We start from the raw sequence: 576,716 nt of genomic DNA, 5'->3' as shown, positions 1-576,716 counted from the left end.
GGGAGTTCCAGCAGCTTCTCTTAGAGGACCCGAGCTACTAGGAAATTTAGCAGGACAGAGAGACAACTCAAGAATCGAGTCATCAGTTCTCGGGTGTGGGGAGGGCAAGGACTGTACCACAGCTTTGGAGAACAGCTGGCCTTGGAAAAGCTGGATTTGAACAAACCTAGAGGGAAGAGGGACATGCGCAGAGGGCCGAGGTCTAGAGATGGGCTGTGGCGACCACCCCACACTCCCCTTTGTGGGATTCAGAGGGGCGTGCGATCCGCCATCACAGGGCCGCAGGAGAGGGCGGAGAGGGTGGGCCAGGCAGCCCTGGACACGCTCCTGGGTCCAAGAGCCAACTACTGCTTGAAACCCCTAGCATCGCTTCACCGTAGCCCCAGCACCCTTCCTTGCCTTCGCGTGCCCTGCTTCATGCCTCTGAGAACTGGAACTGCCCACCATGCGTGCCTCCTCAGGGGCTTCCCTGGTGCCTCGGACGGTAATGAACCTGTCTGCAGTGCAGGGGACCCAGGTTCGACCCCTGGGTCAGGAAGATCCCTGGAGAAGGGAACACAACCCACTCCAGTACTCTTGCCTGGAGAATTCCATGAACAGAGGAGCCTGGTGGGCTACAGTCTGTGGGGTTGCAAAGAGTCAGACACGACTGAGTGACCCAGCAACTTATCTCTGTGCCCAGCACGCAGGCACTCAGCTGCTGCTGCTGCTGCTGCTGCTGCTGCGTCACTTCAGTCGTGTCCAACTCTGTGTGACCCCATAGATGGCAGCCCACCAGGCTCCTCTGTCCCTGGGATTCTCCAGGCAAGAGTACTGGCGTGGGTTGCCATTTCCTTCTCCAATGCATGAAAGTGAAAAGTGAAAGGGAAGTTACTCAGTCGTGTCCGACTCTTAGCGACCGCATATTAACCAGAACTATTTGGGCCTTCCCAGGTGGTGCTAGTAGTAAAGAACCTGCCTGCCAATGCAGGAGATATAAGAGGTGTGGGTTTGATCCCTGGGTCAGGAAGATCCCCAGAAGGAAGAAACAGCATCGCACTCCAGCACTCTTGCCTGGAGAATCCCACGGACAGAGGAGCCTGGCGGGCTACAGTCCATGGGGTCGAAAAGAGTTGGACATGACTGCAGTGAGTTAGCATGCTTCTTCAGAATAGCTGCTAAACCAAATGGGGAGATGGGTGGGATTACAAACAAAGTTAGTAATCCAAACAGCCCCCAATTTTTTCCCTTGGGCAGTGTTCCATTTTCATAAGAACTTAGTGGCAGTCAGAATCGACGCATTGATTTAGTCCGTCCCACTGATGTAATCTAGGGTGCTATACAGGCTGTAATTTTAATTTCTAGAGCAAAACTCCAAGGGCGGTTCTACTGGTGTTGCCACAGAAGATTAAGAAGAAGGTCGATCACTTCTTGGTAGTTACAAGTGTGTAATTCCATGACGTGCTTTGTTACATACAGTCTATAAAGATGTCATGTGTATACACACTCAGGATACAGCTTCCTTAGTTGCAGCATGTGGGATCCAGTTCCCTGACCAGGGATCAAGCCCAGGCCCCTGTATTGGGAGCGTGGAGCCTTAGCCACTCGTCCGCCTGGGAGTCCCTCACGATGCGCTTTCTGGTTTTTATTGGCTGATGGTTATATAGGCTAGATCATGCGGATTTGCTTTTGCTAATGTCAGAAAAGGGCTATTCGTTCATTTGGGCAGAAATGCAGGAGAAGGCGATGGCGCCCCAGTCCAGTACTCTTGCGTGGAAAATCCCATGGAGGGGGGAGCCTGGTGGGCTGCAGTCCATGGGGTCTCGAAGAGTCGGACACGACCGAGCGCCTTCACTTTCACTTTCATGCACTGGAGAAGGAAATGGCAACCCGCTCCAGTGTTCTTCCCTAGAGAATCCCAGGGACGGGAGCCTGGTGGGCTGCCGTCTACGGGGTCGCACAGAGTCGGACACGACTGAAGTGACTTAGCAGCAGCAGCGTCTCTAACATTGCTCTAAAAATCCTTGCCGGGGCATCAGACCAAGAGGCACGTCATCAGGAAATCTGGGTCTCGCCTCTCCCGGGGCTCACCCTTACTCCCGTCACAGGGCTCGTGGGTTTAGGAAGACGCGCCCCCTTGCCTTCCCCCTTCCCAGCTCAGCTCACCCTGCTTCACACCGGCTCCTGTTCTCCCTCCTCCCCTTCTCAGCGGCAGGACAGGGGCTCTGGCCATCCCTTCTACTGTCATCTCTGAAACAGTGTCAGCATGGTTTTACTGCACATTTCCTTTAGGATGTTTGTTTGTGCTAAAGCACTCATACAGAGAGGTTTTTTTTTCCTCCCAGGGGATTAGCATTTTAGTAAGAGCTGAATAATAAAAGTGGATTGTAAAAGCCTGTCAGAAATGTCGTGGTGCGTGTCTTACTTCTCATAATTGCCTTGGAATGATTAGGACTGAACTTTGGTGCTGTTCCGAAGTGAACACGGGCACTTTTTCTCTGCCAGGCCTGGAGGATGGGCGTCGAGGGGGAAATGACCTGTGATGCCTTATCAAATGTAAATTCTGATTTTCTAGATAAAAAGGGAGACGGGGAGCAACCTGAGATGGGGCATTCAGGTGTGGACCGCTAGGACTGATCTGAATGGTTCTTGACCTTTTGTGGCTCTCACGCTTCTCTGAGGCCACAAGGCGATAACGTACGTAAACAGAGGCGTATAAAATATGCAAGGGCACTGTGGGCCTCACAGGGTGAGAAACATCCTTGTCATCAAAATATTTTCCCTCTGCTTTTGGTTCAGTCTTAATCCAGAAGTTTGAATAAATGGATGAAATCTGGAGTCCAGTTAAGTTGCAAATATACCGTAATTCTCAGCACTGGCTAGGTACAAAGGTAACCAGAAAAATTTAAGACCTCTTGCCTGCCCCCAGACTTACATGTTGCACCTTTCAGGAAGACAGCATAGAGTTTGGTGCTAGTATGTGTGGTATGGATAAAGAGAGTCCGTGGCTTAATCAAACGCGATTTGGTAGAGAAAGAAGGATTTCCGTTGTACTTGACAGGATCTGTAGGGCTTAGCTAAACAGAAGGGCAACGTGAATGTTTTGCATGGAGACAACGCGGTCCGAGAGAGAGAATGTGAGCTCTGACACTTGGTGCGTTCGGGTTTGAATCCCCGCTCTGTTGGTTGCAGGCTCCGTAACCAGGCGACAGTTACTTAACATGTCTGCACTTGCATTCCTAGGTGTGTAAAATGGGCATTTTTTGTAGAATGGACGGGAAGAATACATAAGAGGATTTTGTAAAAGCATCTGGAGCAGTGTCAAGAAGGTAACAACTGCGTTCCTCTTGTTTGCTACCGAATCTCAAGAGCATAACCCAGGGGCTGGCACACAGAAGGTGCTGGAATACATATCTGCAAGAATGTGAAGTGGATGAGTAAGCCAATGAATGAATGAAATACTTTGCACAGCAGGCAGTATCAGTGTGTCCATTGTGTGGCAGCATGAAAATGTGCTTCTCAAACATAAATAATAAAATCATAAGATGTAATTCAGACCGCTTCACACTGTGTTCTATGTTATTCAAAGACAAACTCCTCGCTGTCTGGGTTATGGAGGCCTTTGCCAGCCTCATCACCAGTGTCATGATTCTGCCTGGTTTTCGTGTCTTTTTTCTTTGTCTTTGGTTTCCAGTTTTCAGCAGTTTGCCATGATGTTCCTAAGTGTGACTTCTTTGTATCTGTCTTACTTGGGGTTCAGGGATCTTCTGGAATCTGTAGGCTGATGGTCTGCATCAGTTTTGGCAAATGTTTGGCCAATACTCCTCAAATATTGCTTCCATCCTATCCCCTTCCTCTCCAAGTCTCTGATCAGCTACATGTTAGAGCTTCTCACTGTATCTCATATATCCTTAACCCTCTTTTCTGTTTTTTTTTTTTCATTGTTTTGTCTCTGCTTCAGTTCAACATTTTCTATTTCCTTGTTTTTCAGTCACTAACTTTTTTATCCGAAAAACTATCAAACTCCTTTAAGGGACTCAATATCAGATTAAGGGATTCCCCGGTGGTGCAGAGGCTAAAGCGTCTGCCTGGAATGTGGGAGACCCGGGTTCGATCCCTGGGTCGAGAAGATCCCCTGGAGAAGGAAATGGCAACCCACTCCAGTACCCTTGCCTGGAGAATCCCATGGAAGGAGGAGCCTGGTAGGCTACAGTCCATGGGGTCGCAAAGAGTCAGACACGACTGAGTGACTTTACTTACTTACTTTACTTACTTAATATCAGATAGCATGCTTTTCAATTCTAAAACTTTTATTTTATTCTTTTAAAATAGATTCCAAGTCTCAAATAAAATTATCTATCTTTTCTTCTATTTTCTTGAATGTAGTCATCATAGTTACTTTAAAGCTCTTATCTGCTGTTTCCATTGTCTAGGTTATCTATAGGCCTGTTTTTACTTTTTATTTTTCCTCTTGGTTTTCGATCATATGGTACCTCATATGGAGCTTGTAACAGCTGTATCACCTTTTGTGACCACTTCTGTTACGTAAATCCATAAGAGATATCCAGGTATTTATAATGGCTGTGTAAGGCAGAATCTTCTTTCCAAAGTCACAGAGAGAGCTACTCCTGAGAACACATCTACAGGGCCAAGCGTCAGCGTGTGGTTGACATCCTCCAGCGTTCTGACGGGTCTGAAGGATTTCCTCCATTCACCACGCATTCAGCAAGAGTTTGAGACCTTGTTAGTGCTGCGCTGCTGCTGAGGCTGTTTCGGTGATCAGGATCAGGTCTGTGTGCTCACAGACCTTGCATTTTTATGGAGGAAAGACAGCAAAAAAAAAAAAAAAAGCTAAATAGCAGGGAAGCTATCAGATATTCATGAGTGTTCGGATGATTATTAAAATCGATGATAAACAGTAATTAGGAGGATACTTTACATTGAATGGTCAGGTCAGGGCAGGATGTTTCCTGGAAGAAGGTGACTCTCAAGGGGGCTGAATGACAAGAAGTGATCAGCCATGCGATGATGAAGAAGCATCCGAGGCACAGGGGAGAACCGGCCCAGGAGCCCCGCGAGAGGAGCGAGGCTGACGCGGCGACGGCGAGCTTAGTGTCGGCTCAGCTGGGTCTCGGCACGTGCGCATGCTCAGATGTTCCTTTCAGCATGATTGCTGGGTGCGTCTGCGGAGGTGTTTCCAGGTGAGGTTGGCATTTGAACCTATGGACTGAGTAAGCAAGACTGGCCTCGCCAGTGGACCAGGCATCACTCAATCCACTGAGGGCCTGGCTAGAACGAAACGGTGGAGGAGGGGAGAATTACTCTCCGCTCGACCGCTTGATCTGGGCCAGTGGTCTTCTCTTGTCCTTTGCTGTTGTCCAGTCGCTCAGGCGTGTCCAGCTCTTTGTGACCCCATGGACCGCAGCACGCCAGGCTCCTCTGTCCTCCAGGGTCTCCCGGAGTTTGCTCAGATTCATGTCCATTGAGTCAGTGATGCTATCTAATCATCTCATCCTCTGCTTTCCCCTCCTCCTTTTGCCTTCCATCTTTCCCAGCATCAGGGTCTTCTCCAATGAGCTGGCTTTTTTCCCTAGGACAGGGATTTATCATCATTGTTCCTGGCTGTTAGGCCTTCAAACTTGAGGGACACCCCAAACTCATATTATCAGCTTTCTTGGTGCCCGGGAGTTCAGACTCAGGCTACCGGCCATACCAGTGGGTTTCCTGGGTTTCCAGCGGCAGATGATAGAGCAGGGGGCTTCTCAGCCTCTATAATCATGTGAGCCAACTCCTTATAACAAATCTCTTCATGTATATAAATATAAAGATGCTACTGATTCTTTCTGGAGAACCCTGACTAACGGTTCGAGAAAAAGAAAGGTCAGCGTGACCCAAGTGAAACGGGGGAAGTTGAAAGTGAAAGATCCGAGGTAGTGGACAGACTCACCAGCTCCCTTAGCGTTTTGGAAGTCGGAGCAAGGAGTGCAGACTCATCTTAAGCTTGATAAGAAGCCACTGAGAAGCTTTCAGGAGGAGAGGAACAGGGTCTGATTTATACTTTTAAAAGCTCGCTTTAGCTTTTGTGTGGAAAGAAGCAATTTGCAGAGAGGCAAGACTGGAAGTGGAGAAACAAGCTGAGCTGTGATTGCCGTGGTCCAGGAGAGCATGGTGAGGGCTTGGGTGGGAGGCGTGGGTGAGGAGATGAGCAGAAATGGAAAGACCCAGGACTGCTCTTGAAGGTAGAATCAACAGAACTTGCCGGCAGCCGGGTGTGAGTGGGGAAGGAGAGCTAACTAGAGATGAAGCCTAGATTCCTGGCATGAGCACCTCGGTGGGCAGTAAAGTCATCTCACGGATTTGGGAAAGCTCACCTGGAGGTCAGTGGGGGTGGACTGGGGACTCTGCTTTGGCCTCATTAAATCAGAGATGCCCACTCACCAGCAGATTAAGACTTTGGTACATGCTTTCCAGAGAGAGGTTTGGCTACAGATAGAGACTGGGAAGTCACTCACGTGTAAACGCCATTTGAATCAGCCTTGGGTCTAGATAAGAGCATCTTAGTCAAGTATATAGAAACACGACAGCTTGCACTGGAAGAGACATTAAGAACCGGCGGTCAGGGTAAAGGAGCCGCTGCCGACGCAGGAGACGCAGGGCCAGTCCCTGCCCTGGGAGGGTCCCCTGGAGGAGGAAATGGCAGCCCACTCCAGCATTCTTGCCTGGGAAATCCCATGGACAGAGGAGCCTGGAGGGCTACAGTCCATGAGGTCACAAAGAGTCCTACACGACTGCGCAACTAAACATCAAAACAACAGCCCAGTGCTTTTCTTTCATAAGCAGGAAAAATGGGGCCCCGTGAGGTTAAGTGCTTTTTCATAGCTATACAGTCCACCAGAACCTAGGATCTCCTTACTTCGTTCAATGCTTTTTTATTTACCTTCTGCTTCTAAAATAGTGCAACTTAACTCCAAAGTTATGGCAAATATTTGTGGGAAGAGATAATTACACTCTGTGCAATATTGGATTTTAAATGATAAAAAAAAAGTTTAAAAAGAAAATAAACCACAAATAGTTTGCTTTAAAATATTTCACTATCAATCTGAATTCAAATAAAGAAGCAGCTTGGTTGGCAGACTGGTTGGCTCAGTGAAAAATGAATTAGCAGGAACATTTTTATCCAGAATTGATTGTAGCTGGTGCAACCTTTTTAAGGGAAGACTTTAAATTAAAAGGCCAATCGTTTCTTCATCATGTAGAAGGAAAAAAAAAAACTTGCAAATAAAATCCCATTACCTGAATTGTTAAACCGGGTAGTAAAATTCCTTAGACCACTGAATTTGACACACATTCTCACACACAGATACACAGTCACAGCTTCATTAGACAAACAGCGAGTGTGTGCTCCACCGCTACAGCAAGGGGCGCAGAAGGAAGCCGTGAGATTCAAAACAGCACCCGTGGACACTGTGTTGGCATGCCTAGAATAAAGTGAAAGAGGTGATGTTAACAGCTTTCCCATTTAGCAGCAAAAAGCTAATCTAGGCACAGCATGTACAACAACGTGGTCATAAATGACCAATAATCCTTTGTACGCAGGTAACTCCGACTCGCTCATGAAATTCTCTGTAACTGTAGAAGACGTTCCAAACAGAATATTCCAGATGTCGGTCTGCCTGAGAGACTTTTCTGAGAAGAAAGCAACAGCTGTGCCTTTCCCTTGTATCCACAACCGACAAACTTCCTGCCAACACAAGAGGCAGCCATAAGCGTCATTCACCTCTTTGAGCTTCAATTTCCTGGTCAGTAAAGTGAAGCAGGTGATTGCTCAGGATCACCCAGGGGCTTTGAAATCATATTTCCAACATTCGCCAAGGCCAAAACCAATAAAAAGAAAAAAATAATAAATTCTAAGTTCATGTAAGACTAGATTTTTCTCTATATTCAAGCACAGCTGTGATTGGCTACTTGGAAAGTCACCTAACTTTGACCCCCTTTCTTTTTGCCTCTCAACTAAAATAGCTTCACTTTGGTATTTCATTGAATCTTTCAAAGTAGTAAACACTATTTTATAAACAAAGTCATGGTAACGCCTCTAGTAACTACAACATGTAAATCCAACTTTCAAACATGATCTCAGATGAGATCATGACGGATTATTTAAATGATGGATTGTTTTCAATACGTGAAGATATGGTAAGAGACCAGCCTAACGTGAAGATATGCTGTAATGCTAGGTCAGTAAGCAAGACGACACTTGTCAAAACTAGGGGTGCCCCCTTTGAGTGAGGAGGACTCTCTCATTGACCCCATCTGTGAAGTCTTTGCAGGGCTGATGCCACACCAGTGACCAACTGCAGGGTGCAAGAGGCGATTTCTGCTTATTGACTGTCCACTCAAGTTCAAGGCCTCTCTCCTCATGTCTTTCTTAGTTCCATGAATTCTCTACATTTGGGAGAAATTAAACTCAACAATAACCCTGATTCCCTCTATCATCACTGAATGCTGACCCAGTTCAATGCCAGCCCAACTTTGACACGTGCCGAGTTTCACAGTGGTGAGGTTGCACCCATTCCAGGATTTTGGTGATAGTAGAGCAGTCCTGATCGTCTTCTTTAACAGCAAGTTACTTTTACCGCTGTATTCCCAGCAATTAGTGCAGTGCCTGGTACATATTAGGCACAACGTATTTGCTGAAAGCTGGGTGAATGAGTGAATGAATGAACACCCTTATAGCTGGGGAAGAACTTTACATGATACGAAGGTAGAGAGCAGGACCGCATCGACAGTTCGCGTAAAAGTTTCCCGAACTGGCTCTGTGTCATATATGCTTAGGATATGCAAGTCACAACAGCGAGGGGCCACTGGACACCTAGCAAAATGGCAAAAATCTTCAACACCGGCAACACCACGTGCGGACGAGGGTGTGGAACAGAAGCTCTCATTCGTTGCTAGTGGCAACGCAAACGGGTACAACCACTTTGAAAGACAATTCGGCTCTCACATGACCCAACAATTGTGCTCCTTGGTACTTATCCAAAGGAGTTGAAAACCTACATCCATACAGAAAAGCTGTGCACAAATGTTTGTACCAGCTGTGTTCATAATTACCCACATTTAGAAGTACCTAAGATAGCCTTCTGATCACACAGACCACAGCCTTGTCTAACTCAATGAAACTAAGCCATGCCGTGTGGGGCTACCCAAGACGGGCGGGTCATGGTGGAGAGGTCTGACAGAATGTGGTCCACTGGAGAAGGGAACGGCAAACCACTTCAGTATTCCTGCCTTGAGAACCCCATGAACAGTATGAAAAGGCAAAATGGTAGGATACTGAAATGGGAACTCCCCGGGTTGGTAGGTGCCCAATATGCTACTGGAGATCAGTGGAGAAATAACTCCAGAAAGAATGAAGGGACGGAGCCAAAGCAAAAACAATACTCAGCTGTGGATGTGACTGGTGATAGAAGCAAGGTCTGATGCTGTAAAGAGCAATATTGCATAGGAACCCGAAATGTCAGGTCCATGAATCAAGGCAAATTGGAAGTGGTCAAACAAGAGATGGCAAGAGTGATTGTTGACATTCTAGGAATCAGCAAACTAAAATGGACTGGAATGGGTGAATTTAACTCAGATGACCATTATATCTACTACTGCGGGCAGGAATCCCTCAGAAGAAATGGAGTAGCCATCATGGTCAACAAAGAGTCTGAAATGCAGTACTTGGATGCAATCTCAAAAATGACAGAATGATCTCTGTTCATTTCCAAGGCAAACCATTCAATATCACGGTAATCCAAGCCTATACCCCAACCAGTAACACTGAAGAAGCTGAAGTTGAATGGTTCTATGAAGACCTACAAGACCTTTTAGAACTAACACCCAAAAAAGATGTCCTTTTCATTAGAGGGGACTGGAATGCAAAAGTAGGAAGTCAAGAAACACCTGGAGTAACAGGCAAATTTGGCCTTGGAATGTGGAATGAAGCAGGTCAAAGACTAATAGAGTTTTGCCAAGAGAACACACTGGTCATAGCAAACACCCTCTTCCAACAACACAAGAGAAGACTCTACACATGGACATCACCAGATGGTCAACACCAAAATCAGATTGATTATATTCTTTGCAGCCAAAGATGGAGAAGCTCTACACAGTCAGCAAAAACAAGACCAGGAGCTGACTGTGGCTCAGATCATGAACTCCTTATTACCAAATTCAGACTTAAATTGAAGAAAGTAGAGAAAACCACTAGATCATTCAGATATGACCTAAATCAAATCCATTATGATTATACAGTGGAAATGAGAAATAGATTTAAGGGACTAGATCTGATAGACAGAGTGCCTGATGAACTATGGACTGAGGTTCATGACATTGTACAGGAGACGGATCAAGACCATCCCCATGAAAAAGAAATGCAAACAAGCAAAATGGTTGTCTGGGGAGGCCTTACAAACAGCTGTGAGAAGAAGAGAAGTGAAAAGCAAAGGAGAAAAGGAAAGATATAAGCATCTGAATGCAGAGTTACAAATAATAGAAAGGAGAGATAAGAAAGCCTTCTTCAGCGATCAATGCAAAGAAAGAGAGGAAAAGAACAGAATGGGAAAGACTAGAGATCTCTTCAAGAAAATTAGAGACACCAAGGGAACATTTCATGCAAAGATGGGCTCGATAAAGGACAGAAATGGTCTGGACCTCACAGAAGCAGAAGATATTAACAAGAGGTGGCAAGAATACACGGAAGAACTGTACAAAAAAGAGCTTCATGACCCAGATAATCATGATGGTGTGATCACTCACCTAGAGCCAGACATCCTAGAATGTGAAGTCAAGTGGGCCTTAGAAAGCATCACTACGAACAAAGCTAGTGGAGGTGATGGAATTCCAGTTGAGCTGTTTCAAATCCTGAAAGATGATGCTGTGAAAGTGTGGCACTCAATATGCCAGCAAATTTGGAAAACTCAGCAGTGGCCACAGGACTGGAAAAGGTCAGTTTTCATTCCAATTTCAAAGAAAGGCAATGCCAAAGAATGCTCAAACTACTGCACAATTGCACTCATCTCACATGCTAGTAAAGTAATGCTCAAAATTCTCCAAGCCAGGCTTCAGCAATACGTGAACCGTGAACTCCCTGATGTTCAAGGTGGTTTTAGAAAAGGCAGAGGAACCAGAGATCAAATTGCCAACACTGGCTGGATCATGGAAAAAGCAAGAGAGTTCCAGAAAAACATCTATTTCTGCTTTATTGACTATGCCAAAGGCTTTTACTATGTGGATCACAATAAACTGTGGAAAATTCTGAAAGAGATGGGCACCTGACCTGCCTCTGGAGAAACCTGTATGCAAGTCAGGAAGCAGCCGGTAGAACTGGACATGGAACAACAGACTGGTTCCAAGTAGGAAAAGGAGTACGTCAAGGCTGTATATTGTCACCCTGCTTATTTAACTTCTATGCAGAGTACATCATGAGAAACGCTGGACTGGAAGAAGCACAAGCTGGAATCAAGATTGCCAGGAGAAATATCAATAATCTCAGATATGCAGATGACACCACCCTTAGGGCAGAAAGTGAAGAGGAACTAAAAAGTCTCTTGATGAAAGTGAAAGAGGAGAGTGAAAAACTTGGCTTAAAGCTCAACATTCAGAAACTAAGATCATGGTATCTGGTCCCATCACTTCATGGGAAATAGATGGGGAACCAGTGGAAACAGTGTCAGACTTTATTGTTTTGGGCTCCAAAATCACTGCAGATGGTGACTGCAGCCATGAAATTAAAAGACGCTTACTCCTTGGCAGGAAAGTTATGACCAACCTAGATAACATATTCACAAGCAGAGACATTACTTTGCCTACAAAGGTCCGTCTAGTCAAGGCTATGGTTTTTCCAGTGGTCATGTATGGATGTGAGAATTGGACTGTGAAGAAAGCTGAGCGCCGAAGAATTGATGCTTTTGAACTGTGGTGTTGGAGAAGACTCTTGAGAGTCCCTTGGGCTGCAAGGAGATCCAACCAGTCCATTCTACAGGAAATCAGTCCTGGATGTTCATTGGAAGGACTGATGCTGAAGCTGAAACTCCAATACTTTGGCCACCTCATGTGAAGAGCTGACTCACCGGATAAGACCCTGATGCTGGGAGGGATTGGGAGCAGGAAAAGAAGGGGACAGTAGAGGATGAGATGCCTGGATTGCGTCACTGATTTGATGGACATGAGTCTGAGTGAACTCCGGGATTTGGTGATGGACAGGGAGGCCTGGCATGCTGTGATTCATGGGGTCTCAAAGAGTCGCACACGACTGATCCCCTGAACTGAACTGAACTGAACTGAAGATATCCTTCAGCGGGTGAGTCGATGGAGACACTAGTACATTTGGACAATGGGGTGATACTCAGCTCTAGGAAGAAATGAGCTTTTGAGCCATGAAAAGACACAGAGGAATCTTAAATGCATGTGACTAAATGAAAGAATCTAGTCTGAAAAGGCTACATACAATACGACATTTTGGAAAAGGCAGAAAACTGTAGAGACAATGAGAATGTTGCCAGAGTTGGGGTGTGTGTGTGTGTGTGTGTGCGTGTGTGTGTGTGCGCGCGCTCAGTCCTGTCCAGTGCTTTGTGGCCCCTTAGATTGTAGCCCACCAGGCTGTCTGTCCGTGACATTTCCCAGGCAAGAATCCTGGAGCAGTTTGCCATTTCCTACCCGCAGGGATCTTGCTGACCCAGGGGTCGACCGCTCGTTTCTTATCTTCTGCATAGGCAGGTGGGTTCTTTTCCACCAGCACCCCCGGGAGGGATGGGTAGGCAGAGCACACCGAGGGTTTCAGGGCCGGGAAGCTACTCTCTATGATGCTGGAATGATGGACAGGTGTCCTGCAGGTTTGCCCAGACGCATAGGGTGAGTCCTAAGGTAAGGTGTGGACTTTGGATGGTAACAGTGTGTGAATGCAGAGTCACCGGCTGTAACAAAATCACTGTTCTAGTGAGGGATGTCCTAGCAGGAGAGGCCATGCCTGTGTGGCTGCAGGGCGCGTGGCAGACCTCTGCTCCTTCCCCTCACTGCTGCTGCAAACCTTAAGCTGCTCTTTAAAACACCTGTTTTGAAACAAAATTCTAAGAATCTTCAGAAAAAGGGAATGAGGTAAAACACTTCCCACCCTCCCTCGTTCCTACATGAACCCTGAGCCCCATGCAAACACCCAGTTGTCCCACTCCAGGTAGAGACCTAAATTAAACCGTAGGAAGCAAAAAAGATTTGCTTTACTGCAAAGCCTGTGCACTTCCCATTTTGCCATGTGATCTCCATCATCCAGAAGTCTCCTAAAGTGTGCCGTATGCCTTGCTGCCGTTCACTCACCAAGTCTTTACTGTCAGTCATGTCCAACTCCTTGCGACCCCATGGACCGCAGCACGCCAGGCCTCCCTGTCCATCACCAACTCCCGGAGTTTGCCCAAACTCAAGTCCATGGAGTTGGTGATGCCATCCAGCCATCTCCTCCTCTGTCGTCCCCTCCTCCTCCTGTCCTCAGTCTTTCCCAGCATCAGGGTCTTTTCCAATGAGTCTGCTCTTCACATCAGGTGGCCAATGTATTGCAGCACTCAGCCTTCCTTATGGTCCAGCTCTCACCTCCATACGTGACTACTGCAAAAACCATAGCTCTGACTATACAGACCTTTGTCGGCAAAGCAATGTCTCTGCTTGGTCATGTCCAGCTCTTTTGTAACCCTGTAGACCATAGCCCCCCAGGCTCCTCTGTTCGTAGGACTTCCCAGGCAAGAATCCCGGAGTGGGTCGCCATTTCCTTCTCCAGGGGATCTTCCCGACCCGGGGATCGAACCTGCGTCTGCGGCACTGACAGGAGACTCTTCGCCGCTAGGCCACCGGGGAAGCCCTGTTGTCTACTTGCCGCATCTTCCATGGAAAACACTGAAAATGAGCTTGATGACTTAAAGAAGTAGTGAGGGACATCATTTCCAGGGGAATGGGGATCACTGCAGAACGCGGATCTGCTTGGCCAGACACAAACCGGCTCCTCATTGCTGGGATTTTTGAGTCACTGAGTCTGGTTCTTTTTCTGTCTTCTTGTCACCAGCCATCATGTGGCTTTTTAGAAGCCTCTTGATCTTTTTCAGATTATTTGTTCCTGATTTTCTATGGGCTAAGAAACCAGGTAACCAGGTTTATTAGGATCACGTCTGAAATGAGAAAAGACCGTGGCTGGATGGCAGAGTGAAAAGATGGAAATAAAATGCATGAGCCGAGTGAATGAGACCTTGGGTGTTTATTTCAACTTCTCAGAGGCCTTCCTCTTCGAGCTGTGTTCTCAGTGACTGACATTATTGGAAAAATGACCTCTGGGTAGGTGAGTTATTGCTACAAAAAGGCATTGTTTCCTTTAAAATGAATAAGAATGGCAGCTAATACTATATTCCATTTTCTTTGCAGAATGGATTCTCTGTTTTGTTTTTTTTTTAAAGCAACCAAAAGACCCAACAACAGCAAAAAGGTGGAATGAGACACTCTAGGAAAGAAGACCGTCACGTTACACGCAGAGCCAAGCTGGGCAGAAAATAAATGCTTTGCTCGTAAGACTGGAAAGTCAACAGGCAGCGGACGAACCTCAGAGCAGCAGGGCTGATGTTCCGTTAGATGTGTCCTTTGTCATAAAATACAACACCCAGAGAACACGGAGCTGCGGCGCAGGCAGGTGCCTAGGAGGGTGACATGTGCAGAGGGACAAACTGGTGTGTAAATAGCTTCGCAACACTTATTCGTGAGACATCCGATGCTCATTAATGGAGAGGGTGATTCCACTGTCCTTAAATCCTGTAGCTTGAAGTATGGTAAGGGCTTTTAAAGCGGCAAACCCCAGTAAAAATGTTTAGAACCCCAAATGGGAAGGAGATTCCTAAAAGCTCAGATATTTACACCCTTGGTAATTGTTCAATAAAGATTTAATGACCTTTGTCTGGTTTCAATGCTGGTCATTCTTCACCTGGCTCATGACAACTACAGTCATCTCCTTTACCCCGACCTCCCCGTAAGACCATCTTCAGGAGGCCATGTGTGTGCCAAGTCACTCCAGTCACGTCTGACTGTGCGACCCCATGGGCTGTAGCCCTCCAGGCTCCTCTGCCCATGGGATTCTCCAGGCGAGAACTCTGGAGTGTTGCCATGCCCTCCTCCAGGGGACCTTCCCGACCCACAGATCTAACCCACGTCGCCGATGCCTCCTGCATCAACAGGCGGGTTCTTTACCGCTAGAGCCCCCTGGGAAGCCGCTCAGGTGGCAATAAAGGATATTTTCTTGTAGACTATAAGCTGCTTCTTATCTTTTAAGTACTGTCTTGGACTTTAACCTCTACTTTGTATACCAGAGACGCTTACATAGGTCTTATCTTGAAGCTAAGTCCACTCATTTGATAGTGCCTTCCTAGAGGTTACAGTTAGAAAGTGTCTGAGCTTCCATTTATGCTCAGCAGGAAGGGACATAGTGGCTGAGTAGTGATGCCTACTATGGGCAAGACAAAGGTGATGGAAACAGGCATGTCTTCAAATCGCCACCCCACCCCTATGTCCTGCTGACAGTGAGCCAGGAGAGGCCTGCTTCCAGACTGGCTTCTCTCTTCAGCACGGGACTTTCTGCTGATTAGAAAGATCAGCTACCCAACACCTGCTTGTGGAATATGCAAGTGTCTTGTGTCTGCGGGTGCAGACGAAGTGTACACGGATTTGTTTCTTGGCCATTTGGTAGGTGGGTTATATAAATTATGGACATATTTTAAGATGATTAAAGAGTGTTTAACACAAATATACTTTAAATATGACCAACAGAGACAAAGAGAGAAAGAACAATCTCTATGTCACAATGAAGGCTTTTTCCATTTCTTAACCTAGGATGATTTCTGGATCTCTCTCTTCTGAATTTTTAAAGAGAGCAGGTTTCAACCAGATCACTTAAAAACAGGAAAGACAGACAATATTGATTAAATGACAGTTCAAGGCACAGCAACAAATTATCCGTGTAACTCCATATACTTGAAAGCATGTTTGATGGAAAAACGGGAGGGGGACAGCTCTTGAGAAGAAATCAAAAGGGGAAAAAAAAAAGAAGAGAGAAGGAACTCAATTCATCCACAGAATGCGGGGCTCCTGCCCTCAGGGAGCTTCTGGGCTTCATTAGCTCGGCCGTAGCTTTTTCCTGGGCTGCGGATGGGATACCTGCTACTGGGTGCTGAATCTGATTTAAAAGAAAAGCAAATATACAAGGCATCTCAAGATTGAAATTTCCTCCTTTGTTCCTTTTTAGTAGCCCTGGTTCATGACTTTCTATCCTCTGGTAAGTGGACTCCCTGCTGGTAGGCTTTCCATCAGTGTACTTTTCATGCTCAGGAAAGCGGGGCGGGGGGGGGGCGGGAATCAATATATAAGTATTTAAGCAAGAATTTAAAGTCTTTCAAGAGTCTTTCTTACGTTTGTAAGATATAAGTAATTTTAAAACTTGAATGAAAGTTGAATGGACCAATGAAAAAAGCGTGAAAGAGTGTAAAAAGGCATCTGCTCACTCTCGCTTCGAGGCTGGCACTGACTGTAGACAGTAGCCACTATCTCCGCGTGACTAACAAGCACTTGAAATGTGGCTAACCTGCATCTAGGCATGCTGTGAGTGTAAAATATGTGCTGCGTTATGGAGACTGAGAACAAAAGAGGGTGGGAACTGTACCGTTACTAATGTCGTGTATCGATAACATGCAGAAAGGATAATATATCGGATACATTGGGTTAGATAAGATCTATTCCTAAAACTAATTTCACGTATTCCCTTTTACCTTTTTCATGTGATTACCAGAAAATTTTAAATCACTGAAGTGGCTCACACTAGATTGATATAGGGCAGGCGTTCTCTAGGGAATTCTTTCCTTAAGGAATTGAAGATGGCTGGCGTTGTAGTTTACTTCTGAAGATTTACAGAAATAAATAGTCTATGCTAATTTATCTTTTAAGTCTAGAAAGTCCTTTCTATCTGCCTAAAAGAACAAAAATCTTATGAGTGTCTGTAGCAGGAGATGCTCAAGACTCGTGTTTGATCCCTGGGTCAGGAAGAGCCTCTGGAGGAGGAAATGGCAACCAGCTCCAGGATTCTTGCCTGGAAAATTCCGCGGACAGAGCCTGATGGGTTACCATCCCAGGGGTTGCAAAGAGTTGGGCCCAACTCAGCAGCAGGAGCACACAGCCGGGGGTCACACCCTCTACAGCCTCAGCTAGTGCACAGCTCAGGTTGTGAGGACTAAGTGGTCTCCATCACAGCTGTTCAGCTAGGTTCTGTTTTTGTTCGTTTTTGCTCTGTGTTTTGGCTTCTCATCGTGGCTTGTGGGATTTTAGTTCCTGGATCAGGGATTGAGTCCAGGCCACGGCAGTCCTAACCACTGGGCTGACAGGGAATCCCCTGTTCAACTGTATTCTTAAAAGAGTGTGAGGGCCACCACAACCAAGATGTAAACAACGAGTGTGGCTGTTTTTAATAAAACTTTATTTACAAAAGCATGGCCATGTCATAAGGCATTAGGAATTTTTAAGTATGGACTAACAGGCATGTCAAAAATACCCTGTAAGATGAGAAAATTTGAAACAAGTAGTCAACTCGCTCTTGTTAAGAAATAAGTATTGGGACTTCCCTGGCAGTGCAGTGATTAAGGATTTCTGCCTGCCAATGCAGGGGACACGGGTTCGACCCCTGGTCCAGGAAGACCCCGTGTGCCACGGAGCAGCCAAGCCCGTGTGCCACGGCGGCCGAACGTGTGCTCGAGAGCCCGGGAACCACAGCTCCTGAGCCGGCGCCCCAGAGCCGGGCTCCACCAGGAAGACGAGCTTCCGCTCGCTGCAACTAGGAAAGCCTGTGTGAAACAGCCACAGAAAGATAAACAAGCACATTCGTAATTAAAAAAATAAGCATTGTCTTGTTTTGTAACTATGGGACTAATTTGGCACGGGGAGACACTCGGTCTGAAATCATGGAAAGTCTGCATTAAAGATAATACATTTCAAGACAAAATACTTTTTCAATTACACGTACACTACATTTAGTATCACCCTGTGCAGCAATCATTCGTTACAAAACTACTTATTTCTGAACTGATTCCATATTCTTTTTTTTTTTTTTTCACATTCATGATTTAAAGAAAAAATACGTCTCCACATACATCTCACTATCATCAACGGCTGCTAAGTCTTCCTCGGGAGCCGGGGAGAGCGCGTGTGCTCAGCCAATGAGAGAGGATGTGACAGACTGCGATAGGCTTCCGTCCAATAAGCGTTACTGTTCTATGAAGCATGTGCTCTCAATCCGTCTGCGGCACCTCTTAAATGGGTTTTGTAACGTGTTGTCTAGTTGAGGATGGTCTCTCTACTGGACACATTTTCTGTTCTGGTTAATAGTTTTGAACCCATTAAATGATTGGTGATATGTCCATGTGATAAGGCTGGACCTGATTTCAAGGGATTTTAAATATCGATTTTTTTAATAGCTTGAGGCACCTTCCTGGGAATAGGTGAGGAAAGCAGGTGATTGGGATTGGTGGGAACTTGGGAACCCGTGAAGAACACTGGGACCATCCCTGCATCTCCAGGGGAGAAACCTCGGGGGGAGGCTTGTGCCCTGGTGGGGACCTGCAATGAGGAGGCGTGAGTTGGCAGCACAGATATGTAAGATGCTGAGCACATAATTCCACGAGGACGGGGCTTCCCCAGCCTGTTCCAGCTACCGGTTTGGAAGGCAGTCCTGTTCCTAGAAAAGCAACCCTCTTAATAAAAGGGGTCTGTGAGTATTCCCGTTGTTGTTCCGCTGCTGAGGCCTGTCTGACCCTTGGAAACCTCGTGGACTGCTGCACGCCAGGCTCCTCTGTCCTGTGCTATCTCCCAGCGTTTGCTCAAAATTATCTCCACTGAGTCGGTGCTACGATCTGACCCCCTCACCCTCTGCTGCCCGCTTCACCATTTTGCCTTTCGTCTTTCCCAGCATCAGGCTCTTTTCCATGAGAATTTCCAGTTTGTTGTGATCCACACAGTTATGAGTGTTATGAGTTTATAACTCAACGTAGATGTAACAAGGTCTTTCCAGTTTGTTTTGGCAAATAAATAAGACACCTTTGGACCTGCTTTAAGAAATCTATTTTAAAATGTAGTGTAACTTACATGTTTCATCACTTACATAGTCAACCACCTAAATGGCTTGAAAACAGTTTATTTTGTGAAGTGGGTTCAGTATTTTCCTCTGAAATATTTTTAAACCGTTCATTTCCAAGACAAACTATGTAATACAAAAGTAATCTCTGAGCTGATCTCTGACCCAATCACGACAAATTCTAAAGCAGCAGCATCCAAATTGGTGCATCCATCAGCTAAACGGCGGAGTCAGCCATTAGTTTCTTTGTAAAACTTGTTATTTTTCTGTTTCAAAGAGATAGTAAAACCATGTTCTTGTAAGTTATGGTTTAAAATTGGAAAGGGATGTGATCTCTCTGCAGAAGATAGTCTGCTTCAGAAGGCAGTTTGTATTCCATTCTGGGTTAGAGACGGTTGCCAAGGAGACAGCTCAGCTTCATCAGTAGGCTTCTAGGATCAGGAATCTAGTGGGTTCTTAGGAAGTGTTTTGTAGAAAGAAAAAGCAGAGAGAGAAAGAAGGAAAGAAAAGAGGGAGGGGGAAGGGAGGGAAGACAGACTCCTATTAGGAAAGCCCATCATGATGGTTAATTTCACGTGTTAACTTTGCTAGGCCACAGAACCCAGATGTTAGGGCAAATATTTACTATTGTAAATATTTACTATTTAAATATTTACTATTTACTATTGTAAATATTTCTGTGACGGTATTCTTTAGACCAGATTAACACTTAAATCAGTAGAGGTTGAGTAAAGCAGACCACCTTAATGTGGGTGAGCCTCATCAGATCAGTTGAAGGCCTTAACTGAAAAACACTGACTGCCCACTTAGAACAGAGACTTCTGCCCAAAGACTGCCTTTTGAGTCAAACTGCAGCATCAGCTCTTCCCTGGGCTCCCACTCCTGCTATAGCAACTTCCCTCTTCCAGGCTGCACCTGTGACCTCATATTGTTGCTGCCGTTCCATCACTCAGTCATGTCCGACTCTTTTTGACTCCATGGACGGCAGCACACCGTGCTTCCCTGTCCTTCACCATCTCCTGGAGTTTCCTCAAACTCATGCCCATCAGGTCGGTGACACCATCCAACCATCTCATCCTCTGTCGTCCCCTCTCCTGTCCTCAGTCTTTCCCAGCATCAGGGTCTTTCCCACTGAGTCAGTTCTTTGCATCAGGTGGCCCAATTATTGGAGCTTCAGCCTCAGCCTCAGTCCTTCCAGTGAGTATTCAGGGTTGACTTCCTTTAGGATGGACTGGGTCTTATGTACAACAGTCCCATGTGATATGTGGGCGCCACCCCAAGGGCACAGCTCCAGCGCCATAGCCCTCCCTGGGATGGCCCTGGAGGACAGTGGTGAAGTGAGGTCCGTCTGGCTGGTGGAACTCTGAACGTGCACCCAGTTGCTCACTTTGCTTGTTGGGAGAAATGGCCAGATGTTCAGTTAGAGAGCAACTCACCATCTGTGGCTCTGTGAGGTCTCTGGTTTGACTTGGAAGGAATATGACCGGAAAATCAGAGGCAAGGAAGTCTGGAGAAGAGGTATGTGGACAGAGCTATCTGAATGAGCAGACAATTGGAAGATATCTGTCTTCCATGAGAATGCTCACCAAATGGTGACCCCAGCAGAAGAGGCTTTTAATAGTCAAGTGGATAGGATGACCCACCGTGCAGATATCAGCAGCCTCTCTCTCCCTGCCAGCCCTGTCATTGCCCAGTGGGCTCGTGAGCAAGCGGCCATGGTGGCTGGGATAGAGGTTGTGCACAGGCTCAGCAACATGGACTTCTACTCACCAAGGTCAACTTGGTTACGGCCACTGCTGAGAGTCCAATCTGCCAGCAGCAGAGAATGACAGCGAGTCCCTGATACGGCATCATTGCCTGGGGTGGTCAACCAGCTAGTTGGATAATTACATTGGATCCCTTCCATCTTGAGAGGGGCAATGTTTCGCTCTCACTGAAATGGGCACTCTGGACATAGTGATGCCTTTCCTATACATACTGCTTCTGCCAAGACTACCATCTGTGGGTCTAGCAGAACGCCCTATCCACTGTCACCGCCCCCCACGGCTCTGCTTGCGAGGCTGTGATGCTCTGAATCAGGGTCCCTATACGGTGCCATTTCTCCCATACCAGGGCTCACGCTCTGGGACTCAAGGGGTGGGAATGAGAAGGGCACCCCTCGCTATCACTCTTACTGACCCCCTGGCAACAGCTTTGCTTCTTTCCCCAAGATCTTATGCTCTGCTGGCCTGGTGGACTTGGTTGCAGGAAGAGATGCTTTTGCTGAGAGACACAACCATGATTCCAGTGAACGGGAAGTTAGGACCGCCTCCCAGGTAGCGGTACTTTGGGGGCCTCATGCCTCTGAATCCACAGGCAAAGAGGGCGTCACTGCGCTGACTGCAGTGGCTGATTCTGATTACCAAGGGGAAACTGGACTGCTGGCTCACAAGGAAGAGCGTGTGTGGAAGACAGGAGACCCCACGGAGTTTCTCCTGTTGCCGTGTCTGCGAGGGGAAACTACGACCACCCAACCCTGGCAGGACTGCTAATGGCCCAGACCCTTCAGGAAAGAAGCTTTAGGTCACCCACCAGTTAAAGAACCCTGACCCGCTGAACTGCTTCCTGATAGCAAAGGGAATACGGAATGGGTAGTGAAAGAAGATATTTATAAACACCAGCTGTGGCCACATGACCTGTTTCACGAGCAAGGACTATGACTGTCACGACTACTTCTTCCTTATTTTGTTATGAATATGTTTGTACGTATTATATACTTATAAAGCTGTATAGATACCATGTCTCTTTTCTTCCCTAATGTAATGTAAGATGTATTGACTTTATGTCATAATGTTTAAGTCTAGTTAACTCTATATCATTGTATCTAGGTTACAAATGTCAAGGAGAAGAGTGAAGGTCATCTAAGGACTGCATTTCTTCCGGGGAAGCTGTGCTTCTGGTTTGGTGCAGGACAGTCGCATCATGTTAGGTGAAAGTGTGAGCTTGTTACTGTCTTCATTTGGAGATTAAGCATGGTTTAAGGAGCTGTACATGCGTGCCAAGTTGTCAAGGCATGGGCCTGTGAAGTTAGCTTTATGCGTCAACTAGGTTCAGAATCCAGTTATTTGGGCAACCCCCAGTCTAGATGTTGCTATGAAGATATTTTTTTTTAAAGATGTGATTAACATTTAAATCAGTCAACTTCGAGTACAGCAGATGTGGGTGGGTCTCATCCCATCAGCTGAACATCTCAAAGGACAAAGACTGAGATCCTGGTACATCCAGCAGCCGAGGATTACTCAGTGCTACAGAGAAGTGTGCTTCCAAGCCATGAGAAAGCATGTCAAACGCATGAAGGCAGTCTGAAAAGTCTGCATACTGTATAATATGACTGCATGACATTCTGGGAAAGGCAAAACTGGACAGTTTCAAAAGACCGTTTGTTGAATAAGGGATAAAAAGGTGGTTCACGGAGGATTTTCAGGGCACTGAAACTACTCTGTATGAGGCTGTAATGATGGACAGAAGTCTTTATACCTTTCTCCAAACCCATAAAATACGCAACAGCAAGAGGGACCCTTTTTGGCCGTGCTGGGTCTTGGTTGCGGTGCTAGAGCTCTTTGTGGCTGAACACGGGGCTCTGGAGCCCACGCTGACTTGCCCTGATCACGTGGGATTTTAGTTCCCCAACAAGGGATCGAACCTGTATCCCCTTCCCTGAAAGGCAGACTCCTAACCACTGGACCACCGGGCCGCCCCTGCAACACCAAGGGGGGGTCGCGTCTTTACTTGGTTGCACCAGGTCTCCCCTGTGGCAGGCAGGATCTTTGATCTTCCTTGTGGGCCTGCGGGATATTCTGTTCCTTAGTTGCAGCCTGTGGGACCTCCTTCCCTGACCAGGGATTGAACCCCAGGTCCCCTGCATTGGGAGTGTGGAGTTCTAACCACTGGACAACCAGCGAAGGCCCCAAGAGTGAACCTGAGTGTAAAATATGGACTTCTGAGCGATGATGATGTGTTAACGCAAGTTTGTCAACTGCAACAAATGTACCCTCTGATTGGGGATGTTGATCACGGGGAGGATGTGCATGGGCAAGGGCGGGGGCTTTGTGGGAAATCTCTACCTTTCTCTAAAGCTGCTCTAAAAACAGTCTATTCATAAATAATAAAATAAAAAGACTGGGGTACTCCAAGTAACAGGTAATTCTGCCTCCAGACAGCTTTTCAACTCAAGCTACAAAATCAGCTATTCTGTGAGTTTGTAGTCTATTAGCCAATCCTGCACAGCCTCTAAACTCACATGGATTAAGTTGCTGTGGTTTAGTTACTAAGTTGACTCCGAGCCTTTTGCAATTGCATGGACTGCAGTCCATCAGGCTCCTCTGTCCAAGGGATTTCCCAGGCAAGAATACAGCAGCGGGCTGCCACTTCCTTCACCAGCGGATCTTCCAACCCAGGAACGGAACCCATGGCCCCTGCACTGGCAGGCAGACTTTTTACCACTCAGTTCAGTTCACTTCAGTCGCTCAGTCGTGTCCGACTCTTCGTGACCCCATGGACTGCAGCACATCAGGCTCCCCTGTCCATCACCAACTCCCAGAGCTTACCCAAACTCATGTCCATCGAGTCGGTGATGCCATCCGACCATCTCACTCTGTCATCCCCTTCTCTTCCTGCCTTCAATCTTTCCCAGCATCAGGGTCTTTTCAAGTGAGTCAGTTCCTTGCATCACGTGGCCAAAGTATTGGAGTTTCAGCCTCAACATCAGTCCTTCCAATAAACACCCAGGACTGATCTCCTTTAGGATGGATTGGTTGGATCTCCTTGCAGTCCAAGGGACTCTCAAGAGTCTTCTCCAACACCACAGTTCAAAAGCATCAATTCCTCAGTGCTCAGCTTTCCTTATAGTCCAACTTTCACACCCATACATGACCACTGGAAAAACCATAGACTTGACTAGACGGACCTTTGTTGGCAAAGTAATGTCTCTGCTTTTTAATATGCTGTCTAGGTTGGTCATAGCTTTTCTTCCAAGGAGTAAGTGTCTTTTAATTTCATGCCTGCATTCACCATCTGCAGTCATTTTGGAGCCCCCCAAAATAAAGTCAGCCACTGTTTCCATTGCTTCCCCATCTATTTGCCATGAAATGATGGGACCGGATGCCATGATCTTCGTTTTCTGAATGTTGAGCTTTAAGCCAACTTTTTCACTCTCCTCTTTCACTTTCATCAAGAGGCTCTTTAGTTCTTCTTCACTTTCTGCCATAAGAGTGATGTCATCTTCATATCTGAGGTTATTGATATTTCTCCTGGCAATCTTGATTCCAGCTTGTGCTTCCTCCAGCCCAGCATTTCTCATGATGTACTCTGCATAGAAGTTAAATAAGCAGGGTGACAACATACAGCCTTGACGCACTCCTTTCCCAATTTGGAGCCAGTCTGTTGTTCCCTGTCCAGTTCTAACTGTTGCTTCTTGACCTGCATACAGATTTCTCAGGAGGCAGGTCAGGTGGTCTGGTATTCCCATTTCTTTAAGAATTTTCCACAGTTTGTTGTGATCCACGCAGTCAGAAGAGTCAGACACGACTGAGCGACTGAACTGAACTGAACTGACACAGTCAGAAGCTTTGACATAGTCAATAAAGCAGAAATAGATGTTTTTCTGGAACTCTCTTGCTTTCTTGATGATCCAACAGATGTTGGCAATTTGATCTCTGGTTCCTCTGCCTTTTCTAAAACCAGCTTGAATATCTGGAAGTTCACAGTTCACATACTGTTGAATCCTGGCTTGGAGAATATTGAGCATTACTTTACTAGCGTGTGAGATGAGTGCAATTGTGCAGTAGTTTGAACATTTCTTTTGCATTGCCTTTCTTTCGGATTGGAATGAAAACTGACCTTTCCCAGTCCTGTGGCCACTGCTGAGTTTTCCAAATTTGCTGGCATATTGAGTGCAGCACTTTCACAGCATGTTTTAGGATCTGAAATAGCTCAGCTGGAATTCCATCACCTCCACTAGCTTTGTTCATAGTGATGCTTCCTAAGGCCCACTTGACTTCACATTCCAGGATGTCTGGCTCTAGGTGAGTGATCACACCATCGTGATTATCTGGGTCATGAAGATCTTTTTTGTACAGTTTTACTGTATATTCTTGCCACTTCTTCTTAATATCTTCTGCTTCTGTGAGGTCCATACCTTTTATGTCCTTTATCGAGCCCATCTTTCCATGAAATGTTCCCTTAGTATCTCTAATTTTCTTGAAGAGATCTCTAGCATTTCCCATTCTGTTGTTTTCCTCTATTTCTTTGCATTGATCACTGAGGAAGGCTTTCTTATTTCTCCTTGCTATTCTTTGGAACTCTGCATTCAAGCCCCGAATCCCATGAGTCAATGCTTACAAATCTATGTGTGTGTGTGTGTGTGTGTCTGTGTGTGTGTGTGTGTCTGTGTGTGTGTGTGTGGTGTAATACATACTGTTGGTTGTATCTCTCTGCTTCTGGAGAATCCTAATATAAACATTATATTTTGCTCGTATAAACATATTCTGCATGTCTTTAAGTGTTTTTTGTTTTTCGTTTTTTTTAATGGCGGTTGTTTCAAGGAGAGAAAGATGATGTAACTCAAAGCTTGAGGAGATGGGAAGCTTTCGAGGATGGACGCAGTCAGAGGTAAGGCTCTCCCGATCAAAGGCGTCCAGCCCCACTAAAGGAAGTTCAGGATGAGTCTCAGATTTTTAATAAAGTGTGAGAAGGGCCTGATGGTCTCAAAGTTGCGATAGGTAGTGGAGGGCAGAGGCACCATCCGCACCAAACGGCCCGTTTCTTTAGTGACTCCTACCAGACGCATGAGCGGATCCCGTCCCAGTGATCCTGAGAGTCAGGGCCTTAGATGACAGCCACGGCGTTAGTCAGAACAGCAGAAGCTTTGATCGGAAGTGCAAAGGTTCCGATAACCGGAGAAAGAAAGATGCTGCGGAGCTTCACGAATACAGCAGAGACTGGCTCCCCCGGTGGCTCAGTGGGAAGGAACTGCCTGCCGGTGCTGGGGACACGGGCTCCATCCCTGGTCCAGGAAGACCGCACAGGCCGCGGAGCAGCTAAGCCGGTGCGCCACAACCCCCGAGCCTGCGCTCTGGAGCCCGGAGACGCAGCCCCCAGACCACGTGCCGCAGCTGCGAAGCCCGCACGCCCCAGAGCGCATGCTCCACGACAACGGAGGCCACGGCAGGGAGAAGCCCGCTCTACAGCTCCGGGGGACCCCTGCTCGCCGCAACTGCAGAAAAGCCGCGCAGCAGCAAGACCCAGCACCGCAAAAACAAACAAATAATTTATTTTAAAAAACGAACGCAACAAAGACTAACAGTGACTGATCCGAGTCGAGGATGGATGAGAAATGTAACAAATTAGGTATGCATTTTTCTTATAGCCGTTTGCTCTATGCGGCTACCTGCTTTGCTTTTTAATGTTTGTTATCTGTTTTAATAAAGAGCTATTGTCTCTGTAAAAAGAAACTATAATCAGGTTATAAAATAAATTAATCTTTTGACTAATGATACCTTTGGGAGATTTGGGTGTTTTAGACTGTAAAGCTCTAATGTAAGAATCATCACTTACTTGGTGGCCAGTATCCTAATCATATGCAAAGCACTAAGGGGAACTAAACAATCTTTTGAGGGCCAGGCCAACAAGCTCAACCCCACAAGGAGGAACAAATATTGGAAAAGAAAAACGATATTAAAACTTGCGTGTCTGGGTGAATTCACATGCTGTGTGAAGTCTCATGACCAATAATTATAGCAGAATAGCACTCAAGACCCCCGACCTAAGTCTACGGTTCTGAACTTTTTAAAGTTATAAGGACTATATTATTTTCAAAAGTACTGGGAATTTCTATAGAATGCTCCCGTCTCTTCAAGAATTTTCTGGTTTGCTGTCATCCACATAGTCATAAGGCTTTAGTGTAATCAGTGAAGCAGAACTCACATTTTTTTGGAATTCCCTTGGTTTCTTCATGATCCAACGAATGTTGGCAATTTGATTTCTGGTTCCTTTGGTTTTTCTAAACCCAGCTTGTACATCTGGAAGTTCTTGGTTCATGTACTATTGAAGCCTAGCTTGAAGGATTTTGAGCATTATCTTGCTAGTATGTGAAAGGAGCACAGTTGCATTATAGTTTAAACATTCTTTGGCATTGCTCTTCTTTGAGACTGGAATGAAAACTGACCTTTTCCAGTCCTATGGCCACCACTGAGTTTTCCAAATTTTCTGACATGTTGAGTGCAACAGTTTAACAGCATCATCTTTTAGGATTTTAAATAGCTCTGCTGGAATTCCATCACTTCCACTAGCTTTGTTCATATCAATGGTAATGCTTCCTAAGGTCCACTTGACTTCACAGTCCAGAATGTCTGACTTCAGCTGAGTGACCACACCATCATGGTTATGCAGGTCATTAAGACCGTTTTGGATAGTTCTGTATATTCTTGCCACCTCTTCTTAATCTCTTCTGCATCTGCTAACTCCTTATGGTTTCTGTCCTTTATCGTGCCCATCCTTGCGTGAAATATTTCCTTGATATCTCCAATTTTCTTGAAGAGATTTCTAGTCTTTCCCATTCTATTATGTTCCTCTATTTCTTTGCATTGTTCATTTAAGAAGGCCTTCCTGTCTCCTCTCGATATTCTCTGGAACTCTGCACTCAGTTGAGTGTATCTTTCCCTTTCTCCCTTGCCTTCCCCTTCCCTTCTTTCCTTGGCTATTTGTAAAGCCTCCTAAGGCAACCACTTGGCCTTCTTGCATTTCTTTTTTCTTTGGGATGTTTTTGGTCACTGCCTCCTGAACAATGAATGTTAGCAACTTCTGTCCATAATTCTTCAACAAGCAACAGTTAGAACCAAACGTGGAACAACTGACTGGCTCAAAACTGGGAAAGGAGTATGACAATGCTGTATATTGTCACCCTGTTTATTTAACCAATATGCAGAGACCAGGGCTTCTCAGGTGGCATTTGTGGTCAAGAACCTGCCTGCCAGTGTATGAGATGGAAGAGACACAGATTTGATCCCTGGGTTGGAAAGAGCCCCTAGAGGAGGGCATGGCAACCCATTCCAGTATTCTTGCCTGGAGAATCCCATGGACAGAGGAGCCTGGGGGGGCTACAGTCCAAAGGGTCACAAAGACTTGGACACGACTGAAGCAACGTAGCGTGCACACTCACAGCAGAGTATATCATGCTAAATGCTGGGCTGGATGAATCACAAGCTGGAATCAAGACTGCTGGGAGAAATATCAATAACCTCAGATATGCAGATGATATCATTCTAATGACAGAAAGTGAAGAGAAATGAAAGAGCCTCTTGATGAGGTTGAAAAAGCTAGCTTGAAACTCAACATTTAAAAAACTAATATCATGGCATGTGGTCCCATCACTTCATGACAAATAAAGGGGAAAAAAGTGAAAGCAGTGACAGACTTTGTTTCCTTGGGCTCCAAAATCACTGCGGACAGTGAACGCACCCTTGAAATTAAAGGGCACTTGCTCCTTGGAAGGAAAGCTATGACACACCTAGACAGGGTATTAAAAAGCAGAGATATTTTGATGACAAAGATCTGTATAGTCAAAGCTATGGTTGGACCAAAAGGAATGCTGAGCACCAAAGAACTGATGCTTTCATATTGCGATGGTGGAGAAGACTCCTGAGAGTCCCTTGGACAGCAGAGAGATCAAGCCAGTCCATCCTAAAGGAAATCCACCTTGAATATTCATTTGAAGGACTGTTGCTAAAGCTGAAGCTCCAAAACTTTGACTGCCTGATGCAAAGGGCCAACTGGCTAGAAAAGACCCTGATGCTGGAAAAGATTGAAGGCAAAAGGAGACGAGGCGGCAGAGGATGAGATGGTGAGACATCATGGGCTCAATGGACATGAATCTAAGCAAACTGTGAAAGACAGTTGTGAACTGAGGAGCCTGGTGTGCTGTAGTCCATGAGGTTGCAAAGAATCAGACATGACTTAGCTACTGTACAACAACAACCTCTGGAATGCTAGCCATATTTTGGTATCTGATGCAAACATATGAAATGACAAAAAAGTTCCTAGGAATTTGGAAGTTACTTTAAATGAATGTGCATGTTCATTCATAGCCATGAGCTCCATGACTACTTAGTTTAGGCAAGTTTTGAGCCCCTGGCCCAGGTGGTGCTAGTGGTAAAGAGCCTGCCTGCCAGTGCAGGAGACTTTAGAGACCCAGGTTCAACCCCTGGGTGCAGAAGACCCCCTGGAGAAGGGAATGGCAGCCCACTGCAGTGTTCTTGCCTGGAGAATCCCGGGGACAGAGGAGCCTGGCGGGCTACAGTCCATGGGGCTCCAGAGAGTCGGACACGACTGAAGGGACTTGGAAAGCACAGCACAGTAATTCTTCAGTAGCTTCAGGGCTCATCTGCCACTGATTTATTTAACGAGATGCGAAGCATCTCAACAACCTACACAGTTAAAATCTCTGCGTCTTACTGAGAGCAAAAGCAAGGTCCTCCTTCCGGATTCCTTATCTCGGCTCCCACTGATGCTCTTAACAGCCTCCTAACTGGTCTCACTGCCTCCACTCACCTCCAGACCCTCTCCCAATTCAAATCCCTCCTTCATGTCACAGCCAGAGGTACCTTTAGAAAATCCTAGATCTGATCCGGCCACTTCCCCGCTCAGATGTTCTCCTGGCCCCTCATCACTGAGAGCAGTTGGCGCAGTCCTGAGCACACCAGAGACTCATTTGGAGAACCCCTTAAAATGAAGATTGTCATGGGGTTCCATTCCCAGAGTTTCTGATACAGTAAATCCAAGGCCAGGACCAACGGTTTGCCTTTCAAAGACGTTTCCAGATGATGGTGGTGGTCTGAGACCACATTTCAAAAACTACAGCCCTAGCGTGTAAAACCCAGACTTCTTCATATAATCAAAGGAGATCCACTGTCTGGACCCTGACATCTCTCAAATGTCGTCTCCTGCCTGGTCTGCCCTTCACCCATTACCCGTTTATCAAATGCCAGCTCATCCTGAGCTTAAGCCTCACGTCCCTCTCAGAGTGCCCTTCAGGAAAAATCAATGAGTTCCTTTCAAGTGCCCACTGACTTTATATGCATCGCTCTCAAAACAAGCATCACCTCTCTTTGCAACCATTAGTTTACACATCAGCTTCGCCCCCTAGATTGGGTGCCCTGTGAAGATGGGATCTGGTCATACAGCTTTGTGCTTCCAGCTTCAGAAGATAGGGTGTGCAGTAAGTATTTATATGGGCTTTTGAATCAGTGTGAATAGCAAATGCGCAACTTTTCAAACACCGTGTTTCTCTAAGACACTTAGAAGCCCTGCACCCTGCTGCGTCTCGTCAGTAGGATTAGACTGTCGTCCGTGACTTGGAGTTCAAGATGCTGCTTGCAGCAAAGAAAGCACGATGTCACTAACATCCTGTAGTTATTTGTGGTCTTGATTTAGAAAGACGTGTACGCTATGCGTGCAAATAGAGTGAAGAACCATCTGAAATCTTGACTGGAATCTAAGACCAACTAGACTGACACCAAGCCAAAAAGCTGTGTTTGTCTCTGAAACTCCGTGCAGTTCCATGACAATCAAAGATGGCTGTGTGTCTCTTACAAACAGAACCGAGAATTCCCAGATAACAGAATAATTGGAGTATGGCAATTAGAGATGGGGCAACTTCTAAATTGTGGAGACTCTCTATGGTCCATGAGACAGAGAGAAAAGAGAGTCTATGTGAACACCTGCTGTGGCTGTTTGTAAACAGTGAACGTCCTGTGTTCCGCGTCTTGGACTGTTTGTGGTGTTTGCCTCTGGAGAAACACCTGCACAGCTGAAAATCAGCGTCTTCAAATGTAAATAATCTTATATACACAGGGTCTGCATTCTGCTATTGGCTCTGACGTGGTGTGTATTCCGGTTGATTACTCGTTGACGATTGGAGGATGATCGCTGCAAGGGTGGATATATCTGGTCTCTAACTGCCAGAACCCGTCAGTGACCCCTCCTTCCTTCTTTCTTCTTCCCTCCCTCCCTTCCCTCCTTCCCTCTGATTCTCTTGCCCCTATATATTCAGACACACACATACAAATGATATGTATATATACACATACACACACATACACACATTCTCCTGTTAGTCAATTACTTCTCTTGATTTTCACTAACTCATTCATCAGAGGATACTCTGCATGCTCTGATGAAAGCTCCTAAACTTCGCTCAGCCTTTAACTATCTGTTATCAGATCCTGCCCATCAGGACATAGGCAGCATTTATAATGCTCTCCAGAAATCTTGCTCATTTGTATTCAATAAATAATTGAGTGCGGTAGGTTCCGGTGACACCACAGAGGATAAAACAAATGTGATTCCTGACCTCACTGGGCTCCCAACGTGATGAGAGAGACTGTCGGTAAATAAGTAACCTCCCAAATAAGTGAACAACTACCAAGTACAAGAGCCTTGAAAGAAAACTCCTTCCTATGAAACACCAGGAATGGAGACCTCATCTATGACACCACAAGGGTGGCGCCCATCAACACTGCAGACTGGCCCAGCTAGTCAAGAGCCAAAAAGGAAAATAATTTAATTAGGGTTATTTGACAACCACAAAAGTAAAAGGACGATGGCTCTAACTTAAAGGAAGCAAATACGGAATATTGTATCATCAACCCCAGCCCTCCTCCCTCTCATATCCATGCCCTCGGTCATGATTGCTTCAACCCCGCCCATAAAAGGGGTGGCCTGCACTTCCCACCTTAAACTTTGGCTTTGCCTTGGAATTTGATTTGACCAAGAGAAGGAGCCAGACACGATGGTGTGCCAGTCTTGTTCTAAGTCTCAAGAGCCAAGAGTCTCAGGGCATGCATTTATATTTGCCTGAAGATCCCCTGGAGAAGGGAATGGTGACCCACTCGGTATCTTGCCTGGAGACTCCTATGGACAGAGGAGCCTGGTGAGCTACAGTCCATGGGGTCACAGAGAATCGAACACAGCTGAGTGGCTGAGCACACTGCACTTGCGCCATTGCTGTGAGAAGAACATGCCCAGCTTACCTTGCTGGCCCCAGGCGGAGGAGAGACACTCAGAGCAACCTGACCTTCCAGATGCGTTCCAGTCACTCCTGGTTGAAGGCAGAGCCTCCAGCCATCCCACAGGCACACGTGTGAGCCCAGCTTACATCAGATCTGGGCTGACCCAACAGACCCGAAGGTGCATGAACTGCAGTAATAAATCATTATTTTTTGAGCCGCTGAGTTTTGGCTTATTTTGTTACATAGCTAATTGTGAGCAATAGGTATTTAATTACATAGCTATGGTGAGCAGTAGCTAACTGATGCCGGTTGTCAGAGAATTCTTCTCCTGGAAAGGGACATTTGGACAGAGACCTAAATATTAAGTAGGTATTAGACAGATAAAGCATAAAAGAAAGAGTCTCTTTATGGAGGGGAGACTCCAGGTGAGAAAGAGCTTGATTGTTCAAATGGCCAGAGAAGGTTTAGGGAAAAGACTGAGCTGCAGACAGACAACAGGGTTAGATCACGCACAAATCCTCATACAGTCTTTTTAGAGAATTTCAGGTTAAATTTCAAAAGCTGAACACATTACTCTGATAAAAAGGAACAAATATTGTGCCATTTGCAGAGACGTGGATGGACCTGGAGACTTTCATACAGAGTGAAGTCAGAAAGAGAAAAACAAATATCACATATTAACACCTATATGTGGAATCTAGAAAAATGATACAGATGAACCTATTTGCACAGCAGAAATAGAGACAGACGTAAAGAACAAGCGTACGTAGGATGAACTGGGAGACGGGGGTGGACACGTATACACTGCTGTGTATAAAAGGAATAACCAATGGGAATCTATTATGTGGCACAGGGAATTCTACTCAATGCTCTACGGTGACCTGAATGGGAAGGAAATTCAAAACAGAGGGGATCTATGTTTACATGTGTATGTTTTTGCTGTACAGCAGAAACTAACACAGCATTGTGAAGCAATTCCACTTTAATTAAAATTTTTAAAAATTCAAACTCAAAGGAGAGCTATTGGTGATCAAGGACATCAAAAGCAAAGGCTGTTGTCTTCATGATTACTAATCCGGAACTGTACCACCCGTGAGGACAGCCACTAGCCGCAAATGGCTAAGTGTAAATCAATGAAAAGTCACTTCCTCAGTCTCCCTGGCCTCATTTCAAATGCCCAGTAGTCTATGTAGCTAGTGGCTACCATATCAGCTGCATAAATATAGAACATTTCCATTGTGGTGGTGAAGTTTTGTTGGATGGAGTCTTAGACAGACCACAGGGGTTAGATCATGCACAAATCCTCATGTGTCTTTTTAGAGAATTTTAGGCCAAGTGTCAAAAATTGAACACATTACTCAGAGAAATTGCCGTAAACTGTATGTAATTGTGTAACAAATTACCATAAACTTAGTGACTTCAAACAGCACAAATTTATTATTTCAGTTTCCATAGGCCAGGAATCCAGGAACATCTTGAGTTCTCTCTGTAGGGTCTCACCAGTGTGCAAACTGCCTATTGGCTGAGGTCTGCTCTGACGCTCTGGATCTTCTCCCAAGCTCCCTGGTTGTTGGCAGAACCCATTTCATCGTATCTGTATAGTCAAGGAACGGCTTGCAGCTCCTAGCGGCCACCTTGAGGTCCCTACCAGCTGTTCCCCCTCTGATGACACGGCAGTCTGGTTTCAGCTTGAGGCCAGCAGGATATTATCCCTCCTCTGACGGTCTGCCTTCTTTGAAGCACTGCCTGATGACGCCCATCCAGGGTAATTTCCCTTTGGACTAACTCAGTCAACAGAGGGGTAATCTGATGCAAGGAGGTGTTACGGGAAAGAGGGTGGGGCGAGAGAGGATGGTCACACCCCAGGTCATGTCTGAGTCTCTGGGACGGCCGCCAAGTGTGGGTTCTTGGCTTTGTGCAGGAAGGAACTCAAGAGCTAACCATAGGCAAGTGAAAGAAGGTTCTGGGAGGAAACACCCTTCATAGATACAATGTAGGCCACCTCGGAAGGCAAGAGAGTCACCAAGGTATGGGGTTATCCGTGTTGGTAGGGCTGGGTAATTTCATAGGCTGAGTGCAAGAGTATTCCAGCTACTTAGGGGAAGGGGTGGGGATTTCCAGGAATTGGGTCATGGCCCAATGTTTTGGGGGGTCTTTATGGTCAGCCTTGGAACTATCATGGCCTCTGGGGGCGTGTTATCTAATCTACTGATGTGTTACAATGGAAGCTTCCCTGGTGGGTCAGGCAGTAAAGCGTCTGCCTGCAGTGCAGGAGACCTGGGTTCAATCTCTGGGTCGGGAAGATCCCCTGGAGAAGGAAATGGCAACCCACTCCAGTACCCTTGCCTGGCAAATCCCGTGGATGGAGGAGCCTGGTAGGCTACAGTCCATGGCGTTGCGAAGAGTTGGACGACTGAGAGACTTCCCTTCCCTTTCTTTCTACAATGGAAGCAACTCTGCCACCTTGGACCCATGTGGTTCCCATCAGGTCCTGCCATTCTTTCCGAGGTTGTGCCCTGCCCCCTTCCTGTCACAGAGGGATGTCCTCTCACACCCACTAGTCTTCCCACTTTCAGGTGGGAGGGACTACATAGGGTGGGCACACCACGGCACCGGGGAACCCTGGAGGCCTTCTTAAAATTCTGTCTACCGCAGATCAGACACAGCTAGAAAGTGGGAAAAGGTAAATAAATTAATAGAGAAGGCAAGTGGCAGGAGAATTTAGAATGATTAGCACAGGCTTGGACCACGGGTGTAATTGCTGAGAAATAATCTCTACATTACTCAGGACTGTAACGGCTTTCTTATAATTAGGGACTGCTTGCAGCCAGGATCAAGGTTCATCCACAGTCATTCCACTCTCAACGTAGCTGTAACCTTTACTCTGCATGCAGATGGGGAGAAGTATAAACAAGGTTCATAAAGACAAACACAAACAGATATTACCTTAAGAGTCTGTTTCCTTACTGTTGCTAACATCCAAGAGTTTCTGACCTTCTGCTAGTCTTGATCTCCAAAACCCAACTGCTCCTTCTCAGATTTACTGGTTTATTGGCTTGACAGACTCCAGCCTTGGCCTGAACCCCTTGGCTTGCAGACCCTTGGCCCTTCCCACTGCAAGCATTCTTGGGCACGGTTCCTACCTCTTGCAAGCCCTGTCTGGCTGCTGCCCATCCCCCAGGTGACTTGGGTTTTGAAGGAGGAGAGAACTTTAAATATTGATTTTCAGGGAGAGGTGAGTTGGCAGAAAAAAGGATTTACACCATTTGGTTTCTGTTTTTAAATTGAAGTATATTTGATTTACTGCGTTATATTAGCTTCACGTGTATGCCATAATGATTTAGTATTTCTATGGATTATACTCCATTGAAAGTTATGACTGGCTAACGGCTGTGATTCCCTGTGCCATACGATACATCTCTGCGCTTCTCTATCCCACACATGGTGCTGGCATCTCAGCCCCGTGCCCCTCACGCGTCCCCCCCACCCCCCCCCCGCCCCCTTCCCTCAGGTAATCACGAGTTTGTTTCCTACATTTATGCATGTCTCTGTTCTGCATACACATTTCTTTGTATTCTTTTCTTAGTGTTCACAGATCCATGACATCATACAGTATTTGATGGGTTGCTCGGAATAAAAACATCAGTCACGAATTATAAGGACTATATGAAGCTAATTATTCATTTTAAAGAGGTACTAATGAAGAATCATGTGAGGATGTGTTTATCAGTTTGATAAAATATCTACATAGTTTTAAATTTTACAAAGAAACCTTTTTTTAAAAAAAATGTTGCATTTAGTTATTTTAAGATATTCTATTTCAAAGCTGTACTTGATTATGAAATGGCCTCTATGGTAGCACTTTCTTTAAAAAAAAAAAAAAAACTTTTCTTTGTTACAAGTGAAGGATAAGTGTTTGTATCTAACGACAATCAGTGTTTCAATGGAGTGGAGATGGTTTACTGCCTTTGGTGGGCATTTATTTTGTTGCCATCAGCACAACAGAACAAAAAAGCACCTAGATTAGCATTAATAATAAAACCAAGTCCATTATGCAGACTTTCTTGTCAGTTAAATTTGTTGCAGGCTCAGTTTTGGATTCAATTTCATACATTTGGAAGTACTTTTGCTGTCAAGCAAATTTTTGTTTTATCATTTTAATTTTGCAGGGTTTTTTCCTTTTTCCTTTTTCCTTTTTTTTTTTTTTTTTTGCTCTCCTGTGTCTAAATTACCTCTTTAGAGGTTGGCAAATGGTTCTTCCCCACTGATATAGGAAGGGTTTGATTTGGCAAACTTCGATATTTTCCGAAAGATGTGAATAGAGTTAATTTTAACAGAGCTGTTTCATTTTAGCAACCTCAACGCGCTCAGTGTCTGTCCTGCCAAACAGCTTTGTGTATGAGCGTCGACTGATGTCAGCACAGCTCTAGAAATAGTCTGCGATAGTTAACAGCTGCCACAGAGCCAGAAGGGGAACACGAGGCACTGTGCTGCAGAACAGTTTATGAAACTAGTGGCTATTGTTGTTATTTATTTATTTGATTTCTTGACAACAGGAGACTTTCAGGTACCAAGTATAGGTTTTTTAAAAAGACGGATATTCCTAAGTAGATCAGGTGGAGCCTCGAACCTTGACTCTCTATGCCATGGAAATGTTCTGCTCTGAAATAATATCTGATTAATTTAACAGTTTTACTCATTTTTTGATGATGTATATGTTCAACAGGCAGGAAACAAAATCTTTTTTTTAGGTCAAGACTTGGCAAACCTTTTCTTTAAAGAGTCGGGTAGTAAATATTCCAGATTTTCTGGGCCATGCTATCTCTGTGGCACCTTCCCAGCTCTGCTGCTACAGGGCTGGAGCTATCACAGAAAAACGTAAACAAATAGGAATGGCTGAGCTCCAATAGGGCATCCCCGAAGGCTCAGCACGTCAAGAGTCTGCTTGCAGTGCAGGAGACACAGGAGATGCAGGTGTGATCCCTGGGTCGGGAAGACCCCTGCAGGAGGAAATGGCAGCCCACTCCAGCATTCTCCCCCGAAAAATCCCATGGACAGAGGAGCCTGGCGGGCTACAGTACAAAGACCGAGGAGAGTCTGACATGACTGAGCACAGCACAAGTTCAGCTCAGTTCAGTCGCTCAATCGTGTCCAACTCTGTGTCCCCGTGGACTGCAACACACCAGGCTTCCCTGTCCATCACTAATTCCTGGAGCTCACTCAAACTCATGTGCATAGAGGTGGTGATGCCATCCAACCATCTCGTCCTCTGTTGTCCCCTTCTCCTCCTGCCCCCAGTCTTCCCAGCATCAGGGTCTTTTCAAGTGAGACAGCTCTCAGGTGGCCAAAGTACTGGAGTTTCAGCCTCAACATCAGTCCTTCCAATAAACACCCAGGACTGATCTCCTTTAGGATGGACTGGTTGGATCTCCTTGCAGTCCAAGGGACCCTCAAAAGTCTTCTCCAACACCACACTTCAAAAGCATCAGTTCTTCAGTGCTCAGCTTTCTTTACGATCCAACTCTCACATAAAAGCAAACAAAACCTTGTCTGCACCAGGAGCAGGTGAAAGGAGCAGTGACCCCCTGAGAGACAGACCCAGGGTTGCCCGGGAGTGTCCAGCAGTCTCCGGCAGGGCGTGGGTGGGCGGTGGCTGCTGCAGGGCTGGGGGCGCTGAGTGTGCCAGGGCGTGCACGTGACCTCTTAAAGGAGGTTGCCGTCATCCTCATCGCCTCCACCACAGTTTGGTCTCAGGTCAAACAACAGGGAGGGAACACAGCCCCGCCCATCAGCAGAAAGTTGGATTAAAGATTTGCTGAGCCTGGCCCCGCCCATCAGAACAAGGCCCAGTTTCCCCTCAGTCATGCTCTCCCATCAGGCAGCTTCTATAAGCCTCTTATCCTTCATCAGAGGGCAGACAGAATGAAAACCACAATCACAGAAAACTAATCAAACGGATCACATGGTCCACAGCCTTGTCTAACTCAATGAAACTATGAGCCATGCCGTACAGGGCCACCCAAGACGGACGAGTCACGGTGGAGAGTTCTGACAAAATGTGGTCCCCTGGAGAAGGGAATGGCAAACCACTTCAGTATTCCTGCCTTGAGAACCCCATGAACAGTGTGAAAGGAGCACAGCACAAAGTGTTCCAATAAAACTTTATTTACAAAACAAGCAGTGGGCCAGATTTGGCCATGGGCCATAGTGTTTCGACCCTTGCTTGGAATAATAAGTGGGAATATTCCACACAATCCATGTAGCATTCTGTAAAGGTTAAAGGTACCCACCTTCTCCTGCAGGCTTCTGGATCGAGTTTCACATGCACACCCAGTGGAAACACTTGCAGCTCCTTTATGGCCGCAGAGGGGTACTTAATTACAGACGTGTGTGCTCTCCAACCGTTCTAATCATGGTCTGAGAGGAACGTGAGCAATAGACATGCTTTTATGAGCTGAGGGGATAAAGATCATGATCTCCGGTGTACAACGAGCCCGATCTTTCCTCCCTTTCTTATTTTAAGTTAATATCACCCTGAAAGTTTGAATTATCCTGCAAGAATGCAGGTTCATTAACTCCAGTTCAGCTTGTGCATCATCTTAATGGGACATATTTTGTAATGATGTGACTCACAAACCCGTTCTGTGCTCCAAATGACCCGCATGTTTCATTGAAGTCATTATAAGCGGTGCATCTAGTAAGAAAAAGAATGTTATTACTTAAAGATAACTTACACACACACACAAAAAAAAAATCCAAGGAAGAAAAATTAAAGCCCATAGTCTATAAAAAGAAAGTCAAAGAATATACTGGTTGCAAAATATTATCTCGAAAGGCCTATATGCCTTCCCTTTGCCTACTTTCAACCACAAACAGACCACCATGAAAATGATCAATTTGATCAGGAACAAAGATGGGGGAGAGATGTAGCAATCAATGCCTTATACTTTTTCTGCATTCATATATCACATGTGTTCTAGAAATGCCAGTTTAGCCTTGGGCATCTCAAAGGCAAACTGATGGTGTCAAGCGTGAGACTGTCCACTTGAAAAGGATTCCATGCACGGCAACTTCAAATGTGATCACTGCTTCCAAACATGCTTCTTGCTCGAGGCTTCATTTTCTTTTAACGATAGAGTTTGGAAACCTTTTCCTCCCTCCTGATGTCACCACTCTCTCTTTGTCGTCTTGTTCTTTCCTGTCTTTCCTATTTGTTACTTTTGAGAGACGGCATCTGTCTAACGGGATTTGGAACGATTTTTAACAGTGTTGCTCTTCTTTTCAGCTCACTCTGTTGCTTGTCTTCAATATACAGGCCATGTAACACAATAATGTTTCACCATGCCAAAAATTAGGATGCTTTTTCTTTAAGGGGTTCTTCGTATAGCAATTTAAGTTGAATAAGTAAATCATTACACTCTAAGCTATTCCTATCTATGCACATAATTTATAAAAAACGAGGCCTCTTATTGTGTTACGCACTTCCTAACTGAGTTAGCGCCATCTGCAGAGCTCTTCGGCTCTAAGTTGTCTGAGGGATGCTGTGTTGTTAGCAACCATTTTTCAATTTCCTCTCCCACAGTCGTGAATAAACATCACTGCCCCCAGTATCAACCGCTCGATGATCTCAGCCCTGACTTCATCGTCGCGCTCTTCAAAGGGCATGGGGAGTGTCTCTTACGGGTGCCCTCCTCTCTCCCAACCCCCCCATTTTATCCCCGGGAATCCCTATGCAAGGCTGAGTGAAGTCGCTCAGTCCTGCCTGACTGCAACCCCATGGACTGCAGCCCGCCAGGCTCCTCCGTCCATAGGATTTTCCAGGCAAGAGCACTGGAGTGGCGTGCCATGTCCTTCTCCAACATATTCCATCACTCCACAAACTATTCCCCGCACTTCCTCATTGTAACTGGGCTCTGCTCTCCCTTAAGGACACAGTGTTCTTCAGGGGACCCCTAGGCAGTTGCTGATTCTCACGGGATTCACACGTGACGGGGCTGGGAGCTGGAGGCGGGGTGAGGACCAGAAGGGCTTGATGTTCCCTTCGCTCCCCACTGCAGCGGCCACGTCATCACCTCTCTGCCTTCACGGGGCTTGGCTTCCTCTTGAACCGCACACCAGCCAATTCTGCAGCATCTGACCACTCCTCTGGGCTGTCCCCTAGTGGCACCCAGGCCAGCAAGGCAGGAATGCTTAGGTGCTCAGGCTCGTCTCCCTCTTAGGAACCGATGGACGGTAGCCCACCAGGCTCCTCTGTCTGTGGGATACCCCAGGCAAGAATACTGGAGTGGGTTGTCGTTTCCTTCTCTAGGAGACCTTCCCGGCCCAGGGATCGAACCTAAGTCTCCTGTGTCTCCTGCACTGCAGGCGGATTCTTTACCCACTGAGTAGGGTCCCTTCACAAACAGGGAAGGAGTTCATGAAATAATGTAATTCCTCTACATTCCTCAGACGCGTCAAAGATAATTCAGGCACTCTATCACAGGTTGTTGTTCAGTCGCTCAGTCGTGTCCGACTCTTTGCGACCCCATGGATCGCAGCACGCCAGGCCTCCCCGTCCATCACCAACTCCCAGAGTTCACTCAAACTCACGTCCATCGAGTCGGTGATGCCATCCAGCCGTCTCATCCTCTGTCGTCCCCTTCTCCTCCTGCCCCCAATCTTTCCCAGCATCAGGGTCTTTTCTCTTTATTTTTCATCATCAGGGTCTTTTCTAATGAGTCGGCTCTTTGTATCAGGTGGCCAGAGTGTACCACAGTTATTTTAGGGGGTCCTGGCTTTCAAGTGGGTAACCTGTCTAAAACCCTTACCTCACTCTTTGTTCACAGCTTAGCTCCAAAGATCTATACCTCCACACTCACAATTGGGCTATACTTTACCACCATCTGGAGTGCTTTAAGAACTCAGTTTAAAATTCTTCAAGTGTGCTCCAAATCAACCCCTGACTGTCCTTACTTGGCTCCCTATCAAACCACCTATCTAAGAGTTTCTCTGAATTTTGATACGTACAAAGAGTTTTATGGTTACATGTGGATATTCAGTCGCAGGTAAATTGTTTTTTAAAAGATTGATCACGACTTTTAGAGTGACTGATGTGGCAGCCTGGATGGGAGAGAAATTTGAGGGACAAAGGATACATTTCTAAGTATGACTGAGTCCCTCCTCTGTTCACCTGAAACCATCATGACGTTGTTCATTGGCTACACTCCAGTACAAACTAAAAAGCTTTAAAAACACTTTTAGAAAGGCTAAAAGGTGTTTTATACCAATGTTCCTTCTGAAAAAAGTTAGAAGAGCTGAAGATAAAACACGCACACCAAACGCTATGGTGAAGACACCATAGAAATATCAACCCAAAGATCATCCATAGAGTCGGGATCTGAGAAAGAGGAGATCCAGGAGAGGCGCGCCTGGGACCTGGGGTGCAATGCGGCCGAGAAAATGAGACAGCGAGCAGACATGATGGCGCTCTCCTAGATTTAAGCACCGCTATGAATGCAGTGCTCAAACTACCGCACAATTGCACTCATCGCACATGCTAGTAAAGTAATGCTCAACATTCTCCAAGCCAGGCTTCTGAAATACATGAACCGTGAACTTCCAGATGTTCAAGGTGGTTTTAGAAAAGGCAGAGGAAACAGAGATCAAATTGCCAACATCCACCAGATCATGGAAAAAGCAAGAGAGTTCCAGAAAACATCTATTTCTGCTTTATTGACTATGCCAAAGCCTTTGACTGTGTGGATCACAACAAACTATGGAAAATTCTGAGAGAGATGGGAATACCAGACCACCTGACCTGCCTCTTGAGAAACCTGTATGCAGGTCAGGAAGCAACAGTTAGAACTGGACATGGAACAACAGACTGGTTCCAAATAGGAAAAGGAGTATGTCAAGGCTGTATATTGTCACCCTGCTTATTTAACTTCTATGCAGAGTACATCATGAGAAATGCTGGACTGGAAGAAGCACAAGCTGGAATCAAGATTGCTGGGAGAAATATCAATCACCTCAGATATGCAGATGACACCACCCTTAGGGCAGAAAGTGAAGAGGAACTAAAAAGCCTCTTGATGAAAGTGAAAGAGGAGAGTGAAGAAGTTGGCTTAAAGCTCAACATTCAGAAAATGAAGATCATGGCATCTGGTCCCATCACTTCAAGGGAAATAGATGGGGAAACAGTGGAAACAGTGTCAGACTTCACTTTTTGGGCTCCAAAATCACTGCAGATGGTGACTGCAGCCATGAAGTTAAAAGACACTTACTCCTTGGAAGGAAAGTTATGACCAACCTAGATAGCATATTCAAAAGCAGAGACATTACTTTGCCGACTAAGGTCCGTCTGGTCAAGGCTATGGTTTTTCCAGTGGTCATGTATGGATGTGAGAGTTGGACTGTGAAGAAAGCTGAGTGCTGAAGAATTGATGCTTTTGAACTGTGGTGTTGGAGAAGACTCTTGAGAGTCCCTTGGACTGCAAGGAGATCCAACCAGTCCATTCTGAAGGAGATCAGCCCTGGGATTTCTTTGGAAGGAATGATGCTAAAGCTGAAGCTCCAGTACTTTGGCCACCTCATGCGAAGAGTTGACTCACTGGAAAAGACTCTGATGCTGGGAGGGATTGGGGGCAGGAGGAGAAGGGGACAACCGAGGATGAGATGGCTGGATGGCATCACGGACTCGATGGACGTGAGTCTGAGTGAACTCCGGGAGTTGGTGATGGACAGGGAGGCCTGGTGTGCTGTGATTCACGGGGTCGCAAAGAGTCGGACACGACTGAGCGACTGAACTGAACTGATGAATACCCAAGCATTACATATATATGATACATGCACTTGATAGTAAAGCTGCTAAAATAAAAAGACAAAGATAATCTAAGATGCCTCCAGAAGAAAGATGATATGTTAACTTCAAAGGAGCAATGCTGTGTGACTCACCACTGACTTCTCAACAGAAGTAAAGCATCCAGAAGATGATGGAGTCATGTCATCAAAGCGTTGAAGGAAGAGAGCTGCCAGCCAGTAACTCTATGCCCGGCAATGACACCCCTCAACAATGAGGGCACAGTAAAACATTTTCCGGTGAGTGACAACTGGGAACTGTGTTCAGCAGCAAACCTTCTTTAACGCAAACATGAAAAAGAAAACTTTAGGAAGGAGAACTGTGATCCTAGACGGTATTTGCAAAGAAAGAATGACTGATAAATATCTACATAAATTGAAACATTTGCTCCTTGAAGGAATAATATAATGTCTTGTGGGGCTTGAGATATATAGATACAACTAAGATTCATTATAATAACAGCCCAAAATATGAGGAGGAAGCATAAAATGTATTTTTAGTTTCAGATATTAGCAAAGAAAAAATAACGTAACAACTTATATCATACGTGAAATAAATCAAGAGCGCATGTTGTGATCTATGAAGCAACTACTAAAAAGAATCATTTAAAACATAGCTAAGTGAAGAGAGCTGAGAAATGTGAGACTAAAAATGGAATTGATGAATGATAAGGAAGAAACCAAAGGGAACACAGAACATGGAGGACAAATAGGAGACAAGTGATAAGATGGCGAATCTAAATCCACATACGTTCACAATGGCATTAAATGCAAATTGAGTATACGTTCTAGCTGAGACCAAAAAATTTGAGACTGGACTGAAACGAGCACACTGGTCACACTGTCTTAAGTTTCAGGGCACAGACAGATTGCGGGGCTTCCCAGCTGGCTCAGCGGTAAAGAATCCGCCTGCAATGCAGGAGACGCGGGTTCAGTCCCCGGGGCAGGAAGATCCCCTGGAGAAGGGAATGGCAACCCACTCCAGTACTCTTGCCTGGAGCATCCCATGGACAGAGGACCCTGGTGGGCTACAGTCCCCGGGGTCGCAAAGAGTCAGATATAACTCAGCAACTAAGCAGCAGCGGCAGAGAAGCTGAAAGTAAACCGATGAGAAGATACACCCTGTGTGGACACTGTAAGAAGGAAATTAATGTGGCCAAACTACTATCAGTCAAAAGCAGGAAGTATTACTGGAGATAATGAGGGATATTAAGTCATGTATCTCTACAGGGCAAAGTTAAAAGGAGAAATAGATAAATCCTTAAACATCATGAAAAATTTTACTATCATCCATTCAGTAAACTGATAGGGTAACAGACAAAATCAATCGGTAAGATTATAAGTTAATTGAATAGCATGAGTTAAGAAAATTAACACACACAGAAAACTTGACTCACCAATTGTAGAACACAAATTCTTATCAAAATATATGGAGAATTTACTAAAACGGTCCATTTACTGTACCATGAATCTAAAATAATAAAAATCATACCCAGCAGCTCAGCTACAATTGAATTTAATAGAAGTTAATGATAATTTAAAAAAACTAGAAACCTCAAAAATATTTGGAAATTAAAGACCATAGAGATTAATTAGCACAAGTTAAAAATAAAGCATAATACAAAAGAAAATATTTTGAAATGAATAATAGTGAAAATACAATATGTCAAAACTTATAAGAATTTATTTAGACAAAATTTTTATCATTAAACACATAGGTTTAAAATATAAAAAGGCTAAACATCAGTCGGGTAGGCAGCCTTCTCAAGAAGTTAGAAGGATACAGCATAACAGACCCAAAGGAAAGAGAAGGAAAGAAATAACATAGCAAGAGGATAAATTAATAAAACAGAAAACAAACATATAACAGAATCTACAGAGTGTAGAGTTGGTTCCTTGAAAAGTCCGAAAATTTTGATAAGGCCCTGGAAATCCTGGCTCAAGATAACGCCAGAAGCTCTACCGATTTCCACACTGCCCCGCCCCCAGCCTGCCGCATTCCCTCACGGCACATGCCTTAGGGAGTGTCTCCTATGCCTAAGCATGGGCTCCCTGGTAGCTCAGCTGGTGAAGAGCCCACCTGCAATGTAGGAGACCCTGGTTCCCTTCCTGGGGCGGGAAGACCCCCTGGAGAAAGGACAGGCTTCCCGCCGCAGTGTTCTTGGGCTTCCCTGGTGGCTCAGAGAGTGACGAACTTGCCCACAATGCGGGAGACCTGGGAGGGGAAGAATCCCCAGAGGAAGGCATGGCAACCCACTGCAGTACTCTTGCCTGGAGAACCCCCATGGCTGGCTGCAGTCCGTGGGGTCGCAAAGAGTCAGACACGACCGGGCACACAGCACAGGCCTAAATGTAAGGCACCTGTGTGTGTAGACAACACTCCATGCGAAAGCAGTGCACAGAAGCCTTTGGGCAACGTGAAGATAATATAAGCTTTCAGGGATGCAAGGCCTCTGTGTGTGTAGACAACACTCCATGAGAAAACAGTGCACAGAAGCCTTTGGGAATGTGAATATAATACAAACTTTCAGGAATGCAGATGAAATAGCCAAGTGTCAACTCATAGTATTTAATTACGTATATTTTAAATCTCATGTTTTAAACACTCACACGACAAATTTATTCAAAGTCTTCATATGCTTTACCATACCTGCCACCACTGGAGTCACTTCCTGAGTTTTCTGGAGTTTTTCAGAGCATATCACCTTTGTTTCCTAAATTGTTTAAGGAACTGTAGTTTTAGAGTCTCTATGTAATAAAGAATGACCTTGGAAATTGTACCGTAACCTAAAAATACCATTCATATGGAGTTCATATATGAATTCCACAGTCACTTACTTTATTACTTCTTAAACTGTCTTTTTTTTTTTCTTGAGATAACTGACTTATAGCATTGCACAAGTTTAAGGTGTACAATAGGTTGATTTGGTACATTTATACATTGCAATATTGTCTCAATGGCAGTATTAGCTAACACTTCTATTATGTCACATAATTATCATTTATTTTTTATGGTGAGAAAGTTAAGATCTAGTCTCTTAGCAACTCTGAAGCTTATAACATGGTACTGCTAACTATAAACACTATGCTGAGCATAGGTCTCTGGGACTTATTTATCCACCAGTTGAGAGTTTGTCTCCTTAAATAACATCCCTCTTATCCGCCAGCCCCAGTCCCTGGTAACCACCACTGCAAAGTCTCTGTTTCAATGAGCTTGGGTTTTTCAGATTCCACATATAATTGATACCATACAGTATTTACCTTCCTCTGTCGACTTATCTCACTTATTATTTTTAAAAGGTTTATTCTCAACAATTTCCATCACATGTAATTGACCGATCATTTTACTATTGCTGTTTAGTTGCTAAGTCATGTCCAACTCTTTTTGACCCCCTGGACTGCAGCCTGCCAGGCTCCCTGCCCCTGGGATTTCCCAGGCAAGACCATTGGAGTGGGTTGCCATTTCCTTCTTCAGGGGATCTTCTGACCCAGGGATCAAATCCACACCTCTTACTTGGCAAGTGGATTCCTTACTGCTGAGCCACCTGGGAAGCTCCAATAACTTATCACTATAAGAATAGACAGAAGAACTATACCAAAAAAAGATATTAATGCCCCAGATAACCACAACTGTGCTCCCTCCCCTGGAGCCAGACATCCTGGAGTGTGAAGTCAAGTGGGCCTTAGGAAGCATCATTACAAACAAAGCTAGTGGAGGAGATGGAATTCCAGTGGAGCTGTTTCAAATCCTGAAAGATGATGTTATGAAAGTATTGCACTCAATATGTCAGCAAATTTGGAAAACTCAGCAGTGGCCACAGGACTGGAAAAGGTCAGTTTTCATTCCAATTCCAAAGAAAGGCAATGCCAAAGAATGTTCAAACTACCGCACAATTGCACTCATCTCACATGCTAGTAAAGTAATGCTCAAAATTCTCCAAGCCAGGCTTCAGCAATACATGAACCATGAACTTCCTGATGTTCAAGCTGGATTTTAAAAAGGCAGAGGAACCAGAGACCAACTAGCCAACATCCACTGGGTCATAGAAAAAACAAGAGAGTTTCAGAAAAAAATCTCCTTCTGCTTCATGGACTATGCTAAATCCTTTGTGTGGATCACAACAAACTGGAAAAAATACCAGACCACCTTACCTGCCTCCTGAGACATCTGCATTCAGGTTAAGGAGCGACAGTCAGAATCGGACATGGAACAAATTGGTTCCAAATTGGGAAAGGAGTATGTCAAGGCTGTATACTGTCACCCTGCTTATTTAACTTCTATGCTGAGTACATCATGTGAAATGTTGGGCTGGATGAAGCACAAGCTGGAATCAAGATTGCCAGGAGAAATATCAATAACCTCAGATATGCAGATGACACCACCCTTATGGCAGAAAGTGAAGAGGAACTAAAGAGCCTCTTGATGAAAGTGAAAGAGAAGAGTAAAAAGTCGGCTTAAAATTCAGCATTCAGAAAATGAAGATCATGGCCTCTGGTCCCATCACTTCATGGCAAATAGATGGGGAAGCAATGGAATCAGTGAGAGACTTTACTTTTTGGGGCTCCAAAACCACTGCAGATGGTGACTGCAGCCATGAAATTAAAAGATGCTTCTTGCTCCTTGTAAGAAAAGCTATGACCAACCTGGGCATTACTTTGCCAGCAAAGGTCCGTCTAGTCTAAGCAATGGTTTTTCCGATGCTCGTGTGTGGATGTGAGGTTTAGTTGCTAAGTTGTGTCCGATTCTTGCAACCCCATGGACCACTCCGTCCGTGGGATTCTCCAGGCAAGAATACTGGAGTGGGCTACCATTCCATCTCTAAGAGATCTTCCCGGCCCAGGAAGGTGAGGGCTGGACCAGAAAGAAAGCTGAGCGTGTGTGTTAGTTTCTCAGTCATGTCCCACTCTTTGTGGAAGAATTGATGCTTTTGAGCTGTGGTGTTGGAGAAGACTCTTGAGAGTCCCTTGGACTGCAAGGAGATCCAACCAGTCCATCCTAAAGGAGATCAGCCCTGGGAGTTCATTGGAAGGATTGATGCTGAAACTGAAATGCCAATATTTTGGCCACCTGATGCGAAGAACTGACTCATTGGGAAAGACCCTAATGCTGGGCAAGATTGAAGGCAGAAGGAGAAGGGGATGACGACAGAGGATGGGATGGTGGGATGGCATCACTGACTCAATGCACATGAGTTTGAGGAAGCTCCAGGAGTTGGTGATGGACAGGGAAGCCTGGCGTGCTGCAATCCATGGGGTTGCAAAGAGTCGGACCCAAATGAGCCACTGAACTGAACTGATAAGAACAGAAAAACGACGTCTTCTCCCAATAGTGTTCTTATTGATAATAAAGCTATACACAGGGCACTGTTTATTATGAGTGGCTTTGTAAAGATTCTAGCCTAAGGCAACAGCTTGTCTTCTGAGAGACTACTATGTTGTGGGGAAAAAAAAGACCTTGCATTGTATTTGTGTACATGCAGCAACCGTGAGCTAAAAGAAGAGCTTTTCCCCTGTACAATGGTTTCCAAAGAGAAACAGGTTGAAAGCTGCCCTAACTTCCCAGTTCCACTCTTAAATTTATCTTTGTCACATATTCCCTGTAGGGTCAGACGGGTCTTACTGCAGGTGGGAAGAAGAACAGACGTGTCACTCAAAGTGGCAACTCACAGCAAAGACGGTCTCCTTATTGCAGCAAAGCCAGGCACGTGGTTAAAGCCGAATGAAGCGAACGGCGGACTGCTGAGGAAGAGAAAAAACAGCGTGAGCGGCGGCCACATTCCTTTATCAGAGAAGTCAGTGGATACGTGTCACGCCCTAGTGGCCCTCCACAGGGGAGAGCAGACACACACACGTGCACGCGCCCACACACTCAGGTCTTGGAAATGGGTATAATAAAAGCCCAGGCCACATAGTATACCCAGTCTCTCTCTCTTTACGTGCATATATATAGATATCTATCTATCTACACATACATATATATATAGAGAGAGAGACAGACAGACAGACAAATTGATTTTAAGAAACAGGTTCATATAACCCTAGATATTTGGTGAGTCCAAAATCTGCAGGGTAGACCAGCAGGCTGGAGACCCAGGCAAGCGCGGACACTGTAGCTCAAGTCTGAAGGCTGCCTGGTGGCAGAATTCCTTCTTCCTCCGGAGAGATTAGGAAATTTCACCTAACTGGATGAGCCAGCCCCCTCTGCACCTCCCGAGCTCCCACCCCCGCCTCATTACTGAGGGTAATTTGCTTTACTCAAAGTCCACCATCTTTGAAGAGCATCAATCACATCTTGTCACTTCCCTGCTAAAGATCCTCCAAAGCGCTTCCAACTCTTAAAGAATGCAATCCAGACTCCTGCTGCGCCTGCAGAATTCTCCTTGATGTCAGCCCTCGGGCTCCTTCCAAACTCTGCTAACCTAGATTACAAGCCTTCTCCTGAGCCCACCAGTCAGTCCCAAAGGAAATCAGTGCTGAGTGTTCATTGGAAGGACAGCTGCTGAAGCTGAAGCTCCAACAGTTTGGCCACCTGGTGTGAAGGACTGACTCACTAGAAAAGACCCTGATCCTGGGAAAGAGTGAGGGCAGGAGGAGAAGGGGACGACAGAGGAGGAGATGGTTGGATGGCATCACCGACTCAATGGACATGAATTTGAGCGAGCTCCAGGAGATAATGCAGGACAGGGAAGCCTGGCGTGCTGCAGTCCATGGAGTCGAAAAGAGCTGGACACGACTGAGTGAGTGAGTGACAGGACGGTGAGTCCATCCCCGCCTACCTGGCTAATCCCCCTAGCACCACTCCCATTCCTGTCTCCTCTCTCTCAGGAATCCCCGAAGGTGAAACTGAGATTATACAGGGCTGTGTGCAAAGGGCTGGGTGGAGTGTGGAGCAGCACCTGAAGGCTGTTTTCACCTGGAGGAGCGGACCTACAGGGCCCTGGAAGAGAGTGGAGCGGTGTCCCAGCTCACCACCCGCCAGCCGCCAGCCAGATGCCCCCAACAAGGGCCTGAACTCACTCCCCTTCCTCCGTCCAAATCTCCTCCTGGGGCTCCCCACTGGCACAACCCAACTGGCAGCCGTAGGGCACACTGGTGCCCACCAGCGTAGGCCCTGAGCGCCCATCTCCGGTAGGGAGAAGTGGGCCAAGTCAGGGAAGCAGATCTCGAGAAGCAAATGGAAGGGATCCGGCACCAGGTCCTTTAAACAGGCCCAGCCACCTCTCGAGGGAACGTGGCCGGTGAACGACCTTCTGTCCGGATTGCCTTCCTCCTTCCTGCCCTCTCCCGACACTCCCCCCAACTCTGGTGGCCCTTCGCTCGGCTGTGTGTCTCTGCCATGTGGCAATATCACCCTGAACCTCCCCTTATCGCCCTGTTCAGTAATGATATTAATTATCTCTCTCTCCCACCCTGCACAGCTTGTTTATCACTGTTTACCCAGCAAGTGGTGGCTTCCCTGGTGGTTCAGACAGTAAGGAATCTGCCTGCAATGCAGGAGACCCAGGTTCAGTCCCTGGGTAGGGAAAATCCCCTGGAGAAGGAAACGGCAACTCACTCCAGTATTCTTGCTTGGGGAATCCCATGGACAAAGAGGGGCCTGATGGGCTATAGTCCCTGGGTCACAGAGTCAGACATGAAGGAACAAACCAACAAGTTATCTCTATGTGCAGCACATAAGCACTCAATTTCTACTGTTGCGTTAACTGGAATTAGTTTATGTTCTTTTAAAAAAACTTTAAATTGAAGTATAGTTGATTTACAGTGTTGTGTTACGTATGACTGAATCACTTTGCTGTATGCCTGAAACTAATACAGCATTGTAAATCTGTATAGAACATAGACAGTACATATTCTTTGCCAGATTTTTTTCACTATAGGTTATTACAAGACATTGAATATAGTTCCCTGTGTTATACAGCAGGCCATTGTTGTTTATCTCTTTTATATACGGTAATGTATATCTGTTCATCCCAAACTCCTAATTTATTCCTTCCCCACCCCTTTATACCCCCTTCACGGATCACAGCCTTGTCGTGGTGAACGGGCTTGTGTAACTCAGTGAAGCTGTGAGCCACGCCGTGTGGGCCACCCAAGACGGACGGGTCATGGTGGAGAGTTCTGACAAGACGTGGTCCACTGGGGCGGGAAACAGCAGACCACTCCGGGATGCTTGCCTCGAGAACCCCATGAACAAGACAAAAAGGCAAAAGATACGACATCAAAAGATGAGTCCCCCAGGCTGGAAGGTGTCCAACCTGCTTCCGGGGAAAGAGGAGGACAATTACTAACAGCTCCGGGAAGAATGAAGCGGCTGGGTCAAGGCGGCCGATACTGAGGCTGAAGGTGAGGCTCCAACACTCGAGCCGACTCGAGCATTGCTCTACATATGTTCTATGTATGTCCTGATGCCAAGAGCAGACTCACCGGAAAAGCCCCTGATGCTGGGAAGGCTTGAAGGCGGGGAGAGAAGCGGGCGGCAGAGGGTGAGAGGGTTGGATGGCATCACTGACTCGATGGACATGGATCTGAGTAAACTCCAGAAGACAGTGGAGGCCGGAAGCCTGGCGTGCTGCAGCCCATGGGGTTGCCAAGAGCTGGACACGACTTAGCGACTGAACAATAGAAACAGTCCCTTTTGTGCATTCTTGATTTCTGTTTTAGGCATGGCTACGTGAAATAAACTTCATATTCTATGGCAAGACAAGAGCAATGTAAACATAAATCCTTCCCTGCCCTTTGGCCTCCCCTCTCCCCCTCGGTGCCTTGCACTGGGTCTGCTCCAGCCCTCCCCAACCCTGAAGAAGGGATACGTGTTCAACCACAAAGAGCATCATTCTCCCAGCCCCACCAAGGTAACTCCTTGAGAGGTAACACTCCCTCTTAATCTTGTAAGCAGACACGTGACCCACCAGGATTAGATCTGGATTATAAAAACTGTCAATAACACGCCATTTGATGTACAGTCCTCTATCTCTGGCTTCCCTGGTGGCTCAGATGGTAAAGTGTCTGCTTACAATGCGGGAGACCCGGGTTCGATCCCTGGGTGGGGAAGATCCCTGGAGAAGGAAATAGCACCCCACTCCAGTCCTCTCGTCTGGAAAATCCCATGGACTGAGGAGCCTGATAGGCTACAGTCCATGGGGTCGTGAAGAGTTGGACACGACTGAGCGAATTCACTTCCCTTCACTTCACTTCCTGTGTCTCAAAAACCTTAACATAACTGTGTCTTGACTTCTAAGGGTGGAACAGTCCTTAGACATTTCTCAAATATTCTTCCTGGGTTTTAATCCTCAAATGCAGCTCAAATAAAATTTTCCATTTCTTTCTTAGATTGACTGGCAAATTTTTTGCTGACATATACAACAGTCACTGACATCCATATTCTTATCACATGTTTGAGCAAAGAAAAGGCCAAAGTACTAATCTATTCATATTCAAGCCACAGAGATACTGCAACAGTTTGTCAGCATTTTAAGCAACCAAAGCATTGGGTTTATCTATACTCTTCTCCACCATATACACGGTGGATACGACACTTGCCCCTTGAGATCACCGGTGTTTTAATCTGTGATAAAAGGGAGTTAGGCCACACGAGTTCCACGTCCTCCAACTTTAATTTCAGACGTGTTAGGGGAAGGGCTGTGTGACCTTCTTACAGTCAGCACCCACGTCTGTGGATGGGTCTCTGACCTCAGCTGAGGGCCTGGCCCTCAGCAGCGACTCGAGAGCACTGCCCAGCTGTGAGGTGTCTGTTCAGACCTGGCCCTGCCACATGCTGGCTGGCAAACCCAGGCTCCTAGCTTAGCCCCGCAGAAGCCCAGTCGCCTCCTAATAACTGGGATCATGCTGGCAAAGGGCTGAGTCCGGAAGCCAGCTTACGGTAAACCGTCATGGACGGTGGGTGACCGTGCGAGCCAGTGAGTCTGGGGCTCTAGACACACTGCCTGGATTAAATAGCGAACTGTGTGCTGTCTCTCCAGCATCATGCGCTGTCAAACGCTGAGCGACTAGCGTAGCTCTTGCTACTCTCTAGCTTGTAAGTAGATGTAAATTCGTTCCCAGCATTTGTGCCAAAACAGCGAGTATTGCTGGAATGCCTGCTGAGTGATCACACAGACATCGCTAATACGTGTACAACAGGTGCTAAACTTACCTTACTTTTTATGTATAAATAAATACATAAAATGTTATTACACATTTAAATAACAACGGGCTAAACGTTTACAGAAGTTTTTGTGAACAAGAATTCTCTGTTTCTAATAAAAAGAACTGCAGGATGATCACATTGTTACGTAACTGTTCCCAAAGTAGTCTGAACTTTTATTTGGTTAAAAAACAACTCAGCAGTTATATTATCTTTCAAACCAAGTTTCTGACTCTCTCAGTGAAGAAGAGAAGGTGTAACAACAAATATAATTATCAAATGTGACTTTTTTCTGCCAGCTTTTTCCCTTAACTATTTAAGCTGTCGCTTTTGCCCATCTGGTTTTCATTTGAGAATAGAAATCACTAATCCCACAAACCATTCACTGATTTCTAATCCGAGAAAGACTGGTCTTACTTAGCAGCATAATATGTTTTTCTTTCCTCCTGTGGAAATAACTGTGCAGCTTCATAGTAGATTAAAAAAGACAATTGAGAAATTTCCTATCATAAACATGTACGGTATCTTAATTTCCTAGTATAATAGCAGACAGACGAACATAATTAATTATATTTTAAATGCAAATTGTTGACAACTGTTCATCTGGTTGAAATTATTTAAGCCACATCAACTCTAAAGAAAGTCCTGCTTTCTAATTTTTTATAAAAATAATTCCATAGTCTTTTCCATACCCAGCAATCTCTTAAAAATTTCACATGATATTTAAAGCACCATCTCTGCAACCCCCATAGAGACATCTAGGCAAATATAAGTGATTTATATGCAGATTTCAACCTATTTACCGAGCTTAATAGTGAGAGACAAAATATTATATGCAAAATGCGCTCATTTAAATTTTTGATCAGAGCTTTCTGCTGCTTGATGGAATGAGAAAGTTATATTGGTACAGGAGCAAATGCATTCCAGAAGAGAATCTCAAACCACACTCGTCTATAATGAAGGACTTGGACAACAATGTGGCTAGCTGATCCGTCAGTCTCACTCATCTTCTTGACTGACAAGTGTCACTGCACCGTGAATCAATCCTGAGATTTCCATGGTGAGCACTGAAGGGGCTGAGATGATGACGGCTCTCAAACCAGCAATGCTGTGGGACCCACAGGGACCACCTCATCCGTAATATACTAGACACATGTCCTATATAAGACAATTTTAGGACGTACACACACATTGGTTATAGTTGTGTTGGTATACCAGTGTGTATTAGGAAAAGCATACTAGAATGTTGAAGCTATGATTTCACAGATACTGCCACTTAGGAAAATGCTGAGTAGTTACGCAAAAAGCAAGCTGATTGAATAAAAATATTAGGAAAGCAGCAGAGCAGGCGGCATAAGGAAGTGGCGGAAATAGTGATGGGCACGGCTAGCATGCAGAGCGCTGGCCACTCCGGCCCCTTACAGGTGGGAGGTGCGGGGCCTCGAGCAGGCTCAAAGGCTTCTCCAAGATCCTGTGGCTTGTTGGAGGCTGCCTTCTATAAGTTACAGGCCCGCACTCTACGCATTACACAGGCGATTGACGGTCTTGACTTTACAGTGTTTCTTTCAGCCTCATGAACCACACATCCATTTCTTTTTTCCCTGAAAGAGTGGGTCAATGAGAAATTCAGGTAAATTCTCAAACTACTTATGTATTTGATATTGTTTCTTTTCATGGACTCTCAGGTACTACCGTTGTCAGTGAACCAAAATTAAAAGGTGCTAATGACGGGCTCACAAAGAGTCGGACACGACTGAGCGACTGAACTGAACTGAACTGAATGAAAGCTGATCTCACTTTCAGCTACATTTTTTTTAATGGAATAAATTTGACAGGCACCATTGTGTCCATGTAAGGTGTACAGCCTGCTACACTGATGTATTTATATATTGCAATATAGTAATGATTGCCATTGTAGTGTGGCACTTCTCATTTTTGGCAAATATTCTTGTAGTTGTTCAGTTGCCCAGTCGTGTCTGACTCTTTGCGACCCCATGGACTGCAGCACACCAGGCCTCCCTGTCTGTCACCAACTCCCAGAGTTCACTCAAACTCATGTCCATCGAGTCGGTGATGCCATCCAGCCATCTCATCCTCTGTCGTCCCCTTCTCCTCCCGCCTTCCATCTTTCCCAGCAGCAGGGTCTTTTCCGATGAGTCAGTTCTTCACATCAGGGGCCAAAGTATTGGAGCTTCAGCTTCAGCCTCAGTCCTTCCAATGAATATTCAGGATTCAATTATTATTCATTATTAAATATGACAATGCCATATTTATCACATTATGTAATCATAGGACAATCAGTTCAGTTCAGTTCAGTCACTCAGTCATGTCCAACTCTTTGCAACCCCATGAATTGCAGCACGCCAGGCCTCCCTGTCCATCACCAACTCCCGGAGTTCACTCAAACTCAGGTCCATCGAGTCAGTGATGCCATCCAGCCATCTCATCCTCTGTTGTCCCCTTTTCCTCCTGCCTCCAATCCCTCCCAGCATCAGAATCTTTTCCAATGAGTCAACTCTTCGCATGAGGTGGCCATAGTATTGGACTTTCAGCTTCAACATCAGTCCCTCCAATGAACACCCAGGACTGATCTCCTTTAGGATGGACCGGTTGGATCTCCTTGCAGTCCAAGGGACTCTCAAGAGTCTTCTCCAACACCACAGTTCAAAAGCATCAATTCTTTGGTGCTCAGCCTTCTTCACAGTCCAACTCTCACATCCATACATGACCACTGGAAAAACCATAGCCTTGACTAGATGGAACTTTGTTGGCCAAGTAATGTCTCTGCTTGTGAATATGCTATCTAGGTTGGTCATAACTTTTCTTCCAAGGAGTAAGCTTCTTTTAATTTCATGGCTGCAGTCACCATCTGCAGTCATTTTGGACTGCCCCCTCCAACCAAAAAAAAAGTCTGACGCTGTTTCCACTGTTTCCCCATCTATTTCCCATGAACTGAAGGGACTGGATGCCATGATCTTCGTTTTCTGAATGTTGAGCTTTAAGTCAACTTTTTCACTCTCCTCTTTCACTTTGATCAAGAGACTTTTTAGTTCCTCTTCACTTTCTGCCATAAGGGTGGTGTCATCTGCATATCTGAGGTTATTGATATTTCTCCCAGCAATCTTGATTCCAGGTTGTGCTTCTTCCTGCCCAGAATTTCTCATGATGTACTCCGCATAGAAGTTAAACAAGGGTGACAATGTACAGGCTTGATGTACTCCTTTTCCTATTTGTTGCTTCCTGACCTGCATACAGGTTTCTCAAGAGGCAGGTCAGGTGGTCTGGTATTCCCGTCTCTTTCAGAATTTTCCACAGTTCATTGTGATAATAGGACAATATTAGTGTGTATATTCATCATATGCGCATTAGTTCTCGAGGGTTTATTTACTACTTCTTTCAAGTTTGTATCCTTCTTGTCGCTCTTATCCCTGCTTCCCTGGCGGTGCAGTGGATAAGAATCTGCCCGCCAATGCAGGGGACATAGGTTCAATCCCTCGGCCAGGAAGAATCCACGTGCTGCAGAGCAACCAAGCCCACACGCCACAGCTACTGAAGCCCGCGTGCCTGGAGCCTGGGATTTACAGCTGGAGATGCCACGGGCCCCAGCATCGCGGTGGGGGTGGGTCCTCCCCAAGACCCCCCCAGTGTCACAGTGGGGGTGGGTCCTCCCCGAGGGGCCCCAGCATTGCAGTGAAGAGGCAGCCCCGCTCACTTCAACTGGAAAAAGCTGTGCAGCAACCAAGACCTACCACAGCCCTCCCCCCTCACCCCCCCCCCCCCCCCCGCCAAAAATCTCATTTTGATCCAACACACTGAGGCCTTTGGCTGGTTTTGCTTTGTACATTAAGGATATTCTAAGATGTAGATGCTCCAGGTTCCTGAAAATGTGAGGTGCGGGGGGAGTCCACATAAACACCACTGTGCTCCAGCGAAGAGTCGAAGGCCCCTCTGCCAGACCGTGGGCATCACTTCCGCTTTCTCCTCATCAAGCCCTGCCCCACTCCAGCGTTCAGAGACGTCACACGGGGAGCCTGAAATCAGTGCTCACAGTGGAAGTATTTATACTCGTGAGCTCAGGTGTGTCCAACTCTCTGCAACCCCACAGACTGGAGCCTGCCCGGCTCCTCTGTCCATGGGATTCTCCAGGCAAGCACACTGGAGCGGGCTGCCATGCCCACCTCCAGGGCATCTTCCCAACCCGGGCATCAAACCCATGTCTCCTGCGTTGGCAGGTGGATCCTTTCCCGCTGTGCCCCAGTAGTTGGCAAAGGTTACAAATCAGGGTTTCTGCCCCAAGAGAGTTGACTGTCAGACATTCACAAGGAAACCACTCTTTTGAGGGTGAATGGAAGGAAGCCAGGCCCTTTTAAAATGAGACTTGGGTGCTTTAAAGAATGATACATAAATTAACATTTCCACCCACTAGGGAGTAACAGGGCATGCCTCCCTTGTGGCTCAGCTGGTAAAGAATCCGCCTGCAATGCGGGAGACCGGGTCGGTCCCTGGGTCGGGAAGATCCCCTGGAGAAAGGAAAGGCTACCCACTCCAGCGTTCTGTCCTGGAGAATCCCAGGGACTGTCCATGGGGTCACAAAGGCTTGGATGTGACTGAGCTACGAACTCTTTCCCGTCTTCCTTTCAGGGACGAACAGAGGTAGCAGTGCGCTGGGAGCCGATGAGTGAAGGGCCTGAGGCTGCTCTCTGCTTTCAGGCCTTCAGTATAATGGGAGCCCTAGGGCCAAATAATCAGAAATGGCCTTGCTCGTCATTCTGCTGACTAGAGGCCCTGCCTAAGGGTCTTTGGAAAGGAGAGATGACTGGCAATGCCTTCTTTAGAGAGACAAATTTCTACACAAAGTCCTCATGAATGGGTGAGATGTGTGCCATCCCAGAGAACTTTCTGCAGTGATAGAAACATTCTCTCTCCTTGCTGTCCAGCAAGGTAGCCACTGCGCTCAGCTTAACCTTTGACACACGACTAGTCTGAATTGAGACAGGCTGGAAGGGTAAAACACACACTGGTTTTCCAGGACTTGGAATGAAAAGAAAAAAGAATGCAGAATACCACATTACAACGTTTACATCGATCACACGCTGAGATGACCTTCTGGATAGATTGTGCATGCCTGCTCAGTCATGTCTGACTCTTCCAGACCCCCATGGACTGTAGCCCGCCAGGCTCCTCTGTCCATGGGGTTTCCCAGGCAAGAACACTGGAGTGGGCTGCCATTCCCTTCCCCAGGGGATCTTCCCGACCTGGGGATCGAACCCGGGTCTCCTTTGTCTTCTGCCTTGGCAGGCGGATTCTTAACCACTGGGCCGCCTGGGAAGCCGATATGGATAGATTATTAAATATGCTGCTGCTGCTGCTAAGCCGCGTCAGTCGTGTCCGACTCTGAGTGACCCCATGGACTGCAGCCCACCAGGCTCCCCCGTCCCTCGGATTCTCCAGGTGAGAACACTGGAGTGGGTTGCCATTTCCTTCTCCAATGCATGAAAGTGAAAAGTGAAAGTGAAGTCGCTCAGTCGTGTCCGACTCTTCGCGACCCCATGGACTGCAGCCCACCAGGCTCCTCCATCCATGGGATTTTCCAGGCAGGAGGACTGGAGTGGGGTGCCACTGCCTTCTCCGATTAAATAATATTAAAGAGTATACATATTATTAAAATTTCACCTGTTTCTTTTTATTGTTTTAACACTTTCCATTTCCATTTCCATTCAATTTAAATTTTAGGTTAATGGCACACCTTATGTTTTGATTGGACTCCACTTAGCTTGACCGTGAACTTCAGAGTCAGGAACTGCAGAAGGGGGCATGCAGAGGATCCAAAAGAGAGGCAAACAGAACGCAAGGAGCAAACAGAAGCCAGCTGTGCCCACCTCGGGGGACGGAGCTGGTGGCGCAGCTTCCATGTGGGGTAGTAGGATGTTGCTAGAACGCATCACGCATTGCCAGCGTGGGGCCTGGGAGGAGACGGCGACAGCCAAGTTTTTAGAGCCGTGAGCAGGACGCCTGAGTATGAAGCATAACCTCTGTTTCCCTTACGCCCCCCTCCCCTGGTGGATGAGATTAGGAGGCTGTTTGAGAAGGTTCCACAGAATGCTGTGAGAAGCCAGGTTCAAATTTTCAGCCCTGCTCCCAATAATGCGTCCTACTTCCAGCTCCAATATGAGAAAGAACACTGCTGCGCTTGAGAATTCATGTCAGATCGTCACCTGCCTTGAAATGCGCACCTCTCTCTCAGATTTGAAAGCGTAAGGCGCAGATGAAGGTGTGAGCACCCTCAGTAAATCTGAAGGGTGGCCAAGGCCACACAGGACTCAGATCTCATTATGTGACCCTCAGTTCTCTCCTTTCTCAAGACAGTTTAAGAAACATGACGTGGTCATTGCAACACACTTGATGTCAAACACGTATTTCATGGTCTGTATTCCAGAGGTAGGCTTGGCTTCTGAATCTGTCATCGACAGCATCTCATGGAGGGCAAAGGCTGGAGCCAGTAGGAAAAAAGCTTATTTTAACATGTACAGAAAAGAAAGGATGGGGAGAGGGGGGTTTTCTTTTTCTACTATATAGAAATGCAAACTGTCATGCCTTCAGCCCTAAAGAATGCCCACCTTAATGAGACAAAATTCACGCTCTAATTGGGAAACTGTGGTCAAGCAGAAGCTAAACAGCCTTCTACCTCAAAACCAGGAAGAAGGAAGCGCCGCAGGAGGCCCTGAGGGGCAGCAGGGCGGCCACACAAGGCCTGACTGTCTCTGCACGTGCCTTCTGGGACTTTCACATCCACCCCGAGAGTGGGGACTGAAAATAGACGCTGTGTTTCTGAAGAAGTGAAAGACTTATTGCATAATGGTGGCAAACTCCGTCTGCTGGAATAGAACGACTCCGTATGCAACAGAAAACTAAAAAAATAGCTACCACTCTAGACAAATGTATTTTTGAAATATCCAGCCTCCATAAGAAAACATGTGGCTCCGTTAGCAGACTAAAAGCCTCCTTCCTTGATACTGGGAGAGATGGAGCGGCCTTTGCCAGGCCCACAAATCTGGCTTCTTCACGTTGACCCCTCCGCCCACACACACGCATCTTAGACCGTTTCTCTCCTCTTTCCTTTCTTTTCTCTGTAAGATTCGTACCTAAGTAGAAAGGAAATAATTTGTGAACAGTGAGCATCGATTTTGGTGGAAGCCTGTAAGGCAGAGATCTTCTTCCTTCACTTTCATCAGGGGCACAAGGGGAACGAGGGAAACATCCAGACGAAACACAGCTGCCGCGCTGAGGAGGCGGCTCCTCCACCGCGGCTGTGCTCTCTGCCCTCCCCTCTCTGTGTCCCCTTGGTAGGTTTCACACCGACTGCGGGGGGTGGGGTGTCTCTGCCCAACCCCTTCTCCCTTGATGACTACTCATCTACTGATACAGGGACCCTTACAACAAATCCTTATTAGGCAACAAATATATTCACTGGAAGGACTGATGCTGAAGCTGAAGCTCCGACACTCTGGCCACCTGATGAGAAGAGCTGACTCATTGGAAAAGACCCCAATGCTGGGAAAGATTGAAGGCAGGAGGAGAAGGGGATGACAGAGGATGAGATGGTTGGATGGCATCACTGACTTGATGGACATGAGTTTGAGCAAGCTCTGGGAGATGGTGAAGGACAGGGAAGCCTGGCGTGCTGCAGTCCATGGGTCACAAAGAGTCGGACACGACTGAGCAATTGAACAATAACAAAATATTCATTGGAAGGACTGATGCTGAAGCTGAAGCTCCAATAATCTGGCCACCTGATGCGAAGCGATGACTCACTGGAAAAGACCCTGATGCTGGGAAAGATCGAAGGCAAAAGGAGAAGAGTGTGGCAGAGGATGAGATGGTTAGGTGGCATCAGCAGCTCAATAGACACGGGTTTGAGCAAACTCTGGGAGATGGTGAGGGACAGGGAGCCCTGGCGTGCTGCGGTCCCTGGGGTCTCAGAGTCGGACACGGGTGGGCAACTGCAACAACGAGGAGGAGGGAGCAAGAGACGCACACGATGGCTGCAAATCCAGTGCTACCAGGTCAGATTAGTGAGACTCGCTGAGTGCAACAGGGCCGTGAGTTACTTTCCTGAGTCTTTCATGGTGAGGCCTGAGCAGACAGAATCCTTCCATCAATAACCAGTGTCCATGGGGGTTATCTACAGCCCAAGGTCACACCGTGTCCTTGCTCATGGAACACCTTTACCCCCTCTGGAGTTGCTGGAGCCCACATGGGCGTGGCACTGGCCCACTGTTCTAAGCAGCTGGACAGTCCAGCCAGAAGTGGGACCCAAGATCTGTGAGTGGACGGCGTGCATCTGACATTTGATCGTCAGTGGCAGCCTGGTGGCCTCAGAGGGCAGCTCCTTTGAAAGGCTTTGCTTTGGCAGGCGCCAACAATTCTGCGCTTGCACCACCACAGGGGGCAGAACCAGAAAGGAGAAAATGAGAGACCCTGGAGGGCAAGGCTAACTGCAGATGAGCAGAACTCAGACAACCCAGAGGCTCTGTGTTCCTTTACAACCTGGGTGTTTACTGGGCATCACCCACGTGCTGAGCACTGGACTAGACCTCAGGGACACAAGGACCAGCCGGTCAGACCCTGGCCCCTGCCCCAGAGGCCCGATGGTCTACTTGGGGGCAAACAAATACTAACTCATACTTGCATAAATGACTGCTTGACCGAGTAAGTGCTCTGAAGAAAAAGCATTGGCTTGGGAAAGTATGTAGAAGCTAGGGTCAAGGTCATCTGAGGGTTACAAAACACTTCCTTGAGGCAAGAAATAGCTGGGCAAAGGGAGCTGGGTATGAAGCTGGATATTAAGTTTTAGAGTTCCTAAAACTTAAGGTAGGGCCAGGATGGGAAAAAAGCTGGCTGTGACTGTTGTGGGTCTGTCATTATACTAAGTCTAGGTACCCTGGAAAAACGGTTCAGTTCAGTTCAGTCACTCAGTTGTGTCTGACTCTCTGCGACCCCATGGACTGCAGCACTCCAGGCTTCCCTGTCCAGCACCAACTACCGGAGCTTGCTCAAACTCATGTCCATCAAGTCAGTGATGCCATCCAACCATCTCATCCTCTGTTGTCCCCTTCTCCTCCTGCCCTCAACCTTTCCCAGCATCAATGAGTCAGTGCTTTGCATCAGGTGGCCAAAGTATTGGAGTTTCAGCTTCAGCATCAGTCCTTCCAATGAATATTCAGGACTGATCTCCTTTAGGATGAACTGGTTGGATCTCCTTGCAGTCCAAGGGACTCTCAAGAGTCTTCTCCAACACCACAGTTCAAAAGCATGAATTCTTCAGCACTCAGATTTCTTTATAGTCCAACTCTCACATCCATACATGACTACTGGAAAACAGGTTACAAAACCTATAAAAAGGAACTGTGGAAACCCGTGGGGAATTGACTTGCAAGATTTGAGAAGGCTTAGAAAAGGTGGCCTTTTAGCTGAACTTTGAAATATGAGTAGGATTTTGACAGGTGGAGGATGGAGGCAAGTAGCATTCCAGAAAAAGGAAGAAACAGGAAAAGCAGACCCTACCTATGAGGGGAAGTGATGAGCAATTATATACCAACACCTATACCATACTTGTATCTAGATAGCTATAGCTGTATCACCAGGGGGTTCCCTGGTGGCTTAGACGGTAAAGAATCTGCCTGCAATGCGAGAGAGCCGGTTAGATCCCTGAGTCGGGAAGGTCCCCTGAAGAAGGGCATGGCTACTCACTCCAGTATTCTTGCCTGGAGAATTCCATGGACAGAGGAGCCTGGCGGGCTACAGTCCCTGGGGTCACAAAGAGTCAGACATGACCGAGGGACTGACACTCTCACTCCCATACCTGTGTGTGTATCCCAATACCATGAGGGAGCTGTTATTTCCTTTCACACCTAGGAAATGCAATGTCTAAAAGATGAAGCTAGAAGCTTAGAAAGACTTGCCCAAAGTCACCAGGGTCTTAGATTTGTTGTTTGGTCACTCAGTTGCGTCTGACTCTTTGCGACCCCACGGACTGCAGCACACCAGGCTTCCCTGCCCTTCACCATCTCTTAGGGGATACAGCCAACACCTAAATCACAGTCTAAATCTACCCCTGTTGCCTTTATAGGCCCTCAATAAGTGGCTATCATTATAGATATAAATGTGACTGCAAAGTGATCACGTGATATGCCCCAGGGCAGCTGGATGGCAGGGAGGTAACGGGTTCAGATGGAAAAGCAGGAGTCGTCAGTACTGAAGGGCTTTGAGGGGCTGTTCGTGCAGCCCATGCGCAGCGGCTATAAAATGATCAAACAGCAAGGCCTCAGTCAGATCCATCACTCCAGGGTCCTGTAAGGCAGGACCTGCTGCGCCAGTGCTTCCTGGGGTCTGTCCTGAGTCAAGAACAATTAAAAAAAAAATAGGGGCAGATTATAGAGACGTGTTCATGGTAGTTGATGAATCCTCTGCAGTTGAGGCAGAAAGCCTGAATTTTGAGAACAGACGTTTGAGAAACTGCAGATGAAACAGTCTAAACACAGTCGCTGAACTGGCACATTTAAGCAAGGGACAGGCCTCACAGGGACGTAGCTGAGTTTCAAGAAGAGAACGGCAGACAAGGATGAGATGCAAAGAGCAATCACCATGAACACGGAGGACGCTGGCTGGGCAGAGGGCCGGTTAGCACCGCCGCCGTGCTTGAGAAGCCCATGGGTCACCTTAGTAATGAACATGCTTTGCCTCAGCGGATGCTTGTCAATACACTGTTAAGCAATTTATTGATTAAAAATTGTTTTCGACGTGGGCTATTTTTAAAGTCTTTACTGAATTCATTACAAATTGCTTCTGTTTTATGTTTGGGGTTTTTTGGTCACAAGGCATGTAGAATCTTAGCTCCCTGACCAGGGATTATTGAACACAAACCCCCCTTGCATTGGAAGGCAAAGTCTTAGCCACCAGGTCACCAGGGGAATCCAAGTAACTTCATTTAGAGATCAGCCATTTTATTTCCTTAGAAATTCCACGAGAAATCTCTTTGGATCGTCCTTTGATTTTATGAACTCTTTCAGATTTTTAAAGATGGGATATCCAATCACCTGGTGTGGTCTCAAGGCTCTTGTGGTGGTTAAAATGTTTTAGAGAATTTGCTTCACTAAATGGGAGAGTCAGCGTGGAGTGACGACAGGGCAGGGGGCATTCTTGCCTGAATAAGGCAGATAAACATCTTTCGCATTAAGGGGCTGATACTTGTCCTGCAGCAGATAGAGTCATCCAGAGCATCTGAGTTGCAGCGGTCACATGATCAGCTCTGTATTCTAGGAGAATTTCAATAGCAGTGTGAAGGGTAGATTGGGCTTTTCATGCACTTTTTTTTTTCATATACCTTATTTTATCAAAAATTAATGGTTCTCCTTTGCTCAGTACAAGGGTGACATGTATTACAATGAGTATCTTAGTGCCTTATTCCTATTAGCCAATAAAAGTTAATGTAATTGAACTTTGGTTGAATTGAATAGTTCCCAGAAATGTATCGACAACCCTTCTAAAAACTGGCTTTCTTACAAAGGCTATTTTAAGTTCTAGAGAAGGGACAATAAGAGAAAACGTTTTGGAGAAGGCAGACATTGGACAATAGAGCTACCACCAAGCACCTCGGTCTTGCCCTTGCCATTCAAACTCTTTGCGCTGCTGGGAGTCATTTGGGACTATTGGGCTGGCCCCAAACCAATCAGGTTCTTCTCTAACAACCTACCCAAAAACCTGAACAAACTTTTTGGCCAACCCAATATTTGCTTCACTGTGGGATAATGTACTCATTTGAATGTTTACATTTAAAAATAACAAAACCAGATTTTTTTTTTCTAGAACTTTTCTTTCTTCAGTAAATTTCTGGAAAATAGAGCTTTTGCTGCATTTAAATCAAAGTGTTAAGACTGCGTGTTTGCACGTGGCTCTGGGTTCTACCGCACTGCAGTGTTTGGCATTTCCCTGGGACTCTCATGTACTGAGAACTGACGTATACTCTGAGCAAGAATCTGTATAGCAGGTCTGTCAGCTGAGGCTGAAAAATAGACTTCATTTGAGGACTTCTCTGTGTTTTAATTGACTGAGTATTGGCTCTCTTATTTCTTATTTTCTGAAACCTACATACCATCTGCCACCTTTTCCCTTCCCTTCTCTGGGTATTCATCTATTCGTTCGTTCAGGCATTCAGCTGCTCCTTTAACAAATATGAGTTGGGGGCACTACATGCGGGTGGGCTTCCAGCTGGTGCTAATGGTAAAGAACCCGTCTGCCAATGCAGACGCCGTAAGAGACTTGGGTTTGATCCCTGAGTCAGGAAGATCCCCTGGAGGAGGGCATGGTGACCCACCCCAGTCTTCTTGCCTGGAGAATCCCGCGGACAGAGAAGCCTGTTGGGCTACAGTCCATGGGGTCACAAAGAGTTGGACACGAAGGAAGTGACTTAGCACACTCATGTGTGGGCACTGGTCTGGGAGAAGGGGTTAGGGTCGGGGAGAACGCTCACCACTGAGAACCGTGTGATCTGCTAGGGGAGACGGCGTGATGGACGCTGGAGGGACTCCAGAAGCTCAGAGCAGGCATGTCTAACAGATTGCAGAGTTGGGGAGCTGTTCTCAGAAGACTTGGGTCATATTATCTTTCTCTAAAACCTGGGTGATTCCTAGACTCACACTGAGTTTCAATTCCTTAAGCCAGAAGGTGAGTACTCTGTGCTCAGCAGCTTCCCTGCTCCTACCACCACACTTTCCTTGTTCTCCATCTGTGGGAGTGAGTTGAGCCACACTCAAGGTACTGATAATGGGCACCCTTGAAGGGTCTTTGACAGTGAAGACAGAGAAGGTTCATACAGCCAAAGGTCCATCTAGTCAAAGCTGTGGTTTTTCCAGTAGTCTTGTATGGATGTGAGTTCAGTTCAGTTCAGTCACTCAGTCGTGTCCAACTCTTTGTGACTCCATGGTCTGCAGCACGCCAGGCCTCCCTGTCCATCACCAACTCCCGGAGTTCACTCAGACTCACATCCATTGAGTCAGTGATGCCGTCCAAAGATCTCATCCTCTTTCATGCCCTTCTCCTGCCCTCAATCTTTCCCCGCATCAGGGTCTTTTCCAATGAGTCAGTTCTTCGCATCAGGTGGCCAAAGTATTGGAGTTTCAGCCTCAGCATCAGTCCCTCCAATGAACACCCAGGACTGATCTCCTTTAGAATGGACTGGTTGGATCTCAGCTTTCTTTATAGTCCAACTCTCACATCCATACATGACCACTGGGAAAACCATAGCCTTGACTAGACGGACCTTTGTTGCCAAGGTAATGTCTGCTTTTGAATATGCTATCTAGGTTGATCATAACTTTTCTTCCAAGGAGTAAACGTCTTTTAATTTCATGGCTGTAATCACCATCTGCAGTGATTTTGGAGCCCAAAAATATAAAGTCAGCCCCTGTGTCCCCATCTATTTGTCATGAAGTGATGGGACCAGGTGCCATGATCTTCGTTTTCTGAATGTTGAGCTTTAAGCCAACTTTTTCACTCTCCTCTTTCACTTTCATCAAGAGGCTTTTTAGTTCCTCTTCACTTTCTGCCATCAAGGTGGTGTCATCTGCATATCTGAGGTTATTGATATTTCTCCCAGCAATCTTGATTCCAGCTTGTGCTTCATCCAGACCAGAGTTTCTCATGATGTACTCTGCATAGAAGTTAAATAAGCAGGGTGACAATATACAGCCTTGACATACTCCTTTTCCTATTTGGAACCAGTCTGTTGTTTCATGTCCAGTTCTAACTGTTGCTTCCTGACCTGCGTATAGGTTTCTCAAGAGGCAGGTCAGGTGGTCTGGTATTCCCATCTCTTTCAGAATTTTCCACAGTTTATTGTGATCCACACAGTCAAAGGCTTTGGCATAGTCAATAAAGCAGAAATTGATGTTTTTCTGGAGCTCTCTTGCTTTTTCAATGATCCAGCCAATGTTGGCAATTTCATCTCTGGTTCCTCTGCCTTCTCTAAAACCAGCTTGAACATCAGGGAGTTCACGGTTCACGTATTGCTGAAGCCTGGCTTGGAGAATTTTGAGCATTACTTAACTCAATGCATGTGAGATGAGTGCAATTGTGTGGTAGTCTGAGCATTCTTTGGCATTGCCTTTCTTTGGGATGGGAATGAAAACTGACCTTTTCCAGTCCTGTGGCCACTGCTGAGTTTTCCAAATTTGCTGGCATATTGTGTGCAGCACTTTCACAGCATCATCTTTCAGGATTTGAAATAGCTCCACTGGAATTCCATCACCTCCACCAGCTTTGTTCATAGTCATGCTTCCTAAGGCCCACTGGACTTCACATTCCAGGATGTCTGGCTCTCGTGAGTGATCACACCATTGTGATTATCTGGGTTGTGAAGGTCTTTTTTGTATAGGTCTTCTGTGTATTCTTGCCACCTCTTCTTAATATCTTCTGCTTCTTTTAGGTCCATATCATTTCTGTCCTTTATTGAGCCCATCTTTGCATAAAATATTCCCTTAGTAGCTCTTATTATCTTGAATTAGGTGTGTTGAATGGATGTGAGGGTTGGACCATAAAGAAGAGTGAGCATCAGAGAACTGATGCTCCGAACTGTGATGTTGGAGGAGACTCTTGAGAGTCCCTTGGACGGCAAGGAGATCCAACCAGTCAACCCTAAAGGAAAACAGCCCTGGATATTCACTGGAAGGACTGATGCTGAAGCTGAAGCTCCAATACTTTGGCGACCTGATGGAAAGGGCCGACTCATTGGAAAAGACCCTGATGCTGGGAAGGATTGCAGGCGGGAGGAAAAGGGGATGACAGAGGATGAGCTGGTTGGATGGCATCACTAACTCAATGGACATGAGTCTGAGTGAACTCCGGGAGCTGGTGATGCACAGGGAGGCCTGGCGTGCTGCGATTCATGGGGTCGCACACAGTTGGACGCGACTTAGTGACCGAACAACAAGGGAGATGGGAAGGCAACGTGTAAGTCAAGGGCATTGCACACGCAGGGCACAGTTCAGCAGAACAAGCTCTCCAATGCCATGAGAAAGAACGGCTGGATGTGGGAAGGGAATACGGAGGGGCATAGAGGGAAGACAGGTTGTTTTTTTCAAGTAATGAGGCATTCACTGGTAGTGAGCCCCAGAATTGATCGTAATGAGGATCCTGTGTCTGAGGCTCTTAGAATTAGCAATAAACGTGAGTAGCACTTTAGGGAAGGACCAGACATCGGTGTGCACGTTGAAGGGAACTTTGCTATCTTAAAGTATTTTTGAAATATGGTGAGGTCTTTTTTTTTTTTCCTCTAAAGAAACACTAACTAATGTGCATGGATAATTATTTTTAAATGTTTTTTTTTTTTTTAAACTGTTGTGATGTTTTTCACCATCAGTCTAATGCTAAAAGATTCATAGCCCATATTGATTTTTTTCCCCCAAAGACATCTCAGTTCCCAGCACGCCTTTTGCCCTCCCTCTTCCCATAGACTCGGCTCTTTTCTTTCTCTGCCGTCTCCAGCCCCTGGCTACCTTCCAAGGCAGTCTGTTTGTAAACATGTATATGCTTTTAAAGGAATTTTAGTGATGGTATCTGATTTGAGATATTTTATTGCTCATTTGTTCTCTGAGGTTGTATTGAGATGTTCAGGGAGAAACAAGCAACGTTAGATATCTGTATATAGACGGACTTGAGCCTGTCCACAGTGATGAGCTCACAGAGCCAGAGGTTCTGCTGGAATCAGGGAAGAAAGCAGAAGCACTGGGGCATCTTCTTAGGGCATGCCCCGCAGAAGAACCGAGACACGAAGTGCAGTTTCTGCACCGTCTCATTTCCCTGTTTGGCGCCGTTCTGTCTCTCTGGGTCGACCATCCTTATCCCCCAACCCTAAACATCTATTATAGGGAATTAATTCTGTTTCCTGACATGCCAGGTTGGAAAGCATTGCTGGTAGTGTTGTAGTAAAACAAAGAACAAAGAAATAAACCATAGTAACAATAAAAAACCAAAACAATCACTACTGGAAAAAAAGGGTCTTCTCAAGATGTTTACAGCACGATGCGTTTATCCCCTCAACAAATGGTGGCTGGGTGCCTACGTGTGCCGGACACGGTGCTGATGAATGGAGATGAAATGATGGCCATTCAGGATGCAGTGTGTTAAACGCTGAGATAGATGTATACGCGAGGCACTCGAAAGCTCAGAAAGAAATCAAGCATCGTGGGCCAAGTTCTGCACGCAGTCTCGCTGTCTTCTCACGATGCTCTCTAGAGGTAGATACTCTCATTATCCCATTATGCAGATAAGGAAGTGGAGGTTAGGAAGAATACATGATTTATCCGAGGTCACACAGCAAGTATGTGGTAGGCCCTGCCCTTGACTGACTCCAAGCCCGTGTATCACGGTTTATTCAGGCTGCTTTCCAGAAGTTATGCTCAGACTCGGGTTAGTGAAGAAAGGGGCTACGAGCATCCCAGGCAGGGGGAGCATGTTCAAGGGTTCAGAAGCAACTGTTACTGAAGCCAAAGAACAAGAAATCTTCCAGCAGGAAGGACAGCTCCCGCAGAATGAAGAATGAAAACCCCAAGGAGTTAAGGGTGGGATTTCAGGTATCTGAACTCCAGAGGCTGGGAGAGATGATTTCAAGGCCATATCTTAAACATGTAAATGAAAGTATATGGCATCGGTGGCCATCCACCTCCTTCCATGTTGCCCACTGATGAGGATGCTGATGGGTGGACTCATGGACGGAACCACAAAATTTTAGAGATGGGCAGTGAGATTATTTAATTTTTACCATCCAGTTTTCCACAAGAGGAAATGGAGACTCAGAACTCTGCAGTGATATTTTCTCTCTGACATTGCATAGCTAATTAGGGATGTGTGTGTGTCGGGGGTGGGGGGTGCTTCCCGCATAGCTCAGTTGGTAAATCATCTGCCTGTAACGCAGGAGACCCAGGTTCAATTCCTGGGTCGGGAAGACTGGAAACCTCAGCAATGGCCACAGGACTGGAAAAGGTCAGTTTTCATTACAATCTCAAAGAAAGGCAATGCCAAAGAATGCTCAAACTACTGCACAATTGCACTCATCTCACATGCTAGTAAAGTAATGCTCAAAATTGTCCAAGCCAGGCTTTAGCAATACATGAACCATGAACTTCCAGATGTTCAAGCTGGTTTTAGAAAAGGCAGAGGAACCAGAGATGAAATTGCCAACGTCCTCTAGATCATCAAAAAAGTGAGAGAGTTCCAGAAAAACATCTATTTCTGCTTTTTTGACTATGCCAAAGCCTTTGACTGTGTAGATCACAATAAACTGTGGAAAATTCTGAAAGAGATGGGAATACCAGAACACCTGACCTGCCTCTTGAGAAACCTATATGCAGGTCAGGAAGCAACAGTTAGAACTGGACATGAAACAACAGACTGGTTCCAAATGGGAAAAGGAGTATGTCAAGGCTGTATATTGTCACCCTACTTATTTAACTTCTATGCAGAGTACATCATGAGAAACTCTGGGCTGGATGAAGCACAAGCTGGAATCAAGATTGCTGGGAGAAATATCAATAATATTTCAGAAATATCTCATATATGCAGATGACACCACCTTGATGGCAGAAAGTGAAGAGGAACTAAAAAGCTTCTTGATGAAAGTGAAAGAGGAGAGTGAAAAAGTTGGCTTAAAGCTCAACATTCAGAAAACGAAGATCATGGCACCTGGTCCCATCACTTCATGGGAAATAGATGGAGAAACAGTGGAAACAGTGTCAGACTTTATTTTGGGGGGCTCCAAAATCACTGCAGATGGTGACTGGAGCCATGAAATTTAAAGACGTTTACTCCTTGGAGGGAAAGTTATGACCAACCTAGAGAGCATATTCAAAAGCAGAGAATACTTTGCCAACAAAGTTCCATGTAGTTAAGGCTATGGTTTTTCCAGTAGTCATGTATGGATGTGAGAGTTGGACTGTGAAGAAGGCTGAGCACCTGAGAATTGATGCCTTTGAACTGTGGTGTTGGAGAAGACTCTTGAGAGTCCCTTGGACTGCAAGGAGATCCAACCAGTCCATCCTAAAGGAGATCAGTCCTGGGTGTTCTTTGGAAGGAATGATGCTAAAGCTGAAACTCCAGTACTTTGGCCACCTCATGCGAAGAGTTGACTCATTGGAAATGACTCTGATGCTGGGAGAGATTGGGGGCAGGAGGAGAAGGGGATGACAGAGGATGAGATGGCTGGATGGCATCACGGACTCAATGGACGTGAGTCTGAGTGAACTCCGGGAGTTGGTAATGGACAGGGAGGCCTGATGTGCTGCGATTCATGGGGTCGCAAAGAGTCGGACACGACTGAGCGACTGAACTGAACTGAACTGTGTGTGTGTGTGTGTGTGTGTGTGTGTGTGTGTGTGTGTGTGTGTGTGTGAAGTCAGTTCCATCGTGTCCAACTCTTTGGACTGTGCAAAGGTGGGCTTGTGGACCATAGACCACCCTGTGAACTAGCCAGTAAGGCTCCTCTGTCCATGGGAGTCTCCAAGTACAATTACTGGGGGGCTGCCCTGCCCTCCTCCAGGGGACCTTCCCAACCCAGGGACGGAGGCCACGTCTCTTCCGGCTCCCGCATTGGCAGGTGGGTTCTTTACTGGCGCCGCCTGGGAAGCCTCCATAGCGCAGTCTCCAGCATGTGGAGTCCAGCAGAATGGACCCTCACGACTACTGTATATAACGAGTTCTGTAAATACATTCCTTGGACCCGCAATTTCACATCTAGGCATTTATCTTTGCACGAACAATCAGAAATGGTCAGAAAGATTTATGTCCATGGATATTCATCACAACATTATTTAAAACAGTGGAAAACTGGAAAAAAATGTCCAGCAACAGAATGGGTAAATTAATGACGGTCCATGTGGCTGATGGAATACCATGCGGCTATTGAATATCAGGCTAAAGAGAGCGATTCATCATCAGAGAAAACATCCTTAGGAAGTGACGAAAGCAGCTTGCACACAATGTATGAGCGTAGTGCCGAACTTTGTAACAGACCATAGACGCTGTCTAGTCACTAAGTCGGGTCTGACTCTTTCGTGAGCCCATGGACGATAGCCCGCCAGGCTCCCTGTCCATGGGATTTCCCAGGCAAGAATACTGGAGTGGGTTGTCATTTCCTTCTCCAGGGGATCTTCTAGACCCAGGGATCCAAACCATGTTTCCCGCACATGTCTTCTGCATTGCAGGCAGATTCTTTACCACTGAGCTACCGGGGAAGCCCACACAGAGAGTATTGGAGGCAACTTGGTGAGAAAGAGAGGATTCGCCCAATACATCCACGGTCGTCACGCAGGTGCACGTCTGTGTGAGACCCCTGCCCCTCAAATTGAGGAAAACCTAGTTTTAGTGGGCTGTGTTATAAACTCTGTAGTAAGACTAAGATAAAGAATGAAAATAAGCTCTTTTTTCTGATACTATCAAAATGGCATTCATATTTGAGTTTAATGAGCCATTCTCAGTGTTCCAGATTTGAAAAGGCTTGGAAGGAAATCATATTTTATGGCTGTAAACTGATCTCAGCATGCTGAGATTTCCACATTTAACTCCTATTAATGCTTCTCAATGCCAGCATGAAAACGTATACCTTAGACAATCTTCCTCAGTGCTATTTCTTACAGGGAGCTGATTAGAAGCAATAAAGTCATAGACGAAATAGGCAAAGCCTCTGGACAAACACTGAAAAAGGATGTTAGAGCTGAGTCATTTACTACTTTCTTCTATTGATAAATCCAAGGATACTGACAGGAATTAGGGTACAGATGAGGAAAATAAGGATCCCAAAGCAACGAGTGGTCGTTTTCCTACACATGTAATTCCAGTGGGTCAGTGTAACGAACTTTGAAAAGACTCTAGTGTGCCTCCTTGCTTGTAAAACACTTATCTGCTCCTTCAAGTTACATGTTATTTGTAGCAGGTTTGGAAAACACACACCAAATAGATTCTACAAATACAGAGACTCCATCATTGTTGGTTTTGTGCTTCAGTTTATAACAGAATTAAGTTATAAACATGCTTTTAATAATGTGCTCTTGAACAAGTCACTTGGCCCATCAAATCCTTCTTAACCTCCTCAGCAAACAGTTACCAGACTGAAGGGAATGATTTCTGCGATTCCTTCTAGCTCGGAAATTATACAGCAAGCTATTGACTTACAAATAAAAAATCTTCAATCTTTTAGATCAGAGGTTGACGAACTATAGTCCATGGGCCACTCTGGAAGGCTGCTTTTTTTAAAATAAAGTTTTATTGGAACACCAGCCTGTTCCTTTACACAAGGTCTGTGCTTGCTTTTGTGCGCCAGCAGCAGAGGTGAGCAGCTGCAGCAAAGACCACAGGGCTCACAAAGCCTAAGGTGCTTACCACGGGCCCTTTACAGAAGATCGCCAGTCTCTCTCTCGGGCTCGATTTACAGATCTTTTTACACTTTATATAAAGTTATTCTTCTTATTCTTTAGATAGAGCAAATTTTGACAATCACTTTTAAGGCAGATTTTACAGATTCAGATAAAATGCCATCAAACTTTTCAATAACATACATACACCTCTGTATTAGATTTCCTTTTAATGTAACTCAGGGGTCTATCCTAACAAACAACTTTCCAAGTGTTTGTATTATTCTTGCAGATCTCCTAAACCTTGCTGAGTCTCATAAACACAACCATGAAAGTGGAGATGAAAGCTCTGGTCACTCAGTCATGCCTGACTCTTTGCAACCCTATGGACTGTAACTTCCAGGCCCCTCTGCCCATGGAGTTCTCCAGGAAAGAATATCGGGCTGGGTTGCCATTTCCTTCTCCAGGGGGTCTTCCCAATTCAGGGATCGAACCTGCAGATTCTTTACCATCTGAGCCACCAGGGAAGCCCAAATATAACCATATATTTATATTATTTTTATGTAACTTACAACCAGTCCTCCTAAAGGGTATCAGTCGTGACTATTCATGGAAGGACTGATTTTGAAGCTGAAACTCCAATACTTTGGCTACCTGATGTGAAGAGCTGTCTCCTTGGAAAAGACCCTGACGCTGGGAAAGATTGAAGGCAGGAGGAGAAGCGGACGACAGAGGATGCGACGGTTGGATGGCATCACTGACTCAATGGACATGGGTTTAAGTAAGCTCCAGGAGTTGGCGATGGACAGGGAGGCCTGGTGTGCTGCAGTTCATGGGGTTGCAGAGAGGTGGACACGACTAAGCGACTGAACCGATGATGACTGAACTGAACTTACAACTATTGCTATAATCCTGTAACCATTATGTTCCCTTAAATGTTTCAATACTTTATATAAATGTGAAAGGGTTTCAGTTGAGAAATCAGAAGCCTAAACCAATTATAATTTTTCAGAGAACAAGACTGACCTATCTAACCAAGAGGTTAAAGTCTCTTAAGCAAAAATGAACCGATATGACCAGATTTCTTCTGAAATAAAATGTATATATGAAAGGCTGGACCCTCTTCTGCCAGCAATGCCATTTACGGGCGCATCAAGTGCACTATTTGCTCTCATGATATTCCATGCAACGTGATTTCTGACCAAGAAAAGAATATCACTGCTAGAAAAAAGCAGGTGGCTGACCTCCATGCGCCTCACTGACCTACCTGTGTGACCATCACTCCGAAGGCTGCCAGGCAGAGAGGGGAATGGCCAGGGGAGACAGCGGGAGCCATACCTCGCAGGGTGCTTTCCTTGTCCGCGTAGCAGCACGTGTGGGTTCTCCTACAGCAGATCTCACAGGTCTGGAAACCAAGGGCTGAATATGAAGACAGTACCTCTCGTTATGAAACCCGATGCTACACAGGGACGTCCCTGGTGGTCCAGTGGCTAAGAGTCCACGTCCCCGATTCAGGGGCCCAGGTTTGATCCCAGGTCAGAGAACCAGATCCCACAAGCCACAGATAAGATTACTAAGGTCCTGCACAGAGAAGTAAATAAATGAACAGAAGTGTTTAAAATAATGTGTCAAAAATAAAAGCAAAAAATAAATCTAATGCTACATAAAAGCTTTAAAATATTTTTTTATTTACTTATTTTTTTGTACCCGTCTTAGTTGTGGCATGTGGGATCTAGTTCCCTGACCAGGGATCAAACCCAGGGCCCTGCACTGGGAGCAAGGAGTCTTAACCGCTGAACCACGAGGGAAGTCTCCATAAAAGCTTTTCTTTGCCCCACTGGGACTTGGAGCCGCCGTGTACTTGGAGGTTTGCGAACTCTTCCAGCAGGGAGCATGCGGTTTCACTGGACTAGAAGCTGAGACTCCCACCGAGTCATCACTGAGCTCTTTACTTTCAGGGATAATTAAGGTCACTGCTACACACTGAGGGCCATCAGATTCTCTGGAGCACCTCCTAGGACCGCCACACCCAGGGGCAAAAGTTAGAGAAGATTCCAGCCATCTTGGAATGGCAACCCACTCCAGTATTCTTGCCTGGGAAATCCCATGGACAGAGGAGCCTGGCGGGCTACAGTCCATGGCGTTGCAGAGTCGGACACGACTGAGCACTAACACTTTCATTTTCTTTCAGCCAGCCTAGAACTCAAGACACCTGGGAAATAAAGGTTTAGATCACACCACCGGGCAAGGAAGCCTGGCAGGCCCGCAGGGAGCAGAGACTCCACGGCAGAAGGAAGCTCAACACCACCTCTGGGCTTGAGACGCTGGCAAAACCGAGGGCCTTCGTGGCTAGCACGTGCCTGCCTTGCTCTTTACGGATCACTTACATATGCTAATCACTTCCCTTTTTCCCCTTCCCTTTGTCCCTACTGTCTTATAAAGCATTTCTGGGACATGATTAACTCGGCAGTTCAGCTCTCAGGTTGTGGAACATCAGTGCTGGATGGTGGGGACGTCCCTGTGGTCCAGTGGCTAAGACTCCGAGCTCCCATTGCAGGGGCCTGGGGTGGGCCCCTGGTCAGGAAACTAGAACCACGTGCTGCAGTCGAAGATTCTGCGCACCACCACGGAGACCCAGCTCAGCCAAATAAAGAAATGAACACTACAGAATAGAGAGAGGGTGGACTGTGATTGGGCTGCAGGGAAAATGAAGCATCCCCACAGGGACGGGCAGTCTGGCCTTCCTTGGCGGAGCCGGCACTGTCGTCAGGGAGCGTCTGCTCTCACTGCCGTAATTTCTTTTTTGTTGCTCCTGCCTCGCTTTTCTGTCTGACTGCACTGCGTGGCTTGTGGGATCTCAACTCCCCAACCAGGGGCTGAACCCAGGCCTCCAGCAGTGGGATCACAGAGTCCTAGCCTCTGGACCACCAGGAAATTCTCCATTACTGCTACAATGTGGCGGCTCACATTTGGGAGGAAGAGTAGCGGACAAAGGATTAGGCTTTCCAGCCTTATTTTCACACGCCTTCCTTGGCTGCAGAGGTGGGAACGCGGCAGACTCGGTTTTCAGACTTCCCTGAAGCAGAGTTCTGGGGATAATTGAGGTTCTCATGAGGCACCGGCACAAACCCAGGTGGACGTCTAGGTTGGGCGATTTCTGCTGCTCGGCAAGATCCAGGAGCCACCGAGGCCAACAGCTAACCCCACTGCCGGGACTCGCCTGGCCGGTGCCTGGACTGCCCCCTGCCACTCCTTCCTGCCCTCCTTGCCCAAAACGTCTGTTTCAGGTCCTACCAGAATTCTATCTGCGGACACTTTAATAAATTAATCCAGGCTAAGTAAACTGGTGACCGTGGAAACAACGTTTTAATATTGATAAGAACTCTGATGAGGACAGCCACCGCTGACTAACACCATTCTTCGTCGATTGCATGCCAAGAGCTTTGCAAGAATTGCGTTATTCAATTCTTAAAAATAGTCAAATTTAATGAACTAAGTGCTATAATCTCAATTTTACAGACGAGAAAACTGAGGCCTTGAGTTTTTTTTTTTAAACCTTGATTAAAGTCACGTAGCTAGTAAACATTAGAACCAGGACTGGGTTCTTAGCCTGAGTTGAGAGTCTTGCCTAACTTCCACACTGCGTCGCCTGTTCAAATCCTGTGCAGTGATGAGAGACTGTTAGGTGGCCGTGAATCTGGACGGGAAAAAATATTTGAGGATTTCAAGGCGGGGGACTCTTCTAGCTCCGTCGCTTCAGTCGTGTCCGACTCACTGTGACCCCATGGACTGTAGCCCACCAGGTTCTCCGTCCACGGAACTCTCCAGGCAAGAACACTGGAGTGGGTTGTCATTTCCTTCTCCAGGGGGGTCTTCCTGACCCAGGGATCGAACCCACATCTCCTACTTCTCCTGCACTGGCAGGCGTGTTCTTTACCACCAGCGCCAACAGACACATTAACATTTTCCCAAGATTGGGAGATCTGAACACACAGTGCTAAGAACTAAACCAGAACACTTTGTGGTAACACAATCATTTCTAAAGAAACAAGTGTTTTGCACTGTATAGGAAACACGAATATTTAAAGAAGGGAAAAGGTACATAGGTAAGTGAGCAAAAGTAGAGAAATCTGGAAAGGTAGAGAAAGGTTAGTTTATTCATATGATAAACATTTTATTAAAGAGCTCAGATTATAAGCTTCTAAAAGGTTAAAGTAGTATGGATAAAGAAGTAAATCAAGTTTAATGCAGCATTAGATAAGAGGCTGGCAGCCAGTAACAAGGCTAAGATGCTCAAAGCTTATGGTCACTGATGATTTGAAAAAGAAGAAAGGTGAGCATGCAAAATGGATCCTGTGTTTGATAAATATTAGGTTCCTAAGGAAACAATAACCATAAATAAAAAGTTACAAACCTTGTAATACTGGAAACTAACTGGAATGCTCATACGGAGATGATTTTCACATTAGGAAACGCTGCAGAAAATCTAGTGAGGTTCTCAACACTCACATATTCTTAACAAAATGCAGTAACTCTCCAAAATGGTCAGTGAATTCTGAATGAAGGTTGGGCTAACTCATGGGTATAACCAAACCTCTACTTACCTACAGAGAACAACCATCCAATTAAATGGCTCAGCTGATCAGTTCCATTTGCCATGCCAGGCATATGTGCGACCTCACCAGTATCTGGCAACCATGTTGGTTTAAGCTCATAAAGAAGAATCAGTTCAGTTCAGGTCAGTTGCTCAGTCGTGTCCTACTCTTTGCAACCCCATGAACTGCAGCACGCCAGGCCTCCCTGTCTATCACGAACTGCTGGAGTCTACCCAAACCCACGTCCATTGAGTCGGTGATGCCATCCAGCCATCTCATCCTCTGTTGTCCCCTTCTTTTCCTGCCTTCAATCTTTCCTAGCATCAGGGTCTTTTCCAATGAGTCAGCTCTTCGCATCAGGTGGCCAAAGTACTGGGGTTTCAGCTTCAGCATCAGTCCTTCCAATGAACACCCAGGACTGATCTCCTTTAGAATGGACTGGTTGGATCTCCTTGCAGTCCAAGGGACTCTCAAGGATCTTCTCCAACACCACAGTTCAAAAGCATCAATTCTTTGGCACTCAGCTTTCTTTATAGTCCAACTCTCACATCCATACATGACCACTGGAAAAACCACAGCCTTGACTAGACGGACGTTGTTGGCAAAGTAATGTCTCTGCTTTTTAATATGCTGTCTGGGTTGGTCATAACTTTCCTTCCAAGGAGTAAGTGTCTTTTAATTTCATGGCTGCAGTCACCATCTGCAGTGATTTTGGAGTCCCCCAAAATAAAGTCTGACACTGTTTCCACTGTTTCCCCATCTATTTCCCATGAAGTGATGGGACTGGATACCATGATCTTCGTTTTCTGAATGTTGAGCTTTAAGCCAACTTCTTCACTCTCCTCTTTCACTTTCATCAAGAGGCTTTTTAGCTCCTCTTCACTTTCTGCCATAGGGTGGTGTCATCTGCATATCTGAGGTCATTGCTATTTCTCCCGGCAATCTTGATTCCAGCTTGTGCTTCACCCAGCCCAGTGTTTCTCATGATGTACTCTGCATATAAGCTAAATAAGCAGGGTGACAATATACAGCCTTGACGCACTCCTTTTCCTATTTGGAACCAGTCTGTTGTTCCGTGTCCAGTTCTAACTGTTGCTTCCTGACTTCTGTGAAAAGAACTTCTGGGTAATGAATGTGCATAATCAGACATTATGAAAATTAACCATATAAAATTGTTTGCAAGTGCTAATATTTTACTATAAAATGTACTTATTGTTTTCTACTATTCTAACATTTAAACTACCAAATCTGAAGCAGATTTAGCAATTCACCTCATGCACAAAAAAAGTCATCGTGTACATCGTTTTTTCTCCACCTTTATACCTCCTGTTTTTCATACATCCCCTTTTTCCTCCAGTTAGTGCTAAACATAAAACTATTATTTTCAGGTGCTTGATTTAGCTTTCTGAATGCAACATAAAGGTTCTGTTTTGATACTGGGGGGAAATATACAAGCACACACATTCATATATATGATCATTTGCCCAACCACGGTTACATTTTCAAACTAAAAAGTAGGTAAAAGTGGCTTTCTAAGAGACTAAATAGTCTGGCAAAATGAAGGATAAAAAAGTTCCCAGTGAATGATCCATTAGAGTGGAAAAACGTCAGCTGTGAACATGCTTGTGAAATACACCGTGGAGGATTCTCCTTCTGCGATTATGGTCGTTCTTGCCTCCAGGTTCAAGTGTTGCTCAATCAGCAAGGTGTTCAATTCACAGTGATTGCTGCACGTCTCCTTGTTGATCAAGACAATACATCATCTCAGCCTAGACACATTTACCATAGAAACGAATATAAGAAACAGAATTTTGATTAAAATTTTCCGCTGGCAGGAGATCGAGAAAAATACATGCAAGAGAAGATTCCATTTGAAAAGCTCGGATTCAAGTTAAGTCCAAAGAGAACGCATCTTTCTGTACCTACTGCAGTCTTGGCATTACATAGTAAGCCTTTCTCGCTCACAGCCCTTGTCAATTTGATTAAACTCACAAACACGTGACTGTCTCCGCCTCTGTTAAAAATACTCAAGCCGGAGGATGACTGAAAGTCGCGGGGCTTTGTCTCTGTGCCTTTAACAGAGCAGTCATAATACACAATGCTAGCTAGAGGCGTATGCGTTTAAATTGAATGCCCACAAGTGAGTTCTCCAAAGGCAGCTCAAGGCAGGGTGGGACTGAGAATGCAAATTCAAGTCCGGAGTCCGGACTCTTCTTTCAGGCGTGAGCATTTTCAGCTTAAGGAGGCCTTCGTGAAATATGCTCCTTATTGACAGGGTGGTTTTAAAAGGCTGGTTTTGGAAACCGTCTTCTTTTCTGCATGTTCTCTTTACAAGATGAAAGACCCTTCAGGTGCAACACTCGAGGGAAAGGACGGGACCCTAGGCCGTGTCTGTGTATGCTTCTTGCGCAGGTCGGGGAGAAAAAGGTCCTGCGAGACTCCAGAACCAAACACGTTCCTCCTGCCTAGACCCGGCCCGGAGGACCGACCCCGAGCCCACGAGACGGGCTGGAAAGTCTCCAGGCCTTCAGCGGGCCCTGGCGGCGCGGGAGCAGGTCGGGATAGAGGCCGGCCCAGGTAGCCGACAGCGTGGGACCCCCCGGCCGGAGCTAGAGCCGCGGCGGCGGGAGGGACGCCGCCCGGATACCCACGCGGGGCCCGGAGCGCCGGCCTCCCGCAGGCGCCGCTGGCGTCGGGCGTGGCGGACGCGCTACCATGGCAACGGCGGCGCCTGGCCCCGCCCTTGCCAGGCGGGGCGGGGGCGGGGGGCTGAGCGGACGTTGCTAGGACACCGGCGGCGGGCGTCCCCTCCGCGGCCTGGGATCCCCCGGCCGCCCCTCGCCTATCTCAGCCCAGACAGGCGGGCGGTGGGCGGTGGAGCCGCGCGCCGGTCCGGAGTCTCGGGGCCTTTCTCCTCTGAGGCCGCCGGCCCTTCCGGCCGGGATGACGTCCGCCTGCCGTTTGCTTGGGAAAGTGTTGTGTCCTGGGCTTGGGGGGCGAAAGGGAACGCACACGCTTCGGCCTCTCCCCCGCCTGGCTCTGTAACGGCTGCGACATCCCCGAGCCCCACTGGGGACGCTTCATCCGCCCTTCTTGCCCCTCCAGAAGGAACCACGTTTTGAGCTTTACTAGGTCAAGGAGCAGTGCTAAGCACTCTGCCTGGATGGACTCATTTTCAGTCTTGGGAAATAGGAGCTAGTAACTTGGTCCGAACAGGGATAAAATGTGGCCAAGGTCGAAGAGCTGGCTGGGGTGCAGCCAGGATTTGAGGTCCAGGCTTGCTAACTTCAGGTCCCTGCTTTTTTATATTGCTTAAGTGTCCTCCCGCAGCTGCCTCTTGGCTAGCACGTTATCCTTTGCTGTCCAAACACCACCCCGACTGGAACACGCTGTCTGGAAATGGTCTGACAGGGAGATTGGAAAACTGAAATCAGAGTTGTCCAAAAAACCTGGGACATGTGTTTTACATTGATGTATCAGTGATAATTTACAGATGTTCCTGTCTGAACTATACTAATGCAATCGCCACTTAGGATCCTCAAGATTCTTACTAGAGGAAGAAACCCCTGATGGACTTCTGGTAGGTATCCCATGCTGGGCTACACACAGTAGGAGATTTTAAAACTTTTTTTTTTTTTTCCTAAACAGTGTTCACATAGAGTTTATGTGCTACTAGGGAACCCTCTCCGAGAAGGCAATGGCACCCCACTCCAGTACTCTTGCCTGGGAAATCCCATGAACAGAGGAGCCTGGTAGGCTGCAGTCCATGAAGTCGCAAAGAATCGGACACGACTGAGCAACTTCACTTTCACTTTTCACTTTCATGCATTGGAGAAGGAAATGGCAACCCACTCCAGTGTTCTTGCCTGGAGCCTGGTGGGCTGCTGTCTATGGGGTTGCACAGAGTTGGACACGACAAGCGACTTAGCAGCAGCAGCAGGGAACTGTCTTGTTTTGTCAAGGATTTCTATGCAAGTAGTTTATTAAGGACATGCTTCCAGGAGAAACTAGGAAGGGAAGCAAAATAGGGCAAGAGACTAAGGCAAGCAAGGTGGCAGTTTAAGCCTCAGCTGGATCTGAAGGCAGCTCTGGAGTACAAATTACACAGTGAACTGATTCCATCTTGAAGGAAGGGAGCTGGGATTTTGTGGCTCAGACAGTAAAGAATCTCTGCAATGCAGGAAACTGGGGTTTGATCCCTGGGTTGGGAAGATCCCCTGGAGAAGGGAATGACCACCTACTCCAGTGTTCTTGCCTGGAGAATTCCTTGGTCTGAGGAGCACTTTTGGTTCTAGAGTGAGCCTGGGTACAGTGGCCACGGTAGATTAAGGTTGGAGGTGCAAGCCATCAGGAGAGAAGCACCCAGAAGCTGGGGGAAGGGTGCAGTGGACCAGTCAAGAGGCTCTGAACCGATCTGGGCCGAGCGCCAGAAGCATCCACTACAGTCCACCCCTTGTGACACTCAGATTCATATGTTCTCACATTAAGTCTCCATATTGTCACAGTCTTTTCAAGGTTCTAACTGGTCTCAAATCTAGTGGGAGAAACCACAGCCCTTGCTGCTGCCCCTGGCCCCAAGATTGAAACTGATATCCACCACCTCTCGTCTCTACCATCCATTCTGGGCTCCTTTCAACCTTCAACTAGCCCTTCTGCCCGTCTGGGGATCGCTTGGTGGAGTGACCCAAATCTTCATCCTTGAGTGACCACCAGGTCTTTATCAGGCAGTGGTTGGCACAATTGCCTGTTTGCAGATAAAACTGGGAAAGAGAGAGAGCCCAGTGGATCCGCTGAGTGTCAGACGTATTCGTCCCCAGTTAGGTAGCAGGCAGCCCTGCCTTCCTGTGATGATCAGGATCGGTTACCTCAGCCAGGGTGATCATAGCTTTCTTCGCCCACCCTGAATCCAAAATGGTAGGACTGCAGCGGTAGCTTTAAGCTCAGTGTGAAGTTCTCTCCCTCTAGGAGCTGGAGCCGCTAGAGCCTTAGAGTTGAGAAGACGGGAAGGCTGCCTTCCCCGAGCGGGTCACCAGGAGCCGCAGCGAGCCAGGCTGCTCCTCTTCCCACTCCTTGGCCACCGGACCCATGTCTTCAACTCCCTGGAGACCCAGCAAAACAGAAAGGCTATTGGTCTAAGGCACGTGCAGCGACCTGCAGGGTGGTGCCCCAGCCTCACAGGGTGCCGCTTCTAAGTTGGTGCCTCCTCTGCCTTCAGAAGGTGGGTCCAGCATTCGTTAGAATGGTGAGTGTGTTGTGCGGTCCGTGGATCCCCTTGTCATTTGCCCAGTAGAATAGCTTTCTTTGGGACAAAAAAAAAATGCTTTGTGGGATTCTGTGTTTATAAATCAGACATTCTGAGACTTCACATAGTGAGTCTCGCCAAAGCACTGTGGTCAGGAAAGGCGAATCCATACCGTGAATTTGTATCAGTCTCAGAACAAAACGCTGCCCTTGTGAGGGTGAAAGGGATGCCGCGTAGCTAGCTCACCAGCAAGGCTCTGGTCTGGCTTCCCAGGTGGCACATGGTAAAGAGTCCTCCTGCCAGTGCAGGATGTGAGAGACGTGGGTTTGACCCCTGGGTTGGGAAGATCCCCTGGAGAAGAGAATGGCTCCCCACTCCAGTACTCTTGCCTGGGAAATCCCGTGGACCCAGGAGCCTGGCAGGCTACAGTCCATGGGGTAACAAAGAGCTGGACACGACTGAGCGACTGACCACGCACACAAGACTCGGGTTGGTCTCCTCAAGAAATGGCCCAATGGAGGGGACACAGGGTCAGTCCGTGGCAGGTCAGACATTCAGCAGTGGCAACAGCTACATCGGCTGTAGTGACAAGGCGCCCAGGCTTTTGGACTCACGTGTATGTGGCCTCTATTTGTGTTACCGTGGCTATTACATCTGTGAGCCTTTAGGACTGAGGTCGCGGGCAGCACATGCTGGCTGACACCTGCCTGGTGAGCCAGCACGCCCACCCATTTCTTCACGCCTCTTCTGCGGTGTATGCCGTTGGCGGGCATCAGTGTACAAGACGCAGGTCTTCATTCCACACGGCCTCTTCCCCCAAACCTCTGTGTACCCCGTCTTCCAGTTGCACACCTTCCAGCCCCACGGCCCCCCAGTGGAGACAGTTTCCACTGCCCGTGAGTCCTCTCTGTCTTTACCCTGGGCCACCTCTCTCTCCACACAGATTGGATCACCTGGTCCAATGCCCAGAGCTCTGCCTATTACAAAGATTAATCCTCATCGGTCTCATCAGAGCCACCTCTTGGGGGGACTCCCGTGCAGCTGGCCATTTTCGGTTGATGCCAGTGTACAGGACTGAGTCGGTGATACATCACCGACTCGATGGACATGAGTTTAAGCAAGCTCCGGGAGCTGGTGGTGGACAGGGAGGCCTGGCGTGTGCCGTCCATGGGGTCGCAAAGAGTCAGACACAGCTGGGCAACTGAACTGAACTGAGCTGACAGCACTGAGTCAGTCCATTAGTGAGCCAAACTTGGGATCTTTCCTCTATCAGCTGGTCATGGGGGAGCCCCGTCCATGAGGGCCTCGGTATGAGCTGATGAAGATGCCTTGGTTGGTGGAGAACTGTAGACCCTGGTTCCTACTCTGTGCAGTTCACTAGCGTGTTCTGGATCCGCTCAAGCCCAGTGCCACCTGATTGCATAGTCCTTACGACTGTCGTTTCTCGAAAGCTAGAGATACTGCACAAGCCAGGACAGCGTCTTTCAGCTCTATCCCATCACTGCTCACCGAGAGCGAAAGTCTTGGCCACTGCAGCGGTATACAGTGCCACAGTGGATACTTGACACGTAAGAATGAGTCCGCTTCCTTGGCGCTCCCTAGTGCACGCGGCGACCTAGAGGTCTGTGTCTATGTCCTTGCTGTGCTGTCCCTGCCGTAGTCTCCGACTCTGTGCGACCTCAGGGACTGTAGCCTGCCAGGCTCCTCTGTCCCTGGGATTCTCCAGGCAAGAATACCGGAGTGGGTTGCTAAGCACTCCTCCAGGGGATCTTCCTGACTCCGGGGATCGAACCCTTGTTTCTTAGGTCTCCTGCATTGGCAGGCCGGTTCTTTACCACTAGCGCCACCTGGGAAGCCCACAAATTGTCCTTCAATGTAAGTAAGATGAGATGAATTATTCTATGAGATAAATTATTATATGCAGTTTTCTCTTATAAAATAAAGGTATGCCGATTTTCTAACAAACAGAGAAAAGATACGGAAAGCCACCTACCACCACAGATGCAGGTCCCCACCTTCCATCTTGCTAGTAAATGGGCTGCACCCAGAATCCTTTCTTTGCCAGCTTTCTGGGACTACTTATGGCACCTTCTGTCTTAGGCAGGTTCCCCAGACGCAGACCCTGCAGAGATGGTTTGTGTGTGAATAATTTATTAAGCACATTGCCCCAAGAGAAATCAGACAGGGAGCAGGAACGCAGAAGAGGGAGCAAAAATTAACCAGGGAAGGTTGCGGTTTCATGGAAAGTTCCAGACTCAACGTGAAGCCCTGAGGAGCTGTGGAGAATAAGTTGCCCAGCGGCGTTTACCCCTCCTGAAAGTAAGGGGCTACCTTTTCACACCCCCCGCCCGTCGGTCACGGGCTACAGGCCTCCGTGCTGCGGTGTGGGCCGGCTCAGGCGTACTGACTCTGTGCGTCCCTGGGGACTGTGGCCCGCCAGGCTGTTCTGTCCCTGGGACTCTCCAGACGAGAATCCGGGGGTGGGTTCCCACTTCCTTCTCCGGCCATGTAGATCTGTAACTGTCTTGGCTGTTTTGATTCTGGAAGCTTCTGAATGAAGTGGCTCCACGGGACCCAGGGTAGGGCCCCAAATGGAATTACAGAGCAGCGTCTGGGGCAAAGCCTGCAGAAACGGGGGGACGGGCACACTGAACCAGCAGGGGGCTGACGGGGTTTAGACTCAGGGCCACAAGCGCCCAAGGAGCTAAGATTCATACATGGAGAACTGACACAGAGCTTCTGGTCGCTGACAAGACGGCAAAATAAGCTGCGCTTCTGTCTTCTCCCAGAATCTAACTGAGGAAACTGCTAGGGAGACATTGAGGACTTGGGGCCCCAAGTATGTTGATGAGGGGCACCGTGCATGGACGTTCAGAGCTTCAGAGAGATGGTTGCTATGGAGACTTTGCTTCCCTCACTGCGCTGAGCAGACTATTACACTTTGTGATTAGGCTGCATAAGATTATGGCTTCCGTCTTGCTAGTACACACCGTCTATTGCGTGCTTGGGTTGTGTGTCTTGATAAGACAAACCGCCGTGTTGGAGAGGCCCACGTGGCAAGGACGCGATGGAGGCCTCCAGCCAACGACAGCCAGTAAAGATCTCAGGTCCTGGCGCTTCCCTAGCGGTCCTTTGGTTAAGAATCCTCCCGCCAATGCAGGGGACATGGCTTCAACCCCTGGTCAGGGAACTAAGACCCCACTAAGCCCGTGTGCCACAACTACTGCGCTCTAGAGCCTCCCGTGGCTGCAGCTGCTATAGATTCTGGCATTCTGTCGGCCGGCGGGCTTGAGCACAGCCTCCTTACAGATGGTTATCTGTGTACAGAGTACCTGCTAGAAGGCAGTGCCCACCTTTGGGTCTCCCTGCACCAGCCAAGGTGTTGCCCCACACATGGCATCACGTAGAAAGTGATTCTTGGCAGGAAGCCGAGGCATTTATGATAATAACAGAAATGAATTGAGTCCTCACCACGTGCCAGGCCTCGATGTAGACATTTTACAAATCGAATTTTTTATTAATCAGGTAGGCTTTTGTAGGATTTCCATTTTGGATGAGAAAAATGAGGCTTGCCGAGGACAAGTAACACGCCTGGGTCTGACACTGGTGAGTGACGAGCTGAGCGTCGAGCCTGGGCAGCCTGCTCCGGGACCGGGGCTGCCCACAGAACTGGGGGGAGGTGGGGCCAGTGCCGCCCAAACGCTGTCCTTCCCCGAAGCACCAGAAAGAACGCCCGCTGCTCGGCCGCTGCTCGTCAACCATGGGAGGGCGGGAATGTACCTTGTTTGACATGAAATCTCACTGTAGTATTCAAAACAGGGCTAGAGTAGGAGCCTTAAAAGGCGCTTGAATGAATGAATGAGATGCCGTAAATAGCATGCGGGGAGAAAGGAAGAGGGCTCTGCTTCCCGATGTTACGCCAGCAGCCTCATACGTCTCACTCCAACATGTTTCTCGGCCGTTGCTACCCATATTACCTCTTCTGTGCTTATCTGATAGCGTGGCTTGGGAAATGGAGTGTGTTTTTCTTGATTTGGAATTGAGAACAGAAAATAATTCCTACGAGGGAAGTGAAGTGGAAGGCGGCTGTTGTCCCTAACAAGTGTGTTCATTTCTTATTGGTCTGACTGCACGTGCACACACAGAAAACCCAAGATTATATCTAATTCTGCATTTATAGCAGCTCATTACCTGCAGGGATAAGAGAGGTTATATAATGGGCTGGTTCAAAGACTGTGCTTGCTTGTATATGCAAATATCTATCAAAAGTGTTTAAAATAACAAGCTGTTCTAACACCCTCCACTGAGGGAATTTGGTTGGAAATGTTCGAGTGTCCCCCTTTATTAGGCCTGCCTCCTACAAGCACCTGGAATGAAAGGTGGCCCCTTTTAATGCTAAGTACCTTAGCCACACAATTTGTCTGAAGAAGGAAAGAAGCTCATGTCTTGTCTCACATTTCGTTGTTTTCAGGTACTAGAGTCAGAATAATAGCTTATTTATTACCAGTTTTTATGGTTAAGCTGCTTTCATTTCTGGACACAGATAAAAACGTGCGGAAGAGTTTGACTACGTGGACATCCTTCGCTTAACAAAAGTGGACTCTGACGTAAAAGGCAGTGGGGTTTGCTCACGACTGAGCGTAATTTCCTTGGCCTCCCCTGGCCTTTCTCCTCTTTTTAGTGCCACCCCGGCTGAGACACGCGGGTCTGCTCACATCACACCTGGCTTAAAACCGCACTCATCCCCCAGCCCCTCCGACACAGGGCACACAGGCTTCTCGGCCTGATCCCCAAGGCCCTTGTCGTCCAGGCCTCGTCCTCGGACTGACTTCATCGCTCAGAGGTCTGCCCCACTCCCCAGCCTCCATCCCCCCGCCCTTCGGCCCCGTTCTTGCTTTCTCAGAGTTTCTGCGGTCTCCAGAGCCCCGGGCCTTGCACCTGCAGTGGTCCGCTTCATCTTGTTCACCTCCCTCCCCTACCCCAGCCCTGATGGCCACCGCCAGCCCCCAGGGAGCTGTCATGCCTAGGGTGCGGTCCTTTCCGAGGCGGGGTGCCCTCCCCCGGGACTGCCCACACCCACACAGGCCCCCTGCTGGACTCAGCTCCTGCATGGGGTGTCTCAGCACCCAGCACGGGGCCCGGTTCAAGGAAGAAACTGAAAAAAACTAGAATAAAAATCTGCTGAGCACATGTTCTCACTACTCTCCTGTGGCCTTTGTCTCTCTGCTTTGGGTGGATCTAAACTGTGATGGGTACAGTTTATACATTTCAATCCAAACGAATGACAGTTTAGGTAAAATAAAAGCTGTTAGCACAATAGACCATTTTCCTGAAAACAAAATTAACTTTTGAAATTTTAACCACATGGAAGTCAGTGCTGTCATTGAAAATGCAAAACTGGGAACCTGTTCCTCAAATGTCAGACCCCCAGGACTGCCTCCAAATCAATCTATTTTCGGTTCTTACAGACCCCTGTTATTATATGGGAAATAAGCCCCCACGGGCAATGCTGCCTCTAACCCTCCCTCACAACTTTTCTTAGAAAGTGTGATATGCATTTTTTTTTTCTGCTGGCATAATAATGACAGGAAAGGTAAATACAGTAAGGCGTGCTGCGAATAGTTCTAGTACAGAACGGAAAAATAGCTAAGAAGATCTTAAAAATTCTTCTAAAATATGTTTATTAGCAAACTTGATTTCTTTGGTACCGTTTTCTTTGGAGTGTGGCCGATTTAGCATGTTTCCCTAGCTTCTGCTGCACAGCAAGGCGAATCAGCTGTGTGTCCACACCCAGCCCTTCTTTCCTGGATTTCTTTCCCATTTAGGTTCCCACACTGAGCAGAGTTCCTGCGACACACAGCAGGTTCTCATTAGTTCCCTACTTTGTGCACAGTATGAGTAGTGTATGTCTGTGTCAACCCCAGCCTCCCAACTCATACCCCTACCACCACCACATGCCATGTGCTGAGATGTGGATGGACCTAGAAGCTGTCATATAGAATAAGTCAGAAAGAGAAAACCGAATATTGATTACTAAGGCATATATGTGGAATCTAGGAAAATGGTGTAAATGAGCTTATTTGCAAAGCAGAAATAAAACCCAGATGTAGGGAACAAACGTGTGGATGTATGTGTGTGTAAGTGTGCGTCGCTCAGAGCTGTGTCCGACTGTGCGATCCTATGGACTGTAGCCCGCCAGGCTCCTCCGTCCATGGGATTCTCCAGGCAAGAAGACTGGAGTGGGTTGCCATTTTTTTTCTCCAGGGCGTCTTCCTGACCCAGGAATCAAACCAGGGTCTACAGCATTACAGGCAGATTCTTTTCCTTCTGAGCTACCAGGGAAGCCCAATGTACGGGTACCAAGGGGCAAAACTGATTTTTATTTAGAAGGGAATTCTCTCTGTGCAGGGCACACTCTTTGATATCTCCTCAGCGATTATCAGCAGCGGTAACAGTTTGGTCAAAGAGAAAAATGAGACATGATAATTTGGGCAGGTTCCTAATCAGGCTCTCTAGGATGGAGGCAACTTTCAAACGAGAGCTGAGAGTTGGGGCTTTGTTTTTATTTGGAAGGCTCAGGTGGGGTTTGGTCTAAGTACTTTGTAAACTGTAAATCACTATCTGAGTAGTTTTACTCAGAGTCTTCGATCATCTTTATCAGTTTGAATGTTTAGAGCCAGGGGGCCCAATTTGTACATTATGTGGTTCTTATTCTGGGAAAAGCTCCAATGTTTTCTGAGCATTTTGTTCAGACCTGACCCCACTTATCAGGACTGAGTTCCCAGGTCTGATGAGAAGGTATTCACCGGCTCACTGGAGGAGTCAGGCAACCAGGGCAGAATGGGAAGAAGTGAGCATTAAGATAGAACCGGCGAACTAGCTCCCTGGAGCTGCCCTCAGAAATGGCCACATGCTCGGAGCTCACAACAACACAGACATGTCCTCTCGCGGTGCCGGAGGCCAGGCATCCAACATCAAGGTGCTGGCAGAGCTGGTTCACTCTGGAGGCTCCGAGGGAGAATGTGGCCCACGCCTCTTTCTGAGCTGCTGGCGGGTGTGAGCAGCCCTGGCTGCCCTTTGATCTGTGAGCGCTTCCCTCTGATCCCGCTCCACCCTTACCTTCTTCTCCGGGTGTCCCTGTGTCTGCGTCCCAAATCTCTTTTCTCTTATAAAGACGCCAGTTGCTAGATTTAGGGTCCACACTTCTGCAAGTATCTGATCCAGGATACCTTAATATCCTTAACTGATTGCCTCTGCAAGGACCCTATTTCCCAGGAAGGTCACATTCACAGCTACCCGGAGCGAGAACTTGGACATACTTTTTGTTCAGTCACTAAGTCATGTCCAACTCTTTGTAACCCCATGGGTGGCAGCACGCCAGGCTTCCCTTCACCGTCTCCCGGAGTTTACTCAAACTCGTGTTCACTGAGTCAGTGATGCCATCCAGCCACCTCGTCTTCCCCCTTCTCCACCCCCCTCCCCCAATCTTTCCAAGCATCAGGGTCTTTTCCAGTGAACTGGTGCTTCTCATCAGGTGGCCAAAGTACTGGAGCTTCAGCTTCAGCATCAGTCCTTCCAGTGAATAGTCAGGGTTGATTTCCTTTAGGATGGACTGGCTTGATCTCCTTGATGTTCAAGGGACTCTCAAGAGTCTTCTCCAACACCACAGTTCAGAAGCATCAATTCTTCGGCGCTCAGCCTTCCTTATGGTCCAAGTTTCACATTGGTCCAAGTTTCACTGGACATAACTTTTGGGGGAACAGAATTCAACCCACTCCCAAAGGAGACGTCACCTGGGTAGAAACTCTTCCTTCTCGGACCCTCCCAAGAGCTCTCTATATTTTGACCTTCTCAACTTTCTTCTCTGGCCCCTGAAACCAAATCCTGCCTCTCGCCTGTAGTGTTTATAATAAAACCAGAAACTTCAGTACTATTGTGAGGAGATCTTCAAGACGGAGAAAGCGAGATGGAACCAAGAAACAAACAAGCAAGGAAGACTGCTCCTGAAGTGAAGTCGCTCCGTCGTGTCCGACTCTTTGCGATCCCGTGGACTGTAGCCCATCAGGCTCCTCCTTCCATGGGATTCTCCAGGCAGGAATACTGGAATGGGTTGCCATTTCCTAGGATCTTAAAAGTTCGAACTTTAGGACTAACAATGTATGACATGGCCCCATTTTTTGATGTAAAAATTGCACACGTGTTCTTAGAAAATGTCTGGAAGGATGTGTACCAAAAAAGCTAACAGAAGTAATCCCTAGGTTCTGGGATTATGATACCTTAACTTTCTTCTTTATGTGCATTTATTATATTTTATAATTTTTATAATGAATTTTTAATTTAATTTCTTTATTTAAACTTAAACTTTAAAATGTGTCTTTTTAAAACTTGTTTGGTTGCCTCCAGTCTTGGCTGGGGCGTGCAGGGTTTTCATCACGTCACACGGGATCTTTCTCAGTGGTGCATGGGCTCTGGTTGTGGTGCTTGGGGTTAGTCGCTCTGTGGCAAGTGGAAGCTTAGTTCCCAAACCAGGCATTGAACCCTCCTCCTCTGCATTGCAAGGCAGATTCTTAGCCACTGGACCGTCAGGGAAGTCCCTAGATTTAAACTATTATTATTATTAGTAGTAGTATTTTTGCTTTTTTAAACTGCTTTATTAACTTCACAATATATAATGGACATGTCTCCATGAGCTAGATAAAACTCTCCCGCTGATGGAACTTTACAGATTGGGTCCAAAACACAACATTGAATTAGAAGCTGAAGCAAATCAAGGTTCCAAAGGGTGAACTGACTGGCCCAAGTTGACACCACTAGTCAGCTGGGGGAGCTTGCTGGGAAATCTAAACTTCAGGATTACTAGAGGTCACCAATGGTTCTTTATCTTCCTCCCCCTCCTCCTTTTCCTAACTAACCAGTTTTAAAAGCCAAATAGTGCTCTAAAACTTGTAAAGAAAAAACAGCCTTCTGCTACCCCAGCAATCCCCAATCTTTTTGGCACCAGGGACCAACTGGATTAGTGGAAGGCAATTTCTGTGTGTGTGTGTGTGTGTGTGTGTGTGTGTTGGGGCAAGGGGGTAGGAGGGCCTAGAGGAGCTATCCCACATTGAAGGTCAGGAACGGCGGCAGTAAGGAGATACTCCTCGTCCAAGGTAAGGAGCAGTGGCTGTGCTTTGCTGGAGCAGCTGTGAAGAGATACCCCATGCCCAAGGTAAGAGAAACCCAAGTAAGATGGTAGGTGTCGCAAGAGGGCATCAGAGGGCAGACACACTGAAACCATACTCACAGAAAACTAGTCAATCTAATCACACTAGGACCACAGCCTTGTCTAACTCAGTGAAACCAAGCCATGCCTGCGGGGCAACCCAAGATGGGCGGGTCATGGTGGAGAGGTCTGACAGAACGTGGTCCACTGGAGAAGGGAATGGCAAGCCACTTCAGTATTCTTGCCTTGAGAACCCCATGAACAGTATGAAAAGGCAAAATGATAGGATACTGAAAGAGGAACTCCCCAGGTGAGTACGTGCCCAATATGCTACTGGAGATCAGTGGGGAAATAACTCCAGAAAGAATGAAGGGATGGAGCCAAAGCAAAAACAATACCCAGCTGTGGATGTGACTGGTGATAGAAGCAAGATCGGATGCTGTAAAGAGCAATATCGCATAGGAACCTGGAATGTCAGGTCCATGAATCAAGGCAAATTGGAAGTCGTCAAACAGGAGATGGCAAGGGTGAACATTGACATTCTGGGAATCAGCAAACTAAAATGGACTGGAATGGGTGAATTTAACTCAGATGACCATTACATCTACTACTGTGGGCAGGAATCCCTCAGAAGAAATGGAGTAGCCATCATGGTCAAAAAAAGAGTCCGAACTGCAGTACTTGGATGCAATCTCAAAAATGACAGAATGATCTCTGTTCATTTCCAAGGCAAACCATTCAATATCACGGTAATCCAAGCCTATACCCCAACCAGTAACACTGAAGAAGCTGAAGTTGAATGGTTCTATGAAGACCTACAAGACCTTTTAGAACTAACACCCAAAAAAGATGTCTTTTTCATTATAGGGGACTGGAATGCAAAAGTAGGAAGTCAAGAAACACCAGGAGTAACAGGCAAATTTGGCCTTGGAGTACAGAATGAAGCAGGGCAAAGACTAATAGAGTTTTGCCAAGAAAATGCACTGGTCATAGCAAACACCCTCTTGCAACAACACAAGAGAAGACTCTACACATGGACATCACCAGATGGTCAACACCAAAATCAGATTGATTATATTCTTTGCAGCCAAAGATGGAGAAGCTCTACACAGTCAGCAAAAACAAGACCAGGAGCTGACTGTGGCTCAGATCATGAACTCCTTATTACCAAATTCAGACTCAAATTGAAGAAAATAGGGAAAACCGCTAGACCATTCAGGTATGACCTAAATCAAATCCCTTATGATTCTACAGTGGAAGTGAGAAATAGATTTAAGGGCCTAGATCTGATAGACAGAGTGCCTGATGAACTATGGAATGAGGTTCATGACACTGTACAGGAGACAGGGATCAAGACCATCCCCATGGAAAAGAAAGGCAAAAAAGCAAAATGGCTGTCTGGGGAGGCCTTACAAATAGCTGTGAAAGAAGAGAAGTGAAAAGCAAAGGAGAAAAGGAAAGATATAAGCATCTGAATGCAGAGTTCCAAAGAATAGCAAGGAGAGATAAGAAAGCCTTCTTCAGCGATAATGCAAAGAAATAGAGGAAAACAACAGAATGGGAAAGACTAGAGATCTCTTCAAGAAAATTAGAGATACCAAGGGAACATTTCATGCAAAGATGGGCTCGATAAAGGACAGAAATGGTATGGACCTAACAGAAGCAGAAGATATTAAGAAGAGGTGGCAAGAATACACAGAAGAACTGTACAAAAAAGACCTTCATGACCCAGATAATCATGATGATGTGATCACTCATCTAGAGCCAGACATCCTGGAATGTGAAGTCAAGTGGGCCTTAGAAAGCATCACTACGAACAAAGCTAGTGGAGGTGATGGAATTCCAGTTGAGCTATTTCAAATCCTGAACGATGATGCTGTGAAAGTGCTGCACTCAATATGCCAGCAAATTTGGAAAACTCAGCAGTGGCTGAAGGACTGGAAAAGGAATGCTCAAACTACTGCACAATTGCACTCATCTCACATGCTAGTAAAGTAATGCTCAAAATTCTCCAAACCAGGCTTCAGCAATACGTGAACTGTGACCTCCCTGATGTTCAAGCTGGTTTTAGAAAAGGCAGAGGAATCAGAGATCAAATTGCCAGCATCCACTGGATCATGGAAAAAGCAAGGGAGTTCCAGAAAAACATCTATTTCTGCTTTATTGACTACGCTAAAGCCTTTGACTGTGTGGATCACAAGAAACTATGGAAAATTCTGAAAGAGATGGGAATACCAGATCACCAAACCCGCCTCTTGAGAAATCTGTATGCAGGTCAGGAAGCAACAGTTAGAACTGGACATGGAACAACAGAGTGGTTCCAAATAGGGAAAGGAGTACGTCAAGGCTGTATATTGTCACCCTGCTTGTTTAACTTCTATGCAGAGTCCATCATGAGAAACGCTGGACTGGAAGAAACACAAGCTGGAATCAAGATTGCCGGGAGAAATATCAATCACCTCAGATATGCAGATGACACGGCCCTTATGGCAGAAAGTGAAGAGGAACTCAAAAGCCTCTTGATGAAAGTGAAAGAGGAGAGTGAAAAAGTTGGCTTAAAGCTCAACATTCAGAAAATGAAGATCATGGTATCTGGCCCCATCACTTCATGGCAAATAGCTGGGGAAACAGTGGAAACAGTGTCAGACTTTATTTTTGGGGGCTCCAGAATCACTGCAGATGGTGACTGCAGCCATGAAGTTAAAAGACGCTTACTCCTTGGAAGGAAAGTTATGACCAACCTAGATAGCATATTCAAAAGCAGAGACATTACTTTGCCAACAAAGGTCCGTCTAGTCAAGGCTATGGTTTTTCCTGTGGTCATATATGGATGTGAGAGTTGGACTGTGAAGAAAGCTGAGCACTGAAGAATTGATGCTTTTGAACTGTGGTGTTGGAGAAGACTCTCGAGAGTCCCTTGGACTGCAAGGAGATCCAACCAGTCCATCCTAAAGGAGATCAGTCCTGGATGTTCATTGGAGAGACTGATGCTGAAGCTGAAACTCCAGTACTTTGGCCACCTCATGCGAAGAGTTGACTCACTGGAAAAGACTCTGATGCTGGGAGGGATTGGGGGCAGGAGAAGGGGAAGACCGAGGATGAGATGGCTGGATGGCATCACTGACTTGATGGACGTGAGTCTGAGTGAACTTCAGGGGTTGGTGATGGACAAGGAGGCCTGGCGTGCTGCGATTCATGGGGTCGCAAAGAGTTGGACACGACTGAGTGACTGAACTGAACTGAACTGAATAGAAAAACCCACAAGAGACAAGTCACGCCAAAAGGCTTACAGCAAAGGTGCCTCACGGACAGGCGCGCTCAGGAGGCAGGCATCCCCTGTCAGCCTCAGAGAGAGCATTCCTATTCATGGCGCAGGGCAGAGCGCGCAGTCACGGTCATGGTGAGGGGTCAGGTGACTGCTCACAGAGTGTGGCTCAACTGCTCTTCCGCCGGCTCTTTCCCCGCTGCAGCACCCCCGCCCAGCCCTTGCCACATTCTCCTCTCTCACCCTTGCCCGCGGTGCCCCAAACCTGTGTCACGTCCCAGCCCCACTGCAGGGCGCGCTGCGTAATGTGGAACCACCTACGATTTCCTCTGGATGCACAATATTCACCAGCTTCCAAAGGGAGAGCCGGAGACTCTCCGTGACTAGCATCGTGCGGCTTTCACCCTTCTTTCTCTTTCTCCATGCTGAGATTGCGCACTGCTTGTTCGTCTTTGGACTCCGTCGCCCCTGGACTGTCCTCACTGTCTGCTGCCCCTCCCAGTTCTCAGGCCTGTGCCCACCACACTGTGCTTGCAGGCCCGCTTCTCAGGTCCTGCTCGTCCTGGGGGGCCGAGCCCAGCCTGCACCCCCTCAGGGCTGCCAGGAGCAGGGGCCAGGGAGAGGGTGACCGCTGCATCTGAACTTTGATTTCATGTTGGAGTTTGGCCAGTTACCTCTGTTGTCTGGTTTCTGGCGCACAGCCGAGGGACTCAGCCATACGTATAGATGTATCTATTCTCTCCCGAACTTCCCTGCCATCCAAGCTGCTGCTACTGCTGCTAAGTCGCTTCAGTCGTGTCCGACTCTGTGCGACCACATAGACGGCAGCCCACCAGGCTCCCCCATCCCTGGGATTCTCAAGGCAAGAGTACTGGAGTGGGGTGCCATTTCCTTCTCCGCCCATCCAGGCTAACATCTCTTTAAACATTAGAACTAACAGTTTCTTAAAAGATAATGAAATTCCCAGACGGTAAAGGATCAGTTCTGTGGGGCCCCAAATGGGAAACCTCGAAATAGAAGGGCCAGCTTTGCAGTTTAGAGCTAAGATGGCGCCTGGCAGAAGAGATGAGGGCCGGGCCTAAGTTGTTTGTTTAAACTTTTGATTGGCTCTCTTGATTTCCGTGCACGTGGACAGCACGTGATCACCGTAGACTCTTGTTACAATGAAGCGCATGACGACTTGACCTTTAACGTGATTGGTGCAACTATGGTATATTATAATTTGACCTTTAACGTGATTGGTGCAACTATGGGAGGTCCCTCGCAAAACCCCCTTGCTTGCCTATATAAACCAAGAGTTTGCGGCAATAAAGCGGAACTGCTTAGCCGGGACCCTTGTCGCGTGTGATTCTCTCTCTCTCGCTCGCCGAGGGGCTGGGTTGGCGGACAGCAGGCTCACCTTTCTTCGGGACCCCTTGGCTTTGCTGAGGGAAGTTCCACTGCCTCTCTGTTTCTGTTGAGCGCCCCCCACACAGTTCACTTGGCCTGCTTGTTCAGAGAGGCAACTGCTCTGAAATCAAGTAGAGAAGGTGGAACAGGGGTCGGTTGTCATCTTTCCCCGAGTCTCCTTCGTGGCTGTGAATTCCACACCATATTCCGCTGTTTGTTCACTATCTGGATACTTTTACTGAATCGTAGGCATGAGAACTGGAATAAATCATACAGATATCTGGTCTAAACTTATAGTTTTACACACCATGGAAGATAGGACGGCTCGCTCTCCGAAGGCCCATGGACAGAGGGGTCTCCACCCCAGGTGGGTGTCCTGTTACTGCCAGCGGCTGCTGTCAATGTCTCATAAACGGCCCATTGGACTAACATGGATCATATTGTCTATTTTCAGCTTACCCTCTAATGAATAAGCCACTTGTCTATGCCACTACCAGGCATACAGAATTTATGAAGACATTCACTGAAAACTCATTGAATACCTGTATGCTGTCCCAGCGTATGCTGGGCACCAGGTATTAAGATGGGTAGACGAGGCTTCAGCACCTACCCCGGCAAGAAGAAACCGTACCCCGAGTGTCCCCAGGCCTCGCCAGGCTGTGGATGCAGAAGTGAGCATTTTCATGTAAAGACCCAGCTCTCCATCCCTGGAGTTCCCAGTTGCCATTCTGGGCCTCCCAACACCCTCACTCTGATGATTTCAGGGAGTCTGAAGACATGAGGACGTGAGGGATTGGGTTTGCTGTCTCAGCAGCAGCTCTGCTCACGTCTCCCCCAACCTCCAAACACACACATCCAGGGCCTCAATTTGGGAGGCGTTCCAAAAACCATTTGAGGAGGTATGACAGTTATTCCGTGTGTCAATACGGGTAGGTCGGGGTAGGTCGTGGCACCCAGATATTCAGCCAAATGCTATTCTAGATGTTTCTGTGAAGATATTTTTATGTAGGATTAACATTTAAATCAGTAGCTTTTTGAATAAAGCAGATTACGTCCCTATCTACTCAGATGCAGGCTTTAATAGAAAAAAAAAGACTGCCCTCCCTGGCAGAAGAGGGGATTCTGCGGGCAGATTTGGTGTCTGGACTCCCACTGCAGCTCTTCCCTGGGTCTCCAGCCTCTTGGCCCACCCTCTGGAGCTCGGACTTGCCAGCCTTTGTGATCGTATAAACCAATTTCTTAACAGTCTCTGTCTCAGCACTTCCTGGCGGGCCAGTGGTTAAGAGTTTCCAATGCAGGGGGTGCGGGTTCCATCCCTGGTCCCAAGTAGCCATGTGGCCAAAAAATAAAAATGTAAAAAGTTATCTCTGCCTCTGGTTTTCTTTCTCAGCCTCTCTCTTTCTCCTGCTGCATGGCTAGCTAGACTGGTGATTGATGGCAGACAGACAGATGATAGACGTAGATGGAGAGACAGATGGCAGGCAGACAATATCCTTTTAGTCTGGTCTAGACTGATCTCTCTCTCTACCGATGGTATCTATCTATCCCTCCTCCTTGTTCTGTTTCTGTGGCCAGCCCGACCTCAGGCGGAGACTGAAGCATCACGAGTGTCAGCCCAGAGCACCCTGCCTCCTTGCTGCTCTCTGACCGACTCTGCTGCCACGTCGCAGCCGCCCTCAGACCCCGCTGCTCTGTCCTGGGACAGAAGCGGGAGAATGCAGGCCACCCGCCCCGACTGTGTTGAGCCTGTGAGCTGGAGCCCGAAGCAGCTAATGTGACGAAAGGGTGTCACGTCTGATGACAAGAAGGACTTCTCAAACGCCTTAGAACATTGTGTAACTAAAATAGAACTATGAAAATGGAAAACAAATACAAACAGTGTGAAAAACGATGAATAGGCTGAACATCGCCCCAAAGAGGATCGCATACTTTTCCATTTCTCATATTTTGTTGTCTGGACATTTTTCAGATTTGCGTCCCCTACGGTTTCACAATGGTATGCTTGTAAAGCAACACTTTTTTTTTTTGCAGATAATAGGCATGCTAAAAAGTTTTTTCTCCTCTGTTGTATTCCTCATCCACATATTCAGTGTGTTCTGTGCTTTTTGGCATGGACTTGTGGGCTCTCTCGCTTGTGTCCTATTGTGGTCCTGGGGGTATAGAATAATTTGAATAAAATAGTAGCCTCATTGCGTATTACGTGAGAACGGTGTTATTATCCCTGTGGTACAGAAATGGAAACTGAGGTTCACAGATGTCCAATAACTTCCCTAATATCCTCCAGCTAGAATGTCTCAAAGCTGGCCCCAAACCCAGGGCTGTGTGGATCCAAGCCCACACTGACCTCTGCAATTTAGAATGCTTTGGGTAATGTTTAATCAGCTCAAGACAGCTGAACAGTGACTTGCCAGGTTTGCACCACTGCACGGAGGCGCGCGTGGGGCTTTGTCCGGGGCCGTGACAGCCTCACGGCCTGGCCCAGCTCTCTGCCCGTCTTAGGTGTGGCTCCGCTCTCTGCCTCCGCTCATGCTCAGCCGGCCAGTTGCTCTCCAGCCTGTGTTTACTTCCTCGAGGCTTCGGTGCTTTTCTGCCTCCTGTCGCACCCGTTTCCCATTCCTCACCCCTAGGTGACTCCTGACAACTCATTTTTCTCATGTGCTTACTCCTAGCAGAAATGAGCTTCATGTATGCGAAGCAAAATTTTCATGGTTGCAAACAGAGGCACTGTATTAGCCAGCACAGTGACTTAGACGCAGCTGTAGGGAGTTAACTGGCTCAGGTGCCTGGAAAGTCTGGGGCAGTCTGCCTTCGGGTATGGCTGTATCGGGGGCTCAAGCAAGGACATGAGGAGCTGGTTCATCTTTTGACTTGGTGAGACTTCTCCCAGAGAGAATCCCTTCACCATGGCAGCAAGACTGCTCTGGCTGCTCCAGAGTCCCATGATCCCAGCTCTCTTGACCCTAGTGCAGGGGAGGGAAGCTCACTCCTACCCCACCGTCAGCCCCAGCTCCCACACAAACCCCATAGTAATGTTGACTTAGCCTGTTTGGGGTGCATACCCATCCCTTTGGCAAAGGGGTGGGGATGTGTTTGACAGCCTCAGGGGTGTGACACACAGTGGGTGCACATGACCCCTGACCTTCAGCAAGGAAAGCGGGGAGGACCAATCACAGCCCCTCTGGTCCACATAATGAACTTCCCGTGAGGGACCCTCAGGACAGCAGAGAGCACGCGCTCCCCACCTAACCACCATGCGCCTCACAGGCTGACGAGGGAAGATTTGCCCCATTTCCAGTTGTCTTGGAATGGGAGGGAGCCCAGCATTAGAACCAGACAGGCCAGGAGGCGACAGGCACGCTGGGTTTCCAGAAGCTCCTCTCTCGTTATAAACACCCCGGGGTTGGCAGGGCCGGCCCGAACCTCTGCAGAGAAGCGTGGGGCGTGTCCAGTCCCTCCGTGGACTCCGATCCTTCCGCCTCGGGGCCACCTGGGGCTGTTTCCAATACGCATGTTCACAACGTCCTCCTTTTTTCTCCCAGATCTCGATGATGGTGGCCTTGCTGCTGACGGCAACAGCACAACAGACTGAAGCGAAGCCTCACTGATGGCCAAGTGCTGCTCGCGGTGCCCGGGAGGCGCGAGCTCATCTAACCCCCTCGATCACCCTGTTTCACAGGAAAGAAGCTGAGGCACAGGGAAACGAGAGACTTGCCCAGGATCACAGAGCTGTTTGCTAGTGTTGCACCCAAGCAGTCCCTCAGCCAAGCATGAAGAGTGGACGTTTAGCTGAGCGCTTGCTACGTCCCAAGTGCTCTGTAAGGATTATCTTGAATTCTCACAGCAGTTCAACAACGCAGTGACTGTCACCGCCCTTACTTCGTGGAAGAGAGTGAGGTATCGGAGGGGTAACTAACTCACTGAGTCCCCAAAGCCTGCAGCGGACCCCTGGCTAAGCAGTCAGGAGCCCGTTCTGACAGCAGAAAGGTAAGCCTGAAGCTCCGCTTTTGGAAAAAGGATCTGGCAGCAGCATGGAAGAGAGACTCTTTTCTAGGCTCAGTAGCCAGAAGATCCGACCACAGCGCAAGCAAGCACAGAGCCAGGGTTAGAAGCTCGTCTGAGTCCTGGGCCCGGAGCTCAGACCCGCTCCAGCGGGTGGACTGAGCCAGGGGGAGGCGTAGGCTCCCTGAGGCGCTTCCCTCATCCGGGTGCCCTGGGGCCTCGCTTCTCTCATAGCGGGTGCCCCGGGGGCCTCGCTGCTTTGCTGTCCCTAAGCCTCCTGGTGGCCCATCTCGGCAGACAGTGTCTCTGAGCCGAATACGCTCAGAAAAGCCCAAATCCGCCACCAGCTGGAGCTGGTAAGGCTGCAGCGCTTCCTGCCGAGTTGGGTCCTGGGGGCAGAAGCCGCAGTGTTCTTTTCACCCGAAGCTCCTTATTCGCGGGGCTTTACAACACTCAGAAGGCTGAGCCCTGTCTCCTGGAGCCGAGACCGCAGACACACTTAAAATAACAGAGAAGAACGCACGTCTCCCCTCTCCCACAGCCGAGCTTCCGTTCGGCCTGAGCGGCCCCCTCCGCGGCCCCTTTTGTTCCGTTCATTACCTTCCTCCCAGCCGTCTCATTACTGACACAGACGCCTAATTAACACATCAGGTTTCCCCCTTTCCAAAAAGTCTCGGAAACGTGCCTGTTCCGAGAGGCTGCCCACTCGAGGCCCCCAGCCCCAGCCCCCGCCGTCTTTATTTTGCTCTGCTTCTCGTCCTGGCTTGTATAATTTGTTTCTTTGTATTGAAAGCTTGTCAGCTCACGGAGCCTGGCACATAGTCATCAGGAGGACGGCCCAGCACACATCACAGCTTGATGGAAAGCGAGCCTGAGTGGGGAATTGGGCAGAGAGAAAGAAGCGGAAGCAAGCGGGAGTGGGAGCCGGCTTAAGCCCGTGACCCAGTTTCCAGGCCCAAGGCGACCAACAGTCCGCCTCTTGCGCCGCGATCTTTCATTTGCGCTAAGATGGTCTTCAGCTTGCGCCATAAAAGCTCATTGCTTCTGTGCCTCTGCCCAATCTGTTTTCCTCTGTCAGGATGCCCTTCCATCTCTCTGAATTCCACTGATCTTTTAAGGCCAGGATGAAGCCCCATCTCCTCCACGAAGCCTTCCATGATTCCTCCAGTCCCAGTTAAGCTCCATTTTCGTGATACTCTTAGAGTACTTGTATCACAGAATCTAGTCCTTGATGATGTTTTCTGGAAGGGAACTGTCTCAGACTCTCCAGCCCTCTGAAGAGAGAGAGAGGGAAAAAAAAAAAAAGGTTCCTTTTGACACAGGTTGAATAAGAAAGAGACTTGTTAGGTGCCTGGGGTCAGAGGCGCCCCCAGAGCAGCCCTGCGCCCACCCTCACAAGGGCAGCCAGAGGGGAGCTTGGCAGGCACACGAGATTATACAGCAGCTGCGAAGGGGAATCACCAGCCATTGTGTAAAAACATGCCAAGTATACACACATCGCTGCTGCCAGCTGCAAAGACCTGCCCGCCCATCTGAGAAGCGGCTCAATTGAAAACCAGCGTCTGCAGTGGCAAGCGTCTGCCTCTGGGACTGTGGACTTGTCTGAAATTCCTATTTCTTATCCTGTACGTGGGTTTCAACACATGTGATGAACACAGTTGGAGGGGCTCTCTCTGGTGCCCTCAAAACGCTTTTTCCATTTCTGGATGCTCTACCCCTGGCTTCTATGTTCGCATCCAACGGCCAGCACTGTGACCGTCTCCCGAAGACGGGAATTTAGAGTCACTTCACCTGGGTGTCCTTTGGTCAGTGACTGACTGGTACCCACTCTGAAAACCCAGCCCTCTGCCCAGAGTTGGGGTCAAGTGTAACTTACCCCCGCCCCCTGGGGCCGCGCCAGGCTCAGCCTTGTCTGAAACAGCTCTGTCCCGGCCTTTTTGTGTTCCCCATCCTGCCTGTCCTCCCCACTCCCACCCCACCCCCTCTGATTTTCCCCAGGGAGCAGCTCCTTAGAAAGTTCCTTGCACATGAATCTTCATTTCCAAGTCTGTTTCTGGGAGAATCTGACCAAAGATAATACCCACGGTGTGTCTCTTCACTGGGCAACGGCAGTCACACACCCCACCCCACCCCACCTGGCCAGTTCCCACGTCTCTGAGTGATGGTTATCATTCTTCTTGAAGTAGCCCTCCAGGACCAGGGAAGTTTTGCCACGGAGCCCATATTTCAAGTCACATCACTGCAAACGTGCCCTCCAACCCAGTGAAAACCCATTCAGTCATGCTTGATAGCAGATACGCAGTCAGAAGCTTAAAGAAACTTATTTTCACTGATTCTATTTATAAAATAAAACATATCTTACTTTTTTTGCTTGGATTTTCTCAATTAAAAAATTTTTCTATGCCATTCAGTTAAGGACATCAATGCACTAAATGGTTTGTCCCTGGTGGCTCAGTGAAGAATCCGCCTGCAGTGCAGGAGACCCGGCTCTGATCTCTGTGTCAGGAAGATCCCCTGGAGAAAGAAATAGCAACCCACTCCAACATGCTTGCCTGGATAATTCCATGGACAGAGGAGCCTGGTGGGCCACAGTCCATGGGGGTGGCAAAGAGTCCAAAGAGTTGGACACAGCTGAGTGATTAACACTTCCACTTTCCTTCATCAGGACTAAAAGGCCTCATGGAGCTTGTATATATTATTTTAAAACGATGATGGTTACTCTTAATCCTGGGTAAAAGTTTTGCTTCCTTCTTATATCCCAAAGTCTGCAAAGATAATCAATTAAATGGCGTTGTTCATCCTCTTAGGAAACAGTAATACCTTCCCTCTCTATGACTTTGGATGCTGCCAAGAGAGTCAGGGATAGATTTCATTTATCTTTCTAGATCCAACGTTCTTGCTATTGCAGCTCTAGGCTGCTTCTGCGTCCCCCGCCCCACCCTAACCTCTTCTGAGAAGCTGCCAGCAAAGCAGAGCAAAGAGCTACCTTTCCATCCTTGGTTGCAATCACCAAGCTCTTCCTAACTCTGTCAAAACCTACGCCTAAGACCCCACCACCACGTCGTCACCTTTGCTGCAGGTGAGCACGCTCACTTCTTACCTTTCCGAGCCCAAGGCCAAGTTTCTTTGTTCACCTGTCGTGCTCAGCACAAGTCCAGGGTCACATCGGCCAAACACATCAGTTACATGGGAATGAAGGTCACAGACTTCTTCAAGTCAAGCAAATAGAGTTTGTAACCGATTCAACCTATTCGTGGGTCCAGGCAACTTTGTAAGCTAGAGCCTAAGTTGGCAGCTGCAAGGTAATTTTCTGTAGTGTATTGGTTTCGCAAAAAAAATTCATTTGAGTTTTTCTGTAAGATGTGATGAAAAGCCTGAATGAACTTTCTGGCCAACCCAGTGCTTTTTCACACTCCCTTGGCTATCTGCTGTAAGGTGCAGCTGGGTTTCCTTCCTTCCTCTATGTTTCTGCAAGTTGATCCCTTTTCCTGCCTCCCTAAGATATTTAAATTCTCCTGAACTCAAGGATTTTGGTGCCCTTTCTTCTAAGTGAAAGTGAAACGCACTCAGTCATGACTGACTCTTTGAGACCCAGTGGACTATACAGTCCATGAGATTCTCCAGACCAGAATACTGGGGTGGGTAGCCTTTTCCTTCTCCAGGGATCTTCCAAACCCAGGGACTGAACCCAGGTCTCCCGCATTGCAGGTGGATTCTTTACCAGCTGGCCACAAGGGAAGCCCTAAGAAAGAGACTATCAGGAAACCTGGGTTTGATCCCTGGGTCGGGAAGATCCCCTGGAGAAGGGAATGGCACCCCACTCCAGTACTCTTGCCTGGAGAATCCCATGGACTGAGAAGCCTGGTAGGCTACAGTCCATGGGGTCGCAAAGAGTTGGACGCGATTGAGCGACTTTCCCTTCCCTTCGTTCCCTTCCTGTGTTTACTCAAGTATGCGGCAAGTCCCACTTGGCCAACAAGCTAAATGTGATGCCTTGAAGTTCTCTTCCAAGCATGGACTCTGGGGAGCTGAATGTAACACGTAGTCATCAATGGGATGACTTGGCTTCATTCTTTCTCCTCGCTTTCTGAGAAGGGCCTGGAGCTCATGCTGGTTTTCTCTAGAAAATGGAGCTACCTCCCCACCCTGTGTGTCAGACACTCAGTCGTGTCTGACTCTGTGACCCCGCGGACTGCAGCCCATCAGGCTCCTCTGTCCATGGAATTCTCCAGGCAAGAACACTGGAGTGGGCTGCCATTCCTTTCTCCAGGACATCTTCCCAACCCAGGGACCATACCCAGGTCCCCTGCACTGCAGGCAGATTCTTTACCATCCGAACCACCAGGGACGCCCTGTACGTGATCTTTGAAAGAACCGTGTCTCCAGCATGGCCTTCCTCTGTGCTTCGTGGCTTAGGCACAGTGTCTTTCCAGGCGTGCTGACTCTTGATGGCTTCAGCAACGTAACAGTGGATAAATGCTGTTGGCCACTTACCATTTGGGATTCAGCTCCACGCCTGGATCTTGTTATGCAGGCATTTTCAGAGCATTACAGCTCAGCTGTGAAAGCACTCTGGCTTAAAGCGAAAATGCAGTAGAACCTCGCTAATCTAACTAGTTAATCACGCTTGCCACCCCTTCACAGCAAGGACTTAATAGTCAGGCTCAAAGTGAGGCTTCGTGTCTTCAGAATGCACAGGAACGCATTCTTCTGATGACTGTGTTATCATAAGTAATCTCCAACTTTGCTTATTGAAGCAAATGAGACATTACTTAACCGCTGCGCTATCCTTTTAATTCAGCCTTCAAGGGCAGCTTCAAAACGCTGGAGAACTGGGCTGAGATGTTCTGGCTAATGCTTCGCATTCTATCCTCCAATACCAAGGCCATTTGGTATCTTCAGGGTACCTGAAGACAATCTTTACAGGAATGTTTCTAAACACAGACTGTTTGGATTCCAATATGGAAAGTCACACATGTATCATTGTAATTATTTGGCCAGAGTAGGTTCACTCCTTCTCTTTCCCTGTGGGGGTGAGGGACACTTTCAAAGTCGTTTCGTGTTATCTCTAAATGATTTCCACGGCATCTACTAGATAAATTTGCTTTCTATTTACCATCTCCCCTGGGCTTCCCTGGTGGCTCAGCTGGTAACGAATGCGCCTGCAGTGCAGGAGACCCCGGTTCAACTCCTGGGTGGGGAAGTTCCCCTGGAGAAGGGATAGGCTACCCACTGCAGTATTCTTGGACTCCCCTGATGGTTCCGATGGTGAAGAATCCACCTGCAATGTGAGAGACCTGGGTTAGATCCCTGGGTTGGGAAGATCCCTTGGAGAAGGGAACGGCTACCCACTCCAGTATTCTTGCCTGGAGAATTCCACGGACAGAGGAGCCTGGCGGGCTACAGTCTGTGGGGTCGCAAAGGGTCAGACACGACTGAGTGGCTTTCACTTTCACTACCATCTCCCCATTTATAAAACAGAAGAGTGGGTTTCCAAAAGAAGAGAGACTGAAAAAGTGACCCTTGTTGTAATTTTCGAAATCTAACTCATCTCACCTAAAATTCTATGTTTAATCAAGACATTACAGTCGAAAGTTTTTCTGAGTGTGTGTGTCTAAAATCATCATACTCTTCTATGTGAGGAAGGTTTTTACAGATCCCAAAAGGCAGCTCTCAGGAACAAAGTTTAATTGCAATGCCAGAGGGAAAATTGACGGTTTATGTTTACACGTTCCCCCGAAGATGACTACCAGTCTATTCAATGAAGGAAATGGCATCCCACTCCAGTACTCTTGCCTAGAAAATCCCTTGGACGGAGGAACGTGGTAGGCTACATTCCATGGGGTCGCAAAGAGTCGGACACGACTGAGTGACTTCACTTTCACTGAGTATAGAGCTTGAATCTGAGTGCAACATGAACACTCTGTAAAGGTGGATGTGGCCATTGTAAGTGACCGATGCTCTGACGGTGTGGGGCACAGCCCGGTGCCGTGCAGGCTGCCTGCCCTTGGCTCTGGAGAATGCCCGTTCTCTGTTGTTTCAGACGGGGTCTAGAGATGTGACTTGCTTTGTGCAGATCCCTTATCTGGGGGGCAACAACTTGCTTTAGACTTTCAAAGAAATTGTAACTCACTCCTGTTACTTCATCTATTCTAGAGATGACATTTGTCAAAGATGGAAAAGGCACCTCAGAGTTTGCCCTGACTCAAACTATCCCAAGTAATGTCAATTTAATATCACTCCTTATAAATTGATGACTACAGACCCACTCACCAGAACCAAAGTTTTTTCTCAAGAAAAGGGCTTTTCCATATATGCAAATTGAGCCAAATATTTCTCTTGTCAAAAACTCAGCATCATTGGATGTGGCAGGGGAGACCTCAGCAGTAATCCAGTAATCCCAAGAATTCTTAGCCGATACCTTAACCTTCGAAGGAAAGAATTCCTAGAAAATCACTGGAGAATAACCACTAAGGTCTGCATCTCAACTATCCTAGGAAATGTTTCTGGGTTTCAAGATCAATTTGATCTTTCCAAGTGAATTCTTGGGAGTCTACAGAAAAATCTGTTGTCAACGTAAAAATAATCCTGTAAAAACATATGTGAAATTATATCCCCGCCTCACTCAAAACAGTCCTCTGACTTCCCACGACATTCAGAAGAAACTTCAGTCCTTGCCACGCCTCCAGGCTTCCTCACCCTTGGCCTCTGCCTAAGCCTGTGCGTCCTTGCCTCCCTCACGGCTCCGGGTCACCACAGCCTCCCTGACACCAGCTCAGGTCTGCTCACTCGCTGTTCCCCTGCCAGAAACGCCCCTCCCCTGCCGGAAACGCTCCTCCCCTGCCGGAAACGCTCCTCCCCTGCCGGAAACGCTCCTCCCCTGCTGGAAACGCCCTTCCCCGGGTGACTTGCCCTGTACCTGCAACTTGCTCCCTTATTTGGTCTCTGCTCAGTTATCTCCCTTCCTCAGGACTTGCCTGAACCTCCATTATAGGCTGAATTGTGTCCTCCCAGAATTCACATTGGAGCTGTGTGTGTGTGTGTGTGTGTACTGAGATGTGTCCAGCTCTTTGCGACCCCATGGCCTGTAGCCCACCAGACTACTCTGCCCATGGAATTTTCCAGGCATGACTACTGCAGTGGGTTGCCATTTCCTGCTCCAGGGGATCTTCCTGAGCCAGGGATCGAACCTGCATCTCTGGTGTCTCTGGCATTGGCAGGCGGGTTCTTTACCACTGTGCCTCCTGGGAAGCTGTAGCCCTCAGCATCTCAGAACGTGACTATATTCATCAGTAAGGCCTTTAGAGACGTAATCAAGTTAAAATGGGTTTGTAAGGGTGACCTTAATTCCGTATGACTGGTGTCCTTATAAGAATAAGAGATTCGTGCAGAGGGACTTTCTTCGTGGTCCAGTGGCTGAGACCTCCCCTTCCAGCGTGGGGGGTGAGGGTTCGATCCCTGGTGGGGACCTGGGATCCCACGTGCTTCGTGGCCAAAAGACCAAAACGTAAAGAGGAGGTGGTATTGTAACAAATTCCATAAAGTCTCTAAGAAATGGTTCATATTTAAAAAAAATCTTAAAAAGAGAGATTAGCACAGAGAAAGATAGAGAGTCAGTCAAGTGAACACACAATGAGAAGATGGCCGTGAGGAAGACAAGGAGAGAGGCTTCAGAAGAAACCAACGCCGCCGGCACCTTGACCTTGGGCTTCTACCCTCTAGACCTGTGAAAACCACACTTCTGCTGCTTAGGCCTCTCCATCTGAGGTGCTTTGCCACGGTGGCTGAGGGGACTGGGCCCCCCACCTCAGGGCCCTTCCCTGACTCCTTGCCCCCGCTCTGGGATTTGCATCTCTTCCCAGCCCTTGAGGGTAGGAATCCACTTATTTATATTTTTTAATTGAAGTTCAGTTAACAATTGACATATAAAATTGTATTAGTTTCAGGCATACAATGTAATGATCTGTACGCCTGAAACTATATTTAGTCTTAGTGAAGTCGCTCAGTCCTGTCTGACTCTTTGCGACCCCAGAGACGGTAGCCTCTCCGGCTCCTCCGTCCATGAGATTTTCCAGGCAAGAGTGCTGGAGTGGATTGCCATTTCCTTCTCCAGGGGATCCTCCTGACCCAGGAATTGAACCCGGGGCTCCCGCATTGCAGGCAGATGCTTTACTGTCTGAGCCACCAGGGAAGCCCTGAAACTATATACATATACAGTATATACATACAATATACATACTCTATATACATACAATATACATACACTGTATATACGAACAATATATACACTATATATACGTACAATATACATACTATATATACGTACAATATACATATTATATACACGTACAATATACATACACTCTGTATACGTACAATATACATACACTATATATATGTACAATATACATACACTATATATACATACAATATACATACTATATATACGTACAATATACATACACTCTATATACGTACAATATACATACTATATATATTACAATATACATACACTATATATATGTACAATATACATACACTCTACGTACAATTTACATACACTCTATATACGTACAATATACATACACTCTATATACGTACAATATACATACACTCTATATACGTACAATATACATACACTCTATATACGTACAATATACATACACTCTATATACGTACAATATACATACACTCTATATACGTACAATATACATACTCTCTATATACATGTGAGGGCTTCCCCAGTGGCTCAGTGGGCAAAGGATCTGCCTGAGATGCAGGCACTGCAGGAGCCACGGGTTCGATCCCTGTGTCAGGAAGATCCCCTGGAGGAGGGCAGGACAACCCACTCCAGTGCTCTTGCCTGGAGAAGCCCACGGGCAGAGGAGCCTGGCGGGCTGCAGCCCGTGGGGTCACAGAGTGTCAGACACGACTGAGCGACTCCCAAATAATGCCCCGTGAGCACGGCTGGCTGCTTTGCTGGCCAGAACGCCTGCTGTTTCTGTCTGTCCCACACGCACAGTGATCTCTCCTGAAGCCTCTCTCCTTGGCTCACCGCTGGCCGTCTTCTCACTGTGTGTTCACGTGATTTGCTTCTGTTTCTTTCTCTGTGCTAATCTCTTTAAGATTTCATTTTTTAAAAATGTGAACCATTTCTTGGAGATTTTATGGAATTTGTTACAATGTTGCCTCCACTTTATGTTTTGGCCTTTTGGCCACGAGGCATGTGACCAATAAGATTAAAATTTCAGATCAAAGCTAGCAGAAACACAGACTGGGGTGGGGGGGAGGCGGGAAGATAGTCTCCTTTCTTCTTCCATTCCCACACACATTTACCACAGCAGCAATGATCATATATGCATATACATATATATATATATATATACAGTCTAGTCAACAGTCATCACTGCACATAGTTAAAAATTTTTTCTTGTGATGAAAACTTCTAAGATCTGCTCTCTTAGCAACTTTCCAAGACACAGTGCACCTTTGCTATCCATAGTCGCCACATTGTTCATTCCATCCTCAGGACTGACTCATCACTGGAAGCTTGTACCTTTTGGCCACCTTCACGCATGGCAGGTGTTCAGTAAATATCAATTTAATGAATTAATAAAGACATCAAATAATGCACACTGGTCCAGTTCTGTGATAACTCTACTAGGAGACTTAAGCCATGTATGCACACAGATGTTGAGGTCCTGCACTTAAATCAAATGGACTGACTTATTCCCTAAATGTATAGAAACTTGGGTTGAAATGATTATAATTCTGGCAGCCACCTTGGAAATGACATTGAAATGAATCTAATAACTAGAGAGGTGCTAAGTGGAAGCTGTATGAAATCAAATTCAAGAACATAAAATGGTTTTCCTTTCTACTTTCATAGTCATTATACTATATTTGGAATAATTAGGAAAAAAACACACCACAAAGAAGCTAATGTTCAAAAAGGCAGAGACACTTGAAAGTCTTTGAACATCTCACCAGAAATAACTTAACCCAATGAGATTAAAATTCCAGATCAAAGGTAGCAAAAATACAGAAAGGGAAGAAAGACAGTTGTGAGATCCCTCATTCCCACACACGTTTACCACCGCATCAGCGATTAGTAGACGTGGGGTTCCCATGGCAAATAATTTCCATTTCCCCCACTTATAAGGAATAGCATGACATCGATGTTCTCAGAAACATAGCTGGTAATTTTTACCACTCGTGATCAGATTGATCTAGGAACAGATAAACAATAGAGGAAAAATAATAATGGTGCAGAAGGGTGAATCTTTATCATCATATAATCAGTCAGCAAACAGGTATTGACTGGCTGGTACCATTTGAAAGTCTGTACATGGTGTCATGAGAAAAATCCAACATCATACACCAAAGCTTCATGTGACTGACGTAGTCAAGCAAACCTATATTAAACGGCAATAAGCAGTAAGCGCCACCTGGGGATACAAACCCAGCCCGCGGTGCTGATTCACCTCTGCATTTCAGGATCCTCACACCTAGCTAGGGCTGCATTAATATCTGTGGAAGGAATAAATGGATATCAAAAGAGAAGTAAAGAATACGGCAGTGGCTCTGTTTCTTAAGTGACCCATGAGTCGTGAATTCAAAACTGTCAGAATCTTTACAAGGACTCTGGCCAGCAAGCTTTGTAGGGGGAAATCAGGCTACTGGACACACAACCCAGTGACAGAGCTTCCCTAAACTCCACGTTGTGGGCCGATAACTTCCAGTGGATACGGCGGCTGCTTTACTGGCCAGAATGCCTGTTACTTTTGTCTCTCCTGCATGTGCTGCTTCCTTCTTTGAATACTGACGTCTCAGTTTGCCTTCTCATTCTTGGTCCACACAGTTTAGACGGCGCCACCAAAAAGGAAAAAAAAAAAGGACGACTGGCTCAGGTCAGGCCAATCTGAGGTTTCCTTCCACTTGACCACAGCGATGGGTTTAGGGATGTTAGGCCCGCAAGGCTCAAGACCAGGTTCAGGCTGGGACTCTAGAGAGGGGAAAAAAGCTGTCTTTCTACCAAATGCTAGGCTTTCAGATGTCGGTCTGATGCTAGTTGGTTTAACCGTGTTGGCACAGAGGTAAGCAACTCTAGCGGTGGAGACAATGTGTATGTGTAGGTGTGCACGTCCGGGTGAGCACACGTGTGAGTACAATGTGGGGAGAGGAGAGAGAGGAGAGCAAGAGAGCACCAGAGAGAGGGCCACCGTGGCTCACCTGGACCCAGTTGCGCCCAAGACCACGCACACACTGCTGATAAACCCCCGTGGTGCCTCAGTGAATGTGAGCTGGCTTCCTGGGCTTTATCAGGGTTACTCTGGCCACTGGATGCACAGAGCTGACTCGTTGGAACAGACCCTGATGCAGGGAAAGATTGAAGGCAAGAGGAGAAGGAGAAGGGGGCAACAGAGGATGAGAAGGTTGGATGGCATCACCAACTCAATGGACATGAGTTTGAGCAAGCTCTGGGAGTTGGTGATGGACAGGGGGGCCTGGCGTTCTGCAGTTAAGAATTGAACATGACTAAGTGACTGAAAAACAGCAACCTGAGATTTCTAGAAAAATAACTTGGATAATACAGCAACACAGAGCCTCAAACTGGTCTTCTTCTCAGTATTCTTGCCTGGAGAATCCCATGGACAGAGGAGCCTGGCAGCCTGTAGTCCCTGGAGTGGCAAAGAGTCCAACATGACTGAGTAACTAACGCTTTCACATGAAACTGAGAAGGCTTCCATGGAGGCTCGGCTGTAAAGAATCTGCTTGTCAAGCAGGAGATGCGGGTTCAATCCCTGGGTTGGGAAGAACCTCTGAAGAAGGAAATGGCAACCCACTCCAGCGTTCTTGCCTGGGAAAAACCATGGACCAAGGAGCCTGGTGGGCTATAGTCGAAGGGTCGCAGAGTTGGGCATGACTGAATGACTAAAATGAAGTGAAAGTGAACACTCAGTCGTGTCTTACCGGGGTCCAGCCCTGGTTGGATCCAGGGTATCCGAAGCATGATGGCATCGGTGACTGAGAGAGATCGATAAAGAGATAAGAAAAGAATTTTGCAGTTAAGAAGATAAATGAGAGAAAGAGGCTGATATACCTTGGTTTACACAGAAAGCCAAAGAAGCCCCAGCACAGGACTTGCTCTGTTCACGTAGGCCACAGGAGCCCTCCCAAATAGCGGAGGGTGCCCCACCTTGGGCACCCTCTCGAGTGGGTCTTCGAAGCCCAGGCAGGAAAGTGAACTCAGAGGGCCCCTGCACTCCAGGGGATCAACCTGAAAAGGAAAGAGAAAGAGAGAGAAAAAGAACGACACGGGGAGACCAAGCTTCAGTGAGCAAGGCCCACAACTTTATTTTCCAAAGAAGCTTATATACCTTAAGCTGTACATAGAAAATAATGGAAGATGCATAGTCTTGCAGGGTCAGCAGTCCTGACCCCTATTGAGACCAGGCGTTCTTTCTGCATTCCTTCTGATATACAAAGGTCTCAGGTGATTTACATCATCTTCTGGCCAGGAGGCCTGCTAACATTTTATGACCCTTTCTGATGATGATTAGTCAACCAGAAAACTTATTTTCTCCAAAGGTGATTTTTCTAAAGTCAGGCGCCACTCTCTGAAAGCACTAGATAAGGTTGCATTCCTATAGGGTAGGGTGTAGTGGGCTATAGCATGGAAAGAATTTATTAACTCAAGGTCTAATGTGGTTAAATCAAAGGGTACTACTTATTTTTCCCACATATCTGCTATATTAATATATTCTCAGGGACACAATGGGTAAGAGATATGGAAACTCTAGCAGCAAATATTGGCTCAACAATGAAACCCTCCACCAGTGCTATTCTAATAATTTCTTAACTCCCTGAAAGGCTCTATATTTTTAGAATGTTTTAGGCTTCCCGTACCTCTCACAGCTGGGAGGCCGTAAACAATCACATGCGTAGCTGTAGGAGTCTGGACAAGCCTGTCAGGCAAGCTAGAAAGTCATCAGAGGGGTTTGGATTGGAACACTCTATTATGCCCAGGAGATTTATTAACTAGAGCTCTAAGTTGATTTTCTTTAGAGAAAGGTGGTCAGGGATAGCCCCCCGTTAATGTTGGAGGTGTTGGTAAGAGGCATGAAATAGTAAGACAGAGAGATTCTGGTTTTGGGGTAGATGCTCGAGCAGGTCCAGGGGGTCTCTCGAGTCCTGATTCGCCTTTGCCCGTCAGGTCTCTTCCTCACGACCTTTGCCGTGGGTGGGATCTCCCGTGCTGGCTCCCGGCAGTGTCTGACTCTTTGCAACCCCATGGGTATAGCCCATGGAATTCTCCAGGCCAGAATACTGGAGTGGGCTGCCTTTCTCTTCTCCAGGGGATCTTCCCAACCCAGGGATCTAATCCAGGTCTCTCTCGCTGCAGGCGGATTCTTTACAACAAAATGGAACTGGAAAAGTTATCTCCCCTCTCTGTGCCTGAATTTCCACATCTGTGAAACGGGGATGACAATAAAACCTCCCTCATGGCATTACTGTGATTAAATAAGTCAATAAGAAAAGTGTTACATGAAAGGATCCCAAATGTTAGCCAATGTTGGTATTATTATTGTTTTTCTCATCCTAACAGTGGGTACATCAATGTCAGAGCTCTGTTGCTCTGTGTGAAGGAACCACGTTGGCATCAGATTTGAATTGTTACTGAGTTGAATATCCATAAGATTTTTTTTTTAAGTTCTTTGTTTTGGCTTCTTTGGCTCTCCATTGCTGCCTGCAGGCTTTCTCCAGCTGCAGTGGGCAAGGGCTACCCTGGGCTGCAGTGCCCGAGGGTTTCTCTTGGTGCCCGGGCTCTGGGCTTCAGTAGCTGTGGGGTTGGACTTAGTTGCCCCATGGCAGGTGGAATCTTCCCGGACCAGGGGTCAAATCTGTGTCCCTGCACTGACAGGAGGATTCTTAACCACTGGGCCCCCAGGAAAGTCCCCCACAGCACCTGTTATTGGATAAATTGGTCATTTATTCAATCATTCAGGGAGGAAAGCCATGTCCAAGTCTGGGATCTGGCCTGACCCCTGAATCCATAAGTGGCACGCAGGAAAAAGCAGGAGCCCCAGAGGAAGGGTCCTTATCCTCACAGGAGCCTGTGAGGGCCGGGCCGCCGGCTCTGTCTGCACCTGTGGGATCAGCCCGACTTCCCTTCTCTGTGGAATCCAGTAGGGAAGCGAGGTTTTTAAGGGAACTGAGGGAAAAGGGTAATGGTGGTAGGCTGCAGCCCATGGGGTCGCTGGGGGTCAGACACGACTGAGCGACTTCACTTTCACTTTTCACTTTCATGCATTGGAGATGGAAATGGCAGCCCACTCCAGTGTTCTTGCCTGGAGAATCCGATGGACAGGGGAGCCTGGTGGGCTGCAGCCCATGGGGTCGCTGGGGGTCAGACACGACTGAGCGACTTCACTTTCACTTTTCACTTTCATGCATTGGAGATGGAAATGGCAACCCACTCCAGTGTTCTTGCCTGGAGAATCCGATGGACAGGGGAGCCTGGTGGGCTGCAGCCCATGGGGTCGCTGGGGGTCAGACACGACTGAGCGACTTCACTTTCACTTTTCACTTTCATGCATTGGAGATGGAAATGGCAACCCACTCCAGTGTTCTTGCCTGGAGAATCCGATGGACAGGGGAGCCTGGTGGGCTGCAGTCCATGGGGTTGCTGGGGGTCAGACACGACTGAGCGACTTCACTTTCACTTTTCACTTTCATGCATTGGAGATGGAAATGGCAACCCACTCCAGTGTTCTTGCCTGGAGAATCCCAGGGACAGGGAAGCCTGGTGGGCAGCCGTCTATGGGGTCGCCCAGAGTCGGACACGAGTGAAGCAGCTTAGCAGCAGCAGCAGCAGCTTTAGCTTGAATCTGAGGCTGTTGTAAGAGAGAATAAGCGTTGGTAGTTTCTCCTTCCTGTTTGAGCACGTTGGTGAAGTGCCTTCCCCTAAATTAAACTGGGAAGTAAGAGGAAGCTAGTTCCCATGCCAGCACACGGACCCACAGGCCCACTTGGCCGCGGATTTCTAGCGCACGGGAGTTCTCTGAGAGGAGAACTGGGGAGGCGGGCCAGACTGCAATCCCAGAATTTCCCTCTGCTGTGGAAAAAAGAAAAGGACCTCCAGTCAGCTCAGTCAAAAGTACTTAGAGGTTTTCTTCCCAGATCCTGCATCCTTCTCCTCAGTCTCTCCCTCCTCTCTTCATCTTAAAAAAAAATACTGTGGGTACCTGTGCATACGAATCGTACCATAGCGACCCTTCTAGAGCGAGGCGTTCACACTGAGCGTGTTCACACTGTGCAGCCTTCGGCACCGCCCCCCGCTCCGGGGCTTCCTCCGGGACTGCCCCCGCGCCTCCCCAGCCTCTGCTCACGCCGCCCTGCCGTCCGTCTGTCCGTGAGTTTGCCTGCTCCAGGTCTCCAACAGGAGTGGAGTCTCACAGCATCTTCAGCGTGCGACTGGGTTACTGCACGGCACAGCGTCTCAGGATCTGTGTTGCAGCCTGTGTCTGAATCTCCTCCTTTTTAAAGATTGTTACTGTTTCATCGTATGGGGCATGTTCCGTTACCCACTTACCTGTCGATCTCACCTGGGCTGCCTTTTGGCTGTTGGGAGCAAGCACTCCTCTGAATGCGGGTGTACAACGCCTGTCTGAGTCTCTGATTCCAGTCCATCTGGCTGTGCGCCCAGAAGTGGGGCTGCCAGACCCGAGGTGAACCTGAGTGTACCTGGGGAGTGCCCCACTGTGCTCCTTAGCGGTTATCCCGCTAACTGTGCGCAGTGGTTCAACTCCCCCACACCTTCACCAGTGTTTACTTTCTGTGTTTTTTTTTTATTTATTTTAAAATAATGGCCATATTAATGGGTGTAAAGTGGCTTTGATTTGCATTTTCTTAGAAATGGCAACCCACTCCAGCCAGCGTTCTTACCTGGAGAATCCTAGGGATGGGGAGAGCCTGGTGGGCTGCTGTCTATGGGGTCACACAGAGTCAGACAGGACTGAAGTGACTTAGCAGCAGCAGCAGCAGTGATGTTGAGCTTCTTTTCACATGTCTGTTGACCTTCTGTATATCTTCTTTGAAGGAATGTCCATATATTCAAGCCCTTCACTCATTTTTAAATTGAAGTGTTTGGTAGTTTATTGTTGGGTTGTAAAAACTCTTTATATATATTTAATATTAATCCCTTGTTAGATACGACTTTAAAATCTCCTCTCCTGTCGCGCGGGCTGCCTTTTCACTGTGCTGACGTTACCGCGTTTCCTTTCTTCCCCTCCTGAAGCCGTGCCGCGTGACCCATGCAGCCTTAGTGCCCTGCCCAGGGTCTCAGCCTCGGCCCTCAGCAGTGAAAGCATGGACTCCTAAGCACCGGCCCACCAGGAAATTCCCCAGCTGCACTTTGAAAGTGTCTGTGTTTAATGCAGTTACCGATATGGTTAGATTTAAGTCTAACACCTTACTATTTTGTTTTCCATTTGCTCGTTGGTACTTTTTTCCTCTTTTCATGCTTTCTTATGGATTATTTCTAGATTCTATTTTCTCTCTACTGGCTTATTATCATTATCTGCTTTCTTATTTTTTGATGGGGTATAGAGTTCACAGCATGCACCTTTAACATCAGTTTACTCTCAAATCGTAACATACCACGTAATATGGACCCTACAAACCACACAATGGCTGTACTTCCATTTCTCCCCAGGTCCTTTAAGTAGCTGTTGCTGTTCACTTTACTTCGGCACACCCCACAATGCATCGCTATTGCAGTAAGTCTCCTACATATGAATGAGTCCCATTCTGAGAGTGCACTGGCAAGTCCAATTTGTAGGTTCAACAGAGTCAGCCTAAGCCCCCGACTAACACAACTGGCTACGATACTGTGCTGCAAGAGATTTAGAATGCTTTCCACCAAATGATACATAGAAACAAACACAAAGAATAGAAGACATCTTAACCGTTATGGTAGAGTACTGTGAAAGGCCGGTAGCAGAGTACGGCAGCCGGCACGCAGGAGCTGGCACCAGCGAACAGGCAGGGAGAGCGGCTGCCTGGAGAGGGGCGGTGGGAGGCGGCGCGGCTGAAGGGTGGTCTGCGACGGGAGACGGGGGCAGGGGCCCGTGACAGTGAGCCCCAGACACACGGGCTCACTCACCTGATTGTCACACGATCGGACGAGCGAACGCACGTTCCCATCTTTGAAAGTTCTCACCTTGACACTGCCTATGTAGGGGGGCCACTGTATTTTTTCTTTTTTTTTTTTTAAACGTTCAATTGTTTTTAAAGACAATTTTAAATTAGGGAGACATTTACTTTTTACTTACACTCGCATTCACCACTTCAGTGTTCTTCCCTTTGTGTAGGTTTAAGCTTCCAAGTGGCATTACTTTCCTTCAGCCTGGAAAGCTTCCTTTAAGTTTCCTTTTAGGGTAGGTTTCCTGGATGAAAAGGCTGGTTTAGCTTCGTTTTTTTTTTTTAAACTTTTCTGTGTATTCCGTTTTTATCAGAGGATAATTGCTTTGCAGTACTGTGTTGGCCTCTGCCCTGCTCCAACGCGACTCAGCCTCAAGGACACAGAAGACCCCTCCCCCCGAGCGCCCCGCCCACCTCCCAGCCCGCCCCGCCCCTCTGGGTCCCCGAGCCGGGGCTGAGCTCCGTCTCACGGCAAATCCCCGCTCGCTCTCTGTGTTACATAGAGTAATGTGTATGTTTCCATGCTATTTTTTCTGGATACAGAATTCTACTTCCACCATTTTTGTTTTCTTCCAGCATTATTAGAATGCATTTTCCTTATCTTTTGCCTTCCGTTGTTCCTGACAAGAAGTATCTGTGCATTCTCAACTTTGTTCTGTGCATGTAGTAATAGCTTTCTTTCTCTGCCTACTTTTTTATTTTCTAAATTTTCTCTGGATGTTTTTATTTTTATTTTTTTCTTGTTCAGGGTTCACTGAGCTTCTTGAATCTGTGCATTTATAGGTTTCATCAGCTTTGGGAAAATATGGACCATTATTTCTTCAAATAGCATTTCTGTCCCCCCTCCCCCACCCCCTTCTGGGATTCCCATGTTATATACATTAAAACACTTGATCTTGTACCACAAGTCACTAAAGCTGTTTTCATCCTTTCTTTTCTTTTTTTGAGAAGATTTTTAAAAATTCTGTTTATTTACTTATATTACTTTTGGCTGTGCTGGCTCTTGCCGTGTGTGGAAATTCTCTAGCTCAGCGCGTGGGATTCTCACTGTGATGGCTTTCCCTGTTGCGGAGTGCGGGCTACCCGGCTTGGGCTCCGTAACTGCGGCGCACGGGCTTAGTTGCCCTGCGGGATGCGGAATCTTCCCAGACCAGGATTCGAACCTCTGTCCCCTGCATTGGCAGGTGGATTCTTAACCCCTGGACCACCAGGGAAGTCCGCTTTCCTTTTCTTTTTTTAAGACCCTTACCCTCTATGTGGTTCAGCCTAGGTAGTTTCTTTTGTGATTTATTCAACTTTGCTGATCTTTTTTCCTGTAGTGTCCAATCTCCTGTTAACCTTATTCTCTGAATTTCTAACTTCACTTGGTTCTTTAGAAATTCCAGTCAGTTCTTTTTTTATAGTTTGCCTTTCCTATCTCAGTGTGATCATCTTTTCCTTTGCTTTCATAAACATATAAATATGAGCTGTTTTAAAGGTTTTGTTTGATAATTCTATTATTGCTGTTATTTCTGGGTCTGTTTTTAATGATTAATTTTATCCTAGTTATGAATTGTATCTTCATGCTTCCCTTAAATGAAAAGGGAAAATTAAGGTTTAAGAATTAAATTTTGCTAATTAGCTAACTTTGGAACTGTGGTGCTGGAGAAGACTTTTGAGAGTCCCTTGGACAACAAGAAGATCAAACCAGTCCATCCTAAAGGAAATCAACCCTGAATATTCATTGGAAGGACAGATACTGAAGCTGAGGCTCTAATACTTTGCCCACCTGATACGAAGAACTGACTCATTGTAAAAGACCCTGATGCTGGGAAAGATTGAAGGCAGGAGGAGAAGGGGACAACAGAGCATGAGATGGTTGGATGGCATCCCCGACTCGATGGGCATGAATCTGGGCAAACTGTGGGAGACAGTGAAGGGCAGGGGAGCCCGGCGTGCTGCCCGTGGGGTCGCAGCGAGTTGGGCATGATTTAGCAACTGAACAACAGCAACAATTAGCTGACTTTAAAAATAGGAGGATTATCCTGGAATATCCAAGTGCGCTCAAGGGTCTTTAAAAGTGGAAGAGGGAGGCAGAAGGGAGCACCAGAGAGAAAGAGGGTGAGAAGGACTCAGCTCAGTGCCCTGGCTTTGAAGAGGGAGGAAGGGGTCAAGGGAAGTGGGGTGTCTAGGAGGCCAAAGAGGCAAAGATATGGATTCTTCCGGGACCCTCCAGAAAGCATCAGGATCTTGCCCAGTGAGATACTGATGCACAGAGCTGTGAGCTAATTTGTGCTGCTTTAAACTGCTACATTTAGAGTAATTTGTTACAGCAGTCTATAGAAAGCCAAGGCAGCCCTCAGCAAGACCTCTCCACACCGCCTGGGTGGGGCTGGCCCGTTTCCCAGGTAACTGTGAATGCCGGCAGGCTTCCTGTTTATCGCTCCCCTGTGGTTCTTTCACCTCGTTTTGTTTCCCTTTCCTCAGGGATTGTACTTCTGCTGTCCAATGTCTGAAAATAATTGTATCATATATTTTGTCCAGTTGTCTAGTTGTTTATGGCAGGGAGAAAACAAATAGTACTGGTTATTCCAACATGACCAGAGGCAGAAATAATGTGTTCAACACTGCATATTGAGAAACGAACTTATATAGCCTAACTTAAAAAAAAAAAGACTTCTCTGAGTGGAGGACTGAAGACCCAGCTCCGTCTGCCGCCAGAGGAGAGCACTGCCTTCTTTGCGACTTGGCCGCCACTGCTGAGGGTGAAAGGAATTCTCTGTATCTTCACATGGTCTTCTCTTTGTGTGCGTGTCTTGTAATCTAATCTCTTCTTTTAAGAACATGTTATATTGGATTGGGGCCCACCTCCATTCTAAAGGAGATCAGCCCTGGGTGTTCTTTGGAAGGAATGATGCTAAAGCTGAAACTCCAGTACTGTGGCCACCTCATGCGAAGAGTTGACTCATTGGAAAAGACTGATGCTGGGAGGGATTGGGGGCAGGAGGAGAAGGGGACGACAGAGGATGAGATGGCTGGATGGCATCACAGACTTGATGGACGTGCGTCTGAGTGAACTCCAGGAGTTGGTGATGGACAGGGAGGCCTGGCGTGCTGCAATTCATGAGGTCGCAAAGAGGCGGACATGACTGAGCAACTGAACTGAACTGAACTGAACTTAGTAACCTCATTTTATCATTTAGTCACCTTTTTAAGACCCTACCTCCAAGTACGGTCACATTCTGAGACACTGAGGGTTAGGGCTCCAGGTTTGAATCTGGGAGGCAGTGACCACAATTCAGCCGTAAGAGGGCCTCCCCACACGTGAGGTCACTGTTGCAGGAGGGGCTGAGGAGCCCCCCCTCTGTCTCTGTGGCCCCTGGCCCGCTCTCTATCGGTTAATGGCAGCACGCGTGAGGTCACTGTTGCAGGAGGGGCTGAGGAGCCCCTCCTCTGTCTCTGTGGCCCCTGGCCCGCTCTCTATCGGTTAATGGCAGTAGGAACTATTTAACGAGGTGAACTCGATTTGCTGGACAGAGTCACAGACGATGCTTAGGACAGACTTCCTGCCCTCAATGGGCTTTCTTCCTGTGGTGAAATTATATTTTTGACATGTTAAAATATTAACTGATTTTTTTTGTCCTTAGTACCTTCTTCTGATTGACCCACAAAGAAATTTCTATATACCCCAGACTTTCACACAGGCCTCTTTACCCTTCCATACCTATAAGCAGCATGGAGATGCTGAGACTTGTGCCAATGGAACGAAGCATTGCGGTCCAGAACAAGCACACACTCCCCACTCCCGCTCAGCGGCTCAGTCGTGCGACTCTGTGCGACCCCGTGGGCCACAGCACGCCAGGCCTCCCTGTCCATCACCAACTCCGGAAGCTTGCTCAAACTCATGTCCATCAAGTCCACCCAACCATCTCATCCTCTGTCATCCCCTTCTCCCGCCTTCAATTTTTCCCAGCATCAGGGTCTTTTCTAATGAGTCAGCTCTTCACATCAGGTGGACAAAGTATTGGAATTTCAGCTTCAGTGTTGGTCCTTCCAGTGAATATTCAGGACTAATTTCCTTTAGGATGGACTAGTTGGATCTCCTTGTAATTCAAGGGACTCTCAAGAGTCTTCTCCAACACCACAGTTCAAAAGCATCAATTCTTTGGCACTCAGCTTTCTTTATAGTCCAACTCTCACACCCATACCTGACCACTGGAAAAACAATAGCTTTGACTAGACGGACCTTTGTTGGCAAAGTAATGTCTCTGCTTTTTAATATGCTGCCATTATGTCAGTATGTCCCAGCATTTCTCACGATGTCCTCTGCATATGAGTTAAATAAGCAGGGTGACAATATACAGCCTTGATGTACTCCTCTCCCTATTTGGAACCAGTCTGTCATTCCATGTCCAGTTCTGACTGTTGCTTCCTGACCTGCATGCAGATTTCTCAGGAGGCAGGTAAGGTCATAACTTTTCTTCCAAGAAGCAAGTGTCTTTTAATTTCACGGCTGCAGTCACCATCTGCAGTGATTTTGAATCCCCCATAAATTAGGTCTCTCACTGTTTCCCTTGTTTCCCCATCTATTTCCCATGAAGTGATGGGACCAGATACCATGATCTTCGTTTTCTGAATGTTGAGCTTTAAGCCAGCTTTTTCACTCTCCTCTTTCACTTTCATCAAGAGGCTTTTTAGTTCCTCTTCACTTTCTGCCCTAAGGGTGGTGTCATCTGCATATCTGAGGTTATTGATATTTCCCCTGGCAGTCTTGATTCCAGCTTGTGCTTCATCCAGACCAGCGTTTCTCATGATGTACTCTACATAGAAGTTAAATAAGCAGGGTGACAATATATAGCCTTGATGTACTCCTTTCCCTATTTGGAACCAGTCTGTTGTTCCATGTCCAGTTCTAACTGTTGCTTCCTGACCTGCATACAGATTTTTCAGGAGGCAGGTCAGGGGGTCTGGTATTCCCATCTCTCTCAGAATTTTCCACAGTTGATTGTGATCCACACAGTCAAAGGCTTTGGCGTAGTCAACAAAGCAGAAATAGATGTTTTTCTGGAACTCTCTTGCTTTTTCCGTAATCCAGTGGATGTTGGCAATTTGATCTCTGGTTTCTCTGTCTTTTCTAAATCCAGCTTGAACATCTGGAAGTTCATGGTTCACGTAGCCTGGTTTGGAGAATTTTGAGCATTGTTTTGCTAGCATGTGACTCCCCAGTTAGCTGACAGTTAAATCCCAAACAGAAATGAGAGCCTGCTTCCAAGGATGCTGCCAAAGACCAGACACCCGTCCCCACAACCTGGAGCTCAGACGCAGCTCCAGAACAGATTAGGGAAGCCCCAGGTAAGCTAGAATTCCCTTTCTGCTGTGCCAGAGGCATAGATACTCAAAAAAATTAAAGAAAGCCATGCTTTTGATGCCCTGAAATCAATACCCATGATACTGTCTGAGCAAACAAGATGTTTTCATAAGAAGGGAAGCATAGACAGCGGCTGGAAGATACATGGCACTAACACCCTGCGTCGCAGAGACTTTCTGTGATGCTCAAGGCCTGTGAAGTCTGCAGAGTGGAGAGGACATCACGAATGGCCAGTGGTCTTGTAATATTAGCTGACCATGCTGGTTAAGGTGATGCACAATGCTTAGCAAGCTGACTGCTATAATGAGGTGGCACCAGCAGTAAAGAATCCTCCCGTCAATGCAGGAGACGCACCAGATGTGGCTTTGATCCTGGGTCAGGAAGGTCCCCTGACGTAGCAAATGGCAACCCGCTCCAGAGTTCTTGCCTGGAAAAATTCCATGGACAGAGCAGTCTAGCGGGCTACAGTCCACGAGGTCGCAAAGAGTCAGACACGACTGAGCAGGCGCACGCACGCACACACACACACACCAATTTAAAAGATTAACCAGAGTTCTTTACTCCTTGCATCTGTAGCAGTTTGACACTGGGGATCCTTGTTGCTGAGTGACTTCCTCCACACAGTCATTCAGGGACCGGATACAAGGCATGCTGGTGCAAGGTGGGACATTGTAACAACACAGAGAATCACTAATGAAGGGAACATTCTATTCCCACTGGTCACGTGCTTCCTGAGTGCCGGGCACTGGGCCGAGACTCACTATCCCATCCTCACGACAGCACTGTGTGAAGAAGCTGAGGACCAGAAAGGTTCATGCCGAGCAAACCAGATTCTACACCACACTACTTGCCACCGGGCTCTTGATATGTGCTGATATTGTACTCCTGAGAGGTGACGTTAATTCAGAAACATGTAGAGCAAAACTGAATTTTCTCACCAGGAATGAAGGGAAAGAAATGCAAGAGAAATGCTCTAGTAGATTGCAAAAGACTCCGGTCATGTGAATGTTTCTTTGCTATATTGCATTAATATGAACAGTAAATAAGCAGTTTATGGGGAAAATTGAATATATTAAAATTTATTCATGGAATAACAAGAAAAAAATAGCCACTGATTAATGGAGCACTGGCCAATATAGCCTGTAAATTGTGAGTCTGCAAGGCTCCATTTTCTACATTACGAGAATTCTAATGTGTGAAGTCACTCATCACATTAGTGGTGTTCCCAGCCAAATGCTCCTGTGCTCCTGGTGGCTCTACTTATAATTTTTCCTAGCACTTTCATCAGAGAGCAGCAGCCTACAACTGAAGCCTCTGACAATAGTAATTAATGATAAAAAGAGCCAAGAGCAAGCTCCCACCAAGCATTGTGCAGACGCTGTGCTAAGCGCATGCACTGATTCGTTTATCCTCTGTGTTCACCCGATATGACAGGCCCTTCCGTTCTCTCCATGTTATTTGAGAGCCCCAAGGCCCTGGGAGATCAACTTCCTTACAGTGGTTGCTTTTATGTGTCAACTTGGCTGGGCCATAGTGCCCAGATATTTGGTCGAACGTTATTCTGGATGTTTCTGTGAGGGTGTTTTTGGATGAGATTTACGTTTAGATCAGTGACTTTGAGCAAAGCAGATTGCCCTCCATCGTGCTGGGTGAGCCTCACCCAATCAGTTGAAGGCCTGAAAAGATGAGAATGCTGACCTCTCTCTGAGCAAGAAGAAGGTCTGCCAGCAGAGTGCCTGTGGCCTCCCCTGTGGACCGGCTCTTCCCGGTTCCCTAACAGGCTGCCTTTGCACTTGACGTGTGGCTCTTCCCTTTGTCTCCAGCCCGTGGGCCTTCCCCATCGGATTTAGGACTTGCCGACCCTCCACAATCACACAAGTCAATCACTTGGAATAAATCTCTTACTGTCGGTTCACATCCTGTTTTTTCTGTCTGTTTGGAGAACCCCAGCTAATGCACTTGCTTAAAGTTATATTCCCCGTAAATGGTAGATCTGGTGTTCCACCCTACAGTCTGTTACTGGGATCCATACTCTTTCTGGCTGCGTCAGGTCTTAGCTGCAGCTCACTAGGTCTCCGTTGCAGCTCACAAGCCTCTCTCCAGTCATGGCCTGCGGGCTCTACAGCATGTGGGCTCCTTTGTCCCACAGCGTGGGGAATCTGTTCCCCGATCAGGGATCAAGCCGACGTCCCCTGCATTGCAAGGCAGATTCTTAACCGAGGGACCACCAGGGGAGTTGCCTGGAGTCCATGCTCTTGATAGGAGCTGTCCTGTTAGCCCTTCCCAGTGCAGTGGGTATCCTTTTTAGGCTAATAGTGATAGCTTCCCTCACTTCTTCCTATTAACTGATCATATTGGTTAAGATAATGCAAATTGCCTAAAAAGCTAGTTACCATAATAAACGAACCCCACATGTCAGAGGCCAACCACAGTAGACCCTTATTTCTTACATCTGCAGCAGCTTGACAGGAGTCAGCCTGGTTGCTAGGTGACCTTCCTTCATGCACTCATTCAGGGACCCAGCTGCCGGAGGCTCTGTCATCTTCAACACTGTAGCTTCCAAGGTCACCCTGGGGCTTGACTCCGTTCCAGCCAGCCAGAAAGGGAAAGGAGCATGGTAGATCATCCATGAGAATTTTTATAATCACTGTTGCTAAGGAATTTTTTGTTAAAATAATTAGGCAAGCAGTTTAAATTCTGTTATTCCAAAATTATTTTATGTGCCTGTGTTGCTCATTTATTGTTCATTTTAAAGAATATAATTCTTTTAAAGTAACATTTAAAAGCACATTTTAAAGTCACTTGTTTATTTCATTTTATTTCACACTCAAATTAACAGGCTGTAAATTGAGGGGCAGGTGTATTTCTTAATGAATCAAGCAAACTGAATAGAAGGGCTGCTTTTTATAGAGGATAGAAAGAAGTTTGGAGGTGAAGTCGGGGCAAGATTATGGAGGGCATTAAATGCCAGGCCAAGGGGCTTGGACTTTTTCCTTTGTTGTTGCTGCGGTTCAGTTGCTAAATCGTGTCCTGCTCTTCGTGGCTACAGGGATGGTAGCACGCCAAGCTCCTCTGTCCTCCACTGTCTCCTGGAGTTTGCTGAAATTCATGTTCATTGAGTCCACTGAGTCAGTGATGCTATCTAACCATCCTGTCCTCTGCCCCCTTCTTCTCCTTTTGCCTTCAATCTTTCCCAGCATCAGAGTCTTTTCCAGTGAGTTGGCTCTTCATAGCAGGTGGCCGAAGTATTGGAGTTTCAGCGTCAGTCCTTCCAATGAATATTCAGGACTGATTTTCTTGAGATTGACTCGTTTGACCTCCTTGCAGTCCAGGGGATTCTCAAAAGTCTTCTCCAGCACCACAATTTGAAAGCATCAGTTCTTCAGTGCTCAGTCTTCTTTAAGGCCCAGCTCTCACATCTGTACATGACTACTGGAAAAAACATATCTTTGACTAGACACATGTTTGTCAGCAAAGTGATGCCTCTGCTTTTCAATACACTGTCCAGGGTTGCCATAGCTTTCCTTCCAAGGAGCATGCATCTTTTTCCTTTGGGAGATCTCCAATTCTTACTCTTTCTCCTCTGAACTGATGCTCCTTATTCTCTACACCAACTAATCATAGGTGATGTTCACCACCACATATGAGCATTAAATATTATTAAATATATAGATTGAATCTTATTTGTTTTTCATTTCCTCTCCTCCCTCCACACCCATCACCTGGATAAACTGTATGCATCTCAAGGGCAGGATCATGACTAACACTATCTCATAACACTGCACAAGCCTAGCAGAACATTTCATAGGTGACGCTAAGGACCACATCCTTTTGAAATTCAAGAGATGTTCCTACATCTTCAGATACAGCACAAATTGGTGACTATAACTATGGGTATTATTTCCTCCTAAAAGGTAATATATTTTAAGTTAAAAATATGAATGCTGTCTGAAGACGGCTAATGCCTTTATAAACTGCCATATTCTGCACTCTCCCAAGATGACCTGCCCAGTTGTGCCTTCTCGTCTGGGGGTTGCATCTTTTAACCCTTTTCACACCATGAAACCGGCCCGCCATCACATTTGACATCCCAGTCTTTGAAATGTCTGCTATTAGATGGGAATCTCTTTTCATCAGCCTCTTTATATTTTCCCTTCACTTCCATCACTAAGATTAGCCATCAGCTGATACTTTTTCACACTTTTGGAGGGGGGAAGCAAAGCATCCAAAAAAAATTATCAAAAATTTAATGGATAAGGAATGACTGTGAAAGTCACTCAGTCATGTCCACTCTTCGCGACCTCATGGACTATGTGGTCCATGGGATTCTCTAGGCCAGAATACTGAAGTGGGTAGCCCTTCCCTTCTCCAGGGGATCTTCCCAACCCAGGGATCGAACCCAGGTCTCGCGCATTGCAGGCGGATTCCTTACAAGGTGAGCCACAGAGGCAGTCCAGGGAATGACTAGTCGAGACCAAAGTGCTGTCTGTGCTGGTGGTCAGTGAGGGCCCCTCACTCACAGGCTGAGGAACCAGCTCCCAGCGACGAGCCTGGGGCTCACATTTGTGACCCAGAAAAATTACAAATGACCTTGTATCACGGATCTGGGATTAGCAAATAATCAAAGCAACGCATGCTGACTCTGGAGGCGCTAGGTGTCTCGGATTCGATAGTAATGGGACTGTAGCGCTGCTACCAGGTTACTAAGCTGTGTGGCTCTGTGTGTGTCAGATGGGATTCAGGTCTGTTTGAACGGATTTGCACACAAATATGAGTGTGGGCATGTGTGCATTTTCGAGGTTTTCACTGCTGCATGACAAGCCACCCCAAACAATGGGCTAACAACAGCCATCATTTCCTCTCTCACTCCAGTCCTGGGGCTGACTGAACTCAGCTGGGCGGTTCTCACTGGGACCCACTCCTGGCTGCAGTCAGCTTGTGAGTGGAGCTAGAATCATCTCAGCGACCGGTTCACACACACATCCAGGGCTTGTATGGGAAGCCCCACAAGGGCTGGGAGCTCGGGCTGGAAGACAGGCAGCCTCTTGAGCATCTCGGGCCCTACTTGGCTTCTGCATGTAGTTGTTCTGGGATGGTGGCTTCAGTGTGGCTGGACTTCAGCACAGGAGCCTGGCACTCCAACAGCTCCCCTGGCAGCTCAGACACCGAAGAATCTGCCTGCAACTCAGGAGACCTGGGTTTAATCCCTAGGTCAGGGATGTGACCCTAAGTGGCCGGACTCTAGGGTCCCCATTCTCAATTGTCATCCTAGAGGGACACTTGTGTGAGTGAATTTTTATAATTTTGGGGGGGCTGCACCATGTAGAATGCAGTATCCCAGCTCCTGGCCCGGGGCTGAACCTGCACTTCCTGCTTTGAAAGCACAGCATCTTTACCACCAGGGACGTTCCAAGAGAGAATGTTTCTAATTGTTCAAACCCTCTTTTAAAACGAATACACCCTCCTGCACATCCTCAGTTAGTAAGAAACCAAGCTGATGGAATCACGCTTCTGAGTCTGCACAGCTGAGGACCAGCCCCCAGGGCCTGGTGACTTCAGGCGGATAATGCCACATCCATCAAGAAGGCTTCCTTGGTGGCACCTGCTCCATCCTGATACCTTCAGGTTCGAAATAAAATACCTGACGTATTTGTATAAGGAGAGAAAAAGAGCTTGTCTGAGACCGTGCGTTTCCTTGGAGCATCTTCAGGCCACATGGCACGTGGGCAGGAACAAACGGGTCATGTTGTGATGGAAGCAACTGGGCGAGGTCCTGGAGGTGCTCGGACCTCAGCCTTGGGAAGAACTCCAGCAGCAGCTGATCCTCTACCACACATCAGGCTGAGAAAAACACAGCTCCAGGAAAAGAAAGAAAAGCCTACCCGAGTGCAGCTGCCAGCCTCCCAATAATCAGATTTGGAGGATCATTGCTGAGATGAATGGAAGATATCATATGGTCACTGCTGGAAATATTTGCCGTCTTTGTCTAACTGCACTAGCAGACACTAGAGTTCTTAGTGGACCCACATATGCTTGTTTTTAATTAAAATGTGCTGACTGAACTGTTTGCTACACTGAAATAATGAAGAAGAGCAACAAAGACACACCGGCTAATTGACAACTCCAAACATTCTAGTTTATACCCTTCAGGTATGTTAATGGAGAGTTACAATATGTTCGGGTTGAAATAATAATTACACAGTGCAGTTACATAATAACCTAAGAGGTAGATAAAAATGTTACAAAAAACTGTAGCAGCAAGACTCACAAATGGGTCAAAGGATTACAAATTCATTTACTCAGTCTTTATTCCAACAAGTACATATTGAGTGAGTATTGCTCATTATGTGTCAGGCTCTCACAGGCTAATACTTATGATGAAATATTCCTAGTGTTTTCAAGCACACATTTAGCACACAGGTAGCACGCTCTGTGAACGTCAAGGTGTTGTGCAGGTTATCTCTCCAACCACCTGATGAAACCAAATAGCAAGCAAGTTTTGAAAAGGGGAGATTATAATTTTAAATAATTTCAAAAGCCAGTTTATGTGAAGGCAGAGACTCTGGCCAGGATCTTGACAAATTATGTGTTATTCAGTGCACAAGAAGCTAGCACGGCTGCCTGAAGGGAAAACTTGTCCTGGGACTGTGTACACAGACCGAGGCCAAAGGGCGGCCAGACTTCACGCAGACCCAAAACAGGGGACTGGCTGGAAGCCTTTCCGAAGACCACAGCAGAGTTTCAACCGTGTGATAACCAGAATTCTGGCCAAAAGGAGGAGTGATAGAAACTGCCACCGATCTTTGGGTCTTTTGTGGAGATTAATCCCTTGGCTGTGTCGTCTCTGATGAATGAAGGGAGATAATTCAGAGTCAGTCACAGAACACTCTTGCTCTTAACTGGAGGGGCAGGATATCAATGAGCTAAACTAACTCCAGTGCATTCAGAGTTTATTTACAACTAAACCGCAAAGCCTCCATCTCATCCATATTCAATCAGACAAAATTGAGGCTCATCCAAGACAAGACATGAGCCAAATTTGGGGCGAGGCGAAGGGTGACGTCATCTGAAAGGGCTGGAAATGAAGTGCAAATTTGAATATCATCTGTATATAAGTGATAATTAAAGCTGTGAGACTCAGTGTGTGCCAAGAGAGAAAGTCAATAAAAGTGAGGAAAACAGTGTCCCAAACTACGTGGTGCTTCTGAAATGGAGGTTTTAAAAAATAAGCTGGTGGGGGGCAAGATTTTCTTTCCTCTTGAATGATCTGAAGACAAATACAAGTCACTTGTGAGGAAGACTCCTTTTCTTGCAGGGAGTCACTGAATCACTTGTTAAAGCAGAGGCGCCATCTTGTAAGAAGTAACATTAAATGTTGCTTTGTTTAGTTTAAGGTAGACCATTCTTTCTCCCCAGAGAGATAATTTTGGTAAATAACAACAAAGAGAATGACACATGCTTGTCCTTTTCAAGATTGGTATTAAATTCCGGCTGGAAACATGTTGCTTCATCTGGTTTTGCAGGGATTTCATTCATGCAGTGAAGAGACGGCTTCTCTTCTCCTAACTGGGTCTGATCATTGTAACAGAGACATAACTAAAGTAAATGTGACACGAGTTGAGTCCATAAGAAGACCGGCTCAGAAGGAAGTATTCATCGTGAAGAGGGCAGCGCTTGCCCTAACCATCCCTCCAGAGAGCTATGACTTAGGGCTCTCTTTCTCTCTCTTTTTAACTTTTTTTTTTTTTTTAGACTACCAGCTCTCCAGACCATACAAACTTCCAAACCACTTGTTCCTCAGTACCGTGGGCACAGAGGGACCCTCACCCTGAGCGACAGGTGTTATGGGTTGAATAGTGTGTGTGTTAGTCACACAGTCGTGCCTGACTCTCTGTGACCCCATGGACTGTAGCCCACCAGTTTCCTCTGCCCATGGAACTTTCCAGGAAATACTGGAGTGGGCAGCCATTCCTTCTCCAGGGGAATCTTCCCGACCCAGGGATTGAACATGGGTCTCCTGCATTGAAGGCAGATTCTTTACCATCTGAGGTACCAGGCAAGGCTAAATAGGGTCTCCTTAAATTCATATGTGGAAGTTCTAACCCCTAGTGCCTCTTGAGAAATCTGTATGCAGGTCAGGGAGCAACAGTTAGAACCGGACATGGAACAACAGACTGCTTCCAAATAGGAAAAGGAGTATGTCAAGGCTGTATATTGTCACCCTGCTTATTTAACTTATATGCAGAGTACATAATGAGAAATGCTGGGCTGGAGGAAGCACAAGCTGGAGTCAAGATTGCCGGGAGAAATATCAATCACCTCAGATATGCAGATGACACCACCCTTATGGCAGACAGTGAAGAGGAACTAAAAAAGCCTCTTGATGAAAGTGAAAGTGGAAAGTGAAAAAGTTGGCTTAAAGCTCAGCATTCAAGAAACTAAGATCATGGCATCTGGTTGCATCACTTCATGGCAGATAGATGGGGAAACAATGGAAACAGTGAAAGATTTCATTTTGGAGGAGCGTCTGCCTGCAATGTGGGAGACCCAGCTTCGATCCCTGGGTTGGGAAGATCCCCTGGAGAAGGAAATGGCAACCCACTCCAGTACTCTTGCCTGGAAAATTCCATGGACTGAGGAGCCTGGTAGGCTACAGTCCATGGGGTCTCAAAGAGTCAGACACGACTGAGTGACTTCACTTCTTCCAAAATCACTGCAGATGGTGACTGCAGCCATGAAATTAAAAGATGCTTACTTCTTGGAAGGAAAGTTATGACCAACCTAGACAGCATATTAAAAAGCAGAGACATTGCTTTGCCAACAAAGGTCCGTCTAGTCAAGGCTATGGTTTTTCCAGTAGTCATGTGTGGATGTGAGAGTTGGACTATAAAGAAAGCTGAGTGCCAAAGAATTGATGTTTTTGAACTGTGGTGTTGGAGAAGACTCTTGAGAGTCGCTTGGACTGCAAGGAGATCCAACCAGTCCATCCTAAAGGAGATCAGTCCTGGGTGTTTATTGGAAGGACTGATGCTAAAGCTGAAACGCCAATACTTTGGCCACCTGATGTGAAGAGCTGACTCACTGGAAAAGACCCTGATGCTGGGAAAGATTGAAGGCGGGAGAAGGGGATGACAGAGGATGAGATGATTGGATGGTCCACCACCAACTCAGTGGACTCAAAGGACATGAGTTTGAGCAAACTCCAGGAGTTGGTCATGGACAGGGAGGCCTGATGTGCTGCAGTCTGTGGGGTCACAAAGAGTCAGACACGACTGAGAGACTGAACTGAACTGAACTGACTGAGCCTCAGAACATCGCTGCATCTGACAACCGGGTCTTTAAAGAGGTAACTAAGCTGACAGGAGGTCACTAGGGTGGGCCGTGATCGAGTCTATGACTGGAACCCTTGTAAGAAGAGAGAAAGTGGACACAGCACGCACAGCTGAGGGGAGAGGCCTCAGAGGAAACCAGCCCTGCGACACCTGACTTCAGACCTCTTATCTCCAGAACTGCGAGAAGATACACTTCTGTAAATACATTTCTGACGTCTACGTCCCTGCAGACTCTGGTACTTTATTACAGGCAGTCTGAGCTGACTAGTACAATGGGTTGAGGGCTTGCCTGGTGGTCCAGTGGCTAAGACTCCGCTCTCCCAATGCAGGGGGTCTGGGTTCAATCCCTGGTCAGGGAACCAGAACCCACATGCCTCAACGAAGTGCTCCCATGGTGCAGCTGCAGTCCTGCATGCCGCAACCAGAACCAAACGCAGCTGATGAACTTTTAAAAAAATACCAGGGGACAAAAGAACACAGTGTATACAAGCACACAATGCGTTTTCCATGGAGGGGCCTTACCTTGAGACTCTTCCGTCATTCTAACAACAGACCTACCACATAGAGTGTTTTTTCTGTCATCTTTTTTTTTTTTTTTTAAGACTTCTCTTTTTTTTTTTTATTAAATTTTAAAATCTTTAATTCTTACATGTGTTCCCAAACATGAAACCCCCTCCCACCTCCCTCCCCATAACATCTCTGTGGGTGATCCCCATGCACCAGCCCCAAGCATGCTGTATCTTGCGTCAGACATAGACTGGCGATTCAATTCCTACATGATAGTATACATGATAGAATGCCATTCTCCCAAATCATCCCGCCCTCTCCCTCTCTCTCTGAGTCCAAAAGTCCGTTATACACAGCTGTGTCTTTTTTCCTGTCTTGCATACAGGGTCGTCATTGCCATCTTTCTAAATTCCATATATATGTGTTAGTATACTGTATTGGTGTTTTTCTTTCTGGCTTACTTCACTCTGTATAATCGGCTCCAGTTTCATCCATCTCATCAGAACTGATTCAAATGAATTCTTTTTAACGGCTGAGTAATACTCCATTGTGTACATGTACCAAAGCTTTCTTATCCATTCATCTGCTGATGGACATCTAGGTTGTTTCCATGTCCTGGCTATTATAAACAGTGCTGCGATGAACATTGGGGTACATGTGTCTCTTTCAATTCTGGTTTCCTCGGTGTGTATACCCAGCAGTGGGATTGCTGGGTCATAAGGTAGTTCTATTTGCAATTTTTTAAGGAATCTCCACACTGTTCTCCATAGTGGCTGTACTAGTTTGCATTCCCACCAACAGTGTAGGAGGGTTCCCTTTTCTCCACAGCCTCTCCAGCATTTATTGCTTGCAGATTTTTGGATCGCAGCCATTCTGACTGGTGTGAAGTGGTACCTCATTGTGGTTTTGATTTGCATTTCTCTGATAATGAGTGATGTTGAGCATCTTTTCATGTGTTTGTTAGCCATCCGTATGTCTTCTTTGGAGAAATGTCGATTTAGTTCTTTGGCCCATTTTTTGATTGGGTCGTTTATTTTTCTGGAATTGAGCTGCATAAGTTGCTTGTATATTTTTGAGATTAGTTGTTTGTCAGTTGCTTCATTTGCTATTATTTTCTCCCATTCAGAAGGCTGTCTTTTCACCTTGCGTATATTTTCCTTTGTTGTGCAGAAGCTTTTAATTTTAATTAGATCCCATTTGTTTATTTTTGCTTTTATTTCCAGAATTCTGGGAGGTGGATCATAGAGGATCCTGCTGTGATTTATGTCTGAGAGTGTTTTGCCTATATTCTCCTCTAGGAGTTCACCTTTTTTTCAAGTGCTCATGGAACCTTCTCCAGGATAGATCACATCCTGGGCCATAAATCTAAACTTGATAAATTCAAAAAAATCGAAATCATTCCAAGCATCTTTTCTGACCATAATGCATTAAGATTAGATCTCAATTACAGGAGAAAAACTACTAAAAATTCCAACATATGGAGGTTGAACAACACACTTCTGAATAACCAACAAATCACAGAAGAAATCAAAAAAGAAATCAAAATATGCATAGAAACTAATGAAAATGAAAACACAACAACCCAAAACCTGTGGGACACTATAAAAGCAGTGCTAAGAGGAAAGTTCATAGCAATACAGGCATACCTCAAGAAACAAGAAAAAAGTCAAATAAATAACCTAACTCTACAACTAAAGCAACTAGAAAAGGAAGAATTGGAGAACCCCAGAGTTAGTAGAAGGAAAGAAATCTTAAAAATTAGAGCAGAAATAAATGCTAAAGAAACAAAAGAGACCATAGCAAAAATCAACAAGGCCAAAAGCTGGTTCTTTGAAAGGATAAATAAAATTGACAAACCACTAGCCAGACTCATCAAGAAGCAAAGAGAGAAAAATCAAATCAATAAAATTAGAAATGAAAATGGAGAGATCACAACAGACAACACAGAAATACAAAAGATCATAAGAGACTACTATCAGCAGTTGTATGCCAATAAAATGGACAATGTGGAAGAAATGGACAAATTCTTAGAAAAGTACAATTTTCCAAAACTGAACCAGGAAGAAATAGAAAATCTTAACAGACCCATCACCAGCACGGAAATTGAAACTGTAATCAGAAATCTTCCAGCAAACAAAAGCCCAGGTCCAGACGGCTTCACAGCTGAATTCTACCAAAAATTTCGAGAAGAGCTAACACCTATCCTACTCAAACTCTTCCAGAAAATTGCAGAGGAAGGTCAACTTCCAAACTCATTCTATGAGGCCACCATCACCCTAATACCAAAACCTGACAAAGATGTCACAAAAAAAGAAAACTACAGGCCAATATCACTGATGAACATAGATGCAAAAATCCTCAACAAAATTCTAGCAATCAGAATCCAACAACATATTAAAAAGATCATACACCATGACCAAGTGGGCTTTATCCCAGGGATGCAAGGATTCTTCAATATCCGCAAATCAATCAATGTAATTCACCACATTAACAAATTGAAAAATAAAAACCATATGATTATCTCAATAGATGCAGAGAAGGCCTTTGACAAAATTCAACATCCATTTATGATAAAAACTCTCCAGAAAGCAGGAATAGAAGGAACATACCTCAACATAATAAAAGCTATATATGACAAACCCACAGCAAACATTATCCTCAATGGTGAAAAATTGAAAGCATTTCCCCTAAAGTCAGGAACAAGACAAGGGTGTCCACTTTCACCGCTACTATTCAACATAGTTCTGGAAGTTTTGGCCACAGCAATCAGAGCAGAAAAAGAAATAAAAGGAATCCAAATTGGAAAAGAAGAAGTAAAACTCTCACTGTTTGCAGATGACATGATCCTCTACATGGAAAACCCGAAAGACTCCACCAGAAAATTACTAGAGCTCATCAATGAATATAGTAAAGTTGCAGGATATAAAATCAACACACAGAAATCCCTTGCATTCCTATACACTAATAATGAGAAAGTAGGAAAAGAAATTAAGGAAACAATTCCATTCACCATTGCAACAAAAAGAATAAAATACCTAGGAATATATCTACCCAAAGAAACTAAAGACCTATATATAGAAAACTATAAAACATTGATGAAAGAAATCAAAGAGGACACTAATAGATGGAGAAATATACCATGTTCATGGATTGGAAGAATCAATATAGTGAAAATGAGTATACTACCCAAAGCAATTTACAAACTCAACGCAATCCCTATCAAGCTACCGGCCATATTTTTCACAGAACTAGAACAAATAATTTCAAGATTTGTATGGAAATACAAAAAACCTCGAATAGCCAAAGCAATCTTGAGAAAGAAGAATGGAACTGGAGGAATCAACTTGCCTGACTTCAGGCTTTACTACAAAGCCACAGTCATCAAAACAGTATGGTACTGGCACAAAGACAGACATATAGATCAATGGAACAAAATAGAAAGCCCAGAGATAAATCCACACACATATGGACACCTTATCTTTGACAAAGGAGGCAAGAATATACAATGGAGTAAAGACAATCTCTTTAACAAGTGGTGCTGGGAAAACTGGTCAACCACTTGTAAAAGAATGAAACTAGATCACTTTCTAACACCGCACACAAAAATAAACTCAAAATGGATTAAAGATCTAAATGTAAGACCAGAAACTTTTTCTGTCATCTTGAACAACAAGAGCAAACGTACTTTATTTCTGAGTTTTAGTCTCCTCATTTCGAAACTGGAGTGAAAAATCTAAACCTGTTGCCCTGGAAGTAGATTTCCAACAAATTCACACAAACATGCCTCTTCCGGTCCCCGCACAGTCATAAAATGCTCTGGCTTCCCAAATATTTTCATCAAAATATTTTATTTTGGTTTGAAGTTAGTCTGGTTCAGTCACTCACTCTGTGACTTTGGACAAGTTACGGGAACTCGTTGTTGTCGTTGTTCAGTCATTTACTTGTGTCCGACTCTTTGCGACCGTGGACTGCAGCTCACCAGGCCTCCATGTCTTTCACTCTCTGCTGGAGTTTGCTCACACTCATGTCCATTGAGTCCACTGAGTCGGTGGTGGACCATCCAACCATCTCATCCTCTGTCGTCCTCTTCTTCTGCAGCCTTCAATCTTTCCCAGCATCAGGGTCTTTTCCGATGAGTCAGCTCTTCACATCAGGTGGCCAAAGTATTGGAGTTTCAGCTTCAGCATCAGTCCTTCTAATGAATATTCAGGACTGATTTCCTTTAGGATGGACTGGTTGGATCTCCTTGCAATTCAAGGGACTCTCAAGAGTCTTCTCCAACACCACAGTTCAAATTTACTATTCTTTATAACCTGCTCCACAGGTTATGAAAATTAAAACTCAAGTGACAATTATTTAAGGTTTATAGCAGAGTGCCTGGGCCAGGGTAGGAGTTCTGTGAAGGTTGCTTTCATCCTTCTAAAGGTATGAGTCTGTTCTCTCCCAGTGGAAAAAAGTTTATTGCATTTGATATTATACTCATCTTACTTATTTATGCCCCTCTTAATTCTAAAAGGAATTTATCACTTCAGGAAAACATCTCCAAAATGAATTAGTTTTCATAAGCTGACTGTGGCTCAGATCATGAACTCCTTATTGCCAAATTCAGACTTAAATTGAAGAAAGTAGGTATGACCTAAATCAAATCCCTTATGATTCTACAGTGGAAGTGAGAAATAGATTTAAGGGCCTAGATCTGATAGACAGAGTGCCTGATGAACTATGGAATGAGGTTCGTGACATTGTATAGGAGACAGGGATCAAGACCATCCCCATGGAAAAGAAATGCAAAAAAGCAAAATGGCTGTCTGAGGAGGCCTTACAAATAGCTGTGAAAAGAAGAGAGGTGAAAAGCAAAGGAGAAAAGGAAAGATATAAGCATCTGAATGCAGAGCTCCAAAGAATAGCAAGGAGAGATAAGAAAGCCTTCCTCAGTGATCACTGCAAAGAAATAGAGGAAAACAACAGAATGGGAAAGACTAGAGATCTCTTCAAGAAAGTTAGAGACACCAAGGGAACATTTTGTGCAAAGATGGGCTCAATAAAGGACAGAAATGGTATGGACCTAACAGAAGCAGAAGATATTAAGAAGAGGTGGCAAGAATACACAGAAGAACTGTACAAAAAAGAGCTTCACGACCCAGATAATCATGATGGTGTGATCACTCACCTAGAGCCAGACATCTTGGAATGTGAAGTCAGTGGGCCTTAGAAAGCATCACTACGAACAAAGCTAGTGGAGGTGATGGAATTCCAGTTGAGCTATTTCAAATCCTGGAAGATGATGCTGTAAAAATGCTGCACTCAATATGCCAGCAAATTTGGAAGACTCAGCAGTGGCCACAGGACTGGAAAAGGTCAGTTTTCATTCCAATCCCAAAGAAAGGCAATGTCAAAGAATGCTCAAACTACCGCACAATTGCACTCATCTCACATGCATTGAGTTAAGTAATGCTCAAAATTCTCCAAGCCAGGCTTCAGCAATACGTGAACCGTGAACTCCCTGATGTTCAAGCTGGTTTTAGAAAAGGCAGAGGAACCAGAGATCAAATTGCCAACATCCGCTGGATCATGGAAAAAGCAAGAGAGTTCCAGAAAAACATCTATTTCTGCTTTATTGACTATGCCAAAGCCTTTGACTGTGTGGATCACAATAAACTGTGGAAAACTCTGAGAGAGATGGGAATACCAGACCACCTGACCTGCCTCCTGAGAAACCTGTATGCAGGTCAGGAAGCAACAGTTAGAACTGGACATGGAACAACAGACTGGTTCCAAATAGGAAAAGGAGTACATCAGGGCTGTATATTGTCACCCTGCTTATTTAACTTCTATGCAGAGTACATCATGAGAAACTCTGGGCTGGAAGAAGCACAAGCTGGAATCAAGATTGCTGGGAGAAATATCAATAACCTCAGATATGCAGATGACACTACCCTTATGGCAGAAAGTGAAGAGGAACTAAAAAGCCTCTTGATGAAAGTGAAAGAGGAGAGTGAAAAAGTTGGCTTAAAGCTCAACATTCAGAAAATGAAGATCATGGCATCTGGTCCCATCACTTCATGGCAGATAGATGGGGAAACAATGGAAACAGTGAAAGATTTTATTTTGGAGGGGCTCCAAAGTGACTGCAGATGGTGACTGCAGCCATGAAATTAAAAGACGCTTACTCCTTGGAAGGAAAGTTATGACCAACCTGGAAAATCCTATGGAGAGAGGAGCCTGGAAGGCTGCAGTCCATAGGGTCGCTGAAGGTTGGACATGACTGAGTGCTAAACTTTCACTTTTCACTTTCATGCATTGGAGAAGGAAATGGCAACCCACTCCAGTGTTCTTGCCTGGAGAATCCCAGGGACGGCGGAGCCTGGTGGGCTGCCGTCTATGGGGTTGCACAGAGTCGAACACGACTGAAGTGACTTAGCAGCAGCAGCAAATAGCATACTAAAAAGCAGAGACATTACTTTGCCGACTAAGGTCCGTCTAGTCAAGGCTATGGTTTTTCCTGTGGTTATGTATGGATGCAAGAGTTGACTGTGAAGAAAGCTCAGCACCAAAGAATTGATGCTTTTGAACTGTGGTGTTGGAGAAGACTCTTGAGAGTCCCTTGGACTGCAAGGAGATCCAACCAATCCATCCTAAAGGAGATCAGTCCTGGGTGTCCTTTGGAAGGACTGATGCTAAAGCTGAAACTCCAATACTTTGGCCACCTCATGCGAAGTGTTGACTCATTGGAAAAGACCCTGATGCTTGGAGGGATTGGGGGCAGGAGGAGAAGGGGACGACTGAGGATGAGATGGCTGGATGGCATCACTGACTCGATGGACATGAGTCTGAGTGAACTCTGGGAGTTGGTGATGGACAGGGAGGCCTGGTGTGTTGCAATTCATTGGGTCGCAAAGAGTCGGACACGACTGAGCGACTGAACTGAACTGAACTGAAGGGAGAAATAGCATGAGGTGGTAGGTCATAGACCACCTTCTTAGAAAGAACTCGAAAGGAAGTTCAGAGGGCTGACGCGTAAAGCATCCTGCAGTTTCCTGATGTCAGAATGCAGTGGGAGGAGTAAGGGTCTTGAGGGAGGCAGAGGTGAGATGCAGCCTGTTTGCAGCTCCTCTATGGTGGTGGTGGTGGTTGTTCAGCCTGCTCAGTCGTATCCGACTCTGTGTGACCCCATGGACTGTACCCCGCCAGGCTCCTCTGTCCATGGGATTTCCCAGGCAAGAATACCGGAGTGGTCGCCATGCCCTCCTCCAGGGGATCTTCCCGATCCAGGGGCTGAACCGACATCTCCTGCAAATCTCCTGCACTGCAGGCGGATTTTTTACCACTGTGTCACCAGGGAAGCCCTTATGGTTGGACTTCACCTCAAAATAAATGTAAAGTCCCTGTGGGAATGGGTGAGTTGGTCTTCCTTTTTGCTTTTTTTAACTTACTGAATAACTGAAATGTGTAAACACTAGGAAGACTGTAACAACCACACTCCCATATTATACTACTTAGAATTAAAAGCCACTCACATCTCATCATGTTTGCTTCCAGTGTTTTTACAAAAATAAAGCACTACAGCTAAAGTCACATTTAACCAAGTGACATAGAGGCCACCTCCAGTGCATTTGAATCGATCCTTCCAGAACACTGACATGCTTATACAAAAGATTCTTGTGCGGTGAATGCATGTGTGTTTCATGCCCATGATGCCACATGGTAGCATATGTAATATGCACGCTTTGCATCGTGTGTGCTGTCCCTTTGCCCTTTCAACTCAGCGTTGTTTTCTGAGTTGACGCTGCACTGTGGATGTATATCTGACCCATTCCTTGTGGAGGCCATTTCATGGGATGGATTGGGTGCCCCCAGAATTCCCATGTTCAAGTTCTAATCCTCAGTGCCTCAGAATGTGACTATTTGGATGAAGGATCTTTAAAGAGATAATTAGGTTAAAGTGGGGCCATTAGGGTAAAGCCTGATCCGATATGACTGGCAGCCTCATGGAAGAGAAGATTAGGACAGAGACACAGCGAAAGACCAGGTGAATTCAGAGGGAACCCAGCCGTCCATGAGCCACGGAGCGCGGCCTCAGAGAAACCGACCCTGCTGACGCCTAGGCTCCAGAACCGTGAGCGCAGACTTCTGTCGTCTAAGCCACCTGATCTGCCACACTTTCCACGGCAGCCAACTAGACCAACAGTGGCAGCAAACTGCTCCACAGAAGGCACAGGCTGCAGCGGGCTTCCCGCATGGCGCAGCTGGTGAGGAATCCGCCTGCAATATGGGAGCCCTGGGTTCGATCCCTTGGTCAGGAAGATCCCCTGGAGGAGGGAAAGGCTACCCACTCCAGTATTCTGGCCTGGAGAATCCCATGGACAGAGGAGCCTGGATGGGCTGCAGTCCACGGGTCGCAAAGAGTCGGACATGACGGAGCGACCTCCACTTCCACAGAGCTGTAGCCACTGCTCTCGTGGTGGACGTTTAGCTGGCAACAGCGCAGACATGTGTCCTTGCCCATGGCTTCTGGTGCACACATGTAGGCGTGCCTCTAGGGTGATGCCTAGAAATGGAATCACTGGGTTAAACGAGACGCGCATTTTCAAACTTCCAAGATGCTGCCAGACTGTTCTCTAAAGCATTTGCATCAGTTCTTACTCTCAATGACAGTTAGTTCCCCCACACCCTAGCCAACATCTAATATCCTCAGACTTAACAATTTGTGCCAAAATGATTGACCAAAAAAAAAAAAATGTACTGCCTTAATTACTTTCCCTAATTACATATGCCCTGGAGAAGATAATGGCAACCTACTCCAGGATTCTTGCCTGGAGAATCCCATGGACAGAGGAGCCTGGTGGGCTACAGTCCACGGGGTCGCAAAGGAGTTGGACACAACTGAGCAGCTCAACAACAAGAACCATTATATATGACACTGGCTGCCTTTCCACACATTGCCCTTTCTTATTTCTTCTATAAATTCTCAGTGCGTATCCTCTGTCTGTTTTCACTTTAGGTTGTACGTTTTCTTTCACCTGACTTGTGGGAATTATACGCGTCTCAGGTAACAATCCTCTGTCTGCTAGCTCTTTCGTAAACCCTTCTCCCAGGCTACCATTTGCCTTTTAATCTTGCTCATGGCGTTATTTTGACAAAAGCTTTCTAATTAGGTGTAATCAGATGTATCTCTATGTCTTTTTTGGTGTCACCTTAAAAAAAAAAACACCTTTCCTCTCCCCAATTCATAATTTATTTTCTCACAATTCTGGCATTTTCTTATATTTTTTTTCTAACAGATCTAGAACATTTTGCCATGTTTAGATCTTCAGTACATCTTTAATTTATTTCTGTGATGGGGATAGGTAGGACTTTCTAATTATTTCCTCTGTAAGAGTCAACTGTCTCAACACCACCTATTGAAATAGCAAATACTTACTCTAAAAAAAACCCTCAGTAAAGCCCCCACAGACGGTCTCATTTCAAGTAGTGTAATTTCCTGCTAACTCCTCCAAAATGTATTAGGAGGAAAATGTGCCCCAAGGTAAGTAAGTTGACCTAAATGGGTATTTGGATATGAGCCAAGCAAATGCTAGACACTGTCTGCCAAAAAAAAGGGTTTTGATGTTGGAAGAGGTGATGTCAAGCCCTTCTTGCTGACAGTCACTGGATAGTGGGGCCAGGTGTCTCTCCGGGGCCATTCTGAGTGCAATGATTCAGCCGTCAGCGGCGTTTGGAAGGCTTATCTTTCCGCTGTCCCCGGCCAGTGGATGTGTCTCCTGCCCCTCTGGAGCAGTGACCCCTCCCTCTGGAAGGACATGCTGAAGCTAAATCATCTCTGGAGATGGGAGAATGTGTGCTTGTGCAGAGGCTGATTTTTTGACTGGATTCCCCCCTTTTTTGACTAGCTGCATGTAGCAGCCACTCAAGATAATAATTTCTTTTTAAAGCCCCAAAGGAGAAACAGACACTATGTCATTAAGACACTAAGTGAAATCAGGAGAAAACATGCCTATTCTGCTTAAGAAAAGAAATATTGATGAGAACTTCTGTGGGAAGTAATTTGAATAGAAATTTATGTTTTACCTTAATTATCTGAATAATGGACACCAGTGGTTTTCAGATATTTCTTAGCTACAAAAACTTTGTTCAAACTATACTTTTCTCAGAAGACCAACATGTAGAATCGATGAAAATGAAGCAAGCTTGCTTAAAATGGGAATCCCCACTGAGGGTCTTTGGCGGGGGAGCTTGGGACCCTCAGGGCTCTTTAGAGTACACTGAAAATCCTCCTTTAAAGTCAAGATGTTGGAGACTTAGAGATCAGTTATAATTCTCTTTTTCACTTGCATCACACAGGAATTCTGCTTCCTCTCTGAGATTCACAGCGCTGTGTGTCTGTTCATTCTGTAAACTCTTCTTGACACACCTGCTGTGTTCCAGGCCCTAGGGTAGGCGCCAAGAGGAAGAGATGATGGGGTGGGAACACCAGACCGCCTGGTCTGCCTCCTGAGAAACCTGTATGCAGGTCAGGAAGCAACAGTTAGAACTGGACATGAACAACAGACTGCTTCCACATAGGAAAAGGAGTACGTCAAGGCTGTATATTGTCACCCTGCTTATTTAACTTCTATGCAGAGTACATCATGAAAAACGCTGGGATGGAGGAAGCACAAGCTGGAATCAAGATTGCCAGGGGAAATATCAATCACCTCAGATATGCAGATGACACCACCCTTATGGCAGAAAGTGAAGAGGAACTAAAAAGCCTCTTGATAAAAGTGAAAGTGGAGAGTGAAAAAGTTGGCTTAAAGCTCAACATTCAGAAAATGAAGATCATGGCATCTGGTCCCATCACTTCATGGGAAATAGATGGGGAAACAGTGGAAACGGTGTCAGACTTTATTTGGGGGGGCTCCAAAATCACTGCAGATGGTGACTGCAGCCATGAAATTAAGACACTTACTCCTTGAAAGAACACTTATGAACCAACGTAGATAGCGTATTTAAAAGCAGAGACATTACTTTGCCAACAAAGGTCAAGGATATGGTTTTTCCAGTGGTCATGTATGGATGTGAGTTGGACTGTGAAGAAAGCTGAGCACCAAACAATTGATGCTTTTGAACTGTGGTGTTGGAGAAGATTCTTGAGAGTCCCTTGGACTGCAAGGAGATCCAGTCCATTTTGAAGGGGATCAGCCCTGGGATTTCTTTGGAAGGAATGATGCTGAAGCTGAAGCTCCTCATGCAAAGAGTTGACTCACTGGAAAAGACTGATGCTGGGAGGGATTGGGGGCAGGAGGAGAAGGGGACGACAGAGGATGAGATGGCTGGATGGCATCACTGACTCAATGGACGTGAGTCTGGGTGAGCTCTGGGAGTTGGTGGACAGGGAGGCCTGGCGTGCTCTGATTCATGGGGTCACAAATAGTCGGTCAAGGCTGAGCAAACAGTTGGAGGTGGTGGGGTCTAAGCCTAATCTCAAAGCGTGAGGAGGGGAGTGCTGAAGGTCGGGGAGGGCATCCCAGCCTCCATAGACCGCAGGGGGAAGCTGGGGGGAAGCAGGCTGGCGGATCAGAAGGGTGGGGCGGACAGTGGGGGGTGGCCTGGGGATACGCACGAAGCATCTGTTGGCAGCAGCAGGTGCTGAAACTGGAGAGGAAGGGAGGAGTGAGCTGCTGCGTGCCTGGGGGACCATTCTAAGTTTGGACTTGGAAAGCCACGAGGAAGAGATTGAAGGGTCTTAAGCAGGAGATTGACATAGTCATGTTTGTGCTTTGGAAGGATCCCTCTGGCCCCAGCGAGCATTGAAAGGGGATGTGATTAAGGCAGGAAGGCTGGCTAGGAGATCGGCGCAGACATCCAGGGAATGATGGGCTGACCCGAAACCGAGCTGCAGAGATGAAGCTGGAGAGGGACAGAACGCACGGGATGGTGTTCAGAGGAGGAAGACAGAGGTGTCTGGAGGATCCTGGGAGTCTGGGTTTGTGTAACCAAAAGGGGGTGGGTAATCAGTGCCATTTAACATGGCAAGAAAGATGGGAGAAAGGGATGGAGGTAATAAGTGATGAGTTTCAACGGGGCAGGTTTTTGTTTGAAGTACCTGTGAGGTGTCAAACTAGAGGGGCCCAGTAGGCAGTCGGATATCCAGTTCTGGATCTTGGGGGAGAGATCTTGGATGGAGGGCACGATTTGGGAGCCAGCCTAAGTGTGATGATAATGGTGGGTCAAAAAGGTAGCTAACATTCTTGACAGACTGGAAACAATACGGAGAGAAGAGTCCCGAGAACAGGGCAAGGGGACCCCGGGGAGCAGACTGAGCTGGCACAGCAGAGAGGAAGAGGCAGGGAGGGTGGGGATCAAGGAAATAAGGGGGAGAGTCCTGGGGGAAAGGGGTCGTGGCAGTTTCAGATGCTGGCTGGGAAGAAGAAAGGGCAGGACTGTGATGATGAAGGAAGTACGAGCTAACCCGGGTCAAGGATTATCTAACTGCACGATAGAAACACCTGGGGAATCTTTCTAAAATAATAAATCCTGGGTTATAGACTTCATTGGTCTAATGTGGAGCCTGGGCCAGAATATATCTTTAAATCTCCCCAAGAGAGCCTAGCATGTGGGCACAGCTGGGGACCCCATTCCAGTTATGCCCTGTTTGAGCCCCAGAGGATTGAAGCAGGCTCCCCTAGGAGAGGTCAGACGGCTCTCACATTGACCCATGGTGCTGGGTCACGCTGGAGAGATGAGCAGGAGAAACAGAGTCCGGCCAATTAAAATGCACCCACATGGACCCAGGTCTTTTTGGTAGAGACAGGTCCTGAAACTGGGGAAACACCAAAGGTGGGTCCTCATTGCTGGTGAAGGGAATATCATTGGGCTTTCCCAGAATGTAAGAGCTCTGTCCCCCAGTTCAGGCCAAATTTATACCCACCAAATGTCTTTCTGGTGAATAATTAAGCTTTACTTGGTAATTTAAAAGTTTCACATAGTTTTCGAAATTTGAAAGGAGATAAAAAAGTTCTACAGAAGGCACATTCTTCCTCCTCAAATCATCTCCACCCACAACCACAGCCCAGAGCCAGCCACTGGGTCATTTCTGTTCGTGCGTCTTCTGGTGGCTATCCCATAACTGTAAGTAATTTGCCTGCATCTGCCTTCCATAACTGATCCATACTGTACATTACTTACCCGTAACTGAAGAGGAGCATTTACTCACTCTGCTTTTACTTCTTTTCCCTGCCAAAGTCTGGTGCTCTCTGTATTATTTTTAATTCTTCTTTGGGTTCCTTTTATAAGAGTATACTTTAAATTCAATTTCTCGTTCCACGGACTCAACACAAAATATCTTACCCCCACACAGTGTGAGATGAAGAGATCAGCTCCCTCTTCCCTCTTTCGCCTTCTGTCAGTCTGATCTGTGCGTTTCCACTGTTCTGACAGCATCACACTCTGTTCTGTAACCCTAAGTCCTCTCTTCTTGGTCTGTAGGTTAATTCTGAGTTGAAAACCAAAACACTGCACTTACGTTACTGCAAGCAGGCAGATGTCAGTCCCTGGAGAGCTGAGGCCTGCGCCAGCACCACGCCTCTCTGGGTCCAGCGTCACAGCTCTTGGGTGACTCAGGGAGTGCTCCCAGCAGCATGCGCCGATGCTCTTTTACTACAGTCCACCCGTGACTCAAAATCATGGTTCACTTTAGCTTGCCTCCTTTGGGACCACAATTCTCTTGTATCTTTTGGAGGTTTTCCTGAAAAAGCCACTCAGTCATGTCCAACTCTGTAACCCCATGGACCATACAGTCCGTGGCATTCTCCAGGCCGGAATACTGGAGTGGGGAGTCTTTCTCTTCTCGAGGGGATCTTCCTGACCCAGGAATTGAACCGGGGTCTCCTGCATTGCAGGCAGATTCTTTATAACTGAGCTATCAGGGAAGCCTTAGACTTCTCTTTTTTCTTACCTGAAAGAAGAAACATATTCTGTCTTCACCACGTCCCAAACATTTCTGCGTCCTACTCATCCCATCTCAGTAAGAAGATAAATTGAGGGCATTTAATTTGTCTATTTGTCTCTTTACAGAGATTTCTTGGAGTCCAGTTACTTCCTGCTTCCAGTTAAACCTGGGAAAAGGGATGTTAGAAATAAAGAACATTTTGATCACTGCAAATGGCCAGTCTCGTTGTAAACAAATCAGTCTGTTGTGTATTCGTTAGTGTTGTCTGAATTTAGTTACATGACCTTGTCATTAGAGATGCTAATTATCTATGGACACATAAAAAACATTCAGGTTCTGAGCCTCAGAGACTAAGCATCAGACCCTGAAGGTAGCCACTCAGGCACCCCGCAGGCTCGCCACAGTCAGCCAAAGCCTTGCAGGGCACTTGCAGTGGACACTGCCGTGTGTCGCCAAGACGCGCAGAAGGACTAAGGCATTCCGCCTCTCGCCGCGGTGCCAGACGTCTCCGAGCGGCATCCACCTTCAGAGCTCACCTGGGCAGAGGCCTCTTCTGCAGCTGCCTTGAACTTCCGTTCCTTTTTCTGCCCAATCTTTCTTTCCCTTTCTGACAGGTGCTGTCCCCACAAGCATTTCCCAAGAAACATTCTGTCCTGAGTCTGTTTTCTGAGGACCTGTATCTACAGTCCTTCTTTTCTCTCATACATAAACAAGACAATATAAGCGAATACTAATACAGAACTAAGCTTCGCCTTCCCCAAGAAGGAAGGGGGCGGTGAGGTGCGGGAGACGACAGGGCCTGGAGCGGCGGGGCGGAGGGCGCGGGAATGGCGGCTGGGAATCGGTTGAGGGGGAGAACGCTCATTTCTAGCCTCGGTTCGCCTACTGCGCCTGAACCAGAGGCCGTGAGAGAGGGTGGGCTGGGGAGACGGGGAGGGCGCGGTCCCGACCGCCTGCCCCCGAGGACGCCTGTCTCCATGCGGCCAGCGCCCTCGATCTAGCAGGCGGTCTCTCCCTCTGCCGTGCCCGCCACCTCCCCAGACCCAGGCAAGGCCCTGCTCGGCTGCCTCAGATCCCGGCGGATCCCACGGGGCCCTCCTCACCCGGAAGAGACGCCCACGCTCGCTGGGGGGACCGACTTCCGGTTCCGCCGCGGCACTTCCGGCCTGGACCGGCCGCCTCGCCGCCTCGCCGCCTCGCCGCCGTGATACTCTCAAAGTGTGCTCGAACTCGACCTGCTCGTCAGCTTCCCAGCAGCGATGGGGTGGGCAAAACCTTTTCCCCCTCACAAAGACAGATTTGCTATAAACGAAATTCTCAGGGAACATATATATATATATATATATATATATATATATTTCATTCAGAATGAGAACTTGAATCCCAAGGGGAAATGTGGAGCCTTGTAGCTTAGATAACCAGCTTTGAGAAGGGGCGGGAGCTCTTGGCTCAGAGACCACACACCACGGTCTCTGCCTCCCACTCCACCCCGCTTTTGCCAGCTGGGTGACCTGGACCAGGGACTCACTAACTCTAACCCTCAGTCTCCACATGTGTAACACTGTCATAGGAACAGCACCTATTGAGCAGAGCTTGGAAAACTTTTATGGAAAATTGAGGGAGACAGCCATGAAGCCCCACTGGCACCCTGCCCAGTGTGTGGTGAGCACAGAGCAAATGTGACCTGTGATTGTTGAACTTTGTTTATTTTTTTCTAATATTTTCTTTTTATGAATTTATTTTTTAATTGGAGGAAAATCGCTTTGCAAGGCTGTGTTGGTCTCTGCCATGTCACAGCAAAAATCAGCCGTAATCACACATGTATCACCTCCCTCTTGAGCCTTCCTCCCCTTCCCCACACCCCCGGGGCCATCTCAGAGCACCGTGCCAGGCTACCCCAGGGTCAGTGAACTGGCACTGTTTCGGTTGCTAAAATGATACTGCTTGGGCCTTTGTGAGCAGCAGCTGTATGGAGTCAGCTTTCTGTTTTATTCTCAAGTGATGTTCCGCTGCTGCTGCTGCTGCTACTGAGTCGCCTCAGTCGTGTCCGACTCTGTGCGACCCCACAGACGGCAGCCTACTAGGCTCCTCTGTTCCTGGGATTCTCCAGGCAAGAATACCGGAGTGGGTTGCCATTTCCTTCTCCCCTTAAGGTTTCCAGCTCTGGAGGTCTCCACAGGCTATAAACCCGAGGAGGTGTCATGTGGGAATCAAAATCCAGTCTATTTCTCTTTGGTGAACACTTCCGCTGCCCCACGAAGATGCCTGCCTACTCCATGTGGCAGATTCGTCTTTCAGAATCGTCGACGCAGAGGCTGACCTATCAGCCCCCCACATCCCCGGCGTGATGTCCGTCTCGGGTGGAACACGAAGGCTGACCGGGGAGAACCTGTCCTCTGGGGACGAGGCTGCACTCTGCGCCTACCCGCCCTTTTTTCCTGCCCGTGGGTTTCCTTCTGTCATCTTATTTTCTCTTTGTCATTTTTGCTTTTTCTTCTAGATGATTGTGGGTTCTTTTTACATATGAAATAAATGACATATGATTAGTCTAGAAAACACAGGAAAGCAAAGAAGTGGGGAACATGACCCCACAGCCTTCGGCGTGCATTCCCTAAAGCACCTGGGCGTGCACACACTTTTGTCTCCGTGAACATAAAGTCATACGGGAGAGACTGATGGTTCCCCATCAGGGTGATTTTTGTCCCTCTTTCAGGGGACATTTGGCACCCTTGGGGGATGTTTTGGGTTTCCTTGGTGGCTCTGTGGTAAAGAACCTGCCTGCCAGTGCAGGAGATGTGGGTTCAATCTCTGGGTCAGGAAGATCCCCTGGAGAAGGAGGGAACCACCCACTCCAGCATCCATGGGCAGAGGAGACTGGCGGGCTACAGTCTGCAGGGTCGCAAAAGAACTGGACTCAACAGTAAGAGTGGAGATGTTCTCGTTGTCAGAACTGGGGCAGGTGGTTCTCGAGACAGCGGCCATGGACGCTGCTGCCCCCCGACGCCACACAGGACAGCCCCACAACAGCCAGCCGTCCAGCCTCAGCAAGCAAGAGGGCCGAGGTTAAGGAATGCTGGGCTGGCCCAGGCTTTAGTAGACCACAGCACCTGCTGAGCATCTGCCTGTTCTTGTGAACGAACTTTCAGTGGAACGCAGTGCTGTCTGCCTGTCCGCATGCTGTCTCCGCCAGCTTTGGCCTTACCAGGGCAGCTGAGGACTTGTCACGGGGACTGTGTGGTCCACAGAGCCTAAAGCAGATGTGACCCACACGTGAACGTTTAAGTTTTTCTAGCATCCACAGTTCTTTAAACTACCAAGACTATTCAACAGCAAAAGAAGCAACCCATCTTAAAAAAACGGGCTAAGGATAGGAACAGACATTTTTCTAAAGAAGACACAAAAATGGCCACCTGGTTTGTGAAAATATTCTCAACCCTAATCATCAGGGAAATGTAAACCGAAACCACAAGCTATCGCCTCGTACCTGTTAGGAGAGCTAAAAGGACAAAGAGAAAAGGTAAGTGGTCCTGATGCAGAGAAAAGAAAACCCCCCTGCCCGGGTGATGGGCGAAATTGGTGCAGTCACTATGGAAAATGCCCACTTCAGTTTTCTTGCCTGGAGAATTCCATAGACAGAGGAGCCTGGCAGGCTACAGGCCATGGAGTTGCAAAGAGTCAGACATGACTGAGCAATGAACACTTTCACTATGGAAACCAGCATGATGGTTCCTCAAAAATTAAAAATAGAACTACTGTATGAGCAGCAATCGCTCCTCTAAACAAACAACCACTGGTAGGTCATTCAGCCTAGACCCTGAAATCATTGTCACCTCAAGGAGAGGTCTGCGCTCTCATGTTCATTGTAGCATTATTCACAATGACCAAAATACGGAAGCAATTCAAATGTCCATCGACAGATGAATGAATATAGAAATAGTAGTATATAAAGTCAATGGAATATCATCCAGCCTGAAAAAATGAGAACTTGCCATTTGCAACAACATGGATGTACCTGGAAGACATTTTGCTAAGTGAAATAACACAGATCTGAAAAGAAAATTACTGCACAATCTCATTTGTATGTGGAATCTCAGAGAAGTCAAGAAACAGGGAATAGAATGGTGGTTACCAGGGTTGGGAAAGTGGAGGAAATCAGGAAATGTGGGTGAGATGGTACATAGTTGCATCAGAGAGCACACGTAAATGTTTAAGCCTCTGAAAGACACTGTGTAATAATAACACCTGCCTTCCCAGAGATCAAATTGCCAACACCTGCTGGATCATGGAAAAAGCAAGAGAGCTCCAGAAAAACATCTATTTCTGCTTTATTCACTATGCCAAAGCCTTTGACTGTGTGGATCACAATCAACTGTGGAAAATTCTGAAAGAGATGGGAATACCAGACCACCTGACCTGCCTCCTGAGAAACCTGTATGCAGGTCAGGAAGCAACAGTTAGAACTGGACATGGAACAACAGACTGGTTCCAAATAGGAAAAGGAGTATGTCAAGGCTGTATATTGTCACCCTGCTTATTTAACTTCTATGCAGAGTACATCATGAGAAACGCTGGACTGGAAGAAACACAAGCTGGAATCAAGATTGCCAGAGGAAATATCAATAACCTCAGATATGCAGATGACATCACCCTTATGGCAGAAAGTGAAGAGGAACTAAAAAGCCTCTTGATGAGAGTGAAAGAGGAGAGTGAAAAAGTTGGCTTCAAGCTCAACATTCAGAAAACTAAGATCATGGCATCTGGTCCCATCACTTCATGGGAAATAGATGGGAAAACAGTGGAAACAGTGTCAGACTTTATTTTTGGGGGCTCCAAAATTACTGCAGGTGGTGACTGCAGCCATGAAATTAAAAGACTCTTACTCCTTGGAAGAAAAGTTATGACCAACCTAGATAGCATATTCAAAAGCAGAGACATTACTTTGCCAACTAAGGTCCATCTAGTCAAGGCTATGGTTTTTCCAGTGGTCATGTATGGATGTGAGAGTTGGACTGTGAAGAAGGCTGAGTGCCGAAGAATTGATGCTTTTGAACTGTGGTGTTGGAGAACACTCTTGCGAGTCCCTTGGACTGCATGGAGATCCAACCAGTCCATTCTGAAGGAGATCAGCCCTGGGATTTCTTTGGAGGGAATGATGCTGAAGCTGAAGCTTCAGTACTTTGGCCACCTCATGCGAAGAGTTGACTCATTGGAAAAGACTCTGATGCTGGGAGGGATTGGGGGCAGGAGGAGAAGGGGATGACAGAGGATGAGATGGCTGGATGGCATCACGGACTCGATGGACGCGAGTGTGAGTGAACTCTGGGAGTTGGTGATGGACAGGGGGGCCTGGCATGCTGTGATTCATGTGGTCACAAAAAGTCGGACATGACTGAGCAACTGAACTGAACTGAACTGAACTACCAGGTCGTCATGAGGATTAAGTGAGCTGGTACATGTAACCAGCTTTACTAACAGAGTCCCAGGGATGGGGGAACCTGGCAGGCTGCCACCCATGGGGTCGCACAGAGTCGGACACGACTGAAGTGACTTAGCAGCAGCAGCAGCAGTATTACATCTGAATCCATCTCCAGCACTGTTATATCAATTTAAATACACTGTTGCTGCTGCTGCTGCGTCACTTCAGTCGTGTCCGACTCTGTGCGACCCCATAGACGGCAGCCCACCAGGCTCCCCTGTCCCTGGGATTCTCCAGGCAAGAACCCTGGAGTGGGGTGCCACTGCCTTCTCCAATGCATGAAAGTGAAAAGTGAAAGTGAAGTCGCTCAGTCATGCCCGACTCTTAGCGACCCCATGGACTGCAGCCCACCAGGCTCTGCCGTGAGATGCATGTGCAAAAGTGGCCTCCTGCTACTGCTGGTTTAGTCTGACTGATTCATCAGTCTTCTTAGACACAGGACTGGTTCTCCTTGATAGACTTGTCACAGCTTCAGTCTATATCCATGTATATGTGATGTATGCTAAGTCACTTCAGTCGTGTCCAACTCTGTACGACGCTATGGACTGTAGCCCACCAGGCTTCTCTGTCCATGGGATTCTCCAGGCAAGAATACTGGAGTGGGTCTGTATGCCCTCCTCCAGGGGATCTTCCCAACCCAGGGATCGAACCCGTATCTCTTATGTCTCCTGTATTGGCAGGGGGGTTCTTTACCACTAGCGCCACCTGGGAAGCCCAATCCATGTATATATATATATATGTGTGTGTGTGTGTATATATATATATATATGAAGTGAAGTGAAGTGAAGTTGCTCAGTCATGTCCCACTTTGCAACCCCATGAACTGTAGCCTACCAGTCTCCTCGTCCATGGGATTTTCCAGGCAAGAATACTGGAGTGGGTTGCCATTTCCTTCTCATATATATATATATATATATATACATATATATACACATACATACATATGTAGTTAATCTTATTTTTCACTGAAATGTTTAGGACAATAAATGATCACTTGTATCAGTTAGCTTTCACTTGGTTGTTCCGTTGTAACAAACAGCCCGATAGTCTCGGGCTTACAAACATATATTTCTCACTCTCATCCAACGTGAGGACCTGGGCTGCAGGAGCAGCACCTTCTGGGACCGTGGCGCTCTCAGGCAGACAGAAAGGGACGCGTGATCAAGAGGCCGGGTGAAGCCCCCACAGCCTCTGCCCTCACCTGCCACCCGCTCTCTTCTGTCCACATGTCAGTTTGTGCAAATCATGGCACCCAGCCCGGTATCAAGGGGTGGGGAAGCACGCTCCAAACACAAGAGACACAGCAAGCCACATGGCAGTGGGTGGCGGCAGAAAGGGGGAGCAAATGGTTGAGAACAGGACTATAATCTACCGCACCAGTCAGCCCAACCCAGCTAAGTTAGGCTAGTTATCGCTTCCAGCTGCCTGAATGCAGGGACCCTTCTACAGGCTCACTGTGGTGCTCAAGGGAGCATCATGGCTCCTGCCCCCTAAGAGGCCAGATGGCAGATGCTGAGCTGCTCTCAGGATGAGATGCTCTCAGGACAGACAGATCTGGAGAGACCAAGCTTAAGGCAAACATGGCCACACCTCCACTCCCTGCATGAAGGACAATCAATGAAAAAACTTTGCACCCAAAGAAATCATTTCATCATCAACCAGCTAGGAAACGGTAAATCCCTGGATGCTCTTGCAGCCATCAAGGAGATGAAAGGGACCTCAGTTCTCTAGGCAAGATGGTATGATGGCCCCCTCCGAACAGGAGGAAGCGGGGCTCACGTGTGAGCTGCCTCCCCTCTGTGATCAGTGTTGCTGCTGTGCTGTTGCCAAGTCAGGCCCAACTCCATGACCTCTGGACTGCAGCACACCAGGCTCCTAGTCCTTCACTGCCTCCTGGAGTTTGCTCAGATTCATGTCCACTGGTGAGTTAGTGATGCCATCCGACCATCTCATCCTCCACTGTCCCCTTCTGTGTGATCAGCAGTAGCTATCACCACCATCACCATCATCACCGCCAGCACCACCGCCTTTTAATGCCCAGCCAGCTGCCATGCTTCGGAACCAGCCAGTGGCACCCTGGTTTCTCAAAGGGCTGTCTCCATCATAGATAACGGACCCCTGACTAGAAGGAATGGGCCACCGGCTCTGGCTGCCTGAGCAGCTGGAAAACCACTAAGCTACTTGCAACTGCATAAAAGTGTGTTTGTAAAATCCAACATGAGTTTTGGAATTAATAAACGTAGTAAATTACAAGCCTATCCCACTCAAATGTAAAAGAAAGCATTCTAGGAACACGAAAATCAAAAAGGAGAAATGCCTGTTTCCTGCAGTAAGTCACTTTAGGTTTGAATCACTTATTTATATAACAAGCCTTTCTGGACTGATTAAGGGAACTGCCAGTTACACTCACCAACCTTTCTTCAGCTTACAGAGGGGCACGTTCCTTCTTGTTTCACCTGGGAGTGCCTGGCTGCAGACTCATGTCCTGACCACCAGCCTCTCCCCCTCGTTGTCAGCTTCCGGGAGGATCCAGGGCGCAAAGCAGGACACGCTCATCCCAAACCCACAGCAGAGGAAGAAAAGCAATGGGATCCTTTCCATCCCACAGGGCCACCGAGCCTGCCTGAGCCTTTGAAAACGGTCAAGAATGAAAGTCCAGTATTCTCTCCTTCATCCATTTTTAAAATCTCAATCTTTCAAGGCCCAGTTCAAACCCCACCTCTGCTGTGAAGCCTTTCCGAACCACCCCAGGTGAGCGTCGTTTTCCTTCCTCTGAGCCCCAGCTGCTATCTCCTGACTTTACCCGCCTCTTGGACGCTGTCTCCACTCCTGGCCGTGTTGGTTAATTTTCCGAGTAGACTGGAGCAGGCAGTGACTCTACAGATTCATTCCAGTCTCCCTCTAGGGTTCAGAGCAATGACTTCCGGGTGAGCCTGTGATCCCAGGAGGACCACTCCGCATCTGCTCTGCATAATTAAAAATGCATCTTGGAAGAGAGGAGCTCCTGTCTTCTCCTGGGTTGGGAGCTATAACGAGATCTTAAATCTGCAGTTTTTGAGCCCCATCTTCTCCAGATTGCCTCAGAACGCCCAGACTGAGAGATGGAGAGCTCCAAGGGCATGGTGTGAACCGCATGCAGGTGCAGCTATGCCTGAAATTCTTAGCCCAGACTTCCCAACCATGTGAGCAAAGAGATTCCTTTTTCTATGTCAGTGAATTTGAGTTGGCTTTTATCATCTACAACCTAAGGGACTAATATGGTCACTCAGACCTCCTGAAGAAAAAGGATGCTTAGGGACTTGCCTGGTGGTCCAGTGGTTAAGAATCCACCTGTCAACGCAGGGGACACAAGTTCGATCCCTGGCCAGGTTAGATTTATTGTTATTCATTGTTATACTTCCTTTGACTAAGATCAGAGCTCTTGTGGGCTCCTGAGCAGCACTGTTTGCTGGGGTCATCCTGGGCCTGCTTCTCCCCCGGACCCTGACTAACATGGGCACACACCTCCCACAGTCGCCTTCTTTGTAAGCAGAACAAAAACATGGGAAGCAGGGACTGGCTTCTTTCAAGACCCACCTGAGTTCAGGGGAGGAGCCCCAAGCACTTGAGGCTGCCGTGGACGGAAGCAGAGTGAAACTGGGGGCGTGGGGCAGGGGGGGAGCCTGCTTCTTAGTCCACGAGTTGGACCAACAGAAATGCTGGTCGTGAGGTAGGGAATTTTCTGGGCAAAAGAGGAGTGTGAAATAGAACTCCATTTTAAAAGCACATCAAAGAAAACAAGTGTGTCTCAAGTTGAAATTGTAGACTTGTGTTTTCTATGTATTTTCCATTAGACGGTGAATAATCGGATATAAATCATTGGGTGCAATCACATGGATCAATCCCAGGTCCCCTTCTGCACCCAGTGACGGCTGTTTCTGATTAGCGGGAAGCCCACTGCCCCGCCGAACAACGGGCTCCTCTACGCCCGCCGAGGACAGGAAATTAAGCCATCAGGCGTCTTGCCTACTTTCCTCATGCAATCCTCAAGCTGGAAATCCATCAAATATGAAAGGCAGAAATAAAAATTGGGGCCAAATAGGAGGAAGTCGGAGATGCAGTTGAATTCCACATGTCTCTCAGTTTGTCCATAAATGTTCAGCATTTACTTTGGAATTAAAATCCCTGCTTTACAGCAGATATTTTATAGATTGGCAGTACTCTGGGTGGTAAGAAGTTTGTATCAAAGCACCAACTATTTCCTTTAGCAACAACTCTGCTTTTATCTATGAAAATATCAGGAAATCATTTTGAGTCAAACAACCAAAATAAAGGCAGCAGAGTTTGAAATAAATGTTAGGAAAATTGTGTAAAACATTACATCAACACCCTTGGCACTGTCGAAAAGCAAGATTTCTGAATCCAGAGTAGCTGAAGAAGAAAATTCAATTCCATTTTTTCACTTTGCCAATTGTATAGCACTTCATTTAAAACAGACTCTCTGAAGAATCGATTCAAATTAGCTGTACAGTTTTCCCTCAAAGAATCTGCTTTAAAATAAATTGAATTGGAGCATGAGACATAATAAGTGAGCATAAAATTCATGCTAACTAGTCCGATGGAAAAACTTCTCACAATGAGGAAACAAATAATCTCACATGACTGAGCTAAAAATAGTCTTTAGATTGTCAGTCTCAAAATTGAACAAAAATAGGGAGAGCTGTTATAATAATGATATGGCACATTTCCTCCTAATGAAATGCCCTTGAATTTTGTAATAAATTACATAAAGAGAATCCTCTGGGCAAAAAGAATATACTAGACACGAGTTGCTTTCATAACTAGAGCGACAGCGATATGAATGCCTTCCGTACCGTCTCGGGCCCGAGCCGTCTCGGCTGGCGGCTTCATTACCGGAGGCGGGCTGGGCTCGGGTGGACGACGGCTGGGCTGAGGATGCTCCTTCCCGGTCTACCACCCAGGTTAGATAACTGCTTTGCTGCTGTCGTCACTTTCTTTTTCCAGGTGTCGGGGGTATAAATATCTATTTGAAATCACTTTACAAAGTTTATTAGGGCTCTCAGGTGTCCAGGTGGCATTCAGTTCAGTTCAGTTCAGTCGCTCAGTTGTGTCCGACTCTTTGCGACCCCATGAATCGCAGCACGCCAGGCCTCCCTGTCCATCACCAGGTGGCATTAGTGGTAAAGAAATGTAAGAGACACGTGATCGATCCCTGGGTGGGAAGACACCCTGGAGGAGGGCATGGCAGCCCACACCAGTGTTCTTGCCTGGGGAATCCCATGCACAGAGGAGCCTGATGGGCTGCAGTCCATGGGGTCGCCAAGAGTCGGACACCCCTGAAGTGACTTAGCAGGACTCTTAGGCCCCCTGAGGACAAGGATAATAGCTTAGGTGGCTTGGTAACCACCGGTACCTGTTGCAGCATCTGACCCATGGTAGGAGTCCCTTATGTGTTTGAGGGGCATAAGAATAAATACATCAATGAATCAATCTATTGTTTAAGTCAGATTAAACTTATTTTTTAAATTATACCTTTTGAAGAAATTTCACAGTTAAGTCGGAAAATGTGCAGTCAGTTTAATTAGAGAGAGGATAGTTGGGTTGTATTGATTTTTTTTTTCTATTGAAATTAAGAAACAAATCCTTAGGTGTATCATTGAAGAAGGCTTGATGGAGATTCTTGTTTTAAGTTTTATTTTTTCATTTATTTTGCAGTTAACTTGGAGTGTTGGGTTAGTTTCTGGTGGACAGCGAAGTGAATCAGCTATATGGGCCAGTTTGTGTCTGCTCACTCCAGACTCCCGGCCCGCCCCTCCGTGCCCCTCCTTGGCGACCACGGGCTCCTCTCTGCCTGCAAGTCTGCTTCTGTTTCAAAGACAAGTTCGTCTGCATCACATGAGGCTCCACATAGGAGCTGGCATATGCTGCCCGTCTTTCCCTTTCTGACTCACTTCTCTTGGTATCATCATCTCCCAGTCCACCAGGCTGCCGCCACCGGCATTATTCCATTCTTTTCTATGGCTATTGTGAACACGTGCACCGTCTGCTTTACTCGGTCATCGATGGGCCTCTGGGTTTCTCCACGTCTTGGCTATGGAGAAGCCTGCCGCTGTGTACACTGGAGAGCACGGATCCTTCCAAATGGCCGTTTCGTCTGGATATATCCGCAGGAATGGGGTGGCTGGGTCATCTGGCAGCTGCGTTTCCAGGTTTTTGAGGAACCACCACACTCTTCTCCATAGTGGCTGCACCAACGCACATTCCCACCGACAGTGAAGGAGGGCTCTCTCTTCTCCACATCCGCTCCAGCGTTTGTGAGCTGTAGGTTTTTTAATGATGGCCATTCTGACCGGGGTGAGGTGCTGGCTGCTGTTGTTCAGTTGCTCAGTCGTGTCCAACTCTTTAGGACCCCATGGACCGTGGCACTCCCAGCTTCCCTGTCCTTCACCATCTCCTGGGGTTTGCTCAAACTCAAGTCTATTGAGTCGGTGATGCCATCCAACCATCTCATCCTCTGTCACACCCTTCTCCTCCCACCTTCAATCTTTCCCAGCATCAGGGTCTTTTACAATGAGTTGGTTCATCGATGTGAAGTGGTGTCTCATTATAGATTTGATTTACATTTTCCCAATAATTAGTGGTGTTGAGCATCTTTTCATGTGCCTGTGTACCATCTATGTATCCTCTTTGGAGAAATGTCTATTTTGGTCTTGATGGAGATTCTTTAAGCCCCTGCCTGGGAATAACCATACAGAAGAAGTTTATCTTAGTAGAACCCAATTATCTTGGAATTTAGCTTTGTCTTGAAGTATGGGCAAGCCCCTCTTTCCACAACACCCATCTGGGCTTCCTTGCCTTTCCACTGGGCTCCCTCAGTTTAGCTTGGTTTCCTGTCACCTCACCTATCCTCCCATTCTTCAGTCCATCCATGCATCAGTCTATCCATCTATCTGGTCATCTGCCCGTCAAACACTTAGGGACACAGGTAAGAACAGCAGCAAGAGCCGACATTTACCGAGTGCTTAATCTATGTCAAGCACCGTTACTAGTACTTTCTGCTAATTAACTTGTTTGATCGTCCAGCATTTCTCTGGAAAATGTACTTTATAATGCACACTTAGCATTCTAAGCGACAAGGCGCAGCGAGAAGCAACACCCTGTCCAAGACTACAGCACGAGGAAGCGGGGGAGTTAGGAGTGGAGCCCAGAGGGTCCGGCTCTAGAACCACCAGCCTGCATACAGTCTCGGCCCTTAACAAGCTGTACATTCCAGGGGGAGAAACAGAATTCAAACACATAATCATGTGATTTTGGCTGTAACAACTTCTTTGGAGAAAAACTACAGGTGCTGCAAGAGTATGTAACAGGGATGTGTAGCCTACAGTGAGGACTTCAGGGAGGCCTCGCTGCTGAGGAGGTGGACCCTTGGCTTGAACCGTGAAGATTGTTGGGGGGGGGGGGGAAGCATAAATAGGAGAGACGTTCTAGGCAGAGTAGCATGTGCAGGGGAGAAGCATCTGTGTTGAGGCAGAAAAACTGCCCGAGGGGCCTTTGGTACCTACTGACGTCAGCTCAGTGCAGTCGCCCAGGCGTGTCCAACTCCCTGTGACCCCATGGACCGCAGCACGCCAGGCCTCCCTGTCCATCACCAACTCCCGGAGCTTGCTCAGACTCATGTCCATCGCGTCAGTGATGCCATCCGACCATCTCGTCCTCTGTCAGTATGATCCAAGCTCTAGCATGAGCCTCTTCTGCTGTTCTCCATCCTGCTGACTCACCCCTTGGTCACCCAGTCACAGAAGTCAGGTGTCCAGGAGACAGCCTTATCATCTTCTCCCTCACCCAGCGCCCAGCATGCCCACTCCTGCCACCCCGCACCACGAAATTTAACTCATTGTCCCCACTGATCTATCAAATCCACTGGTTTCTTTCTGATCCCAGCCCGCCTCCTGAATCCAGACCACTTTCACTTCTTGCTTCGATGTCTGCAGCATTCCCCTCTATCCAGCACACTCTTCCAGGCTGCACTCCAGAACGCCTCCTGTCTGGCCTCCACACGACAGCTGGGGTCCTCACCAAAAAAAACCTCTGGCGGCCTCCCACTGCTGTCAGGAGAAGGACAGAACCCCATGCCCTGGCTAAGCAGCCCCGTGTGGCCTGGCCGCGCACTGTGATGTCAGCACTCTGCTGGCCACACGCTGTGCCGCACGGCCCCACAGCCCCCACTCAGCCTCCCTAGGCCTGCTCTCCCTCTTCCCGGAGCTCCCTTCCCTGCCACTCTGCTTAGTTAGCTCTTAGCCTGCTGGCTCAGCTGGTAAGGAAACCATCTGCAGTGCAGGACAACCCCCAAGTTCGATTCCTGGGTCGGGAAGATCCGCTGGAGAAGGAATGGGCTCCCCACTCCAGGATTCTTGGGCTTCCCTTGTGGCTCAGCTGGTAAAGAATCCGCCTGCAATGCGGGAGACCTGGGTTCCATTCCTGGGTTGGGAAGATCCCCTGGAGAAGGGAAAGGCTCCCCACTCCAGTATGCTGGCCTCCATGGAGTGGCAGAGTCAGACACACTGAGCGACTTTCACAGGCATCCTTCAGGTTTCCATTTAAGCCTCAGCAAAGCCCATCCTGTGACCCAGCCTGGGCACCTGACCTCATTAACATCTCCGCTTGAACGAGATACCCCTCTCTAGTGACTGAATTGTGTCCCCAGATTCATACACTGAACCTCTAACTCCCTGTACTCGGATGCGACTGAGTTTGAAGACAGGGCCTTTAAGGACCCAATCAAGTTACAGTGAGGTTGTTAGGGTGGGCCCAATCCAGTGTGACCAGTGCCCTTGAGAGAAGAAGAAATGCAGACACACACACACACAGAGGGGAGAGGCCCTGTGAGGGCTCCCAGAGAAGGCTACAATCAGCATGCCACAAAGAGAGGCCTCAGATGGAGCCAAACCTGCTGAGACCCTGATCCTGAACTTGCAGCATCCAGAACTGCGAGGCAACACATCCATTCCTGCTGTTTAAGTCGCTCAGTCTGCAGTCATCTGCCATGCAGTCTGAGCAGATTAACACACTCCCTCTCACAGAAACTGTCAGAGCTGAAGTTCAGTCCAGTCCAGGCGCTCAGGTGTGTCCAACTCTCTGAGAACCCATGAATCACAGCACGCCAGCCTCCTTGTCCATCACCAACTCCCAGAGTTCACTCAAACCCATGTCCATCGAGTCCGTGATGCCATCCAGCCATCTCGTCCTCTGTTGTCCCCTTCTCCTCCTGCCCCCAATCCCTCCCAGCATCAGTTATTTCCAATGAGTCAACTCTTCACATGAGGTGGCCAAAGTATTGTAGTTTCAGCTTAGCATCATTCCTTCCAAAGAATATCCAGGACTGATCTCCTTTAGAATGGACTGGTTGGATCTCCTTGCAGTCCAAGGGACGCTCAAGAGTCTTCTCCAACACCACAGCTTAAAAGCATCAATTCTTTAGTGCTCAGAATTCTTCACAGTCCAACTCTCACATCCATACATGACCACTGGGAAAACCATAGCCTTGACTAGATGGACCTTTGTCGGCAAAGTAATGTCTCTGCTTCTGAATATGCTATGTAGGTTGGTCATAACTTTCCTTCCAAGGAGTAAGCGTGTTTTAATTTCATGGCTGCAGTCACCATCTGCAGTCATTTTGGAGCCCCCAAAAATAAAGTCTGACAGTGTTTCCACTGTTTCCCCATCTATTTCCCATGAAGTGATGGGACCAGATACCATGATCTTAGTTTCTGAATGTTGAGCTTTAAGCCAAATTTTTCACTCTCCACTTTCACTTTCATCAAGAGGCTTTTTAGTTCCTCTTCACTTTCTGCCATAAGGGTGGTGTCATCTGCATATCTGAGGTGATTGATAGTTCTCCTGGCAATCTTGATTCCAGCTTGTGTTTCTTCCAGTCCAGCATTTCTCATGATGTACTCTGCATAGAAGTTAAATAAGCAGGGTGACAATATACAGCCTTGACATACTCCTTTTCCTATTTGGAACCAGTCTGTTGTTCCATGTCCAGTTCTAACTGTTGCTTCCTGACCTGCATACAGGTTTCTCAAGAGGCAGGTCAGGTGATCTGGTATTCCCATCTCTTTCAGAATTTTCCACAGTTTATTGTGATCCACACAGTCAAAGGCTTTGGCATAGTCAATAAAGCAGAAGTAGATGTTTTTCTGGAACTCTCTTGCTTTTTCCATGATCCAGCAGATGTTGGCAATTTGATCTCTGATTCCTCTGCCTTTTCTAAAACCAGCTTGAACATCTGGAAGTTCATGGTTCACATATTGCTGAAGCCTGGCTTGGAGAATTTTGAGCATTACTTTACTAGCATGTGAGATGAGTGCAACTGTGCAGTAGTTTGAGCAATCTTTGGCATTGCCTCTCTCTGGGATTGGAATGAAAACTGACCTTTTCCAGTCCTTCAGACACTGCTGAGTTTTCCAATTTGCTGGCATATTGAGTGCAGCACTTTCACAGCATCATCTCTCAGGATTTGAAGCAGCTCAACTGGAATTCCATCACCTCCACTAGCTTTGTTCATAGTGATGCTTTCTAAGGCCCACTTGACTTCACATTCCAAGATGTCTGGCTCTAGATGAGTGATCACACCATCATGATTATCTGGGTCGTGAAGCTCTTTTTTGTACAGTTCTTCTGTGTATTCTTGCCACCTCTTCTTAATATCTTCTGCTTCTGTTAGGTCCATACCATTTCTGTCCTTTATCGAGCCCATCTTTGCACAAAACGTTCCCTTGCTATCTCTAATTTTCTTGAAGAGATCTCTAGTCTTCCCCATTCTGTTCTTTTCCTCTATTTCTTTGCATTGATCACTGAGGAAGGCTTTCTTATATCTCCTTGCTATTCTTTGGAACTCTGCATTCAGATGCTTATATCTTTCCTTTTCTCCTTTGCTTTTCACTTCTCTTCTTTTCACAGCTATTTGTAAGGCCTCCCCAGACAGCCATTTTGCTTTTTTGCATTTCTTTTCCATGGGGATGGTCTTGATTCCTGTTTCCTGTACAATGTCACAAACCCCATTCCATAGTTCACCAGGCACTCTATCAGATCTAGTCCCTTAAATCTATGCCTGTATAATCATAAGGGATTTGATTTAGGTCATAGCTGAATGGTCTAGTGGTTTTCCCTACTTCAATTTCAGTCTGAATTTGGCAATAAGGAGTTCATGATCTGAGCCATAGTCAGCTCCTGGTCTTGTTTTTGCTGACTGTGTAGAGCTTCTCCATCTTTGGCTGCAAAGAATATAATCAATCTGATTTCGGTGTTGACCATCTGGTATTGTCCATGTGTAGAGTCTTCTCTTGTGTTGTTGCAAGAGGGTGTTTGCTATGACCAGTGCATTCTGTTGGCAAAACTCTATTAGCCTTTGCCCTGCTTCATTCCGCATTTCAAGGCCAAATTCGCCTATTACTCCAGGTGTTTCTTGACTTCCTACTTTTGCATTCCAGTCCCCTATAATGAAAAGGACATCTTTTTTGGGTGTTAGTTCTAAAAGGTCTTGTAGGTCTTCATAGAACCATTCAACTTCAGCTTCTTCAGCGTTACTGGTTGGGGCATAGACTGTGGGATTACTATGATATTGAATGGTTTGCCTTGGAAATGAACAGAGATCATTCTGTCATTTTTGAGATTGCATCCAAGTACTGCATTTCGGACTCTTTTGTTGACCATGATGGCTACTGCCTTTCTTCTGAGGGATTCCTGCCTGCAGTAGTAGATATAATGGTCATCTGAGTTAAATTCACCCATTCCAGTCCATTTTAGTTCGCTGATTCCTAGAATGTTGACATTCACTCTTGCCATTTCCTGTTTGACTACTTCCAATTTGCCTTGATTCATGGACCTGACAATCCAGGTTCCTATGCAATATTGCTCTTTACAGCATTGGACCTTGATTCTATCACCAGTCACATCCACAGCTGGGTATTGTTTTTGCTTTGGCTCCATCCCTTCATTCTTTCTGGAGTTATTTCTTCACTGTCTCCAGTAGCATATTGGGCACTTACCAACCTGGGGAGTTTCTCTTTCAGTATCCTATCATTTTGCCTTTTCATACTGTTCATGGGGTTCTCAAGGCAAGAATACTGAAGTGGTTTGCCATTCCCCTCTCCAGTGGACCACATTCTGTCAGACCTCTCTACCATGACCCACCCGTCTTGGTTGGCCCCACAGGGCATGGCTTGGTTTCATTGAGTTAGACAAGGCTGTGGTCCGTGTGATTAGTTGACTAGTTTTCTGTGATTATGGTTTCAGTGTGTCTGCCCTCTGATGCCTCTCGCAACACCTACTGTCTTACTTGGGTTTCTCTTACCTTGGACAAGGGGTATCTCCTCATAGCCACCCCTCCTGACCTTGAACGTGGAGTAGCTCCTCTCTGCCCTCTTGCACCGGCCCGCGCAGCCACCACTCCTTGCAAATTAACTTTCATTATTTGACTGTTGTCTCCCTAATAAGAATGCAAGCTCTGGAAGGACAGGAACTGGGTCTGGTATTGCCCACCATGGGATCGCTGGAGCCTGGCACAGTGTCTGGCATGTGGTAGGTGCTCAGTAAATACTTGGCGCATGAATGAATGAATGAATGGACAAGGAAAAACATCTGAGTGGGGGGACTTCCCTGGTGGTCTAGGGTTCAGAATCCGCCTTGCAGTGCTGGGAATGTGGGTTTGATCCCTGCTCAGGGAACTAAGATCCGACAAGCCACAGAGGAAGAAGCCCGTGGGTCACAACTGCTGAGCCCATGTGCTCCAGAGCTCATGCCTCACAACTAGAGGTACGTGTGCAAGAATGCCAAAACGGGGACTCCATGCAGCTACATAAATAAATATTTTTTAAAAACGTTTGAGTGAGTGGATGAAGTCACACAGAGAAGGAAGAGTAATTACGTGGTTTCATCTTTGGGAAGATTCATTTTGGGGCTGGGTTGCCTCTAGAAGCAAGGCCACCTTGTACTGGCTAATCTGAGCATTAACAGGCACTTATATAATTTCACGAGACACAGTGAACTCCCAGAATTTCAAGTTTTTAGTCCCCCTGAGAAACACCGATCAGTGAAATTTAATCTCATGGATTTCATATTTAAAGAGGCAAATATCTCTCTCTAGGGTAAAGAAAGAAAAAAAGATAATTTTAAGAGACATAAAGCCAGCATCCTTACAATTGGAAAAAAATATCTTCTTTGGATCAGTCCACGTTGATTAATAGCAAGCTTGATTTCCACTTGGAAAAATGTCCTCGCTGGTTTCCACCCGGGGTCATGAGGCAGTGAGAGCAGCGTGGAATCGCCGCGCGGGAGGTGGGGCTCACATGTGGGAACGTCTGTCGCAGTCTTAAGAGGAGCCTTCTTTTCTGAGAAACTCATTATTCACTTAATTATTCATTCTGTTTATTTACTGTATAGTTATTACACATAAATATGGTGCGAATCCCCAGAATCCTCAAACACCAGATGCCAATTTCCCTCTGCGCTCCCAAAAGACACAGCCAAGCCATCACTGTGAGAATTAAAACAACAACAACTAAAACCCAATTAAAATTGTGCCAGCATGTTCATTTCCAAAATAAAAACCCTGCAAATGAATAAGCTTTTAGTCACTCCCCTGACTGCTCCTGCAAAAGAACAAACACAAAAAAACTTTAAACGAAAACTGGCGTATAATTAGTATTTAAACCGCAGCTACAATGTACCTCGTATCTGCACAGAAAGGGCATTGGCTGAGTCAACTTTGCATTCTCTCTCTCATTTTCAAAACGAAATGATTGAAGAAAACGGCATTTTGCTTTTCAGAATTCAGATGTGTCTGGCGAAAGCCCAGTGATGCTGGAGGCAAAAGCCAAGATGGAGGTATCAGGGTAGGGTCTTGGATCCGCAGGCCACGCGACCTCCGTCTCCTAAAACGTGAGGGGCGCTCACACCCAGGAGCATCCCCCCATCTGAGTACATGGCTGGGAGTATGAGGGGGTGAGTGTGCCGCTCACACTCTTTGGAAAAGGGCCAACAGAGCGCAAAAGAGGCATGGCCCCCTTTGCCGGGAGTGCAGAGAGAACCCCATGACGGATGGCAGTGCAGGGCTGGCCGTGGACTGGAGGGCCCGTGTGGGTGTGGGGAGGAGGAGTGTGCACGTGTATAAGTGCTTTGTTGTTGCCGCTGTTCAGTAGCTCAGTCGTGTCCGACTCTTTGCGACGCCATGGACTGCAGCCTGCCAGGCCTCCCTGTCCATCACCAACTCCTGGAGTTCACCCAAACTCATGCTCATCGAGTCAGTGATGCCATCCAACCATCTCATCCTCTGTTGTCCCCTTTTCCTCCTGCCTTCAATCTTTCCCAGAATCAGGGTCTTTTCCGATGAGTCAGTTCTTCGCATCAGGTGGCCAAAGTATTGGAGCTTCAGCTTCAGCATCAGTCCTTCCAATGAATATTCAGGACTGATTTCCTTTAGGATGGACTGGTTGGATCTCCTTGCAGTCCAAGGACTCTCAATAGTCTTCTCCAACACCACAGTTTGAAAGCATCAGTTCTTCAGCGCTCAGCTTTCTTAATAGTTGAACTCTCACAACCACACATGGCCACTGGAAAAACCGTAAGTGTAAATGTTCCCCAGTCACCAATCTGCTGGTGATACCGGCTCCACAAGGAACCAAGAGGCCGTTTCAGTGAGCGTGTGGCTGGTGCCCTGCAGGAGAAAGTCTTGCTGTGCTGGGGAGACCCGTCTGGCTGGCTACACTCATACCCGCATCAGAGTCTGCCTGCAGGGTCACCGTGAGGCCTGAAGGGACCTCAGAGATGCAGGCAAATGAGTCCGTCACTGGAAACACGTGAAGCTCTTCTGGGCAGGCCAGAGGCCCTGAGCTCAGGCCTGGAGGGCCAGGGGGCCCCATTCTCAGCGTTGCGGTTACCAGGACAGACTCAGGAGTCAGCCTGTGCAGGTTCAAGCCCCGGGTCTGCCACAGGCCTTCGCTTCTCTGTGCTTATTCCTGTCCCGACAACGAGGATCCCGCCTGGGTCTTAGAGTTGCCATGAGAATTAACTGGCGGTGCATGTGAAGCGCTGAGAGCTGTGTCAGCCGGTGGCAGGCCTACACCAAACACTGGCTTCACCATCATGGGGAGTAAGTTCCAGTCCCTGCGCAGCTTATCACAGGACTAAGATTTGCTGGAACGCTGTTGTTTTCCCTTTTGTCTTTCCAAGGCGGCTGATAAACAGTTTCACTCTTGAGCAACAAAATTGTTGCTATTCCTGGCACCTCGGATTAGAATAAACTCATTGCTTTCTGTCTCCCAATGCCTCATGGCCATTTTTATTACCTGCTGCAAATATTCTCTGCTCACGTAGCCTAATTTGGGGGTTTTTGCTGAGAAGGCAAAAACATTTTCTCATCTGTTTGGCAACCGTCGTGTAAAGGATCAGGTCCATGAAAGCACAAAAGGCCTTCGCTCATAATATATGGAACTGGAACTGCATATCATATTTCATTATTGCTTTCTTACCAATATAACATTAAAAACCTGTTGCTGCTTTAAGAATTCCTAGGCATGAAAGCCTGGTAGATTAAGTTATGGCTCCGATTAGATATATTAAACAATTACATCCATGGTATCAAGAAACATGATAGAACTGAGAAAGTCAATCTAAATGAAAATAAAATCATTGTGTCTTATGCTTCAGTTTTCAAAGCAGCTGCTCCTTTCAGGCAGCGTTGATGCGACTCCACTCTCTGAGCTCTGAAGTTGAGTGCTGGCAGTCCAGACCCTTCCCTCCAGATGGCACCTCAAGCTGAGTTGCTCAGGGGCTTCTCTTGGGTGGGGTGCAGGGCGCGAGGGGAGATGAGGAATCAGGGGTGGAGGGACTGGAAGGTTAAGTGTGTGACTGATGAGTTTACAGCCACACCACCAGTCAAGTTAGGTACCAGCAATGGTAGGATGCACGTTCATAAGACATAAAAACACCGAACTGGAAGATCCCTTCAGTTCAGTCGCTCAGTCGTGTCCACCTCTTTGCAACCACATGAATTGCAGCACGCCAGACCTCCCTGTCCATCACCAACTCCCGGAGTTCACTCAGACTCACGTCCATCAAGTCAGTGATGCCATCCAGCCATCTTACCCTCTGTCGTCCCCTTCTGCTCCTGCCCCCAATCTCTCCCAGCATCAGAGTCTTTTTCAGTGAGTCAACTCTTCACATGAGGTGGCCAAAGTACTGGAGTTTCAGCTTTAGCATCATTCCTTCCAAAGAACACCCAGGGCTGATCTCCTTCAGAATGGACTGGCTGGATCTCCTTGCAGTCCAAGGGACTCTCAAGAGTCTTCTCCAACACCACAGTTCAAAAGCATTAATTCTTCGGTGCTCAGCTTACTTCACAGTCCAACTCTCACATCCATACATGACCACAGGAAAAACCATAGCCTTGACTAGCTGGACCTTTGTTGGCAAAGTAATGTGTCTGCTTTTGAATATGCTGTCTAGGTTGGTCATAACTTTCCTTTCAAGGAGTCAGCATCTTTTAATTTCATGGCTGCAGTCACCATCTGCAGTGATTTTGGAGCCCCAAAATACCTTAGAGACAGCTAATCAATCATTTCCCAAGGTATAATCCATGGAACATTAGTTCTTTAAGACGGCTCTCTCTGTATATCCACACATGTGTACACACACACACACACACAGAGTTACATGGTCCATCAAAGAAGTGTGAGACACTGCATTCTACTGTCTCCTGGGAGTTCCACAATGGGCTTCAGCATTTTAAAGTTTCCGTGAATTTCTACAGTAAGAAAACCCCCATTTGTTGTGTTTACACGTCCACAGTTCTCTTTATTATTTTTGGTTGTGCTGGGTCTCTGATGCCACGTGGGCTTGTCTCCGGTTCCGGCATGCTCGGGCTGGTCTGAAGCTGTGACCTTCGGGCTTCTCGCTGCGGTGGCTGCTCGTGTTGCGGAGTCCCGGCCGTAGGGCGAGAGGGCTCAGTAATCGCCGCTCGCGGGCTCAGCGGTTGCCGCGCATGGGCTGTCTGTCCACGGCACGTGCAATCTCCCCAGACCGGGCATCAAAACCGCGTCTCCTGCATTGCCAGGCAGGTTCTTTACCACTGAGAAACCAAGGAAGCCCCCTTTGTCATCTTCGACCAAATGGTTCCTGAGCTTTCTCGGCCAGAGCACCCTCCGTTCATATAACCCTTACTTACGTCTAACCAGCAACGTGCAGTCTTACCTAAGTCAACTTTCTCCTTGAAACTGGAAGAGGAAACTGAGGCCCGAGAAGCGTGTGTGCCTTGCCAAGGAGCATAAGCGGTAGCCACTGAGAGAGGGGACTTCAGAGCTCTGCCTCTCAGAGCCATTCCCCTCTCATTCGTCAGCGTGCACAGACCTGCCGCGCACCAGGCCGGGGGCCAGCCACGAAGGACGCAGCGAAAGCAGTGCCGGCCTCGGGGAGCGAGTGAACCAGAGTGGGAGGCAGGGCTGGAAACGCACCGATCACACCACGACGCGGGAAGGGCCCGGACAGGACCGCCGCGGGGCTGAGTCCCGAAGAAAGGAAGGCTCAGCCCCCGAAGCAGTTAGGGGCTCCCAGTCACACAGGAGGTGGGGTTGGCATGGGGCCGTGAGGGCTGAGCAGGAGTTTGCCTCCGACTGTTTTCTCTCCCTCAACCCCTTTCTAGGGAGACCCCACCATACCTCCCTTGTGCGGGTGATGCTGCAAAAATCAGCACAGGACTCGTCACCTGATCGGACCAGGCTCAGGGCCCCAGAACAGCCGGTCCAGAGGCTGGAGGGCGCCCTCCAGGAGCCGCCGTGCCCTCCAGCAGAAACGTGCGCAATGGCGCCGTGATGGCGCTGTCAGTGTGGCGGCCACAGTCCCGCGCAGCCAGTTAACAACCGAAACCCAGCTACCGGATACGGCTCTTCAGGGAGGAGACGAATCTTTCAGGCATATGTGTCGGTAGCTTTAGACAGCACCGTTCTAGGCTGATTGACAGATTCACTTTGTGATTCCAATTTAAAATACAAGTTAGCTTAGACTTTTAAGTTCAAATTCAAGATTATACTATTGAAAGATTCAAGAGAAGTAAGACATCAGATTCCAGAGTTTTCTTAATTATACTTAAAATTTAGTTAACTACATGGAAAGATGTATTTGTTCACTGGAGAACTGAAGAGCTTAAAAGAGAATTGATTCAAGGATTTGAAAACATTCAAAATATGTCCTCTGACCATGGAATTAGCTGGAAATCAATAACGAAAACGAAAAAGCCCACAACTTTTGAAAATGTAACAAATCATTTCTGAATAGCCGATGTGTCAAAGAAGAAATAAAAACAAATTAGAAAATATTTTGAAGAAAATAATGAAGACAAGGTATACTAAGACTCGTCAGATGCGGCTGAAGCAGGGCTTAGAGGAGGTTTATAAAGTATTAGGAAAAAAGACTGAAAATCAGTATAGTGTCTGTCTTTCTCTGTACGATTTATCTCACTAGCATGCTGCTGCTGCTACTGTTGCTGCTAAGTCACCTCAGTCGTGTCCGACTCTGTGCGACCCTGTGGACTACAGCCCACCAGGCTCCCCCGTCCCTGGGATTCTCCAGGCAAGAACACTGGAGTGGGCTGCCGTCGCCTTCTTCTCACTTAGCATAATGCCCTCAGGATCCACCTATGTTGTCACAAATGGCAGCTTTTCTTCTTTTTCATGGCTGAGTAATATTCCATTGTATAGGTATTAGATGCAGAGATATCTTATCTTTCCTTTGTCCATTCATCCATCAGTGGACACATGGGTCATTTCCACATCTCGGCTGTATTAACATATTAGCTGGCTTTTTGAGATTGGCCACAGGGAGAATCCAGGAGCCATACTTCTGGGTTTTCTCAGTGCTGTAGGAATTATGAAGCTCAGAAAAAGTATAAAGGGCTTTCATTTCAATAGGTCCAAAGCTAAGGGAGTTTGTTCTTTGAAAGGTTTATCACCAGCAGTTTCATGGGCAAGATCAATACTTTTTTCTGCTTTTCCGAGCTCTTCCAAACGCAATTCAAGGGCAGATCCATGAGGCCTCTTCTTTGTCAGAAACCAGCCCATATAACCGGACGTGAACATACTTCTGTGTGGCAAAAGCCTGAGTCCAGTGGACATTGCTGAGAGTTCAGAGTCTTATAAAGGTGCCATTAAGGCTGCAGTCCATGGGGTCGCGAAGAGTCGGACATGACTGAGCGACTTCCCTTTTATTTTTCACTTTCATGCATTGGAGAAGGAAATGGCAACCCACTCCAGTGTTCTTGCCTGGAGAATCCCAGGGACGGCGGAGCCTGGTGGGCTGCCGTCTACGGGGTCGCACGGAGTCGGACATGACTGAAGTGACTTAGCAGCAGCAGCAAGTGGTGATCTTCTGGTTTCTGCCAATATATCCTACAACTTTACTTTGAAAGGCCATCTACCCCCTTTACATATTTTTAAAATTCATTTATTTACTTTTTGGCTGTGCCTTATAGCATGTGGGATCTTAGTTCCTCCACCAGGAATCAAACCTGCACCCCCTGCATCAGAAGCTCGGAATCTTAACCACTGGGCCACAGAGAAGTCCCTACATATTTTTAATTGACATCTAGGCTTTTATTATAAATTAAACAGTGGCAAGGGATACAATTTCCACCATACAGTCACATCTGAAAATTTTTAAATAAACTTTTATTTTACAAGTTTCAGGTTTACAAAAAAATAATTGAGATGATAGTGTATTTTTCTCACATGCCTCACACCCAGTTTCCCCAATTATGAACATCTTATGTTAGTACTATACATTTGTTAGAATTAATGAAATAATATGATACATCGCTATTCACCGAAACCCATGTTTCATTCAGTTTCCTATGGCTTCTATCCAGTGTCTCTCTCCTGTTTCCAGGCTCCCATCTCAGCTCTCACGTTGCATTGACTTGTCATGTCTCCTTAGGCTCCTCTTGGCTGTGACGTTTCTCAAGGATTCTTTGTTTTTGACCTTGACAGTTTTGAGAAGTGCTGGTCAGGTATCTTTCAGAATGTCTCTGAGTTGGGATTTGTCTGCTGTTTTTCTCATGATTGCACTGAGGTTGCGGGGTTTGAGGAGGAAAGTCAGAGAGGTTGAGTGCCATTTTCATCACATACATAAAGTACACAGTCTCGACAAGATTTATCCCCGTTAATGTTGACCTCGATCACCTGGCTCAGGTGGTTAGCATCAGGCTTCACCACTGTTCCCGTCTGCCCTCTTCCATCTGGTACTCCCTGGAAGGGAGTCACTATAGGCAGTCCATACTGCAGGGATGGAGAGTCGCGCCCCCTCTCTTTGAGGGCAGGGCACCTACATAAATTATTTGGAATTCTTCTGCAAATGAGATTTGTCTCAATTCTTCCATTTGTTTATTTATTCCACCATTTACTTGAATCAGTATGGACTCACAGATATTTATTTTATACTTTGGGTTATAATCAATACTTCTTTGTTACTCAAATTGTTCCAGCTTTGACCACTTGGAAATTTTCTAGAATTGGTTCTTGTGTTCCTGTGACATACCCGCCCACCAATATGTGGTTGCTTTGGTTTTTGCTTATTTTTTAATTTTTGTTTTGTTTTCTGAGTATGTCCTCTTTCTAGCACTACAGGATGACCTAGGTTCATCTTCTATATTTTGCCACACACACACACAAATCCCTGTGCCTTCCCTATTCAACACCCCTTGCCACAAAAACCACTGATAATTACTGGTCTTTTAGTCATCACTATATTTTCCCCTTTTCCAGGATGTCATACTGGTGCACAGTGAATGTAGTCTTTTCACTTTTGACTTCTTTCACTTAGAAATATGCATTTAAGAGTCACTCGTGTGATTTTGTGGGCTGGTAAGAGCTCATTTCTTTTAATCACTGGATAATAATTCCATTGCATGGTTGTACCACATTTTGTTTACACCCTTGTCTCCTGAAGAACATCTTGGCTGCTTCCAGTTTTGGGTGATGATGAGTAAAGCTGCAATAACAGTCTTGTGCGAGTTTTCTTGTGGAGAGAAGTTTTCAAATCAGTTGAGTGAAAAAAACAATTTGAGCAGAAAACCAATGAACAACAGTGATGGCTGCATCAGTTGGCAAGACTATGTTTAGCTTTGTAAGACACTGTCGAACTGTCTTCTGAAGTGGCTGTGCCATTTTGCATTCCCACTAGCAATGAATGAATACAAACGACTGAACCAAAAGTTAAACTCAGAAAGAGGAGGAGGAGAGGGAATGAAAGCCATGTCATAGTGTCATCAGTAAAACACATGTATAACCGGATTCTGAGAGTGCATTTTCTTCCAGAATGTCATGAGAGAAGTGTTTGAAGAGAGAATTGTCAAAAAGTTTTCATATTTGATAAAATCTGTAAAATACACTAGAACTTTAGTTTCAATTTGCAGTGGGAGGCATTGGAATCTGTTGACACAAGTTTGGACATTAGTCAAAAAGCAGGTCAGATAGAACCCTGGATGGTGTAATACATGGAATTCTATTTATGGGTGTGGTGGGGAGAGTAGGAACAAAGGCAAAAAGGAAAGAAGGAGGGGAGAGAGAAAAGGGAGAAAGAAGGAAAGGAGGGAAGGAGAGAGGGAGGGAAGGAGGGGTAAAGGGAGGAAAAGAAAGACAAAAGAATGAACCTCAACCCACAAGGAGTGTCGCCGGCAGCAGCGAGACCTTGCTGAAGAGATTGCCTCGAGCACTATTTCTGCCATGATTAACCTCAGAAACATCGTTTAAATTCAAGGTTGGCTTCCTTCTTTAAAACAAAGAAAACGATCAAACCTACAATAGCTGTTATTATGATAATGCTTGCAGTGTGTCTCTAGACCTTTGATCAATTTTTTTTCTATAAGTTTAACAGCACTGAAATTGTTCTGCCTAACGAATATACTACAGCAAACCTAACTGGTTTTTTCTCCTTTGAAGTCTTTTTCTCCCACCAAGTATCAGTAAATCATAAAATAAGGAGTATATTTGGATTTTGGTTTATGTTTTCATATAAATTAATCTGCATTTTCTGTGAAGTTAATGTTCTTTTTGATTCACACTTCTGAGCATTTTACCAATTTAGCAATCCAAGAGAAATTTAGATTGAACACTCCATATTTTATTATGTTAAATTGTTTTCAGCCAGTTTTGAATCCTTGTGGCCAAGCCAATTTAAATGTGTTTTGTAAGAAAGGTCACTTCATGAGCTGCTGTTCCTCATGCCGTTAAATTTCCATTTGTATGTATTTTAACTGTCTAATTCTGCAGCTCTAAACAGATTTCTCAAAAATTACAAACTAAGAAAAAGGAAAGCAACCAGCTGTTTTTATTAACCCTAAATTACAATTCTGTGACGCATGAACCCTGAGTACTGCTGATGGTTGAAAATGCTGTTAAAAATTAATGCACATAAGTGAGTGATGCCCAGTGAGCATGCACATTTATTTAAAAAATACTTCCACTGTTCAGGGCACTTCCCTGGTGGCTCAGACGGTAAAGCATCTGCTTGCAATGTGGGAGACCTGGGTTCAATCCCTGGATCAGGAAGATCCCCCAAAGAAGGAAATGGCAACCCACTCCAGTACTCTTGCCTGGAAAATCCCATGGATGGAAGAGCCTGGTGGGCTAAAGTTTATGGAGTTGCAAAGAGTCGGACACGACTGAGCAACTTATCTCCCCCCGTCTCTCTCTCTACACTGTTCAGAGCATTTTATCATCTTTGAAAATTGCCCTTCCAGCTGACAGCACCTTTAAAAGATATTGTCTCTGGTAGCAAATCTTTGTCTTTTGAAAGTGGATTTGATTAATAACCCAAGGTAATTTGGGCTAAGCTTGGTCATGTGCAAGATGGGAATTAATATTTAATACCAGTCATGTGATGGAAGCTTGCCCCGGGATGGCCAGTGAGTCTGGATAAACTCATTTTGGAGCAAAAGCAAAGTGTGGCCAAAGATGACGGCCTGGAGCCACAGACCATCTTCCCGCTGGGAGTGATGCGGCGGGATAGGAGCTGTTTGTGCTCAGTCAGGCTGGCAGGCTCGATCGCCGCCCTGCACTCACCCATCGCCGCCACTCGGCCTGCACCGAGTTGCTGAGGCTCTGAGATGGTTTCCGAAGGTGACCACTAGGAAGGGGAAATATGCGTCAGGATGGAGGCGGTCCAGCTCTTTAAACGGAGTTTTAGCTTTGGCTGTATTTCTCTATCATCTCATCCGATATGAAGTCCAAGGGTATTTGCTGGCCTCCGGTTTGGGGCAGAGATCTAGCTGTTATCTTGGTGTTTCTCGGCTAAGGGCCTGTGTGTGTCGAGTCACCTGGTTGTGGGATGGGATGGTGGAGGCACTGGTGAAGATAAAGCTGAACAGACAAGTGGAGACTAGATTAGGGAAGGGTTTGAATGGCATATGAAGAGTTAGACATGACCCAATAGACAGGGTCACTATAAGGCTTTGAGAAGAGAGAAAACCACTTCTAGCTGCGCTTTGAGAAGATAGCTGGCATGCCGGACTGTTCCGTGGCGAGGGCCTGCTTCTTCCTTACCAGCACCTCCTCCGCTCATCTTCACACCAGTGAACAGAGGGACACGTAGGGGGACCGACGGGAACCGAAGACCAGGCGGGACGGCAGGCGGTGTCTTGGAGGTCTCGGCAGATGCAGGCTCAGGGCGCCGCGGGTCACTGGACGCCACCGCAGGGGAGGACGGGGAGACGGGAGAGCTGGGAGGGCTTCCGAGGCGGCTGGCTCGGTGATGGCTTGTGTGGGGGAATGGGGTCGGCGCCATTAACAGAAATAGAAGACGCAGAATGAGAAGCCAATTTTGGAAATCAGGGAAAACGAGTCCAATTTTAGTTCAATGAGCTTATAGGGAGGCGGAAGTGTCCAAGAGGCAAATGAGAACACGCGTCTTGGTGGAGCAGAGACCCAGACTGAAGGCAAAGGCGTGTTGGTGGAATCGCACCGAGAAAGGCGGCAGAGAATGAACTCATCCCTGGAGAGGCTGTTGGCCTAGCAGGCTGGCCAGTTAGAGGCCCCTGGTGAATACTAACGCCTATGAGAGGGCCGAAGACACAGGAAGAGTGGGGAGAAACAGGCCCAGAAATGTCACAAGAGAACAGCGCTATGGAAGCCAAAGAGAGGAGGACCCCAGAGAAGGGACAGCGGGACGAGGTCCAAGAGGGGCCGGTGGGTTTGGGCCCTGATGGATCACTGGTGACCTCTGAGAGATAGCCTCCGAGTTGCCGCAAGGGGAGCCTGAGGCTAAGGGTATTGAAACATCTGCTCTCCCTGATACCCCTGAGGGAGAGAGAATTGGCAACAGCTTCCTTTACCCTCTTTGGCTACTTCTGAAACCATCAACTCAGAATGGACTTGAACCCATGGTCTTTTAACTGAGATCACACACATGGTGTCAGGACTACATGAAATCCTTTGAACTGCAAGGAGATCAACTGGTCCATCCTAAGGGAGACCAGTCCTGGGTGTTCTTTGGAAGGAATGATGCTGAAGCTGAAACTCCAATACTTTGGCCACCTGATGCAAAGAGCTGACTCATTTGAAAAGGCCCTGATGCTGGGAAAGATTGAAGGCAGGAGGAGAAGGGGACGACAGAGGATGAGATGGTTGGATGGCATCACCGACTTGATGGACGTGGCTTTGGGTGGACCCTGGCCGTTGGTGATGGACAGGGAGGCCTGGCGTTCTGCGGTTCATGGAGTCGCAAAGAGTCAGACACAACTGAGGGACTGAACTGAACTGAAACCATCAACTCAGAATGGGACTTGAATCCACGGTCTTTTAACTGAGATCACACACCTGGTGTCAGGACTACATGAAATCCAGGTTCTTGATGTCTCACTGCAGAAAGAATTCAGTGAGAGATAAGTGACAGTAAAAAGTGGATTTATTTAGAGAGAAACACATTCCACAGAGTGTGGGCCATCTCAGAAGCCCAGAGCAGACCAGGGTACGGGGTTGTCAGTTTTTACAGGGCTGGGTAATTTCATCACCTAGCGAGTGGGAGGAGTATTCTAGCTATTTTGGGGAAGGGGTGGGGATTTCCAGGAGTTGGGCCACCACCCACTTTTGGACCTTGATGGTTGACCTTGGGCCTGCCACGGTGCCCGCGGTGTCTCATCTAGCTTGCTGTTGTATTATGATGAGCGTGCCCAGAGGCTCAGGGTCTAGAGGCGGGCGGCCTGTCTGCCATCTTGGACCCGCCTGGTTCTAGTCAGTTTGCCGTGTCTGCCTGTGTCCCTCTTTTAAAGGCTGTGCCCTGCCCCCTTCCCTCCCACTTCCCTTCTCCTTAGTCTGTTTATTAAACTCTTCCTCTGTTGCCCCAGTGAATGTTGCTGTTACCTAGGACTCTGTCCTTGGCTCTGAGCTCCTAACAGTTAGGGTTCTCTTGGTTTCAGATAACAGAGAGCAACTCCAGCTGGCTTGAGCAGAAAGATTTACTGGAAGGAAAGAGGGTTACCTCATAGGACCCAAAGGGCTATGACTGGACCTTGTGTACGTCCTTTCCCCAGAAACCCAGCACCGTGGGGTTTCACTAGCTCCTTCCTTGTTCCCCTCTCGGTGTCTATTTCACGTTCTGCTCTCAGTTGCAAACCAGCTGCCTAGGTTTTCATGCCACGTGGTGGCAAACACGCCTGCCCCCTGGCCCAGGGTCATACCCACTCGCTCGGCCAGAGGAGCGAGCTATGCCTCCCTCGCTCGCCCCTGGGGTCTTCTGGGGGAGAGGCTGAGCGGACCCACTTGCACAGGTGCCCATCTGTGGACCATTCAATTGAGGCACACCAACGGGTGGACAGTGCAGACGAAACCACGTGGCTCGGGGCGAGGGTGGGGCAGGGGCCCGGACACGGGAAACTGGGGCGAAGCTTACAGGAGGAGGGCTGGGGCTGGGTTCTGGGGGCCACAGGGGGACGGTGACACGAGCAGCTTCTCAGCTCCCCTCCCTCCGTTGGTCTCTGCTCTGCCCCGAGACCTGGCCCTCCGAGGCATCGAATCCTGGAGGTGCCTCCCTCCTAGAGAAGGTCCAGGTCATGTGGCTTTCTTCTGGAAAAGAAAATACAATGACCTCCCCTGGGTGGCTCAGACAGTAAAGAATCTGCCTGCAATTCAGGAGACCTAGGTTCAATCCCTGGGTCGGGAAGATCCCCTGGAGAAGGGAATAGCAACCCATTCCAGTGTTCTTGCCTGGAGAATCCTGTGGACAGAGGAGCCCGATGGGCTACAGTTCATTTGGTCACAAAGAGTTGGACACGACTGAGCGACACACACACACACTCTATTTGACTTCCTCTCCCTGTGACCAGCCCTCAGCAGACCTGGGTGAGTGTCCAGGGATCAAGCTTCTGTTCTCAAGATGAATCAGAGTTGACTGATCCCGAGCCAGCTGCAGCCTCTTTACCTAGGGTGTCTGCCCTTGGGGCGGGACAGATCGCAGGCCGGCTCCTCTCGAGCATGCTGCGAGGCTGGGGGGGCCATGGGACAGGGGCACGGCCCAGGGGCGCGCGTGCTGTTGGTGCGTGTTTCCCTGGAAACCCAGCTGCACAGCTGCCCTCCCAGAGTTAGACTCCAGAGGCGAGCCCAGTATTTCCTAGCAAATTCCTTTTCCATCTAAGCTGGTCTGGGGGAGGTTTCTGTCACCGAGACCAAGGCACGCCTGGAGTAACCCTGGATCGGAGGAGATGCCCAGTGGCTGCTCCCACCCTGGCCTCCTGCCTGCCACTCAACGGGAGGACGTGGCTTCTCCTTCTCTCCTGTCATGTCTCCAGGGAGAAATAAGGTCCAAAGAGTCATTGCAATACAAGGTTGTGGTATTCTGGCAGTTACTGAATGCTGGCATTTTGTTGGTGAACTACTCTAATTTTTAAATTAAAAGTTGTAAAAGCAGGATCACTTATGTACTGAGATGAAGACCAATGACTCAGCTATTCAAATTACAATAAAAATGCTTGCTGAATAAAGCTGGCCAGGGGCTTTTCATCAGTCAGAACAATTTGTCCAAAATCACACATGATGCTGAACAATACTGTTGATCTTTTTTCTCGAATGATACTTCATTTGTACTTCTTAATGATTTTCAAAGTTTTCTTCATTTTGGATGCTTAGCATATGCTAACTTTTGGATAAGACTTTATTTTTTAACAACCTTTTTATTTTGGACTAGTTTTAGGTTCATAGAAAGATTGTGAAGCTAGGAGAGAGAGTTCCAACACGCCTGCACGGTCTCCTGTGGTGAATATTCTCTGAGTGTGTCCTTGGCTATGGTACATGGGTCACAGTCAATGAACCAATATTGATACAGTGTTAGGAACTAAACTCCACACCTCACTAGTGTTTACCTCATGTCCTTTCTTCTGTTCCATGATCCCATCCAGAACACCAAATTACATTTAGTTGTGAAGTCTCTTTAGGTTCCTCTGATTTATGACAGTTTAGTAAGTTTACCTGCTAATAATCTGTTAGAAGGATGCTTGGTTAATGTTTCTATTTGACAAATTTACATTTTTCTTTGAACTTTAAACCTTTTAAAATTTGACTTAAACTAGATGTTTTCACAGTGTTGTTAATGTTTGGGATTCTGAACACTTCCAGATAAAATATTAGTATTGATATGAGTATTTATTTAAAATAAGTGCTGAATGTCCAGGGTCATAGTCCCTAGATCCCAGGTGTGGATGGGCAGAGCACGGAGGACAGGTACACAGATGGCTAAGACCCTTGGTGCATGGAAGAACCTTCCAGAACCAGTCAGAGTCCAGGAGAGGGCAGCCCAGGGCTTGCTGTTCTGCTGCAGAACCCCAGGCCCAGGCCATTCTAATGGATTCTGAAGGTAAGTTTTTGCTCCCACCCTATTCTTCCTCTGCGTGTACAGCTGGAAAAGACTTACTAATTACAGCCCAATCTGTCTCTCTGTCTTACATAGCGAGTGCTCTAGGGCCATTTTTTGGTGATGATTTTGATGAATACTAATGATACATTGTAGACTTCCCAGGTGGCTCGTTGGTGAAGAATCCACCTGCTAAGCAGGAGACAGATTTGATCCCTGAGTTGGGAAGATCCCCTGGAGAAGGAAATGGCAACCCATTCCAGTATCCTTGCCTGGGAAATCCCATGGTACCTTTTCTTAGAGAAGTCTTTAGTCTTTGTTTTCCAAAAGCCTTCCTCACTGCTTGGAACATAGGCAACACTCAGAACGTGCAGGTGCTATTATTTGATCAACCGATGCTGAATGCACGAAGGAAACCGGCACTGTTGGCAGGAAAAAACACCCTCTCCTTGGGGGTTAGGACCTGCTGAGGGCCAGGGAGCCTCTGGGTGGGTGTTGAGGACCAGGAAATGAGTGGAGCCTCCCTGCCTGTGATGTGGGTGGGAGTCGGGGGCTGCAAGTGAAGAGGAAGGGTTGGGGACGACCCCAGTGGCAGTGCCAGCGGCAGCCGAACTTAGGGATGACTTATAATCATAATAACCACCTCTAGGAGTCTGAGATGCAAGCGGTCGTGAGCATCTGCAGACCATATAAAGAGTTTAATGGAAGGTATGGAGTATGACACCATCGCTAGGGTGCAATCTGACATCTCTTTACATCACCATCTATTCTGGTTTCCCCAGAAGTTGCATACAAGCAGTACACCATAATTAGGCTTGCTTTCGTCCAGAGTTCATGGCATATTCGAAGTCTTTAAAGCTGACATGACCATCTGAGTCTTGATCTACTTCCCTGGAAAATGAAACAGAAAGTGATTTATGGTGAGTTTCATCCTACTTCCACACTTCACTTCTCTGTCTTATCTGCAGGAAGGCTGAGGTCAATGGCTATCCTTTTTTTTTTCCCCTTGCATTGATAATACCTAAAGAGAGAAGGAAAGGAAAGGAAAAAGTATTTATTAAAACCTACAGAAATGATATATTCAATACATTTAAAGGAATGTCACCAAGTGTAAAAGTTATATTTTTTATATTAAAAAAGGCAGGAGTGATGGTTTTTCTAGCCATCCTGCAATTTTTTTCTGTGATATGTCAATAAATATACATGCATCTGTCAACCAAAAAAGCAAGGCAGGAGGCTGCAAAGAAGAAGAGAGTTTATCCAGATTCTGGAAGAATTGCAATTCAGGAAATACAAACTTCAGTAACCCTGAAAGTGTCCTGAAAAAGAGATGAAAAGCCACAGCGTTGTTAAAAGCTGCCCAGCGACAACTTGATTAACTCTGACTCAAGCCAGAAAATATTTGTCCTTGAGGACTCACAAGTTGTTTCAGAGTAAGAATCCAGTAAGTATCTTGAGTTTCTAGAAGGTGCTCTGGATGACAAAGGACCTTGATGTCTGTAAGTCACACTTCTTTACTGATCTCCTGGCCCCATGGCAGAGAGCTCTTAGCAACACCAACACCATTTTGATTTTTCCCATCATACATTGCACAACAGAAGTGTGGAGTAAACAATTAAGAGGTAAGAAAAACCTTTTGGGGTCCAGTGGCTGACTCCCTGCTCCCAATGCAGGTGGCCCCGGTTAGATCCCTGGTCAGGGAACTTGATCCCAAATGCCACAACTAAAAGACCCTGCATGCTACTGCTAAAAAAGATCATGCAGGCCACAGTTTAAAAAAAGAGATCTCATGCTCGACGAGGAAGATTCCACAGGCCGTAACTAAGACCTGAAGCAGCCAAACGAATATTTTAAAAAAGGAAAAGCATTTTGGGAGTAAATAACTATAGTGACTGGCATCTTGCCTCGCACTGCCTTCATCTCACTGAATCTGTGCACAGATGCCAGGATGTGCCCATTCTGCAGACAGTGATGTTCAATGTGCTGGTAGGATCACTGTGTTGGTAACAGACATGGAACTCAAGTCAGGATGGTTAAATTCCCAAACGTGGGCTTTACACTCTATTCCACACATCTCCCTATGTAAATAGGATGTTCCAGACAGAAGTGGTTGTGTTGCAATCACCACGCAGCTAACTCAAGCTCTGGGAGTTTTCATTGACTTCATTCGTGGCCTCGGAAGCTCAGTTAATTCCTCACAAACACCCGATAAGCTTTTCTGAATCCTAGGAAGAGAGGTGAAGGCGTGAGCCTCTGACTGGTCGGCTGAGGGTGTGGGTGGCCTCAGCTGGGTTGCGCCTAAGTGTCCCTAGGGCCACTGAGACAGGGGTATTGCTCCTTTGAACAGGGAGCAGAGAAATGGTGCTCAGTCCCCCTAGCTAACATAACACATGGCCGAGGGAGAAAATCGTGGTGTAAGCAATACGTTCGGCTGCTACCAGTGAAAGCAGTGCTTCCTTTAAGCGTATGTTTGAGCAGGAACTGTTGAGCTGTGATCACAGCTCCTCTTTGGGGGGCATTCTAAAGCAATGCATTGCCAGCCTTATGTGGTGCTCCTGGGTTGGCACAAACTACATTTTGTGGAAACAGCAAATGGTATCAACCAGGACAAAGGGCTTTTTAAACCAAAGACTGGTCCAAGTAACAGAGCCACTAATCACTGTAATAGTTTTAAAGCAGGCTTTTAAAATATTGAATTCTAAAATAAACTTTCTGAATATTTCATGCCAAAGTCTCTGAAGTCTATAATGGTATGGGATAGAGTGATAATAATTTTTCATTCTTTTGAAGAAAAGAAAAATCCCTACTTCTCTGCCCCAGGGCGAAACCATGTTGCAGTATGTTAGTGTAAAATGACTGCAGACTGCAAGGCCCATTATTCTTGCTGCTTCTTTTGGTGAAATATACATGACAATTTCATGCTGTACAGGACCAAAAGCGGAATGTCGGATCTCTTCTAAGGGATTAGAAATAATCAGTATCACATGTTACTGACTACAGAGTATAAATCATCCCCTTTATTAAATTAGATAATTGAAGATTCTTAATATTGCCTAAGTATTTTTTCCCAAGGAATTGGATTAGATAAATGACCTTTTTTCTTTCCACTCTGAACTGGCATGATTGAACTATAAATCTCATAGGGTGAGTTAAGTGGATAACTTAGAAAAGTAATATTTAGGATAAACTGTTTCTATATATGTGTGTGTGTGTGCATTTATTCACTTATTGAGATGCTGAATACTTGTAGAAAAGGAAACCCCTTTGCCTGATTCTCTCAGTAAATAACCTTTTTGTAATTGCATTAACTTTTTATTTTTCTTGCTATCTTTGCCAAAGCTTCCCATCATAAAATGGTTACAGTATAACCAAGAGGTATTAGAATGGGAAAGTTTATTCATAAAGCTTAGAGTGGCATTTTTATAATGAATGGAGGAGCGTCATGTTTATATTTAGAATGAGACATGGTAAAATACCATCTCCTCATCACATACATATCATGGTCGTCTCAAGGAGAATGAAGAGGAAATTCACATTTCAGAGCTCTACTTTTAAAAGCTAAAATACTGTTTTTCATTGCAGACGGCATTATTCTAAACAAGGACGCTCTCACAGCACCCACACTCAGTGCTGTGTGATGGAAGAGCAGATGTGCTGGTGGGCAGAGTCGGTGCTGAAGAGATGAAGCCGACGTCATTATGCAAAAAGGTTCATCGTTTCTGTTTACGCTGTTTAACCCTGAAAGGAGTACACTCTCCTTCTGAAACCAGAGTGTGCTGTCTTGGCGTCACTGACACACGTTCAGCACTGAAATAGTCCACCTCCAACTGGAAATAAGCGCTGGGAAGGCAAGAACTTTCTCTTGTTTGCTGCAAGGTTCCCATCTCTTGGCCACAGTTGGCAATGACTTTATAGAATGAACGAGTTTGTAAAATAAGGGAACCTGCGGAGACAGTGGATGGCACTGTGGAATATCCACTGCCTCTCCGGAGGTTTGGGGGGATTAAAGAAAGTACGTCCTCACTGTTTGAGTTGTAATCCTAGGCAGAGACATAATACTCTGATGGTGGCACCTAGGAGCTATCGCTCAGAGTCCCGTAAGGAATGGTCAGTCGTGGTCTCCATGCCCAACTGCATTTTGTAAACACAGACCAGATGCAAGAGAGTCCAAGTGAGAGACAGACTCCAAAAACTGAGGTTGCCTAGAAGAGCAATGAATGGGAGGAACCCCTTGAGTGTCAGGCTGAACTATTAAGAGACAAAGAGAGGGAAGTTGGAAACCATAGCAAAACACTGGACACGTCTGCATCTGACCTGCCCTATAGCTGAAGCCCAAGGACTTGAAGCCACTGAAGTAACCGCTCTTTTACTGGACATAGGAATATATGTCTATATATATACACACACACAAATGAAATAGAAGCCTGAATACACACACACACGCTTCCCTAGTGACTCAGTTGGTAAAGAATCCGCCTGCAGTGCAGGAGACCCTGATTCGATCCCTGAGTCGGGAAGATCTGCTGGAGAAGGGGTGGGCTACCCGCTCCAGTGCTCTTGGGCTTCCCTGCTGGCTCAGCTGGTCAAGAACCTGTCTGCAATGTGGGAGACCTGGGTTCGATCCCTGGGTTGGGAAGATCCCCTAGAGAAGGGTAAGGCTCCCACTCCAGGATTCTGGCCTGGAGATGCCATGGCCTATACAGTCCTTGGAGTTGCAAAGGGCTGGACATGACTGAGCGCCTTTCACTCTGATACACACACACGCACACACACACACGGGCTTATATTTCACAGCTGGCTTTTTAAAGGAGTGAAGTTTATAAAGATAGATGAAGGGAAAATACATAAAGCCATGACCAACAGTAACTGCTTCCTAGCCATGTAAGGCCAGTTAAATGAAAGACTTTTTGATGTGTTTGTTTTGAGATGCAAATGGAGAGCTGGAATGGGCCTGGGGAGCAGGAGCTCCAGAGAGGACCCGCTCTGTGTCACTCAGTATGAACATTCTAGAACCATCTGGGCGGAGGAGATGCCAAGAAAGACAAGAGAGGGGCTTCCCTGGTGGCCCAGTGGTTAGGACATCGACCTTCCAGTTCACGGGGCACAGGCCCGATCCCTGGCCAGGGAACTCAGATCCCAAATGCCATGTGGTGAGGAGAAAAGAGAGAGAGACGGTGCAAGAAGGGCCTACGGACGGGTTGGGAGGAGGCTGGGATGTGATGAGGGGACCTGGCCCAAGAGAGGCCCCATGCTCAAAAGGCCCTGAATTAACTGCTACCTTTCTGCGGACTCTGAGGTTGGTTGCGTTGCGTGTCATAACTTCTCTTTTATCTTCTCCAAGGACTGTGACAGCCACACAGTCTGAGAGGGGATGGTGCAGTTGGGGTGTGCACCAAATCTGGCACAGAGGATGGAGTTCGGTGATGAGTTCAGTCTGAGTGGGTGTGGTGCAGAGCAGGAAAAGTCAGTGGGGGGGTGGGAAGATGACCCACCAACTGAACGAGCTCAGAGAGAAAGGAGAACTCAGAGCCACAGGCCTTCCAGAAACTTGCAAAAGCTTATAAAGTGCTGTAAAATTCCACAGGCAGTGGAATGGGAGTTCCAGGCAATCCTATCTGGACTTTGAAGGGCAGAGGACCCAGGGCGACAGTGCGATACACTGAGAATTTCAGGCGGGTCTACACTCTGTCCATTCAGCTGAATCCCAACAGTTTTCTTATCTGTTAAAATTCTAACATTTTTTGGACTTGCCAGATAAGTGGTTATAATTACTTCTATCACCATAAGCTTTAGCATTTGTCTTTGTACATCCTGATTTGTTAAACAAGATTCTCTCTCCTTTTGGGATGTGGCGTGGCCTTAGCCCAGACGAGACGTTTCCCTGTGATCGAGAGGCTAAGTGGTCCCTACCTTGAAGGAGCCAGGGTTTCACACTGTGAAATTTTTATTAAGCTCAGCTGTACTGCAGCTCTAACATTATATTCTAGAGAAAAACAGGTTGTTTTTAAATTTTAAAAAGACATAAACAGCAAATGTTTCTCACAAGTAGTACATGGTCCTTGTGCAACAATATTCACATCAGACCAATTTCTTTTAAGGGGCTTCCCTGCTGGCTCAGAAAGTGAAGAATCTGCCTGTAATGCAGGAGACCTGGGTTCAATCCCTGGGTCAGGAAGATCCCCTGGAGAAGGGAATGACAACCCACGCCAGTATTCTTGCCTGGAGAATTCCATGGACCCAGGAACCTGGCTGGCTACAGTCCATGGGGTCACAAGGAGTCGGACACAACTGAGAGGCTAACACTTTTAACACTTAATTTCTCGTAATGTTTTGAAAATATTTTTCATTGTAAAATAATTCACAAGTGCCCCATTGCTAGGTCTCCAAATTCAGATTTCAAAGCAGAGTACCTGCTTTTGCTAAAGTTACTTAAAAAAAAAAAGGGAAGGAGAGAAACAAACAGGGAAGGAATTGAAACATGGAGCATTCTCTATTGAAATGAAGTAAAGACTATAAAAGTGATGTTTTTATGTGGAAACAAGAATAAATACTATGTATATTATAACTGTAATCTCACACATTTATATTCATTTGGGCAGAAGTGGAAGATTATAAACTAAACACAAATTTGTTTTATGGGCTGTTTTGGATTAAAATATTCTTTAGTATTGATATCTTTTTCAACTGAAAGAGTATTTCCTTTCTTTTTGGTCTGAATTTTCTAAACAAGTGACCTTATTTCACAATGTCTAAATCTTCAATACAGCAGGATTTCTCAGTCTCGATGCTGTTGACATTTGGGGCTGGATCACTCTCTGCCATGAGGGCTGTCAGGCCTGTGCACTGTAGGGTGTTTAGCAGCATCCCTGGTTTCTATCTGTCTGATGTCAGGAGGACCCTTCCCCACTGGGACAGTCAAAACTGTCTCCAGATATGCCAGGTGTCTCCTGGGAGGGTCATGGGACAAAACCACCCCTGGTTGAAAACCACAGAGCTAGAATACATGAACTGTGAACTTCCAGATGTTCAAGCTGGTTTTAGAAAAGACAGAGGAACCAGAGATCAAATTGCCAACATCTGCTGGATCATAAAAAAGGCAAGAGAGTTCCAGAAAAACATCTATTTCTGCTTTATTGACTATGCCAAAGCCTTTGACTGCGTGGATCACAATAAACTGTGGAAAATTCTGAAAGAGAGGGAAATACCAGACCACCTGACCTGCCTCTTGAGAAACCTCTATGCAGGTCAGGAAGCAACAGTTAGAAGTGGACATGGAACAACAGACTGGTTCCAAATAGGAAACGGAGTAAGTCAAGGCTGTATATTGTCACCCTGCTTATTTAACTTATATGTAGAGTTCATCATGAGAAACACTGGTCTGGAAGAAACACAAGCTGGAATCAAGATTGCCGGGAGAGATATCAATAACCTCAGATATGCAGATGACACCACCCTCAGAAAATGAAGAACTAAAAAGCCTCTTGATGAAAGTGAAAGAGGAGAGTGAAAAAGTTGGCTTAAAACTCAACATTCATAAAACTAAGATCATGGCCTCTGGTCCCATCACTTCATGGGAAATAGATGGGGAAACAGTGGAAAGAGTGGTTGACTTTATTTTTTTGGACTCCAAAATCACTACAGCTGGTGAGTGCAGCCATGAAATTCAAAGACACTTACTTCTTGGAAGGAAAGTTATGACCAACCTAGATAGCATATTCAAAAGCAGAGATGTTACTTTGTCAACAAAGGTCCGTCTAGTCAAGGCTATGGCTTTTCCAGTGGTTATGTATGGATGTGAGCGTTGGACTATATAGAAGGCTGAGCACCCAAGAATTGATGCTTTTGAACCATGGTGTTGGAGAAGACTCTTGAGAGTCTCTTGGACTAAGGAGATTCAACTAGTCCATCCTAAAGGAGATCAGCCCTGGGTGTTCATTGGAAGGACTGATGTTGAAGCTGAAACTCCAATACTTTGGCCACCTGATGCGAAGAGCTGCCTCATTGGAAAAGACCTTGATGCCAGGAGGGATTGGGGGCAGGAGGAGAAGGGGACGATAGAGGATGAGATGGTTGGGTGGTATCACTGACTCAATGGACAAGAGTTTGAGTAAACTCTGGAAGTTAGTGATGGACAGGGAGGCCTGGTGTGCTGCGGTTCATGGGGTCGCAAAGAGTAGGACATGACCTAGATAGCATGTTGAAAAGCAGAGACGTTACTTTGCCAACAGAGGTCCATCTAGTCAAGGCTATGGTTTTTCCTGTGGTCATGTATGGATGTGAGAGTTGGACTGTGAAGAAGGCTGAGTGCCAAAGAATTGATGCTTTTGAACTGTGGTGTTGGAGAAGACTCTTGAGAGTCCCTTGCACTGCAAGGAGATCCAACCAGTCCATTCTGAAGGAGATCAGCCCTGGGATTTCTTCGGAAGGACTGATGCTAAAGCTGAAACTCCAGTACTTTGGCCACCTCATGCAAAGAGTTGACTCATTGGAAAAGACTCTGATGCTGGGAGGGATTAGGGGCAAGAGGAGAAGGGGACGGCAGAGGATGAGATGGCTGGATGGCATCATGGACTCGATGGACGTGAGTTTGAGTGAACTCCGGGAGTTGGTGATGGACAGGGAGGCCTGGCGTGCTGCGATTCACGGGGTTGCAAAGAGTCGGACACGACTAAGCGACTGAACTGAACTGAACTGAGCGACTAAACTGAACTGAGAGGAGCCAAAGGTGGAGCCATTCTCTGGAACATTCCAGCTAAATCTACACTCACTAGAAAACTGCTTTAAAGACATCCCCTGGCCCCAAACAAGTGATTTCGGGGCAGGGGAGGCACCCGTGTTTCTTGGCTGGATTAAGCAGATAATTGCCTCAGTGCTCTGCCCCGCCGACACCAAGGTTTTGATGGAGCCCAGAGAAGACCTCCGGGGAGGCAAGCCCTCGGGGGTGATAACAGAGCCAGCGGCGGGCTCGTCTGTGTTCGCAGCGCACAGGGCGGCAGTTGGCAGTTACTCTGAGTCACTGGGATAGTCACGCGGGTGTTGGAAGTTGACGGCCCATTTCGCTCACCTGAAACATGGATGAGAAATTCAACGTGGAGGCAAAGACTGAGCTGAGAAACGTTTTCTGAGTGGAACTTGAGCGGCGGGGGGAAAGGGAGAGGGGCCCTCTTTCTCTCTGATTCGTCGCCGAGTAATTTAAAGGAAAAACGTCAAAACTGCCGTTCTGTCAGAGCTGTCATGCTGACTGACCGGTGAGAGCGGAAACGGCCCTCCCAGCGAGGCGCCCCTGCCGCGCGCGCGGACGGCCATTTTGGACCGCGCGTCCGCCAGCCCGCGAGCGCCCTGCCCTCCGGGCCGCCGGTGCTGCCCGCCGGCGCGCTTGCCTCCTCGCGATGAGAGGCCGCGGGGTCGGCGGCCGTTCGGTCGGCGAGGCGTTCGTGAACGCTGCCTGGTTAAAGACGGGCCTTAAGCGAAGCCACTCAGACGCACGGAGAGCCGGAAGAAGCCTTCAGCGGGCTTCCGGTCTTCGGCGGCCGCCTGCGCGGCGGTGTCTGGCGCCTCCACCTCCGCGCGGCCGCACCGCCTGCGCGCCCGCCTCTCTCTCATCTTCGGCCGCAGGGCCTCCCGTGGCCACGTGCTTCCAGCCGTCCACCAGGGCTCGAACCCCGGGGCGGCCCTCGCCCGCACAGGCGCAAGTATGAAAAAGGCGTCGACGCCCCCTAGGTGATTCTTGACCCGAGAGGGGACAGGTGTCAGTGGACAGTCACTTTCCTTTGGTCCTTCTGGGGTGGCTCTCGGGACTCGGGGAAGCCCTCCTTCACCTCAGGCCTGCCCTCACTCACCGGTCCACCCTCGCTCCCCGAGGTTGTACCCCAAACAAGCAACCTGCGCGTAGCCCTCATCTAAAGCTCTGCTTTCAGGAAGATCTCAGGCTGACACGGAGGAAAGTTTGAGAGATGAAGTCCTCACGGGCATTTCAGTTTCCATCATGGGTAGCATGTCACAGCAGAGTCTCGTTCAGGTAACAGGGAACTCACTATTGAAACAGATCAGTTTCTTCTCTTTGGGAACTGACTTTTAGAGCAAATTAAATATTGCCTTTCAGAAGAGCTCTGAAGTTTGAAGTTTCAAGCAATTGAAACGCCAAGGACAGCCAGAAAAAGGGAATCTTCTCTTCATTGTCTGACGTGCATGTCTTATTTAATATTATTTAGTCTGCCAACAATGTGTGGTATTTAGACCTTATGTGAGTAGTTTAGTTCCTCTTCACTTTCTGCCATAAGGGTGGTGTCTGCATATCTGAGGTTATTGATATTTCTCCTGGCAATCTTGATTCCAGCTTGTGCTTCTTCCAGCCCAGTGTTTCTCATGATGTACTCTGCCTATAAGTTAAATAAGCCGGGTGGCAATATACAGCCTTGACACACTCCTTTTCCTACTTGGAGCCAGTCTGTTGTTCCATGTCCAGTTCTAACTATTGCTTCCTGACCTGCATACAGATTTCTCAAGAGGCAGGTCAGGTGGTCTGGTATTCCCATCTCTTTCAGAATTTTCCACAGTTTATTGTGATCCACGCAGTCAAAGGCTTTGGTATAGTCATTAAAGCAGAAATAGATGTTTTTCTGGAACTCTCTTCCTTTTTCCATGATCCACCCTTATGGCAGAAAGTGAAGAGGAACTAGAAAGCCTTTTGATGAAAGTGAAAGAGGAGAGTGAAAAAGCTGGCTTAAAGTTCAGCATTCAGAAAACTAAGATCAGGACATCTGGTCCCATCACTTCATGGGAAATAGATGGGGAAACAGTGGAAACAGTGTCAAACTTTATTTTGGGGGGCTCCAAAATCACTGCAGATGGTGAATGCAGCCATGAAACTCTGGCCTCCTTAGGACCAGGCTCTGCCTACTAGATGAGAGACACAGTGCATGCTGTTGGTACTTCCCCATCACCTGTGCTACTCAGCTGTGTGGTTTGGGTGAATGCATCCCCACCCCAAGTTCCAGAAGTGGGATCCCACTGGCTTAAGCCAACCAGTTTAATCCCCCTGTCCTTACTATAGTGACTGGTTTGAGGGATCATTGGCTACTTAGGACATGACATTCCTCCTCTGACCACTGCTGATGGGTAAAGAGTTGTGTGCGTATGTGCTCAGCGGTCAGTTGTTTCTGACTCTTTGTGACCCCATGGACTGTAGTCTGCCAGGCTCCTCTCTCTTTCTGGGGATTCTGCAGTCAAGAATGCTGGAGTGGGTTGCCATTTCTTATTCCAGGGGATCTTCCTGACCCAGGGATTGAAGATCTCCTGCGTCTCCTACATTGGCAGGTGGATTCTGGGTAAAGAGTTGGGTCAGTCATAATGAAGCCTGGGCATTTTGTTTGTCAGCTAAGAAGAAGCTCTCTCACTGGGCAGCTGGGATGCAGAGATGACATGACCTTACAGCCGTCATCTTCCTGACACAAGAGTACAACTTCCATAACAGTTCTCTGAGTCACTGATCTAAAAATTTATGCATCTGCTTTTCATGGTCAATTATCAGCCTGAAAATGGTGCTACATACAGTGAAGGGACGAGTCAGAAGAGTTACAGAGTGAGTTGGAGCCTAATCAGCCAGGCCTGAAGCATGCCCAGTTTCAAAACTCTTAGCTACCTGATCCAATAAATTCCCTGGGTTGTTAAAAGCAGTCTAAAAAGTATTTCCTGGTATGTGCAAATAAAAGCATCCTGACATATCAGGTATCCCACCTGAAATCTTTTCTAAACTTTGCAATATCTGGAACTTGGTAGCTATCGAGTAGACACTCATAAATTCAATATTTTTGAAACAATTATTCCATTTTGAAAGAAACCCTGAAATAATTCAGATTTTCCCTTCGGGTGCTATCTGAAGATGCTGAATTAGTCTCTCTAATTCTGCATTCTAAAGAAGTTACTTTCTCATTGCAATCCAACAAAAATCTTTGTTTACACTGCCTTAGCTGTGATTATGTGCTGAAGGAAGCTATTGATGGGACCAATATGGTTTTTTTCCTAAACAGTGACAGAATAGATTCTCCAGTCCAAGGAAAAAAAAGAAAAATGGATGTGAAATGCAGTCACAGCTGGCAAAAGTGATCAACCATAAATAATGACTCATTTTTTCCTATTTACTAGGTTTTTAAAACAAGGAGCCTTATTTAAAACTAGAGGGATTTTAAAAGGAGGAAAGAATGTACTTTCAGAATGTCTGATTATTGACTGCTTGTGCACACGTGGATAAATGCAATCAACATATAGCCCAAAGTCTCATTTCTGGCAAAGAGTTTCATATTCCTTCTCTATCAAGTGTTTTAGCAGAACCACTAATACATAGTGACATGATCTTTTTACTCAGTTTGAGTCTCTGGAAGAGAAATTGTGATGGCAGAAAATAGCTTATATTAGAGAGCTTTAGGGATAGAGAACAAAAACCAAAGTGAGTCACTCTGAACTAATAATAAAAAAATCTGGGTCCTATACTTTTGGGTCGCTAGGTCCTCTGTCCCCGCCACATGCCATATCTGTCTAAGAGGCCTGCTCTCAATACAGCAGGGACCAATGTGGTCCACCAGAAAAGGCCCAGGAGTGAGGTTCCGTCTCAGCGAGGCTGGGTGACCCTGGGCAAGTGTCTCAGCTGCTGTGAATTCCAAGCTTCTTGCTGCTCAAGCCGAATGGCTGCGCTATGACTGCTATGCTGATACAGCTCTACATTTTGACAGATCTACACTGGATCTCATCTGCTACCAGTGTATTTGTACCAGAAGTCTAAAATGGCAAGCCACCCCCCAGGCATTTTTAGCTTTTAAAAAGTAGTTTTGAGTCTTCAACCCTGCAGACAGGTGTAAAGATCCCTAAACATATATAAATAGGGAAAAAAATGATCCTGCCTTCAACAGTGTGAAATACGAATGGAGAGAAAGCCATGTCTATTTCAAATATATAATCACTTCAGCTGAGATATCTAGTATCATCGTGAACTTGATTATGAGATAAAAGAAGTGGGCCAGAGATGGCAATCATTTAATCTCTTAAGAACAGCTCTTCTGAAGAGCTTTTCACACTAAGCTCCATAGACTTCTGGCAGGTTATGATCTGGCTAGAAAGAAAGCATAATGATGAGGAAAATTATGTTTTCAAAACACATGCTTTTACAGTACAAGTCCTTCCACAAAGGAGGCAATAAAATGAACTCTGACCACTTTAACAGATGGCGTAATGGGTCTGTGCACAGATGTGGCCTCTCTGAAAACAACAAGTTCATAGCCTTGATTGGAGGTTTAGGAATGAGCTGAACTTTCAAGTGTGATGTAGGAAAGATTACATACTTCCAGACAAGAAAGCTGAGTATTAGCGGGTTCAGATGCTTGGAGAGATGAGCTAAAAGAATAAAGCTTAATGAGCTTCATTTTGCTAATGCAACAAATAGAGTTGAAGATGAAATATGAACTCTAAACATTGAGCCATTTATAAATGCCCTGCTGATAATGCTGTTAGCCCCTGTCGGATAGCGAAGCTTGCTTTTTCAAAAGCATACTTCCTCGGAGTCAGAAAACACCAATTGTCAGGTGATGCTCATTTTCCCCAGTAGTATGAGGTTTTCGAATAGAATATATCTTTAATAATACATGATAGGGGGACTGTGGGATTTTTTGTTTACTTATTTGTGCTTTCCTTTTTTAAGGAAGACAGAGAAATAGACTCTAAAGTTTATCTGGATAAAGAAATATGCCAGGAGAATATTTTTTCCAAAAAATAATAATGATATCAAAACAAAATATAAAGCCTCAGTGTGCTTATGGCCCAGGAATTAATGAATGAGAATGGCATCCAGATACACATATATACACAGACACATACATGGGAATTCAGCAGTGATCAACAGAGGCATTTCAAGTTGGTGGGGCTAAAACAAGTTGGTAGGAGAAGGAGCTGGGATCACTGACCCTCTGGGATGGCTGGAGTCTGTTTCCATGGCAGTCTGCTATGTGGCCAACAAAACTTGTTTCCGTTTCTTCCTGAGAACATAGCTAAGCCACATTTTCCAGCCTCCCTTGCAATGAGATGCCACTGGGAGTTCTGGCAACAGAATGATAATAATATAATAGTATAGAAAGAAAGAATATCCATTGTTCCTTCTAATTAAAAACCCTCACATTTCAAAGGAGTGTACAGGACCTGACAGTCACCCCAGGGACTCTGGCATGGCCAAATCCTGAAAGATATTCTCATCCTGTGTTAGCAGAGATGCACCAGTAATCCAAGGGATTAATTCTATATATTAATAACTTGGTTATAGGAACATTGTTTGAAAATTCTATCAAGTCAGGGCGTAGTGTTATTTTTCTCACTAAATGAAGAGTACAGGGATTTATAAAAATTAAAATTTTTTAACTGTTCACACTACAGTTTTAAATAATCCATGTGGGAAAAATAAGATGTCACCTCCCAGGCCACTTTTCAATGATGTGCATCACTGAGCCAATGGAAAGTCTGGCCTTACTTCTGCATAATTATAATAAATTATTGATGGCTTTGCTTACAACATACTCTCAGCATGTGAAAACCCTGGGTCTGTGGACAATAATAAGCAACATAAAAAAAGAAAAATGAAACATTTCATAGTGAAACAATTCCCTCAGATTATCAGAAGTACCCTGTTCTTCAAAGGCCACCTGTAACGGCAAAGACACACCAAATGGCATGAACACGAGGGCCTTTCCTATGAGAATTTCAGCCGGGAAAGAGATGAAGGTTCAGAGGGCACATAGCAAATGTTTAGAAAGTTATGAAATGCAGAAAGAATGAACATGGCCAAATCAATCAAATGCTAGGCTAAGATCAAGGGACCGCCAAGTCCAAGCGCAGAGAGAACACTTTAGCATTGAAACTTGCTAGAAGGCAGGACTTCTTTTCTTTCCCTGAAAGAGTAACTCTCAAGGTTAGTATGAGGATGGGGGAAGAAGAAGGGATGCACCTCTTCCCCCAGCCTTAATGAGGTCCCACAAAGTGCGTGACCCTCTTGTCCTGACAGACCTCTCCCCACCTGCCCAGGACTGACAATCCACTCCCCAGGGGGAGACCACAGCGCCGGAAGCTGGCATGACATTTGCCTTCCAGAGTGGGTGGGAGGGCCAGGGAGAGTCTTCAAAGGTTTTAGGCTGAGAACACAAGCTGGCTCCTGGTGGGGTTTCAGTAATGTGTAAATCACATTAGGAGTATGAGGGTATGTGTGTATGTCAAGGTTGGGGTGGGGCTCTTCCTAGCCTTGGGAAGAAACTGGACTCGCCCATAAACGGCCCCAGCAATACAGATTTTAGGGATTCAAATTACTGGCCCCATCCAGTGTGACATTTTCCTCCCATTATCCAGTCTCTCCTGCCTCCAGGCAGGGCCACATCATTGATTATGGAATATTCCAGCCACTAAAAAAGATCCCGATGATCATTAAAGACATTAAGTGCTGATCGGTGCTGGCGGAGTGAGTTAAAAGGTTCGTGCCCTTCTAGTAACAACTCCATGGGGCTATTTCAGGATATTTATTAAACAGATTAAGTATTTACATTATGCTCCAGCACAGAGGCAGGGTCACTGAGTGCCTGCGTACGAGAAGGTGAAACCAAGAGAAGTTATGTTGGGGAAACTGTTTTTCCAGTTTCCTAGAATTGGGGGCTGAGGACGCACTGACCCACTCCAGTGTTCTTGCTGGGAGAATCCCAGGGACGGGGGAGCCTGGTGGGCTGCTGTCTATGGGGTCGCACAGAGTCGGACACGACTGAAGCGACTTAGCAGCAGCAGCTGCATTAGGCAGGTATCAGTGGGGTCCTCGTGCCCACCTGCACACAACTGTTTTATGTAGCTGAACCAAGGGACCAAGAAAAATTCATCATGATCCCAGGTGTTTTCCTTCTGGGTATACAGTTTATGTCTTAGAAAGTGGTGATTAAGGACTAGAAAAAGGGGCTTAGTTAGTAAAGAATATCTCAGTTAGTAAAGAATCCACCTGCAATGCAGGAGACCTGGGTTTAACCTCTGGGTTGGGAAGATCCCCTGGAGAAAGGAAAGGCCACCCACTCCAGTATTCTGGCCTGGAGAATTCCATGGACTTCACCCCATAGTCCATGGGGTCGCAAAGCGCTGGATATGACTGGGCAACTTTCACTTTCACTTTCAAGGACTAGAAAGACAATTAAGGCAATCTCCTTCAAAGCCTAAATGAAATGGGTCTACTCCAACAATCCCCCCCAAACTAAAAATGTTAATGCCATAATGATGATGAACCTAATCTAAACGTATTTTCTTACCCTGTGGCGCTATGGTTTCCTGCGGTAAAGGGATCTATGGTTTCAAATACAGTGATAGTCCAGGAAGGTCAGGCCATCTGCACTATATTATTATTAGTTTTCCTCCTCACGTGACTGTCAACTTGCAGTTTTTACATTTTATTACATTTGACTCACTGTGTGGTTCTTAGAGTTGACACAGTGCCTGGCACACACTGATCCAAGGAACGTGTGCTGTATTGAACGTGTGAATAGGAAAGTTTGGAAACGGGAGAAAAGCAGTATCACTGACTCTCTAATAGTCTTAAACCAATTACTGTGATCACTGTGGCACTTTGCTTTCTGATTAGGGTAAGAAATTCTGTATCCTGCTAATTTAAATGTACTAGAAACATTTACCCCCCTATCATTATAGTCTTGATTATTTCCACTTTAATGGATGTATATGATTTCATCCTCTGGAGTAGCAAATGGCAACCCACTCCAGTATTCTTGCCTGGACACTCTGTGGACAGAGGGGTCTGGTGGGCTACGGTCCACGGAGGTGCAAGAAGTTGGACACCACTGAGCAGCCGAGTCCACGTGACATTACCAAATGGATCTATAATAATGTGCATGTCTGTTGGACTTTGGAAATGCCCCAGTCTTTCTGCTTTTATATCTGTGCCAATGAACACATCCATTAAGAATCCTTTCTCTTAGAAATAGATTCTTGAGGACTTCCCTGGTGGTGCAGTGGATAAGAATCTGCCTGCCGGTGTCGGGGACATGGATTCGATCTCTGGTTGGGGAAGATTCCACATGCCATGGGGCAACCAGGCCCACGTGATACAACTCCTGAAGCCTGCGTGCCCCGAGCCTGTGCTCCGCAACTGGAGAGTAGTCCCTGCTCGCTGCACCTAGAGAGAGCTCACAGAAAGCAAGCGAGACCCAGCACAGCCAAAAATAGAGACGCAATAAAATAAAAATTTGAAAATTATATTATGGCACCCCACTCCAGTACTCTTGCCTGAAAAATCCCATGGATGGAGGAGCCTGGAAGCCTGCAGTCCATGGGGTCGCTGAGGGTCGGACACGACTGAGCGACTTCACTTTCACTTTTCACTCTCATGCATTGGAGAAGGAAATGGCAGCCCACTCCAGTGTTCTTGCCTGGAGAATCCCAGGGACGGGGGAGCCTGGTGGGCTGCCGTCTATGGGGTCGCATAGAGTCGGACACGACTGACGCGACTTAGCAGCAGCAGCAGCAGCATATTAAAAAACAGATCATTGAGTTCATTTATTTATTCATCAGATACACCCTAAAAGCCACGATGAACCAGGAGCATTAGGTGCTGAAGATGTAGGGGTGAGCCAAAAAGAAACAGGGTCCCTTGCAGCTTTTAGTCCAGCCAGGGAGAGAATCAAATGATTAGACAAGGACGTAGAGTCACCAGTGTGCTAAGCGCCCTGTGCCCTGTGTGCTGTGCTTAGTCACTCACTCATGTCTGACTCTCCGCGACCTCTGTGGAATGCAGCCCGCCAGGCTCCCCTGTTCATGGGGATTTTCCAGGCAAGAATACTGGAGTGGGTTGCCATGCCCTCCTCCAGGGGATCTTCCCAACCCAGGGATCGAACCCAGGTCTCCTGCATTGCAGGCAGATTCCTTACCATCTGGGCCAGAGGGAAGCCGAGCATCGTGGGAGAGAGACAGAAGGCGCCACAAGAGGGCAGGATAGAGGAGCCGGGTGCGGAGGTCATGGAAGCGGTCCCTGAGGAAGCGGATGGGGCTGAGATCAGAGTTAAGAGTTAACAGGAAGGTGCAGGGCAGGGAAGAGCTGTCCAGCAGAGACAACAGCATGTGCAAGGGCCTGGAGGCAAGAGACAGCAAGTACATTCAAGGAACTGGAAGAAGCCGTGCCCCCAGCGTACACGTGATGAGCATGGAGTCCAGTGACCCTGCAGGGTGACTGAGATCACTCAGGGCCTGGTGGGCCACTTAAGGACTCTGGTTATAATCCAAAGGGCTATAGGAAGTTGCTGAACTGCTTCGAGGAGAGGGCTAACATGCTTAAATCAACATTTTGAAAGTGCATCCTTGCTGAGGTAGGCAGAATAATGGCCCTCCAAAGATGTCCATGTCTGAAACCCTGAAAAATACAGTTAGGTTCCATGGGAAAGTGGGGAGAAGGTTGTATTGAGAGATAGAATTAAGGTCATTGACCTTACAATGGCAGGTTATTCCTAGACTATCCAGGTGGGCCCCATGTAATCTCAAGGGTCCTTAAAGGTAGGGAAGGAGAAGGCTCAATAAAGAGTCAGAGAGAGACTGGAAGATGCTAAGCTGCTGGCTTTGGACATGGAGGAAGGTGCCGTGAGCCAAGGAATGCAAGTGGCCTGCAGAAGCTGCAAATGACTCTTCCCCTAGAGCCTCTGGGTGCAGTGTGGTCCTGCTGACATCTTGATTTTGGCCCAGCAAGGCCCACTTTGGATTGCTGGCCTCCGGAACAGAACGCTGACAAATGTGTGCTAAGTCACTACGGCTGGGGTGATTGGTTGTGGCGGTCATAGGAGATTAGTACGAGGGAGGAGAGCGTGAGTTTGGCTTTGGACAGTTAAGTTCTGGATGTCCTCGGCGAAAAGAGCATGGACATTTGCGAATATTCATCTGTTAGCTACTTTCCAATACATTGTTGTTTAGTTGCTAAGTCCTGTCCGACTCTTTGTGACCCCATGGACTGTAGCCCGCCAGTCTTCTCTTTCCATGGGATCTCCCAGGCAAGAATACTTGAGGGGGTTGCCGTTTCCTTCTCCAGGGGAGATTCCCGATCCAGGGATCAAACCTGCGTCTCCTGCCTTGGCCACTGAGCCACCAGGGAAGCCCTTCTCTAATAAGTGACATGGTAATTTTTTTGGCCACACCCACAGAATATGGGATCTTAGTTCCTCAACCAGGGATAGAACCTATGACCCCTGCACTGGAGCATGGAGTCTTAATCACTGGGCTGCCAGGGAAGTCCCATCAGTTACATGATTTTTAAATAAATCTGGCTTTTCAGGATTCCAGTTTTACATTACATTTAAAGTTGGTTCTACTTCTAAATCTCTGAGTGTATAAGCTTGAAAAGAAACAAACATATTTTTTTCTTAGATTCTTGTCAGTACTTGGCAATCTTTGGGGGAAAAGTGATATTAAAAACAGTGGATCTAAACTAAAGGGGGAAAAGATTCCATTAAAAAGGTAGCCCATATATAAAATTATCTTAAAATACTTTAATAAAAAATGCATTGAATTTATATAAAGAAAACTACAAAATTCCATGGAGACATACAAAAGGATATTTTTAAATGTCCATATGTGTATTTCTGGATGGGAAGATGAACGCTGTAAAGATGCCAAATTCTTCCCAATTAATTTATAGATTGAGTGCAATTTTTATCAAAACCCCAAAGGGAGGTTTTTGGAACTCCACAGAAATGATTCTACCATTCATCTGGAAAATAAATAGGCAGGAAGAGCCGAGAACAATGTGAAAACAAGAAATACCAGGTTTCAGAACATATCAGAAGAACTGGGGTGGGGGGAGTGTGTTCCTGGTTTTAGAATGTGGGAAGAGAGAGGATCACAGCCTGGGAAGATCCCCTAGTCTGTAAAAGAACTCAATACAGAATGTGATAATCAAGGCATTTTCTATGAACAGAAAATATCTATTGTAACCAATGATAAAGGGGAAACGGGCAAGCAAATCAGAAGCACAAATGTTTAGCTCATGAGCCCACACTAAATACACAACTAAATCCCAAAGCACCAAACAATCTGAAAATTCAAACCAGCCAAGAAAACGGAAGTGGATATTGACCTGGTCTCTAGATGCAGAAAACCTTCTCAGTATAAAAACACTGGAAAAAAATTGTGAAGAAAAAGATCACGAGTTTGAATACATAAAAACTTAAAATTTTGTGGATCAAAAAATCATTATAGAAATTAAAGGAAAACAGCACACTGGGAAAATAGCTGTGATAAAAATGGAAATGGGTAAATATTCTCACATAGAAGAGAAAATAGTCAAATGACACGGATAGATAATTCACAGGAGGAGGACCAGAACGAGCTAATCAACATGTGCAAACGTTCAGTATTGCTAGCAATCAGGGAAATACGAAAATGAGATACTGTTTTCACCTATTAGCTTATCAAAGATTGAAAAATAAATAGCGTTCAGTCAGTGAGAGCACAGAGGGCGGATGCTGAAAGAGGCAGTGTCGTTTTCAATGAGGCAATTTAGTGAGAAGAGCCAGGAGCCCTAAAAGTGAAAAAAAGCAAGTCCACACTCTCCAGTATGGTCGTCCCCAAACTAGGGACGTCTCTGAAGGAAGTAACAGTGTGAACAGATACGCTGATCGTGGGGCTGTTTGTGGGGCCTCCCAGGTGGCACTCGTCGTAAAGAGCCCACCTGCCAGTGCAGGAGACAGAGAGATGGGGGTCTGCTCCCTGCCAGAAGGCGGGCACAGTACCCCACTCCAGCACTGCCTGGAAAACCCCATGGACAGGGGAGCCTGTCGGGCTACAGTCCACGGGGTCACAGAGAGTCGGACAGGACTGAAGCGACTTCCCAGGCAGGCGGGGCTGTTTAGAAACTGAAAATGCCAAAACGGTGGAAAAGCATGGGGCCTAAAATTCATTTATTTTAACAAAAATGTGGACAGCAACAAAAAAGACTACATACTGAAATATCAACAACAGTTGTTCCTGACTTGCTAGGAATGTGGTTGGTTTCTATGCTCTTTTTCTGACCTTTTTCCATTTCGGAAATAACTGTACAAGGGGTATTTGTTACTTTTGTAAGCAGATCTCTCCCCCCACCATCCACATACACGAGAACCGCTCTCCCCAACCACACACACGCACACACACACACACACGCACACGCAAATGCCCGAGCCGTCAGCACACACATGCGTGCACACACACACACACATGCAAATGCCTGAGCCATCGGCACACACATGCGTGCGAGCCCTCAGCGCACACACACACACGCAAATGCCCAAGCTGTCAGTGCACACACACACACACACACATGCAAGTGCCTGAGTTGTCAGCACACACACACACGTGTGCACACACACATGCAAATACCCAAGCCGTCAGCACACACGCAAATGCCCAAGCCGTCAGCGCACACACACAGACACAGACACACACACGCGAGAGCCCTCGTCCAACCCTTTGAAGCTCTTATGAGAAAAGAGTGGAGCTTCCCAAAGAAGAAGTGATCCCGCCCCCACGAGGCAGTCTAGCACCTTGCATGAGGGACTTTCTGGCAGTCCAGCGGTTAAGCCGCCACGTCGCACTGCAGGGGCAGGGGGCGGAGACAGGTTCTATCCCCGGTCAGGGAACTAAGGTCCCACGTGCCCTATGGTGTCGCCAAAGAAGAAACAAATATGAATTAGAAAAAGAAAAGAAACCCTGGCTGAGCCTCCAGACGTCCCTCTGGACTGCAGCCTTGCCAGCTCACAATCATGTGAGCGGATTCCTTAAAATTAATCGCTCTCCAAACATGCACGTCTCCTATAGTTTCCATGTCTCTGGAGAACTCTAATGCCATAATGGTTCCTGCGTGTATGGAACTCATCGGCCAGCCCAGGAAATAGAAATATACACAGAACTTAGAGGGCACCAGAGTAGCCCTTCTGCCAGAAACAGTGAAAGACACATTTCAAAAAATGGTTTTCAGAGATTGGACAGCGAAGAGCAGGGCCTGTGATTCTGGAGAGGAAAAGCAGAAGAAGCGAGCCCAATGACTGTCCTGACTTTCTGCCTAGAGGTGCCCTCCAAACTGGGATGCAGGGGAAGGAAACTCAAGCAGGGGAAAGCGGTCGCCCTGAGCTGAGGAGACAGAGGTCAGAGTTCAGGGCACGAAAGTGAAGTTGCTCGGTCGTATCTGATGCTTTGCAACGCCATGGAGTGTAGCCCGCCAGGCTCCTCTGTCCGTAGGCTTTCCCACAGAGCACCTAACGTATTCAGCACCAGGGGCATGTCATTTCTTAAACACCTCTCTCCTCTGTGTGATGGAATTATTTTCAGTAATAATTATGTAATAATCAGCAATAACCATTATGTTCTTGATTTAGTCTCTGGTTTTAAAACAAACCATTAATAATGCAGAGGAGGATAAACATCATTTTATCAAATTTTAATCAAATTCTGGTAAAGTAGTTCAGGTGTAAACTAAAATTTCTACTTAACAAACATAAACAGGACGCCTCTCATCGTCTACTTGGTTTCACTACTTTACATTTTAAACACAAATTGAAACCCTTAAGTGGTCACATACAGGGAAAGACTTAACTGGCATTACTTATTTTCACAGCCGCGGTGCTGTCATTGTCCACACCACCCCAGGCCACTTTCATGATTAGTTTCTATTGGAGTAGAGTTGCTTTACGCTGTCACGTTAGTTTCTTCCGTGCAGCAGTGAGTCAGCTCTGTGTGTTCATACTCCCTCTCTCTTTGGGGGTCTCCTTCTTCCTGTTTAGGTCCCTGCAGAGCGTTGGGTACAGCCCCTGCACTGCACAGCACGTTCTCATCAGTTGCCTGTTTAATGCCTAGCATCAGTAGGGTGTATATGTCCATTCCAGCTCCTCCTCGGCGTCCATACAACTGTCCTCTGCAGCTGTGTCTCCACTTCCGCTTCGCAAATGAGATCACCTGTGCCATTTTCTAGATTGCACATATACAAACCTACCGTTTAAACAGGGGAGTTTCTTATACTATAGGAGATGGAAACGAAAACTATTGGGTTGGCCAAAAAGTTCATCTGGGTTTTTCATAAGATGTTTATGGAAAAACCTAAAAGGACTTTGTGGCAAACTCCACATATTCGAAGCCAGTTCAAATGATTCTGAGTGGCTACTGCTAGAAACTCAACTGTTTAGGGTCCCTTGGACTGCAAGGAGACCAAACCAGCCAATCCTAAAGGAAATCAATACTGAATATTCACTGGAAGGACTGACTGAAGCTGAGGCTTCAATACTTTGGCCACCTGATGCAAAGAGCTGACTCATTGGAAAAGACCCTGATGCTGGGAAAGACTGAAGGCAGGAGGAGAAGGGGACGACAGAGGATGAGATGGTTGGATGGCATCACCGACTCAATGGACATGGGTTTGAGTAAACTCCGGGACTTGGTGATGGACAGGGAAGCCTGGCGTGCTGCGGTCCATGGGGTTGCAAAGAGTTGGACAAGACTGAGTGAACGACAATAGCAGCTAGAAAGTACTTCTATGTGCTTTCAAAATAAGAGCGTGTCGCTGTTTAATAAAAGGAAGCTATAATACTGTACAATTTAAAGTTTACATGCATAACATTAAAACTCAAAAACTAACCTCAGCAACTGTTTAGAATGTAGGCCAGCAAAAGTCCCATTCCCCACCCCACCTGTATTTTATCATCTGGTTTGTCAGAGCTGTAGGGACATGAGGGCAGGTAGGGTTTGAATCATTTCGATAATTATTTAAAATTCTCTTTGGATTTTGTTGTTGTTCAGTCAGTCGCTAGGTCATGTCGGACTCTTTGTTGCCCCATGAACTGCAGCACGCCTGGCTTCCTTGTCCCTCATTGTCTCCCGGAGCTTGCTCAAGCTCATGTCCATTATGTCGATGATGCCACCCAACCATCTCATCGTCTGTCATCCCCTTCTCCTCCTGCCTTCAGTCTTGCCCAGCATTGGGGACTTTTCCAAGGAGTCAGTTCTTTGCATCAGGTGGCCAAAGTATAGGAGTTTCAGCTTCACCATCAGTCCTTCCAATGAATATTCAGGACTGGTCTCCTTTAGGATGGACTGGTTGGAGCTCCTTGCAGTCCAAGGGACTCTCAGGAGTCTTTTCCAACACCTCAGTTCAAAAGCATCAACTCTTGGGTGCTCAGCCTTCTTTATGGTCCAACTCTCACATCTGTACCTGACCACTGGAAAAACCATAGCTTTGACTAGAGGGACCTTTGTCAGCAAAGTGATATCTCTGCTTTTAAATACACTGTCTAGGTTTGTCATAGCTTTTCTTCCAAGGGCATATCTGCAAACTCCCAGCCCGGTTGGACCACTCCCTCACTCTGGGTCGGGAGTGGCTGAAAGTCTGGAATTTGAGGGGTGGGGTCCCTCGGAGAAGGAGCCCTGCAGAGAAAGAGCTCCAGGATCTGCTTGAAGTGAAGTGAAGTGAAGTCGCTCAGTCGTGTCCGACTCTTTGTGACCCCATGGGCTGTAGCCTACCAGGCTCCTCCCTCCATGGGATTCTCCAGGCAAGAGTACTGGAGTGGGGTGCCATTACCTTCTCCAGGGGATCTTCCCGACCCAGGGATCAAACCCAAGTCTCCCACATCCCAGGCAGACGCTTTAACCTCTAAGTCACCAGGGAAGCCCACCAGGACCTGCTTGGGATACCCTGAGATACGCAGGGATGAGAGTGCAAAAACCTGGGGAAGAATTGCCAGGGATGAGCCAGTTGAACAAGCTGATCTCAGGCAGGGCTTTTTCCTGTCAAGACTGGAGAGACTGCATTGAACACTTTGGCTATTCAGTAGACTCAAGAAAAGCCACACCTCAGGAGCAGGGCTAAATTAGTTGTAGAGCAAAAGAAACTCTAAAACTATACAGTTCACCCTTGAAACCACAGGACTGAACTGCATGGGTCTGCTTATACATGGATTTTTTTCCCCCAATAAATATGGTACCTGTATTTTCATTTTACAGATCTTTAACTAAGTGTGGGGAAATGCTCGGGTCTGATTAGAGATCACAGTGAGTGAAGTCACTCAGTTGTGTCCGACTCTTGGCAACCCCATGGACTGTAGACTACCAGGTTCCTCCGTCCATGAGATTTTCCAGGCAAGAATACTGGAGTGGGTTGCCATTTCCTTCTCCATGAGATCACAGTACATGGATTCAAAAGAACTAGGGTCTGAGTCCTGATTCTATCCAAACCGTTTTAGCTTCCTGACCTTGGGTGAGTCATCTTTCAATCTCTGTTTTTTTTGAAGATAGCAGTAGGTGGGCTTTTGACTGCAAGAGGGCCAGTGCTCCAACCTTCCCATTGTTCAAGAGTCAACTGTACAAAGCTTACAAATATGCCTTGAAAAATCAAGCCGATTTGCAAGTAAATTTAACACCTGCCAGAAATAAATCTCAATACTCAAGGCATCAAAAACTTTGGCTCTCGACATCAGAACACTTGTAACTGTGGTAGGCAGAATTTCAAGGAATGGCCTTCAATATTCCATATTCTCTAGTTCCCAGACTCTGTAAATGTTATGAGAGAGCATTCCCATGGTTGTTATATAATCTAGGTGGCCCTAATCTAATCACATGAGCCTGTAAAAGCAGAAAGTTTCTCCAGCTGGAAGCAAAAGAGGAGATCAGTGAGGCTCAAAGAGTTAAGAAGCGTGCGACACACCACTGCTGCTTTGAAGACAGGCCTACGTGAGAGGGAATGTAGGCGTCTTCAGGAGCAGGCTGACAGCCAGACAGAAAACCAGGGCCTCTGACCCACAGCCACAAGGAACTGGGTTCCGCCAACAACCCACGTGGGCCTGGAAGCAGATCCTTGCCATGAATTTCTAGATAAGAGCTCAGCTCAACCAACACCTTGACCCCAGGCAGAGAACTCAGCAGAACACATCAGACTTACAACCTGCAGAACCGTGAGATCAAAACAGGCTGCTCTGAGCTGTTAGGGTCCTGATAATCTGCCACATAGCAATAGAAGACTCATAAAGTCCATATAGAATCCAATAAGACATTACTGTACATGCTGAAAAGAAAATATGACCGATAAACAGGAGAAAATTCAGTCAAAAGAAAGAGAACCAGAAACAAAAAAGATGGCAGAATTGGTAGATGAGGACTTTTAATTATAAGTGTGCTCCAGGACTTAAAAAAGAATAAATAAACACACTGAAGAGAGGAATGGAAAATATAATTGCAGAAGAAATTCTCTGTAAAGTTAAAGAAATGGAAATAGAAACTTTCCAAATTGAATCTGAGAAAAAAAAGGTTGAAAGTGAAATGGAAAGAACATCAGTGACTTGTGGAGCAACACACAGTGGCCTAATTTATATGTAACTGGAGGACCAGGACATCAGGGAAGAAGAAAAACAGCTGAAGGAATGATGCCCAAACATTGTCCAAATTTGGTGAACACTAGAATCCTCCTGATCCAAACGCAACACACGCTAAGCAGGATAAACAAAGAACACTATTAAAAGGAACATCGTAATCAAATTGCTAAAGACAAACAAAAACCAAGTCTAAAAGCAGCTAGAGAAAAAAGACACATTTAGAGAAAAAAATATATAAAAATTACCATTGATTTGTCATCAGAAATAATGGAAACCAGTTAGAAGGACAACTTTAAAGTGCTGAAATATTCTTCAAAAAGGAAAGGATAAAAACGTTTTCAGAAAAACAGAAGCTGAGAAAATTTCCAGCCAGACTAGAAATGTTAAGGAGGTTCTTTGAAGTGAAGTCGCAGTCGTGTCCGACTCTGCGGCCCCGTGGACTGTAGCCCACGAGGCTCCTTTAGGCTTGTCAGAAAAATACAGCATGGAAGACTAGGTCTACACAAAGGACAGAAGAGTCCTGGAAATGAAGGTGAGAAAGGAAGAGAGAGAGAGGAAAGGAGACACAGGAAACATAAAGATGACAGGCTTAAACCCCACCATACTGATAATTACCTTAAATGTAAATACGATAAACACTGGTTAAAAAGCAGAGATTGTCAGAATGAATAACAAAATGACTCAACTATATGCCAGCCTTAGGAAATCCACTTTAATCGTAGAGACATAGATAAACTCATAGTAGAAGAATTTTAAAAGGATAACAGAAGAGGAATGGCTGTGTCAATATCACTTCAGAACAAAGAATATTATCAGGGATAAAGAGATATTGTATAATAATAACAAGCTAATCAGTTAATCAGGAAGCCATAATCCTAAATGTATCTATGCCTAATAACAGAGCTTAAAAACACATGAAGCAACAATCTGAGAGAACTCAGAGAAGAAAGAGGCAAATCCATCATCACAGCTGACTCTGTAATGCTCCCCTGGCAGTAGAGGGCCGACCACAAAGAGAGAGCATCAGTAAGGGTGACGTGAGTGAGTGACGCCAGCAGCCAGCCTGGCCCAGAGGACATTTACTGAGCCCCACTCCCACGTCTAAAAGACGCTCGTTCACTCCATTCTCATGGAACATTCACCAAGACAGATGATGAGACTCAAAGAAAGTCACAATAAATTTAAAGGAATCGAAATGAATTAAATTAAAAATCAGTAACCAAAAAAATCTGGAAAATATCCAATTATTTGGAAATTAAGCAACATATTGGTTAATAACCCATGGTCCACAGAATAAAATACAAGGAGAATTAGAAGCTATTTTGAACTGGATGATAATGAAAACACAAAATTTCTGGAATGCAGTTAAAGCAGTGCTTATTATGGAAATACAAAAATTTAAATGCTGACATTGAAGATGAAAAAGAAAAAAAAGACTAGTATCAATGATGGAGACATCTCCCTGAAGAAGTCATAAAAAGGTCAAGTAAACCAAAATGAGGAGAAGGAAATAAGAAATAGAACAGCAAAAATCAATTAACTAGAAAATGGAAGAATAACAGAAAATAAACAACACTAAAGATGGTTCTTTAGGAAGATCAATAAAATTAATAAACCTCTAGCCAGACTGATGAGAGGAAAAAAAACCCCACAAATTACCTATATTTGGATTGAAAGTGATACAGATCTTAGTTATTAGAAATATTGTTAAGAGAATGTCATGTATAATTTGTGCTAACAATTTTGAGCTTAGATGAAATGGACACATTTCCTCTACATTTAACATTTCTTCTAAAAAAGAGAACAAGAAAGCAGAAAGCACACTCAAAGCAAAGACGGCAAAATGTCCAAATCTGTTAAATTTGGTTGATAGGTATGTGGCGTTGGTCATGTTTCCTTGATGCTTGAAATGCTTCTTAACTGAAATTCTAAATTAACTGAGGGAAATATTTCTCGGGATCATTCAATCAACAAACATGCGTTGCTCACTTACTGTGCGGCGGCGCTGCAGCGGGTCCTGGGAACACGGGAGCCAGAGACAAGGCTCCGCGCAGCGCGATGCCACTGGCAGGGGGAGATGAGCAAGGAACCAGACGAGATGCGGGCAGATCCGTGCGTGCTGCGAGGGAAACGGGCCTGTGAGGACTGCTCGCAAAGGGAAGGGGCTGACGGGGAGCAGCCGCGCGTGAGAGCCCGGGGAAGTGAACCCAGCAGGAGAACACTGCAAACGTGGGGGCCCCGAAGCTAGGACGAGGCAGAAAGATCAGAAAACACAGTGGTGTGACGGGAGACTGGAGAGGTTGGATTTTTAAGCACAACTGCACGTCACTGGAGGTTTTCAGCAGAAGAGCTGGTTTTAAGGCACGTGGGTCAGCAAGTAGCAAACGGATCATCGGAAGGGGTGGCTGGAAGCTGCAAGAGACTTCAGGGGAGGGGAGGCCGGTAGCGGCAGGCTGGTACAGTGCCGATGGAGCGGGCTGGCGGCGGTTGAGATTTGCCACCTGTGACACGAGCTGATTGCTCAGAGACTCGAGCTTGTCTTCTTTCCCCTACAAATACGCATCCACGGAGAAATAGCCGCCCACTCCCCGCTCTTGGTCGTTGCTGTTACTACGATGACGGGCACACGCAGCAGCCTTGGGTAGGCTCTCCACCACCATCAGCCTCAGGGGCTGGTCCGAGTAATCCTGAAGCCGCCGCGTGACACGGGTGACGACCTCACTTTTCGCTGGCACTGCGTTCAGGGCCAGACACAGCCAAATGCAGGCCAGACCCGCGGGGCCACTTCTGGTACCTAGTACCTTACCAGCTGCGATGCAATCAGGACATCGGAAAAGGCAGCAGCCATTTTAAAAGAGAATTTTACATAATAAATAGATAGGAGTTAGGGGACTAAAACAGCAACACGGAAACACTGCAGTTATTTTTTAAAAAGAAGAGGGTCGGAACCATCACCACACGAAGCCTCTACCATCGTCAGGGCTGGAGACACAGAGGGGAGAGCCTGAGGTTATGAGGACCGAAAGGCTGGTGGCCGGCCCGGGAGCCTGGAGCCCAGCCTCGAGGGGGCTGCAGCTGGGTCCCTGAGGGGTCCACAGTGAGAAACAACGGGGAACTGGAACCAGTGGCAGGCGCTGGGACGCGGCGATCCTCGGGGGACCCCAGGACCTGGGAGGAGGCAGGCAGGAGGAAGTCGGGGAGTCACCCTTCCCCAGCGCCCTGCACGCACCAGGAGGGGCGCCCAGCGGGGCTGCTAAAGCAGAAAGGTAGCTTTCCAGTTCTCGGCCGACTGGCCGCCCGGGGTAGAGAAGGGTGGGTTTCGGGCTGAAAGACAGGAGCGTCACAGCCAGCACATGTTGCTACACCCCACGGTCCTGTTTCGTCAAAGGGTTCTATTCATTCTTGACGTGTGCCTTCATGGAAATGGTTTCATCATCAGCAGAGTCACTTTTAGAGATTTCAAGTCTATTTTCCAGGGCATGTCATTCTCACATCGGGAAAGCTGTCTGGAATACAGGGCTCTGTAAATGCCATGCTTGGTACTGACAGACACTAGATGCTTTTACCTGAAGCCACTTAGTGTCTGAGCCAGTTCCTAAGCAGGCTGATCAGAAGGCCAGGGTCCCCAGGAGAGAGGGGTCTGGAATTTTCAAGGAGGAGGAAAGGACAAAAGTCTTTTTTTTCCCCTCTATGTTCCTTAGTCTTAGTCACAGCAAACATTTTTTTTCTTTAAGCCCGGGACTGATAATTACACAACAGACTCAGTTTAAACTCTGCAGTAAGGGCTATAGAACAATGTACCCTGCTCGAGGACAGTTTCTCCTTCTTGAAAACCTTCTGATTAATCCTGCCATCTTAGAATGTATATTATGGGGTGGGTCTGGTAAAATCCTTCTATGGTTAGTTCTGATCCTGTCGTCTTAAAATGTAAATTGTGGGAGTGGGTCTAGTAAGATCTTTACCACCTTGAGACATTCTTTTGATTTATTGTAATAGCCAATTAAAAAAGTGTAAACTCCCTTGCTTAGACTAGCAAGGGGGGCACTCTCTGCCCCTTTCTGATGTCTGTGTCAGAAGTCTCCTCTGTCCCTTTTTCACTTAATAAAACTCTGCTACACAAAAGCTCTTGACCAAGCCTGGTCCCTGGTCCCGAAGCTCACGAATCCAATATCATTCACCGTAAGCTATCATATCTATTTGCATAACATTATAAAATGTATGTTTTGGGTTTCTTTTCCATTGACTCTAAGATATATATATATATATATGACCACTAATAAATGAGATGTATATTTATGATCACTAATAAAGAAATAAAGAGCCTCTTGATGAGGGTGAAAGAGGAGAGTGAAAAAGCTGGCTTGAAACTCAACATTCAAAACACTAGTATCACGGTATCTGGTTCCATTACTTCATGACAAATGAGTGAAGTCTCTCAGTCGTGTTCGACTCTTTGAGACCCCGTGGACTATTTAGTCCATGGAATTCTCCAGGCCAGAACACTGGAGTGGGTAGCCTTTCCCTTCTGCAGGGGATCTTCCCAACCTAGAGATTGAACCCAGGTCTCCGGTATTGCAGGCGGATTCTTTACCAGCTGAGCCAGCAGGGTAGCCCATGACATGGGATGCCTTCATGACGGACAGATGGGGAAACAGTGGGAACGGTGAAAGGTGTTCTTTCCTTGGGCTCCAAAGTCACGGCAGACAGTGACTGTTTTAAAAGATGCTCGCTCCTTGGAAAGAAAGCTATGACAAACCTAGACAGCATATTTAAAAACACAGACATCACTTTGCTGACAAAGGTCTATATAGTCAAAGCTGTGGTTTTTCCAGTGGTCATGTATGGATGTGAGAGCTGGACTATAAAGAAAGCTGAGTGCTGAAGAATTGATGCTTTTGAAACTGTGGTGTTGGAGAAGACTCTTGAGAGACCCTTGGACTGTAAGGAGCTCAAACCAGTCCATCCTAAAGGAAATCAGTCCTGAATATTCATTGGACGGACTGATGCTGAAGCTGAAGCTCCAATACTGCGGCCACTTGGTGTGACGAGACGACTCATTGGAAAAGATCCTGATGCTGGAAAAGACTGAAGGCGGGAGGAGAAGGGGACGGCAGAGGATGAGATGGCTGGATGGCATCACCAACTCAGTGGAGGACAGAGGAGCCTGGTGTGCTGTAGTCCCTGAGGTTGCAAAGAGTTGGACATGACTTCATGACTGACCACTACCAACAACAATACGTAGCCACTTACTGGATTGCTTTTAAAATGATCTTTAAAGGCGTGTTTGCAATGACAGCCAATATTTGCAATTATGAGTGAATAACACCAGGCAGGAGACTGGATCCATTGAAATTTCCTTTCTCCTTTATTCACCAATTTCATTAGGTGACCTCTGTAAGCAGCAAAATCTCCCACTGACTGAGGCTACTTCAGGCCCAACACTCTTTTCTGGTTCAAAGTAAAGTAAGTGAGAACATGTCTGATAGTTTGAGAGACTTTGGAAGAGAACCAATTCTTTTCATAGGATGTGTTTTCATGAAGTCTCATTTTCCTATTAAGTCCCCTAAGGCAGTACTGCTTAAATTCTCTTTGGTAAAGGACCACCTTCAAAAAATTTTCCAGTGTGTTGCAAACTGATACTTCATAAAACTTAATAAAAAGGAATCACTAGAAAAGTGAAATTAAAAGACACGCAAGATAAAAACTGCAATTTTGTATTCCTAGTTCAACCAACAGGAAATTATACTGCAATAAATAGTACCAGATAAACAGAAGGGAAAGGGCTGTGGAATTGTATGCTGTCTGTTCACTGGAAGTTGGCACGTAGGCACCTGATACCTAGGATCTCTATTTCACGTGTAACTTTTTTCATTTTGAGGGAAAAAGTGAATCCCCGTATTAAATGTCTATATATGGGGTCACACAGTCAGACACGACTGAAGCGACTTAGCAGCAGCAGCAGCTACACTGTGAGTGAACAGAGAGCACAGAAACACTGTGGCACAGCTGGTGAAGAATGCTGCCAGTGCAGGAGACGCCAGAGGGACCCGATCCCTGGGTCGGAAGACCCCTGGAGGAGGGCACGGCAGCCCGCTCCAGCGTTCTTGCCTGGAGAACCCCGTGGACAGAGGGGCCTGGCGGCCCACAGTCCATGGGGCCGCAAAGAGCTGGGCGACTGAGCACACACAGAACAGAAGTTTTAATACGGCAAATGGACTTGCTTCTTGCCTGATGATGTTTCTAAGCCGGGTGCGTCTCGGCGCGCTTGGCAGCAAGGCTACTTGTAGGGGATCAAGTGCATCTAAGCTATTTCTAAGTCTTATTTTCATAATAATAATATGATGGTGATGATAAGAACAGGAAAGAAACTAGTCTCACAGAATGAAACAGAAGAGGCTTTCGAGCAATTTCAGCAAGCTCGGTTTGTTCATTTTACAGTTTCATCCAAAATGGAGAAAGTGCGACTACATTTTCAGAGTTCTTTAAATCCTTCAACAGAAGCCAGTTCTAGCCAGTATATCTTGTAAGTTATGGTTAAATTTATGTTATCTTTTGATGAAAGAAATGGGTTCTGGATCCATGAATTTTCTGGGCATAGATCTTCTTTTGATGGAAAATAAAATTCAAAATGCCTTCTCAAACCTTAAGGTGTCTTGTGATAGCCTTTCACAGCTGTGCAGTGCCAACATCATCGCCTGCGTCACCGATCGTTGCTAAGCTATGGAACGTGTGTCATGATGATCTGTAGAAAGTCTGTTCTTCCAAGCTGCTAGCTTTCGTTTTTTACCCTTGGATCTTCTCAGCCATTGATAAACATGTTTCCTCTTTGCATGGAAGTACTAAGGTCGTTAAAACTCACCGAAGGTATTAGATACATAAGCAGTCCTGCTTGTCCAGTTCATATCTTCAACAAGCCAGGGCCAAACTGTCTTCTGATTTTACAGAAATGTGCAGAGGTCTTCTGTAAATCGAACATTCTCAAACAATTGTCCTCTTGATCATCCTGATACCTCAGCATGTAGCAACAGCTGTTCATGGCCTGCTTCCACAGGATCAAATAACACAGAATAATTCGGAATATAACACAGCAGGCTTTACCTAATCGCGATCTTTAGGACAGCACTAAGCCTACGGGTTAGTTCCACCAACATTTCTTTTCACGGCAGGACTTTCTCACGAGAGAGGTGATCTATTGATTTACATCCTGGTGCAGCCTCTAAATCAGAGTGACGTCTTCAGGATGCTTTCTGCACCATCGGAACCTGCTCCCACACAAAATGTAAACTGCAGTCAACGTCTGTTGACAATCCAATCCTTCATCTATACAGTTCAGACTGCGTTGCTTGTCAGCGACAAAGCCGATAAAAGAAATTCTTCCCTCCTATCACCATCATGTTCAAACTGCACGTAAACAGGAATGTGAGTGAAACAATCATGCTACCATGAAAAAGCACACTGCTGACTTTAATCGCTCCATGAGCTAGCCCTCTGCACCACGAGCTGGTTCCAGAACAGGCTGAGCTGTGGGGGCTCCGGAAGCAGGACTCAAGCTACGCTCTATGTTAGGGACTCGCCCAACATTCCGAGCAAATACCTTTGAAACCATCTTTCACCAATGTCTCACCAACTGTATATGGATTTTAGTCTCGGCGAGCTGAAACGCTACTTACTAAGAAGCCTGTAAAGCCCTCATGTTTATATGTGAAACCCTGAACATCTGCTTCAGTCAGCTTTCGAATCCAATATCCTTTTGTTCAAAACCTTCTCATGGTTTTGAACTGAACTTCTTTGGATGCCATTAAAGAAGCATTTCTGTGTCACCGTGGATCCTGCCCCCTTGAACACTGTGACGGCCCCACAGCCTCACAGCCAGCAGGGCTCTACAAGTCACCAGCGTCATGCTTTCGGGATGTCAGCCTCAGTGACAGCCGTAAACGGGACGCGGTGTGTGAGGGATCGCAGTTCTGAAGAAAACACACATGAACTCTTGCCTTTTTCTTCAAAATCATTTCCACCTGCACCTTTGGGTTTATGCTCTTGGCACATTCAGAAACGACGAGGATTTTCTCAGAAACCAGACAAACCAAAGAAACTCCAGGGAGGCTTGTTTTACCTTCTGTAAACTGAGGGGGAAAACGACCCACACACATTTTATTTCCTCAATTAACTAATAATGTGAAATAATAAAAATGAAATTTTTGATTAAATATAAAAACTGTAAGGTATAAAAAGAAAGGCTTACATTTCCACAGATTTTTAGATACTTTGAGAGTACCACTGATAAACCAATCAGAAATAATCACACACTGTAACAGGGTCCTACCACACAGGCTTATTAGCTACATAACTTGCACCGCGTATGACTCACTATTTGAGCTTGCCGGAACTGAGGTGGTCTACACCCTGTCCAGTGAGACGAGTCTGCCATTGCGAACTTGGCATCATGACAATGTCAAACCGCTCCAAAAGCTTCTGACTTCCCAGGTGGCGCTAGTGGCAAAGAATCCGCCTGCCAATGCAGGAGATGCCAGAGACACAGGCTCAATCCCTGGGTGGGGAAGAACCCTGGAGGAGGCAAGGGCAACCCACTCCACATTCTTGCCTGGAGAATGAGTCCCATGGACAGAGGAGCCTGGAGGGCTGCAGTCTGTGGGGACGCAGACGTGCAGAGGTGGGCAGAGGAGGGAGTCGGGCAGGATGGGCTCGGGGCAGTGGCTCTGACGTGCGTCCCCGGTCAGAGTCGTGTTCAGGGCTCCACAGGGAGCACGGGGGAGGAGAGAGCGGCACCTCTATTCACAGAGCACTGCCTGTGGGAGCACTTAACAGACAAGCACGGGGCGGGGGGGGACTCCCCTGGTGGTCCAGCCCGCCCTCCACTGCAGGGGACGCAGGTCCAATCCCTGGGTAGGTAACTGAGATCCCACAGTGCCACAGGGCAACTAAGCCCGACCCAGAACAAGAGCCAGGGCGGTCATAATCAGAAATTAATAATAAAAAGATTATGGAGAATCATTTAAATAAATATATAGATAAGCCCGGGATGAACGAATGAAAGACATGGCAGCCCTGGGTACTCATGGGCCTACTGTCCTGGCCCTGGAACCCGGGGGCACTTTGGTTTATGAGCTGCCCAGTGACAATCTGTAGAGCAGCGTGCTCCTTCAAACAGGTAACAGTTCCTTTGAGGAACAGAGCTCTTAAACGTTTGTGTACCATGAACCCTTGTGGCAGTTTGATAAAGATTCTAATTTCAAAGGCATAAAAGGAAGCCAATTCTACTGAATAGATATGAGTATTAAAAAAACAAATTAGCAAGAAGGTATTACAGGTGCTTCTTCATTAACACACTAAAGAACAGAACCTAGTGGCACGGCCAGTACCCAGTGGTGGGAAGAGGGACGGGAGGAGTCAAGGCGAGGAGGAGTCTCTGTGATTCCAAAGCGGCGGAGAGGGTGAGCGAGCTCAAGGTGGCCGCAACCCCTAAATTATGCTCCCAAAATCTTTGTGAGCCCCTGAGGGCAGGAGAAGTGGGTGACGGGGGATGAGATGGTTGGATGGCGTCACTGACTCAACGGACACAGGTTTGAGCAAGCTCTGGGGGATACTGAGAAAAGCTGCCTGGCGTGCTGCTGTCCATGGGGTCGAAAAGAGTCAGGCACGACTGGGTGGCTGAACAATGACCACCTGCTGGTGGCAAAGTCCGGGACACTGCTAAGCTGACGCTGCTTGGCTGGCCACGTTGCTGATTTAGAAAGATGCTAGATATCCACCAGAGATCTACGTTCACAGAACCCAGACGAAAAATCCTTGAATTGAAAGACTTCATTCCCTTGTACCCTCACCGCCGCATTCAGGCTAAGTTCCAGTTTCCAAATGCACCTCTTCTTTTTAGTAAGGAAAATCGTATAATACACCAAAGAGTGGGCTTCCCGAGTGGCTCAGTGGTTAAGAATCTGCTTGCTGCTTCAAAGACTCAGGAGACGGGGATTCGATCTCTGGGTCAGGAAGACCCCCTGGGGAAGGAAATGGCAACCCGCTCCAGTATTCTTGCCTGGAGAATCCCATGGGAGCAGGAGCCTGTTGAGCTGCAGTCCACGGGGTCACACAGAGTCGGACACGACTTTGACGCACACACAGGTCGAGAGGAGACTTGAGAGCAGGCCCCTGGGTAAAGGCGGGGGTGTGGAGCCGAGTTGGTGCGGACACAGTGGACGTGGAGGAAAAGAAAGGAACCTGGATGCCCCCAAGGGTTTGGGCATGAGCGACAGAAAGGATGGAGCTCCGCGAGGGTGGAGTTCTGGGATTAAGATGGAAAATGAAGCAGGCGTCGGGGAGAAGATCAGGCGTCTGGTTTTGAAAGCGGGGTTCTCTATCACATGTCCTTGCAGAGAGCTGGACACAGAAAACCTAAAGCAATTTAAATGTCGCAATAGGGACTGATTAAGTTAACTATTATATATTGATAAGCTGTTGAAAGAACGGCAGTTATAAAGAATGAGATCTAATCATACTATTACGGAAGTCTGTGACATACGCAGAGTGGTCTGCAGCGTTTTAACGATACTTTACATAGACACAGTCTTATGTCTGCCTGTGCACACACGTGTCACTTTACATGCTCAGAAAAGAATCTGCATGAATACCCACCCAACAGCTAATAATATTTACCTGGGGAATGAGACTGGCAGAGGAGAGGATGAAAGAGACATGTTACTTTACCTATTTCTATATTGTTAGAACTTTCCAGTGAAGAACATGTGTTATTCACATAATACAAAATGTTTTAAATGATGCTTGGTTCACATGTAAGCAAACACTCTCAAAGCTAGGCACATTTCCTGATTGCTTCTTTGTTTTTTCATTTTATTGAAGTATAATTGATTGATAATACTGCGTGGATTTCTTCTCATAGCCAAGTGACTCAGATATACATGTGTGTTCTCTTTCACATTCTTTTCCATTGTGGCTTGTCACAGGATACCGAATACAGTTCGCTGTGCCGTATAATAGGACCTTGTTGCTTATCCATCCTATATATGACACTTTGCCTCAGCTAATTTTGGAATTCTGCTAATTCCAGACTCCCAACCCTTCCTCCCCAACACCCCCACCCCCACCCTTTGCAACCGCAAGTCTGTTCTCTGTGTCCGCCAGTCTGTTTTTGCTTCATACATTCGCTGATATGTATCAAAGTTTAGATTCCACACATAAATGGTCTCATACGGTATTTGCCCTTCTCTTTCTGACTTCCTTTGCTTAACAAGGTTGTCTCTCGGTGCATTCACGTTGCTGCAAATGGCATTACTTCATTCTCTTTGATGGCTGATAATATTCCATTGTGTAAACACACACACACACACTATATATATACACACCACTTCTTCTTTATCCATTCATCTGGTGATGGACATTAGTTATTCTCTGAAATGAGGCAGAAACTTTGTGACTGCAGCTCTTGGCGGGAGCAGCAAGTAGTCTGAGATACGGGGTGGATGGAGGTGGGAAGTAAAGCGTGTGGAAAGGGGAAGAGAGGAAAGACAGGAGACAGGCACGCGCCAGAGCTCTGACACGGAGGCTGGGGCAACACTCAGTCTCTGGACAGGTTTGCATTTGGCGAGCACGTGTTTTTCAGTTTTTTAAACATGGAAGCCTTTCGGCAACTTGGGAGCTCTCCAGTTCACCACAAGCCCCACCACTCCCTAGACCCCTCACCCAGAGTGAGCCACACATTTTCGTTACTGCAGACAATGACCTTCCCACCCCTGTGCTGACACGCGCGGGGCTCTTACTCTGGGCTAGGTACTGCATTCGACTCAACCTTCTACTCTACTGGGCACATCAGTCAGTTCAGTTCAGTAGCTCAGTTGTGTCCAGCTCTTTGTGACCCCATGAATCACAGCACACTAGGCCTCCCTGTCTATCACCAACTCCCAGAGTCCACCCAAACTCATGTCCACTGAGTTGGTGATGCCATTCAATCATCTCATCCTCTGTCGTCCCCTTCTCCTCCTGCCTTCAATCTTTCGCAGCATCAGAGTCTTTTCAGATGAGTCAACTCTTCACATGAGGTGGCCAAAGTATTGGAGTTTCAGCTTCAGCATCATCCTTCCAATGAACACCCAGGACTGATCTCCTTTAGAATGGACTGGTTGGATTTCCTTGCAGTCCAAGGGATTCTCAAGAGTCTTCTCCAACACCACAGTTCAAAAGCATCAATTCTTTGGCGCTCAGCTTTCTTCACAGTCCACCTCTCACATCCATACATGACCACTGGAAAAACCATAGCCTTGACTAGACGGACCTTTGTTGGCAAAGTAATGTCTCTGCTTTTCAATATGCCGTCTAGGTTGGTCATAACTTTCCTGCCAAGGAGTAAGCATCTTTTAATTTCATGGCTGCAGTCACCATCTGCAGTGATTTTGGAGCCCAAAACAATAAAGTCTGGCACTGTTTCCACTGTTTCTTCATCTATTTCCCATGAAGTGATGGGACCAGATGCCATGATCTTCGTTTTCTGAATGTTGAGCTTGAAGCCAACTTTCTCACTCTCCTCTTTCACTTCCATCACTGGGCACAGAGGTAACATCAAAAGATTGAAAGCGTTAACAGTGTTTTCTACAAAATCTGCATCTGTCTCATCTGTCTCTCTTTTAGCCATATTCATTTTTGGACACGTCAATAAAAGTTAAAGTGGCCATAAGCTCACTGTTTTAGCTCACACTTGTGCTGTAAAGGAGATCAGCCCTGGGTGTTCTTTGGAAGGAATGATGCTAAAGGTGAAACTCCAGTACTTTGGCCACCTCATGCGAAGAGTTGACTCATTGGAAAGGACTCTGATGCTGGGAGGGATTGGCGGCAGGAGGAGAAGGGGACGACAGAGGATGAGATGGCTGGATGGCATCATGGACTCGATGGACCTGAGTCTGAGAGAACTCTGGGAGTTGGTGATGGACAGGGAGGCCTGGCCTGCTGCGATTCATGGGGTCGCAAAGAGTCGGACACGGCTGAGTGACTGAACTGAGCTGAACTGAGCTGTAGAACATGAACTGTGCTCGTCAGGAGGCCATGAGCCCTGACTTCTGACTTACCTTTGACAAGTCCTTCTTTTCCTGGACTGGTAAGGGTTTCCCTCTGCTTAAGTAGAGAGTCGCACAAAGACAATATAACCCAAATCACCTTCAAAACGACGGCACCAAGGACAGACAGAGTCGTAACACAGAAGGCGACGCTGAGCAGGTCCTGCTAGCAAGCTCATTCTGCAGGCGGGGAAAAGAAGCCCTGGAAGGTAAAGGCCAAATACGGTAAAAAGTAAACTCAGCATCTCTTTTACCAAGCATCTTTCCATCATCTTTCCATACATTAAATAATATCCATTCTAAGATGAGTTTAAGAGGAGGTTAACATAATTATTTGGGGCTGAATGATGAATGAATAAACAAACAGATGCTCAGCATGTGGCATCTCTTTTATCTCAATGGAAAGAGAGCCCTAAATAGTTCTCTGCGGAATTCTTTTTTTCAAAGTGGGTGATTTCAAGATCTAATTATGACCCTGAGGCTGATGTCTGGCCCTCCAGTTTTGACTTTGGAACATGGAGCTAAGAGAAACTTCACAATGAGTCCTGGAAGAGAAAAGATCATAAAGTTTAATCACATGTCTCCAGGGGGCAAAAGAACAATTTTTTAAATGTTCTATTCCTAACAATCATGGAACATACATCACCTTTTAAGATCTGTTTCTCAGAAGAGCAGAAATCATTTAGTCTAGGAAAACAGTGTGGCTTAATTTTTTTAATTTTTTTTCTCTTCTAGATTCTCTGCCAAGAACTACAGAGCAATATGAAAAGACAGCGCGGGCGACAGCTGCTAAGTAATCTCTCTGCTGTATTTCTAAGATAGCGACGCCATTTCCGTTGCTGACATCTAGCTGTATTGGGTCTGAAATAAGCTGTTGCGGCTTTTTCCCCTCAGTGGACTCCAGTTGCAGTAAGTAATACATCATTTATAATTGGAAATGTGCATCCCTCCCCAAAAAGTTTGCTCCTTCTTGCTTACGCCCTTGAGCACCCGGCTTGAATTTGAAGCCACTGCTTGATTTGCACGCACGCGTCTGTGCTCATTGGCTTCTGTTGTGTCTGACTCCGCAACCTCATGGACTACAGCCCTCCAGGCTCCTCTGTCCATGGGATTCTCCAGGCAAGAATGCTGGAGTGGGTTGCCATGCCCTTCTCCAGGGGATCCTCCCAACCCAGGGACCAACTGAGAATCTTGGTGTGAAAAAATATGATTAGCAAGTTCAATACAGCTTAAGAGAAATTAAATAAACTTAAAGACAAAACTAAGAAAATCTTCCAGGATGCAGTAGAGAGAGATTAAATTAAAAAAAAAAAAAAAAGGTAGGGGAAAAACAACCAAAAAAAGTTAAGGAGAGAAAGTCAAGGAAAAGACGTAAGACATTGAAAGGAGTTTCAGGAGGGGGGAAGCGGAGGAGAAAGAATGCTATGCTGAGAATATCCAATTAAGCGCAAAACAAAGTGAGCAATTTACACAAATAGGGAGAAGCACTCAAAGAAGGGCAGCACCTATTTACAAGCGAAAGAACTGAGCACATTTGGAATATAAAGGATTTTCTCCTTCCACCACAGAAAGTGAAAGTGAAGCCGCTGAGTCGTGCCCCACTCTTTGCCACCCCATGGGCTACACAGCCTGTGGAGTTCTCCAGGCCAGAACTCTAGGGTGGGTAGCCATCTCCTTCTCCAGGGGATCTTCCCAACCCAGGGACTGAACCCAGGTCTCCTGCATTTATGGGCGGATTCTTTACCAGCTGAGCCACAAGGGAAGCCCAGGAACCTTTCCATAAAAAGCTAGAAACACAGATGCTCACTCCGACCCCGACCAGGCAAGCTTGTATCAGAGGTCCTGACTCACGGAAAAGAGCTCTTTGAATGTGAGATTTTAGAGAGAGCGTACCTCCTGGTGATGGTCCAGGTATCACTACGACTAAACAAAGGCCCTCTACGTGCGCCGTCGGGAAACTAACGGAGATGAAGGTTGCCGGGCTGAGGGAGTTAAAGACACTGGAATCTGGAGTCCTGAGCGGCACCCAGGATGGTGTCACGGCTCTGGGTTTGGGAAGAGGCTCTACGTGAGCCCCAGTGGAGGCGCTACGTCCACTGGGCTGGGCGGACGACAGCGTCATGGACGCGGAGAGCAAATCAATGCGACCGGAGGACGGACACAAAGGGAGGGGCGGCCGCAGGTCGTCTCCCGACAGCACTGCCCTCCTGGAGCAGTATTCCCGGGGCTGCCGGGGTGGTCCAGCGGTCAGGACCACATGCGTCCACCGCGGGGGCGTGAGTTCAGTCCCTGGGCTGGGGTCTAAGAGCTGCACGCTGAGTTGGGCAGCCAAAAAATAAAAAAGCAGCAGCAGCGCGCCTTCACCGCGCTTCCCTGGTGGCTCAGACGGTAAAGCGTCTGCCCACAGTGCAGGAGACCCGGGTTCGATCCCTGGATCGGGAAGATCCCCCGGAGGAGGAAATGGCAACCCGCTCCAGTACCCTTGCCTGGAGAATCCCATGGGCAGAGGAGCCTGGTGGGCTGCAGTCCATGGGGTCACAAAGGGTCAGACTCGACTGAGTGATGAACACTTTCACTTTCTTTTCCTTCAAAGGAGGAACTGAACAAAGCGCCTGGGGAAGGACCGAACGTCAGTGAGACCTGGACGGCAGGCGCGACCCTGCAGCCCGCAGGCAAGGCGCAGGAGAGCGCGTGCAGAGTGGAAAAAGGGCTCCGGGGGCGTCACTGGGAGTGTTGAGTGAGGGAAGAGTGGAGGCCGAGTCAGAAGAAGTCAAGACCCGAGTATCAGTAGAGTTAGCTTGAGGCAACCAGAGAGAGCGGAAGGGCTTCTGTCTGCAATGGAGGTGGGGTGGCGGGGAGTGTGACGGAACTGGGTGTCGTGGGAGACTAAGCTCTCTCTGTTAGTCTGCCCCAGCCTGGATACTAACAGGGGAACCCATGTCTACGTCTTAAGAAATGGTTCAGATGGCCTCTTGCGGTTACAATGGGAAGAAAATAAAAAAAAAAAAAACCAAAAACTCTGAGGACTCCCCTGGTGGTCCAACGGCTAAGACCCCGAGCTCCCAGCGCACAGGCCTGGGCTCCAGCCCTGCTCAGGGAACTAGACCCCATGTGCTGCAGGGAAGATCGAAGACCCTGAGCGCCAGAACGGAGACCGGCGCAGAGCAAGTGAGTAAATAAGTACTTTTTAAGAGTAATGATTGTTCTTTTTTTAAAAAAAGCAATGAAAGCTCAAAAGCAAAACCTCTGACCTCCAGATCAGAGCCACTCAGCATTAACTGCACACTTCACATCTGGCAGTGCCTTTATCCTGCAGTGTAGTCCTAACTTTGACATACTCAACACAGGGACATTCTCATTTACCAGTACTGGAAGTCTAGAGAAATTAGGATATGTCATTAAGGAACACTCAGGGTTGCTTTCCTTTAGGACTGACTAATTCGATCTCCTTGGACTCTCAGGAGTCTTCTCCACACAGGAAATCAACCCTGAATATTCATTGGAAGGACTGATGCTGAATACATTGGCCACCTGATGGGAAGAGCCGACTCATTGGAAAAGACCCTGATGCTGGGAAAGACTGAAGGCAGGAGAAGGGGGCGACAGAGGGAGAGATGGTTGGATGGCATCACAAACTCAATGGACATGAGTTTGAGCAAGCTCCGGGAGATGGTGAAGGACAGGGAAGCCTGGCGTGCTGCAGTCCATGGGGTCGCAGAGAGTCAGACATGACTTCTCAACTGAACAACAACGACATTAAAGAAAGTATAGGGAACGAACACCAAGGTCTTGAATATAATAAATACTCAGCACAGGGCCGTAGACTTGGACCAATGCTGAGGCTGAAGCTCCAATCCTCTGGCCCCTGATGCGAAGAGCTGACTCATTGGAAAAGACCCTGATGCTGGGGAAGACTGAAGGCGGGAGGAGAAGGGGACGACAGAGGCTGAGATGGCTGGATGGCATCACCGACTTCATGGACATGAGTCTGAGTGAACTCCGGGAGTTGGTGATGGGCAGGGAGGCCTGGCGTGCTGCAGTCTATGGGGTTTTTGACTGAGCGACTGAATTGAACTGAACTGTAGACTTGGAATATATTAATAGAAGTATTTAATGGCTTAATATCATGTTGAGGCTACTTGAAATATTCTATTTTACAATTTCAACAAAGAAACTGTCTCGTACTTTGCATAATTAACTTCACAGAAAGAGGTTTTGGAGACCAGTGTCTGTTGGTCACTCAGCTTAGCTGGCCCCCCAAATCAACTCTCTCCATTACATCTGTCTTATCATCTCCCCTGATGCAGAACACGGCATGCGCAAGTCTTAGGGCGCATCCCTTTCAATAAGGAACAAGCTTCAAAACAAGCGAGGGTTGGCATCTGCTAGCCTATGAATCTGGACTGTTAATGATATAAGACAAACACCATGCATTCAAGAAAATGGTGCCCATTCATCCACTTTCTTCAAAATGGAAACGCAGTACGTTTAATTTGTGGTTCTCTGCATTTTAAATAGGCAACTCAATGAAGCAATAAATGTGTTCATAATGAATAGATTTCTCTACATAGGGGACTCTTAATGGCAGGAACATAGCTGAAGATTTAACCTAGTGAACATAAAAGTAAACAGCAGAACACACAGGAATAATCTGAATCAGCCAGAAAATGAGGCTTTGTTTTGTTTTTTTTAAAAAAACAATCACTACTGTTAAGGGTGATTTTTAGGTTGTGATATACAAGCATCATTGTGTAAAAAGAAAAGATGGCTGTGACTAAATTACCAGTCTCTAAAATAAGATCGAGTTCTCTGCGTTCCCTGCCTGTCTCCCCAGCAGCTGCTACGCTTGCCCACTCTGGGGAGCCCCTCAAGCCTTCCAGACTCCCCTCTCCTCTTCCTCACGCTGCTCTGGGCTTTTTTTGCTCCTTTGATCTAAACTCCCACCACTCTCCTCCTCCTAAACCTTTCCAGTGGGAGCCATGGCACTTCTGCTTCTAATTAAACCGTCCTGTGTCCTAACTTCGACGACAGAGGATGAGATGGCTGGATGGCATCACCGACTCGATGGACACGAGTTTGGGTAAACTCCGGGAGTTGGTGGTGGACAGGGAGGCCTGGCGTGCTGCAGTCCACGCAGTCACGAAGAGTTGGACAACTGAGTGACTGAACTGAATACCCTAACTCTGGTGGAGCCCTATGCCAAGGTCAGAGGTGTGAGGCCTCGTATCAAGCCACAGACACGGAGCCCCACGCCAAGGTCATCTCCAGATCCGACTGAGCCCCATAGCAACTGTTGCCATGAGCCCCCCTGATCCAAACCGGCCAGCTGCCTGACCCCAACCAATCACCTGATGCCACCCTTCCAGCAGGAATCTTCTTTGTCTTGAGGCTATAAAGGTTGGCTATGCACCATGAGAAGGGGGCGCCCTCCTGAGTCAGCCGGCTGTTCCAATGGCCGACTCTCCTGGTCTGTCGGGGGTCAGCCCGCTGTGCTTGCAGCGCCCACGTTCTGAATAAACTCACCCCTGTCTGAAACACTCTTGTGTCTGGAGATTCCTTTGCAACCCTCATCCAAACCGTGACAACTTCTCCAGCTAACGCTCACTCCACCCTGTGCCATAACCGAAGCTCGGTTCTCTGGTGGCGACACAGCTCCCCTCCAGCCGCCCCCCGAACGCGTGTCTCTCCTCCGCCTTCTGGAAACTCGCCGCCGATGTGACAGCCCCATTCTCTCCCAGCCGCCCCCACCCCCTCCCCGTCTCCCCCTCCACTCTCCTTGCTCTTCTGCTCCTGGAGCCTAACCATCCCCTGATCCCCTGGATACGGCAAGGACTCAACACTTACTTCCTTGCTGCTCAGTCTAGACATTGCCTGGAGGATCCCGGGGACGGGGGAGCCTGCAGGGCTGCCATCTGTGGGGCTGCGCAGAGTCGGACATGACTGAAGCGACTTAGCAGCAGCAGTCTAGACAGCACTCTTAATCACGCCTCTGACTTTTTATTTATGTTTTCTTAGATTCCTGGCTGCTTCCGGTCGCAGGTGCAGAATGCAGGGTCTCTCACTGTGGGCTGTGGGCTTGGCTGCCCCACAGCACGTGGGGTCTCAGCTCCCCGACCAGGGGCCGAACCAGTGTCCCCTGCATGGAAGGCAATTTCTTAACCACAGGACCAGCAGGGAAGTCCCGCTTCTCTGACTTAACTGACGACACTGGTCCTCACTGAGCCTCCTCCCTCCTCCGTCCCCTTGGTCTCAGCGACCGCACAGTCTCTGGGTCCTCGTCACTTTCTGGGCACTCTTCTCAGCCCTCTTTGCACAGTCTCTGGGTCCTCGTCACTTTCTGGGCACTCTTCTCAGCCCTCTTTGCAGTCTCTGGGTCCTCGTCACTTTCTGGGCACTCTTCTCAGCCCTCTTTGCACAGTCTCTGGGTCCTCATCACTTTCTGGGCACTCTTCTCAGCCCTCTTTGCACAGTCTCTGGGTCCTCATCACTTTCTGGGCACTCTTCTCAGCCCTCTTTGCACAGTCTCTGGGTCCTCATCACTTTCTGGGCACTTTTCTCAGCCCTCTTTGCACACTCTTTGTTGTTGCTTGTCACTTGCTGAGTTGTGTTCGACCTCTGTGATCCCGTGGGCTGCAGCACGCCAGGCCTCCGCATCCTTCACTGTCTCCCGTTGTTTGCTCAAACTCATGTCCATTAATTTGGTGATGCCTTCCAACCATCTCATCCTCTGTCATCCCCTTCTCCTCCTGCCTTCAGTCTTTCCCAGCATCAGGGTCTTTTCCGGTGAGTCAGTTCTTCGCCTCAGGTGACCAGAGTATTGGAGCTTCTGCTTCAGCATCAGTCCTTCCAATGAATATTCAGGGTCAACTTCCTTTAGGGTGGACTGGTTTGATCTCCTTGCCTTACTTTTTAGCTTGTTTTAAATTGTCACAACCCTGAATACTGGTGATACTGGTACTTCCCATAATTCTCTCTTCAGACAGTCTTCCCTTCTTGCTTAGATTCTTCTCTCTGCAAGAGCCCACTCACCCAGCGTCTTCAGTTACCGTTCATGCGCTAATAACCGTCAGCTGCGCGTCTCTGCTCCAGCTCTTCCTCCTCGGCTTCCGGAATGGGCTGGGCGTCTCCCCTCGGGTATCTCGGGCACAGCTCAACGGCTCTGCCTCTAATAACCTGTGCCTCCGGCTTTCCTTCTGTCAGTGAACTTCATTGGGCATGACTCCCAGGTGCTGAATCTGAAACCCAGATCCGGTCTTTAAAAAAGCTTTCTGGATGCATGTAGGATCTTAGTTAAAAAAATTTTTAATTGAAGTATAGTTGATGTACAATATTGTGTTGCTTCGAAAGCGATTCAGATATGCGTGCGCGTCCTTTTCAGACCCTTTTCCCTTTTAGGCCGTGACAAGGTGCTGAGTGTAGGGCCCTGCGTGACACGGTGGACCCTGCCGTCACTCGTGCACCAAGCACAAAATGTATGTAGTGCATACAGCGCGTCTGTGCGTCTGTGAATCCCAAACTCCTACGTTATCCCCTCGCGTTCCCCTGTGGTAGCCACGTTTGCTTTCTACATCTGTGAGTCTCTTTCTGTTCTGTATATAGGTTCATTGGTCCATCACTGATATGTGGAATCTAAAAAAAAAAAAAATACGACACAAATAATCCAAATTCAGTCTTGATGCCTATCCTTCTCTCATTAACTGCACCCAATCTGTTTAAAGCAACAGTTAGAACTGGCCACGGAACAACAGACTGGTTCCAAGTAGGAAAAGGAGTACGTCAAGGCTGTATATTGTCACCCTGCTTATTTAACTTTTATGCAGAGTACATCATGAGAAGCACTGGGCTGGAAGAAACACAAGCTGTGATCAAGATTGCTGGGAGAAATCTCAGTAACCTCAGATATGCAGATGACACCACCCTTATGGCAGAAAGTGAAGAGGAGCTAAAAAGCCTCTTGATGAAGGTGAAAGAGGAGAGTGAAAAGGTTGCCTTAAAGCTCAACATTCAGAAAACTAAGACCATGGCACCGGTCCCATCACTTCATGACAAATAGATGGGGAAACAGTGGAGACTTTATTTTTTGGGCTCCAAAATCACTGCAGATGGTGACTGCAGCCATGAAATTAAAAGACAATTACTCCTTGGAAGGAAAGTTATGACCAACCTACACAGCATCTTTAAACACAGAGACATAACTTTGCCAACAAAGATTCGTCTAGTCAAAGCTATGGTTTTTCCAGTGGTCATGTATGGATGTGAGAGGTGGACTGTAAAGAAAGCTGAGCACCAAAGAACTGATGCTTTTGAACTGTGGTGTTGGAGAAGACTCTTGAGAGTCCCTTGGACTGCAAGGAGATCCAACCAGTCCATCCTAAAGGAGATCAGTCCTGGGTGTTCATTGGAAGGACTGATGCTAAAGCTGAAACTCCAATACTTTGGCCACCTGATGCGAAGAACTGACTCATTTGAAAAGACCCTGATGCTGGGAAAGATTGAAGGTGGGAGGAGAAGGGGACGACAGAGGATGAGATGGTTGGATGGCATCACTGACTCAATGGATGTAGGTTTGGGTAAAGTCCGGGAGTTGGTGATGAACTGAGAGGCCTCGTGTGCTGCAGTCCATGGGGTTGCAAAGAGTCAGACAGGACTGAGCGACTGAACCAAATTGAAACTGAATCTATATACCTAGATCTGTAAACATCTCCATACAAATGTCCCTTAAATCTGTCCACATCTCTCCAATACCCCGCAGGCCCTAGCCCAGGTTCCATGGTCTCTTGATTTGGCTGCCGTCGGGGCAAGACCTCCATTCTCTCAGCAGAGAGATCTGTCTAAAATGCAATCTGATGTTGCTGTCCTAACTTAACCTCCCCCAACCCCAGGATGCCTCCTTTCCCCTTGGGGAGGTCCTCACACCTCACACCTGGACTCCCAAAGCCCTTCACAAGGGGACTACCATCTTCCAGTCCAGGTCCGCGCCTCACCATCCCTCCCCCGTGTTACACACCGTGTTATACACCACTTCTTTCACTCTGCAGTGAAGGCATGACCTCGTCTAAGCACATGCTTTTCCATACACGCAAAGCGATCAAGCTCTCTGTGTGGCTACCTCTTTCTCATCCTTCAGGCATCACCAGAGACATCCATTCCTCCTGGAATCTTCCCTAAACAGTGCCAGGTGCCAACAGAATATCTCCTTGTGCCTCTCCTGCCGTGGCATTCACCACACTGTTGGAGGCATCTGTTTAGTTGCAGGTGACTGTCAGTTCTGTGGGCAGGACCCACGTCTGTCCAGTACCCATACTTTCCCTGTACCAGCCCAGCCCAGTACATAGTAGGTGTTCTATGCACACTGAATCAGTTGTTCTCAAACTTTCTAACTTCAGGATTCCTTTAAACTCTTAAAAATTGAGAATTCCAAAGGCTTCTGTTCACATGCATCACTATTATTATTAATAGTTATACTAGAAATAAAAACTGGGGACATTTAATACATTAATTAATTTTTTAAAATAATAAGTTAGTGACCTTTTAACATAAATATTTTTCATGAAAACTAAGGAAATTTTCCAAAAGAAATAGTGATAAGAGAATTATTTTACATTTTTGTGGGTTTTAGGAATGCTTACTATAGTGTAGCTGGATTCTTATTTCTGCTTCTAAATTCTTTGTGGCATCATGATTGTAGTATATAAAGAAAAATACAGCCTCACACAGATATATAGTTGAAAAGGGAGGAGTATTTTATAGGCTTTTTCTATAACAGTAGATAATTATTTTTATATCACACTATAACTCAATAAGTAGTAATCTCTTAAAGGCTAGCTGTAATGTATAATTTGAGACCATATCAATTAACTTTTCATACTCTGCTTTGGTGTATTTTGTACTTTCAACGGCCTTTTGCCCAACTATGATATTGTAACATCATACATTGGTTATCTGAAAAATATTAATTCACTGAGCTACACGGATCTTCTAAGACATTTCATTATGCAATATTTTTAGAACTACATTTGTGAATATCGCCACTGAATGCGCCAATAAAGTCTTTTAGTATTGAGAAACTGTCAAGCTCACAGCAGTGGACACAAGTTTCCCAAATTCTAATTTTCACATGAAAGCTTGAATTTTAGCTTTGGCAACAAATACAGTCACAGTTGTTTTCCTTGAAATGACAGGCTCCCTTCACTCATTTTCAAGGAAATTTCAACCACATACTCAAGTCTTAATAACCATAGTTTTTCCGTCATTCTTTCAAATAAAAATGGTGTTCCATTAAAACAGTGGCCAGTCACGATCTCAACTTAAAAAGCAATTGTGCAAGTGCTTTTCCTGGAGATAACTACCATGCCCTGGCATGTAATGGAAATGCTAGAGGGATACATCTCAGAATGGTAAAAAAAAAAAAAAAAAAGATGTGCACTTGAGGATTAAGATTTAATAACGCAATATTTTATTGCTTCATCTAGGATATGCTTAAGTGAAACTGACTTCATTATTACTTTTTTAACTGTGAGGGCAAAATGATGGAGAATACAATGACTACCAGTGCGGTTTGGTGCTACTGCCCCGATTTATGCTGAGAACAGATGAAACAGTTCAGCGGTGTCACCTATCATAGATTTTGCATCATCAATGCAAATGTCAGCAGAGTGAGATGAGGCAAACAGTGCCTTAGCGTCACGAAGATGGCTCTGACCTTGCAGGTCCCTGGGGGCTGGGATCACATGCACAGAATCTCTGGGTCAGATGAAGGAACACCAGGAAAGAGACCACCGGCCAGCTTCGGTGCTGGTCACGCTGCCAAGCAAGGGCGTTCCTGATCAGGGTCTACCCTCAGCGCCTCCTGCACGGCCAGCTCCTCTGCTCGTCACTCTCGGGCTGCTAGTGGCTTCCTCGCTTCCAACTACTGGGTGTTGACACCTGGATCTTAATAAAGTCTTAGTCGGATCTCGATTTCCTGGTTTCATTTTTTATATAATTTCTGAGACCCATAGAGAAGGCTGAGCATTAAAGAACTGATGCTTTTGAACTGTGGTGTTGGAGATGACTCTTGAGAGTCCCTTGGACAACAAGGAGATCAAACCAGTCAATCCTAAAGGAAACCAACCCTGAATATTCATTAGAAAGACTGATGCTGAAGCTGAACCTCCGATACTTTGGCCACCTGATGCGGAGAGCCAGCTCTTTGGAAAAGACTCTGATGCTGGGAAAGATTGAGGGCAGGAGGAGAAGGGGACGACAGACGATGAGATGGTTGGATGGCATCACCGACTCAATGGACATGAGTCTGGGTAAACTCCGGGAGTTGGTGATGGACAGGGAGGCCTGGCGTGCTGCAGTCCGTGGGGTCGCAGAGAGTTGAACACGACTGAGCAACTGAGCAACAACTGAGACCCAGGTGTGGTCATCAGCCCTCTGGCCTCAGGCCCCATGATGAAGAGTCAAGGAAACCCTCCCTGGCATTTTCTCTTCTGGACCATTCTAGGGTGGACTGACCAGCTATGTGTTTTGCACTATGTGTGCGTTGAAGGAGGCAGTGCCAGAGGGGGAAGAATTTAATACAAACTGGTATTATTTAGGAATGTACCTAACTTTGAATGTAAAACAAAAACTGTTCTGCTGTTTAACTTCTTGCAAAAGGTACAGTGAACTCTTTTTGTGCTCTTGAAGACAGGAGTCAAATAAAAACCTTTGTCTGGTCAGTGATTACAAGCCGAGAGAAAGGATCAGCACTGAGGTTTTAAAGACGCGCGCTCATCCACGTCTCTCCCGTCAGTACCCTCTGGGCACGCAACAGGAGTGCATTCAAGTACGAGACCCTGGTAAATGCATCTTCTAAATATGAAAGTTGAAGTTAGGCCTGCACAGGACAAGGTATCATTGCCTGAAAATAGCTTTCAACAAGTATCAAATTAATTTAGAAGCAAATGAGGATGATTTTCTGGAGAAGGCACCGGCAACCCACTCCAGTACTCTTGCCTGGAAAATCCCATGGACTGTGGAGCCTGGTAGGCTGCAGTCCACGGGGCTGCAAAGAGTCGGACATGACTGAGCGACTTCACTTTCGCTTTCATGCATTGGAGAAGGAAATGGCAACCCACTCCAGTGTTCTTGCCTGGAGAATCCCAGGGACGGGGGAGCCTGGTGGGCTGCCATCTATGGGGTCGCACAGAGTCAGACATGACTGAAGTGACTTAGCAGCAGCAGCAGAGGATGATTTTCAAGGCAGTCCTTCCTATTGAGTAACTCGTTTTTATCATTACACGAGAAATGCTCTCTCCTTGCATGCCTCTTTTTTAAGGAAATATTGTGCATCTTGAGGACTGAGGTCTGAAGGGCCCTTGCTCTTGGCTGCACTGAGCCTCCCTGCTGTGCGAGGGCCTCTCTAGCTGCAGGAGGCAGGGGCTGCTCTCTAGCTGTGGTGTTCAGGCTTCTCCCTGTGGTGTCTTCTCTTGCCGTGGAGCCTGGGTCCTAGGGTGCATGGATTGGGGTGCACGGGTTTAGCTGCCCTGTGGCCTGTGGGATCTTCCCCGACCAGGGGTCGAACCCATGTCCCCTGCACTGGCAGGCAGAGTCTTAACCACTAACCCACCAGGGAACCCCTCCTTGCATACCTCTTATATCACTTTACTGAGAAACCCTTGAACTGAAGTTTTCATACTGGCACAACCACCTCCTTGCACTCTGAACAGACAAGCTCCACCATACTCCTGCGTCAGTATGAAACGGAACTTCACTATTTCCAAGAGTTGGTGAGAGAATGGAACGCCTTTCCTGCCATTCTGCAGCATTCTTGCAAGTGGAGCCCAGAGGCTTAACCTCCAGGGGGACTGTGGGGAGACTTCAGGTGCTTCCCTGGCAGGGAGGGCATTTGGTGAGAAGGCAGCGCTGTGTGGGTGCTCGAAGGCGGAGTCTGCGCTCCGGGGTGGGCACCGCCCACACCTCAGCCCAAGAGCACACCTCTGGGATGGTGAGAGTCCAGCAGAGGCTGGGCTGGGCTCCCCAGCCACGGTGGAGCGAGGATCCGAGTTCTGGAGGCACGAGGCCTGGCTCTGAACGTGGGCTCTGTGACCCACAGGCCGACTGACCGGGGGCAGGTGCCGGGGGCCAGCGTGAGGAACTCTGCCCATGGCAAAGGTCATGAGGAAGGACGCTTGGCATTCACAAAGGCGTGATCAAGCCTCAGGAAACCCCCTGTTCCCGAGCATCTACCCCTAAAACCAGAGTCTGTTTTATGCTCTCACCTACACCTCTGACTTTACGGGGGGCTCTCCCCCATCACCGTGTCTCTCGGAGAAGGAGTAAACGTGCGGCTCCAAGGCAATAAAATTCCTGGGCGTGACGAGAGTGTTTCAGCTCACGGACTCCTCTGAAGGTTATCTAGCCCGCCTGTATAGGTTCGGCTGGCCACATGTGATTGCTTACAGCCTCCCAACCTGAGAGGCACGAGATGTTTTAGACTTACTAAAGGCAAATTCCTTTGGGAAGTTAGAAATTGTCAGTATAGTGGGTTGGTTAGGAGTTATATTGGTGAAGGGTTTTTTCATTTGTTGTGCCAATAATTGCTGCTAATTCCCTGCCCTGGGTGTGACAAGGGTGTCTCAGGTCAAACCTCTCTGCTGACAGACTAGCTTGTGTGACAGGATTATCCATACTCCTGCCACATGATTGCTTACTACCTCTCAACCACAAACAGCACAGAGAGTTTTGGAGTATTTTGAGAGTCTTAATTAGCAGAGGGCTTTTCTCATTGTTGAGTCAATGATTGCTGCCAGGCCTCCATATCCTTAGGCACCTGGGAATATATTAATCAATGTATTTGGACTATAGAAAAGGAAATATAGTAGTTTTTAAGGTTAGCGATACTAGACTCTTTGAGTTAATGAATTTTCTCTTTTGTAATAGATCACTGCACTTTTTTATAAATCACTGTGTCCTCGCTATGTAAAAATGTAACTTTATCACTATCGTAAGACTAAATAGATTTTAAGGGGAACATTGGTGAAAGGATTTTCATTTGTTGGGCTGATGTTTGCTGCTAAATCTCCATATTTCCTGCCCTTATAATGAATATAACTAGCATATAGGAGAAATAAGTATTAACCTTTAAGCATATAGGAGAAATAAGTATTAACCTTTAAGATTAATCATGTTAACCTTGGGTTAAATAAATTCCTTTCTTGATTGTAACTCACTACACCCTCACCCTATAGGAATGCAACTTTATTTGGAGGGGTGGTGCCTGGCTTAAGAAAAAACACCCTTGGAAAAAATAAGTTTTTTGGTTATCAGAAAGAAAGGGTCGTAAAATGTCAGCAGGTCTCAGGGCCAGAAGATGATGTAAAACCCCTAAGACCTTTTCTTTTATACATTTATGTGAAGCACCTGATTCTGATAAAGGTCAGGACTGCTGACCCCCACGTGAGTCTGTATTCATCCCTATGTGTAACAAAAGGTATATAAGCAAACCCCAAAATTAAGAAATCGGATCAGTTTCCAGAAAGACTGATTCCCCCATGTCGTTCTTTCGTGCTCCCCGTTTTTCTGGCTGAATTCCCATCTGGAGCATGGGTGCTCGCCACGTCTGCTTACTTGCCCCGGTTTTCAAGCCCACGTGAGAAGGAGCCCAAGGAGGGGCACCTTCCGATATTCACATAGCATCGGTGGCCCAACGTAGATGGTGCAAATTCCTTGTCTTGGAATTTTACTGGTATCCCACGTAAACCAAGTTATTCAGCCCCTTTTTCTCTCCTACTATTTTCTGGCCGAATTCCCATCTGGTGCATGGGTACCCACCAAGCCTACTAATTTTGCCTGGGCTTCTAAGATCCGACCGGGGGGGGGCCTCAGTGCCTCCTCTCCTTCGGGAGAACAGGAAGACGCCTGTGCCCTACGTAGGTCGTGATTGGTATTCCATGTGAACCAAGTTATTCAGCCTCTTTTTCTCTGCTAATTTTCTAATCCTTCTCTATCCGTAATTAAATAAGTTATTTCCAAGGACGCCGACTCCGTCCCCACCTTCAAATCACCCTGGATCCACCGGGGCTGGACCCCGGGAGGCAGGGGCTTCTCTAATCGTCAGAGCCGTCATCTACAAAAAGGAGAAAGCGTGCCCAGCTCCTGGGACTGTTACGAGACAGTGAAGAATCATCAGCACGGGACCTCGCTGGTGGTGCAGGGGTTTGGAACTTGCCTGCCGATCCAAGGGACACGGGTTCGTTCAGTCCCCGGTCCAGGAAGATTCCACATGCCGCGGAGCAGCCCAGGCTGGGCCCTAACTACTGAGCTGTAGGGCCCGGGGCCACAGGAGGAGCCGCTGCACAGAGAGGGCCGCACACAGAGACCAGAGGGGAGCCCGGTCACCACAACCAGAGCAAGCCTGCGCAGTAAGGCAGACCCAGCACGGCCACAGGACAATAAACACATAAATGTTCTTTAAGAAATCACCTGCACCGAGTACTTAGCTGGCAGGTGGCGCTAGCGGTGAAGAAGCCGCCTGCCAGTGCAGGAGATGCAAGAGACGTGTGTTTGAGCTCTGGGTCAGGAAGATCCACGGGAGAGGGGATGTCTACACGCTCGTGCTCTTGCCTGGAGAGTCCCATGACAGAGGAGCCTGGGAGGGGCTACAGTCCGTGGGGTCACAAGAGTCAGACATGACTAAGCAACACACGCTTTGACTTTTCACAGTAGCTGGCATGTAGCAAGTGTCAGCTGCTACTAGTATCAACACTCTTCTTCTGCAGGCATGAGCTGTGCATCCCCTGTTTTTTACCGCATTAGTTTCCATATTAGCACAAGCGCCTAAAAGGAGAAGAAATGAATCTAGGGCTTTTATATAATTCTTCCTCTGCCAATGCCAGGAAGAGGCTCCTGAGGAAAAGCTGGGAGATCCCATCTAATCTTTCAGGCGTCAGTTAAAGAATATGTCACTCCCTGAGGCAGTCCTGGAACCTGGGACCCTTTGCTGCAGAGCTTACGCCAGGACACACGGCTCCTGGAGCTACAACATACAAGGAAACCATATGGGACTAAAAATAACCGTGTGCACGCACAGCTGGGGCAAATTCTGGACCAAAAGATACAAAAAAGGACCAAAAAGCCCAACTGCCATTTCTGAAGAGCTGGGAGCGCACAGTAGGTGTGGGGAGCAGAAGCCGGTACTGCCCCCGGCCCCCCACACGCAGCGGCACCAAGGGGTCGGCAGACCAGCCCGGCCCCTGACGCAGCCCTCGCCCCACCCCGACGGGCGAGCAGGGGAACCGCTACTCGTTGGCACGCTCTCCTGCAGCCCACGCAGGAGCGCCAAGGAAGCCTTGCTTGAATCTCCAAGCTGGCCCCTGGTCAATCCCTATTGCTTGGAACAGGCCAAGAAAAGCAGTGTCGGTATCCTGCCCAACAAGGGTGTTTATGCGCTGACTGGGAGGGACCTCTTGAGATAGAAACATCTGGACTAATAACAAAGAAAGACAAAAAGATGCAGTCTCATCAGATGAAGGCTCAGGAAGGACCCCAGTGCGGGGTCTCAACCACAATTCTAGGCCTCGAGTCCCTCAATCTTCTCAATCCTGATGACCTTTACTTCGACTCTGCTTCAAGAGTGAAAGTGAAAATCGCCCAGCTATGCCCAGCTCTTTGCAACCCCATGGACTGTAGCCCGCCAGACTCCTCTGTCCGTGGCGTTCTCCAGGGAGGAGTACTGGAGCGGGCGCCTTCCTTCTCCAGGGGGTCTTCCTGACCCAGGGACCGCGCGACAGGCTGCAGTGGGCTCATGGGCCACAAGGCCCAGACCCTGCTCCTTTAGACCGGGAGTCAAAAACAACGGGGTCAAAGTCAGGCTGTGAGAACAGGGCTGTGCTGAGACGATCCGTGTGAAAAGGGATCCTGCTCAGCGACGGCTGCAGACCTGAGCCTCTCGGGCTCCCCGCTCAGTCTCCCCTCCACGCTCCACTGAGCGCAGAGCTCCCCGCTGCTCCAGGCACCGTGACCCCCCACCTGGGGGCCCCTGGCCCGGGACACCATCCCTCCAGCCACCGTGTCTCCCGGGCTGACCCGGTTCTTCCTCACCATTCAGCGTGGACATTACCCACAGGGGTTACTCGGGAGAGACTAAATGTGAAACCACAGGAGTTAAGTTGGAACAGCGCAAAGTGTGACACTTGGCAGATGGCTTACACAAATTACACTGGTTTCCAAAACACACGTGGCGTGACCCTGCTTCAGTGGGGATAGAAGAGGCTCTGAGAGGCTGATGCCCAGGGGTTTCAACGGTGATTTTCTAAGTAACGGGTGGGGTGGTGTGCGGTTTTTTGGTCTATAGTTTTCTGTAAGAAGCATGTGTTGCTTTTGTAATAAGAAAACCTATTTTTGTGAGATCCATTTCATTGTCAATGTCTTTGCATTCCAGTTGCTCACAATGATAGACCATTTTGGACAAGGATGGCGGCTGCACAGAAAAAAAGAACCTGGACTGTAATGGAGAACAGGTAGATGGTTTTGTGCGTGGTTTACAGCAGCATGCGTCTATCACATTACAGCTCTGGAGGTCAGAAGGCTGGAATGTGTCTCATGGGGCTATGAGCGAGGTGGCAGGGGCCGCCTTCCCTTCTGGGGCTCTCTAGGGGAGTCCATGCCCGTGCTGTCTCAGGTTCTAGAAGCTGCCGGCATCTCTTGTCTGTGGCCCGCTTCCTCCACCTTCAGAGCGAGTCCTGTCGGCCTGAGTCCTCCTCCTGCTGCCATTTCCCTGATTCCGACTCTCCTGCCTCCAGCTTCCCCATTAAAGAACGCTTGTGATTACCCTGGGTTCACCTGGATCTTCCAGAATCATCTTATTGCTGGTTAGCCACCCTATTGGAGAAGGCGATGGCACCCCATTCCAATACTCTTGCCTGGAAAATCCCACGGACAGAGGAGCCTGGTAGGCTGCGGTCCATGGGGTCGTGAAGAGTTGGACACGACTGAGTGACTTAGCAGCAGCAGCCACCCTATTCCAGGTACGACTGTGCTTCCTCCTTGTCGGGTACCGCAGCACACTCAGAGTTTGGGGTCGGGATGTGGGCGCCGCCCGGGGCCCATCTTCTGTCCACCGGGAGCTCCCAGGTGTCTCTCTCTAGTTCAGCCTGGGACCTATCTTTCTACCTGACATTCCCTGGGTGTGTAACAGGCATTGTGGCCAAAGCTGACCCCCTGACCTTCCTCCGAAAACTGTTTCTCCCCTCGGGGTCCCCTCTCCATCCTTCCAGCTTCTCAGGCGCCAAGTTCAGAGTCCTCCTTGACTTCCGCCTGTATCCGGCCACCGGGCTCCTCGCATCCCAGCTCGCTGCCTGCACCTTCCTCAGGCAACCAGGACCTGACCACCACCATGTCCACACTGCCCAGCCCAGGCCAGCATCAATCCTTAGCAAGACCACTGTGGCAGCCCACTCACTGTTCCTCCTGCCTGCCTGGGGTCTCCTCCTGTGGACGAGTCTCAGGAAAACAAGCCCTTTCTGCCCCTCCGCGGCTGCTTATCCTGTTTCCTTCGCCTCGCGCTTCGGTTAACATACACGATACAGTTATTTATTGTTTTCCTCTGCTCTCCCCACCAGAGCATAAGCTTCCTGAGGGCAGGGAAGCTCCTTTTATTCCCTGCTGCAGCCCCCGAGCCTAGAACTGTGGCTGGCACAGTGTAGGCACTTGGTGAATGCTTGGCATTTGAATAACAGACCCTCCTCCCGCTCACTTCTCTGGACTCTGCCCCATACGGGTGCTGGGAGAGGGCTGCGGACAGAGCCCACAGGAAGACCAGAGCCTTCGGAGGCCTGTGGATCAGCTCTGGGCTCCTCGCCGGTAACTTCCGGGTCAGCAGGGACCCAGGGTCTGTGGGCTCGGCTGGGGAGCCACCTCCCTCCTGTTGGAGCCCTGCAGCCTGACCCAGGGATCTAATGAAGGGTACAGGCTGCTGGGGGCAGGCCGGCTGGCACCCTGAGGTCAGTCTCTGCCCCCCGGGAGGGAAGGGCCTTGGGCCACCATCCCCCGTACACAGGTGACCCCTGCTGATGGCGGTGAACCCCACTGAGAGGAGCTGGCAGCGTCTACTCTTGTGTTCAACAAGCAGAAGCACCTACTGTGTGCCCAGTCCTGTTTTGGGAGCTGGGGAGACACGAGTGAGCAAGGCGGACAGGCGTCCCTGCCCCTGGGACACTGACGTGAGGGGGGCCAGACAATGAACAAAAGGGCAGCACATTGCCAAGGGGAGCCGCCGCGTGAGGGCGAGGGGAGAAGGCATGGGGTGCGCTAGGAGATGCTCCCTGGAGCGGGTGGGAAGGAAAACGGTTCACTCCGGTACAGTGCCTGCCTTTTTCCTAGACACGTCACCACCTAGCTACATGGCCTTGGAGGAGTCACACCTCCCAAGACTAAACTGGGCAACACTAAAACATTGGCTCAGCAAGCTAAAATGTCTGAGTTATTGTTGCTGTTCAGTTGCTAAGTCAGTTCCGACTCTTTGCAACACCATGGACTGCAGCACGCCAGGCCTCCCTGTCCATCACCAACTCCCAGAGCTTGCTCAAGTTCATGTCCATTGAGTCAGTGATGCCATCCAACCATCTCATCCTCTGTCATCCCCTTCTCCTCCCACCCTCAATCTTTCCCAGCATGAGGGTCTTTTCCAATGAATCTGAGTAGGGTTAATGAATTAAGCTCCAAGTCTGGCTTAATCCAGTACTTCAATGAGGAGGCTCTTTTTCTCCAGAACTAAGGAAAACAGGTCATTTTTAATCCCATGTAATTCATCTTAAGTGAGTGAAAGTGAACGTCACTCAGTTGTGTCCAACTCTTTGTGACCCCATGGACTGTATAGTCCATGGAATTCTCCAGGCCAGAATACTGGAGTGGGTAGCCTGTCCCTTCTCCAGAGGATCATCCTAACCCAGGGATCGAACCCAGGTCTCCTGCATTGCAGGTGGATTCTTTACCATCTGAGCCACAAGGGAAGCCCAAGAATACTGGAGTGGGTAACCTATCCTTTCTCCAGCAGATCTTTCAGATGTAGGAATCAAACTGGGGTCTCCTGCATTGCAGGCGGATTCTTTACCAACTGAGCTATCAGGGAAGCCAACTCATCTTATGGTACACAAAAATTACCAGAACTGAAGAAATCAGACACCAGAAGGATTAACTTCCAGCTAAAGTGTGATTCCAGAAAGATGATCGGGTTAACAATTATATTTGACTAAAGTCTTCACTATCTGTAACTCTACCTTCTCAGGAGCTCTTGTGAATTTTCAAATTTTCCCTTTTCCATTTCCTTTGATTGTTAGGAAAACAATCAAATTCCTTAGGGCACCCAACATCTACTGTGATCAGAGCTCTACCTAGTTCTTGACACCTCTCCTGCCACATGCCCCCCTCCCCCCAAAAAATCTCCACGCCCTGGCCAGCTGTGTGCCCTCTGCTCTGGTGACACAGACTCCACATCCCTGAATGTGTCTTGTGACTTCAGTTTTCCATGCCTTTGTATGTGCTATGGGTTCTGATATGCCTTGGATACACATCTGTACACACACAGTGGTATAATGTGATTAATAAGGTCACAACAGCGTAGAGCATTAACATTAGCCCTTTCTGCCCTAAGGACATGACTGTGCGTTCTTCACTTTGGAGTTGTCAGTGTCTCTGGAACTTGGGTCCCCAAAGCGGGGTCTGTACACCAGCGGGATCAGTATTACTTGCGTTTGCAGACATGCAGGTTTTCAGGCCCTGCTACAATATCTACTGAACTGGAGACTGAGCACGGGGCCCAGGAGCATGTGATTAAAACGTCCTCCAGGTGAGGCTCACGCACCACAAGTTTGAGAAGCCCTGACCCAGGCATCCGTCCATGTTGGCTGAATGGATGGATAAACGGTTAAAAACTGCGATGCTGCTCTTCATTTCTAGGGCTTCCCTGGGGTCTCAGACGGCAAAGCGTCTGCCTGCAGTGCGGGAGGCCTGGGCTCAACCCCTGGGTCGGGAAGGTCCCCTGGAGAAGGCAGTGGCAACCCACTCCAGTACTCCTGCCTGGAGAACCCCATGGGTGCAGGAGCCTAGTAGGCTATAGTCCATGGGGTCGAAAAGAGTCAGACATGACTGAGCGACTTCACTTTCTATATTTCTGAAAACATACCTCCCTTCCAAGCTTTTTGCCTTCGTATGTGTCAGTTCAGACCTATGTATATGTACATACATCAGTTAAGTTCAGTCGCTCAGTTGTGTCCGACTCTGTGCGACCCCATGGACTGCAGCACGCCAGGCCTCCCTGTCCATCACCAACTCCCGGAGCTTACTCACGCTCACGTCCATCAAGTTGGTGATGCCATCCGACCATTTCATCCTCTGTCGTCCCCTTCTCCTCCCGCCTTCAATCTTTCCCAGCATCGGGGTATATACACAAATACAATAAATAACCGATCTTTTTAAGATGTCCAGTGAAATTTTGATTTGATCACTGCAGGACGTTAGACGTTTCCCTCTATTAAGGAGCAGTTAACAGAGGACTTTGTGTATCGTTAGTTAGTTGTTCAGTAGTTACAGGTACACACACAACACAGTTCTGAATTTTGGTTGGAAGAATGGAACCCCAGAGAGTTAAACTCAGTGTCTGCCCTGGGATCACAGAGCACGTTTAGCGGGAGGCCAGGATCAGACCCGACAGCCCAGAGTTTCCCACTATGGCTGAGCGCGAAGCCACAGACGCACTAGTGGTAAAGAACCCGCCCACCAATGCAGGAGACGTAAGAGACGCGTGTTCAATCCCTGCGTCGGGAAGATCCCCTGGAGGAGGGCATGGCAACCCACTCCTGTATTCTTGCCTGGAGGATCCCACAGGCAGAGGAGGCTGGCGGACCGACAGTCCGTGGGGTCGCAAAGAGTCGGACACGACTGAGGGACTAACTCAGGCAGAGACCCTGGAAGGCCCCATAAATACTTTGTTTTGTGGTCAGGCAATGGAACGTGTAAAGGTCCCTGCCCTCTATCTGCTCACAGCCTAAAGGACTTCCCTCTGGGGCCAGAAGTGATCTGTCGGTGTTGTCATGAAGGCAGCCTTTTCGTATCTCCCTCGGTAGCTGCGGAAACCCTGGCTCGCACCCAGATGCCCCACTTGGGTTTTGTTCAGGAAAGATTTCTTCCAGCTGCTTTATTTCTTCCATGATTACATGTATGAGCTTCCAGAACGCACAAGATCACAAGTCAAATGAAAGGCTTCAGTTCCCAGTTCGCATAAAGAGATAAAATTTGAAACCAAGGGAAACAACGAAACATGGCTAAATGAAGGCCTAAGTATTACAGAAATGAGACTGAATAGTATTCTTACTAAAAGGTCAGCAGGAGCCAGCGCGCGGAAGGAAAATGAGACTCCGTGGGGTAATCACAGTATCCTTGCACTGTATTTATGGCCCCGCTCGCAAAGGAAGTCAGACGCCCTCTTTAGCATTTACAATTTGGGGCATGGCTAGCTGCTAGAAATGAAAATATATGTCTGCACTTAAAAATAAAACCGTGTCACTCACATTCACGAGTCTCATTCGCAATAACCAAAAGGTGGACACGACCCAGATGTCCACTGCCAGACGACGGGATAAGCAAAATGCGGAACAGACACACGACGGAATACTACTCGGCCTTCTAAATGCAGACGGCCCTTGAGGATGTGCTGCCGACAGAAATAAGCCGGCCCCAAATGAGAAACGCTGTAAGATTCCACTCATGCGAAGTATCTCGTGTAGTCTAGCTCACAGAAACACAAAAGCGAATGGTGGCTGGCCAGGGCTGGGGAGAGGGCAAATGGGAGTTTCCGTTTGCAAAGTGAAAAGGTTGTACAGGTTGGTTTGCACAACAACGTGAAGGCAGTTACGGCTACGGCGCTGAGAGCGCAGTTCCCGCTGCGGCGCTGTACGCTCACACACTGTTAAATAAAAACAAAACCAACAACGGAAACAAAACAAACAACCCCCCCCCTCCCCCGCCCCAAACAATGACACACGCAGGACTTCTCTTTTAAGGGCTCGAAGAGCGCATCTAAGAAGGACATTGGGGCGTCCTGGACACTGGCCATCATTCACGTCAAGAGCCTGGGGGTGAGTACTACGATGCGGGCCTAAATGGAAAACGTAAAGTAACGGGGCAGGCGTGGTCGGTTACTGTGGCAGATGGAGAGACACGGAAGAATCCGGAAACCGAAAACTACAGCCACACGGCGTGAGAGGAAGGTGACCTTTGGCACAAACATGGAGAGCTTGAGCGATCCCCCACGCAAAGTAATCAAATGTCAAAAAAAAAAAAAAGAGTCTGGAAATGTAAGAAGCAAAATGCTGAAGTTTCATGGATCTTGAAATATATTCTGGAAAGAATTTAGAAGCTGATGGAATCCCAAACATCATTTGAGCATTAAACACATCCCACACATTTATCTACTGTGATTAAGCCTCACAGTCTTACTATATCACAAAGGGGACACCTGGTGTATGTAATGGTTAAATGCAGTGAGACTTTCAGAAGAGCATGCATAAACAGTGAAGACGCTCTTGTCTGAAGCCATCTGGACTAAAAGTCAATTCAGTTCAGTTCAGCTGTTCAGTTATCTGGCTCTTTGAGACCCCATGGACTGCAGCACGCCAAGCTTCCCTGTCCATCACCAACTCCTGGAGCTTGCTCAGACTCATGTCCATCAAGTCAGTGATGCCATCCAACCATCTCATCCTCTGTCATCCCCTTCTCCTCCTGCCTTCAATCTTTCCCAGCATCAGGGTCTTTTCAAATGAGTCAGTTCTTCACATCAGGTGGCCAAAGTATTGGAGTTTCAGCTTCAGCATGAGTCCTTCTGATGAATATTCAGGGTTGACTTCCTTTAGGATGGACTGGTTGGATCTCCTTGTAGTACAAGGGACTCTTAAGAGTCTCCTCCAACAAGCAGTTCAAAGGTGCTCAGCTTTCTTTAAGGTGCAACTCTCACATCCATACATGACTATTGGAAACACCATAGCCTTAACTAGATGGACCTTTGTTGGAGAAGTAATGTCTCTGCTTTTTAATATGCTGTCTAGGTTGGTCATAGCTTTTCTTACAAGGAGCAAGCATCTTTTAATTTCATGGCTGCAATCACCATCTGCAGTGATTTTGGAGTCTGAGAAAATAAAGTCTGCCACTGTTTCCACTGTTTCCCCATGTATTTGCCATGAAGTGATGGGACTGGAGGCCATGATCTTAGTTTTCTGAATGTTGAGTTTTAAGCTTTTTCACTCTCCTCTTGCACTTTCATCAAGAGGCTCTTTAGTTTCTCTTCGCTTTCTGCTATAAGGGTGGTGTCATCTGCATATCTGAGGTTATTGATATTTCCCCCGGCAATCTTGATTCCAGCTTGTGCTTCATCCAGCCCAGCGTTTCTCATGATGTACTCTGCATATGAGTTAAATAAGCAGGGTGACAATAGACAGCCTTGATGCACTCCTTTCCCAATTTGGACCCAGTCCGTTGTTCCATGTCCGGTTCTAATTGCTGCTTCTTGACCTGCACATAGGTTTCTCAGGAGGCAGGTAGGGTGGTCTGGTATTCCAGTCTCTTGAAGTATTTTCTACAGCTTGTGGCCCACCCAGTCAAAGGCTTTCGTATAGTCAATGAAGCAGAAGTAGATGTTTTTCTAGAATTATCTTGCTTTTTCTATGATCCAATGGATGTTGGCAATTGATCTTTGGTTTCTCTGCCTTTTTTAAATCCAGCTTGAACATCTGGAAGTTCATGGTTCGTGTATTGCTGAAGCCTTGCTTGGAGAAGTTTGAGCATTACTTCGCTAGCTTGTGAGATGAGTGCAATTGTACGGTAGTTTGAGCATTCTTTGGCATTGCCTTTCTTTGGGATTGGAATTAAAACTGACTCTTTCCAGTCCTGTGGCCACTGCTGACCTTTGCAAATTTGCTGGCAGCACTTTCACAGCATCATCTTTGAGGATTTGAAATGGCTCAACTGGAATCCCATCACCTCCACTAGCTTTGTTCACACTGAAGCTTCCTAAGGCCCACTTGACGTCACCCTCCAGGGTGTCTGGCTCCAGGCTATCTGGGAGTCCAGCAAAGGGACTGAGAAGTCCAGGGGATCTGACTCTGGAGGCCAGTGGGGTTCGATTACAGGATCCCACAGGGCTGGGGAGCAGACTCTCGGAGGGCACAGACAAACCTGCACACCAGGACCCAGGAGAAAGGAGCAGCGGCCCCATGAGGGACGGGGCCAGACCCACCTGCGAGTGTCCGGGAGCCTCTGGGGGAGGCGTGGGTCGGGGCACTGAATACAACAACCCTGGGAGTGATAGCACCTGGTGGCATAAGCCCTTTTGAAGGTGGTCACCATTAACCCTGGTGGCTCAGAGGTTGAAGCGTCTGCCTCCAGTGCAGGAGACTTGGGTTCAATCCCTGAGTCAGGAAGATCCCCTGGAGAAGGAAATGGCAACCCACTCCAGTATTCTTGCCTGGAGAATCCCATGGATGGAGGAGCCTGGTAGGCTACAGTCCATGGGGTCGCAAAGAGTTGGACACGACTGAGCGACTTCACTTCACCATTAACCCTACCATAGTTTGGCCTCCAGCCAAAGCACAGGGAGGGAACATAGCTCCTCCCGTCAACAGAAAATTGGATTAAAGATTTACTGAGCATTTGCACATCTCTGGAGAGTGGCTGGCACCCGTCTCCCCCCTGGGCATCCTCTCTCCTTCTCTCCGTCCTCCCTCCCTCACTCCCATCCAGGCCTGGATCCGAGAGCGCTCACTCCCCAACGAGCTTCCTGCACATCTCCATCTCAGTTTATTCCCCAGGAGCCCAACCTAAGACACACACGTGACTTAAACGTGTGACTTAACATTTTAAATATAAACGTGTCATTTCCTTATGCTCTGATCTACGCCAAAGCCTCATCTTTAAGAAACGGTACACGGATCAGCAGGACTTGTTCTCTTTCTCGAATGAACCACACCGAAGACGAATTACCTACAATGTCCAATTTCAGGTTCCTGAAAATAAGAAACCTTAAAAGATCACTAGAAAACCACCTAGATGCGGGATTCCTCCAGCTTTTAGATCCCCTGCTCGCCAGGCCCTAACAGCTCTCCAACCCACAGCTAATGTGACAGATTAAAACAGTCTTTAAAATTGTAACAAAATACACATGACATAAAATTCACCATCTCAGCTCAGCCATATTAAGTGGCATGCTCATTTCGCAGCCATCACCACCGTCCATCTCCAGAAATGCTGCGGCTGCACCTCGGTCCCCATTGAGGAAGAACTCTCCGTTTCCCTCCCCTGCAGCCCCTGGCAACCACGATTCTGCTTTCTGTCTCTGTGAGAATGACCACTCGACGTCCTCAGAAGTTTCTCTTCAATTTATTGAGTTACTTTTATTAAGTCTTTCCAAAACTTATGTTTTTTTTTTAATAGAAAAAGCATCTGTCTTTTTGTACTGACATTCTGTTTGCTTAATATTTAATTAAATCACCTAATTACAAGGACAAGTTCAGCTGGCATAAGGAGGTTTGAGAACAAACAACATAGACGAGGTCTGGGGATGAAAACCGGTCAGGAAGTTGGAGCAGACACGCGTGACGGTGCTGCAGGGACGCTTCTGGTTACAAATGTTCAGCATGCTGCAGGCACCCACCAGGCGGCTCTGGATAAGGACTGGAAGCTTCCTTTAAGCTGCTGAACTGGCTAAGAGAACATCTTCTACTGTGTCAACATAGATATTGATGGCGTTTATTGGGCACCTGTTACATGTCAGGCTCTGTGCTAAGCATGTGGTTTGCACTGTGTTACTGAATGTCCACAATCCTCGAGGCAGATACTATCACCTTCATTTCCCTACAAGGAAACCAAGGCCCGGAAGTAGTCAAGCAATTTATCCAAAGTGGCGCCATTGAGAAGTGGCCGAGCTGAGTTTCAAGTTGGTGTGACTAAGGCCCGTCTCCCCTCTTCCTGCCCACACTGGCTTTGCAAATGAATATTAAATAAAAAGTGTAACAAGAATGAAAACACAGAAGGGAGCCTTTGCTTGCCATTGGCATCATACAAAATGACAAAATATGTCACTTGCTTCTTTAAGACTATAATTTAACAAACAAGGGGTGTACTTAAATTCTCGAAAGAAAGGAGTATAGGTAATACAATCTGCAATTGGTACTTGTTTACGTAAGAATGATTTCAGTTAATTAAAGGCAGAAGAGCTGGGCAGTATTGGTAAGGAAAGAACTGAAGTCAGACATTTTAATTATGCTATCAGATTAGCACAAAAAAAGAGAATAAGCTGTGAAGTTTTACCGAATATAATAAAAGCAAAGTGCGTTGTCTCAAGATAACTCTTTGGATCAAGACAGAGAGAAAGAGAACATCTGAAATAATTCATAGACTCAGACAATAAATGACTGAGCAAAGAGGTCTCACTACAACCATCTACGTCAACAGCCACATGGAAGAACCAAGTTTATTAACAAGCATATTCCCAAGAAAATAAAAGAAGAATTTGTGTGACATTTCAGAACAGATACCAACATCAATGAAAGCTAATAGCAAATTTTAAAAAAAAAGGAGGTATTTAAGATTGCCAAGCCATGAGTAGAAGCAAGCATTGCTTAGCAGCCTCTGCAAGACTTGGCAGAGTGCTGGGCCCTCGTTGGCCAGGAAATGCGGCAGCTCCCATCTACATCCACAAGCAAGAGCGCACCCACTCTCCCCCAGTCTGTCTGGGACACTGAGCTGCAACGATACACACCGAGAGTCTCAGAAGGTCAGCACAGCCAAGAAAGGCTGCCTGTGCCCGGAAGCTCTTTCTACGCCAACAATCCATGAACCATCATGAGACACAGCTAAGCCCCAGGCCCTCTCCCAGAGAGCCTGGCGACTCCTCTTTGCTGTAGCCGTCAGACCTAGAGGTCCATGCCTAGATGGGACACCTGCCCCGGTCGTCCCACGGACGCGCCCCAAGCTGACATCATCATCAAACCCTCTCCCCTCCCCCGCCTGCGTCCCCATCACACTGAGCGGGGCCACCACTCACTCAGATCCCCAGTCCAGGGGCCTGGGGGCCATGCTCAGCTTCTCCACCCCTCCACCCCACATCCCGTCCCCATGGGAATTCACACATTAGACACCACTTGAATGCACGTGCTCGTCCACTGAGCCCTTAGTTTAGGACCTAGACCTTTGCAGGAAGGCTTCCTACAGTGATCAGTTTAGTCAGGGGATCCGTAACAATCTCCTCACTTACTGATCTCCAACTTCATATCTGTAATTTTGCAATAATGATCAGAGCCACAGTCAGCCCCTGGTCTTGTTTTTGCTGACTGTATAGAGCTTCTCTATCTTTGGCTGCAAAGAATATAATCAATCTGATTTCAGTGTTGACCATCTGGTGATGTCCATGTGTACAGCCTTCTCTTGTGTTGTTGGGAGAGGGTGCTTGCTATGACCAGTGTGTTCTCTTGGCAAAACTCTATTAGCCTTTGCCCTGCTTCATTCTGTACTCCAAGGCCAAATTTGCCTGTTACTCCAGGTATCTCTTGACTTCCTTCTTTTGTGTTCCAGTCCCCTATGATGAAAAAGACATCTTTTTTTGGTGTTAGTTCTAGAAGGTCTTGTAGGTCTTCATAGAACCGTTCAACTTCAGCTTTTTCAGCATTACTGGTTGGGGCATAGGCTTGGATCACCGTGATATTTAATGCTTTGCCTTGGAAATGAATAGAGATCACCCTGGTGTTTTTGAGATTGCACCCATGTACTGCCTTTCAGACTCTTTGGTTGACTATGATGGCTACTCCATTTCTTCTAAGGGATTCCTGCCCACAGTAGCAGATGTAATGGTCATCTGAGTTAATTCACCCATTCAGGTCCATTTGAGTTCTAAGACATCCATGTTCACTCTTGCCATCTCCTGTTCGACCACTTCCAAGTTACCCTGATTCATGGACCTAACGTTCCAGGTTCCTATGCAGTATTGCTCTTCACAGCATCGGACTTTACCTCCATCAGCAGTCACATCCACCACTGGGTGTTGTTTCCGCTTTGGCTCAGCCTCTTCATTGCTTCCGGAGCTATTTCTCCAGAAGCATATTCTTCGTCAGTCACATATTGGGCACCTACTGACCTGGGGAGTTTATCTTTCAATGTCCTATCTTTTTGCCTTTGGGAAAGATTGAAGCCAGGAGGAGAAGGGGATGACAGAGGATGAGATGGTTGGATGGCATCACCGACTCAGGGGACATGGGTTTGAGCAAGCTCCCGGAGACAGTGAAGGACAGGGAGGCCTGGCATGCTGCGGTCATGGGGGCACAAACAGTCAGACACGACTGAGCGACTGAACAACAACTTCATATCTAAACACTATGTTCAATTCTTTCAAATCAACCTGGGTGGAATCCCTGAAAAAAGTGGAAAAGAGAAAGAGACTTTCCCACAGCGCTTTAGGGGTGAGAGCTTTTTTGCATACCACTTAGAGATGAAAGCACATCAGTTAACACCAAAAACTGGTTTGTAGCCCACATGCAACAGGCCAGTTTATTTTCAATATTCTTTTATTTGGTTAAAAAAAAAAAAAAACTGTCAGAGATATCTCCTAAGAAACTTTTCCCGAGGACGACATTTGAGGCCTCCTGACACACAGGTGACTCTGAGAACCTTCTCAACACCATCTTAGCTGATGAACCAAGCCCAGACCTAACTTTGAGCCCCAAACTCTGCCACTTACTAACTGCAGACCTTCAATCAAGTTACACAGTCTTACAGAGAAGAGGGAGACAACGGTATTCAGCTGGACGAGGCTCGTGGAGTTCAGCAGACAGAGAAGGTCTGCTCCGAGCCAGGCACCGCCTTGAGCATCTGAGATTCAGGGATGAAGTCACAGCTCTGCACCTCACACATGCAGGCTAGTGGGCAGACAGACGCGGGCCAGGGAGTGTGCAGAACAGGAAGGCCAGAACCAGGAGGCTAGTGGGCAGACAGACGCGGGCCAGGGAGTGTGCAGAACAGGAAGGCCAGAACCAGGGTGTGAGCAAGTTTCATGAAGACAGAAGACTGGGATGACGGAGGAAAGCTGAAAGAGAACTTCTCTGACATGGGATAATTGTGTAAACACCTGATACCTGGCTTACTTACCACTTTTGTTAAGCTGGGTGTTGTTAATTTTTTTTTAACCCACATTTAGGCTTACCACTGCTACTGACATAACCTTTCTCTTTTCTTCCTGAAAGTTCACGTATGAAATCACCAAGAAAACACCTGATGGTCCCTCTACCGTGAAGACACTCCCACAGCCCTGACAGGCGGGCCTCATGAGGACGAGAGGCACCAGGATGCCCAGCATCTGCGGGGGCCACCTGGGGTGGGGAGAGTCCTCTGGCCCCAGTCAGCCCTTCAGATGACCGCAGTCCCAGCTGATATCCTGAGTGTAACTTTATGAGAGGCAAGAGAAGCCAGGACCAGCAGCTCAGTCATTCCCAGATTCCCAACCCACAGGTATTACATGAGATACAAAATGTTTATTGCTTTAATCTGCTAAGCCTCACGGTTATTTGTTACTCAAAAATAAATAAGACACAGGCCAATAGGGTATTAATGAAAAGGGCTTTGTAGTCAGGATAGCATAATATTCTTATTTAAAAACCAATGCCATCTCTCTTCTCTGGAGCAAAGAAATATGATACACACGATCACGAGCTGTGAGGTGACTTGGTTAATGCTGGTTCACATCACAACCTATCAAGAAACTATAGCTTCAAATACCAGAAATATCTCACTGAAAGAGACTGATAGGTTGTGAGTTCTTCAGTTCAATTCAGTCCCTCAGTTGTGTCCGACTCTTCGCGACCCCATGAACTGCAGCACGCCAGGCCTCCCTGTCCATCACCAACTCCCGGAGTTCACTCAGACTCACGTCCATCGAGTCCGAGATGCCATCCAGACATCTCATCCTCAGTCGTCCCCTTCTCCTCCTGCCCTCAATCCCTCCCAGCATCAGAGTCTTTTCCAATGAGTCAACTCTTCACATGAGGTGGCCAAAGTACTGCTGTTTCAGCTTCAGCATCATTCTTCCAAAGAAACCCCAGGACTGATCTCCTTTAGGATGGACTGGTTGGATCTCCTTGCAGTCCAAGGGACTCTCAAGACTCTTCTCCAACACCACAGTTCAAAAGCATCAATTCTTCGGTGCTCAGCCTTCTTCACAGTCCAACCCTCACATCCATACATGACCACTGGAAAAACCATAGCCTTGACTAGACAGACCTTAGTCGGCAAAGTAATGTCTCTGCTTTTGAATATATTATCTAGGTTGGTCATAACTTTTCTTCCAAGGACTAAGCGTCTTTTAATTTAATGGCTGCAGTCACCATTTGCAGTGATTCTGGAGCCCAAAAAAATAAAGTCTGACACTGTTTCCACTGTTTTCCCATCTGTTTCCCATGAAGTGATGGGACCGGATGCCATGATCTTCATTTTCTGAATGTTGAGCTTCAAACCAACTTTTTCACTCTCCACTTTCACTTTCATCAAGAGGCTTTTTAGTTCCTCTTCACTTTCTGCCCTAAGGGTGGTGTCATCTGCATATCTGAGGTGATTGATATTTCTCCCGGCAATCTTGATTCCAGCTTGTGCGTCTTCCAGTCCAGCATTTCTCATGATGTACTATGCATAGAAGTTAAATAAGCAGGTTGACAATATACAGCCTTGACGTACTCCTTTTCCTATTTGGAACCAGTCTGTTGTTTCATGTCCAGTTCTAACTGTTGCTTCCTGACCTGCATACAGATTTCTCAGGAGGCAGGTCAGGTGGTCTGGTATTCCCATCTCTTTCAGAATTGTCCACAGTTTATTGTGATCCACACAGTCAAAGGCTTTGGCATAGTCAATAAAGTAGAAACAGATGTTTTTCTGGAACTCTCTTGCTTTTTCCATGATCCAGTGGATGTTGGCAATTTGATCTCTGGTTCGTCTGCCTTTTCTAAAACCAGCTTGAACATCTGGAATTTCACGGTTCACATATTGCTGAAGTATGGCTTGGAGAATTTTGAGCATTACTTCACTAGCATGTGAGATGAGTGCAACTGTGTGTCTGAGCATTCTTTGGCATTGTCTTTCTTTGGGATTGGAATGAAGACTGACCTTTTCCAGTCCTGTGGCCACTGCTGAGTTTTCCAAATTTGCTGGCATGTTGAGTGCCACACTTTCACAGCATCATCTTTCAGGATTTAAAATAGCTCCACTGGAATTCCATCACCTCCACTAGCTTTGTTTGTAGTGATGCTTTCTAAGGCCCACTTGACTTCACATTCCAGGATGTCTCGTTCTAGATTAGTGATCACACCATCATGATTATCTGGGTCGTGAAGATCTTTTTTGTACAGTTCTTTTGTGTATTCTTGCCACCTCTTCTTAATATCTTCTGCTTCTGTTAGGTCCAGACCATTTCTGTCCTTTATCGAGCCCATCTTTGCATGAAATGTTCCCTTGGTATCTCTCATTTTGTTGAAGAGATCTCTAGTCTTTTCCAATCTGTTGTTTTCCTCTATTTCTTTGCATTGATCACTGAAGAAGGCTTTCTTATCTCTTCTTGCTATTCTTTGGAACTCTGCATTCAGATGCTTATATCTTTCCTTTTCTCCTTTGCTTTTTTGCTTCTCTTCTTTTCACAGCTATTTGTAAGGCCTCCCCAGACAGTCATTTGGCTTTTTTGCCTTTCTTTTCCATGGGGATGGTTTTGATCCCTGTCTCCTGTACAAAGTCACGAACCTCATTCCATAGTTCATCAGGCACTCTATTGATCAGATCTAGGCCCTTAAATCTATTTCTCCCTTCCACTGTATAATCATAAGGGATTTGATTTAGGTCATACCTCAATGGTCTAGCGGTTTTCCCTACTTTCTTCAATTTGAGTCTGATTTGGTAATAAGGAGTTCATGATCTGAGCCACAGTCAGCTCCTGGTCTTGTTTTTGCTGACTGTATAGAGCTTCTCTATCTTTGGCTGCAAAGAATATAATCAATCTGATTTTGGTGTTGACCATCTGGTGATGTCCATGTGTAGAGTCTTCTCTTGTGTTGTTGGAAGAGGGTGTTTGTTATGACCAGTGCATTTTCTTGGCAAAACTCTATTAGTCTTTGCCCTGCTTCATTCCACATTCCAAGGCCAAATTTGCCTGTTACTCCAGGTGTTTCTTGACTTCCTACTTTTGCATTCCAGTCCCCTGTAATGAAAAGGACATCTTTTTTGGGTGTTAGTTCTAGAAGGTCTTGTAGGTCCTCATAAAATCGTTCAACTTCAGCATTACTGGTTGGGGCATAGACTTGGATATCTGTGATATTGAATGGTTTGCCTTGGAGACGAACAGAGATCATTCTGTCATTTTTGAGATTGCATCCAAGTACTGTATTTCAGACTCTTTTGCTGACCATGATGGCTACTCCATTTCTTCTGAGGGATTCCTGACCGCAGTAGTAGATATAATGGTCATCTGAGTTAAATTCACCCATTCCAGTCCATTTTAGTTTGCTGATTCCTAGAATGTCGACATTCACTCTTGCCATCTCTTGTTTGACCACTTCCAATTTGCCTTGATTCATGGACCTGATATTCCAGGTTCCTATGCAATACTGCTCTTTATAGCATCAGAGCTTGCTTCTATCACCAGTCACATCCACAGCTGGGTATTGTTTTTGCTTTGGCGTCATCCCTTCATTCTTTCTGGAGTTATTTCTCCATTGATCTCCAGTAGCATATTGGGGACCTAATGACCTGGGGAGTTCCTCTTTCGGTATCCTATCATTTTGCCTTTTCATACTGTTCATGGGGTTCTCAAGGCAAGAATACTGAAGTGGTTTGCCATTCCCTTCTCCAGTGGACCACATTCTGTCAGCTCTCTCCACCGTGACCCGCCCGTCTTGGGTTGCCCCACCGGCATGGCTTGGTTACATTGAGTTAGACAAGGCTGTGATCCTAGTGTGATTAGATTGATTAGTTTTCTGTGATTGTGGTTTCAGTGTGTCTGCCCTCTGATGCCCTCTTGCAACACCTACCATCTTACCTGGGTTTCTCCTACCTTGGGCGTGGGGTATCTCTTCACGGCTGCTCCAGCAAAGCGCAGCCGCTGTTCGTTACCTTGGACAAGGGGTATCGCCTTATCGTGCCGTTCCTGACCTTCAATGTGGGATGGCTCCTCCAGGCCCTCTGACGCCTGCGCAGCCACAGCTCCTCGGGTTGCTCTTCCCAGCCGCCACCCCTGGCCTCAGGCGCCGCCCCTGGCCTCCAGCCCAGGGTGGCTCCTCCCAGCCGCTCTCCCTGGCCTCAGGCGCGGGGTGGCTCCTCAGGGCCACCACTCCTGGCTTCGGGCGCGAGGTGGCTTCTCCCGGCCACCCCTGACCTTGGATGCGGGGTGTCTCCTCCCAGCCGCCACTGACCTTGACACGGGGTAGCTCCCCCCAGCCACCGCCCCGGCCTCGGAAGCGGGGTAGCTCCTCTCGGCCGCTGCCCCTGACCTCAAATGCGAGGTGTCTCCTCCTGGCCACCACTGACCTCGGACGCGGGGTAGCTCCTCCCGGCCGCCGCCCCTGACCTCAGACTTGGGTAGCTCCTCTCGGCTGTTCCTGCAACCCGGCGCCCTCAGCGTGGGCGGCTGCGACCCGGCACTCTCAGCGCGGGTGGCTGCGACCCGGCGTACTCAGCGCGGGTGGCTGTGACCCGTTCTTACAGACAATTTAAAACAAAGTGTATGGTAAGGCAAGATCAAACCAGTCAATCCTAAAGGAAATTAACCCTGAATATTCACTGGAAGGACCAATGCTGAAGCTGAAGCTTCAATACTTTGGCCACCTGGTGCAGATACTTGGAAAAGACCCTGATGCTGGGAAAGACAGAAGGCAAAAGGAGAAGCGGGCAGCAGAGGATGAGGTGATTAGATAACACCACTGTCGGGGTCCAGCCCTGGTGGATCCAGGGTAATTCGAAGCGGGGACTGCGTGGCGAGAGAGATTTATAGATTTAGAGAGAGATAAGGAAAGAGTTTGCAGTTAAGAGAATAGAGGAGAGAAAGAGGCTGTATTCCTTGGTTTACATAGAAAGCCAATAAAGCCCAGAGACTTGAACTGTCTACGTAGGGCCACAGGCGCTTGAATAGTGGAGGGTGCCCTGCCTTGGGCTCCCTCTCATGTGGGTCTTAGAAGCCCAGGCAAATAAGTAGACATGGCGAGCCTCTATGCCCCAGATGGGAATCAGCCAGAAAATAGAGTAAGAAAGAAAAGAACGGGGGAGCCAGTCTTTCCAGGAACTGGCCCGAGAAACTGGTCCGTCCTTTATTTTCCAGGAAAAGCTTTTATACTTTTAGTTGTACATAGAGATAAGTGTAAAAGCAAAGTCATGCAGGGTCAGCAGCTCTGACCCAGGCTTTCTTTCTGCATACCCATCTGTATACACAGGTCTTAGGTGATTTACATCATCTTCTGGCCAGGAGGCCTATTAGCATTTTATGGCCCTTTCTGATAAGGGTCCATCAACCAGAAAATGTATTTGCCTTTAAAGTGTTGTTCTTACTAAAGTCTGGTGCCACTCTCAGAAAGCACTAATTAAGGTTACATTCTTACATAGCAAGGACACAACAATTTATAACAAGGAAAAAGGAGTACAGTGATTTATAAGAAAGAGAAAGTTCATTAACTCAAAGTCTAGTGTTGCTGACATCAAAACTACTATATTCCTATTTCTGCATCCTGACTAGATTGATTACTATCCTCCCAGGTGCCTAAAAGATAAAGGATATGGAGGCCTGGCGGCAAACAGTAACTCAACAATGAAACCCTTCACCAAACTAATTCTTAGCTCTAAAAGGCTCTATATCATTAAGATGTTTCAAGCTTCGTGCCTCTCGCGGTTGGGGGGCTGTAAACAATCACAAGTTGTAAAAGTCTCTAACTGTCAGGCAAGTTAGAGAGCCATCAGAGGGATTTGAGCTGAGACACTCCTTTCATATGCAGGAGACCAGTTGGAGCTCTGAGTTAACTTTTTCCAGAGAAAGGTAGTCAGGGATAGCCCCCTGTAATGTCAGAAGAGTATAGTAAGCAGACAGTAAGCAGACAGATTTTGGTTTCGGGGCAGATGCTCAGGCAGAGGACCCCTCCTGACTCACCTTGCCCCGTCAGGTCTCTCCGCAAGACCTCATCCTGGTGGGATCTCCTGTGCTGGCTCCCGGCACACCACTGACTCAGTGGACATGATGTAAGCAAACTCCAGGAGATGGTGAAGGACAGGGGAGCTTGGCGTGCTGCAGTCCATGGGGTTGCAAAGAGTCAGACATGACCGAGCGACTGAACAACAGCAATATGGGAAGGCAAGGAATAATGAAAGGAAATGACTCATCACTAAACTGTAAGAATTAAGCAAATAAAGCAAAGGAGTTCTAGCCACCATTATTAGGTGACAAACCATCAATTTTTAAATTTATCAGAACTGGTAATTTGGGCATTCAACTCATTTCATTTCTTTAAAAATAGAATGTATTATGAGTAGTATATTTAAAGTTTCAAGGTGTTACATCTGCAGCCAGAAGAAGGAGCATTTTGTTCTCATTTATCATTAATCTCAACGTTTAGATTTTGTTCACAAACACTGCATACCTACTTTCTGCCAGAGATTACCCTAGGGGCCAGGAATGAACTGATAGAAACTATAATCTGGGACCTCCAGGAACTCACAGATGGTAGATCAGCGCTTCTCACATGAGCATGACCGATGGGGATATTTTTAAGTATGGATGTGAAAGGCCAATTTATAGAAACTCAAATACTGAAGGTGGCGGGGGGGGGGGGGAGGGACGTGGAGATCTCCATGGTCTTAAGCTCATAATCACTTCTGATGCTTAGTCTGATGGTTCTGGGTGGAGCATAATACATGACAGGCCATTTACTCAGTCATCAATTCTTACTGAGCACCTGACCTGCACCATAGGTGCTGGGTGCTGGGGTGTGGGGGCTGGGGGCTGCTGGATGCCAGAAAATACACACCAGGCAGTTAGAAGGATGAGAGAGCCAGCCAAACAAAGGGGCAGATGACACTCCACCGCAAACAGGACATCTCCAAATGTGGGATCACACCATACGGTAGGCTTGATGACTAAGTTAGATGATAGAGTATAGTCACGGATTCTGAGATTTATTTCATTATTTTCTTTTGGTAGCACATTCCATGGCAGTTTTAAGAAAACAAACAAACTTTTCTTTATCTTAGAGCACAGCTGATTAACAATGCTGTGATAGCCCCAGGTGGAGTGCAGAGGGGCTCGGCCATCCATACACACGCATCCTTTCTCCCCCAAACTCCCCTCCCTCCCGGGCTGCCACACACTCTGAGCAGAGTTTCCTGGGCTCTACCGTAGGCCCATGGTTGCTGGAAGCGGGGGAAGGATGGCAGGAAGGGGTGTTTGGGGAGTCTCAGGCTGACAGGTCCACACAGTTCAGTTCAGCCGCTCAGTTGTGTCCGACTCTGCGACCCCATAGACTGCAGCACGCCAGGCTTCCCTGTCCATCCCCAACTCCTGGAGCTTGCTCAGACTCATGTCCATCGACACACTGTTCTGTGTAAAATGGAGAAACAACAAGGATCTTCCGAGATTTTTTTTTTTTGAAAGAGACCTAACTGACCTTCTACTGCAGTCTCCAAGATCACACAACAAAGCAGGGAACCGAAGCTAGGCCCTGTGACTCCTGTTCTTACGCACTTTTTCCCTTGGCTGGAAGCTTCTGCTTAGGAGTAAAGGAACCTCTTCAAGAACCAGGACAAAAACAGAGTATATTTCTCAATTCTCAAAAGCTTGTGTTGTTACTACAGGCATACTATATCCCAGGAGCTATCAATCTGGGGTGTTTTGGAAAAGAGACAATCAGCAAAGGAAAAAAACAAGGCGGATGTGAAAAATGTCTTTGAAGCTATTTCAGTTGCTACTCTCAGAAAATGTTTGAATTTCAACTCTAGTAGGCATAAAATAAGCTCATAGAAAATGCTGGTTTTGAAATCTGAATCAATGACCTAGAAATAAATCTCCGAGAGGGATAAACGAAATTTTGAAAGAGTAGAATCAAAGAAAATAAAAATGTTATCTTCAAATGGTTTGTAAAAATAATGTTTTGGGGTGACAGTGTGGAAATAGGTACATTTTAGAGCTACAGGTATTAATGACATACTGGCATTTTCTGACATAACACAAGCCAGCTAAGGAGTAGGCTTCCCTCAAAGGGGCTCATCGCTGGAAATAACCGAGGGAAGGCTCTTGTCTACGGTCTCACCAATGGCAGACATGGCCTCCCTGCTCAGGTCTTTGCCAGCTGGAAATAACCGAGGGAAGGCTCTTGCCTACGGTCTCACCAATGGCAGACATGGCCTCCCTGCTCAGGTCTTTGCCAGCTGGAAATAACCGAGGGAAGGCTCTTGCCTACGGTCTCACCAATGGCAGACATGGCCTCCCTGCTCAGGTCTTTGCCAGCTGGAAATAACCGAGGGAAGGCTCTTGCCTACGGTCTCACCAATGGCAGACATGGCCTCCCTGCTCAGGTCTTTGCCAGCTGGAAATAACCGAGGGAAGGCTCTTGCCTACGGTCTCACCAATGGCAGACATGGCCTCCCTGCTCAGGTCTTTGCCAGCTGGAAATAACCGAGGGAAGGCTCTTGTCTACGGTCTCACCAATGGCAGACATGGCCTCCCTGCTCAGGTCTTTGCCAGCTGGAAATAACCGAGGGAAGGCTCTTGTCTACGGTCTCACCAATGGCAGACATGGCCTCCCTGCTCAGGTCTTTGCCAGCTGGAAATAACCGAGGGAAGGCTCTTGTCTACGGTCTCACCAATGGCAGGCATGGCCTCCCTGCTCAGGTCTTTGCCAGCTGGAAATAACCGAGGGAAGGCTCTTGTCTACGGTCTCACCAATGGCAGACATGGCCTCCCTGCTCAGGTCTTTGCCAGCTGGAAATAACCGAGGGAAGGCTCTTGTCTACGGTCTCACCAATGGCAGACATGGCCTCCCTGCTCAGGTCTTTGCCAGCTGGAAATAACCGAGGGAAGGCTCTTGTCTACGGTCTCACCAATGGCAGGCATGGCCTCCCTGCTCAGGTCTTTGCCAGCTGGAAATAACCGAGGGAAGGCTCTTGTCTACGGTCTCACCAATGGCAGACATGGCCTCCCTGCTCAGGTCTTTGCCAGCTGGAAATAACCGAGGGAAGGCTCTTGTCTACGGTCTCACCAATGGCAGGCATGGCCTCCCTGCTCAGGTCTTTGCCAGCTGGAAATAACCGAGGGAAGGCTCTTGTCTACGGTCTCACCAATGGCAGACATGGCCTCCCTGCTCAGGTCTTTGCCAGCTGGCACCTCCTGCTGCCACTTTCCTGAGGCGCCTCAAGCGTCAGCACGGCGCTCTTCTCCGGGACAAAATCAAACTTAGACCTCTTATTTTTTGACACTTCCATCCACCCTGTCTCCCTGAAACACCCCGTCTTCCCCTTGTTCTCGTGGAGCTGCAGATCGCGGGCTCTCTCCTGCCCTCTCCTTGCCTGGCTGCCCCCCAGCCACTTGCATCCTCTCAAGTCTCTGCCTGGCCTGCTTCCCACTCCAGTCCTCCACCTACACTAAGTGGGGGGGAGTGGGGCGTGGAGATCTCCAGGTTTTAAGCTCATAATCGCTTCTGATGCTTAGTTCTCCACCACCAGGGTGGAGCATAATACAAGACAGGCCATTTACTCAGTCATCAAACACTTACCGAACACCTGATCTGCACCATAGGTGCTGGGTGCTGATGGACAGCTCTCCCACCCACCCAGGCTTCCCAGCCCTGGGAGCTCACGGACAGTTCTCTTGGCGCTGCTTCCCAATATCCAATCGGCCTCAGAGGCGATCAGATTCTTTCTGTGTAACGGTCCTAAGATCTGACTTCCTCTTCACCTGTCCGTCTCCTTTACTCTGGAAACACAACTCCTCGATTAAGCCTTGGACAGTTAATGTGGCTTCCTAGGCACCGGCTCTGGTTCATCCTACAGCCTGAAGCCAGATGAAGACCATTCTCTCACGACCCATCCCTGTCCAAGAATTGGTACCTGCCCTGCTGAATCCCACCTCAGTGTCCCTTACCTGGCATGACTCCCCTCCTTGTAAGCCAAACCTTCTACTTTTTCCAGCATGAAATTCCTTCTTGGACGATACCTGCCCGACCTACTCATCTTCCACGGTGAATTTTAATTTCCCCAGCAGTCATATCTGGATCACTCACACTCGCTTTATTGCAACTACAACGCAGTTCGTGTAGAGGCCACAGTAACAGGGGGGCCAGCCAAAGGGTTGCCCTGTTTGCTAAACTGAACTGAATTTACTGCAACTCTGCCAAAGCTTAATTGAATTACCCAAAGACTGAACAAACTGAGAAAACATCTGGCTTCAACCATAATAGTCATTACTTTAATTTCTTAAACTATGGTAATAGAAATAGATACATGCAAAAAGCGTTTTTTAAATTCGAAAGATCAAGGGAACAAAAATCTTCATACGTTCTTCTTAGTTTTCCATCCCCTGATGTTTACGGTGATTTTATCACTCTGATTACAAAAGGGTCTTTTGGCGTCTGAGGCGCTAAGGACGGATGACAGGGGGCAGACTCAAATATGTGAAGGATGAATTGTGTCCACAAGTCTGCGGGTCAGAGAGATATTTTCCAAATGGGAAATGAATTCTGACAGGAAGCCGCCTGCTGGGCAATGAAGGACAGCTTTGAGAAGCTGGTGATCAGATTCTAGTTACGTCGACTAGTCTGAAATACACATGCGGCATCTACAGTGTAGAAGCTGCTCTGAAAAGAACTTGATTATGCAGAAGAGGCAGCCAAAGGTCTTCTAAAATGTGAACACCCACTTCATCGGGCACAGTAATATGTCACAGAGAACAGGCCCTTCTTACAAAATAACTGATGGTCAAAACCATGAGCCTCCTTGAGAGGCTCATAAATCCTGCCTCCTTCAAATCAAGATTAGCTTCTGACTAGGTAAGCCCAGCAGGAAGTTACTTTCATAGGGCAGACTGTTTAGGGGTCTTCCCCGGTGGTCCAGCGGTTAAGAATCCACCTTGAATGCAGGGGTTCGACCCCTGGTCAAGGGACTAAGACCTCACGTGCCGAAGAGCAGCTACACCCAAGCGCTGCAACCGCTGCGTCTGCTCTGGGGCCCGAGAACCGGACCTAGAGTCCGATGCCGCAGCCTAAGAGCCTGCCTACTGCCTCCCGCCTGCCGCAACGAGGACTGGACGCAGCCACATCCATACTTTTTTTTTAAGATTGTTTAAAAAAAATACAGGTGAAAATTAAAATCATACATGTGTATTTATACCTAATCTCCTCCGCACATCTTCTTTCTAATCACACGTAAAATGCTGTTTTCATTCATTCACTAAGCTTTCACTGAGCAGTACTCAAAGCTCCAGGGAGTCGATGAGGCCTCCCCAAGAGGAACTCACAGGCCAAAGCCGGGCGCTCACAGACTTGGTGGAAAGAGATGGAGAGTCAAGGACAGGAAATGGTTCATGGGAAGAAATAACACTAAACGGAAACTTCATGTTTACTCCTAATTTACTGATTGAAGACTAACCCAACAAATTAACGTCAAATAAATCCAGGGAAGAACGCTGCCAGCTTGCTTGTAGTCAGGTTCCGTTTTCTGAAATTCTCATGCATGAATGCGTCAAGTCAAGGCCGCAGTGAGGAACAGATGCTGGAAGACGGTGACTATGTCGGTAGAACAGTCTTTATCTCCTACAGATAAGAAAGGGTCCCTACATTTATGTCACGAGAAATACACCTGTTGATGCTTATATCTTCTAGTTTGCTTTTGGCAATAGTTTTGTTCTCACTATAAAAGAAATTTAGAATTGCATTATTGTAAAATAATTCTAAAAGAACAACAGAGAACCATTACAGAAGTTTTGGAGAACGCACAGAAGTGGTCCGTGAGACTCTACTGCTGCCGCTGCTCAGTCACCGAGTCCTTCCTCCCCCGCCTTCACTGTCTCCCGGAGTTTGCTCAGATTCATCGCCACTGAGTTGGTGACGCTATCTAACCTTCTCATCTTCTGTCATCCTCTTCTCTTTTTGCCTTCAATCTTTCCCAGCATCCCAGCAAGTCCATAGGGAACTGTAATATACCAAAGCAAATCTTGGAATCAAACAGTATCCTCTAATAATAATTTTAGGGGAAATGGAATAAAATCCAACTGCAAAAGCAAACTTACTTGGCAACCTGTGAGGTCCTCCCCTTCTTTACAGGATCAGAGCCTCTCTCATCCTCTGCAGGACCACCCCTCCCTGAAGAATTGCTCCCTTTTCTGAACTGCTTATTTCATCTCACCTAGTGGAACTAGGGGGCTTCCCTGGAGGCTCAGATGGTAAAGAATCTGTCTGCAACGTGGCAGTTCAGTTCAGTTCAGTCGCTCAGTCGTGTCCAACTCTTTGTGACCCCATGAATCGCAGCACGCCAGGCCTCCCTGTCCATCACCAACTCCCGGAGTTCACTCAGACTCACGTCCATCGAGTCAGTGATGCCATCCAGCCATCTCATCCTCGGTCGTCCCCTTCTTCTCCTGCCCCTAACCCCTCCAAGCATCAGAGTCTTTTCCAATGAGTCAACTCTTCGCATGAGGTGACCAAAGTACTGGAGCTTCAGCTTTAGCATCATTCCTTCCAAAGAAATCCCAGGGCTGATCTCCTTCAGAATGGACTGGTTGGATCTCCTTGCAGTCCAAGGGACTCTCAAGAGTCTTCTCCAACACCACAGTTCAAAAGCATCAATTCTTTGGTGCTCAGCCTTCTTCACAGTCCAACTCTCACATCCATACATGACCGCAGGAAAAATCATAGCCTTGACTAGACAGACCTTAGTCGGCAAAGTAATGTCTCTGCTTTTGAATATGCTAACTAGGTTGGTCATAACTTTTCTTCCAAGGAGTAAGCGTCTTTTAATTTCATGGCTGCAGTCACCATCTGCAGTGATTTTGGAGCCCCCCAAAATAAAGTCTGACGCTGTTTCCACTGTTTCTCCATCTATTTGCCATGAAGTGATGGGACCAGATGCCATGATCTTCGTTTTCTGAATGTTGAGCTTTAAGCCAACTTGTTCACTCTCCTTTTTCACTTTCATCAAGAGGCTTTTTAGCTCCTCTCACTTTCTGCCATAAGGGTGGTGTCAGCTGCATATCTGAGGTTATTGGTATTTCTCCTGGCAATCTTGATTCCAGCTTGTGTTTTCCTGGGTAGGGAAAAATCCCCTGGAGAAGGAAATGGCAACCCACTCCAATATTCTTGCCTGGAGAATCCCATGGACAGACACGTCCACGGGGTCACAGAGAGGTAAGCCACAACTGAGCGACTAGCACTTAGACTCAGTGCACACAGGCAGTAAGCAATCCGCTCCTACTCATGCTGCACGCCCCTGTCTTCTCCTCCGCATAGATCGCGCGCTGGGCTCTGACGACAGGAAGATCGCCTTCTATACCTCTGTGTCCCCGGCAGCTAGGAGCACCCTGCGCAGGAGGCATGTCGGTCGATGTGGCCTCCAATGCTTGTTCTCATAGTCACCACTTAACGTGAATACTAACAAAATGCAATTGGTTAATATTTTGAAGAAAGAATCTGGGGTTAAAATTTTCTAATGTTATATATTTTGCCTTATTTGCCAAGATTTCTGAAGAATTCAATATAGCGTATGATTTAGACAAGTAAAAATTGTAAGAAATAAAACCATTCCTGTTTTTTAAAAATGGACACTCATTTATTGTGAATTTTAAAATCTCTTTAGGACTTCCCTAATCCCTTGGACTGCAAGGAGATCCAACCAGTCCATCCTAAAGGAAATCAGTCCTGAATATTCATTGGAAGGACTGATGCAGAAGCTGAAACCAATCCTTTGGCCACCTGATGCAAAACTGACTCATTTGAAAAGGCCCTGATGCTGGGAAAGATTGAAGGTGGGAGGAGAAGGGGACGACAGAGGATGAGACGGTTGGATGGTATCACCAACTCGATGGACATGAGTTTGAGTAAACTCTGGGAGAGGGTGATGGACAGGGAGGCCTGGTGTGCTGCAGTCCATGGGGTCACAAAGAGTCAGACACGACTGAGCGACTGAACTGAACTGAGCTGAGCTGAGGACTTCCCTGGTGGTCTAGAGGGTAAGAACCTGCCTGCCGATGCAGGCGCAGGACGTGGTCAGAGAACTAAGATCGCATTTGCTGCAGAGCAACTAAGTCCACGTGCCCCGATCAGGGAGCCCGTGCGCAGGGCCCGTGCTTCACGAGAGAAGCCGCTCGTGAGAAGCCCACGCATGGCAACCAGAGAGTAAACAAGTAAATAATAACGATAATAAACTCTTTAAACTTAGATAAAATACACAGAGAACAAAAGATCACAAAGCTTTTCACTGGCCATTAACCCTTGTTTGCCATTCCCCTCTACAAAACTCCTGTTGATACAGTCATTCTATTACGTCAATGAGGAACACTGTTCAACATGGCTTAAACAAGTTTTAAATAATGCATAACTGTCCTAAACACATAGGGTCCGCACCTTTTTTGACCCCACCTGCCCCCCCACACTCAGCCTGCGCAGCTCACATCTGGGCTCTCCAGGTGGTCCAGTGGCGAAGCCTCTGTGCTCCTGATGCAGGGGGCCGGGGTTCAACGCCTAATCATGGAACTAACTGGACCCTACACGCGGCAACTAAGAGTCTGCCTGCCTCAACCAAAGACCGTGAGTGCCACAATGAAGAGCGAAGATCCCTCATGTCCCAAGGAAGACCTGGCCCAGCCAAATAAATAACAAATAAATATGTATTTTAGAAAATCAGACTCTCCAACGGCACAGGAGTGTCAGAGACAAACACCACAGGGTACCTTGAGAGCTATGAGCAGACGGGTGGCCGCCCGAGTGTGTCAGGGGAAGGCTGGTGTGGGGACACGGGCTTCAGGGACTCTCAGACGGCCTCACCGTCGACTCTCAAAGTAACGCACTCCTGCTCTCTTACTGATACCCACATCTCCGTAAGGTTCTGTAAGGAGGTGTAAGGTTTAAGACATAAATACCCCTATGCTGCTGGCACTGCTTAGCTTCCCTAGAAACCCCAGACAGCCCCCATGGCTGTTGTCAAGGATCTCCGTGACTTGGGAGGAGAAGACCCCACCCGTTCCCACGGCTCCGGGGTGAGCTCGGCCGAGCAGCAGGGTGCCAGCCCCTGGCCTGCAACGACTGGTCCCTGGACGAGCAGGTAGTCTTGGGCCTCGTAACTGGTTGAGGAGGGTCCCAGGACTGCAGCGGGAAGACCAGAACCTCTCACCCGCTTGTCTAAGCAGAGTGGCTTACATGAAGCTCATAAATGAAGGGCCCCCCCCACCTGTGGTCTTGAACCTTCCTTTCCTTCTAGAGAGACTCCCTGGGTGGCTTTCTGGTGGCTGTGCTATAGGACATGGCAACCCACTCCAGGATTCTTGCCTGGAGAATCCCACGGACAGAGGAGCCTGGCAGGCTATAGTCCACGAGGTCGCAAAGAGGTGGACATGACTTAGTGACTAGACAACAAGTACAGGTGGAGACAAAAGTCCCCACAGACCCGAGGCCCGGACCTTCTCCTGCCAAACGCTCTCCTGCAGACACTGCCCTGGGGCTCTCCCCCGTCTCAAGCACCAGCACTTGCCTTCCGGATGCTGCCGGCCGGGGCATCCCCTGGGGAGGCGCCTCCTGCTTCTCTTCTGCTGCCTTCCTTGTTTTAGCTGCTCTGTAAGTCAGATTAAAGCGTTTGTTTGTTTATTTTTTCAGCAGCCGACTAAAGACAAATCTGCAAGTTCAGGATAAAGAAAGACACTTCAAACTCTGCCTTTGAAGCCTGGTTTTGAGTCAAGTAATTCACTTCCCTCCTAGGGACCAGTTATAGATCAGGAGGAAATTGGCATGCGCAGCTTCCACAAGAAAACTAGAGACAGAAGCGCAGTCCGCACCCTGCCTGCTTTCTCCTAGAAACAAAAGCATGCGCGTGCGAGAAATGCCACCATGTGCAGCAAAATAGAAACTTCTCCAAGGTGCTCGTCCCTCCTCCTCGTACTTTAGAAAAGTTAACTCCAGCTTATCCAACAATATTAAGCACCCAGATCAAAACAAGGTTCTGATAAGAAGGAAAAGTATCCAAGTCTCTAGAAACAGGAGTAACAGGATCTCAGCCTGCCTGGAGGTCACAGAGCTCGCCCACTTGCCCCCCTACATAGCTTCTGATGCTCGTGATGGAAGAAAGTTCCTTACGCTCCCACGTCACTGTCACAATTAAGCTGTCGCATGGCTAAAAGCACAAGCTGTAGGGTCTGCAGAACAGACTCTGCCTTCTGGCTAGAGAGACCCCATGGACTGCAGCACACCAGGCTTCCCTCTCCTTCACTGTCTCCCAGAGTTTGCTCAAATTCAACTCCATTGAGTCAGTGATGCCAACCGACCATTTCAGCCTCTGTCAGCCCGTTCTCTTCCTGCCCTCAATCTTTCCAAGCATCAGGGTCTTTTCCAGTGAGTTGGCTCTTTGCATCAGGTGGCCAAAGTAATGGAGCTTCAGCTTCAGCATCAGTCCTTCCAATGAAGATTCAGGATTGATTTCCTTTAGGATGGACTGGCTTGATCTCCTTGCTGTCCAGGGGACTCTCAAGGCCCAGTGCAGCCAAACAAGCAAACAAACAGAAAATATGAAACGGAGGTGATGAGAGCAGCCACGCTGGGCGTGCTGGCAAGAGTGCACATGACACAGCGTGAAGGCGCTGAGCCTCCAGTGGCGGTGAAGACGCTCAGCGGTGGGATGACGACAGCACCCTAGGGGTGACCTCGCAAAGAACCTACTGTCTTGACTCTCCAGGTCAGCTAGAGCCAGGAGCTGCTGTCCTCCCACACCAGGAGGGGCTGGAGAGCTCCCAGCAGCCTCCTGTGGGGCTCAGCTGTCAGCAAGGAGCAGCAGCCATTCTCGGGGGATAAAAAAGAAGGACAGAATTCTCCTTAGAGTTTCACTGCCTGAGAAAGACTTCGAGGGTGCCTGCCCTCTCCTCTCTCTCTCTCTCCCCTAGATAGAAGGCAGAGTTAGGAACGGTAATAAGACTTCTCCATTCTCCTGGGACTGAGAAGTGGGTAGAGTACCTAGAATGTTTTCCTAAATTTCCCAAATGCCTGGATAAAGCCCCCTTAGCACCATAAATACATAAAACATTTACAGCCTGCTTTTAGGAGCAATGAAAAAGAACAGAATCTAGAAATAACTCTTAACTGATCTCAGCTTGGGCAAATATGAGAGTACTTCATTTGCAAAAATGTCATGATATCCCGATTATCTAAGAAGGTCAAATACTGAGCCTCTCCAGTATTTCCTGCACAAAGTTGGGCAAGGTCCCATTTTCCCGTTCGATGTGGTAGCACTCTCAAGCAAAGACACTAACCTATACTCTACTGAAATCCACATAGGAATCTAACAGCTGCTACGCCATTCACAGCAATCCAACAGTATTAATTATAAACTAAACTTCCCTAACCTGGTCATAAAAATTTATTATGTAATAGTTGATACACATGAAAGAGTGAATATATGTTCACGAACAGCTACCTCATGAAGCTTGATAATGAAACCGAAACCTATGAGCCCACTCCCACCCAAGAACTAGAAAACCGCCAATATCACTGTAGCTACCTCATCTCCCTTCCTGACCTCAGCCCTGTGCTTGCCTTCAGAAGTGACCGCTCTCTTAAACGTCAAATGTACCATCCTCTTGTTTCAACTTTTTCTTTTGCCAAGATGGACCTTCAAGAGAATACTGTTTAGTTTGCATCAGTTCAGTTCAGTTCAGTCGCTCAGTCACGTCCGACTCTTTGTGACCCCATGAATCGCAGCACGCCAGGCCTCCCTGTCCATCACCAACTCCCGGAGTTCACTCAAACTCATGTCCACTGAGTCGGTGATGCCATCCAGCCATCTCATCCTCGGTCGTCCTCTTCTCCTCCTGCCTCCAATCCCTCCCAGCATCAGAGTCTTTTCCAATGAGTCAACTCTTCGCATGAGGTGGCCAAAGTACTGGAGTTTCAGCTTTAGCATCATTCCTTCCAAAGAACACCCAGGGCTGATCTTCTTTAGAATGGACTGGTTGGATCTCCCTGCAGTCCAAGGGACTCTCAAGAGTCTTCTCCAACACCACAGTTCATAAACACTGCAAAAGCTTGGAGACCTCTCCCTCCAAATGGATCTGAAGTAGGCGCCATACAGCCTAGGACGGCTCAGCTCTTGTCTTTCTTCCTCAGCAGGCATCACGTGCCTTCATTTCCCTGGAGACTCGGCCAAAGCCCTGAGGACTCTCCTGGTACCTGACTGCAGCGGTCACAAAATTTCCTTCATTCTCAGAATAGGTGTCTGTCTACACAGCTGTGACCTGAAACGGGGTAGAACTTTCTGCCCACTCAATAGGGACTGGTGTGCTTGTCCTTTCTAGCTTGTATGATGGGGGCTTGAGGCTGCCCGCCGTATTGGTGGGGAAGCCCTCCGCCTGAAGAAGAAGAAGCGCAACCCAGACGGCTCTGGACAGCTGTCTGTGAATTCACTGCAACGACCTCCCTAACAGCTCTTCATCAATAAGGACCAAAGCAGAGACCGGCCAACTGCCTGGGTGACTGTATAACTTAGTCAGCATATCCGCAACCAAGTCCCCCAGACTTGCTTCAACTTCTGTTAGGAACCGTGATTTCCTAATAATTTTTCCAGAAGGCCATGTCACTGTGAGCATCCCATCCTCACTGATGAAACCCTTAAGAACTCTGAAGGATCTGAGAGTTCAGTCTCACTGCAAGCTACCAAAGTAGCCCATCGGTCTCACAGATGCTGCAGAAGGTCCGGGTCTCCCGGCGCAGAGATGAAGGACGTCATAACCTACAGCGCAGCAAGCAGTGCGAGCATCGTGCGTTCGTGTCGGCTTCCGAGCCTCCGGGTGCTGTGGGGGGATGTGATGTGGATGGGCTATGCACGTGAAGAGCCACGTCCCCAAGGAGGGGCCTTCAGCCTGCAGAGCCTGGGCCCTTTAGGATGGCTGGTGAGCATGCCTGCCTTTTGTTCTGGGAACAAACACTAACTCCATCCTCCAAGGATGCTTGCTAATCATTCTTGAAAAGGGACGGTGGCACCAAAGGCAGCCAGTGCCTTACTCATAAGATGTGCAGAAACAAGAGAGGCCCAGGAGTGCCCGTGGTCTATCATTACCTGTCATACATCAATTAAAAATGTTATTTAAAATGTTTTTTTTAATTTTTATTTAAAATATTTTAAACAGCATGATTGTTTTAAATTCCATCTTGAACCCAGAAGTGACAGAGCCTTGTGGAAGAATGTGTGACAATGTGCAGGAATGTGTCCCCCCCCCCCCCGAAGATACGCAATTATTAGAGCTGACAAGTATGTGCTTTACAGGTTCATACATTCGGAGGCTTTGAGGGAATCTTTCTGACTCAGTTTTTTCTGCACTAAACAAGCATAATGATTTTTCTCCGCAATATTCACTTAGAGTTTAATTAACAATTCTAACAGACAGGAAGACCTGCTGCGAAACGGAACGACAGAAGCACCGTGGCATCCAGCCACAGTTGGTATGGCCAGCGTGCTTCCTTGACAAGGTGCAGCTCACCTGTACAGCGAAGTGTCCACTTCACACTATCCTGCGGTTTGCACCTTTTCTTCCCAAACCTGCCAGTTTCCTCGTGTCACTAATGTACTGACCTCTGCTTTATATTCCCGCGAAGTCTATGCCTTTTCTTTAGGTCCGTCACATCCCCTGAATCACTAGCAGACTGACCTCCCCTTGATATTATCCTGCAATTTACGCCTCTGCCTCCCGACTCCCCTCAGGCCTCCCAGCGCCACCGCCTACGTGCTGACAGCCCGCAACTGGTACTGCACCTCTCGCAGTCTGCACGCATTTCTCAGGAAGGCCGGGGGAAGCTGTCCTGTCCTGTGTGCCTAGGGCCGAAGACCAGAGGCTGCCGGAGCCCGGGCTTCCTGGCAGGCCTGTGGACGCGGCTCCCGACTCAGGAAGGCTTTAGGGACCGACCGAGTTGACGAGCTGGGTGCCGAGGTGTTGAGGAAGACGTATATGTCCTCCCTGTCCTTTGAGAAAGTCTCAGGGTCTCCGCAGGATGAGAAAAGTCTTACATCGCACGTATTACATACTTACTTGCATCTAACACGGTTTCCCCCCATGACATTCACACTTTTCTCTCGTTTGTCCTCTTGCTGTTTGCTCCTCCTGGCCACCCGGAAGCTAAGCCATCCTGCGGAATATGCGCCAACTGCACGGAGTCTGAGAGGAGCGAAAGCTAGTAAAGCAAAGGGAGGGAGTGGTAGCCAGACCACCTCACCCGCCTCCTGAGAAACCTGTGCGCAGCTCAGGAAGCGGCAGTTAGTACCAGAATGGAACTGACCGATACAAAACCAGGGAAGGAGGCCGTCAGGCTGTGGGCTGTCCCCCCGCTTATTTACCTTGGAGGAGGAAGCGGCAACCCATTCTAGTATTCTTGCCTGGAGAACCCCTGGCAGGCTACAGTCCATGGGGTCACAAAGAGTCGGACACGACTGAAGCGACTTGGCAGGCAGGCAGGCTTATTCAACCTATATGCAGAGTCCAGCATGCGGCACGCGGGCCGGATGTGCTGGAAGGAGCACAACCTGCAGTCAACGCGGCCAGGGGAAACACCAGCCTCAGGCGCGCAGCTGACCCCACCCTTACGGCAGAAAGTGAAGAGGAGCTAAAGAGCCTCTTGATGAAAGTGAAAGGGGAGAGCGAAAAAGTTGGCTTAAAGCTCAACATTCAAAAAACAAAGATCACGGTATCCAGTCCCATCACTTCACGGCAAATAGACAGGGAAACAGTGAAAACAGTGTCAGACTTTATTTTGGGGGCTCCAAAATCACCGCAGATGGTGACTGCAGCCATGAAATTAAAAGACGCTTACTCCTTGGAAGAAAAGTTATGACCAACCTAGATAGCATATTCAAAAGCAGAGACATTACTTTGCCAACAAAGGTCCATCTAGTCAAGGCTATGGTTTTTCCACTAGTCATGTTTGGATGTGAGACTTGGACTATAAAGAAAGCTGACCGCCGAAGAATTAATGCTTTTGAACTGTGGTGTTGGAGAAGAGTCTTGAGAGTCCCTTGGACTGCAAGGAGATCCAACCAGTCCATCCTAAAGGAAATCAGTCCTGACTGTTCACTGGAAGGACTGATGCTGAAGCTAAAACTCCAATACTTTGGCCACCTGATGTGAAGAGCTGACTCATTTGAAAAGACCCTGATGCTAGGAAAGATTGAAGGCAGGAAGAGAAGGGGACAACAGAGGATGAGATGGTTGGATGGCATCACTGACTCAATGGACTTGAGTTTGGGGGAACTCCGGGAGTTGGTGATGGACAGGGAAGCCTGGTATGCTGCGGTCCATGGGGTCACAGAGAGTCGGACACGCCTGAGTGACTGGACTGACTGAACTGAGGCAATCTAATTGTGTGATGAGAGGGATTCCTGGAGGCCCAGGGGTTTGGGGTCTGTGCTTTCCCTGCACGGGGCACGGGTTTGACTCCTTGTCGGTGAATTAAGATCCTGCATCCTGGGACACATGGCTGAAAACAAACAAAAAGCACGACAGACAAACAACAAATATATATATACACACAAAATCGGTAGGCACTGCAGAGTTTCGAAGAGACTCGAGTGGGTAGCCTTTCCCTTCTCCAGTGGATCTTCCTGACCCAGGAATCCAACCAGGATCTTGTTCATTGCAGGTGGATTCTTTACCAACTGAGCTATCAGAGACTCAAAAGGCACCCTTCATATAGTAAGTCACTGAGTCACTATTTCGAGAGCCAACTGTGCACTTCAACTGATCATTCCCAAAACAGGGAGCAGGGAAAGTTCTAATTCACAGCAAGCTGCTACACTGTATCATGAGTAATGACATTTAGGTCCCAAACTCAGTAATAAAGAGACTGATCATTACCGCTTTCTGTCAATTGTTTCTGCGTTTGTAATGAAGTCCGTGCTTTCTCTCCAGGACTGTTGGAAATGTTGACCCCACTGCGGCGATGCCGATCACTCACCAGCTTGTTGCTGAGTCGCTCAGCTGTTCCTACTCTGCGACCCCGTGGACTGCAGCACACCAGGCTCCCGCCCATCACCATCTCCCAGAGTCTGCTCAGACTCCTGTCCACTGAGTCTGTGATGCTAGCCAGCCATCTCATCCTCTGTCGTCCCCTTCTCCTCTTGCCCTCAATCTTTCCCAGCATCAGGGTCTTTTCAAATGAGTCAACTCTGCATCAGGTGGCCAAAGCACTAGAGTTTCAGCTTCAACATCAGTCCCTCCAATGAACACCCAGGGCTGATTTCCTTTAGGATGGACTGGTTGGATCTCCTTGCAGTCCAAGGGACTCTCAAGAGTCTTCTCCAACGCCACAGTTCAAAAGCATCAATTCTTTGGCACTCAGCCTACACAGGTCAGAGGAAGACAACTTGAGACTCTCAAAAGAGAGTAGGAAAATTCTAGTTTGCAGTTCAGACAGACTCTGAAGAATATTTTGAGACAGTGGTGTTTCACCAGATGAATTCTGTGGTAACTGTGGTATTTGAGGTTTATAATGCTTTCAGTGTTTACAAGGTCAAATCTAAATTTATATATTGAAATGCGTTCTATGTTCACTGTTGAGTATGGGTGGAATCGATTTGTTTGCTTATTTTGAAATGCGTCTACTGGCCTTTAGAAGCTATTATTTACACAAAGGTGCTTTTGAACTTTACGAACATGTTGGATGCCACCTGCTATTCTAAATATTTTAAATAAAGTATTAAATATGTACAAAGCAACAACTTATATCCAAAATAAGAAAATGAAAGATGGAAATCATTGCCAAATGCCTTCCTAAATCATATTTTTACGTAATCATTTTCACAGATTTGTTTTTATCATACTGAATTAAAATACACTTTCTTAAAATATTAAACCATATGAATATCTAAATCTATTTTCAATGTTTTACACAAAGAGTATGGAGAACATTTTTGATAGCAATCAATAGGTCTACTTTGGACAATTATTTTATTTAATGGTTATTACAAATCAGTGTCTGTTTTTTAAAACTGACCTAAGAGACAATTAACAAATGTGAATATTCTTTCTTTTAACCTTCTTTAAGGTCTAAATTCACTTTTCATCTTGGCTTGTCTCATTTTCACCTTGTACCTGATTACTTTACAAGGCATATGTCTCTTTAATTGCTTTTTGTACTTCCTCTTTCATTTTTTTTTAAATTGCTTGTTGCTAAGCAATGTGCATGACATTAGGGTATACACTCACCATCTGAGAACATGGCCCGCTTGGCATCATTTTCCTCTATTCCTTGACCTCATTGGAATTGACATAAACTGTAGTTTCTGCTTCCTTTTGACTTTCTTTTTGCCAAAATACGTTCCCCCATCTTCCTATCCTTTGATCAGGACTCAGCTGCTACTGTTTCCAGTATTTAGCCCCGTGTTCTGCTGTTTTCCGCTGTTTTTGCTGAGCTCTGGTGGGCAGGCTCGTATTTTACGACTGTTTCTCTGTAGTCTCCTCTGTCTTCTTCTTTCTTTTGTATTTAAAGACATTAGAAACGTAGCTCTTCTTTCCTGAAGTTTAGGAGCTTTCCTGCTTTTTTCCCTTGAATCACTTTTTCTGTTCCAGATGCCGGCACTGGTTTTCACAGGACCATAGCACCTGTTCTGCCCTCTTCCTCGTCTTACTGATACTTCAGCAATTACAATGCTGCTTACGGTATAATTCTATGAAACCACTCCACCTACCCAACTTATATTTGTTGTATTTTTCAATGAGCTACACTGCATTTAATTTATTACCCCAGAAAACCAAGAAACAAAACAAAAATCAAACACATATCACTTTCTTACAGGCATCCATGGTTTTCTTTTACACACATGCCTGAACAAACACGTCGGAGAGCACTCAGCGCACACTTTGCCTTTGCCGAACCAAGCTCTCCTGTAGGCTGCCGTGTACTGCCAGGCTCATACAGACTCCTGTTCCTATTATTCCTGGAGACAATGATTTCTAAGCATGGGGTGAATGCGTTTATGACATAGGATTACCTGATATTCAGCTTGACTGACTCTGAACATAACCTTCTAAGGTCTTGCTTTTTCTAATTATAAAAAGAAAGAAGTGAGGACCCTCCTATTATAATACAGGGGTGTTACAGAGTAAGTTTAAGCAAGATTCATTATGGATCAACTCTCTAGAACACAGTTGCTCTATCAGATATGTCAGAGAGGCGCTGGGTGTACATGTTAATGTTAGCATACCCTCTTTCACATCTGGCCTATTAATACTCTCTAGTTCTCTTTAACCTAAGCTCTGCAAGTGTGCCCTTCTGAATATCTATGTGTATGGCTCCCTTCTCTGGAGTGACAGCCTGCACAGTCAGATGAAAGGGCTCACATTAACTGACATCTCAGTCAAAGAGTCCTTCCACGTTTCAAACTGATCCTAAACTGAGAATTCACTTCCAGTTTTTCTACTGAAGGTGGTTTATAATAAGTTGAAAATTAATAGTGGAAACAAAATAATAAAATGGAAAATGTTTAAAAAATGATAAAAACATAAAAATGAAAACAAGTAATAAAAAGGCACCAGTGATGCCTGTCTGTAAACTCTGGCCTACTGAGAGGCAGTAAGTGTCGTTACCAATAATATCAGCTTGGGGGTCAGTTGGCTTGGTTCTCTTGACTATGTCATTAAAATGAAAGCTAATAAAACTTACGGAGCAGTAAAATGGTGTAAAAAGCTCAAGAATGTGAGCTTGAAATTTTATAAGGCACTGCACCAAGTTTAGGACAGTCAAGACAATTTTGAAGAAATCCTAAGGCTCTAGGACTTACACTACTAGATATCGGGACTTATCAGTTCAGTTCAGTTCAGTTCAGTTCAGTTCAGTCGCTCAGTCGTGTCCAACTCTTTGTGACCCCATGAATCACAGCACGCCAGGCCTCCCCGTCCATCACCAACTCCCAGAGTTCACTCAAACTCACGTCCATTGAGTCAGTGATGCCATCCAGCCATCTCATCCTCTGTCGTCCCCTTCTCCTCCTGCCCCCAATCCCTCCCAGCATCAGAGTCTTTTCCAATGAGTCAGCTCTTCGCATGAGGTGGCCAGAGTACTGGAGTTTCAGCTTTAGCATCATTCCTTCCAAAGAACATGCAGGACTGATCTCCTTCAGAATGGACTGGTTGGATCTCCTTGCAGCCCAAGGGACTCTCAAGATAAAATCATATAATTAAGAGAGTGTGATGTTGGCACAAAGATAGACAAATATAAAGGTCAAGGGAAAATAACAGAGAGTCAGGGAAGAGTTGGAATTACAGTCTCTCAAGTCTGAATCCAGTCTAGAGGCAGAATTCCTTCTTACTCAAGAAGTCTCAGTCTTTTCCTTATAGACATTAACTGGTTAGATGAGGCCCACCCACATTAGGAAGGGTAATTTACTTTACTCAAAGTCTACCATTTAACTATGTTGTTTAGTTGCTAAGTCATGCCCAGCTCTTTTGCAGCCCCATAGACTGCAGCCTGCCAGGCTCCTCTGTCCACGGGATTTACCAGGCAAGAACCCTGGAGTGGGCTGCTGTTCCTTCTCCAGGGGGTCCTCCTGACCCACGGATCAAATACCTCTCCTATATGCAAGTGGATTCTTTACTGCTGAGCCACCAGAGAAGCCCCAATTAAATTAATTAAACATTAATCACATCTTAAAAATATCTTCACAGCAACAGCTAGACTGGGGTCTGATGAAAAACTGGACGCCACAGTCTAGCCAGGGCCACACTCAAAACTAACCGTCACGCTTGTATTGGGCAAAGAGTGAGACCCGAAAAAGCATGGATCCTAAAAAAATGACAAACTGGATCTCATCAAAATAAAGAACTTCTGTCTTTAAAAGAAAATGAAAGTCACAGGCTGGGACGTGCATCTGGAATACGCAGAAATCTCCTACAACTCAGGAGTTTAAACAGAACATTAAAATACAGGCAAAGATTTGAACAAATCCTGCATTATGAAGGTGTGGATGGCAAACGGAACGAGAAACCAGTGTTTGAGTCATCAGGCATTAGGGAAGCACGAATCAAAAGCACAATGAGATACCCTTATACACCTATTAGAGATGGCTACAGATAAAAACCAAACAAAAAATTAAGAATGCTGAGTGCTAGTAGCGACGGACAGCAACTGGGGTCTCCTGCTGTGGGAATGAAAAAGAATAAAGTGAGTTCAGAAAAAGCTTCCCAGTGTCTTTATAAAATCAAACATACACCTCTCACGTGGCTCAGAAATCACACGTATTAACTCAAAAGAAATGGGGGTAAATATCCAAATAAAAACCTGAACACAAATGTCTACACAGCAGCAACATCCAGAATCACTCCAACTGGAAGCAACCCAATGTCCATGAACAGATAAGCTGGTGCCTCTGTACAGCAGGATGTGACCAATGATTTAACCTGATCTGTGCAACGACATGGATGAGCTTCACATGCATTATACTGAGGGAAAGAAGCCCGATACAGAAGATTACAAATTGTATGATTCCATTTACATGGCATTCTGGAGAGGCAGTAACATAGGGACAATAGTAATAATAATCAGAGGTACCAGAGACTGGGAGTACAGGGAGGGAACTGAAAGGATAGAAGCATTTTATATGTCAATTATGGTGCTGGTTTCACAACTGTATACATTTATCAAAACCCATGAGACCATAATACATCTGTTAACGGACAATTCTATGATCTCTAAATTGTATCTTAATAAGCCTGACTTAACAGTACTAGCAGTGAAAGCCAAAAAGATGAAAAAAATATTCCATTAGGAAGAAACTCCCTAATGAGATGGCTGAATGGCATCACTGACTCAATGGACATGAGTTTGAGTAGGCTCTGGGAGTTGGTGAAGGACAGGGAAGCCTGATGTGCTGCAGTCCATGGGGTCACAAAGAGCTGGACACGACTGAGGGACTGAACTGAACTGAAGGCAGAAACTTATTGGGGGAAGGAAAATTGAAATGCAAGTTCAGAGAGGAAGGATGTGAAGTTTCAAACCGGTAAAGAACATTTTCACATAACTTTAAATGCTCGTTCACATATTTTTTCTTTTCTCTTTTTTTGTTCACACATTTTTGAAAGGAAAATGATGAGTGTCAAATCACTGTGGTATGTACTCAATAAATACATTTAAGAGTGACATAACAGTTTTATTTTTAAATGTCAATGTTTGCAATACACTGGGAAGTATATGCTTTGCAACCATTAAACTTACTTTGACAAGTTTTAGCATCAATTTAAAAATGCGCAAGGAAATGCACAGTTTTAAAGAATACTTTTAGAGAACTGCAAAGACTCCTACTCCAGAAGACAGCCTCCCCAAACTCTGCCACAGATGGTTGGCAGGTGTGGCAAGATTGAGCCCCAAAGTCCCTTGGGCAGGCAGGCTGTCTGCCTTCAACCAAAAGCGACCTGCCTGTTCACTGAAATGTGCTTTTGCAAAGACTCTCATTGTCTCTGATGCAAGAAGGTAGAAGAGCCTGTAAGACACTGCCCTGGAGAGATCCCTGCGCGTCAGTACAGATGGAAAGACAGAAGGACACCTACGGCACAAAGAACTGCAATAACAAGCCGTTGAGAACAAATCCAGGGCCCATCCGCTCACAAACAGATAAACGCAATGAAGAACTGCCTTTCAGTGGGATTATATGCAGCAATGACAATGAGTGAGATATAACAGCTCATTGATAATAGGCATCATTATGGATGAATCTCCAAACCTTGATGTGGAGTGAAAAACATCAAGGTCATGATTACACGTACTGTGATATTATGCATGAAACATTTCAAAACATGCAAACCAAGATAAGGAATTGTTTAGGAATAAATATCTGTGCAATTGTATTAGAACATGCGCAGGACTGACAAATAACCAAAATATAGACCGCCTGGTTCTCTCTAGAAAGAAAGGTTAAGGAATCAGGGAAGGATGCATAAGGGTTTTCAACTCTTTGTGTACTATATTTCTTTAAAAAATCTGAACCAAATATGGCAAAAGTTGACTGAAGAAAACTGAGTAGCTGGGTTGCAAGTGTCACATTATATTACTATCTACGCTTCTCTGTGTTTCACGTATTTCCAATAGACACACAAAAATAAAGTATGTATTTGGTATCCTGAAACTTGGCAAGAGTTCTTTGTCATGATTTATACCAGATACAGAATCTTCAGGTCCGAAGAATCGGAAAGGGTGACTAAGCTTAGAGATTAAATATACGCTTTTTTACCTTTTTAGTTAGTTAATCACTGGAACCTAAATCCAAGGTCAGCCTGGATGTCCTCCTCAAGTTCCCAGAAACCCAAAGAGCATCAGCTGCGCGTGGGCAGCAGCGCCGGAACGCACGCCGGGCAGCGAGCCCCGGCCTCTCCGTGCGCGCTGCGTGCTGCCGCTTCGGCCTGCCCTACTCTCCGCGGCCCTGCGGACTGCAGCCCCCTGGCTCCCCCATCCTTGGGGGTCTCCAGGCAAGAATCCTGGAGTGGGCTGCCACTCTTTCTCCAGGGGATCTTCCCGACGCAGGGACTGAACCCGCATCTCCTGTGTCTCCTGCACTGGCAGTTGGGTTCTTTACCACTAGCACCGCCTGGAAAGCCCATCTTTAATAAATTAATTCTTTGATTCGTCAGACAAGAGCTAAATGACCACGTGCTTTGCGGTGACTTGAACACCCAGAGGTAGTCAAGACAGATGAGAGACAACGCTGCCCTCGCGGAGCTTTACAGTCAAGGGTGAGAAAGAGACAGTGAGCGAAGGAAGAAAAGCAACGGTCTCAGAGGTCAGTGTCGTGAGTGATATGAAACGAGTAGTAGAGCTTTCTTGTTGGGGGAAGGAGGGATAAGCTGAAGCCACTTAGGATACAACAGTCCTCTCTGAGGATGCAATGTTTGAACAAGGAACCTCAGTGCAAAGACTCTGAATAGAAGGTAGCAGCGGTCTTGACCAACAAGACGAGTGAGACTGAGGGAGCATAACCAAGTCGACGTGAGCTCCATAAGCCTATAGAGATAAAGGACACAGCCTCGGGTAGTGATTTAAAAATTTCACAGTTCTTTCTAAAAAGTTATTAATAAAACTAAAAATACATTGCTTCCTATCCGGGAGCTCTTGAAAGTGTCACACCTCAGTTCTCTAGCTTGACTTCTTACCTGCTGTTTCAGTAAAAGTAGTCCTTTGGCATTGTCCTGAGATAAAGAAACACTGAAAATAAAATAACAAGGAATCCTCAAGGTATTTACTGAACAACACCACTAAAAATCAACCTTTTCCTAACATATGTACCAACCACTTACAAAAGACAGCAGACTGTAAATATATTCTCGGGAACAGGTGCTATGGAATAAAGCAAGAAAACTTATGCAGGGATCGAAAAAGCAGGTGACTATGAACAGTAAAACAATATTACAGTAAGACATTAGACATCTGTATCATATTTCAGCACATGTGTTAACACTCAAATTTGTCTTGCAGCTATAATGTATTCTCCTGGGAATGGATATGGTGAACAGTGGATCTCTTCATTTCAACCAGAAAAAAAAAAATAATCTAAAGTTGACTGACAGAGAGGCAAACTCTATTAGCTAATAGCTATACCCCAGATGGCCACCTTAGGGGCACTCAAAGCCCATCGTCTGCGTCATCATCTAGTATCCGAGGCAGACGATAGGCTAGCACCACGAGGATCACAGGGACTGAAATAAGACAGAAGATGCTGGGCACAGTGGAACCTCCCCTGGTTGCAGTTCTGCTGAGGGAGGTAGAAAGTGAATGCTATTTCGTCACTCAGGTGTATCCGACTGTTTGTGATCCCACGGACTGTGGCCCGCCAGCCTCCTCTGTCCACAGGATTTCCCAGGCAAGAGTACTGGAGTGGGTAGCCGTTTCCTTCTCCAGGGGATCTTCCCTGCCCAGGGATCAACCTGCATCTGCTGCCTGGACAGGCGGATTCTCTGCCACTGAGCCACCGCGGAAGCCCACAGCAGTGGGACTGAAATTAGCGGGCAAAGACCAGACAAGCCTTCTGCAGCAAAACGGAAACACAGAGCCCATTCAGATCCTCTAATTCAGAAACGCAGAGGCCTAGGAAAGCCTGTAAGATCCGGAAAGGCCTGCATGCGGTAATCAGAATCATTTTCCAAGTCTGAAAATTAAAAGCCATGAAAAAACACTGTGGGTTAAAAGAGATTACATGAAGACAATTTCTTTGAATCATGGCTGTGTGAAAATGTATAAAACATCTTACCCATGAGGTTGGACAAAATTAAAATAGCTTCAAAAAATTACTAAAGTGGTAAATCATGAATTCTGAAGCCTGAGCTTGAGTCCTGACTTTCCAGGATTAGCTGTGCAACCCTGGACAAGCTCCTTAACCTCTCTGGGTTTCTTCTAGGAAATGGTTGTTGTGAGGATGAAACGAATAAAGACATAACACTTATTCATTTTTGCCATGGAGTAAATTTAGCCATAACTCCATGTGCAGACAAGAGCTGACACAGCAGTCCTGCTTGGTCACCCTGCTTCCAAGGACGGCTCCTGGCTGGGCCCCCACCAGCACTGAGTCATGAGTGGATCACTGTGTCAGAAACAGCTACGCAAGAGCACGCTTTATGGTGAACCCTTGCTTTCCTTCTGTGAGCCTGGAATTCTGGAACATGCCCCTCACAGAATGCCTCAGTAATCATCCCACAGTCAAAAGCCTAGGTGCTGAGTCTCTGACAAGCTTCCTTGGTTGACTACACTCCACACGTGTTGTCACAACTTGTTGGAGGAAGTGAGCACATCCCGTGTGACTTCAGTGAGAACGGACCCGCGGCAGCGTGCCCCTGGCGTGCCCGGGACCAAGCCCCACACGCCTTTCCCTCTGCCGATTCTGCTTCACACTCTTTCACTGCAACAGATTCCAGCTGAAAGTACAGTCGGATGCTGAATTCCTCTAGTGAGTCACAAAGCTGGTGGTGGTCTTAGGGACCCATGAACATATTCAGAAATAGATTATTACAAGCAATTATCTTACCTTGGGTCTAAGTATACTTAAGACATGCATTTTAATAAATCTGGAAGTCACATTCACGAAAAGTGACTGTTAGAGATAACACCTTGATGAAAATAAACACTGCGTTGGTTTCTTTTCATAAATAATAGGTAAGATTAAAAAGTTGAAATTCAGTAGCATGTTCATTAAATTATACCAATCTTTCTTGATAACATGCTTTTATGTCCCATGAAAATAAATATTTAGCTGTTAATCTTTCTAAATGATATTCAAGACAAGAACATTAAGATTTCAGAAACACTCAGACAGACCCTTCAAACAGCGACAGGGGACACAGCACGGCAGGAATGCCAGGGTCGCGAGGCTGTGGCGACGGGTCCCTCAGTCGGTGCGTCTGCATCATCTCTCACAAATGAGTGGTTAGCCTTTCCCACAACTGAACAAGTCCAATATTCTGCCAACATATCTAATGTTCTGTCTAAAACAATAAGTATCTGGAAAAGAGAATTTAGCAAGAAGAGCTCGAGAGAAAAAGTACTTAATAATTCATGAAGACTTTCTGTTTTTGGATAGTCAGATCAATTCCTGCTCTGGAAAAGACGGTAAGTAAGACACTAAAACAAGACGACCCTAGAGGCGCTGAGTTAAAAAGACAGTGGGGACAGGCCTCACTCCTAAGGCAGCTCAAACTCAATGAGGCTGCGCACCCCAAGGGCACTTCTGCCCTGAGCTCTGGTTTGGTGGCTTCACTGGAGAAGAGGCCAGGAGACAAGATTCAGGGCTGGCACAGCACGGATCATCTCACAGGATAACTTTCCCACATTAAGCTTATCTCCAAAAGGTAACGTGAAAGTTCCCTTAAGCAAAGAAGAAAAAGAAAGAGTTTTTCAAAAACGATAAGCTATCTCTTAAAAGTTATGGCTACTGATTGCCCTTATATAGACCGATAGCCTGAATCTAAGCAAACCTTGCGTAGGAACAAAAATTTCAATCTATGGATTTATTTTAATGTGGTCCTATGCTGATAGTACACACACACACACACACACACACACACACACATGTCTTAGGCAAAATACTGGCAAACTGAATATGCTGCTGCTGCTGCTAAGTCATTTCAGTCGTGTCTGACTCTGTATGACCCCATAGACGGCAGCCCACCAGGCTCCCCCATCCCTGGGATTCTCCAGGCAAAAACACTGGAGTGGGTTGCCATTTCCTTCTCCAATGCATGAAAGTGAAAAGTGAAAGTGAAGTCGCTCAGTCATGTCCGACTCTTCGAGACCCCGTGGACTGCAGCCCACCGGGCTCCTCTGCCCCTGGGATTTTCCAGGCAAGAGGACTGGAGTGGGTGCCATAGAATAGTGTATAAAAAATAGTATCATGACCAAATTGTGTGTACATTAATACACACACACACACATGAGCCATGAAGCACATTAACAGATTAAATGGAAAAAAAATCTCCTCAATAGATAAGGAAAGCATGTAATAAAATTTAATGTCCATTCTTAACAGAAACTCTTGTACTAAACTAGAGAGAAACTTCTTTAATCTGACACAGGATATAATTATAAAACATCTATAGCTAGCTATGATCAAAATAAATGATAAAAAGGTGTAGTCTCTCTCCCTGAGTTTGGGAACAAGACACGATCACTACTGGAAGTACTAGCTAGCCCAGCGAGTCCAGAAAAAGAAATTAAAGACACGAGACTGGAAAGGAGCAAAATGTTTCTATTTTCCACTGGTATCAGAATCTTCTCAGAAATACCTTCAAAAACCTACAGGTATACTTAACAAGGTTGCTGGCTATAAGATCTATATATAAAAATCAATTACATTTCTATTTAATTGTTTCGATAAGCAGTTTAAAAAATAATTTCCAAAAGATACCATTTTAATAGCAACAAAAACTATAAAATATCATATTATAAACTCCAAATTTGCTAAGACTAAATCTTAACTGTCTTCACCAGAAAAAGAAATGATCCTCAAGTGACCGGACAGAGGGACGAGCTTATGCCACAGAGGCAGTCTTATCACAATATGTAAATGAATCACATCAACACACGGGCACCTCAAACGGACGTAACATCACGTGAATGATTTCTTAATCTAAAAAACCTATAAGTATGTAGGGATAAATCCAACACAAGCGCAGGAACCCTGGGTGCAATATAGAGCCGTGACCGGAAGCACCAACACTACATCTCGGCCTCCGTGGCTCAGCTGGTAAAGAACCCGCCTGCAATGTGGGAGACCTGGGATCAGTCCCTGGCTCGGGAAGATCCCCTGGAGGAGGGCGTGGCAACCCACTCCAGCATTCTTGCCTGGAGAATCCCATGGACAGAGGAGCCTGGAGGGCTACAGTTCATGGGGTCACAAGAGTCAGATAAAACTTAGTGACTAAACCTCCTCCTCTGCCATTTACTAGCTGTAGGATCTCAGGCAAGTCAATTAACCGCTATGTGCTTCAGTCTCCTGTGTAAAATATCAGATATCACTAGGACCACCTCATGAGGTTGGTGGGAAGACCGAACACCACGTAACAGAATGAGGCCTGGCACACAGGGAACCCCTGGAGTGCTCCGTACGGTGAGAACATCAGGACTACGACGATGATACTGGCAGCAGGATGCTGCAGAAAAGTGCACACACTTTCTGAAGGCTTTTGAGAATACTTAATTAAATGGAAAATATGCTATATTCATGGATAGGAAGACAATATTGTTAAGACATCAATTCCCCAGAAAATCTCTAGACTCAATGTAGTGGTAATTAAAATGTGAACAGGCTTTTTGATGCTCAATAAGCCAGTTCTGGAACTTAAATCAAAGAGCTCATAACCACTACACCACTGAAGAAGGGAAGTAAGGAGGGAGACTCGCCCCACAGACTGTACGACTTTATGAGGACAGTGTGGTACTGCTCCTGGGATAGGTTAAGTGACCAAAGAAACATGATAGAAAATCCATGAACAAAAGCAGTGTGCAGAGCTGCAGAGACAGGAAGGCACAGTCAATAAAGAGAGCTAAAAATATTGGTTATCCATAAAGAAAAAAGAAATTCAGTTCTCACACACTTAAGCCATACTCAAAAAACAACTTTAGAAACTTCCCTGGTGATCCAGTGCTGAAGAACCTGCCTTGCAATGCAGGCGATACGGGTGCCAGCCTCGGCTGGGGGACTAAAATCCCACCTGCCACAGGCAACTGAAAGAGCCTGCACGTCACGACTAGAGAGCCCACACGCTGTAGTGAGAGGCCCCACGCGAGACGGCGACGCCGCCCTGTGCCACACGATGCCCCGTACCACATGACGCCCCGTGCCACACCGGAGACTCAGCGCAGCCAAGTAAACGGACATTTAGAAACCAGCCCTAGAAGAATTAAGGGCTTAATTTTCAAGAGCGAAACTTTAAAAACTGTGAAGAAAACAGGAGTATTTTTCTGAACTTGAGATAAGGAAGGGTTTCTTAAATGAGACAGTATCACTCTACTACCAAAACAATTCACAAATTTAACCAAATTAAATTTGATTTATATTTCAAAAGGCATACCTGAAGAAAGTGAAAAGACAAGCCACAAACTGGGAGAAAACATTTGTGAACTGACAACATACATGTATCAAGAACATACATTTAAAAAATGTTCAAGTCAATAGAAAATGCAACAGAAAAAACGTGGGTGAAAACCACAGATATATCTGCAATATACAGATATGTAACAAACATGGCAAGCTGATAGATGAATCATTACTAAATCAAGCCCACAGTGAGTTATCACACCTAAGAAGTGCGACAATACCAAGGGCTGGAGAAGACGCAGGTCAATAGACTCTCTCACACACTAAAGACTGGAGTGTAAGTTAACACAAATGGTTTGGAAGTATCGTTTGGTATTATAATATTTTGGCACTAAGTAAATATTTGTATACCTTATAACCTAAGTCCATATCAAATAGAAACACCTGCACACAGCTACCAAGAGTGATGATATAAGGTTGTTCGTACAGTTCCAACAGTAACAGCAAAAATAGAACTATTTTTTGTGGCGATTACTAAATGCCCACCAACAGGAAAATAGATAAATTATGGTAAATTCATACAGTGGGATGTTAAATATACTTAAAATGAGCATAACTATACACAAAACAGGAATAAATATTAGAAATATATTATGAGTGAAAAAAAACCAAGGCACAAAACACCTAAATTTGACACTCTTTTTTAAGATAGTTTTAAGATTTTATTTTCTGGGGCTCCAAAATCACTGTGGATGGTGACTGCAGCCATGAAATTAAAAGACATTCGCTCCTTGGAAGAAAAGCTATGACAAACCTAGACAGTGTATTAAAAAGCAGAAACATAACTTTGCCAACAAAGTTCTGTCTAATCAAAGCTTTGGTTTTTCCAGTAGACATGTATGGATGTAAAAGCTGGACCATAAAGAAGGCTGAGCGCCGAAGAATTGATGCTTTTGAATTGTGGTTCTTTGAGAGAAGAAGTCTTCTAGAGAAGACTGCTGAGAATCCCTTGGACTGCAAGGAGATCCAACCAGTCCATCCTAAAGGAAATCAACCCTGAATATTCATTGGAAGGACTGATGCTGAAGCTCCGATATTCTCACCACCTGATGCAAAGAGTCAATTCATTGGAAAAGTCTCTGATGCAGGGAAAGATTGAAGGCCAAAAGGAGAAGAGGGCGACAGAGGATGAGATGGCTGGATGGCATCACTGACTCAATGGACATGAGTTTGAACAAACTCCGGGAGACAGTGAAGGACAGGGAAGCCTGGCATGCTGCAGTCCAGGGGGTCGCAAAGAGTCGGACATGACTGAGCGACTGACGGACAAGATGAGGAAAATTAAGCATTAGGGAAATACACAGGTGTGTGTGCTTATACATGTGTGTGTCTTCTTCAGGCAGGAGAATAGCAAACACTCGACTCTGGACAGCAGTTCTCAGGCGAGGGAAGCAGGAAACCAGGCTGCAGGAGTGCATGGGTGTGTGTGGCTAATGATGACGTTTCAGCTCTTGGGTTGAATGTGCTCATTTTATCGCTGATCACACCATTTTTAATGAATAAAAATTTATCCATGTGTGGAAAAATTGTAAAGAACTACACACATTTACAAACTTACATCTTTACATATTTAAACTAGTTTCAGTTTAAATTAGCACCATAGTAGTGTATGAAAATCCCATGGGCGGAGGAGCCTGGTGGGCTGCAGTCCATGGGATCACGAAGAGTCAGACACGACTGAGCGACTTCACTTTCACTTTTCACTTTCATGCATTGGAGAAGGAAATGGCAACCCACTCCAGTGTTCCTGCCTGGAGAATCCCAGGGACAGGTGAGCCTGGTGGGCTGCCGTCTACGGGGTCGCACGGAGTCGGACACGACTGAAGCGACTTAGCAGCAGCAGCAGTGTATGAAAACTGTTACTTTGCCACTTTGGAATAATTTGCTGTGACACTTAACTTACTTACACAACCTGTTGGAAAGACTAGCATGAAAGCACTAGCTAAACAAGGAAGGAAAACAGAATCTACTGCTCCCATAAAGCCAGTTTGTGGACGCTAATTTACTGATACACTGTTCTGGTGCTAAGTGAGTGAAAAATGCCAGCAGCAAACCACCGAAAGCTTTCAGTCAAGGAAATCCAGCCGTAAACACACACCAACTGGATGCAGACATAGAGAGTAAAGGCCCGATCCTGAGACACGTATGCTGCGCCCTGAACGTCTGCATTCTTCCCAATGCCCATGCTGAGATCGCGCCTGCAGAGCGCTGCTCCTAGGAGGTGGGGCTATGGGAGGTGATCAGGTCGTGAGGGTGGAGCCTCACGACCGGGACTCCTGCCCCACAGATGGGAGCCCAGAGCGCCCCCTGCCTCTCCCACCGCGTCAGGACACACTGAGAAGACATCTGCCTGCGGACCACGGAGCAGGCCCCCACCAGACACGAGCCCGCCAGCACCTAGACCTTGGGATTCCCAGTCTCCTGAAGCACGAGAAATAAATCTCCGTTGGTTAAGCCGCCCAGTCCGCGGTCCTCTGTGCTGCGTGCACGCTCAGTCACTTAACTGTGTCCAGCACTTTGATACCCCGAGGACTGCAGCCCCGCCAGGCTCCTCTGTCCACGGGATTCTCCAGGCAAGAACACTGGAGTGGGCTGCCATTTCCTCCTCCAGGGGAATCTTCCTGACCCAGGGATTGCACCCGGGTCTCTTGAGTCTCCTGCGTTGGCAGGCAGACTCTACCCCTGCGCCACCTGGGAAGGCCCCGCGGTCTTCTGAGACGTCACGGCAACGGAGGGCACGCTGTGCTAGGGCAATTCCCACCCCGGCGATCGAACCTGGGTCTCCTGCATCGCAGGCAGACGCTTTACTGTCTGAGAGACTGCACCAAGGGTTCTTACAGAATCCTTTAATTGGTAAAAATCTATAACCCTATAAGGAACTAGGCTTCTCAAGAATTAACAAAATTGTGATGCAATTTCCTTATATAAGCGGCACAGTATTTAATCCAGATTCGACTGCCCTTGGATAATACCAATGTTCACAAGCTCTGAGGAGAGAATGAAGCATTAATACAGCATCACCATAGGATTAGTGACAATGAAAAAGCAGAATTCCACACAAAGAGTTTCCAAACAGTAGATATATTTGCTTTTTGGTAGATCAGAGGCATCTTGCAGTATAGCATATTAACTATATTGAGGGAAAAAATTAAAGTATTAAGATTTAAACATTAAGCACTAAATTCTATAGTGTAAAAGAATTTGAAAAGTAACAGAAATTCTGCAGAAACAGTGTTCAAATTGCCTAAAACAGGGAAGACAGATTAGCAGTTGTTCAAAAATAATATAAATACTTCAACAGGCAAAAAATCACAACACCCTATTAGTATGCTTAAGGGACACTACCCATATTCTCTACATAAATTCAGATTTTGGACACGTCAAAGTCTCTAAAAGAAAAGCCCTTTGATATTCCAGATAGACATCAAAAGACACCCTATTTTAAAAAACCGTAAAGTCAAGCATCAAATAGGTAAAGACTTTCTGTACTTAAATGAGAAAGGATTAGTACGAAGAATAAATAAAGAACCCCTACAGATTAAAAGAGACAGCTCAATATTCACATGTGGGCCAGCAATATAACAGGCGACTGAGAGAGCAGGCTGGCAGACACGACGCGGAACTTGAACTTGACTGCAATCAGGGAAACCACAAGGGTAAGAAAATTCCAGTGCACACTCGGCAGCTTGGCCAGAACTAAAGAGTTGGGTGACAAGCGTTGATGGAGCTGTGGACAGAAAGGAATTCTGACGCGCGAGTGAGAGGGAGTGTGAGAGACCGCTCAGGAAGCAAGTCAGGCTGCAGGTCCGCACGCCTGTGGCCCAACTGTTTCGTTCCCACGTACGTGCGTGCTAACGATCGCTGCCACGTGTGGACAGGGAGACACCCGCGGGAAGACACCTGCAGCGCATCTGTGACAACGGCTGATGAGTCCGTCAGCAGGAGGACGGGGCCATAAGTCACGGGGCACTTGTACAATAGCAAAGAAAGTGCTCTGGGGGAAAGTTTCTTCTCCTCATCTACTTCCACGCTGAGGGGCCTCTTCTGGAGTAACGCTCCCAGGCTCTCTCCACCTCCTCACTCATCGCTCCTGGAGAAACGGCTTATCTAATTGGCGCTCCCCTTCTTCTCTCTGTAAGAAGCTCCTGACTGCGAGGCGGGGGGCGTGCACACAGTACTCTGCTCCCCAGAGCCACGGGGGTGCCAGGTGAACTGCACAGCCTGCGATTAGAAGGGTGAGCATATTTAATGCTGGCTGCACTCCAGCAAGCCAACCCCTCGCACAGAGCTGTCTCACACGCGCAGAGCTGATATATGTATTTACTGCCCTCCATCACTTGAATCTATTTCCCGATTTCTTCTAGATGGCAAAAGAGAGTTCCGGTTATTCTGCCTTCTAAGGCTTCAACAGAATACTACACAGCGAGGAAAAATACACGACAGCTATCAAGGGGGCTGAGTCTTTAAAATATAGTAAGAGAAAAGGCAATTTGCATTTATGCCAGCCTGAGAGATTAAAAAAAACAATGCTATGTATTATTTAAAATACATAAATCTGTATCATAAAATATAAAGACACACATGACTGATTTTAAAAAATCAGGAATAGTGATTATCACTGGGGCAGAGGAGGGAAAATGCAACCAGACAGGGTTAACCAAGGGGCTTCTCGACCATGTTTGGAATGGAATGATTCGTTTCTCAATTTGGGAGGAAAATATACAGAGATCTTGTTTTCAGCCTCAAGTATTTCAGACACACACACACACTCGTGCACGTGTGCACACGTACATGCCACAGACACTTTGACAGGAGAACAAGCGATGGAGTCGGAGAAGCTGTGAGAACTGCCTGAAGGTGCCTGCCCTGCCGTCAGGCGGGCCAGCTCTTCCCCAGACCCCCTGGAACCAAGCCAGTGGGAAGAAGGATCACCCTTCTGGAGACGGATACCAAACGGAGCACTGGCTTCTGAAGTGTTACTCTAAACAGGAGGAAAATCTATTAGACCACAGAAGCAGTGAGAGTCAGAAAGGATGAAGCAAGCCAGGATCCAAGGAGTGGAATTACTGGCAGCAAACCATGGAAAGCTCTCCAGAGTTTACTTTTGCCAGAATGAAACCTAAACCATCATCTTAAAAACAAAAAAGTACCAAAACCTTTGTATTATCTCTGAAGGAAGAGTCGGTAACTACTCCAAGCAACGCATTTCAGTGTCTTATAAATCACGAGGATGTTAAGTTCAGTGGAAATTTTCAGTCAGTGTATTATGACTGCATATGGTCTGAGGCTGCACAGAAAGGAGATAATCTGTATTACTTCCTGATCCCTTGGCTAAACGAGGCCCTCTGAATCGCCATAATAACGGGACAGAGTCTGCAGATCCGTGCTACCTCACTGCAGAGAAAGCATCTTCTCTTTTAAAACTTTCATATATTTTACTAAGTTGTAATTATTAACAACTTCCTTCCTCCAGAAAAGAGGTATTCAAATGACAAACTCTCTTTGACCTGATGCACAAGCTGGCCTCAAAATCACTTTTTCTTGCCTCTTGTCTCCAATGAAGAGGAACTAATTAATGAAGAGCATGCTAACGTTGCAGATGACGGACGTTTAGACGAGGCATTCAGTCCTTACCGCACGCTGCGGTTTGTAACCTGGGGATAAATAAGAGGTTGGAAGGCAAATAAGAGCTAGGTGGCCACCGATCGAAATAACAGACACAGTGCAGGCAGCTGCCTTCCAGGGGAAGCTGGCCGCACTTGCTGCTGCACCGTCTGTAGGCGCCCAGTAGCCTCATCAGGTTCTCGTGCCCAGCACGGAATCAGAAAGAACCTGCCAAACTGTATCTACCTGGTAATTAAAAGAAACAGAGGAAGACGGTGAGGATCCAGGAAAGGAATACTGTGCCACAGAAGCAGGACGCCTTCACATCCGGGGATGCTCAGAAACCGGAACGTCCTGAGGACTCCAACGTCTTTCTCTAACCCGTGTCTCCCTGTTTACAACATACAGAAACAGGAGTAGGCAGCACGCGGAGACGGAGAGAACCAGCGTGCGGAAACCAGGGAGGGCGTGGGTGGAGGGAACCGGGAGACTGGGACCGATATATGTGCACTGAGCATGCAACAGGAGGCGGGCGGGAGCCTGCTGCACCGCTCAGGGGACTCCGCCCGGGGCTCTGAGCTGACCTGCGTGGGGAGGGAACCCAGAGCAGAGGGGGCACGTGGACACGTGTAGCTGGTTCACTCTGCTGTAAATGCAACTGCACGCCAACAAAAATTAATTAAACAAAGATACCTTTCAAATCTCACTGCAGATCTTGCCTCTTGCTCACTGCAGCCCTGCCACTCCGGTCTTGTAATTTCTCAATCCTGCCAAGCTGAGCCCCACCTCAGGGCCTTTGTAACTGCTTTCCTCTTGCAGGGTGCTCTTCTCTCAGACAGCAACCAGCTTTCCATCGTTTAGGTCTTATTCTGACGTGAGCCCCCAGAGGCCTCCCCTCGCCTCCTGTCCCCGCTGTCAGTGAGCTGCTCTTTCCCTGACTTGCTTCCGCTTTCCCCGTGGCGCCTGAAGGGAGCTCGCTTGTGTCCGCAGTTAGTCTGCCTGCTTATGACGGACCGTGAACTCCTGGAGGGCAGGGACTTCCCTGCGTTGCTCACAGCTCTGGCCCTGGGACCCAGAAAGGCATCAGGTGCACAGCAGGTGCTCAGGGACCCTTTAATGGAGGAGTTAATGAGAGTATGCCTGCTCAGTACAAAACCCCTCAATGTCAAGGGTTTCTCAAAGAATGTAACATACGTATGCCCTAGTTTACCAAAGTCAAAGTCCTGACCGCTGAGCTTACTTAAAAGTGGGGGAGGGCAGCAAACACGGGAGCGCTGAGATGAAGATCAGAAAGGGGGCGGAGATCAGAAAGGGGGCGGAGCCCGCCGCACCGGGAGGGCCACCGCGTCACGCGCTTGTGATCACACTGATCCGGTCTTCAAAACCAAACGCAAATCCTTCCACTACTTTTACAGTCAGCACTGATTTCGTTGTATTCTGTTACTATAGCTATCGACATTATTTTCTATCCAAATTGCCTTGTACTTTTCTAGCAATGATATGAACTATCTCAGTTAAGTTCAGTTCACTCGCTCAGTCGTGTCCGACTCTTTGTGACCCCATGAATCACAGCACGCCAGGCCTCCCCGTCCATCACCAACTCCCGGAGTTCACTCAGACTCACGTCCATTGAGTCGGTGATGCCATCCAGCCATCTCACCCTCTGGTCGTCCCCTTCTCCTCCTGCCCCCAGTCCCTCCCAGCATCAGAGTCTTTTCCAATGAGTAAACTCTTCTCATGAGGTGGCCAAAGTACTGGAGTTTCAGCTTTAGCATCATTCCTTCCAAAGAAATCCCAGGGCTGATCTCCTTCAGAATGGACTGGTTGGACCTCCTTGCAGTCCAAGGGACTCTCAAGACTCTTCTCCAACACCACAGTTCAAAAGCATCAATTCTTCGGTGCTCAGTTTTCTTCACAGTCCAACTCTCACATCCATACATGACCACTGGAAAAACCATAGCCTTGGCTAGACGCACCTTAGTCGGCAAAGTAATATCTCTGCTTTTGAAAATACTATCTAGGTTGGTCATAACTTTTCTTCCAAGGAGTAAACGTCTTTTAATTTCATGGCTGCAGTCACAATCTGCAGTGATTCTGGAGCCCCCCAAAATAAAGTCTGACACTGTTTCCTCTGTTTCCCCATCTATTTCCCATGAAGTGATGGGACCAGATGCAATGATCTTTGTTTTCTGAATGTTGAGCTTTAAGCCAACTTGTTCACTCTCCTCTTTCACTTTCATCAAGAGGCTTTTTAGCTCCTCTTCACTTTCTGCCATAAGGGTGGTGTCATCTGCATATCTGAGGTGATTGATATTTCTCCCGGCAATCTTGATTCCAGCTTGTGTTTCTTCCAGTCCAGCGTTTCTCATGATGTACTCTGCATATAAGTTAAATAAGAAGGGTGACAATATACAGCCTCGACGTACTCCTTTTCCTATTTGGAACCAGTCTGTTGTTCCATGTCCAGTTCTAACTGCTGCTTCCTGACCTGCATACAGGTTTCTCAAGAGGCAGGTCAGGTGGTCTGGCATTCCCATCTCTTTCAGAATTGTCCAGTTTATTGTGATCCACACAGTCAAAGGCTTTGGCATAGTCAATAAAGCAGAAGTAGATGTTTTTCTGGAACTCCCTTGCTTTTTCCATGATCCAGCGGATGTTGGCAGTTTGATCTCTGGTTCCTCTGCCTTTTCTAAAACCAGCTTGAACATCTAGAAGTTTATGGTTCATGTATTGCTGAAGCCTGGCTTGGAGAATTTTGAGCATTACTTTACTAGTGTGTGAGATGAGTGCAATTGTGTGGTAGCTTGAGCATTCTTTGGCATTGCCTTTCTTTGGGATTGGAATGAAAACTGACCTTTTCCAGTCCTGTGGCCACTGCTGAGTTTTCCAAATTTGCTGGCATACTGAGTGCAGCACTTTCACAGCATCATCTTTCAGGATTTGAAATAGCTCCACTGGAATTCCATCACCTCCACTAGCTTTGTTCATAGTGATGCTTTCTAAGACCCACTTGACTTCACATTCCAGGATGTCTGGCTCTAGATGCGTGATCACAGCATTGTGATTATCTTGGTCATGAAGATCTTTTTTGTACAGTTCTTCTGTGTATTCTTGCCACCTCTTCTTAATATCTTCTGCTTCTGTTAGGTCCAGACCATTTCTGTCCTTTATCGAGCCCATCTTTGCATGAAATGTTCCCTTGGTATCTCTCATTTTGTTGAAGAGATCTCTAGTCTTTCCCATTCTGTTGTTTTCCTCTATTTCTTTGCATTGATCGCTGAAGAAGGCTTCCTTATCTCTTCTTGCTATTCTTTGGAACTCCGCATTCAGATGCTTGTATCTTTCCTTTTCTCCTTTGCTTTTCACCTCTCTTCTTTTCACAACTATTTGTAAGGCCTCCTCAGACAGCCATTTTGCTTTTTTGCATTTCTTTTCCATGGGGATGGTCTTGATCCCTGTCTCCTGTACAATGTCACGAACCTCATTCCATAGTTCATCAGGCACTCTATCTATCAGATCTAGTCCCTTAAATCTATTTCTTACTTCCACTGTATAATCATAACGGATTTGATTTAGGTCATACCTGAATGGTCTAGTGGTTTTCCCTACTTTCTTCAATTTCAACCTGAATTTGGCAGTAAGGAGTTCATGATCTGAGCCACAGTCAGCTCCCAGTCTTGTTTTTGCTGACTGTACAGAGCTTCTCCATCTTTGGCTGCAGAGAATATAATCAGTCTGATTTTGGTGTTGACCATCTGGTGATGTCCATGTGTAGAGGCTTCTCTTGTGCTGCTGGAAGCATGTGTTTGCTGTGACCAGTGCGTTTTCTTAGCAAAACTCTATTAGTCTTTGCCCTTGTTGCAGGTATTCTTGGAGTCTGAGAATCAGTAAGAGTTGAAAGGCAATATGAACACAGTATGGAATAAAATGCTTCTAAGATACGATTCCTTCTCTCAGCCTGGAAAAGGAGACACAACACTTTAGGTCATTATTTGGAGTAAAAGCCCCAAGAACGATATATCTATGTTACAAGTGAATCTGGCTGTCTTACGTGTCGACTAGAATCCGAATAACTGTGCTTGACTGAATACACACTTAAAGGAAAAAGCTATCCCCTAAAAAATAAATTCAAGAATCATTCAAACACAGTTTTACTGGCACAGTTTTGGAATCTATCACGAGGTATTCCAAGCTGAATTTAAACCTCCTCATTTTTCAAGCTGACCTGTTACCACTAACAGGTTTTAAAATGATGAACAGCCACAGAACCATAAAAATAAATTCCGTTTTATAAAACTGAAGATCATTTTATCTGAAATGAAGTTTCATTTTTTAAAAACATCATGCATTTGGGAAAAAAAGTCATATACTCCTGGAAGCAATGGTCATTTTCCATGAAAGACACGTTACTGGGATGCAGCAGTAGCACAGAAGTGAAATATATACTGTGAGGGAGAAGCTGACTTGCTGTTTGGCAAATACAGGGCTTGTTTCCATACAGTGGGTAGGAGAGAAGGCAAGAGGAGACGCCAGGATTACATTCAGGAAATTAGGAGAGACAAAACAGAACCATGGTATCAGAGGCAGGCTGATCGTCACAAGTCATTATCTGCTTTTAAGACCCTTTCTAGTGATGTGTAGAACTTTAAGGTGCAGCAGGACTGTGGCTAAAGAAGCACCTTCCATGTAAAACAGACGACTGATGAGGCCCTCTGGTGCAGCACGGGGGCTCTGCTCAGCACCCCGTGGTGACCTAAATGGAAGGGAGTCCGAGGAGAGGGGACACGTGCGTACGTGCGCCTGACTCACTTTGCTGTAGAGCAGAAACTACCACTACATTATGGAGCAACTAAACCCAAATTAAAACACAAAGAATAAAACAATTTTCAAAAGAAGCGTCTCAAACCACATCTCCTATCTGTACACAGAAGGACGAAAACTCAGAGATGATGGTTGGATGACATTACTGACTCAGTGGGCATGAGTTTGAGCAAGCTCCAGGAGATAGTGAAGGACAGGGAAGCCTGGTGTGCTGCCGTCCATGGAGCTGCAAAGAGCTGGACACAGCCTAGCGACTGCACAGCAACAGGACGGAAACTCAGGGGCTAATGGGGCAAGAGGTATGGTTCCCAGTGGAATCCTTTGTGGGGCAGGAGAGTTTTCAAGGTCACACGCAAGTTTGATGACTTGCTACTTTTTGCTTTGTTCTTTGGTCAAAGTCAGAAGGTCAGCTCAGCTTCAAAGAGACAGAAATAAATTTCCAGATGGTCACAGAGCCAAGGTGCTCTGCAAAGGCCAGAGCCGACAGTTGCAGGGGAGCAGTGGCTGTGGCCATCCATGCCGACGACGGGCCACTGCGATCTGGGATGCGCGTGGTCAGGCTCCAGGGAGGCGGGTTTCTGAGTGATGCGGTTTAGTGGACCCGTGAGCGACCTGCTGACTCCCTGCGTTGGATGTGAGAGGCTGACTGTCATGACCGCAGAAATTACCATCCTCCTGCGTGCACACAGGGCGTGAGACTTGCGTGACACACAGACGGTTGTGCGAGGTGGGGTGGGGGGTCTGGTCTCCGTCCCGAAGCACCAATGAGAGACATCTCACACACAGGAAGAGCAACACCAGGCAGGCAGCATGAGCGGCAGGCAACGGGGAGGCCTGGAAGCGCGGGGGAAAGGCCCGCTTCATGAGGACTGGGCCGACCAGGACACGGGACAGAGGAGGGGACCCGATCGCGTCCCGAGGGAGCAGCCAGGCTCGCAGAGCAGGGAGGGGGCACCCCAGAAAGGGGCAACCCTGCACGCCCGGGCAAGAACAGCATGATGGGTTCAGGTAACGAGCTCATCATAAAGGAGGGGAGAGCAGGGGTGCAGGGCCAGGGGCGGCCAGCCGACCTGAAGGCTGAGTGAGAGCCTGGCCTCCCGGTGCTGGAGGGGAGAGCAAAGAGGGGCCTGCGCACTGCTGGCAGGAAAGCGGCCTGGGCAGCTCCCCCAGACAGCAGGGTGGAGGGTCCTCACAGAACTAAAAATCACCACTCGGGGGCACACATCCGGGAAAAATGAAGGCAACAATCTGAAAAGCTACACGTGCCCCGATGTTCTCAGCAGCACTATTTATGATAGCCGAGGCATGGAAGCAAACTGCCTGTCTAGAGATGAATGGATAAAGAAGGTGTGGTGTGTGTACACACACGCGCACACAACAGAATATCACTCAGTCACACACACAAAGAATGAAACGCAAGTGGACCTAGAGAGCATTAGGCTGAGTGAAGTCAGTCAGAGAAAGACAGACACACACTGTAGGGGTCACTTCCATGTGGGCTCAAAGCAGTAACACAAATGAAGAACATGCAAAGCAGACACACTCAGACCCCGAACGGCTACCACGGGCAAGTGGGGGACGGGACTGATGAACTGCTAGGCATAAAATAGGTAACCACATAGAGACTGCTAGGCATAAAATAGGTAAGCAACAAGGGGACGTTGCATAGCACACGGAATCAGAGAAATTCTCTTGCAGCAACTTATAATGGAGTCTACTCTGCAAAAATACAGCATCACTCTGCTGTTTACCTGAAACTTATATAATATTGCAAATCAACTACACTTCAATAAAAAAAAAAAGGGCCTTCAGCCTCCACGCTTCAGATGTGAGTCCTAGAGCCCTGCGTAGGGTGATGGGAAGAGGGCTGATAGCAGACAGACCCTGAACTAGCAAAGGGACTTGGTGACCGAATGGATTTAGAACAAGGACAAAAAGGGAAAAATCAATGACTGTGAGACTGAATCTGAAGAAACTGTGGTGTCACTGACAGGAATAGTAAGACAGAGCTGACTTGAGGACAAGGATAAAGACTTTCGATTTAAACATGATGAACTGAAGGCGACAATAAACAGCCTGAAACATCCTCAGCTGCGCATTAACCGCGTGACTCGGAGGACCCTCTAAGCTTAGTTTTCTCATCTGAAAACCAGGAGCAGCAATAACGCGTGACTCACTAAGTTACTGTGAGAACTGCGTGAAGGAGTGGCAATGCCAGCGCCACTAACGCGCTGGAAAAGTAGCATATTTTGGCCACTGTTCTTGTCCATCTCATAGCTGACAAACTGCCCAATAAATCTTTGTTGTTACGTGAACTTATGACTATCCCATGCCCCTCTCATCAGGATTTTTTGTTTTTTCCAGTACAGCTGAGATAAGCCAAAATACTTCTATTCTACTTGCAGTCCATGTAAGATTTCCAGAGCATTTGAGTCTGGGCAACTTACAACCCGGAGAGGTCTTCAAATCTATGACAAATTCACCACTACAGACCATTAAACCTAGTATGTCAGCTGATCCATCCGGGTTAGATGTGAATATTTTGATGGCTATGGGTTTCCCTAAGAAGCAGCATGTTGACAAGGGGGCTTATTTACACTGAAAAAAATTGAAAGAAAAGTGTTGTATATGGTCTAATAATAATTGGCAGCATCCTAAAGATCCTGTTGAGATGAAAGGTTTTGTCTCTGCTTTGTGTGTTGGGGGTATAAGAAAATAAGGCTAAAGAGAGAGAGAGTCTGTAGTGATGATGCAGCCATGAAGGGCACACTCAGCTCAGCTCAGCTCAGTTGCTCAGTCGTGTCCAACCCTGCGACCCCATGAACCGCAGCACGCCAGGCCTCCCTGTCCATCACCAGCTCCCAGAGTTCACTCAGACTCACGTCCATCGAGTCGGTGATGCCATCCAGCCATCTCATCCTCTGGTCATCCCCTTCTCCTCCTGCCCCCAGTCCCTCCCAGCATCAGACTCTTTTCCAATGAGTCAACACTTCGCATGAGGTGGCCAAAGTACTGGAGTTTCAGCTTTAGCATCATTCCTTCCAAAGAAATCCCAGGGCTGATCTCCTTCAGAATGGACTGGTTGGATCTCCTTGCAGTCCAAGGGACTCTCAAGAGTCTTCTCCAACACCACAGTTCAAACACATCAATTCTTTGCCGCTCAGCTTTCTTCATAGTCCAACTCTCACATCCATACATGACCACTGGAAAAACCATAGCCTTGACTAGACAGACCTTAGTCAGCAAAGTAATGTCTCTGCTTTTGAATATGCTATCTAGGTTGGTCATAACTTTCCTTCCAAGGAGTAAGCGTCTTTTAATTTCATGGCTGCAGTCACCATCTGCAGTGATTTTGGAGCCCAAAAAAATAAAGTCTGACACTGTTTCCACTGTTTCCCCATCTATTTCCCATGAAGTGATGGGACCAGATGCAATGATCTTCCTTTTCTGAATGTTGAGCTTTAACCAACTTTTTCACTCTCCTCTTTCACTTTCATCAAGAGGCTTTTTAGTTCCTCTTCACTTTCTGCCATAAAGGTGGTGTCATCTGCATATCTGAGGTGACTGATATTTCTCCCGGCAATCTTGATTCCAGCTTGTGTTTCTTCCAGTCCAGCGTTTCTCATGACATACTCTGCATATAAGTTAAATAAGCAGGGTGACAATATACAGCCTTGATGTGCTCCTTTTCCTATTTGGAACCAGTCTGTTGTTCCATGTCCAGTTCTAACTGTTGCTTCCTGACCTGCATACAGATTTCTCAAGAGGCAGGTCAGGTGCTCTGGTATTCCCATCTCTCTCAGAATTTTCCACAGTTTCTTGTGATCCACACAGTCAAAGAAGGCTTTGGCATAGTCAATAAAGCAGAAATAGATGTTTTTCTGGAACTCTCTTGCTTTTTCCATGATCCAGCGGATGTTGGCAATTTGATCTCTGGTTCCTCTGCCTTTTCTAAAACCAGCTTGAACATCTGGAAGTTCACAGTTCACGTATTGCTGAAGTCTCGGTTGGAGCGAAGAATATATTAGCAGTGGGGAAACTGAGAGAAGATAAATTCCAAGTAAACCTGAGAATTTAACACTGTAGTTATTAGTAACGCTGGAGAGTGAAACACACACATTTATCCTGTACACAGTAAGAGCTTAATAAACATTTGTTAAATATTGCTGGATGAAATTGATGATGGTGCCTGAAGAAATTGATGATGAAATTGATGATGACTGATGAAACTGATGACCAGATTATCTGTCTGTCGTTTTGTTCACTGTGGCAATGACCTCACTATGCTATTCATCGTAACCGTTTTTAAAGAGTAATTAAACGAAAGGTATGGAAACAGAGAATCAAGGTATTTAAAGCTAGGAAAGAAACTGAGGCCCAGGGAGGTTAACTGACTTGCCTCAGTCAATTCCCCATAATGTAAGATCGGAGCCTGAACAGCTAATGGACAGCTCTGTGCACATCCCATCACCCTGTGATGGAGGAGAAAGAGTTGCGGAGAAACTCTTCATGATTTGTTTGAAGGTCTAACAAAAGGTTGAGATGAGTAGATGGATTCTGAGAAACACTCACTTCAATTATTGAAGCCGTAAAAGTTTCTGATTATGATGCTTAAACAATTCATGAAGGTCTAAAATACAGCTATTTTTTTTTGCAGTATGAGGCTTTTATATTTTTTATCAAAAGATTTTATGACTAAATGTCAGAAATCAGGGAATTTCAGAAAAAGGGTGTACCAGTTAGCTTGTTTAGGTTCATGAAAAGGGTTACAGCCGTAGATTACAGAGCTCTGTTTTTGACTGCAAAAATTTATGTGCTGTCTAGATCTTTATTCTATTGAAATTGAACCGCAAAAGGCCCTTAAATAAAATGATTCCTTTGAAATCCATAAATTGTAGTAGAGCTGACTGATGAAGAGATTCAAAATCCCTTTCAAGGGTGCACGTGGGGAGAGGTCTAGAAGGGACGGGGCAGAGTCTCTTTTGCACAATGGGGATGCCTCCCTGTGTTTCCAGTCTGGAGCCAGACTGTCCAGGTCAAGGCCAAACTCTATCAGCTACGGTGATCTGACCCAGGTGACTTGGCCCTGCTGTGCCTCGGTCTCCTCATCTGTAAAATGGGGGCGGTAACAGCAGCCGTGTCATAGGCTGGCGAGGACCACAGTCGAGACAGGTAGAGCGCTGCGGGTGGCACCTGAGGGCGGCAAGCGCTGTGTGCTGGCTCTAGGGTCACACCCAGGGCTGCGTGGCATTCCGCACCAGCCCCGCCACCCGCCTCTGCCCTCACTGCTCACTGCGGGGTGCCCTTCCTTCCGGGAAGTCTTCAACCCTAACTCAGCTGCTGAATGCCTGGATGACCCTGGCTGGAATCATTCTTCTACAGCAGGCATCGTTTCCTACTTCATCTTACGGTCACTCTCTGAAAGACGGTCCCCGTCTGACTTGCTCCTGTAGCCCCCAAGGTACCCTCCTCGGCGCCTCACACGTGGCGCCCAGCAAGCAGTGATGTTTGTGGAGTGAACTAATACGTCGGCAGAGCTCTCTTCTCCTGCCTTATCACCTGATAGCTGTTATTATCTCTTCTATTCAAAAGCAAAGGCAGGTCCCAAGAGGCCCAAACTATTAAGCTGAGGCCAACATCATAACTGTCTTTTGGAATAAAGCATAATTTGCGAGATGCACAGCTAATTTAATTTCATGAAAACTCAGAGAATTTCTGGAACAAAATCAACACAGAATAAAACCTCAGGTTTGGAATGTAGCCAGGATGGTCACTACCCAGGCTGGGCAGGGCATACCATCATTACTGTCATCTCTTGATTACCCGCTGTGAGAGGTGGGGCCCTTTGAAGATGAATACCCATTTGTCTGTGGCAAATTATCCCCGAGTCAGAGTGCCTTTATGTTCTTCGGCTTCTTTCTCTCAGGCAGTCTGGATTAATAAACAGTGAGCACCACGATGGGACAAGAAGCCTATTGAACACGCAGCCACTCATTCGATCCTTCAAACAGCTCTGCCACGTCGACTCTCTTAACAACTATAAGGGAACCGAGGCCCGGAGACACTAGACCACTTGCCCAAAGTCTCCTGTCGAGTTCAGCTCATCTGACTTCAGGCCACCTCCCCACGTTTCCTGCCCTGTACGGGGAGGAAGGGGATCAGCGTGGAGTGTGTGGATTACTTAACCACTTGTGGGACAAAGGGCTCGGAGGATTCTTCGGGGGCACACCCAATCTGGTCGGGTTGGCCTGGGCAGGACGGTGCAATAACGCAAACTGCAATGAATTTCAGGGTCAAAGGAACCCCGTGAACTCAGGCTAGATCCCCAAACTCCAGGAGATCCAAGTCGGTAGCAAACCAGTGGACTCTCTGAGCAATGGCAGCATGGAGGTGCCCAGCATGACACGGTTACCTTAGAGCAAGAATCAGCCAGAAGCTGGAGTCCTGGCCGTCAAGACAGGAAGCTAGAAAAGGGAAGCTGGAGTTCGGGACAAGCCTCAGTGCTAATCAGGAAAACATGAGAAGCTGGGTGTGCAGAGCTGGACACACACTGTGGGCGCATTTGCACGGGGGTGCCAGGACCAATCCAGAGAGAGGTTACTGTTGCCACATCTTACTCCCTTCTTCACCGTGCAGTGGAAGACAGCGGTAAGCCACACACCCGATCCCGATGCTTCTCTGCTCAAAACGCTTCAACGCCTTCCCATTAACCTCAGGGCCAACTCCAAGCTCCTCAGCACCTCACACGGACCTTTACGACCTGGTGCGGCTCCTGTCTCTGGTCTCATCACTCTCCATTTATCCTTCCGGCCCCAGCCAGCCAGCCAAACAAGGACAGCCGACGACTCCGGTTATTCAGAGGACCGAGCTCTGCTACTCAGCTCCGCAGATACGCTCAGCTTAGAGCACACGCTATCCCTGTCTGGCTATATTTCCATCTTTCAGGTCTCCCATCGGCCATCAGTTCCTCTGGAGTCAGCCTTGCTTTCCATTTCCGGCCTGCATCCAGCAGCCTTCCTGGATACTCCCACAATGCTCCACAGTCATCCTTCAGGATGAACCATCTTGGATTCTAATCACCCACCTTCCCAACTAGACGCTAAGCTCCTAGAAGGCAGGGCGGTGTCAGTCTTCTCTGCTTTTATACATCCCCAGCGTCTGCAAGGCAGACGAACATTTGTTTCCAAGTCAAAGAAAGGTAGAATCCTGAGGACAGAGGAGGGCCACCCACGCTAGTGATCAGGGTGCGAAGAGAAGACAAGAGTGCACAGCGCTCAGTAAGCACGAGGGGAGGACCGTGTGGCCAAGAAGGGGCCTCAGGAGGACTCGGAAACGTTACTGAGACTCTAGAGAGGGTCTCCGTGTCAGGCACTGCCTGGAAAGCTGTGCACGGCGTGCCCAGCGCAGTCGCAGGGCACAGGGGTCTCCTGAGTGCCCTCATCACTTCGGGTTTTGAGAGCTTCTCGTGGAAGACATGAGAGCCCGCCTCTAGAGTTTTTATCACAGGAGGAAAAGAAGGAAAAAGGACAGCGAGGGGAGAAAAACACAGGATTCCGAGGAGTCAAACTGCTGGCTCCCTGGAACTGACGTGAGCCTACCGATCAACATCCAGGGGAAAGCCAAGAGGCAAATGGAGAGAAGTGGGGACTCCGGGCTGTGACGTTTGCCCGTGACAAAGGGGAGACCACAAAGGCCACTGTGTTTCAATCATTAACAGAAGTGCGCCTCGTTCACACGCGTGGATCAGGCTCGGCGGGGAAAGAGACAAATTAATCTAAGGCTGTTCATTTTCTGATAGCTTAAAGCAAACAACTTGGAGCAATACTATGAAGCCAGCTAGTAAAATAAATAGAAATGAAGTCCAAAGAATTTAAACATGAAAATTTGGGGAGGGGAGAAAGAACCGCACAAAGCAAAACAGACGAAATACAAGGCTAACCAAACAAAAGCTAAACCAAATAAACAGGCATTGCCGTGTGCCCTGGAGGACTGCCAAGGGGAGTGAACTTCAACAAAGAATGCTTCTGCTACCAGCTCCAAAAACTTCAATTCCAGAAAGACAGGAGAAGGCGGAGCCACATCTGAGTGACACCGGGGGTGAGGGGTGGACAGGGAGCTGGTCAGTCGTGATTCTGGGCTCTGCGGACAAACATTAGACGCTTCCCCTTGTTGGTTCAGTCGCTAAAGCCGTATCCAGCTCTTTGCGACTCCGTGGACGGCAGCATGCTAGGCTCCCCTGTCCTCCACTATCTCCCGGAGCTTGCTCAAATTCATGTCCATTGAGTTGGTGATGCCATCCAACCATCTCATCCTTTGTTGCCCTCTTCTCCTCCTGCCTTCAATCTTTCCCAGCATCAGAATCTTTTCCAATGAGTCAGCTCTTCACATCAGGAGGCCACAGTATTGGAGCTTCAGCTTCAGCATCAGTCCTTCCGAGGGATATTCACGGTTGATTTCCATGAGGATTGACTGGTTTGATCCCCTTGCAGAACCCTCCCCTAGCAAGATGCAAAAAGGCAGCCCACTCCCTCCCCACGCCTCCCGTGGACACTATGTTCAGCCAGGTATGAGAAACAAGACCTCGTCATAGACGAGAAGCTGGCGACTCCGGCGTCAGCCTTCTCTTCTCCACTTGCAGATAAAAAGGCCATCGTAAATACCTCTAGGCGGCCGTGCTAGGATCCAAAGTGTGAAGAGGGATCCAGCCCCTGGAGCCCAAGTCAAGCAAAGCACTGGCAACTGCTTGTGGACGTGGATGCTGGGGACAGCCCTAGGCTTGGTGCTGGCACGGCTCCCTGCAGACCTCTCAGTGATAACCATCGCCACCGCTGCAGTCACCCCGCCTGAGTGTTTATCCCCTGGCAGGCACGGAACTAGGTCCTTTGCATGAATCATCCCCTTTAAGCCCCCAGCAAGTCATTATTATCTTAATTTTATAGCCGCTCAGTCTACAGATAAGAGAGCCAAGGCAAGTTAAGATACTTTTCAGAGACCTCACAGCCAACCAGGAATGGAGCAGGGTTTTAGATCCAGACAGTTATTTCAGGACAAGCTCTTCTAACCAACAGACTTGTTAGAAACCCAATGAAAGGAGGTGGATAATCAGCAAACACTTATTAACAGTGGGGAGATGTGTACTTTGCACTCTGCTATGTTAAACTGGGGTGAAATAGTTTTTTTAAAAATACAACAATAAAAACAAAGTAAGGGGGCTTTCCTGGTGGTCCGGTAGCTAAGAACTTGCCTGCCAATGCAGGGGACGGAGACGATCCCTGGTCCAGGAGGATTCCACGCGCCACGGAGCAACGAAGCCCGTGTACCACAGCCGCTGAAGTCGGCACACTCTCGAGTCTGTGTTCCACAAGAGAAGCCACCACAAGAAGGAGTCCTCGACCACAGCTAGAGAGCAGCCCCCTGCTCACCACGACTGGAGAAAGCCCGCGTGCAGCAAGGGAGACCCAGCACAGCCAAAAATAAATGGCAAATAAATACCTGTTTAAAGTGAGGAAGACTAAGGCCGAAGCTGAAGCTCCAGTAGTTTGGCCACCTGATGCAAAGAGTACACTCGCGGGAAAAGACCCTGATCCCTGGAAAGAAAGAAGGCAGGAGGAGAAGGGGCAACGGAGGACGTGACGGCTGGATGGCATCACCCACTGGATGGACGTGAATTTGAGCAAACTTAGGGAGAGAGTGGAGGCGAGAGGAACCTAGTGTGCTGCAGCCTACGGGGTCGCAGAGTCGGACACGACTGAGTGAGCAAGCGTGCACTCTCTAATGTCCACTGTGTCCCTCCAGCAAACACGCAGGCTGCTCGAACCCCTGAGGAAACTAACAGAACAAACCAGTAGGGGAGCTGATAACGTGCAACTCAGAGGTTTTGGAGGGTCAGCATTACCCAGATGCAGACTTCGCTCCAAACACCGGGAGACCTGGGAATCTGAAGTTCCTTAAGATTTCCTTAGCATGGCAATGCCTTCTCCTTAAATGTCTGTACTGCTGTCTTTATTGAGATTTCTGTACATTAATATGTGCCTTTTTTTTTCCAATATGACCTATTTTTCCAATGGGACTGAAGAGGGAAAAAATCACAAATGCATGTTTAAAGAAGCAAGAATATTTAAATTCTCCCAAATTTTGTCATACATTTTCTGTGCTTTCTATTTGAGATGAAAGATAAAACACCTGCGTGCATGACTAATTGTCATGATGGAAGAGCACCAGGCAGTTGCTTAAGAGACGCCAACAACAAAGGAAGGAACCACCGCAGGCGCCCCCAGGGCTGGAGCGGCACCGCTCTGTGTACTCGGCTTCCATGGCAACCAGCGATGGGAAGACGGACCTCTCCTAGTCACTCCGCTCCGCGGTACACGTCTATAAATCAAACTTACATAAAGAGCACAAGATTTCTGCTGTGGGCTGGACACAGAGCCGGTTTATTTTCCTGTTCCTGTATAATCATGGAAAAGAAGCACGAAGCAATGAGGTCATTCTGAGCGGGGAACAAACTCAGAAATTACTGATACACCTGCAGAAGGCCGCTCATCTCGCGGGAAGCAAGAGGCGGGCAAGGCGGGCGGTGGACGGAAACCCTGCCCGGCTCAGTCATAGGCTTCCAGGCACCGACCTGCTCCGGCTAGGGGCTGCGAGTGCCGTGCCTGGGCTGGGCTCCCAACCCCTGCTCGGCTCGAAAACGGACACAGGGGCAACTTCATCAACTGGCTGCCGTGCCCTACAGGTTTTCATCCTGATAGACCAGGCAGAAACGGCACTCCATGCTTAGTATGGAAGTTCACTGAGGCCGAACAAGCGCACACTTGCTTTTATTTACACCCAAAATGGCTCGTCTTGTAGACGTGAGGATAGAAAAATGATGCTTTGGCGTTGAACTGGGAGCCAGGAGACCCGAATCTTGACCCAGGTCTATGTAACCTTGGGGAGGCCACGACGCTCGTGCAGCCTCCATTTTCTTAGTGATGGTGTCAATGATTTTTAAAGTCTCTGCCAACATCTGCTTCCACGATTCTGTGTCTCAAAAATCAGATCTAACCAGAGTCATTAGCTGTGCTGTTCCTAAATATACACACACACAGGTTACACCAGCAGACCCCAACCTTTCTGGCACCAGCGGCCGGATTCACGGAAGACAGCTCTTCTTCCAAGGACCAGGGCAGGTGGGGGGATGCTCGCGGGATGATTCAAGCATACTACACTTACTGTGCACCTTTATTTCTATAACACATCAGCTCCACCTCAAACCATCAGGCATTAGATTCTGGAGACTGGAGACCCCTGCTTTACACAGCTACACTTCAAATTCCATGCTGGCTAAAACGCCTAAGTGACAGCATTTTCGGATTAGCATTGCACTGAAGCTCTCTTCTGACTTCTATCAATCATTCAAACACAGAATATGCTCCGGAAAACTGAATGATATCATCAGAGTTCTAAATGCATAAGAAAATGGTTACAGATGATCCTCGAACTGATTTTCTTAATATTATAAACAACATTTAAGTTATAATAATCTTCCTGTCACCTAGAGAAGGGCTGTCTATCAATCCCTGCCCCTTGGAATCTGCAGCTCTCAGGGATGGGGTGAGGCTTTCCTGGACTTCATCTCTGAAGAGTCATGCTCAACACAATCTGTGGAACAAATGAATGGATGGATGAGCAGACTCTTAGCAACACCGCTGCTGCACCTTTCAGAAGTCTTTCCCCAGCCTTACATGTTTAGGCAGATTCAGACCAACACATAAATATTCCCGGGACAGACAGGCACATGTCTGAAAACCGGATATAACTATATGCATCTCTCCTTTGTGGGTCTGTGAGCCTACAAAATCCTTGTGACGCTTTATAACCAGGAAATAGTTTTGCTTTAGAGGAGCACGAGGCAGTACCAGCCTCAGAGAAGAGACCTCGTGTCCTGAGGCTCTGGCTAAAATGCAGGGGTTTTGTGGGGGCTCAGAAGCAACTGACTCAAGGCTCTGCCTCAAGGGAGGAAGTGTAGGGAAAACAACACCCCACAAGCACTCGCTGCCTCCTCTAGAGCTCACACCAGCGTGGAGGAAAAGCCTTGGTCACCCCATTTTACAGGTCGAGAAAACTGAGCTATTAAGGATTGATACAGGGCTTCCCTGGTGGGTTTAGTCGTAAAGAACGCACCCGCCAATGCAGGAGACACAGGTTCGCTCCCTGGTCCAGGAAGATCCCACAGGCCTTGGAACAAACACCGAGCCTGCGCTCTGGCGGCGGGGACACGCACTTCTGGAGCCTGCGCGCCCTGGAGCCTGAGCTCCGAAATGAGAAGCCCCCGCAGGGAGCAGCCTGAGCCCCGAGACTGGGGAGCAGCTCCCGCTCACAGTGACCACAGAGGAGCCTGCACAGCGGCTGGCACGCAGCGCAGCCAGAACAACTCCCGTGGAAACAGAGAGCTGATGAGCTGGAAACGTAGGGCTCTCGATTTCAACCCTGCCAGAGGGTTCTGGATTTCCTGAACTGACAGGCAGCCCTCATTAAGGTGACACAGAACGGTGAATTTAAATTTTAATATTCTTTACATTATAACAATGAGTTCTAACAGGTATTTTTGATGTTTTCGTTAATGTTTCCAAACAATGTACCTTGAAATCAGAATCACCTCTTATTTGTTTCCATATAATTCTCCTGATGCTCTTCATCACACATTAGTGGTCAGAAATGAGATGTAATTCCCCAATCCCTGCCCACAAGACCTGAGTAGGATCCTACTGTAAGTTCAAGGGAGTTTTGCCCTAACTCATGGGTTGTGCAGGATTGAACTGCTGTTGGGCTTGACTGAGGATGGGTTGTGGTGTGGGGTATCTGCAGGCTACTGAATGCAACTTACAATGCTTAATAAAAATCTTTATTCTTTTAGTATTTAAAAAAATGAGTTCTAGGATTATCTGTTTCAAATGTGGGTTTGTTTGCTTGCTTTTGTTTCTTTTTTTACTTTTTAAAACTCTGATGGTCTCATTAAGTTTTCTGCCACATATTCAATGTTTGGAAGATAGAAACAAGTCAGAAGAAAGCTTCCATGTGAGGATAAGATCCTAACACACTATTAATTACTGCTTTAGCCAGGACAGTAAAGAATCTGCCTGCAATGCACGAGGCCCAGGTTCAATCCCTGGGTCGGGAAGATCCCTTCGAGGAGGAATCCCCTGGAGGAGGAAATGGCAACCCAGTCCAGCATCCTTGCCTGGAGAATCCCTTGGACAGAGGAGCCTGTGGGCTACAGTCCATGGGCCGCAAAGAGTTGGACACGACTGAGCGACTGACACTGGGCCAGGACAGAGGTGAAAGGGTACCTGTGTGAGGTGCGTGTTTAGGAGAGCACACGTGGGGGAACTCCCGGGGGTCCAGGGTCAGGACGCGGCGCGTCCACTGCTGTGACCCAGGTTCAATCCCCGGTCGGGAAGAAAGGCCCAGGAACACCCTTGGTTAGGGCTGACCGACAGAGCCGCACCCCTGAGCTCTGACTCCAAGGCCTCCACGCTCCACCGAGGGCACCTCAGGACACATTCAAGCAGCAGACTGTCACTCTACTGAATTCTCGGGTCGGTAAATCAGAGCTAAAAACAAACGCAGACCCTAAAAAACGCATTAATAGCATTGTTTTTGTTAAGTCGTAATAATACAAAGCAATGTTTCTTACATCTCCCGGGCGAGCACATACTGTCGTCTCCCCTTCCCGTCCCAGCCAGCAGGCTAAGGGTCACTCCCAGGCTCAAGGTGTCACTCCTGGGCGTCACACAGCCACGCAGCTTCCAGCAGGCGGATCCCGCGGAGCCAGTGACGTCTTTACGGAAGTTCACTACAAATGGGTTCTGCTGCCCATCAAAGTCACTCGGTTTGGTGTGTAAGCTTAGGAGATCCAGCAATTTGGGCACACATTTTTGGCACGAATTTTTCAAAAACTAACAGAATAATGTTTATTAAGAAAGCGTCCAGGTTAACCTCGCCTCCCAGTTAGTTTCTTACCAGAGTTTTCAGCACCACCAACTGGTTAAAGAGATCAACTACAATGCGCTTGGTTCTCAAGCTGCTCTGTTCATGAAAAGAGGGATCATATATACATAGTTCACATTTAATTTGTGGTAAAGTAATTTATTTCAGTCACTAAATAAAATCAAAAATGCCTTTCCTTGTCAGTCAAATAAAAATCCACTTTGGCTTTTCACTTAAGAAGAAGGCATATTTTATTTAGTAAGTCATCAGGGAAACTAAATCTACCCACTAAGGCTAATTTGATTTATTCTACCGTAAGCTCACACTCAAAAAGCAATGACTAAAACTACGGTGAAAATCAGAAACTAAGATAGCAAACCAAATGGTGTTGAAGAGTACGTGAGCCTGCAGTGTCTGCCCAGGACATTAATTTAATTTGAAATAAAAACGATTGAGGAGGTAATGTAGGTAGTCTCACATTTTAAAAACTTGGGGCTTTTTCTACCAAGATTCCTGACTCAGAGACGAAGGCTGCCATGTGACATGTGAATATCCACTGCCATTTATCTTTGCCTCCTTTGAACCACATCTAGCGACAGATGGTGAACAGAAAGCGCCACTGAAACCTAGGCTTCAAATCTGAGTGCTGCACAACGAATCAGTGTGTGAAAATAAGCATTGCTGAAGAACTAAGTCCAGTTATTTTTTTACCGCAGAACAACCAATTTGTGGAGACAAGTTGTCTATGAAAAGTACATCCAGCCACTTGGCATGACAGGTCTGTAACCAGCAGAGTGAATGGCCCCACACCTCAACAAATCTGGTCACTAAAAGTAGCTTATCTATTGGACAATGTATGAGAGAGAAAGTTCCATCCAATTTATTACATTCGACTCTGACAGCAGAGTTCTGTCAAACGCCTTCTGAGAGTTTAAAACTAGTGCAGTAACTTTATGATGATAGCAGTTTCAATCTTCCCACGAACGTGTAGTTGGGTCGGTAGTTTTTAAAGCCTCCGACTCTCCGTCTGCAGTGGAAGGCCAGTGGAGAAGACGGCACGGGCACTGCCCCACGCGGCCGGCGCGCGCTCAGCAGGCCGCCTTTGGTCTCATCCTACTCCTCTGCTCATCTGCTCGCTCATTCACTCGCTCATGGGGCCCCTGAAAAGTCTCTCTGCAGCAAACACGGCGAAGTCCCTGTAAGCCCGGCAACAAGAACAGGCCTCTGCCTCGGCACCCCCTGCTCCCTGGATGACAGCCTGCGTGTGCTGTCCCCGAGGCAGAGAGCATTCCCATTTGAAACCGTGAACGGGGTACCAGAAATCTTAACAAGACCACGACTTAGGTTAAGAAAAGCATTTTGAAACTTTGTTATTGGTGCTTCTAAATGCGTTCTTTGGCAGATGCAGAGAATGGACACGGTGGGGTGAGAGGAGGGTGGGACGAACAGGGAGGTTAGGGCTGACGTGTGTGCACACTGCCACGTGTAAAACAGGTGTGCACAGGGTCGGGAGCTCAACTCCGTGCCCCGCGGCGATCGAGGGGGTGGGGCGGGGGCGGGCGTGCGTGCACCCACAGCTTCTGCACGTTTCGGCACAGGAGACGCTAACACGGCACCGTAAAGCCGAAGCACTCTGATAGAGTGTTTTTAAAAGGGACAAGAAGTGAGGAGTGAAACAGCATCTGAATAAGCTATAATAACCACTCATATAAAAAATAACCGTGTTCTTTAACGTGATCCTTAAATGATAAATGCAAGCATATTTAGACATTTTAACTGTAAATTCTTTCTACTATTATTGGACAGCAGTATTCTGAAAAAAAAAAAAAACCACCACAATTTTGAGGTGTAACAAAAACATTAACAAGTACCAGCAACACAACTGCCCTCAATTAAAAAAAAAAAAATTGATTACATGTCAATGTCCTATAACTGTTCTTCTTTAAGCAAAAGACAAAATAATTGAGAAGTCAGTCCAGTTTGGCTTGAGATTAGCAATAAAGGAGCTCAGCTTTATCTGTGGAATGGATAGGCATAAAGCTGATTCGAGGGATCACTGCAGCGATTCAGTAAGGGAACACTGGCAGGTGTTTAACGAACGGGAATCACCGTCAGGGGCACAAAAGAGGGGTCGGGGGAGCGGGCATCGAGGGGAGAGTCCTCAGGAGGAGTGCTGGATGCCCTGGGAGGCTGACAAGAACCACAACCCGGAAGGGGGGCAGAAGGGCGGCCTGGAGGGACTGTGGTTGGGGGAGTGGATTTCTAGGCGATTCTAATCTAGTAGGTTCAGGAAGACGGAAGATATCTGCAGTCAGGGATGGAAGTTATAAGCTGGACAGGGGGTGATTGACGGAGAAAGGTCTTAGAAGGAGGGGAGAGGAAGATACGGGAATAAAGGAGAGGAACTAGAAAAAAGAGGGGAAAAAAAGAATAATTAGAAATAAGAGTTGAAGGAAGATAGAAAACTCTGGAGGTGAAGTGAAGTCACTCAGTCGTGTCCAACTCTTTGCAACCCCATGGACTGTAGCCTACCAGGCTCCTCCCTCCATGGGATTCTCCAGGCAAGAGTGCAGGAGTGGGGTGCCATTGCCTTCTCCAGGGGATCTTCCCAACCCAGGGATCGAACCTGGGTCTCCAGCATTCCAGGCGGATGCTTTAACCTCTAAGCCACCAGGGAAGCCCTGGAGGTGAACAGGGAGGCAGAAAGGAAACCCAGAGGCCGTGACCCTGCCCATGAAGCCAGAGGCAAGGTCACCTGCTGCGCGCGGCGGCGGGACAGGTTTAGCAGACACGGCAGCAAGCAGGTCGCTCTCATGGTGTGTGACGTGCTAACAGACAGGCTTGGATGTCCCACCGAGAACTCGGCATCCCACCCGAAGAGTGACAACGGGCACAGAGAGGGGTGGCGGGGGCACACGTGCCAGCTCTCTGCCACCCCTGAACAGGGAGCTGAAGCCAGACGAACTCAGGCTCTCCCGGGCAGCAACAGGGCACGACGCGCTTGAGTGACAGGCGCCCCCGATTTCAGCACCAAGAGGAAACGCTTCTGGAATCGCTCAGGAGCTGGGCAGGAGAGCTGGGCATAGATGGGTCTGGATGGGCAAGCAGGCACAGCAGCCTCTGCCCGGCCAGAGAGCACCGCTCCATGCTGGGCAGGCCGTCGGAGGGACCATGGCGGGCAGCTGGGGGTCACAGCGTGTTCGGGGAGCTGGACACGAGGTTCTGAGGTCACTCGGACACGACGCTTGCTGGGAGAAGGGGAAGGAGGCTACTGAGTGCGGTGTGCGTGTCTGGCGGAGGAGGCCGGTGCAGCGCAGAGGCCGGGGGTTGGCGGGGGAGGCCGGGGCAGCGCAGAGAAGACAGCCTGGACTCGCTCCAGCTCTCAGATTGGCCAGGAGCAACTGCAGGGACCACCGCGCACTCAAGAGCTTGCAGCACAGGACCAGGCCGGGCCAGAACCAGGGGGTGGGGGAGCTCCACCCAGAGCCTGGGTGCTAAGTGAACACAGCGAGGGGAAGGGGTGCCGGCACCCGTGGGGCTTCGGTGCAGCTAAAGCGCACAGAGGTGGGGGCGTGGCAGACACAGCGGGTGGGGGGGGAGTGGTGGCGGGAGGGGCGGGGTGGGGAAGGGGTCAGCAGCCACGGTCACCACCAGGAGCCAGTCAGGGAGGCTGACGCGCCTCCTGACGGAGGCCAAAGAGGAGAGCGAAGACCCCGCTTCAAGTTCAACACTCAGAAAATGAAGATCAGGGAGTCCAGTCCAGTCACTTCATGGCAAACAGTGGAAACGGTGGCAGACTTTAATTACTTGGGCTCCAAAATCACTGCAGACAGTGACTGTCGCCATGAAGGACGTTAAAAGACGTTTGCTCCTTGGATGAAAAACTATGCCAAACCTAGACAGTGTATTAAAAAGCAGAGACATCACTGCGCCAAAGTCACATAGTCAAAGCTATGGTTTTTCCAGGAGTCATGCATGGATGTGAGAGTTGAACTATAAAGAAGGCTGGGTGCCAAAGAATTGATGCTTCTCCAACTGTGGTATTGGAGAAGACTCTTGAGAGTCTCTTGGACTGCAAGGAGATCCAACCAGTCCAACCTAAAGGAAATCAGTCCTGAATATTCATTGGAAGGACTGATGCTGAAGCTCCAATACTCTGGCCACCTGATGTGAAGAGATGGCTCATTTGAAAAGACGCTGATGCTGGGAAAGATAGAAGGCGGGAGGAGAAGAGGGCAGCAGAGGATGAGATGGTTGGATGGCATCACCGACTCAATGGACATGAGTTTGACCAACTCCAAGAGACAGTGCAGGACACGGAAGCCTGGTGTGCTGCAGTCCACAGGGTCGCAAAGAGTCTGACATGACTGAGCGTCTGAGCAGCAACAAAGCTGGTCCTGGGACTGAACCGTCCTTCGTCCTGTGGGGAGGAGGGGAAGGTGAGGGACGGGGAGGAAGCGCGGCCAGGAATGGCTAACGGTATCAGCACCTCGCTGCCTCTCCGGGGGTCAGCTCAGGAACACGCAGGGTAAGGAAACGCGCCCTGGGAAGCCTGCAGTGCCCTGAACTCCTGGCTGACCCAGACCTTCTCCAGCAGCAGTGTGCCACCAGGCAGGGAAGATGAGCAGCAATATGGACAAGTTGGAGATGGGAAGAGATGACGCTGAACGCACAGCAATTGCTCAAAAGTGTCTTGCAAGTGAATCAGTGTGTAATCCTGTCTTATAAAGAGACAATCAGGAATTCAGTTTAGCACTCCCACCCCAGCTAAGATGATAAAGATTCTATCATCGGCTTTAAATATTTTTAGCTTTTCCATCTGATTTGGCAAGCTCTTTTGCTATTGTGGTGTAATTCCCAAGGCAACACGCGGAACACACGGGCTGCCATCGAAGCAGCCTGGTCTGGAACGCCGGCCACCACTGCACACGACAAAATGCCGCGCCCGCCCCCCTTCACACTTTTGTCAACAGTTGTTTTCATTTACGTGCAGATGGGGGCTTTCCTGGTGGCTCAGTCCGCAAAGAATCTGCCTGCAATGCAGGAGACCAGCTTCAATGCAGGAGACCACCTGCAACGCAGAAGACCAGCTTCAATGCAGGAGACCACCTTCAACGCAGGAGACCAGCTTCAATGCAGACCACCTTCAACGCAGGAGACCAGCTTCAATGCAGGAGACCAGCTTCAATGCAGGAGACCTGGGTTTGATCCTGGATCAGGAAGATGCCTTGGAGAAGGAAATGGCACCCCACTCCAGTATTCTTGCCTGGAGAATCCCATGGACGGAGGAGCCTGGCGGGCTACAGTCCATATGGTTGCAAAAGAGTCAGACATGACCTAGCGACTAAACCAGCACCACCAGTCAAATGAACTCTCAGACGCTCCAGGCCCAACCAGACCAGTTCATGTGCACAGGGGAGAAGCTATGCAGCTGCTCAGCTGGTTTATCAAGGACGCTTCAGGGCAGAGCGAACATGCCTCGCTTTCTCCAGTCCTGGGCAGGCATCACGGGTTGCAAAGGCAGCCCTGGTCCCTGCTCTCAGGAGGTTTATGCTGTTAGAGGTGAGAAGGGAATATAGCAGTGACTCAGAGCGCAAGCAAACCTTGGCTCCCTTACGCACCAGACGCCAGCATCAGGCTCTCCAAGTGGTATTTTCCTGATACAGTTTACTTGTTTGGCTCTGCTGGGTCCTGGGTGTAGCATGGGAACTCTCGGTTGTGGCACGTGGGACCCAGCGCCCTGACCAGGGATTGAACCAGGGCTCACAGCACTGGGAGGGCAGAGTCATAGCCTCGGGACCACCAGCAAAGTCTCGTCTCCAAGCTTTCAAATGCGGATGGCCAGAGCCTAACCCAGGACGTGCCTCAGAGGATTCCCCCAGTACAGGGTCTGGTACACAGAAAATACTCAACAAACGGCAGCTGCCAGTGTGACCTGGTTACTATCACCAGATGCATTACTGGGCAAGTGTGACAGGAGCTCTGAGGACGAAAACAGAAACCTTGTGGGCTGGGGTGATCGCGGCAGGCTCCACAGAAGGGAGCTCAGCTAAGTCTGTAGGAACGGATGCTGTTCAGACACGCGGAGGGGAGGGGAAGACGGAGAGGGAGGAGAGGAGAGCAGCGGACGAGACGGGCCTGGACTGGGGCACCATCACAGCCGCGGGACGGAGCCTCTGATTTGGTCACGCCAGGTCTGGGAGCGGGAGGACCCGCATGTCAGGCTGAGGGGTCGGGGGTCACCTGGCAGGTCTGGGAGTGGGAGGGGGACCCACATGTCAGGCTGAGGGGTCGGGGTGTTACCTGGCAGAGAGTGCAAAGTTACTGAAGTCAGGAGGTAACATTCAACAGTAATGCTAATTTACTCTCATTTCAAAGTGGAATGAGGCGGGTGGACCCGGGATTTTCCAGCGTTAACGTGCATATGGATCCCCCCAGAGATCATAGTAACATAAACAGATCTGACTCAGTGCACTTGGAGGGAGACCTGAGATAGGGCCCTGCAGCAAGCTGCCTCGTCCTGATGCGGCTGGTCTCTGCAGCTCTGAGTGACAAGCATGTGTCTCCTCAGGGTGGCCTGATGGGAGAGGAGGCCTGGGTAGGGTGCGGGTGGACAAGATGGCTAGGCGTCCTCTGTGAGGTCACACGACACAGGTCATGCTTACAGTGGTTGAAAACATAGTATTGGAAACCTTTGGTCTTGATTTTTAAGGCTATCTCTAAGGGGGACACGGAGAAGGCAATGGCACCCCACTCCAGCACTCTTGCCTGGAAAATCCCATGGATGGAGGAGCCTGGTGGGCTGTAGCCCATGGGGTCGCTAAGAGTTGGACATGACTGAGCAACTTCACTTTCACTTTTCACTTTCATGCATTGGAGAAGGGAATGGCAACCCACTCCAGTGTTCTTGCCTGGAGAATCCCAGGGACGGGGGAGCCTGGTGGACTGCTGTCTCTGGGGTCGCACAGAGTCGGACGCAACTGAAGCAACTCAGCAGCAGCAGTTAAAGGGGACAGCTGAAACTCTGACGTGAGACTCTTAATTCTGAGCCTTTTCAGTGGCTGCCATCTTTTTTCACTTGCTCACTGGGCTGGGCCGGGTCTCAGCTGCAGCACACGAGATCTCTGAGCATCACTGTGGCGCGTCTGTCTTATTCTTCTCTTTTTAGGGGAGGCATGTGGGGCCTAGTTCCCCAAGCAGGGACTGAGCCCGGCCCCTGCACTGGGAGCAGGGGGTGCTAGTCACTGGACCGCCAGGGAAGGCCCTCTCCCATCTTAAACACGCTAATTTAGGTATTCCCCGTAAAATGTGGACTTATTAAATACAAGTTTTTCTTACCTTATAAAGGCAACACACGGAACTGTCAAAATTCTCACCCAGAAGGTAGCTGTCTATTACAAAAGGAAATGTAAGAGAGGGATTCTTCTTGCTGTGGAGGAGACTAGCGGGAAGACATTCACGAGACGCGCCTGTCACTAACTTCGAGGATGACCGAGAGGGTCAGCAGCGTTCAGTCGTAAGAAAGAAACCGCGGCAGCGGTTTTGCATGTGACAGGTGGATTAAAAGAAAAATAGCCCTCATGCCATTACAGCGAGAACGGTGTATCCACCACACATGCGGACGAGCGATTGGAAACGTTGACCGTAACACTCATCACACCGACATCTCCAAAGCCAAACCCAGGCTTGGCGAGCTGTCAAGCCCAGGAATTTTCTCTCGAGAGCAGTCTTTGTCACACTGACAGACCACATCTGTATTCACGCAGTGGAGGACTCTGAACGCTGTCTGGGATATGCAGGGAAAATCAAGGAGATGGCATGCCACCCTCCGTGATGGATAACCCCGCTGGCAGGTTCTGGAATGAGAAGAAGAGCTGCCAGGACATCAGCACAGCCCCCTCCGGGTGGAGACGCAGAGGGAACAGGCCAGAGAGCTCCGGAGACTTGTGGAAGGAGGGGCAAGAGGCGGAGCGGGACGAGACTCGAGTCACCTGCTGCCCTGGCCCGGCGCTGACCGCACTTTGCGGTCCGTCCAGGGTCCTGACCCCAGCCCTGGCGCTTTCTACAACACGCGGGCTTGATGCAGCACTGGGGAGGCATTCAGTGCGGAAAACAAAACAGGCAGAATAGAAAGTGCATCCGCTACATAAGCCACTCATTTACATCAAGTCTAGTCACCTGCTTGACGTGCAGGAGACGTGCTCTGCGAGTGCAAGGCTGTACACCCCACCTGTGCCTGTTCGTATCCAGCTCGTTTTCTAAAACTGCGTATAATTGATGCACGCAAACACCTATGTGTAAGCATAAAGAAGACATTTACGGCAGATCCGGAGTTTCAAGGAGACACACACGTGCTGGTGTATTTGTTCTGGTCTACCTTGCTCTGCATGACAGGCTCTAGGCCCACCCACATCTCTACAAAGGACTCGGGCGCACTCCTTTCTATGGCTGAGCAACACTCCCTTGTGTATCTGTCCCACGCCCTCCTTACGCATCAGCTGTTGATGGACACGTAGGCTGTTTATGCACATTAGCGCCTGCGTGTGGAGTCGAGAAAGATGGGACAGCGGCACCCAGTTCCCGGGAAGGAACAGAGGCAGACGTAGAGACACAGGGGTAAGAGGAGGGTGGGATGAACTGGGAGATTAGGTTTGACAGCGGTACACTGTGTGTGTGTCAGCCGCTCGGTCGCGTCCGACTCTCTGTGACCCCATGAACTGCAGCAGCCCTCCAGGCCCCTCTGTCCACGGGGCTCTTCAGGCAGGAACACTGGACTGCGTTGCCAGTTTCTTCTCCAGGGGATCTTTCCAACCCAGGGATCGCACCCGGGTTTCCTGTGCTGCAGGCAGATCCTTCACCGTCTGAGCCACCAGGGAAGCAGACGCCTGACCACGTGTGAATCGGTGGCCAAGCAGAACCTCCCGTTTAGCACAGCGAGCTCAGCTTCGTGCTCTGTGAGGACCCAGAGGTACCGGCAGGGTGGGAGGTGCGCTGATGGGGGCAGGCCCGAGCGGGAAGGGATACACGTACACATACGACTGAGCTACTTCCCTGTACAGCAGGAAGTGACTCAGTGTTACAGAGCTATTACACTCCAATGGAAAAAAGGGGACAATTTCCTTCCTGGGTTAAGAGGTGATGGGTAGGCCACTGGTGGGGTCAGGCTTCGAGGTAAGAAACACCTTAACATCTGGGCCTTGAAGGAAGAACAAGACTTGCATCTGGATGGGTCTAACATGAGAGAGGGCTACAAAGTCTGGACACCCAGAATGTGAAAGAGGTTGCATGCTTCTTCCAATGAAACAGTACATCCTTGTAACATGAACCAATTAGCTTAACTGAAGAAACCAACACCTTCTGCTTGAAAATCTGTGTGATGAAGTCATAGCTGTTCTCTGCTGGTTTCCTGGTCCTGTTTCTGGGCGTCAATTCCTGCATCACCAGCATCACCAGTTCTCAAGTTACTGCTAAAAAGAGAGCATCTTCAAATGCAAGGGTATAATTTTTGTTCGTGAAGCAAAACCAGCCAAGAATCCCCTGGGAAAAGTGACATTTTTCTTGAAACAATCAGCACGTAAACACGTCTCCAGCTGGACTTTGCACCCACTTTAAATTTTATATATTTATTCAGCACACAGGCTCTCACCGGCTCCCAACTGCACGAGCTCTGTAGCTTGCGGTTTGCAGACTGAGCTGTCCCTACAGCACGTGGGGTTCTAGCCCCCTGACCAGGGATGGAACCCAAAGCCCCAGCATTAGAAGGAGGATTCTTCCCCACCAGGGAAGCCCCCTGGATTTTTAAAGTGCAGTTGTATTTACCATATTACATGTGAAAGTCCCCAGGGAGAAGAAACTCAGGTCAGTTTGAAAAATTATACGTACTCATTTCCCCATTCAGTGATCACGTGCAACAAAATCATCAGAAAACCGAATCTCTGACAGTAAAATTCTGAAACCGAAAAAACTGAAAGAAAACCCAAGGCATTATCATCACAGAGAAGATGCAAAAACTCATGAAATAAAGCCTGGAAATTCAGAAGCCTAGTTATTTGGTCATCACACTCACACACTAGGGATGGCTGGTGACGGCTGTCTATGTGTAGTTAACGAAGAATGAGATGTGATTTCTAGCATTGTTTACCTTTTCTATACACAGAAGTACGTGGATACTTCAGATGGACAATCACATTCATCGAGGCAGGGGATAACTACTAATACCTGTGATCTTGGGGAAGCCGCCTGACCACATTTATAAGTCATTCTGATGCACGGAATAATGGCAGGGGAACTCTAGAGAGACTGTCGGAGAAAACGATACCAACAAGTCAGCTGCCGACAAAAAGGAAGTCTAGGAGACGAAAGATCACGGTGAGGAATGCTACTTTAGAAGAGGTGCAATGAGTTGAGAAAACATAGGCAATCTTTTTTCTCAACTACACGCTGCCCTACGTCACTCCCCTCTGAGCTCCTCGGCTCTCTAAGGCGCTCCCGTTTGGCCCGCTAGCTCACTTCACCCGGCTCAGGAGGCCCCTTTCCCCTCGCGTGGCTGTGACCTAAGGCGTACACGAGAAGGTTCATATCACTCCCTTCAGAAACTGCCTTCTTGGGACTGCCTGGCACCCAGGGGTTACGACTTCGCCTTCCAGGGCAGGAGGTGTGGGTTCGACCCCTGGTTGGGGAGTTAAGATCCCACGTGCCTTGTGGCCAATAAGCTAAAATATAACAGAGAGGCATCATTGTAACACAGGCAATAAAGACTTTAAAAACAGCCCACATTAAAAAAAAATCTTTAAAAAATAAATACAAATGAGATGGCATTCTTAAGCCCATACCCCACTGACACACTGCCACTGGAAATACATCACCCAACAGGTCATGATGCTCTTATTATCTGACCCATTTTTAATGCTCTGAAAAGGAGAGCTGGACAACCTATGGTTTTGACCTTCCCCACATAGCATGGAGGACGAATCTCAGACCCAAACTAGCAGATGCCGCTCGAAGGGCCTCCAGCTGTGACTGCAGAGCACGCTGATGCCTCGGCATCCCCGCCTGACACCGCTACCCGGCGCTCCACCTGCACTCCGAATCGTGGACATCGGCGGGCCTTCTGACCAACCACACTTCACTTCATGGCTGGAAAACAGAAGAAGCTCCCCAGAGCTTTTTGCCAAACGACAGGTGGTGAGAAAGTGCAAATCTCGATGCTTACAATGAGATGGAGAAGGCTGCTGGGCATGGAGAGGCAGAGATACCCACAGAGAAACACACCAGCCGGAAACACCACAGGCATCGGTGGGGGGTAACGTCAAGAGAGAGCATTAAGCCAGCTCCCTGTTAACAGCTGGGGCTAAATCGGGAACTGAAAATGCCTCTCAAAAAACAGCAGAGAGAGGCCATCCGAGGTTAATTCATAAAAGTCACATGTAGAATGAGAAAAATGGAAGGCAAAGCCATATGTGGTTATAAAGCTCCTGACTGCACTTGAAAGGACTCTTTGCTAGATTATAAGAAATAAATCAAACCATAAAGAAAATGGCAAGTGAGGATTTTCCTGTTAGTGGATATTTGGAGTCAGTGGCAACGAACCAACAAGTATTAAGTAGCTAGGACGCACAGGGCTGGCAACCTGCTGAGAACAGTGGAAGCTATAGATGGATTTGCAAACCCAAAGAGCTTCACGGAGATCGTTGTAGACACTGTATTTTTATCAGGTGATTAAAAAGTCACACAACTGTCTATCACAATTCAGAGAAAGGAGAGAAGACTATCCAATGTAAACAAAAAAAAGGCTTCTTCTGGGTGTGAGTATTTACCGAGCAGGACCTTGAAAGACAGCTCTAATTGGGACAGGTGAGAAGTAGAGAAAGGCATTGCCAGCAAGGGCCACAGGACGAAGTATGAACACACATCACACATTGAAAGGAACAAGTGTTATGCCGAGAGAAACAGAGGGATTTGGGATGATGAATGAAAGGTGAGTTTGGAAAGGGGACCAGATGTTGGAGAGCCAGGTTAGACAGTTTTAACTTTACCCTTTAGAGTCACTAAAGGGCTTTGAATGTGCTTTTATTTTTTTAGAAAAAAGCACTACAAAGTTTTCATTAAGGTCTATTAGTATTAAGGAAGAAAGATTTTTTTTTTTTCTTGTTTTAAACATGCAGTGCTAGAAACAGCCTATTATCTCGGATTTATTTCACTGGACAAATAGTACTACTCAGTTCACGGCAAACAGATGGGGGAGAAGAGGCAAGAGTGGCAGATCTTATTTGGGGGCTGCGAACAGTGACTGCAGCCATGGAATACAGAGACACTTGCTCCTTGGAAGAAAAGCTATGACAAACCTCAGCAAAGGTCTGTCTAGTCAAAGCTATGGTTTTTTCAGTAATCATGTACGAATGTGAGAGTTGGACCATAAAGGCTGAGAGCTGAAAAATTGATGCTTTGGAACTGCGGTGTTGGAAAAGACTCTTGAGGGTTCCTTGGACAGCAAGGAGATCAAACCAGTTAATCTTAAGGAAACCAACCCTGAATCTTCATTGGAAGGACTGATGCTGAAGCTGAAACTTCAATACTTTGGCCACCTGATGCAAAGAACTGACTCCTTAGAAAAGACCCTGATGCTGGGAAAGATTGAAGGTGAGAGGAGAAGGGGATGACAGAGGACGAGATGGTTGGATGGCACCACTGACTCAATGGACATGAGTTTGAGTTGGCCCCCGGAGATGGTGAAGGACAGGGAGGCCTGGCGTGCTGCAGCCCATGGGTTGCAAAGAGTCAGACACAACTTACCAACTGAACAACAAGAGGTCTCATGCCCCTTAAACTTGTGCCATTAGTAGTGGGCATGGGGAAAAAAGAGTTCTTCAAGGATAGAGTTTCCTAAGAATTTCTTAATAATAATAATAATGAAACATCATCTATGATATAGCCTTAGCTATTTTAGCACACAGGTATACAAGTCATGATTATCAGCTCTGAGTGAACAGCAAAGTTGTAAGACTCAAACACTGGAAGGAACCTCAAGCTTTTTTTTTTCTTCTTTTCTGCACTAGGTCTTAGCTGTGGCCGGTGGGATCTTTAGCTACAGCATGCAAACTCCTAGTTGCAGCGTGTGGGATCTAGTTCCCTGACCAGGGATCAAACCCAGGTCCCCTGCACTGGGAGGGTGGAGTCTCAGCCACTGCACCACCAGGCAAGTCCCCTTAAAATTTGAAATCCAAATAGTAAGCATTTTATGATACCTTTAGAGGTAATGTAAAGAAGCACCTTTTGTGTGTGTGTATTTTTACACAAGATATCACCTCTTGGTTTAAGACAGAAATACAACTCAAAATCTTTCCCTTGGTAGAAAACTTCCCTTCTTAATTCATAAGAAAAAAGCTATAATTAGCAGCCCCCAAGCAATCAACCATTAAAAGTAAAACCTCAAAACTGCTTCCCTCAATAAAAGCCAACAATTCCATAAAACAAGAGAGGAAAGCAGATACAGAAAAGCTTAGGGGAGACACTACAGAATAACTAGAGACAGCAAAATAACAAAGTGAGGCGGAGCTTCAGCAGGTGTGTGCAGGTGTGTGGCCCAAGAAAGAAGCGTGACGGGAAAATAAAACCCTAACGGAAAAAAAAAAAAAAAGACCACAATGGACACAGGACAAAGGAGAAGAGACACTTGAAAATATGCTGAGATGGGGTAAACCACGCAAGCCAAGGAAAACAGATACTGGCTTCTCTCATGAAGCCAGTGCCACGGGGCAAGCACTTCTGAGAGAGGCTCCTCCTGGGGAAGTCTCCTGGGAAAGAATTCGGCAACCTAAGAGCTGAAGGTTGTGGAATCTTCTTTCGTCCTTCAAACCACAGGGGGCTGGTCTAACCGGAAGCCTCCTCTCGGGCTGCCTCCCTAGGGTGGTCTTCAGACATCCATCCGCCCTCCCCTGCCTAACTGGGAACCTGGGACTGAACCGCACTCACGCGGGGCACCTAAGTCAGAGCCGTTCAGGCTTCTCACAGTGTCCAGCCCTAGAAATGTGGCGTCTTTCGCACCACGGGCACCCCAGCAGCTGCTCTTCTCTTCCCTTCTCTTGAAAACTATTTGCCTCCCTGAAGCAGAGACGTGTGGAAGTCAGACAGCTCTGCTCCTCCAGCCAACTTCAGCTTACATGCCCAGGAAACGTCTTTCTCTCTTTTGCTGTCACAATTTTATTTAATTCTTATCATGCATCAATTATCCTGCTTCAGGGATGTGGTGCCATAAATAATATCACAAACGTGACTTTAGGCAGGCTGGGTTCGGTTAACTAGAAGGCCTTGATCGGTCGTTAACTGCAGTGGTCTCTAAACTCTGACCATCATCCTAGGAAGTACAGGATTTGTGGGCATGCGAATATATTTATGCATAGATGATGTGGACATGTGCTACAATATTCATACGTTATGTTCATTATAAAATACAGAAATGTGTAAAAAAAAAATCGAAGATAAAAATATTTCACTTATTCATGGCAAATGAGTTTTTGCCATCACTCGAAATTATTAAGAACATTTAACAAGAACAATGTGATTTTCACATAATTTATGATTTCTGAACATCTCGGTTGAATTTTTTGTGACTGAGCGATTCCAATTTTTTAAAATACTTTATTCATTATTTATTTGGCTGTGTTGGGTCTCCGCTGCAGCACGCGGGTCTTTCGAGGCACACACACTGTCTCTAGTTGCGGCTCAGAGACTCAGTGCTTGAGGAGCACAGGCTTAGTTGCTCCACAGCATACGGGACGTCAGCTCCCCGACGAGGGATCAAACCTGTGGCCCCTGCACCACAAGGCCGATTCTTAACTACGGAACCACCAGGGAAATCCCAAGTTCATCTTGTTTTAATTCTAGGTCTTACGTAGACAGATCTAAACAGGAAATGGGCGTTGTGACACTGACTCTCTCAGTTTTTAATTCTATCCTCTGATTATAAAAAAGTTTAAGGGGTTTGTCTTCTTTTGTTAACCACTTTGTTGGTATTTGAGCTAATTGAGATTCAGCTAATAAATATTCCTCTCTCCTGATATCAATTAGTTAGTTGCTCCTAACTTATCAACGCTATTAAATTTTTACATTGATACTTTAAAAAAATTGTGCTGTCCAATCACAACGCTTCTTTTTTTCTGCAGATTAGAACACTCTGTTCCTGACTTATTGAGCATGCAAATATAAAGGTTTTAGAGGGCGACACATATTTCTAAAGACAGAATCACACTTCCAAACACCTATTCTCAAAAATGCTCTCCCTATAGCACAGGTTTCTTTAGAGAAGCAGTTACTTTCCTACTCACTGTTAAAACACGGCTTCTACCTTGAAAGGCTGTACTTAAGTGGATTTTTCAAAATTACATTTGTGACACGAGGGGACAGCTCCTAAAACCGTTTAACACCCAAATGTGGACACCTGTCTTTTTGTAAAAGTAAAATGAAGTAATTCTTCATTCTTTTTGTGAAAATCCACCACCGTGTGGCAGAAATACACTGACTCACCTCTCATCCCAGAACGCACACAGAGATACCACGGCATCAGAAAGGCCGGGATATTCTGGAGTAAACTGCGTCACACTGTCTTGGGGCACCTTGGCTGCACCTGGCTTGAACTCCTTTGCTCTTCCATACCTTTGCTCAATAATCTGCTTGCAAATGACACAGCAAAGGAATTTCATATATGTCACTATTGATGACAGTGAGTGCAGATTCTTATTACAAATAACCTGCTTGATAATTACTACTGAGGACTGGCTTCTGGTCAGATTTCATGAAATCACTTTAATCCAAATGGTAACACCTGCCAGATGGCCACGAATGTCTCTTCTCTCCTTCCTCATGGCAGAAATTCCATTTGAGCACACATGACTGCCCAAAGCAGAGACTACATTTTCCAGACCCACCTCTGCCTTATAGCTACTCATGGCCTTGGAACTAAGCTTCGGTCACAGGGATGTGTGAAGAAACAATGGATAGCCTTAAAAAGAGGGGCCTATCTTTCCGCCTACCTATTTGGAACTCAGGTGTGATGTCTGGAACCTTGGCAGCCATCTGGAAGCAGGAGGGAGAGGCCAGGTGCTGAGGCAGCCAGCATAAAAGGGCAGGAGTCTGGGTTCTTCACAACTGCGCCGCCCTCAGATCAGCCCCGGACGCCCGTGTTTGTGGCTCTTTTGCGAGCGTTGTTACTTTGGGTTTTCTCGCTTTCAGCGCTGGACTGAACCCTCCCTAACACCCTTGGCGACAGGGTTGACGAGGAGCTCGTGTTAGCAGGCAGAGCAGAGGCGGCGCTGTCATCTCTCACGGCAGCGTGTGCCGGCACGGCTTACACTGCTTTCCGTCTGCAGCCTCCTGACAGAAACTGCTTTTAGCCACCTCCCCATCCTGTCAGGATTAGTTCACAGAGACTGCGGAGGCGGGCTTCACGTCTCCTTCCTCAGGGGCGCGTGAACTGCAGCCTGGGTCTCCCGCTTTGAAAACAAACGAAGGCGGGGCCGCCACCGATTAACCCGGCTCGACTCTCCACACGACGCACACAACCTGTGTCACGACGCACACAACCTGCGGCACGCCAGCATCCACGTTAACAGTAACAGCGGGCGGGTTTGGCCAACACGTCACCTCACAAAGAAGCTCTACTTTCTCTCTGCTTCTCTCCACCCCTACGAACAAATGATCTTTGCACCTTCCTGGTATGTAAGCCTCCACCCACTTCAGCCCACTGTCAAGGCTGTGGATGGACTAACAGCTAACTATAAAATTCTCCCCTGGACCAAGACAATATCCTGCGAGATGAAAACATCCACTAGTGAAAAATAAGCATAAATGAGTATTCTCTGTAAAACCGAAAACTTGCACAAGCGATGGTAAAACAAGGGCGTGTATGCATAAAGACTCTGAGGCCTTACCTGAATACTTCGAGGATAATCCTTTCTGATAACTTGGGAGCCACCTGCTTAAATGCCTTCTTGAAATCTTCCAGAGTTAAATATCCACGATCTATTTGAAAGCAGAACACGTCACATTCATGTCCTACTAAAAGCCCTGTGAACTGCTACTTCAGCCATAATATTTGCATGAGACTTTAATATATACCCAGGAGAAAAGCAGCAATCTACAGCTGATTTTACATGTAAGGCAATCTGAGACTGTCTCACTGGATTACTGGATCACCCTAGTATTACTCCAGGGATACAGAGCAGCCCCAGATGCTCCCGAAGCTTTCTCCCAGCCCCGTCCCTTGCCGACCCCCTGAGTCCCAGGGAGAGCACCAAGAGGCAACGCCGCAAAAGCGGCAGCGGGCTCCGCTCGCTGTGAATTGCCAAAATAACTCATTCTTCAAAACGCACATTTTTTTTTCTTGCTTGGTCTTAGGACTGCATTCTTATTTAGAGGAAAACCATTTCAGAAGCCAAAATACTGAACCTGGACCCCACAAGTCTTTCGACCCTGCGTTCCGTGAGGAGTGGGTCCAAAGCCACTCTTCTTGGCCACCCCAGCGTGGGAAAACAATTCCTCCATCACGTGTGGCTCAAAGGAGGAGTCAGAAAAAGGCCCCGTGGTCTCCCAAGCTTCCGTAAGTCGCTCTGCACCTATATTCCCACGGGGCCAGCCCTTCTGATGTCCCCATTAAAATGTAAGCAAATCTTAAGTGCAAGCAGATTACTGCTGATGCTATCTCACCCATTGTAAAGGTCAAGAGTTAAGGCTGTGACGGAGGGAAAACAATGAACACCAACATCTACCATAACAGCTAATGAATATGGGAAAGTAGTCTTCCAAGTATATCATTTTATTGGGTTGGCCAAAAAGTTAGTTTGGGTTCTGTAAGATGTTATGGAAAAACTCGAACGAACTTCTTGACCAGCCCAATACTTACTGAGTATTATGTTCCCATCCACCGTTCCTTAATAACAATTTTTTATATCAAAACACTTTAAAGATACTTACAGTGCCTGTCAAAAGCTGTGAAGATGTGTCTTACTTCATTGCGATACAGTTGAGCTTTCTTCTTTTTCCTTACGATGTCTAAAAACTCCTTAAGTCGTATCCCTAAAATTGGAAAAAAACAAGTTTACCAGAAATGACTGTCTTCCTCTTTAAGAAAAAAGTGAAAGTGAAAGCAGCTCAGCCGTGTCCGACTCTTTGTGACCCCACGGACTGTAGTCCCTGGAATTCTCCAGGCGAGAATACTGCAGTGCGTGGCCTTTCCCTTCTCCAGGGGGTCTTCTCAACCCAGGGATCGAGCCAGGTCTCCCACATTGCAGGTGGACTCTTGACCAGCTAAGTCACCAGGGAAGCCCAAGAATCCTGGAGTGGGTAGCCTATCCCTTCTCCAGGGGAATCTTCCTGACCCAGGAGTCGAACCTGGGTCTTCCTGCATTGCAGGCAGATTCTTTACCAGCTGAGCTGTCAACTTCAATGGAAAGTGATACTATCGCCCACAGATGTTATCTTGATTTTGGTAAGCAGTACTCATTCGTACAGATCTCTAAAGCTGAAAAGGCACTTTGTTAAAAGCCAAGTCGGCTCCACATTTTCAACTGGCTGCAGACACGGTGGACACTTCAGGAGCTCCCTGAGCTGCTTCTGGGAGCAGAGATGATGGCCGTGAAAAGGCGCGACAGTCTTCCCCTCTGATAGATCTGATGGACAGGGCTAAAACTACTTATTACACAAGGTCTCCTAACTTTTCTTTCCACGGGTGTCTGTGATCCCATTTTTCCTAGCCAGATGTCATTACGACAGGTTTTTCTCCAGCTGGGATAGCGGAGCCAAGAAGTAGCTTCTCAAAAGTCCACACCAATCGCACACCGCAAGTAGAGGTGGAGCGAACATTCCATAAACAATAGAGCTGGCAGTGTCCCCAGCCTGAGGGACACCCCATGACTATTCTGCAGCCTCGGGCTCTGCTTCCTGCGATTCTCCGAATAAAAGAGCCCAGCGTGATCACAGGAGATTGGATACTGCGCTCATGATGTCTATTAAAATGAATTCTAATGTGATCTTTGTAGTAGGCTTAAAGAGTGAAGCCAAGAACTTAAACGTTTCAGTGAGCTGAGCCCTAGCCATATAAAAACAGCAGCTTGTTTTCGTAAGTCAGGACTTCCATTTCAAAATGTGTTGCTCTTTTAAAAATAGCCCCAAATCACACAGTAGCCGCATGCTAATTTTCAAGGACTTGCACCCTTTTCCTTTCGGTGAGGGATACTGAGCTACATACCGTTCCCAAAATAGTTTCAATTTTTTTTTTAAGTAGAAAATAGTTTTCTAAATTTTCCATAGTTTTCTTATTTGCAGTTGAAGATGCAGGAATTTGAAGAGGTCTGTCTTGGGGGTTTCCCTGGTGATCCGATGGTCAGGACCTCACCTTCCAGTGTAAGGGGGGCAGGTTTGATCCCTGGTCATGAGCCAAGACCCCACGTCCCTCGAGGCCAAAAAACCAACACGTAAAACAGAAGCAAAACTGGAGCAAATTCAACAAAGACTTAAAACATGGTCCACATCAAACTTAAAAAAAAAAGCCAATCCATGTGTTTAAATGGTCCTTTCATAGGGCTGACAGTACTAGGACTGACTGTCTGCCGGGCACTGTGTTAAGCTCTGGAAATAGAAGGGGAAAGAGAAAATACAGATTTCCTGGGCCAAGGGAGTCCCTGGTCTACAGGGGGAGACAGAGACGATGCAGGTTCAATTACAAATGTATAAATCACTGCAAACCATGACTTGTGCAATGAGGGGCATAACAGGAGGCCGTGAACACGTCACAGAAGCCCTCCTGTCGGGCAGGATCAAGGCTGGGGACAGGGAGGCTCCAGAGGCAGGGGCTAGAGGTGCACTTGGAGCTGGTTCACTGGCACGGCAGGAGCCAACTCAGCACTGTAAAGCAATTACACCCCAGTAAAAAGAGAGTAAAGAAACACAAGGAAGTCAGCTTCCTCCCTTACTTAAGTGTGTGTGTGTGTGAGCCCCTCAGGCATGTCTAACTCTTTGTGACCCATGGACTGTAGCCTGCCAGACCCCTCTGTCCGTGGGATTCTCCAGGCAAGAATACTGGAGTGGGTTGCCATTAAAAGCCTTTAAACTGTATACCAAATGATAAAACAGGAACTGAAGTAATTAATATCAATAAATTACTATTCCATGAAAACAAACAAACAAAAAGAAATCCTCCTGTAGAGTGGACTCTGGTGAAGAGATCTCTCAGAGGAGGTAACACTGAGGTAAGACCTAAATGAAACTCCAGTCCTTTGGCCACCTCATGCGAAGAGCTGACTCATTTGAAAAGACCCTGATGCTGGGAGGGATTGGGGGCAGGAGGAGAAGGGGACGGCCCAGGATGAGATGGCTGGATGGCATCACCGACTCTATGGACATGAGTTTGCGTGAATTCCGGGAGTTGGTGATGGACAGGGAGGCCTGGCGTGCTGCAGTCCATCGGGTCGCAAAGAGTCAGACACGACTGAGCGACTGAACCGAACTGAACTGAATACCTAAATGGTAAGAAGGTACCAACTGGCTAAAGCGTCCGAAGAAGAGCACTCCGTGCGGAACTAGCACATGCCCGCCGCGGGGCGGGAAGCGGTGGAAAGGAAGAGGCCCCTGCCGCGTGGCAGTGGTGAAGACAGGGCTGGGAAAGGACGGAGGGGCTGGGACAGGAACTAATGTGGTCTTTACTCCGGTTGCAATGGGGAGTCAAGTAAGAAGTCTGGATTGAGAAGTGACAAGGTCTGATTTAGAAAGATCGCGGAAAGATCCCACTGGCTACTGTTTCGAAAAAGGACGAGGGAGAAAGCGAGATAGAGAAAAGGAGGCTCGTCAGGCTCCTACTGGCCCGACGGTGGTCAGGAGGGCGCTGGCAGCAGGACCGGGAGCGATGGGAGGCTCCAGACACACTGCAGAGAAGACGGAGGGTTAGACGCCGAGCACGGGAAAGAGGATGCCAAGGGCGAGCCCTAGGTTCCGGCTCGAATGGAGGTCTGAGGAGTTGTTTAAAGCGACGGGAGAGACGAGGGGAAGCTGGATGGGGGTGCAGAGAGACGCATGGCGATTTGGAGACGCTAGCGGTTTGATAGGACTTCCCTAGTGGCTCAGATGGTAAAAGCATCTGGCTAAAATGCGGGAGACCTGGGTTCGATCCCTGGGTCGGGAAGATACCCTGGAGAAGGAAATGGCAACCCACTCCAGTACTCTTGCCTGGAAAATCACATGGACAGAGGAGCCTGGTGGGCTGCAGTCCATGGGGTCGCAAAGAGTCAGACACGACTGAGCAACTTCACTTCAAGCTTCACTTCAAGCGGTTTGATGCTTTGGGGGCGACCAAGAGTGAAAGGCAAGAACAAGCGGCAGCAGACGCTGCGGGCAGCAGGCGCGCCTTCTCGCACCTACCAGCGCGCCTCCTCGCACCTACCAGCGCGCCTCCTCGCACCTACCAGCGCGCCTCCTCGCACCTACCAGCGCGCCTCCTCGCACCTACCAGCGCGCTTGGCCTGTGCTCAGGAAGGACGCGCCGCAGGGAACGCGCGCCGGGACCGCGTCCCTCCACGGCACTCCGCCGTGCCACCATGCCGCTCCAGTCTCATCGGCCCCCTGGTAATTACCTGCCGCACGTTCACCCGAGACTCACTGAGTGAAGCACTGTCGTCAAATTTCTCCCATGTTTAGGAAGATGCTTTGCTTGTAGAAGCACTCCGCACATGCTGAGTAAGTAAATAAAATCATGCGTGCATGCTAAGTCTCTTCTGTCATGACCGACTCTTTGCGACCCCATGGACTATAACTCGCCAGGCTCCTCTGTCCGTGGGATTCTCCAGGCAAGAATACTGGAGAGGGTTGCTATGCCCCCCTCCACGGGATCTTTGCGATCCAGGGATTGAACCCGCATCTCTTTCATCTACTGCATTGGCAGGTGGGATTTTTTTTTATCACTAGCGCCACCAGAAGACATTTTTTTCTATTAGAGTTTTCAGCAAAAAGCATTAAAATGTGTGTGTTTTAAATGCTCTTATAACTCTGGACACTAATGCCGAAAAGTAGGTCGCTATTTAATCACACAGCCAGCAAAATCATCATTTTAGAAACCCCAATTTCTTAATACCAATGATACAGTAAAAAACAAAATTCAGAGGGAAAGGAAACACATGCATAATATTTGCTCCTTACTTAGTGCATCTGATTTGGGGAAATGATATAAAAAAAGCACAACTGCATTGTTCAATACGTGATGCAGATTCACAAGGGAAAAAAGGTACGTGAGCGGGAATATCTTTTAAATTACACATTCAGAAGACTCATCGCTATTTGAAGCTGTATAGTCAGGTCTTTATTTCATAATCTTGGGGATAAAAAGCAAATGTTCTTTACTATTTCCTAGGAGAAAATATACGTGCGTTTCAACTGCAATGCTTATTACCACTTGAAGAGGAGAAACAGGAACTTCTCTGGCAGCTCCTTAGTTAAGACTCTGAGCTTCTAATGCAGGGGGCCTGGGTTGGATCCCTGATCGGGGAGCTAAGATCCCACAAGCCTCACGGCATGGCCAAAAAAAGAAGAAAGAACCTAAAGATGCAAATAACCCCATATATGAAATCAGTTCATTCGTACTCTTTTCCCACAGGATCATATACCTTGTGTTTTTATGTCAACATCAAACCATGTAAACATACCCTATAGCCTCATGCCCACCCTGCCTTTAACTTGTCTTAATCGTCAATGGCAACACATGCAAACGTGTTCAATGCCAATGCAAGTTTCTTTTCCAGAAAGGACAGGGCAGTTTCCATTCAGCTGAGTGCTGCAGGAGCATGCTCACTTTCCAAGGCCAAAGTATAAAGGCTGGTTACTCCTACAGCTCTGTGAAGCAAACACCTTAATGGAAGTTTTAAACGTCTTACTGCTCTTCAAATGGCCTAGAAATACAGTTTCTACTACGAGCTCCACCTGCCGTCACAGTATTCGAACCTGAAATGACCACTTCACAAAGACTCGCCATAACTCTAAATGCATTACCTGTGTCCACCCCTGGAATGAAAGAGAATGTTCAGAACCTTCTAATTCCAAATACAAGGTTGAGTCTTCTGAGTCTTTTCTAATGATAAAAGTTACATAAATACGCCTTGTGTAGCTACACGTTAAGGCCATAACAATAGGGATCGTGTAGACCTGTGTGTTTTGTGTTTATTACTAATCTCCAGAAGGCGTTCAAAACTTGCCTAGGTCAGGTAATAGAGACTCGGAGAACAGACGTATGGACACGGCGGGGGCAGGAGGGGGTGAGACGAACTGAGAGAGCAGCCCTGAGATGTTACACACGATGGTAAGTGGAGCAGAGGGCGGAGGGGAAGCCTCCGTGTCACACCGGGAGCTCGGCCTGGCGCCCTGACCACCCAGAGGGGTGGGGCGCGGCGGGGTGAGAGAGGAGGTTCACGACGCAGGGCGCTGTAAACCTACGGCTGGTTCATGTTAATGCACAGGGGAAACCCACACAACACTCTGAAGCAATTATCCTCCGATTAAAAATGAATTTTAAAAAACTGTCTGGGTAAATGGACTCTATCAGTGGTTCTCAGACTCTTTTTTTTTTTTTTTTAGTTGTAGGAAAGGTTCTTCTTTATAAAAATAGGAAATCCCACTGTGTAAAGATGAAGGCAAGGCATCCTGGTTGCAAAGAGGTGGGCTCCCCAGGCTTCCCTCTCCAGCAGCCCCTGGAAGTTCCCCAACAGGAAGGACCCAGGATTGCGGATCCTGCCGTAAAGCCCACTGGGGCCAACAATCCTCACGGATCCTTCCAGACTCTGCAGCTCTGCGCATCTCCCACACCACGGAGAGCGCTCCTTTCCATCTGATAAACGGCTCTGGGCAAAAGGACCCTTCCTGTTCTATACTGAATGTATACACTCCTCTCCAAGCTTCTTAGTACACGTCACAGAGATATATCAGAGAAACGCCATCTTTTCTCCTTTTCTCTTTTCAAGCAATTTCCTAGGAGGGTAATCATCTTTCACCACAGGGGTGGATATATTCAAAAAGTACAATAAAGCCATATACATTTTTCCTTGGCAGTTTTTTCTTTCTTTTCTTTCTTTCTTTCTTTTTTTTTTTTTTTTTTTTGTGTGGCTCACAGTTATAAGTTTCAGGGTCAGCATGCAGAAAGAAACCCTCTTAAAAAAGGGGTCATCTCATTTTTGGCTATCACAGCAAGCTTAAACCCAGGAGAGGAAGGAGAGAATGACAGAAATGCCAAGTTATTTAGACTGGAGGTCTGGTCCGAGATTTAGTAGAAAGGGTAGGGCTCCCATTCATTGGGCTATATATTAATTTTTTCCGGGGACTGAAAATGCCTAAAAATGAGGGCTTAAAAGGATCAAGTGGACTTTTAAAAGGTATAATGCAAGCCTTTTTAGTTTGAGAAACAAAATTCAGATTATGATTTTTGGCGGACGTGCAGAGGGGGGAAAAAAGGATAAAATGTGTTCACATAAAAACACTGTAAGGGCAGAAGGGCTTTCGCGGCATCAGCAGCGGCGGGCTGCCACAGTGAGATGGGAGAGGAAATCCACAGGACTGACATTTTCCTCTGCCCACCTGCTTAAGAGCAGGGGAATGAGGAGAAAAGAGTCCATCTCAGCGGAGGAAGTCGAGTTTTACTATATCACTGGGAGGAAAACGAAGAGGGAGCGTGAAGACAGCTTACAGCAGAACAGAGAAGCCTGAGCCAATAAGCCCTTCTTTCTATCAGACGCGGGCAGGAATCACTACCTGTTTTATTAAATACATCTCCTGCTCATAAACCTTCAGAGGTTCCTCAGCATTAATAGTGCCAAGTCCTAATACCTTATTCTGGAATTTAAAGTTTCATTATTCCTTCCAAGCAAACTGTCCTTAAATCTCCCCCTTCCCAACTCCCAGCTTCCACCAGGGTCACTCACTCTGAACACCATTCATTCACAGGTACACACCGTACTCCATGCTGGTGTGGCGTGTTAAATGTTTCAAGGAGGGTGGATTCTGTTTCCAGCAGGACCTGATTTCAACAGAATGGCAGCCGAGAGCGTACTGTCGGTGCTCCTGTTCAGCCGCCAAGTCCTTTCCAACTCTGTGACCCCAAGAACCGCAGCACGCCAGGCCTCCCTGTCCATCACCAGCTCCCAGAGTTTACTCAGACTCAGGTCCACTAAGTCAGTGATGCCATCCAGCCATCTCATCCTCTGTCGTCCCCTTCTCCTCCTGCCTTCAATCCTTCCCAGCATCAGGGTCTTTTCCAATCAGTCAGTTCTTCGCATCAGGTGGCCAAAGTACTGGAGTTTCAGTTTTAGCATCAGTCCTTCCAATGAATGAATATTCAGGACTGGTTTCCTTTAGGATGGACTGGTTGGATCTCCTTGCAGTCCAAGGGACTCTCAAGAGTCTTCTCCAACACCACAGTTCAAAAGCTCCCATTCTTCTGCATTCAGCTTTATGGCCAAACTCTCACATCTGTACATGACTGCTGGGAAAACCATAGCTTTGACTCTACAGACCTTGGGTATGAAATTGGAAAGGAGCACAGGGAAGAGGGCTGCTGTAAAATGAGGGGCAGGGATCTGAAAGAAGAGGGACACATGGGGTAGGGGGGTCTGTGGGAGAAACTCCACAGGGCTGGCAAGCAGAAATGGCCCCTCCAGAGGAGAGAGTGTGGACCTGGCCTTTCCACTGCTAGCAATGGAGAGTGAGTGACAAAGCCCCGCCTCTCCACCACTAACGGACACCTGGGCACCGTGCAGAGATAAGACAGGCCATGTGGGTGCGGGGACGGGCGGTGCAGGCCTCAGTCTAAGCTGACCCTGAGGCCTGCACGCACGTGGCACAGCAGCACACTCGGCCCCTGGGAGCTGGAGGACAGGCTGGACGCCGCCATCTGCCATCATGCACGCCGCCTGACCTCCGTGCTTCTCCACCTCCTCTGACGGCGCCAGCCTTCCACATCCGGCTCAGGCCCACTCCTTGGGCAGGAAGCGAGGGCCGCTCTCTTCCAAGAGGCCTCTTGAGCGACCTCTTGCTCTCTTGGGGGTCTTCTTGTCTCTAGTGCTCATGTGGCATCTGGCTGTCACGACAGCAACAGTACTTCTTTCATCTTCCCTGCGACATATTACTCAGAAGGAAAGCTGTGACCACCCTAGACAGCGTGGTAAAAAGCAGAGACGTTCATCTTCCCTGCGACATATTACTCGGAAGGAAAGCTGTGACCACCCTAGACAGCATGTTAAAAAGCAGAGATATTACTTTGCCAACAAAGCTCCGTCTAGTCAAGGCTATGGATTTTCCAGTAGTCATGTATGGGTGTGAGAGTCAGACGATAAAGAAAGCTGAGTGCTGAAGAAGTGATGCTTTTGAGCTGCGGTGTTGGAGAAGACTCTCGAGAGTCTCTTGGACCACAAGGAGATCCAACCAGTCAACCCTAAAGGAAATCAGTCCTAATATTCATTGGAAGGACTGATGCTGAAGCTGAAACTCCAATACTTTGGCCACCTGATATGAAGAACTCACTCACTGAAAAAGACCCTGGTGCCCGGAAAGACTGAAGGCATAAGGAGAAGGGGACGACAGAGGATGAGATGGTTGGATGGCATCACCGATTCAATGGACATGAACTTGCGCAAACTCTGGGAGATGGTGAGGGACAGGGAAGCCTGAAGTGCTGCAGTTTATGGGGTCGCAAAGAGTCAGACACAACTGAGCGACTTAACAACAAGAACCAGTGGTCGGGACCCCATACTTCCAATGAGGGGGTGTGGGTTCAGTCCCTGATCCGGAAAGTGAGATCCCACATACCTCGAGGCTAGCCAAAAAGCAAACAAACAACAACAAACTCGTCCTAGGATTTCAAGGTAAGTATAATGTCCGTAGCTCAGTCAGTAAAGAATCTGCTGCAATGCAGGAGACCCAGGTTTGAGTCCTAGGTCAGGAAGATTCCTGAAGAAGGAAATGGCAACCCACGCCAGTGTTCTGGCCTGGAGAATTCCATGGACAGAGGAGCGTGTCCGGGTCGCAAAGAACTGGACACAGCTGAGCGACTAAACGGCCACCATAATTCGAACGTGTTTCCTAACGACAGAAAAGAACAGAGCGAATTAAATCCGAAGTCAAACGCCAGCTACATCTGCTGTGCTGTGGCCTCAGTTCCTCAGGGAGAAGCCCCAGACAACAAAATATACACAAAACAGACACACAAACGTGCTTACATCATAGAAAAGGCTAGAGAATGGACATTTAAATTTAGGAAAAGAATACCTTTCATCGTCAATGATCTTGCTCAAAACAACTCAGGTGAGACAGCAACAAACAAAGGTCATTAGCCTCACCAGACACAAACTATTTTTCAATTAACCTGACCCTGGATAGCACGACTGAGCCAAACAGTCCACAATCACCATCGTGATGAATCGATTTCTTCGATTTTTCCATCGCTGACGATTGAAAGTAAGCTCCCAGAAAGCTTTTTTTCCTGTTAACCATGAAAGTAAAACGTGTTTCTTGTTTTGAAAGGGAAACCATGTAAGAAAACAGAAAGAAAGGGGGTGGGTGGGAAAAGAGCATGATCTTATCATCCAGGGGAAACAAAATTCTGATGCTCTTTGTTTTCATTTTCCTCTCCAAGCATATGTTATATGATCTGGGATTAAAAATGCACAGACAGCCGTTGTGGATTCAGTGGGGGCAACGTACGCTGGGCAGCTGAAGCCAAAGTCTCAGAGTCGTGGCTGTTGTTGGTGCTCTACAATCATCCACAGTGAAGTCAAACCCCCTGAGATCACCCGTGGCCTTGCCCTTCCCAGAACCGCCCAGACACACGTGGCATTAAACCACTGGCCTACACTGAAGAAGGGCTTCCCGGGGGGCGCTAGTGGTAAAGAACCCGCCTGCCAACGCAGGAGACACAAGGGGCATGGGACGGATCCCTGGGTCGGGAAGATCCCCTGGGGGAGGGCATGGAAACCCACTCCAGTGTTCTCGCCTGGAGAGTCCCTTGAACAGAGGAGCCTGGCGGGCCATCGTCCGTAGGGCCTCAAAGAGCTGGACTCAACTGAAGCGACTGGGCACACATGCAACGAAGAAAGTTCAGGAAACTTTACACACTTCACTACTGTATCTCCCGAACTGTGTGCAGACATCAGTGTCCGCTCATCAGCCTCTCCTGAGACATTGTGGGGGACACGCCCTAGTCCAGGGAAGACCACGTCTCTCTGGAGAAGTAGCTTCTGTGGTGTGGCTGCTGATCTCGGACTTGGCTGTGACTCTCTTTTTGCTCTGGACCCTCAGGAGCAAATCTGACATCAACCTCTAGCAATGGCAGAGAACCTCGCGGCTTGTCTTTTGTGTACTGACCAACTCCTGATGTCAACTCATTCATTCACTGAGTTCCCGGGACAGTGAAGACTGGCCTCAGCTCCATCACAATGACTAATATGACCCACGGCACTACTGACATCACCCATTAGCAAACGGCTGTGAGGGTAAGCTTAGAGATTCGAGTCCTGCGGCCCGCTACATGCTAGCTAGCTGCACCACCTGCACAGGTTACTTACCCTCTGAGAGCTTCAGGATGGCTTTAGCTTATAAAATGAGATAACCCTGATATGAAGGCGCAAGTGGCCCCATCATGTCCCACTCTTTGCGACCCCATGGTCCGTACAGTCCATGGACTCCTCCAGGCCAGAACACTGGGGTGGGCAGCCTTTCCCTTCTCCAGGGGATCTTCCCAATTCAGGGATCAAGCCCAGGTCTCCAGCACTGCAGGTGGATTCTCTACCAGCTGAGCCACAGGAAACCCTGACATAGAGCTGTGTTAACGTTGACGATCCCTGCACGATGCTCATCACAGCATCTGTACCGGGTAAATGTTCAAGGAATCAAGCTGTAATTATTATCCGTAATAACAATAGATACTGTAACACGCGGGAAAGTATTTTATAAACCAATAAAGGACCACCAAATGCCAGGATTAAGACTTTTTATCACTCCCTGGAGTTCAGTCTACTCATTTGAAAAAAGGGAACAAATGACCATTTTCTAGGCTCTTCTAGATACAAACTTCTTCATTTTCTGTAGTTAGAGAAGATATGACATGTTCTATACTCTTAGAGAACAGAAATAAAACCCTCTAAAATGAGGCTGCAATACCAGGTGGCTCAGCAGTAACAGAACCCGCCTGCCGATGCAGGAGACACCAGGGTCATGGGTTTGATGCCTGGGTCAGGAAGACCCCCTGGAGGAGGAAATGGCAGCCCTCTCCCGGGTTCTTGCTGGGAGGATCCCAGCAAGAGGCGCCTGGCGGGCTGGTCCACAGGGTCACAAAGAGTCAGACACGACTGAAGTGAATGAGTGCACGCGCGTGCAGTGTGTGCTAGAAGCAGCACCAACACTCGCCTGTCGCTTCCTTAAGCACGTGGCTTGATCTTCCCTCCTGTTAGTACTATGTAACTTCTTGTTCCTGGTGCCAAACAGTTGCTCCTGACACTCCCGTGCTCTGTCAGGTTGTGAGCATTAAACCGGCATCAGCGCCTTTGTGCTGCTCATTCTGGCTGCTCGCGACCCTCCCAATGTGACCTTCCCTGAGATAGCCTGCTCTTCTAACGGCCTTGTCTAAACTTTTCGCTCATCCTAATTTTCACAAGGAGCCTCGACAGAGATGGCCCACCTTTTATAAAACAGAGAGCCAGGGACGCAGAGTTTGGGCGTGAAGGTTTAGGACTGTTGGCAGCGTGTACATCGTCAGGGCTCTGCCCGGCTGGGTTCAACCCAGGGTGTGACTCTGGACCTCCCCCAGGAAGCTGGGCAGCAACAGGCCCTCGCGTGGGATGGCATGTTGGAGACCTGGCACGGCCTTTTCTAGACGTAAGAAGAGCTACACCTAGTGGGAGAATGCCCAAGTCACAGCTACCCAGAAGGACTTGCTGGTGGCTGAGCGGGTAGGGACGCCACCGCAATGCAGGAGACACAGCCGTGGGGTCAATCCCCGGGGCAGGAGGATCCCCTGGAGAAGGAATGGCAACCCACTCCAGTATCCTTGCCTGGGGAGATCCCACAGACAGAAGAGCCTGGTGGGCTGTAGTCCACGGGGTCGCAAAGAGTTGGACACAACTCACTAACTAGCAGCAGCAGAGAGCAACTTCGGAAAGTTGATTATCTGCATAAATAGCTCCCAGAAAACCAAGGTCAACATTTCAGTTTTTTAAGATCAAAACATTAAGGAGAGAGATGATATTTTTGGTAAAAGAATCTGTGTATAAACTTTCCCTGTAAAAGGAAAGTTAGGGGCCTCCCTGGTGGCCCAGTGGCTATGACGGCATGCTCCCAATGTAGCGTGGCCGTGTCCGATCCCGTCAGGGAGCCAGACCCCAAGTGCCACAACCAAAGACCTCAGATGCCGCAACTGAAAAATAGCCTGCGTGTCACAACGACGATCAGAGATCCTGTGTGCCGGGACTAAGATCCAGCATAGTCAAAGAAGTATTTTTAAAAAATAAATAACATTAAATGTGACTCAAGTCACTGAAGGGGAGAAAAGAAGGGGCTGATGGTCTGGAATTGGTTCAGGACCGAACAGGTCTCATGAAAAACCGCCATGTCAGCAGCACTCAAGAGTTCGGCAGTGACTTCTTGCGAGGCTGGCTGTTTTACTTTCGCAAGGATGTCTGTGCTCTGGAGTGTCCCCTTTAAAGGGGACATGAACTGCAGCTGGTTGGAAAGTTAGAATCCTGGCTGTAAGCCTACTCCTCTACTCACGAAGAAAGTGGTGCTTTGAGAAGGTTAATTTGCCGTTGACATCAGAACCCGAGAGGAAGGGGGAGCCAGGAAGCCTGCAGACGAAGGAGAGGCCTCCACAGCGATTCCGGAGGGAGGCGCTGAGCACCTACACTCAGACCTCACTCCTCCAACCCTGCCTTCCCCTGAATTTCTCCGATGGCTAATTTACTTTGCAACCTTCTGTCCAGTTCAGTTCAGTTGCTCAGTCGTGTCTGACTCTTTGCAACCCCATGCACTGCAGCACGCCAGGCCTCCCTGTCCATCACCAACTCCCAGAGTTCACCCAAACCCATGTCCATTGAATCAGTGATGCCATCCATCCATCTCATCCTCTGTCGTCCCCTTCTCCTCCTGCCCTCAATCTTTCCCAGCATCAGGGTCTTTTCTGATGAGTCAGCTCTTCACATCAGGTGGCCACAGCATAGGAGTTTCAGCTTCAACATCAGCCCTTCCAATGAACACCCAGGACCAATCTCCTTTAGGATGGACTGGCTGGATCTCCTTGCGGTCCAAGGGACTCTCAAGAGTCTTCTCCAGCACCACAGTTCAAAAGTGTCAATTCTTTGGCGCTCAGCTTTCTTTATGGTCCAACTCTCACATCCATACATGACTACTGGAAAAACCATAGCCTTGTAACTTTCTGAAATATATTTAAAAACTGATTCTTTGGAAAAGATGCTACAACAGGAAGCATGCTAACGATCTGATGGAGAAGTGGCTGTGAGAGCAGCTGTAATATCCCTGATAATGAACGCGAGGGCCAGGCTTATGAGAGCAGCTCTGGGGTAACATCACCAAAGTCGGAGAGCCCTCGCAGGGAAGCCCCCTCTCAGGATGAGAGCCTCCAGTTCTGCAGCAACCCTAAGGCCACTGTGAGTTTGAGAAAATCTCCCAGAGTGAGGTGCTCTTCATCATCCATAAGTGAACGAGGCTTCAGGAGAGGCCACGTGAAGGCAGTACCTGCAGAGGAACTCCCGTCCAAACCTTAAAGCTTTAATGTACATCAGACCTAACATCAAAAGGAAGCTCCATGACTGCGAACGTGTGAGAACTGTCTCTGCAGGAGGTGCAAAGCCAAGCATTAGAGAACTTGGGTGGGGGGCGGCTTTCCTGGTGGCTCAAATGGTAAAGAATCTTCCTGCAAAGCCAGAGACCTGGGTTCAATTCCGGGTGCAGAAGATCCCCTGGAGGAGGGCATGGCAACCCACTCCAGTGTCCTTGCCTAGACAATCCCCATGGACAGAGGAGCCTGGCAGGCCACAGTCCATGGGGTCACAAAGGATAGGACAGGACTGAATAACTAAGCGTAGAGAACTTGGGGAGGAGAGAAAACATTCGTGAAATTTTCAAAGTCTCCAGCCACATGTCAACGCTCTCTCGAACATCAGAAAAAGAGAAAGTACAGCGGAGGAGACTACTAATAGCATGCCCGGAAGATCCTCTGCCACAGACCAATCCTCACATCGTATCGGAGCACTCACCCTCAAGAGAAGCCTCCAGGGGCCGCCCCGGTGGTCCAGTGGCTAAGACTGCACGGTCACAATGGGAGAGGCCAGGGTTCGATCCCTGATGAGGGAACTAGATTCCGTGGGTGGCAACTAAAGATCCCGCACGCCACAGCTGAAGACTGAAGATCCTCCCTTGTTGCAGCTAAAACCTGGGGCAGCCAAATAAATAGACATTTTTTTTAAAAAGAGAGAAACCTTTAGAACGCAGTAAAGGTGGAAAACCTTCTGCCAGAATTTACACTGCAGTGCACAGCAGATCACCATAGAGAAGCCATGTGGTGTAACACACGTGTATAAGGCGTGTCTCACTAAACGTGACATGATACACACGGGGGATGCTAGGATACGGACTGCGGGAGGAGTTTTCAGAGGTCAACCTTTACATCAGAGAGCTCGCCTCACCTGTAAAGAACACGGGCCACCTTTCTTCCAGAATAATACCTATTTGTACATCAGATAACTGGTTAAGGAAAGAAAACCTCCTTTGTGAGGTCAAATCTCTAATTAGGAATCAAAGGACCCAGAGGAGGGAGAAGCTCTATGGGAACAGGGACTGTGAGAGTGCCTTTGGCAAGCTCCGTGTATTTATGCAGAAACGCTATATAAACAAGAGCATCCAGAGACTCGCTCACTAACTCCCAGAGGCCTCCCAAAGCAGAGAAACCCGAACAGTGCAAAAACTGCGCGAAATCCTTCTGCCAGAAGACAGAAATCTTTCTCGACTAGAAGGTTCACATAGAAACCCAGAAAAAAATACATACAGAAGGTCTCACCAAGAACTTACAATCTAAATTGAAGAGCAAAGAAACAATATTTGAATGTTTTGACAGTGTGAAAAATTTTAATAAGAAATTTAAAACCTGGGGAAATTCCATCAAGTTAGGGAGTTAAAAAAAAAAAAGAAAGAAACAGTGAAGAGTGGGCTATCTCCTCAAAAATATCAATGTTGCAAAAAGGCAAAAAAAAAAAAAAAAAAAAAGGCAAAAACACCTTCTCCTAGAGGCAATATTGTTCACAAAGTCATGTTCAATACGTGATACCAAAGTGACAAGTGGAAGTGTTATTCGCTCAGTTGTGTCCAACTCTTTGCAATCCCAAGGACTGTAGCCCACCAGGCTCCTCTGTCCACAGGATTCTGCAGGCAAGAACACTGGAGAGGGTTGCCATGCCCTCCTCTAGGGGATCTTCCTGACCCAGGGATTGAACCCAAGTCTCCCGCATTTACGGCAGATTCTTTACTGCCTGAGCCACCAGGGAAACCCATGGGATACCAAACTTGTATCCAAAAAATAATCTACTAAACTCTTCTGTATATCCAAAATTTATAAATAAAAGTTTTTTTTCAAAGAAAGAAAAATATAGTCAAAAGGACACAGGAGCCAACTCAAGGAGGCACGCGATGGCCAGTCTCCGATAAGCTGAGCGCTAAAATAATCCAGCATAGTGTGCTCAGCCACTCATTCGTGTCCGACTCTGCAACGCCACAGACTGTAGCCCAGCAGGCTCCTCTGTGCACGGGAGTCTCCGGGCAAGATACTGGAGTGGGTTGCCATCTCCTCCTCCAGGGGATCTTCCCCTGGGCTTGGCAGGCAGATTCTTTACCACTAGCACCACCTGGAAAGCCCAGTTAAGTATAGGAATGAATTATAAATCATCGAAGGCATACAAACTCATGAGTCCTTAGTGATAAAGGAGACTCATCAATCAGGAAGACGGAGTCTCTTGCTTATAGTAAAAATGCCAGGGGCTAACTGAAAGAAGGCCTGGGATTAGAAAACCATTACTTTGCAACCATATGGCAAAAGCTGGATCAGACAAGAATCATAAACGGATACCAGACCCAGGGGGAGATGGTGACGAGAAGCACAACTCTGCAACTTCAAACACGTCTCTCCACAGGCCGCTGCTGAGTGGCAAGGGAAGAAAATACCAAGAGAAATAATACAGTGGAGAAGCCGGACAACATCCTGACCGGTGAGAAAATTAACATCAGCTGCAAGAGACAGACAGACAGGCACCTGCTGCGTCAAGACGTGGTGCCCTGAGAAGGACAGATCGCCCGAACACGATGCTGTCTGAGGACGCAACAGCTCGACCGAACGACAGAGGACTGCCAGACAAGCAAAACAACGAAGAGTGGGCTGTTTCCTCAAAAAAATCAAGGCTGTAAAAAGGCACCAAAAAAAAAAAAGTCTACAGAAGTGTCCTGGCTTAAAAGAGGCTAACGAGACACAGTACCCAGAACTAACTCCAGGATGAGATGAGGGAAGACGCCCTGAAGGGCATAATTAGAGCAAGCGACAGCCCTGGAACGCAGCCAGTTGCTGTCGTTCGGTCTCCAAGTCACGTCCACAGGCGGCGACGTGAACTCCCGGCAAGCGTGCCGAGGCTACGGAGGCTCAGCAAGAAGAGGCAGAAAGCGCTGATGAGAGGGCAGACGGCGTAAAGTGCGGACGGGAAGTGAATCTGGGTGCACGCCTCTGCTCTGCACTGCTTTTATTTTGCAGCTTTTCGTAAGTCGTAAATTGTAATTGGAAAGCCAAGTCCGCGTGCTGTGGACCCCACCGCCTCAAACAACAGGGGCACCTCTCTTCTCCTCCGCCTTTCCCCTCTTCACTCAGTCACCCGGCTGAGCTGAGAAACGGCTTCACGTTGCACACAAAGGCAGACGATGCAAAGCGAAGGGCTCTCGATCCACAGCTGCTGGACCTCCTGGAAGACTGACCTGCTCACACTGTCGCTTTCTCACGTCCCGTTTATCTTCCAACGACTGCGGCCCGGCCTCCATCCCCAGCACACGCTGACACGCCCTTGCTAAAATCACCCAGCGCCCCCGGGGTGCCAGCTCCCCGGGTCCCCTCAGTTCTTTTGCTACTGGACCTTTCAACAGCACTGAACAGCGCGGACCACACCTCCTCCTTGAAACGTCCGCTTCTGCTGGTTTCTGATCACTCTTGAGCTTCCTCGGGGCCCTCTGCCCCTCCTAAGCCTCCTTTGCCATCTCTTCACCCCCTCCCTGGCTTCTGGTGGTTACCGATCGTATGGCTCTCAGCCCACACTCTCCCGCAGGGGGTCTCATTCATTCCCACGGCTTTAAAACCACCCACAGGCTGAAGACTCCCAAACATCTCTGCAGCCTAGAGCTCTGCTCTGAATTCTAAACTCATACAGCCTGACTGCTTTGATGTCCTTGAGCAAAACCTTTCAAACTCAAAATTGAGCTCTTGCTGTCTCCAAACCTTAAATCTTTTCCCCTAGTCTTTCCATTTCAGTAAGTGCCACTTCTGTTCACTCAGCTGCTCAGAAAACCCAGATCATCCGTGGGATGTTCCAATTAGAAGTACCACTCTGTCTTCAGGCTTTTAAATGGTTGAAAATTCTCTGATAATAAACATACTTGTGAATACATTGATTCATCAAAACTAAAAGAACCAAACCTCTTGTTTTGGGGGTAATGGAAACAAAGCAAAGATTTGCTTTAACAGAATGCTTTAGAGTCTCTATGTTTGCTTTCGTTTTATCAGTGTCTAAATAAGGTAGGTAGTAAAAATTAACTTTCACATTACCAGAAGTGTTTGGATCTACTGAAGACATCACAGAATCAGCTTCTATCTAGAAAAGAAAAGAAAAAATAGAATATATAACTTCATCAAATGTTTTCACAGTATAAGTTCTTAATTCCTGGTATGCAAGAAAGGAATGTATGAGAAACCATCTTTGTTGAATCCAACAGACAAACCACAATCATTTTACTGTTCTGTCAGTAAGACACCAGAAGCTAATCTGCTACAGATGCTAATGGCCCCTAAAGCTTTAATCTATTGATCAAAACAGTTAAATCACTCAAAATCGACTTGGCTGTCATATATACAGCATATACTACAAGGTAACCTTTCTGTCTTACACAAGTACAAGCAATTGTTACAATGGGCTCTTCGGCTTCATTTAAAATATTTTCTTCCTGACTGTAATAGTAACAATGTAGAAAACATAAAAAATATTTTTACATTATGAAGAGAAACAATGAAAAAAAAGCCATCCAGTGAAAACCACTGTCCACATTTCCGCCGGGTATGCTTTCCTTTTTCCCGTGCGTTTTTTCAAAATTGGAGTACAGCTGTTTCACAGCATTGTGTTAAGTTTATGCCGTGCAGCAAAGTGACCCGGTCACACACATCCATAGGGCCCCTCTGGTGTGGGCTTTCCTCCTAAGGCAAAGTGACCTGGTCACACACATCCATAGGGCCCCTCTGGTGTGGGCTTTCCTCCTAAGGCAAAGTGACCCGGTCACACACATCCACAGGGCCCCTCTGGTGTGGGCTTTCCTCCTAAGGCAAAGTGACCCGGTCACACGCATCCACAGGGCCGCCCCATCATCACCTTTGGCTTTCCTTCCCACTCAGGTCGCTGCAGGGCACCAGGCAGAGCCCCTGTGCTGTGGAGTCAGCTCCCATCAGCTCTCTGCTTCACACACTGCAGTCTGTGTACATCAGTGCCAGTCTCAGTCCATCCGACCTCCTCCTTTCCTACCCACGCATTTGCAAACATATTCGAGAACGCACTGTGTATTAAGTTTGTGGACCCGCCGTCACTAAGTATTAAAACACCAGCATTTTCCCACATTGCTGCAAGACTTTTACAAACATCATGGAATTAGGATCTTGGCAACATGCGACATAGCTTCTCCACCTAGGATTCCACGCCCTGCACTTTCCTGGTTCTTCCTGACCCTTCCAGAAGACTAGCTCCCGGTGCGCCCTCCTCTTGGGGTCCCCACCGACCTTAAATGTGCAGACGCCCCCAGGCTCTGCCCTCGGGAGAGCGTGCCGCCCTTCACACTCTGCACACCCTTCCTGGCTGGTGCCATCCGCTCGCACACCTGTGAGGAACCCCAAATCTATCTCCACCCTCCCCTCTCCACCCGATTTCAGATTCCTCATGAGGGAGGCAGCACAGCCTGAGAGCTGCTCGTTAGCACCATCGTCACCTCATCATCCAGCACGGGACTTAAACAGCGAGTGCACACGGCTGTATTTAACATGGAGAACCAACGAGGACCTGCTGCAAGGCACAGGGAAGGCTGCTCAAAGTCAGGTGGCAGCCTGGATGCCAGGGGGCACTGGGGGAGAATGGATACACACATACGTATGGCTGAGTCCCTTCACTGTTCTTCTGAAACTGTCTCAACATCGCTGCTCAGCTGTATCCCAACACAAATAGAAAGTGAAAAACACAAAAAACACAGCGCGTGCACTTAGGGCGCTTGCATCTCCTCGGCGTTAGCGCACCGCTGTGTGAGCCCACTGCCCTTCCCCCAAAGCCCGCCTTCGGAGCTTCCCTCTTCTTATCCTTTCAGTCCTGTGGCCGCATCGCTCCGGTACAGTCACCAGGTCCAATCACCGGGACACAGCTTCTCCCACCACCCCGGGGCGCCCCCAGACCCTTCATACCAGAGAAGTCTATCTCCGCTGGTCTAAACAGGCCCAACCTCCTATTACAGTTACCACTAGAACTCCTCACCTTCTCCTCTTTCTGTTCTTAATCTCTGTCTCAGTATTTATCAGAGTTTATAAGTCTCTCTAAACTGGGAACTGCTTCAAAGCGTGTGTGTGCTCAGTTGCTCAGCTGTGTCTGTTGCTTTGCAGCCCCGTGGGTGATAGCCCGGCAGGCTCCTCTGTCCATGGAATTTTCCAGGCAAGAATGCTGGAGTGGGTTGCTGTTTCCCATTCCAGGGATCTTCCTGACCCACATCTCTTGTGTCTCCAGGACTGGCAGGTGGATTCTTTACCACTGATACCCCCTGGGAAGCCCTGCTTCAAAGTAGCATTTATGTTTTATTCATCTTTATATTTCTAGCCAGTTGGAACTGCTCCTCTTACTATATGAGAATATAATAAATTTCATTCTGTAAACGTTTTCATGAATGTAGAGTGATTTATTACATAAAAGTGACTTACAGCTTCATGACCTGCATTCAGGAGTTATTTCATTTGCTCAAAAGCAATATTTAAAAACAAAACCCCAAACCTCAACCTAATATAAGAGTAAAAACCTGTTAGGTTTCAGAGGGAATACATTTTCACTTAAATGTTCATGATGGTTACAAATGATTCTTAAGTGTATAGGTGATTTGTTACATCAGTATTTTACTGTTAAGCAGCCCGTAGTCAACAAGCATTTGCTTTGATTAAAAAGTAAACTCCAAAACCTCAACCGAAAGTAACAACCTGTTAAACTTGATGGTGTGTAGTACGTATGTTACCCTATCACTGTACATGTCATTGAATTCTTCACTTATGCCCTAAAATTAAAACCGAGTGAGTAGATCCGAAAGTAATAAGGGCAGAACGAGGCCAGGTATCTTTCGAGCTGAACCTGGGTTAAACGCAGTGTTTCACAGGCTGGGTCCACGTGGCCGACCTGCTCTGGAATTCCAGCTGAAATGATGCAGGTTAACAGGAGAGCTGCACTTTCTGGGAGGTAGCCCTGACTAGCCCTGAGGACTTCTCTGAGCTCCAGAATCAACCTCACAGTAACTAAGCAACCCCCTGGCAGTTGAACCACTCGGAACCTACCCGAGCTGTTCATGGGACCCAGCTGAATCAACAGAACACACTAACAGTGAAGTTGTGATACACTTAAGCATGATGGAGATGTGGTCCCCGGCTTCGTGGGGTCTGTAATCTGAGACAAGTAGGGCTTGGTCATAAGGCAGAGCTGAGCCCAAGCGGCCGCCGAATCCCTTGGTCCAACGAGGGCAGGAGGGAGGGCATTCCAGAGACAGCCCCGAGCGCTCCCTCGGGCAGATGCCTGCCACTGAATTTCTTACACCTAGCCAAGATCTCGCATCTGATTTATCCAAATTCGGCAGCTTAACAAGAGGGACCTAGGACTAGAATGGATGTAAAGGACAAGGGGAGCACGCAAGGATGGGGAGCCCCAGGAAACCTGTCCGACTGAAGCAGGAGGCTCACTGGAGTTCAGCTCAGCTCTCCTTAACTAGTACAACCTTTCCTGGAGAAGCAAAGCCCAATGAAATTTCAAGTGTACCTAGCACTTATACTTCTAGGAATTAACTCCACAGAGATGCATTCACAAACAGAGATATAGTTGCAAAAGAATGCTCATTGTAGCAATATTAGCAGGAATGAAAAATAATGGAAGCAACTGAAATGACCAAAGCAAGGAAACCAGCTAGAGACGACTAGGCAACTACCTTTTCTTAAATGTACTGTGTGTGCTTTTATGTTCTTCTACTGTCAAGTGAAAAAAGCAAAATAAAATAGGCACACTACGCACCTTCCTATGCTTTCAATAGCATGCCAGGCGTGTTTGTCATGCATAGGAAATTTGTGATGATACACAAGAAAATGGCTAATAATGGTAACTCCTGAGGAGTAGGGAGGGAAGAGATTTACATCCAACTTCATATTTTTCTGGTCAGTTTTAAATTTTTGACTATATAAATGCATTATTTTCATAATTTAAATGGGGCAACTTTTTCTTTTTTTTTAGTTTAAAAAAAAAAAGAAAATCCTGCACGTCCCTTCCTCTGTGAATTCCTGCTGTTATCAACATCCCCCTCCCAGGCTTCTGTCCTGAAACCATGCTAGTATCTCACATTTAACATAATTATTGCCAGCCTTGTGGTAACTTAGTTTTTATAGATTCTAATTCATCCCTTATTTGGGTTCTTAAGAAGAAAGTAAAATTCAGCACTGGACACATCTCTAAAATTGCTCAAAAGGCAATGGTTTGTTTTATAAACATCCTAAGCCAGCCCTCTGCACTTTACTTAGAATCCATCCACTACTGTATTGGGCTTCCCTCGTAGCTCAGTTGGCAAAGAATCTGCCTGGAATGCAGGAGACCCTGGTTCAATCCCTGGGTCGGGAAGATCCCCTGGAGAAGGGAATGGCAACCCACTCCAGGATTCTTGCCTGGAGAATCCCAGGGACAGAAGAGCCTGGCAGGCTACCGTCCATGGGGTCGCAAGAGTCCGACACAACTTGACAACTAACCCACCACCACTACTGTATTCTCTGCGCTGTCCCCAAATACAAAAGAAATTTCTACCTTGGATGGCTTGTAACCAAACAGCATTACAACAGCAACTTTAAAGTCCTCTCTGCTTAGATAGCCTTTGTTATCTTCATCGCATGCTCTAAATACCTAAAGAACATTAAAAATCTTCAGTTAATAAAACAGAAACCATTTGTTCTACTATTTTTATTACAAACATATATTAAGTTTAGACCTGTCAAATCTAAAACTTAGCTGAAAAGTTGGGCTGGGAAGTGAGTTTCATTAATTCTCAAAACACCTTAATGATGTGCTAAAATTTACTCCCCACCCCGCCTCAAAGCGCCAAGGACTTAATCGGTAGGTTAATTCTTTTAAACCATCGGGATAAATTCTACCCAAAATTCATGCTAGAATGAGGAAGGCGAGGCAGCGAGGACGGCTTTGAAAGGCGGGAGGAGAGGTGCAGGTTACAGCTTATTATAAAGAGACTCTGTCGCAGAGAGCAGAAGGGGGTTGGAAGTAGGCAGAACACTGGACGGGGATCCAGAAGCTTGGAAGCCCGCGGCTGGGTCATTAGCCATCACACCTCGGGGCTGAACGAGAGACGGGCGAGGGGATGGCGTGAGCGCCCCGGGTCAAGCCGAAGTCCGAGACCCAGCCCTCCGGACACCTACTTCCACCCACTTCTTGTGCTCTGAGGGACTAGCCTCCCACGTCCGCGGCCGGGCGCCGGCCTGGGAGGAGAACATCGCGATCTCCCCACGCGAGTCCAGACTGCAGAACCTGCAAGCTCTGCGGCCAAAGCGCCCGGGCCGGGACCGCCAGCCCCGCTCGGCGCAGTCCCGGAAGCTGAGCTTCGCCAGGCACCTCCAACGTCCCCTCTCATTGGACAACCTGCGAGCCACTGGCGTTGATCCCGCAGCTCTATTGGCCAGAGACTTTGTTTGGCTACGTTTCCTTGGAACAGTCTACGACAGAGGCCCTCAGGCCCGCCCCCAGCCCTGGCTCCGCCCCTCTAGTTTTATTAACTCTTGGCACAGCCTATGGCAGAGAAGCCCTCAGGCCCGCCCCCAACTTTGGCTCCGCCCCCTAACTTTATTACCTCTTGGAACAGCCTATGGCAGAGAGGCCCTCAGGTCTGCCCCAAACCCTGGCTCCGCCCCTCTAGTTTCTCCCCCGGGGCTGGGACACGTGCTCCTACAGGTACTGTTTTACTGTGTACTGCGTGATTCTTCTGATTTTCTGTTCCCACACCTTGCAGTATTTACTTTTGATCATTTCGATCAACGACACTATGCTAGGCATCATAAGAGACACAAAAAGAGTGTGAGCAAAGCATGAAAGGAACCAATCAAGCCCAGGACTCACGTCCGGATCAGCAAGTCCCAGGTAATTACTCTGTCTGTTCCATCCTCCCGATGAGCCTAGCACTGAGCCCGGTGCCTAGTACAAATCAGACGTTCAATAAACAAACCAAGTGAGCCCTTAGAAGTTTCCATCAAGTTATTTAATCCAGCTTTCTAGGAGGGGTGGAAATTCCAAGAACGGTATCAAGAGCACTGAGTCCAAACTCCATGGCAAACATCCTTACTAAATGCAAGGAATAGGGCAAGGATTCCATTTGGCAAGAGTTTATCTCAGACCCGTCTCCTGGCAAATCAGTAAGATTAAAAAGGCAACACACATACACAGAGGGACACACACCTACTTTAACTAAGAAACCAATATTCGAGGTTGAGTCTGAGGGAGCTTATTTAACCTTTGGTCTTAGAACAGGGCTTACAGTCTGCGCCCCAGGAGAACCCGGAACACGTCTCAGACTTCAGCTTCCTCTAACCTCTCAGCTGACCCTCTCCCCCTTTGAAAAGAACCGCCCCCCCCACCCCCCCACGCTGCCTCGAGCTCCGGGAGCCTGAAATTAGGAGATCCCCCGCAAAGAGGATGCGTTTTGCTGATCAGCTATGAGGAAAGAGGGAAACTTCTTTTCCTCTCTCCTGCTTTTGGCAGCCGTGGCCAGGCGGCGAGAGGACAGCTAAAGGCGGCCGGGACTCCTCGCCTCCCCTCTCTGGAGGGTCCCGCGGCGGTCCCCAGGTGACCCGGCGGGCTTTAGGACCCAGCGGCGCGCGTCCCGGAAGGGGCAGGGGCGGGGCCACGCGGCGCGCGCGGGGCTGGCGGGTTTGAATCGCGCGCATGCGCATGCGCGAGCGCGAGCGCGGGGGCGGGGCGGGGTCCCGGGCGGCCGCGCGCTCCGGGGCTTCGAGGGCTGCGCGCGTGGAGGCCGCGGGGGCCGCGCTGAGCGTCTCCTCCTCCCGGCCCGGTGCGCGGGAAGCCCGGCTCCGGCGCGTCCCCACGGGCCAGCGGGCTTGGAGGCGGGTCCGGAGGGCAGCGGAGCGCCCAGGTGGGGCCCTCCCGGGCCTCGGCGGCCTGCCCTGAGGGGCCCGGAGCCCGCCGGCGCTCTCCTCCGCGGGTTCTACTCCGGCCTCTCGGCGGACGGGCGGCCTCGAGAATCCGCGAGCGCGCCGGGCGCTCACTCTGCTGTTCCCGGTCCGAGGGAGCCGTCGTGCTGCTTCCAGCGGTGGGACTTGCGAGCGTGAGGTGAGGAGGCGCGCGGCACAGCTGTGCCCGGCCCGAGGCAGACGCAGGGGAGAGTTAGCGGCTGTTCTTTCTTTTCCGTGTACCTGCGCCTCAGCGCCCTGCGCCGCCTCCCCTCCGCCTTCTCCAGCCCCCGGGGTCCCCGCAGGAGCCGCCTCCCTCCCCTCCTGTCTCCCTCCAGACCATTCTCCGGACAGAGCTGCTGTTCTGCAGCCTCTCGGTCGCGTCCATCTCTCTGAGACCCATGGCCAGCAGGAGCCAGGCTTCCCCGTCCTTCACCATCTCCCAGAGTTTGCTCAAATCAGGTCCATTGAGTCGGTGATGCCATCCAACCGTCTCATCCTCTGTCGTCCCCTTCTCCTACCAGAGAATGTTGGGATGCAGAGTTGTAGGGAGCCGAATATTTTAGAAGTAAATCGGACAAGGTTCTCCCCTGCTTATTAAAAGGTACTCCCCTTCAGTGTAGCCCTACTCTTCTTAAAGTCCAGGATCTGTAACTTGACTCCTTATTCCCGCCATCCCCCTTCATCTTGGACCACCTCCCTGTCTTCCTTCCCCAGCTCCGGGTCTGTTTTCTGGAGTTAACTGCAGCCTTCCTCTGGCTTGGCCTTTGCAGCTTGGGTCCTTTCACTTGGAATATTCTTCTTTCCCACCTCCACTTTATTTGGCTGTTTCCTTTCCTTCTTTCGGCGCTCAGTTAAATGTTAAGTTCAGGATATTATAAGGGAAAGGCATCTGTGTTACTTTCTCATACCTATGATATGAGAAAAATATAATGAATATTTGTAAAGATATCTTGGTCTTCTTGGCTGTTTTTGTTCCTGTCAGTCTCTTTCTCCCTGAAGTGTAAGCTTTCCTAAGGCAGAAGCTGTTTCTATGCTGTTAATTTCTTATTCCCAGAGCTTGACACATAGAAACTGCTCAATAAATATTTTCTGGACAAACAAACTCTGGGAGGTAGACCTGATACCCGTTTCCAGAGGAGAAAAGTGAGGCTGAGCAGTTAGGTAACCTGCCCAGGTGCGTGTCTACCACCTAGTAATGACCGGATTTGATATTGGAGTCCAGATCTGCCCACCACTGGCCACACCTGGCCTCAGGCGAGACTGATTCCCATGCTCTCCTGATGGCTTGCAAGCTCTATGAGAAGCAGCTGGAAGTGTGAAGCAACTAGCCCAGCTGGGGCTGGGATGGTAGGGGGAGAGGAGCAGCCAGCAGCTTTAAGAGGAGTATACCTTCTCATTCACAATTTTTTTTTAGTATCTAATAGACACTGATGCAAGTTGGCATTTGGTAGTAGAGTTTCTTTAGATTTCTACCCTCCTTGGCCCAGTAGCTTAATGCGGTGTTTGCCGAATTTCATTAATGTGGTTGGTTACTTCCCCAGTTTTGTCTTACTCTCAACAGCTATGCTACTATTTGCTTAATGTTTTTATTTGAACCCACTTTTACAGAAACACTGTCTGTAAGAAGTAAACTTTAGTTACTGTAACTGTCATGGAGCCGTTAGATACCTCCTGCTCACCTTAAACCGAAGTGTTGCTAGTGCCTGCAGAAGAGCCCAAAGCCTGTTGTTTTTTCAAAAGCAGGATTAAAGACATTTCTGCAAACAACCTCCTCCTTGATTAAGCTGAGGGATTGGATAGGAATGGAGAAGAGAGGCAGTTTCAGAAGACAATGGTCCGCTTTTCTGGTTGCCTGATGTCCTCTGCCAGCCTACAGAAGTTGTTTTGTGGAGTTTGCTCGGCGTTGAAATGTTCTTTTGAGGAATTTGTGAGGGAGAAAGTGGTCTTCCCGTCCTATTCCTCCGCCATCTTTATGCTCCTCCGAGAGGCAGTTTCATAATGCGAGGTTAATGTCAGGCCCCAGTCATCTCCACTTTGGGAAACACTGTACTTTGATGACCCAAATGATGTCAGATCTTAGAGTCAGCGCACGTGGGTTGCAATTCTGATTCAAGTGCCTTCAGTTACCCAGAGAGTGATGTTAGACCTGCGCTGTGCCAGATACCACCCAGGCATTTAAGATCAAGATCCAGGTGGAAAGACGGAAGGAGAGGAGAAGGTGAGCGGGGTTTCCGCTGTCACCTTCTTGCCAGGTTCTCGTGGTAGGTTCTGCTCGTGTGCCCTGAACACCCACCCAGCGGCTGATGTTACTGAAAACAGCTCAGCAGCTGGTAGTGTCAGGTGTGCTAGCTATACAGGTGTCCTAAAAGCTCAGGACATGGAACTTGAGAGCAAGAGAGTGAGTGTGCCAGCGTCTGTGCGACCGTGTGGACTGGAGCCCGCCAGTCTCCTCTGTCCGTGGAACCCTCCAGGGGAGAACACTGCAGTGGGTTGCCCTGCCCTCCTCCAGGGGGCCTTCCTGACCCAGGGATCAGATCCCACTGGTTTCTCTCTTAGGTCTCCTGCGTTGGCAGGCGTGTTCTCTACCGTTAGCTCCACCTGGGAACTGGTGAGTGGGAGACAACAGATTTCTGCCTTTCTTTTCCAGAAGCATGATGTCCCAGGAGGGCAATTATGGGAAGTGGACAATATCCAGCAGTGATGAAAGTGAGGAGGAGAAGCCACAGCCGGACAGGCCATCTGCCTCTCTCCTCCCCGACGCTGGGCAGGGGGCCGCCGGGCAGCCGAAGCACACCTGCTCCGAGGCTCGGAAAGCCGCCCACAGGAGGCAGCTGGAGCCTGTGAAATTCAGCAGCACAGACTCAGCTTCAGAAGCTTCGCCTTGCAAAAGACAGAAGAGCGGGTCCCAGGAGGACCTGGGCTGGTGTCTGTCCAGCAGTGAGGACGAGCTGCCTCCAGAGCGGCAGCAGGAGCAGTCGAAGGACCCGCGGCTCAAAGAGGAGAAAGGCCCCCCTTCTCCCAGGGACCGCGCGGCTCGGGGACCTGGGCCTCACGGCCCCCCCACCAGCCGTGGGCTCCCGGAGGAGGAAGATGAGCAGGAAATGTCAGGGGAAGGCCAGGACATCTGGGACTTGCTGGATAAAGGGAACCCCTTCCAGTTCTACCTCACGAGAGTCTCTGGGATTAAGCCCAAGTATAACACGGGAGCCCTCCACATCAAGGGTGAGTGAGGCTGGGGAACGGGAGCCCTCATACTGCGTTGAGGGGGCTCCCCCTTGGTTACACAGGAGGACCACCTAGGAAGGACCTCCAAGAACACTTCTGAATCACTCTTTGGGGAAAATAACCATTTTGACAGGCAGATGGATTTGTTTGACAGCAAACTGTTTCCTTAGGTCAGGAAACCAGTGGCTGCTTCCCACAGCTCAGTAGATCAGGGGTCCCCAACCTCCAAAATCTAATGGCTGATGATTTGAGGTGGAGCTGATGTCATAACAATAGAAATAAAGCGCACAGTGAATGCCATGCGCTTGAATCATCTGGAAACGCTCCCCCACTCCAGTCCGCGGAAAGATTGTCTTCCACAGACTCAGTCCCTGATGCCGAAAGGGTTAGGGACCACAGGTGTGCACCGCCCTAGTGGAAGCCTTCAGACAGTGCTTAGGGTTGCTTCACTTGTAATGTAAAGGTCAAACTTGATCCAGTAGCACTTTATCAGGAAAGTAGCCAGTAACTGACAGCAGTAGTTCCCCTGGACCAGAGCGTCAGCATCCCCTGGGGCTTATTAAAGTGCCAGTTCTCAGCCTCCCCTCCAGGTCCCTTGTATCAGACTCTGGGAGCCCGGCCCTGCCATCTGCTTTCCGAGCCCTTCGGGGGATTCTGTTGCCTGAGCAAGTTTGAGGACCACTGTGTGAAAGCCTGGGTTTGGTTCTGGGTGAAAACAAGAGTGCCCTGGTCTTTGGTTTCTGTCTCCAGGGAACATCTGTGTGATATTGTGATCTATACAGACATTTTTTTTTTTTTTGTCCCAGGTTCCTGAAATAGCTCCAAAGTAATTAAAGGTGAAAGGAGTATGCTTTGTTATGCATAAGGAGCCCCTTTCAACCACACCTGTTTGTTTTAATGCAGAGACTTTTGGAATGCCCCTGGGAATGGTGGAGGATAAGGGGCTGGTTGCCTGGAGAACCAACCTTGTGGTTACAGTTGGAACTTTCAGCCCCAACCCCCACTTCTGGGGAGGGGTCCAGTCAGTCACTAGTGGCCAATGATTTAATTAGTCTTGCCTGTGCAATGAAGCCTCCATTAAAAAAAAAAACAAAATGCAAACCTAAAACCTCCCTTTAGAGGTCCGTGAGCTTCCAGGTTAGTGTATACAGGAGGCGCTGGGCCTGGTGCACCTGGAAGGGAGCCCCTCCCCCATGCCTTGCCCTGCCCACGTCTTCCTCTGGCTGTTCCCAAGTTGCATCCTTTTAAAAAAAAAACTGGTGATCTGGTGAATAAAGGGCCTTCCTGAGTTCTGTGAGGCGCTGCGCAAATGACCAAACCCGAGGGGAGGGGCAGTGGGTGAGGCCTAGCCGTTGCAGGGTCTGGCCTTGTGATTGGCCTCTGAGCCTGAGATGGGGGCAGCCCTTCACCTGTGGGGTCCGGCGCCAGCTCCAGGGGGATGCTGTCAGAACTGAGTTGAGTTGTAGGACAGGCAGCTGGTGTCTGGAGGATGGGTCTGTGAGGGAACACCCCACGCTCCCCGCTGCACTTGTGGTCACAAGTATTGGGTGCAGAGAGGAAGCAAGGCTTGCCTTTGAGAGACCAGCAGGAGCCCCAGAATCCTGGACACAAGACTTGAATCCGGCCTCAGCATTTGCCTGCTGTGTTGGTAACTGACTAGGTACCTTTGTTGTTGTTCTGACCCTCTGCGACCCCATGGACCCCAGCACGCAGGCCTCCCTATCCATCACCAATCCCGGAGTTCACTCAGACTCATGTCCATCGAGTCGGTGATGCCATCCAGCCATCTCATCCTCTGTCGTCCCCTTCTCCTCCTGCCCCCAATCCCTCCCAGCATCAGGGTCTTTCCCAATAAGTCAGTTCTTCAAGTCATGTGGCCAAAATATTGGAGCTTCAGCAAACAAAGGGCCTAATATTCTTCAAAATTTTAGTTTACTCACCTTTAAACCGGGGATTCAGAAAAAAGAAACGAAAATGGGGTCGGGGGGGAACACATGAAGAGCCCAGCGCGGCGTATTCACATGGCCACACAGCAGGCACCCAGAGCAGACGTGGCACCCGTGCCGCGCAGCGCCTGTCTCACCCGCAGGCAGAGCAGGTTGTGTTCAGTGTGAACAGTATTGTAATCATATATCAAATGTGTAATTGACCAAAAATTCCCTTCAGGGTTTTCTGTAACACCCTGTGGAATCCCTGAACAAACTTTTTGGCCAAGTCAATACATCTTGTGTGTGATGTATAAATGTTGGTGTATTTAACTCCATACTGTAAGGAGTTTGATTGTACAAGGTGTTTATTTTTCCTTTCTGCAAATGTCTACCTGCTCTGAGGAAACGTAAGATAGATGTCAGTGTCAACTGGGAGAGATTGAAACAGGAAATAGAGAGCTATGCAAGACTTTTGTATATATAATAAACTAATGACACTAGCTGTTAGCACCAAGATACGAAGGAAGGGGAGGTAACATTTATGATAGGAACTTTTACGTGGGTTATGTAGGTGATCTCCTTTAATTCTCATAGCGGCCTTGTGAGTAGATGTTAACAGTTGTCCTCCTTGAATCTGTGACTGGTCTGTAGAGAAGTTGAATAAACCTGCCCAAGGTCACAGGAATATGGTTGAACTGGGATTTGAATGCAGGCATTCTGGCATCACGGCTGCCCTTGTGGGTCAGCTGGTAAAGAATCCACCTGCAAAGTGGGAGACCGGGGCTCTGTCCCTGGGTTGGGAATATTCCCTGGAGAAGGGTGGGTGCCGCCCTCCCCAGTGTTCTGGCCTGGAGAATTCTGGCCTGGGTTGCAGAGTTGGACACAACTGAGTGACTTGCGCTTTCATTGTGGCATGAAATGCATGCTCCTAAGGTTTCCCACACCAGCAAAGGCCATAATCGTAGGTTCTTTAGAGGATCTCGTGGAGGAAGAGGAACTTCAGATAATTCAGAAAGGTAGAAAGAGGGGCTGCAGTGGGCGGAAATGAGGAAACAACATATCGTGATTTCTTTTTGATTGTTCAGCTCTCCCTTTAAGACAGGCGCTTCCAGAGCTTCCCTCGCCTGCTGGTCCAGTGGGTAAGACACTGCCTCCGCTGCAGGGCATGGGTTCAGTCCCCGATCAGGGAACTAAGATCCCACAAGTCACGTGCAGCCCGAAAACAGAAGAAGAAAAGTTTTCTAATTAATAAGAGACTTGGAGAAAGGAAGGATGTGTGTCGCTATCGTTCTCGCTGACAGTTTCTAGAATTGACTCGTCATCCAGTTCTGACGTTATAGATCTTGATTTTTTTCCCATTATGTTCGGTTAAATAATGGTGATACATAATAAATATTATCAGCCCGGGGAAATTTTCTCTTGAATTTTCTGGAACGTTAAAGTCTAGCCTCATAGTAACTCTTCAGCGCACCTTTTTCTAAGCCAAATTCTGCTCATCAGTGACTGTTTAATAAGTCAGTTGTGGTCATTATTAGGTAATTTTTATCAAAAACATGAATTTGATGTTTTGTCTCCTCAGATATTTTATCTCCTCTCTTTGGGACACTTGTTTCTTCAGCTCAGGTGAGTTTCCAGTTTGGTCTTTGGATGGGAGGGGGACACAGAAACCACTCTGGAGGAAAACGAGCAGGGGGCCCCGTGGGTCAGCCCCGCGCAGGGTCCCCGAGACGGCACCTTGCTGGAGGCCAGCGCCCAGCACCACGGGTGTGGGATCCATCAGCCTGGAACGTGGATGCACACTCACCAGGGCTTCCAACTCTCGATTTCCTGACTGGCCAGGAAGTCATCCTGGAAATTCCACCACGGGGGACTTCTCTCTGTCACACTGATAGTCTCATGGGACTCTGGTGCAGCTCCTGGAGGTGTGGGTAGAGAGGTGAGGGCCACATCAAGTCTGATTTGAGTTAGAGAAATAAATGAGAAATTTCCTACACCCTCCAAAGAGAAGCCAGGAAAAGTAATGTGTGTAGGTGTGTCTGTGTGTTTCATTGCGCCTTCCTGACAGGCCTGGCCCCTTCGTGTTGATGGATCACCTTACGGTGCCAGGCTCTCCAGCAGATGAGCAAGGCCTTGGCCCTAAAAAAGCAGGGCTTCCTGTGAGCTTCACGTTCTCCTCGGCAGCAGAAATCCTGGTCTCTAGCTGGAACATGGGGTGAATTTGTGTGTGTTCTCCCGGCTAGGATGAGTCGTTAGCTTCAGGAGAGGGGCCAGGGATTACCCAGGCACGGGGAGGACACCCACAGGTGAGTCTGGTCCAGAACTTGTAGTCTGATGTATGTCGTAAGCCTGTAGTGAATGTCCAATTCCAGACACCTGTTTACAAACCTAACTCAATAGATTGCACACATTGCAACTGAGAGATTCCCCTTCACCAGGGGATCTTCTCAGCCCAGGGTCTCTGGCATTGCAGGCAGATAGTTTACCGTCTGAGCCACTAGGGAAGCCCCTTCATTACATTATGGAAAAACCCAAAGTAACTTTTTGACCAGCCAAATACAAATGCTGCGAAAGTGCAGAGATAGTTTTCTATTTTCTCAGGCACTCCCCCGCTGACTCAGAACCTTAAGCCATGTTTTCCCCTCCGCGTGTGTTTCAGGTTTGTGAGTATTGCAGCGTAATGGTCCAGGCTTACAAATAACGCTATGTGTAGTTCATGGTTAGTTTAGAGTCCCTTTCAGTTCAGTAGCTAGACAGTTCTCCCTAGGAACTGCTTTCTGAATCGCCCACGATGTCTTTTCTTTCCTTCCATCTAGTTTAACTACTGCTTTGACGTGGACTGGCTCGTAAGACAGTATCCACCAGAGTTCAGGTGAGTTCTGCAGAATGATGGATGACGTCAAAACTAATTAATGGAGCTTGAATACACAAGATCTGTGTTTCTCAGGCACCTGCTGTCCATCTTTCTTTGAAAATTTGTTTTGAAACTGTTGAAATCTTTATAACATTATTATAATGGGAAAGCAGCCTCTTTTTTCTTAATCTATTCTAAAATAATCACAAGCCTTCTTAATACAGATTTTAGCATGTCCCTCTGTTCTGTCCAGAAGTAGGGTAGGACAAATTTCAACCTGAATAAAAGACTTTTAGGTCCAATGCTCATAGGAAGGAAAAGGTCATTGCTACCTGTGTTCTTGACCAGTAAGCCTGCACCTCACCTAGCAGTTTGATGCTGGTTGTTTTTTTGGTTTGAGTCTCTCTCATTTCACAGGTGATTGTTCCTGTAGCTCAGAAGTTAATGCTGGAGTCATAGGGCCTTCCGTGATGCAGATATGGAGGTGGTAGGCAGTGCAGACCAAATAGAGATCCCATTGCATGGTGACGTGCCCCCTGTCCCGTTTCCAGTACATCCACTTGGCAGAATCCCGAGGCAGCAAGTAAAGTGGAGGGATACACGCAGGAGAATGGTCGTCAGGATCCTCAAAGTCCATGCTGCATGGAACACATCGGACTGTGTGAACTTTCATTGCTAATAGCGCCTGCGTGCATGCGTGTCCGACTCTGTGTGACCCCATGGGCTGTAGCCCACCAGGCTCCTGTGCCCATGTTCTCCAGGCAGGAACAGTGGAGTGGGTTATCATGCCCTTCTCCAGGGGATCCCCACCCAGGGATTGAACCCTGGTCTCCTGTGTTGCAGATAGATTCTTCACCATCTGAGCCACCGGGGAAGATCTGTAGACAGAAATGCTGGAATTTCCCAAGCAGCTTTGACACTCAAAGCGGTAACATGTAAGATCAGTTGTAGCTGCATGTAACGGAAAAACGAAAATAACAGTGACTTGAACCAGGGCTTCCCAGGTGGTTCACTGGTAACGGATCCACCTGCAGGGTGGGAGACTCGGGGTCAATCCTTGGTCAGGAAGAGGCCCTGGAGAAGGAAGTGGCTACCGACTGCAGTATTCTTGCCTGGAAAATTCCACGGACAGAGGAGCCTGGCAGGCTCCAGTCCACAGGGTTGCAAAGAGTTGGACACACCCGAGCATACGTGCCCACAGATCTGAGAGAAAATCTCTCCAAGCTGCTCAGGGCGGGATGACGCCTGCTCACACTAGGGAGGGTGGCCTGCTTTCCTGAGCCACCAGGTCAAATGCACATCGTATCCAGAGACGCCCTTGCAGACACACCCAGAAACACTGTCTTATCTGGGCACTCTTCGCCCCATGAAGTTGACATGCAGAATTACCCATCATGCAGCCTTTTTGTGACAGTTTTTGAACACTAATAGATTTGAAGCGAGGCTTCCCTGATGGTTCAGTGAAAGAACCTGCCTCCCAGTGCAGGCGAGGCCAGTTCAGGCCCTGGATCAGGACGATCCCCTGGAGGAGGAAATGGCAGCCCACTCCAGTATTCTTGCCTGGAGAATCCCATGGACAGAGGTTCCTGGCAGGCTACAGTCCATGGGGTCGCAGAGAGTCAGACTCAACTGAGCCCGCACATGCCAATTTGAAGTGATTAATGAAGACCACCGTTTTTGTCAGTAATGTTTAATCTTTTTTTAAAAAGAAAAAAACTGATCTGATAAGTTTCTGGATGGTAGAGCCATGATTATCTATTACATTATTTTCTGTACTCTTTTTCCTGTTGCAAAACAGAAACTTTGTTCCAGGTAGAAAGCACCTGAGAAGATGTGTTTCTTTGTTTTCCTGAACATGCTAGCATGAAGCTGTTGGGGTTAGGGTTAGTCCCCGGGGAGTGCTTTCTGTCATGTTTCTGTTCAGTGGAGCGTGGTCCCTTCATGTGTGACAGAGCATCGTTCTGCACATGCCTGATGACCGTGGAGGTTGTTCATCTTACTTGATGGCTTGTTGGAGAAAAAAATTTTGTTTCGTTGGGCGAGCTTTTAAAAATATATTGACTTCTAAGGATTATCTCACTTCAGATTAACCAGAGTAGATCATGGTTCTCTTAGAAGCCTTGTTAATCTGTTACTGCAGATTTTTTTTTTCAAACTTTAAACTTCTTATTTTGTACTGGGGTATAGCCAACTAATAATGTTGTGGTAGTTTCAGGTGAGCAGTGAAGGGACTCAGCCAGACATATACATGTATCCATTCTCCCCCAAACTGGCGTCCCATCCAGGCTGACACACAGCATTGCGACACAGTCGGTCCTTGTTATCCGTGTTGGATGTTGCAGTGTGTGTATGACCTTGCCAAGCTCCCTAACTACCCCATCCCTGCCTCCAGCAACTGTCAGCTCCTTTTCTGAGTCTGAGTCTTTCTGTTGTGTAAGTGAGTTCATCTGTATCGTTTCCTTTTAGATTCCACATGTAAGGATGTCATACTCGATCTCTCCTCGGGCTTTCTCACGCAGCACGACTCTCTCTAGGTCCGTCCGTGTTGCTGCCAGTGACATTATTAACCCTTTTTCGTGGCTGAGTAATATTCCGCTGTATACATGTACCACACCTCCTTTACCCACTCCTCTATCGATGGACATGTAGGTTGCTCCCACGTCTCGGCTACTGTAAACAGTACTCCTGCAGAATATTTTTATATTGTCCTTTTGAATTAAAAAATAGGGCATTTTTGATTCACATTGGGCTCTGTTTCACTGAAATATAACTACCTCCTAGTGAATCTGCATGCGTGGACCTGGGCCCTTTCACTCTTGTATCCTGGGCAGGTGGTGCAGGCCTCACTCACAGTAGGTGTTCAATGAAGGGATGGCTAGTGAGGAAGTGACCTACTGTTTGGTCCAAAACAAGGGAAAGAAAAGGGCATCACGCTTAACAACACTAAGTGTGTATCTCTTAATCTAATGACAGAGTTGATGATGTGTCCTTTTGGACCAAAGAAGATAATTACTCAAGGACCTAGGATAGTCCCAGCCCCTCTGGGTCACTGCAGAGATTCAGGATCAGGCCACGGGCCCCCCTTATGAAGGTAACCACTTAGCAAAGGTTAACTGATCACTTGCCCTGTGCTGGCCCTGCACTCCATCACCACACAGGCCGGACACCCACGTCAGTGGTCAGCGCTCCTTCACGGGGCACCAGACCAGCTTCGTGAATGAGGGATTTCAAATACCTGTGATCTCCTTTCAGGAAGAAACCAGTCCTGCTTGTGCATGGCGACAAACGGGAAGCAAAGGCTCACCTCCTGGCCGAGGCGAAGCCTTACGGGAATGTCACCCTCTGCCAGGTAAGCTGCTTACTGCCATTCGAGATCACGCTTGGGCTGAGAGCTGGGAGGAAGTGGGACCTTCAGTGTGTCCACCCTCCTAACGCAGGAGTCCTCTCTCCAGCATCACCAACAGACGTCTGTCCAGCTTTGGCTTAAATACTTCCTGAGGTCGCCTGTCCTATTCGTGGGTAGCCCTCATGGTTGAAAGCTTTTTCTCTATGTTGACCGAATTTCTCTGTAATTAGGGTCTCCAGAGAAACAGAACCCGTTAGGTTGTATGTGTGTGTGTTTGGATTTGCCGAGACACTGACTTTAGAAGAGCTGACTCACATGATTGTGTGGGCTGGCAAGTCCAGCATTGGCCACTTTGAGAAGCTTGATGTTACGGTTTGGGTCCAAAGACTGACTAGAGACTGATTCCCCCTTCCTTGTGGGAACCAGTCTTTTATTTTTTATTTTTTTCTCTTAACAACTCCAACCGACTGACTAAGGCGCACAGACATTCTGGAGGGTAATCTCCTTTCCTTGCAGTGCACCCATTTAAATGCTGTTGTTCAGTCACTAAGTTGTGTCTGACTTTTCGTGACCCGTGGACTGTAGCGTGCCAGGCTCCTCTGTCTTCCACTGTGTCCTGGAGTCTGCCCCAATTCATTGATTTAAATGTTAATCTCCTCAAAAAAAAAAGAAAAGCCTTCACGCAACATGTCACCAGGCATCTGGGCACTGTGGCTGGCCATGGTGACACGACCTTCTTCCCTGCCTTCGGCCCTGGTCCTCGCTTTCCCCTCTGGAGTCACATGACCCCCTGTCGGTGGCAGAGGTTCTCGGGTTTGAAGTCATCTGCTTCGTCTTCGAGTTTTCTCAGCCAGGTTCCAGCACTTGCTTTTGTCACTGCACCTGGTGCGTCAGGGGTCCCCCTCCTTCCCCGAGTTGCCAGTCTGCTGGTTGGCATCTGCTTCGTCCATGGCCCTCGGGGAGCAGGGGTTTCTGCAGGGAGCAGGTTCCCTGGAGTCAGTTCAGTGGCAGTGTCTGTGAGGGCAGCTTCGCAGTGGTAGTTTTTAGTGTGACCACCTGTCTGACTTACATTAGCTGCCATTGGCATTTTACCCACAGCCCTTGGATCCTTTTTAAAGACTTTTTTTTTTAGTATGGACCATTTTTGAAGTCTTTTGAATTTGTTACAATATCGCTTCTGTTGTTGATGTTCTGGGTTTTTAGGCAGCGAAGCTCAATGAGATCTTAGCTCTCCAAACAGGGATCAAACCCACACTCCCTTCTTTGGAAGGCAAAGTCTTAAGCACTGGACCACCTGGACGTCCTGCCCTTGGTTCTTTTTCACAAGAATCACTTAATACCGGAGAGACGTAGACTGAAGCCCAGCCTTAGAAAGTACCTTGCGAGCTGCACAGGGCATGTGGCCCCGGTCCCATGAGGGGCAGTCACTGGCCTCACAGCAGGCTTGGTTTCCTGGGACCCGAGCAGGAAGGAGAGAGAGAGAAGGCTGTTGCCCAGCTTCTTTCCTGTCGTCGGCATTGCTGAGTCACTCAGTCATGTCCAGCTCTTTGCCACCCCATGGACTGCAGCACGCCAGGCTTCCCTGTCCTTCACTGTTTCCCAGAGTTAGCTCAGACCTGATGCCAGCCAACCATCTCGCCCTCTGTCGCCCTCTTCTCCTCTTGACCTCAGTTTTGTCTTGATGCTTTCCAGTCAGCACATGGGATCCAGTGTGGCCGATGCGTGAGTCTTGGAGTTTCCTTCAGACTCCACGTCTGAAGGGGTCCTTTTATATGTGGCATTTGGTGTAAGAAGCAGGGGTAGCGAGGACTTCAGCGATGCTGATGATTTCCTTCCTGTGGTGGATCTGAAGTGGCTGGTGGGTGTGCACCGTTTCCTGTTTGAGCAGCCAGGCCCGTCCATTCCTCAGCAGCTTGACGAATGGATCCGTCACGGCCCTTTTCTCTCCTGGGCAATAGCTTAGTGCAGTTGACTCAGGATTTCTGCCCTTGGATTACAGACAGAGACAAGGGTAAATTACATAGAACCTGATTCTTTTTATTTTCCATTTACTCTCTGATGTCCTTTTTCTTCCATTCATACAAGATTAAAGAATTCCAGCTCCCAGGTGTTTTATCAGTTGTGTCCGACTCTTTGCAATCCCATGAGCCGCAGCATGCCAGGCCTCCCTGTCCATCACCAACTTCCAGAGTCCACCCAAACCCATGTCCATCGAGTCAGTGATGCCATCCAGCCATCTCATCCTCTGTTATCCCCTTCTCCTCCTGCCCTCAATCTTTCCCAGCATCAGGGTCTTTTCAAATCAGCTCTTCACATGAGGTGGCCAAAGTGTTGGAGTTTCAGCTTCAGCATCAGTCCTTCCAGTGAACACCCAGGACTGATCTCCTTTAGGATGGACTGGTTGGATCTCCTTGCAGGCCAGGGTACTCTCAAGAGTCTTCTCCAACACCTCAGTTCAGAAGCGTCACTCATTCTTCAGCTGTAGAATACTAACTGTGTGTGTATGTGTATTATTTTAAAGATAAAAACAGTGAGCAATCTCAATCTGATCAATTTTAAACCCATCTCACAACATTTTTCCTGTGGTTTAACTCACTGTACTTTATGTGGTTGGAGTTTTAAATCATTCCATCTCTCTAACCATCCTGTTTAGGCTCACCTTCTGCACAAGACCCTCCTTTGATTAGCAGCTGCCTAAAATCTGCTTTGTGTTTGTCTCCAAAGACAGCAGAGGTCAGCCTGAAGTGGCACAGCACTTACAGTGGGCAGAAACAAGATGACACGGGATCCTGACAGCCAGCAATAAAATCGGTGGAAATACAAAGTGTTTTTTCACAGGGGCTGACGTTTAGGAGACTTGGTAGCGTGCTTCAAGGAAGCCACTAGAGGGCGGAACAAGCCCTGTCTTCCAAACCTGTGTTCAGTTCAGTCGCTCAGTCGTGTCTGACTCTTTGCGACCCCATGGACTGCAGCACACCAGGCTTCCCTGTCCATCACAGATTCCTGGAGCTTACTCAGACTCACGTCCATTGAGTCGGTGATGCCATCCAACCATCTCATCCTCTGTCATCCCCTTCTTCTCCCGCCTTCAATCTTTCCCAGCATCAGGGTCTTTTCCAGTGAGTCAGTTCTTTGCATCAGGTGACCAAAGTATTGGAGCTTCAGCATCAGTCCTTCCAATGAATATTCGGGACTGATTTCCTTTAGGATGGACTGGTTTGATTTCCTTGCAGTTCAAGGGACCCTCAAGAGCCTTCTCCAACAGCACAGTTCAAAAGCATCAGTTCTTTGGCGCTCAGCCTTCTTTATGGTCCAGCTCTCACACCCACACATGACCGCTGGGACTACTGCGTACAAACTAGAGGACCAGCAAGGGCCCACTGTGTCGCACAGGGAGCTATACTTGGTATTCTGTAGTGATAACCTGTGGGGGTAAAGGCCGAGAGAGTGTGTCTATACACACACATACATACTGTGCACGCATATATACACAAAAGAGCAAATAGACACACGTGCATGTGTCTGTATAGAACTGGACCGCTTTGCTGCGCTCCTGACACTAACACAAGATTGCAGGTCATCTCTTCTTCGATTAACAACAACAACAAGCACATGAATTACGCCTTCCTGCCCACTCTTCCGTAGCCAGGCCGGCACGCTGCTCTGTGAGACCCCAAACCCTGAGATTGTGCAGGTGGTGAATGCAGCCACCTGTCCGTGAGCATCGCCAAGACGGGCTGTGTCGTTCTCACCCCTGTACTCCAGCTTCCCGTCGCTGCCCCAGCAGACAGGGCCGTCTGGAGAGAGCGGGCAGGGTGCACTCCGACTTCAGTAGCACTTGCTTCCGTTTGTAGAGCGCTTACTCCATGCGGCTCCTTTCCCTAACCATTTCAGTGTGCTCTTCCGATTTGTTCCTAACAACTCCCGGAATCTCTTAGCAATGCTATGATTTCAAAGAGGAGAAAGACAGGTTTAGCGAGTCAAGTATTTTTCCAAAGTTATGCAAAGCTGTGAAGAAAGGACTTGTCTATACACTGAATTCTCTGTCTATACACCGAATTCCTAGCTACTAAGCCATTTTTCACATCTCTATTTAACTTTTTCATCTTGAGGCATATTCTGCTTAATTCAGGTCTTGCAATACCAGATGTTAGATCAAATGTTTACTCCCTTGCCTATCCCCCAGTTGGTTTGTAAAATTATCATTTTGTAACATGAAAATGGATATAACGTATTATCTTTACTTTGAACACTTGCTGTGTTAAAAATACAAGAAAACTTTTGCTTTAGCATCATTGTGTCTCCATATCACCAGCATTTTCGATGTTTCTTTAAAATATGCTTGGAAAACTTACTGGGTGTACTTGTATGAGCCAAATGTCTGATTTTAAAACTTTGCATAAAATCTCTTTTTTTTTTTTTACTAGTTTTCCAACAACTAAAGAAATTCTGCTTCTCGCTTCTAATTACTGTAATTAAAAATGCAGTATGTATTGAATCATTCTGGGTAACTAAAAAAAAAAGTATTGAAATAAGCCTCACTGGATGCTGTTATTGTAAAAGCTGTCTTGGTGATGAAGAGCTTGCCCACTAGAGGGCAGTAAAAACTTTAAAAAAAATTGACCTGAATCTCTTCTAATTTTGTTTTAAATAAATATGGGTATTGTTGAGGTTTGTTTGTTTGTTTGTTTTTAATGACTTGACCTCTTTTTTTATCCTAGGCAAAGTTGGATATTGCATTTGGAACACATCACACGTAAGCAATTTTTATGAAATGGGGGAGAATATGAGTTTAAAAGATCGAATGATGCTCTTCAGAAGTCACTCTCAAAAGGGACTCACGTGTGATGATTTTGTTGAGGGGAAAGCTATAAGTTAGGAAGTAGAGGGGATGGAGTTTTTCCTAACAGTCTTAAGACCAAGTACCAGGAGCTGAAAGTTGGATCTGTGGAACTGGCCTGGGCCTGGCAGTTGTATCTGTGATGTGGTTTTCCACTCTCTGCTCAGGACTTTCCCTACAGCCCCCCGGGGGTGTGCAGGTGGGGATAGGTTGTGGTCCGTGGTCCTGAGTGGCTGTAGACGTGGCCATCACATGCCTGAAGATTCCACTGGTGTAAAGAAAGCCTTGTGATTTTTGTAAGATTCTAAGCTGCAGCAAATAGAACATTGTTTGGTCAGCTCTGTGCTGTGAATAAAAGAAAAACTATTTTGCAAGAAGTTGTCAGCCTAAGAGACTGGTACCTGTCCCTGCTTTTAAGACATCTCAGAAAATTCTCTTAGGGCAGTGTCTGAGGCGGTGCAAGCCGTAGGCGGGAGAAACTTTTCTCTTCCTACGGGACACGTACCAGCCTGACCCCCGTTCTGGTTGCGTCTTAAAACTTTCATGGAGCTCTTGTACATAACTGGTTCTCTAGCTGAGAAAACACGACATGGTTGCCTGCCTTTCTGTGTTTCTATAAACCAGATTTATCTGAAACGTGTCACACTCTTGAGTGTGACAGCCTCGTCTTGCTTCTGGGCCAGCAGTGGAAACAGGTCTGCTGCTTCAGGCTTGTCCCTTTGGGCACCTGTTCCTCCTGTTCCTAAGGCAACAAGGAAGCTCTTGGGCGGAAGTGTTGGCCCAAGTCTTGTAGTGACCACTGTTTTCCGGATATTATGCCAAAAATGAGGGCATGCGTTCATCATTTGCTTTGTAAGCTTAAAGCTATATTTTGCCAGCCTGATTTCAGAAAGGAGAGCAGAAAGCCGCGAGCAACTTTGTGAAAGGATGCCTATCCACCCACATCTTCTGGGCTTAGATGCTGTTGTGTAGACGTTGCCACGTTTACCGACCGTGCCTAATTGGTAGCCTTACTGTAATGGAGGGGTTGAGGGTTGTTGAGAGGGATCTCAAGCACCTATGTCGCTGGGGAATCAATTGTTCTCTACATGGCGTAGAGCTCACAGAAGGCTAATTTCAGCCCAGGATACAAACAGCACTGAATAGACTGGACAGGCGTCTTGGGCTCCTGCGGCTTCTCCACGGGAGACGCTGGAGGGCGGCAGCAGTCAGCTGTCCTGGGTCGACATTCTGTCCGGAAAGGGTCCCACTGGATGGACCCTTGTCCCCCACCCTTAGCTGGAATTCAGCCTAAATACCTTCCTGATTCGGAAATACATTCAGCAAGCCCTGTCAGTCGTGTGGATCCTGGTTCGCTAGGCCTGCAGTGCTGGGCTCCTTCGTGGGACACACGTTCCAAGCCGGCAGTCAGCTTTTCTCGGGCACATTCACACTGCACACTTAACTGTGTTACCAAGTAGCCTTGGGAGAGCCTGGGGCCGGGAGGGACTGAGTGCTGGGCTGGCCTCGGTCTGACACAGTAACACACGAGGCAGTGGGGCTCTCCCTTTCTTTTTCTTCCAAAAAACTACCTGGCCCTTTGTCTTCATCTTACGGACGAGAGCCCCCGAGTCAGGAGGCAGCTGTCCTCCAGTGAGTGTCGGAGACAGGACTAGGCTCACTCATTTTCACTCAGGTTCTCAGTGGACTTTGTGGTTTTTTTTTTTTTTACTTTGTTTTTTAAAGTGTTTTATGTTACCTTTTTTTAGTTTGAATCTTTTTTATCTTGGCGCGTGGGCTGCAGGACCCGTGTCCCCTGTGGTGGGCGTGCGTCCTAACCACTGGGCCGCCAGGGGTTCCCCCTAATTCACTTGTTGCTTCCTCACTGCTAACGCTAAGTGTGCTTCCTGTGGTCCACCCCCCGGCCACACACACCCCCCACCCCAGAGACGCACACTCTGGAAGCCCGCTCCTCCTTTCCCGCCACCACAGGCATGTCGCGGGTTAAGCCCAGGAGGGCTCCTCGTGCAGAGGGGCAAGTGCCGGGGAAGTGACGGCGGCAGAGCCACCCTTCCCCCGTAGCGTGCGCAGTTTGCACCTTGTTAAGCACCAGTATCTTGTAGGAGACTGAGCTCATGTCTGGAGATTACTTCCACTTGCTCATTTTAAAATGTGCTAAAACATATTCATTAAATATCTAGTATGCTCTTGAAGCCCAGCTCGAGGGGATATAAAGCGTTTGAGATGGGCCGAATTCTGTCCTTGCAGCTTTCAGCCTTTGGGTGAGAGAGGCAGACAGACATGAACTAGGAATGGCAGAAGGGCTTCCAGCCCCTGGAAGTGCGCGGCCCCCACAGAGTATGGCTGCTGCGGTGACTCTGCAGGGTCTCTGGGGTCATGGTCTTACCGACACCTGTGTCGCGGAGGATCTGGAAGTGACCAGGTGCAGCCACGTCCTCCAGGAGCTCATGGTTGTCTTGGCGACAGAGAACGCGCTCTGTCTGTGTTTCCCAGATGCCCTGCCATCCTGGGACATAGCTCATCGGGCTTTCTGGTGGCCCCCAGAGCTGGGAACAAAGGCACCTCTCAGGCCCCTGAGAATCCACAGAGGGGAGAAGCATCAGATACAGCCGGTAGCAGGGCACAGAGCTCAGGCTGGGCCTCCTGCCCTGCCAGGCGGTAGCAAGGCCTCCCGCTTCCCCTCGGGATGCAGTCCCGTCTCTCACCTGGGCTGCCCTGACCCAGCCTCGCCCGCCCCTGCCCAGAAACGTGACGTAGCTGCAGCCCACCCCCCACTGGGGAAGCCGTGCCCAAGGAGCGCTGCGTGCAAGACGTGTGGCCCCAGTACGCGCTGCTTCTGGCTCACGTGGGACCCCGGGTGGTGCGCGCGGCCTCTCCCAGCCACGGCGTCTGCCCTTGGTCAGGAAGTGGGAATGGCCGTGCCTCTGGGTAGCTGGGGTTAGCGTGCTGCATTAGGTGCCTGGCACACCGGTTGCTGTTGTTCAGTCACGAAGTTGGGTCTGACTCTTCGTAACCTCATGGACTGCAGCACACCAGGCTCCTCTGTCCTCCACTATCTCCTGGAGTTTGCTCAAATTCATGTCTGTTGAGTCGGTGATGACATCCCACATTCTTATCCTCTGTTGTCCCCTTCTCCTCCCACCTTCGATCTTTCCCAGCATCAGGGTCTTTTCCAATAAGTCAGCTCTTCGCATCAGGTGGCCAAAGTATTGGAGTTTCAGCTTCAGCATCAGTCCTTCCAGTGAATATTCAGGACTGATCTTTAGGATTGACTGGTTGGATCTCCTTGCAGTCCAAGGGACTCTCAAGAGTCTTCTCCAACACCACAGTTCAAAGCATCAGTTCTTTGGCACTCAGCCTTCTTTATGGTCCAGCTCTCATATCCATACCTGACTACTGGAAAAACCATAGCTTTGACTACATGGACCTTTGTTGGCAAAATAACATCTCTGCTTTTTAATACGCTGTCGAGGTTTGTCATAGTTTTCCTTCCAAGGAGCTAGTGTCTTTTAATAAATGCTCCACAGAGATTAACTTTTTTTCCCCTGTTAGGGAACAGCTTCGAATGTGAGAAACATTGCTTTTGCTGCCTACACAGCTTACTAGATAATATGCAGGTCAGCATTCCTCCAGAGAGACCTCATTTTGTGTGTTTTTATCCGTTTTTAACTCTGACCTTCTTGGGACACACCACTTGGTCTATGAAAAGATTAACGTGGCTCCTCTTAGAGCAGTTCTTGGTGCAGATTAATAGGATTCACTGACATTAGTGTGTGATTTTCCCTGTAAATGATGCCTTGACTAATGGAAATATTTGTAAAACTTACATCGTGAATTCATAACTGGCTTACTGTTAATTACAACTAGCTACTAATTTGGTGACTGTATGTAAATTTGTTGAGGTTTCAGGGAGCACATCTCGTAAGTGGGAAGATTGTCTCAACAGCTGTCTTTCTCCAGCTTTGCATTAATTTACTGTTTCCCAGCTTAGATTAAATTCTTTTTTTTTTTTTTTTTTTTTTTTGGCAAGAGCTAAATCTTATTCTGTTTTTATATGCTTTTGTATGTTTTTAATGCTAACTCCATTCAATCTCAATAGTATTCAGGTGGTGGTTTTTTGAGTGGGTCCTTTTTTTTCCCCAGGTGTAAACTGACTGACATCAGTAAACATTAAGGAGCATTTTGGCCTTGGTGGAAATAAAGCAGAGTTACTGCCTTGAGTAAATGTCTAGCTGGGTGTGGCGGAGAGAATTTAGGTTCCTGAAATAATTAGAAAACCATCAAGAGGCCGAGAATTATCTCGTAGCAGATGATGGAGTGAAGCAGGGCGTTGAAGCATAGAGGGAGCGCACACACGGAACGCTTTGCTGCTGCTGCTGCTGCTGAGTCGCTGCAGTCGTGTCCGACTCTGTGCGACCCCATAGACGGCAGCCCACCAGGCTCCCCCGTCCCTGGGATTCTCCAGACAAGAACACTGAAGTGGGTTGCCATTTCCTTCTCCAATGCATGAAAGTGAAAAGTGAAAATGAAGTCGCTCAGTCATGTCTGACCCTCAGCGACCCCATGGACTGCAGCCCACCAGGCTCCCCTGTCCATCGGATTCTCCAGGCAGGAATACTGGAGTGGGTGGCATTGCCTTCTCCGCACGGAACGCTTTAAGTTAAGCAAAATGGGTGTTGCGTTTCGTTATCACAGCAGGCCTGTAAAGTGAACGGAGGATTGATCCTGCATGCTGCGAGTGAGGAACTGAGGCTGAGGGACGCAGAGTGGCTCATGGGGTCAGGTGGCCTCCAAGTGATGGCAGAGGCGCTTAGGCCTTCCAGCCTCAGATGGGAACCTCTTATGCGAGTGCTGCTCCCCCTCCCCTCCCTGGAATCCAACTAAGAGAAGTAGTCGGGTGACTGGGGAAACCCCACCTGAAAGAAAGGACTCTCAAGAGCTGATTTGAGTCAAGGGAGGATGAAAGGCAAGACTCACCTCCAGCCCAGGTTTAGGCTCCTGACAAGTCTGGTGTCTGGAGTGTGAAGAAAGATCAGTGGTTGCTTGTAACTCCCCTCTGCTGTAGTAGTGGCCCCAATAAAGCTTTGCCTGAAGGAAAAGATCGGTCTCTTGAAAATGAAGCATCTGTCAAACTTAAGCTGCAACCCACAGCAGGAAATGCATTTATTTCAGTGTGCTGCACACATCCACGCTGATAAGCGCTGAAACCAGTTTCGTGAACCAGCACTTACCTATATGCAGTGTCCTCCTGAGTTTCTCATTTGTTCTGTTGCCGTCTTTTGTTTGGTTTTGCTCTAACGCTAGGCAGCCACAGCGCAGCACAAGGGTGTGCCCAGACCCTGAAAACAGAGAGCAGGTTGCTCTTGTCCCTCACCGAGACGGGCGATGCAGAGTAGATGGCGAGGGGCCAGACTGGGGCGGGAGGCGTTTCCAGTGCCAGGACTGGCCACGTGGGCGGGGTGGAGCAAAGGTTCATTTCAGCCATCCAGCGCTCCGGGCATTTTGGAAGGTGGCTCTCCGCCTGTCGCCTGAGCAGACTTTGAGAATGTGTAGAGGAAAGGGAGAGTGTAGCTTTTGCAGTCTGGGCGATGTGAGAGTCTCTTGCCTGTTGCGTTTAAGGTGCTTTGAGAGTGCTCTTAACTGCTTGTTCCTTTTCTGTTTTTAAAGGAAAATGATGCTTCTGCTGTACGAGGAAGGCCTCCGGGTTGTCATACACACCTCCAACCTCATCCACGAGGACTGGCACCAGAAAACACAGGGGTTTGTGGGGCTCTGTTGGTTTCATGCTGGTCGCTCTGTGTGCTGCGGGGCTCTGCTCGTCTCATGGTGTCGCTCTGTGTGCTGAGAAACAGCCAGAATGAGAACATGCGCTGAATTCTTGTTCTCCTGGTTTTTTCACTGTGGGAAGGAAGAACCAGAATTATGGCATAGAAGAGAGGTGCATGCAAGAAAGTGATGCTGCCTCCCTTGTGGCAGCTGGGGCTGACCATTTGGCCCATGATCATCCACGCCTGCCTCTTTATACCTGGGAATGTTGTTGTTCAGTCGCTCAGTCGTGTCCGACTCTTTGTGACTCCATGGACTGCAGCACGCCAGGCCCCCTTTGTCCTTCACTATCTGCCTGAGTTTTCTTTAACTCATGTCCGTTGAGTTGATGATGCCATCCAACGATCTCATCTGCTGTTGCCCCTTCTCCTCCTGCCCTCAGTCTTTCCCAGCATCAGGGTCTTTTACAGTAGGTTGGCTATTTGCATCAGGTGGCCAAAGTATTGGAGGTGCAGCTCCAGCATAAGTCCTTCCACTAACATTCAGGGCTGATATTCTTTAGGATGGACTGGTTGGTTCTCCTTGCAGTCCAAAGGACTCTCAAGAGCCTTCTCCAGCACCACAGCTCCAAAGCGCCAGTTCTCTGGCACTCATCCTTTATGGTCACGTCCATACATGGCTGGAAACACCATAGCTTTGACTATATGGACCTTTGTTGGCAAAGTGATATCTCTGCTGTTTAATATGCTGTCTAGGTTTGTCATAGCTTTTCTGCAGAGAGCATCTTTTAATTTCACGGCTGCAGTCACTGTTCACAGTGATTTATGAGCCCAAGAAAATAAAGTCTGTCACTGCTTCCATTTTTTCCCTGTAAACATACCAATACATAAAATTTATACGCTGTAGTTTTTTTCCTATTTTCTACAAAAATGGCGACATACATATATTCTTCTGCCGAGTAGGTCTAAGGATCTGAGGCAGGAAAGAGGATTAAAAAATGGAAGGGCCAAACGTATTATTTTCCCAATAAGACCCTCCTGATAACTTTTTGGCCCTCACTCACCCCACACCCACCTGTACCTGAGCCTGCCACCTAGGCATCAAAGGAAAACTCAGGGGTTGATTGTATGCTAAAAATATCCCTTTATGGAGAAGGCAGTGGCAGCCCACTCCAGTGTTCTTGCCTGGAAAGTCCATGGACAGAGGACCCTGGCGGGCAGCCGTCCATGGGGACACGTGACTAAGCACACCTGGGTGAGGGTGGAGGGAAGCGGGTTGGCAGCAGTGAACTGATAGAACTAAACAATACATACATATCCCTTTACCTCCAGTCAGTTTGGTTTCCCATAAAACATTCTAAACTGCTGTCTTTTCAGAGCCTGTAGTATGGTCACAAATCTCCGAAAGGATTGAACGCAAAGGTTTTTCATGCTTTTTTGTAATTACTAACCCTTGTTCTTGGTGCGCGTTTACTAGATGTGGTTTTCGATCTCTTGAGGAAGTTAGGGTTTATCCTTAGGCATTTTAGGGACTTGTTCGAGTCACATCTCACCCTTCATTCTCCTTCCCAGGAAGCCCTCATTACAGCCAGCCTTGGTCGCCGTTCCCTTGATTGGAGAAGCCATTCTGCATGTCTCTGCCTGCCTGTGTTGGAAGAAGCACCCTTTCCGGGTTCACGCGTTTCCCCCCGCGTTCCCCTCTGTGCTCCCTTGCCCGTATCGTCACCCAGCCTGGGCTAGAGTCCTCATCCAGGGCTCTCACGGAGCCCGCGTTGCTTGCCGAGTTGAGCCGAGACAGGGAGCCTCCCAGCTGCCGTCCTCCCGGCCTGCTGAGCCTGGGTGGGCTGCCCAGCCCCCGAGTCGCCTCTGCTGTCACACAGCCCTTCGGAATGTGAAAGGCAGACTTTTCCGCACACCAGGGGTCTCGTCCCTCTTCACTCTGCTTCCCCACCAGAGCGGGCGTCCGAGCCCCTGCCCCGCTGCCTGGCAGTTTTCCTACAGACACGCCCCCGTGTCCCGGTCAAGATGCACTTGCAGACCGCCCTGTGCTGGCGGGAGCAGGGGCGGGCGGTCCCTGAGAGCCCTGGCTGCTGGGCTCCTGATCCGCCGAGTTTTCGGTCGGCAAGCTCTTTCGCTGCCCTCAGGCTTCTGAGCCGCCGGTTGCGTTTGGGGACCGTGACTCGTCCGTAACCCCATCTGAAGAGGGGATGAGCTGGCATGGCTTCTCCTTAGAGGAACAGCAGCTGAGAGGGTTTGTCAAGTTGGCTGAGTCTCCTGTGGCTCAGAGAGCCCCAGCCACGGCTCTCCGGCTCCTTCCGGAGCGCAGAGGCGGCCCTGCTTCCTTAGGCGGCTTTGGCTTGGCTGCTGTGGGGCAGGGATTAAAGGTAAAGGGCTTAGGTGTTCGTTTTTTTCCTTTATTTAAAAACACTTAATTTTTTCAAAACGTATTGACTAGATGTAGCTTCACATGGTTCAAAACTCAGAGTACAAGTGGTATAAACTTTCCCTCCCAACTTCCCTCTGCTGCCCACCCCCCCCGCCCAGGAAAGAGGGTACTGTTGTCTACATTCTACTCTGTCTGATAGTTCACAGTTTCATGTCATGAGTTGTAATTTTTTTTTAATATTTTTAAAAGTTATTTTGTCTAATTTCACGGTCTGCCCATCCTGGCCCTGTGGACTCTTTGCTCTCCTAAAGGTCTTCCATCCGTCCTTTTCACCTGCTTCTCGATCCACCTGTTCATGTCTTAATTTTAAAACTATCTGGCCCAGGGTTTCTTTATTTTGTCGAATGGTAAGACGTCTTGCACATTGATGTCCTGGTTGGAAAGGCGTTGTCTGTCATGTTCCTCCTCCAGGACCGTTCTTGTGAGTGACCCTCTGATCCAGGAGGAGCCCCCCTCATCCTGCAGCCCCGAGTTGCTGTGGGGAGGAGAGCCTGCCCCCATCCATCCCGCCCAGCACGGCCACGGTGCGCGCAGGAGCCGAGGGAGGCACGGGGGGCCACCGAGCCTGCCCAGAGTGGCACGGCCAGGTAGCAGCAGATCCCGGTGCAGAGCCTGGCCTCCGCTCCTGGTCTCACGTGGTGCCCACTGTGCAAGGTGTTGACTTTTAAAAATATGCATGCCTACCGTGAGAGCTGTGAGGCAAGTTTTATTTGTGGCAAAATGAGGGCTTATAGTCCAGGAGATGGCGTTTCAGATAGCTCTTCAGAAGCTGCTCCAGAGAGGCAGGGGGGACGTCAGTCTCTGTGTGATTTTGGTGAATACGTGCATGCTGTCAAGCACATTTTTAGCAGAAGGGTTATGCTAGTTTCATGAAGGTTACTGCTGCTCATGAGACGCAGGCGTCACCGTGAGGATTTTAGGACTTCTCTAGGTTTGAGGAGATAAAAGAATTAGGCTCTTACAATCGGGTCCTGACAGTATCTAAGCCTCTGAAGGCCTGTTCTGCCGGTTTCCCCCAGCACATGGTGCCTCATTTCTGCTCTCCACCCTGGCCTTTCAGGGGGCGTTGAAAGGCAGCCGCATGTGGTTTAGTGCTCGTAGATGTAGAGGGCAGGTGCCAATCCGCGGTTGACAGAGGGGTCTCCTTGAGGTGGGGAAGGAAGGTGTGACAGCCCAGCCTGCTGGGAACGCGTTCAGAGCTCCGGAGACGCCCAGCCAGGATTCTCGAGGTTCTGACGGCCTGCCTCTCCGTCTCCTCTGAGGGCCGCCGGCGCGAGAGGAACGGGCAGTTTCTGTTGCGGCTCCCCGGGCAGGGCTGTGGCGGGAGGAGCCGGAGCAGGGGAGGCCGCAGACGCAGCTCCTGCCTGCTGGGGCTGCTTTCTGCTGGGCCCTGTTCGTTGCCTCGTGGGCGTCTGTGAGGTGGACTGCTAGCCTGGTTTTGCAGCTGAAGGAGCTGCGCTGGAGCTCTGAAGCCGTGTTTCTCTGTGATGCACGAGGGGCCAGTGCACAGAAGGACTGGGCTTAGATGTGGTCATTTGCCGTTCGTGGGTGTGACATAGAGGTTTTGGCAGAGTACACTCACAAAGAATCGATGAAGTTAGAGGTGCCGTTAAAGTTTTGTTACCGGTTTATCTGAAAGCCTGAGGTTAGTGTTACTGTAATATAGCTAAACGTAGACTATACCCCATTCCAGACACCAGATATGGGATATAGATAGATAGATATGAAAATGTTTGTTTATTGAAAACATATTTGCACATACATTTTTTTCTTAATATAGACAACTTTTATTTTCCGCTTGGCTAAAGAGCTGCATTGACATACATCTGGGCAGAAGCTTGCTGGGGTTACCACTGTGTGGAGTTGCTGTAAGCAGTCAGGAGTAAAGCTGTTGTCATCACTTTGAAAGCAGTATAGTGCCTTACCTGGTGGTCTGGTGGCTATAACTCCACACTCCCAATGCAGGGGGCCCGGTTCCTGGTCAGGGAACTAGATCCCACATGCTGCAACTGGGAGTTCACATGCCACAACTGAAAATCCCACATGTTGCAACTAAGACCCAGTGTGGCCAAATAAATATTGAAAAAAAAAAAGCAGTGTAGAGCTGAGAAGGTAAGAGGGGGAATAAGCGGGGGAGGGGGGGAGTGAATGGGGGAGCGTGGAGGGGTCGAGTTGGGAGAGGCAGGCAGAGGCCAGGCCTTCCTGGGTCTAAAATTCACGGTGAGCTTTTCAAAAATAATTCTGGACGTGAGGAGAACCCCTGGAGTGGCACAGTCAGCTTTGTCCTGTGCTCCGTGAGGCTGGCCTGGGCCTCCCGCGTGGTGCTCGTGGTAAAGGTGTAGGGCACCTAAGAAGCACGGGTTCAGTCCCTGGCTTGGGAAAGTCCCCTGGAGAAGGGCATGCAAGCCCACTGCAGCGCTCTTGCCTGGAGAGCCTCATGGACAGAGGAGTCTGGCAGGCTACAGTCCGTGGGGTCCCAGAGTCGGAAATGACTGGAGCGACTTAGCACTCGCACACACAAGGGTGGCCTTACCAGCAGGTGGAGAGAGGTAGTGAGAATTCACCTTGAGGTGCGCGCCTGATTACAGAGAGAGCGCTGTGATCAGCTCTGCTCCTGACTGTTCAAGGTGGTTTTCTGTTTCCATTCCAGAATATGGTTGAGCCCCTTGTACCCCCGAATCATCCACGGGACCCACGGATCTGGAGAGTCGGCCACACACTTCAAAGCTGACCTCATCAGCTACCTGGCAGCTTATAACGCTCCCCCTCTCAAGGAGTGGATAGACACCATCCAGGAGCACGACCTCTCAGAAACAAAGTAGGATAAACATGGCCTCTTAGCAACGCAGGGGCTTACCCTGAGGACCACGTGAGGTCTGGAGTGCAGGGGCCTGGCGGGTGGTGGAGGGGCACTGGGCTGTCCTTCAGGAAGTGGCAGAGCGGGGCCCGTCCCTGTCGGCACCTTCTGGTCCTCAGGCGCTGGAGTGAAGGCTCGGGGCTCTCCCCACTCACCTCAGTCCCCACCGGAGGTCCCACAGGGTACTTGAAAATGATTTAAGTGTCAGTTAACTCCTCGGAGGAGGCATCTCCAGACAGCGGGCTGGCTCGTGGAACACTTCACGCTTAGTACTAGTGTGTGTGTATTTGAGGTCCACACATCCCTGTGTTCTCTGACTTGTATTTTGTATCGTTTTAGTGTTTACCTTATTGCATCAACCCCAGGACGCTTTCAAGGAAATCAGAAAGATAATTGGGGACATTTCAGGCTTAGGAAGGTAATAAAATTTTTACTATTTAAAAAAATTTTATTGTATGTTCACTCCTATTTCATTTATAATGGTCTATTTTGAAAGCAGCTTTATAATATCTCTAGCACAACTCTCGGCAAGCATTAGGCACTTGGAATTGGTCATCTGATTACGGTTCCATTAATTACCTGCATTTTGACATTTTGCCTCTTTCATAGGTGCAGAGTTAGGCCTGAATGGCAAAAGTGTGTGGACGGTTTTTAGTTTCTCAATTTCTTGTAATAAAGATGATTAGAGACTTTGTATTTATACAAGTAGTTTTTGCTCAGCATGTGAAGGATTTTTTTATTTTATGTCAAAGATTTTTCACACAGCTTCAACAAAGAACAGAAAATAGTGTTGAGCAAAGACCACACCTGAGCTATGATGTGCTTTGCTTGCTAAACCGATGCCCTAGAAATTGCAATTATGAGAATGACATTTGCTGCTGGTATGAAAATAAGCCAAGAAAGATCTTTAACAAAATAAAACAAGCAGCAGGTTAAAGCTTCAAGTTTCCTCTCTCTCTCTAGGAGTCAGTTTACCTTAGTAAATTCCCAACACGATTTCTTAAAAACCCCTCTTTTTCCATAGATTATTGATGCTGTGTGAGAATTCCCCTTGGCCGATGACAATTTTTAATTTCCTATTTTTAAGTGAGACCACAGCTGAAAGCAGGCAGGGTCTCCACACCACCATCTTTCTGTCTTGAACTCGGGAGCAGGGGAGTCCCATAGGCTGGATAGTTCAATCACTCAGTCGTGTCCGACTCTTTACAACCCCATAGACTATACAGTCCATGGACTTCTCCAGGCCAGAATCCTGGAGTGAGTAGCCTTTCCCTTCTCTAGGGATCTTCCCAACCCAGGGATCCAACCCAGGTCCCCCGCATTGCAGGCGGATTCTTTACCAGCTGAGCCACCAGAGAAGCCTAAGAATACTGGGGTGGGTAGCCTATTCCTTCTCCAGCGGATCTTCCCGACCCAGAAATCGAACCCGGGTCTCCCGCATTGCTGGTGGATTCTTCCCCAGCTGAGCCACCAGGGAAGCCCACATCCTGGGTAAGTGCACAGCTTTGTGAGCTGATACCCACAGCAGGGGCCAAATCCTGGCCCGGTTACAAGCCGTGTGACTCTTGACATCTGTAAAATGGGCATAATGGCAGTACTTCCCTCACAGAATCGTGTAGAGATTGAATGAGGAAAGGAGGGCAAAGCGCGTATTGATTGTTCAGCAAGCACTTGCGGGCTTTAGCTTGTGGACTGCTGGCTCAGAAAGGCCGGGTGATCACACACACTTGTGCAGGGTCCCTGTGTTACTGAAAGCAGAGTAGCCTCTTACCCGAGTTTGCGACCCCTTCGCACAGTCAGGAGCTTGTGTTGCATCACAGCTGTCTTCCAGTAAAGACGGGGCGCAATCAGAAGTCTGCCCCCTGCTGGGGAAGAGACGCCCGGGGCCTGGGCCTCGGTCCTGCGGCTGATCAAGGGCTGAACCCAGGACTGTAGCCGAGTCCTGTGATTGTCGGCTCAGCCCTGCTTCCTGCCCATGCTGCTCCCAGGGCTGGAGTTGAGAGCTGTTTGGGGCCTGGGGGGAAGTGTGTTTATAAGTATTAGTGCCTACTCAGTGGTAAGGAGGATAACGCATATACCCCGAACCACGCCTGTCAGACTGTGAGCTCGCCTGGAACAGGAACTGCGGCTTATTTCTATTGCTGTCTCCAGCCTCTAGGAAGGCCCTCGGCACAGGTTTAAAGAGAGAAAATTCTCAAGTGTTTTCTGACTTGTTTCTGCAGCTTTGCATAAATATCAAACAAAGCAGGACAAGCAGGTCAGTCTTCCCCAGGGCTTGCGGTGGTATGTATTCATATGTAAATATATTCTCTTTCATTTATGGAGCATCACAGCTGCCCAGAGCCCAAGCCTTTTTCAAATGATAGGAGTCAAAATATATAATAGTTTGACCTTCTAGGTTTTATTTCAGTGTATTAAACCTTTGGAATTTCAAGGCAGAAGGCTAATCTCATATGGCAGGTTGCTAGTTTGTCTGACATTGCTACTAAAATGGGTCATTTTTTAAAAAATATATTTAAGTACAAATCAAAGAATTTTGGAAGAGAAATACTTTTATCCACTTACTCCATTAAAATAAAATTTTTTCAGTATTTAAAAATATTTCCCAGAGTATTAACATATATACAATATTATATATAAAATAGATAACTAATAAGGACCCTACTATATAGCACGGGGAACTCTCCTCAGTACTCTGTAATGATGTCTATGGGGAAAAAAAATCTGAAAAAGAGTGGATACATGTATAACTGATTCACTTTGCTGTGCACCTAAACTAACACAGCATTGTATGTCAACTATACACCAACAAACGTTTAAAATACAAAGTAGAATTTTTCCCAAAGAAGAAAAGCTGTACGTGGGTATGAAACTGAGCGTTAACCATTTTCAACATTTCCTTGTGAGCTAGGAAGTCCGAGGACAGAAGACCGTGCTCTGAGCCATCACGGCTCTTCTCCCGCGTGACCGCACTGACCCCAGCATCCGCTCTCTCTCTCGCAGCTTCTGAAGGAGCACGCCTCCCCCGCGCCCGGAGCGGAGTCTTGGCCGGTCGTAGGCCAGTTCTCCAGCATTGGTTCCATGGGGGCAGACGAGTCAAAATGGCTGTGTTCTGAGTTTAAAGAGAGCCTGGTGACCCTGGGCAAGGAGAGCAGGACCCTGGGAAGTGCTGCTCCCCTCCATCTGGTGAGTGCCCCTCCTCCCTGAGGTCACTGTGCTTAGCCTCTGGTCCAGGAGAAGAGTCAGATCTGTCCTTGCTACAGAAAGGGGTTTCATTCCGTGGATCAGGGATGGAAGACGTTGAACGCAGGGCGGTAGCACTGCCGTTTGTAATCAAGTCTAATAGCATCCGGTGCCGGCAGCTTCCTGGTTTATTCCACGCTCTGGCTCAGCCACAGACTAGCCTGCAGAATCCCCATTCCTTCCTTTAGGTTGTCAAGCCAAGAAAAAAATTTTTGATAAAACATTGCCAGCAAAATTACAGGCATTATTAATGATTTAGAGGCCTTTGAAGTAAGAATTTTACATTCAGTTCAGTTTTTCTTTTGGTGTTTCAGAGGAAAAAATACTCATTGAAATGAAATTTTCTTTCATTGACTGTAAATGCTTTCTGTAGTTTACTAGTAGTTCAATAGTTTTCAATAAGATGGGAACTTTTTAAAGCACATTTTCTAAGTCTTGAAGTATTTCTAATAGAGATTTTCATCTTGGTAAAAACTAAACTTCTTTCCTTTTAACACACATAGATAGTTTCTTCACGTGGCACATTCTAAGTGTTGTTGTTTTTATTTTTAGATCTATCCTTCAGTGGAAAATGTACGGACCAGCTTAGAAGGATATCCAGGTAATTGTTGGGAGGACTGTCCCGATTGAGTTTTTGTGTGTACATTTCATAAATACCCTGGTAAACTTTTTAAAACAAGTAATAAGAATGCCTTCCTCCTTGAGGTCAGAAAGGTATTGATGAGAAATTTGGAGATTATTCTCTCTTAACTGGATGAGGATCTTTAAAGTAGGTGATATTGAGTGGTGCTGTGTTCTGAAGATGATGCCACACAGTTGAGCAATTTGAGTGCTGTTTAACACTGTTTCATACTCAGTAGCCCTGAGTGTTTGATACTTTTACCAAAAAGATGGTTCTCTCCTCTGCCACCAGTGGTTGTCCAGATAAGACATCCAGATAAAACCAGCTTCCGCCACAACCCCGTGCTATGCCTTTTTCTAACACCTCTCCCTCTCCCCCCACATACGGCCTAAAGTACTACGTGGTTCTTCCAGAGTTGAATCCCCGGTACAGATCATGTTGAGGGTCCGGAGCTGAGGCCTGATACTGAGATGAAATCTCTGGCGTGATGCAGTTTGCTTGACCCAGCTCGTCTCTCCAGGGCTTCATCTGTGAACCCCGGGACTGCTTTGGAGACACCTCTCAGTGCTGTTCTCTAGTTCCCTCATGTCAGTGCGGGCACTTAGCTAGTTTGGAATTCAGCAGCCCCCAGGTAGTGTATTCAGAAGGCATCAACCGAAATCCCAAAGAGGGTATATGTGTGTGCTAAGTCGCTTCAGTCGTGTCCAGCTCTCTGTGACCCCATGAACTGTGGCCCACCAGGCTCCTCTGTCCATGGGATTCTCCAGGCAAGAATCCTGGCTTCTAATTGTGTTTCCACCTGGACCTGTGTCTTTATTCTTTCTGTAGGACTATGGCTTTTAGGATTCCTTTTTTAAAACATAGTGGTTTATTGAACATTTTAGTGATCCTTGGTTATTGCATTTGTAAGAATCTGTGTAGCTAGGACAGTCTCTTTGGAAATATCATTGTAAAAGGTGAAGGAGGCAGAGACAATCAGGCTTTCATCCTAGTCTCCCCTCTCCCAGTGTCCTGGTCTTGGGCCCCAAAACGACGCACGAGCCCTCGCCTTGCAAAGAGTATCTCAGGGCGTCCCACCTGCGCGAGGGCAGCAGGGTGGGCCAGGCCCATCTCTGGCCTCTCTAGACGTTGAAGTACCGCCTCCACCCCCTCCAATGGTTAAACACCGTTTCCTGTTGCAATAGTAAACATTCACTACTTCATACGCACCCTAAGAAGGAAATGGCAACCCCATCCGGTATTCTTGCCTGAAGCATCCCCTGGGCAGAGGAGCCTGGTGGGCAGGAGTTGCCTGGTGGGCAAGAGTTGGACAGGACTAAGCAACTCACACTTCGTGCACGTCTAAGAAAGGAAACCCCTTAGAGAGGACACACCTAAAGCAGGGGTAGATGTTTCCTTTCAAAGAGCTTTTCCCTGAGATGAAATTACTAGTGGCTTCTTTAACTACTGTGTATAGATTTTCTTAATGAGGATCCTCAAATTATAGTCAATAATTTTTCTTTGTTTACTTTATTTCTCTTATTTTAAAAGCTGGGGGCTCTCTTCCCTATAGCATCCAGACGGCGGAGAAACAGAATTGGCTTCATTCCTATTTTCAGTAAGTAATCCGGTTAGAATGCTGCTGCTGCTGCTTTCAAGTAAAATAAGAATGTTGTCTGTCTGATTTTCTTAAAAAAAAAAAAAAAAAAGAGCTTTACATAATATGCCTGTATTTTTAATCTATTTATGTTAGTGATAGAAATCCCTTAAAGTTCTAGACATTTCTTGGAATTGGTTTTTAATACCAGAGTCTAATTTATCTCTGTGAGGTTCCTGTTTAAATATTGACATCCAAAGAAAAAAGATGAGTGAAAGAACATGTTGGGAAATTTAGAATTTACATAAGCAGCGTTGTAGTTCATATTTCCAAAGTATGCCATCCTCTGTGTACACATTTATGCGCTGGGAAGCTGCAGGCTTTCTGAGGGGAGAATCCACGCCCCTTCCCCGGGGCACACGGCAGCCTTTGGCTCGCTGCACGGCCCAGCCAGTGGCCAAACGTTCAGGCTGAAGGGATGCTCTGCGTCCTTCCGCCACCCACCCTGCAGTCTCACCCTGGCTTCAACAGACATATACTTGAGCTGGAACCAGAAACGAAGGCAGATGACCTTTCAGTAGCTTTCGTCTGGGAATTCCCTGCCGCTGCAGTGGTTAGTCGGCCTGGGCTTAGTCCCTGGTCAGGGAACTAAGATCCTGCAAGCCGCCCACGGCATGGCCGATTCAGGATGCCATCCTGGAGCCTTTCTGTAAGGCTTTCTGTGGAGGTGTTTGATTTTATTTTGCAGAGGACGTTTCTTCAAATTGAGCCCCTTTGAGTACTGTATTCTTACAAGCGGTTTGTTTGTTTTTAACTTGTATTCATTTATTCATCGGCCGCCCTGGGTCTCTGTTGCCACGAGCAGGCTTCCTCTCTCGTTGCGGGGGGCGGGGGAGCTTCTCGTTGTGGTGGCTCCTCGTGTTGCGAAACACAGCTCTGGGGCGCGTCAGTACTTGCAGCTTGAGGGCTCAACGGTTGTGGCTGACAGGCGCGATGGTTTGGCGCACTCGGTTGCCTCATGGCGTGTGGGATCTTCCCACAGCAGGGATCAAACCTGTGTCCCTGCCCTGGCGGGTGGGTTGTTAACTGCTGCACCACCAGGGAAGCCCCACAAGTGAATTTAATAATCTGATAATGACTGCCGAATCCCAGTTTTACTCTTTCAGTCTGTTCTCTTGAGGGACCGCCCTCTTCTATTCATAAGTGAGGATTCTTACCTCGTGATATAGGTCTTTTTTTCCCCATGAAACCTTAGTCCCGAAAATGTTGGAAACTTAGAAACCAAGCTTAGACACATGAATATCTGCATTTGACTGGCATATTTCTGAATGATCCCCCTGCTTTTCGGCATTCCATCTTGATATTCATACTGTCTGTGTTTTTCCATCTTGTGTTTCGTTCATTAAGCAAGCATTTGGTGAGCCTTTCCTACTCAGCGCTGTGCTCTGGGAACACAGTTCCTGCCTTTAATGAGGGTGCGCTTACACGCGGTGAGAAGCATGATAGAAACAGTGTGTGTGCGTATGTATATGTGTGTTCCTGACAGGATGCGAGGGCCGTGCGCCTGCAGTTTACAGTGCTTTTTGTAGGTGGCATTTTCTACGCACCCACATTCTAAAATGAACATGTGTTATTCTGTTAGCTCAACAGGATTTAGGACGTTATCTCAGCTCATATCACAGAGAACAATGTACTCACTGTTTTTTACACGTCAGGATTTTGCTTTTCATACAGTTTTCTCATATTAGGGCTGTGATGACCCGTTTGTGTTTTCTGACTCGTGGTTTGTGCCTTTCCACCACCAGCAAGTGGTCAGCTGATACGTCAGGCCGCAGCAACGCCATGCCACATATCAAGACTTACCTGAGACCCTCTCCAGACTTCAGTCAGATCGCCTGGTTTCTTGTCACGAGGTACGAGTTCTTATATTCTTGATGGGAAAAATTGTTAGAATGTATTTGCAACTCCTGGGAAGAGGGCTGAATGCACTTCCAGAAAGTGGTTCTGTGAACCATCCTTCGTTTTCTCTTAAACATGTACGTATGTTTGTGTCTTTGTGATTTGTTGTTTAGCCGCTAAGTCATGTCCAACTCTTGGGAAAGTGGTGGCTGCCTTTGGTGTCCTCGTGAGAGGTACACGACAGAGCCCAGTGCTGGGGACAGAAGGACCCACGACACGCGAGGCCACAGTCACGCCTGTTCCAGCCCTGCCCTCGAGGCTATGGAGGATGCCAGGGGCACTGGCGCCCTTCTCCCTGCTGTGTGCCTTTAAAAAGAGAAACTTCTGCCTCTGACGAGGAGGGTGCCTGGGTATGAGGTGTGCCCTGTAGATGTCCTGGGTGGAGAAGTCATTGTCTGGGGCAGGAAGTGCCAAGGCGAGCAGAGGTGTAGAGGGCTTGTGCCCCTCTGTGGGCGTGGAGCTCAAGCCCTAGCTGCTGCTGTGAGTGCAAAATTGTTCATTGCTCCCCTGATTTCACTGTAAATAAAACACCCTTGCAAAAGCTAGGTTACAGCCAGTGTCCCTAGAGTTAACGTGCTGAGAAACCCAGGCACAGTGCTGCCCGGTCTTCCACAAAGTCAGCCAACAGGAACATGAATTCAGGCATCGTGCGGGCCCTTGAGCACTCTCCAGAGGGGCCCACGCTTCCGTGCCAGCCACCAGTGTGCACAGGAACTGCCTGATGTTACATGTTAAACCAGGTGACTAAGTTGAGGGAGAAAGACCTGGCTGTTGATTCTGGTTCTGTGACATCCTGATGCTGTGTGTGACCCTTGCTTCCTGTACACTCTGATGACCAGTCAGTAGGGCTAGGTGAAATAATCTATCTGCTTCTGATTCTAAAACACCACCCTCAGAAGCGGTGCTGAGAGCCAGGCCATCGTACACCCCAAGGGCCACTTTATTACAAGCTCGTTATCTTGCTCTGTGTTGAGGCCCCAAATGCCGTGCCATTTCCTTCGATCGGATCTGGCAGATTCGCTACCAGTTTGGGTGCCAGGACGCTACCCCTCATGTTACTTTTCTGTACTCATCAAGGCTCTTACTGGAATCATGCCACTTTGCAGGAATGTTGAATTTGAAGGCTATTCTTCCAACTATGGTGAAAATCCTCTTAACTTAGAATGCTTTTTCTCAAAATAGGGTCAAAACAAATAGAGAAACATATCAGTTATTGGGTAAAAGTGGTCTCATCTAGCACCATGGGTTTTTGCTGGGGAAACAGGTGCCCAGAGAAATTTAAGCTTTCAAAAGCATGCCGCTCACCACAAGGCCAGGGTGGAGGCTGTGCCAGTGGGAGCACTGCCTGGACTTTGCACGTAACTGACTGGGAGCTGCTTCAGAGACGAGTCCTGGGTTTGGGGTGTGGCCAGCAGGGAGGTGGAAGGTGGTCACCTTCTAGAGAAGTCAAGAAACAAAACTGGTTTTGGTGGGAGAATGGTCAGCTGGATTACATCGACCTCTTGAGGTGGGAAGGCTGAGTGGAATTGTCCGTTGGCGATGCTCGAGTCAGAAGGTCAGCGTATGCGTAGTACGTTTTGGAGTTCTCTTCAGAACTGAACGTCGACACCTTGAGCCTATGTGTGGACGCTTGGGGAGAGTGGAGCCGAGGGCTGGTGCCCGGGAGGAGGGGAACAGACCAGGTCTAAGCATCACACCTCCCGGGTTCCCAAGCCACGCGGGCGGGTTGGGCCCAAGCCTTCCCTCCCGAGTTACGGAACAGCTGGTCACCATCCTCCAGAAACACTCTTCCTTCTACTTAAGCAATGTTCTGCATTGTATTTTTGACATCGTAAAGTTTAACCATTTCAGCCTGTGTCTACTGAGCACTTACTATGTGGCAGACATTTCTCCAGGTTCAGGGAGTGCCGTGACAGCACACAGTCCTGACTCCACGGTAGTGAGAACTGCATAGAAACCAAGTTTATTCGTAGATATCGAATGCTGGTAGTCGCTGCAGAGAAAAATGAAGTAGAAGAATAATTCAGGTGCACAGTCCTTTATTCACAATCCTTGAGCCGAGACTTAGTTCAGTGTTTGGGGCTTCCTGTGAGTAAACGTAACATCTGTTTAATGTCCGTAGCGTTGTTACAAGTGGCCTCACATTATTCCAGGTCAGCTTTTGTCACCTGAGGAGCTCACAGAAAGAAGCTTTGCCAGTGAGCACAGTGAGTTAGGTAATAGCTTAATGTCCAAGTTGGTTTCAGTTGTTTTTAGATGTTCAAAGCTAACATGGGGCGCTTAGTGTTAAATTGCTTCAGTCGCGTCCAGCTCTTTGTGATCCCAATGGACTGTAGCCCGCCAGGCTCCTCGGTCCATGGGTTTCTTCGGGCAAGAATCTTGGAGTGGGCTGCCGTTTCCTTCTTCAGGGGACCTTCCCGACCAGAGCTCGCATCCATGTCTCTCATGTCTCCTGCGTTGGCGGGCGGGTTCTTTACCACTGGCGCCACCTGGGAAGCCCAGCGCTTAGGCTGAGTTTCAGGCATTCTTCTAAAAAAGCAGCGTCTACACACACACACACTCATGTAATCCTGACAGCAGTCCTGCAGGTGAGCTGCGTTCGTCCCCTCTACTAATGGGAGAGCTGAAGCACAGCGAGGGTCAGCGCGCGTCCAGAGGCATGTGCCGTCCCTGTGCCAGGAAGGGAGTCTGCTCCGTAAACAGGACGATCAGGGAGGTCCTGACTGACGCGGTGGCATTTAAGCCAAGACCTGAAAGAAGGAAGGGAGCCATGTGGGTGGAGAGCTGAGGGGGGCGTTCCTGGGGGAGGCGCAGCCGGGGATGTTCTGGCTTGTGTTTGAGAAACAGTATGGGTGCTGCTGGAATGCGTGGGCTAGGAGGGCAGAGCAGTCCCTCGGGGTTTGGTCAAGATGACGCTTTGGGCAGGACTGTCCTGTTCCCTCTGGGGTGTTGAGTAGCCCGGCCCCCACGCATTAAGCACCATGTCATGGCGAAAGCCGTGCAGAGGCCTCTGCCTCTCTCGGTACCCCCTCGGCCGTCTCTCCTGCTGGCGATGCTGCCCCCTTGGAGAAGAAGTTCAGAACTTCGTGAGCAGCTGGCGTGTGAGTGCTGCTCTTTCCTCTCCTGTGTTTCCTGTTTAGAGTGACGAGGTGGGGCTGCACAGAGAACCATGGGTTCTAGTCCCCATGGAGGGATGATGCCAGCAAACCCAGCGGCCCGTCCACAAGGGGCGGATACATCATGTCTTAAGACGTGGGTTGCAGTGAAAGATAGATACGTCAAAGCTGCATAGATTTGACTCCTCCCCCCACTTTTTTTCCTTGACACTTTCCTACTTTGATCTATTGTTAAAACTCTCTGTTAATGTTGGTGCTTGGGATGAGTAAGTGCTTTTTATTAAAACAATATTCTCAGAAAAAAATTATAATAGTAATAAGCAATATGGATGATAAGCCATGTGAATTTTGACACTAATAATATGACTTTTAATAAGCCAGGTTTGCACATCCAAAGAAGTGTTGCCCTTTAAAATGGTCACCTTGAGAAACTAGGTATTTTATGAAAAATGCTGCCACCGCTCTCACCCTTCTGCCGCTCTTCAGAATTTCCTTCAAAGTGAGTTTCTGTGGCACTTTAGTAAGTATTGTTTCTAACAGACATGCTTCTGTTCTGGGCCTTGTGGCTAAGCGGCTAAAGGCAACTGCAGGCTCATTATCCGGCAGTTCCTGTGGGCCAGGCATCTGGACATGGGTTGGCTGGTCCTCTGCACAGAATCACAGTGTTGATCAAGGCTACGAGCTCCTCTAAGGCTCAGGGTCATCTTCTAAACTCGCTGGTTGTTGGCAGAATTCCGCTGCTTGTGGCTGCAGGACTGAGGTTTCTGCTCTCTGGGTGACTGAGCTATGGGCCATTCTCAGCTCTGAGCGCTGCTCCTGGTGCCCTCCACGTGGTCTTCTCCATGAGTAGTTCACAGTGTAGCTCACTGCTTCTTCAAAATCAACAGGAGGGAAACAGAAAAAACAAAATCAGCAGGAGAATCTCAGTCCCCAGGAAGGGCCCAGTCCATCCTTCCAGGCTTCACTTGATTAGTTCAGGCCCAGGATCATCCCAAACCTTCTGATTAACTCAGAGGTCCAGGGATTAGTGACCTGATCATGGGAATGAAATCCCATTATATTCACACTGTTTACTCACATTCCAGGAGAGGGGATAAACTGGAAATGTACACCAGGGCCGAGGCTGAATCTTGGAGGCCATCTTCCGATTCTGCCCTCTGGCCTCATTCATTACTCAGCTGGGTTCATCCGTCTGCTTCTCGAGCCTTGACTTGAAATAATTTCTTCCTGTTTTGAAAATTGAGGTTTGTTTTCCGTAGTCAAGGGAAAGTCTCCTTGAGCACACTCACAAGACTGGCCTTCGGGCTCCCCAGAGGCTGTTTGAGAAGTGTGGAGCCAAAGGAGGCGACTTGATTGGAGGGGGGTCTAACCCTGCAGCACGATGGCTTTGGGGCCACACTCAGTAAGTCTGATAAGAGATAAGCAGACTCCTACAAGACACAACTCCCCCCGCTGCCCCAACCCCCGACCCAAGAAGAAAAGCCTCATCACTTCAGCCACGCACTTCACGTGTTTCCTGTGGAGTGTACATAGTGGTCGCGGGCCATTTCTCAGCCCATCCTAAGTAGAGGATGCTGGCTTCCTGGTCACAGAGATTGGTTTTACCCAACTGACATTTCACAAGTGGGAAACCGGCTTGAAATCAGGGACTGCTAGCTTTCATCTAGTTTTCATCTTCTTCATCCTTTTATTTTTGCAAATATCCTGTTTTCTCCCTCCCTCCCTTTCATGCTGCGCTGTGACCGGGCTTCTCACTGGAAGTGTGTGTAGAGCCTAGGCCATGTTTCGGTATTAGGCAGCTGCCGCATCACCAAAATCTCCCCTGAAACCGTTTTTAGTGAAGTCTCTTTGTGAACGGACCTGTCTCCATTAGTTTCTGTCCTGCTCTAAGAGAAAAGGAGTTCGGAAGTCCCATACTGTTTTTCCTACTGGAGTGCTCTTCCTGACACTTGGTAATTTTGTGAAATACGTGTGGTTTCTCGCAGCCCAGTAATTATGGTGCCTGTACGGGACTCGCTCTGCAGTGGCCCAGGAAATTGTGAGTGAACGGGCGGCATCCCTCTTCCTCTAGCTACCGCTCATTTTCTGAGCTTCTCAGGCTTTAAGTGTGTTTTCCTTTCTGTACTGTCCAGCGCTCTTAAGCTTATTTTTAAGGATTTTCTCAAATCTTCCCCTTTGAAACTTCTAGCTCAGCAGACATGAGTCATTATTTTTCCTTTGTGTTTTTGTAAGGCTTTCAGGTGGTGCAGTGGTAAAGAATCCACCTGCCAGTGCAGGAGACTCAGGTTCAATCCCTGGGTCGGGAAGATGCCCTGGAGGAGGAAATGGCGACCTACTCCAGTGTGCTTGCCTGGGAAATCCCGTGGATACAGGCGCCTGGTGGGCTGCAGTCCACGGGGTCACAAAGAGCCGAACCCGACTGGGCGCGCGCACAGCACTCCTTGCCCGGCCCTTTTGTGTCCTCCTTGTTGGCTCTGAGGGCATTCATTGGCCTCAGTTTATTATGAGCTGCTTGGGAGCTCGTGCCAGGAGCTTGCTTACCTTTATTCTCAGCATCTAACGCATCTGACACTGTGCCCAGTTAGTTTAGGGACCAGTGCATATTTGAATCAGAGCCCTTTACAAAATACTTCTGTTCAAATAGGTCATATCTCCATATCACAGGTCGGGGGTGTGCAGAGTGAAGTGTCTTCTCCTCCTTATTCCCCAGCCATCCTGCTCATCCTCAGACCACCACTGCTGGTTTCTTCACTTTAACCCCATCAACCCTTTCACACTCAGGTACCTCGGATGATGATGATATCCCATCAGCCATGGAGGAAATACAGTACTATGGAGGAAACAGCCCCGAGGCAGAGTCCAAAGGTCCATGTCCTAAGCTGGGATTGCCACATACTAGCCTTGCCAGTCCGATCTTGGAAAAATCATTTCTTATCTGGGCCTTTATCTGACTTGTGGAGTGATCAGAGGACAATGATAGGAAGTAAATGTGGCCGTTACCCATTAAAGTGTATGAGGTGTTAAGTGTTAGTTAACCACTGAATTTTTACTGGCTGTTGACAACCACGTGTTATTATTAACGTCATATTCATTAGACCTCTAGGGAGTCAAGAAAGCTTACCAAGACTTTATCTGTTTGGTTTATATGAAAAAAGGATGTGTAATTTGTGACCTAAAGACTTTTGATAAATAAAGCCTTTACTGAACTCAGTGTGGTTAAGTTTAAGACTAGTCATAATTATTCTATAAAAGCAACACAAGTATATTCAGCCAGAAGAATGTGTTCAAAGAAACTTAAAGTTAGCACTTTGGGTTGCACTTACTAGAATGTTATATCGGCAGGCTTTTGTCTGGTTTCTTTTATGGAAAGCTATTTATAGTTCTCAGTGCTACTGTGAAATCATCCCATGTTTGATGGGCAGCCTGTTATGGAAATTACCAGAACATAATGACAAAGACAAGGTTTAAATTTTACCACAGGACCAAGCAGGCAAGAAGATGAGCTTGAAGAAGCAGCCTTGGCTGAGAAGATAGTGCCTGGGAGTGTTTGGCAAACCCCAATGAGAACAGTTACGAAAGCTGTGCATTGTGGGTGGGCAGAACAGATCGCTGTCACAGTTGCCTAGCAACCGACAGGACAAGTAGAAATGTTGGTGCTGCCACTTTAGGGGAAAACAAGACGAGTGCTTGACTACAAAACCGCTGCGGCTGTTTTGAGGAAACATTAAGGGCACTCGCCGCCTCTGCCTTTCCCCACAGTAGTGCGGTGCTTTCATGTCTGGTCCTTTGATTTGGAAACAAATAGTCTGTTTCCTCCTTTGAGCTTTAAAAAAAAAAAAAATCCCATTGGACCTCACAGAAAAATTATTCCTAGATGTCACTGGCGTGGGCTCGGTTCCCTGGCATCACAGCTCCAAGGTACTGGTATTAGTTGGCATGCCGCGTGCACTTTGTTACGGATGACTGTTAGGAGCGCCGTCTGCGAGCGACTTCCTTTGTGCGTATGGGGTGATCGCAGGCCCCTTGCCTTCTCGCGCTCTGGTGTGAGCAGACCGAGGCCAGCGCGTGCCCCGTTCCATGCTCGTGGGAGCAAGTCTCAAAGCGTTAGCCCTGCTGGGAAGAAGCTTGGGACCCCAACCTAGGGTCTCTAGACCCTCAAACTCCAGCACTGGTGGTGACGAGCGATACCTGTGGCTGGAGGTGAGGCGCTGTCTGGGAGGCCTGCAGCAGGAACCAGCCTCCAGGGAACACGCCTCACAGATGACGGCAGGTGTGTGTGTGCTGACTATATGCCCACTCCCTGAATCCTCCCCGTTAGTAGCGAGGTACTCGGATCCTCATTTTAGAGCTAGGAAAGCTAAAGCAGAGAGGCCTTAAGTAACATTCCCGAGGAGGCCCAGCTGGCAGGGTGATAGAGGTAGGATTCACGCCCTGAGAGTCCAGCGTGACGTCCGTGCCTATGTGCCAGACGCTGCTCTAGGCTTTGGTGCCAGATGATGAACAGGGCGTGGTCCCTGCCCTCAAGGAGCTTGTATTCTAGCTGTTGAGGCCCTGGTGCCTTCTGCTTTGGCATCGGCCCTGCTGGCTGAGGCTTGGGAGAACATGCAGCTCAAAAGCTCACGGCAGCCTCGTTCCCTGAAGACCGCCATGCCAGACCTTGCCTCCTCCTGGTTAGCAGCCTCCCCCTCTGCTAAGCCAGGCGTCTCCCCCCAGCTCTTCTCTCCCGGTGTTTAGCCCAGAATGCTCTGACTTCCTGCCGTCGCTTTGCCAGAGCCTTGCCTCCCTCCTCCCGCAGTGAGGTTTCGGTTTCTGCCGTGGCTGTCCCCTGTGGCCCCTGCTGCGCGCTCGGGTGACAGCGTGGCTGCTGTGAGGGGCCGAGGCTGCTCTTCCCTAGCCTTGTGTATCCTGCCTCTGCTAGTCCAGCCACCGCCCATCCCTTCTGTGCCAGGATTTGACACGGTCCAGTGCTTAAATCTTCAGGGCTCTTTTTATTGGCTGCACCAGAGACAACATTCGGAATCTTAAACAGTTCCCTGACCAGGGATCAAACCCGTGCCCTCTACAGTGGAAGCTTGGAGTCTTACCCACTGGAGTACCAGTCTTTACTTACCCCCTGGAGCGTCCCTTCAGGGCTTTCTTGAAACACTTCATCCTGGTTATCAGTTCCCACTTACTAGTCGACATCTGGGACCTGAGCTGGGGCCTGACTCCTCCAGCTTCTGCCCAGCCACTCTGTTCACACCAGACCCAACCACGTGGTGCAGAGCTTCGTACCCACGAGCCTGGGTCTCGTGGGCATCTCTGTCGTCCCCCCGCGAGCCCCTTCTCATCCAGCCTTTCACCTGCTCTGCCTTTGTGGATCCACACTCGGCCCCTGTTCTCAGCACCAGGCTGGGCCTGTGGGCCTGCCGACGTCCCGAGCTTGGGGTAGTGATCGCTCCGTCTGCCAGTCTGCCGAGCTCTTCATCAGCGTAGAGTTAGAGTCGTGTGTGTGTTCATGGGAACTCACAGTTCCCTCTGTGGCAGTTAAGGGCATCCAGGGCGGCAAAAACTGGGGAAGGGATGGCTCAGAGGAGAGAGAGACCACTTCTGCGTAAGATAACCACGCTTTGGGACGTGGTCCGTTCTGTGTGTGACAGACCGAGGGGACACACCGGGTGGAAGAAGCCATGTCCTTGAAACCCTGAGGCAGAGCGTGCTGCAGGGGGGCCTGCAGGGGCGGGGCCGGGGGCGGGGCTGGGCTCGCGGCCCCGGGGTGACGTCAGAGGACTGGGGGCTTCCGGTGCGGGCGCTCAGGGCCTGTGAACTGGTGTTGCTGATGATGCCTATCGCTGTTCAAGGCTTTGAGTGCAGTTTTCATGGTGATGCCACCCTGTGCTCTCTGGAGCTAAGGAGAGCAGATATTTCATGAACATAGCAACGGCACGGAGCCGAGGAGCTCCTTCTTCCAAGTCACGTACTCTTTCTGGAATTGGTTTATGGGATAGAAAAGAGAAGCTAAAGCATGAGGGCAGAAAAAACTACCAAGAAGCTGGTGCAAAGTTCCAGACAAAGGTGGCCGCAGAAGGGCAGAGCAGAGGGCCGTTCACATAAAGGCCTTCTTACAGAAAGACCTGGAGGACACAGGAGCGGGCTGGTGAGAGCAGGCCGGGGCAGCTGGAGGAACCAGGTCGCCCACAGGGCTGCGGACAGAACTGTCCAGGAGAATTGCCGGCATGGCAGGGCTTGGCGGGGCCAGTTGCTCACCCCAGGGAGGATGCCCACGCGTCCTGGGAGATCTTAATGGAAACTACTCATGGGCTCCACAGCTTCAGTGCAGAGGCTGTGCCACCAGGGGCCCGGGGAAGCGGAGGCCAGAGGCTTGCCCTCACAGACTCTGCTGGGGGCCCAGGGAAGGGCTCTTCTTCAGAAAGCCTTTAAAGGGCCCTCAGGTTAATTGACCAGATACGGGCTATTCATCATGCCTTTCAGTGCTACTTGGATGTGCAAATGGCCCGCTGCCCGCAGCCGCAGCTCTGCTTCTCGACAGCTCCTTCCATTCTCTAAGCTGCTTCCCCTCGTGGGGAGTCAGGGACTGGGCTACGTTGAGGGCTTCGTGCTGTGTCCATGGAGCCCTTGGGGTTCTGGAAACCACTCCCAGAGCCCACTGTCCTGCTCTGAATAGAGGACTCCCTAGGTTTAAGAAAAGGGCTTCCCTGGTGGCTCAGCTGGTAAAGAATCTGCCTGCAATGCAGGAGACCTGGGTTCAATTCCTGGATTGGGAAGATCCCCCTGGAGAAGGGGACGCCTTCCTACTGCAGTGTTCTGGCCTGGAGAAGTCCATGGGGTTGCAAAGAGTCAGACACGACTGAACAACTTTCACTTCACTTCATGTTTAAGAAAAAGTTACTATTACAGTAGATAACCTCCCAAAGCCTTCTAACACCATTTCACAGATCTGTTGAAAATACCTATACGTTCCAGGACTTCCCTGGTGGTGCAGAGGCTGGGAATCCATGCTTCCCATGCAGGGGGCCTGGGTTCGATCCCTGGTCAGGGAGCCAGATCCAACATATTGCAGCTGAGGCCTGGCACAGCTTAATAAACAAATGAATCCTTTTTAAAGAAAGTATTGATGCTTTCCAGATGTTCCCTCCGTGCCGTGCTTCACGACTCTCTGAGCACATTCACCTCGTTGTCGATTGCTGTGTTCATCCCTCATTATAACCCAGTGAAGTGGGCACATGGTGCTGAACCCATATTACAGGCAAAGAAGTCGATGCCAAAGGATGTTAAGCCCAAGGTGACAGCTGGCCAAAACCAGAACTCACACCTGCGCCTGTGGGCGCTTCCTGTCCATGTACGGCAGAAACCACCACAATACTGTAAATAAATTATTCTCCAATGAAACTTAATTAGTTATTTTTAAAAATCTTACGAATCTGTTGCTCTTTTCAAGTCCTTTTTTGCCCATCCACCACAGGAGACGGACCAAAAGAATGGAACGTTCCAGTCAAAAATGAAATGGCCAGCAATTGTGTCTCATTGGTTACTATTAAGTACACGCTGAAATTCTTTGACATGATATTCTAAATACCAATTTTGACTTGAGATTTGAAAAGCAACTTTTGATCCCACAGCACAGTATTCTTTGCCATTTTGGATTCTGGATGCTAACCTGATGGCTTCTAAAGCCCTTGTTAATTTGATTTGTGGGATCAAAGAGAGAAGGATCCTTTTACAGTGCAGGTTGGCCTTTAGGCTGGCCTGTGCCGTGGAATGGGAGCTTGGCTTCCGAGTCCAGATTAGGAAGCGGGCTGTGGCTGTGACTGAGAAGCAGAGTGAGGCTGCGCGTGGACTCCTCGTCTGTTTGGTGACCAGAGTCAGTCAGGAGCGCTGCTCACAAAACCCACTCCCAAGGGTCTCTTCTAACGCTTCACCCTGCTTATCAGTGGGAAAGCAAGGTCATAGTCGTTTTCATTTTTCTTTCCCTGCTGACGTGTCTTTGTTAATATATTGTATCTGTATCAGATATCAGCCCCCAAATCGCAGCTGATATGATGTGTCCTTTGTGGTAATTAACCTCACAAGACATCTGCTTTAATTTTAACCATGCTTTTAAATTCCAGGCACTGTATCTCTCATATCTGTAGTGAAATTTGGGGGACATATATCTGTATCCAGGAGACCCAAATCATTCTTTACAAAGTAAAATAGAAGGTCACTCTCTGCCTCGGACACTTGTGGTGGGATTGCTAAATCAGTGAAGCAATCTGATGAGTAATTTTTGAACCCATCTACCACTGTAACCTTCTAGGATTAGGAGACCTGAATGGACCTGCCTTCTGGAGAATGGCAGTGCTTGGTGAGCCCCACCAGAGAAGAACCAGAGTCGCCCTCCCATAGATTTAGCCAAGTACCATGATGATAATAGGTGGCATCTGTTATGTGTCATGTGTGTGCCTGGGATTCTACACACTTTTTTTTTTTTTTTTAATATTTATTTGGCTGTGCAGGGTCCTAGTTGTAGCATGCAGGGTCTTTAGTTGCAGTCTGTGGGATCTAGTTCGATCCCTGTGAGAAATCCCTGGAGTCTTAACCACTGGACCAGCAGGCAGGTACCTGCACATCACTTTTCTGAGGCAGGTGTGTTGCCCTACTCTGTAGGTGCAGGACTTGAAGATGGGCCGCGTTGGCCCTCGTTAGGATTGAAGCGTGTGCGCACGCAGGTCCTGCTCCCGCCCATTGCTCCTCTGTGCCTCTCCTGCTTCCTGGTCAACGCTTAGGCCTCTCCTCTACGTTTTTGTGGTTAGTTCTCTTAGCTGCAGTGAACAAGTCTTGATACATCTTCTAAGCCTTTGTGTGTCAGGCTCTTTTCTTGAATTAACACGGTTCGCGCCCGCCTAACATCTGCAGGATTCAGGGCCCGCATACATCTGTGGGCTCGAATAGCCGTCAACAGCTTCTTCCAAGAGCTGGAATCTGGAGGAGGAAAGGGCTGCCAGCACACGAGCAGGCAGGCTGGGAGACGTCGCGGTGGAGGGAAGGATGTTTGCAAAGATGTGGAGGCAGTCAGTATATCAGTTAACAGTATCCCTTCGTGGGAAATAGATGTGAAAACAGTGGAAACAGTGTCAGACTTTATTTTTTGGGCTCCAAAATGACTGCAGATGGTGACTGCAGCCATGAAATTAGAAGATGCTTACTCCTTGGAAGGAAAGTTATGACCAACCTAGATAGCATATTCAAAAGCAGAGACATTACTTTGCCAACTAAGGTCCGTCTAGTCAAGGCTATGGTTTTTCCTGGGGTCATGTATGGATGTGAGAGTTGGACTGTGAAGAAGGCTGAGCGCCGAAGAATTGAAGCTTTTGAACTGTGGTGTTGGAGAAGAACTTGAGAGTCCCTTGGACTGCAAGGAGATCCAACCAGTCCATTCTGAAGGAGATCAGCCCTGGGTGTTCTTTGGAAGGAATGATGCTAAAGCTGAAGCTCCAGTACTTTGGCCACCTCATGCGAAGAGTTGACTCATTGGAAAAGACTCTGATGCTGGGAGGGGTTGGGGGCAGGAGGAGAAGGGGACGACCGAGGATGAGACGGCTGGATGGCATCACCGACTCGATGGATGTGAGTCTGAGTGAACTCCGGGAGTTGGTGATGGACAGGGAGGCCTGGCCTGCTGCGATTCATCGGATCGCAAAGAGTCGGACACGACTGAGTGACTGAACTGAACTGAGAGGAATCCTGAAAGGGCAGATGCAAGATAAACTTGAAGAGCATAGACTTGGACAGACTGGAGGTTCCTCAGCTTTGATATATGCTTAAGGAGAAAGGCTGCGCTGGCACTTAGAGAGCCCCAGGGGGAAGACAGGCAGAGACAGGGCAGTCCATGTGGGGCTGAGGCCTGGAGTAGGAGGGGCCGAGACCTTCTTGGAAACAGAGGATGTTGTGGCTTCCATGGTTGGGAACCCGCCTGCCAGTGCAGGGCCACGAGTTCAGATCCTGGTCTGAGGAGATTCCACATGCCTTGGGGCGGCTAAGCCCGCACGCTCTGGAGCCTGTGTTCCACAAGGGAAACCCCCTCAGTGAGAAGCTTGTGCACCACACCTGCAGAAAGCTTGCGTGCAGCAACAAAAACCCAACGCAGCCACAAAAAAAAAAAAAAAAAAAGATGTCATAAGGGGCAGAAAAAGAGAAAAAACTTGATACCTGCCACATGAGCCAACAAGTCCAAAAGACTGCGACTCCTGAGCCTGCCTGAGACTGGACAGAAGCAAATTCAGAAGGAGGCTGGTTTTCAGAAGGGAAGGCATGCTGATGAGTTTCGATTTTTAGAAAGTTGGGTTTGGGATGACCGTGCGGTATCCCCATTGAGAAATCCAGCTTGTGATTGGAGATGCCCATTTGGAAATTTGGTGAGCCATCCAAGCCGGCCGAGTCTGAGCATCATTTTGTTCAAGTGACAGTTGCCGTTGGTGAGTGGGAAGGTCCCAGGGAAGAGACAAGAGGAGAGGTGCAAGGACAGAGCGTCCGTCTAGAGGGCACAGTCGTTGTTCAGTCGCTCAGTCGTGTCCGACTCTGCGACCCCGTGGACCGCAGCACGCCAGGCCTCCCTGTCCTCCACCACTCCTCAAACTCCTGAGGGTACAGAACCGCGTGGAAAGAGCAGCAAACACGAGAGAAGCTGAGTCCGAGAGCTGGGAGAGACCAGGGCAGGCACGTAGAGAGGGAGCCACAGAGGCCAGGGGCCGAGGAGGGACGCCGCCCTGCAGTGGAGCAGTCTGCAGCGGGAGCTCAGCCGTGGCAGCCCGGCGTCCAGGGCCATCCTGTGCACTGTTGGGTGTCCAGCAGCATTGCTGACCTCCAGAGAATGTCCCGAGACATTGCTAAATGCCCCCTCCGGGCAAAATCACCCCCACTGAGAACCACTGGTCTAGAAGAATAAGGAGTGTACAAAGCCCGTGGGGTCTGGCAGTTAAGCGTATTATTTGAGTAGAAGGCTGGCAGCAGAGGTTTCGAGAGAAAGATAGGAAAGCTGCCGACACCTTGTTCCAGCACAGCAGGCCCCATCCAGGCTGCTCTCCAGAGTGTAAGATCAAAGGTTGGCGGTGCTTCAAGCCAGTGAATCTGTGGCAGTTTGTCACAGAGCAGCAACAGGAAACTGAAGCTCACTGCACGTTAATAAGAAATAAAGGAGACTGACGGCATAACTTACAAGTGGAAAGTCACAGAATCGAACAGAGGTCTAGAAATGCAAGAGAATCCATCGGAATTAAAGACTGTGTCTTTGCATATACTTAGATACAATTCACATCTTTTGCAGTGAAAGTATCTGTCCATATTCCTCACGAAAAATGTTTTTTAGTACATACAAAGAAACAGAGCTCAGGTTCGGCACAGGGAAACCTGCAGCAAATGCAAAATGGAATGTGATGTGTGGCGTTATTGCATGTGTGTGTGAGAAAGAGAGAGGCAGGCAGGCAGCTGTGGGGCTTGGGGACAGCGAGACCTCAGCCTGAGCCCGAGCTCGTCCTTCCTGCCCTCGTCACCCAGCTGCTCCGTCCCCATCCCCCTCGCGTCGCTGTCCAGCTGTCCACCGTCTGTCTGTGGCATCTGCTGCCTGCCCCCTCCGCCAGGAGGCGTGGCTAAAAGCCCAGTCTGTTGGGCATCTCTGCGCTGGGGCAGCGGACCAGGGATGAAAGATCAAGGATCAATGACAAAAGCGACGTTGTATCAGAGGACACAGTCCTCGGATCCGCAGGCATCCTCCGGGGTTCACACGCCTTCCAGCAGGATCTTCAGCTCCATCAGCCGCGCCAGGGCTCAGGCCAGGGTGGGCGGTGGTGGACTCTGCCGACGCTGCCGTTACCAGGTTCTTGGCCTTCAGAGGCCCACGGCGGAGTTGGCCCAGAGGTCATCTCTGTTGCTCCCTGCTCCTTTCTCGCATGGCTGTTTTCCCAGCAGGATAGCATGGATTTTGTCTTTGTGGTCAGAGTATGTAGGTGAAGGGATTGATCTCGTTAGAGGTAAGCATGGATGCCTCTAGTCATTGTAGACTGCTGTCCAGAAAGGGATGCTTGGGCTCATAGGCTGAAACCCCGCCTTCTGGAAGGCAGAAGCTGAGGCTCAGGAGGAAGAGGAGTGCTCTCCGGTGTCACTGAGGGCAGTGTCCTCTCCTGGGCTTGGGGTGCAGGGTCCTGCTCTCAACACTGGCCTGCCTGCCTTCTCCATGTCCCTTCCACGGCCTTCCTGTGCTTTGCTGAGCTTTATTTTAGGAATTGTCCATTATGTTATTAGTTTAAATGTAGCCTTCAAGCTTTAAGCCATGGGACAGAATTCCCATATTGTGGGCTGAGATCACATCTCTTAACAGCCATGTTCTGCGGGCCATGTCGGAAACTGGACCAGAGCTGAGCTCCTGGTCATCAGTCCAGTCCAATCTCTCAATCGTGTCCAACTCTCTGTGACCCCATGAACTGCAGCATGCCAGGCCTCCCTGTCCATCACCAACTCCCAGAGTTTACTCAACCTTATGTCCATTGAGTCGATGATGCCATCCAGCCATCTCATCCTCTGTCAACCCCTTCTCCTCCTGCCCTCAGTCTTTCCCAGCATCAGGGTCTTTTCCGTGAGTCAACTCTTCATATCAGGTGGCCAAAGTATTGGAGTTTCAGCTTCAACATCAGTCCTTCCAATGAACACCCAGGACTGATCTCCTTTAGAATGGACTGGTTGGATCTCCTTGCAGTCCAAGGGACCCTCAAGAGTCTTCTCCAACACCTCAGTTCAAAACCATCAATTCTTCGGTGCTCAGCTTTCTTTATAGTCCAACTCTCAGATCCATACATGACCACTGGAAAAACCATAGCCTTGACTAAAGGGACCTTTGTTGGCAAAGTAATGTCTCTGCTTTTTAATGTGCTGTCTAGGTTGGTCATAACTTTCCTTCCAAGGAGTGAGCGTCTTTTAATTTCATGGCTGCAGTCACCATCTGCAGTGATCAGGGCTCCATAAACTGCCCAGTTGAGTAACTGACTGTTGGTCTGCTTAGCTGGGGGCTCGGGGGAAATCCTCCCGCCCCACGGTCTGTTCCGCGGAGTCCCTTCTCTCGCACGTTTCTGGTCAGGGCAGCCCCGAAGGCGCCGTGGCTGTAGCTTGTTTGTGGGGTTTCCGCTCGTTGCTGTGGTTCCAGCCTGTTCTCCGCTGTGTGTTCATCCTCGCCAGCTCCTGCCCGCCCTGCAGACATCAGGCTGCGGAATCAGGGCAAAGTCAGCAACGTTACCCAGACTGCTTTCCTGACTCCTGGAGCTCTGATGTCAAATCCCTGTAAATTGTATATGTTGTATATAATACAGTACACACGCACACCCCCCAAAGCGCTTCTGTTCTCTGGTTGAACCCGAACTAGCATGCATCTCCACCCCCCTGAAGCCCCTGTTTTACTCACTGTTACTTTCTCAGTGATGACTTACAGTCAGTCCACTGTATGTGTGGTTCCTTCATATCTGTGGTTATGTATCTGTGATTCAGCCCAGCCGCCTGACTTCCTTAGTGGCATGCTTCTGATGCACATCCAGAGTCCCGCCCTCCAAAGTTCTCCAACGTACAGGTGTCTGATACTCCCAAAGAACGCAAAGTCAGTTCCAACCCAGCCCTCTCTGGTGATGAAGCACAGACAGTACCCAGAAAGCGCAGCCCTGGGGGAGGAGCCGCAGCTCAGGCCGGCGGGAGGCAGAGGAGACCCGGAGAGCGAGCTCGTGGGCCGCAGTGGCCGGAGCAGAAAGCCGGGACAGGCAGGGGACGTGAGTCCTGGCCGGAGACGACTGGAAGCTAACGCTGCTCTGGCGTTTCAGGAACCAAAGAGCGTGCCGTCAGGAGGCTTGTGGTGCCACTGTGCCTCTGCCAGACCCTGGCAGGCACCCACCCTCACCGTCCACACACACGCAGGCAGGTCAGAGTCTGCACATGTACACCCCGTGTCCTGGCTGTGGCCGTCCGGGGTACCAGTGATGCAAACTGTATTCGGAGAGTAAAGAATTATTAAGGGTGCTATTTCAAGGAATAAAAGTTTTATCACCTAGAAAGTCTGGAAGAGACTTTTTAGTCTCATTATTCAGGATAGACTTTAAGGTTCTAGGTGCTTAGAATTCTCTTAGAAGCCAAATACAGACGAGGACTGGAAGAGACCACCTGAAGAGGTTCCTCATGGTCTCCATTGATGTTTATCTTGGATAAGCCCTCCGATCTTGGGATGTTGAGAAAAATGAGACTAGTGAGGGAAAAGTGGAAATTAGCCTTCCAGAAAGTGCCTTTAACCTACGGTGCTATGCTGACACGTGGAGAGAGTTACCAGGCGGTGATAATCTAGAAGCTGGGAAAAAATTCACAGGAAGACGGCTTCCACCTCACACTGGTTGATTTTGCCATTAAAACCTGTGTCTCTGCCTGGGAGGTCACTTCACATTACTAACAAGCAAGAGAAATAAAAGCATGCTGTCATCTTGGACTTCTAAGAAGCCAATTTTTTTTCCTAGAGTCATAATATCACTGTATTGCCAGCTTCCCGCTTCCTCTCCTTCTTACGTTTTCGTGACACATCACAGATGGTGATGTTCATGACTGGCTCCTGCGCATCAAAGGGACTCCCCTGGTCCGTTCAGGAGGCGGGAGGTCTGCGGATATGCTTCCGTGTTCTGACGCTCTGGCTTTCTTCGGTTAAGAGCTCCCTCAGCTCTGGTCTCTGTAGCACCTGACCGGAACCAGTGCTGTTCACCTTGCTGCTGCCTGTCTCTGCTTGACTTGGATTCCCACAGCAGCAGTTCCAGCCCATGGCTCAGGAGAATAGTCGATGCCTCAGCGAATGACTGTTTTAATATTCTGTTACCCAGTAAGGTCAGGCTTTAAGGGTCTGAGAGGCTGAGGTTTTCTCTCCATTCTAAAAATGAAATAGAATTTGGGTGAACCTAATTGAAAAAATGTTTCCAGCGAGTAATCAACTTTTGGATGAGAGGTTCTGGCCCAGCTTGCTGCAGGAGAGTTTCCAAAGATGCCTCAGAGCCTTTCCATCTCCACTCCTGGTGACTTGCTTGCCTTGACGCCTCCCCTCTGGTCAGGCTCCAGCCTCCTTCCTTCCACCGTGATTCCAGCCATGTCCACAGCTCTTAATCTACATAAAACACGATGCTCTTTTCTTTGGACTGAAAGTAAAATTAGCAGGAAAGGACATAGTTTGTTTTTTAAGTACAATTGAGTCATCATATTATTTTCAGGTATAATACAGTGATTCAGTATTTTTATAGATTATACTCGATCTATAGTTTTTTATAAGATAATGTCTCTAGGACCTTCCTGGTAGTCCAGTGGTTAAGAATCTGCCTTCCAAGGCAGGAGCATGAGTTCATCCCCAGGTCTGGAAAGATTCCACGAGGCTCCTCTGTCCATGGGATTCTCCAGGCAAGAATACTGGAGCGGGTTGCCATTTCCTCCTCCAGGGGATCGTCTCAGACAAGGGGTCAACCTGGAGTCTCCTGCGTTGGCAGGCGGCTTCTTCACGACGCCCAAGCATATATGCTTGCAGCCTGTTTACTCTGGGCACAGCAGCCGGCGCCTCTTCACCCCCTCCGCAGTCTTGCCTCTCCCCGCTCCCTCCCCACCGTGACCTCCGGTTTGTTCTCTGTATCTGTCAGGCTGTTTCTGCTTCGGCATGTTTAGTTGTTTCCTATCTTTACATCAGCCGTAACGTGCAGTGTTTTTCTGCGTCTGATTTCATAAGCCTAATACCCTCTGTGCCCATCCACGTTGGTGCAAATGGCAATGAAATTTCGCTTTTTCGCTACTGAGTAATATTCCATTCTATTTTTACATGACACACCACATCTTTATCAGTTCATCTGCAGTGGGCGCTAGGGTTGCTTCCGTTTCTTGACTATTATAAATAATGCTACTGTGAACATGGGGTGCGTGTATCTTTTCAAATTATTGGTTGTTTTTTTCCTTAGAGTATATACCGCGGGGTGGGATGGCTGGGTCTTATGGCAGTTGTGTTTCTAGTTTTTGAGGAACCTCCGTACTGTGTCCATAGTGACTGCATCAGTTTACATTCCCACCAGCACTGCCCCAGGGTTCCCTTTTCCTCACATCCTCACCAACGGCACTTCGTTATTTGTAGTCTTTTCGACCATAGCCATTGACAGAGCTTCCCAGGTGTAACGGGGGCTTCCCGGGTGGCGCTAGTGGTAAAGAACCCTCCTGCAAATGCAGGAGGCGTAAGGGACCTGGGTTCAGTCCCCGGGTCGGGAAGATCCCCTGGAGGAGGAAGTGGCAGCCCACTCCGTGTTCTTGCCTGGAGAATCCCTTGGACAGAGGAGCCTGGCGGGCTGCAGCCCACGGGATCACACCGAGTCGAACACGACTGAAGTGACTCAGCACCCACGAATTGCCGGGTATGGTTTGCTCGTTGTGGCTCTGATTTCCATATCCTTGACTTAGTTTTTCCTTAAGTGCAGGTTTTATGTACAACAACAGCAGACACCCTGGCTCAGGCTACAGCAGGGTCGTGAACAGGAAGGGTTTTCATAGGAAAAGGAAGGAATCTTTCTAAGGCAGGATAATTATTTTAATAGCCCTCCCTCAAGGGAAAACGCAGATGAGGGTGAAGCTGTCTCGGGCAGTTGGATAAACCTTGAAGAACACAGCAGGATTTACATTCCCGGAAAATCCCATGGACAGAGGAGCATGGTACGCTACAGTCCTTGGGGTCACAAAGAGTCGGACATGACTGAATGACTTCACTTTCACTTTTCCCCAAACGCAGCACCGTGCCGGAAGCTGAACGGATGTGAATGGGGCTCTGGGCGCTGACCGCTGCTCTCGCCGCTGGGGGCATTTGACCCACGCCGAGACGCCTCACTGAGTCCCGCTCTGTTCTTGTCCCCGCAGCGCCAACCTGTCCAAGGCCGCCTGGGGCGCGCTGGAGAAGGGCGGCACCCAGCTGATGATCCGCTCCTACGAGCTCGGCGTCCTCTTTCTGCCCTCAGCGTTTGTAAGTCCACGCGGCTGCCTGACCCGCCGTGAGCGGGAGGGAGGGGGGGGGGCGTGCTCCCATCCTTGGGCTTCCCAGGTGGTGCTGGTGGTGAAGAACCCACCTGCCAACACAGGAGACGTAAGAGATGCCGGTTGGATCCCTGGGTGGGGAAGATTCCCTGGAGGAGGGCACGGCAACCCCCTCCAGTATTCTTGCCTGGAGACTCCCATGGACAGGGGTGCCTGGTGGGCTTATAGTCCATGGGCCGCAAAGAGTCGGACACGACTGAGTGAGTCAGCACGCACGCACGCAGGTTCTCTTCTTCAGAAGGTCACACAGCTGTGAATTGTTTCCCCAGTCACTGTTCTGGGTGCCGTGCGGTCACTGCTCCCAAGGAGTATGTCCAGTAGGTGGTGGAAGATCCTGCTTTGGGCAAAGTTAATAACAGTCTTTAAATAAAGATTGTGAGCCAGAATGTGAAGGTCACTACAGGATCAGCAGGAGGAGTGAGCCAAGTGTGAGGTTTGTTCTGGGGTGGGGTGGCCGGAGACCACCTTCCGGAGCAGGACGTCTTGAGGAGGGGGCAGCGAAAGGTCCCGAGGATTCTCGGCCAGCAGGGAGGAACAGGAAAGGCTGGCTATGGAGGAACTGGCCCGAGCACCAGCCTGGAGGCAGGGAGGCTCGCAGCATCTGCTGAAGACGGGGTCCTGGGGTCACAGAGGACCTGCTGTCGCATTCACTGGGAAGCCCCCAAGAGGGCACCACGTGGGAAGCCGTGTCTTTCTCTCGGTGTCCCTTTTCTTTTCTTGCCACTCACTGTAGCTGAGTTGCTGGTAAGCACACCTGTGATGCTGGCCCTTGGCACTCCGCTTGGTCTGGATCAGGAGACTCAGTCAGGGGAGCACTGTGAGCTGGTCCTGAGACTTCCCTCCGGGCCCCGCAACGTGAGGGCATGGTCTCGAGGCGGGCCGAGAGTGCCTTTTCTCAGTCTTGGGGGGGGTTCTCACAGAACCATCTCACAGGCTGTCCTGGGGCAGCCCTGTCACAGATGGGGTCACAGTCAAGGAGGCGACTTCCCCAGGTCCCCCCCCCAGCGGATCCAGCAGCCCCCACTGCCCCGTCTGCCCGACCCTCCTGTGGTCGCTCAGCTGTGTCGCCGAGAGGTAGTAAATCCTCAGCACAAGGGAACTAGCACTCCTGTGCTGTGATCGTAGTGACTGGAGCTTTGAGCGCAGGCTGGAGTCGCCTTCCAGTGACAGCTTCAGTCGTGGAGTCAATTCCCTGTCCCTCACTGGCTTCTGTTGCCAGCATCTGCAGACTTGCGGTCCTAACTGTTCCGACGCGATCCCTCATCACGAAAACGAAAGCAGGAGAGAAGTACGCTGCGCTTGCAGAGGCTCTCCACCCCTCTAAGCGACTGAGTTTTACCTCCGATGTAGCTTCTGTGTGTGCGTTAGAGAAAGAATGGCCATAATCATTGAGAATCCCCAGAAGGACTCTAGGCTAGACTCTTCTCTCAGATGGTAAAGAACCCGCCTGCCAGTGAGAGATGGCCGGTTCGATCCCTGGGCCGGGAAGATCCCCTGGAGGAGGGCATGGCAACCCGCTCCAGCATTCTTGCCTGGATAGTCCCATGGACAGAGGGGCCTGGTGGGCCACAGTCCATGGGGTTGCAAAGAGCAGGACACGACAGAGCAAGGAACTCGCCACTGTTGGGCATTCTAGGTAGAGTAAGGGTTGAGTCACATATAAAGACCATCAGGCAAGAATATTAAAAGATGGACTCCCCCATCCTACGCTGTGCCCCAGGTTCAAGATCGAGGCCTCCAGCAGGAGCTGCAGAGCTGGCTTACTGGGGAGGCAGCTCTCGAGTGAGCAGGCCCGTGCCATGTTTCCACGTGCAGATCCGTGCTTCAGGGCAGGCCTCCTGCACCCTCTCAGGAGCCCACACACTGCCGCCGTCTCACCATCAGGCTTCTTCCCATCTGGGCAGATCGCTGTGTCCTTCAGCGAGTCATCACTGACTGGGCAGAGTGCTGAGACGAGGCGTGTGTACAGTACATGAGTGTCTGACCTTGCCTCCCAGGGGCCTGACGGTCAAGCTGAGCAAGGACGTCATCGCCGAGAAGCAGATGCCTCGTGTGAGAGACGCCCCGGGCATAAGTTGGCCGCTGAGATGCCTGAAGAGGGCTGAGAGACTTCCCAGGCATAAGCTGGCTGCTGAGACGCATGAGGAGGGTTGAGAGACGCCCCGGGCATAGGCTGGCTGAGAGACGCTTGAGGAGGGCTCTGGGCCGAGTGAGCAGAGCCCAGAGGTCTCAGTGCATTTCCAAGGTCTTTTAGGTGCATTTTTCAGAAACCAGCTTGAGCTGCCTTAGGCCCACAGAAGGGGGCTGTGCTGGGATCACGGGATGGGAAGGACAGCGGAGACGTGGAGGGCCGGGCCGGCCGGCCCCCGACGACGGGCTCTGTGGGCTGCCGCCCCTGCTGCAGCTCCATCGCGGAGCTTCTCGGCCCCATTGCGGGCCATTCTGCGTTTATAGTCACTGCACAAGCTTGGGTCTGCCCTCCACGCCTCTCCTTCCCAGCCCCGGCCCCCAGTAGGGGCCTGCTTGCAGAGAAGGCAGTTTGGTGTGAGCTAGGAAGCCACCCAAGAGGTAGGAGCTGACTGCCAGGGAGTTTCACCCATGAGTGAGGTGATGTGTTTTATCAGCAGGAAGCAGCTGAAGGGTTTTTGCAGCACAGGAGACATCCTTCAGCCGCTCTGTCTCGTCCGCGTCACGTACTGTTCTGCGGAGCTTCTGAGAATGCAGGAGACCTCTGTGTGGCCCTCAGAGAATTAACGTTTATGGATTTGGCTTTGAGGGCAACCCAGAGATCTCTGCCAGGTCATCGGTCACCTTGCGGAGGGTGCAGGAGCCCAGAGCGAGACTTGGCTCATGAAGGAGAGGCCCTCCCACTCACAGTGCGCCCGGCTCGTCCCTGGACTCGGCGCCTGGGGTGGCCTCCCGCACGGTCGGCTCTGCAAGCGCCTCCCGCCGCCTCCGAGGAGGCAGACGAAGCGGGGTCTTCATTCTCGGGAGGCCTGTGCCGCTGTCCCAGCCAGGCAGCCCTGCCTTGGCCTCTTTCTTAACACTCTGGGCTCCCCACTGATGGGGTGGGGCCCACACACAGAGTTGGGGGTCGTCTTTACTCAGCCCACTGATGCAAGCAGGAATCTCGTGGAGACACCCTAGAGACACTGGGGCGATGCTTACCGGTCCCCTGGTCTCCCGCGCCGCCCTTCTCGGGAGCCTTACTCTGTGTGACGGGCGGCCCCGAGGCTCCCCGCCTCCCCCCACCCCCGCCCCTCGTCTGCACCGCAGGTGCTGCACCTCTGCACCCACGGCCTTCGGACCCGGGCTTGTCCTGTGTGCCCTGTGTGGTCATTGTTGACTCAGGCGTCCCCTCAGCTGGGCTGGGAGCTGCTCTCACAGGAGGGCCTGGCGCACGGGGGCCTCTCCCTGCAGTCTTTCCGCTGGAGTCGCTCCCGTGAGGCTCCTGGGGCACCCTCACCCCTTTGTGTGAGAAGGACAGTTAGGCAGAGCAGGGACTGTGTGGGCGACGTGGATTTAATCAAAGCGGTACTGGGTAGGGGTGGTGCTCAGTCGTGTCCGACTCTTTGTGACCCCATGGACTACAGCACACCAGGCTCCCCCATCCTTCACTGTCTCCCAGAGCTTGCTCAGACTTACATCCATCAAGTAGGTGATGCCATCCAACCATCTCATCCTCTGTCGCCCCTTCTCCTCCTGCCTTCAGTCTTTCCCAGCATCAGGGTCTTTTCCAATAAGTCGACTCTTCTCATCAGGCGGCCAAAGTATTGGAGCCTCAGCTTCAGCATCAGTCCTTCCAGTGAATATTCAGGACTGATTCCCTTTAGGATGGACTGGTTGGTTCTCCTTGGAGTCCAAGGGACTCTCAAGAGTGTTCTCCAACACCACACTTCAAAAGCATCAATTCTTCGGCACTCAGCCTTCCTTATGGTCCAGCTCTCGCATCCATGCGTGACCACTGGATAAACATAGCTTCGACTAGACGGACCTTTGTCAGCAAAGTGATGTCTCTGCTTTTTAATAGGCTGTTGAGGTTGGTCATAGTAGATGCTCGAGGACTTGTCAGGAACAGTTTGCAGCGTGGGGCAGCTCACCTGTAGCTGTCTGTTGAAGCTGACGTGTGTGCACACAGCCTCATGCTCACTGTCATGGGGTCTGTTGCCTCACTCACAGTAACAGTCCCTATGTCTTCCTTCAGTGTCTTGAACTTTCTGTGTTGGCCGTTGTCTTGAATGGCTGCTGGGAGTGGCGCAGTCTGCGGCCCGGTGTGATTCCTGTCTTTGGGTTTCTCCCTTCAGTGCTGTCAGGATGAGCCTTTTAATACATTTCGCTACATGTTTGCCAGAGACTTGCATAACACCCAGTTCCCGAGTCACTCTTCTGACCGGACATCATCCAGACCCAGTTTCTGGAGATCAGCCCTCCTTTGTGGCCCTCAAGCAGAACTCCATGTGTGAAACACCCACTCTTCTGAGTCAGCAGCAGTCGGAATCGCCACTTCTGTCCTTCATCGGGGGACCATCCCGACGTCTGCGTTCCTGAACGCGGACTTGAGGCCAGCATTGCATGTGGTCAGGTTTTGTGCTCAGTGTGGGGGCAACCTCAAGTTCGGCAGGTGCCACCTGCGGGAAGCTGGCGGCTCTCCTCTCTGTGGCCGTCTTAGGGGCCGGTCGTTCCGGAAGCGTGTGAGCAGACGCTGCGTGGCTTATGAACTGCCGCAGGTGGAGAGCCGGCACTCCCCAGTCATGATGATGGTGCCATTTGAAAGTTCTGGGATTGATCTGAAAGCCGACAAGTTCCAGGTAGCCAAATACTGATGTGTTCCCATTTTTTCTGGTTTTTTCCCCTCTGGCTGTACCAGGCCTTACCTGCAGTATGCAGGACCTTTAGTCATGGCGTATGGGACTTCGTCCCCTGACCAGGGATCGAAACAGGGCCCCTGCGCTGGGAGTGTGGAGTCTCTAACAGCTGGACCACAGGGAAGTCCATTCTGCTGCTTTTAAATGCGCGACTCAGTAAACACATCGTTTTGAGGTTAACCTAACTTGCCATAGAGCGTGGAGTCAGCAGTTTCCTCTTTGATCGGGAACACTTTCAAGACCTTTAGGGATTAATGTGACCGTGCTCCCCTTGGCTGTTGCTCACAGTAGCTGCTCAGCCAGTGTTTGTTCAGTGAAGACCTGATTCCTTCACAGTCTCGACTTCATCCTTCCACTTTTATCATGTTTTTTGAGTTGTCCCTTTTATCGTGGCAGTCTGAATGCAGGTTGGGAAAGGATTTCCAGACGCAGAGCGTTTCAGAAGGGAGTGAGGTTATTAGGAGCGAAGAGCAGAGATAGAGCGGGCTGCCGCCTCCTGACAGGCCAGGGCGAGTTGGCCTTTTTTGTGGGTTAGTAGCCAACTTCTATGCCTCAAGTCAAAGACAGTTCCTGCCGGCGGATCACCGTTAGGGGGTTGGTTAGGTCCCCGTGCGGTGACTCCCGGGGTGAGCGTTCCCGCCTGATGCAGAGTCAGGAGGCCTGCTGGCGATACCAGAGGAGCTTTCGGCCGTGGTTACACAGGAGCTCAGTCGGCTTCACGGGCTACCTTGGTCCAGTCTCTGCCTTTGTGGCCATGGTGTAAGGCCTTGCACCTGTGGCCTTGGGGCAGGACTCCACACCTTTAATTGAGGCGTATTTAACTTTTAGGCTAGACGGAGTCATCTGGGTTGAGAGAAATCTCAATATAGGAAAGATCACCTCGTGGTCTGGAAGAGCAGCAGCTGTGTTCTAGCTGTCGGGCGTCTGCGAGTGCTTCGGGGAGACACAGTCTTCCCTCTCTGCACCTGTGCACTTCGGTGTGTGCTGAGCACGGACGTAGGCGCTGACGAGGCTGCCCAGCACTCTGTCCAGAACCCCTCCCACCTCTGGGAATAACGCACAGACCATCTCAGAACGGTGGCCCGATGTCCCGAGCATCCCTGCCCTTGTCCCAGGCTGAGGGCCGGCCCAGCCCCTTGCTCAGCCCCAGGCTCACGTGCTCCTGAGACGGCGGGTTCTCTTTCCTGTGATCAGAGGCAAAGGTGCTGCAAACAGATGCCTGCCAGCTTTCAGTCTTCATGGCTTTGCTTTCTCTTTTCTCTGTCTGGTTAAACATTTTTCATTTCTGTTGCCAAGCGTGGCTCTGGCCGGAAGAACTAATAAAATTTACAAGCGCCCCCACCTTAACCATCCCTTCGCTCTCTCTACACCAGCTCTGCCAACCTGCCCGGGGCCCGGCGCACGGCTCAGGCGCTCAGAGTTCCCCGGGAGGCCACGGCTGAGCACCAGGTTTCAGGTGATGTTTCTTTGTAACACCTCGTGTTCTTCTGCTCAACTGACAGGACCACGTCCTGGCCCCGCCGCTCAGCAGTCCACGTCCAGTCCCCACGTCCTGTCCCATCTGCTGGGCACAGCCTCTGCTGCCCCTGCTGGTCCTGGTCTCTGCTGCCCGGGACCCGTCCCATCCACCCCCGCTCAGCTCCCACCTCCTCCTGAAGCGGTTTCTGCCGCCCGTTAGGATCTGTCTCTCTCTCCCTTGAAGGCTTCCGAGGCCCAGGAGACAGCGCTCCGTGTCCTCAGGGGCAGCACTGTGGATGGGAGCAGCGTGCCTCCCACCGCCTCGCCCCTGCCTTCTGCCCCCACCCCCGGGCCCCACCACGCACCAGTGCCTGTCAGCCACCAGTGTGGCAGTGATGGCCGTCTCCTGGCTGTGACCCCCCGGGCCTGCTTGTGCTCAGTTAGAAGGGGCTCAGAGAGACAGCACAGAATTGGAGAGAGTCCAGGGACCAAGAAGGAGCCCTCCCCGAGCGCAGGGTCTGAAGGCTCAGGGACTCGAGGTCTGTAGGAGCCAGAGTGACAGGGGCGTGCAGCCCCGCACGGGCGGTGAGACTCAGCCCGCTCACTTCTCTGGGCTTCCTTCTCCTTACGCTTCAGGGAAAGCGAGAGAGCCGCCTTCCTGTAACTCGCTTCCTTGCCAGTCAGCACATCTGTGAGGAAAGGTGCTCCTTCCAGAAGGTTCATCTGCCACTAGTGTTCACCCAGGAACATTTGATACCTTGCCTAGGGTTTTACTGCTTGAGGATGCTACTCGGTTAGATGCAACTGGAGACATAAATTGCATCTCAAACTGAAATGTGAGCCCGCTTCTTGTTGTCTGTGATTGAGCTAAGCTGCTCAGCCTAATCCGTCACAGTGGGGACCAGCTCTTTCCCTCCCGGAACTGATGGGGGAGCCAGTAACTCCTCAGGCGTGTCCACGGCCACCCTCTCACCTGGTGTTTGATCACTGTATTGTCATAACAGCTGTCTTCAAAGTGACCCATGCCTGGGACGGTGCCGTCCTCTGTTTTGTAAAATGCCAGCTGGTACCACTGTGACATATAAATGTTGATGATTAGACAGCCTCGAGTTATTGGACATCCAGATTGAAGGGGAAAGTGGCACTCTATAAAAATATGATGCCCTAGAATTGGGGTCAGAAATGGCAGTCTAGGGAAGAGCACATTGCTTCCTGTCAGGCATGGACAGCTCAGTGCTCCTGGCGTGTGAATCGGCTGCCACAGAATGGCACAGGGGGGCTTGCGATCTGGGTCTGAGCCATAAAGCCATAAAGATTCATCATCCCTCACCGTGCGCATTTGAGAAGGAATGCAGTCAGCCAGGAGCTAAAGAAGAGGAAAGTCGTTTTTTGTCTGAAACTCCATAAAGGTTTTGACAATCATTGAATAGGCATCACTTCCCAACCTCTGGCCTCTTTTTTTTTTTAAGATGTCAAGGGCCAGGGTTTCCAGAATGTGGCTCGTCCTGTCTTGTTCAGTTGCTCAGTCGTGTCTGACTCTCTGTGACCCCATGGACTGTAGCCCGCCGGCCCCTCTGTCCGTGGGATTTCCCAGGCAGAGGTGCTGGAGTGGGCTGCCGTGTCCGCCTTCACGGTGGAACTTCCTTGCTCAGAAAGCCTCTTGCAGCGCCTCACTGCACACCACACTAAAGGCCGCTCTCTCACCAGGGTCCTGCGATGCCCCGGGCTGTAAGTGAAGGATAACCAGCTGAAACTTGCTTCAGGCGGGGCTGAATCCAGAGGTCTGCGCGGTGTCATCGGGGTGCCTTCCTTCTAAGGCCCGGTTCCTTTGAAGGACGTGGAGCTCGGTCTGCAGCTTGGGGCTCACGTGAACCTTGCCGAACTGTTACAAGTTGTTACCTTCCATGGCCCCGAGGGCGGGCTCTTGTCTAACACTCAGAAATGAGCTGTCTGAGGAGACATGTGCTGACCGAGCAAGAGACCTTATTGGGAAGGGGCGCGCAGGTGCAGAGCAGGCAGGAGGGGGAGCCCAGGGCACCGCTCTGCCACATGGCTCGCCGTCCCGGCCTTCGTGGGGACTGGGTTAGGTTGCGTCTGGCCAGTCCGAGATGGGTTCCAGCACAGAGGATTCTGGGAGGTTGCTAGGCGCTTGGGCTGGAGTCTCCTCTCCCCTTTTGGCCTTTCCCAAACGCTTCCAGTTCGGGTAGCTTGTCAGTTCTGCGTTCCTTGCCAGGACCCCTTGTAATAAGGTGACTCGTGCGAGGCATGGCCATCGTTCGCGAACAGGCTGGGCAGTTTCAGTCTGTGGCTCCTGTAGCGAGACGAGCTCCCCAGAGAAGGGCGGTCCCTTCCCCACATCCCTGGCTCAGGCCACGTGGCCAGGAGCCGGCCCGATTCAGCAGGGAGAGGCCGCAGGTGTCCACGCCGCTCCCCTTCACCGCCCCCTTGCAGCCTGCCGCCGCGTCCCCTCCCCAGCGCTCCCCCGGCTCGCCTCCTCACCGTCCCCCTGCAGGGCCTGCCCTCAGGCTGGCCTCCCCCATGCTGCTCCCTGCCAGCTCTCCGTCCATCAGAATTACATCACCTTCTCAAGGTCCAGCAAAACTATTTCCTGCGGAGCCTTTTCTTAAGTGGCCACCGTTACGAGGTCCTTTCTTCCCTTTCTGTGCAGACTCTGCCTGCCTCACGCGTTCCCTTTCGCAGCTTTGCTCACCCGCGTCTGGGGCAGGCGTCCCCCCCCGCCCACAGTGCTTCCATGCACGCTGCTGCATTTGCTTCCATGCAGATGCCCAGAAAGTGAGCGGGGAAGGTCCTTTAACCCCATTTTTGCAACTCAGCATTTCCTGACCACCACCTGTGCATCGAGGCTTGCGCTGGGTGCTGAAGTGAGATGTATCAATGCAATAACATCCGGAAGATTGGGGCGTCCCAGGAGTTGCAAGTGGTAAAGAATCGGCCTGTCAGTGCAGGAGATGCAGATTCGATCCCTGGTGGGGAAGATCCCCTGGAGGAGAACATGGAAACACACTTCAGTAGTCTTGCCTGGGAAATCCCATGGACCGAGGAGTGTGGCAGAGTCAGACATGACTGAGTTTCCATTTTACAAGTGAGGAAGCTGAGGCCTAGTGAATGCATGGCCCGGTATCCCCCGTGGCCACCTTGCTTAGTTCCTCCCGCACACAACTTCTCGGCGTCTCTGGGCCACTAGGGACCCTGTGCCCCCCGCCTGGACCCACCCTCACCTGACCAAATACAAGTCACCTTTCAAAGTGTGATTGAAATGTTACCTTAGGGGGCTTCTGCTGAGCACCCGTCCCCGACAAGAACCAGGCCTCCTGCTGTTCAGGGCTCGTCTGCTGTTGCTCACAGCCCCGTCACAAACTGTAGTTGGTTACTTTACTTCCATAAATGTGCGTGCGTGACGTCTCCCCACGAGACTGTACATCCCGAGAGAACAGGGATTGTGGCAGTTGTGGCGACTCCTGTACATTGAGTACAGGCCGGCACAGAAGAGACACCCAAGGAGTCGTGAGTGGGGTGAATGAGCACAGCCTGAGCCTCTCACACACCCTTAGCACCCGCACAGACGCAGCCCAGGCTGCCCAAAGGCCAGGTCCACACCGCGCTGCCGCTCACCGTGCCTCCCCTGTGCCCCGGAAGGAGCAGCCTCTTCTACCCAAGTCTAAGCTGTGCTCACCAAGATAGGAACTGTAGGGTTAGCACTTTGTATGGGTTCTGGAGACAGAGCCCCGTTTGATCTGGGCGTCTAGGATGAGGAGGAGTGATATGAGTGTGAGCGGGTGGCCAGAGGAATGAGGCAGAAACGGGGGTCATCCAGGAAGGGGCCGGGGGATGGTCAGTGGTGTGGGGAGCGCCCGGCTTACCTCCAGGGCGCCCACGTGGCGGGCAGGCCCCGTGTGAGGAGGCAGGAGCGGTGTGAACACCGGCCGGGTTCGGCACCTGGCCTTGCATCCCGATGAGAGTCCGAAGTTAGTTCGAGCCTCTTCTGGAGTTCTCAGACTCAGCCTTCATTTGGTGGGTCTTGTTGAGTTCTCACTGTTACATTCCTATCCTGTTTTCTTGGACACTCTCATTACACATGAAAGCAACTTTCATACTTCACCAGAGTGAGCAGCCCATTACTGTAGCAATCCTGAAAGTATTCCAAGTATTTGATAGTGTCTTCTGCATACTCCCTGCCGCTGCACACAGAGATCGATAGAAATGGGCTGTGACAGCCAAAAGTTTCACATATCTTTATACACGTTATTAAACTTTGGCAAGCTTTGCTATAATTTATTTTCTGAAACTTGGACATCTCATTTTTAGGAAAGAGTAATTTGCAGTGTCGTAAATATATTTGACCTAACTGATATCAGAAAAAGCTCAAAACAGTCACAAAAATAGCTCTGAATTCTGTTGTGAGCATCATAAAAATATAGTTGCATCGTGGGACCTTCTTGCAGAAAATGAGATGCAATTATAGATTCTGTGTGTCTGCAGGGCCTGGACAGTTTCCAAGTGAAACAGAAATTCTTCTCCGGGAGCAGCCAGGAGCCCACAGCCTCCTTCCCTGTGCCGTACGACCTGCCTCCAGAACTGTACGGAGACAGAGGTGAGACCCCGGGGACAGAGACGCTCGGGTGTGAGTGCCAGCGCAGAGACGATGGCGCTTGGGGAGACCCGTGGGTGGGCTCTTGGCTGGAGCCTGGCCGGTGGGCTGCTCTGGGAGCACAGGTTTGCAGCCCCGGAGACACGGCTCTCAAGCTGCTGGGTCTCAGAACCCCCTGTGCCCTTACTAATCAAGGACCACAGACAGCTTTCCTTTACATGGGTTTCTATAGCTGTTGACATTTGTCATAAAGAAATTAAAGCCAATAAATTTTAAAGTACTTATTGACTTATTTTAAAATAATAATAAGCTCATTGATATATTTAAAAATATCTGAAGTGGGTATTCGCCAGCTCAGGTTGGTCTGGAAGGCAGCCTTGTCCCCCGCTTTGTAGGCGCGCCTGCTGTCTGGGCCGACGGCTGGGCTCTCAACGCTGCTCCGCGCTGCCACCCGCATCAGGCGGCCTCTGTACACCCAGGCGGCAGTGACGACTTAATGTTAGGATGGCCGTTGTTTTGACTTTACAGGTGTACCCCCACCCCCGTGAAGGGTAGGTCCTCAAGTCACCCTCTGAAAACTGCTGCGCTAGGCAAGGACTTTAAGGTCAGAGACCAGGCGTATTTCGCAGAGGCAGCCGGAGGCATCTTGGCGTGGGTTCCCAGTGCTCTGGAGGGAGGCTGGCCGGGGTGGGCGGCCCCACCTCCGCGCCTGCTCTGATGTGGCCCCTCCACTCCAGAGCGCTTCTCTCAGCCCCGGGAAGTCTGGCTTTGAGGCGAGTTCACGCTTCACCAGGCTCAGGCAGGGGGAGATGTGATACAATCAGGACAGGGCAGATCCTGCCTTATTTTCCCCTGTAGGGTAGACGTCTACTGGGGTAGCCAAGTATAGTCCATGGTTTTTGAGCAAATGCTAAATGTGAACAGGGCAAGTTTGAGTTTTAATTGGAAAGTGTTAATGACATCATCCCATTAATATGGCAAAACCTCGGATTCCCTAATGGGGTTGGCCTTGCCTGGCGGGTCCCTTCCTTCCCTGATTGAGGCTGGTTGGGGTCTAGCCGCTTCCCACCCTCACTCATTCCTGGCTTTCGTGGTGAGCCAAGTCTGCCCTTCTGATGGCTCCTTTCTCAGGTTATCTGGGCTCATCTGACAAAGCCCCTCCTGCCTCACACAGCTGGCTTCCTCTCTCTCGTCACATGGACAGCTTCCAAAGGCCTTCTTGTTCCCTTCCTTCCAAGCCATGTGTATTTCTCTGAGTCCTCTAAGTATGTTGTTGTAAATGCACCATATTTGTTTTTCACTAGCAAGAGGTTCTGTCAGAATGTCCAGGAGTCCGTGACGACTCCTCCCACCTCCAGCTCAAGGTGGAGAGCACTGCTGTAGGCCCTGGCACTTACGCACCAGCCTGGCAGCTTCCCGCATGACCTTGGGTGGTGGTGTGCCTTCTCTAGGCCTTAGTGTCTCCATTTGCAAAATGAGAGTGCACAGCTCACTGCTGAAAAGTGACTGAGATGAGGTCTTGAAAGCATCTAACCCAGTGTCCAGCTCAGAAGTAGCATCCGGTTGCTGTTAGCCACTGTTTCTGGTGCTTAAAATGTCCGATGCAGCTATAACAGGGAGTGGACGGTCGTTCTCTCCCCGACCTTGATGAACTGACAGCCTGCGACTCGTGCAGGACAGTCTCTGACCCAGGGCGTGACTGATGCCCTCGTTCCCCTTCTGGCTTCGGGCTGTGCCTTTGTCCCTTTTCCTCTCTTGTTTTTCCGTTCTGTTCCCTCCTTCCTGCCCCCCAGCCCCCCAGCTCTCCTGGATAAACGTGCTGGTGGTGGGGAAGGCCCAGTGTGATGGTGGCCTTAGGCTGAGCCTCCTGGGCTGAGTGTGTGCTGAGCTGTGGGCCTTGGGCCCTGTCTTGACAAAGGGGCGCATTGCCAGGCCCGGCCCTGACCTGAGACGAGCTCTCCAGCGGTGGGTCCCAGAAATACATGCCAGCAGTTCCCAGTCACCCGGACAGGGAAGCGCGGTGCAGACACAGTGAGGGTCGGCTTCCCAGCGGCAGGGCGTTCCCCAGTCTGCCTCCCCTCTGGACTGTAACTGGAGAGGCCCTCGGCTTTGTCTAGCAGGGTGGTGGTGGTTAGTCGCTCAGCCGTGTCAGACTCTCTTGTGACCCCGTGGACTGTAGCCCACCAGGCTCCTCTGTCCATGGGACTTCCCAGGCAAGAACACTGGGGTGGGTTGCCATTCCCTTCTCCAGGGGGTCTTCCTGACCCTGGGATTGAACCCGGATCTCCTTTAGTGGCAGATCGGTTCCCCCTTGGCCAACTGGGAAGCCCATCTGGCAGAGCCCAGCACCGAACCGGCACTAACACGCACTTCACGCGCACACACGACTGTCGCGAGGCACACGGGGCAGCCGAGGAGGCTCACCTGAGACAGGCCTTCGTCCCAGCCAGTGAGTGGCAACGCTGGCTTCACAACCCCCCACCGCCTCCCTGTTGGCATATTTTTGTGGAGGGCTTTCCAGCCAGCATGGAAAAGGATCTGCCCAAGAAATACAGACATTTGGTTGTTTATAGAACAGAGCATGGCATTTGCCAGGCGGGCTGTTTCCAGGTCCTCTCTTGGACGTCACTGGCTCATCTTGAAGGAAAGGAATACAGTCACCGTTGATGTCTGCAGGGGGTGGCTCCAGGACCCCCCTGAATACAAAATCCTCAGATGCTCACGTCCCATGACAAGCGCTCTCTGTCCCCGATCCCACAGCCCCAGATTCGACCAACTCCTGATCGTGTAGTGCATGTTTACTGAAAAAGAAAATCGGCACGAACGTGGACTCGCAGACTTCAGACCCAGGCTGTTGGAGGGTGCGCTGTAGATGCAGCAGTGGTCTTTTAAGTTACTAGGAAATGTCTGTGTCACAGGTCCTGCACCAGTGAGACTCTCGTGACTAGCTGTTCAAACAGCAAGGGTCAGAGTGTGTCCTGCCCGGGGATGAAGTACAGCTGCCGTTACCCCCCAGAGCAGTTTGCAGGGAAAGAGGAGAGAGAAGTGCAGGGACGCGCAGACGCAGAAGGTGGTGTTTCTCGGGCAAGAGAGTGGCCAGTGAGGAGCCAAAGTCAGGTCTCCAGCCCCGCCAGCCCCCTGCCTCCCGGGCAGATTCACAGAAAGTGTGGTTTCCTGCTTTCGAGCCATCCGGAGGCCGAAGGCTAGAGAGCAGGGTTCTGATACCGTGTTTCCACCTTGGGCGTTCTGTGGCTGCTCCTGCTGCTGGGAGCTGCTGTTTACACAGTCACTCTATGATTATTCAACACAAACAGCGAGGCCGGGCAGCGTGAGCGGCAGATACCATTGTTAGGCAGGCCAGCCTCCTGGCTGCCATCTGCCTCTGCTCAGGAAGAGGCCCACCTTCCGCCGGGGCATCTGGCTGCTCCATCCCAGCCGACCTGCCGAGTGAGCACTCTGCCCTTCAGACTTGTTCCGTCACTCAGAACAGTAGTGTTTCTCAGAACAGTGGTGGGGGCGGGGGGGTTATTTTTAATCCTTGCAATGTATTTACACCCTACCCAAGGCAACCTGCTCCAGTATTCTTGCCTGGAGATTCCATGGACAGAGGAGCCTGGTGGGCTATAGTGCATGGGGTCTCAAAGAGTCAGACATGACTGAGCAACTTACACTTGACATTATTTGGGCGCTTTTGGAAGAAAAGTTCACATTTATTGAGTGCCTGCAATATGCTGGGAACGAGCTCCCCAGTCAGTCTCGCTTTCATCCTTCACAGTAATCCTGGGAGGTTGCGAGTGTAATTAGCTCCCATCTCACAGACAGGGAACCCGAGACAAGATCCACAAGCCTTCCCCAGGCCGCAGACAAAGACGGAGGCAGCATTTGGACCTGGGTCTTCTTTCTGCAGTGTCCGTGCCAGTCCAGGGCCTGTCGCTTTCCTTGATGTGGGTCTGCAGTCATTGCACAGAGGTCTTCATGGCTCACCGATCACTGGCCTTAAGTTACAGAACAAAACCGTCTCAGGGATATGACTCTGGGCCCCGTGGTTCTGTGTGACCGTGACCAGCTGAGAGCAGAGAAGTGGCCTTACTGTCCCCGTGGTCACTGCTGGTTTCTCCCAAAAGAAGAAAACGAGAGCTGCCCTCCTTTTTAGGTTCTCTCTGCAGATGGAACAGGCATCTGGCACAGCTCATCCGTTTATCTCATTTAATGGGCTTCCCTGGTGGCTCAGTGGTAAAGAATCGCCTGCAATGCAGGAACGTGGGTTTGTTTCCTCTCTTGGGAAGATCCCCTGGAGAAGGAAATGGCAACCCACTCCAGGATTCTTGCCTGGGAAATCCCATGGACAGAGGCGCCTGGTGGGCTGCAGTCCCTGGGGCTGCGAAAGAGCAGGACACAACTGAGCGACTCAACAGCAGCAGCATCTCCTTTAACCTCCTGCCAGCTCCACGTCTTAGGTGCAGATGAGGAAACTGGGGTCCAGAGGCGAAGGGACTTGTGAACCTTAGTGGCAAGCCAGCATTTACGCCGGGGTTCACGCTCCCGTGTCTTAACATGAATCCTGTGCAAGCTCCTACCCAAAAGGGCTCAGTTCAGAAAAGGGCTCTCGTGATATGTCGACTCCAGCCCGTGAGTGACTTGATCCTATCAGGCGAGGGGATTTTCTGTAATCATTCAGATAAGTGTTATACTCATGTAATCTTTTTTCCCCCAGATCGACCATGGATTTGGAACATCCCTTATGTCAAAGCACCTGATACACATGGGAACATGTGGGTTCCCTCCTGAGAGCAGGAATGCTCTGTGAAGTTGACATGTAAGGCCTGAGCCCCGAACGCTGGATGTCCTTGTTTGTAATGTGTGTTCACTTCCCTTAATGTTTTATCTGCCCCCCAACAAAACTCTGCAAAGGTCAGTCTTTCAGACATGAACGTTGGTTATCCTTTCAGTGGTCACTGTTGACATTCTCACTTGAAAAAAAATTGTATATTTTCTTAACTCCCTTTCCTATCCCTTGGAATAAAAGCTATCAAACTTCCCCATATTAAAAGAATCTGAATAGATGGATGCGAGACGACCTTCCTGGTGATGCGGGCACTCGTGGTGTCAGCGCTTCTGAACGGAAGGTTGCCGTTGTGAGCTGTGCTCCGTTGGGAAGGGTGTCCCTGCTTCAGCTGAGACTTTCCAGAGCAGGAGTGCGACCCGTCACCCCTGCCTCAGCTTTCTGGGTGTGTGGCGCAGTTGCTGGAAGCGCCTGCTGCACGTCACTGAGGCCCACGAGGCTCCCCAGACGCCACGCGCCAACTGACAGTCGTCGTCCGGCAGCTTCCCGTGACGCTTCATCCTCCCCACTCAGACCAGCCCCCGCCTGCCCCGTCCTCAGCCGTCCCCACAGACGCGCAGAAAAGACAGCTCACAGGCGCCTAGCAAAGCACACAAGTATTCCACTCGAGGGGCCCCTGCAGGTGAGCTGACAGGGAGGGCGGAGGCCCAGAAAGGGTCAGGACGCCCGCGGGGCTCCAGCCACCCCGGTCAGCGCAGCGGGCGTCGCCGTGCTTCTTGTCCAAGCGCCCCTCACGGGTGGGAACCACCCTCTCCTCCGACGACCCAGAGCCTCCTGGATTCCTCTGGGTGGGTCTCCTTTCCAGTGGTCCTCAGCCTCTTCATCCTGTCACTTAGAATGCAGTTGATTGTTAATTCGGAATCTTTTTTTTAAGATGCTCGTTTTTCAGAGTGTTCCTCAGAGGCCGACAGCGTTCACATCAGAAGTGGGGTGGGGGTAGGTACGGTGGCAGGAGGCGGCCGGGCGGGCAGGGATGGGGTCTCCCGCCTCCTCCTGCCTGGCAGAGGAGGCCTCCTTCACTCTCTCATGTTTCGGGTTCTGTAAAGGGCGTCATCTGGGTGGTTTTGTTTTGTTTTGCATTCTGCTTAAAAACATAAAGTTGAAAAGCCACTGAATTCATTTAACCAGTTCCTTCCACTGGTAAGAAAAGTAAGGCTTAAGCCTTCTTGGAACCTGCCTTCTGCTTTAACACTGAAACCCTTATCAGATTTGAACCCAGCAGCAGCCCTGGGCTCACAGTAAAGGCGGATGCGACGATGAGACCAGCCCAGAATGGGAACCCAGCCGTCTGAGTGGGCATCCAGAGGACTGTGGTTGACCACCCGGGATGCCCACTAGCACGGTCCACCCCGGGTGGGGGTGGGCTCAGTGCAAGGCTCCAGGCAGCACTGGACAAGCCACCCAGCCAGACAGCGTCACAGCTGCAGGCCAGTCATCCCAGAGCAAAGGAGACCCGTCTTTCCCAGTGGTGCCCGCCAAAGCCCCTTGCGGCCTCTGATTGGCCAGGCCGAGTCACGTGTTCATTAGACGCCCAGCCCCAGCTCTCTGCTCCCTCCGCCCTGTGAGACCTTAGGCGAGTAACATGATGCCTCTGAGTCTTCACTTTCTCGCCTCTTAAGTGGGGCTCATAGCTATCCTTCCTGCCTGGTGTGATTGCTCTAAGAATCACAGGAAATGGTGTTCTGGAGTGCGGGCAGGAACTCTTTATTAGTGTAAATCGGGATGATTCTTGATGAGTACCACGCTGGCAGTCTCTCCCTGGGGCATTTAGAGAATGGAAACTCGAGGGTCAAAACCCATGCCTCCTGAAAAATTAGCTACTTCCTGCAAATACCGCTCCCTCCCACACTACCACAGGTGGGTTTCTCTGAAAGATGGGGGAGATTGAAGAGTCCTGGCTGCAGCCAGGTGGCGACGAGGCCTCTGGATTCCAAGTGAAGGAGGCTCTGTTACAGAGGAAACTGTCCCGGGACCGCTTTGTCCCAGAGCCCAGGCTCTCAGCTCTGAACAGAGTTAACAGCTCTTCAGATCGCATACTTCCTGCCCTGAAAGCACGATCCACGTTGCCTGCTGCTTCCGGAAAGAGGGGGTCCTCATGGAGGCCGCTGGGACTGAGGTTGGGGTCAGGGAGTCCACGTTCAAGTGACCCCACGGGTGAGTTGACGCTTGAGCCCTGGGAGGAAGTCCGTTTCACAAACGAAGAAACTGAGGCTCAGATCTGTGAACTGCCTGAAGCCGCCTTCTTGAAGACGGAGAGCCTCTCACTTCCTGAACGCCTCATACCGTAACAGATCCAAGAAGTGGGCACCTTTGTGCTTCCCTTGGCAGAATCTTCCTTAAGAGACTGGAACAAACCTTGTGATTCCACGAGCCACTTCCTGCCTCTAGAAACAGCCTGGGCCCCGTGAGGAGCCCGCCTGAGCCCCGCCTCCACTCTTCCGGTCTCCCTGGCATTTCAGGGCACGCTTGGCGGCGAGCGGCCTCTCCTTGCCTCTCCAGCTCCTGTTCCTCCTGGGGCTCCCTGGCTGCTGCCCACAGGGCACTGGGTGCCCTTAAGAATAAGTGCAGGTGTGGGGAGGGGTTGGCGGCACGAGGGAAACTCGGGCAGTGACGGAAGGGTTTCTGTCTTGACTGTGGCTTTGGTTACACTTTACAAAACCCCTTGAATTATGCACCAAGTTGGTTCTTTTATTGTACGTAAATTATAACCCAGTAAAGCTGCTTTTTAAAAACTCGAATGCACAAGTTCAGATGTGTGCACTGTGTGAAAATTCTACATCAAAAAAAAAAGTAGTTAAACTATATATAAACTCTAAAGTACTTGAGGGCAAGTGTATTGATCGCAGTTTATTTTGAAATGCTTTAAAATAAGATGTATTAAAGGATGAGTAGATACATGGTAAAATATAGGAAAATGTGCCCAGTTTAGATTGCTGCTCTAAAATTCTTTAAACCTTGGTACATGTTTGAAGTTTCCTTATCAAATGTTGTGAAGGGAGACCAGATAAGTTCAGGTTTCTGGTAGGATGAAATAGCTCCTACTGAACCCATTCTTTCAGAAATAAAAATAGAAGTTGTGGTGTGGAGCTTAAACCATCCAGCGACTGAAAGTGACCAACAGCAGTAAAAAGAAGGGGGTCAACAACCGCAAGAACCGCACTCTTGAGGGAGGACTTCCTCTTTTCCCACCACTTCTGGCCTGAGGTCAGGTCGTAGTCTGCACCACACAAGGCAGGTAAACCTCCCGTGGAAAACGTACAGTCTTTGTGGCTTGGAGATCCAGAGCACCGACTGACGGAAGAGCCGGAGTGGGGATTCCCAGGTTCTCTATGTAAACTCCTCAGGTCTAGCGCTGAGCCCTGAGCCGTGCGTGCACCTCTAAGGCTGAAAGAACGAAACTAGAACTTGAGCCACTTCTTGCTGTAGGGAGGATAATTTTGCAGTTGAGTTCACCTAAGTTAACGGCCTGTTTAAAAATTATTATTTTTAGAGAAAGGTAATTAGAATCCAGAATTTCTACATCAAGACTCTTGAGAGTCCCTTGGACAGCAATGAGATCAAACCAGTCAATCCTAAAGGAAATCAACCCTGAACACTCACTGATGCTCAGGTTGAAGCTCCAGTACTCTGGCCTCCTGATACGAAGAGCTGACTCACTGGAAAAGACGCTGATGCTGGCAAAGATTGAAGGCAGGAGGAGAAGGGGGGCAGCAGAGGATGAGATGGTTGGATGGCATCACCGACTCGATGGACATGAATCTGAACAAACTGAAGACAGAGGAGCCTGGCGTGCTGCGGTCCGTGGGGTCACAAAGAGTCAGACACGACTTAGTGACTGAACAGCAAGCAAGCACCAGATTACATACAGCAGCCACTAGTCACACGACACTACTCACACATGACACTTAAATTGTACACAGCAGCCACTAGTCACACGTGACACTTAAATTTGTTGTTGACTTTAAAGTTAAACATTCTGGGGGGTGAGGGGTGGGGGCAGGGATTTCGTTCCCCACTTCGAGTCTAGCAGCGCCACAGGCTTCAGAAGGGCACAGGTACAGGATATTCCTGTCGCCACAGAAGTGATGGGCGGTGTTTATCTGATCGGTTAAAACATGGAGGCTGTCAGAGCTGACCAGAAAAGGGAAGACACTGCTGTACGCTGTCCACCACAAACACACCTGGAATATATAAAGACACAGATAGATTGGAAAGTAAATGGAAAAGACGCTACAAATGTTAAGTAAATGAAGCCTGTGGTAACTAGATTAATATCAGACAAAATAAACTTGAAGGCAAAAGGTATTACCAGAGAGAGAGAGACATCTCATAAAAATGGTCCCTGCATCAGGAGGATATAATTATAAATGCTTATATTCAGGCAGGAGACAGGCCCCAGGCTGAACAGTTCCGCCCCTGTGGACAGAAACTCCTTAACAGCAGAAACTCCATAAAGCAGGTTGATGGAGGAGGCTGGGCCTTGCCCAGATAAGAGAGAAAAGACCACACACTCCATTCTCAGAGTTAAGACCTCCCAGACTACACGTGCCCAGAAAGGCTCCACAGAGGTCAGCAGAAAGGAAGCATCGCCTCAGAGTCAAATAAATGGTGCAGCTACCCAGAGGCGGCTTCTCTGGAATCCATCTCAGCTAAAAGATGCACGCACATGTGGGAGGATCCTGAGATTAGCCAAATACAGACTCAGAACCCGGCAACGCAAGACAATTGCTCAAAGGAAACCTGGAAGAAATGCCCCATAAAGTGATTCAAACTGCTGCAAGGGCGGGACTCAGCCCTCCTGTGTGTCTGTCCGCACACACTGTGCTCTCAGCCTAATAAATGCTCACTTGCTGCATTCCTCTCCATCTCTATGTGGAAATTCATTTCTACACGGCTGGCGGGCCCGCGCCCGTCACTGGCCTCTGCCCCTGGTACACACAGTGATTGCCATCCAGCGTTCTCCCCACGCTCCCAGCCTCGGTCTCGGGCAGGAACCAAAGCCTGCTTCAAGCCACTGCGACCGGTAGTGAGAGCAGCTGGAAGTGTGTGAGACCGAAACCGACATACTTCAAGGAACAGACAGACAGTCCCACGTAGTTGGTGCTTTTATTACTCTCGATAACTGTCGGAATAACTAGAACAAGTGTCAGTAAAAACAGAAGGTCTGAAGAACGCTGTCAACAGCCTTGACATGGAACACCACCTCCAGCAGCTGCAGAATACACACTCTTTCTAGGGTTCTTTCTTTGGCTGTGGTTGCTCGTTGCTGCTGCACGCAGGCTTTCTCTGGTTGCGGCAGAGGGGCTCCTCTTTGCTGCGGTGCTCGGGTTTCTCCTTGCAGGGGCTTCTCTTGTGGAGCAGCGTCTCTAGCCAGGCGGGCTTCGGTCGCTGTAGCTCACGGGCTCACTTGTGGCATATGGGCTTAGCTGCTGTGATGCATGTGGGATCTTCCAGGACCAGGGATCGAACCAGTGTCCCCTGCATTGCAAGGCAGACTCTCAACTACTGGACCACCAGGGAAGCCCAGAATACATGTTCTTCTCAAGTGCACATGGCACATTCACTAGGACGATGTTCTGGACCGTAGTACAGTCGATTTAGGAGGACTGAAACATACCATACATGGGCCTCTGACCTGTGAATGAAGAATTTTGCTTGCCTTATCAGTAAACCAGTGGTCATGTATGGATGTGAGAGTTGGACTGTGAAGAAGGCTGAGCGCCAAAGAATTGATGCTTTTGAACTGTGGTGTTGGAGAAGACTCTTGAGAGTCCCTTGGACTGAAAGGAGATCAGCCCTGGGATTTCTTTGGAAGGAATGATGCTAAAGCTGAAACTCCAGTACTTTGGCCACCTCATGTGACAAGTTGACTGGAAAAGACTCTGATGCTGGGAGGGATTGGGAGCAGGAGGAGAAGGGGACGACAGAAGACGAGATGGCTGGATGGCATCACGGACTCGATGGACGTGAGTCTGAGTGAACTCCGGGAGTTGGAGATGGAGAGGGAGGCCTGGTGTGCTGCGATTCATGGGGTCCCAAAGGGTCGGACATGGCTGAGCGACTGAACTGAACTGAACTGTCGGTAAACCAAGGTGGTAGCCATCAAGCCACTGCAGCCACCCCAGCAGTGCACCCTGAGGGGATCAGGGTGGGAAAGACAGGATACGGGCCCTCCTAGCTCAGGCACACTCAGAGGAACGGTTTCAAGGAGCCCAGAGCTTGTGCTGAGCTCCCTAAGCTGGGGTGTCTGCTTTCCTTTGATTAGGGACCGAACAGCAGCAACAGTTAATGGTGGTCTTTTGATGTCCCACTGCCTGGCTTTTCTTGCAAGATTCCTGCATATCCTGGCTCCTCCCCTTCTTCAGGGCAGTCCCTCAGAGCTATCTGAGAAGCTGTCTCCTGGGTTGAAGTCCTCAGAGAGTCTATCAAATACAATATAATTCTCAACTTTCAGGTTGTGCATTTTTTTCAGTCAACAGACCGCACTGAAAATGTGAGGGAAAATTTGTCTTAAGAAATAGATTTTTAAAACAAGTACAGTGCATGGCTAAATAATTTGCAGGTCAAAGGAGGAAAATAATCAAAATATTTTCAATAAAATGATGTAAAAATACAACATACCAAAATGTTTAGGGTGCAGCTAGCCTGGGACTAACGAGACTTATAGTTGAAAAATGCTAACATTAGAAAAGAATTTTAGATCTAAAATTTGTGATCTAATAATCCACTATAGAAAGTTGGAGAAAAAAAAGTAAACCCAAAAGGAAGTAGAAGAACGAAAATAGAGGAATAGAAATACTACATTGTTTATCCCAGAAATGCAAGGTTGGTTTGACATTAGAAAAGCAATAGATGAAAACCAAGATATTAGTAAAGGATAAAATTATACGATCATTACATGAGATACAGAAAAAAGCATTTGATAAAATCCACTCATTCATGTTTTGTGTTTTTTTTTAACTCAGAACCAAAAATAAAAGACACTTTCTCAACCTGATAAAGGGTATTGGTGAAAAACCCACACTGTAGTCAATGCGGAAAAACTAAAGGCTTTCTCCTGAGATCAGGAACAAGACAAGATGTTTGCTTCCACCTCCTCTATTCAACATTATCCTGAGGTCCTGGCCATTGCACCATGAATAGAAAAAAAGTATCAAAGAAAATCAAAACTCTTATTTTGGATAACATGGTAATTTACATAGAAAATCCTAAAGGAATCAACTACTCAACTAATGCATAAATTTAGCAAGGTTGCAGGAACCCAGTTAATTTGTAAAAATCATTTCCATTTTTACATACTGCAGCAAACAGCTAGGAAGTAGAATCTTGATATTTCATTTACAACTGCATCAAAACCCCAAAATACATCAGAATGAATTTACAAAAGATACACAAGATCTCTACATGAAAATTTTCCAAGACTGACATAAACTGAGGGCTATACCTCATTCATGAATTAAGATGTCAGTTCTCCCTAAAATAGATCCAACACAATCCTAATTAAGATCTTGCAAGTTTTTTTTTTCTGGTGAAATTAACAAGCTGATTATACAATTTTTATAGAAATGTTCAAAGATCCTGTAATATTCAAAGAAAATCTTGATAAAGAAGAGCAAAGTTGGAGGATTCACACAAAAGCTGCAAGTAACCCTCTGGACTGCAGCCCACCAGGCTCCTCTGTCCATGGGATTCTCCAGCAAGGATACTGGAGTGGGTTGCCAAGCCCCCCTCCAGGGGCTCTTCCCACCCCAGGGATCAAACCTGGCTCTGCTGCATTACAGGCAGACTCTTTACTGTCTGAGCCCCCAGGAAAGCCAAGTAATCTAGACATCGTGGTATTAATATAAGGATGGATAAATAATGAGCAAGATACAGATTCCCAAAATAAATTCGCTTTTGTCTTTTCAGCAAATGACACTAAGATAACTGAATATCCACATGGACAAGAGACAGCTGATACCTCGCCTCTCGGCTCACGCCATACAGAAGCAAACTGAAGAAACAAAACTTAATCAAAGACCAACATACACAGGCTAAAACTAAAATTTCCAGGGGAAAAGAGCCCATAAAACTTATGCAATCTTAAGAGAGGTGAGGTTTCCTGATACACAGAAATCCAAATATAAAAGAAATGATTGATAAATTGGGCCTCACTAAAATTAAAACGATACCCATCAGAAATAATTAGGCAAGTCAGAGAATGTGGGAAACGTTTCTAAGATACCATACCTGAGAAAGGATTAGCATCCTGGATCGATGTAAAGAGTCCCTACAACTCAGTAGTAAAAAAGAGAAATGGATATTCACCAGAGATTTTAGAAAGCAGATGTACTGATGCCAAAAGTTCAGCTTCTCTGTACATTGGTGCTGAATAGAATCTTGGAGACAGAGTTTTGAGTGAAATAGAAAAGAACAGCATTGTTACTTTGCCAGCAAAGGGGGTCACTGCGTGCTAATGATTGCAAAATTGTGTGTCCTCAACTTGGAGAAGAGAGACCTTTTACAGTAAGTGTTCAAAGAGGCCGTGATCAGCACACAGACACTCTTCTGATGAGTTGCTGGTAAGGTTGAGTAAGCAAGGAGGGGTAAGAAAGCCTTCTCAGTGATCAGTGCAAAGAAACAGAGGAAAACAACAGAATGGGAAAGACTAGAGATCCCTTCAAGAAAATTGGAGATACTAAGGGAAATTTTCACCCAAAGATGGGCTCAATAAAGGACAGAAATGGTATGGACCTAACAGAAGCAGAAGATATTTAGAAGAGGTGGCAAGAATACACAGAAGAACAGTACAAAACAGATCTTCATGACCCAGATAATCACGACGGTGTGATCACTCACCTAGAGCCAGACATCCTGGAATGTGAAGTCAACTGGGCCTTAGAAAGCATCACTACGAACAAAGCTAGTGGAGGTGATGGAACGCCAGCTGAGCTGTTTCAAATCCTAAAAGATGATGTGAAAGTGCTGCACTCAATATACCAGCAAATTTGGAAAACTCAGCAGTGGCCACAGGACTGGAAAAGGTCTGTTTTCATTCCAATCCCAAAGAAAGGCAATGCTCAAACTACAGCACAATTGCACTCATCTCACACACTGGCAAAGTAATGCTCAAAATTCTCCAAGCTAGGCTTCAACAGTATGTGAACCGTGAACTTCCGGATGTTCAAGCTGGATTTAGAAAAGGCAGAGGAACCAGAGATCAAATTGCCAACATCCTCTGGATCATTGAAAAAGCAAGAGTTCCAGAAAAACATCTATTTCTGCTTTATTGACTATGCCAAAGCTTTTGACTGTGTGGATCACAGTAAACTGGAAAATTCTGAAAGAGATGGGAATACCAGCCCACCTGACCTGCCTCCTGAGAAATCTGTATGCGGGTCAGGAAGCAACAGTTAGAACCAGACATAGAACAACAGACTGGTTCCAAATAGGAAAAGGAGTGCGTCAAGGCTGTATATTGTCACCCTGCTTATTTAACTTCTATGCAGAGTACATCATGAGGAACGCTGGGCTGGAGGAAGCACAAGCTGGAGTCAAGATTGCTGGGAGAAATATCAATAACCTCAGATATGCAGATGACACCACCCTTATGGCAGAAAATGAAGAAGAACTAAAGAGCCTCTTGATGAAAGTGAAAGAGGAGAGTGAAAAAGTTGGCTTAAAGCTCAACATTCAGAAAACTAAGACTATGGCATCTGGTCCCATCACTTCATGGGAAATAGATGGGGAAACAGTGGAAACTTTCCCATAAAGAACTTTCTTTATGGGAAATAAAATAAAGTGAGAGACTTTATTTTTGGGGGGGCTCCAAAATCACTGCAGATGGTGACTGCAGTCATGAAATTAAAAAGACACTTGCTCCTTGGAAGAAAAGTTATGACCAACCTAGATAGCATATTCAAAAGCAGAGACATTACTTTGCCAACAAAGGTCCATCTTGTCAAAGCGATGGTTTTTCCAGTAGTCCTGTATGGATGTGAGAGTTGGATCATAAAGAAAGCTGAGTGCTGGAGAACTGATGTTTTTGAACTGTGGTGTTGGAGAAGACTCTTGAGAGTCCTTGGACTGCAAGGAGATCCAACCAGTCCATCCTGAAGGAGATCAGTCCTGAATATTCACTGGATGGACGGATGCTGATGCTGAAGCTCCATTACTTTGGCCCCTGATGCAAAGAACTGACTCATTGGAAAAGACCCTGATGCTGGGAAAGAGTGAAGGTGGGAGGAGAAGGGGACGACAGAGGATGAGGTGGTTGGATGGCATCACCGACTGGATGGACGTGAGTCTGAGTCAACTCCGGGAGTTGGTGAAGGACAGGGAGGCCTGGCGGGCTGCGATTCATGGGGTCACAAAGAGTCGGACACGTCTGAGCCACTGGACTGAACTGATGTTTAAGTAGGAGTCAGCGTCAGCAACTTTCAGTCCAACTGGTATGGAGTCTTTCCCTGGTGGCTCAGAGGTTAAAGCGTCTGCCTCCAATGCAGGAGACCCGGGTTCCATCCCTGGGTCGGGAAGATCCCCTGGAGAAGGAAATGGCACCCCACTCCAGTATTCTTGCCTGGAGAATCCCCTGGACAGAGAAGCCTGGTGGGCTGCAGTCCACGGAAGAGTCGGGCACGACTGAGCATCTTCACCTTACGCTTGTGGGCGGCCTATCGTCGTCAGTCACTAACTTTCCCCACCTGGAGGGGGTTTCAGTGTCTGCAAAATAGGTTACAGATATTGTGTGTGTGTGCCCGTTGTGGGGGAAACAGGACCTTGCCCCAAGGCTGCCCTTGACTGTTTGCTTCTTCCTGGTCTCACATCCCCGCCCTTCCCTAATTAGCAACTGCTTGAATCTGTCCAGTAGAGCTCAGAGAGGTCAAGGATGCTGAATGAAGGCTGTTTTTTTGTAATCAAAGGAACAGGGAGGAGCAGAGAAAGGCTTTGTGCCCAGGAGCCCCCCAGGGCCCTGCTCAGTATCAATGCAGATGGCCAACAAGCACACCAGTCAACGCAGGTGCTCAGTCCTGTCCGACTCTTTGCAACCCCGTGGACTGTAGGACCAACAGGCTCCTCTGTCCATGGGATTTCCCAGGCAAGAACACTGTACTGGATTGCCATTCGCTCCTCTAGGGAATCTTCCCGACCCAGGGATCGAACCCTCATCTCCTGCATTGCAGGCGGATTTCTTTGCTGCTGAGTCATCAGGGAAATGCAAGTTGAGCTACAGTGAGATACCAGTACACATCCACCAATATATTTAAAATTAAAATGGCTGATACTGCCAAATGCTCACAAGGATGTCAGACATCCAAAACTTGTACCTTGTCAATTGGTGCAACTACTTTGGATAAACGTTAGTTTCTTATAAAAATTAAACACCGCCACTATGGTCCAAAGAGTCGGACACAACTGAGCGACTGAACTGAACTGAACTATGACCCAGCAGTTCCACTCCTGGGTGTTTACCCAAGAAATATGAAAACATACATCCACAAACACTTGTGCAAGAAGGCGCCTAACAGTTTTATTTATGATGACAACCGTTTTCTTTTTGGTAGTCCACCGATTTTTAATTGCATGTAGGGATAATTCAACAAATCAACAAATGTTGTGACCCCATGGACTATACAGTGCATGGAATTCTTCAGGCCAGAATACTGGACTGGTTTGCCCTTCCCTTCTCCAGGGGATCCTCCCAACCCAGGTCTCCTGATTTGCAGGCGAATTCTTTACCAGCTGAGCCACCAAGGAAGCCCGACAGTACTGGGGTGGGTAGCCTATCCCTTCTCCTGCAGATCTTCCCAATCCAGGAATCGAACCGGGGTCTCCTGCATTGCAGGCAGATTCTTTACTGGTAGCTGAGCTACCAGGAAAGCCAAACAGATAACAGATAGTAGCAGTATCATGGGAAAAGATACAGCAAAGCAGGAGGATAGAATTCCCTGGCCAGTCTTGGTGCACTTTCTTTCTAATACTGTAATCAGAGAAGACTCACTAATCAGGCGGCACTGGAGAGAGGCCTGAGGAGGTGAGGTGTGGTATTTGAGGGAAACTTGGCAAGTAGAGAGGAAGCATGTGCAAATTGAGGTCAGGTCACTAGGTATTTCTGTAAATTAGAAGGATCTTAGAAAACATCAGAAGAATTTCAGCGGAGGAGAGTCCTACCCTGGTGGATGCCAAGCACTTTTAATAGTCCTGGTTTCTCCCTGGTGGCTCAGGGGAAAAAGCATCTGCCTGCAGTGCAGGAGACCCAGGTTCGATCCCTGGGTCGGGAAGATCCCCCGGAGAAGGAAATGGCAACCCACTCCAGTATTCTTGCCTGGAGAATCCTATGGACAGAGGAGCCTGAGCGGGCTACAGTCCACGGGGTCGCAAAGAGTCAGACACGACTGAGTGACTTCACTTCACTTCACTTCTGTCAGTAAGGAGAGAGTGAATATTCAAGCAATAAAAAGAGGAGGACTAGTAAGATGTGTAACGTGGCTAGATCTCAGGAATACAGGCTCGATCTCAGGAATACAGGCTCGATCTCAGGAATACAGGCTCGATCTCAGGAATACAGGCTCGATCTCAGGAATACAGGCTCGATCTCAGGAATACAGGCTAGATCTCAGGAATACAGGCTAGATCTCAGGAATACAGGGCTTCACACGGATACACGGCTATGAATCCATTTATACGAAGACAAGAAAAACTAACTTCTACAAAGGGAAACGTTGGTGGCAGAGAAATTCAGAACACTGCTTGCCTCTGTAGGCATGTGGTTGGGAACTTGCTGGGAAGGGACCTGGGATATTTGGTGGATAGGTTGGATAGATTTCTGTTTAATTTGCAAGAGTGAATGCATTTGCCAGAACTCATTTAATGGTACACTGAAGATTTGTGCATTTCATAGTATGTAAATTTTATTCCCAAAGAACACAATCTGTAAGTAAGTAGGGTTGTATTGATCTCTACCGGCTTCCCAAGTGGCTCAGTGGTAAAGAATCTGCCTGCAATGCAAGGGTTCGATCCCTGGGCCGGGAAGATGCTCTGGAGAAGGAAATGGCAACCCACTCCAGTATCCTTGCCATGGACGGAGGAGCCTGGCGGGTTGCAGCCCATGGGGTCTGAACAAGTCAGGCACGACTGAGTGACTAGGCAGCAACGCTGAACTCTAGGAAGGAAAATGCAGCGAGAAGCGCAGGGTGGGGGTGGCAAGGAGCAGTGCACTGACGTCTGCAACTCTGAACTGATTCCGAACGAGCTGAGTCGATGGGTGGAGAGAGGGACGGACAGATACGTAAGAAAGCAAGAAGAGTGCAACGTTCGTTGAGTACAAGGCAATTCACCGAAACATTCTTTCAACGTGGCGGTGGGGGGCTCATCACAGGACTCTCCCCGGGTGGGCACGCATGCTCCTCCTATAAGCGCTGTTCTCTAAAGCCCTTGCTCCCAAGAGGCTGGATAAAAGCAGGGCATCCGGGAGTGGAGAACGGAGAGAAACTAGAGAGGAACACTGGCAGCATCATTCGGAGGATTCATGCTGAAGCTGAAGCTCCAATCCTTTGACCACCTGATGCGAAGAGCTGACTCATTTGAAAAGACCCTGATACTGGGACAGATTGAGGACAGGAGGAGAAGGGGACGACAGAGGATGAGATGGCTGGATGGCATCACCGACTCAATGGACGTGAGTTTGAGTAAACCGCGGGAGTTGGGGATGGACAGGAAGGCCTGGGGTGCTGCAGTCCATGGGGTCGCAGAGTCTGACGCGCCTGAGTGACTGAACTGAACCAGCAGGATCAGGTCTTCTGGCGGCAGGCACAAACCTGGAAGTGTCTGTGTCTTAATTCTCTGCTCCTGGCAGGATCGGTGGGGCGGGGGGGGGGGGGGGGGGGGGCCTGAGCCCGGGGCCACTCTCTCAGGAGGCGAGGAAATTCTCGTCCATTGGAAGATGCCCATGCATCTTTTCCTCCCGGGTCCGCCTTCACCCCCGCAGGCCAGGGCCGGTGATTCCGGAGGGGCCGAGAGGGGCCGGGAGCGCGGGTCGGCGCGAGACGCGTCTGGAGGGGACTGAGCGCCCCGTGTCGGCCCCGGAGGGCCCGCGCGGGCCGGTGAGGCTGCCCCCGCCTCCAGCTCCCCTCTCGGGTCCGCGTGCGGAGGGGCAGCCCCGGCGCCCCCGCCGCGGGAGCGGATTCAGCAGGTGGGCGCTGGCGCTGCGGCGGCTCCGCGCGGTGGGGGCGGAGGACCGGGGGCTCGGCCCCGCGGCTCCACCTGTTGCAGCGCGGAGTGCGCGGGCCGGCCGGGCGGGGCGCGCCGAGGACCCGGAGGGCGGTCTGGCCGGAGCGGGCACTGCTCCGGAGGCGGGACGCGCGCGCGGCGCCAGCGCCCCCGCACAGCGGGCTCGCGGGGCGGGGTCCGGGGGGTTCGAGGGCGCGCCCGTGGCCGGTCGGCCTCGGGTGGGGGTGGCGCTCCCGGAGCCGAGCCCTGTCGGGTGTCTCGAGCCCGCCGAGGCGGCCAAGCCCGGGCCCGGGAGCTGGAACTCTGCCGGGTCATTGTCTCGCGGCCGCGCGCCCCTCCAGACCCCGGTCCTCCGCAGACTCTCCAGGAGCCGGGGCTGGCGCGCGGCGCTCGCTTGCAGCGGGCGGGCCCGGCACGTGGGCGTCCCCGGGCAGGGTCTGGAGGCCAAGGGCGCCGGGTGCGGCACGTGGAGGGGGGCTTCCTGCGGGAAGGGCCCCTAGCCTCCTCGCCCCCTCGCCCCAGCCTCCCTCTCTGGTCTCCTCCTCCAGCCAACCCGGCCGCCGGCTGCCACGCGGCGCGCGGAGGTCGCAGGCGGAGAAGCGCGCTTGGCACGACCGCTGTGTGCGTGCGCCCCCCGGGGGCCGGCTCCACCCAGCCCCTGAGCCCCAGCCGCCGGCCCGGTGACCCCAGAGGCCCGAGGCCCCGCGCGACACCGAGGCTGGGGCGCGGCCACACCACGGACCCAGCGGGGAGGCACTGGCAGCTCCAGCGGACCGAGGCCGCGCGTTCCAGCCGTCGGCGGCGAGAGAAGCGACTGTCGAGGCGCCGGGGACCGCGGGACCCCGCTCCCCGTCAGCCCGCAGACCGCGTCTCTGGGGGCGGGCCCGGGGCTTGCCCTGAGGACGCCCCACGCCCCCCCGCACCCTCAGCGGGGCCGGCGCCAGGGGGCACGGCGGCGCACCCTCGGGCCCCGCAGCAGCGGGCTCGGCCCCGGGAGGGTGGGGCGGCGGCGGACCAGAAAGCGGATTTGAAACCGCGCATCAGGGCGGACGCGGCAGCTAGCGCGGTGCACGCGGCGGCCCCGGGAGCCGCGCGGCCGGAGGCGATGGGCCAGGCGGTGGCCGCGCGGCCCGGGGCGGGCTGAGCGCGCGGCCGCGCCCCTACCTCCCGGGGAGCCCCGGCGACGCTCGGCCCGGGGCCCGGCCATGGCCGGCCGGGGCTGCGGCGGCGGCTGCGGGCCGGGCCGCGCGAACGACGACAACGCGCGCTTCCTGCTGCTCGGCGCGCTCCTGGCGCTCCACCTGCGGGGCGGCGCCGCCGTCTTCTCGGCGCTGGAGCGGCCGCACGAGCGCCAGGCCCGGCAGCGCTGGGAGGAGCGCCTGGCCGGCTCCGGCCGCCGCCACTACCTGAGCCGCGACGCTCCGCGCGGCTTCCTCCGCCCCTTCGAGGAGGCCGCGGCCGCCGGCGTCCGCGTGGACGGCGCGCGCCCGCGCTGGGACTTCCCCGGCGCCTTCTACTTCGTGGGCGCCGTCGTGTCCACCATCGGTGAGTGCGCCCGGGGGGCGGCGGGCGGGCCCCGCGCTTCCCAGCCCCGCGTCTCGCCACCCCGGCGCCCGGCCGGGCGGCGCAGGGGGCACCCGCTGAGGGACCAACGGGGGACAGGCCCTCCTTGCTGTTTGCGGCGAGGTCCGCGGACCAGCTGCGGCGGAGTCAGCTGGAGCTTGTTCTAAACGCAGTCCCAGCCCCTCCCGGACCCCTGGAGCCAGAATCTGCGGGTTCAGAAAATCCCCAGGGGGTGTGAATGATCTTTCATCGGAGACGCTCTGCAATGGAATGCTCAGTCTAGTTAAGGAGGATGAGCCTGAGTTCATCGAATATTAAGGAGAACGCTTACAGAGCGGGACTAGGAACCTACATTTATTAAATGAGTTCAGTTCTGTCGCTCAGTCGTCTCCGACTCTTTCCGACCCCATGAACCGCAGCACGCCAGGCCTCCCTGTCCATCACCAACTCCCCAAGTCCACCAAAACCCGTGTCCATTGAGTCGGTGATGCCATCCAACCATTTCATCCTCTGTCGTCCCCTTCTCCTCCCGCCTGCAATCTTTCCCAGCATCAGGGTGTTTTCTAGTGAGTCAGTTCTTCACATGAGGGGCGAAAGTATTGGAGTTTCAGCTTCAGCATCAGTCCTTCCAGTGAATATTCAGGACTGATTTCCTTTAGGATGGACTGGTCGGATCTCCTTGCAGTCCAAGGGACTCAATGAAATGAGTTAGTGCCTTGCATAAAGCACTTGTCTGAGGGGGAGACACGTTTTAAGAAGGCTGACCATGACTTCCTAAACAAAGAGAAAATAAATATGAGTTTGGAGGTAAGGAGGTGAAAGTGCTAATGAAGATGGAAATGGTTTTCTACCAGGAAGAAGCTGGTTGGGGTCTGCAGAAGGGACCTACGGGCTGAACCAGTTAGTGCTGGCCTGATTGGGGTCTGGAGATGAAAAGTACTTCACACTCTGGAAGAGGAGAGGATTGCTTTCAGGGCGCAGTGAGCTCCGTGATCTGTATGGGGTAGTGGAAAGAGAGCTGGAAGGTCTTCTGGCCGATGGGGAGGGAGCTTTACTGCGAAGCTGGAGCTGAACCAGAGGCAGTTGGGAGCTCCTGAGAGTTTCTGAGCGAGAGGCATAAGGCTGCCATCTCTTACGCCTTTATTACCAGCAGAAGGGAACAGGGTGGGGGCCTTTGCACTCTGAGGGCTTGCTCACCCTTGAATGTAACGAGTGATAAGGGGTTTTGGTGAAGATGCTGCACAAATTCTGAAGAAAGCAGAGGGCTGGAGTGGAGGAGGGGCTTTGAAAGGCTTCCCAGAAGCGGAGTGGCGCAGGGCTGGCTGCTGGAACCCCGGGAGCGCCAGCAGGGCTGGCAGGGGCCTGGGGGTGCCCTGCTGCAGTGGCCCCAAGCTGCCGGAGACCTTGTCCAGGAGGCGGGTGACACGGCGAACTTCGCTGACGCTCCCACTCCGGGTTGTCTTAGGCAGACATTCTGCCCTGAGTGTAACAGATCAGCCTCGGGCCTGCTTAGTCAGGGAAGACTGCCTGGGTTCATCTAGAAGCCCAGGGCCTCAGCCGGTGAGCAGGAGGCCAGGAGGAGAGGACCGGCGTGGTTACGGACCCATGGGCTCCACCAGAAGTCGCTGCGCGCTAAGCCGCCTCAGTCCAGCTGTGTGACCCCCTTGGGCTGCAGCACGCCAGGCTCCTCTGTCCGTGGGAGTCTCCAGGCCAGGACACTGGAGTGGGGTATGCAGGAGCTGTAAGCCGTGCAGCTGCGATCCCTGGGTCGGGAGGATCCCCTGGAGGAGGGAATGGCGGCCCAGTCCAGTCTTCTTGCCTGGAGACTCCCGTGGACAGAGGAGCCTGGCGGGCTACAGCCTGTGGGGCCAGGAAGAGTTGGGCTCGACTGCGTGACTGACACGCAGTTGGTGGGAGATTTCAGTCCCCCCCACCCTCTCCACAAGCCACCCGTGTGAACTTCCCGTGGACACAGAGGTTGGAAGGAGCAGAATCTGCGTGTAGACTGGCGAACCCCAAGGCCAGGGAACCTCGGGCGTCGTGGATGGGTGGGCATGTGAGCTCACCTGGGGCGCAAATGGAGCGCTAGCCGCAGAACAGGAGGCAGCCTGGACGGAGTGTGGAGTCGGGGCTTCCAGCCTGCCTGGGGCCGGGGCCGGTCTAACACTGGAGGCCCGTCCTTCTCTGAATCGTCTGTAGGTGCCCACGTTGGCCTCTGGCACGTTGTAGCTGTTGAGTAAATATCAGTCCTGTCTCCTTCCCATACCCTGTCCCAAAGGCTGCCCCTCTGAAGGGTTCTTGTAAGGGATAAGGAGCTCGTATAATTAATTGCTCTTTACAAAGTACAAAGCACTCTATAAGTCTGGGTTCATTTTTGCTCTTTCATTCCTCGCGTTTCCTTCGATTGTCTCATAACTGCTGATGGAATAGCGGTGCTCGCTCTCCTTTCGTGGGGCACACCGCGAAGCGCGCACTGTGGGTGGTAGGTGAGGGTGTGATGCAGCTAGCCGCATAGATGAGTCGCGATTTTAATCAACGTGATTCATGCGGAAAGTGTGAGTATCCCTGTTTTATAGATGAGGAAACTGAAGCTTCATGTTCTTTGTAAAGAAGGAAAAAACCCTCCGTAATGACATCACCTAAAATTAGCCATTGTTGACATTTTGATACGTCACACTTTTTAACTGAAGTCTGGTTGATTTATAAGGCTACGTTAGTTTTGGATGCACAGCAAAGTGATTCAGTTATACACACGTGACACCTATTTCTTTCAGGTTCTGTCCCCTTACAGGCTGTTGCGGAGGATTGAGATTGTTTTCTGTGCTGTACAACAGGCCCTTGTCAGTTGGTGCCTTTCTGTCCTTTCTCCCCATGGACACACATGTGCATACAGATTTTTCTAAATTTGTATCATGTTCTATGAACCATTTATATCATGTATTTTAACGGTAGTATTACATGACAGGTTTTTCTTCTAAAAATTAGAAGAAAATTAAAAATTAAAAAATTTTTCTTCTTCTAAAATTGCTTTACTATGCAAAGATGTTGAGGTAACAATAACAAGAAAGCTTACAGTGGAATAATCATAAAATATAAGTAAACTCTAGAACTAGGAGAAAATAACAGAAATATGGAAGGCAACTGGATCTAGGAAATTGCCGGAGGGGAGCTCCGTCTTAGCTCAAGTTCCCTCGGACGTAGACTCTGAGCAGAGAATCTGGGTGCAAGCAGTTTCCTGGCAGATCCAGGGACATGGGGAGGTGAGGGAGGAACCGATACCGGAAGGGGAAGTCCGTCACTGCAGGGCACGCTGTGAGGCAGAGACCAGGGCGGGCAGCGATGCTTGATCCCAGGCTGGAAGCTGTGGGCATCAGCGCAGAGCTCATGAACCAGACTCACCCCAGGTAAGGGAGCTGGGGCATTTATACACCCGTGCCCATCAGAAACTGGTTAAAAGCTGCTTAGAGGATGCGGGGAAGCACAAAAAAGTAATTCCCAGATACTTCTGGCCCGATTTTCCCTGGACAGCCCAAGAGTAGCCTTCTGATAAGATATAGGCACTGGCCATTTGAAAGCAGGCCAGTGTGCCCGGAACTGGTTAAAGGAGATCCCAGGCATATGGACTGAGTGTCCCCAATGACTATTCAAGCTTCACATGTGGCTGCATGTACTGTGGCAGAGTCATGACCCCCGCTGGAATTCTGATGAGAAGAAAGGAAGCATAAAGCTTTTCCCAGTATGCAGTCCCAGCACGATGCTGAAGCTGAAGCTCCAGTAGTTTGGCCACTTGATGCAAACAGCTGACTCATTGGAAAAGACTCTGATGCTGGGAAAGATTGAAGGCAGGAGGAGAAGGGGATGACAGAGGATGAGATGGCTGGATGGCATCACCAACTCGATGGACACGAGTTTGAGTAAACTCTGGGAGTTGGTGATGGACAGGGAGGCCTGGCGTCCTGCAGTCTGTGGGGTCACAAAGAGTCGGACACGACTGAGCCACTGGAAAACAGCAACAATCCTCAAAAATGTTTCCCCCTTGGCATCTCATGGGGAACATTGCATAGGACCATGGATGATGCTCATACACAGTGTTTTCCTGGAAAATGCAATTGAGGGTTTCATGCAACTGCTGTCTGAGACCTTAAAAAAAAATTTTTTTTTCTGATATGGACCATTTTAAAGTCTTTATTGAATTTGTTACAATATTGCCTCTGTTTTATGTTTGGCTTCTTGGCCCTGAGGCATGTGGGATCTTAACTCCCTGACAAGGGATCCAACCCACATCCCCTGCGTTGGAAGCCGAAGGTCCAACCACTGCACCACCAGGGAAGCCCCTAATTGATGAGGAGTCTTTGATTTAGAAGTCAGAGCAGTGACTTTTCCTGGAAGTGATAGAGAGGGAAACACTGATCGCAAGTTAAGTATTTGTTTGAAATTATGCAGAGATTCATAAATATGTATTATGAAGTTGTTAACCATTTAAAAAAAAAAAGGGAGAGCAGAGTGAAAGACAATTTGACAGTTTCTCAAAACTTTAAACACAGAACTTCACATGAAATTCCCCTAAAAGAATTGAAAGCAGAAACTCAAACAGATACAGGAACCCCTCAGAGGCAGCGTGAGTCCAGCTCCAGACCGCCGCAGTAGAGCGACCTTTTGCCTCCCTCGTGCGTGTGAAACTTGTGACCACACTGTGCTGTCGTCTGTTAAGTGTGCAATAGCATTATGTCTAAAAAAAATACACCTTAATTTAAAAATTCCTTATAGCGAGAAAGTGCTAACCATCACCTGAGCCTTCAGCGAGTCAGTCTTTTTACAGTAGTAACATCAGGGTCTTGGAGAAGACAATGGCACCCCACTCCAGTACTCTTGCCTGGCAAATCCCATGGACGGAGGAGCCTGGTGGGCTGCAGTGCATGGGGTCGCTAGGAGTTGGACACCACTGAGCGACTTCACTTTCATGCATTGGAGAAGAAAATGGCACCCCACTCCAGTGTTCTTGCCTGGAGGATCCCAGGGACGGGGGAGCCTGGTGGGCTGCCGTCTATGGGGTCGCACAGAGTCGGACACGACTGACGCGACTCAGCAGCAGCAACATCAGGGTCTACTGACTACAGCCCACCAGAGCAAACATAACAATAAAGGAGAAGTGAAATACCGCAAGCATCATCCAAGTGGAGCATAGAGACGTGAAGTGAGCAAATGCTGCTGGGAAAGTGGCATGTGCAGACCTCCACAGACCTCCAGGGTGCGAACAGCCCAGCACCGCTAAGCACGATAAAGCGAACTGCGGGGAGAGAGGTCCGCCTGTATTTGCACACCAGTGTTCACTGTGGCGCTGTCCACAAGCGCCAGAAGGTGGGCCAGCCCGAGTGTCTAGCATCCGATGAATGGATTTTAAATGTGCACGCCTACACTGCAGTGTTACTCAGCTATAAAAAGCAATGAGGTGGTGGTGTTCGCTGCAACATGGATGGACCTTGGAAACATCCTGAGTGAAATACGCCAGACACAGAAGGACAAATATCATCCCCCTCACGTGAGGTGCCCAGGATAGGCACTTTGCATAGGGGTGAAAAGCAGAGTAGAGACCACCAGGAGCCAAGGGAAGAAAGGAAGGCTTATTTACTGGAACTTTTGTGGGGGATAATAAAGTTCTGGCTGTAAATAGTGGTGATAGTTATGTAACAGTGTGAATACATTTAATGCCACTGACTTGTGGACTTATGAACGGGTAAAATGACAAATATTCCGTATATTTTACCACAGTGTGGAAAGTCAGAACGGAATATTAAAACACATCTCAGGGGTGTTGGTTCTGAAAGAGGCTGGTGATCAGCCCTGAAGTGAGAATGAGCTTGAAGAGCAGCTGGAGAAGTAGGCTGAAGTATAACCTGTGAGTGGCCCTCTGTGAGTGTCCTTTCACTCAGGCAGGCGTTTGTTAGGCGTTTGTTTCTGTGTTTGCCTGTGTATTTATAACTCAGCTTTTGTCCACAAAGGATATGAGATCATCTGCAAACTGATACGGTCAGGGTCGGCTTAAAGCCTTGGGCTGCTCCATAATCTCTGTTCCGCTCAGTTCAGTCGCTCAGTCGTGTCTGACTCTTCGTGACCCCATGGACTGCAGCACTCCCTGTCCAGCACCAGCTCCTGGAGTTTACCCAAACTCATGTCCATTGAGTCGGTGGTGCCATCCAACCATCTCATCTTCTGTCGTCCCCTTCTCCTCCTGCCTTCAATCTTTCCCAGCATCAAGGTCTTTTCCAGTGAGTCAGTTCTTCACATCAGGTGGCCAAAGTATTAGAGTTTCAGCTTCAACATCAGTCGTCCCAGTGAATATTCAGGACTGATTTCCTTTAGGATGGACTGGTTGGATCTCCTTGCAGTCCAAGGGACTCTCAATAGCTTAACACGATAAGAGATTACGTCTTACCGCCCCAGAGCCCATTGTGTGCCAGGGGCCTCCCCAGGACAGTTGTCTGCTGGGTTGGCCTGGTGTTCCAGGCTTCTTTTAGCTTCTGGCTGGTCTTCATCAGCTGATGCCTCCAGGACTGCTCGGGAAGGGACAGGAAGGGCTGAGGAGTGAGGCACCAGCAATGAAACGGCCACTGCCTGGTGGGGACAGGTCACCTCTGCGCATGTTTCATTGACCACATTGAGGACCTGGAGAACCACCCCTCTCCCTTGAGCCCAGAGTGGGCAAAGCTCAATCTTGGTGAACACACAGACGCCTACCACACGTGTGTGCACAGTGTGCTAGGAATGGGTACGAGTGGATTTAAGGCTGGGAGGGGCGAGGAGACACGAGTGGGGTAGAACAGTTAAGCCACAGAGTGTTGGTACATGGAGAGATGTGTCAGGAGGGCCTACGCGAGTGCCAGAAACGAGCCCCAGAGCTGGCTGTGAGTTTTCCAGTTGTTGAAAGAGGCGAGGGCAGCCATTAGGTGATCGCTTTTACTCAGTCTGACTGCTTAGAAAACACCCACCTCTTTAAGTGTGAATAACAGTGTCTTCTATAGACTGTCATGAAAAGGACGAGATAATTCGATGAGTGATCTTCCCCATGGCGTCTCCGCTGTCATCGTGAAAGGGAAGCCTGTGCGCCTGCATGGACAGCGAGGCGCAGGGCACGGTGCGGGGCACGGCGCGGGGCAAGGTGCGGGGCACGGCGCGGCTCAGTACAAGCCCCTCTTGCCCAGGCGCAGGGCGGCACAGGGCCTTGCCGGGTTCCCAGCGGTGCATTCTGCACTGGCCGTTCCTGAGCGTCGCTGTCCATAAGAACGCCCCCGCGGGGACGGTGGCGCTGTTTCAGCGCAGGTTTAGGGCCCGCTTTCAGAGCTCCTGGTGCCCTTTGAGAAACTTCCTGGGTGGCTCTCAGTCGGCAGTGCGCGGAGTACACTTAGGCATGTGAGATAGGAGTTGGGCTAGGGTTAGAAAGGAAGACCACCCTGGAGAATTCGAAGTTAGGGATCTCCCTGGTGGCTCAGATGGTAAAGTCGGTGCTACGGTGGAGAGACCCAGGTTCGACCCTGCTTCGGGAAGATCCCCTGGAGAAGGAGATGGCACCCACTCCAGTGCTCTTGCCTGGAGAATCCCACGGATGGAGGAGCCTGGCGGGCTGCAGTCCATGGGGTCGCAAAGAGTCGGACACGACTGAGTGTCTTCACTTCACTTTCACTTGGAAGATTCTTGCTATTTGAAGAGTGGTCCCGGAATCAGCAGGACCAACATCACCTTGGACCTTGCTAGGAATGCAGAGTCTCAGGCCTGCCCCAGACCAGCTGAGTTAGAACCTACTGGGTGGTCACGTGTGTAAATGCAACTAAATTTATACTCCTCTGTCTGACTTATTTCACTAAGTACAATGTTTTCAGAGTTCAATCATGGGGCAGCATGCATCACAATTTCATTCCTTTTTGTGGCTGAATAGTATTCCATTGCATGCGGGAACATTTTGCTTATCCTTTCCTCTGTTCATAGACACCTGGGTTGGTTCTTCCTTTTGGTAAATCATAACCATGTTAAATTTTGAGAACTCTGGAGTCTAGAAGGCTGCTGACGAGGTGGGCCCCTCCCTGAGCTTCAGGACTTAGGCCAGCTGCTGGAGGGGCTGGAATGGAGAGGAGGTGAGACGTGCGCCAGCTGGTGGTCAGGCGGCGAGGAGCAGTCATCTAGAGCAGCTCTGTGGACGCGGGCTGTGCTGGCCCTGGGCTGAGAGTGTGGCTGTGGCTCGTGTGGGTCTGGGACGCCCAGCCCCACCTCAGTGGGAGGCCACTCAGAGTGGGTGACCAGAGTAATTGCTTTACGATGTGGTGATGATTTCTGCCGTACAGCAAGGCCCATCAGTCATAATTATACATATATCTTCTCCCTCTCAAGCCTCCCTCGGTAACCCCCCATCCCAAGCCTCTAGGTCGATGACCAGATTTTCAACAACAGTTTCACTCATTATAACTACACAGAGATCATTATACTGATGCCTCTGTTGGTCCTGGATGTGGCTCAGTTAGCGCCTGTGTAATGTATTCTAGAGGGGCTTGCCAAGTGGTTCAGCGGTAAAGAATCGCTTGCCGACGCAGGAGATGAGGGTTCAATCCCTGGGTCAGAAAGAGTTCCTAGAGGAGGATATGGCAGCCTACTCCAGTGTCCTTTCCTGGAGAAAATCCCATGGACAGAGGAGCCTGGCGGACTACAGTCCACCGGGTCGCACAGAGTCGGACACGACTGAGCAAGTAACACTCATTTTCCATTAACCATTATAGTGTGAGCAGATTGTTGTACCAACAGGTAAAAGTTAATCTCATCATGGTTAGAATTTCTTTCATCTGTATTAAAGTTTATTAATTTTAAAAAATATGTATTTATTTGGCCGCCCTGGGTCTCAGTTGCAACATGCAGGGTCTCCGGTCTTCATTGCTGCCTGTGGGATCCAGTTCAGGCCCAGGCCCCTGCACTGAGAGCGGGGTCTTAGCCCTGGACTGCCAGGGGGTCTCATCTTCAGCAGTTTGTGCCGGACACTTGATCACCAAGAAGGTGACTCTGACACGGTCACTGCCTCCTTGCACGCCCTCTAATCTCTAAGACGAGTTGAAGGCAGTTACATTTTCCTGACTCCTCTGATTCTAATCACTGCACATAGGTGTTGTCGTCCATCACTTCAGTTCAGTTTGGTCGCTCAGTCGTGTCCGACCCTTTGCGACCCCATGAATCGCAGCACGCCAGGCCTCCCTGTCCATCACCAACTCCCGGAGTTCACTCAGACTCGCGTCCATCGAGTCTGTGATGCCACCCAGCCATCTCATCCTCGGTCGTCCCCTTCTCCTCCTGCCCCCAATCCCTCCCAGCATCAGAGTCTTTTCCAATGAGTCAACTCTTCGCATGAGGTGGCCAAAGTACTGGAGTTTCAGCTTTAGCATCATTCCCTCCAAAGAACACCCAGGGCTGATCTCCTTCAGAATGGACTGGTTGCATCTCCTTGCAGTCCAAGGGACTCTCAAGAGTCTTCTCCAACACCACAGTTCAAAAGCATCAATTCTTTGGCGCTCAGCCTTCTTCACAGTCCAACTCTCACATCCATACATGACCACAGGAAAAACCATAGCCTTGACTAGAGGGACCTTAGTCGGTAAAGTAATGTCTCTGCTTTTGAATATACTATCTAGATTGGTCATAACTTTCCTTCCAAGGAGTAAGCATCTTTTAATTTCATGGCTGCAGTCACCATCTGCAGTCATTTTGGAGCCCCCAAAAATAAAGTCTGACACTGTTTCCACTGTTTCGCCATCTATTTGCCATGAAGTGATGGGACTGGATGCCATGGTCTTCCTTTTCTGAATGCTGACCTTTAGGCCAGCTGTTTCGCTCTCCTCTCTCACTTTCATCAGGAGGCTCTTTAGCTCCTCTCCACCATCCACAGGGCTCTACTGTTATTTTCCTCCCCTTTCTTTTTACAGTATTTCCTGTTCACTTTCCCAAGAGTTTTACATGTTTAATTAATGTAGAATAGTTTCTTTAGCCATCCTTAAATTGTTGGATTTGAGGGTTAAATGTGATTTTTATTTTTCAGTCTTGTGTTTAATAAAAATTATGAAATTGAGTGCTTACCATAGGTTATACCCAGTACACCTCGTTACATATGTTAATTCTTGGGACAACCCCATGAGGGTAAGCGCTGTACTCTCAGGTTGCAGACCAGGATCTGAGCCTCAGAGAGCCTCCAGGCCGTGTCTGCAGCCCCCGTGGGCGTGGTGCGGGCTGTCCCTTTAGAACCTGCGCTTTGGCCCACCACTTCTTCGCCGTTTCCTCCTTTGGGGTCCTTGTGGGAAGAATTGCCTGTTAAAGAGGTCACAACCCCTTTTTTCAGTGTGATGGCCCTTAGGGGACCTGGGATCATAGAAGAACACAGCGATGATGTGTTTAGCAGACTCTCAGGATGGTAAAAGGTTTCGGTGGAACTCTCCAGGCAAGAATTCTGGAGTGCGTTGCCATTCCCTTCTGCGGGGGGATCTTTCTGACCCAGGGATCGAACTTGCATCTCCCACATTGCAGGCAGAATCTTTACCGTCTGAGCCACCAGTGAAGCCCCACCCTCCTTCATTTTTTCTGCCTACCTCCCAGGAGTTCCTTTAAACAGAGCCTGTACCTTTGATTGGAGCGTTTGATCATTCTCAAAGTTGCAGCCTTCTTCGCATCATGTAACTAATGTGCCTAGGATCTGGCTGCCCCCAGAGTTTTGCCCTCCAGCTTGGGCATATTTGATCCCACAGCCGCTCCCTGACTCTGCCTCTGTGTCTGTGGGCAGAGCACTGGCACCAAAGCTGTCTGGGCCTTGGGCCTTCCCTAGTATTAAGCATCTGATGAATCAGATTGACCTTAGAGACCAAGAATGATCTTAGAGACCAACCATGCAAGTGGTTTTCAGACTATGTTCTAAGAATCCTGGGATTCTCCATGGTATCTAAGGGGTGTCTTGCAAGCCCAGGGGTACACATCGCGTTCTTATCTCGGCTGTAAGTATTTATCCTATTCTGCCGCCTTTCTTATGACTCTTTTGGAATGTAGGAAAGATTTTTATATACTCAAATACACTCATGTTTCATGATGAGAACTGCCTGGCTGGATGAAGCACAAGCTGGAATCAAGATTGCTGGGAGAAATATCAATAACCTCAGAAATGCAGGTGACAACACCCTTATGGCAGAAAGCAAAGAGGAACTAAAGAGCCTCTTGATGAAAGTGAAAGAGGAGATGAAAAAGTTGGCCTAAAGCTCAACATTCAGAAAACGAAGATCATGGCATCTGGTCCCATCACTTCATGGCAAATAGATGGGGAAACAGTGGAAACAGTGACAGACTTTTATTTCCTTGGGTTCCAGAATCACTGCAGATGGTGACTGCCCTAAGAAATTAAAAGATGCTTACTCCTTGGAAGGAAAGCCACGACAAACCCAGACAGTGTATTAAAAAGCAGAGGCATCACTTTGCCAACAAATGTCCGTCTAGTCAAAGCTCTAGTTTTTCCAGTAGTCGGGTATGGATGTGAGAGTTGGATCATAAAGAAGGCTGGGTGCCAAAAAAATTGATGCTTTTGAACTGTGGTGCTGGAGAAGACTCTTGAGAATCCCTTGGACTGCAAGGAGATCCAACCAGTCCATCCTAAAGGAAATCAACCCTGAATATTCATTGGAAGGACTGATGCTGAAGCTGAAACTCCAGTACTTTGGCCACCTGATGCAAAGAGCCAACTCATTAGAAAAGACCCTGATGCTGGGAAAGATTGAAGGCAGGAGAAGGGGACGACAGAGGATGAGATGGCTGGATGGCATCACCGACTCGATGGACATGAGTCTGAGTAAGCCCTGGGAGTTGGTGATGGACAGGGAGGCCTGCGGAGAAGGCAGTGGCAACCCACTCCAGTACTCTTCCCTGTTTCCAGGCAAGAAATCCCATGGATGGAGGAGCCTGGTGGGCTGCAGTCCATGCGGTCGCTAAGAGTCGGACATGACTGAGCAACTTCACTTTCACTTTTCATTTTCATGCATTGGAGAAGGCAATGGCAACCCACTCCAGTGTTCTTGCCTGGAGAATCCCAGGGCTGGCAGAGCGTGGCGGGCTGCCGTCTATGGGGTCGCACAGAGTCGGACACGATTGAAGCGACTTAGCAGCAGCAGCAGCAGCAGGGAGGCCTGGTGTGCTGCACTCCATGGGGTCACAGAACAACAAATACACTCATTTTGACTGACATTTTTTTCTACATTTTTTTCACAAATGTGAGTCCTCTCCATGGTTGAGATAAATATTCTCACCCATTCTCTGTTTAGTTCTAACTCATCACAATGTTATTCAAAAGGGCTTTTTTAAAAGTGTTTTTGTATGGTTGGCTATGTAATTATGCTTCATTTCTAAAAGTGTCACATAATGATTTGAGAAAGTGTGTTTTCCAGAGTTCTCTTTTTTTCACTTGACTGTTTCTTTACATCCTGGTATCTATATATACCTCAGCTGGGTTTTTTTATGTTACAGAATTTTGGAGCAGGAGGGGACAGAATCCCCACCCTCTGAACATAGTAAAAAAATATACACAACATTGTGTGTCTGCGGACATATACATTCAGTGTTGTTGACTTCATCACTTGAGTAGCTTTAAATTCTGTTAATACTCTTGTTTATCTATCAATGCTTTATATGCTAACATCTATTTTTAAACTGTTGCCTCAGCGCACCAGGATACCCTGTCCTTTACCTGGAGCTCGCTCAAACTCATGTCCATCGAGTCGGTGATGCCATCCAACCATCTCGTCCTCTGTCGTCCCCTTCTCCTCCTGCCCTCAATCTTGCCCAGCATCAGGGTCTTTTCCAATGAGTCACCTCTTCCCATCAGGTGGCCAAAGTATTGGAGTTTCAGCTTTAGCATCAGTCCTTCCAATGAACACCCAGGACTGATCTCCTTTAGGATGGACTGGTTGGATCTCCTTGCAGTCCAAGGGACTCTCAAGAGTCTTTTCCAACACCACAGTTCAGAAGAATCAGTTCTTTGGCACTCAGCCTTCTTTTTGGTCCAACTCTCACATCCACACATGGCCACTGGAAAAAACCATAGCCTTGACTAGACAGACCGTTGTCAAAAATGTGATGTCTTTGCTTTTTAATGCGCTATCTAGGTTTGCCATAGCTTTCCTTCCAAGGAACAAGTGTCTTTTAAATGGTTACATTTGATTAAATTCCTGCATTTACTCTTAGCAGAGACTTGCTGACTTTTAGATCATCTCTCTAGTTGTAATTTTGAAAGTAAGCCACTTAATTTTTTAATTTCCCATTTTTGAACTGAAGTATAGTTGATTTACAGTGTTGTAATTTCTGGCATAGCAAAGTAATTCAGGGTTACATATATATATTCTTTTCCATCTTCTTTTCCGTTACAGTTTATTACAGGGTATCGAATGTCGCTCCCTGTGCCATCCAGTAAAAACTTGTGGTTTGATGCACGGTTATACTCACTGTCGACAGTTTAAAGTGTTTCTCTAGGGGATGAGGCACATTTAACATCTGGTCTCATTTGTTTTATCTTTTTCTCTGTCCCTTATTTTCTGTTCACATTTCAATTCTATACCTTCTCTTACAGTAGACTGGGCATCCTTTTTATCATCTTAAGTGCAATCGGAATAAAATCTCACCTAAATTGTCTGGGGATAAAAAAGCAATTTCTGCCTTCATTTTTTATGCTTTTCTGTAAACTGAGGCTTCTTTCTGTGAACGGTAAAGTCTTGCGTCTTTGGTTTCAGCCCCGTTTTCTCTAAGCCCCTTGTCCCTCCAGCTCCTTGATGCATCTTGTTCTCTGGAGCAGAAAATAAGCTTTTTAAATTACGTTTTTGCACCTTTGAACCTGCCTTGAACCCCCACACCTGATAACCGATGACGGCGCATCGGCTCCATTTCCCCTCTCTCTCTAGTGATTTCTTGCACTTTTCTTTATTTGCACTTTCTTCGTTTCAGTTCTGTTCTTTCTTTTCATGCCTCTAGACCTTTGGGCTTTGATCAATAATCTGCTTATTACCACTGCATTTTCTCAAGCCTTGCTTCCGCTTTCAAACAGAAAGTAGAGGCCAGATGATTAGCCTCCGAGAGAACGGCTTTCCTGCGCGGCCTGAACATAGTGTTCCGTCTCGCGCAGGAGGGCGAGGAAAGCAAGGAAAGGCTGCTCGCCGCCTGCGGCTGCTGCGCTCTGCGCCGCCTCTCTCACGGCTGATTTTGCGGCCACTTGTATTACCACTTCAGCCTTGAGGTTGGATTGCTTCTTTCTGTTGCCTGCAGGACTGTTTGTTTGTCTCAGATACTAAAAAGGAAAGAAAATGACGAATACAGTATCAGCCACAGTTTGTGTCAGAGCAGAAAACCCCAGGAAGAGTGGCCTCATCGCATGGAGGGTCGCCTTTCCTGCCTAATAAGAAGTCCAGTGGTCTGCGTTTAGCCCTAGGAGAATAGTCCACGAGGCCACCGGAGTCCCGGCGCCGTCTGTCTGTCCTGCTCAGGCAGGCTTAGACGGCAGCGCTCTCCTGTGCTCACAAAATAGTTGCTGCGGCTCCGGGCCTTGCGACTGCCACCAAGGCAGAAGGAGAGAGGAGAAAAGGCAGAAAGCGTGTGCCAGCGAGTCAGTCCCTGGCAGAGGGTTTGCCTGGAAGCCTCCGCTTCTATCTACGTCTCCTCGGCCAGAATCACGTCAGATTGCCCAGGCGCCATCTGCACGGAGGCTGGTCGCTAACGTGAGCACAGGTAAGGTCCCTGTGTGAGGACAGTGTTGTGCCACAGCAACACTGTGTGCGAAGCCAAGTGTTTTCTCGGAGTTTGTTCAGACGGTCCTGGGGGGCGGGGTGGGGTGTGGCTCTTCAGTCTGGAGGTGGTTACTCTCCAGTCGGATATTCCTTTTCCTTTTTTGGTCTATCGGCTACTCTTGGTTTGGTTTCACCCAGTTGCTTAATCTCAGAGTTTAGGTGTGAGTCTCCATTTATCTTCCAGCTCATTAATTCTTTTCTCCACTGTCTGATAACTGTCTTTAGCAATGTTTTCAGAAGATGTTTATTAAGGACCCGCTATTAAGCGTAGGTCTAAATATTGTCGGTTCTTCTTTGCTATTCTCCCACTGTCTTTATTATCATCATAGTGCTTCATTTACCATTCCTTTTTTAAACATCCTCAGGGCTTAACTTATTTTATAGTTGGAAGTTTGCACCTCTGACCCCTTTCATTCACTTCACTGCACCCCACCCCCTCCCTTTGGCAGCTTCTCTGTATCATGAGTTCAGGTGCTGGGTTTGGTTTTGTTTTAGAGGTTCTGTATGTAAATGACATCGTACAGTATTTGCCTGTCACTCTCCGTCCATCCATGTTGCCACGATGGCAGCATTGCCTTCCTTCCTTCTTCTTTTTTTTTTTTTGGCCACATCACGTGTCAAACAGGATCTTAGTTCCCTGAGCAGGGATCAAACCTGTGACCCGTGCAGTTAAGCGTGGCGTCTTAACCAGTGAACAGCCAAGGACGTCCTCCTTTTTAAAACACGGGTGACTAATATTCCTTCAGGTATTCCATGACTTCTTTATCCGTTTACCCGCTGACGGACCCTTAGGCTGTCCCCAAGTCCCGGCTGTTGCAAGTAACATACAGGGGACGTGCGACTGCGGGCAGCGTTTCAAGGTAATGACTTCATTCCTCTCGTTTCCTTTTTCAAGTTAATGTTTCGTTTGCTTTCTGGATGAGTATCCAGAAACGGAACTGCTGGAGCGCATGGTAGTTCCGGTTCAGTCTTTCGGGGAGCTTCCATGCTGCTTCCCACGGGGGCTGCACCAGCCTGCGTCCGCTCTGACAGCGCTCCAGGGCTCGCTGTGCCCTCGTCCTTAACGTCGTACCTCTTCTCTTCCTGATAACAGCCGTTCTCACAGGTGTGAGGCGGTATCTCCTTGCGGTTTTGGTGTGCATCTCACTGATGGCGGGGAATGTTGAGCGCCCGTGTCTTCTTGGGGAAAGCGTCTGGCCAAACCTCTATTCTCTCGGTGTAGCTCTCAGTCGTGCTGCTCATCCGTGGGGTCCCTCCTTCCTCCAGTTTTCCTGCTGTTTCCTATAAGCCGCTTCCATTCCCGGTGGAATCTTGAGGTCTTTCTTTGGGACTTAAAATTTGAAAACTGAATTTATGCTACAGTTAGCATTTTCCTTACTTAAAAAAATAAATGTGGATTGCTGCCCCAGGTCTTCATCGCGGCCTGTGAGGTTTTTCAGCATCAGTCCTTCCAATGAATATTCAGGGTTGATTTCCTTTAGGATGGACTGGTTTCTTCTCCTTGCAGCCCAAGGGACTCTCAAGAGTCTTCTCCAACACCACAATTCAAAACCATCAGTTCTTCGGTGCTCAAACTTTAGGCTTAGTTTGTTTTATTTAACAACCTGTGACTGAAAATCAACATCTGTTAAAAAAAAATGTATCGAAGGCATCTTGGCCACACAGACTTACTGGTGTCCTGTGGGATGTTGGATGAGGACCATCCATCTGGGAGCCGATAGCTTAAAACAACTGTCACTCCCGCTTCAGCTAATTAAGACAAATTTCCTGGAGGATATGGAGTCTAGGGGCTGCCTGGGAAGAGTTGATGACTTACTTATTCTCTCAACAGTTCTTTGCCTTAGGGAAAGTAAGGCTCAGAGAGAGTCAGTGAATTAAATTTCCCAAGTACACACGGCTGGTAAGGGAGTATATCACCTTCAAGTTACAAGACCCAGAAAGCGGGTGGTTAAAGCATACAGGATTTTAGTCCAGCCCGGAAAAGAGGTCTGCACTGAGTGTAGACACTTCAGGGGCTAGTGTGGCGGCAGCATGATGTCAACAGGAGTCAGGCCTCCTCAGCCCTGTTGTCCTAAGGGGTTGCTCGGTGCTCGGGGCTCTGCACCTCCTCAGCCCTGTTGTCCTAAGGGGTTGCTCTGGTCCTTGGGGCTCAGCACCTTCTCAGCCCTGTTGTCCTAAGGGGTTGCTCGGTCCTCGGGGCTCAGCACCTCCTCAGCCCTGTTGTCCTAAGGGGTTGCTCTGGTCCTCGGGGCTCTGCACCTCCTCAGCCCTGTTGTCCTAAGGGGTTGCTCGGTGCTCGGGGCTCAGCACCTCCTCAGCCCTGTTGTCCTAAGGGGTTGCTTGGTCCTCGGGGCTCAGCACCTCCTCAGCCCTGTTGTCCTAAGGGGTTGCTCGGTGCTCGGGGCTCAGCACCTCCTCAGCCCTGTTGTCCTAAGGGGTTGCTCGGTGCTCGGGGCTCTGCATGGCTGCTGGAGCTCTGGCCATGGCATCCCCAGCGTGAGTTGTTGTTCAGTTTGGCTCAGTTGTGTACAACTCCTTGGGACCCCGTGGACCACAGCACACCAGGCCTCCCTGTCCATCACCAACTCCCGGAGTTTGCTCAAACTCACATCCGTTGAGTCAGTGATGCCGTCCAACCATCTCATCCTCTGCCGCCCTCTTCTCCTCCTGCCCTCAATCTTTCCCAGCATCAGAGTCTTTTCCAGTGAGTCGGCTCGTCACATCAGGTGATCAAAGTATTGGCGCTTCAGCTTCAAGATCAGACCTTCCAGTGAATATTCAGGGTTGATTTCCTGTAGGAGGGACTGGTCTGCTAAGTAACAGCAGGAGAAGAAAAGGGAAGGTTGGTGTGTGTCCTTTCCCTCTCAAGGACGTGTCTCAGGTCGTTTTCTTAAAGAAGCAAACTCTGGCTAAAGGTTTGGGTCGAAGCGATCTATCAGGGAGGTGCGCCCAGAAGAGCCTCGCAGGAGGGTGAGCGCTGTGAGGATGGGGCGGGGGGAAGCCCAGCAGGAGGCTGCCTTGTGGAGCACAAGTTACACCTCGTGTCCCACCCGAGGCGAAGCGGCCGGGGGATGCGCACAGCTGTCACTCGCTGGCCGTGGCTGGAGTGGAAGAGACCCAGGCACTTTCCTGTACATGTGAAAAATCACATTTGAAAGGGCCAGGTGCCCTTTTGTTGAGGGGTTGCTCTGTGCCTTGTAGGATGTTGAGCAGCGTCTCTGGACCAAAGACAAAGTTTTGAAGCCCCTGTTTGCTTGCCCCCCTGTACACCTCACCCGCAAGCTCACACCTCAGCTTCGGCTTGAACTGTTAGCGGTGGGGTGGCTCGGTTATTTTTTAATTGATGATCTTGACTTCGGCGCTGAGCCTCAGTCGCTGCACAGCCTGTAGCTGGGTGGCCAGGGGCTGGCCTCAGCCATGGAGCGGGCCTCCCAGTCGCGGCAGCTTCCTGTCCCGAGGCGTGGGTTCCAGGGCCCGGGCCCCAGTCGCGGGGAATGCTCTCAGCTGCTTCTTGACACGTGGGATCTTTCCAAACCAGGGATGGAGCTTGTGTTCCCTGCATTGGCAAGTGGATTCTTAACCACCAGACCCCAGAGAAGTTCCTCTTCTTTTCTTTTGAAAAATATCTTTTGCGTTGAAAAATTCCTAAAGTAATGGATGCATATTTGAATAGATTTTCAAATCATTGCAAAGTGTTTAAACAAAACACTGAAAAATCAGTTTCCCTTCACTTCCCCATCCTACTCCACCGAGGTAACCGTGGGCTTTTTTTTCACACTCACTGGTGGTTCTTTTTTTTTTTTTTTTTGGTAATAGGTTTATTGAGCTATAATTCTTATGCCATAAAAATCAGATATTTAGAGTGTACAATTCACTGGTTTTCAGTGTATTCACAGAGTTTTGCAACCATCAACACGATCCGTTTTACGTTTCATCGTCCCCCAGAGAAACCCCACACCCGTTATCCTCGCCCTCCCCTCCCTCCAGCCCTCAGCAACCACCAATCCACTGTCTGTCCCCGTAGACTTGCCTATTCTGGGCCCGTTTCAGTGGGGTCACAGAGTACCTTATGGTGCTTAGCCTTTCGTGCCTGGTTTCTTTCAGTTCAGTCGCTCAGGCGTGTCTGACTCTCTGAGACCCCATGGACTGCAGCACGCTGGGCCTCCCTGTCCATCCCCAACTCCCAGAGCTACTCAAACTCATGTCCATTGAGTCAGTGATGCCTTCCAACCATCTCAGCCTCTGTCGTCCCCTTCTCTTCCCACCTTCAGTCTTTCCCAGCATCAGGGTCTTTTCCAATCAGTCAGCTCTTCACATCAGGTGGCCAAAGTATTGGAGCTTCAGCTTCAACATCAGTCCTTCCAATGAATACTCAGGACTGGTCTCCTTTAGGCTGGACTGGTTGGATCTCCTTGCAGTCCAAGGGACTCTCAAGAGTCTTCTCCAACACCACAGTTCAAAAGCATCAATTGTTTGGCACTCAGCCTTCTTCACAGTCCAACTCTCACATCCATACATGACCACTGGAAAAACCATAGCTTTGACTAGATGGACTTGGTTTCTTTGGCCCGGTGATGTTTTCACGTCATCCGTATTATAATGTATATGAATGCTTCACTCCTTTTTATTGCCAAATAATATTCTGTTATATGGCTATACCATGTTTTATCTGTTATTTCATCAGCTGATAGATGTTTGGGTTGTGTTAATTTTTTAGCTATTATGAATAATTCTGTATAATGATGAATAAGTGTACAACTTTTTGTGCAGACATAGTGTTTTTACTTATCTTGGGTAGATTTGGAATTTCTGGGTCATATAGAAACTCTTTTCTCAACCTTTGGAAGAACTGTTAGACTCTTCCCAAGTAGTTGTATCATTTTACATTCCCACCAACAGTGTATGAGGGTTCCTCTTTCTTTGCATCCTTGCCAAGACACTTAATAACCCATCTCTGTGGTCACACTCATCTTGTGGATATGAAGTGGTGTCCTATTGCATCTTGGATGTGCATTTCCCTAATAACAGGTGATGCTGAGCATATTTTCATGCGTTTTTTAGTCACTGATGTACCTTCTTGAAAGAAATGTCTATTCAGATCCTTTGCCGTTTTTAGATTGGGTTATTTGGGATTTTTTATTATTGTTGAATTATAAGTGTTCTTTATATATTATAGATTTCCCTTATCAGATATGTAGTTTGCTATGTTCCCTCCCCTTCAGTGGGCTGTCATTTCACTTTCCCCACGGTGTCCTCTGAAGCACAAGCGCTTCACCCCGGGATGAAGTCTCATTAAATGCTGTGCCATTGTTGTTCATGCTTTCAGCGTCATATCCGAGAAACCGTCGCCTAATCCAGCGCCACGGAGACCTGTACCCGTGTTTCCTTCTGAGAGTTTCTAGTTCTGCTCTTACAGTAAGGTTGTAGGTCTACTTTGAACCCATTTTTGTAAACGTTATGAGACAAGGGTCCAGCTTAGGTCTTTTCCATGCAGTATCCAGTCCCAGCAGCATTTGTTGAAAAGACTCCCTCATTGAATAGTTTTGACTCCCTGGTCAAAAATCAGTTGCCCACAAATGTGAGGGTTGATTTCTGAACTCTCAATTCTATTCCGTTGATCTCCATGCAAGTACCACACTGTCGGGACCACTGTAACTCTGCGGTTAATTGTGAAATCAGGAAGTGTGAATCCTCCAGGGTGGTTTTCTTCTTCAGAATTGTGTTGGCTATTATGGGTGCCTTGAAGTTTCCTGTGCATTTTAAGATCAGCTTGTCACTTTCTGCAAAGAAGGCTTGTGTTGGCTCTGTAGATCAACTAGGGGAATGTTGTGATTTTTAAAATATTGTGTGTTATAATCCATGGGGCGTCTTTTCGTTTTTTTAGATCCTTTAATCTCTTTCAATAATGTTCCGTTGTTTTCAAGTATCACTATAGGGAGGCTATAGATTTGGATGGGAAGAGAATTCCGCCTTTCTGTTCGCTGACCCCTGACCGAGCAGCCTCTAGCATTTCCTTCGGTAGAGAGAATAGAGAACCGCTCAGAGGCAGAACAAGTGGCCCCTGTCACTTTGTCACCAGCAGAGGTCACAGGTGGGTTCTTCTCACCTAAGAGTGTGGCACACGCCGGCGTGTCAGCCCCTCATCATACTGCAGATTAGGGTCGTTGTTAGGCCTGTTCTTGTTATCTAATGATACAGTAAAGTTGTTCAAATACTGTATCATGGGACGCCCTGATGGCTCAGCGGGTAAAGAATCTGCCTACAACGCAGGAGACACAGGAGACGCGGGTTAGATCCCCTGGAGTAGGAAACAGCAACCCGCTTGCCTAGAGAATTCCATGGACAGGCGCCTGGAGGGCTACAGTCCGTTGCACCGCTAAGAGTCGGACACCGCTGAGCATGCGGCCCGGTACTGAGCCAGCGTCTGCGGCCCGGTTTCGTAACTTTAATGCCATAGCTTTTGTAATCTTATGCACTTTATTTCACTCATTTAAAAAAAAAAAAAAATCTGAGACAGTGGAGACCGGCAGGCTTCCCCAGACTGCTGAAAGCTCCTGTCGCAGAAACAGGAATTGAGAACCCCGCCGAGGTCAGGCGGACTTTGAATGAAGAGCAAAGGGGAAGTGGTCGTTTTATCACTGCTCCTTGGGTGCCTGGCAAAGAGCTTTAGTCCACTCGCAGCTGTTTGAAAACTGGCTTGAAGCACTATTATTGCTCCATCGCTGCACAGTCTCAGCTTTTCCTGATGATTCAGAAGACACCTCAGCCGTTGCGGTACCCGGAGGATCACCACGGCGCAGAAGATACCGCAGCCGCCTGGAGCCACGGGGAGGCAGCGAGCGCTGAGCACCGAGTGCCCAGTGCAGAGGGCGCGCCCTGCCCTTCCCGCCCTCAGCTGGCGGCGTGCCCCGCGTCTCCGCCCGCCCCTCCGCACAGCTGCGGCACGTGCACGCCCGCTTCTTCGCACTCCCGCTTCTTTGCACTTATATACTACTTCTGTTCGTGGGGTTCTCATGAGGATGAGACGGTTGGATGGCATCGCCGACTCGATGGGCATGCGTTTGAGCAAACTGTGGGAGTTGGGGGTGGACAGGGAGGCCTGGCATGCCGCAGTCCATGGGGTCGCAGAGAGTCGGACACGACTGAGCGACGGAACTGGACTGAACTGAACTAATGCGGTTCTCACGGCAAGAATACTGGAGCCGTTTGCCATTCCCTCCCCCAGGGGACCAGGGTTTGTCAGAACTCTTCACTTCTTGGGTGGCCCTCACTGCACGCCTGGTAGCTTCATCGAGTTACGCGAGCCCCTTTGCCCCAGCAAGGCTGTGACTCAATGGACATGAGTTTGAGCAAACTCGAGGAGACGGTGAGGGACAGGGAGGCCTGGCGCGCTGCAGCCCGTGGGCTGTAGACTTGCAAACAACTACTTCTTCACGGTCGTTTACCAGTTGGTAAAGAATCCGCCTGCAGTGCCTGAGATCCAGGTTCCCTCCCTGGGTCGGGAAGATCCGCTGGAGAAGGAAATGGCAGCCCACTCCAGTGTTCTTGCCTGGGAAATCCCATGGACAGAGGAGCCTTGTGGGCTACAGTCCATGAGGTCTCAAGAGTCGGACACGACTGGGTGGCTAAACCGCCACCACCACCACTTGTAGTTCAATATTTAAACTAGAAGTTGCAGCTGTGGCCAGAGGTGCCATGCTTTGCTTGGCCCACAGATGGAGATGTGCCGGGATACGTTTGGCAGCAGCTTAAAGAGCAAAGAAACAAGAGCCTGACTTGTAGCATTTGCCTGTTTCTGTGACATAAATATTCCCTAAATGGCCACAAACATTTCAAGCTATGAACGTGAATTCACTGAAAGCAGGAGTAGAGAGAATATACGTTCTTATGAGCCTATAGCAGCCAGTTCCAGGAAGCTAACATGGGCTGCAGGGTGTTTGAGAAGACTCAAAGCAGTGGTCAACTTTGAAAAATGAGATTTCCAGTCAAAGTGTAGATTTCTGATTTCTCTTGGAAAATGAGAAATCTGGCTGTGCTGGGTCAGCTCTCCTACGTGCCAGCCACTAGCTGAAGAGCATGGCTGCTCCCCTGTCCCCACCCCATCCAGCCTGAGTGTCACCTGCCATTCATCACTGGCCTAAGAGCTGAGGTCCACCCTGTGTCTTTGAGACGTGAGAACCGAGTGACCTTGTCACCTGGCTCTTTATCAGGAAATTAAGAAAGAGCTGCAGAGCTGTGTCCTGTGTGACACTGCTTTTCAGAAACTGCTTCCGGTCTGATCACAGAGCAGTGAAGCCTCTCCCGATGGGATTCGTGGAGACTGGATCCCACTCTTGCTGATTTCTCTCTGGTCGTCCCCCATCAGTAGGCAAAGAAGCTGTTCTTCTTAAGCTGTGTAATAAACGAGATTGAACCGGAAAAGCGTGAACTTTGTGACCTGCCAAAGGTTTTCCTCTAGGAAATTAAGACCCACTAACTGGAAATGGTGAAAAGTGACAGGTTCAAAGGAAACTCAGTAGAGTAATTAAAAATGTATCGAGCTCTGTACAGCATGCAACTGACAGGGCACAGTGAAACGGAAAGAGCGCCTCTGAGGTCTCGTTGGATACCGGCCATGTTGATTTTGGATAACGCCCAAGTGTCTGTGGGAAAGATCATTCTGAAACCTGGGATGCCAACCCCGCCAAAGTGATTGTCCCATAAATACTTCATTATTTATGGGTATTAAGGGACTCATAAAGGGTATTAGGCTAACCCTAACCCTAATACCCTGTTCTTGGGTGAGGTGAAGTGCTTCTGCAGATGATTTAGGAATATGAGGTTTAGGAAAGGGCTAATGCATTGGAGAAGGAAATGGCAACCCACTCCAGTGTTCTTGCCTGGAGAATCCCAGGGACAGGGAAGCCTGGTGGGCTGCCGTTTATGAGGTCACACAGAGTCAGACACGACTGAAGCGACTTAGCAAGCAAGCAAGGGAGAGTCTTGGGGCTTCCAGTGCTGGGAGACGAGTGGAAGTTGTTAAGAAAAACAGCGAAGTTAAGAATTGCATCACTTAAACACTGGCAAGAGTTATTCGAGAATAAAGTCAATTTCATTGTGGGAAAGAGAGCTCCATTTTTAAAGACGCTTTTTGTGAACATTAACGCGGTGAGACGTTTTTCATGACTCTTCTGTGAAAACCCTCTAGACTCTCATAATCCTGTGTTTGTTTGGGGTGGAGATAGGACCCGGTGCTAACGAACATCCATCCCTTCTGGTTCTTTTTTCCAACAAGTGATATTAAATGAAGAGAGAAGAGGGTGTTAAACAGAGGTTATTAAAAACAGATGCAGTAAAGCCATCGTTAAAATACTGAGGTTGGCAGGCAGAAGATACAGAAACGTGGGAGACAGATGTTAAAGGGAGCATTTTGAAGTGGCAGGAAAATCTGCCTGGGAGGGAAGAAGACAGGTGGGATGCAGAAACAAGCTTTGCAGACTTGAGCATCTTCATTTCTTTGTCTTTAAGGGAGCATCGGGATGCTCTGAAAAGGCCGGGAGACCCAACAGCCACCACTGGTACCCACTTTGCACCAGATGCTGAGTGTCTTCAGGGGGCAGACACTCAGTAGGCGCCCAGATTCTAACAATTAAATTTGTTGAGCCCTTCACTGCACCAGGCACATAAACCATAAGCAGTGGTTTGTGTTTGATCCTCAGAACAACACTCAGTGATGACATCCCCATTTCACAGATGAGCAAACTGAGGCTTAGGAAACTTGCCCCTCACCCCACAGCTAGCAGAAGAAGGAGTAGGTCCATCTGGCTTCAAAGCCCACACTTTTTCTGGACTGCGGTGTCACCTACATTAGCATCAGATTGTATTGTGAACTAATTAGTTAGTTAAGCATATTGCTCCTCAAAACATGGTGCAGAATTGCTGCTCTATGTCCTCAGCATTGAGGAAAATTAATTCAAAATACCAGCAAAGATGGACTCAGTCCCAGTTCTATTTGATTTTATTCTTTCCTGATAGTTTTCTTTTTTTTAATAAAAGCTATTACCATTGCCTTGGTTACTCTTTGCCACCTCTGAATTTTCGACAAATCCAGGGTGAGTCAGGGAGAGTGGTGGATTCTTTTGATGCTGTATGCAAGGAGTCCCTGATCCCGCCAGTGTGCCCAGCCTGAATGAGAGAGGGTGTGAATATTGCCAAAGGGATGAAGGGGCCTGCGGAGAGCAGCCAGTCCTGGGGTGATTCCAGGGTTCCTGTCTCCCATTCTCTTGCAGAGAACATTGTGAGCTGTCTCAGTTCTCCAGGGGAGTCCCTCCCATCTCTGTTTCCAGAAGATTAAGAGGTCTCCTTGACCATGCATGGGTGGAGATTTACCAACTCCTCATTAATGGAATTCTGGAAGACAGTGCTAAGACTTTCTCAATACCGCAAATGGTCTTTTCTGTAGCTGGGTTAGTGCCTGGCATTTGGAAACGCCGTTTCATCACATAATTGGCTGGGCTGTGCTAAACGTGTTTTCTGTTTTGTTTGTTGTTATTTTTACTGATCTTCATGGGTTTTTTTAAATATTTCTTTTTTAAACTTTGTCTAGATATAGTTTATATGACACACATATAAATACTATATGACATGCTGCTGCTGCTACTGCTGCTAAGTCGCGTCAGTTGTGTCCGACTCTGTGCGACCCCATAGACGGCAGCCCACCAGGCTCTGCTGTCCCTGGGATTTTCCAGGCAAGAACACTGGAGTGGGTTGCCATTTATTCCAAATGTGGGATTCAGTGATGTGGGGTACATTCACAGTGTTGGGAAATAATCGCTACCACCCCGTCATCCTAAAAATAACGGCTACATCCACGACGCAGTTGTCCCCAATCCAGCAGCCCCCGGCACCTGGCAACTACATTTTCACTTCATCTATTTCCACTTGGTTATTTTTATATTTCTGCTTCTTTCTTGAAAATCTCTAGTTTGTTCATTTTTGTCATACTTTCCATTACGTCTTTTTATTCCTGGTTTCTTTTTCTCCTTGAACCTGCTTATAATGGCTGTTTTGAAGGGTTTTCTGTTAATTACCACATCTGGGGATATTCAGAGACAGTTTATACTGACTGATTTCTTTCTTTGCATATTTCATTATTTTTTTTTTGTTGAAAACTGGACATCTTGGAAAATATATCATAACTCTGGACTCTTATTTTTCCCCTGAAGGTCATTGTTTCTGATTCTTTAAATTTATTCAGTAACCTGCTTGGGCTAAATCTGTGAACTGTGTCACTGTGTGATGTGTGACTGCTGATTTATCTAGTCAGAATTTTTGCTACACTTTTTTCATAAAGCTTGGTTTCCTGAATGTGAGCTCTGTGTCCCCGCCACTGTGCGGTCGGTCAGTGATTGCACAGAGGCTGTCCTCAACCACCTTGACTATAAGGCTGTGTCTTCTGCCAACAAATCTGTGTGTGAGAAGGGAGTGTTCAGAGTTCATGCCATTTGTAAGTTTGCCAAAGCTTTCATCTTCCGCTGAGCCTTTTTGCGTCTCCTCTGTGCATTGCCTCGGGGCTGATGGAATTTGTTTCAGTGGTGTTTGGTGGGTGCGACTTTCTCTCATCATACCGGCTCTCCTCACTTCTCGGGGAGTCTCCCCGGCACCTCTTAGGTCTTGCAGTCCACACAGAACCACAGGTCCCCGTCTCTCTCACTCACTTCTGTGTGTCTGCACCCCACACAGTGCCAGGCACACCTCGGGCCCTCAGGAAGCGTCTGTTGGGTGGACGGGTGAATGGAGACTTGCTTCCCATGGGCTTTGGCTGAGACTCCCTTGCACCCTCCTTTTGTCGCCCCTGGATGAGCACCTGGCCTTTGATCTCCTGAAATGACAGAGGGCCAGCTCACAGCTCTGCACAGGCGTGGCTCAGATGGATTAGCAGAGGCAGTCAAATGCAAAGTGACTTAATATTCAATGAAACAGACTCACAGGCTTAGAGAGTGAAGTTACGGTTACAAGAGCGGAGGGGTGGGAGGGGGAGGGTGGACTGGGAGTTTGGGATTGACGTGCACACACTGCTATATAATGAAAACAAATGCCTTCGAAAAAGGTTAGCATAGTTAAAACTTGATTTCTTGTAGTCTGAGAGCGGCTTCCCAGGTGGCGCTAGTGGTAAAGAACTGCCCGCCAATGCAGGAAACGTACAAGGTGGGGCCCGATCCCTGGGTCGGGAAGATCCCCTGGAGGAGGAAACGGCACCCCCTGCAGGATTCTTGCCTGGAGAATCCCGTGGACAGAGGAGCCTGGCGGGCCGCAGTCTGTGGGGTCGCAGAGCTGGACAGGGCTGGAAAGCGAAGAGAAACAGCAGTGTGCTGGGCCCTTGCTTCGCTTGCTTGCTCTCCTCCTGTCTCACGGAGACCGAGTCCTCTCCCAGGTCACCTCGGAGGAGGACCCCTTCCCACTGGGCACGCACCGCAGCGTCCCCAGCTTACCTGGCAGCTAGGGGACAACGTGCTGCCTTATCAAGGAGTTTTCTCTAGAATTAAAGCTTTCTGTAGCAATGCATCCGCCCTACGCTTGTTTCTAGGTTAATCATTTTGGTAGAAGCATTTTAATTGATTAAATATTTGTATCCTGATTTTTATCATGTATCAAAATTTATTACAGTATCATAGTGAGAACTTAGCTTTCTAAGCCTAGAAGTCACAAAGGATAAGACTAAGAGATCTGACTGGTGAAAACATAAAAGTCCTGTGTATTTAACACCTAAAACAATAAACTACAAAAAAGTGTTTCCAGCTAACGAAGCGTTAATGTCTATTATGGGTATCATAGGATAAAACATGAACATCTCTACTCTGGGAACAACCTAATATTCCACCAAGAGGAAACTGACTAAGCACTCACAGGAGTGAAACCTGCCATTTCCCGAGTGCAGTCCATGCACCTCACAGGCATGTGGGCCTCGTTCAGCCTCACAAGTCCATCCACCACTGCAGTGCTATGAAGCTATAAAAAGTGCATTTCGACACAGAGTGCGTTCACAGCACATGAAGTGGAAAATACGTTATAAACAATATGGCCCTATTTCTATATGGGAAAAATATATACGTAACCTGATAGGATGAAGAGAGAGGCGTATAAACCCCACAGTGTGGATGAATCACCAAACAGTGGGTCATGTGATTCCGGGACATGATTTGTTTCTTAATTTCTGATTTCTACAATGAGGAAGTAACTTGAAAATTGTATACTAATTGCAAACTCAAACCCTGTTTTGTTCTGTTTAATGGATTACATGTTATCCTACTTCTTCAAGAAGCGTATACTGCACACAATTTAAGTCATTTTGGAGGTTTGAAGCTCATCTTGGGCAAGAAAATCACGCGTTTCTGAGCTAGGAGGGAACTCTGCCAGTGCCGACAGGGAGCCGCCGCAGTTAGCATCATCTGGTTTTGCATGAGTGTGTGATCGTGAGAGCCCTTCCTTTTCTCAGACGTCCCTTTGTCCTGGGGTCAAGTGGCTCTTCCTAACAGGAGTGCACATCAAAATCTCCTAGGAAACTAAAACAAAAAAAAGGTATAACTGTCTTGACCACTTGACTGGGGTTTTTGATTCAACAGGTCTGAGTGGGGCCTTGGAAGCTCTGTTTAAAACAAACTCCAAAGCTTCCTTTTTACCTTCCTTGAGAGCCGGCATTACAGCCAACATGCCTTCTGCTGCTGGTATCCGCTGCCTTATTTTTCTCGGGTTGTTTGTGTGAGGACCCGAGAAAGACCTTCTTCCTTCCAACAGCACAGAGGAGCAGCCGCTCTCAGACTCGTCCAGATGTTGTTATTGTTCAGCCGCTCAGTCGTGCCCAACTCTGAGACCCGTGAACTGCAGCCCGCCGGGCCTCCCTGCCCATCACCACCTCCCAGAGCTTACTCAGACTCGTGCCCATTGAGTCGGTGGTGCCACCCAGCCGTCTCATCCTCTGTCGCCCTGAATTCTTCTCCTCCTTGCAGACTACAGTGAAACATTGTGACATTGAATTCTATAAAAACTTGACATTGAATTCTCCTATAAAAATTCAGGGCAATTTTATTAGCAGTGCCTATGACCACGTTTCTGTAGTCTCTCATTTTCATACAAGTATCAGCACTCACTTGGATTAGGTCAAGGCGAAAACGCAGAATGTGTTATGAGGACAAAGGGGAAGTTTCTGGAACTGCGGGGCAGGAAACACGGCTCCGCCTCACAAGAGCCCAAACCGAGAGGGAGAAACCTCAGGAAACAGCAGGCGCTGTCTCAGTCTCTTGCTTTTTACTTCTGCTTTCTGCTTCTCCCCACTGTTGGGGGCTGAGGCCACCCCTCAGCCTGAGTTTATATCTTCTGAGTTGCAACAACCAACAGTGACTACCTAGGGTTTCACAGTCCCGCCTCTACGCTCCTTCAGTCCAGTTCAGTCGCTCAGTCGTGTCCGACTCTTTGCAACCTCATGAATCGCAGCACGCCAGGCCTCCCTGTCCATCCCCAACTCCCGGAGTTCACCCAAACTCATGTCCATCGAGTCCGTGTTGCCATCCAGCCATCTCATCCTGTCGTTTTTCCATTAGTCATGTATGGATGTGAGAGCTGGACCATAAAGAAGGCTGAGCGCCGAAGAATTAATGCTTTTGAACTGTAGTGTTGGAGAAGAACTTGAGAGTCCCTTGGACTGCAAGGAGATCCAACCAATCCATGCTAAAGGAAGTCAGTCCTGAATATTCATTGGAAGGACTGATGCTAAAGCTGAAACTCCAGTACTTTGGCCACCTGATGCAAAGAACAGACTCATCTGAAAAGACCCTGATGCTGGGAAAGACTGAAGGCAGGAGGAGAAGGGGACGACAGAGGATGAGATGGTTGGATAGCATCACCAACTCATGGACATGAGTTTGAGCAAGCTCTGGGAGTTGGTGATGGACAGGGAGACCTAACATGCTGCAGTCCATGGGGTCACAGAGTCGGACACGACTGAGAAATTGAACTAAACTGATCACACATTTGTGTAGAGCGTGTACAGCATCCCGAGGGCCAGACAGAGAAAAGTGAACCCGGGCTTTTTAACGCACAGGTACCAAAACCCACACACGCTGAGGTAAGCAAACAAGGAGGCTCCATCACCAGGCTCCAGCTCGCTCTCAGCACCCCGGGTGGGCTGGGGTCGGGCACCTGCTTCTCCACCACGTTGCTCTCTCTCCTTCTCTCGGTGCCAGGCCCTAGCCTGGGGGTTCTTCATAGGCTCTAAAATATGGAGTCAGCAGAAACGGACATTCCTCCTGCAGGCCTCTTCAGGTACCCCTGGGGCTAGTTATGATTTTAGGTGATACATGGAAAACGCTGTCTTTAAATGGGTGATTTTGTTTAACTTTACTTAATCTTCTCAGGGAGCAATATGGAAAATATACCAAATTATAAGATTATTTCAACTATGCGTCTTAGCCATTTTTGAAGTCTAGTCAACAAATATACTAAGTGGAGGCCAGCGGAAATGTCATAAAACATAGTCTAATGTATCAGGTAAAGAACGGAGCCTGCCCATACACACACATATATGAAGCTATAAAAACATTTGTAGATACGTATGAATAAAGTTCATTTGCAAAATAAGTGGGGGTTATATTGCTGACCTCCTGGGGTTGTTTAGAAAATTAAGTGAGATAATATATATGTAAAGTGTGTGCACATAACAGATACTCTGTATTTTTTTAAGATAGGGCCAAAATATTCCATTTTTTTTATTGTGACTTTTATTTTAAATTTTCATTGGAGTGTAGTTGCTTTACAATGTTGTGTTATAACACAATATTATAAGTAGGCACTTAATTGGCATTTATCTACTCCAGTTTTTATGTAAATGGCACACACACACGTACACACACACGAAACCCCTTTGTGATTCTTGCTCGCTTTGTTTCGGAGGTAGGTTAGGGTTTTAAAGTGCTGCAGTTTATATAACGTCATTATTAGGTCCATGACCATCCAGGCCAACGGTCAATATGGGCTCATCATGGAGAGAGTCCTTCTGGAGACCTGAAAAGCCTCACCCAGATTGCTTCGGGAATGGAACTGGTCCCATGGGTTGTCTTCTCTTATCATCAAGAAGTACTTGAATCTTATTTCAAATCTTAAAAAAAATAATTTTGTCTCCATCTTTGAAATTAAAGAATAAAAATCACTTACCATCGCACTAGCCAGTTAGGCCTTCTATTTCTGTGCGCTTCTTTCAGACACTGCGTGTATGGTTTTCACATGGTTGAGATGGAATAGTTCTGAAGTACGTGCGCCCACTCTGCTGTCTCAGTAAGTAGGGCTGTGGTTTGGATTCCGCGTGGTTCCCGGCACTGTTTGAAGGACTGCAAACGTGGGTGGTATCAGAAGCGGAGCTCTCTCACCCTTATTCACCGTGAGGCCTTGGTGACTGTGAAAATGTCCTCAGATCTCTGATGCACCGTGTTTCTTGTTAACGGCTTCCTTTTCCTGAAACTTGTCTGTATGAGAAACCCCAAGGGAAAGAGAGCGTCCATTAGTGGGGTTTCAGGAGACAGAGCACCGATTTATCCATGTGAGTTATTGGGAAGGTTGCTTCTGACTCGATAGTTGGCTTTGAACGTATCATCTTCTTTCTGAAACAACCGGGGAAAGTGTTGGCTGTCCAGGTGGGTTTTGAGGGCGCCAGATGAAAGGCATTGCTGTCAGAGAGCAAAGTCCCGAGCGACCAGAGCAGAAGGGCAGCCTCTGTGCAAGCCTGACCCTGCCTCGGAAAAAGTGGACATCAGGCTGGGCGTGATGTTTGCGAAATCATTCAAAAGGGTTTCATCTGCTTCACGGAGAAAGCCCTGGACCACACTCTCTGTTCTACCGGACCAGCAAAATTCTTCCTTCCAGGGGAGGCAAGCAGTGTAAACAACCCCCGGGTTGTGTGTATTTGGCTTCGGCGTGCATCCCACTTTGATATAAGCCATGGAGACGATCTACACCTGGATACGCAGGGATGGGCCACAGTAAAAACAAGAAGAAAGGATAAAACTAGAAAGGGCTTCATGTCGGAACCCTGCTGCACAGGGGCGAGTCCACTTTCCACTCCCAGAACCCCGGATCAGGCGTCACGGGTGCGGCTTAACCTTTTGTCATTGGCCCTCTCGCGAAGCTCAGTGGTGTTTGACCCTAACGGAGTCTGAGCTGGAAGGAGATTCTGTATAATGAAACTACACTTAGTAAGCCGCTTTCCTGGAGGCCTCCAGGACACAAGGACTTCCTACTTCCTGGAGAGAAAATTACCTCCCTCACAGAACACAAGGCCTAACCGGCCCCACATTTATTAGGCAGGCCTCTAATTGTGAAACAGTGGTTTGAACAAAGGAAAACAGTAATTTTATCCAGTTAGCAGTGGTGATTTTTGTAGCTTTAACTTGTTCACATGAAACAGTGGAATGATTTTGAAACATACTCTGAAGATCTGCTACTTATAAAATTGTATTTGTGTTTGGCTGAGTCCCTTGGCCGTCCACCTGAAACTATCAAAACATTGTTAATTGGCTATACTCCCGTATAAAAAGTTCTCAAAAACTGTATTTGCATCTTAGGGTAGCTGTTTGACTCACGAAGATGCCTCTGAATCCTTCACAGCTAGGTGAGCTGAGCTTATTGGTGGATTTGCCCGTTGCGAGGTGCTTCCCTCTCCTGTATCTTAAAATAGTTTGTAATATGGCGCGCTCAGCTGCTCAGTCGTGACTGATTCTCTGACCCGTGGACTGTCAGGCTACTCTGTCCATGGGATTCTCCAGGCAAGAACTCTGGAGTGGGCTACCATTTCCTTCTCCAGGGGTCTTCCCGACTCAGGGACTGAGCCCACATCTTCTGCCTTGGCAGGCAGATTCCTTTACCAGTGCACCACCTGGGAAGCCCCTGGACTGTGGGGGTGATGATACTCACCACTCCCAGAATCGTGCAGAGGAAGAAAGAATGACCTAGCAAGGGGTTGAGAACCATGGTTTTCGCTGAACTCACTCCCAGTACAAAATTGGTAGGGGATGCTCTTTCTGACACTGTTATCCTATGTCCCAGGGTGTCTCCGCTCTGAAAGCTTGTCTGGGTCCGTGGCCCCCGTGAGGGTGTCTTGTTCTTTGCATGGCAAACCCAGTCCTGACACAGGAGGGCAGGGCCTCACCTTCAGGAAGGGCTCACTGAGGGGGACTCCTCTGCAAACACGTGGGCCCTCCGTTAATTCTGATTGAAGATGGAGGCATTCGTGGAGATGAAGGTGTGTGGCATGGACATGTGCGTGCTGAGTCGCTCCGTAGTGTCCGACTCTTTGGGACACCATGGACGGTAGCTTGTCAGGTTCCTCTGTCCAGGCAGGAGTACTGGAGTGGGTTACCATTTCCTTCTCCAGGGGATCCTCTGGACCCAGGGATCGAACCTGCGTCTCTTACGTCTCCTGCGCTAGCAGACGGTTCTTTACCACGAGTGCCACCCGGGAAGGGAGACTGTACCGATCATGGTAGAGGAAGCTCGCTGGATGCCAGACTTAGCACACAGCCCTTCCACTTGCTGGAGTATCTTCACTTATGGACGAGAGAAAGCCGAGGCTTTGAGGGGTTAAGTGAGACTCAGTCCAGTTCAGTTCAGTCGCTCAGCCATGTCCGACTCTTTGCGACCCCATGAATTGCAGCACGCCAGGCCTCCCTGTCCATCACCAACTCCCGGAGTTCACTCAGACTCATGTTCATCAAGTCGGTGATGCCATCCAGCCATCTCATCCTCTGTCGTCCCCTTCTCCTCCTCCCCCCAATCCCTCCCAGCATCAGGGTCTGTTCCAATGAGTCAGCTCTTCACATCAGGTGGCCAAAGTACTGGAGTTTCAGCTTTAGCATCAGTCCTTCCCAAGAAATCCCAGGGCTGATCTCCTTCCGAATGGACTGGTTGGATCTCCCTGCAGTCCAAGGGACTCTCAAGGGTCTTCTCCAACACCACAGTTCAAAAGCATCAATTCTTCAGCGCTCAGCTTTCTTCACAGTCCAACTCTCACATCCATACATGAGCACTGGAAAAACCATAGCCTTGACTAGACGGGCCTTTGTTGGCAAAGTAATGTCTCTCCTTTTGAATATGCTGCGTGTGCGCAAAGCCTGGTGGCAAAGGCAGGGCTCAGTCTCGGATGTTCAGACCCCAGAAGCCATGACCCCAACCCTGGCCTTCCAGCCGCCCAGGACGTCGCCTCCCCGCCCCGGTCCCGGTGGCTGGAATCACCGGCTGCGCGGTGCGTCCCTTCCCGGGCGCCCTCCGACGCGCTGCGTCCTTTCTCCGCGTGGCTCTCGGGAGCTGGGCCTTTAGAAGCTTCTCGATGAGGGCGCTGAGCTTTCCTCACACGGCCAAGCTGTTTCCACCTCTGTTTTCCAGGCGAATTGGAATGCTTCAGAATATCATGAATTTGAGGGATTCCGTGTTCGTTAACACTTTGGGAATTTTTATGGCAACTTGGATTATTTTATCCGGGAGCTTTTCCCATGAAAAATCAGGTGTTTTTGGAAATGGAAAATTATATGGGCAGCTAGACACGCCCCCCGGCCCCCGCCGAAGGAGAAAAAGGTGTCCCTTGCCCCTGTTGGGCCGGAGAGAGCGTGGAGGGCATCCCTGCCTGTGAAGCCCTCGGCTTCGTCCGCCGCGCTCCTCGCTGAAAGGAAGCTCGGGCCTCGCCCGCACGCTTGGATCGGTCTCTCCGCTGCCTTTGGCGCCACCCGGTCGTCCTGTCGGCGCGCTTCTGGCGGCCAGGAAGCAGCCCTTGCCCGGCCGTCACCCTCAGCTCCTCCTTCCCTGCGCTTCCCCTTTCTGACAGCTCGCTCCGCTCCTCGTCCGATTTCCCTTGGGCATCCGTCTCCCCCTCTTCGCAGGACGTCTGCGCTGCTCTCGGGCTCAGGCCCCTTTGGAAGCCCTCGCGCCGCCTCCCTTTCTTGCTGTTGGGCCGCCTCGCTGCGCTCTTCTTGGGTGTCAGGAGCTGAGTCATTCGGGGGCTTTCTCGCTGGGACCTCTTCCCTTAAAGCAGTGACCTTATTCTCCAGAGACTTTCAGCTCCATTACCCTACAGGCGTCTCTCCGATGAGCTTCTGGAAACGCGCTGTCAGAAGCCTGGTTTCTCTCTTGGAGCAGCGAGCACCCAGCTGGCGACAAGTCACGTGGCCCTTGTGCCGACGTGTGTCCCCACGTTTGGGGGCCCTGTGACTTGCTTGATAATCTTATTTTTAAATAGTTCCTTTTTAAAGTTAACTTCTTTTAACTGGAGGCCGGTTTCCTTACAGTCTTGTAGTGGCTTTGCCGTACACTGACATGAAGCAGCCACGGGTGTACACGTGTCCCCATCCTGAGCCCGCCACCGCACCCCCCAGGGTCGTCGCGGCGCCCCGGCCGGCGCGCCCTGCTGCTTTGCAGAGCGCGTGAGCGTCTGAGCAGTTCTGCCCGCGGGCTTTCGTGCGGTGATGGCTGGCCTCTGCGCCTCTCCTGGGCAGCGTGTCCTCACGGGGTGCTCTGAGTGAGGCGGACTCTTCCGCCTTTGGCAAGGAAGCTTTGGCCAGGAAGGCGGCCGAGTCCGGAGACTGCCTCCCCCTGTGGCACACTGTGGTCCAAGCTTGGCGGCTGACCGCGCTCCAGCTCCAGTTTGCTGCGAACGAACGGCAAGGCGCCGGGGCTGGCCAGCCGCACTCCTGAGACCCTCACCCGCCCTGCGCCACGCCCGCCCATGTCACGCCCGCCGGGTCACGCCCGCCGGGTCACCCCCACCCTGCCCTCCTTCCAGCTCCTTGCTGCTGCTTCGGGTCCCTTTACGCTCTTCTTTCCTTCTCTTAGCTCTGGATGAAGCCGCGGCAGCCTCCTTCACTTAATCTGAGGACATGCCACCTTCTGTTGCTCACCCTGCTGCAGGGCCCTGCCCTCTCATCTCCTCACTGGCCCCCACCTGAAATGCTGGACGTTAAAGGCAGAAGCTGTCCTTGAGTTTCACATGCATGATACAGAAAGTGGCAGAACCACCAAGGCCTGAGCCTCACAAATCCCTCCACTTGCGGGGACCCTGTGGGCACAGGCCGCATGCCACCCACCTTGAGGTCCTGCATTGTTGTCCTTGAGTGTGACAGTTTATTAATAGCATACTAATGAGATTCGAGAGTTGGACTGTGAAGAAAGCTGAGCACCGAAGAATTGATGCTTTTGAACTGTGGTGTTGGAGAAGACTTGAGAGTCCCTTGGACTGCAAGGAGATCCAACCAGTTCATCCTAAAGGAGATCAGCCCTGGGTGTTCTTTGGAGGGAATGATGCTAAAGGTGAAACTCCAGTACTTTGGCCACCTGATGTGAAGAGCTGACTCATTGGAAAAGACCCTGATGCTGGGAGGGATTGGGGGCAGGAGGAGAAGGGGATGACAGAGGATGAGATGGCTGGATGGCATCACTGACTTGATGAACATGAGTTTGAGTGAACTCTGTGCTGCGATTCATGGTGTCTCAAAGAGTCGGACATGACTAAGCAACTGAACTGAACTGAATGAGATGCTTAGCTTTGGGCCTTTATAAACAAAATCCATTGCCTTCCAAAATCAAGGAAGTTATTTTTTTTCTTCTTGTCATTTTTCTTGATGTTCCCTTGAGTCTAATTTCAAACACACAAGGACAGACAGCAATTTGTGTCCTGAGGGAGCCAGAAACAGGGGCTCCATTTATTTTGTAATTTATAATTTCTTTGTCTCCAAGGAAAAGATCCTGCGTTAAAAAAATAATAGTTGAGTCTTGCAAAGGTTTCGTGCTTCCTTGTGAAGCTGTGTGATGTTATTATGTTATTACCCAGGGCCTTGGTAAAAGCTGGGCCAGAGACAGAGGTTTCCAGTGGAAGGACATCTGCTGAAGGCCAGGCAAACTGAGTGGGCAGTGCTGGGGGTGTTGCTGAAGGCCAGTCCTGGGAGAGTGGGAGGAGGACAGAGGGGCTGGGAGAGGTGGGAGGGGCTGGGAGAGGTGGGAGGGGCTGGGAGAGGTGGGAGGGGCTTGGGTGGGAGGGGGCAGGTAGGGCTGGGAGGGGCTGGGAAGGAGGGCGGGGCTTGGGTATCCTGTCCTGCTGATCTAAGTTACCCCATAACGTTGACCGCTCTATCTCCCTGGGTTTCAATCCTTTATCTAAAAAGTGAAGCGATTCAATTAGGGCACTTTTTCTTAGCTCTGTCATATCCCATGCCTTCCTTTTTTATGTCAAAATTTTTCTTATGGTACTATAAAGAAACTTTAAAAAATAAAATATTCCTTCGCTATCCTAGAGCCAGACATCTTGGAATGTGAAGTCAAGTGGGCCTTAGAAAGCATCACTACGAACAAAGCTAGTGGAGGTGATGGAATTCCAGTTGAGTTGTTTCAAATCCTGAAAGATGATGCTGTGAAAGTGCTGCACTCAATATGCCAGCAAATTTGGAAAACTCAGCAGCGGCCACAGGACTGGCAAAGGTCCGTTTTCATTCCAATCCCAAAGAAAGACAATGCCAAAGAATGCTCAAACTACCGCACAATTGCACTCATCTCACAGGCTAGTAAAGTAATGCTCAAAATTCTCCAAGCCAGGCTTCAGCAATATGTGAACCGTGAACTCCCTGATGTTCAAGCTGGTTTTAGAAAAGGCACAGGAACCAGAGATCAAATTGCCAACATTGGCTGGATCATGGAAAAAGCAAGAGAGCTCCAGAAAAACATCTATTTCTGCTTTATTGACTATGCCAAAGCTTTTGACTGTGTGGATCACAATAAACTGTGGAAAATTCTGAGAGAGATTGGAATACCAGACCACCTGACCTGCCTCTTGAGAAATCTGTACGCAGGTCAGGAAGCAACAGTTAGAGCTGGACATGGAACAAGAGACTGGTTCCAAATACGAAAAGGAGTCCGCAAGGCTGTATATTGTCATTCTGCTTATTTAACTTCTATGCAGAGTACATAGTGAGAAACGCTGGGCTGGAAGAAACACAAGCTGGAATCAAGATTGCCGGGAGAAATATCAATCACCTCAGATATGCAGATGACACCACCCTTATGGCAGAAAGTGAAGAGGAACTAAAAAGCCTCTTGAAGAAAGTGAAAGAGGAGAGTGAAAAAGTTGGCTTAAAGCTCAACATTCAGAAAACTAAGATCATGGCATCTGGTCCCATCACTTCATGGCAAATAGATGGGGAAACAGTAGAAACAGTGTCAGACTTTATATTTGGGGGCTCCAAAATCACTGCAGATGGTGACTGCAGCCATGAAATTAAAAGACGCTTACTCCTTGGAAGAAAAGTTAGGACCAACCTAGATAGTATATTCAAAAGCAGAGACACTACTTTGCCTAAGGTCTGTCTAGTCAAGGCTATGGTTTTTCCTGTGGTCATGTATGGATGTGAGAGTTGGACTGTGAAGAAGGCTGAGTGCCGAAGAATTGATGCTTTTGAACTGTGGTGTTGGAGAAGACTCTTGAGAGTCCCTTGGACTGCAAGGAGATCCAACCAGTCCATCCTAAAGGAGATCAGCCCTGGGATTTCTTTGGAAGGAATGATGCTCAAGCTGAAGCTCCAGTACTTTGGCCACCTCATGTGAAGAGTTGACTCATTGGAAAAGACTTTGATGCTGGGAGGGATTGGGGGCAGGAGGAGAAGGGGATGACGGAGGATGAGGTGGCTGGATGGCATCACGGACTCGATGGACGTGAGTCTGAGTGAACTCCGGGAGATGGTGATGGACAGGGAGGCCTGGCGTGCTGCGATTCATGGGGTCGCAAAGAGTCGGACACGACTGAGCAACAGAACTGAACTGAACTGATCCTGAAAAATGTAATTGTATATATAAAATAAGCCATCAGTACACGTAATTTCACTCTTCCCAGGTGGCAGAGTGGTAAAGAATCCGCCTGCCAGTGCAGGAGATCCAGCAGTCGTGGGTTCGATCCCTGGGTGGGAAGATCCCCTGGAGGCAGAAATGGTCTAGTCCTCTTGCCTGGAGAATCCCACGGACAGAGGAGCCTGGGGGGCTACAGTCCATGGGGTCACAAAGCGTCGGACACTGACTGAACACACACATAGTTTCACCAAAGACAGTGTACTGGCTTAATATGAACAAAGGAAAATATCTCATAGTAAAATTGCATGTATATTAATAACTTGATTCTCGGGTCTGACTCTGAAGGGGCCGGTGCTGTAGCTACAGGCACACTGGCGGGCACGTGTAACAGGCTGCACTATGGGCTGTGATGAGGTTGTCTGAGATGGAGTTTGCCAGTCTTCCAGGTAATGATACCAACGGGAAGGAGACAAGAGGATATTTATTATAGAAATGGGCTCATAAGTTCCATATGCTGCTGTCTGCAAGCTGGAGAACCAGGGAAGCTGATGTTTTAACTCAGTCAGGGTCCAGAGATTTGAGAATTGAGGGGCGGATGGGGTGAGTCCTGGTCCAGGTCCGAAGCCCGAGAGCCAGGAGCCCTGGGTCCAAGGGCAGGAGAAGACGGATGTCTCTTCTCAAGCAGGGGGTCACGTTGTCCTCTGTTGGCCCTTTTGGTCTGTTCAGGCCCTCAGCTGATTAGATGATGCCCACCGGCCTTGATGAGGGCCATCTAACCTGGTCTACTGAGTCAAGTGCGAATGTCTTCCAGACACATATTCATAAACACACCGAAAAATAGTGTTTCACCAGCTGTCTGGGCATGCCTTAACCCAGGTGAGCTGGCACATAAACCACCACTTATGGTGAAGAACTCGTGGTAATACTTTAAAAATTAATGTTGGAGGAGCATAAAGATGGCGGAGGAATAGGACGGGAAGACCACTTTCTCCCTCACAAATTCCTCAAAAGAACGTTTCAATGCCGAGCAAACTCCACAAAACAACTTCTGTAGGCTGGCAGAGGACATCAGGCAACCAGAAAAGCAGACCATTGTCTTCAAAAACAGGTAGGAAAAAATATAAAAGACGAAAAAGGAGACAAAGGAGGTGGGGAGGGAGCTCCGTCCCAGGAAGGGAATTTTAAGAAGAGAGGTTTCCAAACACCAGGAAACACTCTCCCTGCCGAGTCTGTGGAGAGCCTTGGAAACACAGAGGGCAACATAACAGGAAGGAAAAATAAAGAAATAATTAAAACCAAGAGATTACAAGCCCCACAGTAACTCCCCCAGCGGAAAAGCAGCACAGACGCCTGCATCCGCCATTGGGAAGTGGGGGCAGGGCAGGGACGCGCGGGAGGCGCGGGCTGCAGTGCTTTGTAAGAATCGGGCAGGAACGCCCCGCGCGCAACCAGAACCATCTAACTTGGGCTAGCAAACCAGACTGTGGGATAGCTACCACGCGAAAAGCTCGAACATAAGACACCTCCAGGACCGAGCACAGAACAAAGGACGGAACAGAAAAAGCCGGCTGCAGACCATCCCCCGCCGGGGACAGGCAGCCAGAGCCGTAAGGACTGGAAAGGGGCAATTGCAGACCCGGAGAGACTTTACTTACCTAACTGCAAGCAGGCTTCTTTGCTAAGACTTCTGTGGGTGCTGGACATTCACCATCTGCCTCACGGGGGACGCCAGCGGTCCACCCAGAAAGCTGAGCAGCAGCGGCAGAAAAGGTGACAAGCCGCGGCGATCACGCTCGCCAAACCCCTGAGCTACTCGGACCTGGGAAGGGCACAAAGCACAGTCCCAGCCGAATCTGTGCCTCTGAGGGCTGCCTGAGCGCCGAACCTGAGCGGCTTGGACTGGGGAAGTGCACGCAGCCTAGGGCCGGCCCCAGACGGTTCCCGGCTGTGCATCGTAGAGCCGGAGAGGTTTGTGCGCCGCGAGAAGGGACAGGTCAAGCGGGGCTGTGACACTGTGTGCACACGACAGCGCTATTTGTTTGCAGCATCCCCCCTCCCCCCTCCCCACAGCGCGACTGAACTAGTGAGCCTGAAAAACCAGCAAACGGAAGAAGTTAAACAGAGGGAACCACCTTGGAAGTGATCCCACACGGCCCAAAACATCAGAGAAGGGCCAGATATATTTTTACTATTTTTAAAATCATTCCTTTTTTTTTTCTTTTTTCTTTTTCTTTTTTTTTAAATTAAGTCATTTCTCCTCTAATTTTTATTACTGTAACCTACTATTACTATTTAAAAAAAAGGATTTTTTTTTTTAAGGCAAACACAATATATAGCCTTTGGATGGTTGTTGGTGGTTTTTTGTTTTTTTTGTTTTTTTGTTTGTTTGTTTCTTTTTTAATAATTCTTGTTTTTTTTTCTTTCTTTCTTTCCTCCTTTTTCCTTCTGCTTCTTTTCTTTAATATTGTATTTTTGAAAATCCAACCTCTACTCTAGATTTTTAATCTTTGCTCTTAGGGTTTTTGTTGTCAATTTTGTACATTTAAAAACCCAAACTTCACTACCCAAGTTTACCTGAGAGCGAGATTACTGGCTTGACCACTCTCTTCTCCTTTGGACTCTCCTTTTTCTCCACCAGGTGGCCTCTGTCTCTTTTCTCCCCCATCTCTTCTCTATCCAACTCTGTGAATCTCTGTGTGTTCCAGACAGTGGAGAACACCTAAGGAACTGGTTACTGGCAGGATTTGTCTCTCTCCTTCTCATTCCTCTCTCTTATCCTCCTGGTCACCTCTGTCTACTTCCTCCCTCTCCTCTTCCCTGTATAACTCCGTAAATACCTCTGAGTGGGCCAGACTATAGAGCGCACATAAGGAAGTGACTACTGGCTAGCTTGCTCTCTCCTCTTTTGATCTCACCGCATCTCATTCCAGTCACCTCTAACTACCCCCTCCATCTTCTCTTCTTGTAACTCAGTGAACCTCTCTGAGTGTCCCTCAATGCGGAGAAACTTTTCACCTTTAACCTAGATGTTTTATCATCGGTGCTGCATAGATGGAGAAGTCTAGAGGCTAATGTAAAAATAAAACTGAAAACCAGAAGCAGGAGGCTTAAATCCAAAGCCTGAAAACATTAGAGAACTCTTGAATTCAGGGAACATTAAGCAATAGGAGCTCATCAAATGCCTTCATACCTACACTGAAACCAAGCTCCACCCAAGGGCCAACAAATTCCAAAACAAGACATACCACTCAAATTCTCCAGCAACACAGGAACACTCCCCTGAGCTTCAATATACAGGCAGCTCAAAATTATTCAGAAAACCTTTGATGTCTCATAACCCATTACTGGTCACTCCACTGCACTCCAGAGAGAAGACACCCAGCTCCACCCACCAGAACTCCAACACAAGCCTCCCTAACCAGGAAACCTTGACAAGCCACTGATAGAACCCCACCCACAGTGAGGAAGCTCCATAATAAAGGAAACTCCACAAATTACCAGAATATAAAAAGGCCACCCCAAACGCAGCAATATAACCAAGATGAAGAGATAGAGGAATACTCAGCAGGTAAAGGAACAGGAGAGCTGCCCACCAAACCAAACAAAAGAGGAAGAAGTAGGGAATCTACCTGAGAAGGAATTCCGAATATTGATAGTGAAAATGATCCAAAATCTTGAAATCAAAATGGAATCACAGATAAATAGCCTAGAGACAAGGATTGAGAAGATGCAAGAAAGGTTTAACAAGGACCTAGAAGAAATAAAAAAGAGTCAAAATATAATGAATAACGCAATAAATGAGATCAGAAACACTCTGGAGGCAACAAATAGTAGAATAACGGAGGCAGAAGATAGGATTAGTGAAATAGAAGATAGAATGGTAGAAATAAATGAATCAGAGAGGAAACAAGAAAAACGAATTAAAAGAAATGAGGACAATCTCAGAGACCTCCAGGACAATATGAAATGCTCCAACATTCGAATTATAGGAGTCCCAGAAGAAGAAGACAGAAAGAAAGATCATGAGAAAATCCTTGAGGAGATAATAGTTGAAAACTTCCCTAAAATGGGGAAGGAAATAATCACCCAAGTCCAAGAAACACAGAGAGTTCCAAATAGGATAAACCCAAGGCGAAACACCCCAAGACACATATTAATCAAATTAACAAAGATCAAACACAAAGAACAAATATTAAAAGCAGCAAGGGAAAAACAACAAATAACACACAAGGGGATTCCCATAAGGATAACAGCTGATCTTTCAAAAGAAACTCTTCAGGCCAGGAGGGAATGGCAAGACATACTTAAAGGGATGAAAGAAAATAACCTACAGCCCAGATTACTGTACCCAGCAAGGATCTCATTCAAATACGAAGGAGAAATCAAAAGCTTTACAGACAAGCAAAAGCTGAGAGAATTCAGCACCACCAAACCAGCTCTCCAACAAATTCTAAAGGATATTCTCTAGACAGGAAACACGAAAAGGGTGTATAAACCCGAGCCCAAAACAATAAAGTAAATGGTAACGGGATCATACTTATCAATAATTACCTTAAACGTAAATGGGTTGAACGCCCCAACCAAAAGGCAAAGACTGGCCGAATGGATACAAAAACAAGACCCCTCTATATGCTGCTTACAAGAGACCCACCTCAAAACAAGGGACACATATAGACTGAAAGTGAAGGGCTGGAATAAGATATACCACGCAAATAGAGACCAAAAGAAAGCAGGAGTGGCAATACTCATATCCGATAAAATAGACTTTAAAACAAAGGCTGTGAAAAGAGACAAAGAAGGCCACTACATAATGATCAAAGGATCAATCCAAGAAGAAGATATAACAATTATAAATATATATGCACCCAATATACGAGCACCACAATATGTAAGACAAATGCTAACAAGCATGAAAGGGGAAATTAACAATAACACAATAATAGTGGGAGACTTTAATACCCCACTCACACCTATGGACAGATCAACTAAACAGAAAATCAACAAAGAAACGCAAACTTTAAATGATACGTTAGATCAGTTAGACCTAATTGATATCTATAGGACATTTCACCCCAAAACAATGAATTTCACCTTTTTTTCAAGTGCTCATGGAACCTTCTCCAGGATAGATCACATCCTGGGCCATAAATCTAAACTTGATAAATTCAAAAAAATCGAAATCATTCCAAGCATCTTTTCTGACCATAATGAATTAAGATTAGATCTCAACTATAGGAGAATAACTATTAAAAATTCCAACATATGGAGGTTGAACAACACACTTCTGAATAACCAACAAATCACAGAAGAAATCAAAAAAGAAATCAAAATATGCATAGAAACTAATGAAAATGAAAACACAACAACCCAAAACCTGTGGGACACTATAAAAGCAGTGCTAAGAGGAAAGTTCATAGCAATACAGGCATACCTCAAGAAACAAGAAAAAAGTCAAATAAATAACCTAACTCTACACCTAAAGCAACTAGAAAAGGAAGAACTGGAGAACCCCAGAGTTAGTAGAAGGAAAGAAATCTTAAAAATTAGGGCAGAAATAAATGCAAAAGAAACAAAAGAGACCATAGCAAAAATCAACAAAGCCAAAAGCTGGTTCTTTGAAAGGATAAATAAATTTGACAAACCATTAGCCAGACTCATCAAGAAGCAAAGAGAGAAAAGTCAAATCAATAAAATTAGAAATGAAAATGGAGAGATCACAACAGACAACACAGAAATACAAAGGATCATAAGAGACTACTATCAGCAGTTGTATGCCAATAAAATGGACAACGTGGAAGAAATGGACAAATTCTTAGAAAAGTACAACTTTCCAAAACTGAACCAGGAAGAAATAGAAAATCTTAACAGACCCATCACAAGCACGGAAATTGAAACTGTAATCAGAAATCTTCCAGCAAACAAAAGCCCAGGTCCAGACAGCTTCACAGCTGAATTCTACCAAAAATTTTGAGAAGAGCTAGCACCTATCCTACTCAAACTGTTCCAGAAAATTTCAGAGAAAGGTAAACTTCCAAACTCATTCTATGAGGCCACCATCACCCTAATACCAAAACCTGACAAAGATACTACAAAAAAAGAAAACTACAGGCCAATATCACTGATGAACATAGATGCAAAAATCCTCAACAAAATTCTAGCAATCAGAATCCAACAACACATTAAAAAGATCATACACCATGACCAAGTGGGCTTTATCCCAGGGATGCAAGGATTCTTCAATATCCGCAAATCAATCAATATAATTCACCACATTAACAAATTGAAAAATAAAAGCCATATGATTATCTCAATAGATGCAGAGAAGGCCTTTGACAAAATTCAACATCCATTTATGATAAAAACTCTCCAGAAAGCAGGAATAGAAGGAACATACCTCAACATAATAAAAGCTATATATGACAAACCCACAGCAAACATTATCCTCAATGGTGAAAAATTGAAAGCATTTCCCCTAAAGTCAGGAACAAGACAAGGATGCCCACTTTCACCGCTACTATTCAACATAGCTCTGGAAGTTTTGGCCACAGCAATCAGAGCAGAAAAAGAAATAAAAGGAATCCAAATTGGAAAAGAAGAAGTAAAACTCTCACTGTTTGCAGATGACATGATCCTCTACATAGAAAACCCTAAAGACTCCACCAGAAAATTACTAGAGCTAATCAATGAATATAGTAAAGTTGCAGGGTATAAAATCAACACACAGAAATCCCTTGCATTCCTATACACTAATAATGAGAAAGTAGAAAAAGAAATTAAGGAAACAATTCCATTCACCATTGCAACGAAAAGAATAAAATACTTAGGAATATATCTACCTAAAGAAACTAAAGACCTATATATAGAAAATTATAAAACACTGGTGAAAGAAATCAAAGAGGACACTAATAGATGGAGAAATATACCATGTTCATGGATCGGAAGAATCAATATAGTGAAAATGAGTATACTACCCAAAGCAGTTTACAAATTCAATGCAATCCCTATCAAGCTACCAGCCATATTTTTCACAGAACTAGAACAAATAATTTCAAGATTTGTATGGAAATACAAAAAACCTCGAATAGCCAAAGCAATCTTGAGAAAGAAGAATGGAACTGGAGGAATCAACTTGCCTGACTTCAGGCTCTACTACAAAGCCACAGTCATCAAGACAGCATGGTACTGGCACAAAGACAGACATATAGATCAATGGAACAAAATAGAAAGCCCAGAGATAAATCCACACACATATGGACACCTTATCTTTGACAAAGGAGGCAAGAATATACAATGGAGTAAAGACAATCTCTTTAACAAGTGGTGCTGGGAAAACTGGTCAACCACTTGTAAAAGAATGAAACTAGATCACTTTCTAACACTGCACATGAAAATAAACTCAAAATGGATTAAAGATCTAAATGTAAGACCAGAAACTATAAAACTCCTAGAGGAGAATATAGGCAAAACACTCTCCGACATAAATCACAGCAGGATCCTCTATGATCCACCTCCCAGAATACTGGAAATAAAAGCAAAAATAAACAAATGGGATCTAATTAAAATTAAAAGCTTCTGCACAACAAAGGAAAATATAAGCAAGGTGAAAAGACAACCTTCTGAATGGGAGAAAATAATAGCAAATGAAGCAACTGACAAACAACTAATCTCAAAAATATACAAGCAACTTATGCAGCTCAATTCCAGAAAAATAAACGACCCAATCAAAAAATGGGCCAAAGAACTAAATAGACATTTCTCCAAAGAAGACATACGGATGGCTAACAAACACATGAAAAGATGCTCAACATCACTCATTATTAGAGAAATGCAAATCAAAACCACAATGAGGTACCACTTCACACCAGTCAGAATGGCTGCAATCCAAAAATCTGCAAGCAATAAATGCTGGAGAGGGTGGGGAGAAAAGGGAACCCTCTTACACTGTTGGTGGGAATGCAAACTAGTACAGCCACTTTGAAGAACAGTGTGGAGATTCCTTAAAAAATTGCAAATAGAACTACCTTATGACCCAGCAATCCCACTGCTGGGCATACACACCGAGGAAACCAGAATTGAAAGAGACACATGTACCCCAGTGTTCATCGCAGCACTGTATATAATAGCCAGGACATGGAAACAACCTAGATGTCCATCAACAGATGAATGGATAAGAAAGCTGTGGTACATATACACAATGGAGTATTACTCAGCTGTTAGAAAGAATACATTTGAATCAGTTCTGATGAGATGGATGAAACTGGAGCCGATTATACAGAGTGAAGTAAGCCAGAAAGAAAAACACCAATACAGTATACTAACGCATATATATGGAATTTAGAAAGATGGCAATGATGACCTTGTATGCAAGACAGCAAAAAAGACACAGATGTGTATAACGGACTTTTGGACTCAGAGGGAGAGGGAGAGGGTGGGATGATTTGGGAGAATGGCATTGTAACATGTATACTATCATGTAAGAATCGAATCGCCAGTCTATGTCTGACGCAGGATACAGCATGCTTGGGGCTGGTACTTGGTGATGACCCAGAGAGATGTTATGGGGAGGGAGGTGGGAGGGGGGTTCATGTTTGGGAACGCATATACACCCGTGCTGGATTCATGTCAATGTATGGCAAAACCTATACAGTATTGTAAAGTAAAATAAAGTAAAAAAAAAAAATGTTAATGGGGTTGTATATGCGTGGTGGAATATATGTGCGTGGTGGAGTATATGTGCGTGGTGGAGTATATGTGCGTGGCAGAATATGTGCGTGGTGGAATGTATGTGCATGGCGGAGCAGTGTGACTGGCTTGTGTTTTCCCAGCTATGCTTTCCTCTTTAATATCATGTACTGAATATCTGCCACTTCAGAGTCAGGGAAGACAGTGTGAGCCGGGTCAGAAGAGTGTGGTCTTCCTGCCGACTCAGGGGTAAAGAGCCCGCTGCCAGCGCAGGAGACGTGGGTGCGACTTCTTCATGCCCAGTCGCTGGGTCGGGACGATCCCCTGGAGAAGGAAATGGCAACCAGATCATTTTCTTGCCTAGGAACTCTCACCGACAGAGGAGCCATGAGGTTCCAAAAGAGCTGGACGTGACTTAGCGACTAAACAGCTGTAATAGGAGAATGAAGGTCATGGGAGCCTCGCGGCAGATCCAAGTTTCCGGAGCAATGAATCCAGGGGCCCTACTGCGAAGATGAGGGACACAAGACCGGGGCAGAAAGGGCAGCAGGGAGCTGAGACTTCTAGGTGGCGAGACTCTCAAACTTGTCTGAAAGCAAGAGGGAGAGAAGCCCAAGGAGCCAAGTTTGAACACCCTGGAGGAAAGCAGGAACGGCCTCAGGATAAAGGTGTCTGTGTGGCCAGTGGGTGCGGAAGAGCAAGCTGCCCCCGCGGAGCGGCTCCCCGTCCTCAGTCAGGGAACCAGGGGCAGGGCCCAGGCTGCCCCGGGGGAGAAGGGCCGCCGCGGGCCGGGCAGGGGCCAGGGTGCTGGGGTGGGAAGGAGGGCCGCCTCAGGCCAGGGGCAGGGCCCAGGGGCGGTGGGGGTGGGGGTGAAGGGTCTCCATGGGCCGGGCAAGGCCCAGGGTGCTGGCAGGGAGGGAGAAGAGGAGGGCTGCCTTGGGCTAGGGGTAGTGTCCAGGATGCCGGGGTGAGAAGGGCCGCCGCGGGCCGGGGGCAGGGCCCAGGGTGCCTGGGGTGGGGGGAAGAGGGCCGCCTCGGGCCAGGGGCAGGGCCCAGGGTGCCCGGGTAAGAAGGATCGCCGCGGGCTGGGCATGGGCACAGGGTGCCCGGGTGAGCACAGAGGTGGCACCTGGAAGACAGAGTCTGAGAACTGTCAACATGACATCATTGCTTCCAGCAATAATCACCCAACTCTGGTGGGATTCTCAGAGAAAAGAAGGGTGAGGAGACACAGCTGGGGTAAAGATCAGCTCTGAGAGCCAGGCAGAAGATGCCCTGGGGTGGATGGTGTTACAAGAGAGGGAAAGATTTTCCTCTGCCCGCTTCGGTTCAGTTTATGGGCACAAGCGAATTAAACTGAAAAGAGACGTATTAACAGGAGAAAAGGGCTTATTCATACGCATATGGGAACTTGGACCATAAAGAAAGCTGAGAAGAACTGATGTTTTTGAACTGTGGTGTTGGAGAAGACTCTTGAGAGTCCCTTGGACTGCAAGGAGATCCAACCAGTCCATCCTAAAGGAGATCAGTCCTGGGCGTTTATTGAAAGGACTGATGCTGAAGCTGAAACTCCAATACTTTGGCCACCTCACACGAAGAACTGACTCCTTGGAAAAAACTGATGCTGGGAAAGATTGAAGGCGGGAGGAGAAGGGGACGAGAGAGGATGAGATGGCTGGATGGCATCACCGACTGGATGGACATGAGTCTGAGTCAACTCCGGGAGTTGGTGAAGGACAGGGAGGCCTGGCGTGCTGCAGTCCATGGGGTCGCAAAGAGTCAGACACGACTGAGCGACTGAACTGAACTGAACTGATATGGGAGTAGGTAACCCAATAGATGGTCAAAGTTAGGGGCTTGGGGGTGGTGCTCAGCCCTCCGTCCACGGGATTCTCCAGGCAAGAGCACTGGAGCGGGTTGCCTATTCCTCCTCCAGGGGACCTTCCCGACCCGAGGATTGAACCCGCATCTCTTGTGTCTCCTGCATCGGCAGGTGGCTTCTTTACCACCATGCTACCTGGGAAGCCCCGAAGTTAGAGGCTTATATGCCTAATTTAGCAGTAGGGGAAAGGGAGGAGGAGAAAAGGCTTCCATGGAAAAACAAAGAGGTTTCTTTAGGAAAGACAAGCATATTTTAGGAGAACAAATGGGAGATAAGAAAGTTTGGGATGAGTTTTGTCTATGCGGATGTGAGTAGGCTTTCTGTCTTCTTCAGGGCCTTAAAACTCCCTCAGAGGGACGACTTATGGCAAGTTTACTCTTGGTCTCTCTCCTGGAAGTAAACTCCCCCAAGAGGAAACTCATGGCAGCCTCATTTTCCAGAAAGAGAAAGTGTTAGTCGCATGGGAGTCTCCAGGCAAGAGTACTGGCGTGGGTTGCCATGCCCTCCTCCAGGGGATCTTCCCAACCCAGGGATCGAACCCACGTCTCTTGTGTCTCCTGCACAGGCAGGCAGGTTCTTTACCGCTGGCGCCGCCTGGGAAGGCCCACTTCGCAGAAGTTGCTGCTTTCAGTCAGATAAGGCAGCTCCACGGTTTCTTACTGCCTCTGCCGACTCTCGCGTTTCAGCTTCTAAACACTCTTTGTAGCAGCCCTGCAGTGCTGGCTAGCTCCCCGCGGCGTCTAAGCTGAGACCTGAAAGTTAAGTAGGAGGAAGCCTGGCAGAGATGTCCCCAAGCAGAGGTCATGGGTCCCCCAGGGGCTGGCTGAGACACTAAGCAACCGTCTGGAAAGTGTAGAGTGTGAACTTGACGCTGCATCCCAGTTCTAAAACCCTCTGTATTTTCCTCTGAAAAAAAAGGTGAAAATGAGGTTGAAAGCCAGCGTGTCCAGGTTGGACCTGACTGCACATTAGGGATGTGGTCTCGAGCACCTCATTTACTGTCTCTGAGCCCCAGCTTCTCATCTGCACGTTGAGGGGCAATAGGATAAACTCAAAGCATCCTGTGGGGTCATCTGAGCCCCTAAGAAGGTGGCCCGTGGGCCCCGGGGAGAGCAAGTGGAATCCAAGCTCTTTAGATCTCTCTCATGTATCTTGAGATCAAATCCCCGAAGCGAGCACAAGTGAGCAGGGGGTGAGCAAGGAGTGTTGGAGAGGGAGCGGGGGCAGCTTGGGCGCTGCAGAGGAGCAGCACCTCCAAAGGCAAGGTAAGTATTATTAATAATCTATTTAGTTGATCATAATTAAAATTACGAGGAAAATCTATTAATAATCCGACCGCTGGGAACTACTTGGTTGCGTGGCGCCCCCTGCTGGTGCGTTTCTAAACTGCAGGCGCCGGTCCCCTCGCAGGCCTCCTCGGCGCCCAGCTTCAGGAAACACACCCCCAGGCACAAGCAGCCTGGGCGCTAAAGCTGGGGGTTGCTTTTAGTAGCAGGTTGTTGAACTTTGTGGGAAATGTGCGGCGATGTTGCAGCCTCTAACCTCTCCAGGGCTCTGCCCACACATATGTCACTCCCATCTCTGCGGTCAAAGCCATTTCGCATCCAGCTCTCGGTAGGCCCACCCGGTGTGCTGAGGGAGACCTACCGTGTCCTCCCGTCTTTTAGCCAAGCTAGGAGTCACTTGAGGCCTACGGTGCCAACTTTCACTCCTCCATGACGGCCTTGGACATGGACCTGGGCAGTGCCAGCCCAGAAACTATCAGAAGTTCAGCTGGCAGCTTGCAGAGAATAGCAGCGTGGAGGTGTGGATCGCATGTGATACCAGAAATAAGGTTTTCCAGCTTCCAAATGATGAATAAATACTTGCTGCAGGTTGCTTTGGCTCACACAGTGATCGAGACCCTCGAAGCTCTTAAGTCCTCTTTCATCTCGGACGTTCTAGACACTGCAGGGAGCTCCAGATTTGTGCTGTGTGAGCGTAAAGGGGAGAATGGTTTTTAGGGGTCTCAAAGTTTCTGTCTGAGGGGGGACGGTATGTTGACAGTAGCTTGCCAGTTATGACCAGGTCTGCCTTGCAGCTGCAGCTTCCTAGAAAAGATGGCAGGGATTTCCGGTTTTCACTTGAAGCCTGGAGGCTTTGTTTTAGGAGTCTCCCAGGTGACACTGAGAAGCAGGCAGATGTGAGAATCTCAAGTGCTTCTGAGCATAACATTAATTTTTTTCCTTACTAAACGGAGAGATCCCAGGGTGTTTCAGCACTGTGGAGGGAAATCTTCCCCAGGTCTGCAGAGAGCCACATTCCCTGGTTAGTGTGACTGGTTGTAATGCCACTGGGTCCATAACTGGTGCAGAAACACCGATTTGCAGGGAGAGGAGAACTGCAGCCAGCTAGTGTGATGCGCTGCTTCTAAACACGCGTCCACAAATGTCCACGCAACAGCGACAGTCACTGGGCATTGCCCATCTCAAGGCCATCACCGCATGGACTGAAGGAAAATGGAAAGGGGCCCTAGTCCCTGGCTATCGGAGAAGGCAATGGCACCCCACTCCAGCACTCTTGCCTGGAAAATCCCATGGATGGAGGAGCCTGGTGGGCTGCAGTCCATGGGGTCGCTAAGAGTCGGACATGACCGAGCGACTTCGCTTTCGCTTTATCGAACTTCTACTCATTTTACCTACACCATTTATTTTTAAAAAACAGTTTCACATAAATATAGACAGTGCTTACTACAGGCCAGGTACTGTTTTAGTACCAAGTAGTTCTGTGAGTGAAAAAGTTGGTTTAAAGCTCAACATTCAGAAAACGAAGATCATGGCATCTGGTCTCATCACACCATGGCAAATAGATGGGGAAACAGTGGAAACAGTGAGAGACTTTATTTTGGGGGCTCCAAAATCACTGCAGATGGTGACTGCAGCCATGAAATTAAAAGACACTTGCTCCTTGGAAGAAAAGTAATGACTAACCTAGATAGCATATTAAAAAGCAGATAAATTACTTTGCCAACAAAGATCTGTCTAGTCGAGGCTATGGTTTTTCCAGTAGTTACCTGTGGATGTAAGAGCTGGATCATAAAGAAAGCTGAATGCCGAAGAAATGATACCTTTGAACTGCGGTGTTAGAGAAGACTCTTGAGAGTCCCTTGGACTGCAAGGAGATCCAACCAGTCCATCCTAGAGGAGGTCAGTCCTGAATGTTCATTGGAAGGACTGATGCTGAAGCTGAAACTCCAATACTTTTTCCACCTGATGCGAAGAGCTGATTCATTGGGAAAGACCCTGATGCTGGGAAAGATTGAAGGCGGGAAAAGAAGGGGATGACAGAGGATGAGATGGTTGGATGGCATCACTGACAAGATGGACATGAGTTTGAGTAAGCTCCGGGAGATGGTGAAGGACAGCCTGCAGTTCATGGGGTCACAAAAAAGTGGATACAACTAAGCAACTCAACAAGAAGAAGAACATTCTGTGCTGGAGTGCAGCTGGCTAACAGTGTTGCGATAGTTTCAGGTGTACAGCACAGTGATTCGTGAACGCATTATGAACGCTTTGTTTAACTGGAGTACAGTTGCCTCGCAGCGTTGTGCCAGTTTCTGCTGTAGAGTGAGGTGAGTCAGCCACATGCACACACATATCCCTCCTGCTTAAGCCTCTCTCTCATTCCTACTATCCTGCCCCTCTAGGTCTGGGGAGACGCTTCCTTCCTAACTATAATACATGGACTCTGTCGAGTCTATGTTCCAGGTCCTGGGATCTTTCCTTGCCCCTGTGAAGCTAGTTTCTGATCCTGGCTTAGGAAGCAGAAGCTCATTTTTCTCTGCTTTGCACCAACAGATTATAAATTTTGTGAACCACATGTGACCATCTGATATAGAACAGAATGAGGAAACCAGGAGAAACTCGTACATTAAAAATACTGCTACTAGTAATTGTAGCTGATGCTTAAAATTCTAGGCACTTTAGTCCTGAAACAAGGACTCTGTGAATTAGTAATGGTTTTTTAAAATGTTATTGGAGTGTAGTCAATTTACAATGTTGTGTTAATTCCAGGTGCACCTCATGGTGATTCAGCCATGTGTGTGTATATATAACAACATATATATTCACACAGATTCATTCTTTTTTAAAGATTCTTTCCCCATATATACAGTAGGTCCTTGTTGGTTATCTATTAAGCTCCTAATTTATCGAATGCAAAGATCTGAGTTTCACAAATGCAAAACTGAGTCACAAAGGGACTTAAAATAGCTCACCAAGGCCACACAGCTCCTCGGGGAGAAGGCCAGGAAGGAGATTGGAATTGGCAGCCCACACTCTTAACCCCTGAACTGACGGCCTCTTCAACTGTTCTTTTTTAAATAAAAGATGGAGTGTGTTGCAGAAAGATATTCTCAACTGTTGGTTTCTTCCTACATGTTGACAGCTGTCAGCTGAGTGAACACAGGAGTCCGTGATGGGGAGAAAAGAGAGGACCAGGTTTGCTCTGTGTTAAGAAGGACTTCTTAGTGAATATCCTCCAGAATAAGTTAAGTTGAGACTATTAGCCCACGTTCTTCAAACGTGATGCCATCTCAGGAACACAACGCTTCTTCAGATTACACAGATTGCCTAGACATTCTGCACAACTCTGGAATCATTTTCAGCAGTCATGAAGGGAGAGCCGTCTTGCCCCTAACCTATCACATCATTTCATACACGAAGTGGATGCCAGATTTGTCCGTGGAGCCGGACAGTATCAACACTTTCCATTACAGCGTTTTAGTGGTGATGAAATGGAAAGACTCATTTCCTGTTGTGTGTTAGATAAATATTTTTAGTGTTTCAAAATTGGGCAGGGGTTTGCGGGACAGATCAGACAAATCCATCTCTCCAGCTCAGCGTTTTGAACACCTGCTATGGAGGTTTCTGGAGACTAAAAGGCTGCTTGCCATCTTTATCTTCTTTTTTAAAGGCTGTTTCGAATGTTACAACACTGCTTCTGTTTTATGTTTTCAGTATTTTTGGCAGGGTGGCATGTGGGATCTGATGCTGAAGCTGAAGCTCCAATACTTTGGCCACCTGATGCGAAGAGCTGACTCACTGGAAAAGACCCTGATGCTGGGAAAGACTGAAGGTGGGAGGAGAAGGGGACACAGAGGATGAGATGGCTGGATGGCATCACCAATGAGATGGACACGAGTTTGAGTAAACTCCGGGAGCTGATGATGGACAGGGAGGCCTGGTGTGCTGGGGGTCCATGGGGTCGCAAAGAGTCGGACATGACTGAGTGACTGAACTGAATGTGGGATCTTATTTCCTCAGCATTGGAAGGGAGTCTTGGCCCCTGGACAGCCAGGGAAGCCCCAGATTTGTTTCTTTCTGATGTCCTGATGGATGTAATACATGAGGGTACAAACCCGGGGCAAGATGAGGACTTTTAAGACATTCGGCATTTTGACCAGATGTCACAAGGCATCAGGAAAAAAACAAACCACCAGATTCAGATGCTTCATGAGACAACTTCTCAGATGAGCAGATTAATTCCAGAGACCAAATCAGACGTGAAATGCTGGTGCAAAAGTGTATGTCAACCTCGCGGTTCCCAAGACTACTCCGGTTCCTGGAGAAGTTGAGGCAAGGTCTGTTTAATTCTGGCCTCTTTAAAATTGTTTATATCTTCACAATTGCCTTTGACAGTCGAGGTCATTGTTTTAACTTGTTGACAATAACCTAATAACTGCGATTTAAACATTTTTTTCAAGTGAAAGTTCAATAAGGCCCACGTCTCGCTTGGGAGTCCGAGCATCTCCGCCCGCCCGCTCGCGCAGACTCAGAGGGCGCAGCCGAGCCTCGCGAGATTTGGCCCCTGGCGGCTTCCGCGGCGTCGCGGCAACTTCCGCCCCTGACGCTCCGCCCTGGCGGCGCACTTCCGGCGGCGGCGGCGGCGGCGGCGGGAGCGGCCGGGGCGAGATGGTGAGTGACTAAGGGCTTCGGCTGGCCGTGCGGTGGGTGCAGGCGGCCCACGGCAAGGGAAGCCGGCCGCCGCCGGAGGCACCGGGCCCGCCCGCCCCGGTCTCCGGGGAGGCACGAAGGCGCCCGGGGAGCGTGTCGAGGACCCCGGCGGGCCGGCCGGCCTTTCCCGGGCCCGGGGCTCGGCGCCGGGCGGGCCCCGGGGGCGGCGGGGCGGCTCGGCCGGGCTGGCTTTGTCCCTTTCCGGGCGGGCGCTGCCCCTCGGCGCGGGGCGTTTCGGCCGCAGCCTCCTCGAGTCACCGGGCCGAGCGCTCGGGGCCGCGCGGCGGAGGGGACGGTGGGAGCGGGTCGTAGGGGCCGCGCGGCGCGGGGGCGGCGGACGGGCGCCTCGGGGCGCTCGGAGCGGACGGCCCTCGGTGCCTCGCTTGGCTCGCGATGGTTTCTTTGCTCCCGGTTGATGCCGCTCTTTGGTGGGGGGGTGGGGGGTGGGGGGGTCCAGGCTCTGCTCCAGGCGCTGCGCACACAGGGCGGGCATGACTGACCCAGTCTTGGTCTCTTGAAGCTTGCATTCTTTAGAAGGCAGGTTAGGAAAAAGAGGGAGGAAGGAGTATGTGATACTGTGACGGGGCGGGACGGGGACGGGCGAGTGGCCTCTGCTGTGGCTGCTCTGTGCAAGGGCGGGAGAGGTGGCTGTTTTAGCCAGGGCGTCGGCGAGCCTCGGTGAGGCGGGGAGACCTGAGTCCGGTGAGAGGGGAGCCGGTGCAGATACCCGAGGAAGACTGGTCCTGGGAGGACTGGATGCCAAGGGCTGAGGGGGGAGATGCTTGGTCTGTGTGGTGAGCAGCAGCGGGCTCCACCGCAGACTCAGGCAGGTCTTGGAAGGACTTTGGGTAGCAGTATTCTGGGCCTGACAAGCACATGGCAAGTGCTTTTCCAGCATTTGCTGGTAATTCTTGTCAGCAGTCCCTGGAGGTAATTGTTGTTATCCTCAGTTTACCAAGGAGGAACCTGAGGCGGCGCCCGCGGGTGTGCTGGTCTGGGCTGGCGGCCGTGCAGTAGAGAAGTAGAGACGCTGGGGCCCAGAGGCCAGAGCCTGCTGTCTCTCCGACCAGCTTTGTGACAGCTGGCAAGTCACTTAACCTCTCTGAGCCTCGCTTCCTTATCTGTGAACTAGGGTGATGATAGCGGCAACTTAGTCGGATCTGTTTGTTTAGCACAGCGCTTGCTGTTCAGTATAATATGTATAGTTACTTGAGGCTGAGAAACATCATGTGAATGCCCCAGACATGGAGAAGTGGGGGACTGACTCGGGGAAATGTCCTCCGGTGGGGCCAGACCTGGAGGGTCATGCGACGGGTAGACAAACCTGGGAAGGGTTAACTGAAGCCAGTTTGGCAAGGGCCAGGCGTGCCAAGCTAGAGAGTTTGGACATTAGGCCATAAATGCTAGGGGTCAGTTGAAGGTTTCTGAGGCGATTCAGAGAGTCAGCTCTTTGTTGTAGAAGGTAATATCCAAATGGGCGAGGGAAGAGACCAGACCTGGAAACCTCCGTTGGGAGACAAGCGCTCCAGTAAGATAAGGCAGCCTGGACAGAGCCAGAGATGGGGGGACAGGAGAGGGGGGACCAGAACCAGGATGGACTTTAAACAGAGATGGGGGGACAGAAGGGGGGGACCTGAACCAGGATGGACTTTAAACAGAGATCGGGGGACAGGAGAGGGGGACCTGAACCAGGATGGACTTTAAACAGAGATGGGCGGACAGGAGAGGGGGGACCTGAACCAGGATGGACTGTAAGCAGAGATGGGGGGACAGAAGGGGGGGACCTGAACCAGGATGGACTTTAAACAGAGATGGGGGGACAGAAGGGGGGGACCTGAACCAGGATGGACTATAAGCAGAGATGGGGGCAGAGGCCTGAGCTAGAGCGGATTTCGTTTTGGAGCCCTGAGGAGGTCCTGACGGTAACATTTCTTATTCAGCAATAACATTCTGTTGGTGAGAGGTACTCTGAGTCATGCAAACGAGAAGTGGTTTTACGTCCATTAGTCACTTTCAGCAACATAGAACTAATGTCATTCCTACTTTCCAGTTAGGACACCAGGGCTCAGAGAGGTGACTTAACTTCCCTGAGGTCACATAGACTGTTAGGAATGAAGGCGGAATTCAAACCTGGATGCATTTATTTCCATAGCCCGTGTTCTTAGGTGCATTGCAGTTCCTCATCTAGAAAGTAGTAATAATGAAACCTACCTTGAAGAATTGTCTGGTGTAAATATGATAGTGAAGGAAAATGTCTTGTACAGGCTTAAGGCACGTAATGAACACACCACAAACAGTAGCTGCCCCAGCAACAGCGCGTTCCCTTAGGGGTGCGAAGCGAAGCCGCTCAGTCGTGTCCGACTCTTTGTGACCCCGTGGACTGTAGCCCGCCAGGCTCCTCTGTCTATGGGATTTTCCAGGCAAGAATACTGGAGTGGGTTACCATTTCCTTCTCCAAGGGATCTTCCTGACCCAGGGATCGAACCCGGGTCTCCAGCATTGGAGGCAGATGCTTTAAACTCTGAGCCAAATTGTTAAAGGCCTGTAACTTGGACGGCTTATTGCAATAAAACTAATTGTGTTTCCCCAGATTTCTCACAGCCCTTAATTACCTTCTTCATAAGAAAGTGCAAAGTTTTTAGAATCTTGCAAATGGGGAAATAGATTCGACCTTAATTCCTTTAGGGGATTGTTTTGTCTGGATAGTGAAGCTGGTGATTTAACTTACTGCTGCCTATGTGGAAGTGATTTGAGGGGGCTGAGAGGGCCCTCTGATCAAGTAAATTCACTATTGCTTATTTAAAATGCTGTTGTTTCTGAGACCTTGCTCTGTGTAAGACATTGTCCTGTAACTGAAGGGTCTGTTTTAAAATCAGAAATCTTCCTGAACTTACTAATACACTAAGTTCTTGATAGCTTAAGGTGATTCAGCTTTTTAAATTGGGAAGAAGGACCTGCCTGAGTGCTCCAGAGTTTAGGGATGGGTGCTATTTAAGCTGCCATTGAAAGGAGAGTCTCCTGGATCTTGGTGTGTCCTTAGTGAGGAGTCAGTGATGACACGTGAGTGTTGAATAGGTCAAATGACGCAGCTCTCGTCATGGCCCAGGTTCGTACTCTTGGTGGCCCTAGCCAGGTAGTTTCAAATTAGAAAATGTCCAGCTCTATACCTTCCCCTCAAGAAGGGATGCTTAGGGTCTTGGTCTCATGACACATTGCGCGTGCCTGCATGCTAAGTCACTTCACTCGTGTCCAGCTCTTTGTGACCCCATGGACTGTAGGCTGCCAGAGTCCTCTGTCCATTGGATTTTCCAGGCATTCTCCATGGAGTGGGTTGCTGTGCCCTCCTCCAGGGGCTCTTCCCAACCCAGGGATCGAACCTGTCTCCTGCATTGGCAGGCAGGCCCTTTACTATTAGCGCCATCTGGGAAGCCCTTATAACATATTACATCGTTTTCTTAAAAGAGTTGTCCTCGATTTAAGATGCAATCTGTGGCAAGGTGCAGCACTGATCTACCAACAGCTTTTCGGGAAAAAAAAAATCTGCCGCGTTAAATTTGCACATTGACTGCAAGGTGTACCTTGAGTTCAGAAATGTTGAAATGAGGGCGGGTGTTGGTGTCTCAGAGTCACAGGAGAATGAGGGCTTTTGGAGTGATGCTGTTCTGAATTTGTGTTGTTATTGCTTAGTCACTAAATCGTGTCTGACCATTTGAGATCCTGTGGACTGTAGCCCACTAGGATCTTCTATCCTTGGGATTTCCCAGTCATGAACACTGTAGTAGGCTGTTATTTCCTTCTCCAGGGCATCTTCCTGACTTAGGAATCAAACACGCATCTCCTGCATTACAGGTGGATTCTTTACCGCTGAGCCACCAGGGAAACCCCCCCAGAATTTTTTTTAATGCTCTGCTTAAATGTTTTTTTTCCAGGGTCAAAGTCAGAGTGGTGGTCACGGTCCTGGAGGTGGCAAGAAGGATGACAAGGTAGATAAATGTGAAGCCAGATGTCTGTGATGTGAGTAAATTGTGGGAAATGTCAGCTCTCAGCTGAGAAGTTCTTCGGGAATTCAAATACCCTTTTCCTGTTTTATAAAAGATTATTGACCATCAAGTAGGTATTAATGAATTAATAATTTTTAGAGGTGTAAAAGTAATAACATTCCAGAAGTGTTTACTTGTCTGTGATTTTAGCGTTTAATGTCCTTATGTGTGAAAAGTTGTGTCAGATTATTTAACTCCAGCTTCTGGCATGTAACTTTGAACTCTGACCTCTGTTCCTTATTGAATGATCTATTCAGTTTAGTCGCTCAGTCGTGTCCAACTCTCTGCGACCCCATGGACTGCAGCACGCCAGGCTTCCCTGTCCACCACCAACTCCCAGAGCTTGTTCAGACTCATGTCCATCGAGTCAGTGATGCCATCCAACCATCTCATCCTCTGTCGTCCGTTTCTCCTCCTGCCTTCAATCTTTCCCAGCATCAGGGTCTTTTCCAATGAGTCAGTTCTTTGCATCAGGTGGCCAAAGTGTTGGAGTTTCAGCCTCACCATCAGTCCTTCCAATGAATATTCAGGACTGATTTCCTTTAGGATGGTCTGGTTGGCTCTCCTTGCAGTCCAAGGGACTCTCAAGAGTCTTCTCCAACACCACAGTTCAAAAGCATCAGTTCTTCGGCACTCAGCTTTCTTTATAGTCCAACTCTCACATCCATACATGACCACTGGAAAAACCATAGCCTTGACTAGATGGAGAGTAGTCAGCAGAGTAATATCTCTGCTGAATGGTCTAATTAGTGTGTATTATATATTTTTTAAAAAAGATAATTATGTTCACACATAAAAATTGAAAAAATGAAAAACAGATTTTCTTGTTTATTATTTTTTTAAGGACCGTTTTTAATAACATCCTAAAGGACAGGGAAAATTATATCACCTGGAAATAGATGACGGTCCTGCAGAAACAATGTTTGTGTTTTAATATGGTCTCTGTGTTTTTTTTTTTCTCCTATGGTGTTCTGAAAACCCAAGGACAAGAAAAAGAAATATGAGCCTCCTGTGCCAACTCGAGTTGGGAAGAAGAAGAAGAAGACAAAGGGGCCAGATGCTGCCAGCAAGCTGCCCCTGGGTAATGATGTCCCAGTTCCCGGGGGCGCCGTCTCTGTGTTCAGCTTAGGGGCTGAGTGTGGACAGACAGTGGTTGAGGCTCCCGGCCTGTGACTGTGTGTGGCATTCTCTAGGTTGGAATAAAAGCTGTATTTTAGTTTTAACAGTATACAGAGGCTACAACTGTGTCTCACTTCAAGAAAGTCCATTAATTTCCTTTAAATAAGCAGCTTCTCTAGGGTATTAGAGTACAAGGTTATGGTAGAAAACTCAGGTTGAGCTTGGTTACCTTAGAGATACACTTACTTCATGAGAAAATGGAATGCCACTGTATCGGAACTCAGAGCATGAGTTTATGCCTGAACGTAAAATTTTTCAAGTCTTCTGCTAAATACGGAGTAAGACTCAGAGCAGGCGGCATGGAGCCCGCCTCTCGCCCTCGGCCTCTCTCCCCTCGCGTGTGGTCCTGCTCTGCCTCGCGCCGCGGGGCTCTGCTTCCCTCCGCTTAACCGTCCTGCAGTCCTTCCACGGCCGCCTGCGCCTCGTCCCGCAGACTTCAGCTCAGACACCTCCACCACCCTCGTCTGCCACCTAGACAAGGCTCTTCCGGCCTAAGTGCAGTAAACTGATTTTTAAAATAGTGCTCAGTTAATGATTGAGTCAGGCAGTTGAGAATGTGCCGTTAACCTGTTGTAGTGAATCAGTATGGTATTGATGAAGAAAAGGCCATCAGACCAGCAGAAGAGCATATAAAGTTCAAAACCAGTCGAGTTACAGATAATCGTATGTGGTGAAGGTGGCATTTCTGTCTGTTCATTGCTCTCCCCTCTGCCTTTAGGCACCTGCTTACTTAAGGTCACTAAACTGCGTGTCTCAGAGTCTATCCAACTAAGAATAAGCTTGCTTTAAGTGTTGACTTCCCCCCCTCCAAGGGTGAACTGAATTAATTGCAAACTTCAGGCTCCAAGTATAATAAGACTGTTTTTTAATTACAGTGACACCTCACACTCAGTGCCGGTTAAAACTGCTGAAGCTGGAGAGAATTAAAGACTACCTTCTCATGGAGGAAGAGTTCATCCGGAATCAGGAGCAAATGAAGCCTTTAGAAGAAAAGCAGGAGGTGAATTGACATTATCATGACTTGTTTCTTTTACAAATTGAATTCTATTTAGAACTTAGAACTAAATAGCTGAACCCTTCAGGCTTTAATGAATTATTGTTTAGCTGCCTTCGCTCTTCCTTGGCCTGCTCTCGCGTAGGAGGAGAGGTCAAAGGTGGACGACCTGCGGGGGACGCCGATGTCGGTGGGGACCCTGGAGGAAATCATCGATGACAACCACGCCATCGTGTCCACCTCAGTGGGCTCGGAGCACTACGTCAGCATCCTCTCGTTCGTGGACAAGGACCTGCTGGAGCCCGGCTGCTCCGTGCTGCTCAACCACAAGGTCAGGCCACGCGCGGGCTGCTCCCCCTCAGTCTGCCCCTGTCCCGTGGAGCCGCCTCCGGAGCACCCCTGAGGGCAGGGCGGGTCCCGTGGCCACCTCCGGGCAAAAGGCGGTGAACCTCCAGATCCGGCCGCAGACTCCCTGCTTCCTCTCAGGTGCACGCGGTGATCGGGGTGCTGATGGACGACACAGACCCCTTGGTCACAGTGATGAAGGTGGAAAAGGCGCCCCAGGAGACCTACGCGGACATTGGGGGGCTGGACAACCAGATCCAGGAGATCAAGGTGCGTCTCCGGCCGCTCTGGGCTCGGCCTGCGCTGCTCTCTGCCACCCCCTGGAGGGCGCTCGCAGCTGCCGCGCCTGTCTTCTCCTTTACGTCTGTTCTAGGGCTGCGTTGGGCCTTTGCTGCTGTGCCAGGGCTTTCTCTAGTTGTGGCAAACACGGCTGCTCGTGGCGGTGCGTGGGCCTCTCACTGTGGTGGCTCCCGGTGAGGGCCCCGGAGCGGGCGGGCTTCAGCAGCTGTGGCGATGGGCTTGGGTGCCTCTTAGCACGTGGGGTCTCACTGGAGCAGGGACCGAGCTTGTGCCCCTGCAATGGCAGGCAGCCTCTAACCACTGGGCTGCCAGGGAAGGCCTGCTTTTCCTTTATTGATCAGACCAGTGACTGACCCAGAGCCGGCCAGTGGTGGTGTTTTGTGTTGCTAATACTGAGGTAACAGAAGTAAGAATGAACTGTACGATAGGTCTTCCAGCAGTTGCAGCTTAATACATTTTATACGTAACATTCAATGATTATCTGTGAATATGTTTCCAGTTGGTTGATTCCAGCTGTGGCGACACAGAAAGCCCCAGGTGGCGTCCGGGGCAGGGCGGTGGTGCGCACGCAGCGCTGGGGCCAGACCTGGTCCCGGCTCCTGCGTGGCCCTGGGGGTGGGCAATGGGGGCGGCCCTCGGCGGGCTGTTCGTCCATGGGAGGGCCTCCAGAGCCGTGACGGCGCCCCACGGGGCTCAGGCAGCGGGGAGGGAGCCGTCCTGGCTTGAGGCGGGACAGCAGCAGGAGGCCTCACCCGCTGAAGTCTCACTGGAAGGGCAGACCCAACCTTTACAGTCCTGCTCGGGAAGGGCGAGCATTGCTGCTACCTGTCACTCAAGGCCGACTCTTGGGGAATCGGGTGCTGTTAGGGAGACGGGAGGGCACCGGGAGCCCCCCGGGGACCGAGGTCCTCTGTGTCCTTGCTGCCGCTGGGGTCAACGTTGTCTCTGACAAGAACAGTGGAAAGTTTAGCTTGTTTTTGTTGCAAGTGAGACATACCCGTGATGCCAGTTAATGAATAGGATACATTTCAGTAGGAAAGCCTTTCATTTTTATCAAGTGTTTGTTTTGTTTAGGAGTCTGTGGAGCTTCCTCTCACTCATCCTGAATATTATGAAGAGATGGGGATCAAGCCCCCCAAGGGGGTCATTCTCTATGGTCCGCCCGGCACAGGTGCGTGCGCTCTGTGCTGGTCGCTTTCCAGGCACTGAGCTGGTTTTTCGAGCTGCAGCATTAGCTGGTTGTACCACTTAGCTGCTGGGTGAGGGGGCCTCAAATCCTCTGTTTAACAATGTGCTCTAAGTGACATACTGGACACTGTGAGTAAGCAGCCCCTCTGGAAACACGCTGGTCACATGAAAGTGCACCATGCTGTCCAGCAGGCGTGCGGAGAACCCGCGCTGTCTCAGGCTCGTGACTGGAGGCCTCGCGGAGTCCATGTGCTGACGATAGGACGGGGACACCGGGAGACGCCCCCAAAAGTGCCTGCTCAGTGCGAGCGCACGCCCAGACCCCCAGCACTCCTGTGGTGTGCGCAGACGTGTGAGACCCCCGTGTTGTAGAACGGTACTTCTCAGTATTAAGAGTCACGTGAGTCCATTGAAAATAGTTTGTAAGAAAAAATGGAAACAGGGTGCTCCACCTTGGCCGCATATTGGCACCCCCGTGGGAGTTTCTGAAAGCCCCGATGCCTGCTCCCTTCCCTGAGCACCCTGACCCGCCTCCGGGGCACGGCAGGCCTCGGCAGAGGTGCGGGCCCACGGCTGTGACCACGCTCCTGTGCCGCTTGGACCAGAGTGCTCTCCCGGCCGTTGGCGACTGAACGAGTGTCACGGCGGATGGATGGATGGATAAAGATAAAAACGCATGGACATAGTTGGCTCATTAGGCACTGGGTTGACCTCAGTAAGTTGTGTAGTTCAGGGCTGAGTAAATTCAGTGCTCTGTAAATTCCAGAGGAAGGGAGGTCGTTTGATTGAGTGAACTGAGCCCTGTTCCCAGGAGGATCTGTATCGAGGAAAGCCCACGGGGAGGGACAGGGAGACGCTGTGCTGAGGTGGGGAGCCTCTTGTTTCACAGCCCAGGAAAGGAGGTTTCAGGAGAGGCCAGTGACACTGCTCGCTGAACATCCCGGCAGCCGCACTTGGCTGCGTCTGGACCAGAAGGTCTCCCCCACTTAGGAGGTCCTTCTGGTCTCTGTCTGCCGCCCTCGGGGAGCAGTCCAGCCCTTTCATAAGCATTTAAACCTGCTGCCCGACTGAGGAGCTCAGCCTCGCCTTGTCGCAGAGCTCAGATCTCTGTTCCCCTCACCACTGGCCCAGGATCCTGTGTGTCCCTGGCCAGCCCCCTCCGCCCCACAGGCCCGAGGGTGGCCCTCTCCCAGCTCTCGCCATCCCAGGGCCATGGTCTCACGCTCTGACGTCCTCAGGGTGGGTACCCTTGCTGACTCTGGTTCTCGACTCGAGCGAGAAGTGTCAGGGCAGCCAGGAGAGCAGTGAGGAGTGTCCCCGAGGGCACAGCACAGACAGGGAAGTCCCTTGAGCTCCCAGTGGCGCTCAGCCGTGGGCTTCGTCAGGAGCCAGTCCTGGCTCAGCGCCCGGAGCCTGGGGACGTCCTCAGGTGGCCCCGGGGCGCTGCAGGCCTGTTCAGGAGTGCTCTCTGTCCTTCAGTCAAGCCTGGTGCTCCCAGGCCTTTTTTCAGCACTGATAGTTTTTAGGAGTTGAGTTTGGTTCTCTCCCTGGTTAATGGGGTCAGGTGAATATTATATGCAACTTTGAGAAACTTGCAATAAAAATATTTTGTGACATTATGATGAATTTAGGAACAGTTAAAAATAATCAAAATATGTATTTTAGTTTTTTTTTTAATTTCCTTGTCTGCTTTGAGAACATGCTTTTCATAGAGGGATCCGCCAATTCTTCATGTCTGTTAAGGTGGTAATGAGAGTTCTAAAGTTAAAACAGCACTTAAGGTTTTTTTCCCTTTTTCAATCTAAAATAGGTAAAACCTTACTAGCCAAAGCAGTAGCAAACCAAACCTCGGCCACTTTCCTGCGAGTGGTTGGCTCTGAACTTATTCAGAAGTACCTGGGTGACGGGCCCAAACTCGTTCGGGAACTGTTTCGAGTCGCTGAAGAACACGCACCATCCATCGTCTTTATTGATGAAATTGATGCTATTGGGACGAAAAGGTAGGCTTTCCCTTCCCCCTTTTGTGTCACCAAGGGGTGGGCCCCGTGCCACTCTGCTCCGAGGACCGTGGGGAGGCCCCAGCGGGGCTGCGGGCTGGTTTGCCGTGTCCCCGTGCCGCTCCCCACGGATGCCGTGGGCTCCGCCGTCCCACGTACCAGGCGGCGACTCCCCGTCACTGGATTCGGTCTGTCCGCAGCTGTGCCATGAGCAGCAGCTCGGAGCTCACCACCCTCTGGACTCTGGGGACAGCAGTAAAGACAGGTCTCTGCCCTCGAGGAGCCCACATGTGGAGACTGAATAAAAATGATACAATTTCAGGCATGAAAATGGCCACAAGGAAGATGCTGTGGGAGGCGGCTTGGGCTCTGGGCGGGTGGGACGCACAGGTGGGACCGCCGTGTCCAGAGTGCCTCCACCAGCCGGGCCGCGGGGTCCTCATGTCCCCCTGGCTTCTTCTCCCAGGTACGACTCCAACTCGGGCGGGGAGAGAGAGATTCAGCGAACAATGCTGGAGCTGCTGAACCAGCTGGACGGGTTTGACTCGCGGGGAGACGTGAAAGTCATCATGGCCACAAACCGGATAGAGACCCTGGACCCGGCCCTCATCAGACCAGGTCACACCACGCCGGCCCTCGCGGAGAGCACGCGCCGACGCGGACTCCAGTGCCAAAGGGCGCTGTGGGGAGGATAGGTCACCAGGCGATGGGCACGAAGGCAATTCCTGCCGTGAAACCTAGAGTAACTTACCAAAACTATGTCCCCTTGAGAGAATATTAAGTGGGCTTGTGATGTACTCTGTGTAGCCTGACCTTTTTTAGCCTCAAAACGCTTTTTTTTTTTTAAGATTTGGTACAGGACACTGTATGACTGAGATAACTCACGTGAGGAGACAGAGGCTTCTCTCAGCTGGGGCTGGGGCGACAGGCCTCTCATCCAAGGCCGGGGAGACGGAGGCCTCTCAGCCGGGGCCAGGGCACTGGGGCCCAGGGCGCTGGGGCCGGGGCTGGACACCTCGTGTGCCCACAGGCCGCATCGACAGGAAGATCGAGTTCCCCCTGCCCGACGAGAAGACCAAGAAGCGCATCTTTCAGATCCACACAAGCAGGATGACGCTGGCCGACGACGTGACCCTGGACGACCTGATCATGGCTAAAGACGACCTCTCTGGTGCCGACATCAAGGTGAGGCGCTGGGCTGGACTGTACCTGTGTATCATGTGTTCCCAGAAGCCGAGGGGCCGGGCGTGGCAGCCGCGACTGGGCACAGCCTGCTCCCTGCAGGGGCACGGACAGTGGCCCCGCTGCCTGTGCTGAACTGCGTCTCACTGGCATCTGTGGAACTAGGCTGGTCTCCCCAGGGGAGGAAGGTGAGATTATTTAAAATCTTAGAAAAATTTTTCAAGCCTTCAGAAGAGCTACGACTTGGTGGACACCCATGTACTCACCACCTCCACCTACCATGCGTTCCCCTTCTGCGCGTCTCTTGCAGAAACGCTTTTCCAAATCACTCAGCGTAGACGTGCTGAAGGCCATGACCAGACAGGGTCTGCAGCGCCAGGGCTGTGCTGCTATCACCTCGTGTGGCTTGCATTCTTGTTTTACTTTTGGCCAAGTAATTATTGAAAAAGTGGATGTATCCAAATGTATACTGTCTGAAACTTGTAAATATTTAACCAGAATACCTGTTCTCTTAAGACTGTAGATAAATGAAATGGATGTCACTGTATGTGGGCGCTAAGTTTCTGGATATCATTTTATCTGTTTCTTAAGAGGATTATTCCCTTTAACGAAAGCGGAGCTTTGAAGATTTACTGACCTGCCAGGCTACACAGCTAGTTAGAACCTAGGACAGGCCTCTTCCTTAATGAAATATTCCCAGGTTAAGCCACCTCAGGTCCTTTGAGAAAATAATTAGAATGCTTGAAACATTTAAGTTTAATAAAATTTATGTTTGGCCTGGATGCCAACACCAGATTTCATAATAGTGCTGTCTGAACTGTTAGGATGGGAAGTATTTCCCACTCTGAATATACTGTCCTTTCGTACAGGCAATCTGCACAGAAGCTGGTCTGATGGCCTTGAGAGAGCGCAGAATGAAAGTGACCAATGAAGACTTCAAGAAGTCCAAGGAAAACGTTCTTTATAAAAAACAGGAAGGCACCCCGGAGGGGCTCTATCTCTAGAGGACCAGAGTTGCCTTCCGGGAGAGGCTGGGAGGGTCCCGGCCCCTGGAGGGGTGAGGTTGGGAGGGAGGCTGCCTGGGTGCCCGTGTGCCTGCTGGCCACGGTTGGCAGAGCGTCTCGTTTCCCTCCCAAGCGCAGTGTGTAGGGCCCTGGCAGGCTGCCTGCGTCCCAATAAAGCGTGCTTTCTCTAACAAAGAGTCCTGTCCACATGCTGGGTGCTTGGCCAGAGAAGTGGGTGGGCCCAGGTGTTGGGGAAGCCTCTGGGGACCAGGGCACTGCTGACTGGGTCTCTGCTGCCCCCGCGGCACAGCGCCGAGCCGGCGCCAGCTCTAAAACAGCAGCTGCTGGCTTGTGAGCCCACGGCCAGCCACCCCTGCTGTGGAGGCGACAAAGGCTACGACTCCCCCCAGCCGGGGCTGCCCTTGGAGGCTCTGGGGCAAGGAGGAGGGGCTGGTGCTGCTGAGATGGGGTTCCCAATAGAATTTCCAAGGGGCGCGGCTGAAGACCCCCAGGGCAGCCCTGCGGAGGTTAGCGCCCCTCCCTCACCCGAGTTCGGAAGCGCAGGCGCCGCCCCTCGCCTGGCTCCCTCTGCCCCGCGCTCTCCTCGCCTCTGCTCAGTTCAGCCTCAGAGCCCCGAGACCCAGTGACCCACTGGAGAACGGGCCCCTTCTTCCCGGACGGACGGCCGTTTCTAGCCCAGGTTCCACAACACCCGCTTTTCTGGATGAGGGGCCAAGGAAATTTGCTTTCAGCAGTTCTGGGGAGCATGATTTAAGAAGAAACGCAACGCGGAGAAGTCCACTGTTTTAAAAAGCAGGACCTCGGAGAAGACAAAATTATTTCCACTCCATCGGCTGTTGATCACCGCTCTTGGAAATCGGAATGAGCGCGCGGCTGAAAGCGAAAGTTCGGCGTCTTCTGAGGCAGAGACGGGTTTGCTGGGGAGGAGCAGGCCGCGCGCTCTGCAGCTGGACCCGGGCCCCCTCCCCTGCAGCGGGGTCCTGGTTTGTTCAGTCCCCTGACACTGGGCCCTCCTAGAGCCCCATCTGACTCAGCAGGGCCGGGCGGGCCCAGGGTCTCCACGCACACGAGCTTCCGGCGACGCTGGCTGCCGGGTCTGCAGGTGAAACGTCCGCCAGTGGAGCTCCGGAAACAGGCAGGACACGTGTAATGCAGCTGAAAACTCCAAGCTTTACACGACTCCAAGCTGCTCTGGTCTGAAGAAACGGGCAGACGGGGCTCAACAGCCACAGGCAGGAGGGCCTGGTGAGTAACCAGACCTTTCTTCTGACTGCAAGAGCCAGGAGACTTGGCAGGATCCCCAAGGACGCCCACAGAAGAACCTTCACCCGGCTGGGCAGGGGAGGGTGGGCCAGAAGGACCCGCACCAGCCTCGGCAGCCTCGGCGTGATCCTTGTCTGCACGTATAGACGCACATTCACATGCATCGTGTGCAAAGCAGCTGTGCGCCGTTTGCACATGCGCTAACTGTCCAGGGGGGAGCCTGAGCCCAGACACACCGTCAGGGAGGAGCCTTCAGGGCAGAGGTCTGGGCGCGCGCGTGCCCGTGTCTCGGGGCAGGCCCCGCCCCGGCGTCTACTCCAGCAGCAGCTCCAGCTCCTCCAGCGGCAGGCGCACCCGCAGCTCCTTCTCCGTCATCAGGTCCACGACCTCCTGCATCTCGTCGGGGAAGTACTCCACGGCGTCCAGGTACAGCGCCTGGGCGGGGCGACGCCGGTCAGCGAGCGGCCCCCGGCCCCGCCCCCCTCGCGCCCTACCTCGGGGCACCTCCGTCAGCCCCAGGGCAACAGGGGAGCACGGCCTCTCTCCCGGGCGGGCTGGGGAGCTGCGGTGGTCCCCACCCGTCTGCTCTCTGAGCGTCCCCGGACCCGGGCGCTGCAGACAGAATTGGACGTGGGTCCCGACGCGCTTGCCTTCTGGGCTGGGCTTTGGCAACCAGCTGCCCCCAGCCGCACCTCCAGGACAGGAAACAGGCCCCTCGGGCTGCAGGGGGCCACAGGAAGCCCTGGAGGGCCGGGCCCAGGCACGGACCGGATGAGGCCTGGCAGGAAGGTCCCTGAGAATCCAGACTGAGGCCTGTAGAACTCACCTTTGCCCAAGGACAATTCTGCAGTGCTTTGTAGAACACACCTTTGCTTCTTTCTTTATTTCCTAAGGAAACCTAAAGCAAGGGGGGAAAAGATACAAAACTGAGGGGCCGAAACAAAATCTAAGGCTACTGACCCGCACGGGCCCCCGGCACACGGGCTGCGGGGGGTCCCCGTGCCGCGGGACGCCCTCGGGGCCTCTGCTGTGTCTGGCGGGCCCGGACTGGGCCTTGAACCCTGATGACCTGTCTTCATCTCCTCCTTTCCCGCAGGCCATCACACCTGGTGTTCCCAAGTGTGCCGAGAATGAGCGTGATGACAGAGAAAAGGCTCACTTTAACACTAGCCATTTTCTGCAAACTATCTTACATAAATGAGATAACCAGGATTAACAATCCATAACCTTGTCAAGAGCAAATTTCTGATCAGGAATTTCAGTCTGAGAGTGCGCAAATATTCACATTTCTACTCTAAGCACGTTCTTATACAATGCGTGTGTGCTAAGTTGCTTCAGTCGTGTCTGACTGTGACCCCATGGACTGTAGCCTTCCGGCTCCTCTGTCCATGGGATTCTCCAGGCAAGAACACTGGAGCGGGCTTCCATGCTCTCCTCCGGGGGGTCTTCCCGACCCAGGGATGGGACCGTGTCTCACGCCTCCTGCACTGGCAGGCAGGTTCACTGCTGGTGCCGCCTGGGAAGCGTTCATACAACACTAAGGTATGAAGCCTTGGTCTCAACTCACAGGAGCTCTTCCCACACCTGCTGCGGATGCCGGCGCGGCAGGCAGTCTCCCCTCCACCCCCTCGCCCGCCAGCCTTTCCCAAGTCCCGGGAAGGGACCGACCCCTCCCCCAGGAGTCACAGCCCCCTCAGGCAGCTCCGCGGCGGGCGCCCACAGCCGTGAGTGGGCTCAAGCTGAGCTCACGGAGCTGAAGTCTGTGCCCAGAGCTGCCCGCCTGCCTCCGCCTGCCTCCCCCAGGCGTCCTGTTCCCATAGGAGCGTGTGCGAGCGGACGCCCACCGGGCAGGGAGCAGGCAGGGCTGTGACCGACCCCCCGGAAGCGCTGATGGCTTCAGGAGCGCCCCCCCCCCCCCCCGCCATGGCTCAGGGCCTCCGTCCAGCAAGGCTGGCCTCGCCTCCCATGCAGATCCTCCAGGTGGACGCCCTGTCGGGGAGCCTGTCCCCTTGGGCTGTACCAGCGTTCCTGGTCAGCTCCAGGCAGGGCTCACCCCTCACCCCAGGACTCCCAGCTCCCTCCCAGGCCGTTCTGAGGCTGGACTCAGAAGGGACCCCTGAGAGCTGCTGTAAGCTGCCCGCCCGCACACGCCAGGGCCCTGTGGCGTCCTCTGCCAAACAGTAACCACACTGAAGGCTTGGTTTGTTCTTGAAAGAAGAAATATGTCATTAGTGGACTTTCTCCACCACTGCCTTTGTGAGATGCTCAGATAACCCTGCTCCTGCTAAGTCACTTCAGTCGTGTCCGACTCTGTGCGACCCCATAGACGGCAGCCCACCAGGCTCCCCCGACCCTGGGATTCTCCAGGCAAGAACACTGGAGTGGGTTGCCATTTCCTCCTCCAATGCATGAAAGTGAAAAGGGAAAGGGAAGTCACTCAGTTCTGTCTGACCCTCAGCGACCCCATGGACTGCAGCCTTCCAGGCTCCTCCATCCGTGGGATTTTCCAGGCCTGGCCGAGCCTCACACAAGAACTGCCCTCTGCTGGTTCCTCCGTCTGCTGGCCCCTGGAAAGGCCTTGGCTCTATCAGGCGTCACACGGAAAATGCCAGGTGAAACGGAGATGGTGACTGCTCCTCCAGGGAGCCAGAGCCAGAGCCTCCCCAGGGTCCCGCGGCGCCTGCCAGCCAGGCCCACCCAGCCGACACCTCACATTCTGGCTCTAACTTGACTTTTTCCACTGCTTTGTCAAAGTGTTAGGAGCCCACCCAGATGCCTTAGGAACTGGTAGGGGAAATCACTGCTCAGTTAATTCTTGGCCTGATGCTAATCTTTCCAAAAAGGTAAGCCACTCCCTGACGGCCTCAATCTTTCTTTCGAAGTCAACAAGAATTTTTCTGTCTACGGTCCAACCAGACCACGGCAGCTCCTCAGCAGAAACACTACAAGCCTGCCCGTCACCGTCTCTCTACCTGGAAAAGCCTGGAAGGAGTTAAACTGGCGAATTCGCAAGCTCTCCCTCGTCATAAGTGGAAAGGTCTTTCAGCGGCACAGACTCACAGGGTGTTGGCGCTGGAACTGAGAGAGCGTCCGAGCCGTTCCTTCGGCCGAGGGGCCTGGCGACGAGCAGACCCCGACGGCCGCCCAGCAGGGACGGCCACCCGGGGCAGGGACACCACAGAGGCGTCTGGACTTCTGGAGGCTCCCATCCCACACCAAGGAGGCAACACGTGAAATCTACGCTTTTGAGCGTGAAGAATAAACGTTGAAACCACAGAAACTTAGGTGATAGCTCATCCTGGGGCCGCCTGGGGCCCGTTCGTGCTGGGAGCGTGCCTGCGAGCTGCTGTCTTGAGACAAGCTGTCCAGGCCGTTCAGAGCTCAGGGGAGGCGCTCCCAGATAAGCTCCGGACTCTAAGAGGCTGGGGGAGGCCCGGACTTATAGCCCCGAACTTATCTTAGCCCCTACCTTCCTATCCGTGTCTTTTTACATCCCTCTCTGTCAAACGTCAATGGGGAATGTTCAAATACTTTGATAAACTTCTGAGAAATTATCCTATGGGAATAATCAGAGATACACATATTTTTGTAATAGGAAGGCCCCTCAGGGCTTCTGAAAGGTACAGTAGTCAGTGGAGGACACTTTGATATGACTTAACAGCCGTGAGCACTGTCTAGACACTCAAGTGGCTGGAAGACTGTTTCTAAAAACCTATGAAACTCAGCAGTAGATGTGTTATGATACAGGAAGTGCAGCCCGATGTCAGGCCTTTAACCAAAAACAGAGCCAACTCAGACCCCATGGGGCCCGGGAACCACCTTTCAGCCTGCACAACCCATTGACAAAATTAAATGGCTGTGGTGCCTCTAAGTAAAAACAAAGCTACTTTGGAAATGCCTCTTTTAAAAACCACAGTCCACAATGAATCTTACCTTTTAGTAACAAAACAGAATCGGGACCTGGAAATTCTCAGAAGCAGAAGAGCAACAGACTTAGGTCTCTTCGGAATGAAAGCTCTTAGACCAATTTCCAAGTTGTTGCCTCAACGAAGTTAATTTAGAGAAACACACAGATATCCCAGGGCCACCAAAGGCCCAGGTGGCCCTCCTCAGTCACTCTACCAGGCCCCTCCCGGGTCCTGAGCCCCCTCCTCTGTCTACCAGGCCCCTCCCAGGTTCCGAGCCCCCTCCTCAATCTACCAGGGCCCCTCCTGGGTCCTGAGCCCCCTCCTCTGTCTACCAGGCCCCTCCTGGGTCCTGAGCCCCCTCCTCACTCCACCAGCCCTCTCCCGGGTCCTGAGCGGCCCCTCCTCAGTCAGTCTATCTCCCGGGTCCTGAGCCCCCTGCCCTGCTCTTCTGTTAGAGGAACAGCGCTCTGCACAGCAACAGACCCCCGGCGTCTGTCCTACCAGGAAGCTCAGGTACATCCTCCACAGCAAGGGGCACTGGCTCCCGTGGTCACTCCGCACGGCGCTCTCAAACAGGGCTCTGATCCGGTGCGTCAGGCCGGTCTCAGGAAGGGTGGCATGGACTTCTCTACCGTCCACCCTGCAAGACAGAGGCTCAGATGAGTCCAGGACAACCGCTCAGGCTGACGCCGCAGCAGGGTCAGCGACGGGGGTTGGCGAGTGTGGCAGGCAATGCTGCCCCGGGTCTGGGGGCGCGGGGTGCAGGTGAGACGTGGCTCCTCCAAGGCCGGCAGAGCCTAGCGTTCAGGGCTCTGCGGTGTCTGCACCCCAGAGTCCACCCTGAGGCACACAGACTCCTTTTCTCAGGAGAACCTGCCCCTCACTAGCAGAGTGCACATTTACCGCGAGACCTTTCAGCCGAAAGGAGAGTGAATAAAATTCGAATGGAAGGTGCAAAGCACAAGGAAACTGTTATTCAGAGGCAATCCTGAACACGGCCTTTCTCAGGTCCCAGTAAAACAACAACGAAGGTTCTAGAAGGAACAATGATGCCTCAGCTAACACGTGCCCGAGCCTACTGCTTAACCTTCAGACATAAAATAGTGTTATCTGAAAAGAGACAGTTAAAGCACGACCCTGTTCTCACCCACGATAGTTAACACAGGCTAGTAATTACTTTGGGCTCTCTTTGTGCTCAGCACTCACTCTTCCCAGCAACCCTCTTTAATCATGCCCATTTTACAGAAACGGAACCGACCAGAGCCGTGAACTGCCCTGCCCAGGGTCACACAGCTGCCTAGTGGAAGCGCTGGGACTTGACTCCAGGCCCGAGTGCCCGCCCCACAATTTCTCTACAAGGTCTCAGACCCCCGAAAGCGGGGAGTCAGCACTCAGGCACCGTAAGCAAAGCCCTGGATGCGCCGGAGCGAGGCCTGGGGAGGCACCGCGGGCTCCTGACAAAGGGGCCGCTCTCTGCCCTCACTCCTCTTTCAACACACTTTCCTGAATCCCTGCAGATCTGTCTCCTTTTTCAGTGCATTTTCCTGTAACATAGACAGGGCACCGCTCCCCACCGCCCCACAGGCGTTCCAGGCCCTGGGCCGCGTGCATTTCCAGCTTCCAGAGGCTGGTGGGCCGTGGGAACAAGGCCGGACCGCGAGAGAGGCCTGCGGACCCGCGACCGAGGTGCTCCGTGGTCACCTCTGCACGGCGTCCACCAGCCTCTTCCGCATGCTCTCCGCTTCAATCGCGAACAGCCACGGCTCCAGGAGTTTGGTGGACCTGGTGATGGCGTGGAAGAATCTTCTGGTCCTGCTGGCGCTGTGCGACTTGCTTTGAATCTGCACGTACGCCCTCCAGAGAAGCTGGTTGCCCGGGTACAACCGTAAAGCCTCTGAGAGCGCCTCTCGCAGCGGAGCCAGTGGGTGCGCGGCAACCCTGCCGTGGAACCTGAGCAGGCTGGTGTGCATCAGGGTGACGGCCTCCAGGGCGCCCTCCAGGCCGGCGCCCTCCGCGGAGACAGGGCCCCGGAGCTCCGCAGCCACCTGCTCATAGACGCGCGCAGCGGCGTGGACCCCCACGGTCAGGTACTGGAAGAGCATGAAGCACTTCGCCAGGCTGACCAGGCGGCTGAAGCGGTCGCGGGGGCCCGGGTCAGGGCCGCGGCGCTCCCCTAGACAGTCCTGCAGCGCGTGTTCGTATGCCTTCCGAGCCTTCAAAACGTGCACGGCCGAGACCTGTCCCGTGCAGGGCCCGTAGGGGCCGCGCTCAGTCAGCCCGGTCAGCACGTGCACGGCCCGGGCTGGGGCGGCCCCGCCCACGGGCGGCGACAGCTCCGCCTCCAGCGCACCGTAGAGCAGGCCGAGCTCGCAGAGCTCCGGGTCCTCCAGGCCCCGGCTCCCTGCGGTGCCCAGGGCTGCGTCGAAGACCTTCCGGGCGTCCTCTGTGTTGCCCAGCAACCACTCCAGAAGCGCATACTGCTGCCAGAGGCAGAAGCTGTTGCGGTTGTCCGGCTCCTTGAGGAGATTCTTCGCTAGTTTTCTGCAGTTCTTTCCTTGTGACTTTAATCTCTTCTTGTTTTTAGTGTGCAGACACCAAATGACCTAAAGGCAAAAAGGAAAAGAATGACTTCAAATGCTCCATGACGTTACAGACATCCCTTTGTACTGTCGAGTCCCCTGGTGACTCAGACGGTAAAGAATCTGCCTGCAATGTGAGACCTGGGATCCCCCCTGGGTGGGGAAGATCCCCTGGAGAAGGGAGTGGGAACCCACTCGTGTTCTTGCCTGGAGAATCCCATGGACGGAGGAGCCTAGCGGGCTGCAGTCTGTGGGGTCACAGAGTCAGACACGACTGAGCAGCCACTCTTTCTCTGTACTATCAGCTGCAGGAAGCCACGCGGGGCGTCCACACTGCCTGCCTCCGTCACATACCTGGTAGACCCGTAGGTTCCCTGAGAAACGGGGCTCTACCGAGGCCACGGGAACCCAGAAACGAACACGTCCAGGCTTCCCTCTGACACTCCTGTAAACGAGGCTGACACTCCAAACGCCCTTCTTCAAAGACAGGCGACCAGCAAATGTCGCTCAGTCTTGTCCGACTCTCTGCGACCCCACGGGCTGTAGCCCGCCAGGCTCCTCCGTCCATGGGATTTCCCAGGCAAAGAGCACTGGAGTGGGTTGCCATTACCTCCTCCAGTGGACTCTTCCTGAGCCAAAGATCAAACCCGCGTCTCCTGCATGGGCAGGTAGATTCTCTACCGCTGACCCAGCAGGGAAGCCCCATCAGACTTTACCAGACGCTGTTTTAATAACACAGCCTGGTGCGTGCCATTTGCAATTAGAGGATCAGAACTTTGGACCTAAACATTTAATTCTAGCTGGTGGCCAGCGGAGGACAGAAGAGTCAATCCTAGACAAATTTCTAGCAGGTAATAGATACTAAAAAGCAGGGTAAGTAGCTTATTTTATCTATTTTAATAAGTCCTTGAATCCTCTAGCCCAGCTTAAGCTTAAGAGTGGTCCTGAACACTAACTGCTCACAGACACCTGAGAACAGAGTCAGCACGAGAGCAGCTCCGGTCACTGACGAGCTGGGCTCAGTCTCCAGCCCCTCTTCCCTGCGGCCCCTCAGAAGGGGCAGCCACTCGCGCGGTGCCCTTGGGTCCCTGAAGGGGGACATGCTGGGGCCGGCACCCTGCAGAACACAGCCTGCCCGCCCCACCGACTCCTGCGACAGGAGCCGAGGTCCCCACCCAGGGGCAGGGGGTGCGGTGTTACCTTGGTGATCTCGTACCGTAGCCAGGAGACGCAGAGCTGAGACCGCTCCCTGCCTGCAAACAGAGGCAGCACCAGGTGGAAGACGTTGCGGATAAACTCCTCGCCCTCTCGACTGGGACCCCCAGGCCAGCGCCGGCCGCCCAGAGGCTCCATGCGGCCCACACAGCCGACGCCAGAGCAGGAGAGGTCGGGGAGAGTCAAGGGCTTTTCGTCATAAAGTTCGTTGTCGAAGATGCTGTTCTCGTCCATGGCCAGATAGAGGCAGGAGGCGGGGGCGCGGAAGCCGGAAGGCACCCCCAGGAACTGCAGGAAGGCCGCTATCAGCTGAAACTGGAGATCCGGGCTGGACAGTCGGATCAGAGACTGACCGAGATCGTCAAACACCACCTGCAAGGAGACAGAAACCGAGTGACCGAACGCAGCAAACGAACAGCAGGGCCTCCGCGAGTCTCCCGCGGGCCTGCGCGAACTGCGCGAACTGCGCGGGGTCCTTGCGGCTGTGGGCCCCTCTCCCGTCGCCGCGGGCGGGGCTCTTCTCGAGCCGCGGTGCCGGGCTTCTCACTGCAGAGGCGTCTCGTTGCGGAGCCCACGCCCCAGGGCTCACGGGCTTCGCTGCTCCACGCGTGGGCTCTTCCCGACCAGGGACCGAGCCCGTGTCTCCTGCTCGGCAGGAAGATTCTCTACCACGGAGCCACCAGGGTAGCCCCTCACCACCCCCAGCAATTCCTTTTAGATGGATATGCGCCAACATTAATCAGTTTTAAACACACAGGAGCTAGGTTTTCTGTAAAGTGATGCAAGCTGAGGGCAGGCGGGTGGGCGCTGGGGGCAGCGTCTCACACCCCCTGGGCACCGTCCACGGGAGGGGACACCATAGCAGGGACTTTCAGAGTCTCCTAATGGACTCACAGGAAATCCAGGATCGCATCCGCTTCTGAGAACACACATCGTTGCTTTTGTAGTTACTTTCATAAGTTACAGTTGGGAAATTTTTTATTTCAAGATAGAAGAATGTTACGATTTTGTGCTTTCTTTGCACAAACTGCTTCAGGAAATGAAAAATATGCTCCAAGATATATAAACAGCAGCAAAGGAAAAGGGACGCTGAGGAGCATCGGGCCGTGCGGGGAGCGTCATGAGGGCCTCATGCGAGCTGTGCTCACAGCTGGCTGCACGTACAGCTTTAAGCTGCGAGGCCACGGGGACCGCGCTCCGCCTGCCGCCCTGCCACCCTGCCTGGCCTCTGTGGCCGTCAGCAAAGAGGAAGTCGAAACACGAGGACAGTAAGACTGGACGCCCTGGGACTCGACCCATCAGAACCACCAATTAATCAGAAAGCTTTTCTCCTCCAGGTTTTCACTAAAGCAGAGAAATTTAAGAAATTGCTCATAGCAGTACCTGGCTCCAGGAACGAGCTTCCGGGAAACTGTCAAATTGCTGAGCCTCGAGAACTAACTTCTGGAGCTCAGCCATGAAGTCTGTAAAACCCTCACACACCAAAGACAAACCCCACCTGCCTTCTGAAAACGTGGGATCAGCCAGGGCGGGGAGCTTGCGGGTAGACTCGAGTCCCTGGCCACTCCCTCCAGCCCAGAGAGCACCTCTCTCCTTCTCCCCGATCCTAGTTTCTTAAGTCTACCCTGGCCACCCCCTTCGCCTCTCCTGGGACACCCCAGGCCCTCCAGGGCCTGCGGTCATGCCGATTCCTCTGGTGGAGCGCGAGCTCCCGGATCAAACAGATGCTCGCTCAATATCCAGGACTGGCGGAGGCCTTGTCAGGGGGCAACCTCTGCCCAGGCGCTGGGGACACAGATGCAAACAGGAGAAGCCTCTGCCCTCGAGGCTCGAGCTTTGTCAGAGCCCGGGAGCCTCACTGCTGTAAGGCCTCTCGGTCTGTACCCGTGACTGTCACAGGCCAGGCACGCCGTGGACCCAGACCCTAACTTGCATATGGGTTTTTTTCACTGAACATGTCCCCCAGGACCACATGACGCATGGCTGGTTGAATCTGAGGCTATGGAACCTTGGATGCAAAGGGCTGACTACAAAGTTATACTCAGATTTTCACCTGCTGGGGGCTGATGACCCTAACCCCCTCATTGTTTGGGGTAGACTGTAGTTGGTATTTTGTCAAAGTGGCTCAATTCCAGGTATTGAAATAGAATTTCTTCCTTTATTTTAATGTAAAACTTCTTGGGTTCCAAAATCACTGTGGACGGTGACTGCAGCCATGAAATTAAGATGCTTGCTTCTTGGAAGAAAAGCTATGACAAACGTAGACAGTGTATTAAAAAGCAGAGACTTCACTTTGTTGACAAATCCATATAATCGAAGCTATGGTTTTTCCAGCAGTCATGTATGGATGTGAGAGTTGAACCATAGAGAAGACTGAGCCCCACAGAACTGATGCTTTCAAGCTGTGTTCAAGGAGACTCTTGAGAGTCCCCTCGACTGCATGGAGATCCAACCAGTCAGTCCTAAAGGTAATCAACCCTGAGTATTCATCAGAAGGACTGACGCTGAAGCTCCAATACTCTAGCCACCTGATGTGAAGAGACGGCTCACTGGAAAAGACCCTGATGTGGGAAAGACTGAAGGCAGGAGAAGAAGGGGAAGGCAGGATGAGAAGGTTGGACGGCACCACCAGCTCAATGGACATGAGTTTGCGCAAACTCCAGGAGATAGTGGAGGACAGAGAAGCCTGGCGTGCTGCAGTTCACGGGGTCACAAAGAACTGGACACGACTTAGGGACTGAACAATGCTGACGCCAAAAGCTGCAGAGCTGCCAGCGCACAGTAGGGCACCAGGCCGCGAGGGACGCAGCCTGAGCGCCTGGCAGGCACCAGGGCTCACTGAGCGCTGCCTCCTCCCCAGGAGGACGGGCCCCGACCCCCCGTCCCCACGGCCTGCACCTCCTGCCCCCTGTCTCCCGAGTCACACGCACTCACGCATCTTCAAGGATGGAAAGCGGGGAAAGTGGACACAGAGGAAGAATTTAGGACAGTGACTCCATGGTTTCCAACCTTGAGCCGTCAAGGCTTCATGTGGAAAACTGACTGAATATCCTGGAAGACAGTCTCCGGAGGGCTGGCCACCAGACCCAACCGCCTCCTCGGGCACAGGGACAGTCAGGGCGAGAGCCCCGAGCCTCCTCCATCACCAGCAGCCAGCGCGGCCCTGCCGCTTTCCCGGGAGAGGACGTTTCTGAAGACCGGAGCGGGGCAGGTCAGCCTCTCCCGCGCGGGGTCCTGGGAACGGAAACCCCGCGGGAACGGGAGAGAGCAACGCCGGCCGCTGGGGGTGGGCGTGGTGGCTCACCTGTCTCTCGGGGTCCTCGCAGTCTTCCTCCGTCTGCTTCCTGGCCTTGTCCGGGCGCCACGGCTGCCAGTGTCTGTGGTCTCGGGACCGCTCGGCGGCCAGCCAGATCTGCCACCGGGGCAGCGTCTTGTCTCTAATCTCCTGGTCCTCGTCCTCCGGCTCCTCGTCGTCGTCATCTAGGTGAGAATTAAACTTCCAGCAACCGAACCAGCAGACAGCACCGCCCTCAACCCTCAAACCCAGCTGCTCGGGCCAGGGATGGGGCGGACGCCTGATGGCCAAGATGAACGTGACCCAAGCCCAGCCTTCTGGGCCCCTCAGCGGCATTTACGGACTCTCCCGTAATCAGTCAGGTTCCCAGAAAAGGAAGGTGAGCTGATGAAATCAGATGATTTTTTATGCTCTCACAGCAATTAAAAATGGGAATGACATATTTTAGACGAGAGCTGTCTAGAACTTTCTGTGACGATGAGAATGTTCTAATTCTGTGTGATATGGTAGCCACATGTGACCTGGTGGGCATTTGAATTGTAGCTGGTAGAATAACTGAATTTCAGATTTTATTTCAACTAATTTTAATTAAAACAGCCATGTGTTGCTAGCAGCTACTGTATTACACAACACAGTTCCAGAATGCTAAAGGACATTTAATGATAGCACTGCTTTAGATTTTCTTAAGCCATCAGAATTTTTAGCCAGTGGCCCTGATTATCATCCATGTTCACTTTTTTTAAAGAAAGAGGCAGTTCAAGATATCCTGTATTTTATTTTACTTTGTTTCCTAACTCTGAACATGCAGAATAAAAAAGGAAAAAATTCTGAGTCTTCCACTGAAATTCAATAAAGTTAAAAATAAACACAGTATGTAAAATGGTTTGGCCACCCAGAAAACAGTCTGGCAGTTTCTTATGAAACTAAAATGCACCGACCGTAAGGCCTAGAAATTGTATCCTTGGGCGCCGACCCCGGAAAGACGAAACCCCATATTCCCACAGAAACCTTTACACTGATGCCCACAGCAGTTTTATTCATAAAGGCCAAAAACTGGCAAAGACGCCAGAGTCCTACACCAGGTGCCTACACCAGGTGCCGAGGTGCCTAGAGAAACTACGGCACAGCTATGCCGCGGGCACCACTGAGCAGAAAACGCGAACACAGCTGCTGGCACACCCCGCGTGGACAGAGCTCAGGGGCTCTGCCAAACGAGGAAAGCCGGTCTGCAAACACTACACAGAAGACGCCTGCCAGTGAGCATGCGAGGCGCTCGGACCCTGCTGCGCTGGTGCTGAGCATGCGAGATGGTGCAGCTGCTGTGGCACACCCGTGCGAGGGCTCTGCAGAGAGTCAGAGCCACCGCCCGAGCTGGCAGTTCCACCTCTGGGTGCACTTCCCAAAGAACCGAAAGCTGGGGCTCAAGGACTCATCCACAGGCCTAGCGGTATATTCACAACTGCCAAAAGGGGAAGTGATGCGCCGTGTGCGTGCGTGTGTGAGAGACATGCACACTGTGGAAAATCATTCAGCCTTAATAACGGAAGAAAAACTGGCGCGTGCTCTGTGCCGTGTGAACCTTGAGGACACCACGCTGCGTGAGCCAAGCAGCACTGACTGTGCACGTGGCGCTCTGCAGGGGTTCGGATCTGGGCAGTGGCAGTCGGTGGCCACGAGGAGGGATGGGGAGTGAGCTGGACTGGGGTCAGGGCGCTGGGGGAGACGAGGAGCTGAGGGGGAGGGAGGTGATGATGAGTGACAAGCGTCCAAATGTAACTGATGCCACCGAACTGCACACTTAGAAATGGCCAGACTGGCAAACTGTCTTTCACGATTAGAAATGTTGAAGAGTTACATACGATTCCACTTATATAAACAGGTGAGAGAACACAGCAGTGGGACGGAAATGGAGAAGGGAGTCGAGGTGGGCTGGGGGTAGGCCGGGGGCGGGGCGGGGGTCAGGGTGGGGCAGGCAGAAGCGGCGCACAGGGGCCTCGAGGGAGGCGGGGCTCTGCAGTGAGACCGCGGCGGGGCTGCCTGAAGCCGCACACGGGATACATGCAGAGAGCGGAGCAGACACAGGCGGAAATGAGCAGCTGCAACATGGGCGAAACCTGAGCGGACTCCCAGCGGCGCCCTCCGCCGCGGGGGCAGCGGGTGAAGGGCGCACAGGTTCCCTGCGTACTCTTCCCCGACTTCTTGGCAGGGCTGGTGGGGGCTGCTTTAAGGTGCCTCAGGGGAAGAACAGCCTGAGCTCCCAGGTCCTTCTCGGGATCTGTATAACATTCCTGAATTTCTGAGGAACCGCCGGCACACATCAACACGCCAGGAAAACGGGAAACCCCGCGCGGAGGAGGCAGCGGCCCCTCCCCGGAGAGGCGCCTCACCTGGGCCGACGGCCACCCAGCCGCCCCGCTCCTGCTGGTGCATCCAGGCTCTCCAGCCCCGGGCGCCCTTCTCCCCGGCCCGGGGCTCGCCGCTGTCCCAGAAGGGCTCGAAGAACTCCACCTGTCGAGGTGTAAAACATGGAGGTTAGCCGCCACGTTCAGCTCTGTGCCACCAAGCACCGAATCCCTGCTGTGTGTTGGGAAGATGTACTGAGGTTTGGTCATGCGCTCCAGAGTATTCAAAGCCTCAAGCGCGTGGACTGGTCCTGGGCTAGGCTTTAGCCCGGGGCAGGGCCCCGACCCTCATCAGCAACGCCTCCCATCACAGAGACTGTCAGTCAAGGGGTGGGGATGAGCGCGGCTCGGACCCTGACCCCTGACCACACCCCAGGCTCTGCAGAGAGACCGAGTCCCTTCTCTAGCTCACCGCGTCTGTAGAACAGCAACACGCCTCTCAGAATAACTGTTACCTGGCTTACTATATAACAGTCAGTTCTGTCAATACTAGCCAATATTCCTTACCCCAATTTTGTCCAGAAAAGAAAGGTTAAAAATGATGATGATTAAAAATAGTTTTTACAAGCAGTTCAAGAAAGCTCCACAAGATGGAGACCGTAGCCTGTCACGAAAGACCTTGCAAAGCTCACCATCAACTGAGCTACCCTGCCCATCTCCTACCAGACGCTCTTCGTCAGGTAGAAAACTGACTTTTCCTAAGTGGAAAAAGGTTTTCTTAAATCCCTCCCGCTCCCCCGCCCCCGCCCCTGCACCCCCCCTCCCCGCCCAAATTAGGGTCAGTGTTGGCGAGCACCAGCATGTAATCTCACTGCAACTTCAGGCAAGCTTTTAGGTGGAGGAAAGGTTGACCGAGGGAGAGACGGGAGACGCAGGTTGGAATACAGAGGCAGGAAAGAGGGCCTGTGGTTTAAAAGCTACGTTTTGGACTTCCCTGGGGCTCACTGGTAAAGAATCCGCCTGCCAATGCAGGGGACGCAGGCTGGATCCCAGGTCCAAGAAGATCCCAATGAGGAGCAAATAAGCGGGTGCACGACAGCTACTGAGTCTGCGCCCCAGAGCCCGGGGGTCACGACTCCTGAGTCTGCGTTCTAGAGCCCCAGATGGGGGAGGTCACGACTCCTGAGTCTGTGCCCTAGAGCCCCAGATGGGGGAGGTCACGACTCCTGAGTCTGTTCTCTAGAGCCCGGGGATGACCACTCCTGAGTCTGTGCCCCAGAGCCCGGGGGTCATGACTCCTGAGTCTGCGCCCCAGAGCCTGGGGGTCACAGCTCCTGAGTCTGCGCCCCAGAGCCCGGGGGTCACGGCTCCAGAGTCTGCGCCCCAGAGCCCGGGGGTCACGGCTCCAGAGTCTGCGCCCCAGAGCCCGGGGGTCACGGCTCCTGAGTCTGCACCCCAGAGCCCGGGGGTCACGACTCCTGAGTCTGCGTTCTAGAGCCCCAGATGGGGGAGGTCACGACTCCTGAGTCTGTTCTCTAGAGCCCGGGGGTCACGGTTCCAGAGTCTGCGCCCCAGAGCCCGGGGGTTCTAAGTACTGAAGCTGCAACACTCTAGAGCCCCTGCTCCACAACGAGAGAAACCACTGCAATGAGAAGCCGAAGCACCACACCCACAGAAGCCTAGCCAAATAAAAAATAAAATGATGAAAAATTTAAAAAAAGGCATGGTAACTGCTTCCCTGGAGGTGGGTGGTAGCTAGCATTTGAACAGGGGTGAAGTAAAGGAGAAAAAGGACATCAGTGAGTCTTTATAGCGGGAGGTGGAGGGATCGTCTTTTTGCTCTCAACGCTTTTCCTTGGATTGCCCGGATATTTCTGAGACAACTCTCAACTGATGTAAGGAGGATGTAAATATTTTGAAAATACTACCACCAACTCCTATTACCCACACCCCTCCCCAGAAGAGAGACGGGCCAAGACGGGAGCAGGGGACTCGGGCAGGACACGCACCTGGCCTTTGGTGGGCAGGCCCTTCACACTGTCAGGCTTGAAGAATGTGAAGTCAACCATGGCCTGGAAGAGAGACACGGCCTTCTCGGTGTGGCCAGCCTGCCGCAGGAAGTGGCACTGCTGGAGGAAGAGGGCTGCCGGCGGGAGAGCAAAGGGGACGAGCCCTGGTGAGCGCCTGGGCAGGGGCGGGCAGCCCCCAGACGCGCAGCTCGGCACCCAGACCGCCTTCTCCCCAAACCAGCGACGGTTGCAGCTTCGAATCGGCGAGCTAGCAGGTCCCGAGTTTAAAGGATCCACGTAACAGTAGTGCGATCACAGTGCACTATTCTCACTTTTAAAGGAAACGGCCACGGAGCACAAACAGTGACAACGAAACAAGACCAGTGGGTGGTCTGAATACTGGTTATCAAGTACTCAGAGCTCGTTCTTACGAGAAAAACTCGGGAAAGGATGGCGCAGTCGATTTTTTTTTAAATCAGAGAGCCAAGCTCTGTGCTCGGTTGATCACTAGATGGCATTATTCTCCAGCAATTTCCATCACAGACTCGGTCCTGCTGTAAACAAATCTGGGTTCCATGTTTGAAATTTTCAGTTCATTTAAACTGTGGTACAATTCTCTCTATGAGATACCATTAAGCTGTTTGAGCATATCAACACATTAATATCAAATATGAGCCCCTTTAAGGCAGTGATGCAAATGCTTATTATTTCTAGAGCAATATATTTCTTCTATCTTTAGAAATTAGTAGCAATATTCAGTAGCAGGGATTTGATCAAAGAAATTTGATCCCTTTGATCAAATCAAAGGGATTTGAGTCAGACCCTGAGCTAGGCTCCCCATATACCATCTCAGCTGACAGGCACAGCCCTCCTGTGAAGCAGGTATTGGACTGCTGTTGCTGGGAGAGAAACTACAGGTCAAATGGGTTAAGGAACCTACCCAAGGTCACACAGGAGCCTGTGAAGGGCAAACCCAGCATTCAGGTCAGGAGTGACACACTCCAGTATAACACGCCATCTCTGAATCTCATTACTGGACAAAATGTGTAATACAGTCTAGTCTCCTTGGGGACCTACTGAAAACGTTACCAGCATAATGACACCAGTAGCCTGTATCTATCAGTGACTGACAGCCAGCCAGCGCACCCTACCAGCGTGACTGCCTAAGCCCCACAACGGGGTGAGATGTGGGCATCTCAACAGATAAGGCCACAAACAGCCAAAGGAGTTAAGAGACTGCGTTTACCTGAGTAACAGCTGGAAAAGCTGGAGCTTCTAGCCTGGCGATATTTTCTGAACTGTGCTGGCTTAATGCCTCCCGCTGCCCAGAAGGTAGTGTGGGCAGGGGGGCGCATTACCCATCATGAAAAGGACTCATGATACCCTTTTTTAAGCATAAGCTTTATCAACTTAGACTTTCCTAAAATAAATCAAAGATAAGCTATTTTCAATGAAGCCAAATGAAAGAACAGCCCCTCCCGCATCACTGGACTGGGTGGCCGTCTCCTTACCAAACATGGCCTCCTCGGTGCCGGGCAGCTCAGGGTGGGAGACGATGCTGCCGTCCCTCACGGCGGACAGGGTGCTCAAGCACTTCCCGTACAGACTCTGAATTTTTGATACAGAGAAGGTGCTGAACTGGCTCTGGCAAAACAACAGGTATTTCTGCCAGAGGGCTGTGTTGTTGGGATGTAAGAAGACCAGTTTCTGCCACTCTTTGAGCAGAGTGGTGGGCTCCCAGAACTCGGTGCAGAGCTTCAGCTTGGCGAGCCTCAGGTCCACGCTGCTCGGGTTGCTCTCCATGGCCCGCTCCAGGATGGCCAGCTTCTTCTCCAGGACCAGCCGCAGGGACCGCTTCCGTGTCTCCGGCTCTCCTTCCTCCATGGTGTAGAGGCCTGGTCTTCTCATGACCTCGTCCTCAACAACAAAAACACCCACTCACACGGGCACATGGACCCGGGGGGCCCGGGGTGTCAGCGCTGCTTGTGGAGTGACTTATAAGGCCCACAGGGCTGCTCACTCCACACAATGAAGTGCTCTTCAGGTTGGTAGCTCTGGTCTCGTGTTTGGGGTTGGGAGTTTAGTCGGTAAGACATGTCTGGCTCCCTGAGACCCCATGGACTGGGGCCCACCAGATGCCTCTGTCCATGGGACTCTCCAGGCAAGAATACTGGAGTGGGCTGCCATTTTCTCCTCCAGGGGATCTCCCTGACCCAGGGATCGAACCCCCATCTCTTAGGTCTCCTGCACTGGCAGGTGGGTTCTTTACCCCTGGCACCACCTGGGAAGCCCTATCCACTCTCTCTCTTGAGAGTCCCTTGGACTGCAAGGAGATCCAACCAGTCCATCCTAAAGGAAATCAGTCCTGAATATTCATTGGAAGGACTGATGCTGAAGCTGAAACTCCAATACTTTGGCCACCTGATGTAAAGAACTGACTCCTTTGAAAAGACCCTGATGCCAGGAAAGATTGAGGGCAGGGGGAGAAGGGGATGACAGAGGATGAGATGGCTGGATGGTATCACCAACTCAATGGACATAAGTTTGGGTAAACTCTGGAGTTGGTGATGGACAGGGAGGCCTGGCATGCTGCAGTCCATGGGGTCACAGAGTCAGACACGACCGCGCAACTGAACTGGACTGATTATTTATTCACCTGGCTGCACCAGGTCTCAGCGGCAGCTTGCAGGGTCTAGTCCCCTGGCCAGGGACTGAACCCGAGCTCTCTGTCTGTGGAGCATGCAGACTTAGCCACTGGACCACCTAGAGAGTCCCCGTCACTTTAAACTTAGGTTTCTGTATCGGTAACTAGCATGCAGTGTCTTGAAAACCTTTTCTGAAAAGCTGATTTTACCAATAACACAGCCGAATGTGGGACAAATGTGGTAATTACGTAAGTGGCTCCAAAAATAAGCGGGACAAAGACAGATGGGCGTATTTCTGAAAGGGAGCCGGTGGCTCCACCCTGTCCCTGCACAGACCGCCCTGTGCACCCCGCACGCTCTCTCAGCACTGCAGGAACGCCTCCCCGCTGTGGGACGCACCCACCTCGATTCCGCTCACGGCTTGCCATCTCTTGGAGGCCATTCCTTACTCCTGGGTGGCAAGTCACCCCTCATTCCATCCCCCGCCCCTATGCCACAGCTTGTCCCACCCCAGACTGCAGTGACCCCTCACACATCAGCCTCCATCACTGGGCTTTGAGCAAACTCAGGGCGAGGGCTCCATTCTAACCTTTCGAGGCCCGGCACCAGGGCTCCTCACAGGAGCTCAACAGTCGCTGCGGATAAACCAGTGCCCAACGTTAGGGCCGCCATTCCCAGGCGGGAGACCTGGGACCGTGACGCTTACCTGGAAAGCAACAAAGGCCATCCACAGCTCTGTGTCCCGAGGGTTCTCGCGAACCTTCCTGTTAAACTCCTCCACCCTGGCCTTGAGGAGCGCGCCCTCTCTGTCGGGCTGTGAGTCTGGTGGCCTGGACTCCTGCCCTGAAGGACCCTGTCCCTGTAACCACTGCGTAGTGGCTTGATCGTAAATCCCCAGAGGGTTCAGCCAGCTGGTAGCAGGGGGAGCCGCGTCGTCCACGCCCTTCACCGGGATAAAGGAGAGCAGCTCCGACGACGGAGCTCCGGGCTGCCTGCTGACGGCGAGGCCGTCCACGTTCATTAACCCCACGCTTTTCTTCGTAAAGTAGCGCTCCACGTGCTTGCGGGAACGCCTCTTTTCTGTGGAAGTCCCCTCCCAAGACAGACACTGCTTCTTTGGGTTGAGGCCGAGGCAGGAGTCTCCTTTCCTCTTGTATCTAATGTTTGAGAAAGAAAACAGGTTACCGAGAGAACGCACGCTCAGGCTCCACGGACCGAAGGCCCAGCAGGCACTCTGGTTCCGCCAGTTAAGTTCATGTATTCAAACTCACCTTCCCTTCAACTGTTTCTACTCAGAGAAGTAGGAGGACTTTTCCTCTATCCTGCTGTTTCGTCTGCGTCTCGCGAATTTCAGATCATGCCTGTCTGCCAGGCCTTAGTACCTACCCGCCCCTAAGCTCTGCACCGCGCTGTCGTCACGCCACCGCAGGCGGCATCGCGTGCGACAGGCAAGGGGAAGCCATCGCCTCCCCCTCGACGGCTCTTCAATAGGACGCTGAGGCCTCAGGTGACACTGGGCCCTCCACCTCCTGGACCAGTCCCTTTCCCTCCGTGCTGTCTACTTCAGAAGATAACAGAGAAGCCTAAGGCTCCTGAGACAAAGTGCGTCACACAGAGTTGCCTCTGGCTATTCTCTACTCCACAGGAAAGGGGCTGGGCTCTAAGATGCTTTCATGGACCACGCAGGCGTCCCCGGAGCTAGACACATGACTACCGAATATCTGTACACAAGCTAAGGAAATCTGTGCCCTTTCCCATGTGTGTGCTGCACAAACAACCCAATTCAAACAGCAAAAGATGTGAGCAGAAACGGCACAAAAGACACACACGGCCGGTAAGCACATGGACACGTGGTCAGCGTCTGAGTCACCACGGAAAGGCCGGTGAGAACCGCGATGCCCCGAGCGCAGGCCCACCGGGACAGCCAAGATGAAGGCAAGGCCTGGCGACGTCGAGCCCCGGCCGCGGACCTGGAGGGGAGCCGGGGCTCACGTGCCCCTGGTGGGAACGTAAACCGCCACCATCACTTTGGGAACAGGTCTGGCGGTTTAAAAACAAAGCAAAACAAAGCCTAAACGCAGACCTTACCCTGTGACCCAGCAATGCTATTCCTAGGCGTTTACCAGAAAGAGGAAACCAGAGCCCTACACAAAGAGCTGTGCACAAGCGTTCTGAGCAGCTTTATTCCTAACAGCAAACTCTGGAGAAAGGCCAGGTCCCACCAACAAAGAATGGATGAACAGACAGTGGGGTGGCCGCCGATGGACACTCCCGCTGGGAAAAAGGAACGAGGCACTGATAGGCGCCCCGGCGGGACGAAGCTCGGGAACGCGACACCGGGGGGACGGAGTCGGACACAGAGGGGTACACGCTACGCGAGTCTGTTTACATGAGACCCTAACAGACAAGCACGCTCTCGGGTGGAAGAGCTCAGGACGGCGACCTTCTCTGGGAGGAGGGCTGCGGACACAGTGGAAAGGAGCCTGAGGGAACTTTGCGGGAGGCTGAGCGGCGGGCGGACGAGTGACGCGCGCCCTGTTTCCAGCCGCTGCCCACCGCGCGCATCCCTGCTGAGCTCCGCCTGCAGTCAGCCAGCAGCACCAGGACATGTGATCCTCACAGGACTGAGGACGCGTGGTCAGCCTTAAACCACTCCCTTCACACCTCTGTCTGTGGAAACTGGACCCCGGTGCCAAAAAGGCTGGGGACCACTGCCCTAAGAAATAAACGTTAAGTTAAAAACGAGTTCTGTTCTCCCCAGTGACTATGACATGGAACAGCAGACTGGTTCCAAATGGGAAAAGGAGTACGTCAAGGCTGTATACTGTCACCCTGCTTATTTAACTTCTATGCAGAGTACATCATGAGAAACGCTGGGCTGGAAGAAGCACAAGCTGGAATCAAGATTGCCGGGAGAAATATCAATCACCTCAGATATGCAGATGATACCACCCTTATGGCAGAAAGTGAAGAGGAACTCAAAAGCCTCTTGATGAAAGTGAAAGAGGAGAGTGAAAAAGTTGGCTTCAAGCTCAACATTCAGAAAACGAAGATCATGGCATCTGGTCCTGTCACTTCAAGGGAAATAGATGGGGAAACAGTGTCAGACATTTTTTTGGTGGGGGGGGGCTCCAAAATCACTGCAGATGGTGATTGCAGCCATGAAATTAAAAGACGCTTACTCCTTGGAAGGAAAGTTATGACCAACCTAGATAGCATATTAAAAAGCAGGGACATGACTCTGCCAACCAAAGTCCATCTAGTCAAGGCTATGGTTTTTCCTGTGGTCATGTGTGGATGTGAGAGTTGAACTGTGAAGAAAGCTGAGGGCCAAAGAATTGATGCTTTTGAACTGTGGTGTTGGAGAAGACTCTTGAGAGTCCTTTGAACTGCAAGGAGATTCAACCAGTCCATCCTAAAGATCAGTCCTGGGTGTTCCTTGGAAGGACTGATGCTCTAGCTGAAACTCCAATACTTTGGCTACCTCATGCGAAGAGCTGACTCATTGGAAAAGACCCTGATGCTGGGAGGGATTGGGGGCAGGAAGAGAAGGGGACGACAGAGAATGAGATGGTTGGATGGCATCACCGACTCGATGGACATGAGGTTGGGTAAACTCCAGGAGTTGGTGATGGACAGGGAGGCCTGGCCTGCTGCGATTCATGGGGTCGCAAAGAGTCAGACACGACTGAGCGACTGAACTGAACTACTATTTTCACTAAAAGTCAACAGTGTTTTAGTTATTCAAGCAATCTCTTAAAAAATGTTTGCTGAGTTTTCTGACTTTGAAACGGAATTTTGAAAAGGTGACTTTAGACCTTCGTTTTGTAGCAAGCTCGATGCAGAAGGCACAGGGGAAAAGAGAGTGCGGCTGCTGAGCATCGGCGCTCAGACAATGTGCACACGAGCTACGCACACTCATTGACATAGCCTGTTTCTAGACAGCTAATATACAGCTTCCGGTGTACAGCTCGATGCAGAAGGCACAGGGCAAAAGAGAGTGTGGCTGCTGAGCATCGGCGCTCAGACAATGTGCGCATGAGCTACGCACACTCATTTACAGAGCCTGTTCTAGACAGCTAATATATAGCTTCCGGTGTACAGCTCGATGCAGAAGGCACAGGGCAAAAGAGAGTGCAGCCGCTGAGCATCGGCGCTCAGACAATGTGCGCACAAGCTACGCACACTCATTGACAGAGCCTGTTCTAGACAGCTAATATACAGCTTCCGGTGTACAGCTCGATGCAGAAGGCACAGGGCAAAAGAGAGTGCAGCCGCTGAGCATCGGCGCTCAGACAATGTGCGCACGAGCTACGCACACTCATTTACAGAGCCTGTTTCTAGACAGCTAATATACAGCTTCCGGCGTTTCTCCCTACTGTTAAGCATTTCTTCATACCATTCGTTTTAGAAACAACGATTTTTATTGACTTCAAACTGGCTCACTGGAAGTGTCCCATAATCTATTTAACCATTTCCCTATTGTTGGACATTTAGGTTCTACCCAATTTATCACTTATCACAAAATCTTAAATTACTGGACCAGACCTCGGATGTAATTTAATACAATAGTTCCCCCAAATAATGGCACTTTTCCTATAAAATCCTTATCAAATAATCAGCTAGTCTTCACTTGAATAATTCCAGAGGGAGCGACACCCATTTTGTTTGGAGGTTCAGTGAATGATATCAAACGTATCTATTATAAAATCAGATATAGGCACCTACGGGCTTCCCAGATGGCGCTAGTGGTAAAGAGTCCACCTGCCAATGCAGGAGAGGCAAGGCGTGTGGGTTCGACCCCTGGGTCGGGAAGGTTCCCTGGAGGAGGGCATGGCGACCCACTCCAGTACTCTTGCCTGGAAAATTCCACGGTCAGAGGAGCCTGGTAAGTTACAGTCCACAGGGCTGCAAAGGAGTCGGACAGGACTAGCAACTAAGCACACACATTGGGCATTTAGTCACCAGAAGAAAAAAGGCAGAGAGAGAAAAGAAACGAGAAAGCAAAAGAGGGCAAGCTCAGGAAGAGAACACGTTTAAATCAAGCTCCCAATTCTGCCCTGAGCCCACTCAGCGGGTCTGGGTCCCGGAGGGAGCTGGGCTGGGCAACATAAACCTGCCTTTCCTTTGCGGAATTCAGTTCACACAGGCCTTCTCAGAGTCTTGACTGCCTTGGTCCAAATTCCAGCTTCATTTACTAAGCTGGGTGACCGTAATCAAGTTTTAAAAAACAAACAAACTGTGCCTCAGTTTCCTCGTCTGCAAAACAGGGACTGTAACAGTAACTTATGTTGCAGAATTGCTAGGATGATCAAAAAAGTTTATATATGTAAAGGGCTAAGCCACACAGTAAGGGCTAGATGAGTTTAAATTATCATTTCATACAACTTGGCTCCTAAACAAGAGCCAACTATTTCAGCTGGTGGATAGCCAAAGAAACAACAAACTCTTCCAAAAATGGCAAAAAAAGAAAAAAATAGCCGAACTTCCCCAACAGACAGTGTATTAGTTCTAGGGAACTTCCCGAAGGTAACCTGGACCTGTTCCACACTAACTTTAGAGCCTGCCCCGTTTACCACAAAGCCTCAACATGCTGCACGCCATCGCTGGGATGCTCACACTCTGAGATCTGCTTTTATCCCGAGCCAAACTTCCACTCACCGGTCCTGGTGCCGCTTGCCAAGTTACACAGGACACTGCCAACCCACCTTCCCAAGGGCAGCAAAGCCTACAGGACAGTGACCTTACCCAACACAGGCTGCGACCCACAGCCCTCACCTAGACCTCGCAAGCAGGGTTAGCCACGTGTCTGCTCACCGTCTTGTCAATGCTCGTAGTTTGTCAGGATCTCTCCTAACAAGTGTGAAAATTCAGCATCTGACACCGTATTCCCACCGTCCTGACCAGCTCAGCGTGCAGCGGGACCACCACCTTCCGAGATGTGGATACTGACAGCTGTATAGCGATTAATCTGAGCAAGACTTTACCTGACTTGAGCTTTAACACATTACCAGGAAACCTCACCAATGCCCTACACCCTCTGGAGTCGTCTCTGCAGCTGAGATGAATGAAGCTGTCTCCAGTCACTCTCTTCCTCAGCTCTGGGCCATTCACTAGCAGAGCTTCAAGAGCCACTCTCTGTTAATATCGCTTCCTTTCTTAAATCTGGTGCTGCGATAGTAAGCCTTTATCTTTGCACACCAATTTCTTATTCCATATCAAATATTTCTGATATTTGAGTGTCACGCACAGTAGGAGTTACAATTTCCAGTTTACAAATGAAGACACAGGGGCTCAGAAAGGTTAAGTCAACGGTCCCGTTTTTGGCACCAGGAACCCATCTCCTGGAAGACTTTTTCTCCATCGACGGGAGGGATGGGTCAGCACCGAGGAGCAGCAGATGAAACTGTGCTCACTCACCACTAACCTCCGGCTGTGTGGCGGGGTTCCCAACAGGGTACCAGTCACCGACCCGGGAGCTGGGGACCCCGCGGTTAAGTGACTTGCCTGGGATTATGGTACCAGTCAGTGGCAAAGTCAGAAGGAGAACCAGCATCGTCTGTTTCCCAACCTAGAACCCGTCTCTTCTTTGGGGATGGTGGAAGAGCACCAGAGAAGAACGGGTGTAAATCCCAACTCTCTCTCTTCCTGGTGTATGACCTTCCAATGATCCTTCATCCCTGAGACTCCTCTCCCTGGCTGGGTAAGATCAGAGCGCCCTCCTCCTGGAGCAGCTGTGAGTCGGCAGGACAACTCCAGGGGGAAAGAGGTGCAAGCTGGTGCTGCCCGCTCCATGCCTGCCAGCGCTTGCTGGGACTCCCCACGCTGAGGCATCAGGACCAGAGGGGACTTCAGGGAGCGTTAGCATCACTCCGAAGTACACAGGCGCACCATGAGCGCCACTAACCCCTGACCCCTGCCACGAGGACGTAGTAGGCCACATGCAGCTGCGAACACGCACCACAAGCCACCGACGCCAGCCCATCCTGAAGGGAGCCACAGCTGGGGCTGCCTATGTGGGGGCCACAATGTCACGCTGGGTGACACCTCATTAAAAGCTGGCGGGGCGGCAAAGGGGCGGGAGCGAAAATCTACGTTAAAAGGCAATCAGCCCATGGAGAACGGTCACCACCTTCAAGGCCTCCTCTAGGCTGTATATTCCATGATTCTCTGCCTTCAGTTTCCATTTCCAACTAAGCTGTTTGGGAGCGAGAGACTGCATATCATTGCTCACTACGTCCTACAAAGTACCAAGTGTCTGAAGAGCTTACTGGGGATTCAACTGTTTTTGATTGCCAGATTAGAGAAAAGCTCCTCCTTTTTGAAAGCGCCCCCTTTCACCGAGCAGGGCTGCTGCACCGCGCCGAGCTGGTTTCCGCCGCAGAGGGAGCCGCCTACCTGCACACGTGCCCGTCCTTCTCTGATCCCCGCCCTTCAGGTCGGCAGAGCGCGCTGAGCGGGCCTCTCTGTGCTGGGCAGCGGGCTCGCCGCAGCTGCCTGCTCAGACTCAGCACCGACAGGGCAGGGCGAGCGTCAGCCCAGTCTCCCGGTTCCTCCCCACCACCGCCTCCCCGTGGTGTCCGAACGCCCGCTCTGTCTGTGTCTCCGTTTCGCAAATACCATCATCTATACTATTTTTTCCCCATTCCACATATATGCGTTAATACACGATAGAGAAAAAAGCTTAAACTCATTACTGAAGCAAATACCATCACCTGTTTTTATGATTATCTGGTGACATATGCCAGAAGCATTTTGAAAAAGTCATTTTCATTTAATGTCATTTTTAAAAATGGCATGTGTGGGGCAGGGGGCGGTTTGGATAAATAAAAGGCTTTTGTAACTTTTAAGAAAGGCATATAGATTAAACCAAATGGTTTATGGATAGTCACAATCAGTTCACGGTATTTTTAGACTCATTCAGTCTACAGACATTCACTGAACACCTACCGGGCCACACGCTACACCAAGCACCACGGCTGAATAAGATTAATCCAACCTGGATCCTGATCTCCAGGTTTCAGCTTTTATTTCACAGCGTGAGATTACTCACCTGCTACTGTGTAAGCCTGAACAACTGAGCAATGGATAAAGCTCCGCAGAGGCAAAGGTGGGGCGGCTGGGGGGACGCAGAGACAGAGTCAGAGCTGAGAGAGCTCAGAGCGGAGAGAAGCCCCCTCCCCACCAGGGGCGACCGGAGAAACCCATCGCGACCCACACACCTGGCAACGTCTCCTCGGTAAAGAGACTTGTACTCCCAGTTGGCAGGATCCGGTTTCTTATCCATTCGGAAGGTTTCTCCCGTCAGAGGCTGGATGTCCTCAAGCCAAACACAGTGACGTCCGGTATCCGCAGCAGCATTATTTCCTTGACTGTGGGACAGGGGAGGGTGAAGAAGAAAACGGGAGAGGCGCTTAGAAACACCCCAGTTACGTACGTCACAGCTCAGAAATATGAGAGAGAGACACGTCAGACCCACAGGGCCTCGCGCACAGCTCCGTGCAGACAGTGTAGCCCCCGCCATAAAGATGGCCCGGCTCCTGCTCTGGAGAACGCGTTAAAGTAAAAGCGAAGACTGCCCTAAGTGGCACTTTACCAAGAAGAGAAGTCAGCTTATCCCTGAAACAAACGTGAGAGATATAGATGTCTTTAAAAAACAACAGTAATAATTCATTTGAATGTTTATAACTTGACTTTCAAACATATTTACACACAAGGTTTTTTCTTGAAAGGAAGGAAGAAATGAAGGAAGGAGGGAAAATAAGGCTGCCCCTACTTTGCCTAACTTATGTGAAAGTGCTCGGCTAATTAATTTCAACTGAAAACGAAGCACAGCCACAGTCCTGAGTGCTTCCGCCTCTGGTGTCGCTCAGACGTGGCCTCAGTCTCCTTTTCACAGCCTGGGCTCTGTGCCGGCTGCTCTGCCTGTACGCACGGGCCTTGACCATCCACTTCTTACAGAGAGTCCACTGTAAGAAAAGACCCGTATTTATCGCTTTGAACCAATTTGTGACGTGGCAGACTTCCAGCTCAAACCCAAAAGAACCAGTTCCCTCGGAGTCAACTAAGAGGAGGGGAAAGGCTTCTCTGGCATCTAATGTCTTTCTCCCTTCAAAGAAAATAATTCATGATGCTGCTGACCCAAGAGACTGCCCCGGGAGTCACAACGGCTGCTGAGTGTTGCTCCATCTTTGCTGTCTGGCTCTGCCCAGAGAGAAATCAGGACTCTCCAGGCTTCCAAACCATTTCTGGCTGGGAACGCAAGGGCGTGGTATCCCAGGGACACAAAGTAGCTACTCGATAAATACTTGCAGGGTGATGCATCTCAGGTTAAAACACATGCTGAGTTTTAACTCACGTCCCTCCAGAGCAACTGTGGAGGGTTTTGATGACAAAAACCAAAGCAGCAGCTAAAGGGATAGAAAAAGGTCGATGCATTCCGGAAAGAGATGGAACACCAGCTCGGGGTGGGAAGGGCTGGCTGCAGACCACGCCTGGGGAGCAGCGAGCCCTTCACACCTCCCCTACTGGGTCCCACAGTCAGGAAGCAGGATGTGGTCTGGGCTGTGCACGCGGAAGGAAGTGTCACCACCTGGAGGTGAAGAGGAGCTCACCCTAGGAAACAGAGGTCATCAGAAGCTGTGGGGAGGCTGTCCCTGATGACCCTGGAATCAGAGTCCCACACGGGACACACGCCCCTCAACTGCCCCCAAGCCACTTTCCTGACATCACAGGGAGACACTCACGACTCACTAGTATCTTAGCCCCTTGTCTAAATGGAAACAAGACCTCTTCCTGGTCGCCTTCCCAGGAAGAGACTGCACAAGTGAGCAGTAAGAACGGAAAAGACAAGGACAGCCCGCTCTGACCTTCATGGGAACGTTATACAAAATACCAACAGACTTGAAATTGCTGTCTGGATCACACAGCTGCCAAGAGGCTGTAAAGATCCCTTCTGATGTGGTTAGGCACAGGCTGAAAATAACTATCTTTCAAATTTCTTATGGTTGCTTCTGTACAGTTTCAGGAAATCCTTTAAAACTCATTTTCCTCAGTCATATAGAGAGAAAAAAAGACAAATAGTTAAAGATGAGTCTTTGGAACACACAGCAGCTAATGTATTTTGCTCTGAAGATGTACTAAAAAGCAAGAACGTCAGTGATATATTCATTCACACTAACAGACATGTACTTGAGTGTTTACTACGTATCGGCCCTGTGCCAACTGCGGGGGGGCTCGGCGGCGGGCGGGGCGGGCTCGGCGGCGAGGGGGGGAGTGCTTTCTGTCCTCCTGCTGTTCCTGCTGTTTAGCCGCTCCGCTCCGTCGTGCCCGACTCTTTGGGACCCCGTGGACTGTAGCCCACCAGGCTCCTCTGTCCATGGGATTCTCCAGGCAAGAACACTGGAGTGGGTTGCCATTCCCTTCTCCAGGGGATCTTCCTGACCAGGGGTCAAACCTGCCTCTCCTGCATTGCGGGCAGATTCTTGAGCACTGAGCCCCCAGGAAAGCCCTCCTGCCCCCAGAAATCCAGCCCGATTTGGAGCCTTGTTGCTGGACTCCTTTATCCTTCCCCTCTAGGGTTACGGGGACAGCACCTAGACACAGAGTGGGCTAAATAAACACGGCCCCTCTGAGCCCGAGGCCTGCAGCGTTCTTCAACGCAAATCTGACGACAGAGCACCCTGGAAGGCACGGTGTTTGTGTCTCTGATGGAAACCACAGACCAGATTCCAGACTCGCTCCAACCAGAGCTCTCACTGACATCATGGGGACGTCTAAGCACACAGCGAGAACAGATAATCCCCAAAGAGCTGCAAAAACCTTAGCAGCACTAAATATTATCAAGTATGCCTTGGGTGGGCCTTATCATTTTCTCTCATCTAGACCACACGAACAAAGAAAAGAAAAAGCAAGGTAGATGAGGAATAATTCAAGTAGCTTCACCACAGGCCACCTGTCTTACGTGTGGGCAGAGTGGGCAGAGTGCCCCTCGTGCAGGGGGACGCTAGCCTAAGCAGAGAGGGAAAGCTGTGACGGGCTGTCTGCAGCACGCCTCGCACACCGAGCTCGGGGGAGACGGCAGGGAGACAGGCGGGGAGGAGAGAGGCCCCACGGGGAGGAAGCACTGCGGTCGGGAGCCACTCTGCACCTTCAGCACCGTGGTTCTAAACAAGCCTGAGAGAAGGACGAAAGCAATGATGATTTCCAGTGAGGGAGCGAGTGTCTGGTAAACACACAGGGTTTTGCTTTTACACTCCTTTCCACGAAGGTCTACCTCGGGATACCGGACAGTTCCCTGAGCGGTGCGGCAGGGCCCCGCTGCCCGCCCCCCACACGACAGCGCCCGTCTGCTGACCTCCCTCCCCGTCCGCCCCGCCTTCACCGCCCGTGCGGCCGCCCTGAGTCTGTCCTCTGTGTCTGCAGATGGCGTTTTGACGTGAGTGACTGAAAGAAAGGTGTATCCAGAAAGAGAAAGCTAAGACAAGTTTCTTACTCTTTATAAAAGCATAAAACTAAGTAGTCAACTGGCCCATACGCCCACTGTGAGGCTTATCTGTCACCTTTCAAAAATCCTGTAGGCTTTTTGTCTGAATCAGATTTTGACACAATCATTGCTGCGCCCAGATAACATTTCTCAAATAAAATCACGGCCCTATTTTTTTTATGAAAGTTTTCTTTCTCTTCCTTTTCTTTCGCTGACCTCATGCCGCAGCGCCTTCTGGGTTTTTCCCACCTTTACTGAGAAATGCGCTCACTGCATTCTGACTGCGCGGCTAAGTCACTGTTCAAACGTCTCACTTGTGGCAACAGTGAAGGGAGAGAAATTCAAGCTTTGAAAAACCATAGACATTTGAGAACAGAAAACCTACTTCTGTTTCTCTGATTCCCTTTTACTGTCTCTGACGCTTCTGGAAGGTCTGTCCTTTGCAGAATCAGTGTCTGACTCAGACCCACTGCTACCTGACGACCCACGTTTTCTCTTGGTTTTCTTGTGGCGCAGAAGCTTCCTTTTCTTCTTTTTCTCTTTCTTCTTTTTTCTGCTTGTTTCTCTGGGCTTTCTGTTAGTGTCACTTTCATCTGAAGGCTCTGATTTCAGAGGACTCCTGTTTGGGAAGGTCAACATTAGAATTATTTTCAAAAGAGAATTAGGGAAATAATATGCAAATAAGTATGCAAGTAAACAAACATGCAGAAGGCAATTCTCTAATTACCCACACAGGCTTCCTATCTGCTCAGACATCATACAGTACCTTCCTGGCTTATACCTTGGAGATTTAAAAGCTGGCTTACAAATTTACCTTCAAGATTTAAGAGTTGGACCTAAAATGACATTGGCTGAAGAGATTCTAATCTTTATAGCTTCTAAACCTATATTTTCATAGCTGTATATTCTTAAATTAATCTAGCAGTTATCAAATACAGTATTTTAAAAATCTCTAAAAGGTTTATTTTCAGTCCTATATATTATACCAGGATGTCCTTAATGCCAAAAAAAAGGAAAAGGAAAAAAAAAGTGGGTTTAATGCTGGCCCTTGTTTTTGTAAGTTAGAATGAGCTCTTTCTCATTACTCCTCTCTGCATGAACTAGTCTCAGTTTCAAAGGCTTCCCACACTTTTATGGTACATCATATTGATGAGACCGTTTGGTCTGTACTGGTGAGAGAGCTCATTTCTCGATCCAGTGATCTATAACAAACTCCTTTCACAGCTGGTAGAGATGTGTGCCACCTTGCTTTCCCCGAAGTTCCCATGAGATTTTTATCCTATGTTATTACAAAACCTCCTCCTATTTTTGCAGGCAACTTCTATCTTTATGCAACTAAGGAAATACCTGAATTACAATATTCTAAAGGTCACTAACGAGGTTAATAAAGTTACTTAAGCGCCACAGTGACACCATCTCCCTCGTGGCCTAATTACTGGCAGTGACTGTGTCATGGACTTGCCACTGCAACGCAAAGGGGAAAAAAAGATGATCTGGAAAGAGTGAGGGAAGGGAAAACAGTAGAGATCACCTCCGTACCTCTGGTAAAAGAAAGAGCTTTTATTGACCCTTTCATCACAGGGTTTTCTAAGGATCACTACTCAAGCAAGCTATGGACAGCACACTGACAAAGGCCAACAGTCCGCCTATCGACGCCGCCGTGGGCGTCCCTGGTGGCTCAGAGGTGAAGAGTCTGCCCACCAACGCAGGAGGCGCGGGCTCGATCGGTGGTCCGTCAGCGAAGATCCCAGTGCCACGATCAACTAAGCCCGTGGGCCACAACCCCCAAGCCGACACGCCAGAGCCAGGAGACGTGACCCCCAAGCCCACGCTCCAGAGCCGGGAGACGCGACCCCCGAGCCGACGTGACCCCTGAGCCCACGCTCCAGAACCGGGAGATGCCACAACCCCCGAGCCCACGCTCCAGAGCCGGGAGACGCGACCCCCGAGCCCACGGGCCCACAGCCGCTGCTGCACAACCAGAGCGGCCACTGCAGTGAGCTGCAGGCACCGTCCCAGGAGAGTGGCTCCCGCCCTCCCCAACTAGAGAAGCCTGCAGAGTAATGGAGACCCAGCGCAGCCAAAAGCAGAACAGGAATAAATGAAATCGTTAAACAAAAACTACCTTGTCAGCGGTGACCCTTCAGAAACAGGGGCTGCGGTGGCCTCTTGAGATTGTCGGCTCAGAGATGTTATGGCTCCAACACAGAAGCTTGGGTTACTCAGCCAGTCTAATTCTGCACACGGGCAAAAGGGAGAAAAGATGAGTGTAGTCAGTTCAATGGGCTTTCTCACGCTGGGAATCTATCTTACCAGCCGACATCCTAATTTACAACCTACATAAGCCAGACATTCCGAACAGTCCACAGAGACTGAAGGGAACCCATGGAATTCTTACTTCACAGGGCATGGAGCTTTAATGCACTCTGAAATATTTAAGACTGGAATCCTCTTGTGATATCAGGCTGCGGCTTAAGCAAAAGCCACGTAACAAGTGTGGCTTAAAATGCAACGAGACTGCACGTATTCCATCCACAAAGTAATGAGCATAAACCTCCCAAAGCATTAGGTTTTCCTGACCCAAAATTTGATTTAGACAATTCTGAAAAGTTAAAAAAAAAAAAAGGCCATGCATAAAAACTTATCATACTTAACAGTATTATAGAAGACTCAGGTATGTTTATTTTTTAAAAAATTACAATGTTCTATCCTAGCATAAGTTACTTTGACCCGTTATACACTAACTTTGGACTTCCCAGGTAGCTCAGTGGTAAAGAATCCACCTGCCAAGGCAGGACGCATGGGTCCAACCCCTGGGTCGGGAATATTCCCTGGAACAGGAAACGGCAGCCCACTCCAGTATTCTTGCCTGTGAAATCCCTTGAGCAGAGGAGCCTTGCAGGTCACAGTCCACGGGGACACAAAAGAGTTGGACATAACTCAGCAACTAGACAACAACACTCTTCAGAGTAACGCAACATAAGCTTTCCCTCATAACCGTACTTGGCGAAAACAAAAACGGAAGGTGTCAGCTTTCTAAATGAATGCTAAAAGTATACGAGATATGAAGCAGGATCATCTCCGGGCGGTGAGGTTAAATGCCCGAGAACATTTCTTCTTCCTGCTTATCCATTCGTTTCTGACTCTTCTACAATTTACAATTTCTAAATAACCTATCTTCTAACCTTTAGCAGTCTTGGCTGGAAGGGGAAACGCGGGGTGGCAGCAAGGCGGCCCGTGGAGGGCAGGGACCTTGTCCCGCTCTGTTTGGGAGCCAGGGCATAACCCCATGCTCAGGAGAAAGAACGAGCGAAGCAGTGGCAGTGGGGCGCGAGCAGGGGAGTCAGCCTGGGTGACAGCTGCGCTGGGACACAGCGCACAGGCCCGCCATTTAAAGTGCGCCAGTCAGCGGCCTCAATGCATCCAGAATCCCGCCACCCTCACCCCAAGTTCAGAACGTCTCCACCCTCCCCAAGAAGCCCCCACCCGTCTGTGGTCACCCGCCTCCCGCTCTCCCACACCGCCCCCACGAGCCCTAAGCAAGCACTGATCTACTTGCTATAGATTTGCCTCTTTTGAGTATTTGACTATAAACAAGACCATTCAACGCATGCTCTTTTATAACTGGCTTCGTTCACTTGACGTCATGTTTCCAAGGTCCATCTGTGCTGTGTGCAGCGTGTATCAGAATCTCACTCCATTCTGTTGCAGAATCATCTCATTGCAAAGGACCTTGATGCTTAGGAAGACTGGAGGCACGAGGAGAAGGGCGCAGCAGAGGACGAGATGGCGGGCTGGCATCACCAGTTCAGTGGGCATGAGTTTGCGCAAGCTCCGGGAGATGGTGAAGGACAGGGACGCCGGGCGTGCTGCAGCTCATGGGTTGCAAAGAGCTGAACATGACTCAGGACTGAACAACAAGGGTAATTCTAGTTGATGGGTATCCATCTTCAGTTGGGGGACATCTTATCCACTGTCAGTTGAGGGACACGGGCTGCTTCCACTTTTTGCCTGCTGTAACAAACCCTGCTATAAGCATTCAGGCACTGGCTTTCATGTGGACACACGTTTTCCGTCATCTTGGGCACCCATCCAGGAGCAGAGCTGCTGGGTCCTACCGGAACCCATGCTCAGCACGTTGAGGACTGCCAGACGGCTTTCCGCATCGGCCGCACACTGTACGCTCCGGTGAGCAAGGCATGTGTGAAGCTCCACCTTCTCCAAGTCGCTGCCAGCTCACTCCTGTCCTCCGGACCCCAGTCCTCCTGCTGCGCGCGGTGTTTTCTCACTGTGATTGTGGTTTCCATCTCCCTGCTGACTCAGTGTTGAGAATCTTTTCATGCGTTTCTTGGCCCTCCGTAATTCAGGAGAAACAGTTATTCAAATCTTTGGCCCATTCTTTAATTGGGATGTGTTTTTACTATTGAGTTGTAAGACTTCTTTATACATTCTGTATCCTAGTCCCTGATGCTAAGTGCATCGTAGTGAGGAGGGGATACTGGAATGCGTGTCCCGACGTTTCACACACTGCTGTATCCCCAGCACTGAGACCGATGCACACATCAGTAGGAGTTTAACAAATATCTGTGGAAAAGAGGGGGTGGAAGAAGGAAGAAAAGCTCCTGAAGAGAAAAGAGAAACGGCACAGGAAAAAAGGGAAAGAAGAGAGGGAATCCGGCTGCGGAGGGCCTGACTGCAGGCCAAGCAACAGGTTAAGCAACCTACTTATTTTAACCCTCACAACACCCCCTGCAGGAGGAACCACGGTCTCCACTGTGCAGGAGAGAAGACTCAAGGCACGGAGCAAGCAGTGCGGCCTGACCGAGGGGCGCTGAGAACGCTGCTCACGCGGGCTTTCCTCTGCTGTCTCCTTTCTCCTTCTCTGCTGGTTCCCTTCCCTCGGGCCTGATTTCTGGCAAGAGGTATGTGAAAACAGTTCCTGTCGCTTCACCATAACTGGGTGCTGCCACAGTGAAGGGCAGGGGAGCTGGCGTGCGGCAGTCCACGGAGTCGCAGAGGGCCAGACAGACTGAGCAAAAGCGACAGTCAGGAGCAGAGGGAAAGTGGGGGAGATGGAGCCAACAGTGTGCAAGGAGATGCGCTCAGAGTCTGTCAGACCCTCCAGAAACACTCGGACGGTGGGCGCGGCCTGAGAAAAGCCAAGGCGCAAGAGCAGCAAAGCGCGGCCCTCCAGAGCCCTTCAGCAGGCGCTAGGAAAGCTTTTCAGGAGAACGGCCACCCACTTCAGGATTCTCGCCTGGGAAACCCCACAGGCAGAGGAGCCTGGCGGGCCCCTGGAGTCCATGGGGCCACAGAGTCGGACACGACTGAGCGACTGAGCGCAAGGATGCATCTAAGGTTTTGCCATATGGGGCCGCTGTGGAGAGGAAAAAAGTAGTCTATAAAGAACTAAAACTCTTGGGTTTCGAACTCAAATCATCGTTGACCCTCTGAGTGACCTTCATCTCAATCAAATGACCTTTTGTAGGAAAAAAGCGTATTTTGACCTGCTAAGAAGTTGCTGTTTCCTCGGGTGGGCGGCCGGGCAGCTAGCGTATTAGCAGTGAACACGTGGAATATTTAATATTCACTGAATGTCAGGCCTGGAAAATTGGGGAGATCACCTAGTCCAGAAATTTTCACATTGTTTACCAAGGAACTCACTGTTGAAACGTAGTCTTTCAAAGTCCAAGACGCAGGAGAGAAGAAGCAGGATGCTGCCGCCGAGGGCTCCCAGGGAGCAGAGCCTTGATGCCCCTCCCTCTTCTACAGATCAGCAGTCAGAGGCCCAGGGGAGGGAAGTCACACACACCCCGACCCTGGGCCTCAACCCTCCACCCAGCCCCTCTGACCGCGCCACGGCTAACTCTTCACCTCCTCAGCAAAGGCGCTGTTTCTCCTAAGTCTCCTTGCAGGTGGCACAGCCGGCTATCACGGCAATCCTCCTCTCGTAACCTCACTATCTGCATGTCAAGCCTTCCAATCAGATCCTAAGCCACAGGCCAACAGCTCAGATCTTCACAGGGGCCAGGTGAGTCGGTCACTGTGACACCATCAAGAGTGGCAGCGGAGAAAGAGAAAACGACCCACGGAAACCCCGCCAGCCAAGCAGCTGCACCGACCACCCTACAGCGCTGGCTGCCAAGGCTCCAGCTGGCCTCGCTCCTCCCGCTTCCTTCTTCCCAAACCAAGAGCAAGAGGAGGACGGGAGCCGCGGCGGCTCACGCCCGCGTTCTCCACTCCAGGCACAGGGCCTCGGGACAAAGCAGCTGGAGTCAGTGAGCATTTGTTGAATAAATAAAAAGAAGGAGGATCCGAATCATCTCTCTGCATCCTTGCACCCCAGCACCTGATTTACAGAACTGAAAGCATTTGAGATTGTCAAAAGGATGCCATTATCTAGGCACAAAGCTCAACTTTATAATTTTTCTGGTCTTCACTGTACATGCAGATTTAATCATTAAAGAACGGAATACCTACTGCGTGTACAGGCACAGCTCCAGGCTTTGGAGGCATAGTGGTGAACAAGTCCCTGCTCTCCTGGTGCTTCTGTTTAATCCTAACACTTCACGTGACACATGTGCATTGTTAAATTTTAATTACACACAATCCCGGAAAGCTATCTGAGATCAAGACAATTAAAAATCAGATTGCAAAGTCCTTTTCTATATTTACTTACATCCTCAAAGAGTTTACAAATGCCGATTATGTATTTAGATAATTGTGCTAATACCAAGCAGGATGTAACGTTTCAGAGAAGACTGGCGGGATACCACTAGGGTTTAAGACAGAAAAGCTGACTGGCTGAAAACCTTTTGTCCCTGCGGGTAAGTAAATCACAGGTTGAGACTTACCTGGAAGTTAGCGCCCTGCTATACCCATACACGTGTCTAAGAAAGGAAGAAGGGGAAAGTGCCAGGCAGAAAAACAGCTTTAGACCTGCCGCCTAACAAAGCCAGGCAGGAACCAGAAGAGCCACGTTATCAGAGACTTTACACAAAATAATACGAATCGTCATGAATACTTCAAGTGCAAAGCTTCTTGTGATCTGAATAAGTTGCTTTGAACTTTATATAAGTTTCTTATATAATTTCATTTGTCCATCACTAGGGGAAATGCTTTGATTCAATTCCATTATAGATAGAGGAGGCTTCCCTGGTGGCTCAGACAGTAAAGAATCTGCCTCCAATACAGAAGACACAGGTTTGATCCCTGGCTTGGGAAAATCCCCTGGAGAAGGAAATGGCAACCCACTCCAGTGTTCTTGCTGGGAAATCCCACTGACGGAGAAGCCTGGCGGGCTACAGTCCACAGGGTCGCAAAGAGTTGGACGTGACTAAAGCAACTGACACATACAGGTAAAGGAAAGCAGGAACTGGCAGAGACAGATGTAAACTTTAGACACAGATGCCGAGTCACGACTGGATGAAACACCCTTGTTCTGCAGCCATTTCTCACCGTGTGACGGGTACCCTCTGCTTTTCTACAGCTCACTTTACGACACGTTTTTTTCCCAGAAGGTCTACATGAGTACCTATTTTCACTAACCTAAAGAAACCCAGAGAGGATTTTAGTGCTTACAGGAAAAAAAAAAAAAAAGGCAAAAAGCAAGAGGAGCATTCGGCATTCGTGTTGCAGCGAGCACCCCAGGCGGACAGGGGCCCCGCCACACGCGCTCCCCGGGAACCAGGCTCCGCAGCTCAGCACCAAGCCGCCAGAGTGTGGAACCCTCTCTGCTTTTTCCAGATTTGCCCTGTGCATCCCTCAGCAAGGGGCGTCCTAAGGTAACTGTTTCTCCACACAGGGGAGGTGTCACAGGAAAGCTCTACCTTCCAGGAGAGGAGACTGGTATAACACAGGAGCACCGACTGTTCCCATGAACAGAGGCGAGCACCACCCTCCAGGGACGCTAATTCCAAAGGACTCCAGGGCTCTACAACACGTGCATTAGGGAAGCGCGCTGCTCCTTCAAAGAACAGTGCGCCAAGCTCTCTGTCCAGCTCCTGACAGAGTCCAAGAGCGCAAGTTTTCATGCAGAAAGCACCTGGAAACATGGCTAAGAACTGCACGGAAGACAGGGAATACAGAGGACCTCCGCAAGGCCAGCCTTCCCACAGAGTTAACACACTTCGAAGAGACCCCGGGACCCAAAGGGAAACTGAACAACCAAACCCCAGCACCGCACTATCACAGCGCGGTTCAGAGTACACTTTCTGGTATCGGAAGGACCGTGTTCAGACACTGGCTTCCTCATCTACCCGCTGTGCAACTCTGAACAAAACACTAGGCCCTCGTCTCTCCCAGCCTCCCCTTTCACCAGCACGTCTTCACTGAGAGCCAGCCACCGTTCTGAGTTCTGGAGATGTTCGGGAGCAGGACATGCCCAGGAGGGCCCTCAGGGGCCTGACACACGGCACTCGGTCACGGGCAGCGAGACGCAGGCCGGGAAAGAGGAAGCCCACAGGGACAGCGGCAGCACAGGTGGGCTCCCTCGTGCAGACGAGGCAGGGCGAGAGAGCGCTGCCCGCGGGGACAGCTCGTAAGGCCGGACGGCGAGAGGAGGGGAGGCACGCGTGCTCCCAGGAGGCATCAAGGCAGGGCGGACGGCGTGTACAGAGGCCTGAAAGGGAGAGGGCGTGACTGCCACGCAGGAGGCGCTGCTACAGCTCTACCTCTGGCAGTGAGAGGAAGCAGGAGCGAGATGGCCAGAGAGGCTCAGGGCCTTAAAAGGCCGTGATGGTGTTTGTTTTACCCAAAGAGCAACAGAATCAGGCCTATGGTTCGGAAGCTCAGCAGCAAAGAGTCTTGCTTACAAGAACACACGCTTCATCTCTGTCAACGCTCAGGCCCACTTTGATCCTGGCATAGGTGTGGTGGAGTAGGCCTGGGGCTCCTCAAGTGAGAAGCCAGAGACAGCAGGGAGCTTTAAATGTTGTGTGTTGTGGTTTTTTAGCTCTGAAATTAAAATATGCAAAATTAAAAAAAAAATAAAAGAGTCCATGATTTTGAAGCTAGACTGCTTGAGCCCAAGTCAAAGCCTAAAGCCTGGCTGTGTTTCTGCTTCCTTCTCCTGAAGAATGCTGATGACAGTACTGACCCCACAGAGTTGTTATAAGGATTCAATGACTTAATACGTTATTTGTAAACATTTAGACTAGTGAACTGCATATAGTTTATTTATCAAAGTGTACTTGATTTAAAATGTGCTGATTTGTGTTGTACAGCAAAGCAACTCCATTATACACACGTGTGTGAAGTCGCTTCAGTCGCTCTTCGTGACCCTATGGACTGCAGCCTGCCAGGCTCCTCAGTGCATGGGATTCTCCAGGCAAGAAGACCGGACTGAACTGCCAAGGCCTTCTCCAGGGAACCCTCCAGTGCTGGAAGCCAGTGTGAGGAATCCCGCCCGTGACAAGGTCATGAGGAAGGAAGCTGACATACGCAAGGCGTGCTCAGACTTCAGGGACCCCTCTGGAAATTCCTAAGCCTGTACCCCAACAAAAATCTGCCGGCTTTTGTGCTCTGCTTTTCCACTCTTCTGACATTTTCTGGAAAAAGTCAATTCAGGGCTTTAGTCTTCTGCATTTGAAAGAGTGTTTCAATCCAAATACCCCTCTGATGGCTTTCTAAATGTGACTGTTTGAGGCCTCCTGACCGCAGGAGGCACAGGAAGCTTAAAACATCCTAGGAATGTAGGGGCTTCCGAAGAGTCAAAATCTTTAGAATAGGACTGATTAAAAGTTTCATTTGTTGAGCCAATGCTTGCTGCCAGATTTTCATATCCTTTGTTTTTAGATATAGTTGGTATATAAAAAAACAAGTAGTAGACCTGGTATTAGCAACATTAGATCTTTGAGTTAAGTACCTTCTTTGTTACAACCCACTGTGCCTTTGTTCTATAGAGATGTAACTTTAGCGCTTTTAAGGAGATGCAGATTAAAGAAAAACACTTCAGGGGAAACAAAATTAACATTCATTAAGGAAGAGAGCCAAAAAGTGTTAACAAGCCTCTTGGCCAGAAGATAATGTAAATCACCTGAGACCTTTTGTATACAAAATGATGTATAGAAAGAGTCTGGGCTGCGAACGCTACATAATTTTGTGTTGCCCATTGATCTCCATGTTTTATCAAAAGTATAAAAGGCCTTCTGAACAATAAAGGACCGGACCAGCTTCTCGGACCAGTTTCTTGAACTAGTCTCTCGGCCTGGTTTCTGGGGAATCTGGCTCCCCCCATGTCTCTCTCTCTCTCATTTTCTCTCCCTTTCCCTCTCTCTGCTCTTTAATTTCAGGCTGAATTTCCATCTGGGGCGCGGAGGCTCGCCAGGTCTACTTACTTGCCGTGGCTGTAAAGACCCGCGTGAAAGGGAGCTTAAGGCGAGGCACCCTTAGATATTCAAGCGGGCGCCGGTGGCCCAACGTAGATGGTGCAAATTCCTTGTCTGGAATTTTATTGGTCTTCCGCATAAACCAAGCTATTCAGCCCTCTTCCTCCACTTAATCTTCCTACTACACTATAGTTTCTTAATCTAATCTTATATTAATAAATAAACAAGTCTTTCCACGCCAACGCCGTCCACCCTTCGAATTCCCTGGATCCACCGGGGCTGGACCCCGGCACTCCGGGCCCAGGGACGGAACCCACATCTCCTAAGTCTCCTGCCCCGGCCGGCAGGTTCTTTACCACCAGCGCCATGTGGGAAGCCCACGTCGTGGGCATTCTACTCTGCACCCTTTTGCATTACAGTTTCCCCAGGATTCTGAGCCCAGTCCCTGCGCCGCTCCGGGGACCTTGCTGTTCATCCACTCTGCACACAACAGTCTGTATCTACTAACCGCACACTCCCAGCCCCCCCCCCCCAACCCCTTCCCCTGCGGCACCACGCGTCTGTTCTCTACCCGCGAGTCTGTCTGTGTCTCACAGACAGGCTCGTCTGTGCCATCGTTCAGACTCCACACGTGAGTGACGCCACGTGGTGTCTGTCCATCGCTGGCTCCGCGGCCTTCTCTCGCCCTGGCTGAGCAGCGCCCCGCTTGCGTCTGTGCCTCCCTCCCTCGGCCCTTCACCTGCTGATGATCAGCCAGGCTGTCTCCGCATCTCGGCTACTGCAAGCAGTGCTGAAACGGACCCTGGGGCACAGCTATCCTTTCAAAGTACTGTCTTCTCCAGATACACGCCCGCGAGTGGGGTCGCTGCGTCATATGGTAGCTCTGTTTTCAGTTTTTAAGGAACCTCCACAGTGCTCCCCATAGTGGCTACACAAACGTACATTCCCACCTGCAGAGTAGGAGGGTTCCCTTTTCTCCACGCCCTCTCCAGCATTTGTTATCTGTAGGCTTTTGGATGATGGCTATTCTGACCCATGGGAGTTGGTGCCTAACTGTAATTTTGGTTTGCTTTTCTCTCATAATTAGCAATGCTGAGATCTCTTCACGGTGCCTACTGCCCATCAGTATGTCTTCTTTAGAGAAACGTCTACTTAGGCCTCTGACCACTTTTCAGCTGGGTCCTTTAGCTTCTGTGGTGAATTATATATGAGCTATTTGTATATTTTGGAAATTAAGCCATTGTGAGCTGTGTCATTTGCAATTATTTGCTTTTATTCTGTGGGCTTTTTCCTTTTGTCTATGGTTTCCTTTGCTGTGCAAAAGCCTGTAAGTTTAATTAGGTCCCATTTGTTTTCTCTTTATTTCTATTGCCTTGGGAGACTACCTAAGAAAATACTGGTAGCATTTATGTCAGAGACGGCTTCCCTGATGACTCAGTTGGTAAAGAATCTGCCTGCAAAGCTGGAAACCTCGGTTCAATTCCTGGGTTGGGAAGATCCGCTGGAGAAGGGACAGGCTACCCACTCCAGTATTCTTGGGCGTCCCTGGTGGCTCAGCTGGTAAAGAATCCGCCTGCAATGCGGGAGACCCAGGTTCAATCCCTGGGTTGGGAAGATCCCCTGGAGAAGGGAAAAGACTAATCACTCCAGTATGCTGGCCTGGAGAATTCCACGGACTGTATAGTCCCTAGGGTTGCAAACAGTCGGACATGACTGAGCGACTTTCACTTTCACGTCAGAAACACATGAACTTCCCAGGTGGCTCAGTGGGTAAAGAATCTGCCTGCAATGCAGGAGAGGACGGCCAGGTTCAACCCTTGGGTTGGGAAGATCCTCTGGAGAAGGAAATGGCAGCCCACTCCAGTATTCTTGCCTAAAGAACCCCATGGACAGAGGAGCCTGCCAGACTCAAGTCCGTTGGGTTGCAGAGTCGGACACGACTGAGCGACCGAGTGCAAGAGCACGGTCTCATTCATTCATTCATAAGCCTCGTCTCTCTCATCCCAACTCTGTCCAGATGCCTAACTCCCAAGCAACAGTGTTTTATTAGAGGAGACAGTCCCCATCAACCTGACGATGAGGAAAGGAAAGCTCAAGAGCTGGAAGGGTCACACCCTGGGGACTCTCTGCTGCCCCTAACACAAGGGACGCGCTGGACACCTGTTTGTTGAGGCTGCTGAACTCAGCCTCCCCAAAACGCGTACTGACTATGATACCTGCTTTAATCCTGGCTTAACTCCTAACAGAGCTGAGAGAGGAGAGGACACAGCCTCTCTCACTAGCTTTGGTGCTGCTGCCCAGGTGGTGGTGCTTCTGTTTTTTTTTTTAAATTAAAACTGCACACATCAGTACTAACACCATCTTACATTTTCATAACACTTTACAGCATAAGGCCAAAAATACAGTACTTCTGTTTTTAACGGCAAAACACCAGAAACAGTTCTAATGTCCTTAAGAGGGACTGACAGAATAAACATTCTGTCATCAAGTGACATTCACTTGATGGAGCACTAGGTACCAGCCAAAAGAACTGAGAAAGATTCATATACTCCAGTGTAGAGTGATCTCTGGGATTTAAGGTAAAAGGCAGAATACTCTGCAGTTTAGAAACAGAAGTTGGGGGGTGGGGATAAACTTGGGACTTGGCATTAACAGATACACACTACATATAAAATAGAGAAACATCAAGAACCTACTGTACAGCACAGAGAACCATATTCTGTAAAACCCTGTAATGGGAAAAGTCTGGAAAATTTTATTTATATATATATATATATATAGCTGAATTGCCCTGCTGTACACCTCAAACATGGTAAATCAACTATACTTTAAGAAGAAAAGGAAGGGAAATGCAGTTGCTCATATTAAGGATTAAAAAAAATGGAAGGACACCACTGACTAATAAAAGTTCTACCCAGTAGGAGAAGGTTGGAGAACAGAGATGGAAGGTTTTTAGGGGAAAGACGCATGGGCAGCTTCCTAACGGATGTAACAGGCTGTCCAGGAGCCCACTGGCCCATCTTAACCACTAAGGGAGCGGGAACTAGGCAGCTCAGCCTCCTGATTTGGATCAACGGCAAGTGCAGAGCAGACCCAGTGAGGTATTTTCAAACTGAACCTAACTCTCTAGATCTAACCACCAGCTTACAAGAAATTCTACTGTTCATAGGGTTCTCAAGGCAAGAGTACTAAAGTGGTTTGCCATTCTCTTCTCCAGTGGACCACATTTTGTCAGAACTCTCCACCATGACCCGTCTGTCTTGGGCGGCCCTACACGGCATGGCTCATAGTTTCATTGACTTAGACAAGGCTGTGGTCCACGTGATCAGATTGGTTAGTTTTCTGTGATTGCGGTTTTCAGTCTGTCTGCCCTCTGATGGAGAAGGATAAGAGGGTAATGGAAGCTTCCTGATGGGAGAGACTGACTGAGGCTTTGTTCTGATGGGCGGGGCCATGCTCAATAAATCTTTAATCCAATTTTCTGTTGATGGGTGGGGCTGTGTCCCCTCCCTATTATTTCAGATAGGACACTGAAAGATGAACTCCCCAGGCTGGTAGGTGCCCAATATGCTACTGAAGATCAGTGGAGAAATAACTCCAGAAAGAATGAAGAGCCAAAGCAATAACACTCAGTTGTGGATGTGACTGGTGATGGAAGTAAAGTCTGATGCTGTAAAGAGGAATACTGCATAGGAACCCTGAATGTTAGGTCCACGAATCAAGGCAAATTGGAAGTGGTCAAACAGGAGACGGCAAGAGTGAACGTCGACATTTCAGAAATCAGTGAACCACAATGGGCTGCAACGGGCCAAACAGTAGCTAGCAGGGCATCTACGACCGCGGGCAGGAAGCCCTCAGAAGAAATGGAGCAGCCATCATGGCCAACAAGAGTCCAAAATGCAGTACTTGGATGCAATCTCAAAAACGACAGAATGATCTCTGTTGTTTCCAAGACAAACCATTCAATAGCACAGTAATCCAAGTCTATGGCCCGACAAGGAATGCTGAAGAAGCTGAAGATGAACAGTTCTAGGAAGACCTACAAGACCTTCTAGAACTAACACCCAAAAAAGATGTTCTTTTCATTATAGGGGACTGGAATGCAAAAGTAGGAAGTCAAGAAACACCTGGAGTAACAGGCAAATTTGGCCCTGGAGTATAGAATCAAGCAGGGCAAAGGCTAATAGAGTTCTGCCAAGAGAACGCACTGGTCATAGCAAACACCCTCTTCCAACAACACAAGAGAAGACTCTACACATGGACAATACCAGATGGTCAACACCAAAATCAGATTGATTGTATTCTTTGCAGCCAAAGATGGAGAAGCTCTATACAGTCAGCAAAAACAAGACTGGGAGCTGACTGTGGCTCGGATCATGAACTCCTTATTGCCAAATTCAGACTTAAATTGCAGAAAGTAGGGAAAACTACTAGACCATTCAGGTATGACCTAAACCAAACCCCTTACGATTATACAGTGGAAGTAAGAAATAGATTCAAGGGATTAGATCTGATAGACAGAGTGCCTGAAGAACCATGGACAGAGGTTTGTGACATTCTACAGGAGACAGGGATCAAGACCGTCTCCAAGAAAAAGAAATGCAAAAAGGCAAAATCCTTGTCTGAGGAGGCCTTAAAAATAGCTGTGAAAGGAAGCGAAGGGAAAGGCAAAGGAGAAAAGGAAAGATATAAGCATCTGAATGCAGAGATCCAAAGAATAGCAAGGAGAGATAAGAAAGCCTTCCTCAGTGATCAGTGCAAAGAAACAGAGGAAAAGAACAGAATGGGAAAGACTAGAGATCTCTTCAAGAAAATAAGAGATACCAAGGAAACATTTCATGCAAAGATGGGCAAAGTAAAGGACAGAAATGGCATGAACCTAACAGAAGCAGAAGATATTAAGAAGAGGTGGCAAGAATATACAGAAGAACTGTACAAAAGAAGATTTTCATGACCCAAATAATAACGATGGTGTGATCACTCACCTAGAGCCAGATCTGGAATTCAAAGTCAAGTGGGCCTTAGGAAGCATCACAATGAACAAAGCTAGTGGAGGTGATGGAATTCCAGTGGAGCTATTTCAAATCCTGAAAGATGATGCTGTGAAAGTGCTGCACTCAATATGCCAGCAAATTTGGAAAACTCAGCAGTGGCCACAGGACTGGAAAAGGTCAGATTTCATGCCAATCCCAAAGAAAGACAATGCAAAAGAATGCTCAAACTACCACACAATTGCACTCATCTCACACACTAGCAAAGTAATGCTCAAAATTCTCCAAGCCAGGCTTCAACAGTACATGAACCATGAGCTTCCAGATGTTCAAGCTAGATTTAGAAAAGGCAGAGGAACCAGAGAGCAAATTGCCAACATCCTCTGGATCATTGAAAAAGCAAGAGAGTTTCAGAAAAACATCTATTTCTGCTTTATCGACTAGACCAAAGCCTTTGACTGTGTGGATGACAACAAACTGTGGAAAATTCTTCAAGAGATGGGGATATCAGACCACCTGACTTGCCTCCTGAGAAATCTGCATACGCAGGTCAGGAAGCAACAGTTAGAACTGGACACGGAACAACAGACTGATTCCAAATAGGAAAAGGAGTACGTCAAGGCTGTATATTGTCATTCTGCTTATTTAACTTATATGCAGAGTACATCATGCCAAATGTCAGGCTGAATAAAGCACAAGCTGGAATCAAGATTGCCGGGAGAAATATCAATCACCTCAGATATGCAGATGACACCACCCTTATGGCAGAAAGTGAAGAGGAACTAAAGAGCCTTTTGATGAAAGTGAAAGAGGAGAGTGAAAAAGTTGACTTAAAGCTCAACATTCAAAAAACTAAGATCATGGCATCAGCCCCATCACTTCATGGCAAAGAGATGGGGAAACAATGGAAACAGTGACAGACTTTATTTTCTTGGGTTCTAAAATCACTGCAGATGGTGACTGCAGCCATGAAATTAAAAGACGCTTGCTCCTTGGAAGAAAAGGTATGACCAACCTAGACAGCATATTAAAAAGCAGAGACAGTACTTTGCTAACAAAGGTCCGTCTTTTCAAAGCTATGGTTTTTCCAGTAATCATGTGTGGATATGAGAGTTGGTCCATAAAGAAAGCTGAGCACTTAAGAATTGATGCTTTTGAACTGTGGTGCTGAGGAAGACTCCAGAGTCCCTTGGACTGCAAGGAGATCCAACCAATCCATCCTAAAGGAAATCAGTCCTGAATGTTCATTGGAAGGACTGATGCTGAAGCTGAACTTCCAATACTTTGGCCACCTGATGTGAAGAACTGACTCACTGGAAAAGACCCTGATGCTGGGAAAGATTGGGGGCAGGAGGAGAAGGGGACAACAGAGGATGGGATGGTTGGATGGCATCACCAACTCAATGGACATGAGTTTGAGCAAGCTCTGGAAGTTGGTGATGGACAGGGAGGCCTGGTGTGCTGCAGTCCATGGGCCCGCAGAGTCGGTCAGACTGAGTGACTGAATTGAACTGAACTGACAGGAAATTCTAGGGTAGAGAGAGGCTTCCCTGTTGGCTCAGGGATAAAAGAATCCGCCCGCCAATGCTAGAGGCCGGGAGATGTGGGTCTGATCCCTGGCTGGGAAGATCCCCTGGAGGAGGTCTTGGCAACCCACTCCAGTATTCTTGCCTGGAGAATCCTGTGGATAGAGGAGCCTGGTGGGCTACAGTCCGTGGGGTCACACAGAGCTGGACACGACTGAGGCCCTAGGGTAGAGAAGCATGTTAGGACACCATGAGGATTTGGTGGAAAACGTCTGTCGGACAGAGGACCCAGTTTCCTCACTGTGTGCCACAATTTTTAACAACGCAAAGCTCCTGGGAATGTTCAAGGCTTGAATGAAGTATGTCACACCGTTACCTGAGCTACAGTCACCCTTCAGTGAATAGACGCCAGTGCTTATTCCCAGCAGCTGCGCCCACTACGTTTGATTGGGCTTCGGACCCTAATTTTCTAGCTCTGGTTCGGACAAAAGACAGGCACCCAGTAAGCGATTCAGAAATAAGTAAAACGGGGAAGAAAGCAAGCTGTAATAAAGGACACCCAGCACTTGCATCCGGAGTCCCCCCCGTGAAAACACCACCGTGCCTCGGGAAGGGCTGTACGGAAGCCCCCGGCCCGCGTCCCCTCCCGCCTCTCCCCGCCTCCGGACGCCCCAACTCCGGCCCAGAGGCCCGCCGAGAGGCCGGCCTCCCAGAAGGCCCTGCAGCGCCGCGGAGAACTCTGGGATACAAGCGGATAAACAAACCCAGGGCAAGCGCCGAGAGCCAGCCCACGGGGCTCCCCTCCAAGCCCGCCGAGCGCCTTCTTCATCCCTCCCGGGGGCTCACCTTTCCTCCCGCCGTCCGGAGCCTCGGCGACACCCGCAAAGGCGGGGAAGAGCGCCATGGTCCCAGGCCGCGCCGCCTCCTCACCCCACGAAGATGGCCCCGGGAGCCCGAGGCCGACCGTAAGGCCGTTGCGGCGGCGGTGCACTCTGGGAAGTGTGGTTTTCTCCGTCGCTCCCTGAGCCTAGTCCTCAGCCATGGGGGCGGGGCGGAATGAAAAAGGGGCGGGACGAGAGGGGCGGGGCAGGGCGGGGCGGAAGGGACCTCCTCCCAGTCGTCAGTGCCTGCTTGCTTCTTTGAGAACCAGGAAATAGTGAGAGTGGAGGTGCCAGTTCTTCAGAGCAGAAAGTTCTAGGAATTTGGAATTCTGATTCCGCTCCTGAATTTACACCCTGACCTGCTGAGTGAGTCAAATTACTCAGATTCCCCAAGCTTTGTTTTGATGAAATAAAAAGTCATATTTTAAGGCAAGATAGAAATTGAAATGAAAACTTTCTCTACCCGTTGTCCCTCCTCCCTCCCCACTAGTGTGCATTATGTATCTGCATTTTGCATTAAGGAGCCCTTCCCAGTAAGAGAAGGACTTCCCAAGAGGCTCAGTGGGTAAAGAATCTGCCTGCAATGCAGGAGACCAGGGTTTGATCCCTGGGTGGCGAAGATCCCCTGGAGAAGGAAATGGCAACCCACTCCAGTACTGTTTCCTGGAGAATCCCAGGGACAGCAGAGCCTGGCGGGCTAAAGTCTGTTGGCTTGCAAAGAGTCGGACACGACTGAGCGACTCGACTGCAAGCACACAGTCTCGCTCTCTCTTCCAATGACAGAAATGCCTGCTCAGTCATGACCATCAACTTATTTTGTTTGTTTGTTTGTTTTTTTCTGATGCCAACTAGGTAATTCCTTAGAAGATAACATTCCTTTCACAATCCTGTAAGGGAGTCACTGATGACCCACCACACAGCTTGTAAGTGCAGACTTCTTTGGTGAACTCTATATACAATGCCAATATGTCATTTCCCTTAAAGATGGTGACTGGTGCAGAACAGACTGGTCAGAGGAACTTGGGAGAACACTGGGTCACATATTATGGAAATTCTTGGCTTAAATGCATACTTATGACTTTATTAGTGTTACTAGCTATATTACTTATATTCTGCCTAATCTGTAAGATCATTTCTTGCATTACACAATGTGTGACTGAACCTCAGATAAAAGTAATGTGATTAGATGACCTGAAGTGATTGATCAAATACATAGTTCTATAAGATCAAACATTGTAATAGTGTAATTCTAGATAGGGGAAGAAGCAACGAGAGAGGACCATTTCCTGAACTGTAGCAGACTAGTAAGACAGGCCGTCCAGGGCTTCCCTGCTGGTCTAGTGGTTAAGAATCTTCCTGTGATGCAGGGACAGAGGTTCTATCCCTGGTCCAGAAGGATCCCACACATCTCAGAGCAACTAAGCCTGCACGCCAAAACTACTTGACTTAAAGCACTAGAGCCCACGAGCCAGGGCCGCTGAGCCCATGTGCCGCAACTATGAAGTCCCGGTGCCCAGAGCCTGTGCAGCAGAGAGGCCCTGCAAGGAGAGCCCGGAGCACCGCAATGAAGAGTGAGCCGTGCTCGCCACAACTGGAGGGAGCCCGCGTGCAGCCCGGAAAACCCAGCACAGCTGAAAGTGAAAATCTTACAGACAGGCAATCCAGAGGCTCTTGGTTACTGTTAAAGGAACCTAGTCCAATAACAGTACATTGAGTGGCCTATCAAGAAAATCTTTTCCTAACCTGGGAATGAGCATTCCTAGCTCATGATAAACTGGTCGTGAAATGCCTCCCAAACCTTGGTCACAATTCAAACCAAAAGGGTGGGGATTGTAAAATAAAGAATGTCGCCCACCATCCAGTTCTACAAGAATCAAGTCACAAGTCACTGAAGCCACTGAAAGGAATTTGTGAAAGGAATTCAGGGCAAGTATCAGGATGAGACTGTGCTCTGGGAGAACGGGACAGAACTGACCCTCAGGTAGTTAGAGGTTTTCAGAAGAAAATTTTATGAACCCAATTTCTTGCATCTTCCTACACTTAGAAAAGCACTAAAGTCATTAACCAAGATATCTGTTCTTCCCAAATAGCAGTAACTTCTACCAAGATGAGAGTTAATTGCATGTAAGAAAGTGAAAGTGTTAGTCGCTTAGTTGTGTCCAAGCCTTTGTGACCCCATGGACTGTAGCCCAGCAAGCTCCTCTGTCCACAGGGATTCTCCAGGCAAGAACGCTGGAGTGGGTTGCCATTCCCTTCTCCAAGGGTTGTTCCGAACCCAGGAGTTGAACCTGAATCTCCTGCATTGCAGGCAGATTCTTTACCCTCTGAGCCACCGGGGAAGGCCGGATTGCACGTAACCATTCACCAAAATCACACACATGCTGCCTCCCCGTATACCTCTTCAGAGCAGTTCTCAGAGTTATCTGGGAGATCACCTCCTGGATCACAATCCTCAGGTTGACCCAAAATTTTCCATTTCCTTCCTAGATTGACTAGTGATTATTTATTTGTGTGTGTGTGGACAGTTTCCTCTGCAAAATGTTTAGGAGGTTAATCGAGCACAGAGGTAGAGTGCTTAGGCTTGTACACGGCTCATCAAGCACACTTAATACAAGCTAGCTTAATGCAAGTTATGTGAGTTGTGACTGCAAGTCTGACTCAAAGCTGTGTGAAATAGCCAAACTTCAAACAATGTATCATTTTGAATATGTTAGGAATATAAAAGAATTCAAGGTCCTCTTAAGCTCAGAGATTTTTGCTGGTTAGAGAATATATTCACCCACTTATGAACTATTCTTGACTTAGGAAAAAACGAATCTAATGGAGACTGTCACCAGAAATATATGGTGAAGGAGCAGTTTAAAGAGTCCATACTATGTAGCACCCTCACCCTGGAGCTTCCCTGGAGGCGCAGGTGGCAAAGCGTCTGCCTGCAATGCAGGAGACCCAGGTTGGAGCTCTGGCTCAGGACGATGGCCTGGAGAAGGAAATGGCAACCCACTCCAGTGTCGCTGCCTGGAGAGTCCCGTGGACAGAGGAGCCTGGCGGGCTACAGTCCGTGGGGTCGAAAAAAGTCGGACATGACTGAACATTTCATTTCATTTTACTATCTAGAAGCAATCAGCCAAGTTTAGAGAGTGGGAAATTATAGAAAACAGCCCAGTTTCTTCAATGAATCAGCATCTTTAAGGGTACGAGAGACTGTAATAGATTAAAAGAGTTTAGGGTTGTATCAACCAAATGAGATATATGGCCCCGTTATGACTCAGGTTGGGAAAACTGTAAAAGGACCTTTTTTGAGATACATGGTAAAATTAAAGATGGATAGGGTATTAGATGACATCGAGTAATTCTTGTTAAATTTGTTAGATATACTAACGTACTATGGCACGGAGGTTACTTTTTTAAAGTTCTTATATGTTAGAGATACATACTGAAGTAGTTGCTGGTGTAAATAAGTAAATGCATGTACGGATGTGAGAGCTGGACCATAAGGAAAGCTGGGAGCCAAAGAATTGATGCTTCTGAACTGTGGTGTTGGAGAAGACTCTTGAGAGTCCCTTGGACTGCAAGGAGATCCAACCAGTCCATCCTACAGGAGACCAGTCCTGAATATTCATTGGAAGGATTGGTGCTGAAGCTGAAGCTCCAATACTTTGGCCACCTGATGCGAAGAACTGACTCATTGGAAAAGACCCTGATGCTGGGAAAGATTGAAGGCAGGAGGAGAAGGGGACGACAGAGGATGAGATGGTTGGATGGCATCACCAACTCGATGGACATGAGTTTGAGTAAGCTCCAGGAGTTGGTGATGACCAGGGAGGCCTGGCGTGCTGCAGTCCATGGGGTCGCAAAGAGTCGGACATGACTGAGTGACCGAACTAAACTGAAATATATTGGGGGTGAGGAGAATTCCAGGAAGCTGAAAGATCTTTAGTTAGGAAACGCATTAAGAACTAGAGAAGCAAATCTGCCGCTTTCAGGTTCTATCAAAATCTCCAGCTCTAAGTCACCTCAATTAACTGGGGCAGCGCCTCTCTCCCTTAGCAGGTCCCCTCCGGTCGCCATCTTCCCCACTGTTTGGTATCCTTCCACTCCAGAAAAACAGTGTGTGGAAGGTTTGGAAGAATCAGGCCCACACCAGGAAGACGTCTGTCATCAGGCGGGATCTGGCCAGGGGCTTCCCTGCTGCTCTGGTGTCCCAGACTCCGTGCTCCCAGCACAGGGACCCAGGTGTGATCCCTGCTCAGGGAACCAGACCCCACGTGCCTCAGCCAAGGGTGCCACGCGCCACAGTGAGGACTGAAGCTCCCATGTGCCTGCCGTTCAGGCCTGGTGCAGCCAAATAAATAAAGGTGAGAAAGAATAAGAAGATGTCCAGACATATTTGATTTTTTTTTCTACTGTGGATGTGTGAGAAAATTTGAGACCTAAGAGACCCCTTATAAGAACAATTCAAAAGTGTGTAAATGAGTAATTGCTTTAGCCTTCTGCTTCTAAGTTGAAATCTTGTATAGTTTAGGCAAAGTTTCAGAAGATGTAATAATTTAAAGTTTGCCATACTTTTAGGTATAATTCATTAGCTTTGTAAAAATCAATACTTAAGAAGATTGAGTATTTTGGGTTAACTGAAATACCCAAAGAGAAAGTAAAATGTATCAAATTTATAAATTTATGTAAAATGTATAAATGCTGAGCAGAGGTCAGCAAACTTTTTCTTAAAGGGCCAGAGAGTAAATGTTTCAGGTTTTGTGGGCCAGAGGGTCTGTGCCACAGCTCCTGGTTCTGCCACTGTGTTGGGAAAGCAGACAGAGACAATAGATATATAAATGAATGGGCATGGCTGTGTTCTAATAAAACTTTATTTACAAAAATGAATGGCGAGCCCACAGACTGTCATTTGCCTACCGCAAGAGGTCCTGTATTTTGTTGAGAATTGTTTCATTAACAACCTTTATGAACTGAGAGCAAACATGATTCAAGTTTCCTAAAAATTATTGCTAAAAACATAAATTATGTAATCTGAACGTGAATATTTTAAAGCATTGTTCTAAATTAAATATTTATTCCTTTATACCCAACAACCAGTTTTCAGGAAATGAAGGGACAAAGGGACATCTTAAACACCAGTAGGGGACAGAATCAGCGCAACTCTGACGGTGGGGAGCCATGGCGCAGACTGCCTGGCTTCATCAACAAATAAAGTACAAGAGAAAAACAATAACAATAAAGCAAGGAGCCCAAAGGAGATGTGGAGGGGCAGAGACTCGGGGGACTTCACAAGCGGTCCAGCGGTTAAGAGTCCGCCTGCCAAGGAGGGGGACACTGATTTGATCCCTCGTCTGGGAAGATCCCACACGCCTCGGGTCAGCTAAACCCCTGCACCCCTGAGCCTGCGCTCTAGGTCCTGGGAGCCGCAGCTGCTGGGCCCGCTTGCCCTCAGGCCCGGGCTCCCCACGGAAGCCGCCGCCGCGATGAGAAGCCTGTGCCCTGCCACGAGCGAAAGCGCCACGCAGCCGCGAAGGCCCTGGGCAGCCAGAAGTAAAGAAGTAGATGAGTAAGAATGTTAGACAGCAGGGATCTGAGGGGCACACTGACCAAAGTAATGCTCGGGTCTTATTTGGATTCTGATTCAAACAAACTGCGTAAGAAAGATGACATTTATGAAACAGCCGAGAATTTGAACACTGGACATTAGACAACATTAAGGGATTATTGTTCAGACTTTATGGACATGATAAAGGTGTTGCAGTTATATATTTTTAAAGGCTCCATATCTTTTAGAAATACATGCTGAAATGTTTGCAGGTAAAGTAGTGTGAGGCCTGAAAGAAAAGTGAAAGTGAAGTCGCTTAGTCATGTCTGACTCTTTTTGACCCCATGGACTGTAGCCTACCAGGGTCCTCTGTCCATGGGATTTTCCAGACAAGAGTACTGGAGTGGGTTGCCATTTCCTTCTCCAAGGCCTAGTGTGAGGCCTAGGATTGGCAAATATGAGAGGAAGTTAATGGGTGAGAGTATGGTTGAGAGAGCATTGGCCCTGAGTTGATAGTTGTTAAAGCTGGGTAATATTTCATGGGAAATAGATGGGAAACCGTGGAAACAGTGTCAGACTTTATTTTTGGGGGGCTCCAAAATCACTGCAGATGGTAACTGCAGCCTTGAAATTAAAAGATACCTACTCCTTGGAAGGAAAGTTATGACCAACCTAGATAGCATATTAAAAAGCAGAGACATTACTTTGCCGACTAAGGTCTGTCTAGTCAAGGCTATGCTTTTTCCATTGGTCATGTATGGATGTGAGAGTTGAACAGTGAAGAAAGCTGAGCGCCAAAGAATTGATGCTTTTGAACTGTGGTGTTGGCGGAGACTCTGAGAGTCCCTTGGACTACAAGGAGATCCAACCAGTCCATCCTTAAGGAGACCAGTCCTGGGTATTCATTGGAAAGACTGATGCTAAGGCTGAAACCCAATACTTTGGCCACGTCATGAGAAGAGTTGACTTATTGGAAAATACCCTGATGCTGGGAGGGATTGGGGGCAGGAGGAGAAGGGGAAACAGAGGATGAGATGGCTGGATGGCATCACCAACTCAATGCACATGAGTTTGGGTGAACTCCAGAAGTTGGTGATGGACAGGGAGGCATGGCATGCTGCGATTCATGGGGTCGCAAAGAGTCGGACACAATTGAGCGACTGAACTGAACTGGACTGAAACCTGGGTACGAAATGACTTGTTAGAAAAGACCCTGATGCTGGGAAAGACAGAAGGCGGGAGGAGAAGGGGACGACAGAGGATGAGATGGTTGGATGGCATCACTGACTCAATGGACATGAGTCTGAGCAAGCTCCGGAAGTTGGTGATGAACAGGGAGCCCTGGCGTGCTGCAGTCCATGGGGTCGCAAAGAGTCAGACACGACTGAGCGACTGAACTGAACTGAAAGCGGGGTAATGTGAACGTAGCAGGAAGACTGTCTTGCCTTCTTTGTTAGGTATATTGAAATGTTTCATAATATAAAATTTTAAAACTAGAAATTAAAAAGCTTAGTTTTTAAAAAGCATAGCAGTAAAAAGGAACAACCTACTGATAGATACAGCAACATGAATGAGTCTAAAAATCTGTGCTGGGTAAGAAAAGCCAGACACAGAAGAGTACTTACGGGGTGATTCTGTTGATGTTAAATTCTAGAAAATGCAAATTAACATATAGTGACGAATTAGTGGTTTCCTGGCTCTGAGAGCAGAGGGAAGGATGTTCTATGTCGGGGGGAGGTGTGGAGGATCTCTTGGGTGTGATAAAAATGTTCTGTGTCTTGATTGTGGTAGTAGTGGTTTCATGGACATGTAACCATGTGTTTTTTTTTAAGCTTAAAGCTTTTTTTTTTTTAAACCTTGCACTAAGGTTTTGAATTTGTTATTTCAATAAACTGAACACTAATCTTTTAAACTGGGGCTCAGTAAACTTTCTGAAAAGGGTCACATAGAAATTATTTTAGACATTCCAGAACATACGGTCTCTATGGCAACTGAAATTTGCATTTTCACATGTCATAAAATATTATTCTCCTTTCTATTTTTCCCAACATTGCAAATGTAAAAACCATTCTTAACTAATGGACCATGCAAATCAGTGTGGGCCAATCTGATACTCATAGTCTGCCATGCCGTGCTAAGTCGCTTCAGTCATGTCCAACTCTGTGCGACCCCGTGGACTGCAGCCTGCCTGCCAGTCTCCTCTGCCCATGGAATTCTCCAGGCAAGAATCCTGGAGTGGATCGCCGTGCCCTCCTCCAGGGGATCTTCCCAACCCAGGCATGGAACCCGCATCTCTTAAGCCTCCTGTGCTGGCAGGCAGGCTCTTGACCACTAACACCACATGGACAGCTCACTGGACCCTTCAAACTTTTTACTGTTAAACAAAAATAAAAGTAAACTTTTGAATGTCTTCTCTGCACAGGAAAAACTACCCCAGAAATCTTGACCTCAATAAAGTGAACAGACTGGCCGTGAAGAATGAAAAAGACATCGGCATGAGACAGGAGCTGAGCACCATAGAAAAGAGTCTTTAAGCAATGTTGCTGGAGACACAACATGAGCAAAAAGAGTGCCAAGAGGCAGTTAGACGCCGTGTAGGTAGGTGTGTGCGTGCAGTACTTGTTTTCTGGGAAAATAGCACCTACCTACATAATTCACAACAAGGATATCAAACCAGTCAATCCTAAAGCAAAGCAATCCTGAATATTCACTGGAAGGACTGATGCTAAAGCTGAAGCTTCAATACTTTGGCCACGTGATGCAAAGAGCCGGTTTGTTGGAAAAGCCCCTGAGGCTGGGAAAGATTGAAGGCAAGAGGAGAAGGGGCGGCAGAGGATGAAATTGTTAGATAGCATCACTGACTCAGTGGATATGAATCTGAGTGAATTCCAGGAGATAACAGAGAAGAGAGGAACCTGGTGTGCTGCAGTCCGTGGGGTCTCAAAGAGGTGGGCGTGACTTTTCAGCTGAGCAACAACAAACCGTAGAACAAAGACTACGTAATGGACACTTTTGTTCTGGTTCATTTGCCTTCTCTTTTCTGAACCCACAGACTGGTCCTGCTAATACAACGCAGCCTTGCTGTTCTGGCCCCATCTGATTGGCCAGGGTAAGGATGTGACCCAAATCGGCCACGTCTTCAGTTGGTCGGTGCTCAGCCCAGCTCTGACTCAAGCTAGGCCAAGCAAGGTTCTTTTCTAGGAATTTTGGAGCTAGAACTGAAAAAGAGAAGCTGGTCTCTCTTTGTGTGTCTGGACCGCAAGATATTGTAGTCCAGGAGCTGGTGGACAAGCAGAGAAAAGCTACCTGTGGAAAGAGAAGGATGAAAGTAGATATGAGTTGAAGAAGAGGGATACAGAGGTTTTAGAACTCTGAACCTAGTTGTTCCTGGAGCCTCGGTTCTATGTGTGGATTCTGGAAACAGCACAGTATCTCTCTCATCATGGATCCCACATTTCAGTTAAGCAGATGCCACGTGACTTTCTGTCACTTACAAGCAAGAGTCCTAAACGATACAGAATGAATGAGTGAAAGAGTGAATACATGGCAGCATTTCCACACTCAAGGTCATAATCCCAGAGCCTAGAGGTGTCCGGTTAGTTTCAGTGATGATGAGACTTTTAAACTTGTATGAATATCACAGGAGGGAAACCTCACTAAAATGGAGCTTTTGAGGCCAGAAGGGTCTCTCATGCACATACCACTTAGTCTCAGTTACAGGAAGAACTGTCTACTAGAGACCCCAATAGAAGAATCATAAGAAGGAGCCAGCAATTACACGCGCCAATAGGAAAAAGACGGACGTTGCGTCTGTGACAAGAAATCCAACACTCCAGCACCGCAGCCGATGAGAAACTGTCCTTACGCCAAACTCATACTGTTGTCTAATTGTTGTTCAGTCACAAAGTCACGTCCAGCTCTTTGGCCCCCATGGACTGCAGCGTGCCAGGCTTCCCTGTCCTTCGCTGTCTTACCAACCCCTCCCAGCGCCCTCCTCTTCCCTATAAAACAACCTCCCTCTCCTTTGTTTACTGGACTTACATATGGCTTTGGCTACAGCTTGTGTGTCCCAAATTGCAGTTCATCCTTTATTCCCAAATAAACCTTTTTTTGCTCATTCAATAACTGACTTTTATTTTTATTTCTTTTAATTTATTTCTAATTGAAGGATGATTATTTTATAGTATTGGTTTGACTTCTGCCATACATCAATATGAATGAGCCATATGTCCTTCCCTCTTGAGACCCCCTCCCACTTCCCATCTTCCACCCTTTCCCACCCCTCTAGGTTGCCACAGAGCCCCAGTGTGAGTTCCCTAACTGACTTTTATTTTTAAGGTCAACATTGGTCTATGCCAAACATGTAAAAACTAACTCTTTCATATTGAGAAGGATGGAATCTTCACCGACTACCTCAGGCAAACTGGAGTAACAAGTCAATCAGCTCTCACTCTTAAGGAGTTTTCTGTCAGGCCCTGCGCAGTGGAAGAAAGACAACGTGCCTTTGGAAAACAGAAATAAAAGACTCGAAGTCACCTCGTTCCTGTGGTCTGCTTTTGTTTTAGGGGAAGAGGGGGCGACATGTCTTAGGTTGGCGTGCCTCAATATGTGGACTCAGTCCCAAGCAATTGTTCTTCTGTGCGAGCTGAACTGGCCTGTTTATGCCTTATCACGCTCAGTCGCTCATGTGTGTCCAGCTCAATCCTATCCGACTCTTTGTGACCCCGTGGACTGTAACCCACCAGCCTCCTCTGTCCATGGGATTCACCAGGCAAGAACACTGGGGTGGTAGCCACTGCCTCCTCCAGACGACCTTCCCAACCCAGGGATGGAACCCAAGTCCCCTGTGTCTCCTCCGTTGCAGATGGACTGTTCACCACTGAGCCACCAGGCGAGCCCATTATTGCTGACCCTTCCCTAATTTCTGTGTCCTGTGTGTGAAGAATTGTCTGCCAGTGCAGGAGACACAGGAGACTCGAGTTTGATCCCTAGGTGGGGAAGATCCCCTGGAGGAGGGCATGGGAACCCACTCCAGCATTCTTGCCTGGAGGATCCCATGGACAGAGGAGCCTGGCGGGCTGCGGTCCATGGCGTGACAGAGTCAGACATGACTTAGCGACTAAACCACCACCACCGCCGACAAGGTAGAACATGTATGCAAATTGTTAGAAAGTAGATGACAACTGACTAGTGAAGGTATGAAGTAATACTGGAATTCAGAGGAAGGTATTGATGACGGGGGAGACACGGGGTCGCAAAGAGTCAGACACGACTGAAGCAGCTGAGCGCACACACACGCACGTTAGCAATAACACTTGGTAATGATGTTAGCGGTTAGAAGAGTCTTTAGGAGGACACTCAGGTTTACTCTCCTATAAGGGGGCTCTGTGGTCAGGCTGAGGGCGTTACCTAAGGGCCTTGGAAAAAAGGGATTCTAACTAGGTATTTAAAAGGTTATATGAATTTTATTGGGTAGCTTACTCAAACTAACATTTCTCCCCAGTTCAGTTCAGTCGCTCAGTTGTGTCCGACTCTTTGTGACCCCATAAACTGCAGCACGCCAGGCCTCTCTGTCCATCACCAACTCCTACAGTTTACCCAAACCCAGGTCCATTGAGTCGGTGATGCCATCCAACCATCTCATCCTTTGTCGTCCCCTTCTCTTCCTGCTCTCAATCTTTCCCAGCATCAGGGTCTTTTCAAATGAGTCAGCTCTTTGCATCAGATTTCTCCCCAAGATGCCCTGAAAGAGTTTTCCAGTCTCTGCTATGAGTAGAGCTCTTCCAGGAAGTGGTAAGTGGTATGTTTTATAAATTAAACTCACAGTGAAAGGGACCAGTGAAACAGCACAAGTCTTTTATTCTTTTTAAATAATGTTTAATAAGCAAATAGCTAAATCCCCAATATTCAGGCTGCATTTCTTTGACTAGGAAAGTGTCATCTTTAAGAACTGGAAGTTTCCATTCAAACCTTCCTTCATCCCATTGACTTTCTCTCCCTAGTGACTCTCCAGGCTTGTGGTGTCTTGTTTTTTAGGTATGGGGCAAGTGTGGCTGCTTTTTCTGTTCCCCTCTTATTCCCTTCTGCACTTCTCTTTTCACTGCCTCGTCTCATTTCCAAAAGAACAAAAATGTGCATTTTTTTCAACCAGTAGTTTCCAGTTGCAAATGAAAGTATCTAAATTTAATCGCATCCACCTTTTTAGGAGTGCAGAGAGGAACTACCCTGCCAAGCACGTGAAGCACGCTATCTATGCTTGATACAAGAAAAAAGTTTTATAGGAAATTACAAAGAATGTGGGGAATAATTGCCCATGTTTTCATTACCCAATGACAAATACTATTCTGGAGTATTTCTACAGAGACCTGTTCTTTCTTTTCTGTTTTTCTGGGGTCTGAGTTTGTGAGTATATTTTTTCATCATAGTAGTGATTACCTTTCCTCCTAATGTTCTACATAAGCATGTCTGTTTACTACAAACCTTATAAATATCCATTCAGTTCAGTTCAGTCGCTCAGTCGTGTCCGACTCTCTGCAACCCCATGAATCACAGCACGCCAGGCCTCCCTGTCCATCACCATCTCCCAGAGTTCACTCAGACTCATGTTCATCGAGTCCGTGATGCCATCCAGCCATCTCATCCTCGGTTGTCCCCTTCTCCTCCTGCCCCCAATCCCTCCCAGCATCAGAGTCTTTTCCAATGAGTCAACTCTTCGCATGAGGTGGCCAAAGTACTGGAGCTTCCGCTTTAGCATCATTCTTTCCAAAGAAATCCCAGGGCTGATCGCCTTCAGAGTGGACTGGTTGGATCTCCTTGCCGTCCAAAGGGCTCTCCATCCAATGAAATATTCTACTTAACCACTTCCTACTCCTAGATATTTAGCAGACCTCACTTCTTGTGTCTTCTCATCAATGTTACCCGTGAGCTTTCCAGGACCGGGACGCACAGGCAGGACTGTCAGCCACAAGACCTTAAGTGGTAGCTCATCCACCAGTTTCCACTTTTCCCCTTTCTATTTGCCTTGAAGTGATGGGACCGGATGCCGTGACCTTAGTTTTTTGAATGTTAAGTTTCAAGCCAACCTTATCCCTCCTCTCTTTCACCCTCATCGAGGCTCTGTAGTTCCTCTTCACTTTCTGCCATTAGAGTGCTATTCATCTGCATATCTGAAGTTGTTGATCTTTCTCCTGGCAATCTTGATTCCAGATTGTGGTTTACCCAGCCTGGCACCGCACATGATGCAGTGACAGTTTGTATTTTCTTGGGCTCCAGTATCACTGCGGATGGCGCCTGCCGCCATAAAATTAAAAGACGCTTGCTCCTTGGAAGGAAAGCGATGACAAATCTAGACCGTGTGTTGAAAAGCAGAGACATCACTTTGCCAACAAGAGTCCACAGAGTCAAAGCTATGGTTTTGCCAATAGTTGTGTATAGATGTGAGGTTTGGACTATAAACAAAGCTGAGCACTGGAAATGTGCTGGAGAAGACTCTCGAGAGTCCCTGGGACGGCAAGGAGATCAAACCAGTCCATCCTAAAGGAAATAACCCTGAATGTTCATTGGAAGGACTGATGCTGAAGCTGAAGCTCTAATACTTTGGCCACCTGATGCAAAGAGCCAGCTCATTGGGAAAGACCCTGATGTTGGGAAAGATTGAGGACAAAAGAAGAGGGCAGCAGAGGATAAGACGGTTGGATGGCATCACCAACCCAATGGACATGAGTTTGAGCAAACTCTGGGAGACAGTGAAGGACACGGAAGCCTGGCACGCTGCATCCATGGGGTTGAAAAAAGTCAGACACGACTTAGCAACTCAACAACAGCACCATCTACCAGTAGCCAGGAAAGATGTTTGTAATGAGGAACTGCCACAGTGCTTGAAACCTGGCCTTCCCTGACCTTCCCTGAATTCCAAAGGTTGTCAAACAGTTGCTAATAAAGGGAGGAGCAGCCAAGAAACCCCGGAGAAGGCAATGGCGACCCACTGCAGGACTCTTGCCTGGAAAATCCCATGGACGGAGGAGCCTGGTGGGCTGCAGTCCATGGGGTCGCTGAGTCGGACACAACTGAGCAACTTCGCTTTCATTCTTCACTTTCATGCACTGGAGAAGGAAATGGCACCCCACCCCAGCGTTCTTGCCTGGAGAATCCCAAGGACGGGGGAGCCTGGTGGGCTGCCTTCTATGGGGTCACACAGAGTCGGACACGACTGAAGTGACTCAGCAGCCGCAGCAGCAGCAGCAGCCAAGAAACTACCTGAACAAGATTAAAGGGACGAGAGGAGCTCATCAGATTATGAGAGAAAAAAGAAAGTGAAGGTCGCTCAGTCATTGTGTCTGTTTGCGGCCCCTTGGACTGTATAGGCCATGGGATTCTCCAGGCCAGAATACTGGAGTGGGTAGCCATTTGCTTCTCCAGGGGATCTTCCCAACCCAGGGATCGAACCCAGGTCTCCCACATTGCAGGCAGATTCTTTATTGCAGGCTGAGCCATCAGGGAAGCGCTGAGACAAGATTAAGGGATTACAAACCTGCTCACCCCCTAATCTTGTCAGCAACCCAACCCTGGAACCATTGTTCTAAAACTTCTCGTCAAATCCTCATGGGTTGATGTGTGTGTGAGTCACTCAGTCCTGTGGACTCTTTGTGACCCCATGGTCTGTCCATGGAATTCTCTAGGCAAGCATACTGGAGTGAGCTGCCATTTCCTTCTCCAGGGGACCTTCCCAACCCAGAAATAAAACCCGAGTCTTCTGCATCGCAGGCGGATTCCTCACTATCTGAACCACCAGGGAAGCATAGTTTTTGGAGGCAGGAGCCCGCCGTGTCCCCCTCTGCCTGGTTAAGTAATCAAGCTCTCCTTTCCTCCCTCACCCAAAACTGTCTCCAAGCTTCAGTTCACCATCAGTGTGCAGGGAAGCTGAGCTCCGGGTCACGTGCTGGAACGTGAGGAGTGAGGGGGCCAAGACGGAAGCCAAGGAGGGCGAGAGGACTCTTTCTAAAAAGACAAATAGGACTTCAAGTAATGTGGGCAAAACTCCATGGAGCATTCCCTCAGCGGCGACGGCATGACATGCCAGCAGTATCTACAGACATCTCAAGGAACAAAGGGCAGAGATAATCTATAAATGAACAAGGAGCGCTAGCAGTGCTGGGGAGGTGGAGATTAACTGCCTGGGAGGGCTGCTCACCTAGGTCTTGACAAGGAGTTCACTGGCAGACAAAGGAGAAAACGCATGTAGGCGGAGGAAACAGCATGTGCGGAGTCCAGGCTCGACAGCCTGGTCTCAGAACCAACGTGGGTCTTCCCTGGTGGTCTCGTGGTTACGAATCCACCTTCCATCTAGGGGACACGGTGCAATCCCTGATTGGGCAACTGAGATCCCGTTACCGAGGAGCAACTACGCCCGAGAGCTGCAACTAGAAAAAGAAAAAAAAAAAGGTATGTTCCAGGACCCTCAGCCAGGGCATGCGGCTGCAGTAAAGTGAGGCTGGGGACCGGTTCTAAAGAGCCCTGATGCTGTGTGTTGTACAATAAATAATTTGCCCGATCCTTGTCTCTGATCCTATCTCAGTGGCAAACACTAAACCCTTGGAATTTCCTTAGTTACTCATGGTGGCCCCTGGCCACACCTGTTGTTGCTTAGTCGATAAGTCTGTCTGACGCTCTGTGACCCCATGGACTGTAGTGCCCGGCTTTCCTGTCTTTCACTATCTCCTGGAGCTTGCTCAAACTCACATCCACTGAGTTAGTGATGCCATCCAACCATCTCATCCTCTGTCGTCCCCTTCTCCTCCTGCCTTCAATCTTTCCCAGCATCAGGGTCTTTTCCAATAAGTCAGCTTTTCACATCAGGTGGCCAAAGTATTGGAGCTTCAGCCTCACCATCAGTCCTTCCAATGAATATTCATGGTTGATTACAGAATGTAATGAGTTTAATAATATCTGTTGGAATAGGGTCACTTAAAGTAGGCTTATTAAGCAAAGATGCTCTAATTCAAGTCATAGTTTTACAAAAAATTTACAAATAGATGTTTGTGTTACAAATAATTTATGAGAATTCGGAGTTCATATTGAAATGATATTTCAATACAAAAGAAAAAAAAACAACTGAAAGAAATGAAAAAGTTACCAAAAAATGGAGAACAAAAAATAGCTCCTTGTTTTTTACTAAAAAAAGAAATAAAACGCAAGAATATCTTGTAACTGCATGCTAAGTACTGTGCTCTATGAAACTTTCGTTCCAAGTGAGGGAAATAGCATTCAAGATGCCTTCAAGGATCTCACAGTTCTGAGGGGACACAAAGCTTAGCAGAGAGATAGTGCTCGTGAGATGCCGTGGTGGGACAGTGAAAGAGACTTCTTCAGCACAACTGCAGCAGAGATGAAACTAAAGGCCCCTTCTTCATCCCATTCAGACTATTGTTTTTAACCTTGTAATAGGACCTGAGAATGCCATTTAAATGAAAATAGTCGAGTAAACATGCCCATTTAAAATGGTCCACAATAATCACAAAAGTCCACAAAAGTCCACAATAACCCATTGTAAATTAAATGGCATAACGCCGGTTTAAAACTCCGTAGGCAGAATAGAACGGAGTACAGAAACAGTATGTGATCTAAGTATGGTATTCCAAATCAGTGAAGGGAGTATGGGTTATTCAATAAATGATCGGAAATGAACTCTAATTTGGAGGAAAAATTATATCGTGTCCATAGTTTTTCTTATTGACAAATTCTAGTTGGATCAAAGATTAAGCATTTTTAAAGCACGTGAAACATTATAAGAAAAGAGTGTTTTAAAAATCTTGAGTCAAATGAGATCTTTCTAAACATGACACCAAAGTTAGGAATTCTAAAAGGAAACCGCTCGTAGATTTTTGCTTAGGTTAAATTTTTAAAGTTCTGAACTACAGAAAACTGTCAAAAACAAAGGTAAAAATTAAAACAACAATAAAACAGAAAGCAACCTACGTTAAGGGAATTCTTCCGCAGTCCAGTGGTTTGGACTCCAGGCTTCTACTGGGGGCTGGGATGTGATCCCTATTTGGGGAACTAACATCCCACAAGCCTCGTGGTGTAGCCAACAAGACAAAACAAAGCCTAGGTCATCTGGATTAATATCCTTAAGACATACGAAGAGCTCTTATAAATGAATAAGAAAAATGTGACTTCCCTGATAAAATGGGAAAATGAAAATGCAATTCACAAAAAGAAGCTTTGCGAATAATCATGTGGGAAGATGGTGTTCTTATTAATAGCCAAAGAAATGCAAATTTCATCTCAATAAATGGTGGTGAAGATATTAAGCCTGAAAATATCATTTGTGCAGAAAGCAGACATTATTATGTGCTGATGGTGATAAGATACCTTGGTAGAAACCTTCTAGATGGGAATTTGGTAATACGTGTAAAAGAGAAAAAGGAGAAAAGAAAATAGAGGCAGGTTGATGAGAAGAGGAGATGCTGAAGGGAATATTTTTGAACTAGCCCTTTTCAAGAAATGTATCATAATTTATCTAATATATGCTTCAGGCCAAGGATGCAGCAGGGTGGCTTTCTCTAGAGAGCTCCAGGCCCACAGATGGCCGCCTTCTCCCTGTCCTCACGTGGCTTTGATCTGACGTCGTCTCGTCTTCCTACAAGGACACCAGTCATTAGATTAAGGCTCCACCCTTATTTAGCCTGAATTGCTCTTAAAGCCCTGTTTCCAAATATAGTCATAACGAGGGTTAAGACTTCAACATATGGATTTGAAAAGTGTGAAAGTGTTGCCTCTGACTCTTGGTGACCCCACGGTCTGTCCAGGCAAGAATACTGGAGTGGGTTGCCATGCCCTTCTCCAGGGGATCTTCTCCACCCAGGGACTGAACTCGGGTCTCCTGCACTGTAGGCGGATTCTTTACCATCTGAGCCAAATAGTGAAAAAGCGGAAAGAGCCTAATGGTACAGAAAGTAAAATATTACACAGCCGCACAAGTCATGAAGCCAATTTATATTTATTAACATGGAAGGCTGCCATGATATATGCATGGTTGTTTTTTGTTTTTTGGTCTTTTTTTTTGCCACACCCTGCAGCTTCTAGGATCTTAGTTCCCCAACCAGGGATTGAACCGAAGCCCTCGGCAGTGAAACCTGGAAATCTTAACCACTGGACCACCAGGGAATTCCCTATAACTTGTTCCTTAACAAGTTTTAAAACGATAGGCATAGTATGATCACACTTTTGCAAAAATATCAGTGTGTATTTGAAAAATAAAGCGTATGCACTCCAAGGTAAATAAAGTGACATCTGAGGAGTGCAGTTTTGAAAAAATACGTATTCCATTTTATATTTTTATGAATAATATATAATGAATATCTTAACCTTTACGATAAAGGAGAAAAAAAGTTATTTTTGAAAGAACAGATCAGTCCTAAATTTATTTCTCCCAGGATTACTTAAAGAAATGGCAAATTCTGATTGCTAATTTTGTGCATAAATAATTGCAAATTGTGAGCCGAAGCGATTCTACAGGGTGCGTGCACACAGAGGTCACTGATGTGAGGCAGATTACAACCTTGAGTGGAAGTGATTCATTTACAGAAAGATTATGAACATAAGAAAAAGTTCATTCGGGCTTGCCCGGTGGTCCAGTGGGGGGGAGTCTGCCTGTCAATGCAGGGGACTCAGGGTTGATCCCTGATCCGGGCAGATCCCACATGCCTCGGAAAAACTGAGCCCGTGGGCTGCAAATACTGAGCCCACAGGCCGCAGTTACTGAAGCCTGCGTGCCCAGAGTCTGCTCCGCAACGAGAGAAGCCACACACCAAGGAACCCCGTTTGCTGCAACTAGAGAAAGCCTTTGTGCAGCAGTGAAGACCTAGTGCAGCAAGAAATAAATAACTCTTTAAAAAGTTAATCAACCGGTGGAACTTAGAGGCGTGTTTAGTTGACACTAGAAATCAGTCGGTTAACCTGATTACTGTGCCTGTCAAACTAATTTAAGCCAAAAAGCCCTGTTGGAATAGACAAAGGCGCTGACAAACTTCGAAGACAGTCGGCTCTTTTTTTAGTAATGTGGCTTCCTGTGCACAATTCCAACACCAACTAAATGGACTTTCACAGATAATCTCACTCTCAAAACCAGGACCAAGAACCGACATAACAGCATGTGTTAGTTTAATCCCTTTTGGTTTATCCACTAATTCAGTCCCCAGAGTGACAGTTCTTTCCTTCTAGTGAAAAAACCATCCCAATTTGCTGCTAATTTTGAGGTCGTTTTTGTACTTAAAGAACCAAAATTCAAGGACGGTCCCTCAGATTCGAAGCCCTCAGCCAGGAAACGCCAGCTCGTGTGATGGCCCTTCAGAACAAGCAGTCCCCTAGTGCGGCTGTCTTCTGCAGGGTTGGTGGTCATGTTGTTGCCAGAACCTTCACAATACAGCTTGATCTGCCTAAACAGAAGAAACAGGCCTTTCTCTGTTAGATTGAAAGGTGGCATCAAGGATGGAAATTCGTGTCCTGATTTTTCACCATCCTCAAATAGTTAACTGATTTATTGGAATAAGTGAAAGCATAATGTGTTTCAACCTTTCTTGGGATTATCAAGTAGCTGATTGCAACCTTTCACAATCCTTCAGCATATGGGTTGCATAATCTTTGGGGAATTCTGCAGAATGTGCTGATAATGTTTTCCACTTTGACATTCAAGTTAATTATCACTATTGAATCTTTAATACTTAAAAAAAATATGTTGCTTAATTTGTTCATAAATCAGTGGTTTAATAAATGCCAGCATATATACTGAATTATGTTAATGTTTGATATCTTTTGAGCAGTCAAAAGTGCATTAAAAATTAAAATAAAATTAATTCTCACTTTCCCATTCTTACACTTTAGGTGACGTTACTTTACACTGTGCTATAGTGTTCTACAAGTTGACATTCAGTGTTTTGAATTAATGGATTTTTTAAAACTCAATGGAAACTCAATGGAATTTGTGATTTATTTACTGCCTGGGGTGTTGTTCATTGATTTTTCAATTACTGTAAAACTTTATACATCACGGCATGAGACCCTGAGCAATCAGATGAAAGGTACTAGGGGAGTTTTCCTTTTAAACGGGATTATGTAATAAAGACAGAAGACTAAATTAACATCTCTAATATGCCAGCCAGGAACACTGAACTCAATGTTGGTAGGCTTGTGAATGACCTTGCTGAAGTGAGCTTTTGAGAAACAGAAGGTTCAGGAAAGCCTGATCTCCCGCCCTTGAGTCACTGCAAACGTTCATGACAAACCATTGCCGTCCACAACACTGATAAGCAAGAACTTCTAGGCTCCAGTGTATGAGCGAGTGTCCACAACACTGAAAAGCAAGGACTTCTCGGCTGTAGTGACTGAGCGAGCGGCAGCTGAGATTTTGAAAGTCCCGACAGGCCATGTTTTCTTATCAGCGTTCGGAGCTGCCAGGAGCGACAGCCATGCTCTGCAGCAACACCTAACCGTGACCGTGCATTTCACTTCTTTCCATCTTTCTCTCAGTAAGCACTGACAGGATTCCTAGCCCCGCCCTGGGCTCCAACACCTGAGGGAACAGAGCCCAGAGATGACATTCCCCCAGAGCTGGGTTTTTGTGTTTTTTTTCGTCTCTTGCAAGTCCTGTGTCATTGCCAGGAGGAGCGTCCGTGTAGAACATGGCCCCAGCGAGGAAACTCGCAGGGAGGTGAGGCGAGGCGAGCAGAGGCTCCCGTGATCACGGAAGAGGGAGATGCCCGTGGGGAGCCCAGAGAAGCTGTCGGCGAGGTGACAGAAGCGGCAGACGGGCTCAGGGAGTCCAGACGGAGCCCCAGCAAGCCACCTCCCTGATGAAGCCACGACCACAGGGGCCCAGCCTCCTCAGCCAGCTTGAGCCACGCACCCAGGCTTCTCAAACCCACAGGAACTTCGCACGTGTCAACAGAAAGGGGAGCTCTTCAGCTGGGGTGAAGGGTCCACTTCGAAGGGAAGAACACAGGCAGGAAGGACAGACCTGTTGATGCCTCAGAAAAACGGGCCTGACGACAGGGCGCTGCCTGCACCATCAATGCCCCACAAGGCCGGGCTGCCCCGGGGTTACTCGGGCAATCTGAGACCAAGCCACAGGAACCACCACAAGGACGCCTGTGCACGAGACCAGGGGGTAGCTGTGGGCCAGCTCATACTGATAAACCTTCACTAGAGATGCCTTCAGGGCTTCCTTGATGTGTCAGGCAGCAAAGAATCTGCCTGCAACGCAGGAGACCTGGGTGCGATCCCTGGATTGGGAAGGTCCCCTGGAGGAGGGCATGGGAGCCCACTCCATTCTGGCCTGGAGAAACCTCATGGACAGAGGAGCCTGGCGGGCTACAGCCCATGGGGTCAGAGTCAGACAGGACTGAGCGACGAAGCACAGCACACAGAGGTCTCTTCAAGAAAACTAGAGACACCAAGGGAACATTTCATGCAAAAATGGGCACAATAAAGGACAGAAATGGTATGGGTCTAACAGAAGCAGAAGTTATTAAGAAGAGGTGGCAAGAATGCACAGAAGAACTGTACAGAAAAGATTTTCACAACCCAGATAATCACGATGGTGTGATCACTCACCTAGAGCCAGACATCCTGAAATGTGAAGTCAAGTGGGCCTTAGGAAGCATCACCTCGAACAAAGCTAGCAGAGGTGATGGAATTCCAGTTGAGCTATTTCAAATCCTAAAAGATGATGCTGTGAAAGTGCTGTACTCAATATGCTAGCAAATTTGGAAAACTCAGCAATGGCCACAGGACTGGAGAAGGTCAGATTTCATGCCAATCCCAAAGAAAGGCAATGCCAAAGAATGCTCAAACTACTGCACAATTGCACTCATCTCACACGCTGGCAAAATAATGTGCAAAATTCTCCAAGCCAGGCTTCAACAATATGTGAACCATGAACTTCCAGATGTTCAAGCTGGTTTTAGGAAAGGCAGAGGAACCAGATATTAAATTGCCAACATCCGCTGGATCATGGAAAAAGCAAGAGAGTTCCAGAAAAACATCTAATTCTGCTTCATTGACTATGCCAAAGCCTTTGACTGTTTAAATCACAATAAACTGTGGAAAATTCGGAAAGAGATGGGAACACCAGACCACCTGACCTGCCTCTTGAGAAACCTGTATGCAGGTCAGGAGGCAACAGTTAGAACTGGACATGGAAAAACAGACTGGTTCCAAATAGGAAAAGGAGTCCGTCAGGGCTGTATATCGTCACCCTGCATATGTAACTTATATGCAGAGTCCATCATGAGAAACGCTGGGCTGGATGAAGCACAGGCTGGAATCAAGCTTGCTGGTAGAAATATCAATAACCTCAGATATGCAGATGACACCACCCTTATGGCAGAAAGCAAAGAGGAACTAAAGAGCCTCTTGATGAAAGTGAAAGAGGAGAGTGAAAAAGTT

At 48.5% G+C, this 576,716-nt stretch overlaps 4 protein-coding genes and 2 non-coding genes across 8 annotated transcripts; 3 read left to right on the top strand and 3 right to left on the bottom strand.

Moving 5' to 3' along the window:
* The first annotated feature begins 70,103 nt into the window (after nucleotides 1-70,103).
* Nucleotides 70,104-70,175, top strand: TRNAY-GUA (transfer RNA tyrosine (anticodon GUA)). The gene has a single exon. It is a non-coding gene; the product is annotated as a tRNA-Tyr (tRNA).
* Nucleotides 70,176-181,379: 111,204 nt separating this feature from the next.
* Nucleotides 181,380-350,744, bottom strand: EFCAB11 (EF-hand calcium binding domain 11). The gene is made up of 6 exons (XM_068965986.1): nucleotides 350,620-350,744; nucleotides 349,997-350,092; nucleotides 345,487-345,532; nucleotides 327,579-327,680; nucleotides 326,537-326,627; nucleotides 181,380-181,840 (listed from the first exon to the last, which is right to left on the bottom strand). Exons 1-6 carry the CDS (start codon nucleotides 350,692-350,694, stop codon nucleotides 181,759-181,761), a joined length of 492 nt encoding a protein of 163 aa, XP_068822087.1. The 5' UTR covers nucleotides 350,695-350,744; the 3' UTR covers nucleotides 181,380-181,758.
* On the bottom strand, nucleotides 312,217-312,288 carry TRNAS-GGA (transfer RNA serine (anticodon GGA)). Its single transcript has one exon. It is a non-coding gene; the product is annotated as a tRNA-Ser (tRNA).
* Nucleotides 350,745-352,427: 1,683 nt separating the features above from the next.
* On the top strand, nucleotides 352,428-423,177 carry TDP1 (tyrosyl-DNA phosphodiesterase 1). Its single transcript, XM_068964971.1, has 16 exons — nucleotides 352,428-352,540; nucleotides 355,031-355,605; nucleotides 359,116-359,159; nucleotides 360,350-360,405; nucleotides 363,640-363,736; nucleotides 368,455-368,489; nucleotides 374,241-374,333; nucleotides 379,435-379,602; nucleotides 379,981-380,059; nucleotides 382,645-382,827; nucleotides 383,437-383,485; nucleotides 385,037-385,103; nucleotides 386,888-386,995; nucleotides 407,075-407,177; nucleotides 418,072-418,183; nucleotides 422,895-423,177. The coding sequence occupies exons 2-16, from the start codon at nucleotides 355,035-355,037 to the stop codon at nucleotides 422,966-422,968; spliced, it is 1,839 nt and encodes a 612-aa protein (XP_068821072.1). The 5' UTR covers nucleotides 352,428-352,540; nucleotides 355,031-355,034; the 3' UTR covers nucleotides 422,969-423,177.
* A 70,772-nt stretch (nucleotides 423,178-493,949) lies between these two features.
* PSMC1 (proteasome 26S subunit, ATPase 1) lies at nucleotides 493,950-506,389 on the top strand. Of its 3 annotated transcripts, XM_068966701.1 has the most exons (11): nucleotides 493,950-493,981; nucleotides 497,950-498,003; nucleotides 499,045-499,141; nucleotides 500,115-500,239; nucleotides 500,379-500,564; nucleotides 500,720-500,848; nucleotides 501,953-502,049; nucleotides 503,877-504,066; nucleotides 504,530-504,681; nucleotides 505,094-505,248; nucleotides 506,115-506,389. In XM_068966701.1, exons 1-11 carry the CDS (start codon nucleotides 493,979-493,981, stop codon nucleotides 506,247-506,249), a joined length of 1,323 nt encoding a protein of 440 aa, XP_068822802.1. In that variant the 5' UTR covers nucleotides 493,950-493,978; the 3' UTR covers nucleotides 506,250-506,389. The 3 variants fall into 3 exon arrangements, with proteins under 3 accessions (XP_068822802.1, XP_068822801.1, XP_068822803.1); XM_068966700.1 differs by lacking the exon at nucleotides 493,950-493,981 and having other exon boundaries at nucleotides 496,851-498,003; XM_068966702.1 differs by lacking the exon at nucleotides 493,950-493,981 and having other exon boundaries at nucleotides 497,987-498,034.
* Nucleotides 506,390-507,845: 1,456 nt separating this feature from the next.
* NRDE2 (NRDE-2, necessary for RNA interference, domain containing) lies at nucleotides 507,846-554,807 on the bottom strand. Its single transcript, XM_068965895.1, has 14 exons — nucleotides 554,703-554,807; nucleotides 539,137-539,248; nucleotides 537,397-537,630; nucleotides 533,749-533,898; nucleotides 526,233-526,683; nucleotides 524,393-524,798; nucleotides 522,882-523,015; nucleotides 520,918-521,038; nucleotides 518,540-518,715; nucleotides 515,221-515,607; nucleotides 513,143-514,044; nucleotides 511,943-512,081; nucleotides 508,360-508,431; nucleotides 507,846-507,968 (listed from the first exon to the last, which is right to left on the bottom strand). The coding sequence occupies exons 1-14, from the start codon at nucleotides 554,758-554,760 to the stop codon at nucleotides 507,846-507,848; spliced, it is 3,465 nt and encodes a 1,154-aa protein (XP_068821996.1). The 5' UTR covers nucleotides 554,761-554,807.
* Between the last annotated feature and the right edge of the window lie 21,909 nt (nucleotides 554,808-576,716).

The sequence above is a fragment of the Capricornis sumatraensis genome, chromosome 2 (genome assembly GCF_032405125.1).
Source record: "Capricornis sumatraensis isolate serow.1 chromosome 2, serow.2, whole genome shotgun sequence".
NCBI lineage: Eukaryota > Metazoa > Chordata > Mammalia > Artiodactyla > Bovidae > Capricornis > Capricornis sumatraensis.
Note: the sequence above shows the minus strand (reverse complement) of the source record. Positions and strands in the feature narration are given on the sequence as shown.

What these genes read in the sequence shown, in the direction of transcription:
- TDP1 (XM_068964971.1), top strand. Translation starts at nt 355,035, where the DNA reads ATGATGTCCCAGGAGGGCAATTATGGGAAGTGGACAATATCCAGCAGT. An exon ending in GCATTTGGAACACATCACAC is followed by an intron (nt 368,490 to 374,240) that starts GTAAGCAATTTT and finishes CTGTTTTTAAAG; the next exon opens with GAAAATGATGCTTCTGCTGT. An exon ending in TGGCACCAGAAAACACAGGG is followed by an intron (nt 374,334 to 379,434) that starts GTTTGTGGGGCT and finishes TTTCCATTCCAG; the next exon opens with AATATGGTTGAGCCCCTTGT.
- PSMC1 (XM_068966700.1), top strand. Translation starts at nt 497,935, where the DNA reads ATGTTTTTTTTCCAGGGTCAAAGTCAGAGTGGTGGTCACGGTCCTGGA. An exon ending in TGCCAGCAAGCTGCCCCTGG is followed by an intron (nt 499,142 to 500,114) that starts GTAATGATGTCC and finishes TTTTAATTACAG; the next exon opens with TGACACCTCACACTCAGTGC. An exon ending in ACCAGATCCAGGAGATCAAG is followed by an intron (nt 500,849 to 501,952) that starts GTGCGTCTCCGG and finishes TGTTTTGTTTAG; the next exon opens with GAGTCTGTGGAGCTTCCTCT.
- EFCAB11 (XM_068965986.1), bottom strand. Translation starts at nt 350,694, where the DNA reads ATGTTCTCCTCCCAGGCCGGCGCCCGGCCGCGGACGTGGGAGGCTAGT. An exon ending in AGCACAAGAAGTGGGTGGAA is followed by an intron (nt 350,093 to 350,619) that starts GTAGGTGTCCGG and finishes AATGTTCTTTAG; the next exon opens with GTATTTAGAGCATGCGATGA. An exon ending in ATTATCCTCGAAGTATTCAG is followed by an intron (nt 181,841 to 326,536) that starts GTAAGGCCTCAG and finishes TTCATTTTCCAG; the next exon opens with GGAAGTAGATCAAGACTCAG.
- NRDE2 (XM_068965895.1), bottom strand. Translation starts at nt 554,760, where the DNA reads ATGGCGCTCTTCCCCGCCTTTGCGGGTGTCGCCGAGGCTCCGGACGGC. An exon ending in CTGGGTGGCCGTCGGCCCAG is followed by an intron (nt 518,716 to 520,917) that starts GTGAGGCGCCTC and finishes ATTCTCACCTAG; the next exon opens with ATGACGACGACGAGGAGCCG. An exon ending in GCGAGGACCCCGAGAGACAG is followed by an intron (nt 515,608 to 518,539) that starts GTGAGCCACCAC and finishes GTCTCCTTGCAG; the next exon opens with GTGGTGTTTGACGATCTCGG.